General features: G+C 45.4%; 1 long non-coding RNA gene across 2 annotated transcripts; it reads right to left on the reverse strand.

Annotated features, from left to right (window-relative positions):
• Positions 1-16,250: 16,250 nt before the first annotated feature.
• LOC144691843 (uncharacterized) lies at positions 16,251-402,290 on the reverse strand. 2 transcript variants are annotated; one of them, XR_013579225.1, is made up of 8 exons: positions 401,763-402,290; positions 394,850-395,088; positions 370,386-370,422; positions 335,459-335,511; positions 203,685-203,757; positions 156,566-156,653; positions 129,433-129,497; positions 82,404-82,831 (listed from the first exon to the last, which is right to left on the reverse strand). It is a non-coding gene; the product is annotated as an uncharacterized LOC144691843 (long non-coding RNA). The 2 variants fall into 2 exon arrangements; XR_013579224.1 differs by lacking the exons at positions 82,404-82,831; positions 370,386-370,422; positions 394,850-395,088; positions 401,763-402,290 and adding exons at positions 16,251-16,621; positions 361,735-362,104.
• Positions 402,291-479,521: the final 77,231 nt, after the last annotated feature.

Raw genomic sequence — 479,521 nt, forward strand, 5'->3', positions numbered from 1 at the left:
CAGTACCACATACATAGTGATATTAAAGGGCACAGGACCCAGACTCAGGGTCAGTGTGGTGTTGAGCAGAGACGTGTATTGACCCAAGCATCGAGACGACTCCAAGGAACATAGGAACAGGAGTAGATCATTCATCCTGTTGAACCTGCTCTGCCATTCAATTAGATCATGGCTGATCATGTACCTCAACGCCACTTTCCCAAGCTACCTCCATATCCCTTGATGTCACTAGTTTCCAGAAATCTATCGATTTCTGTTTTGAACATGCTCAGTGATTGAGCTTCCACAGCCCTCTGAGGTAGAGAATTCCAAAGACTCACCGCCCTCTGAGTGAAGAAATTCCTCCTCATCTCAGTCTTAAATGGCCTGCCCCTTATCCTGAGATTATGTCCCGGGTTTTAGATTCCCCAGCCAGGGGAAGCATCTCAGCCACACCCACCCCGTCACGCCCTGTAAGAATTTTGTAAGTTTCAACAGGGTCACCCCACATTCTTCAAAACTCAAGGGAATACACCGAGTCTTGCCAGCATCTCCTCATAGAACAATCCCGGGATTAATCTGGTGAATGTCTGTTGCACTCCCTTTATGGCAAGTATAAATCTCCTTAGATAAGGGGACCAAAGCTCTACACGTAGGACCTTACAGCCATAGAAACGTGGCTGCACAGAAAGAGGTCATCCAGCCCATCGTGCCTGTGCCGGCCAAAAAAAGAGAAGAAAGGAAACTAGCCGCTCATTTTTAATCCCACTTTCCAGTACCTTTTAAATAAGTTGAGTATTTCAGCCTTAACCACCAATTTCGGCAGTGAACTTCAGACACCCACCACCCTCTGGGTGAAAAAGCCTTTCCTCATGTCCCTTCTAGACCTTCTACCAATCACCTTAAATCTATGCCCCATGGTAATTGACCCCTCAGCTAAGGGAAACAGGTATTTCCTGCCTACCCTACCCAGGCCCCTCACCCTCCTCTGTTCTAAGGTAAACACCCTAGCCTATCCAATCTTTGCTCATAGCTGCAATTTTCCAGCCTTGGAATACCCCAGATGAGGTCTCACTAAGGCTCTATACAACTGCAGCAAAACATCTTCACTCCTGTACTCAAATCCCCTTGTGATGAAGACCAACATACCATTCGCCTTCCTAATTGCTTGCTGCACATGTATGCTAACTTTTAGTGACTCGTGAACAAGGACACCCAGGTCCCTTTGGACACGTGCACTTCCCAGCCTCTCACCATTGAAGAAATATTGTCCCTTTTATGTTTTTTCTACCAAAGTGAATAGCTACATACTTATTCACATTATATTCCATCTGTCATGTTCTAGCCCATTCACTTAGCCTGTCCAAGTCCTCTTGAAGCCTCCTTTCATCCTCCTCACAGCTTACATTCCCACATAGTTTGCTGTCATCAGCAAATTTGAAATATTACATTTGGTCCCCACATCCAAATCAGTTATATAGATTGTGGACAGCTTGTTCCTTGCTCTGATCCTTGTGGTACCCCGCTAGTAACAACTGCTATCCTGTGAATGTTCCGTTTATTCCTACTCTCTGCTTTCTGCCTGTTAACAAATTCTCAAACCATACTAGTATATCTCCCCCAATCCCATGTGCTCTAATTTTATTTACTAACCTCCTGTGTGGTTTCTTCTCATAAGTCCATCTGAAAATCCATATATAGCACATCCACTGCTTCTCCGTTATCAATGCTACAAGTAACAACCTCAAAAACTCTGAGTTTGTCAAACATGATTTCCCTTTCATAAATCCATACTGACTCTACCCAATTTTACCAATCTTTTCTGAATGTCCAGTTATCACAACCTTTATAACAGATTGTAACATTTTCCCTACTACAAATGTTAAAATAACAGTTCTGTAGTTCTTCGTTTTCCCTCTCCTTCCCTTCTTCAATAGTGAGGTTACAATTGCAACTTTCCAGTCCACAGGAACCTTTCCAGAATCTATAGAATTTTGAAAGATAACCACCAACACATCCATTATCTTTCTAGCCACCTCTTTTAACACTCTGGGATGAAGTTCATCTGGTCCAGGGGATTTATCAACCCTCAACCCAGTTAACTTTTCAAGCACTACCTCCTTACGAATACCAATTTCTTTTAGTTCCTCAGTTTCACAAGTCCCTGGTCACCTATCATTTCTGGGGAGATTTTTTTTGTATCTTCTTCCGTGAAGACAGACGCAAAGTAGTTGTTTAGTTTCTCCGCCATTTCCCTGTTCTCCCCTATAAATTCTTTTGTCCCCGACTGTAGTGGGCCCACGTGTCCTAGCTAATCTTTTCCTTTTCACATACCTAAAGAAGCTTTCACAGTCCGACTTTATGTTCCTCGCTAGTTTTCATTCATATTCTCTTTTCCCTTTCTTAATCCGTTTCTTAGTCCTCCTTTGTTCGGTCCTAAATTGCTCCCAATCCTCAGGTTTACCATTTTTTCTGGCATCCTTATAAGCCACTTCCTTTGATCTAATGCAATCTTTAACTTCTTTTGCTAACCACAGTTGATCTTTCTTTCCCTTAGGGTGTTTGTGCCTTACAGGAATGTATATCTATTGTAGATTGTGTAGTATTTCTTTAAATACTAGCGATTGCCTGTCTACCGTCAAATGTTTTGGTGTATTTTTCCAATCCACTACAGCCAACTTTCCCCTCATTCATTCATAATTTTCTTTCTTTAGGTACCCAGGCAGCTCCCACGATGCCTACATCCTCAGACACTCCCAGGTGCCAGTGCTCTTCATTGCTCCGGTTCGGCTGGATGGTTGGCTGCTGGGTGACAAGGGCTATCCCCTCAGAAGGTGGCTCATGACACCTCTCCGCCATCCAAGAACAGAAGCCGAGCAGCGGTACAATAGGAGCCAGGGCACCACAAGGGCTGTGGTGGAGAGAGCCATCGGTCTTCTCAAGATGCACTTCCGTTGCCTGGACCGCTCAGGGGGCGCACTCCAGTACCCCCAGATCGTGTCTCTGTGATAGTGGTAGTCTGCTGCGCCCTGCACAATCTTGCGCTGGAAAGGGGGGATGCAGTTGACGATGAAGACCTTGACACCCTGGATGAGGCTGCACATGATGAATCCAGCAGTGGCTCAGAGGATGAGGAAACACAGGGCGATGATGAGGGGCAGAACGACGACCCGCGTTTACACCAAGGAGACAGGGACACCCGGGACAATTTAATCCAAAGAACCTTCAGCTAGCTCCACACACATGGATCAGCAGGAACAGCATTGCCTGGCGCTTCCACACGTGGCACTTGGGTGCCACATCTTCCACCTGTTCAGCTGCAAATAAGGGCTTAGGACAGAAACATCAATGTCCACTCAAACACTAGGATAAATATGTGAAAAAGAAAAATGCACCACAAACAAAAGACCCTCAGCCACGGTAACAAAGGCGGACTTTATTCTGTCCAAAAGAAAAGCAAACAACACTCCATTGCAATTAGGAAAATTTGGGTCCCTATTCTACGGGCAACACAAAATCACCAGTGACATACCCGTGGAGTGCCTAAGGTGCCTTATGCTTACGTTTGCGGGTGCTACGTCTAGGTGCCGCCTCATCGCTCGGAGTGGCTTGTGAGACAGCCTGCTGACTCTGCTGTCCTGTTGGCGTCAATGACCTTGGCGGGCGTCCTATGACCCATGAAGCCTGTGATGGCTCCACCTGGGAGAGAGTGGCCAGTTCCTGAACTGGCACCTCCCCAGTTGTCGCAGCCTCAATGGAAGAAACGTTGACTGGCAGTGGGGCAGAGGAGCTGCTGCCCTCATCCGGAGCGCCCTGAGAGGAGCCCGCAGAGACGACAGGCAGCTGCTGTGCCAATGTGAGGTTCCTTTCGACCTCCCTGCTCACCGCAGATACATGGGCACCGAGTGCCGGCGCTTGGTGTCCACAACATCTCCCACATTGGGAATGACCACCCATGGCCAGTACTGCTGTGAGGGCTTGCAGGTCAGAGCATATCCCAATCATAAAATGTTCCATTCGATTGAAGCCTCTCTCTATGAGAGTCGCCAATCTCTTATTGGAGGAAGCCTGAAGCTCTGCCCTCAGGGTCAAACTTTCACGTGCACTCTGCCTAGACTCCTCCATCGCAGACAGCAACTGAAACATTCCCTCATGCAACCCTGCCAGATGCAAACGCACTTCCTGCCGCCTCTCCTGCAGCTGCTGCATTGGGGACAACTCCAGAGGCACATCATCAGTGCCGGACTCAGCATGTGCCTCGTCCCCTGCAGCCCTTCGGCTGCTGGAGCCATCGGCACTCTCTGCCCCTACCATCTCCTCCAGCGATTGTGATGTGCCCTCTCCACTGTGACCCGGGACACTAGCCGATGTTAAAGTCCCCACCGAGGTGTGTGTGTCTGCGCTGGTGCCTGGCTGGCTGAAATGATGTGCCGCAAGTTGCACATGTTGCCCCTCAGGTGTGGAGGTGGGGCTTAGTCTGGTGGTGATGCTGAAATTAACTACAAGGACACTGCATCAGTTAGCGTACATTCAGTTCAACCTTTCATCCCTTTCCCCCCCCAGCCTCATAAGTCGCTCACCCTTCAAGACCCTAAGGAGATGAACATTGGTGAGGTGGGAAAGAGTCAAGAGAGCCCCAACCATTAAACGCACATGCAGACAGGCTGGTCAGATGGCCTCAGGAATGCCACATGGCATGTTATGTACCATAGGAGTGGGGAGAGTGCAGAGGTACCTGACCTGGATGCATTGTGGCCTGGATAGTTGCGGGGCTGAGGAAACATCGCAAACAGTTGCGACATTTGCCATGGATCACAGGAGGTTGAAAGGTCACATGAATGGCCTTCATTCCATTAGGAGGGGCATAGAACGGGTGGGCAGAAGGCAACATTTCCCCTTGGTGCAGGGATGAGTAACGTGGTGGCATTTATCTAAGCTGAGTGCCATGAGGTTCACAGCTGAGGTGCTGAGGACCTTTTGGACAAAGTAATGTGGGGCGCACTGGCTGAAAGGGTGCTGGAGGTCCCAAACCCCCTCAGATTCAATAACTCTTTGGCTGTGCAGCAGCGATCCAATGGCACGTTAGACCATGGTGATAGTGGTCACAAATGGGATAAGGTGACTTTGGAAGGTGATGGAGAGGCGATTCCTCAAGGGGACGAGTGTCCCTTCTGTATGGCCCACACGTCAGTGTCTCAGTCTGTGAATGAGCAGTGTTTCAGCATTAACGATTGCAGCAACCATCAGTGGTTTGTATGGTGGGCAGACAGAATGGATGGGACTGTGGACTTCAAATACCTGCCCGCCGGACCCCAGCCTCACCGCCCCCAGCTGCCCTGGCCTCCTGACTCCTGCCCAGCTCCATGGCCTGTTCTTCAAAGGTTGTGAGGCACTGGAGGAGGGTGCGCCTCAGGCACTCCCGGGCATTGTGGTGATTTTTTGCCTGCAAAACAGGGAAGAGGATTTATTGGGGCTTCTCGCTCATGTACTCTGCACGCGCACGCCACACCCCAACCACAGTGGCCCATCTGAGGCCTCCAGTGGCTCCTGTCCACACTACTGGTGATCAGTCCCCAGAAGATAGTACGGCTGGTCCCAAACCTCTCCGCCAACGGCCACCTTGGACAATTCGGCGTCCATCACTTTGAATAGCACACGGGTCTTAGTGCCCATGGCAAGGAGGCGCAACTAGGTGCAGTGCCAATGTCAGCAGATGCCACTTGGCCAGAACACCTTGAGGCACCCCTTCCACCATCACATCACCATCAATAAGACATGTGTTGGAGTTCTGAGTGTGTGTCTAGCGGCCTCCCCTGCAGGTTGCCCCCAGACTACTCAAATGCCACAAACATCAACATATGCTGTGGGGAGAAGCCTTCTTCTCCTCAACCACTAAGGCTGGTGTGAGCATGGTCAGTACCCATTTGCCACCCAGCGTGCACCAAATGCCCAATGCAGTAATGACAGCAAGACATGGTTGGGGGGGGGTCAAAGGTAAGGCTGCCTTCTGGGTCAAATGGCCAAGGCCGACATGGTACTCACCCGTCCAGAGCACAGCAAATCATTGAATCTTTTTCTGCACTGGGCGCCAGTGCGCCGCACATCATCATGGGTGCTCACAGCGTCACCCACCTCCTCCCACGCCTGGCTGGTGACATGAGGGGCCCTCCTCCTTCCATCCTCCGGATACAGCAGGTGCCGATGGATAGACACCTCTTGGAGGAGGACAGGAAGGCGTGCATCAGAAAATCGGGGGGCAGAGTAGTCCCCCGCTGGCCTCTCCTGCAGCCTGCCCCCCCTCCTCCTGCTCATGCTGCAGTCCACTCGGTCCTCCCTCCCTCCCTTGCTCCCCGAGTGGCCATGGGGCACTGCCTCAAGCAGGCTGCCTGGCCACTCTTTATACAGGCTGCTGGCTCCCCATTGGAACCGGCAGTCTGAGGCCGCCCGCCCCCGCGACTATTTTCCCGTTCTCCACGGGAGTTGCTAACCCGCGGGGCGGGCCTTAATTGGCCCGCCCACAGAAAATGGTGGCGCGGCCCATTTCTCCAGCGGCAATCGGCCGCCCGATCGACAAACAGAAAATTCTGACCTGTATCTTCCTCATAGTATAAAATCTTTCATGTTGCCAATATATTGTCAGTAACCTTTGGGAAAAATAAACACATTCCTTAGCCTTACTTATCTGGCTAGTTGTAATTAGACTATTAAGATAACTTTGAAATCCAAATATCCCTTCATTTATCCAAAAATGCAAATTCTCTTCATACCTTACATGCTAAACCAGCATCCATGTTTATTCATTAGCATGTCAAGCAACTAGCTTCTTTTGATTATTTCAAACTCAAATGTAATTAAAACACACACAGACCCAATTATACTTATCAAAATAAACCAGAAAATATTACATAAATTATTATACTTTCATCATGCTCTCATTTAATGATTATTCCCTTGCTTTGTTTGCCCTCCCAAAATGCATTACCTCATGCTTTTTCGGATTGAATTCCGGCAACCACCTCTCTGAACCTGATATCCCCGTAGCTCTCAGCCCTGCAGACACATCACCGTGACTCCAGCTGCCACTCAAGTTCCAAAACCTGGAGCTCAAGTTTGTGCAGCTGGTGACACTTGCTGCAAAAGTGGTCGTCCAAGTCACCAATAGCATCCACGACTTCCCACGTACTACAGGACATGCATTCCACGTGACCTTGCTGCTTTGTCATGTCTTAACTCTACTTCACTTACATTAACTTTATTTTACTTTGGTTTACTTATATTAATTTTACTTGGCCTTAACTGAATAAACCTGACAACTATTGGTAAACATTACTAGTACTGATAAAGTCGGCAAATACTTGACACGCGTTATAAGTTGCCATACATCTTGCTTATTCCACCACTTCCCCCCGTGCACCAAATTACCACATGAATTTAATTCGCTACTCACTCAGCCTCCGTCTCACTCAGGCACATTTTACTACCGTAGTACTACTCCTAGCTTATACCCTATAGTGTACATTTGTAAATAGCTCTAGGAGTTAATAAAAACTTAGCTAGTCTACAGAAGACTATGGAGATTTCTTTAAGACATACCATTCTGTAACCAACATCCTCCAAACATGATGGCAGCAATGGAACAAACACCCAGAACTTTGCTAAAATGCTGAGGCAAACCGAAAATGCTGGAAAACTGAGGGTGGAATCGTCCCAGATGTGCACAAAGTATGGTAGCGGGTGGGAAAAAGTATGTTTTATTTGCCAGCTGCAATGGCAGCATTTCACGCCATATCATCTGCTTCCTGCCTCATTAATTGTGCAGCCACAGGAAATACATTGTCTCACTGAATTGCCTGCCCTGTCATTACTGCACTGTTTCCTCACTCCGGGTGCCATATCTAAACTGCAGCTGCCCACACAGTTCTCAACGCTTGCAGCCCAGGACTGCTCCAGCGAAGACATGGCCCTGAAAGCCAAGAAGAGTTCAGTGACCCATCACTGGATGCCTTTTGAAGGCCCACCATGATGTCATCCACCCCTCCCCCCACCCCCACCCCCGTCCCCCCCGCCCCCACCACCTCCTCTGGCTGCAGGAGGTACAGCAATCTCACCACTCCAGCTTGGGAGGTGGTGGCAGTGGTGGTCATTGTTAATGCTGCACAGAAGAGTTTAGGCATCCAGTACAGGAAGAGGATGAATGATCTCATTTATGCTGCCAGGGTAAGACAACCATCTCATCACTCTAATCTCACACACTGACAAGACCATCACACATGTACTGGCATCTCACTCACTGCCAGCTCAAGAGACATCAGCACTCACTCTCTCACACACACACACCCTCACATCTCCATCTGGCCTCACCTCCTCTGGAGACTGCCTCCTCAGCCCACACCATCTTGAGGCCACTTGCGCAGATCAACATGGGTCCCCCACACACACACACACCCTGGGATACCCCACTTCCCCAGTACAGCTGTCACCCTGCAGCCTCTTCCCATGCCTGAGGCCACTTCTCCCCCTTCCCCAAATAAGCCCCCGCTCTGCTGCCGTTGAAAAGCCTCACAGCTGGTCCGGTAGGTAGAGACCTGTCCGTGAGCCCCCTCTATCAGTGATGTGGTGCTGCCTATGAAGGCTGGCGCTGATGACCACGTGTGCTGCCTAAAGCAAGGTAGGCAAACAAACCTTGAAGGCCCGAGCAAAGTGCAGCTCGCCAGGGGTACATCACTTATGTACAATCGTGAACACATCGGTGTGCAATCGCGTGCCTGGATGACCCAGCATAGGGGGATGATTCTGGCGGGCAGGGATTATAATTATATGTACATGTATTAAAATGATGTTCCCGATGTCTGGCGCTGGAAAAGGTGGCCCACCATTAACGGGTTGGAACGGACGATCGCAAACTGGTTTCGCAAAGGTGTAAAACCGATTTTTGGCCTTCCTGCCATATTGTCTGCCCACGCCTGCCATGATGCCCGACGCCACCCGGCGTGGAATATTCCGCTCAAAGTGCTCAGGCCTGACAGAAAGCTCCTAAAGAAGCAGCAGCTTAGAAGAAAAATTGCCATAAAACACTCCAGAGAAAGAACTGGAAGCTGAAGGCGGAGATTAAAAGTTGCTTACTGGAGCAGAAGGCTCCATTGAATCTCCTTTGGACATCCAGTTTCGGAGTGCAGAGTCGACAGGATCTGCAAGGGTGAGCTAAATCTTTTAAATTTCCAGGCTTCGGCGCGTCCTGAGGAGTCCTTGACAAGTCTTTTAAAGCAATTCAGCGTGAGAGGTGCCGCTTGAAAGAAACCCATTGTTAAAACCCAGCCCCCAAGTCGTGGCCTGAATACGTGGCAACTGAGCTCGTCCAAAAGAAAAAAAGAAAACAAACTCGTTAAATATTTCAATAAGGTCACGACGGCCCAGTCCGGTAACAAAAACAGCAAGCAGAAAATCCAATTCAACCGACAAAAGTAAACAGCTGGACAACGAAATCAGCAGGCAGCCAATTCAGGCAGCCATTGTTACCATTTTTTTTTTCAAGGAGAGTGCCATTTTGTGGAGCCCGCCAAAACCGGCTAGCACGGAGAATCCCTTTGCCCCTGAGTGAATGGCGATGCCATCTTGAAATTCAGAAAGGCCTTAAAGTTGCACAGTCAAATTTAATTTTTTTTTTTAACTATGGATCGCAATGTCACATTTCCAAGTCAATCCGGATTATTCCAAGGTCCGGGCCAATCACAACGTTGAGGTTTTGGAGGAAAATATTCTTAAAATACGGCATCGCCTCAGGTTTAAATAAAAAGTCAGGTGAACACACTGCTCTACTTGATGGGCCCAATTGCAGACAACACCATCGTAAGACGGAGAATTCATGAATCAGTCACAAAATTCAAAGAGTTGCTAAAATCATTTGACATTTATTTCAGTCTAAGGAGCAATAATACTCTCGAAAGAGCTAAATTCAACCAGAGAGCCCAACTGTCAGGGAACCGGTCAATTCATTCATCAGTGACCTGTAAGAATGGAAGAAGGTTGTGAGATTTAAAGCCTGAGCTCATCAGACCCAGAGCAGTGGTTGGAGTAACAGATGATGTGCTTTCTGATCTCCTTCAAGGAAAGGAAGGTCTAACTCTGGAAAAGGCAATCCAGATAGTTAGATAGTCAGGACTCTGTGAGCAGCACAGGACAATCAGAAGGGGAGAGAATAAAACGTGGTGCAGAGGCCAACCCTCAGTTCAGCTTTTCAGGCTGCAAAGGCACAGGGATGTTCTAAGTCAGGGAAAGCAATTCCCAAACTGGCCAGCAGAGCGACCATGCCGGCACTATGGAGCGAAGCACCCTCTCAGGTGACATCAATGTCCTACAAGTGCAACGTCCTGCGAGGATGGGCACGATGGCAAACTGAGCAAGACAAGAACTCTGGAATGCACAGAAGGCCCAACGATGATCCACGAGGCCGAGACTGCAAACCTAGAAGACAGGCAGCCATTCTTCTTCGGTGAGGTCAAAGAGCTTGCTTTCTCATTTTGGACTGAAGACATTTCTGTCAACGGCCACCTGTCAATTTTTAAATTAGTTGCAGGAGGCTGTCGGACAAAGGACCATGCCTGAAGGACCTCTGGCTTCACACAACGGACAGACCACTTTACAGGCCTGGAGGAATCCGACTCCCAGTCATTGGTATGATCCTGGAACCGTTGGGATATAGCAGCAAATAAATCTTTGAGCTGATATACATCATCCAAAACCAGCCTTTCTCCCTCCTGAGCAGGGATGCCTATGTAACCTTGGATCTCCTAAAGACGGCAGATGATGTTAAGACTACCACTGTCAGTAACCAAACAGAACTTCATGTTCCCAAGTACTCAAATGAGAAAGATTATCCCGACTGGGACTTCAGCTCTGAACTGCCTTCTCTCTTTGCGGAGCAGGTTGGTCCATTCTTGCTACAGGACCCAGGAAACCCAAACTGGTCACACCAGCCAACTACCCAGGAGCTAACCACAACGCCTCCAGTGGAAGAGGTGAAAGAGTGTGATTAGCAGTCCACGAAGCCAAAATCTCTGGCCCTGACGATGGTACAGGAGGTCAGCACTGCAATCACAGTGCATATCAGAGCGGCAAATCTGAGACCAGATGCCAAAACCACAACCTGGTTTTGGGAGGATGTTGGTTACAGAACAATATGTATTAAAGAAGTCTTTGAGTCTTCTATAAGTTAACTGTAAGACATTATTAACTACTAGAATTATTTACGCATATACAGTGAAGGGTACAAGTTAGGAGCTTTCTCCATGCTTAGGTCTATTCACATCCCTTTTCTTTTGAAAAATATACTTTATTCATAAAATATCTGAAAGAACATTACAAACCATTTCTAAACCGCCATCACAAAAAGTCCAATCATATTCAACTTTTACACATGGATCACAAGGTGCTTCAATACAATCAATGAATATTACAGTGTGGTCATTACAGACAATCAGACAGTGCAATGGGGTTGGATACATCGACATACATCATGTTGCACTCTGAGGTGCTTCAATAAATTATGAAACCTTTAGTTTTCACTACATACAATCTTTGTGAGCTGTACAGCCCAAGGGGTCTATACAGTTCCCAGCCCCTCAGTGCACTGTGGCAGAAAGGTCTTAGACAGCGACCTTTCCCCATTGCGCCTTTGTGGCGGCTGTCCCGAGCTTTAGTGCATCCCTCAGCACGTAGTCCTGGACTTTGGATTGTGCCAGTCCGCAACACTCGGTCGGGGACAACTCTTTGCGCTGGAAGACCAACAAGTTTCGGGCAGACCAAAGCGCGTCTTTCACCGAGTTGATGATCCTCCAGCTGCAGTTGATGTTTGTCTCGGTGTGTGTCCCTGGGAACAGCCCGTAGAAGACAGAGTCCTGTGTCACAGAACTGCTCGGGATGAACCTCGACAGAAACCACTGCATCTCTCTCCAGACCTTCTTTGCAAAGGCACAATCCACAAGGAGGTGAACAACGGTCTCCTCCCCACCACAGCCACCTCGAGGGCAACGTGCAGAGGGGGTCAGACTCCTGGTGTGTAGGAAGGATCTGACGGGGAGGGCCTTTCTCACCGCCAGCCAAGCTACATTCTGGTGCTTGTTGGAAAGTTCTGGCGATGAGGCATTCTGCCAAATGACTTTGACAGTCTGCTCGGGGAACCATCCCACAGGATCCACCCTCTCCTTTTCCCTCAGGGCCTCTAGGACGTTACGTGCCGACCACTGCCTGATGGACTTGTGGTCAAAGGTGTTTCTCTGCATAAATTTTTCCACGAGGGACAGGTGGTACGGCACGGTCCAACTACTTGGAGCGTTCCGCGGCAGCGTGGCCAGACCCATCCTTCGCAACACTGGGGACAGGTAGAACCTCAGCACGTAGTGACACTTGGTCTTTGTGTACCGAGGGTCTACGCACAGCTTGATGCAGCCGCACACAAAGGTGGCCATCAGTATGAGGGTGATGTTGGGCATGTTTTTTCCTCCTTTATCCAGACGCTTGTACATTCACATCCCTGCTCAACACCACACTGACCCTGAGTCTGGGTCATGTGCCTTCTTACATCATTGTGTGGGCAATACTGCACTCAGTCCCACATTAACGCTATATGTGCCAGACCCTTATACCATTTCTCATTTGGCACCTGTGCCTTCAGCTGTCTAGGCCCTAAGTTCTGGAATTCTCTCAATAAACCTCTCCTTCTCTCTCCTCCTTAAAACCTAACACTTGACCACGCTTTTAATCATCTCTTTGGTTAAGTCTGATTAGGCTTCTGTGAAGCACCTTGGAAATGTTTTCTATGTTAATGCTGCAACAGCTACGTTGCCACAGTAAAATATTTAAGCATAAAATGCTTTGGGACACCTTGAGGTCCTGAAAGGCAATGTATAATCCTCATAGGTGTCACTTCAGCTCTACATTCATACTGTATACCGCTGACATCTACTGACAATCTCCAGTACTGCAGTCTTAACATTGTTGCTCCATAGAAACTGGGGAATTTCCATAGGCTTGCAGTATAAAAATAAAATAGGTTGGAGTATAAAGCGAGCTGCTCCTCCTGCTATTCCCCAAAGGGAAAGTGAAAGTGTATGAAGGTGCACTTAAACAAATCCATTGCAGTTCATTTATTACTTTACATTGATACTTTTACAGATTTTAATTTCCCCACTCATCTGTTGAGATCTTCCAAAATCTCAGGCTGGTCCCTGCACCTCTCTCTGCAACTTTGGACTGGCTCATGTCACCAAAGCATCGAGCAGCTGTTCAATTTGAAAATAAAAGCAGCTTTACCTTCTTGAAAAACAAGTTAATCCCCAGGTTGAAACGGAGCCTCTCACTTTCCAAAGATTCCTTTGGAATTTCCCAGTGTTGTTCAACACAAAATGTGCCATCATTTGGAAAACAAAGAAGTAAGGCACTCAACAGTAAAGAAACACTTGCAGACACCATTGTAGGAACATTGGAACAAGTAGGAGGCCATTCAGCCCCTCGAGTCTGTTTCATCATTCAGTTAGATCATGGCTGATCTGTACATCAACTCCTATTTACCCGTCATTCTCCCATATCCCTTAATACTCTTACCTAACAAGAAACAATCAATCTGAGTCTTGAAAGTTTCACTGGATTGCCAGCATCCGTACCCATTTAGCAGTGTGAATTACAGATTACTACCATAGTTGGTGTGAAAACAGTCTTTCTGATTTTACATCTGAACAATCTAGCCCTAATCTTTCATAATATCCTCTTGTTCTGGGTTCCCCCATAAGAAGAAATAATTTCTTTGTATCTACTCTATCAAACCTGTTACCACTTAAAACATGCTGATTAGGTCACCTATAATGCACAAGATTCTGAGGGGCTTGACAGGGTAGATGATGGGTGGGTGTTTCCCCACCTAGGGGAATCTAGAACTAGGGGGCATGGTTTAAAAGTAAGGAGTCTCCCATTTCAGATGGAGAAGGAGATGTTAGAACCATATCTTCTAGCACAATAATTTCTGTTGAATTATGTAAGGACATTGCATTATCTGGACACTTGGAAGCTGACCTGGATTTTTTTAAAAAGGGTCTTAAGTTCCCCTTGGACTGCCAACATGCATGGCTTTTCTAGGAAACCACATAACGTCAGCTAACTGAATAGCATGGCCCTTGAGGGGAGAGAGCTCTTTGCTTATTTGAACTCCAATTACTTTAATGATGTGAAGAAAAACTGGTTTAAAGGAAAAGACTAATGATTTATTGGACATCACCTGCTGGAGATAAGCTTTAAGTTTTGAACTTTTTTTTTTGCACTCGTTTGGGAATGAACTGAGAAAGTGAAGCTACCCAGCTCACGCTCTACTTGCCTTGCCTGAAACAGAGTGGCTATCAGTACCCAGTTAGGAATCCTCATCTCATCGGAACTTGTCGGTCTTTGGAAACCCAAGAGGCTAAGATGAGAAGGATTAATCCGGCTCTATCCTACTCCAGGCTGAAGCTCCATTGATGAGAAGCTCCAGGCATCTATTGGAACTAGCGATACGTCTTTACATGAGAGAGCTCCAGATCGACAGCCCCGAAACCCTGCGAACTTTATCCTTTGTTTTATTAAGTATTTTCTGCAACCACCCATCTCTCGTGACCCTATCTGTTTGTGTGTGTGTGTGTGTGTGTGTGTTGCTGGGGAATTTAAAGAGGGATAGATAGTTACACTTCCAGGTTACAAATTATGTCTTAAACAATCCTTGCAACTTGTCTCAAAAAAGAAGTTTTGTTTTATAATTGATCAATCATTCTGAGTTTATTGGAAGAAGCTTGGTTAAAGTCTCTTTCATTCTGGATCTAACAGTAGCGAAGGTAAATCATTAGCTATTTTGGTGGGCGAGTTAAAATTTCAAACGAATGGTGCAACCTGCGGAGTAGCGGGACTAGATAAACTGCATGCTCCTCCCATCCCAGTCGTAACAGGGAGAGAGTTCTTAGATGGAGAGAAACTGTTGCCAGTCGTGAAAGGATCGAGAACATGAGGGCACAGACTTAAAGTAATTTTCAAAAGAAGCAAAAGCGATATGAGAAAGTAACTTTTTCATGCAGCAAGTGGTTAAAGACTGCCCGAGAGCGTGGCGGAGGCAGGTTCAATCGAGGTATGCAAAAAGGAATGAGACTGTTAGTGAAAAGGAAGAATGTGCAGAGTTATGGGGAAAAAGCTGAAGAATGACACTAATGAGATCGCTTATTCAGACAGCAGGTGCAGACACAATGGGCTGAATGGCCTCCTTCTGTGATTCCTGGTATCTCACCATTAAGAAGATAGTCCAGTTTGTCTTTCCTGAATCTAAAGATGATGCTCTCATGCTTCCTCATGTTAAACACCATCTGCCATAGTTTTTCTCATTCATATCTTTGTTATTCCTTCATGGGATGTGGGCATCACTGGCAAGGCCAACATTTATTGCCCATCTCTTATAGCCCTTGAGAAGTTGCTGGTGAACCACCTTCTTGAACTGCTGCAGTCCGTATGATGTTAAGTGCAGCCAGGGTGCTGTTAGGGAGAGTGTTCCAGGATTTTGACCCAATGACAGTGAAGGAACAGTGATATCGTTTCAAGTCAGAATGGTGGGTGACTTGGAGAGGCGATTGCAGATGGTGGTGTTCCCACACGTCCGCTGCCCTTGTCCTTTTAAAAAGTAGAGGTCATGGGTTTGGGAGGTGCTGTCAAAGGAGCCTGAGCACATTGCTGCATTGGAACATAGGAACATTGGAATAGGAGGAGGCCATTTAGCTCCTTAAGCCTGTTCCACTATTTACTGAGATCATGGCTGGGCTATGGCCTAACTCCATAAACCTGCCTTTGTCCCATAACCCTTAATACCTTTGGTTAACAAAAATATATTAACCTCAGATTTAAAATTAACAATTGATTGAGCATCAATTGCTATTAGTGAGAGGGTTCCAAATGTCTACCATCTTTTGATTATATGTGTTTCCTTACTTCATTCTTGAAAGAATTGGCTCTATTTTTTGGTTTATACCCCTTAGTGTTAGACATCCCAAGCAACAGAGACAGTTTTTGTCGATCTACTGAGAGTGTTGTGGGAGGATTGAGGCTCAGGGAGCATTAATTCAGTGCAGGCACAGAGAGATCGACAGGACATCACTAAAAAACCACAGAGTGAACAAGCAATGTCATAACCAAGGAGCTAGAGCTGAGCCATGGGTATTATACTCCTGATAGCCAGTTGATGAAGGAAGAAACCAGAGCCAGTCTTTACTTGGAATAGATTTTATTCACAGAATGAAACATTTAGGTACATATCTCCTGACTCCACTTGGCTTTTGTGTCAGTGTCTCTTTATATGTGCTCAAGTAACTATCCAATCAATGCCCTTCACCTGTATGTACTTAATCTCAATTGATACAATTAATACTAAGGAGTTAAGATCACTATTGAGGCAAGGATATAAGATAAGGAACTAGAATGATTAAACTGGGTTTGAAAAATGTGAAGTTTTACATATTAAATTTTAAGTCTTACTTTTATTTCTCATCATTTTAGTTAGTGGTCTAATAAATAGAAACATCATACAACCTCAGCTCCATTAACACGCATCTGTGTCACGTGGGAACTCCAGAATGCTTCTTCCGCCCTGGAAAAAAAACACATGTGTAGCAAGTGTCATTAGCAAGGAGTTCAAGGTTTGGAAATAGAATAACAGCTGGACCGTTTGGGGAGCCTCCACAAGACACAAAGCACATTTCAGGTGGACTGCTGCACCTTAAGAGTGTGCAGGCAAAGAGGGAATGGGTAACTTCCAGATAGACATGGAGGACCAGGCAGGTAGTGCCAAAGTTCCCTGAGTGCATCTCTCTCTTTCTAACTTACCTGGCAGGGTAGAGACTGTGATGGTCCTCCCAGGAGGAGTGTGAATTGCAATGCTTTGAGTGATATTTTATTTTGGGTGGGGGGGGTTCTCTGTGTGGGCTTCAGCCTTTTACCCTGTTAGGGTTGGAGCTCTCCTGTGGTTGTTGTTTTCATGCTGGCCCAGGCCTTGAAGCCTGTCCTGTGAAGACTTAAGCAACGGCTACAACCAATGGCCAAGCTGTAAGCCCAGGATGTGTAACACCATTTGGGTGGTGGTGATAAACAGCGAAGGGGGTGCACCCATCGATCGTGCCTTCTTCAAATCCTTTTCCAATTCTGAAAAGCTGGCAGCCATCTTCTGCCTGCAGGATTTTCCCAGCGGCGGATCCTTCAAAGTGGGATTTACAATATTCCTGGAGCTGTTCAAGAGGGAGGAAACCTCATGGTGATCCTCACGGGGGTAGTCGCTGTTTCTGCTGCTGGTGCAATGGAATCGTGTGGTGACCATCCACCTTAACAACCCCAATGTTCCTGTGGTCGATCTGCTCACTTGGTACTAACTTGCACTGAGCGCTAAAACTCTGGAAATATTTTTAAATGCCTCTATTTAGTAGACTGCTATGTAAACTGACAAGGAATAACGTTAAGATTCGTCCCTGATTTGATCAGAAAAAAAAGAACCCCTGCTTCTGAAAGACTGAAACAGCCACCAATCCAATCCAATCCTGCTGCAGTGTTGAATTTCTTTCTCATTATTCTGCTTTCAGCTTGCGCTCAAACTCTGGCTTCCATGCCAGAAAACATGTTGACTTTCTGCCATCACTCGTACCTGATGGTCCCTCCAACCGTTTCCCCTCAGGATCACTCTCTCTGCATACCTGTAGATGGTATACACTGCCTACCACTGTGCGTCGAGTGAAGGTGGTGCCAATCAAGTGGGCTGCTTTGTCCTGGATGGTGTCAAGCTTCTTGAGTGTTGTGGGAGCGGCACTCATCCAGGCAACTGGAGAGTTTTCCATCACACTCCTGACTTGGGTCATGTAAATGGTGGGCAGTTACGATGTCAATTACTCTTCGCAGAATTCCCAGCCTCTGACCTACTCTTGTAGCCACAGTATTTACGTGGCTGGTCAGTTCAGTTTCTGGTCAATGGTAACCCCCAGGATGTTGATAGTGGGGGATTCAGCACCTCAGTGATGCCCAGGTTTGAGCTGCTAGATCAGTTCTGAAACTGTTCCATTTAGCACAGTCATATTGCAACATGACACAAAGGAGGATTTCTGATTATGTACATTAATAACTTTGTGCTCCCTTACACACAATTCACTGTGCCTCCTAACTTACTGTTATCTACAAACTTAGATAAACAACTCTACATTCCTCTACCCAAGTCCTTAACATAGATAGTGAAAAGTTAAGGCCACTTGCCTGTGGAACACCACTTGTTATATCTAGCCAATTAGTAACAAGCCTAGTATCCATACTCTGTGTTTCTAAATTAAGAGAGCTCCCATGTTCCTCTTCAAATAGTGCCACGGGATCATTTATGTCCTCCTGAAAGGGCAGGAGTGGCCTTGATTTAACATCTCACCTGATAGATGGTATCTCTGTCACTGCTCCCTCAGTAACTCCACTGGGAGTGCCAGTCTAAATTTAAGTTCTCAAGTTTCTGGACAGGGATTCAAACCTACAGCCTTCTGCGTGGAATCATCCCAAATTTGCACCAAGTGTGGTAGTGGGGTAGTGAAAAAAGTCATTTTACCCGCCAGCCACATTGGCGGGTTTTCACACCATGTCGTTCCCTTCCTGGCCTCATTATTGATGCATTCACAGGGAACATCCCAGATCGCCAGGTGGTTGGGCTCAGATTTGCCTGTGACCTCAGTGCTTCGTCGCTCCGGGCACTGTATTTAAAGTGCACCAGGGCACATGCCCGCTTCACGTCTACAGGTCAGGCCTGCTCCAGGCAACAGGTGGCCCCAAAAGTAAAGAAAACGGCAGCCCCCAGATTTAGTGACGCCTCTCTGGGGCGCCTGCTGGACTCAGTGGACGGCCGCTGCAACGTCCTCTAACACCACTCTGGTCGCAGCAGGTCCACCAGAGTCACCAATCCGGCATGGGAGGCGGTGGCAGCGATGCTCAGTGCCACAGGAGCACAGAGGAGGTCAACCACCCAGTGCAGAAAAGGGTGAATGGTCTCATCTGTTCCGCCAGGGTAAGTCAACCATTTCATCACTCTCAACTCACACATTCGCAAACCCCTCACATATTCACAGGGATCTCACACCTCAAGGGACAACACCACTAAGTCTCGCACACACCCTCACATCTCCATCAGGCTCATATCCTCTGGAGCTCCCATCCTCATCACGTCCATGGCTCTGCTCAGCACACAAATATTCCGCACAGTGCCATGTGTCTTGCTCGCACTCTCTCCATCTGCTTTCATGCAGGAGAAGCTGGCTCACAACAGCAGGGAGAGCTCCCAGACCGGAGGTGGAGTGGCCCACATTAGCCCCCTCACTCTCTTTGAGGAGTGTGCCATCGCACTGACTGGTGAGGGTGTGGACGGTACCTGTGGCGAACACCCACATGAAGATCCTGCACCACATTATCTCTCCCTCAGCACCACTGTGAGTGCTCTCTCTCCTGTTTTTGACTCTGCTGCCATGCACTAATTATCTCTACTTTAGTTCACAGGGAGCTCTGCCAAGTGATTGATGCCCTCAGCCAGCCAGTCCCTCAGCTCCATACAGGTCCTCACCTCCAGCGAAGAGGACATCTTCTCCACTGAAGAGCTGGAAATAAGCAGCCTGGAAGACCCATCATAGCGCTTACCCACACCCTCCAGCAGCGCAAAGACGGACACCTCGGTGGGAGCTAGATCTAGAGCGGGCTCAGATTCACAATCTGGTGGTCACCACATGGACACGTGTCCGCAGCAGGAGGAGGCAGGTTCAGCCGAGCTCCCCGGCACTCGGAGGACTGCTGGGGAAGAGGCATCTGTGAGGTCCGAGTCAGATGACGGGCCTCTGGATTCAGCCTTCCAGCTCACCCTGGAGAAGGCGGGGAACGCAGAGCTGTTGGAAGCCCTCAACAGAGTGGCACATGAGTTAGAGGAGTGCATCCGTCTGCTCTCTGGTGAAATGGTGCCCACATGTGCACATATGAGGTCTCCTTGGGAAGGTTGGTGGATGCCATGGAGACCCTGGGCCAGCAGAATGCATGTATACCTGCACTCCATCATGGTGGCCATGGGTGAGCTCCTGCTGTGGCAACGTGAGAGGGAAATGGGACACCTCAACGTCCCTCCAGGTGCTCCTACCCCTCAAGGAGTCAGGCCAGGGCACTCCGGCACCTGAAGGGAGGAGGAGCAGCAGCTGGATACCCCGGGTCATCCACTCAGGAATCTCACAGGCTGTCTGCTCCCTCTGAGTCCCATTTGCCTGTGACCCCCCCCACCACACCACCCCCCCATCTCAGCCTTCTTCTCTGTCACTGCAGGGGAAGCAGCTGGCCAACAGGACAGCCAAGGCAGCAGGGGCCTCAAGGCCTCAGCTCTCCACAGGACACATGCTGAGGCAACAGGGCAAAGCATTGCACAGGCTGTCTCCACCCCTGCTGCAGATGTCAGGGCAGCACCTAGAAGTGGTAGGCCTAGAAATTCTGATCACAAGTGGTTGCACGGGTGAACACATTTTGACAATTCATAATCTGAAAATGTATTCACTCTTGCTGAATAATATGCAATGATGTCTTTCAGCTTTATTTACAACCTTCGCGAGTCCTCCCATTGCATCTCCCCACCCCCACTAGCAGTTCAGCTGCACGTAGTTGGACCACCAGTGATTCTGGAGGGAGCAGTGTGTGTCTGGCTGGGCCTTTCGGAGCCTTGTGCAAGCATTCGCCCAGACACGCAAATCCTTCCTCCATCACATCTCACTGCCGGGCATTTGTCCATCTGAGCTGACCTGCATCCCCGTCCACCCACTGATCACAATCCCATGCAGCACCTGTGCCCGTCCAACTTGAGGCTCCATTCACTTTCAATTTCGACAATCATGGTCGTAGCGAAGTATATTGTTCGCTTCGCTGTCCTTTCCCCTCCCCCAGTCACCCATGCCCTTTCCCCCATCACTGTCGACCCCACTGCTATCACCTTCCACCTCCCCACCATCACCTACTAACCTCACCCCTTGTCTTTCCAGGATGTCTAGGTGAACGTGCATGTTCCCTACCTTCCTCAGAATCTCACCCCCATCCACATTGACCTCCCTGAACTCCTTTCCACCCCCGGGATCTGTTTCTGCGTCCGAGTTCCCACCAACCACCCTCACTGTCCCTTCTGCTGCTACCGCCGCACCCTCACCCTCTCACCCTACCACCTTCCTCTGCCTCCTCTCATACTCACCATTCCCTCCTACCACGCCCACCCTCGTTCACTCCCCAGGAGGCAGTCATTGACTCCACAGACCCCTTCCTCGCATGCTCACCTGGACATCCCTACCCTTACTCCCTCCTCCACCCTTACTCCCTCCTCCACCCTTACTCTCTCCTCCGCCCCCTGACACCTTCCCCCTCCGAACTCCCTCCTCCCCCAGGACTCCCTCCTCCCCCCAGATACCTCCCCCCCTCTGAACTCCCTTTTCCCCCCGGACACCTCCCCCACTCTGAACTCCCCTCTCCCCCTCTCAACTGCCTCCTATCCCACATACCTTCCACCTTCGAACTCCTTGCACCCCCCGCCTCAAGCTCCCTCCCTTACACTTTCCTCCCCCCTTACAAATACCTCCCCACTTGCTGCAATCTCCCCCATTACACTGTCCTCCCCCATACTCCCTCCTCCCCTTCCCAACCTCACCCCCTCCCCGTACACCTCCCTCTCCCACCCCACCTCGTACGCCTTCCTCTCCCACTCACAGCTGGAACTTCCTGTCCCTCACCTCGTCGATCATCCGTGGCAGCGCCTGGCCAAGGCCGTGATGTTCCGAAGCGGGTCCGAAACATCAACGGAGACCTTCCGCTTTCCGTGAGCTGCTTCACGGTGGATCCACGTCCATCAAAATCCACCCAGCACGTGATGCACGTATTCCTCCAGTGTCCGGTAGCTGCAGGACTCCGACATTTTATTTTTCTTGGACGTCCGTGATACTGAGCAAGGCCCCTAATGGTAAGTCCTGACTTCAGCATGTCACACTTGTCCAGGTGTATTCTGGGCCGGCATGTTTTCCTGCCAGCGTAATGGTAAACCTGACGTGGTCGGTGGGGTGGTGGCAATTCCAGTCGGGATTTACTTTGCATCCCATTAGCGGGATGCAAATCGGGTTCATGCCGGCCTCCAGCGGGACTCGCGTTCGGCCGCACCATCAGATGATCCCGCTGTGCTTTCACGCCCCTGATTTCTGCCCCTCCCGGCGGATTGCCCCACCCCGCCCCCCAATGACGCCCGCTACCAACGGGACCAAGCGATTCCGCTCTTGGTCTCAGAAGGGACAGTGCTACCCACAGACCCACGGCTGACACCAAAGTGACAACCTCACCTCACTGGAGAAATTTTCAGCTGGACACAGTGATATCTATCCCATTGAAACACTTCAAATCACTTTACCTGATCAGTGCCACTTTTCGGTTCAGTTATGTTAGCAAAGCAGCTCTTGTCAAAGATATAATTACATCCTACGTGACTGTGACAAAGGTAAACTATCCCTCCCTATCCTTCTCAGCCTGCCTGCAGCCTTTGACACAATTGATTGCATCATCGTCCTCTAACACCTCTTCACTGGGTGGGACTGCACTTGCCTGGTTCCATTCTTATCCATCTAATCATGACAAGGGTATCACCTGCAATGGCTTCTCTCTCTGTTCATGCACAGTTACATCTGGTGTCCCCCAAGAATCCAACCTTGGCCCCTCCCATTTCTCATCCTCATGCCCCTTGGCGACATCATCTGAAAACACGGCTTCAGTTTTCACAGGTTGGCAGGGGTAACATAGAAGACAAATTTGTAGGGTGCGTCGGGGATTGTTTCTTAGAGCAATGCTTTGCAGAACCTACCTGGGAACAGGCTATTTTAGATCTAGTAATGTGGGATTAATAAGAGATATCGTAGTTAAGGATCCTCTAGAGGGTAGCGATCACAACATGGTAGAATTTCTAATTCAGATTGACTGCCTTTGTTAACTATGGGTGGTTCAACCTTCTCATCGAGCCCTTCTTTTTGACCGGGATAAATGTTTGCTGGCGTATGAAATATCTGCTTAAATGTCTGCCACTGCTCATCCATTGACCTTCCATTTAGTCTATTTTCCCAGCCCGCTTTAGACAACTCTTTCTTCATACCTCTGTAATTGCCCTTATTTAAGTTGAGGACACTAGTTTGAGACCCGAGTTGCTCACCCTCAAATTGAATTTGAAATTCTGCCATGCTGTGATTGCTACCCCCTAGAGGATCCTTAATTACGATATCTTCATAACACATTACTAGATCTAAAATAGCCTATTCCCAGGTAGGTTCTGCAAAGTATTGCTCTAAGAAACAATGCCCGGTGCACTCTACAAATTTGTCTTCTATGTTACCCCTGCCAACCTGATTTGTCTAGTCAATATGCAGATTAAAATCACCCATGACATTGTGCAGCATTGGCACCGTTCACCACTGCCATCGCTTACCAAGCCGGAGTGGTAATGTTGCTGCCCTCCTGCAGCCAGAGTGGAGTTTGAGGACATCACAACAACTCGGGTCTCAAACCAGTGTCCTCAACCTAAATAAGGGCAATTACAGAGGTATGAAGAAAGAGTTGTCTAAAGTAGGCTGGGAAAATAGACTAAGAGGAAGGTCAGTGGATGAGCAGTGGCAGACATTTAAGCAGATATTTCATACGCCAGTAAACATTTATCCCGGTCAAAATGTAGGACTCGATGAGAAGGATGAACCACCCTTGGTTAACAAAGGCGGTCAAGGAGAGTATCCAATCAAAAACTAAGGCATACAAAGCAGCAAAAACTAGTGGTAGGCCAGAGGATTGGGAATTTTTTAGGAACCAGCAGTGGATGACTAAAAAGCTAATAAAAAGGGAGGAAATTGATTATGAAAGTAAATTGCCAAGAAATATAAAAACCAACAGTAAGAGTTTCTGCAGGAATATAAAAAGAAAGAGAGTGGCTAAGGTGAGCGTGGGACCCTTGGAGGATGCGACTGGAGAATTGATAACGGGGAACAGGGAAATGGCAGATAGTTTAAACCAATATTTTACATTGGGCTTCACGGTGGAGGCCACTATAAGCATCCCAAATATATCAGATAAGCAAGGAGCTAATGGGAGGAAAGATCTTGTAACAGTTTCTACCACAAGGGACAAAGTATTTGACAAGCTAATGGGACTAAAGGCAGACAAGTCGCCAGGACCTGATGGCCTGCACCCAAGGGTTTTAAAGAAAGTGGCTGCAGAGATAGTGGAGACATTGGTCGAAATATTCCAGAACTCTCTGGATTCCGGGAGGGTTCCAGTGGGCTGAATTTTCCCCCCGTCAGGGGGGAAGTTGATGGGTGGGTGCGTGCGGGCACGCTTCTGATTGGCACCCCCAATCGGAGGCGTGGCGTCATTTTACTGTGCGCTTCCTGTGTTGGGGGGGGGGGTGGGCGGGAAATGCCTAAAGTCAAGAGTGTGCTCTTTCATGCATGCGCACGATAGAGAGCACTCATCTCCCTGAGGCTAAGTGCTGCCTCAGGGAGATCACCTCTACTTTCAAAAATATTAAAAAATAGAAAAAAAAATTTCCCTTACATGTCCCCTCATGTGAGTTGGGACATGTTCATAATTTCCAAAAAAACTTTATTAAAATTTTTAAAACCCTACATGAAACCTCATCCCGCCAGTGGATGAGGTTTCATGTTTTTTCTATTCCCCGCCGGGGCTCCTGGCTGACCCGCCAACCTTAAGGTTGGACGGGCAGGTCCTTTAATTGTTTAAGTGATCCTGTCAATGGCCTCAATTGGCCATTGACAGGTTGGCGGGCGCGCAGCTGATTTTGCTGCGCCCCCGCCTTCCTGAAAATTTAAATGGGGCGCGGTGACATCGGGAGTTCCACCCGATGTCACTGTGCGTCATTTTACGCGTCGGCGAGCAGGCTCCACCCCCGCTCGCCGACGGTAAAATCCAGCCCAGTGGATTGGAAAACCTCTAATGTAAACGCCTCTGTTCAAGAAGGGAGGGGGAGGGAGACAAAAAGCAGGAAACTATAGGCCAGTCAGCCTAACATCTGTCGTTGAGAAAATGCTAGAGTCCATTATTAAGGAAGAAATAGCAGGATATTTAGAAAAGCTTAACACAATAAACAGGGTCAACATGGTTTTGTGAAAGGGGAAATCATGTTTGACAAATTTGCTAGAGTTCTTTGAGGATATAACAAGAGTTGATAAAGGGGAACCAGTAGATGCAGTGTATTTGGATTTCCAGAAGGCATTCGATAAGGTGCCACATAAAAGGTTATTGCACAAGATAGGACCTCATGGTATTGGGGGTAATGTATGGATTGAGGATCGGGTAACACAGAGAAGACAGAGAGTTGGGATCAATGGGTCTTTTTCAGATTGGAAAGACGTAACTAGTGGAGTGCCACAAGGATCAGTCCTAGGGCCTCAATTATTTACTATCTATATTAATGGCGTGGAGCAGGAGGCAGAGTGTAATGTATCCAAATTTGCTGACAATATAAAAATAAGTGGGAGGGCATGTTGTGATGAGGATATAAGGAATCTGCAAGGGGATATAGATAGGTTGAGTGAGTGGGCAAAAACTTGGCAGATGGTTTTAATGTAGGAAAGTGTGAGGTCATGCATTTTGGTAGGAAGAATCAAAAGGCAGACTATTATTTAATGGAGAGAGACTCAAAAAAAGTGCAGCACAGAGGGATCTGAGTGTTCTTGTGCATGAAACAAAAAAAGTTAGTATGCAGGTGCAGCAAGTAATTAAGAAGGCAAATGGAATTTTGGCCTGTATTGCTAGGGGGTTGGAGTTTAAAAATAGGGAAGTCTTGTTACAACTGTACAGGGTGTTGGTGAGGCTGCACCTGGAGTACTGTGTACAGTTTTGGTCCCTTTATTTAAGAAAGGATATACTGGCATTGGAGGCAGTTCAAAAGAGATTCACTAGGATGATTCCTGGGATGAAGGGGGTGACTTATCGAGAACAGCTAAACAAGTTAGGGCTTTATTCATTAGAGTTCAGAAGAATGAGGGATCTTATTGAAACGTACAAGATTCTGAGGGGGCTTGACAGGATAGATGTTGAGAAGATGTTTCCACTGGTGGGGGAATCTTGAACTAGGGGACATAGTTATAGAATAAAGGGACACTCATTTAAAACTGAGATGTAAAGGGATTTCTTCTCTCAGAGGACGGTGAATATCTGGAATTCTCTACCCCAGAGAGTTGTGGAGGCTCGATCACTAAAAGTATTTAAAGAGGAGGTAGATAGATTTTGAAATATGGCACGAGAGAGGAGTTGAGGCCTGGGGCAGATCAGCCATGATCTTATTGAATGGTGCGGCAGGCTTGAGGGGCTGAATGGCCTACTCCTGCACTTATTTCTTATGTTCTTATGTTCTACAGTCCTGTCACATCAAGTTGTGAATGGTGGTGGGCAATTAAACAACGAACTAGGGGAGGAGGTTCCACAAATATCCCCATCCTCAACAATGTTGTACGACAGCAGAATACTGGGAAGTGCATGATAAAATAGGGCAAAGTCAGCATGGTTTCATCAAGGGGAGGTCATGCCTGACAAATCTGTTAGAATTCTTTGAGGAGGTAACGAGTAGGTTAGACAAAAGAGAGCCAATGGATGTTATCTACTTGGACTTCCAGAAGGCCTTTGACAAGGTGCCGCACAGGAGGCTGCTCAGTAAGATAAGAGCCCATGGTGTTAGAGGCAAGGTACTAGCATGGATAGAAGATTGGCTATCTGGCAGGAGGCAGAGAGTGGGGATAAGGGGGTCCTTCTCAGGATGGCGGCCGGTGACTAGTGGAGTTCCACAGGGGTCAGTGTTTGGACCACAACTTTTCACTTTATACATTAATGATCTAGATGAAGGAACTGAGGGCATCCTGGCTAAGTTTGCAGATGACACAAAGATAGCTGGAGGGACAGGTAGTATTGAGGAGGCGGGGAGGCTGCAGAAGGATTTGGACAGGTTAGGAGAATGGGCAAAGAAGTGTCAGATGGAATACAACGTGGGGAAGTGTGAGGTCATGCACTTTGGTAGGAAGAATAGAGGCATAGATTATTTTCTAAATGGGGAGAGAATTCAGAAATCTGGAGTGCAAAGGGACTTGGGAGTCCTAGTGCAGGATTCTCTTAAGGTTAACTTGCAGGTTGAGTCGGTAGTTAGGAAGGCAAATGCAATGTTGGCATTTATTTCGAGAGGACTAGAATATAAAAGCAGGGATGTGTTGCTGAGGCTTTATAAGGCTCTGGTCAGACCACATTTAGAATATTGTGAGCAATTTTGGGCCCCGTATCTCAGGAAGGATGTGCTGGCCCTGGAGAGGGTCCAGAGGAGGTTCACGAGAATGATCCCAGGAATGAAAGGCTTAACATATGAGTAACGTTTGAGGGCTCTGGGTCTATACTCGATGGAGTTTAGAAGGATGAGGGGGGATCTGATTGAAACTTACAGAATACTGAAAGGCCTGGATAGAGTGGATGTGGGGAGGATATTTCCATTAGTAGGAGAGACTAGGACCCGAGGGCACAGCCTCAGAGTAAAGGGAAGACCTTTTAGAACAGAGATGAGGAGAAACTTCTTTAGCCTGAGAGTGGTGAATCTATGGAATTCATTGCCACAGAAGGCTGTGGAGGCCAGGTCATTGAGTGTATTTAAGATGGAGATAGATAGGTTCTTGATTGGTAAGGGGATCAAAGGTTATGGGGAGAAGGCGGGAGAATGGGGTTGAGAAACTTATCAGCCATGATTGAATGGCGGAGCAGACTCGATGGGCTGAATGGCCTAATTTCTGCTCCTATGTCTTATGGTCTTATGGTCTCAGTGCAAAAGATAAGGCTGAAGCATTTGAAACCATCTTCAGCCAGCAGTGCCTAGTGGATAATCCATCTCAGCCTCCTCCTGAGGTCCCCAGCATCACACCTGCCAGTGTTCAGCCAATTTGATTCACTCCACGTGATATTAAGCAACAGCTGAAGGCACTGGATACTATAAAGGCTATAGACACTGACAACACTCCGTCAATAGTACCAAAGTCTTGTGCTCCAGAACTTGACATGCCCCTGGCCAAACTGTTCCAGAACAATTACAACACTGGCATCTACCCAACAATGTGGAAAACTGCCCAGGTATGACCTGTACTCAAAAATCAGGACAAATCCAACGCAGCCAATTACCACCCCATCAGTCTACTCTCGATCATCAGTCTACTCTCGATCATCAGTAAAATGATGAAAGCTGTCATCAACAGTGCTGTCAAGCAGCTCTGGCTTAGCAATTACCTGCTCACTGATGCCCAGTTTGGGTTCCGCCAGGGCCACTCAGCTCCTGACCTCGTTACAGCCTTGGTTCAAACATAAGCAAAAGAGCTGAATTCCAGAGGTGAGGTGAGAGTGACTGCCCTTGACACCAAGGCAGCATTTGACCAAATGTGGCATCAAGGAGCCCTAGCAAAACTGGAGGCAATGGGAATCAGGGGGGAAACTCTCTGCTGGTTGGAGTCATACTTAGCACAAAGGAAAATGGTTATGGCTGTTGGAGGTCAATCATCTCAGTCCCGGAACATCACTGCAGGAGTTTCTCAGGGTCGTGTCCTCGGCCCAAATATCTTCAGCTGCTTCATCAACGACCTTCCTTCCATCATAAGGTCGGAAGTGGGGACGTTCACTAATTGGGGAGAATTTTCTCCCTGTCAGGCAGGTGGTTCGGGAGCGGGCGTGGGCGGGTGCATAGCTGATTGCCACCCGCGATTGGCTGTGCACCGTCATTTTGCATAGACAGGCCAATTAAGACCCGCCCAGCTTAGCACTACCTGTGCGGGCAGGGGGAGGAGGGAGAGTCGGGGTCTGGATTTTTTCGTGCATGTACGCGAAAGAGCGCAGTAATCTCCCTGACGTCTCAGGGAGAAGCTGCCTCAGGGAGAATAATTTGATTTGGAAAACTTGAGACAAAGAAATAAAAAAATTATTCAGACATGTACCCTCATTTGACAGTGTCACATGAGCTGGGACATGTCAATGAATTTTATTACATTTATAAACCCTTCATGAAACCTCATCACGCCCGTGGATGAGGGTCCATGAAAAACGCAGAGGCCGCCTGGGCTCTTTGCCTGCCCCCTGTCAACCTTAAGGTTGGACGGGCTGCCCTGTTAATTGTTTCACTTGGTATTTAAATGGCCTTAATAGGCCTTTGACAGTTCGGTGGGTGTGCAGTCGACTCCGCTGCGCGCCCACCGAACCGAAGATCGAAATGACACGCGGTGACGTCGGGACACACGCCCGACGTCACCGCGCATCATTTTACGCGTCAGTGAGCGGGGCCTGCCCCCACACTCCGACCAGATGATTCAGGCCATTATTGCACAATGCTTAAGAGAGAATCCAACCATCTCCCCTTGACATTTAATGCCTGTACCATCACTGAACCCCCCCACTGTCAACATTCTGGGGGTTACCATCGACCAGAAGATGAACTGGACTAGCCATATAAATACTGTAGCTACAAGAGAAGGTCTGAGGCTGGGAGTTCTACACCAAGTAACTCGCCTCCTGACTCCCCAAAGCCTGTCCACCATCTACAAAGTACAAGTCAGGAGTGTGACGGAATTCTCCCCACTTGCCTGGATGAGTGCAGCTCCCACATCACTCAAGAAGCTCAACGCCACCCAGGACAAAGCACCCTGTTTGATTGACACCCCGTGCACCAGATCAACATCTAATACCTCCACAACCGACACACAGTGTACAAGATACACTGCAGCAGCTCCATAAGACCGTGACACGTAGGAGCCAAAGTAGGCCATTTGGCCCATCGAGTCTGTTGCGTCATTCAATGAGATCGTGGCTGATCCGATAATCCTCAATTGCACTTTCCTGCCTTTTTCCCATAACCCTTGATTCTCTTTGTGATTAAAAACCTGTCTATCTCAGCCTATAATATACTTAACAACCCAACCTCTACAGTCCTCTGTGGTAAAGAATTCCGCTGATTGACTAACCTCTGAGAGAAGAAATTCCTCCTCACCTCTGTTTTAAATGGGTGCCTCCTTACTCTGAGATTATGCCCTCTGGTCCTAGATTCTCCCACAAGGGGAAACAACTTCTCAGTATCCACGCTGTCAAGCTCCTAAGAGTCTTATATGTTTCAATAAGGTCGCCTCTCATTCTTCTAAACTCCAACGAGTACAGACCCAACCTACTCAACCTCTCCTCATAAGAAAACCCCCCCATACCCGGGATCAACCTAATGAACCTTCTCTGGGCTGCCTCCAATGCCAGTATATCTTTCCTTAGATAAGGGGAGCAAAACTGTTCACAGTATTCTGGGTGTGGTCTAACTAGTGCCTTGTATAGTTATAGCAAGACTTCTCTATTTTTATACTCCATTCCCTTTGAAATAAAGGCTAGCATTCCATGTGCCTTTCCTATTACCTGCTGAACTTGTATGTTAGCTTTTTGTGATTCATGCACAAGGACCCCAAATCCCTTTGTGCTGTGGCCTTCTTCAGTCTTTCTCCATTTAAATAATATTCAGCTCCTCTATTCTTCCGGCCAAAGTGCATAACCTCACATTTTCCCACACTATATTCCATCTGCCAAGTTTTTGCCCACTCACTTAATCTGTCTTTATCCCTCTGTAGACTCTTTGTGTCATCCTCACCACTTGCCTTCCCACCTATTTTTGTGTCATCCACAAACTTGGCGATAGTACATTCACTTCCCTCATCTAACTCATTAATATGTATTGCAAATAATTGGGGCCCCAGCATTGATCCTTGTGGCACCCCATCAGTTACAGGTTGCCATCCTGAAAATGCCCCCCTTATCCCAACTCCCTGTCTTCCATTAGTTAGCCAACCCTCTATCCATGCTAATATACCACCCCTAACACCACGGGCTCTTACCTTATTAAGTAGCCTCACATGTGGTACCTTATCAAATGCCTTTTGGAAATCCAAATATATTACATCTACTGGTTCCCCTTTATCTAGCCAGCTTGTCACCTCCTCAAAGTATTCTAATAAATTTGTTAGGCATGATCTCCCCTTCATGAAGCTATGCAGACTCTGATTAGATTACGTTTGTTACATTGGCCGTTCTCCAATCTTCTGGGACTTTTCCAGAATCTAAGGATTCTTGGAAGATTAATGCCAGTGCATCCACTCTCTCTGTAGCTACATCCTAGGATATAACCCATCAGGTCCAGGGGGCCAAACAGCCTTTAGCCCCATTAGTTTCCCTAGTACTTTTTCTCTAGTGATAGTTATTGTATTTATTCCCTCCCCCTTTTGCCCCTTGATTATTTAGTATTTTTAGAATGCTATTAGTATCTTCTACCATGAAGACTGAAGCAAAATATTTATTCAACCCCTCTGCCATTTCCTGGTTCCCCATTATTATTTCCCCAGCCTCATTCGCTAAGGGGTCTATGTTCACTTTGGCCTCTCTCTTCCTTCTTATATATTTAAAGATGCTCTTACTGTCCATTTTTATATTAGTTACTAGTTTACCCTCAAAGTTTATTTTCTCCCTCTTTATTTTTTTTGGTCATCTTTTGTTGGTTTTTAAAACTTTCCCAATCCTATGCCTTACCACTAATCTTTGCCACATTGTATGTTTTTTCTTTCAATTTGACACTATCTCTAACTTCCTTGGTTAACCATGGTTGGTTTATCCCCTTCTTTGAATCCTTTTTCCTCATAGGGATATATCTTCCACTCACTCACTCACCACAGCTCCTTCTAAACCCACGACATCTACCACCTGGAAGGATAAGGCAGCAGATGCAATAGGAACACCACCCCCTGCAATTTTGCCTCCAAACCACTCACCATCCTGACTTGGAAATATATCGGCGTTCCTCCACAGTTGCTGGGTCAAAATCCTGGAACTCCCTCCCTAGCAGCACAGTGGATGTACCTACACTACATGGACTGCAGGGGTTCAAGAAGGAGGTTCATCATCACCTTCTCAAGGGCAATTAGGGATGGGCAATAAATACTGGCCAAGCCAGTGATGCCCACAGCCTGTAAAATAATTTTTGAAGAACTGACGGGAATTGACAGGAACAAGTACCTGGTGCCCTCCAGCAATGACAAAACATGAGGTAGTCATCCATACAAACTAGAAGGAACATTTGTTTCCAAGACAGGGTAGCAATAGTCTTTCTTCCCAAAGACAATCCCACTAGGGAACAAGCTGCCAAAGGGAACAGTCACAGCCCCATCGCTTGAAATCTTCAAGACCCTTCCTTATATTATTTCCATTTATAAGATTTCATTATCAGCACTATCATATCAGTGGGTCATGCCTGGTTTAGCTTGCGTTACCCATATAAATGTTGGTGGAATATGGATATTACTCTGTGATGCTGACCACAACTGGAGCAGAAAGAGAAACAGAGAGCAGTGCAGATCTGGAAAGCTCTCCTTTAAAAGGCTGTGGACGTGTGGGACATGTAAAGCTTTCAGTACTAAGATCGATAGATTTTTGTTGGGTAAGAATATCGAGAGATCGTGGAGCTAAATGGAGTTGAGATACAGATCGGAATTTATCTAAATTGGCAGGACTGGCTCGAGGGGCAGAATGATCTTGTTCTATTCCTAATATTCCTAAAAAGAAGCAAACTAGCCTTTGCCCTGAGATCACAGATGATGTGAAGATTTCTAGGCAAGTTGTCTTGGATTGTATCTTCAAGGGACTCAGTACCTCCAGGGAATAGCTCGAGAAGTCAAGACAGACAAGTGAGCTGAAATTCTGCATCTACCACAAGAGGGAGCATTTGCACCATGCTAATTCTTGTGCCCTGGAGCAAGGAGAGATTTTACCATCTCGCCTGAGGCCCTACAGTCTGAAAAATTGGATAAGGCTCAAAAACGGGTGCGGGGATCAGGCTGTGTGATTAACCTAAGCCCGTTCATCACAATGCGAACCATATGCAAGTTTTGAGCAGCCTGCTAACGTAAATTGATAGCAGCGTGCAGCCCAGTATTATAAACACTGCTGAGTGTCTGTGTGCTGCAACAGGAAGATCAGGTTTGTGCAAGGCGAGAACTACGCAGGGCCAGCCTGTACCTCTTAAACCGGCATTCTGGCTGCAGAAGGTGGTGTTAAGTGGAGGAGCTGGTGGCATTCTGGCATTGTCACAGGGCTAGTATTCCAGAGACCCAGGGTAACCCTCTGGGAACCTGGTTCTAATCCAGCCACGGCAGATGGTGAAATTTGAATTCAGTACAAATCTGGAATTGAAAGTCTGATGATGACCATGAAACCATTGTTGTAAAAACCCACCTGGTTCACCGATGCCCTTTAGGGAGGGAAATCTGCTGTCCTTACCTGGTCTGGACTCCAGACCCACAGCAATGTGCTTGACTCTTAACCACCCTGTGAACAAGGGCAATTAGGGATGGGCTGCTAATGCTGGCTGAGCCAGTGTTGCCCACATCCCACCAACAAATTTTTAAGAAGTGGCTGAGGGAGAATGTCTGACGTCTAAGAAGAGTGAAATGCCACAGAATTTTAACAGCACAGAGGAGGCCATTTGGCCCATCATGTCTGCACCAGCTCTGCAAGTGAGCATAATGACCTACTGCTGTTGCCCTGCCCTTTCCCCGTGCCCCAGCACACTGTTTCCATTCAGATAATCATCCAATGTCCTCCCTAAATACCTCGATTGAACCTGCCTCCAACACACATCCAGGCCGTGCATTCCAGACCTGAACCACTCGTGTGAAAAAGTTTTTTTCTCACGTCACACTTGCTTCTTTTGCAAATCACTTTAAATCTGTGCCACCTCGTTCTTGATGCTTTTACGAGCAGGAACAGCTTCTCCCTATCTACTCTGTCCAGCCCACCTCATGATTTTGAACATCTCTTTCAAACCTTCTCTCAGTCTTCTTCCCTCCAAGGAGAACAGTCCCAACCTTTCCAATCTATCCTCATAGCTGAAGTTCCTCATCCCTGGAATCATTATTGTAAACCTCTTCTGCACTCTCTCCAATGTGTTGACATCCTTCCTACAATGTGGCACCCAGAACTGTACACAATACTCTAGCTGAGGTCTAATGACTTTCTTATATAAATTCAGCATAACCTCCCTGCTCTTGTACTTTATGCCCCAATTAATAAAGCCCAGGATGCTACATACTTTATTAACTGCTCTCTCCACCTGTCCTGCCACCTTCAATGATCTATACACATATATACCCAAGTCTTTCTGTTCCTGCACACCCTTCAAAACTCCACCCCTTATTTTATATTGTCTGTCCATGTTCTTCCTACCAAAATGCATCACCTCACACTTCTCTGCATTGAACTTCATCTGCCACCTATCTGCCCACTCCACCAAATAATCTACCTCCTCTTGAAGTTCCACGCTGTCCTCCTCGCAGTTCCCAAGCTTCGTACCGTCCACAAACTTTGAAATTGTCCCCTGCATACCAAGATCTAGATCATTAATATATATCAGGAAAACCAAGGGTCCCAATACCGACCCCTGGGGAACTCCACTACAAACCTTCCTCCAGCCTGAAAAATATCCATTAACCATTACTCTCTGCTTCCTATTTTTCAGCCAGTTTTGTATCCATGTTGCTACTGACCCTTTCATTCCATGAGCAATGCCTTTTCTCAAGTCTGCTGTGTGGTACTGTATCAAATGCCTTTTGAAAGTCCATGTACACTACGTCAACAGCATTACCCTAATTGATCTTTTCTGTTACCTCTTCAGAAAGCTCCAGCAAGTTAGTTAAACATGATTTTCCCTTTAGGAGTCCATGCTGGCTGTTCCTTATCAACCCATGTTTTTCCATGTGACTACTAGTTCTATCCCAAATAATTGTTTCTAGAATCTTGCCCACCACTGAAGTTAGATTGGTCTGTAATTGCTGGGCTTATCCTTACAACCCTTTTTGAACAAGAGCGTAATTTCTGCAATTCTCCAATCCTCTGGCACCCCCCTCCCCCGGCCCCCGAGTCTAGGGAAGACTGAAAAATAATGGCCAGTGCCCCTGCGATTTCTACTCTCACTTCCTTCTTGGCTGCATCTCGTCCGGTCCCAGCGCCTTATCAACTTTAAATACCGGTAGTTTATCCAACACTTCCCCCTTATCAATTTTGGACCCTTCTAGTGACAGAGTTTCCTCGTCTGTCACCATAGCCTGGGTAGCATCTACCTCCTTGGTAAAGATGGATGCAAAGTATTCATTTAATACCTCAGCCATGGCCCCTTCATCTATATGTAAATTCCCTTTTAGGTCCCTAATTGGCCCTAATTCTCCTTTTACCACCCTTTTACTATTTATATGCCTATACAAGACTTTGGGATTTCCCTTTATGTTGGCTGCCAGTCTTTTCTCATAATCCCTCTTCGCTTCTCTAATACGCTTTTTCACTTCCCCTCTGAACCTTCTGTATTCTTCTTGGTTCTCAATTGTATTTTCTACCTGACACCTGTCATAAAGCACACTTTTTCTTCTTTATCTTAATTTCTGACTCCTTCTTCATCCAGGGAGCTGTGGATTTGTTTGCCCTACCTTTCCCTTTCGATGGAATATACCTTGACTGTGCCTGAACCAATTATTTTTTGAAGGTAGCCCATTCTTCAGCTACAGTTTTTCCCACCAATCCTTTGTTCCAGTCCATCTGGTCCAGCCTGTTCTTGTCCCATTGAAGTCAACTCTCATCCAGTTACTTATTCTTACTCTGGATTGCCTATCGTCCTTTTCTATCATCATCCTAAAACGTGCAATAGAATGATCACTGCCTTATAAATGTTCCCCCACTGACACTTGATCTACTTGGCCCACCTCATTTCCAAGAACCAGGTCCAGCAGTGTGTCTTTTCTTGTTGGATTGGGCACATACTGCTGTAGAAAATTCTCCTGAACACAATCGAAGGGGTTTTGCCCCTCTCCGCCTTTTACATGACCACTGTCCCAGTCTACATTCGGGTAATTAAAGTCCTCCATTATAACTACCCTATAATGCTTGCATCTCTCTCTAATTTCCCTGCAGATTTGTTCTTCTACGTCCTTCTCACTATTTGGCAGTCTATAGACTACACCGAGCAATGTAATTGTTCCTTTTTGTTCCTTCGCTCTAGCCAAATTGATTCTGTCTTTGAACCCTCTGGGACATCCTCTTTCTCCAGCACTGCAATGCTCTCCTTAACCAATACCACCGCCCCTCCTCCTTTCCTTCCTTTCCTATCTCTTCCGAACACCTTGTACCCAGGAATATTTAATATCCAGTTCTGCCCTTCCTTGTGCCAGGTCTCTGTTATCGCCACAACATCATATGTTGGCAATCTGCGCCTGTAATTCCCCAATCTCATTTACTATACTCCGTGCATTCACACACATGCACAGTAACTCTTATTTAGATTTTGTTACTTTCTCCCTTACCCCGACTTTACCTAGTAACTTACTATTCTCTATTCTTCTGTTATCTGTCTCTCCCAGTATTTTGTGCACCCTGGTATTCCCCTCTAATATTCTCTCCTGGTTCCTATACCCCTGTTGAGTTAGTTTAAAGCCCTCCCAACAGCATTAGCAAAACGCCCTGCAAGGAACTCAGTCCCAGCTCTGTTCAGGTGCAACCCGTCCGGCTTGTACAGGTTCCATCTCCCCCAGAGCCAGTCCCAGTGTCCCAGGAATCTAAAGACCTCCCTCCTGCACCATCTTTCCAGCCACACATTCACCTGCCTTATCCTCTTATTTTTAAAATTTATTTGTTCACAGGATGCGGATGTCGCTGGCTAGGCCAGCATTTATTGCCCTTCCCTAATTGCCCTTATTCAGAGGGCATTTAAGAGTCAACCACATTATTGTGGATCTGGAGGCACATGTAGGCCAGACCAGGTACGGATGGCAGATTTCCTTCCCTAAAAGACATTAGTGAACCATTGGTACGTAGCATTGGGAGTAATCCAGAGGTTATTGCATGTCAGGTCCTGCTTGCTAATTTGCTACCTAGCTCCCTAAATTCTGATTGCAGGACCACATCCCCTTTCTTGCCTAAGTCATTTATACCAATGTACACCATGGCCTCTGGCTGTTCACCCTCCCCCAGAAGAATGTCCTGCAGATGCTCTGTGACATCCTTGACTCTGGCACCAGGGAGACAATATACCACCCTGGAGTCACGCCTATGGTCACAAAAATGCCCATCTGTTCCTGTAACCAATGAATCCCCTATCACTATAGCTTTTCCTTTTCTCCTCCTCCCCTCCTGTACAGCCGAGCTGCTCATGGTACTACAAACTTGCCTTTGGCTGCACTCCTCTGAAGAGCCAACGCTCTCACCACTTTCCAAAACAGAAAACCGATTGGTGAGCGGGACCCCAGGGGACTCCTGCACTACCTGCCTCCTTCTCTTGGACTGCCTGGTGGTCACCCATTCTCTCTCTGTCTCCAGGCCCTTCAGCTGTGGTGTGACCACCTCTCTGAACGTGCTATCCATGTAGCTCTCAGCCTCATGGTTACGCCACAGTGACTCCAGCTCTGAAATCTGGAGCTTAAGCTTGTACAGTTTTGCCCTTCTCTGCCCTTTACACTTCCACTGTCCCAGTCTACCTTTGGGTAATTAAAGTGCTCCATTATAACTACTCTATAATACTTGCATTTCTCTGTAATTTCCCTGCAGATTTGTTCTTCTACATCCTTCTCACTATTTGACAGTCTATAGGCTACACCAAGCAATGTAATTGCACCCTTTTTGTTCCTTAGCTCTAGCCAAATTGATTGCTGCACATGTGGTGGTCTAGGATACAGCGTTCATGACTTCACACATATTACAGGACACGCGTGAGCTGCCCTGCCATGTCTTAACTCTACTTCCATTGCGTTAACTTTATTCTACTTTGGATCAATTATATTACTTTATTATATTGGTCCTAAGTTTCCCTTATTCCTGGTGCTTCTCAGTTAAATGCAAGTATAGCTACTTGTTTAAAAATATTGCACTTTTCTAATTTACTCACCAGGCCCTACTTACCAAGGCCGCCCCTGAGGAAAGGTAGAAAAGGAAAGGGGCACCTCCTCCCTCCTCACTGAACTCCCTCAGGCACCTTTGCTCTCAAACTCTCGCTGCTTCTTGCACTGTTTTTATAGCTCCGCTGCTCTTCTCTGGGACCTGCTGACTGCCTGTCCCAGGGTCCTCCTCTCACACTCTCCTCTAGGTGCTGCTGACTGCCTGTCCCAGGGTCCTCCTCTCACACTCTCCTCTAGGTGCTGCTGACTGCCTGTCCCAGGGTCCTCCTCTCACACTCTCATCTAGGTGCTGCTGACTGCCTGTCCCAGGGTCCTCCTCTCACACTCTCCTCTAGGTGCTGCTGACTGCCTATCCCAGGGTGCTCCTCTCGCACTCTCCTCTAGGTGCTGCTGACTGCCTGTCCCAGGGTCCTCCTCTCGCACTCTCCTCTAGGTGCTGCTGAATGCCTGTCCCAGGGTCCTCCTCTCGCACTCTCCTCTAGGTGCTGCTGACTGCCTGTCCCAGGTTCCTCCTCTCACACTCTCCTCTAGGGGCTGCTGACTGCCTGTCCCAGGGTCCTCCTCTCACACTCTCCTCTAGGTGCTGCTGACTGCCTGTCCCAGGGTCCTCCTCTCACATTCTCCTCTAGGTGCTGCTGACTGCCTGTCCCAGGTTCCTCCTCTCACACTCTCCTCTAGGTGCTGCTGACTGCCTGTCCCAGAGTCCTCCTCTCGCACCCTCCTTTCAGCAGGGCAGAGATTCAGCTTGAGGCTTCTCAGATGCTGCAATGGCATCCTTGGTGAAGGAGGTGGACAGGGGGAGAGAGCTTGCCAATTCACAGGACACATGAAGGCCCTTCAGACAGACATTGTGAAGGTAGTGTTACTAGATAACCATCGCCGTCAATGCGTTATGCCAAGTGCCTGGATGCAGTGACGCAAGAATTTCAATGACCTCACATGAGCAGTCAAAGTCAGTGAATTCATCTTCACATACTGTACCCTTACAAGTAAAACACTGGCCTCAGACACAGCCCAATTCACTGCACTCCCATAGGAGCAGGAGTAGGCCATTCGGCCCTTCGAGCCTGCTCTGCCATTCAATATGATCATGGCTGATCCTCTATCTCAATGCCATATTCTCGATTTCTCTCCATACCCCTTGATGCCCCTAATATCCAAAAAAATATCAATTTCTTTCTTGAACCTACCCAGTGACCTGGCCTCCACAGCCTTCTGTGGTAGAGAATTCCACAGGTTGACCACCCTCTGAGTGAAGAAATTTTTCCTCAGCTCAGTCCTAAATGGCCTGCCCCATATCCTGAGACTGTGGCCCCTGGTTCTAGACTCCCCAGCCAGGGGAAACATCCTCCCTGCATCCAGTCTGTCTAGCCCTGTTAGAATTGTATATGTTTCAATCAGATCCCCTCTCATTCTTCTAAACTCTAGTGATTACAGGCCCAGTCGAATCAACCTCTCCTCATATGATAGTCCTGCCATCCCCGGTATCAGCCTAGTGAACCTTTGCTGCACTCCTTCTATGGCAAGTATATCCTTTCTTAGGTAGGGAGACCAAAACTGCACACAATATTCCAGGTGTGGTCTCACCAAGACCTTATATAACAGCAGTAAGACATCCCTACTTCTGAACTCAAATCCTCTCGCTATGAAGGCCAACATACCATTTGCCTTCCTAATTACTTGCTGCACCTGCCTGTTTACTTTCATTGACTGGTGTACAAGGATCCATCACTCACCTACCAACATATCGAGCACGTTTCATATCTCACACTCATAACTTCACCCAAACTATCCCCATGAAACACACCCAGGGCAAATACGGGGTTAGATACAGAGTAAAGCTCTTTCTACACTGTCCCCATCAAACGCTCTTCTACTGGACTCTTGAAAACCTCGGTTGGATAAGGTTCTGCTGCAATGCCCCACACAGTCAAATAGTGAGTCAACATACAAGTATTGAAGAATGGCAGCTAGGCTGAACTACAAGGAGAATATCCTATGCTCATTGTACTGCACGTCAAGTGGGGAGACAAAGGGGGCACAGGTTTGCTTTTGGATTGTTTGTGAAAATAGATGTTAAAATGTTGCTTTAAAAAATGGAAGGAAAAACTAGTCCACGGGCGCACTCATGCACTTACACACAAGCACACACACACAAACATGCACACACATACATGAAGGCACACAGTCATGCACACACATATGCAGAAACAGGTGCACACTTAAGCACTCAAACACACACAGGTGCACAGACGGACATGCTCGTACATGCTCCCACGCACAGAAAATCACAGAATCTTTAGGGTGCAGAAGGAGGCCGTTCGGCCCATCGAGTCTGCACTGGCTCTCTGAAAGAGCATTCTGCCTAGTCCCACTCCCCTGCCTTGTCCCCGTAACCCCGCACATTCTTTCTTATGCACATGCACACACAAATTGGAATACACACCCAGAAGCACATAAGCACTCACATCTCTGCACCACAACAGGGTGTCACAATGAAAAGTTCAGGTGGGTTCAATGTTAGGTTGACTGACTCTGTGGCATTCCCACAATACAAGCAGTGGAGCATATTAAGTTAACAGATCAAGGGGAAGGAGAGGATTATCTCAAACCAGGAATGCTACAGAACAAAGGCGGCCTTTTTTTATGGAAGGCCCTCCTTGTTTGTAACTGCTCTGAGTGTCTGAGAAATCATCAGATCCTTTCCCTGAAACAAAATGTTTTCACAGCGACCTGTATCAATTGTGTTCCTCCTCAGTTTTATTTTGTTGCTGTGCTATGTTCTGTGCAAATGGTTAGTGGCCTGAAGTGGTATTTGCGATACACTTTGCAACCACCCTATCCTCCATCCCTGGCATGAGCTAGAAGCAGAGTAAGCTGTTCTCAAGCCCCTCGACATGTACAACAATGATACACAGACTCTCACTCACGTACAACCTTCTCCAGCTAACACAATGCCTAGTCTCGTTCACCCAACACCCCCTGTAGTCTCTGACCTACATTGACCTCTGCCTGGCAATGCCTTAACTTTGAAATCTAAAATTCTCAATCCTTGCATCCAAATCCCTCCATGACCTGGACCCCCCTCCTCCCTAACACAAAAGCAAAAGATGCTGGAAAAACTCAGCAGGTCTGACAGCATCTGTGAAGAGAACGGCAGGGTTAATGTTTCGAGTCTGTATGACTCTTCTTCAAAGCGCCTCCTCCTCCCTCCTCCCTACCTCTGTAGGTTCCCCCAGTCCCCAAACCCTCTTCCAAATCTCATCTCTCCTCCAATGCTAGCCTCTTGACCATCCCCGATTTTAATCGCTCTACTGAGGAAAAGGGAGTGTGACGAGCTGTATGTAACTCAAATAGAGGAGGGCAGGCTGCGGAGGATGAGGGCCTTATAATAACCTCTCAATTGTACAGGGAGGCAGGAGCGCAGGTTAGAGGTGGAGATGATGAAGGACATGTAAGACTTTGCTTATTTTTAAATTTACACTTCAAAATCTCTTCATGAGCTTTAATTAAGTTAAGGTCGACCTGAGAATGTGAAAGGGGCTGAGATGCAAGTTTGTCAAATGTATTGCAGGGACCCGTCCTCCTGCAGGCAAAAGGCCTTGCAGCTTTTTTTGAATTAAACAAAAGCGTGGGGGGGACAATAGTTCCCTGGTGCATTCTGCGTGGCAACGCCTCAACCAATCAGAGCCGACTTGCCTAATGAGCAGCACCCTTTTCTCATGCAGAACAAATTGTTGCTCCCTTTGAAATTTGGCATTCTTGTATCTGTCCTGATGAGTACAAGGTGAAAAGTTTCGACAACAATCAGCAATACTCAAATGTAATGTTTCTCTTCCTCTGCTTGGAAAGTAAAATACGTTGTATCCATCTCCTTCTCTACATCAATCTTACTTTGCATCATTAAAATGAGGACCTCCTCGCCATCTTCAATCTTCCCGAGTTCCACAAATCGTTCGAAATCCAGGCTTGGCATCACATAGATAGCACGATATGATTTGATTCATTTCTTCTCTTTTGCTCTCATTAACTTTATTGGTGGACTGTACTGTGGGCCTCAGCTCTAGGGATTGTCAATTGAAAGAAAAACAAACGATTCTCAGGATGTGAGTGTTGCTGGCGAGGCCAGCATTTATTGCTCATCCTTAACTGCCCTTGAGAAAGTGCTGGTGGGCCATCTTCTTGAACCGCTGCGGTCCACCTGGTGTAGGTACACCCACAGTGCTGTTTGATAGGGAGTGCCAGGATTTGATCCAGCCACAGTGAAGGAACAGTGATATATTTCCAAGTCAAGATGGCGTGTTATTTGGAGGGGGGGCCTTGCAGGTGGTGGTGTTTGCATGCATCTGCTGCCCTTGTCTTTCGAGGTAGCAGAAGTTGCAGGTTTGGAAGGTGCTGTTGAAGGAGGCTCAGTAAGTTGCGGTGAATCCCATAGGTTGCCCACACTGTAGACACGATGCATCGGGATGGTGTATGTCTCTGGAGTGGTCATGAAAATATAATAATTCTCATAGTATTATTGTGATTTATTGTAAAGGTAGGTTAATAGTGGGGTTTGGATAGTTTCTGTGTGTGTGCATGTGGGATTTAATTGAATTGGAGACAGTTGGTCTGCAGGCTTTGATGCATCAAAAAGAAGCTAGGTTTGAAATGCTAAATACGAAAACATGACTGAAGTTTTAAAATGTGAGGTGTAAGGAAAATTTGCATTTTTAGATAAATTAGGGTAGTTTGAATTTCAAAGAGATGGTAAGATGCTACACCTAGCCAGAAGAACCTAAGACAAACAGTGTGTTTATTTTTCCCAAAGGTTACAGATAATATGAGCACCATGAAAAGATTTATATTTTGAGAAAGGTAAAGTTCCAAAGACATGTCAGAACAATGGAATTTGCATTAAAAAGGGAGAAACATGTATAAAGGAGAAGAGGCTATGTGTCAGGGGAGAAGGCATTCTAAGCTCTAAGGCAAGGATGAAAGGCCTCCAGCCTCTGTGCATCAAGTTGCTATCTACAGGAACTGAAGCTGAGAAAACTCATTTTGAATTCTACTGTCCAGGGTAACATGTTGCTTTGCCTGGGTCTGTTTAAATCTAATTGTTTTTACTGTTGCCTTAATGGGGGTGTAACTGGGAGCCAGATTAATTAGGGGTTTTAGGAGTTATTATAGTAGTAATTTGTAGACCTATGTACGTGCCTGAAATCTTTTCTTTTGTTAATAAATGTTTACTTTAGTTTTCTAAAAACTTCTGAAGTCATGGCAGTCTTATTACTTTTGAACTCAGGGCACACACATCGAAATAAAATACAAATTGCAAAACAGTTGTGACCGCATGATCATCCCCTCGTGGATTTGATCTGCCTGGCACACATCATCTGCCACGTCATAACAGTGTTTATTGGAGAGGAATGTGGCTACAGAATAGCTAGGTTTGTGAAGAGTGGGAAGATAACGAGATGTGCACAATGGGAAATCAACACTCTGAGTTATAACAAAGGGTTAGGTAGGGGCTTTACCAGGCAAAGTCCTTGAGGAGAAGTTAGGTGATCTGGGTAATAAAACAAGAATTGAACAGAAAAGATCAGTTCTGGGTCAAACAAGATTCTGAGGCTGTGCACTAAGCGAATATCCTGGGCATGTTGGAGTCATATCAGGGACACAGGCGCTGGCAAGAGTGAAAGAACAGCATTGGTTTTTCTGTCTCAATGGAGTAGGAAGGATCAACAATACAACATCTAACAGGCAGGAGACACAGTGAAAGAAAGAAAGAGCTTTCATTTATATAGAAACTTTCACAACGTTCCAAAGGGCTTCACAGCCAATGACGTACTTTGGAAATGTGGTCATTGTTGTAATAGAGGAAACATGGCAGCCAAAGAGATAAGGACCAGTAAATCTGCTTTCTTAGCTGGTTGAGGGATAAATATTGGCTAGGATACCAAAAAGATTCACTGCTTTTCAAATGGTTCGAATGGGGCCATAGTTTAATGTCTCATCCAAAGGACAGCACCACCAACTGTGCAGCACCCCCTCATTACTGGATAGGGAGCACCAGGCTGTATTAGAGTGCTCAGGTCTCTGGAGCAGGCCTTCAACCCAGAACCCTTTTGACTCAGAGGCATGAATGCTACCCACTGATCCATAGATAACGCTTGCCAAGCACAGCCCTAACAGAGCCCCTAATGTAAAGTTCCTTTAGTACAATAGTAAGAAGTTATTATGCTTTTAACCTGTCAACACTGCATTATTTTCCGCACCCGCCCACCGCCACGATCTTCCGGTCCCGCCGCAAGTCAATGGACTCCTGGCTGGGGCGCCGCCTCGCCTGTGATGGGTCCCACCCGTGACAGGGCCGGGAAATCCCGGCCTATATAAAACACACAAATAACACGGGCTATAAAGCTCATGACCGGCTAGATTGTAACTTAAGTTGTGTCAAGTATGTCACAGTATTGTGTCAAGTTCAAAGTGGAATCGGGCTCAGGATAGGGGCGTGGCAGGGAGCGGGGCCTAGGCTGTGGTGGTCTTGCTGCTAATGAAAAACCCACTGAAACCTTTAGAACCATGACTAAAGACAGGGGTAGAGTGGAGAGCAACTCAGTCTTTTGAAGCACCTTTCCAGTGTCTTGTTTACATATTAAGAACTTACATGTAGCCCACACGGAGGCCATTGCACTAAATATACAGGGCCTGGGAGGAGCAAGGTGGGTGGGTTGAATAAGGTACTTGTCCAGACCAATATTTATGAAAGAAAGGCTTGCATTTCCTTACCGCCTTTCACAACCTCAGGACGTCATAGAGTGCCTTACAGAAGTGAAGTGACTGTTGTAATGTAGGGAACGTGGCAGCCTTTTTGTGCACAGCAAGATCCCACAAAGAGAAATTAAATCATGAGCAGGTGTTGGTTGAGGGGTAAACAAGGGGCAAGGACAACAGGGAGAACACCACATCTTTAAAATAGTGACGTTATTCACCCGAGAGGGCAGCCCGGGTTTACCGTCTCAAGCAAAATCAGCAGCTCAGGCAGTGCAGCACTCCCTCAGTACTGCCCCGGAATGCCAGCCTAGATTGTGTACTCAAGTTAATGAAGTGGAGCCTAAGCCTGCAACCTCCTGACCCAGAAGCCAGGGGCAGGATTTGGTACTTGGCTTGGCCCGTAGGGAGTGGCTCTGTCAGGAAGCAATGGGGAATCCAGAATTCAGGATCCTCCACAGGCCATGGAACTTTAACTGCACAGTGTGTCTCTGATGTCAGTGATCGCTTCCCCACCCAGAGGCTGAGGCTGATTGATAAGCTGGGCCTTCATTGGGCAGGGAGCAAGTCACTGACGGCCACACCAGCAGACAAATCTGTCCCAGGGACAGACGGTCAACTGGCGGGGGAGTGAGGCGATTGGAGTAGGGTAGAAGTGGGGAGGGCATGATTGGGATAGGGGGGGGCGAGGGCAATTGGGTAGACAACAGGATGGGCTGTTGATCTTGGCAGGAGAGGGGGCAGTGGCCTGAAGGGGAGGTGGGGGTGGAAGGTCAGAGGCCTTGTAGTATGTGGGACCAAAGGCCTGGGGGGGGGGAAAGGGATGCAAGTGGGGGCTCAGGACCCCCATTTGATCCCGACATGAGAAAACCAGCCTGTTAACTCTGTTTCTCTCTCCACAGAAGCTGCTGACCCACTGGGTATTTCCAGCATTTTCTCTTTTTACAGTGGAAAAGATTGCTTGTGAGTGCAATTAAAAATTAATATGAATAATTAAAAACAAAATGTGCTGTCTTGTTCCAGTCCTCATAAAGATAACATTCCTCGTCGATTAAACACTATAAATATTACCCCCTGCCCTCCAGAACCCCCACCATCCTCTTATTCACTGTCAGGTCTCCTCTCCAAATCCACAGTCGTTAGGTCTCCCCTGGTTTTTATATTAATACTGCCACCAGCGTCCAGGTTGTTTCTGCCTTTTCATTCTCCACAGGATTTTCGCAGCTTTGCTGTTGCCATGGTGATCGTCAGATAAGAATAGAGCTGAAGGGGCCAATGTCTGAGGGCTGCGTGTCTCGCACAGTAATCTCTCTCACACTCTCTCAGTCGTAACCTTTCTTGTCTCCCGCTCCGCTCTTTTATCAACACTATTACGGTCTGTGATTCTCTAATCCGTTCTTGCTCCTCTGTGCTGAAGCTGCCTCTACCCTGCCTTGCCAGCAGCAACCATTGCATTGCTGCTTAATCTACCCCACCCCCGTTCTATAGCAGAGGAACTCCTCAGCCTACGCTCCCCCCTCTCCTACAAGCGATATAACCATGGCTGGAATATTGCCCCTCACCCCCCCCACCCCTCCCCCACCTCCCACCCCCACCCACCCATCCCCAACTTGGGAGCGGACTGGCACACGGGAGCTAGGTCAATAAAACTGGGTGCCATGGCAATAGTGATGTGCCTGTCGCTGGTATTTTACCAGTGGCTAGGAGAGATGTGATGCAGCCTGCTCTCTCTTGGGTGGAATATAAAAGTAGGGAAGTTTTGCTACGGTTGTAGAGGGAATGGGTGAGACGGCATCTTGAGCACGGTGTGCAGTTTTGGGGCTTCTTACTTAAGAAAGAATATAATTGCCTTAAAAGTAGTTCACAGAAGGTTCACTCAACTGATTTCTGGGATAAGGGTTTTTTTTTTAACGAGGAAAGGTTGGACAGGTTGGGCCTGTATCCAATGGGGTTTAGAAGAATGAGAGATGATCTTATTGAAACATATAAGATTCTGAGGGGACTTGACAGGGTAGATGTTTCCCCCTTTTGCAGGGACTAGAACTAGGGGACACAGTTTGAAAAAAAAGGTCTCCCATTTAAGATGGAGATTAGGGGAATTTTTTTCACTCGCCTTTGGAATTCTCTTCCTCAGAGAGCAGTGGAGGCTGGGTCATTGAACATTTTTAAACCTGGGTTGGATAGATTTTTGATTTACAAGGGATTCAAGGGTGATGGGGGTGAGAGAGCAAAATAGGGCTGATCAGCCAGGATTTAATCAAATGGTGGAGCAGGCTTGAGGGGCCGAATGGCCTACTCCTAATTCATATGTTCTTATATTTGTAAGTGGACAATCAATGGCTGTTTAAGTGCCTCTTCCTGCCGCTGCTGCTATTTTATCAGTGACAGTCAGTATCCATGCCAAGTGGTGAGGCTGCCAGGTGAAAATTGGCTCTGTTTTTACAGGCTGAGTGAGGGTCCTTACAGTTTGGGTGCCCTGTGCCCAGTAGAGGCCACCCCCCCCCCACAATACATCCTTCCCAAACCTGTGTGTTTTCCTCCCTCCTGCTCTCCTAAACCTGCCCCACCCCCAACCCCACTCCCACTTGCTAGGGCCTGCCAGACTGACCCGAGGGGAAGAGCCCAAATTACCTCCCAATCTGGCTGCATTGATGATTGTTGTTGGGGATTGCCTGCAGTTCCAGTAGTGTCCACCGTTCCCGGTGGCTCTGCTGGGACAGGAGAGCTGTCTGGTTGGGCAGCAGCTCTTGGAGGCGGTACTTCTTCCCAGATGGGGATGGAGATTTCACCCTGAGATAGTTAACAGCCCGCAGCCATAAAATCGCTGTGGGAGACCAGGCCAAGACGAGGCATGTTCGCACCCAACATTTCAGCTGGTGATGTAGAGGCACCATGTCCATATAAAATTCAGGTCCATAGTTCAGTGGGTAGTGCTCGTTTCCCTGAGTCAGACATTTATAGTTTCAAGCCCCACTCTTATAGCGTGTTAATTCAATTCCAGCCAGTTGGTGAAGTACAAACTAGACACTAATACTTTTCCCAATAATAGGTTTATTTACAGAATGCAGCATTACATATGTCTGCTTCCTACCTGCCAACCCAGTGTCCCAGAAGTCTCACTTCATAGTGCTCTAGGTACTTTAGTAAACAATGCCCTTCATCTTTGTGTGGTGATTGTTGCTTTAGCGCCAGCCTTACTGAGCAAGGTCATGTGGTCAGAGCAGCCAATCAGCACTGAGTGTGGGGAATCTCATAAGGGGGTGGAGTTTTCCTAGCCTGGGAGAATGCATTGTAGCCTTACTAGAACCAGGTAGCCAGTCCAACAGCTCTGTAAGTAAAGTTTGTTGTTCAACTAAAGAAGCATCTTGGTAGTACATCTATACACCAGGTGATGAAGATAAATGATCCTGGCACTACCTCTCGCCCTACAACTGTGAGTATTTCATTTTAAAGAAGGAAAGAAAGAAAAAGATATATACTCGCCAGGATGCCTCTCTTCAGGAGGATTGACCCATTGGACTCCTCCATGGAGGACTCGAGTCAATATATCGAGTTCCTCTGGTTTTATTTCCAGCCCAATGAAATTGGGGAGGAGGCAAAGCGCAAAGCAATTCTCTTCAGCATCTGTGGGAGTCAAACCTACAACCTTATTCGCAGTCTCACAGCCCCAAGCACAAGCACACCCAACTCCAAATTGTTCGACGAGCTCACAGATTTAGTGAAGGGCCATTTTCAGGGGAGGTGGTGGTGTAGTGGTGCGGTCACAGACCCAGGGGAATTCTCTGGGGACCTGGGTTCGAATCCCACCATGACAGATGGAGGAATTTGAATTTAAATAAAAATCTGATGTTTAATTAAAAAGCCTGATGATGACCTGAAACCATTGTCGTAAAAACCCTTCTGGTTCACTAATATCCTTTAGGGAAGGAAATCTGCTGTCCTTACCTGGTCTGGTCTATATGTGACTCCAGACCCACAGTAATATGGTTGACTCTTAAATGCCCTCTGAACAAGGGCAATTAGGGATGGGCAATAAATGATGGCCTAGCCAGCGACGCCAACACCCCATGAACAAATTTTTAAAAAGCCCAAACCCATCGGTCATTATACAAAGATTCAAATTTAACACAAGGGTGAGGGCCCCAGGCAAATCAATCACGACTTATATTGCTAAGTTGAAGCAATTGTCAGAGCATTGTAATTTCAGAGCGACCTTGAATAACATTCTACGGGATCGGTTAGTTTCTGGTGTGCGCAACAATGCCATTCAGCACTGATTGCTTGTAGAAGTCGATATAAATTTTAAACAAGCAATGGAGACAGTGTAGGCCATGGAAAGCGCCGAGAAAGATTTACAGGAGCTACAAAGCTTGCAAAATGGCGCCGTTTACCAGTTAGGGTGGGAACCTGCAGCCAGGCGTGACGCCAAAACCTCAGAATCAGCCGTGACGCGGGAATCATTCCCAATCACCCGGAAACCAAAAAAATATACTGGAGACGATCAGGCAGCGATCCTGAAGTTGAAATGTTACCGATGTGGGGGTAGCCACACTCATGAAACACGTAGATTTAAGGAGGCCGAGTGATATTACCCTCGCAAAAGAGGACATTTGATAAAGCAGTGCAGGGCCAAGTCCAGGCTGCCCAGTAACCAGGCAGCAAAGATGTTAGAAATACATAACGTGAAAGAGCCTGAAGTAACTGTTTCTGACATTCACTCTCTTTTTAATCTTAAAGCAGTCAAGGCAAACCCTATTACTGTCACACTCCACGTAAACAGGAAACCTCGAGTTGGGGAGGTGGATACAGGGGCATCAGCCACAGTGATGGGTGAGCACACATTTCAGTACCTGAGGGAAGGTACCCAACCCTTAAACCTGGAGAGGACTTCTGCCCCGTGGAAGACTTACACGGGAGAAGCCATAAAAGTAAAAGGCACCGTCATGGTAACTATGAGCTATGGGCAGCCGTCAGCCCAGCTCCCAGTAATAATAGTGACTGGGGAAGGACCAAGCCTTCTGGGCCGTGATTGGCCAAAAGAAATCAAGTTAAGTGGGTCTGAGATTTTTCAAGTGGGGGCAGGAGGACTTCTAGACTTGTTAAAAAAAATACAACAGCATCTTTTGCAACAAATTAGGAAAAATCAAAGGTTTGCAAGCCAAGATTTATGTTGATCCAGAGGCAACTCCCTGATTTTTTTACCCGTACCATATGCCTTAAGAGAAAAAATTAAACCGGTTGGAAGAACTAGGCATCAATACAGCCAGTTCAATTTTCGGAATGGGCAACACCTATCGTCCCTGTACTGAAACCGGATAAGACTGTCCGCATTTTTGGCGATTATAAGCTAACTGTTAATCGGGCCACCAAGTTGGATAAATATCCAATTCCAAGAATTGAAGACTTGTACACAAAGCTGGTAGGAGGTCAATCCTACACTAAGTTGGATATGAGCCACGCGTACCAGCAACTCGAGTTAGATAACACATCCCGGGGATATGTCACAACGAACACACACAAAGGCCTATTCCAGTGTCCACGCCTCCCTTACAGCCTATTCTCGGTATGCGCGACATTTCGAAGGATGATGGAGAGTTTGCTGCAGGGTCTACCACGGGTTGTAGTTTACCTTGACGATGTCCTCATAATTGGATCGACAGAGGCCGAGCATTTAGCAAATTTAGAGGAGGTATTGAAGGATTTGCGGAAGTGAGAGTTTGCCCAAAAAAAAAGGACAAATGCACTTTCCAAGCCACCGAGGTTACCCATCTGGGGCACGGTGTAGACGCACAAGGAATACACCCCGTGGAAGAAAAGGAGGCACGTTCCCCCACAAATATCACTGAACTCAAATCATTTTTAGGGATGGTAAACTACACGGCCGATTTTTACCCAACCCATCGACTATACAGGCTCCCTTGCACATACTGCTGAAGAAGCACCATCGTTGGTCCTGGAAGGCTCCACAGGAGGCAGCCTTCAACAGAGTAAAACAACTGCTGCACTCCTCAACCTTGTTAGTGCACTTCGACCGAACTAAAGAATTGATAGTTACCTGCAACGCCTCTCCATGTGGCATTGGAGCAGTATTGTCCCATGAAATGGACGAAGGCTCTGAGAGGCCAATGGGTTACGTGTCAAGAACCCTCTCATTGGCTGAAAGGTTACTCACAGATTGAGAAGGAAGGACTGTCATTAGCCTTCAGAGTTAGGAAATTCCACCAGTACTTACATGGCAGGCACTTTACTATCATCTCCGACCATCTCCCGCTGTAGCCTCGTCAAGAATTCAGCGATGGGCATTAATTATGTCTGCCTATGAATACACTTTCAAACACTGGCCTGGGGTACACATAGCGAACGCGGAACCTCTTAGCTGACTACCCTTTGCAAAAAAGCATCATGTGTACTCCTTTACCACAAGAAATCACCCTTGCATTGAATTTCTTAGACACATCGCCCATCTGTGTGAAGCAGATCAGGAACTGGACCAATGGAGATCCGCTTCTGTCCAAAGTGAGAGACCAGATACTTACAGGATGGTTAAATGAGCCAGTCTCCGAGGAAATGAAACCATTTTTTACCCGCAAATACCAACTGAGTTGTCAGGATGGCATCATACTCTGAGCAGCAAGAATAGTCGTACCTGTGCCAGGCAGGGAACTGCACCTAACCAAATTACACAGCACTCACCCTGGCATTTCTAAGATGAAAATGCTAGCCAGAATTTGGTGTCCTGGTATAGATGCAGATATCGAGAAGCTAGTCAAGCGCCGTTAACGGTGCCAACTGCAGCAAAAGCTGCCAGCCGCAGTCCCCCTACACCCTTGGAAATGGCCTGGCCGACCATGGGTGTGGATCCATATAGACCACATGGGTCCATTCCTGGGCACAATGTTTTTGCTTAGAATCGACGCACACTCAAAATGGGTGGAGATTTTTGAGGAGAAATTACCTACGCTGCAGAATACCGTCGAAAGGTTACACCATTGCTTCTCGACTCATGGACTGTTATTGTATCAGACAATGGAGCCATATTTACAAGTGCTGAATTTCAGAACTTCACCAATCTAAAACACATCCAAACGGTGCCTCACCACCCAGCATCAAACGGACCAGCCGAGAGGGCCGGCCAAACTTTCAAGACAGGACTAAAAAAAAAAATTGTCGGGAGGAACCTTGGAAACCAAAATCTCTCACTTCCTTCTTAGCTACTGCACGACTCCTCATGCAACAATGGGTGGTCCACCAGCAGAGCTGCTTATGAAATATCATCTCAGAATGAGACTGAGCCTCGTATTTCCAAATTTGCCAGGGAAGGTAGAGAAGACCCAAGGTAATGAGAAAACAAGCCACCATTTGCATAGTAGAGCCAGGAAATTTGTGGTAGATGAAGCCATATATGTAAGAATCTTCGGAAGCGGTCTAAATTGGATCGCAGGGATTATTGTGTGTGAGACTGGACCCCTTTCACACCAAGTAGACTTGGAAGGCTGGATCATTCATCAACACGTGGGTCACCCGAGGAGCAAGGAGACACTTCCACAGTCAGTGTTGCCACCATGGAATGTGACTGCAGTAAGCGCTGAAGTACCTGATCGACCTGTTATAGCCATAACTGATGTCTCCATTGAATCAAATAGTGATGAACTGCCTGTGCCAAAAGAGGTAGCCATTATGGCAGTTCCTGTTAGTGTTGATCCTCTAGAAGAGCCTCAGGCAGTAGAGTTACGCTGTTCTACTCAGAACAGAAAATCCCCTGAATGACTTGATTTGTAATTGCTGGTCCTATAAGTGTATAATCTGAATTCATGACAAAGTGCAAATGTGATTATTTCTAAGGTTTGTGATATTGTTTCCTATTCACCTGTATGAAGTAATTTGTGTAAGGAATGCAAAACAAGGAATTAAAGGGGGAGAGATGTGGTAATTGTTGCTTTAAAGCCAAGCTTACTGAGTAAGTGTCACGTGGCCAGAACAGTCAAGCAACACCGAGTGTGGGGATTTTCATAAGGGGGTGGAGTTTTCCTAGCCTGGGGGAATGTATTGTAGCCTTGCTAGAAGCAGGCAGCTAATCCAACAGCTTTGTAAATAAAGTTTGTTGTTCAACTAAAGAAACCTCTTGGTAGTACATCTCTACACTTTGTATCTTAACAATATAGCTAACATACCATTAACAGTATAGTACTGTTGAAGGCAATGTCTTTTAGGTGAGAAGTTAAACTGAGGTCCTATCTGCCCTCACAGGTGGTACTAGAAGATCCCACAATCACTTTTGGAAGAAGAACCAGGGGTGTTTTGACCCAGTTTCCTGGACAATAGTCATCGCCCAACCAATAATCAATAAGAGAATATTTAGTAATTTATATCAGTGCCATGTGTGACATCTTGCTGTGTGAATATAAACCACTATATTTCCTACACAACAACAGTATCTACATTTCAGATGTATTTCACTGGCTGTAAAGTGCTATATAACAACAACTTATATCTATATAACACCATTAACATCGTACTACATCAAAAAACACTCCACAGAAACATTATCAAACAAAATTGTCAGAGTTGGATTTTAATGAGCGTCTTAAAGGGGAAAAGCAAGGTAGAGACACGGAGAAGTCTAGGGACGGAATTCCAGGCCTTAGGGCCTAGGCAACTTAAGGCATAGCCACTAATGGCGAAGCAATTAAAATCGGTGATGCACAAGAGACCAGAATTAGAGGAGCACAGATAGCTTGAAGGATTGTACAAAGGGTAGTGAAAATCTGGAACACTATTCCCCTCCATAAGATATTAAGGCTGGGGGTTAATTGAAAATTTCAAAACTGAGGTTGACATATTTTTGTTAGACAAGGATGTTAAGGGTTATCTATCCATCCCCACATCTGACCCTCTCCTTCACGATCTCTCTCTCTCTGTCTCTCCCTGACCCTCGCTTTCTGAGTTTTTGCTTTGCCTCTCCCATTTTTTGCTCTCCCTCTGTTTTTCTCTCTCTGACCAGTCCTCTTGCTCTGTCTACCTACCTCGCCTGGACTGAATGAGGCCGGGGGGGGTGGGAGGGTGCGAAAGGGAGAGGTACGAGCTGATGTGGAAGTCACACCACCAGTCTACATGCTCGCTGCTCATTCTTTGCTGTGACAAGCACAGCGACTTAAGTCATGCCAAAACAGCAGACAACACTGCACTATACAAAGCAGCATTTGAACTAGAACAAATGACACTGTGTTTCAGATGATGGGAGGGGAGGGGAGAGGTGGGGTTGTGTAGAGAATTCCAAATGACTGACTGTGACCTTCACCCATTGCCCTTGAACCATCAATTCTGTCTACAATAGAAATAGTCTTTAATGACTTACTTGAGTCAAAACATTGACATATGGAATTTGAACTGGAATTGTGACAATCAGCTGATACTAATGATAAAAGATTCAATCATCTCAGTTTTGTATATTTACACCTGACTCCCTTTTCTCTCTTCTTCAATCCCAATTCCCCTGGCGGGACCTGATTCTCTGGACACCAGCAGCTTCTTGAACCAATAGATAGACTTTCTTTGTAGATGATCTTGAATAATGAGTGTCAGTAGGATATCCGATGAATGAATAGGGTTTCGCAAGCATTTTCCTCAATGACTTTGGATAGCAAGTCAAGAGCAGGAACTGCCACAAATTTCCCATCCAGGAATGTAGGAACAGGAGGAGGCCTTTCAGCCCCTTGATCCATTTCTGTAATTCAGTGAGATCATGGCTGATCTGAAACCTAACGTCATTTAGACACCTTTGCCCCATATCCCACAATACAATGAACAAAAATTCATCAATCTCGGATTAAAATTAGCATCACTTGCCATTTTTTGAAGAGAATTCCTAACTTCTACCACCCTTTGTGTGCTTCTTAATTTCACTCCTGAGAAGTCTGATTCTAGGGGATGTTCCCTGGTCCTATGCCAGAATCTTATGAAGGTGACAGAGGTCTCGGTCGCCAGCTGGAGAGCCGGCGAGACCCCGCATCGCCTCTTTTCGGGAAGGCCTGTGACTCAGGCACTTGACAGGCCAACGTGGGCTTTAATGAGGACCAAGGACCCCAGGGGGCAGAAGTCCAGCCCGCTGACAGCTGTCAGCCAATCAGAAGCCGGCAGCTCTATTGAATGGCAGTGCCACCAGGGAGCTGGTGGCTGCTGCTGGTACCACAGCCACCAGAGGCTGAGGATCGTAGATGGAACCCAGGCCACAGGTGTGTGGTGGTGGAAGGATGGTCGCAGAGGAGGGTGGAGGAAGGGACTGCGGTGGCTCAAGAACGCAGCTTACCACCAACTTCTCAAGGGCAATTTGGGATGGGCAATAAATTCTGGCCTAGCCAGCAATGCCCATATCCTGTAAATAAATAAATAAAAAATAAGGGGGGGGGGTGGCAGAAAGGGCAGAAGTTGGCTGTCAGTGGGCCCCACACCTCCTGATGGTGGATCTCTCGATTAGGCACTCAGTGCCTTTAAGGGGGGGCTCTCCCAGGAGCCTGCAAGCAACCCTGCATGGGTTTGTTGTCATGCTCCCTGTATGGTGAGTCCCTGCCTGTCACTGGTGAATACTGGGATAAGGCTCTTAAGTGGTCATTAATTGGCCACTTAAGGGCCTCAGTTGGTGATGGGATGGGAAGGCCATCCATGGGTCTTGCCACAACAGATTTAATGGGGGTGGCAGCAGGAAGGTGACATGGTGCCCACCCACCACCCTCCCACCTGATTAAATGCCCCTCCCAACCACCAAACTGACCATCGGAGAGGGCAGAGGACCCCAGCCCTAGAATCCCCAACCTGTGTCTCCTCAATTTGGGTGCATTCAGGCCCAGTGTTAGCACACCAGCTGCCATCAACTAACTCAGCACAGACATTGACCATGAATGGTCCAATGGTCAAAGCCCAATGACCAGATCATTTTTTTAAGTGACGTTGTTTGAGTGATAAACATTGACCAGCACCATGGGATCTTTAAGTTTATGAGACGGCAGACAGAGCTTTAGTTTAACATCTCATTCAAGAGATCGTACCATTAACAATTCTGCACTGAAGTGTTAGCCTAGATTATGTGCCTTAATTCTCTAGAGTGGGAATTGAGCCAACAACTTTCTGCCTCAGCGGGTAAGAGTGCTATCACAGTTCCAAGGCAAACAACAGTGCCTCTCACCTTGTTACCCAGTTGTAAACTTTAAAATGGCTTTTTCAATGCAATGTGTTAGCAGGCATTTTCTGTTGTGCAATCCACACACCTCTAGCCCGTGGTGTCCACAATGGGAATTGGGGGAGAACTCTCCAGTAATTGGAGTCATACCGAGCACAAAGGAAGATGGTTGTGGTTGTTGGAGGTCAATCACCTCAGCCCCTAGATATGACTGCAGGAGTTCCTCAGGGTAGTGTCCTGGCCCCAACAGTTTTCAGCTGCTTCATCAATGACCTTCCCTCTATCATAAGGTCAGAAGTGGGGATAATCATTGATAATTGCAAAATGTTCAGCACCATTTGCAACTCCTCAGATACTGAAGCAGTCTGTTCCAGCATATAGCAATGACCTGGACAGCATTCAAGCTTGGGCTGATAAGTGGCAAGTAGCATTCATGCCAGTGACAAGTGCCAGACAATGACCATCTCCAACACGAGAGAATCTAATCATCTCCCCTTGATATTCAACAGTATTATAATTACTGAATCCTCCACTATTAACATTCTGGGGTTAGCGTTGATTGGAAACAGAACAGGATGAGTCAAATAAATATTGTGACTACAAGAGCAGGTCAGAGAGTAGGAATCCTGTGGTGAGTAACTCACCTCCTGACTCCCCAAAGCCTGTTTACCAACTACAAGGCACAAGTCAGGAGTGTGATGGAATACTCTCCATTTGGCTGTGTGAATGCAGCTCCTACAACACTTAAGAAGCCCAACACCAGCCAGGATAAAGCAGCCCATTTGAATGGCACCCCGTTCATCGCCTTAAACATTCACTCCCTCCATCACCAACGCACAGTGGCAGCAGTGTGTACCATTTACAAGATGCACTGCAGCAACTCATCAAGCCTCCTTCACAGCACCTTCCAAACCTGCAACCTCTACCATCCAGGAGGACAAGAGCAGCAGATGTATGGGGAAACCAGCACCTTCAGCTCCCCTCCAAGCCACATACCATCCTGACTTGGAGCAATGTCACCATTCCCTCAGTGCCACTGGGTCAAAATTCTGGAACTCCCTCCCTAACAGCACGGTGGGTTTATCTACATCACAAGGACTGCAGCGGTTCAAGAAGGCAGCTCACCACCACCTTCTCAAGGGCAGTTAGAGATGGGCAACAAACGCTGGCCTTGCCAGCGACATTTACCTGACTCAGGTAAATTTGATGAGCAAATAAAAATATCCATCAAAAATCAAAGGCACAGACCCCAATTCCACATGATTGGAACTTAACTTCAGCAGTGTGAGTCTGTGATGGTGTGTTATAGTGTACTCAGGGGTGGAATTTTACAGTCCCCCCGAAGTCAATGGAGTTTAGAATGGCTCGCTCGGCTCCATCCCCACCGCAATGGGCTGTAAAATCCTGGCCAGGGAGTCTGAGTTGCTGTGGCAACATGTACTTTTATATGCATGTTGTAGTCTGGAGTTATGAATAGTGATGGTAGAGGCTCCAATGTTCTCTCCTTTTTTTAAATTTATGGGACATGGGGATTGCTGGCTAGGCCAGCATTTATTGCCCATTCCTAATTGCCCTTGCTCAGAGGGCATTTAAGAGTCAACCACATTGCGGTGAATCTGGAGTCACATAAAGGCCAGACCAGGTAAGGACGGCAGATTTCCTTCCCTAAAGAACATGAGTGAACTAGATGGATTTTTACAACAATCAATGGTCATCATTAGACTTTTTATTAAAAAATTCCAGATTTTATCAAATTCAAATATCTGCTATGGCAGGATTCAAACCTGGCTTTACTCTGGGTCACTAGTCCAGCAACAATACCACTATGCCATCATCGCCCCATCACATCTCCCCCACTCTTACCACCTGCCATATATTGGAAGGATTTGCAGGTTGACACACAATCTATTTGACCACACATTCCTTTAGCCATCAAGTCCTGGAGGGGGGACTTGAACCCACAGTTTCTGGCTCAGAGGTGGGGGCACTACCCACTGCACCACAAGACCTCTTGAAGGAGTGTGTAGGACCATGCAATTTAAGCTTGAGAAGGACAAGAGAGGAAAGGATAGAGGAGCACTGAAAAACCAACATCCTGTTTGTTTCCCTAATATAGAGTGTGTACTCTCTCCATAAAGGTGAGCACTGCCCATAGAATCATAGAATGGTTACAGCACAGAGGGAGGCCATTCACTCCATGCTGGCTCTCCACAAGAGAAATTCAGCTACTCCCACTCCCCTGCCATTTCCCTGTAGCCCTATGAACATTTTCTTTACAAATAATTATCCAATTCTTTTTCGAAGGCCTCAATTGAATCTGCCTCCACCACATTCTCAGGTGCTGCACCAGAGTAGTATTGGGACAGTTAGAGAGACAGTAAGGGTTGCATTGGAGGGAAAGAGGTTGACCCAGGGAGGTATGAGACTAGAATTCAGAGAAAGATCGTTTATCAGGTGACATGTGTTTTCTTGTGTTTACAATAGTGAGAGAAGTTAAAAACGCATCAGACATTGAACAAATTTGGAATCTATATTCAGAATAGACGAAGGGATAACAAGCGCAGGACACAAAGGAGGACACCCAGTTTACTGGAGGTAGCTATAGCAATGCAGGAGATGTAGGGTTCCATTTGAGTTCAGAGTTGATGGCGAGACAATGAATGCTTATAGATGAAGAAGGACCCAGGGTGGAGTCATCAAAACCGAGAGTTCTGGTCTCCATATGATAACCAGGTTACAGGGGAACTGCAGAAAGTGCAAAAAAAAATTATGAGGATGATTAAAATGTAGTACTCATTTGGAAAGGCTGGGTGACTTTGAAAAGGGAGTGCCAAGGGGAAACCTAATAGAGACCTTTAAAATTATGAAGGAGTTTGAAAAAAAGGGATGAAGAAAAGGTGTTTCTACTTGTAGGGGAATCCAGAAGTGGTGACCCTAAACAAGATAGTCAGTAATAAATTCTGTAAGGAATTCAGGAGAAACTTCTTTACCCAAAGAGTGATTAGAGCGTAGAGCTTGCCACCACATGGGGCAGTTGGTACGAATAGCACAGGCGCATTTAAGAGGGATCTAGACTAGCACATGAGGGGGAATTGAATACTGTAGAAGAATATTGGCTGAGATGGAATAGGGTGGGAGGTGTTATTCCCTTAATTTTAAATAGGTTAATGATGAGGCTGTTTCCCTGGACAGTCTGCCCTTGCACCCTTCTCTGCAACAAAGTCAACAACAATTTGCATCTATGTAGTGCTTTGTCTCAAGGCACTTTACAGAGGCATTAAAATTAAGACTTCGGTGCTTGAATATAAATGGGACAAAGAGAAACGGTTCACACTTGACTTCAGGGTTAACAACTTATAATTCAAATCAATTATATCTTTGAATAATTTTACATGAATAATTTGTTACTTCAGAGTTGAAATTGACAACTGCTCATATACAAATGGTTCATTGGAGTGCCTGTGCATTTAAATATAAATGAAAGAAGATGAAAGACTTTTATTTATAAAGCATCTTATCATGATTCTCAGAACCATCTCAGAAGTGCCCCAGCTCCTAATCTGTATTTTGGTGTTCTGATGGAAGGTCACATAACTGAAAATGTTAAGTCTGTTTCTGTCTCCACAGATGCTGCCAGACCCACTGAGCATTTCCAGGAATTTCAGTTTTTTTTCTACTTTCCATAACCCACAGTATTTATTATGGTTTATACCTCGGAGATATGCAGAGATGATACCAGCTTCTACGTGTGTAGCAGAAGTTTTATTCAATGCTTTAAAATGTCTGCTCTCTCGTGATGCCAGCAAGTTACCTACAGTTTTGCTTCTTTTTCTAAGTGACCACACTCAGGCTTAACTAACCATACACACGTAATCAAACACTGAACAATTGAACACCACAGTATTTCCCTATTGTACTTTGGGGACGTTATTTGTGATGTACTTAAACACAGCAGCCATTTTGTGACAGCAAGGTTTGCCAAACAATAGTAAGATGAGTGGCTGGTTTTTCTTTTGATTGAGGATGAATTGTTGGTCAGGAGATTGTCAGATAACAAGATTAGGGTAAGCCAGGAATTGAGAAGGAGCATAGGCAGCAAAATACCATCAGCTCCTATGTTTTCAGTGAAATGAGGTGCCATGGGTTCTGTTGCAGTCAGCCTCATGCTGCTGCTGAGAGCCATCTCCTCCATAGGTGTCAAGAGATGTTGGTGCTCTTATCCTTCTCCAGTTCTGTTCTTTTCCTTTAGAAACATTGGAACAGGAGGACCCCTTAAACCTGTTCCACCATTCAATGAGATTATGGCTGATCTATGACCTAACTCCATACACTCACCTTTGTCCCAAATCTTGCTAAGACATTTGTTTAGCAAATATCACATTTTTAAAATTAACAATTGATCTAGCGTCCATTACGATTTCTAGAAGAGAGTTCCAAACACGTATTATATATTCTGCATATAGAAGGGTTCCCTAATTTCCCTGAAATGCCTGGCTCTACTGTTTTGACTATACCGCTCATCCTAGACTCCCCAATCAGCAGAGATAGTTTTTCTCTGTCTACCTTATCTGTTCTTCACATCTTGAAAACTTAGATCAGTCACCACGTAACCTTTTAAATTCCAGGAAATACAGTTGTATTTGAGTGATCTCTCCTCGTAGATTAACCACTGGGGTCTAGGTATCCTTCTAGTAAATCTACACGGCACCCACTTCAAGGCCAATTTATCTTTCTTAAGTTGCAGTGCCCAGGACTGCCCACAGTGACTCCAAGTGTGATTCAACCAGGGCTTTGTATAGCTGAAGCATGACTTCTACCCCCTTGCATTCTATTCTTTCAGATATAAAGGCAAACATTCCATTAGCCTTTTTAGTTGTTTTCTGTACCTGTTAATGACATTTTAATGACCTGTGTACCTGGACCCCCTTGTATTGTATGCCACCTTGCCCTGCAAGAGAGATGGCAGAATGATAGTGATTATGTAGAACTGTGTTTGGGTGATGTGCCTGCCTTGGCTGAGGTAAATTGAGGCAACGAGGGGTGGGTGTGGGGCGAGCAGCATTGGAAAGTATGTGAGGATCAGGTGGAGTATCCAAATGTTAGGCGTGAGTCCCGAATGCCACAAGCTGGTCTTGGGTGAGTAATGGGGGATGTGGTGCATTGAGCAGCATGAGAGGTTGGCGTGAAGATGCATTTGCTTACCTTGACCACGCATGTTAGATTATTAGACTTCTTGTGGCAAGACCCTTGAGTCCGAACTGTGGGAATTGACCTCCCTGGCCACCTGCTCCCAAACCCTCCAAAGGTGGTCCTTGAGGGCTTCCTGATCGTCCCAGCATAACCATGGCCTCTCTCTTCCTGCCTACCTCCATCACTCAGGCCTCCGGCATTGCGCCCATGATCGTGAAGTCCTCTGCCTCTCTGTATTCTATTTTCTTCTTAGAATTGCAGCAACAGTGTTCAGCGTCGGCCTCCAGTCATTCAGTGAAGCTTTCCTTCAATGGAAACAGACTGCCTTCAAGAACGTGCTGTCAGAGAATGCTGCTCGGCACCTCAGAGAGAGCAGGGGCAGAGGATAGTAAAGCAGATGCTCCACCCTATGTTACAATCATTCAAATGAAGTGGCAGCAACAGGTTTATGTGCTTCCCATTGGTAATGGCAAACGGGTCGTGAATCAAGACCCCCTTCCACGCTCAAAAAATGGAGCAAACCAATTTCTAGCCTAGATTATCGTGGCTGTGTGGGAGCCTGCTGTGTGAACATTGGGTGCCATGATTCCTACATCATAACAGTGACTACACTTCAAAAGTACTTCAGCAAAATACTGTAAGTGCTAGAAACCCTGGAATAAAAGCAGAAAACGCTGGGAATGCTCTGCAGATCAGGCAGCATCTGTTGAGAGAGTTGTTGAGTGTATTCAAGACCGAAGTGGGTAGGCCTCTGATGCAAATGGAATTAAGGTGCGTAGGGATAGTGCGGGAAAGTGGAGTTCAGGTGACAGGTCAGCCGTGATCTTATTGAATAATGGAGATGGAGCAAGCTTGAGGGGTCAAATGGCCTCCTGCAGCTCCTATTATTTTCTTTCTTTCTCTCTTTTTTTCTCCTGGTAAGCAATGAGTGTGAAATCAGGTGTGGCTGTCACCTCCCCACACAGTTAAATACCCTGCTGACCCTCTGCCTGGGATTGCAGGACCGTCTGAGCAGGGGAAGGGGAAGGGGAGGGGGGGGAAACTCGACTCTGAGAGCAGTCTCCACTCTCGGTGATTGTTCCCATTTTAAATGTCTGTCTGATTCAGGGTGGTGAAGTTTACAGGAAACAATCACGCCAGTCACAGTGCCAACTGTTGAGAGTTATTCGCTCTGAGAGTTCAGACCCCGACCTCTTGACCTCGGACTTGTCGGAAGGGGCCAAGCAGGAGACCATCCCCCGCACCACCGCCCCCTCTGCTGTGAGGCGACCTGTATAAACGCCTGATGCAAATTCTTGCTGCTTTCAGCTGGAGATCAAAGCGGAGGCGGTGGATTGGACAATAATGTAATACGAATTGGTTCCAGGTTTACAGTCGTCTGATTGAACTTGAGCACGAGAGGCGTGAGGAGTATGGGGGCAGTGTGAGGGGGCAGTGGGTAGGGGGGGTGATCTCAGGGGGAAGGCAGTGGGTGGGGAGTGGGGTGGGTGTAGAGGGGAGTGGGGGGGTAAGGGAAGAGGGGCATTCCAGTGTAGATAAAATGATAATCTATGTGCAGGACGGCTGAGGGGGATTGTGCATCCCCCTCACCTTCTTTAAAGGCTGTGAATACTAAGGGAAAAATTGAGTTTTAAAAGCTGAGATTGACAGATTTACCTTAGGTAAGGCTATCCAGGAGCGCGGAGTATAAACGGAGCTGAGATACAGATCAGCCCTGATCTAATTGAATAGTGCTGCAGGCACGAGGGACTGAATGGCCTCCTGTTCCTAACGTTCCTAGGAATATTTGGATTATGTTTTCTAAAACTCCCACATGAATTCACATAGCGTGCCACACTTCTAATTGTGCTAGTAAGAAATAGAAGTGACCATGCACACATGAGTAAGGGCTTTTGCCCAGCCCATCTCCGTGCCCAGCAGCCTCTGCGTTCGTTCTGGTGGTGGCAGGTCCAACGTCTAATCCAGCCTGCACCCCCCACCACCCCCCCACCTCACAACCACCCCCACCCTGGAATGAAAATCCCACCTGTGAGCAACCATTTTTAAAGGTCTGGTTTGCAGAGCTGGGAATTCTATCAGCACACCTGACCCAGCAGCAAAACTCCTGGTGGTGTCTGGGGACATTGTCTGTAAGGTATGATTTGGCGTGTCTGACTATGTCGGGCTGTTGCTTGACTAGTCTATGGGTCAGTCCTCCCAATTTTGGCACAAGGCTACAAAGGAGAAACTTTGCAAGGTTTGACAGGGCTGGGCGTGCTGTTGTCGTTTGCGATGTCTAGGTCAAAGCTGGATGATCCACCCGCTTTCCTTCATTTTAGACTTCGAAGTGGGGGTCGATACAACTGAGTGGCTTGTTAGGCCACTTCAGAGGGCATTTAAGAGTCAATCACATTTTTGTGGGTCTGGTGTCACATGTCACAGGTCAGGTAAGGATGACAGAATTCCTTCCCTAAAGGGCATCATTGAACCAGATGGTTTTTTTTATAACAATCAACAATTGTTTCATGGCCATTATTAGACTTTTAGCTCCAGATTTGTATTGAATTTAAATTTACAACAATCAACAATGGTTTCATCATTAGACCAGCTTTTTTAAAATTCCATATTTGTCAGGAAGGTATAATAATTTACATAAAGTTATTGGAATTTATTGTAGAGTAATAGTGGGGTTTGTGGCTAGGGGTCTATGTCTGTGTGTATGTGTGTGTGTGTGTGTGTGTGTGATTTAATTGAATTAAAGGCAGCTGATCTGAAAGCTTTGATGCATCAGAAGATAGGCTAGGTTTGAAATGTTAAGTAGGGAAACACGCGGGAAGTTTTAAAACGTAAGAGGTAAAGGGATCATTTGCATTTTTAAATAAACCAGCCTAGCTTGAACTCAAAGAGAGGGAGCAAAGAGTTTCACCTAACCAGGAGGAGTGGTCCAAGAAACAGTGTGTTTATTTTTCCCAGAGATTACTGGTAATATTGATACTGTAAAAGCTTTTTATGATTAGAAAGGTAAAGTCTAAGGATATAGTGAAACAGCGGGAATTTGCATTCATAAAGAAGCAAAGGCTGTGTGTAAGGGCAGACAGTCTAAGATCTAAAACAAGCATGATTTAGCCTCCAGTATCTATGTCTCACGCTGCTGTCTGCAAAGAACTGAAGTTAAGAGAACTCAGTTTGAATTGGGTCTGAATCAAGGTAGCAAATTTCTTTGCCTGGTGGGGGCTTTGAGGGAGTCACTTTTAAGGTTTAGTACCACAAAATTAAATATTGTACATTGCACAATATTCTCTCTTGAATTTAAACCAGCATATGAATAGCAGTCTAAATTTTCATTATGCCTTAAAGTAGACACAATCCTGATGGGATGCTGTATTGATGTACCAGAGGCTCGAGGATCTTGGGCCCCATCAAAATAAATGTAAGAAACTGAAAACCTGGACTGATGCAAACCAGGGTGTTGACTCCCTACCGCCTGTTTTATTACTCCTGCAAAGCCTGGGAATGAAATCCCGATTTGTCACTAGGAGATTGCCGAAAGAAAGGTTTTACAAATCTCTGCTCCATCCAAGGCTCACCCCGCCCTGCACCGTCCTGTTTAAAATCTAGCAGAAGGTGGTCACACTGTGGGACTAAAATTTCTCAGCAGGGGTGGGGGGGATGATTCCCGATCATCCATTGTAACTTTGGCAAAAAAAAAAAAAATCCATTGCAATCCCAGAGAAACAGCAGAAAGGGCTTTTACCATAAAGGGTCTTTATAGAAACCCAATCCTATGATTTAAGTACTTCTAGAAATGATTTCTCTCAGGGTATTGCTGTCACACTTTTTTTTGCTGTTGGAGTTTCTTATTCATTAAATTTTATTTCCATTTTAGGCTGTAAATTCACAGTGTACAGCACAATTTGTAGGACAGCTTCTGGAGGAAGGGGAAACATTCTAGTTCTTGAGTTTAGGCCGTACTGAATTTCTGTACCAAGTGTCATCCTTCTCTGAAAAATTCAGAACAACAATTCAATCTATATTTTCCCTCAGCTGTTGGTAGATGTCTAATTACAAGTCCTGGAGATAGGGCAGAATCATCCCAGGTTTGCACTGAGTGCAGTAGAGGGTGGATAAAAACGATATTTTACCTGTCGGCCACAATGGTGGGTTTTCACGCCGTATCGTCCCAAACCCACCATATCAGTTATACATTCTCGGGAAACACACTGTTTCGATGGCGGGTGGGCTCTCATTCACCCACCATGCCATCACCTCGCCGCTTCATCACGCTGGGTGCCATATTTAAAGTCCAGGCATGCGCACACATGTCAGTGCATCCGGCCCAAGGCTACTGCAGGGAAGATGTCCACGAAAGGCAAAAAGACTGCAACCCCCAGAGTCATTGGCGTGTCACTGGAATGCTGTGGTGATCAGTGCCAATGCTGCACAGAAGAGGTTGGCCATCCAATGCAGGTAGAGGATGAATGATCTCATCCGTGCAGCCAGGGTATGGCAACCATCTCATCACTCTAAACTCTCACATTCAAGCCCATCACACATTCACTGGAATCTCACTCACTGCCAGCTCAAGGGACATCACCACCCATTCTCACACACACATACCCTCCCATGTCCATCTGGCCTCATCTCCTCTGCAGACTACCTCCTCAGCTCCCACCATCTTGTACAGATCAACATGTGCCCCCACACACACCCTGGGTTACCACCCTTCCCCAGTACAGCTCTTGTCCTGCAGCCTATCTCCTTGCCTGAGGCCACTTCTCCCCACTTCCCCAAGCAAGCCCTAGTCCTGCAGCCATTGAAAATCCACCCACGTATGGCTGATCTGGTGGGTAGACATGTGCCGGGAGCCCCCCTAAAAGTGATGTGGTGCTGTCTGTGAAGGCTGGCGCTGATGACTGTGAGTGCTGACCGATGCAAGGTAGGCAAATAAACCTTGAAGTCCCGAGCAAAGTGCAGCCCGTCAGATTCTGTTGTGAAACACATCGGCGTGTTTTCCCGCCAATATGGGCAGACGATCCAGCAGTGGGGGGGGGTGTGGGGGCCAGAATCCCGGTGGACAGGCCTAATAATGATATGTAGAAGTGTTACAATGATAATCTCGACACCCTATGGCGGGAAACGTGGTCCGCCATCGGTGGGCTGAGCGAATGATCGAACACTGGTTTCACGCTGTCGTGAAAACAATTGCGCCATATTGTCTGCTCATGCCACTGAACACTCCCGACGCTGGTGGGCACTGAAAGTACTGGCCATAGTGTCGTTAGCATAAAAGGGGCAGATGCCATTTATGGTATATTGTGTGTTGCCACCGGACAAGTCAGAAAGGTAAGATTGTATTGGCTACAAAGTTGAATTGTTTTGTAAATGTCGTGATTTCTTTGTAGCCACTTTCCTAGCTTCAGTTGATTGGTCTATGATTAAGCATTGTGAGAGAATCAGCATTGGGCCTCCAATTTCACCATTGTTACAGTCACTCTGCCTACCTCATGCAGGTGTAATGAAAGAAAGACAGAACCTACATTTATACAGAGCCTTTCACAATATCCCAAATTTGTTTACAGCCAATTAAAACATTTTGAGTTGTAGTCACTGGTATAATGTTGGCAATGCTATCAAATGGGAGAAAAGGTGCGAGCGACTGAACGGCTTACTCCTGCATCTAAAATGTATGTTTGTATGTCATTCCGGAGTAGTCAGATGAGCTGGGCTAGGTGGTCATTGTCATCCATAATTATCTTGAGAACAGAGGTTGGAATCATAGCTGGAGTTCTGTTCATTTTGTTGCTAAAGGAAGTTTACTGTGAGCAGGCTTTGTGGAGTGAAATTGCCAGGATAAGAGTGTGTAATGGGCTCAGAGTGAATTAGCCACCTGTTTCACACTGTATATGATTCTCAAGAGTCTTTTCCATTGACTTCAATCTCCCCTTTTGTCTACTTACCTATTATCCCACTCTATGTCGGTGCTTTTTATGAGTTTTGTGAGGTATTGAAATATTGTAATAAAGCTGTGTTACATAGGAGATATTGAAAAATATATTGTAGTAAGAATTAGCAATCAGCAGAGTCTTCAGGCTTGTTGATAAAGAGAACACAGATACAATTGTGAACCCTTCAGTCTTTGTCCTCTGGCCTCTTAAAAGTGGTGTTGCACGGAGACACTTGAGGGCTCCAAAACTTCTCGCTGACAGTGAAGACCTATGTTGTTCAATCATTTCACTTTTTGCTCAGGAGCCATTTCCTCTTTTCTACCCTGTGAGATTGCGGATAAAATAGAATCCAATTACACCCCTTGTATGAAATAATATCATGCCCCCAGGCAGGAGAAGGTCTTCTAATTCTTCTACAGAATGGAAAAGATATTGTGCAGTTTATTTGGGTTGCAATTATTGAATCTATCCCCCAAATATGAATTTACTGTCACCGTGTCCATATGGTGCAATGTGCAGAACATGTTAATGAGATCTGAGGCAGTCATCGAGATCAGTGTTATTGTCTGTACAGTGTTATAAATAACCAATAGGATATTTTCCTGTTAAATTAATAATATTGCACAATGTTGTTCAAGTAAAATTTGTATTCTCTGGTTTATCTAATAGTTGCGGATGCAATAGTATAGGATGCGCACAAACTAACGCTGCACTTTATCATTGCTGCTCTTAATAACAATGACCCATGCTGCAAATGTATTGAATGATATTTGTAACCAGATGCCAACAGTGGCTGTTATCATTTTACTAGGGGCTTTTCTGTGATTGTTTGGTGAATTGATTGGTGAATCTTGAAAGGGGGAGGGTTAAGTTGGGGACGGTGGTAGGGTGGTAGGGTGGTGGGGTGGGGGCGGTGGGGAGGGCGCGGAGTAAGGAGCCTGGAAAGGGGAGAAGCATCAGGGCCCACGATTTCTCTCTGTGGCCCTGCTGCACCTACCCTGTTGGTGTTTGATGGGGCAGCGTAGAGGGAGCTTTATTCTATCTATCCCAGAATGGTCCTTCTTGCTCTGGCACTGGGTATTAAAAATGGGGAGGTTTCACTGTCCCAGGGTTTCTCTCACCTTGACGAGCTCAGGAATTTGCTGACGTCAATTATCATTTAATTTCTCGGTTACACCTTGGAATGAATTTTCTCCCCGCTGGGCGGGCCGGCTGGGAGCGGGCGCGGTGCCGATCACCGCACGCGATCGGCGGCACGCCAGTAGTGCTCAGCCGGTGGGAGGGGGGAGGAGGGAGAGTTGGGGCCCGCGCACAAAAGAGCGCAGAAATCTCCCTGAGGCACTGAGAGCTGAGTCAGGGAGATTAACTTCACCATGAGAATTTTAAGTAAAGAAGGTTAAAAAAATAATTTACACATGTTCCCCCCCCACCATGTGACAGCGTCACGTAAGCTGGGGTTTGTTTTTGAAATGTTCGAAAAATGTTTATTAATGTAATAAACCCTTCATGAAACCTCATCCCGCCCGTGGATGAGGTTTCGTGAAAAATGCGAAGGCCGCCTGGGCTCTTCGCCCGCACCCCCCCGCCGACCTTAAGGTTGTTCGCACGCCGAACAGAAAATTCTCCCCATTAGCTTCCGATACATAACGCTGACACAGAGAGCAACATGAAGAATCTCACTGAGGTTCGGACCGAAGGAATTTCCAATTCAGTTTTTAAATCCAAAGATGCCTAGAGCGTGCTGGCAATGATCACCGAGTGCTATTAATGACTCAGCTTTGACTATTGCCCCCTGTAACTGAGCAGCCGCTGGATGATCATGACTCCTTCAGGTGAGATGCCTTGTGGCTGGGTTTTAATATCCTGAGCTGATCTGCAGCACGGATTTGACTCAAAGCCTGGGACAGTCAGGGCGCTCCTGCTGCTGTTCTCTGCAGTAATGCTGTAAAATACAGGATTAAACTCTGTCTGATCGACATAGCAGCAGTTGTCACGGCTGCTAAACTGCGCCTGAGGTGGTGGCGAGTCAAAATGAGAACTGCCACTTCTTACCGAGTCTGCTATTGGATATTATCTCGGAGAGGAGCATGACCTAATTGAGGCTGAATCCAAAAGCTTTGGGTTCAAATCCCACTCCAGGGGCTGAATTTTCTGGCTGGCGGGGGTGGGGGAGCAGGAGTGGGAGTGGGAGCGGGAGCGGGAGTGGGAGCTGGCGGGCGCGGACCTGATCGCCGCCCGTGATTGGGTCTGTGCCGCCATTTTACGCGGGCCGGCCAATTAAGGTCGGCCCAGTGTGAAATCGCGGCTCCCGGGGACAGCGGGAGCGGGCGGGCGGCAGCGGGACTGCAATGACCTCCGGGTCCAATGGTGACCCGGCAGCCTGTTTAAAAAAGCTGCTGCAGCCTTTCCAAAGCTGTGAATCCTGGCCAGTGGAAGAAGCTCCCCAGAGCGCGGCTGGTGAGGGTAGGGTAGGGGGGGGCACTGTGCCCCTCATTTTTCTGATGATTGCCTTGCTGCCCTCCTCGAGGAGGTGGCAGCCCAGCGGGAGGTCCTCATACCCCAGGACAGGAGGAGGAGGCCCCCTGACATGACCAAATGTGCCTGGGAGGAGGTGGCGGAAGTGGTGAGCTCCCGCGATGTGGTGAGGCTCACCTGGATCCAGTGTCACAAGCGCTTCAACGAGCTGTTGTGCTTAGGAAGGGTAAGTACCATATTGGCATTGGGCATTTAACCCAACAGGTAGGCTTTCCCCCCTGGTGCCCCCACCCCCACCAGTCTGAGTGTAGTGACTGCATTGAATCATTGGCGGCCAGTGTCCTTCGCTGGGTGGGCCAGCAGATATTGCCCATGCCGAGGTCACCCGTAGAGGGTGGTGAAGAGATGGGTTCTGCCCCCACAGCATGTGGTACACATAGACCCACATGACTGGTGTGGGGACAGCCTGGAGGAGCTGCACCTGGGCGCAGTGCTGGAACTCCAGGACATGTCAAAGTCAGGGTGATGAGATGCTGGGAGGGGAGCTTCAAGGTGGCGTTGGCACCGATCGATCTGCTGCCCTCTGCGCTCCACGTGCCTGCGCCTCTTTGCTATGGAAGGTTAGACCGTGTGGTGTCTAATGTGATGTAGGCAGCATTTGGCCATGGGGGTGGGGGGTTGGGGACAGGCCCAGCATCATTGTGTGAGTGTTCGGCAGCAGCGGGGTGAGGAGGCACTGGAGCCCTGATATGTCTCACTCTGGTTGGGGTGGGCCGTCCGTGAAGAGAATCCAGGTACAATTAGCACCAATCAATGCTCTTCTCTCCTCAGGAGAAGAATGCACATAATGCCGCCGAGCGGGTGAGGACTGGCGGAGGGCCGGCACAGTTAGCGATTCTCAGCCGCTTCGAGCAGGAGGCCCTAGATTTGGAGAGGCGCCATGCGCCCAGGTCCACCGGTGTCAGTGAGGCTGGGGTACCATGGGCAGGTATGTTTGCCCAGCACTGAGGTCACCATTGCTCTCCCAGCTGCCATGGCAGTGCTGAATGTTCAGTGATTGAAGTTTGCAACATGGCTTGACCATTGCTTATGGAAGGATGAGCGCATAATGATCTGGGGGACAGGGATACACATTGACATTGTCTCCACGTTAACTGATCCAATGTCCTTGTTCTTCCTTTCAGCATCAGCGGAGCAGGGCCGGGAGGAGGAGCAGCAGAGGCCCCCCTCTCACACCTGAGGGCCCTGACGTCTCACCAGCGTCACACCATCTCTGCCAGGCAGGCACCAGCGCAGATACTAGCACCTCGGTGGGAATTAGAACATTGGCTAGTGTCCCGGGGCACAGCGGTGAGGGCACTTCACACTCACTGGAGGAGCTGGCAGAGACAGAGAGTGCCCATGGTGCCAGCAGTCAGACGGCTGCAGGGAACCAGGCACATGCTCAGTCGGTGTCTGATGATGTGCCTCTGGAGTCGTCCGCGACGCAGCAGGGGCAGGAAATGCGGCCGGGTGTGTGGGAGCATCTGGGGGACATACATGAGGCTATGCTTGGCTTGGTCTCTATGGTGGAGGAGTCTACACGGACGATCGGTGAAACAATGAATCTCATGTCCGAGCACCATGCATCCTCCATGGAGAGTGTGGCGACTCACGTGGAGAGGCTCCTCCAGGAGACCCGTCAGGGCTTCCTGGGGATGTGCTCGGACCAGCAAGCCCTCACATCGGCGTTGACCTCAGCTGGTCAGTGCCAGTGTGGGAGATGGTCTAGGCACCAAGTTTCCCAGCTCGGTGCCCATCCATCCACAGTGAGCAGGGAGGTCCGAAGCGACCTCACGTTGGCGCAGCAGCTGCCTGGCGTCTCTGCGGGCTCCTCTCAGGGCGCTCCAGATGAGGGCGGCAGCTCCTCCACCCCTCTCCCAGTGACTGTTGCATCCGGTGAAGCTGCGACGACTGGGGTGTTGCCAGCTGTGGAACTGGCAGCTCCCTCCCAGGCAGGGCCAGCACAGGCTCCACAGGCCAGAGGGCGTCTGCCAAGGTCATCGAGGCCAACAGGACAGCAGAGTCAGCCGGCTGTCTCAGATACCACTCCCATTGAGGGGTCAGCACCAAGACGTAGCACCCGGAAATGTTAACATAAGGCACATTAGGCACACCATGGGTTTATCACTGGTGCTTTTGTGTTTGCCCACAATGAGGTCTTTATGAGTTGGTGTGATTTTTAACACCTTTTTCATTTTGTTTCATTAAATTTCGTTGGTTGTAATATTAAATTCAGACATGTCACCGTGGCTGAGGGAGCCTCTTTTGTTCTGCAGGTGGATGGTTTCCAATAATGTAATGAGTGTTTTGTGGGACATTCAGCTTTATTAACAAGGACCTTAGTTAATGTTCCTAACCAAGCAGATCTTGCACTTAGGTCTCGAATATGGAGCATACAACCCAGGCCCTGGAGGTCCACCTGTGGTGGGCTAGCTAAAAGTTCATAGGATTAAAGCCTCCCGGGTGTTCCTGCCTCCCTGGAGTATGCCCGGGTCAGTGTCTACCCCCTCAGCATTCCCCTATGCATGCTCATCCTCGGACTCACTACTGGACTCATCCTGTGCAGCCGCAGCCACTGTGTCTATGTCTTCATCATTCACTTCGTCTCCCCTTTCCAGCGCAAGATTATGGAGAGCGCAGCATGCAACCACTATCAGCGACACACGATCTGGGGGGTACTGGAGCGCGCCCCCTGAGTGGTCCAGGCATCGGAAGCACAACTTGAGAAGACCAATGGCTCTCTCCACCACAGCCCTTGTGGGGGTGTGATTCCTATTGTACCGATGCTCAGCTTCTGTGCTTGGATGGCGGAGAGGCATCATGAGCCACCTTCTGAGGGGATTGCCCTTGTCACCCAGCAGCCATCCATCCAGCCGGGCTGGAGCACTGAAGAGCCCCGGCACCTGGGAGTGTCTGAGGATGTAGGCGTCGTGGGAGCTGCCTGGGTACCTGGCACAGACTTGTAGAATCAGCATCCTGTGATCACACACTATCTGCACGTTCATGGAGTGGAAGCCCTTCCTGTTGATGAAGGCACCGGGCTCACCTGCTGGCGCCTTGATGGCCACATGTGTACAGTCTATAGCACCCTGGGAAGCCAGCAATGGCCGCGAAGCCTCTGGCTCTCTGTGTCTGGCTTGCCTGGTCCCAACAGTAAAGGATGAAGTTCAATGCACGCCTGAACAGAGTGTTTGTGACCTGCTTGACACACGTGTGGACAGCTGATTGGCAGACACCGCAAAGATCACCCACCGAGCCCTGGAAGGAGCCAGAGGCATAGGAGTTGAGGGCAGCTGTGACCTTTAGAGCCACTGGCATAGGGTGTCCATCCACACAGTTAGGGGAGATCTCAGGCCCAATCATCTGACAGATATAGTTGACTGTCTCCCTTGAGAGACGGAGCCTCCTTCAGCACTGCACCTCAGACATATTGAGGTAGCTGCTTCGCCGCCTGTATACCCTGACAGCAGGATAGTGGCGTCTTCTGTGGCCCCTTCTGCCTTGGACTACCTCTTGGCCCTGCACCCCTTGTGCCTGCGCCTGACCTCCCAAAGGTGGCTCCCCTGGAGGCTGAATGTGCACTCCTGGCCTCCTCCCCCTTCTAGCTCTCCCTTCCTCCTCAGAGGAGCTGCTTCCAGTGGAGAGTTCAGCTCCCATTCCCAGGCTAAGGGAAAGCTTCCTGAAACATGCAGGCCCAAAAAAGATTCCTCACTGCAGAGTGCTGACCGGAAGGTTGTGAGTCCAGACCAAGCAGCTGGTCTGCGTTTTGAAGTTTTGCAGATCACACAGGCAAGTATCAGTAACTTTGAAACATCAATATTTGACAGAGCACACTCGCAACCCCACTGAGCCCTCTTATCCCGCCTGTGGATGAGGTTTATACAAATGTCTCCTACCCGCCTGCCCGTTGCGCCTGTGCGCCGACCCGAAGATTGCACGGGTGCCGAAAAATCGCAGTCGATTGGCGCCTCAAGGGCCTTAAATGGCCTGTTAATTAATGGCGGGGGCGCATCAGAGATCATCACGCGCCCGCCCAATGGAATATCGCGAAAAATCCCACCTGACGTCACCGCGTGTCATTTCACACGCGTGCGTGCAGGGCCTGCCCCCAGGACCAGAGCACAGACTCCTGTGTGTCACTTATTGAGACAAAAGTTGCAACCCTTGCGTAACAGTCCTGAGGATGTGCCGGATTGTCAGAGGTGCCGTTTTTTTCAGTTGCATTCCTTTGGAATGGCATTCCTCAGCTTATTAATTGGGGGTTGAACTTAGATCTTCCCTGGCATCCAATGCCTCAGTTTTATGCTTTCCCTACCAACCAAGCCTTCGGGGGGAATGCATGCTCTGAAGATTAGTTGAGCCGAGTTGTGGAAGAGTTCATGTGGAGACTGGTGGGGTGGGGTGGGGGGGGTGGTGGGGGGAAAGGTCCACATTGCAGCACAGGGTGAACATCTGACCCTGGTTCAGTCTGCGAGGGGACATGCCAAAGTCAGGAAACTCTCTGCAAATCCTCTCATTTTGTAAGAAACAGAGCAATTTCCTTTCACAGAACGTATGAAAACAAAAAAGATATCCCTTTGATAAGCAGGGCAGAATTGCTTTGCTGCGGAGACATTAGATTCACCACTTTCAGTTAAGATTCACAGCAACAACTGCAGAATTAACATTGAAGCATTACTCAGTAAGATTCCCAGCCAGCAGATGAAAGCATTGCATTCTTAAAATTAATTATAATATTTAATATTCAAGAACCTGGATTATGTTTAAATGAGATTTAACAAGAGTTAGCCTGTGCTCAATATAATTAAGGCCTCAGTTTACAGATAAGTAACTGTAAAGCTTTCTTTGCTGATTGTAATGAATGGGGGGAGGGACGGGTAGAATTACCCCACCGCAGTGAAGGAAAACAAGCTGATCGCCAATCGGCCACCTAAATTACACTTGCCCAATTACACGCACCTTGATTCATCTCTGCCCTGATTTGCACACACTCTGATTTATACCTGCCCTGAATAACATCCACCCTGACATACACCCGTCTGATTTACACCCGCCCTGATTTACTCCCACCTGATTCACACCCGCCCTGATTCATTCCTGCCCTGATTTACACCCGGCCTCATTCACTCCCACCCTGATTCACACCCACCCTGATTCACACCCACCCAGATTCACACCCCCCCTTATTCACACCCGCCCTGATTCACACCCGCCCAGATTCACACCCCCCCTTATTCACACCTGCCCTGATTCACACCCGCCCAGATTCACACCCCCCCTTATTCACACCCGCCCTGATTCACACACGCCCTGATTTACACCCGCCCTGATTCACACCCACCCTGATTTACACCCGCCCTGATTCACACCCGCCCTGATTTACACCCGCCCTGATTCACACCCGCCCTGATTTACACCCGCCCTGATTCACACCCGCCCTGATTTACACCTGCCCTGATTCACACCCACCCTGATTTACACCCGCCCTGATTCACACCTACCCTGGTTCACACCCACCCTGATTTACACCCGCCCTGTTTCACACCCACCCTGATTCACACCCACCCTGATTTACATCCGCCCTGATTCACTCCTGCCCTGATTCACACCCACATTGATTCACTCCTGCCCTGTTTCACACACACCCTGATTCACACCCGCATTGATTCACTCCCGCCCTGATTCACACCCGCCCTGATTCACACCCACCCTGATTTACACCCGCCTGATCTACACCCATTCTGATATACACCTGCTCTGATTTACACCCATTCTGATATACACCTGCCCTGATTTACACCAACACTGATTTACCCCCCCACCGATTTACACCTGCCCTGATTTACACCCACCCTGATTTGCACCCTGACTGCTTTCCACCTATTCTGATTTACTGCAGCCCTGATTTACATCCACCCTGATTTACTCCCGCTATGATTTACAACCCCCTGATTTACACCTGTCCTGACTTATACCTCCCATGGTTTACACCCACCTTGATTTACACCCATCCTGGTTTACTCCCCCTCGATTTACACCCGCCCTGATTTACACCCATTCTGATTTACACCTGCCCTGATTTACACCCACCCCAATTTACACCCGCCCTGATTTACGCCCGCCTTGATTTACACCCACGTGTTTACGTGCTGCTTGATTTTTGATTTTTTTTTTCACTCTAACCCTGTCCTAAAGCGGAAGCTCATTTGCTGTCAGCTGTTGTTTGCTGTAGGCATAGGAATATTCATGTGGCAACATCCCGCTCCATCCCACCCTATTGAGCGACAACTCACGCCATCGGCATTTTCCTTCAGTTAAACTCCATCCCTCCCTGCAGCCCCAACCCGCATCTTTCCAAATGTATCATCACTCCACTCCTCACTTGAAAGTGCAAGTCACGCAGTGAACTTGGGGGACATAACTGATATCAGATCCTGGTATTTAACAGGCAGCAGTACAGGAATAATTAATGACTTAATTTGGAATAATATTTTTATTCATCTGAAAATGTTTTTATGTGTATCTGAAAATCTTATGTTCCTATGAAAATATATTTACAATAGCAAACTCCTTCCATACTGTGGCTCAAGAGGAACCCTGACTGTTGTAACCAACCCTGACCAGAAAGTCAACTGGGTTCAGTTTAGACCAAGGAATTGAACCTGGCATTGTTCCTCAATTAGTGGCATTTACTTGCCAGCAGTGTCAAAGGGAGAACTGCAGATGATTGCCCAGAGGTCTCAAATGGAAACACTCATTTGTGGGTGTCAGATGGACGCAGCACAGGTTTGGACTGTAATGGACCCCCAGGTCAAATAGCCAAATGTGCACATTCACCACGAAGGCCCAGAAAAAACATCGCTGGCCGCTAGGGTTCGGCATTGGAGGGCTGCCAGCGATCCAAAATCACCTCCTACTGATTTCAGGAGGGTAATCTCCCACATTAATGGTATTACATTAAGTGTTCCCTGGTCCCTAAGCTCTGGAATTCCCTCCCTAAGCCTCCCCACTTCTCTCTCTCCTTTATGACATTAAAGCCTATCTCTTTGACCAAGCTTTTGTTCACCTTGTAACCTCATGTTGCCCATTGCCAATTTGTGTTTGATAACACCCCCGCGAATCACCTTGGGAGGTCTTATAACATTGAAGGGGCTGTATCAATATAAATTTCTGTTCGAGTGGATGCAAAACAGCTCCTTCATAATATATACATTTCCCTCTTTCTTCTATAGGCTGGTATGCTCAATTCAGCCACACAAACATAGAAAAATAATTGATATCCACTCAATGGATCCTAGGATTTCAAAGACAGAGAAGCAGGCAGATATTGACATCGAGAAAAAATTTATTTGAAATAATTTTTTTACATTCATTTGAAATATATATGAACAATAGCACGACTTCAGGAACAAGGAGAGATGGGACTCGCAGCAAATGGAGTGAAGATGGGAACATTGGGTAATGTAATCAATTCAAAATGATCATAGCAAAGAAAAAAATCAATGGCCCACTCACTTCTCATTACTGCTATTGTTCAGAAACCCCACCGATGTCTAAATGTGAATAGCTGAATGACACAGATGAAAGAGTTTCACCAGTAAGAACTCTTTTTGTGCTACGTTAACCAATCTCAATTGTGGTGATAATATGGGTTTTACAATTAACAGCCTTGGGTTAAGGAGAGAAAGAGTTGACCGGATTATGTGATGGCTTTTCTGAACCAGTGACCACTGATTGGAAAGTGTAGACTGGGATTCGGACAGAAGCTGGCTCAGCTGTGATTCTCCTACAGTCAAATAGTCCACCAAAAGTTACTGACTAAATTGTAGACTGCCTACTTTAGCGGGGTATTGGCAGGGAAAAAACTGGGCAGTGTGGTAACACTGTATGTTGACATTCCAACGCATTGGCTCATGGAGTGATAATGTCTTGTGCTGGTGACTCTCCCTTTTCATAGACAATGCAAATGCGGACAGCTCCGGAATCCAGCCATCCTGATGCCTAGGCGGAGGTGGGATCAAGACCAAAGGGCAGTCATTCCCACCCTCCACTCCACCCTCGCCATTGCACTCTCCCAAGGCAGAGCCCAGAAGCAAGTCATCCCAGTGGGTGCATGCTGTCCTATACAAAGGATTTAGCTAAGGAATCAAGAACCATAAGGAGAAACTCATAAACTATCAAATTCCTGGGGGTTACCGTTGACCAGAAACTGAACTGGACCAGCCATATAAATACTGTGGCTACAAGGACAGGTCAGAGGCTGGGAATTCTGCAGCCAGTAACTCACCTCCTGACTTCCCAAAGCCTGTCCCCCATCTACGAGGCACAAGTCAGGAGCGTGATGGAATACTCTCCATTTGCCTGGATGAGTGCAGCTCCAACAACACTCTCTCTACCATTGATGCACATTGGCAGCAGTGTGTACCATCTACAAGAAGCACTGCAGCAATTCACCAAAGCTCCTTTGACAGCATCTTCCAAACTGGCGACCTCTGCCACGTGTAAGGAGATGCAAGGTTATCGGGGGTAGGCAGGAATGTGTAATTGAGGTTAAAATCAGCTTAGTCATGATCTTGTTGAATAGTGAAGCAGTCTCATGGGGCCGAGTGACCTACTCCTGTTCCTAATTTGTATGTTCATATGTAGAAGGACAAAGTAGACTCATGGGAACACCACCGCCTGGAAGTTCCCCTCTGAGCCACTCACCATCCTGACTTGGAAATATATCACCGTTCCTTCACTGTCGCTGGGTCAAAATCCTGGAACTCCCTCCCTAACAGCACTGTGGGTGTACCTGCACCACATGGACTGCAGCGGTTCAAGAAGGCAGCAGCTCACCACCACCTTCTCAAGGGCAACTAGGGATGGACAATAAATGCTGGCCCAGCCAGCGATGTCCATATCCCGTGAATGAATAAAAACAAATTACCCCCCTCTGCCACTCTTCTCCCCAGGCAAAGAACAGTTCAAACAAATTTCATTTTCAATTGGGGGAAGAAATGACACATGTTTGTGCAAATAACGAAATGACTAAACATTATAAAATGTGGCTTTTACTTAAAAAAAATGTAGTGAAATATGTACTTACAGATTAAATGATTCACCCAAAATGCCTTGCCTAAAAGGATGCAGAAACCAGATTCAGTCATAACTCTCAAAAGGGAATTGGATAAATACAAGAGAAAGAAAGATTTGCAGGGCTATAGGGAAAGGGCAGGGGGAGTGAGGCTTATTGGAAAGCTCTTTCAAAGGGCTGGCACAGGCACAATGGGCAGAATGGCCTCCTCCTGTGCTGTATCATTCTATGATTCATTCTATGATTCTAAGTCACTGTGTTATAGAGAGGAGGGGAGACAATCGACAAAGCACAAAAAAAACAACATAAGTAACAGAAAAGTACATAGAAAAAGCAAGGTAAACAAATCTCTTGTTGATGGCCCTGATTGGTCTCACAAGTTTAGTTGGCTCAGTTATCTAATGGTTATAGGCCAATGAAAGTCTCAACCAGTAGCAGTCCCTGCCTTCAGGGGAGGAAGAAAGGGAAAAGGAATGACCTTGAATGAATACAAATACACGAATGGTTAGGGACTGGAACGCATGGCCTGAGAGTGTGGTGGAGGAAGGTTCAATCGAAGGCATTCAAAAGGGAATTAGACTGCTGTCTGAAAAGGGCGATTGTGCAGGTTTACGGGGAGAAGACGGGGGAATGGTGAGAGGTCAGTTGCTCATTTGGAGAGCCCGTGCAGGCCCGATGGGCCGAATAGCCTCCTTCTGTGCCGTAACCGTTCGGTGATTCTGTGAGATGACCACGCGTTGAGCGGATGGAGAAAAAGCCAGAGTCTTACCACAAATAATGCATTTTTGTTCTGATTTACAAAGCTCGTGGCTCGTCAATGTTTAGTTTTGACAGCGTCCCTTCTCTTTGTCTGTTGAAAGGCTGGCAGTAGGTGGGGTGGGGCGGGCAGGGTGGGGGCTGCAGGGAGATAGGAGTGATTCAGCACAGAGGGGTGGGGAATCTGAACCCTTTACTCTCGTCCTCTCACTCCACCTCTGCCTTGCAGAGACTGGGTGGATTGCTGCTCATCCTCCGATGTGACGCATTAAAATTTAACAAAAGTAGCAGGCTCATCCGGGCAAGGTCTCTCTCTCTCTCTCTCTCTCTCGCAGTGGAGATCTCCAGAGGTACTAATCATCAGGAATTCCAATTACTGCAGACACAGAGAGACACTTCAAAAAAAATGTGTTTCTGAGTGAGGAGAAAGAAATAAAACCTGTTAATTCTAATAACAGGGACAAAGCTCAACCAAAGCAACTTAAAGTGTGACTGAAAAATTGGATCAAACGCGCAGGGCGTTAGTGTTGCAGTGAAAAGAGTAGACCATGTTATGATCAAACCTATCACACCGTTTGTTCGCAACATCCAATCAGGTTTTACATTTCTTTCAATCGTAAAGTAAATCACAAAAACGGAAGCTAAGTATCAGAAATTATTGAAATAAATGGGGCATTCACTTCGGTCAATTTCCATTCCATCACCCTGACTCACCACACCTCCCCCCACCGCCCACAGCTTGATTTTCACTTCTTCTCCCATTAAGGCATGAATGCTTACTGCTGACCAGGCACTGGGGGCCTTGTGAATTGGCTGGTCTTCATGTTTGCGCCGAGGCTATGGATTGTCAGCAGGATATTTGGTCATGAATGAGCATTAGTTTTCACAGGTACGCTGATGACACCCAGCTAAGCCTCACCACCGCCTCTCTTCCACTGTTACAAAATGATTTGACTGCTTATCCACCATCCAACACTGGATGAACAGAAATTTCCTCCAATTAAGTATTGGGAAGACTGAAACCACTGTTCTTGGTCCTTGCTCGAAACTCTGTTCCCAAGGTACCGATTCCATCCCTCTCTCAAGTAAGAGTCCGAGACTGAACCAATCTGTTGACAACCTTGGTGTCATATTTGATCGTGAGATTAACTTGCAAGCACATATTCATGCCATCACTAAAACTGCCTATTTCCACATTCGTAACATTGCCTGACTTGATCTCTGTATCAGCTCAGCTACTGCTCAAACCCTTCTTCATGTCTTTGTTCCCTCTAGATGCGACTACTCCAATCTTGACTAGTCTCCAATATTCTACTGCCCGTAAACCATCCAAAAACTTGCTGTCCGTGTCTCAACTCACAGCAAGTCCCATTCCCCTATCACCCCCCCACCGTGCTCACTGACCTATGTTGGCTCCCAGTAGAGCACCGTCTTGGTTTGAAAGTTTTCATCCTTGTTTTCAAATCTCTTTATGGCCTCATTCTCCCTTATCTCTGTAATCTCCTCCAGCCCTACAACCTTCTGAGATACCTGCACTCACCTAACTCTGGCCTCTTGTACATTCCCAGTTATAATTGCTCCATCATTGGTGGCCGTGCCTTCAGATGTCTAGGCCAAAAGCTCTGGAATTCTCTCCCTACACCTCTCCACCTCTCTTACCTCTTTTAAGACATTCCTTAAAACTTCCACTTTGACCAAGCTTTTGGCCATCTGACTTAATATCTCCTTCTGTGACATTATTTTTATAACGTTTCTGAGGAGCACCTTGCAATTTTTTTAATGTTAAAGGCACTACATAAATATAAATTGTGGTTGTTGTGTAGTGGGCACCATTGTGATTCCATCCCCATGCTAAACCCAATTCTTCAGCAAGCATCACTGGACAGAACTACAAAGCTTAACTCTCTCCTTAGCCTCATCCCTCCCTGTCTCCATGACCCTGTTCTGTCCCAAGTCCTTTTGTCACACTGCGATCCTCCAACTTACAGCCTATTTCTCATTCCCTCACCCTCCACTCCACTATCCACAGCCTCTGGTCAGACCTCAGCTGGAGTATTGTCTTGTGTGGCACGAATGTTACTTGCCTCTTGTTCAACCCAAGCCTGGATATTGTCCAGGTCTTGCTGTATTTGGAGATGGATTGCTTCAGTATCTGAGGATTCACAAATGGTGCTGAACATTGTGCAATCATCAGCGAACATCCCCACTTCTGACCTTATGATGGAAGGAAGGTCATTGATGAAGTAGCTGAAGATGGTTGGGCTGATTTGAGGACACTACCCTGAGAAACTCCTGCAGTGATGTCCTGGAACTGAGATGATTGACCTCCAACAACCACAACTATCTTCCTTTGTGCTAGGTATGACTCCAACCAGTGGAGCGTTTTCCCCCTGATTCCCACTGACTCCAGTTTTGTTAGGCCTCCTTGATGCAGTCAAATGCTGCCTTAATGTCAAGGGCAGTCACTCTCACCTCACTGATGGATTCTCTCCAGTCTTTTTAGCTGGGTAGGCAGCACACTCACCCCTGAGTCAGGAAGTTTTGGGTTTAAATCCTACTCTGGATAGTTAAGCAAACTTAAACTGACTGTCCCAGGCAGACCTGAGGGAGTGTTGCACTGTCGATGGTGCCGTCTTTCAGCTGAAACATCAAACCGAGGATCTGTTTGCCCTCTCAGGTGAATGCAAAAGAATGCATGTCACTCATTTCTGAAGAAGGCCAGGGGGATTATCCCCTGTTGTCCGGGACCAATACTTTATCCTCAACTAACATTACCAAAAAAAACAGGTGATGTGGTCATTGCGGCTTGTGGGATCTTGCTGTGCGCAGATTGGCTGCCGGGTTTTCCTACATTACAACAGTATCTACATTTCAAAAGCACAGCACTGGCTGTAAAAGCACCTGGGGATGTCCTGAGAATTCTGTACAAATGCATGGCCTGAAAATATTTGTGAGACCTGGATATTTATTAATTCATTATTTTTTTAACTGAGATGCTTTTGCATTCTTTCGGATGGGACTGCAGGACGGAGGCACGAGATGTACAGAACACCCATCAGCCCGTAACACGAAAAGACTGAGGAACGTACTCCAGGTTGTCACATGAAACTGCGACACCGTGTCGAGTCACTCGCTGACTGACAAGCCAATTTTCATCCGGACTATTCGGACGACTGAGCAGCTGTGGTACTCTTACCGGAGGCCAGTAACCATGGCAACGCTGGAAAATCAGCACGGCAGTGTTGGAAAATGAAAAGAAAATTCTATTTAAAAAAAATAATTAAATTTCTCCAAAAAAAAGACTCAGTCTTAAGGCCCTTTTTAATTGGTGGTTCATTACCGCTGCCATCACCTCCTTTTTACGAGAGTGTGTGAAGACATGGAAAGCGTTCTGCAAATAAAAGACAAAACGAAATTCAGAGCTTTGTGGGATTTGGCAAATAAAATTGATTTTCATTCAGTGAGGCTGTTCTTGCAGATGCTAAGGTGTCAGTCCTGTGATTCATTTGGCAGACACTGATAATCCTCAGGTGACTGTCTGGATATTTGACTGCCGTGTCGACAGCTGCTTGACAATTGCTACCATCGTTCATCAGTAGCAAGAATATTCCTTCCTCAGCATTAACTAGACAATTAAATTTAACCTTCAATATTTTCCTAGCTATTTAAGTTGGTGGACATGTTTGTTGTGCTCCTAATCTATTGCTTTGCATCTTCCAAGGCAGGTGCAGAGTGAAACTCCCTCTAAGCAGTCCCATAAAAACACTCCTGGGCAGTACTGCAAAGGTTGGATACAGAGTAAAGCTCCCTCTACACTGTCCCCATCAAACACTCCCAGGACAGGTACAGTATGGGTTAGATACAGAGTAAAGCTCCCTCTACACTGTCCCCATCAAACACTCCCAGGGCAGGTACAGCACGGGGTTAGATACAGAGTAAAGCTCCTTCTACACTGTCCCATAAAACACTCCCGGGCAGGGCAGGTACTGCAAAGGTTGGATAGAGGAAAACTCCCTTTACACTGCCTCATCAAACACCCCCAGGCCAGGAACAGTATGGGTTAGATACAGAGTAGAGCTCCCTCTACACTGTCCCCATCAAACACTCCAAGGGCAGGTACAGCATGGGTTAGATACAGAGTAAAGCTCCCTCTACACTGTCCCATTAAACACTCCCAGGGCAGATATAGCACAAGTTAGCTACAGAGTAAAGCTCCCTCTACACTGTCCCCATCAAACAACCCCAGGGCAGGGACAGCACGGGGTTAGATACAGAGCAGAGTTCCATCTACACTGTCCCAACAAACACTCTTGGGATCTTGTACAGGACTTCGGTTTAATATTTCATCCTTAATGTTTCCTATGGTGGATGGCTCCTTCAATACTGCACTTGGGTGTTAACTGGATAATGGGTTCAAGCCTCTGAGTTACCCACTGAGCAATGACTGAGACAGTATTTTGGTTAAAAGCCTGGCAGGGATGCCCGATGGTCAAATAGCCCGTTGACACTCACTGTATTGGGGTGAATGGTATCTGTGGGATCTGTAGTGAATGAGGAGAGAAGGAAAAGGACAGATGAAAGGATGGGCCGCCTCACTCATGATGAACAGGCTTGTTGAAATATCACCACACCAACTATAACAGAACTTTGAACCAACAGCGAGAAAACTGAGCAACCTCTCACCCAATTAGCAAAATGCTGCAAAAGTGCAAGTGAGCACAATTTTAAACAAAACAGCCTCTGTTAACATTCCGAAGGAGCCTGGTGACTGCCCTTATCACCCCAACACACAAAAACATTCCCACTGATTCTAGTGACACTGAGGTTAGTAAGAAGATCCAAATTCCTGAATTAAGTCAGCAGCGCTGACTGAGTGATGCTGCACTTTTGCCTCTTCCACTCCATTCTGCTCTGCCTCTCTTCCCTGCTCTGCTATTTCCCTTTTATCACTTTCTGTCTCTCCTTTGCCTTTCCCTCTCCCTAGATCATTTTCATCCCCTTTTTTCTTTCTCACTGCCCCTTTCACTCTATCCCTGTTTCCTCTCTCTCTCTTTTACAGTCTCTCCCCTTATGGCTTTCTCAGCTTTTTTTCTCAGTCCATCCCAATTGCTTTCTGTTACTCTTTCTTATTCTGCCTTCTTCTTCCCTCTATCTTTCTCTCTCATTTTTTAGTCCCTTGCTCTATCAGTTTTTATCTTTCCCTTGCGCTCTTTGTCTTGCATTATTTCTCTGCTTCCCTCTCTTCTGTCTCTCTCTCGTGTCTCTGACTCTTACTTGATCACTTCCTTCCCCCTCCTACTGGCCAAAGGCTGCGCTTCCAGTGGCCTGATGGCTGGTCCTGAATCTGTCTAAAATGAGCTAGAGGGGGGGCCACTAAAGCCACGGTCTTGGTCACAAACCAGAAGGCGAGAAAAATGTCCTCGTCACCTGGGGTTCCTCAAGTGGGGTTAATGACCCAAACAAAGTAGCTGCTTTATCATGCCATCAAAATGAGGAGAGGGTGGCGTTGTGGTAATGTCACTAGACTGGTAATCCCAAAGCCTAGAGTAATTCTGGGGACATGGGCTCAAAGCGCACCACGGTAGCTCGTGGAATTTAAATCCAATCATCAAAAAACCTGAACTTGAAAAGCTAGTCTCAGTAATGGTGGCTTTGAAACCATCAATGATTGTTGCAAAAACCCATCTGGTTCACTATTGTCCTTCACGGGGAGAAAAGCTGCCATCCTTACAGTGCAAGGTTCTGGTATCAGTTAAGTGGTAGTGGAAGGGGCTCGGCGGAAGACAACAGCAGATAGAATCAAGTGAAAGGAAGTCATTTGGTTCGCTTGGCCTATACTGTTTAGTCCCACTATCCCAGCTTTTGCAACATCCGTCAGATGAACTGAAAATATAAACAATTCCTGCTCTTTCTTTTCTTTCCTTGGAACTGTAAAGAGGGAAATATTTGCATGGCAGCTTTCATGACCTCAAGAAATCCCAAAGTTCTTTCCAACCAAACAAAATTCTTTAATTTTGACGTGTAGCCACTGTTGCAGTGAAAGAAGCAGGGCAATTATCCACACAGCAAGTACCCTCAAAAAACAATCTGATAACGGCCAGATAATTGCTTTAGTAATGTTATTTGAGCAATAAATATTGTCCGGGATATCTCCCTGGGCATTCTTTGAAATAGCTCCACGAGCTATCTTATATCCACTTTGACAAAGCAGATGGGGCCTCGGTTTAATAGCTCACTCAGAGCTTGCACCTCCAATAGTTCAGTGGTTCTGTCGTTATTACACTGGGAGTATCAGTCGCAACTTTCTACTGAAGCCTCCAGAGGGGGCGTCTGTGAACCCACAGCCCCTTGGCTCAAGGGGCAAGATGGCTCCCCATTGAGCCATGGCTGCACATCACACTTTCAGGAGAGGAAGGGATCAATGTAGGAAATCAGAACAGATGATCAAATCCATGGTTACAGCGATAACATCCTCGAAGGCAACGTCTTCGATGGATCCTTTTTTGTTTGTCTAACCAACCCCTTCAACTTGAGTGACAAGGTTGGGATAAAACATCAAACGGCCATCCATGACATTGTCATGACTACATTGGGCACCCCTCTCCCAATGGGCACTGAACGTGATGTCCCTTTAACTGGGGCTTGTACAGGCAGTGGATGGGTTAACTCCAAATCTAACATTTAAACCAAGACAACCAATAGCAGCAACAGAAAATAAAAAGGGAAGAATACCTCTATTTAAAAATTAAAAAGAGACAAAATGTCTCTTGACAGTGACTCAGGGTAATATAATGATTAAAAAAAGCAGAGCTGTGATTTTCTTTTATTTCTATCGAACGTATAAATCCGGGGTGTGTGTTACTGCCCCAGTGATACCTCACTACCACTGCAGCGAGGGCTCGGTTGATAGCTTCAGACGCCAGTTAATGAATTCGTCTGGTCCAGTCTAGTCTGCCTACCAGTGATGACTTGATAAAATTGCTAATATCTCTCTCACTTTGTATTCATCGCATGCACTTCCCCTTCCCTCTCCCTTTCTCTCTCGATCCCTTCTTTCTTCTTGCCGAAAGGGCTTTGTTTCTTGTTAGTTGATTTAAAATGTGGATGTCCTTCTCGAATTGCAAAGAATAATAAATAGAAGTTCAGCCTGGAAATAATTTGATTGGTACAATTTTATCTGTTTGGATTTGGGGAGCTGGGGGGTGCGGGGTGGGGGGGGAGCTGGGGGGTGCGGGGGAGATGACGACTGTGTGGGAGGAAAGGGCTGATGGCTGATGGAGGTGGGAGATAGAAGGGGAGAGAGAAATTGCAATTTCTTACACCCAGGGGTAAATCAAGTTAGCGATTCCTCTCAAGGCAAAGAGATTAATTTTATTTTACAAAATGTACAAGCTACGTGATTTAAAAACAAATGGAACAAATGACTGCGTCGTCAACCTATTAATCTTCCCCCGCCTTTTGTTCCTTCAAAGATTTCTTTCTCCTTGGTGCATGCTTGCCTAGAATATGTCTGATCCTTTATGGGGGCTTTGAGGTGCTTGGTGCAGGGATGGTTCTGCATTCCAATGAGCACCAATAGGGTGGGATCGTGCCAGCGTTCCGATCGGAAGGTCTATTAGCAATTTTCCTTCTTTACTCCTTTTGTCTGACGCCCAATGTATTTTTTTTTCCCTCGTCTCCCGCTCCGCTCAGTGTGACTGGGCTTTGAACTACCACGAACGCTTGTAGAGGAATGAGATCAAGTTCCAGATTGATTTAGAGGGGAACCACCATGATTGATTGGAAACAAATTAAAGGCATTCTTCACACCCTGTGCTTCCTGACCTACATTGACACCTGGACTGGCAACACCTCGATCTGGAAATTCTCATCCTTGTTTTCAATCCTTCCATGGTCTTGACCACCACACCCCCCACACCCCGCCCCACTCATTATCTCTGCAATCTCCTCCAGCACCACAACCCTCCGAGTTATCTGCACTCCTCCCATTCTGGGTTCTTAAGCATCTCTTACTTCGTCAGCCCTACCTACCAATTCCCTTCCTAAAGCTCTCTGCCTCACTAACTCTCTCTTGATCATTAAGTCCCTTCTTAAAACCTACCTCTTTGACCAAGCTTTTGGTCACCTGCCCTAATATTTCTTTATGTGGCTCAGTGTCAACTGTTGCTTGATAATGCTCCTGTGAAGTGTCTTGGGATATTTTGTGATGATAAAGTCAATATAGAAATGCTTGTGTTTTAAACCAAGAGCAACTGGGAAAAGCTACGCAATATTAACCTGGCACGAAGATCCAAACCGTAGAAATATAGAATTGTAGAAACTTGTACAGAAGGAGGCTATTTGGCCTGTCAACTCTATGCTGGCTCTTCGAAAGAGCATTTGTGCTTAGTTTCCCAAGCCTTTGCTTTTCTTCATGAAAAATTATTAAAACATTTTTATTGCTATCATTATTAAAAGAATTTAGTGATTTTATAACTGACTCAAAGTTGGCGTGACTCCCTATCCCAGATGCAATGCTCCCTGTCCAAGTCATACATGCCATCCGCCATTCCCTCACTGTCCCTGAATCAAACTCCTGAACTCCCTAATCCAACAGCACTGTGTACCTTCAACATCTGTCTCCAGTGGTTCAAGAAGGCGGCTCCTCACCAGCTTTTCAAGGGGAACTAGGGAATGGGTGACTAAAACTGGCCCCTCCAGCAATGTCACATCTCAAGAAGGAATTTTGAAATGTTGAAGTATTAGGAGGCCCATGTCACCCCTTCATTTTATCCATTTCCACACCCCCCCACCATCAACCGGTTACAGAGCACTATTAGGATTAATGAACCGGGGTTCTGCTTGCCCCCATATCTGGACAGCTGGGGAGGTGGTGTGAGGAGAGGGGGAGGGGTATGGGGTCCGGAGGGTGGTTGGGGTGGGGCTCAGGTCAAGTGTGACGGTAATTGGTATGTGGAGGGAGAGGTGAAAGTTGGGAGAGCGCACTGACGTGACAGGAAACATTGTTCACGTCTGTTCCCCAAGACCTGCTCATTCTAATCCTGTTTTGAGAAGCTGAGCACACAGCAGGATCACTGACTCCTGTCAGTACTTGTGGCCATTAGTGGGAAAGAATTCCTTTGATCTATTATAATGATCGAGAGAGAGAGAGAGAGAGAGAGAGCGCGAGTGAGACAGGGGTGGGAGAGAACTAGTTTGGGGAAAAGACAATCTGGTTGGTATGCTAAAATGTTACCTGCCAAAGATATCATTACCTGATACCCTCTGTGAAGTTTGTGCAATGATGTACAAGCCATCATTATTGTTTACTTTGTAGGCTCGATGCAAAATAGAAAAATAAATCAAAAACAAAAGGTGATAATTTTGTTAATTGGTCTAGACAGTGAATATTTCTGTGGGGTGACGACAGGAGCTTGACTAAGCATATCCTCCCCTCGTAGACTATTCCATCCATCTTCCTTCTGGGTCTGTTTGGCACATGAGCTGCTTCCTATGGCACTGAGCTCCTTGCCCATTCAAAGCCAGGGTTCCAACTTGCCTCAGTGCCTCCCGGTCACCTTTGCTTCCTATTAACCACCCTGAAAGTCAGAGTGCAACTGGGATTGGTGAGCAGGGTGTCTGTGGCCCCTGTGCCTGGGCAGGTTGGAGAGTGTGGGGCGGGGTGCGGCGCGGGGACTGGGTGTGATGCCTAAAGGTAATCGGCAGGTAGAGGGAGGGGTGCAAGTTGAAAGTGTGCACAGGCTTGACGGGAGACTTTATTCCCTCCTGCTCCCCAAGACCTGGTGGTTTTAGTGCCGCCTTGAAAAGAAAATGGAACCATTTGCTGGAACCAAACCCCTTCCCTCACACACATCACGAAAAGAAATAGACAACATGACAGGAAAGAAATAAGGAAACTCTTGCAATTCTATAGCACCTTTCACAACCTAGGGATTCCCAAAAAACTTTGCAGTCAATGAAGTACTTTTGAGGTGCAGTCACTGTTGAAATGTAGAAAATATGGTAGTCAATTTGCACACAGGAAGACCCCACAAACAGCAATGTAGCAATGTGGTAAATGACCAGGTAATCTGTTTTATTGAAGTTGGCTGAGGGATAAATGTTAGTCAGCACACCAGAGAGAACTCCCCCGTATTATTATTCAAAATGTTGCCGTGTAATCTCCCCAAGAGGGTAGCCTAGGCATCAGTATAATGTTTCATCTGAAAAATAGCATTTCCAACAATACAGCACTGCACTGATGGTGCTTAAGGAGACTTCACATGCAGAGTCTCTAGTGTGGGGCTTGAACCCATAACCTTTTGGCTTTAGAGGCAAGAATGTTGTCATAACTACCCCAAGCAGTCTTATCCATTAGTTGGTATCATCTGCTGGCTGGCTTGTGCGCACATTAGTGAGCGTGTGCAAGAGGGCGGGCATCAGTGTGGCAAAGATTGAGTCGAGCTGTCCTCCATCTTCAATAGCTAAATAGCTTACCAATGCTCAGTGCCTAAGTTATCCTAGCTAGTACGGAGAGGCCTTGCGTGGACAGTCATTAAGGAGGTGAGGTGAGAAACCATGTATTAGTGTGCTGAGACACGTGTTGTTTGGGGTGGAGGGGTGGGGGGGGTGGGGTTGGGCAAGGGCAGGTAACCTTTACGAGAGGACAGGATGAACCTCCACGTTATTGGAACCAGACCATTTCATGCGTGGCGGCCTTGTTTTGGGAGTTAAGTGGGTGGAAATTGCTGAACATACGCTGGTGGGACCTACCCCGTTTTGGAATATGGGCACTTGGCACAGAGCAGAGCAGGACCCAGGAGACCGGGGGGGGGCAGAGGAGGGGGGGTGGGGGGAAGGGAGTGTGCATGGAGAATGGGGCAGGATGAGAAGGAAGGATGTTATCAAATCGAAAACAGGAAAGGAAATAAATTGATTGGAAGACAAAAGAATCCTGGGGTGAGTTGAGAGGAAACAGGGCCTCTGTTCAAAAGGGAAAATGCTCAGTAAGGGGCTTGAGAGAGTCCATGGAGGGATTTTAAAAACCTGTAAGGCCTGGACAGACTTGACAAAAGGGTTAAAAATATTCCTTTGTGACAAAGTCATTGGTTTAATTCAGACAAGTGCCCCAGTGAGGCTATTTCTGAGGTGAGTGTAAAGGAGAACCGAGGGACTGTAGACTGACTGAGTCTTATAGGCTTAGTCTACAATGAGTCAGGTTTTCTCAGTAAATTTCAAGTAGCTGGATTTTCTATTCACAACACTGGATTTGGACACAGGTCGAAACTATTAATGAGGATGATATTGTCTCCTTTCCCCTTGCTCTTTTGCATTCTTGATAACACTAACTTCTTCTCCATGATCGATGTTAGATTTGCCTCGTTCCCCACCACCACCCATTCTCTGAGCGGCCAAAGACATCCGAAGCTGTACACAGATCCCTCACCCACCTTCACTGCTCACTTCAGACCAGAATGGTGGGGAAAGGCAAAGATCTGCAACCTTCAGCCTCACCCACCACCACCACCGCACCCCCCCCAAAAAAAAATGCCTTGGTAACAACTGGTAACTAGACCACTGCTGTCGGTTATAAACGGGCCCCCGCTTCTCCGCTGCAATTTCCATTCTCCTGCTTAAGTCCCGACACCTCGTATTCATAGAGCATCTTGCACAGGGGGAAAACACACAACCGTCCCCGGGGTGGGGGAATTGTTTTGTGAATTGGTGACGGTTAACGTTTCACAACCGCGGGGGGGATTAAGAACTGACGCAGGGGCCTGACTTCCCACACCACGATGTTCCTTCATGTCAAGAGGTCGGCAGGAGGTTGGGGGGCAGGGGTGGGGGAGCGGAGTGTCCTCACCTCCCCCAGGAGGTTGACAGTGTCCTCCGCCCAGATCCCAAGAACCTAACTTGTGATATTTAAAAGAGGACGGACTCACAAGTTAGGGTCTCAGGGACTGGGAGAAGTTCCTCAATCGTCTTCAGCCTTCTCCTCAGTTTGTCCGGACCGTGCTGTTCAGAGAGTCTCACACACGCACTCTCGCACACCATCTCCTCACACTCCCTGTTCTCGTGGCTGTGAACCTTTTTAACCGCTCTCCATTGCCCACCCCTCGAGAACAACTCATAATTAAGGGGAATAAACTAATCTTTCCCCCGTCAACTGGCTCCCTCCCCCAATGGCTTCACAAGTACTACTGTCACCAGCGGGGAAATACACAATCTTTTATTTAATATTTAATCACTGACAAAGCAGTTAAAAGGAGGCACGGCACACTCGGCTTAGTGCAGGCAGCACGATTCCGAAGCCAGAGCTTTCTCGCTTCACCCTGACGCACTCTCTCCCGCCTCTCCCCCCCCACCCTAGTTATCCTCTTCGGCATCCTACAGCATACCCCTGATTGATTTGATTTTCCGGTACGATAGGTGAGATAAAGTGCAGGTGTCTCAAACAAAAAGCCACAGCTTCCCCGCTATCGCCCAACCTCCCCGATCCCCCGAACTACAGCCATCAGGCCACGATCCTTAAGGTTTTAAAAATACTTTGTCGGTAGGAGACGAGACTGTCAGTCTCCTCTCACGCAACCCCCAACACCGATCTCAGCGGCAGAGACCATAAGTGGACACCAATGGACACCAGACAACCCCACCCACCACCGAACGCGCGCGCACACACACACACACACACACACTAGCTAGCCCCTGAAGAAATGTGCAAGGTGCTTACGGGCACATCTTATCTCAAAAAGCGGTCAACATATTCGATGGGGATCACCAAGGTCAGTGCAAGGCAAATGCGACGACACAGAAGTGTAGACGAGAGCTTGTCCCCTTATTCAGGGCTAAAGAGGGAGCGAGAGCGGGAGAGAAGAGAGACAGAGAGAGAGAGAGAGAGAGAGAGAGAGAGACAGAGATAGAAAGAGAGACAGACAGACAGAATGTATCACTGCAGTATCGTGCCTGAGAGGCAGCCCCTGGGAATCTCGCCCAGCTTTTGCTTAGATCATTAGTCTGTCTGCCGATGCATTATAGATCAATATTCGCTGTTGTTTTCTCCTCTAAATCGAGACGTGGAAAACAATAAAAAAAAAACCCACACACAAGCACTCATCAGCGACAGTAGAAACGAGAGCCTTTAAAAAGAAAGAAAAGGAGATGGCAATATTTCTCTTTGTCTCTTTTCCCCCTCTTCCTCTTCCTCCCCGCATTTCGTTTTTTTTTTGCCGTGAAGCAGAAAAATGAAAGCTTGTCTGTCACTGCGTCACCGTACTCGGATTGCCAACAAAGTACACATGCCTCCTAAAACACTGCATTGCAAACCAGCTCAGTCCGATTCCTATCCTCGCCCTTGCTCTGTTTCGACACTTCTGTACTGTCACATTGAGAGCGTACAGCATCGTTTGTTTAAGAGAGCAGCGCTCTGTGTTTCCGTGAGAGGAAAAAAAAATAGGTGTCGCGAGAATAATTCAAAAGATGTTTAGCAAAGCATTTAATTATTGTTTCTTCTTTTCTAGCACTTTCTGCAGCCTCTGTGCAGTAAGAAGCGATGAGCTGTAAAATAAAATACATTTTAAAGGACTGCTTTTCCCCTCTGTTGCGATGTAAATGTGATCTTAATCAAATGCTTCCTCTCTTGCTCTCCCCCTCCCCCCCCCCCACCCCCCCACCCCCCCCTCCTCCTCCTGTGGGAATAGATCTCAAGCTCCAAAGATTAAAATCAGTCGCATATCATTTCCAACATACCTTGTTGCTGACTGACTTGCCTATCTCCGAGAATGCAGGGGATCAGGGAGGGATGCTGACTCACACTGGCTGTGTGTGTGTATGGGGAGGAGGGAGGGGGCTGTATTATCGGCTGGTATTTTGACTGTCTCATCATTAACTCACAGACTTAGCATCCACCCGCTTGCTCAAAGCCACTGGGACTGTAAGGTTTCAGAACAGAGTTGGAAAGCCTGGCCCTTGCAGGTCACAGACACAAACATACACACAGATATACACACAGATATACACACACACACACAAAAACATGCACACAAACAAACACACGCACAAACATAAGTGCATGCACATAAAGATGCACACAAACATGTACACATACCATCATGAATACAGTCACACACACGCACACACACACACACACACACGTACACACACACACGTACACGTACACACACACACACGTACACACACACACGTACACACACAAACACACACACGTATACACACACACAGATAAGTGCATATGCACACACACATATGCAGACACAACTACACACATAATAATGGACACACACGGACGCAAACACATACAAACATGTACACACAAACACACAGGTACATTTTCACACATGAGCACACACGCACACAAGTACGCATGCACACTAACACAAAGGGGGAAAAAAAATTGTAATTTTTCTCTTTCATTCTCAAGTTCCTTTTCTTTTCCCATCACTCTTCTATTACCTGGTGATTTCTCAGACCAGACATGTCCCTCGTTCCTATCCCTTACAAGGACAGGGGGAGTGCGCTTCACAAAATTGACAGATAGACTCCCCCCAACCCCCAGTGCTCCTCCTTTCCCCCGTTCCATCCTTTCCACTCGTACATTCCTCTCACCCCACCCTAACTCCTGTACTCCAGGCTCCCATTTTCCCACCACCCTCCCCATTCCCAAACTCCCCATCCCCCACTTTCCCCTCCCTACATACCTCCTCCTTCCCCACTCCCACTCCTCCACTTCCAGTCCATCCCCACCCCTCAGTCCATTTAATTCCCATTCCGCATTCTCCTTTCCCCACTCCACAGGCCCCCTCCTGCTCCCCAGCTCCCTGCCTCTCTAACACTCCACTGCCCCCTCCTCTATTCTCCAGTCCTCCACTCCTCGGTCCCCAAACCTGCCCCCCACCCACCCAACCCCCACTTACCCTTCTCCGACTTCCCACCTTACTACTCCCCACAACTGTCTTGTCTGCTTACTCCAGGATCTCCCCACCCCATAGCCCCACAATCCCCCCAACACCATACCCCCTCTCTCCCATTCCCATCCCACCACCCCCCCCCACCCCCACCCCCCCCCACCACCACCTCCCCCCGCCCTACACATACACACTAACGTCCCTCCGGCAATCATCTCCCTTCTAATCAATACGATGTTTCTCCACATACAGTCGCTGGAGCCAGCCTTGGAAAAATGCAGAAATACTTTCATCATTTTCTCTGTGCCTCAGCAAGATCACATGATGCAGAAACAGCAGGCTGCCCGCAGATGTTCATACTTGCAGTTCAACAGCAACTTAACATTCTCTATCTGTCAATACGAATGGTCAGGATCGCCGTCCGTCTGCCTATTTATCTAACTACTGTACATGTTTCTCTCTCTCTACTTGTCTTCCTATCTATCCATACTTATTCCAAGGGATTAAATGACTATCTTTGGTTCACTCTAAAATCCTGTCTCTGCCTCCCTTTCCCAGTCTCTCTCTCTTCCTGTGTCCCTCTTCTCTCTCTCTCCTCCCCTTCCTTCCTGTATCTCTCCCTCTTTCCAGCGCACTACATGTTTCTCCTCTATCTCCAACCGATTTGGTATAACCCTGTCTCTCTTTTCTCTGCCTCTCCCTGCCTGTTCCTAGCCCTCCTCCCCTCCACATTTATCTTTTGCTCTTTATATCCTCTGTCCTGTCTCTTCCATCTCTCCGGCTGCCGCCATCTTCTCCCTACCCATTTCTTTCCTCTCTCTCCGTCTATCCCTCTCTCTGCCCTGAGCTCTCCCTCTCCCTTTTGTCTCTTCCTATATGTCCCTCCCCCGCCACCCAGGAGCTTTCCATACCTTCTCCCAGTTTATATCGCTTTCGTTTTTCTCTTTATCCCACTATCTTTCTTTTTCGCTCCCCTTTCTCTTTATCTCTCCCTAATTCTATCCCACTACTCATTCTACCTCCTACTTTCTGTGTCTCATTAATTCTTCCGCTTTCCTCTCACTCCATCCTTTGGCCACACTCTCTCTTCCGCCCTGTATCTCTTCCTAATGATATCTTTCTCCTCTCTTGATCTCCATATAATCTTTTATTGCTTTGCGCACTTAACAACAGGCAATTCTAAATATTGGAATTTTAAGCTCCGAGATTCCAAAAACCATCATTAGCCTCATTCTCTATCCTATCATTCCGAGCTTACTGCTTAAATCATTACAGTTTTAAAGTTCAATTTCACTTGCTAGACTGGAGTGAGGGCTTTCTTTGCCGATGTGGAGAGTGAACCCCTGATTTCAGTCATGCCAAGACACATTGCCACATCCCAACATGCACTGCTGCACCGTAGTTAGCTCCCCTGACTTAAAATTGCAGATCTTTGGCCATGTTGCCCATGGTAGGAACTTGAACACCACAAAAGATTATCCTTTCTGATGAAGATGCTATTCCTTCCCCAGTTTCCAGCCCCAATCTCTCTCCTGCTCTCAGACTGAACAAGCTGTGCTTTAACTGAAGGTGACACTGATCAATCGCCACAGAAATAGCCCATTCACCAGATTAAAAAGGAAGGAGAGTTGACAGATAGGGAGAGAGCAAGAGAAAGAGACAGAGACAGACAGAAAGATAGAAAGGCAGAAAGAGGGCGAGAGCGAGAGCGTGATTAAGAGAGACAGAAAGAAAGCAAGAGACAGAGAGAAATAAAGAGACAGAAAGAAAGCAAGAGAGAGAGACAGAAAGAGAGTAAGAGACACAGAGAGAGAAATAGAGAGACAGAAAGAGCAAGAGGTATAGATAGAGAGCAAGAGAGAGGCAGAAAGGAATAGAGAAACAAAACGAGAGAAAGACTGCAAAAGGGATAGAGAAAGAGAACGCGAGGCAGCGGGAGAAATAGAGAGAGGCAGAAAGTGACAGAGAGAGAAAGATAACAAGAGAGAAAGAAAAAGGCAGAAAGAAATAAGGAAGGGGAAGAAAGAGTAAAAGAGATGATGATGGAGAGCACGACAGAGTCAGACGAGGCAGAGAGCAAGATAAATAGAGCAAGAGATGTCAAGAGGAAGCGAATCAAAGTCAGTGAGATATCTCGACAGGGACCAAGCTAGAAAAAGAAGAAAGAAGTAAAGAAAAAGATACAGGCAAATGGAGACAGAGATAAGAGAGAGAGAGAGAAACAGAAGGAGAAACAGCTAGCCGAAGATATATAGAGAAAACACAAGACAGAGATACTGAGAAACAGCAGAGAGAGAGAGAGGGAGAGAGAGAGGAGTGAGAGAGAGAGAGAGAACCCCTTAAAAAGGAATGGAGAAATGGAGTCAGACGGACAATTTAGAGAGGAACAGTCAGAAAGATCAGTGAGAGGCAAAAACACAAGAGGATGAGAGCCAGGGAGAGAAAAAAAATATCGGCAAAACCAAACTAAAATACAAAGCACGAGCAACAAGAAAATGCACAGCAGAAACAAATCATTAACCCTTACCCTGCTGAGTTAATCAGGAGCTCCGTACAGTGAAGGCTGACAATATGCTGAGCAGTTATTGTTTTGAACCATTTGATTCTTCTGACAATTAAAGAAAAAAAATCACTATTTAAGACAAATAAAAGCAACAGCAAAGCCCTGCTTCCATCTTTAGGTGGGTTGTGTGGGGAGGGATGGATTCTGTCTCCTGGCTGCTACTTGCACAGGGCCCCCCCACGCCAACCCCCACCCCCCCAACCCCCCGCATCAGCTCGGTCTCTCCTGAACTCAGTCCTACTCAGTTAAACCGTTCCGACATCCTTGGCCTTTATCTCTCTATAGAATGTTTTTTTTTTCTCTCCCTCCCTCGCTTTACCCACAATGCCCCAGACAAATTGGGGTCGCGACCTCAGTCTGGCTATCACGATAAATAAATAAATAAATAAATAAGTTCAACAAAAAAAAAACACACTCCGATAATAATAGTTTGGTTAGAGCTTACAGCCAACCTATCTGCCCCTCTCTTGCTCGGACAGTTGCCTCCCTCAGTAGCCACACCGAGCCCTTCAAATCGGCGTCAAGGGGAAGCAAATGGGATGAACTTGTTTCTCTTTAAAAGGAAAGAAAGCTCGCAGGCTTAATGTGGCACAAACACCTGACTGCAGTTGCATACAATTTAAAGAAAATAAATAAAAGGCAAATTAAACGAACTGAAGTCAAGATCAGGTGTTAAAATAACACGAGAGAGAGAGAGAGAGCAAGAGAGATAAAGCGTGTCGACCTGTAATGGTGGCCAGGTTCAAGTATGCTGCCTCCTTTTTGGAAGACTGTGAGTCCCGTTGGGAATGCAGAGCAGATAGGATCAATATAAGACGGAATCGCAGACGCTGTAATCAATCTGCTCTATTACTACTGTCAAGAAAGCCCAAGGAGAGGGTCTCCTCTCTTGCCATGCATCTTTCATTTCAAACAAAGACCCATGACTTAACACTTGGAAGAATCAAACAATTGTAATCTCCTCCAACATGCTAACAGCATTCAGCTTAGAAAAATAACACAAATATATATTATACCCACAGGTTCACAAATACACACACACATATCCTTTAAAAAGACAGACACATGCATGTATATACGTACAAAGTCATATCCATATGCACGCATATATACACAAATACATATTATAGAGACACACAAAACTGGGTTCCTGAATTGTCTTTTCAGTCGAAGATGCAGGATTCTTCCGTCGGTCTATTTTTTCCTTCCTCCACCGCCATCTCCCCCCCCCCTCCCCCCCCCACCCCATTCCCACCCCATTCCCACCCCTCCCCCCTCATTTTCAAAAAATCAATGGCATTGATCTTGTGCGGGGTCTAGAGGCTGCACCTTCATCAAGCAGTGAAGAAAGCTTGTGACACAGCGTAAGGGAAGCTGCCAGTGCCAGACAGATCGATTAGCTCCCTAACTGCAGAGACTGAAGCTCCTGTGAATTGATGACTGCATCTGCTGTGGTAGCAAAAAAAAAAACCTTCTACCTCGCAATTACTACAGGAATAAAATGCCAATTCCCTTTCATCGCCTTTGACAATTTTCCCCTCGTCTGTCTCTTCTGATGGTGATGGGTACCCCTGGGCTATGTGGCCACAGACACGGAGATCCAAGAGGTCATTCTGTGCCTGAGAAACCCAGGTGTTGAGTGCTGGTGGATACTTGACTGCGATGGCATCTTCCCAGCGCAAGTCAGTGGATAGCGATCAAAAGAAGGCGGCTTTCTAGGGCCAGAGCCACTGAGGTCAACCGTACCGACTGGCCCTAGCTTACTTGGCACAGATAGGCAACCAAACCCGGGGCATTGCGGGTTGAGCTGACCTGAGCCTCCCAACACTTGGGCACAATCACTGCATTCAGTGCTGCTTGTTCAGGGAGGGGCCAGGCATTAGGGGCTTGGGACTGGTTTCTTGTTGCTATGCAGATACCCACCGGCCTGGAACATGCACGGGTGTGGGCTCATGAAAGTTAGGAAATACTTCTTCGTGCAATAGAAATGCAGAGCTTAGCTCATCAAAGGTATTAAGGGATACGTGTTTGGATGGATCTGAAATACAGATCAGTCATGATCTCACTGAATGGCAGAATAGACTCATGGGGCTGAACGGTCTCCTTCTGTTCATCTGTTGTGATATCCCGGACCTGTGGTGGAGCTCAGTTAGGTTGATTGTGTCGGGGGGGGAGGGGGGGGCGCGCGGGTAGGGAAGGAGGCCTTGATCTAGAACTTTGGTTGAGATGGCAGGTATCTAGGAACTGGGGATTACTAACGCACCCTAGTCTAAAGTCAAAACCGGGAACTGCGCAGACCCATAGGCAAGTCCTGGAGGTTGAAATGGGAGTGAAATGGAGACGGTTCCCCAGAGCCAAGCTTGGTCAACACAGCTACAAGAATGAAGGCACTGAAAGAATAGCAGCAAAAAGAGGGAATCAAATTGATTAAACCTTCCTGGATGCACTTAGTCAGGAATTCTTGGATAAAAATGAGCAAATGCATAGGCAGGGTAGAGGGGTGATGACAATCAAGTTATGGTTGCCCATTTGGATGATGTAGCAGACTTCAGCCTCAGCTTGTGGGATCATAGTGAATCAGCACCCTCTGGAGGGCAGGAGTAAGGAGAGAAAGACTTACATTTCGTTAGCACCTTTCACACCCTCAGGACATCCCAAAACACATTACATCCAATTAATTACTTTTGAAATATAGTCACTGCTGTAATGTAGGGAACACAGCAACCAATGTGTGCACAACCATCTCCCACAAACATCAATGAGATAATGACCAGGACATTTTTTTAATACTTTCACAGGATATGAATGTCGTTGGCCAGGCCAGCATTTACTGCCCTTCACTAATTGCCCTTGCAAAGGAGGTGGTGAGCCATCTTCTTGAACCACTGCAGTCCATGTGGTGTAGGTACACACACAGTGCTGTTAGGGAGGGAGTTCCATGATTTTGATCCAGCGACAGTGAAAGAGACCATTCAGCCTCTTGAGTCTATTCCACCAGTCAATGAGATCATGATTGAGTTCCAAGTCAGGATGGTGAGTGACTTGGAGGGGAACTTGCAGGAGATGGTTTTCCCATGCATTTGCTGCCCCTACCCTTCTAGGTGGAAGAGGTCACGGGTTTGGAAGGTGCTGTCGAAGGAGCCTTGGTGAGTTGCTGCAGTGCATCTTGTAGATGGTACACACTGCGGCCACTGTGCATCGATAGTGGAGGCATCAAATGTTGAAGGTGGTGGATGGGGTGCCAATCAAGCAGGCTGCTTTGTCCTGGATGGTGTCGAGCTTCTTGAATGTTGTTGGAGCTGCACTTATTCAGGCAAGTGGAGAGTATTCCATCACACTCCTGACTTGTGTCTTGTAGATCATGGACAGGCTTTGGGGAGTCAGGAGGTGAGTTACTCTCTGTAGAATTCCCACCCTCTGACCTGTTCTTGTAGCCATAGTATTTATATGACTGGTTCAGTTCAGTTTCTGATCAATGGTAACCCCTAGAATGTTGATAATGGGAGATTCAGCAATGGTAATGCCATTGAATGTCAAGGGGAGATGGGTGGGTTCTCTCTTGTTGGAGATGGTCATTGCCTGGCACTTGTGTGGCGTGAATATTACTTGCCACTTATCAGCCCTTGCCTGAAAGTTGTCCATGTCTTGCTGCATATGGGCACGGACTGCTTCAGTACCTGAGGAGTCACAGATGTTGCTGAACATTGTGTAATCACTAGCGAACATCCCCATTTCTGACTTTATGATGGATGGAAAGTCATTAATGAAGCAGCTGAAGATGGTTGGGCCTCGGACACGACCCTGAAGAATTACTCCAATGATGTCCTAGGACGGAGATGATTGATCTCCAACAACCACAACCATCTTTCTTTGTGCTAGGTATGTCTCCAACCAGCGGAAGGTTTCCCCCACCCCCGATTTCCATTGACTCCAGTTTTGCCAGGGGTCCTTGATGCCACACTCGGTCAAATGCTGCTTTGGTGTCAAGCGCAGTCACTCTTACCTCATCTCTTGAGTTCAGCTCTTTTGTCCATGTGTGAACCAAGGCTGTAATGAGGTCAGGAGCTGAATGGCCCTGGCGGAACCCAAACTGAGTGTCAGTGAGAAGGTTATTTCTAAGCAAGTGCCGCTTGATATCACTGTTGATGACGCCTCCATCACTTTGCTGATGATCAAGAGTACACTGATGGGGTGGTAATTGGCTGAGTTGGATTTGTCCTGTCTTTTGTGGACAGGACATACCTGGACTATTGCCCAAATGTTGTCAGGGCCCATAGCCTTTGCAGGATCCAGTGCCTTGAGCGGTTTCTTGTTGGCTTCCTCACCATTTGCCGCAGACCCAGCCCAGCACCTATGTCCTTTAGGCCTGGGCCAGCTTGGTCAGTAATGGTCAGTAATCACCACTCTTGGTGATTTACAGTGAAGTCTCCCACCCAGAGTACATTCTGTGCCCTTGCCACCTTCAGTACTTCCTCGAAATGGTGTTCAACACCGCTGAAGGGGTACTGATTCATCAGCTGAGGGGGAGACGGGGTTGGTGGGGGCACAGTGACCAACAGCAGCTTTTGTAGTCCATGTTTGATCTGATGTCATGAGACTTCATGGGGTCCAGAATCAATATTGAGGACTCCCAAGGCAATTCCCATCGACTGTATACCACTACACCACCACCTCTAGTGGATCTGTCCTGTTGGTGGGGCAGGGCATACGCAGGGATGGTGATGGTGTTGTCTGGGACATGTAAAGTATGATTTGGTGAGCATGACTATGTCAGGCTGTTGCCTGACTAATCTGTGGGATAGCTCTCTCCCAATTTTGGCACAAACCACCAGATGTCAGTAAGGGGTGAAGGGTTCCGGAAAGGGGATACGTAGGCTTACAAAGCGAAAGAACATGGCAGCCTTGCAGGGCAGCTATGTAGCTAATGATGCCCAGGATGTGATAGGAAGGGACAGAGTGTACAAACATAAAAAAAACGCAGCAAATAGGGGCAAAGGGGGATAAAATGGTTAAAAAGGCAAAATTAACAGCTCTTTACTTAAATGCACGTAGTATTCGGAACAAAATAAATGAATCAACGGCACAAATAGAGGTTAATGGGTATGATCTTATAGCCATTATGGAGACATGGTTACAAGGAGATTAAAGCTGGGAACTAAATATTCAGGGGTATGTGACTTTTTGAAAGGACAGGCAGGAGGAAGGAAAGGATGGTGGGGTAGCTTTGTTAGCATGAGATGGAATAAGTACGATAGCAAGAATGGATCTTGAATCGGAAGATGTACAATCCATAAAGGTGGAGGTAAGAAATAACAAGGGGAAGAAGGCACTGGTGGGAATACTCTATAGGCCCCTACATCTTATGGTCTTATGGTTTTATAGGACGACTTTGCGGGGTCGACAGGGCTGGGTGTGCCGTTTGTGGTTCTGGTGCCTAGGTCGATGCTGGGTGGTCCGTCCAGTTTCATTCCATATGGACTTTGTGGTGGTTTGATGCAACTGAGTGGCTTGCTGGGCCACTTCAGAGGGCATTTAAGAGCCAACCACATTGCTGTGGGTCTGGAGTCACAAGCAGGACAGACCAGGGCAGAACGGCAGGTTTCCTTTCCTAAGGAACCTGTTTTAGTGCTGTTGGCTGAAGGGTAAATATTGGCCAAGGCACACCTCTTCTTCTTCTTTGAATAATGCCATGGGATCTTTCACATCCAGCTGAGGGGGCAGACTGGGGCTCCATTTTAACATCTCCTCCGAAGGACCACGCCTCGGAAGGTGCAGCACTCCCTCAGTGTTTGGATAGTCGGTTAGATTTTTGTGCTGAGGACCTTGATCGGGGCTTGAACACCCAATTTTCTCACCGCAGGGGTAAGGATGAACCACGGCTGACATGGAGGACAAAAAGCGCGACGCAAAAGGTCTGAATCTTTTAGGAGTTTACATAAAAACAGATAGATAAATTGGTATCAAAATGGGTTTGAGGTAGTGCTTTCAGCCCCTGCTGAACACCTTCAGCCGCTGCCCGACAAACAGCCATTTATTATGGTTCCCTAATCTCGCAATAAACTTTTCAACTGTCACATCAGTGGAAACACAGTTGTAATCAATGACTTGCACAAAAAAAAACCCGGGTCTTTGCCAGCTGGATCTACTTTGGCTGAGGCAGCATAATTTTTTGCATTGTTTGATTCTTGTACATCTGGAGAAGGTATTTGTCGGTTCAAAGGTGAACGAACGCCTGTTTGGATTTGGAGGGGGCCTTCCCCTACAACCAATCCTCTCCAGGGGACTCAGGAGCTGCCCGAGGTTAGTAATTTTCTGAGAAAATTGTGTTTTTTTTTTAAATGGAGGGGGGTTTACAACGGATGTGCTTTATGAGTGTATGGCAGAGATTTCTCTGCTGTTCTGAAGCATGGAACCCCTTTATCTCTCTTACCAGGACTAAGAAGGTTTCTCTGAGGCTGATACCTTTAACAGTTCAGGTTATACCGTCTGAAAGCTGTGGAGAGCTCTATCGATTAAACAATGAAATTCTCATTCCCTTTACCTGTCTCTTTTTTATACTTTCATGGGAAGTGGGCGTCGTTGGCTAGGCCAACATTTATTGCCCATCCCTAATTGCCCGTGAGGAGGTGGTGGTGAACCTCCTACACAAAGCCTTTTCTCTTTTTCCCTGAAGCAATTCATGCTGTGGCACTCTTGGTCTCTGTCTTTCTTGGCTTAACTGCCATGACATCCTGCCTCTGTAAGCTTTGCCAGACTTTTAGAGCGTGCGCAGCCTCAAAAACCAGGATCGATTCTACCTCACCATGACAACATCGAAGTACCCACAACATCCAGCAGGAGGCACTGGAGAGTGATCAGGTGGGAGCAGGGGCGCCTGGATGAATTTTCACTTCTGAAGTCCAACAGGGTGGATGGAGGCTGTCGAGCGCTATACTAGCTGAGAATCACCGTGGCGATAAAGGCAATGTCTTGCAGTCCATTCCTAGCTTCAACTATTCAGCGGGTTGCAGCATTGGCTGCACCACTTCAGTTTCAGCATTCTCAATTTTCCAGCTATTAATTTTAATTATTAAAAATCATTGAGAGTCCCAAATTAGGGAGACGGGGGCGGAACATAATGCCTAATTCTCTCATCTGCTTTGGAGTGAGATTATGTGCTTGGCGCAAAGCTCCATAGATTTGTTCCACAGTCTTTGCACAAGGCACTGAAAATTCACCAGAGTTCTGATTGCAATGTTTTCCGAATCTCAGAGTACGATTCGGTTTGATAGAATCATGGAATGATACAACACAGGAGAAGGACATTCAGCCCATCATGCTTGTGGTAGAGCTATCCTATTAATCCCAATCCCAGTCTGTTCCCCATGGCTCTGTATTCTTTTCCCTTCATATTCCAAATCTCTTTTGAAATGTGCTATTGAATCTCCTTCCACCATCCTTTCAGGCAGCACATTCCAGATCACACCGGATCAGTGTGCAAAAATATATTTCCTCATGTTGCCCCTGGTTCTTTTTCCATTCAGCTCAAATCTGGGTCCTCTGGTCACCAGAAACAGTTTCTCTTCATTTACTCTATCAAAACCATTCATGATTTCAAACGCCTCTAACGAATCTCTTTCTCTGCTCTAAGGTGCTTCTCCAGTTTCTCCACGTAATTGAAAATTCCAGAAAATCTCTTTTGCACCCTCTCTTAGGCACATAGTAAACACAATACTCCCAGCCATGGTACACCAAAAAAAGTGGCCATTCAGCCCATTGAGTCTGTGCTGGTTCTTAGAATTTAAAAAAAAAATTTATTCTTTCATGGGAAATGGGCTTTGCTGGCAAGGCCAGCATTTGTTGCCCATCCCTAATTACCCTTGAGAGCAGTTAGGAGAGAACTACATTACTGTGGGCCTGGACTCACATGTAGGCCAGACCAGGTAAGGACAGCAGATTTCCTTCCCTAAAGGATGTTAGTGAGCCAGATGGGTTTTTACAACAATCAATCCTAGTTTCACAGGTACCATTACTGAGATTGGCTTTATATTCCAGATTTTTTTTTTAATTAACTGAATTTAAATTACACCAGTTGCTGTGGTTGGATTTGAATCCCTACCTGCAGAGCCTGGGCAATGGGATTACTAATCCAGTTACATTACCAGTACACCACGGTATAAAGCACATTTGACTACGGCATGCATCTGAGGTGTTGCCAACCAGTGGTGAAGTTTTGGCACTGGCACTCTGGGCGATTTTCTTAGGTTGTTCCAGATGGGGCTAGAGCATGGTCTAATATTACTGGCATTCAACAACAATGGCATAGCACCTTTAACATAATAAAACTTTGAAAGGCACTTTCAAAGTGAGTGTTATCAAACCAAATTTGACACCGAGCTCTATAAGGAGATATGAGGAGAGATGACCAAACGTTGGATCAAAGAGGTAGGTTTTAAGTTGTGTCAATGGAAGAGAGGAAGGTAGAGAGGTGGAGAGGTTTTGGAGGCAATTCCAGAGCTTAGGGCTTAGATAGCTGAAGGCATGCTACAGCGATAAAATCAGGAATGAGTAAGAAGCCAGAATTGGAGGAGTGCAGATACCTTGGAGAGTTGTAGGGCTGGAGGCGGTTACAGAAATAGGGATTGGGGTGGTGGTGGAATGGTGGGTGGGTGGCGGAATCATGGAGGGATTTGAAAACAAAGAATAAGAATTTAATGTCAAGCTGTTGCAGACCTGCCAATGTCGGTCCGCAAACCCACGGCTGATAGGTGCACAAGATTTCCTGTGGGTTTGGACACAGGCAGAAGAGGTTTGCATAAGTGGAAGTTCCTGAACCGTGTAAAGTGGGAGGTGGGCCAGGAGAATTGGAATAGCTGAATTTGTAAGGATAACAAAGGCTTGGGTGAGGGCTTCAGCAGCAGTGAGCTGAAGCAGGGACAGAGACTGGGCGATATTACAGAGGCAGAAGTAGATAGTCTTGGTGACGGAATAGATGCTCAGCTCAGGATCAACTAGGTCAAGCCTCAAAAGTACACGTTTTCCAAGTCTTTCCCCATAACTTGACCCTCTTAGATGTAATGTTCCCACTCTGGGAACTGTACTAAAAACGAGCTAAACAGCTTTTGACTTTCAACAAGAACTCTCAGTGTGACATTTCTCCATACATCAGCCTTCCCTGGTACTCCTCTGATCCAGATCAGTAATTTTGTTCTATGTCTATTAGGGTTAGAATTAACCAGATCATTTACTCTGGGATTCTCACTGACAGAATCTTCCATCCCATCAAATTGAACTAGATTTGAACCTCGTCTTGTGAAGTGAATGGATAGCGTGTAAGTCATTAAAGGTTCATTGCCTGCTCTAACACTTTTCTTCACAGGGTTGTGGAACTCCTCATCCCCCTCTCTTCCAGACTTTTAAATCATGAAACTTCTCTCTCTTCATGTAGCATCCTTGTCAACCGAGGGTTGCTAATCATAGGTTATGCCATGGGGCAAGGTGAGGTGGGCCCCTAGAGCTATGGGGATTGAACCTGGGCTGTTGGTATTATTCTGCATCGCAAACTAGCCATCTGAGCTAACTGAGCTAAGTGGCCCCCACCATGAAATGAGTCTGCAAACTCCCAAATTGGTTCCATTATGAGTGAATCTCTCTCTCCCACTAAGAAGGGCTGTGTTGTAGAATCACCCCATATAGAGAGCTCCAAACCTCCAGGGTAACAAGGTCTTCCAGCTCATACTGTGTAAACCAACTTATCCTAGACTGACGCAACACAAGAGCAGGTCATTCGGCCCGTGCTGGCTCTTAGAAAGAGCTATCCAATTGGTCCCATTCCCTTGCTCTTTTCCCCATAGCCTAGAATATGTTTTCATTTTCAAGGATTCATCCAATTATTACCATTGAATCTGCTCCCACGGCCCTTTCAGGCAGTGAGTTCCAGCTGATTATGACAAGTCACAGTGTAAAATAATTCTCATCTCCCCTCTAGTTCTTTTGCCAATTATCTTAATTCTGTGTCTTCTGGTTTCTGACCTTTCTGCAGTGGGAGCTGTTTCATCCTATCTGCTCTAGCAAACCCCTCATTATTTTGTACATTCTCTATTAAGCACGTTTGAACACTTCCCTTTAACCTTCTCTGATTTAAGGAGAAGAATCCGAGCCTCTCTGATCTCTCCCCAGATTTAGTTTATAGAGCCCCCCTCATTTAGATAAAATGTCTCAGAATGCTTTATTGGCAGGGCTAGGTGGGCATTAAGCAGTTCAAGAAGGGATAGCAAAGAGATAAGCTTTCAAGGAGCTTTTAATCTTAGGAGAGATACAAAAAAAACAGTATTCTTTCTATTACAAAGGCCAATATTTAGCCCTTAACTAACATCACTAATAAAAGGATCTATTAGTCATTGTCCCATTGCTGTTTGTGGGATCAAATGTGATGTTCAAATGGGCTGCTTTGTTCCCTACATTACAACAGTGACTACACCTCAAAAAGTACTTCATTGGGTGTAAAATGCTTTGGGAAATCCTTAGGGTGTGAAAGGTATTCTAGATGTAAACGTTCTTTTCTCTTTCTTTCCATGATTGCCTCGATTAGATTATTTTGCCACGTTACCTTCCTCCAACGTATAAGAACCACTAAATAGTTCAGCAAATGTTGATTGTCTCCAATCACAAGGGTAGGGGTTCAACTCTCCTCTTACCTGCTTCCTCTTTGTCAGCACACTTCTATCTTCTAAACAAAGGCACTTGGTGGGAGGTAAAGGCAGGCCAGATACTCCTTGAAAATTAAGTCTAAATGGAGTAAGGGAGCAATGAGATCTAGGGGTACAGATTCACAAATCATTAAAAGTAGAAACACAAATCAACAAGACTATAAAAATGCAAACAAAGCACTGGGGTTCATTACTAGATACAGTTGAAAAGCAGAGAAGTCTTGAACCTTGTTCAGCCACATATAGGCCCTGATTCTAACAGGGGTGGGTTACATAGGCAGAGGCATGGGGTTTATGTAATGGGTGCCAAGGTTTTCCTGCATGCTGTGGAGTTTTGAATCTACAGGCTGTGTGACTTTTTTTTCAGTGAGTCCTCCACCTGGAAGTCAGCCTAACTGACAGGCTTGGCTGCAAGTTGAGTGGGAAGCAGCCCGGAGCAGGCCACAGAACAGGTGAGGAGACTGCAACTGCTATTGGGAGAGTGAGACGGGGTCTGATCCTCGACCCTGTGGAGGGGTTTGGTCCTTGACCCTGGGGGAGGCTTGATCCAAACTCTAGCCCTGGGGGAACCTTCGTAGTGGGGAATGATCTGATTGATGGGGAGATTTGGAGGTTGGAGAAAAGTGCCTTGTGTGCATGCCTCCTGGTACTTACCTTCTCCCCAAAACTGTCCTCACCTCCCTTCAGCTGTTAGGTTTCCTGGCACCCAGAAACTCAAGCAACCAGGGTTAAACCTGCAAAGGAGCTTCAATCTGAAGCTGTAAGGCTGACTATAGTATTCAATGGCCAACTTTTCCCTGCCCTGAAAGTGGGTTGGCTGCCCACCCAGTTATCCTGCCTCGTTTAAAACTGATAGTGGGCAGCTTGGAGACTGATCAGGTTCGGGATATGTGATTTTAAAAGTTTTAATACCTCATCCAATCCCAACCGGCTAAAATTCAGCTTGTAGCGTACTGTGTACAGTTCCGGTCTCCATAATACAAAAAAAAAGAATATGTAGGAGCCAGAGAAGGTGCAAAAAACTACATTTGCAAAGGTGACATCAGAACTGGAAGGTTATATTTATCAGGAAAGACTGAACATGCTGGGACTCTATTTTCCTGGCGAAGAGAAGGCTGAGGGTGACATAATAGAGCTTTGTATAATGATGAAGGAGTTCAATAAGGAAAATGTTAGGAAGGCATTTCCATTTATGAGGGATCCCAAAACTAGGCATCATCAATATAAGTTAATCACTAATAAAGCTAACAGAGAGACCAAATTAAACTTTTTTTACCCAGAGTGGTTAGAATGGGGGACTTGTTACCACAAGGAGTGGTTGAGGTAAATAGCACAGATGCATTTATGGGGGAAGCTGGATAAAGACATGGGGGAAAAGGAATAGAAGGTGATAGGTTGATAGGGTGAGATGAAGTAGGTTGGAAGGAGGCCGTGGGGAACGTAGTGACAATGTTAGAAATGCAGGTCTCTTTAAAAGTGAACCAGGATAAGCTTCAGAGTGAACTGAGAGCAGGGGGTGCTCATTGAAGCCTGTACTTATGAGCTGGGTTTTTCCGCAGTAGGGGGTTTTTGCTTCTAGACAGGGAGAGGATTCAGGAGGGAAGATTGGAAACTGGTATTTGCACTGAACTATAGTTTAACAATAAACCAGTTGTGATTCACAGAATGTTTTCTGTTGTCTGATTTGGTAAATGGACATCCACCTATTAGACACATAAATGGCACGGACCAAAGAGCAATTCTGCTGGATGGCAAGTGCACAGATGTATTCTGGATGGTGGACATCAATGTCCCATTTTCATGCTGAGGGAGCTCTCCACTGTGTTGTGTGGCATTACCACCGTGCTAAATGGGATAGTTTCAGAACAAATATAGCAGCAGAATTCTGGGCATCCATAGGCACCGTGGGCCATTCGCAGCAGCAGGATTGTATTCAACCATAATCATTAACCTCTTGGCCCAGCATATCCCCCACTCTACCATTGCTATCAAGCCAGGGGATTAACCCTGATTCAATGAAAAGTACAGGAGAGCATGCCAGGAGCAGCACCAGACATACCTTAAAAATGAGATGCCAATCGGGTGAAGCTGCAACATAGGGCTACAAGCATGCTTAACAGCGTTAGCAGTGTGCGATAGACAGAGCTAGGTGAGCCCACAACCAACTGATGAAAGAAAAGCTCTGCTGCCCTGCCACATCCAGTTGGGACAATTAAACAACTGGAGGAGGAGGCTACAGGCACACCCCATCCTCAATGATGGAGAAGCCCAGTACATCAGGCTGCAGTCATACCTAGCACAAAGGAAGATGGTTGTGGTTGCTGGAGGTCAATCACCTTAGTCCCAGGACATCACTGCAGAAGTTCCTCAGGGTAGTGTCCTAGGCCCAACTATCTTCAGCTGCTCATCAATGACCTTTCTTCCATCATGAGGTCAGAAGTGGGGATGTTCGCTGATGATTGCACAATGTTCAGCACCATTCGCAACTCCTCAGATACTGAAGCAGTTCATGTCCAAATACAGCAAGACCTGGACAATGTCCAGGCTTGGGCTGACAAGCGGCAAGCAACATTTGTGCCACACAAATGCCAGGAAATGACCATCTCCAACAAGAGGGAATCTAACTATTGTCCCTTGACATTCGATGGTGTTACCATAGCTGTTTCTCGCACTATCAACATCCTAGGGGTTACCATTGACTGGAAACTGAACTGGACCAGTTAAATACTGTGGTTACAAGAGCAGGTCAGAAGCTAGGAACCCTGTGGCGAGTAGCTCACCTCCTGACTCCCCAAAGCCTGCCAACCATCTACAAGGCACAAGTCATGAGTGTCATGGAATACTCGCCACTTGCCTGGATGAGTGCAGCTCCAACAACACTCAAGAAGCTTGACACCATCCAGGACAAAGCAGCCTGTTTGATTGGTACCCCATCCACAAACATTCACTCCCTCCATCACCGACACACAGTGGCAGCAGTGTGCACCATCTACAAGATGCACTCCTCACCAAAGCTCCTTAGACAGCACCTTCCAAACCCAAGACCACTACCATCTAGAAGGGCAAGAGCAGCAGACACATGGGAACACCACCACCTGGAAGTTCCCCTCCAAGCCGCTCACCATCCTGACTTTGGAAATATATCGCCGTTCCTTCACTGTTGCTGGGTCAAAGCCCTGGAACTCCACCCCCCCTCTACCAGCACTATTGGTGTATCCACCACATGGACTGCAGCGATTCAAGAAGGCAACTCACCACCACCTTCTCAAAAGCAATTAGGGATGGGCAATAAATGCAGGCCTGACCAGCGACGCCATGAATGAATAAAAAAACAAGGCTGAAGCATTTGCATCAATTATCCATCTTGGCTTCCTCCTGAGGTCCCCACCATCACATGCTAATTTGATTCACTCCATGCGATATCAAGGAATGCTGAAGGTGCTGGATACTGCAAAGGCTAGGGGCCCTGACAAAATACAAGCTGTAGTACTGAAGACTTGTGCTCTAGAACAAGCTTCTAGCCAAGCTGTTCTAGTACAGCTACAACACTGACCTCTACCTGACAATGTAGAAAATTGCTCATGTGTATTCTGTCTATAAAAAGTAGGGCCAAACCACTCCAGCCAATTAGCACCCCATCAGTCTCCTTTTGGTCATCAGAAAAGGGATGGAAGACGTATTAGACAATACTATCAAGTGCTACCTGCTCACTACTGTCTGCTCATCGATGCTCAGTTTGGGTTCCACCAGAGACACTTGGCTCCAAAACTCATTGCAGCCTTGGTCCAAACATGGACAAAAGAATTGAGTTCAAGAGGTGTGGTGAGAGTAACTGTTCTTGTCATCAAGACAGAATTTGGCCGAGGTGAATCCTAGCAAAATTGAAGTCAATAGGAATGAGGGAGAAAACTCTTTACTTTGACTTCTGGAGTCAAACCTATGAGAAAGAACGATGATTGTTGTTGTCGGTGGCCAATCACCACAGCCCAGGGCATCGGAGCAGGAGTTCCTCAGGACAGTGTCTGAGGCCCAACCACCTTCAGCTGCTTCAACAATGGCTTCCTCCATCATAAAGTCAGACGTTTGCTGATGATTGCCTAATGTTCGGTGCTATTTGCAACTCTTCAGATACTAAAGCAGTCCGTATCCATATGTCGCAAGACATGGACAACATTCAGGCTTGAACTGATAAGTGAAGAGTAACACTCATGCTGTGCAAGTGCCAGGCAATGACCCTCCCCAACGAGAGAGAAACTAACCATCTTGCCTTGACATTCAACAGTATTATCATCATTGAATGCCCCAATATTAACACCCTTGAGGTTACCACTGACCAGAAACTGAACTGGGCTAGCCATATAAATACTGCGGCTACAAGAGCAGGTCAGAGGCTGGGAATTCAATGGTGAGCAACTCACCTCCTGACTCGCAAAGCCTATCGGCCATCCACAAAGCACAAGTCAGGAGTGTGATGGAATGCTCTCCACTTGCCTGGATGAATGCAGCTCCCACAACACTCAGGAAATTCAAAACCCTCCATGACAAAGCAGCCCGCTTAATTGGCGCCCCCTCTACCACCTTAAACATTCAGTCCCTCCACCACCAACGCACAGTAGCAGCAGAGTGTACCATCTACAAGGTGCACTGCAGAAACGCACCAAGGTTCCTTCGACAGCACCTTCCAAACACGCAATGTCTAACACCTGGAAGGGCAAGGGCAACAGGTACATGGGAACACAACCACCTGTAAGTACCCCTTCAAATCACAAGTCGTCCTGACTTGGAAGTATGTCACCATTACTTCATCGCGATTGTGTCAAAACTCCCACTCTAACAGCGCTGTGGGTGTACCTACACTACATGGACTGCACTGTTCAAGATGGCAGCTCACCACTACCTTCTCAAGGGCAACTAGGGATGGGCAACAAATGCTGGACTTGCCAGCAACGCTCACATCTTATGATCAAATTTTAGAAGTCTGTTATTCTATGTAACGTTCTGTCCACCAACAGTTTTGGCAACAATCCTTTGCCTGTAAAAGGATTCCTAAGGATTCTTTTAGCGGCAAACATTACATTAGTGGAAATTAGATGGTTATTTTCCATTTTACAATGCAAAGTAAAAACAGACAACTCACAGCAGCCTGCTTTCATTACAACTCATGCTTTTCCCAGTGTCGTCTCCCCTTACACGCACAACACACACTGGGATCTCATAATAAGCAGCTCACCGCTGCCTGGTACTGTAGGTTCATGTGTGCCTCATTGTCCTCCCTGGAAGAAGATGGTCCCAGTCCTCCCTGGTTCTCTCCATGTGTCTTAATGTCCATTGAAGGAGTTCAAGGAGGCGGCTTGCCACCACTATCTCAGAGCATTTAGGGATGGGCAAAAAATTCTGACCTTGCCGGAGACACGTGGTTCCTAGGAACAGGTAGAATAATGGAATAACACAGCACAGCATGATGCCATTCGGCCCATCGAGTCTGCACAGCTCTTTTGAAAAGTAAACCCAGTTAGTCCCAATCTGCTGCACTTTTCCCATTCCCCTGCAATTCTTTTTCCTTGTGAAGTATTAATCCAAATACTCCTACACATCCACATGGTAACATGATGCATTTACCATCTCCATGGTGAAGTTGCTGTTTTAGCGGAAGATAAACGCTGATTGTGATGCAAGGAGCAGCTATCAATGAGTCTAGCATTCAGATGGGTATTGCAAACGTGGCACAAGCCAATATTACTAGTTAGTTAAAGCAAAATACTGTGGATTCTGGAAATCTGAAATAAGAACAGAAAGTTCTGGAATAACTAAGAGGAAGACTCTTCCTCCGAAGAAGAGTCATATTCGACTTGAAATGTCAACTCTGTTTTTCTCTCCACAGATGCTGCCAGACCTGGTGAGTTTTTCCAGCACTTTCTGTTTTTATTACTCGTTACTTATTCCCTAATCTCTGGAGCGTTTACATTGGTAGTCTCAGGCGAGGGCTGTCAACTCTCTGAGAGCCTCCATAAGACACGTATGTAGAGAACCAAGCAGGACTGAGTTGTTCCCCTAAACCATCTTCTTTCGGAGAGGACAATGAGCCACACATGACCATACAATACCAGGCGGTGGTGAACTACTTACTTTGAAATCCCAGTGTGTGTTGTGCATGTAAGGGGAGATGGCGCTGAGAATCTTGAGGATTAACTTGCAGGACAATCCTGCAAGCAATATGAGAAATGTCATAGGGGTAATTAAAAAATTGTGCTTTTCTTAATATTCTTTGAAGACTTTCATTTGTTAGTTGCAAAATTATTGGATTAATAGGATTAATAGTTGGATTATAAAACTCTGCATTCCAATTGGCTGTGGGGAAGGCAGTGGAGCCTGGAGGATGGGCCAATGGTAGGGGTGTGGGGGCGGAGCATTTGTGGTGGCAGGTCATGGGATTGAGACCTACAGCAATACACGCAACCAGAGTTGGCAACACTGTTCACTGCAAGACTGATTTACTTTTCCATCTTCCTAGAATGGGAATCCTAGGAATGGCTGCACAGAAAGAGGCTATTGTGCTGGGGAATACTGAGGGTGGGGAAACAGAAGACATAAAATTGTGCTTTTGGCATGTTGTACAGAACATCCTGCTGAATCATAACCATTATAATTGATACTGGCAAAAAGCAGCCTATTGCCAGAGTCACTGTGGACAATTGCTAAGGCATAAATTACATCATAGTGATTTAAATTAAACTAAATTTCACAGATTAGTACAACATATTGAGTAAAAGCCAACAAGCCATTTGTAATAAAAGTGATCCTTGGTTGAGTTAGTTAATCGATCTCAGCACTCTTGGGCAATCCTGCTATGGTTGCCAACTCGCAAGATTGGTCTGGAGTCTCCAGGCATGACAGATCAACTCTGAGAAACTCCAAGGAGGAAAACGAATCCTAGAAATGTTAAAGAAATACTGATTTTCTTTTATTTATCAATTATTTAAAGATTGAAGATTAGCAAAAAAGGCTATTTGACTAGGTGGGGGAGTTAGAGGCAGGAACTCATGTGATAAAACCTCTATAAAACCTCTGAGCTCTTTTCCATGATCCCATGGCTCCAAATTGTCTCTTGGAGCTGGTCTGACATCATGGCTGCCATGGAAACGCTCCGGCAGGAACGCGGCTGTTCCCGGTCACACAGTGGCACAACAGTGAGCAAGGCCCAACCTCACAGCTCGGAAAGGGCATGAAATCAGATTCTTTCACGTCCAATATTTTTTCTCCATGAAGCACTTAATTGAAAAAACTGAGTACGTTCACACAGAAAGAAGCAGAATGCAGGAGGCCATTCAGCCCACCACACCTGTGCCAGCTCTTTGAAAGAGCTATCCAATCAGTCCCACTCCCCTCCTTTTTACCGCAACCTTTTTCTTTTCCAATTATAGGCCCGATTCTCGGTCGAGAGTTACGACTGAATCTGCTTCCACTGCTCTTTCAGGCAGCACATTCCAGATCACAACAACTTTGCCGGGTAGAAAAAGAAAAGCCCCTTTACTACCCCTCTGGTACTTATGTCAATTATCTTAAATCTGTGTCCTCTGGTTCCCGACCCTGCTGAATTTGGAAACAATGGGGTGGGATTTTCCACGCCTGCCCACCGCCGGGATCTTCCCATCCCGCCGCAAGTCGACGGACGTCTGGCTGGGGCACCGCCTCGCCGGTGGAGGCTCCAGCCCGCAATGGGGCCGGAAAATCCCGGCCATTATCTCCTACTTACTTCATCAAAACCCTTTTTAATTTTGAATACCTTTATTAAGCCTCCTCTTAACTTTTCCCTGCTTTAAGGAGAACAATCCCAGCTTCTCCAGTCTCTCCACATATCTGAAGTTCCTAATCCCCGGTACCAATCTAGTAAATCTCCTCTGCACCCTCTCCAAAGTCCTTGACATGCTTCCTGAAGTGTGGTGCCCGGAATTGAACCAAGTACTGCTGCTGAGGCCTAACCAAGTGTTTTATAAATGTTTAGTGTAAATTCACTGAGCTCTGGCCCTGCGATATGGGTCACAGCCATACTGGATTCACAGTTCTTAATATTTTGAAATGAAGAAATGAAAAATCACTTCAACAGATGCTAGCAATTCTGAATTAGATTGCTCCCAATTTACTGATGATTTGTTTCAATGACTGGAAAATCTGATGCAACTGAAATTGGACATAGATTCTCAGTTGGCGTGCTCCCAGTGAATGACTTGCCAGGGTAGGAGGACGTTAATTGGCATTGTTATACCCAGAGGATAGCTTGTCCAGTGTGAATATTGATTGGGGTCCTGCGGTCTGGACAAACAAGTTAGCAGTCTTGACAGTCAGGAATTACAGACACCATCTTTCATTTGAGTAAACTATTGACTGCAAGAAAACTTCATTTATAAGGGTGGATCTTGGAAATTTGAAGAACTACATAACTGCTTTATTTGTTTTCATCAAGGGGAGAGGTATTAGCGCTCACTTTCCATTTCAAGCCTGCCATCGCCACACTCCCGGCGATACTCCCAATATGGAGCCTGACCAGATGGGGATTGAGGATCTCAGTATCATCCCTGGAGCCTCTTTTCTCCCAACTGTGCAACCCTCTGCCTAAGTTCCATACTGGGAGAAGAGCCTTTCAAATTTGCATCTCTCGTGTTAACACCGCTCCTGAGGAACTGAGTGAAAATCTGTCCCAAAAGTGTGCCTCTGAGGAATGCTCCCTACTCCAGCACTGTGAACATTTTCCAAGGTGTAAACTGGGGCTCAGGATGGACCACTCTTCCTCAGTCAGACAGTCAGAAGGTTGTGGGCTCAACTCCCTGTTCAGAGCCCCTAACCCAAGTTGTCATCCCAATACGATACCGAGCCTACACTGCAGAGTTGGATGTGTCGAATTTTGACTAAAGTGTTAAACTGAGGCTCCCTCTGCCCTCTTAGGTAGAAATAAAATATTCCATGTTATTATTTTGAAGAGCAGGAGAATTCTTCCCAGTATTTTTTTTATTCATTCATGGGATGTGGGCGTCGCTGGCAAGGCCAGAATTTGTTGCCCACCCCGAAGTGCCCTTGAGAACTGAATGGCTTGCTCGGCCATTTCAGAGGGCATTTAAGAGTCAAAACGAAATGGCTGGCATTTTGCCCATTTGTCATGTTAGTCATTCCAGATGCACACTAATTCACATTGCTGATTTCTCTCAACAATTTCATGGTGAAAAGGGAGTCACTTTGAAGTATTGAACCGGACCTGAGTTTTGAGCCCATATCTTCTCCGTTAACAAGACTGCCTACTTCCACCCCTGGAACATCATTCATCTCCACCCCGGTCTCAGCTCATCTGCTGCTGAAGCTCTCATCCATGCTTTTGTTACCTTCAGGCTCGAATATTTTAGTGCTCTCCTAGCCAGCTTCTCACCTTCGATCTTCTGCAAATTTCAGAAACTGCTGCCTGAATCTTAACTCACACCCGTTCACCCATCACCACTTGGGTCAGCTTGGTGGGGTTGGGATTGGAGGGGGTGGGGTGACAAATGGCTCTAACACCCCTGATGTAAGGATTTGGGGTAAGTATAAGCTTGATGTATTGCTCCTAGACCAATGCCAACCAAGAATATTCTGAATTGATGGGAGGAAAGGACCAGGTGGTCCATTTAGCCTACCTCACACCTCAGCATCGAGATTAAACATTTTCCACCTCCCCTCACCCTCTAGCCCCCCCATTCCAACCCACAAACCGGTAATCCTCTGGGAAGGGCAAAAAATAAATAAATCCAGGGTTGAGAAGTGAAAAATACATGGAAAATTCCTCTCCGACCTCCTTAGGCAATTGAAAATAGTCCAGGAGATCTTACCCTGCGACTCTTGCTACAACAAGCTTGCTTTTCTGTAGCACCTTGCATGACCTCAGGAAATTTCAAAGCACTGTCCAAAGCAGGATGTCCCAGTGCTTCCAGCATGAAAAAAAGACTACTTCTAGTACAGTAGTCACTGTTGTAATGTAGGGAAATGCCAATTTTCACATAGCAAGGGCCCACAGACAGAAATGAGATAAATGGCCAGATCATGGCGCACACACCCTTGTTTTACTGACTCATCTGAAAGATGGAACCTCTGACAGCATAGCACACCTTCAGTACTGCACTGGAACTGTCAGTCTAGATTTTGTGCTCAAGTCTCATGGATTCAGCCTTGTACCCATGACCTGCTGACTTAGAGGCAAGGGCATTGCTCACTGAGCCATGCTGACATTGGTATTGTGTATAGGGAGGATTGGGCATGATGCTCTTTACTGTCTAGTAGATCACCATCTAGGCTCATACCTGAAGGCTGGCCAGGTGAGGCCATTATAATAAGGTCAGCCAGCACATGCGGTATTAAATCCTGGTCTAAAGCTAGTACATTCAGGTCAAGATGGGAGAAAGTTGGGATGTAGAAGATTTAACTAAACCTAACTTGGGTTTTGTGGCCCTTACCTCTTAATTTTTTTTTGTTGCTGCCAACTAGGGTTTCCAACCCTTCAGGATTGCCTAGGAGTCTCCAGGAATTAAAGATTAACCTCCAGGATACTGCTGTGGGCAAAACCAGGAGAAAAATCGTAGGGAGCATCAAAAACCAACCATACTTAGCTTTCATTTTCTTTAAGCACTTTTCATTTATTGGTAGAAAAAGTATTTTGAGTTGTGGAAATTGGCTAGTTGACTGAAAGAATCATCCAATCAGTACTTCCACACACTTACACCCGCCCCACCACTCCCAACATTACGGCTGAGGGGGCATTGGGACGAGTCGGAAATAATCAGTTCACTTTACCCTTATAGGAAGGTGGTGCATTGCAAGGGTGTTTGCCTTGATGGTGGTGGGGGGTGGGGTTGCTAGCAGGATGGTTAGAGACAAGAGATCATGTGATAAAATCAGAGTTGGCATCCCTACCGCCGCCTGAACTGGCTTTTGAAGATGTCAAGGTTAATAGCCCCATTTTAGGCAATAGTTGCTGTTGATGCTGGCAAGGGCTAAATTTGAAAAATTCCTCTCACCCTGAAGCACTGGAACGTGTCCCAAATCTGAGAGAGGTCATGCTTTGAATTTGTTTTTTTGTTTTTTTGCGTGCCGAAGGATTTGTTAATTTTTTTTCAAAAGCGGAATGTCTGCCTCGGACCGTTGCAGTGTCGCGTCTCTCGATGGATCATGCATGCTCCGGGGAAAGCTAGGAGATTGTACAGTTAACTCCCGTGGTGTAATTCTAAACTATACAACCTACTACCTCAACCCGGACACAAGCAAATGCTTCCGACTCAACACCAAATATCGTTTCTTCGTTTCTTCGATTTATAAATCCCCTCATCCTTTCCATAAGTTCTGAAGATCATAAGAAACAGGAACAGCAATAGGCCATTCAGCCCCTCGAGCCTGCTCCCTCATTCAATAAGATCATGGCTGCTCTGACTAAATTCGCCTGTCCCCCATAACCCTTGACTCCCTTGTCGATCAAAGATCTGTTGAACTCAGCCTTAAATATCTTCAATGACCTGGTCTCCACTGCTCTCTGTGGAAGAGAATTCCAAACACTAATAACCGTCTGAGAGAAGAAATTCCTCCTCATCTCTGTCTTAAATGCGGGACTGTTTGCTTTTAAACTGTGTCCCCTAGTTCTAGATTCCCCCATGAGAGGAAAGATCAACTCAGCATCTACCCTGTCAAGCCCCCTCAGAAACTTCTATATTTCAATAAGATCCCACCTCTCATTCTTCTAAACTCTAAGGAGAGCAGGCCCAACCTGCTCAACCTTTCCTCATAAGACGATCTCTTCATCCCAGAAATTAGCCTAGTGAACCTTCTCTGAACTGGTTCCAGTGAAGAATATCCCTCCTTAAGTGAGGAGACCAGAACTGTACACAGTACTCCACGTGTGGTCTCACCCATTCCCCTGTACAGTTGTAGCAAAACTTCCCGACTTTTATACTCCATCCCCTTTGCAATAAAACATTCTATTTGCCTTCCTAATTACTTGCTGTGCCTGCATGTTAAATTTTTCTCATTCATGTACAAGAAGATGCTGATCCCTGTGTACTGCAGCATTCTGCAACCTCTCTATTTAAATAATATTCTATTTTCCTATTCTTCCTGCCAAAATGGACAAGTTCACATTTTCCCACATTATACTCCAACTGCCAAATTTCTGCCTACTCAGTTAACCTATCTATATCTCTTTTCAGGCTTTTTGTGTCCTCCTCACACCTTGCTTTCCTACCTATCTTTGTATCATCAGCAAATTTGGCTACAATACAGTTGGATCCTTCATCCAAGTCATTAATATAGATCGTAAACAGTTGAGGCCCCAGTACCGACTCCCATGCCATTCCACTAAGTTACAGTTTGCCAACCTGAAAATGACCCTTTATCCCGACTCTCTGTTGCCAGTTAGTTAGCAATCCTCAATCCACGCTAATATATCACCCTAACACCATGAACTCCTATCTTGTGCAGTAACCTTCTCTGTGGCACCTTATTACATGCCTATTGGAAATCCAAATACACTCCATCTACTGGTTTCCCTTTATTCACCCTGCTTGCATTCGCTCAAACAACTCGAATAAATTCGCCAGGCATAATTTCCCTTTCACAAAACCATGTTGGCTCTGCCTGATGATATTACGATTTTCTAAATGTCCGGCTGCTACCTCCTTAATAATGGACCCCACCGCAGCCATGTGGGTGGTGGGGGTGATGGGGGTGCGCGTGGGTGTGTGGAAATACATCAGAGCTGTGTCTCAGAGTTTCATGTACCTCAGACAACAGTAGACCTGTGGCGGAGGCCAATCTAAACAGAACATTGGTTAAACACGTGAGTGAGAAAGGAATAGCAGGGGATGCCGACAGCGAGATGAAAAGAGAGGGAGAAGGCGTCAATACCAGTGTGGACCAGTCAGGCCGAATGGCCTGTTGCTGTGCTGTACATTTTGCAGCACCTGCATAACCCAGATTACTCGCCTACTTCAACATAAGCAAAATACTGCAGATGCTGGGAATCTGGAATAAAAACTAGAAAGTGCTAGAAACATTCAGCCCGTCTGGCGGCATCTGTGGGAAAAGAGAAGCAGAGTTAACATTTCGGGCCAATGACCTGGAAAATGCGACAGGTTTTAATCAAGTACAGGAATAAAGTGGGGAGGGAGGAAACAAGAAAAAGGGAAGATTTGTGACTGGGTGCAAGGCAGGAGGGGATTAAATGATAAAAGGTATGATGGTGCGAGGAAAAGGTTGGTGGTAATGGGTGAAAAAAAGAAACAAAAAAATGGGTCCAGAGGGGATGTCAATTATGACAGCAGAACTATGAAATCATTGAATGCTACAGCATAAAAGGAGGCCATTCGGCCCGTCATATCTGTGTTGGTTCTTTGGTAGAGCTATCCCATTATTCCTATTCTTTCCCTTTAATTTTCCCCTCTGTCTAATCTCTCTTCACAGGTGCTGTCTGACCTGCTGAGTATTTTCTAACATTCCCTAACTTTTCTACTTCTCTGTTATTTCTGATCTAGACGCGTATTCCCGCACTTTCACTGACCGTAAAGCAGGTTAATGATGGCATTCTGTGCTTCTTCTATCTGTGTAATTAATGACTGATATTCTCCGTTTCATTCTGTTTAGCTAGATGCTCAGAGGAGTCACTCCAGATTATACAGTCTTCCTCCAATTGTTTCTCCCCTCTCTCTTTTCAAGCTTCATTTGGGAAGGGGCACCCCAAAAACTGAGTTGACAATCTGTTATGGTGGTCAGACTGGGATAATACAAACCCTGTACGCAGACTGGAGGTGCATCGCAGGATATAATTCATCTTAGGGACATAGGAATAGGTGGAGGCCATTCAACCCCTCTATCCTGTTCTACCATTCAGTTAGATCAAGGTGGATCTCTATCTTCACTTCATTTAATCACTTTGGTCCCTTTGCCTAACAAAAATCTATCAACCTTGATTTTTACATTTTCAATGGATCCTCAGCCTCAACAGCTTATGCGGGGGTGCTGAGGTGGTGTTCTGCCTCATTCGGGACACTACAACCAGAAGAAACAGAAACAGTCTCTCTCTGCTGAATCCTTTAATCATCTTAAACACCTCAATTAGAACTCTATCTTAATATTCTTTCCATTGCCCACATAGTCGGCCCATCTGGCTCAAAGCTAGACAGGCAAACAGACGAATATTGGGGAAAATAGGAACATTCATCCCCTTGGGTAAGAGGCAAGAGCTCCAGATTGCCAACAGGGGAGGGGTGTCCGTGGGAATGTGGCACGCTGGGAGAGAGGAAGACAAGGGGAGTTGCAGGCGAGAAAAGAAATGTACATTGGAATGGAACAGGAACCAGCAGAACAAATGGTGGACGAGGGAGCTGGAATGCCATCAGAAACCCTGACCATAAAACAAAACAGGAAACAAATAGGGCTTGAGCTCCTTGCTATGCGAGTGGTGACCAGCAAAGGCTGACCAGGAACCCCGGCGGCTATAGGACCACATTGACACAGACCCATAGAAGCGAGCTTGCGCACTAGACTTCACCACAAGATCGGATCTACGGGTTTATGGCGACTGGCAGCATCTGACGATGGCAGGATGACGTCACTGGGAAATTCAGTCCGTGTGATTCGAGCAGCAAAATGGAGCGAGAGAGAAAGAGAGAGAGAGAGAGAGAGAGAAGCGAAACAACACAAAATTATATTTAAATATCCAACAGTCAACCCATTAGCAAACTCAGGCTTCAGGATACAGATTAGTTCAATTAAATTTCATTCAACACACATATATATTCACCAAAAGTATATGTCCCTCAGTTTTATTTTTATTCTTAAAACTAGTTCCATATTATTTCCTGATGTACACTTTCATGGGCACATGGTTTGATAGGAAAAGGAAGAGGCGATTCAGACCCTCCAGCCTGTTCCATTCTTCAGTTCGATCATGTCTGATCTGCACCCTAACTCCATCCACCTGCCCTGGTTCCCTATTCCTCAATGCCCGTACCTAGCAAAAATCTAGCAGTCTCAGTTCCGAAATTTTCAATTAACCGCCGGCCGCAGCAGCTTTTTGAGGAAATGGAGTTTCCACGACCCTTTGTGTGAAGAAGTTCTTCCAGACATCACCTCTGAGGTGCCTGGCTCTCTTTTTATGGTTAGGCTCCCGTCACAGAACCACAGGATTTCTAACAGTGCAGAAGGAGGCCATTCATCACGTCTGCACCAACTCTTTGAATGGGCAATTTACTTTGTGCCATTCTTCTGCCTTCTCCCCATAGCCCTGCACAATGTTTCTTTTCAAATAATAGTCTAATTCCATTTTTTTGAATGCCTGGATTGAACCTGCCTCCACCACACGCTCGGGCAGTGCATTCCAGACCTTAACCGCTCGCTGCGTGAAAATGAGTTTCTTCTGGACTCCCTCCACCAGAGGAAATCCATCTCTATCGACCCTATCAAATCCTTTAATCCTCTTAAACACATCTAAAACTCCAGTATCTCCACCAACTCCTCATTCTGCATGATTGCACCCACCCCCTCACTCCTGTTCAGCTCAGTAGGTAGCGAGTGTTCTGACTCAGGGTGTACGTTGACACCACTGTGTCAGCCAGTGAGGGAGAGGCAGTTGGGACTTACAGTCTATTTACCCTTCAAACAGAGAGCAGAATCCATTTACCCCTCAAAGGACAAACAGTCTTTTTAAAAAGGCTCCAGGCACTACATCAAGTTGAGCTCAAGATTGAAATTCCCAATAAAAGCAGAATTTTTTCTAAAGCAAAACGCAGTGAATGGAGGATAGTTACAGGATACAATTTATAAAATCAATCCCAATCTCTTACAGTAGAGTGGTCTCCAGGGTGTGATTGATGCTAGAATTTGCCAATCATCTCCATTCTGGCTGGGAATAGTTGTGTTACTGTACAAAGGTTATTTTTTTGCTAATTTGGGCGTCTGACACATAGGGCGGAATTTAATGCCCTCTCCTGAGGTGGGTTTGAAAGTGGTGGGGCATTTAATCCAATTAGAGGGTATGGGTTGGGGACTTTGCCACCGTCCTGCCTCTGCTCAGGTTAAGTCCAAGGCGGGAAAACTCATGGACGGCCTTCCAGCACTGATGTCAATTAATGCCATTAATTGGGCAATTAATACCCACTTAAGGGCCTCATCCTGCCGCCACTGATATTCAATCAGCGGCGGGCGGGGAAATCGCTATGCAGGGACCCCGAAGAGGGTGGGGCAGTTGGCGAGTCCCTTGTTGCTGGGGGTGGGGTGGGGCGCTGCCTGACGAGAGCTATTTCCCCATCATTGCTTCCTGCTCCTGGTCCTCGCCTGAAATCCCCTTTGGGCCATCGCTAACCCGCTCTCACCCCTCTGTGACCTGGGGTCCCTCACTGATCCAGGGCCGCCGTTGGGTGCTTTGCCAGCAGCAACCACTGGTCCCGGCGCTGCTGCCCTCTGACTGGCTGGCACTTTTCAGGGGGTGGGATTTCTTCCCCCGGGGGCCCTTGTTCCTAGGGAGGGCCCACCGCTGGCTATTTAAGTGCCCGATGTGCACTTCATACGGCGGGCCTTCCCCAGAAGAGGAGACGCAGGGCTCTCTCACCAGCCCTGTGGCCGACGAGAGAGACCCCCCATCACCTGGATTAAATCCTGCCCATACAAACCAAAGTTAAGAATCTCCAAACCAACCTGCTGAAAAGTCCATGAGGTGCTCCCTCATTGCCTGATTGAGAGGGCTATTTGCAGGTGCAAGTTAGAATCACTGTGTAACCCTCTTGTCCCCAAGTCAGAAGCTTTTGGTTTCAAGCTCCCTCTCCAGACTTAAGTACAAAATCTAGGCTGACATTTCAGTGCAATGCCGAGAGAGCACTGCATTCTGGGTGAGATGTTAAGCTGAGGATTTCTGTGTCTGCCTGTTCAAGTGGGTATAAAGCATCCCATAGTAGTTTTTGAAGAAGTGTGTGCTTACAATATCCTGACAAACATTTATCTCTTACCAAAAAATTGATTATCATAGCATCATACAGCACACAAGGAGGTCACTCATCTCATCTTGTCTATGCCAGCTCTTTGAAAAAGTTATTCAATTAGTCCCACTCCCTCTCTCTTTCTTGATAGCTCTGCAAATTTTTCCAATTTATCCAATAATTATTTAGTTATCCAATTCCCCCTTGAAAGTTGCTTTTGAACCTGCTTCTACCACCCTTTCAGGCAGCACATTTCAGATAATAACAACTCGCTGAGTAAGACAATTCTCCTCATCTCTCTCTTGGCTTTTTTGCCCAACTACATCTCCGCTTCTCTAGCTCGCTTTCCACCTTTAAGATGCTCCTTAAAACCTACCTTGTTGGTCAAGGTTTTGGTTATTTGAGCTGATATCACCTCATTGTATTAAAGGTATAAATTATGGTTGCAATGGTACCTAAAATCTGTGTCCTTTGGTCACTGACCCTGAGAGAAAAAACAATTCCTACTCTATCAAAACCCTTTGTAATTTTGAACACCTCTATTAAATCTTCCATTAATCTCCTCTGCTCTAAGGAGAACAATCCTAGCTTCTCTAATCTCTCCACCTAACTGAAGTCCCTCATCCCTCTAAGTTCCCCTCCAAGTCACTCACCATCCTGACTTGGAAATATATCGCCGTTCCTTCACTGTCACTGGGTCAAAACCCTGGAACACCCTCCCTAACAGCACTGTGGGTGCACCTACACCTCAATGACTGCAGCGGTTCAAGAAGGCAGCTCACCACCACCTTCTCAAGGGCAACTAGGGACAGGCAATAAATGCTGGCCTGGCCAGCGAAGCCCAAATCCTGTGAATGAGTTATTAAAAAAATCTTTGCATCCTCTCCAAGGCCTTGCTATCCTCTGAAGTGCAGTGCCCAGAATTGGCACTCCAGTTGGGACCGAGCCAGTCATTTATAAAGTTTTAGTGCAACTTCCTTGATCATGATGTGGTCATTTCCTTGCTGCTTGTGGGACCTTACGGTGCTTAAAATTAGCTTTCGTATCTGACTGTGTTACAAATGTCACTGCACTTCAAGAATGGTTAATCGGGTGTGAAGCTTTTAGGTACTGAGACAAACATGCTGGGTAGCTGTGGTGACATGCATACAGGGAATGATCCCAGTGCCAAAATGAGTAGGCCCGAGCCGCACCAGATATTAAGCCTTGGGCCAGATTTAAGTGAGGCCTCCCCAGAAAGCTCACTGGCAAAAATGCATCAGATTTCAGGCCACAGTGTCACTATCGGTGGCCTTCAGCTAAATCTTTGGAGGAGGGAAGGAGGTGGCCGCATTCCAGGTAATACGATGCGACTGTGTTAAATAAAAAATCTTATCTCGCCCTGTTTCTTTGCCAGTTTCCCATGGTTACTGACATTCCTGCCAGCGGAACCAGTTTCTCCCCATCTACTCTGTCAAAATCCCCTTCATGTCCTGGGAGCATTTCTCCTCTTTCACTTAGTCATAGGAGTTAATCCTGGGCAGTCTGTTAGCACACATCGACATCTCAGCTGAGGCACACCCAGGTCATGTCAACTGAGGCCTAATCAGCTGACCTGCATAAGACACTGGGTGTGGGTTGGAGCTCAGGAATACCAGATACTGGGCTGTTCCCTATCAAACAGGATGAAGGTCCACCCTAACTGGATATTTTTCAGGCTGGAGGAAGGTTTGTAGTGGAGTTCCCCAGGGGTCGGTATTGGGACCCTTGCTTTTCCTGATATATATTAATGATCTGGATCTTGGTGAGCAGGGGACAGTTTCAAAGTTTGGGGATGATACAAAACTTGAAAGCATTGTAAACTGTGAGGAGGACAGTGTAGAACTTCAAAAGGACATAGACAAGTTGGTGGAGTGGGCAGATAGTCGGCAGGTGAAGTTCAATGCAGAGAAATGTGAGGTGATTCATTTTTGTAGGAAGAACATGGGTAGACAATATAAAATAAATGGTGCAAATCTCAAGGGTGTGCAGGAACAGAGGGTGTATATGTCATTAAAAGTGGCAAGACAGGCGGAAAGAGCAGTTAATAAAGCATTCAGTATCCTAGGCTTTATTAATAGGGGCATAGAGTACAAGAGCAAGGAGGTTATGCTGAACCTGTATGGGACACTAGTTAGACCTCAGCTGGAGTATTGTGTACAATTCTACGATCTTACGAAGGATGTGAACGCATTGGAGAGAGTGCAGAAGAGGTTTACAAAAATGGTTCCGGGGATGAGAAACTTCACTGTCGCTGGGTCAAAATCCTAGAAATCCCTCCCTAACAGCACTGTGGGTGTACCTTACACCCCATGAGAAGGCATCAAGAAAGCAGCTCACCACCACTTTCTCAAGGGCAATTATGGATGGGCAATAAATGCTGGCCTAGCCAGCGACGCCCACATCCCATAAATAAATTTTAAAAATAGATTGGAGAAATTGGGACTGTTCTCCTTGGAGAGGAGAAGGCTAAGAGGAGATTTTATAGAGGTGTTCAAAATCATGAGGGGGCTTTACAGAGTAGACAGGGAGAAACCTTTCCCACTCGTAAAAGGATCAAGAACGAGAGGGCACAGATTTAAAGTGATTTGCAAAAGAAGCAGCAGCAATGTGAAAATAAACGTTTTCACACAGTGAGTTGTTCGGGTCTGGAATGCACTGCCTGGAAGTGTGGTGGAGCAGGTTCAATTGAAGCATTCAAGAGGGCGCTGGATGATTATTTAAATAGAAACGACGTGCAAGGTTACGGGAAAAAGGCACTGAGTCATAATGGAGAGCGTCTGAGCTCAGGGTCTGTTATTATGCAGGTCTGGCATATAGCTGGGGCTCGGACATGTACGGTGACTGGTGAGGCAAAGTTATCAATCTTTGTGGGTCAAGAACGCAGTCTGGGGCTAAGCTTCTGCCTGGGCAGCAGGTGAGTGAGTTTGTTGTGCCAGACCAGCCGGGATAGGGTGAGCACAGGCTGGTGTTCCGCTGCGGCAGAAGGGGTCAGTGTGAGGTACAGGGACGATCCTGTGCAGGGAAGCAGCCACTTACATTGTCGGTGACCCCAAAAGCAAAAGTACCAAACGTAAAAGCGTCTGGTACAGGACACAGGGAACAGCTGAAAACCAGAGCGTATCAAACCAAACAGGTGGCCACCCTAACCCCGAACCAGCACCTCAAAGCGTGGAAAATGAACTCAACCCCTTAGGTTTGGTCCTTACAAAGCGAGACTTTAATGGTCTGGGATGCTCTGTCTGAATGGGCGATGGAAGCAGGTTCAACGGCGACTTGCAAAAGGGAATTGGATAAATACTTGAAGGGGGGAAAATATTGCAAACAAACCTGGCTGGGAAATCCGACTTCAGTTCATGACATGTGTTTTGACAGTGGGAAGCCTGCTGTCTATCACAGTCTGCCATGTCTGGCACAGTTCGCTATGTCTGACACAATTTGCCAAGGCAACTGCTGCCATGGAAACTGCTGCCAGCCAAGAAAAGCAAAAAAGCAGCTTTGAACAGTGCTCTGCTACTTCTAGATTTTATAGCTGAGAAGTCCCAAGCGGGACTGAGTCATACAGGCTTAGAGGCCTCCGTGCACTATCCCTGCTGATTGCTGCCCGATGATTAGCGGTTAGGAATGGTGGAGCGGGCAGATATTGGGTCAAGTGAGGATTAAGCTCCGGAGTGATGACCTCAAATGGCCTGTGGACACTCACTGTCCAGACACTTAGGTGAGGTACAGAGGAGCAGATAGGGTTCTGCACCCATTAGGAGTCAGTAGGGTTGATTTTCACTGACTTTGCCTGGCCTTAAAAGGGTCGTGATGGTCTCAAAATGGGGCAGGCTCCATTTTGAAAAGACAGGTGTGCAAAACATACCTGGATCCTGTGACATGAATAGGACCCCAATCATCATGTTCAGTTGGAGTGTGGGCTGTGCTCATTCTGGGCGTTGGAATTCCCTGGCCAAAGGGAAATGTCTATTTATTTTTTTTTGGGGGGTGGGGTGCAGGGGGTGGCCCTCAATGTCGCTGCTACCCCAGGAACCCCGCCGCCCCCAATTGTGACTCCCCCCTCACACATTTCCCCGTCTCACAACCCACCTTGCTGGCAACCTGTTTGCGAGCTGCACCAAGAGTTTGCCCGTTTGGCATTCAAAGGTCACTGGGGTCGGCTACATCAGAACATAGGAGTAGGAGGAGGCCATTCAGCCCCTTGAGATTGTTCTGCCATTCAGTGGAATCATGGCTGATCTGTACCTTAGCTCCATCCACCTGCTTTGGATTCATAATATTTTAATATCCTTGACTAGAAAAATGAAATTTATTGATCTCAAATGTGAAATGACTAACTGAGCTCGAGCTACTGCTAATTGTGGGAGAGAGTTCCATACTTCTACAGCTCTTTGTGCAAAAAAAGTGTTTCCTAACTTTCTCTCCTGAATGGCCTAACTCTGATTTTGGGCTCATGCGCCCCACGTTGTCCTTCATTCTTTTCATATCAAGCAGTGGATATGGAAGCACGTGTATAAGTCCCACTGAAACCCGAAAAGTGAGCTGGTGTGAAAGGAAATCTCCCTTTTCTGAATGAGGGAAGACAGTTCCCAAACTCGCCACTCCCTTCCCTCATTCACCCCCTTGCCCCCACCCTTCCAATAATACTTTTTTTACAACGTACAGAGTAACTTTGCTCTTAAAACACTGGTGTGAGATGAGATTGGTGGCTTCAACATGTATCAACCCAGAGCCTTCTTGATGTGTGTGGGCCATGCGCTAACCCCTGGGATTGACACAGCAAAACAGCATGGAAGTCAGAGACCATGTACTCTTTGCTTATGAAGAACAAATAATAAAACATGTACTACCTTTACTCCAATGTCCAATTGCAGCATCTGTGATAAAGGTATGGATTCCGTAGATGTAGCTTTATCTGTATTGCATAGAAAGGAAAGTAGATGTTTAGTCTTTCTTTGTCAGGATGTGGCGAGTCATAATACAATTTGCCCTGAATCACTGAAATTAGAGGTCTTGATACTGCCCATTAAAGACGTGCAGAGAACATAGACTCACAAAGACAAGATTCTATTACCTAGGTAATCCCAAGGCATCAAACTACTTAAACAGTGACCTCAGTGATACAACTAGATTTCAGTCTGTAACTCACTCCCGGGTACCTGTTGTTCTACATATAAACTTCCTGACTACCTCCCTTGATTAGATCTCAGCCTGTAACTCACTCTCGATTATCCATTGCTCTAAACATAGACTTCCCAGATCCCTCGATTACATGGCAGCCTGTACCTCATAGAATCATACATTTGTTACAGCACAGCAGGAGGTCACCCACACCAACCCACCCCCCGCCCCCTACCCCCACCCTTCCCACCATCCTTTCCCAGGTTCCTGCAACTTTTTTTTCCATTCAGGTGTTTATCTAATTCCCTTTCGATATCCAAGGTTGAATCTGCCTCCATCACACTCTCACGCAGTGCATTCCAGAGCCTAACCACTCACTGAGATTTTCCTCATGTCGCTTTTGGTTCTTTTGCCAATCATCTTAAATCTGTATCCTCTAGTTCTTGATCCGTCTGCCAATAGGAACAGTTTCTCCCTGTCTACTGTGTTTAAACCTCTCATGATTTTGAGCACCTCCATCAACTCTCCTCTCAACCTTCTCTTCACTAAGGAGAACAACCTTAGAAAGTTCTCCAATCTATCTATGTAATTGAAGTCCCTCATCCCCAGAACCATTCTTGTAGATCTTTTCTACACTTTCTCCAATGCCTTCACATCCTTCCTAAAGTGCGGTGCCCAAAATTGTACACAATACTCCAGTTGAGGCTGAACCAGTTTTTATAAAGGTTCATCATAACTTTCTTGTTTTTGTACTCTGTGCCTCTATTTGTAAAACCCAGGATCCCTTATGACATTATAACCACTTTCTCAACCTTCCTTGCCACCTTCAATGATTTGTACATTTGTGCGCCCAGATCTACCACAATCTACCGCATTTCCTCACTCTTATACCAAAATATATCACTTCACACTTCTCTGCATTAAATCTCACCCGCCACATGTCCACTCATTCAACCATCCTGACTATGTCCTCTTGACCCTCTCACTATCCTCCTCACAGTTCACAACACTTCCAAGTTTTGTGCCATCTGCAAATTTCGAAATTTTGGCCTGCACACTCAAGTCTAGGTCACTAATATATATCAGGAAAAGCAGTTGTCCTAACACCGACCCCTGGGGAACTCACACCTAGGTATATGTTATTCTATATATAAACCAAATGAATCCCTCAATTAGATTCCAGCCTTTAACTCACTCCCATATATACTCTAATCCAGGTAGAAACATCATCACCTTCATGTAACTGCCTGCTGAAACACTGATCCATCTCTGATGTTGTCCTTTACAACACTTTGTAACAATCCGATAACATTCCTTTCTCCTGCTTTAGGAGATGCTGCTCGGTGTATAGTTCACCATCTTTACCCCATTTCTCTATGTGAAAACAAAGTGATTATGCACAGCAGAGGGACTGAGATTTACTCCCCTCACCTGAGGTCAACTTCTCTTTTCCTCTGCTCCTTCGGCCTGAAGATTTCAACTCAAGCTGATTTCTGACCCCTGACTTGCACCTAACTTGTTGGCGGGGAATGGAGTGGTGGGGGGAGCAAGGAACATTCACTGTCCAGACACTTAGGTGAGATACAGAGGAGCAGATAGGGCTCTGCACCCATTAGGAGTCAGTAGGGTTGATATTCGCTGACCTTGCCTGGCCTTAAAAGGGTCATGAGTTTGTGCAGATGTTTGGTTTTACACCGCACACAACTTTACCATCTCCTGAAGTGAAAATGAGCGGCCAACCCCAGTCCTCAACATTCGCGTCAGGCAGCTTAGGTTTAGTTTGGAGTTATGATTGGTGTGGCACACTTCACCTTCCTCTACCCTGCGTGTAAGACTAAAGTGTGTAGGGTGGCATTACGATTCAGACCAATTCTGTACACATCTAATGTACACACACACACACACAAACACACACACAAACACACACACAAACACACACACACACACACACACACCCTGACATAAGTACCTCAACAATGCTTAGAAGTAGTAAGCCTGGAGGATTGACTCATCCTTAATGCAAGGGGCACTGAGGCCAAGCGTAGAACCTCTGACCATGCCCTGGCTGTACACTGGTTACTCAGCTTGGATCAAGGATCGAACCTGGGATCCTCTGGTTGCACATCACACCCTCACGATGGTGCGAGATCTTTGAAATACTGACTTGCAAAATAACATGAGATTTCTCCAGGCCCTGCTGCTCCATATCAGAAGCAGAGAGCAATTCCTTTAAAAATTAGAGACAAGCCTATATTAAATTAAATAGATGTTGGATAAACAAATAATTCAGTGTGAGCATCACTAAGACAAAAATGAACACAAACACTGAGCACCGTTATATAGTTCACCATCTCAAAAGCTCATCACATTAAAGGGTCTGCAATACGTTGCACAATTAAAGACAGAAAGACATTAATATGGCCTCTTTCGCCAAGTCTGGATGACCCAAAGTTCGCTATAGGTGATTAGGTGTTTTTTTGAAGTGCAGTCACTGCTGAAATGTCAGGAAAAATGGTAGCCAATATGTGCACAGCAAGATCCCACAATCGGAAACGTGATCATCAGCAGATTGCCCTGTTTTCCTTTTGTGTCATCTTGGCTGAGGAGATGAATGTTGGCCAGGACATTCCCACTGCTCTTCTTCGAGCTAGCTCCACGGTATTTTCCACTTCGGGAGGCAAGAAATACCACTGAGCCCCAAACACTTACACTCCACACTGAGCTCTCAACATAGCGAGATGTCTCACAAATGGGTGAGATACTGAGCAATCCTAGGGCAAAAATATCATGAAGTGGGGAGGTGGGGGCTGTGATAATTGTAGTCATGGTTAAACAGGCAATTTTTTTTTAGGTCATGTTGCAAATTGGAGGCACGTAATATGTTCGTGTAATTTGGGAAGAGGATTCTGGAGTCCAGGGTTGTGCCGAGTGATGGTTCAGTCACCAGTGGTTCGACTGAGTGGACAAGGTACCAAAGATAAACGGAGCAATGGTGGTATTTGATTAAATTCCCCCCTCTCCCACTCTCTCACTAGGGGTCCAAGTGCATGAATTGCAAGAGGCTACTGTGCAGGTACAGCAAGTAATTAGGGAAGCTAATAGGATGCTATTGTTTATTGCAAGGGGAATTGGATATAAAATGGAATTTAAAAGTAGTGGGGGGCTATCCTTCAGTTGTACAGGGCACTGGTGAGACCACATCTGGAGTACTGTGTACAGTATTGATCTCCTTACTTAAGGAAGGATGTAAATGCATTAGAAGCAGTTCAGAGAAGGCCTACTAGACTAATACCAAGAATGGGTGAGGAAAAGTTGGATAGGCTAGGTTTGTATCCGCTGGAGCAAGAGGTGACTCGATTGGAACCTTTAAGATCCTGAGGGGTCTTGACAGGGTCGGTGTGGGAGAATCTAGAACTAGGGGTCACTGTTTAGAAATAAGGGGCCAGCCATTTAAGACAGAGTTGAGGAGAATTGTTTTCTCTCAGAGGGGAGTAAACCTTTGGAACACTTCCTTGAAAGGCAGTGGAAGTAGATACTTTGAATTTTTTAAGGCCGAGGTAGATAGATTCTTGATAAACAGGGTTAAAGCTTATTGGGGGTAGGCAGGAGGTTACAATCAGATCAGCCATGATCTTATTGAACCAATTGGACTACTCTTGCTCCTAATTTGTATGTTCGTATGATCGTACGTATATTTGAGCATCATAGAATCTTACTTCATAGAAGCAGGCCATTTGGCCCATTGCACCTATGCCGACTCTTTGAAATTAGCCTCACCTCCCCTCCCCTGCATAAATTTTCTACATCGATAATCTCACAAACAGCCTATCCTACCTGCAAATTACATACTTACTTCCTGTCACGCACAATTGGTTGCTCTCTTGCCTCTCACACCAGAGACTTGAGTAGATAGTCTAGGCTGACATTCCCAATGCACTATAGAGGAAGAGCTGTACAGCTAGAGATGCTGTCTTTTGTATGAGACATTAAACTGAGGCTCTGTCTGCCCCTTTAGGTGGATGTAAAAGTTCCCATGGTGCTATTCACAGAAGAACAGGGGAGTTCTTTGCAGTTAACGTTTTGAGTCCGAATGACCCTTCAACAGAACTTTGGATTCGAAACGTTAACTGTGTTCCTCTCCGCAGATGCTGCCAGACTTGCTGAGTTTTTCCAGGTATTTTTGTTTTTGTTCTGGATTTCCAGCATCCGCAGTTTTTTGCTTTTATCTTTGTCCTTTGCAGTATATTGGCTGGTATTTATCCCTCAATCAACCACCAAAAAACTGCGTATCTGATCATTATCACATTGCTGTTTGTAATTTACTGTAAATTAGCTGCGACATTTCCTACATTACAACAGTGACAACAGTAGTTATAAAGCACTTAGTGACCCTTTGAGATCATGAAACGCACTATAAATACAAGTCATAGAGTCATAGAGTTTTACCACAGGGAAGAGGCCCTTTGGCCCATCAGTCTTTGTTTCTTGTGTACAAACCTTGCTTCTTTTGCTCATCATGTTTTAGTCATAACTTTGAATAAACTTAAATAAACATCTCTATTAACCTTCAGAATGGAAACTTACTATGTAAACTTGTCATGCTGTAATTATACCCTCCCAACTGTGGTGGCCCCACAATGCCTCAATTCTCCTCAACTGGAACTGGAGGTAAATTTCTCAGTTTCAACCAGGGCTACATCTCTGCCTCTCAAATTACTGCCAGTTCTGTTATAGAACTATAAATAATAAATATTAGCGAGTCAAAGTATAAAAATAAGGTCAAAATTGATCCCATTGCTCTGCTTTTTCCCCACAGCTCTGTATCTTCTATTGCATCAGAGGGTTTGTTATTCTGCCTTAAAATGTGCAAAGGTTACCTTAGCTAATTTCTACGACAAAACATTACATGCTCCAACAACGCTCTCCATTAAGAGGTCACCCTTCACCAGAGAAGCAAAATAACCATCTTTTTTTTAAAAAAGGAGAAAAAATATCAGTGGTTTAAAGTAGTTTACTCCTGACCTGCGCCTGAACTGACAAGCAGTTCGTAATATGCTAAACCGAGCCCACACAGCCATTAAAACTCTCATTCACTACAGTTTCTGTTCACTTAACAATGAGATATTATGATCTTAAGATCTTGAAAACTGGAGCAAGAATGACAGTGTGACCATTAACCTAACGCACTGTTCATACCAAGCTTGCAGAAGAACTTTTATTTTTTTGATTCGTTCGTTCTTGGGGTTTGAGCGTCGCTGGCTGGGCCAGCAATTATTGCCCATCCCTAATTGCCTCTTGAGAAGGTGGTGGTGAGCTGGCTTCTTGAACCACTACAGTCCTTGTGGTGTAGGTACACCCACAGTGCTGTTAGGGAGGGAGTTCCTAGGCAGGGACTTACTGTGCATTGCAGCCTTTGAGGGACACACCCTGGCAGCAGATCAATGCGTCAGGCCACATTGTGTTGAAATAGTAGTGTGTTAACAACATACACTGTTATTAATGCGGAAACATATAGGAAGTTCACTGGATTTAAGAGGTATTGCATGAGTTGAGAGGTTCCAGAATTTGCTGGATTTGCACATTAATTGCCAAATCACAGAAAGTTAAATTTGGTCATTAAGTGTGTAAGTACCCTTTTAACGACATGATAATTATAAACATAATGCCAATTAACCTCTCTGGAATGAAAAGGCAAGAGTTTAATGTCTTCTGTCCCATTCCAGAATTTAGTAATTGGTGGTATAGATTTAAACGTGCACCATATTTATTTTCTTCCCCCTTTTTTATTACTTTTCCTTTCTGTCTCTTCACTTTTTCTCTCTCTCTCTCTTACTTCAATCTTTCTTTCCTGCTCTTTATTTTTCTATCTATACCCTGATTTGACTCTAATTCACCTGCCTTTGCCATCATTCCTCTATTTCTTTCTCAATCCTTAAATCCCGCTGGTTAAGGAAATTCACTCTGGTCCCACATTCATTGAGGTACGTCACCCTTGCTGTGCCATTAACAGCTCACATTTTCAGCAAGCTATACAACAAAATATTTAGAACTGAGGGTGCAGGAAAATGGGCACTATGTATATCAGGCGTTGTGCATATATAGCTTTGTCTTTATCAGGCAATGCACAGATCAAACAATGTGTATATCAGGCGGGGATGTGTATACCAGGCAGTGTGTAAAAGGGGTGATGTGTACATTGGACATTGTGCATATTGGAAGTGTGCATATCAGACAGTGTATATATCAATTGATGTGTATACAAGTGGTATGTATATTGGGTCATGTGAAAATCAGGAAGTGTAAATATCGGATGATGTGTATATCAGGTAGCGCGCACATCAGATAGCATGTGTATATCAGGCAGTGTGTATACCAGGTAATGTGTATATTGGGTGATATGTGTATCAAACAGTATGTATACCAGGTAATGTGTATATTGGGTGATATGTATATCAGACAGTGTGTACATTAGGCAGTGTATATACTAGTGCAATGTGTACATTGGGTGATGTGTTTATCAGGCAGTGTGTATACCAGGTAATGTGCATATTGGGTGATGTATATATCTTATGGTGTGTGCATCAGGTGGTGTGATTATCAGGAGGCTCATCTGCCAGCACTTGTTTCCCGCCAGTACCAAAAGTTAAACTGACTTCTGCAGTGTATGTCTACTTTATAAAATGTTATCCCACTTTTTAAAGCTACAATTGAGATTTTGAAGGCTGTAAACTATTCCCATTTGACAGCAAGAGCCAATATTAATTGCGTACAACTGTGAAATGCTGATTATAATTTATAACATCCATGATACAGAGAGAAATGGACTGCATTAGAGATACCTACGAATAGAGAGAAAAGCAGGCATTCTTTCCTCATTCTAATTTGATTTCTTTTTCAAGCCATTTTGAAATCAAACAAAGCCCCTTTAAGGAAAACAGATAGGAAGCTAGGGTAGAAGGCAAAAGAAGGAAGGAAATTGAATTGAGGGACAGAGACCTGTTGCCTTTTGTTGCCTGCCCTCAAAGGGAGTGTGTTATTATTACTGAATATGTATGAAGTTTAAGGGAAGGTGAGTGACAACAGAGCAAGGGAGAGGGAAGGACAAAGTGGATGAAGTGGGGTAGTAATGGGAACAAATCGGTGGTGGGAAGTTGAATGGTGAGTGCCAAGGTGAAGGGGTAGGGAACATGATGAGACTGGGGTTGGGGGGTTGGTGTGAAGGAAGTATGAGGTAATGGAAGCGAGTCATTTTCCTCAAGGCTCCCCAATCCAAATCCAGCCGACAGCCACTGATGGTTCCTTCCTTTCCTCACTGAACCACATTATTACATTCACAACCTCTCACTCCCAAAAAAAGAAAAAGAGAGAGGGAGAAACCAAAGGAAGAGTCAACAGGAGATGGAGCCAGAGGAGGAGAGGGAACCAACAACACAAAGATGCTAGAGATGCGGAAGAGAAAGATCATAATCTCTGACTAAAAATGTGTAGTAGCATGAGAGATCAACTATAATTGACTTCCTTTTCTAGAAGCACTGACTCTTGCTGAAGTGTGACTCATTGCCGGTAGCTGCCCTTTTGTGCTTCACCCAAGTGACCATGACTCACAGGCAAGTCTAGACAGTGATCGTGGGCAGGCTCTTTGATTGCAAAATCAGCAACAGTTGAGTCTTCTCCCGTCCACATCCCGATACACTCCAACAGTTAGCTGGGTAGCCACAAGAAACGGGAACGCCTGACTGACACCCAGGCCGCCACCTCACGAACCTGCGCTAAGGGCCAATGGCGCGTGGCACGGGGAGCAAAGCGGCTGATCACCTTTCTGCTCCACATCGCATCAGACACTGCCTGCGATCCACCTGGTTACTAGCACTGGGTGTAATGCACCGCTCTCGCTATCAGACTGCCCGCTCTTCCTACAGCTGTGATAGGTCAGCGCCAAAAAGGGAAGGAATAAGCAAATCTCGTTTCTGAGCTCCTGATTCCTACTTTGCAAAGCGTTCCATACCTCCGCCTTCCTTGCCAGCGTTCAGTTCCAACAATTGTTTGCATGCTGCTTAGGCCACCAGAGTGTCTCACTGTAATTCCTTTTTTTTTTGGATGGTTGTTCTAGAAAACTCTCTCAGTTACAAGGTATCGCCAACAGACCGCCAGTGCCAAATTTAGGAGCGAATGAGAATCGCGCAGCGCCCGACACAAGAGCAGTGGACTGCTCTCTGACCTTGAATGTGCAAGACTCATATAGAAATGAGAACAATGTCACCATTACTTCGCAACCATCGCAATTACCGATGCTGCGAACATCACGGAAACAACCGGAAAAAACCCTTTAACAAACAACTTAAAAATACGCATCCATTGGCAGAAATACTTCAGTTGTCGAAAAAGTAGTTCGTTCTTTTAAAAAGTGTATTAAATAGAAAGAGGTTCTGTACCTGGTCTGTAAACAAATGCTCTCCCCCATCGCGGAGAATGGAAGAGGAACAGTTCCTAACGTCCTGGGCTAGTGTTGGCTGGAACTCACCGTTTTAAATTTTCCAAAGGAACGGGGGAAGGAAGGAGGGAGGGGGAAGGGGGAGGATGGGGGTGGGGGGGAGAGGTCAGAGGATGGTGGGGCCGGGGGCTGGGGGCGGTGGGGGGGCGGGCGGGGGTGTGGGGGGTGTGGTGCGTGGCCATAGCGCTTCCCTGAAAAATCCACAGCAATGGTGCGACCTCTTGGTGAGGATCCCAGCAGCAGCGCATCCTCCAGCCTCAGGGTTGTAGGGTCAGAAAAAGGGGGGGAGAGTTTAGAACATGAGCCCAGCACCTCCCCACCACACCCTCCCCCAAAAAAAAAAATCTCTTCCACCCTCGCACCGAACCTTTTGGAAAAGGAAACTTTAAAAATAAAAAAAAACAAAAATGACAAATTCCAGATGGCTTATCCAGCACAAATCCCATCTCGGAGGAAATGTTGGAATCCTTAACGTCCGATCCCAGTTTAGATTCCAGGCACAAGGCACTCTGCAGTTAATATTACACCAATTGTCTCACCTCCCCCCTCCGCACCCTGCACACTGCTCTGAGAGGGGGAGTAAAACAGGAGGTGCTTCAAGCGGACTGAAACGCCTCTGATTACTTCAGTTCCAAATTTTTTTCACATGAATTTTTTTCTTTCCCCTCTGGTTAGGGAAGGATTCCACCAGTCTTTTAAAAAGCATGCAACGTCAAAGACAAGGGAGGTGAGGGGAGAAGAGGGGTGTGGAGACAGCTCGTTCCAGTCTCCCTTGCTATGCGACAAACCCTGGCTCACTATGGTTTTCTTCGGTTTGCCCACGGCCAAGCCCTTTGTTGTGTCCTGTCACAAAGATTTTTTTTCGAAACTTTCCCCTCCCTCCCCTCCAGGAAAGCCAGTTTTTTTTTTCTTTTAAGAAATAAAACCCCCGCCAAAAAAAAACTTTTCTCTCATGACCACTGACACAATCAGTTTCAGATTCCTACTTTCTTTCCCCCACCAACACCGTGCTCCCTCCCTCCCTCCCTCCACCCCCCACCAACCCCCCAGCTCAACTTTTTCCTTTTTTTCGGGGGAGAATGAGGAGATAAACAGCAGAATTTCTCAGGCATGAAGAGGACAGCCTCCTGGTGTTCTGCCAAAAAAAAGGGAAAAAAAAAGACAGCGAACAGCATAATGGCAAAGTTGTGCTCTTCCGAGCTGAACCGCTCTCCCAGCCTGGGTATGGTCATTGAACTGTCCGCCATTTTGTGTATTGTGCAGATATATGCTGCATGCATGCCGATCTCCATAGCTTATGCTATCTCTTCCTCTCTCTATGGCTTTCATTTTCCCTCATTCTTTCTCTCTTCCCATGTCTGTCACACTTCCTCCTCTCACTTTCTACGATCTATCGCTTTCATTCCCCTTTGTTTCGCTCATTCTCTATCCTCACTTGCTCTCTGTTGCCGCATCCCTAGCCATTCATCTTTCTCTCTCTCTCTCGCCCTCTCTTGCTCTCTCTGCCTCGCATTTTGATTTTAACTGCTCCTTTCTCTCCTTTCTTCTTTTCTCTAGTAGCTTCTCCTTTCTCTCTGACTCTGTGTCTTTTTCTGTGGTTCTGTTTGCTGCTTTCTTCATCTGCCTTATACTTGTGAGCATCTCTGTTTCTCTGTGTCGCTACCTCTGCTTCTCTCAAACCCTCCCTAACTCTCTGTCTATCCGTCCTAGTGCATCCTGTGTTTCCCTCCCTCGGAATTGTGTCCGTGAGTCTCTCCTTCTAACTGCTTCCTATCTGATTGGCTCTCTGTCGCAATCTCACCTCGTCTCTGCTTCTTTGTGCCTCTGTTTGTATCGCACTCCCTACATCTGTTTCTGTCACATTCTCTCCTGTTTCTCTGTCTCCAGCCTCTCTCTGTGGCAAACCTACTCAGATAAAAAGTCCCTTGTCCTTAACACAAGCTGGAGAGATAGTTCCCATAAATCAATGTCTCTGAACCTTACAAAAAAAAAACAAAGAATGAATCCTTGCCACACAAGATCGACTAGTTTGCATCCTGACAGCAGCCGACAACTTATAGAATTAGGCAAAATGCATCACCTTTGGGAGGTTGGTGCCATGGCAACATCTGCTTGGCACACTGCCCGGTGCTCTTCACTATTCGACTGACGGTTTTAACTGGTTGAATTCCAGAAGTCCCCCCCTGTTCCTGACGTTAGGCCAAGCTTTTGTACCTTTGAGGCAATGCTGCCCATTGAACCGAGGTGGCATCGCCTCGGTTAACCGCCTCTGTGAAGGGTTGTCTATCTGACACATGAACCATCTCTTTGGCTGGGCGGATGGGGTCGGTTGCGGGAGGAGGCGGGTGTGTGGGAGAGCAGGGGTTTGGTGGATAGCTTTTCTCCATCCCAGGCCACAAGAACACCCTTGGTCCGCCAACTACCCCCACCCAAAGTGAGGAGCTCAAATCCATGCAGCCAATCCTTGATCTCCATATTTATTTTTTGGTTTAAAACAAATTTCTTTGCTAATGCAAAAAGGGGAGACTGAATAGAGGTGTCCTAAATTATATAGGGTTAAATCATAAAGAATAAATAAGGTGAAACTGTTTCCACTGGCAGATTCAATAGTCAATTTCATAAGGAAATTTGGTAAATAATTGAAAAGGAAAAATTTGCAGGGCTAAGCATGGGGAAAGAGCAGGAGATGTCTGGGACTAATTGGATCGCTCTTTCAAAGAGCCAGCACAGATGTGATAGCCCAAATGGCCTCCTTCTGTGTTGTAAAATTCTACGATTCTATGAGTAGCACCTGAGGGACAGCCTCCCTGTTTTGATGTGCAGTCAGTGTAAAACCTGGCTTATCACTGCCGAGTTATATAGCTTTTTGTTCTTTATACCATTCTCCCTGGTAAACAGGGTGACTGACTGACCACCAGGTCTGGCATCCAGCTGGCTGGGTTGGGAGTGACAGCCTGCACAGAAAAGGGCCTGGTTCTCCAAGGTTGGACTTTTGTAAAAACAATGTATGATTCCTTGCATCACAAGGTCAGGAGTGGGGATGTTCACTGATGATTGCACAATGTTCAGCACCATTCTCAGATACTGAAGCAGTCCATGTCTAAATGCAACAAGACCTGGACCAATATCCAGGCTTGGGCTGACAAGTGGCAAGTAACATTCATGCCACACAAGTGCCAGGTAATGACCATCACCAACAAGAGAGAATCCAACCATCACCCCCTGACATTCAATGGCATTACCATCAATGAATCCCCCACTATCAACATCCTGGGGGGTCACCACTGACCAGAAACTGAACTGGACTAGTCATATAAATACTGTGGCTACAAGAGCAGGTCAGAGGCTAGGAATCCTGCGACGAGTAACTCACCACCTGACTTCCCAAAGCCTGTCCACCATCTACAAGGCACAAGTCAGGAGTGTGATGGAATACTCCCCACTTGCCTGGATGAGTGCAGCCCCCACAACACTCAAGAAGCATGACACCGTCTAGGATAAAACAGCCCGCTTGATTGGCACCACACGCCTAAACATTCACTCCCTCCATCATCGATGCACAGTAGCAGCAGCGTGTACCATCTGCAAGATGCACTGCAGGAATTCACCAAGGCTCCTTAGACAGCATCTTCCAAACCCATGACCACTACCACCCAGAAGGACAAGGGCAGCAAATAGATGTGAACATCACCACCTGGAAGCTCCCCTCCAAGTCACTCACCATCCTGACTTGGAAATATATCGCTGTTCCTTCACTGTCACTGGGTCAAAATCCTGGAGCTTCCTTCCTAACTGCACTGTGGGTGTACCTACATCACAGGGACTGCAGTGGTTCCGGAAGGCAGCTCACCACCACCTTCTCAAGGGAACTAGGGATGGGCAATAAATGCTGGCCCAGCCAGCGAAGCCAACATCCCCTGAATGAATAAAAAAAAGCAACCACATGTGCATGTGCAAACATGGTCTACTCAAAAGATGTCAGAACTTGCATTTATAGAGCGCCGTTCACAGCCTCTGGACATCCCAAATGCTTATAAGCAACTTTTTGAAGCGTATCATCACTGGTGTAATGTAGCAAATAATGCAGCCAATTTGCATACAGCAAGATCCCACAAATAGCCATTATGACCAGATAATCTGATGACTTTAACGATTAGTTGAGGGATAAATATTGTCCAGAACACTGGGAGAACTCCCATGCTCTTCATTCATGTAGTGCCATGGGATATTTTACGTTCACCTGAGAGGATAGATAGGACACAAATGATCTATCCAAAAAACTGAACTTCCAATAGTGTAGCATTCCCTTAGCATTACACAGGAGCGTCACATGTCTGTAAGCTCCTAGGATGGGCCATGAGCTCTCAATCTTTTGAGTCAGAGTTAAGCAGGCTTCCATGGACTAAACCTGACACAAAAACAAGCAGATCAATCTGTGCATATGTCACTGCCATTCCTCCTTACCTTCAGATTTTGTATTTTGTTTTAGTCAGTGTCTGACTGATGTTTGAAACCCATTAAACATGCTTAAACTCCTCAAAGCCAAAACTACTGACTATACTATAGAGGAAGAATTTCCAATATGGAGCATTCCCCCACACTCTCTCTCTCTTATTGGGAACCAGTTGTGAGTCCTAATTTGGCTCAGCTGGTAACATTCTCACCTCTGAATCACATAATGGTCTTAGATAAAGCTCTGATTGCTGGAGTGCATCATGTGGGCTGACAGTTCAGTGCAGGGCTGAGGGGAGTACTGCACTGACAGGAATTTCTTATTTTCAGGCAAGATTTTAAAAGCCATGAGCTGAAGTGAATGTGTAGCGTCCAATGGCACTAACTGAAGAGGGATGGGCAGAATTCTCCCTACCTTCAGCAAACCATCAAAACCAGATGATTCGGTCATTCATTCAGTCAGGGCTTTTGCTGGACATTGATTTATTACATCAATGAATGCATTTCAAGGACAGGGCTCATTTGGTAGCCCATTCGCCTCTGATACAGAAGATTGTATAATGGGCCAAGCCCCACTCAAAGACTTGAGGGCAAAATCTAGGCCGACACTTCCACTGAAGGAGGCTGCTCTGCCAGAGTGCTGCCTTTTGGATGAGAAATTGAACCAAGGGCCTGGCTTCCTTCTCCAGCTGCTGTAAAACATCCTGTTGCATTATTTTGCAGGGGAATTTTCCAGGATTTTGCCCTTGGCGTGCGGGCTCAGCGGGGGTGGTAGGGAAGCCAACTGCTGCCCGCAATCAGGCCCGGAAAGCCAATTAAGGCCTGCCCAGCGTGAAACGCGAGCGTCATCTCGTAGCGCTGCCTATATGGGAGGGGGAGGAGTGCGAGCGTGTCCTGCATCATCTCTCTGAGGCAGAGAGCTGCCTCAAGGAGATGAACTGATTTGAAAAAGAACATTAAAGATTCAATAGATGTTATAAAACATGCTCCCCTCACATGTGGCTCTGTCACAGCAGCAGGGACATGTTATTGATGAAAAGTTAAAGTCTTTATTTAATTTTTATTCTCTTCCGCCCGTGGATGAGGTTTCCAAAAAAGTGCAAAGGCTGCTTGGTCTTTTCGCCTGCCCCGCCAATCGTAAGATTGGAAGGGCAGTGAAAAATTTACTTCAATTACCTTTTAAATGGCCTTAAATAGGCCTTTTCATTGTTAGCGGGTGCGCTGCTGACCCTGCCGCGCGCCCGCCAAACAAAATATCGCCTGGACGCTCGCCCGATGTCACTGCGCGTCATTTTAACGCTCGATTGGGTTGGGCACGCGTCCGCCCATCGAGCTCAATGTTCTTCCCCTGGTGTCCTGGCCAGAACTCATCCCTCAGCCCAATGAAAACAGATTATCTGGTCATTGTCATCGTGCTGTTTGTGGGGAGCTTTTGGCGTGCAAATTGTCTGGCCGCCTCTCCTACATAAGGACGGTGAGAAGTGCTTTCAGATGGCCGAAAGTTATGAAAGGTGCTGAGTAAATGTTATAATTTTAATTTTTTATAATTCTCAGCTTGTTTTCAATTCCCTCCATGACCTCACCGCTCCCTGTTCTGTAATCTCCTCCAGCCTCCTAACACCCTTTGAGAGATCTGCATTCTCAGCCAATTCTGCCCCCTTGTGCAAATCCCAATTTTCGTCACTCTACCTCTGGCAGCCATGACTTCAGTGCTAATTAGAGTTGAGCAAGAGGCAGCATTCTGGTGTGGGATCCACGCCAACTGCAAACAGGATTGAGATGGTCTCAAAACCATTTCACACAGGCACCTTCGAGACAACAGAGTGAAGAGCCTGTCACAGAGCTGAAAGGTTAGAGTTTGGGTGACAAACATCAATATATTTAAGAGGGTATTTAATTGGCTGGCAAGCATTCTGGGATGTTCTAAGGTCATGAAAGGCACTATAGAAATGCAAATTCTTTAATGCCATAATGTTTATGTTTAGCTTGTTAAGAAACAGATTCAAGTACCTCAAAACAAGTGTAGGGTCTTATGAGGAGATGGTGACATAGTGGTGATATCACTGAATGAGTAATCAACTAATGCTCTGGGCTCATGGATTCCAATCCCACCAGGGTTGCTGGTGGAATTTAAATTCAATTAACAATCTGGAATTGAAAATGTATCTCAGTAATGTGACCATGAAACTATCATTGATTGTTGTAAAGACCTGTCTGGTTCATTAATGTCCTTTAGGGAAAGAAATCTGCCATCCTTACCTGGTCTGATTTCCATGTGACTCCAGACCCACAGCCATATGGTTGACTCTTAACTGAAATGCTCAGTTTGGAAGATTTTTTTTTTAGCCTTTGATGAACTTTTGAATCTTGAGCCAATCTCCCTGAGGCAGCACTTTGCCTCGGGGAGATCTGTGCGCTCTTGCGTGCGCATGCAGAGAATCCCCTTCTTCTCCCCCCGCCTGCTTGTTTGGTTAAGCCTGGTTAAGCACAGAGCTTCCAGGCAGACGTCACCCTGGGCGGACCTTAACTGGCCTGCCCACATAAAATGGCGGCACACCCCTGACTGGGAACCCACCCGCTCGCGCCTGCTCCCACACTTCCCCCCGACAGTGGTGGGGGGGGAAGATGCTGCCCATGGAGTAGACATTTTAAAGCACTGTGAATAAAAACCTGTTACACACTTAGAAACTAGTGTCATTTCTGCACTGATCTGAGATACAAAATATATGACACTGTCTTTCAGATGCGATGTTAAATCATGGACCTGCCTGCCTGTTTGGCTGAATGAAAAGATCCCATGGCACTACTTTGGAGAAGAGTAGAGGAGTTACCCCTGGTGTCCTGGCCAATTTTAACTCCCAATCAACATCACAAAAATATTATTTGGTCATTATCACAGTGCTATTTATGGGAGTTTGTTGTATGCATACTGGCTGTTGCGTTTCTTACATTACAATAGTGACTACACTTCAACAACTACTTAATTGGCTATAAAACACTTTGAGGCATCTGACAGTCATGCTATATAAATGCAAGTCTTCCTTTGTTTTAATCGCACTGACAATCTTGGGCCCTGTCAGTCGGTGGCACAGTACACAGTCAGATTTCCCACTGACCCTCTGGGGCACCTTACTGCTGGCCAACAGCGACAGCAACAACAACAACTTTTATTCACGTAGCACTTTTAACGTAGCAAAATGTAGCAAATCCGAAGGTACTTCACAAATATTGATTATCAAAACAAAACTGGCTCCGAGCCACTTAAGGAGATATTAGGATTTGTGACCAGAAGCAGAGTGAAAGAGGTGTTTTTTAAGGAGAGTCTTAAATGAGGAGTGAGAGGTGGTGAGGTTTGGAGAGGGAATTCCAGAGCGTAAAGCCCAGGCAGCTGAAGACACAGCCACCAATGGAGCGATGAAGTCAGGGGATATGCAAGAGACAGGAATTGGAGGAGCACAGAGATCTTGCAGAAAGCCAAACAACTTGTTGATCTGATTTGGCTGAGGGATAGGATAATAGGAGAGTTCTGAATTCTTCTTCGAATAGCGTCCTGGGGTTTTATTTTTAAACATCCACCTGAATGTGCGCATGGGCCTTGATTTAACATCTCATTTGAGAAGCAGCAACTCCCACAATACAACCTTAAGCTTTAAACTTAGATTATGTGCTAAAGGCCCTGGAATGGTTGAGGGACAAGAGTGCTACCAACTGTGTCGAACTGATTGGGCTGAATCTTCTGGTCGGCGTGCGGGAGCGGGCCCGACAAGCTGAGCGCCCACCGAAAGGTCAATGGCCTATTACGGCCATTAAGAAAGTAATTAAAATAGTTCAGAACACTGCCCGTTCAACCTTAAGATTGGCGGGCAGGCGAAAAGCCCAGGCGGCCTTCATGTTTTTCAGGAAACCTCATCCACGGGCATGATGAGGTTTCCTGACACTTTTATAAAATAAATACATAAATTTTCCCACCTTTACAAACATGCCCCAGCTTATGTGACACAGTCACATGAGTTGGGACGTGTTTGAATGAATTCTTAAATCTATTCTTTATTAATTCTCATGACCATTCAATCTCCCTGAGGCAGCTCCGTGCCCCAGGAAGATTGAAGCGTTCTTTTGTGAGCATGCGTGAAAGAGCGCAAGCGCCCAACTCTCCCTCCTCCCCCTGCCCGCACAGGCAGCACCGAGCGCTACCGGCCTGGGCGGGCCTTAATTGGCCCACTTGCGTAAAATGGCGGCGCGGAGCCGATAGTGGGCGGCGATTGGCTCCACGCCCGCCGTCCGCCCGCTCCCACCCAGCCTGCCCGCAATAGGAAAAATCCAGGCCAGAGTTCATGCAATAAAACTACCATGTGAACTGCCGGGTGTGGGGAGGTTTTGGGAGGGAGGGGTAGGGGGGTGGTGGGTTTTGAGAAGCCAACCTCCGTGCCAACTTTGCAAACAATCTTAAAACCATTTAACAACCAGATTTACTAACAGAGAGTACCGACACACATCAATATTCCACAATTTCCTTACAAGAAGAATTGTCACTTTTATTGAAGTTGACAGGCTAGATTGGGAGAAATCATTTCTGCTGTGGGGTGTCCAGGAGAAGGGGGTTTAACCTTAAATTTACAGCTAGGTCATTCAGGGGGTGAGGCCAGGAAACAATTCTTCACATCAAGGTTAGTAGAAATCTGGAACCCTCTCCTCCAGGAAGCTGTTGAGAGTGGGGATCAACTAAAAATGTCAAAACTCAAGTTGATCGATTTTTGTTAGGCAAAGGGTATGATGGAACAAGGGTGGGCAAACAGAGTTAAGATTCAGGTCAACCATGATCTAACTGAATGGCAGAACAGGCTCTGAACAGGGGGCGAATGGCCTCCTCCTTTTCCTATGTCACAATCTTCCACTGCACAAGTGATGGAATATCAGGTATACCCTGTAGCTTAAGCTTGTGTCGCATTGTACTTTTCAATGTGACCACAAGTCTATGGATTATAGACTTAGTGTAGACTGTATACCATGGCCGATTTTGAGTGTTGGCTTTTTTTTTAAGCAGCCACCTAGTTTCTGGCACGCCATCATTATTTTAGGACGTGCATTTATTTTCTTCAGATTGTCGAGGATCTTAACTTTGCCAGGTATGAGGCGCAAAACACAAGCAGCTCTGAGGAAAGTCCAGGCCCAGGTTTTTGTGGCATTAGCAACTTCTCAGGGCTCCTTCCCCACAAGAGCTTTATCTTTCCTGCACTGATGTGAGCAATAATATATCGGATCTGAGCAGGGAGCTCTTGCTGATGGTCAGGAGCACTGCTATCTGACAGAGGTCAGTGGTGTTTTCTGTGCTGATGGATGGGTTTAATTAGAAATATAAAGTTAGGTAGGCCCGAGAGGCAGCTTGCTGTATTTAAAATGAGGAAATAAGATCTGCATTCTGTGACCCTCTGCACCCTCCCCCAACATACACAGAAGTTGTTAGACAAAAAAATATAAGACCCAAGGTTCATCAGGTTTGCTTTATATAATGCTGCTAGTCACATGATATAATGATAATGGAGTTGTTGAAAAATCATAGCAGTCGATCTCAGTTACCAATGGTGGAGCAATGAAATTTAGGATTGCACAAAAGGCCAGGATTGATAGGAATTGCAGAGATCTTAGCTGGTTGTAGGAGGCACCAGAGATGGGGAGATCGTGGAGGAATCTGAAAACAAGGATGAGGACTTGGCTAGAGTTCCTAGCCCAATCCCCTAGGAATGAATGCCTGATGGTGGCACCAGATACAAGAGCTGAAAAAATGGACAGATTTCACAGGAATATAGTAATTGCTAGATTAAAAAATGTCAATTTAATTCACCTACTAGCATCCTGCCAATCATATGGTACAATGATAATGGATTCATTGACTAACCATAGCAGTTAATCTCTATCACTTGGTCTGCAACAGACATGGACCTAGGCCAAGGAAAACCCATGGTTGTGCTGAGCTTCAGGAACTGTAGTTGTCAATTGTCCTGTGTTTGATTGTGTGAGTCTGTTTATTATTGATGCTCACTGTGCTTGATTGGTTAAGCCTGGGTGTGGACTCAGAGAAAAAAGTAAACAAACTGTAGAAGTTGTTGAAAGCTGCAGCTGTAAGCATAGAGCAGACTTTTTTAAAAACACTGTGAATAAAACCTGTTACACAGATAGAAGCTAGTGTCATCTCTGCATAGCTCCAAACTATAAATTACACAAAACAAACAATAGGTCCAAAGTTACTTGTTCCTCCTTAATATGTTACATTTACCATGTCAAGTCTCAAATTACTTACATGCCCCATCCCAAAATATTATTTTCTGAAAGAAATCTAATAATTTATTTTTGAATGAATTGATACTCATGGCTCCACTGTTTCTCCAGGGAGCTCATTCTATAGATCGACCATTTGCTCACAGAAATAATGTTTCCACAGATTAGTTCTGAAATTTACCCTGCTTCAAGCGCAGGTCATATTCTCTCAGTCTATTGTTCCATATAAGACAAAATAGCTTCTCATGGTCTATATTATCTAATGCCTTTAGGGTCCTAAAAACAGCAATTCTATCACCCTTCGACCTTCTCTTTTCCAGTGAGGAGATAGAAAAAACTCCTGAAGTTTGGCCCTGATGATTGATTCTGTTATTTCACCCAGTACTGAGGCAAGGCTAATGGACTCTATGGTGGACTCTATTAACCTGATCTTCTTTCCTTGCATGTAGGTACTCCATTAGCTCCCCAAGCCTCTTTGCCTCTCCATCTCTCTCTTCTCCTTTAGCCAAAGTTATATCCACCTGTTCCAATGGACGGGATTGACCGGTCCTGCCCACTGGTGGGCAGTTGCTGGCTGGGTGGGAAAATTTGGACAGCAGCCAAGTTTTCCTGTCCCACCCGCAACAATGCCCACTGCTGGCGGGGCGAGGAAAACCTGGCCAATGTCACATGGGATTCATTTCCCACAGTGTGCCTTTGAAAGTAATTCTATTCGTCCTCCACTGCAAATATCAGTAAAATCAGTTCTCCCAGCCAACCTAGAGTTGCCAACTCTAGTGAGCATATTCCTGGAGGTTCCACCACTCACACCTCCCAAAGCCAGTTACCTAAAACGTCCACCCTCACAGTTTAATGCCTGCATTCCCCCATCAACTGAAAGGCAAACAGACAGTTGATTGGATTAATTTTGACCTGTGTCTAACCAGTGTGTTTTTTTTCCAAATAGCCAACATTTTTATAAACTATGAATAAAAGAAAGACACATTTTGGGTGCCTAACTTTCTCCTGGATTAATTGCAGCAGTGTCCTGAAAATTACAGTCCCGGAGTACTGGCAACCCTAAGTTTATTGTAAAAGTTTCGTCCTGTGGCTTCCCAAAATATTTTTTTTTATCAGGATCCATTAAAGCTAAAAGCTCCATTAAATAATAAAAAGAAATAAGAGAACGAGAGAAAGGGAGCCATTTTGGAGCGATAGATGCTAAGATAGCCTATGTTGGTAGCTAAGCAACGAAACCACACAATGAGAGAAGCGGAGATTACGGATTCCATTTCAGTGGAGTCATTTATATCAGTTTCTCCACCAGTTATATTGAATCCAGTATATGTATGGACAGATGTATAAAGTTAGGGCTTTTTGGATTGGAGGGAGATACACAGTGAAGTTCCCCAGGGATCAACGTTAGGACCACTACTTTTCTTGATATATATTGATGATCTAGACTTGGGTGTACAGGGTACAACTTTAAAGTTTGCCTATGACACAAAACTTAGAAGTATTGTGAACTGAAAAGAGGGTAGTAATAGACTTCAAGAGGACATAGACAGGCTGGTGGAATGGAAGGTATACGTAACATATGAAATTTAATGCAGAAAAGTGTGAACTGATATATTTTGGTGGGAAAAATGAGGGCAGACAATATAAAATAAAGAGCACAATTCTAAAGGGGATGTAGCGGCAGAGAGACCTGGGGGGATTACAATGTATAATTGCTGAAGGCGGCAGGGCAAGTTGAGAAAGTGGCTAAAAAGGCAGATGGCATCCTGGGCTTTATAAATAGACCCATGGGGCTGGATTTAATGTTCCCCCCCACTGATGGGCTTGAAGGGGAGAGGGCTTATTAAATGCAGCTAAAAGCCACTCCGCCACCTATCCACCCGCCCCTGCCCCCGCCACAATTTTACCAGCAGTGACGGTAGCGTTGGGCCAATTGAGGCCATAAAGTGGGCAATTAATTCCCGTTTAAGGGCCTCATTCTGCCATTCCTCTTCCCAGGGTCTCTCCCTGGCAAGACCACCAAACACCTACCCAAATCGATCTTGCGCAGCAAGCCTTTGTCCCAAAGAGATGGAGAGCTGCTGGTCTCTGATTGGCTGGAAGACCTCTGAGGCAGAAATTCCTGATCCAGAAGGGCTGAAGTCCTGCCTCCAGCTTATCAAGGGCCAATTATAAATGACTGTGGAGCAGCCAGTGTCCTCCCTGGGGGCTTCCTCCCCAACCTTTTAGCCAAAGTTGGGGGGGTGGGTGGGGGGCAGTGAAACCTGCGCCTCATATAATTCAGCCCAGGACAGAAACAAAGAAGCTCAAATGAGCCTTTATGAAATGTTGGCTCAGCCTCAAGTGGAGCATTGTGTCCAATTCTGGGCATTGACCCTTAGAAAGGATGTAAAGGCTTTAGAGAGGGTTCAGAGTGGATTTACCAGAATATTTCCAGAGATGAGGGACTTCAATTATGTAGATAGATTGGATAAACCAGGGTTGTTCTTCTTAAGGAAAAATTGAGTGGAGATTTGATAGAGGTGTTCAAAATCATAAGGGGTCTATATAGAATAGGTAGGGAGAAACTGTTTCCATTGGCAGAAGAGCTGAGAACTAGAGGGCACCAATATAAGGTGAATGGCAAAAGAATCAATGGCTTCATGGGATGTTTTACATACAGAGTGGTTAGCATTTGGAATGCACTGCCTGAGAGGGTGGTGGAGGCAAATATAATCATGGCTTTCAAAAAGGGAGACGGACGTGCACCTGAAGAGAAAATTTGCAGGGCTACGGGTAAAGGGAGGGGGAGTGGGACTCGTTGAGTTGCTTTTGTAGAGAGCCGACACAGTCATAAAGGGCCAAATGGCCTCCTTCTGTGATGTGACCATTCTACGATTCTACGAAATCATGTGCTCTGCACACCCTCAGCCTTTCAGGTTAGAGGATGGGATGACAAGGAGATGGAACTTGGAAAAAGCTAAGTACCTTTTATTGCAAGTAATGGCCATTGTCCCTGGGCCTAGAGACCATGTGACTGCTGGTTTTGCACAGCTGCCAAAAGGCTACCTATGCTGTTACCATTACTGCAGTTGCTTTCAGGTCTGCACCACTGGTTAAATTTTCACTCCTGTCTTTTTAAAGGTAGATGCCATGTCTGATTTGCAGAGTATTTATTTTTAGTATTTTTTGCTGTTTTTGTTCCAAACTGTCACTAATTCTTCTTCTCAACTTTATGTTCAATTAATGAGGTTTCCCGTTCATACATCTGAGGCCAAACCCTAATAAAATGCCAGATGTTCATTAGTTGATGTAAGTGTATCTGGAGGTTAATATGCTTCTTACCAGTTGATGTAAGTATCTTATGAGCTAGAAAATGGGGTTGGCAAAGCTGACCCTGCTATTAAATTACTGGCATGAGGTGATGTAAGGATAAAGTACAATTAAATTTACTGAGCAGGGTTTAACAACATGTCAATCTCTAAATTTTTTTTATGAGTGAAAATCAATTCATTCCCTTCCCATTCACTCCCATTGCATAGAATTCCAAACGATTGAGCCCCATTCCTCACAAGCCCCATCACCCTTAAGAACATAAGAACATACAGGAAACACAGGCTGGCCACTTGGACCCTTGAGCCTGCTCCGCCATTCAACAAGATCAAGGCTGATCTTCTATCTCAACTCCAGCTTCCTGCATATCCCAGTTATCCCTTAATTCCCTTAGTATCCTAAAATCTATCAACCTCTGTAATGAATATACTGAATGGCTGAGTATCCACAGCACCCCAGGGATAGAGAAACCCAAAGATTCACCACCCTTTGAGCGAAGAAGTTGCTCCTCATCTCAGTCCTAAATGGTCAACCCTTTATCCTGAGACTGTGTCACCCATGTTCTAGGTTTCTCAGCCAGAGGAAACATTCTTGCCGCATCTACCCTGTCAACCCCCTTAAGAATTTTATGAGCAGACTTGAGCGGAGTCTTCCTGACTCAGCGGGCTTTTAAAAATGGTGGGCGAGACGTGGAGGTCTGGCCCCTGTTTCAGAGGGTCTTATTTTTGGCAGTAGAGTAAATGGGGCGTGTCATGGCTCACACACACACGGGAAATTCAAACTCAGCAGGGCCATTTGAACTCAGTGAGTTAAATAGACTCCATTTTCACTGTAGCAAGGTCCTTAACCTGCAGTGTGGGAGTTACAAATTTATGGAGCAGACATAAATGACCTTGAAGGGTGGAGATGGTCTGTAGAACTGTCAAGCTGTGAAGTTATTTAAATCCCTAGCCCTTTAAAAATAAAAAAAAACATTGCCTGCATCAATGAGAGTTGAGAAAATCTGTTCTAACAATTACAATAGCTGTTTGTTGACATTACTCTAAGGGCTATCAATATGTCATTATTAATGTTTGGTTGCTTTCCACAACCTACAATTACCACAGAAGGGGGCTTGTAAATTCAGTTTGATTCACAACCCAAAGAGGTTGTTAAAGGATTAGCTGTCTTTGATGTGGGGTTATGATTTGTTTTTATGAGGGATTAAGTATTTTAGGGTTTTTTTTAAGTTTTCAGTGGGCTTTCATGAATGGGAGTGCTTCTTTACCATAGTAAAAGCTGTAATAGATATTTAGGTCTTTATTTTATTTAATTTCAACAAGTCCCCTGAGGTCTGCCCATGGTGGATACTGGATGAGTTGGCATGGGGAGTGTAAGGGCAAATATGGTGGTGGTTGGGGGGAGTGTAGGTTGGTATTAAGTGGTGGGGGGTGTAGGTTGGTATTAAGTTGGCATGGGCTATAAGAGGTCATGGAGGTGGCTGGGGCATGGGTTGGCATTAAGTTGGCATGGGGGCTATAAGGGGCCATGGTGGGTGGTTGGGGGCATGAGTTGGCATGTGAGGCATAGGGAGTGGGTGGGCGATGAGGGGATGTGAGGGTTATAGGGCCAATATTTAACAAAACAACTGAGACAAAGTCCCAGAAAACCAAGACAAGCCTTTTTTACAGCCTGCCTCGGCACTCTGATTTGTATCTGGGGGTAGCGGGCCCGACTACATCACATACCCACACCTGCACCCCACTGAACAAAAATTGGGTCTGATGGAGCACTTCTTGCTGAGGAGGGTGTAGCAAGCTGGGAAAATTTCCAACGCGCACTATTTGCCTCGGAAGCAAAAATCCAGACCTATATGCTTCACTTAATCATCTCTGATTCTACTAAACTCCAGGGAATATAGGCCTGGTCTGCTCAAACTCACCTCATAGGACAATCCCCCTCATAACAGGAACCAGTCTAATGAACCTGGCTTGCACTTCCTCTGGGGTAAGTATATTCTTCCTTGGGTAAGGAAACCAAAATTGCACACAGTACTTTAGTGTGGCCTTACTATTGTATTGCTCTTATTAAATGCACCTCTAATTTCCTGATTTATACTCTGCCCTATACTATAGTGGCCTATAAGCAAATATCACCAACACTGCACCCTGCCATTTCCTAGCTCCATCCAAACCAATCCTACTTGATTTTCTGAGCTAAGACCATTTCTCCCTATTGTCTTTATGGCCGCCTTTATTATCAGGGTTACCCTTCCTCCTTTTCCCTTTTGAATATCTCTTCTAAAAATCAAGTATCCTGGAATATTTAGTTTCCAACCTTGATCACTTTGCAACCACTTCTATTTTATGTGCAGACTCCCATTGTATAGAATTCTAATGAATCAATCCTTTTTCCCATTCACTCCAATTGTACACAATTCCAATGATCCGCTCTAACTGTATACAATTCCAACTCCATCATATACACTTTTAATGGATTAAACCCCTTCCCATTCACTCCCATTCCATACAATTCCAAAGGATCAACTCCTTTCCCATTTATTCCCATTGTATACAATTCCAATGGATCAAACCCCATTTCTATTCAATTCCATTCTATAAAGTTCTAATGGACCAACTCCCTTCCCATTCACTCCACTGTATAAAATCCAAACTGATAAAACCTCCTTCCCATTCACTCACTCTTTCTGCCATGCCAGTAGTCCGAACACACTTCACAATCACACCAATTGTATAAAATTCTAGTAAATCTAGCCATTTTCCATTAACTCCTATTGTATAGGATTCCAATAGGACAGTTCCGATATCATTCACAGCCACCACATAAAATTCACGCAGATTAAATCACTTCACATTCACTGTTGTTGTATAGTATTCCAATGGACCAAATCCCTTTCCATTCACTGCCAGAACAATAGCCCCAATTCAAGTATTACTTTCCGTCATGGCTTGTGAGTCTGGACGGGTTGAATTTTAATAAGAGCTCTCTTACAAATCAGAATTTAGAGGTAGTTATTAGAAACTGAGGCTCATGAGTTACTTGGTTGGAGTACAGGCTGGGAGGAAAGCTAAGTATAATAATCCTTTTCAGCAGAGTTTGAAAAACAATTCTAATTGGTGCATTATCAGGTTATTAGACTACACCCAATCATTATTTACCTGATTGAACTTGTTTCCAAATGAAAGTTAATCCACTGCGTGCTTCATTTGCGGCTTTTGTTCTTGACATGGGCAGGCTACACCGGAATATAAAACTAGCATGGAGCACAATTTGCAGACACTTACCTATCTTATACTAGGGACAGCAGAGGAACCAATGTTAATTTTTCCATGCCAACATTTTTCAATCATTTGAACCTGTCTTTCATTCGCAATCATTCTCCTCCCTATGGAGAATCCTCTGGATTGTTCTCCCTGGCTACTCTTAAACTGAAATTGCCCCTTGATATGCATCCAACCCCCTCCCCACTATGTTGAAATCAAGGCTGATTGCACTGTATCCTGCTCTGACTCATTCTGGGCAGCACTTCAAAGTGAGAGACTCCTTCCCTCTCTCTGTCTTTCCATCATCTCGAAATCACAAAAAAATTTGGAACTCGAGCTTGACATCACCTCACCACAACTTCCTCTCTTGCCTCATCTTCTCTCCTGGTGTTCTCTTGGTGACCTCTTCAACTATTTGCCTTGGCCCTTCATCAATGTTTCTTAATATCGCATGAAAAGTGTCAAGATGCAACACATATGTTATCTTTCCCCTCCTCATTTTGTAAGATATTCCCACAGCTCCTTCATTCCTCTTGTGCTTTGCATTGGGCTTTGATGAGGAAAAGTGCACATTTAACCATATACGTGTCCTCTGTGCGCATTCCTGTCAACCCAACCACTCAAAAGTGCACTTTAGGTGGCTGAGGCAGAATCCTTTTTATGTCCTTCTCTCAGGAGATTTGCCTGGGCTTACTGCTTCCTCCGGATGAGATCATGAACTTTGTGTGTGGTAGGGTTGGCTGCCAAGTCTGACTCAGCAGGGGGGTGGAGGAGGGGCATGGAATAGGGTTGGGGTAGGGCAGAAGGTGAGGTCACAGCCTGAGTTCTAATGTTTAATTTTCCAGTGATGAAAATTCATTGAAAAACCTTAATGAAGCCACAACATTTAAGCAAAAGCAAGTTAAAAACAAAATCAAGCCTTTTATTCCAGAAATTTCCAAAGAGATTCCTCAAAAATCGGCCAGATAGCAGCCTCAACCTCTTGTAACTTTTCTCTTTCTTTGTGTTCATTTATTCCTTGCAAAGTGACTTAGGTCATTCAGTGCCTGTGGAATGGAATGGGAGACATACCTTCTATCTTGTGGTCATGGCCCCTCGAGTACAATCTTTCGTTTCCCTCTTGCCTTCACACACATCTTCTCAGAAAGCCCTTCAATTCCTGTAAGCAAAAGTATTTCTTTGAAGACCTGAAAGACAATCGCCCCCCACCCGAGGGTCAACGATTTGGTGAGTGGGAGCATAGTGCCTCCGCTGGGATGGTTTGTTACTTTGACTGCCAATGGCAAGCAGGCACACGGCCAAAGGTGGAAACTTAAGCAGCCACCTGCCAAAGACATTGTCATCCTGCTCCTTTCTGCTCTGTGGAAAGGTGGAAGGACTGTCTATTTGCACCAACCCCACCCCCCACCTTTCTAAGGAGGTGGGGAAGGCACATTGAAGATATTCGAAAATGTCTCTGGGGACATAAACAAATCTATAACCTCAATCTGAGAATGCTGGGTCACCAATAACCTCTGGATCACCAGCTAAACCGCTTCCATGGATTGGAGCCTAGGAGGCAGGGAGCCTTAGTTTTGAGAGTTATTGCTCTCTCCCTTCTCCTCTCACTAATAATCCCACCACCCCCCACCCTCCACCCTGTCCTCCCGCCACCACTATAGCACCAGCCTCCTAAGGAAGACAGGCAGAAGCCTTGACCCTTAAGGGAATGTGGGCTCCCCTATATATGGCCTGTCCAATTCTGCTCTACCTGGTGCAATCTCACCAGAGTCAGGGTGGGAGGATCCACGAGTTTACGACCCCATCATTAGAACAAATTATTTAAGAAAAAACAGTGCAGATCATCCATGATCTAACTGACTGGCGGAGCAGGTTCGAGGGGCTGAATGGCCTCCTCCATTTCTTATATTTGTAAAAACTAAAGGATAAGTTACTGATTAAATTAGATACCTGTTATGTTGCTTTAGTTCAGTGGATTTTCATGAGTCATTTGGTGTTGCCATTTTGCGATGGTGCTTCAAAGCCAATAGTCTTGCCATTAAATAAAAATGGATTGCTATTCTGTCTAATCATGCCCACTGTCCCTTTGGGACTGAGTAAGTCCAATTCCGTTTTATTACGTGGGATTTCAGAGATGTTTTTCACGCAATTGTTTTGGGAATTACATTCTGCAACTCTATCCACCGTTCCATCAATACTCAAAACCTTTGACCATGGTGACTATTTCTTTGCTGATGGTATGACCTTTAACTCAAGAGCTGACAGTCGAATGCACTCTTTAAAGGTTCTTGAGAGGCTTTGATTAAGTAGATATGGAGAAACTGTTTCCGTTGGCAGCAGGTGTTGGTAACCAGAGGACACAGATTTGAAATAATTGGCAAAAGAGCCAGTGGGGGGGATTAAGAGATTTTTTTTAATGCCGTGGGTTGTTTATGGTCTGGAATGCGCTGCCTAAAAGGGTGGGGAAAGCGGATTCGGTGGTAACTTTTGAAAGGAAAGTGGGGAGAGCGCTGCTTGGAAAGAGGGAAAAAAAAATTTGCAGAGCTAGGGGGAAGAGGAGGGTGAGTGGGACGAACTGGATAATTCTTTTAAAGAGCTGGCGCAGGCATGATGGGCTGAATGGCCTCCTTCTGCGCTGTCGGACTCATCAAGTACGAGACCATAATATAAAAAAAGGAAGGACTGCTCTCCTCACAGGGAGGGCTGTGTGCCACAGAATCCTGTTTCTGAAAACAATATAAGATTAGGGTCCCAGTCGAGGGTCATGTAAGGATAAGGTTGCTGGCTGAGTTCCTGGAAGCACAAGGGCTTCTTGTCAAGTGCTCTCCACACGGGCCAAAAAGCAAAATATCATCTTGATGAATCTTTCTCCAAAGCATGCTGCATTGATAATCTTCACTCCTGAATTTTTTTTTTTTGATCCTGGGTTATTATTGCTGTCCACCTGGAATTTCCTGTTGGCAAGCAGGAGGAAAAAAAAACCTCCACCAGCAATATCTCGCTAATTAAAGTGACAAATCAAACAAGGAAAAATTATTCCTTATAAAGCCTTGGCTCAGTGGCTAGCATGGTCGCCTCTGAGTCATCAGGTCATTGGTTCAAGCTTCACTTCAGAGACGTGAGCACATAATCTAGGTTGACACTCCCTGTGTGATACTGAGGGAGCGCTGCACTGTCAGAGGTGCCAGTCTTTGTTAAACTGAGGCCCCGCCTGTCCTTTCAGGTTGGATTTAAAATATCCCACGGCACTATTTTGAAGGAGAGCGGGGGGAGTTATCCTCAGTGTGCTGGCCAATATTTATCCTTCGACTTAACATCTAAAACAGATCATTTGGTCATTATCACATTGCTGTTAATGGGAGCTTACTGTGCACAAATTGGTTTCCCCATTTCCTACATTAAAACAGTAACTAGACTTCAAAAAGAACTTTATTGCCTGTAAAGTCCTTTAGGATGTCCTGAGGGTCTGAAAGGCATGATATCAATGTGTTCTTTCTTTATTGCTCACTTACCTAACCCTTATTCACTCCTAACGCTGGAGCTGCCTTGCACAATGAACTTTCTTGGCTAGAAAATCAGAGTCCCACTGCAGGAAATTGCAAGTGTACTGGGAACTATGAACTGCAGCGACTGAGGGAATTGTTCCTGTCACTCAGTGCAAATCAGTTGCTTATCTTACAAAACACAAAAGCCAGATGTAAAGGTATGGCAACATTCTGACCTTATCATACAGCGGGCCCCATTCATGGCTGTTTGTGGCAGTTTTTTGAACAGGGGATGTGGAAGGGGTGGCAACCTTACAATGACAAACGATTGTAAAATCTGTTTCCCTCGATACGCAGTTGGTAAGTAATTGCATGGTATGGAACTGAGGAATACAACTCAGGGAGATTCCAAGTTACCTCCAGACTCAGCTACAGTATTGCAATGCATTCCCAGCAGGTTTCCCACCTTGCATCCCCCGTAAACTTGAGCTCATCCAAAACTGTTGCCCATATCCTAACTTGCACCTATTCCTGTTCAACCATCACTCCCTGCGCTCACTGACTTACATTGACTCCTAGTTCCACAACACCCTGATTTTTAAAATTCTCATCCAATTTTTCAAAAAAAGCTCCATCGCCTTGTCCCTATCTCCATAATCTCACCCAGATCTCTGCACTCCTCCAATTCTGGCCTTCTGAGCATCCCTGATTTTCACCGCTCCACTCTTAGTGACCGTGCCTTTAGGTGTCTAGGCTCTAAGCTCTGGAATTCTCTCCATAAACCAGGCTGGTAGGGACAATGCAATTAGGGGGTAATCAAGAACAAAAGAACATAATATTAAAAACTAGAGCTAGGGCAATCCTGGAACAAAGTCAGGCAACACTTTATCACACAAAAGGGAGTGGAAATCTGGAACACTCTCCCCTAAAGATGCATCTCCCATCTTCTTTTCAAAGCTCCTTAAAACCTGTCTCTTTGACCAAGATTTGGTCATGCTATGTCTCCATGGCTCAGTGGCAAATTCTGCATTCTAATGGGGAGACGGTGGCAAAGACATGGGTTCAAATCCCACCATGGTAGCTGGTGGAATTTGAATTCAATTAATAAAATCTGGAATATAAAGCTAGTCTCAGCAATGGTGACCACAAAACTATCATCGATTGTTGCAAAAACAATCTGGTTCACTAATGTCCTTTGTGGGGAAGGAAATCTGCTGTCCTTACTCAGTCTGGCTTACATGTGACTCCAGACCCACAGCAACATGGTTGACTCTTAACTTAACTGCCCCTCTGAAATGGCCTAGCTAGCCACTTGTTTCAAGGGCAATTAGGGATGGGCAACAAATGCTGGCCTTACCAATGACACCCACATCCCATGAAAGAATAAAGAAATAAAAAAAGATAACTCTACTGTGAAGAGACTTGGGGCATTTTACTATGTTAAAGGCACTTTATAAATGCAAGTTGCTGCTGTTCACCATAGAGGTGTCAGCTGTGGCTCAGTTCATAGCACCCTCGCCTTTGAATCAGAGGGCTGTGGGTTCATGTCCCACTCCTGGAAACCAAGAACTGTGATTGTACTCGAAAGAGTTGCAATCTGTGACTGTTGATAACTCGAAAGAGTATCAAGCCAGTGCTGTGTTAGCTGTTCTTCAGATCAGGCTGGGGGGGAACGCTACAATTAGGGGGTAATCAAGAACAAAAGAACATAATATTAAAACTAGAGCTAGGGCAATCCTGGAACAAAGTCAGGCAACACCTTATCAGCCAAAAGGGAGTGGAAATCTGGAACACTCTCCCCTAAAGAGCTGTGGTTGCTAGGGGGGAATCAAAGCTTTAAAGACTGAGATATTTTTGTTAAGGTAAGGTTTTCAAAAGATATGGAGCTTAAGCGGGTAAATGGATTTGAGGTAGGGATACTTGGTCTAATTGGCTTGTGGGGCAGGTTTGAGGGGGCGAATGAGATACTTGTATACGTAATGTTCCGACAATTGGTTTCAGTCTCCTTGTCCTGAGGAGTGGGGAATATTATCCAGGCTTTTTGCTCCAAATCCTTAGATTCATTCTGGAACATTCTCATGTCTAAAAATCAGCTCGTGCTGGACCATAGAATTGAATAGTCAATACAGATTTTCTAGAGTCACCAGGGTCATGTGCCGATAGAACTGAAGCCAAGGACGCTTTGAAAAGGAGAGAGTTAAAGACTAGAAATTGTGCAATACATCATTCCAAGTGATGGGTTAACTTTAAAAAGCCTTTGCTTACACCAAAAAGACCAGACCGTAAAGATCTGATTCTCAATAACTTGTCTACTCTGGGCCTATTAAATATTACACAAACAGTACCGTGTACAGTTCAGCGTGCCATGTTGTAAAGGGGATAACTGGAGACGATGCATAAAAAAAAATGTATAAGAATGATGCCAGAACTGAGGGATTATATTGATCCGTAAATATTGAATATGCCAGGAAAAGGCGAGGCTGAGAGCTGACCTGAAAGAAGTCTTCAAGATTATGAAAGGATTTGATAGGGTAATTACAGAGAAGAAAGTCAAAAACCAAGGCCATAAATATAAGATAGTCACCAATAAATTCACCAAGGCTCCTTCAACAGTACCTTCCAAACTTCTGACCTCTACCATCTAGAAGGACAAGGGCAGCAGATGCATGGCAACATCACCAGCTGCAAGTTCCCCTCCAAATCACACGCCATCCTGAGTTGGAAATATATCGGCGTTCCTTCACTGTCGCTGGGTCAAAATCCCGGAACTCCCTCCCTAACAGCACGGTGGGTGTACCTACACTACATGGACTGCAGCCGCTCAAGAAGCTGGCTCACCATCTTCTCAAGGGCAATTAGGGATGGGCAACAAAAATGCTGGCCTAGCCAGCGATGCCCACATCCCACGAAAGAAAAAATAATTTTAAAAATCAATATGAAATTCAAGAGAAACTTCCAAACCCAGAAAGTGGTGAGAATGTGGAACTCGCTACCACAGGGAGTGGTTGAGGCAAATAGCAGAAATATATTTAAGGTGAAACTAAATAAGGATATGAGGGAGAAGGGAATAGGGGATGTGCTAATTGGTGAAGAGGGGGTGGGAGAAGGCTCATGCACCATTGGGACTGAATGGCCCGGTTCCCTGCTGTACACTCGATGTAATTCTATTTTGGCCCCAGGATCCCAGCGTATGTAGACATAGCTCAGTGCCAAAGGACTTGCGGTGTTCCAGTGAAGCTGAACACAAGCTTGAGGAACAGCACCTCATCTTTCGGCTGGGCACTTGACAGCTTTCTGGACTCAACGTCAGGGTGACCAACTCTTGTGAGCAAGTTGAGGGCTACCTCGGCTAGGCGTCCATTACAGCAGTTTTGGGGGGGGGGGGTGTGGGGGGGGGGGCGCGGTGTGCTGTGGTGGGGGCAGGGGTGCAGGCACAGAGGTTTCAGCCAGGGCTGTGAGAGCGGACAAACAGGAAAGAGCGGATACAGTTCATGTGCGAAATTTAAAGGACCGCATTACGGGAAAATAGTGTCCCAAGCAGTATTCGACACAGGACATGGGGCAGTGGCCTCATATAAGGGACAATGCCATAAAATAAAGGACAGTTGGTCAGCCTGTTGAACACTGAGTTCAACAATTTTAGATCGTAACTTCTGCCCACATTTTTATTTCATATAATTTTGCTGGTTCAGTTTTTTACGTGTTTCTTTCTCAATTCCTTGCATTTGGACATCTGCCATTCACATCTCCTCTAGACACATCTTTACTTGTTCCATTCTCACTCCCTTTCTTCTTGCGCCATGAAATCTTTTGTCATTTAATCTCTCCTTCCCTCCACCCGATTTCAGATCTGCCCTTTTGTTCTTCTCCCCTCCCCCCTCTCACTTGGTCAAAGCCTATTGCTTTTCTAATATTTCTCAGTTCTAATGAAAAGTCACGGACGCGAAACGTTAACTCTGTTTCTCTCTCCGCAGATGGTGCCAGACCTGCTGAGTATTTCCAGCATTTTCTGTGTTTAATAACCAGAATGCCTGAGCACATGGTCAAGGCTACAGAATGGAGTTAGCAACCCCCGCCTACCACTCTCATGCCAACTGTGCCAGCATTAACGAGCAAGCTTAATCAATCCACTGACCCTACCGTGCACAGACTCACAGGCCAAGCTATGAATCCACACCAGCGATAAAGACCCATTTCAATACCTTGTGTTCCAACATTGCTGCTTCAACTTGAATAGGAAGGGTGAAATACAAGAGGTGGCTCCTTTCACAACAAGGAGACACTGAGATCAGACAGTGTAATGTCTACCATCTACAGGAAGCACAGCAGCAACTTATACAGTGTCCTTCAACAGCACCTTCCAGACCCATAGCCTCCAACACCCCGAAGGGCAGCAGTGCATGGGAACACCACCCACTTGCAAGTTTCCCTCCAAGGTAACATAGTTGTCATGTTACAGAACTAGTAAGCCAGAGGCCCGGACGAATGATCTAGAGGCATGGGTTCAAATCCCACCGTGCCAAGTGAGGAATTTAAATTCAGTTAACTGAATAAATCTAGAATAAATGAAACTACTGGATTGTCATAAATCAGGCCTCATTATCACCTTTAGGGAAGGGGAATCTGCTGTCCTTACCTGGTCTGGCCTACATGTGACTCCAGACCCACAGCAATGTGATTGACTCTTAAATGCCCTCTGAAATGGCCTATTAAGTTCCACTCAGTTGGCCCAAGGGCAATTAGGAATGGGCCTTTCCAGTGACTACCACATCCTGTGAAAGAATTAACATAAGTTGTCATGAAGTCCTAGTTATTGTTCACTATCCCAGCTGGGCTGCTTTCTCACAAACCATTCTGCCTTTCCCATGTATTGGCCATTCTTTCATCGTCCCTGGGTCACCCTCCCTAACAGTGTTAGGCCGATCCCAAGCACAATGGTGAAGTATAAACTAGACACCAATAATTCTTTTGATAATAGGTTTATTTATAGAATTCAATATTACTTATGGCTCCTTCCTACCTACCAACCCAGTGTCCCAGCAGTCTTTCTTTATACATACTCTAGGTACTTAATTAAACAATGCCTGTCACCTGTGTATCTTAACAATATGGTTAACATACCATTAACAAACAGCACTTTGGAAGCATATTTTCTATTTGGACTGCAGCAGCTCAAGAAGGTGGCTCACCACCACCTTCTCAAGGGGCAACTAGAGATGGCCAATAAATGCTGGCCTTGTCGGTATTAACTAGATTCTGAGAACGAATATTAAAAAAAAGCATGCAGGCTCAATCCCCAGTCTCCACCGAGTGAGTTGATCTCAGTCGAGGAAGTCATTATTTTATTGTATATCAAAACAGCCTGTGGGAGATGGTAGCATAGTGGTAATATTGCTGGGCTAGTAATCCAGAGACCCAAACTAATGCTCTGGGGATTTGGGTTCGAATCCCACTATGGCAGAATTTAAATTCGGTTAATAAATCTGGAATATAAACCTAGTCTCAGTAATGGTGACAAATGACATCAATCATTGGTTGTTGTGAAAACCAATCTGTCTGTTAGAGAAATGGAATCTGCTGTCCTCAACTGGTTTGGCCTACATGTGATTCCAGATCCACAGCAATGTGGTTGACTCTTAACTGCCCTCTGAAATGGCCTAGCAAACCACTCAGTTCAAGGGTAATTAGGGATAGGCAACAAATGCTGGCCTTGCCAGTGATGCCCACATCCCATGAAATAATTAAGAAAGGGTTAAATGTCCTATTTCTTATAAAGCAGTTATTGGTGTTGCAATTGGCTTTGACAGCCTGGGTTATGAGAAGGATGAAAAACAAGCAGCCGGTATTCCTAAATGCCAATCCGTGACCCTGGCTTGGAGGTGTCACTACTGATACTTTAAAGGATGGAATCTGCTTCTCTCTCCTGCCATTTACTCTCTATTCTCACACGTGAAGACTGGATGCTTTACTGGGGAAGCAGAGAAAACAGATTTGCATTTATGTAGCAGTTTTCATAACCTCAGTCAAAGCACATCACAGTTAATGCCACGCTCTTGAAGTATAGTCACTATCATATTTATTTATTCATTCATGGGATGTGGGCATTGCTGGCTGGGCCAGCATTTATTGCCCATTCCTAATTACCCATGAGAAGGTGGTGGTGAGCTGCCTTCTTGAACCGCTGCAGTCCATGTGGTTTAGGTACACCCACAGTGCTGTTAGGGAAGGAGTTCAAGGATTTTGACTCAGCGACAGTGATAAATTTCCAAGTCAGGGTGGTGAGTGACTTGGAGTGGTGTTCCCATGCATCTGATGCCCTTGTCCTTCTAGATGGTAGTGATCTCAGTTTGGGCTGCACTGTCAAAGGAACCTTGGTGAATTGCTGCAGTGCATCTTGTAGATGGTACATACACTGCTGCTACTGTGCGTCGGTGGTGGAGGGAGTGAATGTTGAAGGTGGCGGATGGGGTTACAATCAAGCGGGCTGCTTTGCCCTGGATGGTGTCAAGTTTCTTGAATGTTGTGGGAGCTGCACTCATCCAGGCAAGTGGGGAGTATTCCATCACACTCCTGACTTGTGCCTTGCAGATCGTGGACAGGCTTTGGGGAGGCAGGAGGTGAGTTACTCGCTGCAGAATTCCCAGCATCTAACCTGCTCTTGTAGCCACAGTATTTATATGGCTAGTCCAGCTCAGGTTCTGGTCAATGGTAACCCCCAGGATGTTGATAGTGGGGGATAATGTAGGAAAGGCAGTAGCCGATTTGTGAACAGCAAGCTCCCACAAACAGCAATGTGATAACAACCAGATAATCTGCTATAATGTGCAGGTTGAGGGATGAATCTTGGCCCAGAACATTGGGGAGAACTTTGCTGCTTTCCTTTGACATAGCACCTTGGGATTTTTTTGTACATCCGCCTGGCTGAGGCATCAGTTTAACATCTCGTCCTAAAAGATAGCATCTCTGACAGCGCAGCACTCCCTCAATACTGCACTGGGAGTGTCATCCTGTTTCTGGAGGGGGCTTTGAACCCTGACTCAGCGGGGAAGGGGCTGTTGAATGAGTCACAGCTGACACAAAGGCAGAGGTGGGGGGGGGGGGGGGGGGGGGGGGGGGTGGGGTGGGGGGGGGGGGTGGGGTGGGGGTGGGGGGGGTGAAAATTGCAGCGTAAGGATGAGTAACAAGAAGAGACAAGTCGAGACGTGTAGGGCTTGATTTTAACTTTTTGCAAATGGATGGGTTTTGAATGGGTTAAAATTGAGCCGGTGAGCTGCGGACTGAAGTTCCTAATCTAAACTGTACTTTATTTAAAAAACGGAATAAAACGTTGTTATTTTAAAAAGTGGAGGGTTTGCGGTGCTCCCAATTGAAGTCTCTGTAAAACACTTTCCCCACCCTGTACCTCTTGACGTGGTGGATCATTGCCAACTGAAGCGAATAATCTCGAGTGTAAGGCAAAGGTTTCAAGTTTTTTACAGCGTGCTGTCTCTGTGGAAGTTGACTTTGGAAAAGTGCCACATTTGGTTGTTGGGGCCTCATTGCTGATTCTCAGTACCCTGGAGTGCTGACTGCAAATGTGGCCTGACAGACTGAACGCGCTGGAGAGCACGAGGGTGAGGCGCCAGCGTCCTCCCTAACAACTCTCTCTCTCTCTCTCCCTTTTCTCTCCGGGTCTGAATTTTTCTTTACCGACCCTCGTTTGCTCGGGGGTTCACCGAAGAGGACGGGGCGCTTTGTTGTTGGGGGGTCGGGGTGGGGGGGGGGGAGACAGGGGGGGGGGGGGTTGGCAAGGGGGAGGAAGGGGGGTGGTTGGAAGGAGAGGCGTTAATGTTCCACGTTAGGGATGCTCGTGAGTGTGACTGTGTGAGCCACGAGAGGAGGGGGAGGCAATCTGGCCGACTCTAATCCGCCCCCCCCGCTCGACCCCTCGATTGCCCCGCTTTCACCGAAACTCAGCAACAAGTCCCGAACATACGACATAGCCCTTAATTTTCCCCGCCAGGGAAAGCTCAATTAACCGCGACACACATCAAAAACAACCATTCAAGTTGGTCGAATATTCTGTGGAGAATGAGAGGGGGGGGGGGAGGGAGGGGGGGGGGGAGAAGACATGGTTGTTAGGTGGTGGTGGAGGAGGTGGGGGGGGGATTTTTTTTTCCTTAAATCGCGGAATTCAAAAGTGATTTGACAGAAAAATCAGAACAGATTGAGCTACTGATAAAAATAGCAATGCTATCAACGAGGCAGATTTAATTGGCTTTTCATTGGGAACAGACGCAATATCCGTGAACTTACCTCACTGTAGATGTCTGGAGGCCGATAGAGCAGAACCTGGGCCAGTCCTTAAAACCTATTGGTAGCCCTGGTCGGAACATGGAGGACCATTCTGGTTTCCCACCGTTTGATTCTCTCTCTCTTTAAAGTGCCGAGATCACAGATTGTGCCGGGCGATATATTAACATGTATTAAAGTGTCAATTTTCAGAGGGAGGGGAGGTGACGTGAGAGTGGAAATCATAATGAAATGGACAAGGGCTGTCAGCGACCAAACTAAAACTGAGCCTCTCCGGATCAGAACAGTCAGCAAAAATCACTCTTCCTAAAAAAAATTAAAAACAGAGTGAAGAAAAGAAAATGGACGTTCCAGAGTTGGGAGAGTAGAAGCAGAGTTTTTTTGTTCTTTTAAATGAGAGAGAGAGAGAGAGAGAGCAGGGTGCGGTCAAATCTTGGCTGTCCTCTTCCTTGCTTTCCCCCTTCCCCCCGCCCAAAAAAAATGAAGGGGGAGGGTCCTGGGCTCTGTTACTACCTAAATACTAGCAGAACCTGGGAAGGGAGCCAAGACAGTGACTTTCTCCGACCCAGCTGCCAATCTACTGCTTGCCTACAGAGAAAGGCGAAACAGCGGCAAGTATTTCATGCTGAGATCACGACTGGAGTATTAGACAACTCACTCCCCATTTCCTTCACTCCTTTTCGTCCCCTCAATATCCAGTCCTCCTCACCCCCCAGTTCCCTCACTCCTCATCCCCGTCTCCTCAGGCCCCTCACCTCTCAGTCCCCTCGCTTTTCAGTCCCCTCGCTCGCCAGCCTCCTCACTCCCTGGTACCTTTGCTCTCAGACCCCCTCACTCCTTAGTCCCCTCACTCCTCCATCCCCTCACTCCTCCATCCCCTCACTTCCCAATCCTCTCGCTTCCTCAGTCTCCTCAGTCTGCTCACTCCCTAGTCCCCTCACTCCTCAGTCCACTCACTCCTCAGTCCGCTCAATCCTCTGTCCACTCACTGAATCCTCTGTCCACTCACTCTTCAGTCCCCTTACTCCTTAGTCCCATCATCCCTCAGTGCCCTTGCTCATCAGTCCCGTCATTTCTCAAGCCCCCCCACGTTCAGCCTCTTGCTCAGCAGTCCCCTCATCCTCCAATCCCTTCACTGTACAGTCCCTTTGCTCCTCAGACCCCTCACTCCTTAGTCCTATTACTCCTCTGTCTCCTTGTTCACCAGCCCCCTCATTCCTCAGCCCCTCATTTCTAAGCCCCTCACTCCTCAGTCCCTCGCTCAGCAGTCCTTTGTTGCCAGTCCCCTCGCTCTCTCTCCCCTCATAGAGCTCACTGTCTGCTGTACATGTAAAAGTAGAGGGATAGAGTGGGTTGGTATGCAATGTTGTTTGGGGAAAACCATAGGAACATGAAAAGGAATATTGATGTGTTTTAGATGGGACATTATCATTTTAAATATTTTAATGTTCACAGTACAAAGCCTGTGTTGAAGCATCCTTTTAGACCCAGACTTCTGAAAGAATACAATACAATACAATACATTCCCTTCTCCATTTATCTCCTGAAGAGCACGTTGGATACAGTTAAGGGGAAGCTAGATAAACACATGAGGGGGAGAAAGGAATAGCAATATATATTGATGGGTTAGATGGAGAGGGGTGAGGGGGGGGCTGTCATGGTCCAGCTGGGCTGAATAGCCTGTTTCCCTGTTGTACACTATATGTAATTCCGTGTAGTGGGGGAGTGTTGACATCTACAGAACATGTCCCAACACAAATGGTGGAGATGGGAGAAAAGGAATCCAAAAAGAACCATTAACCAGCTGCTGGCTTCACACACTTTCCACAGCCTCCAGCCAACCCTACTGTGGACTCCACCCAAAGAAATGTAATCCGCATGACAATTTTCTACATAAACGCTAGCTAATCCCCTCATCCCCTCCAGAGTATTCACCCCCACCCTCACATCGCTATTAAACTCTGATAGACTTGCCACCTGTCCGCTTCCTTCAAGCTGGCTCAATTGCTGGAAGAGGATGTCTACGTTTTCTCCTCCAATAATAATAATATAAACTGAGCACTGAATGCCCCATGTGTTTTCTGCATTTCTTCGATATATATGGGCTGTCATGAGGTGGTGCTCCCCAGGGGATCTGGACTGGGACCTCTGCTTTGCACGATATACTCATGGCTTGGATGAAGGAATAGGGACCCGGGTATCCAAGACTGTCAATTACACTAAGTCAATTACACTTACTATGTTCTGTAAGTGGGAACAGTAAGTTACAAAAGGGATGTCAAAAGGTGAACTGGATGGGCAAAACTATGGCAGGTGGAATTTAACGTGGGGAAGTGTGAGGTTATCCACTCTGGATCTGAGAAAGACAAATCAGGACATTTTCTTAGTCGTGAGAGACCGGAGGAGAAAAAGGATTTAGGCGTCCGTGTGCACAAATTATTAAAAGCTGGTGGACAGGCACAAAGAGGCTAACAGAATGTTGACCTTCATCTCGAGGAGACTGGGACATCCTGAGGGAGGAAGGGATGTTTTGATTTTAGAGGTTTGATCAGAGCCCAACCGAAGTCTTGTGTTTGGCTTCTGGGCACTGGCCCTTAGGAAAGCTCCATTAGCCTCAGAGAGGGTGCAGCCCAGGTTCACTAGGACCATGTCCAGGCTTAAGTGTTCAGCTGTGGCTCAGTTGGCAGCACTCTCCCCTCAGAATCAGGAGATCGTGCGTTCGTGTCCCGCTTTAGAAACTAGAGCAAACTACGTAAGCCAACTCCGCAGCGTGGGAAGTGTCAGGCATGCCCTATCTTTCAGGTGAGATGTTAAACAGCTTTTCCCTTTCAGGTGGGTGTGAAAGATCCCACAGCACTAGTTCAGTGGTGAACAGTAAAGCTCGTCCTGGTTAATATTTATCCCTCGACCAACATCACTGAAAAAGTGATTGTCACATTACTGTTTGGAGAGCTTGCTGTGCACAAATTGACTGCTCTGTTTTCCTACATTACAGCAGGTGATTACACTTCAGAAAGTGCTCTAGGATAGCCTGGGAAGAGTTCCAATGAAAGGTCTTTGACCTGAAATGTTAATTCTGTCCTTTCTCCATAGATGCTGTTAACTAGTTTGAGACAAAGATGTAAACTGATCTAAGGCAAATTCAGGACTCATGTCCGGAAGCAATTCTTCAAAAAAGGGTAATATCAACACCTACAACCTGTTGTAAGTAGAGAAATGGAGGCAGAAATTCTAGGGCTATTCACGAGGCAGTTAGCTGCTGTGATAGTGGAACAAATAAGGTAGATGGGCCGAATGGCCCTTCTCATCAACACTTGGTGAAAATAACAGAAATAAAACAGGGGTGAGCTCCAAACCTGCCTAACTGTCAGGCATTGATCGTCCAGTGATATATAAATAAATCTTTATTTGTGTTAAGGGCTGAAATATAAACTTAAATCTCACTGGAAACAGAGACACGTTGCTGAAGCTTTTTGCCCTTTTACAGGAGAAAAGGGGCTGGATTGGTTGGCAAATCAGCTCTAATTGGCCGAGATGTTGCCACGGAGAAAGCAATGGGAACTATAGGCTTTTTTCCTGTGGTATAAATTGTTGTGAAATTTGGCATTCCTGTGTTTGTCCTCGTGATTGTGAGATGAAAAACTTTGGCAACGTGTCTCTCTTTTCAACCAAATTCAGGTTCTATATTACCAAGTGAAATATAAACTAGCAAAGGAATCGCTCAGTGGATCTGCAGACGGTCTGGTCCAAAATATATAGTGTCAGTGCCGTCGAATGTAGCGTTCCAAACATCATTCTTCCTTCTAAATAGCCCCGTAAGCTGATTGAAATGGCAGAAATCAGCCCAATACGCCTCAAGGGCAGATCCACTAACACCTCCTCCAAATCCCTTCCCTGGCACAGCTTATCCACTGTCCCTTTCCCAGGGAAACAGGGCCGGGTTCTAGACGCCTTTCCCAGGAAGGAATTTCCTTCCCCACCGCACTGGGATATCTTCGGTTCACTTCAGTTCAGTGGGGTCTCTATTGATCTCTTCAGCCAGAAGCAAGGATCCTGTTTCGCTATTCAAAGAGTAGGGATTTTCCCCACGGGATCAGAGGAGCATGGGAATGGCTAGACCCAAAAAAAAAACCTTCCAGTTCGCCTTCCACCAGCTCGGCATTCAACAACAATGGAAGCTGTTCACTAACTATAGCAACCAACCTGTATCCATGAGTCTGCAACAGACCGAGTTATAATGTGAAGGGAACCCCAGTGGTTGAAGAGCTTTGGGAACCATAAGATCAAAGTCACCTCTCACGAACGCTCCATTCACCACATGTCATATCTCACATTACTCGAACACTGGCCAACATGTATCCCTCACCCCCCCCTCTGTCCAAAGAACACAGATAAATTGCTTCAACATTTCATTGCCGTTTGCATGGGATTGCTGGCACTGGAGAGTTGCTGCTTTTCTCTACATGCTTCAAGGATCCTTCTGGTTCTCATACCTTCCCAAATTTGGTGCTGAGAGCTTTACCTTTTCCACGTCACACTCTCTCCAGATTTGGCTTCTCATGAGCTGCCTTGGCCGAGTGAGAGTACAAAGGTGGCTCCTGTGGTTGTCATTCAAGGTCCCCAAGGCCTCCGCTCTGACACAGGCGGGTTCTGTAAGCTGGAGCTCATGGTGGGTGGGGAGGGGTTTCGGTTCCCAACTGCACAGTGTGTGTCGATTTTCTTCTGCAGGATCTGCATCTGGAAGTCAGCCTGACTGACAGGCTTGGCTCCCTGTCAGGAGGTTAGCACTCTGGAGGAGGCCGCGAGAGCAGGGGTCAAATCTTTCTGCTGCTGTGTTAGCAGGAGTATAAGGTGGTGGGGGTGGGGTGGGGGGGGGGGGCGGGGGGGGTCCGATCCTAGATCCAGGGCAGAGAGAGTGGGTGTAAGTGGGGGCAGGTTCCTCATCTGATCCAGGAATTGGGGAGGGTCTTTGGTTGGGCAGAGGACTCCAATGGCATAGGCCATGTGCAGGGGACCCACGGCTGGGGAGGGGGGGCGGGGTGGGGGGGCGGGTTTCATTATAATATTTAAATGGTCAACCTGGCCCCCTCTCCTGCCTCTATTAAACCCAAAGATAGGCCGGTTGGGATTTGTTTTGAGATTTTGATAAAACATTTACATCTCACCCGGCCCCAACCCACCCACTTTCATGGGGGGGGGGGGGGGTGGTGTTGGGGGAATGGGGGTGTGGGGTGGGTGGGGGGTGGGGGGGGTTGTGAGTGGGGCGGTGTTATACTTACTGCCAAGATTCTGCGAACTAACACTGACAGAAAAATTATCGCCTAACAACTCTCCGCTCTGGCGTCTTTCAGGAGTTGGTACATGTCACACCCATTCAGGAGTTGGTACATGTCACATCCATTCAGGAGTTGGTACATGTCACACCCATTCAGGAGTTGGTACATGTCACACCCATTCAGGAGTTGGTACATGTCACATCCATTCAGGAGTTGGTACATGTCACACCCATTCAGGAGTTGGTACATGTCACACCCATTCTGATTTCCTGAGGTGCTTGGCTCAGATGGTAAATCTTACCGTGCTTTGGTGAATAAACCAAATTCCCTCCCTTCCACACTCTCAAACTTACAAACTCAGCCTTGTTGAGGTGGCAACACTGTCATTTCTGAACAATGGTGTGAAACAACTAGAAGCTGCGTTTATGTAGCATCTTTAGCAGTCTCTAGGTGTTCCACAGAAGCATTATCACACAAAATTTCACATCGAGCCACTGAGGGAGATATCAAAACAGGTACCTTAAAGCGAGGTCAAAGAGGTACATTTTAGGTAGCATTTTAAAGGAGGAGAAAGAGAGACAGAGTCAGCGAGGTTTAGGGAGGGAATTCCACAGAGAGAGAGAAAGGGGGAGAGAAAGAGGGAGCAAGAGAGAGTAAGAGAGAGAGCAAGAGAGAGCGAGAGAGCAAGAGAGAGTAAGAGAGAGAGCAAGAGAGAGAGAGTAAGAGAGAGAGCAAGAGAGAGAGAGCACGAGAGAGAGAGAGAGAGCAAGAGACAGAGTGAGGAAGGAAGATTTGAATTTATATGGCACAGTTCACCACCTCAGGATGTCCCAAAGCTCTTTACAGTCAATAAAATACTTTTGAAGATACTGTTATAAGGTAGGAAATGTGGCAGCCAATGTACACACAGCAATGTCCTCCGTACACCAATGACATAGTGACCAGGTCGTTTATTTTAGTGATGGTGGCTGAGGGGTAAACATTGGCTCAAGATACCGGGGAGAACTCCCCTACTTTTCTTCGAAACAGTGCCTTGAGATACTTTACACCAGCCTGAGAGAGCAGACAGGCTTCACGTCTCATCTGAAGGATGGATAATAATCTCCCCCAACAGAATTAATGAAGGACTGATGATAACCCAAAAGCTTCAGCACCTAAAGTAATCCCTGAACATTGAGAAGAGCAGCAGGCTGCTGAGTCTTGGCTGCACAGAATTTTCATCATGTTTGCTGTGGTGGTAGACAATCGGAAAAAATACCAAATCTCAAGAGGATCACAGCATCCATCACAAAAGTAGGTGGGAAATCGGAAAATTAGCAGGATTTGCCATTTCTGTGATTGGAAACCTCTGACTGATTTGGTTATGCAGTACCAAATGTTGGCCAGTGGGTGGTGATGTTGTCCCATGTGAACTCTATAGTGAATCGCTCAGTGCAAATCCATTGCAATGTGTTGCAAGTGCAGCCATTGTTTTCTGATCTCAGCCATCCGACTGCGTATCAACGTAAAACAAAAACCTACAAGGTTCTCCAAAGGGATGAATATACAAGAATTGGAGAAACAAAATGGCCTGCATTTATAATATTGTCTTAACGTGTTAGTGCAATGAGTTGCTGATTTTTGTGTTGTTGTGAATTCCTTCATGGGATATGAGCATCGCTGGCAAGGCAAAAATGTCTTGCCCATCCCTAACTGCCCTTGAGAAGGTAGCGGTGAGCGGTACGACAATATAGTTCCAAGTCAGGATGGTGTCTGACTTGGAGGGAAACTTGCAGGTGGTGGTGTTCCCAGGCACCTGCTGTCCTTGTCCTTCTAGATGGTAGAGGTCACAGATCTGGAGGGTGCTGTCGAAGGAGCCTTGGCATGGTGCTGCAGATTATTTTGTATGTAAACATGGCAACCATTTTTAGTGTGCAATGTCCCACAAGCATTTGAGTTTTTTTTCTGGTGGTCTTGGTTGAGAGAGAAATGTTGGCCAAGGCACTGAGAATCAATCCCCTGCTCTTCAGATAGGAATGTGGAATCCTTAGCTTTTACTGGAACAGGCAGGAAAGGGCGACAATTCCAACTTCTTGCGTATACACTGAGTCAAGAGTCAAGGAGCAAGAGCATTCACTGAGTGAAACTGGTGAGATTCAACACCCGACACTGTTATCATTTGTCATGAGGGGAATTGAAGAGTGCAAGGGAAGGAGGGAAAATATTTTTGGGTTTTCCTTTAGGCATTAACTTTTTGTTCTTTGTAATCAACTCCACTGAGCTGGGAATGAGGTTGTGATGGTTAGCACAGTCTCATCCAAGGTGGAAAACCACACAACCCAGGGAGACGAGGTTCGCTGATGGGAGGGAAATCTGCCGTCCTTACCCGGTCCAGCCTACACGTGACTCCAGGCCCCACAGCAATACAGCCGACTCTTAACCGCCCTCCGAAATGGCCGAGCAAGCCACTCAGTTCAAGGGCAATTGGGGATGGGCAACAAATTCTGGCCTTGCCAGAGACACCCACATCCCATGAAGGAATTTTTAAAAAAAAAGGTAGGGGACAGACATTGCATGGGGCGGTGGGAAGTAGGGGAGGAGGCCAGGGGGTAGAGCACAATGTGAACAGGAAGTACAGTACAGATGGGGAGAAGCGGTGGGTGGGGCAAGAATGCCTGACCGACACAATAGAGCACAGTTTGGGCAGAGAGCAATGTGAAACTGGAGGGCCTGGCAGTAGTACAAGGCACAAGGTGGGATTGACGGAACACATCAGAAATGATTCTGGATACAAAGGCTGTATTCCAGATACAAATTAAATTGTGTATGGTCGGAGCAATAACAGGAACTTGGAACCTGGGTAACATGCAGGAACCTGCTTGTTAGCATTCTATCCAATTATTCCTACCCCTGTGTCTTTAATTAAAGATGATTGGCAGCTTTGACTTCAAAACTCTTTGCACTAGTATTGGCCGGGAAAATTCCTTCCCAGTCATTAGCTCTGGCCCGAGATCTGAACTTCACCAGGGAACTGAGACGCACATTGTCCATGCAGAACATCAAGATCGACCAAGAAATTAACCTGCACGTTTCATCTGTAAGTCTTGCCTCTCAAGGGTTCCAAAAGGAAATTGGACGGGCACTTGAAGAAAAATAAACTTGCAGGGCTACGATGATAGAGCAGGGGATTAAATCTGACTGGATTGCTCTGTGAGGAACTGGCATAGACCCGATGTGCCATGCAGCCTCATCCTGTGCCATAAATGACTCTATGGGCAGAACTTTGCCCTCGTTGGGCGGGCTTGGCAGGGGCGGGCGGGGATGGTCAGGAAGCCAGGGTGAAATGGGAGCAGCAGCGCTCAGCGCTGCCTATGCGGGCGGGGGAGGGGAGGGGGGGGGCAAGCAGGGGAGGGGGAGAGCAAGCGGGGGAGGGGGGAGCAAGCGGGGGAGGGGGAGAGCAAGCGGCGGGGGGGAGCAAGCGGGGGAGGGGGAGAGCAAGCGGGGGAGGAGGAGAGCAAGCGGGGGAGGGGGAGAGCAAGCGGGGGAGGGGGAGAGCAAGCGGGGGAGGGGGAGAGAGCAAGTGGGGGAGGGGGGGAGCAAGCGGGGGAGGGGGAGAGAGCAAGTGGGGGAGGGGGGGAGCAAGCGGGGGAGGGGGAGAGAGCAAGTGGGGGAGGGGGAGAGCAAGCGGGGGGAGGGCGGGGAGCAAGTGGGGAATTTCGCGCATCTGCGCGAGCGAGCACTTGAAAATCTCCCCCAGGCACAGAGTGGCCTCAGGGAGATGCACAGTTTTAAAACTTCGAAATACGCATTTTAGAAATGTTATAAAACGCGTCCCCTTGTGTGATTCTGTCACGTGAGATCTTCAAAATTTTACTTTATTTTTATTTGAGGTCGGGAACCTCTTCCCGCCTGTGGACGAGGTGTCCAAAAAAACTGCAAAGGCCGCTTGGCCTTTTTTGCTAGCCGCCAACCGTAAGGTTGGACAGGCAGTGAAAAGTTTCTATTAATGACCTTGTTAATGGCCTTAACAGGCCTTTTAATTGACGGCGGGTGTGCTGCCCACTCCGGTGCACACCCGCCGACCGGAATATCGTGCACTGATGTCGGGATGCTCGCCCGACGCCAACGCGTGTCATTTTAAGCTTGAGCGGGTCGGGTGTGCGCGCCTGTCTACCGAGGGAAAGTTCTGCCCTGTGAGTCTATGACTCATCAGGTTCTGGTAAGAAACATGCTGTAAAAATGATACTTTAACCCTTTATGGATTAATTCCAATGTTGTTTGCAAATATTGTGCTGAGCTCAGTAAACGCTATATCATTTGGCTTCCGTGTATTGATTAGGATGCGACTAAATTTGACCAGTAATTTTAGCCTGTACACATTTGTTTCTCTGCGTGGTACTTTCCACTCTTCCAAGGAAACATTGAACATTCTCCCGTGAATAATGGGCTGTCATAAAGGAGTGGGGGTGGGGGTAGGGGGGCGGTGATGGTGGGGGTGGTGGGGGGGTGCAGTTTAACCTATAGTTCAACCCATACAGATCATGTGCAAGGTAGTTAGGGATGAGAAAATCTAATTTTCAATGCAATGGTAATAGCATCGCATATTGCGAGAGATGTAACCGGGACTGCCAATTTAACCTTTCTACACAAGCGCGTCAAATCAGAATAACCCACCTTTGGTCAGAAGGGGCTCAGTCAGCTTCTGGGGACAACCTTGGGCCTGAGCTACCGCACAGCGGCAATCAGAGTCGCATTGCCGCCCTGCCCCTGTTTTCTTGCCTGGAGATCTTCTCGCCTGGCCTTCTGACTCAGGCCGGGTGAAAGCTGTGCAGGGCAGAGCCCCGGCTGAAGCCTCCCCGATGAGGGCCGGAGAATCGGACGAAAGGAAACCATGGCCCCCTTCATTTTTTTTTTTAAACCTTAAATCAGGTAGCTTTAAAGGTCCAGCCCCTTTCAAGCCAGGGAGTAGGTCGGTTTGTCAGGTCAGGGGCTAGAATTCGAGGGGCGGGGGTGGTGGTGGTGGTGGCGGGGGTGGTTGGTGAGGGGAAGAATCGGAGAGTCGTGGTGGAGGGTTCAAGAAGGCAGCTCACCACCACCTTCTCAAGGGGCAACTAGGGAAGGGCAATAAACGCTGGATTGGACAGTCGGGGGAAGGGGGGAGAAAGGAACAGCCGGTGGGGCGTGGTAGGGCCAGACAGTTGTGGTGTGGGGTGGGGGAGGGAGAGAGGGTCGCACAGTCAGCAGGATGGTGGGGGGGTAGGGTGGAACATTTGGTGGGTTTGGCCTGAGATGGGGTGGTGGGTGGGGGCGGGGTAGTTGGGGTTGGAGTCCCAGGGAGTGGGTGAGTCCTGTCAGGAGGTCCCCTCGGGGGTTCGAGGTTGGGGGAGTGCCTTGGCGGGGCAGGGGGAGGAGAGGGGAGGGTGGTTGGTTGTCCTGTGGGGCTGGGGTAGTTGAGGGGTGGGGGGAGTCGCTCACACCCCGAGATTGCTTAAAAACAGCTGCAGTTGGGGGTGTGATTCGATAGGATGATAGGTCAGGCTCAAGGAGCTGAATACCTACTCCTGTTCAGAATATTACTAAGAAAAATTCTCTCTTTAAAGGGCAATCATTGCCAATTTGGAATGACAAAGAGCGTGTAGGCTGTTTGTGAGACCTGTCTCTTAGTCTCTTAGTGTAGGAGAGATTATAGAAGCTTTATTCATGTGGGTGTCACTGGCTAGCCCAGCATTTATTGCCCATCCCTAATTGCCCCTTGAGAAGGTGGTGGTGAGCTGCCTTCTTGAACCGCTGCAGTCCATGTGGTGTAGGTACACCCACAGTGCTGTTAGGGAGTTCCCAGCTTCTGGCCTGCTCTTGTAGCCACAGTATTTATATGGCTGGTCCAGTTCAGTTTCTGGTCAGTGATAACTGTCAGGATGTTGGAGGATTCAGCATTGGTAATGCCATTGAATGTCAAGGGGTGATGGTTAGGTTCTCCTTTGTTGGAGATGGTCATTGCCTGACCCTTGTGTTGCATGAATGCTACTTTTCACTTATCAGCCCAAGCCTAAATGTTGTCCAGGTCTTGCTGCATTTGGACATGGACTGCTTCAGCAGCTGAGAAGTTGCGAATGGTGCTGAACATTGTGCAATCATCAGCAAATATCCCCACTTCTGACCTTATAATATAGGGAAGGTAATTGATGAAGCAGCTGAAGATGGTTGGGGCTTAGACACTACCCTGAGGAATTCCTGCAGTGATGCCCTGCAGCTGAGGTGATTGACCTCCAACAACCACAACCAACTTCCTTTGTGCTAGATATAACTCCAACCAACGGAGAGTTTTTCCTTGATTCCCATTGACTCCAGATTTGCTAGGGGTGCCACACTTGGTCAAATGCTGCCTTGATGTCAAGGGCAGTCACTCTCACCTCACCTCTAGAGTTCAGCTCTTTTGTCCATGTTTGGACCAAGGCTGTAATGAGGTCAGGAGCAGAGTGGCTGCGATTGTTCTATTTGGAACAGAGAAAGTTAAGGACAGAATTACTCGTGGCTTTTATGAAGAGTTTTGATAGAGGAGATAGGGAGGAACTGTTTCCAGCGACAGCTGGATTGATAACCAGAAAACACAGACGTAAGATAATTGGCAAAAGAACCAGAGGAGCCATGGGGAGAAATTTTCTTTATCAGTGAGTTGTTATGATCTGGAATACATTGCCTGAAAGGATGGTAGAAGGAGATTCAGTTGTAACTTTCCAAAAGAGAATTGGATAAATACTTGGAGGAGGAAGGATTGTAGGCCCATGGGAAAGAGCAAGTGTTTTTTGTATTCTTTCATGGGATGTGGTTGTCGCTGGCAAGTCCAGCACTTGTTGTTCATCCCTTGAACTCAGTTGCCCTTGAACTCAATGCCTTGATAGGCCATTTCAGAGGGCCGTTAAGAGTCAACCACATTTCTCTGGGTCTGGGGTCACATGTAGGCCAGATTGAGTAAGAATGGCAGATTTCCTTCCATAAAGGACTTTAGGGTGGGTTTAAAAGGATAACTCTACCAAAGAGCAGACACAGGCATGATGGGCCAAATGGCCTCCATATGTGCTGTAGGATTCTATGGTTTTGTTGCACATCACATTTTTGCATTGAAGCATCGCAGGGAAAGCACCCCATGCAATGATTAGCATGGTGGCACCACTTACACTAACACTGCTCACAGTTGTCCTCCTCTGAGTCGACATTGGTTCTAAGCATTCAGCAGTGGCTTGTCAATTCCATCCTCTCAGGGGTTCCCTGGTCTAGTCTCTGTCGTTTGTTCCTTACCTGCTTAATGGTCAGCCACTTCCTTCCATCAATAACACCCTTCTGCCTGCAGAACAACCACATCCTGGAATTTGCATTCCAAGAACCCTTCAGTTTCCTGAACGCGGCAGATACTCCTCAAACACCAGCTCCAACACCAGCAGCTGCACTTGTGATCATTCCAGACACCTGGTGTGTCCAGGACCTCCCTCACAGCCACATATCACAGGTTTCACCTTCACCCCATTCAACCTGTCGCGTTTTCTCTTAAACTGTTTAATGAAACTTAACAACTTGTTGGTTTATCAAGCGTCATTTTTGGTCAAACACACTTGTGAATGAGCTCCTTCTAAGAGTGAATTCTGGCTGAGGGAAAACTCGACATGACTCCGCTATACCCTTCAGCGCCCTGCTGTACCATTCTCCGCTCCTCAACACCCCGCTACACTCTTTTAAACTGCTCTAGTTGGGCAGAGTTTAATGCGGTGAGTTTGGTGGTGGTGTGGCATTTTCTCGCGCAGTAGTGTGGTGGGTGGGAACCCTGCTACTTTCCCACCTCTACCCCCATTAAATCCACGGCAAGAAGGCCTGTGGTCAGCCTTCCTGCCTTAGCGCCAAATGAGCCTCTTAAGTGGGCAATTAATGCCCCCTCAGAGTCTCATTCCGCTGCCCCTGTTATTAACCCAGCGGCAGGCAGGGGACTCGCCATGCAACAAGCACGACAAGTAAACCCCTGGTGTGTGGCGGCTCCTGGGGGATCCCTCGTTGAAAGGCACTCAGTGCCTGATAGAGGGAGGCAGCATCGGGAAGGGGGGTATTGCGCTGTGAGCCAGCACACTGCCTTTGCTGTCGACCCCCGCCCTCTCCCTCTCCCCACTGCACTGTGACTCCCCCTCCCACCATCACTCACTTGTGCCTGGGTCCCTCGGCGATCCTGGGCCTCGGGTAGGGGAGGGGGGGAGGAGGTGGCTGGCCACAAAACCAGAAGCAGCCACAGCCTCCCCAGTGGCTCTGCCAAAGAAAGAAGATCTGCTGGCCTTTGATTGGCCATTTGGCCCATCATACCTGTGTCTGCTCTTTGGTAGAGTTATCCATTTAAACCCACCCTAAAGTCCTTTATGGAAGGAAATCTGCCATTCTTACTCAATCTGGCCTACATGTGACTCCAGACCCAGAGAAATGTGGTTGACTCTTAACTGCCCTCTGAAATGGCCTATCAAGGCATTGAGTTCAAGGGCAACTGAGTTGGCAGATGGGGCTTCCACGCCTAGGGTCCTCGATCCAGTGGAAGGCTCACCGCTGTTCAGTTTAAGCTTGGCGGCAGTAGGGTCAGGGGGCATTTAATTGGGCAGGAAGGTGTCAGGTGGGCACATTCCCGCTTTCACCTTGATTAAGCTCTTTTTCCATAGCTCATTTTCCCTTCTAGTATTTATCAATTTTTCTTTCGAATGTTCCTATTGCATCTGCTTCCATCTCCTTTTCAGGCAAGGCATTGCAAAAACCTTTAGTGAGCATTAATTGGCCACTTAAAAAAAATGTTTACCATAAATTGCTTGCTTTTGTACCGTATTCCTCTACCAATAAAGCCAATGATCCCCATATGATTTTTTTTAAAACAATCTTCTTGACTTGTCCTTCCACCTTCAATGATTTACGTACATATTCTTCAGGTCTCTCTGCTCCTGCATCCTCTTTAGTATTGTCCCAGTTTTGTCCTCAGTCTTGCCAGCAAACCATCACTTCACACTTCTCGCATTAAATTTCACTTGCTGTGTATCTGCCCATCTTACCATGTCCACGTAAAGTCTGTTGCTATCATCATCATTGCTTGCTACATTTTCATATCATTTGTAAACGATGACATTATTCCCTGTATCCCCAAGCCCTCTTGTGGTGCAGTGGTAGCACCCCTGCATCTAACCCAGAAGCTCTGGGTTGTAGCCCCACTCCAGGACTTTAAGGTCATGGAGGGTGTGTGGATAATGTAGCCAAACAAGTTGATTTTTTTTTCAGCCTGTAACTCCTTCCCATACCTTTGATGGCAGGCAGTAAGAGCAAGAGAGTTTCCTGGTCAGCCATACTGCAGAAGGCAACAGCAAACCACTGCAATACTTTGTCAAGCATCATCATGGACCAATCCAATGGAAGTCCATGGTTGCCAACGGCCTCTTAGGGCATGGTACCTGGAGGAGGAGGATACCCAAGCCCATTTTATTAAGATATACGAAAAAGGGAAGGGGTCCCAAATTTGATGCTTGGGTGACATTGCTGTGCATTTCCCTCCAGTTTGAAACACAACCATTCACCACTTCTCTTTGCTTTCTGTCTCTTAGCTAATTCCATATCCATGCTTGCACTGTCCCTTTAATTCCGTAGGTTTTAATTTTGCCAACAAGTCTGCCCCATCCTACTTTGTCAAAAGCCTCGTGAACATCCAGATACACAACATCAATGGCGCTACCCTCATCAAACCTCTCGGCTACACCATCCAAGAACTCGAACGGTTCGTTAAAAACAATTTGTCTTACAGCTCCTTTCACAACCTCGAAATGTCCCAAAATGCTTTACAACTAAAGAAGTAACTTAGGAAGAACAGTCACTGACGTAAGGTAGGAAAGGGACCATTTTGCAAGAGGTCCCACAAACAGCAACATGACCAGATAACCTGCTTTTAGTGATGCTGCTTAAGAGGTAAATATTGATCAGGGCAGCAGGGAGGACTCGCCTGTTCTCCTTCATATTAGTAGCAACATTTCTTCCATCTCCACCTGAAAGGGTAAACTGAGTCTTGGTTTAACGTTTGAAAGATATTCTACTCTGACAGTGCGGCACTCCCTCAGTGCTGAGCTGAAATGTTAGGCCTAGATTTTGTGCACAAGTGTTTGCAGAGACGAGACCCACAACCTTCTCAGAGGCCTGAGTGTTGACACTAATCTATGCCTGAAAGTAAAATGCTTTAAGAGAATTTTTTAAAAAGAGCTTATTTAATGATTAAAACAAAAGAAGGACTGGAAAGGGCTCTGGTTTAGACTCCGACCTCATCCCTCTGGTACCTGGATTCACATTCAGGAACGTTTAGCCATAACAGTTCAACATTAGATGATTTTGGGATCAGTCTTGATTCGAATCCAAGAGATATGGGGGTCCAAGTGCAAAATTTCCCCTGAGTCCCAAAGGCGTCCAACATCCTGAGCCCAAAAAGGTCACGGGTCAGCTGACGTTGGACACTGGGGCAGTAAAAGGCACACTTTGGAGGGAGTGGGGTGGTTAAAGCTGAAGTAGAGCGTAGTAGAAGCAATGCTCTGCACATGACCTACGTTGTACCTTAACTTGGGTGGAGTTGCTGCTGACGATGTGCCAAGCAGAAAGCTGTCCCATTTGGCAGATTTAACATTCCCCTTAACTTGATAAAAAATAAAACTCTTTTAAAAAAAAAAACAAGGGGGAGCTTTTCTTTCCTGCTGAACTTTAATGGAGGGAGCATTGATAAAAGGAGCTTCAGTAAGCGGCTCAGGCCATTGCTAATGAAGAGCGATACAAAGTCGGGTATTCTGTGACCGCAATGAATTGTCCCTTTGTGCTTGTCTGAACGCTTGGCTGCTTGCTTGCCATAATTGCAGTCTCGCTGAATGCTATTTTAAACAGCATCCACCCCCCAGTTGCCTCTCTAACTACAAACAACATAAAGAGGCATTGTCCATCTGGCATCGACTAGATGCTGCGGAAGATCACGATGCATTCGCGGCAAACCGAAACAGCGAAGAGTTAGGGCTGCACGGGAGGGGTTAACAGGAGACTCTGCTTCGTGTTGTAAGGTGAGCTTTAATGTGGCGGGGGGGGGGGGGAAACCGAACCTCAGCGAATTTCTGCCTATGGAAACATAGGAACAGGAGGAGGCCATTCAGCCCCATGAACATATTTGGCCATTAAGACCATAAGACGTAGGAGCAGAAGTAGGCCACTCGGCCCATCGAGTCTGCTCCATTCAATGAGATCATGGCTGATCTGATAATCCTCAACTCCATTTTCCTGCCTTTTCCCCATAAACTTTGATTCTCTTACTGATTAAAAATTTGTCTATATCCACCTTGAATATACTTAATGACCCAGCCTCTACAGCCTTCTGCGGTAAAGAATTCCACAGATTAACTACCCTTTGAGAGAAGAAATTCCTCTTCATCTCTGTCTTAAGTGGGCGCCCCCTTAATCTGAGATCATGCCCTCTGGTCCTAGACTCTCCCACAAGGGGAAACAACCTCTCAGCATCTACCCTGTCAAGCCCCCTAAGAATTTTATATGTTTCAATAAGGTCACCTCTCATTCTTTTAATTCCAATGAGTACAGGCCCAACCTACTCAACCTCTCCTCATAAGAAAATCCCTCCATATCCCAAATCAACCTAGTGAACCTTCGCTGGACTGCCTCCAATGCCAGTATATCTTTCCCTAGATAAGGGGGCCAAAACTGTTCACAGTATTCTAGGTGTGGTCTAACTAGTGCCTTGTATAGTTTTAGCAAGACTTCCTTATTTTTTATGCTCCATTCCCTTTGAAATAAAGGCCAGCATTCCATTTGCCTTCCCTATTACCTGCTGAACTTGTATGTTATGCACAAGGATATAGGGAGTGACAAGGTATTGGAGGTGTTGGCAGGCTTAAAAGTGGACAAATCTCCAGGTCCGGATGATCTGTGTCCCAGACTGCTGAGAGAGGCAAGGGAGGAGATTGCAGGAGCTCTGACCCAAATTTTTAATTCCTCTCTGGCCACGGGGGAGGTGCCAGAGGACTGGAGAACAGCTAATGTGGTCCTGCTATTTAAGAAGGGATGTAGAGATAAGCCAGGGAACTACAGGCCAGTGAGTCTCATGTCAGTGGTAGGGAAACTATTGGAGAAAATTCTGAAGGAGAGAATCTATCTCCACTTGGAGAGGCAAGGTTTGATCAGGGATAGTCAGCATAGCTTTGTAAGAGGGAGGTCATGCCTAACAAATTTGATTGAATTTTTTGAGGAGGTGACCAGGTGTGTAGATGAGGGTAGTGCAGTTGATGTAGTTTATATGGATTTCAACAAAGCCTTTGACAAGGTCCTACATGGGAGATTTATAAAGAAGGCAAATGCACATGGGATACAGGGTAATTTGATAAGGTGGATTCAAAATTGGCTTAGTTGTAGGAGACAGAGGGTGATGACAGAAGGATGCTTTAGTGACTGGAAGCCAGTGTCCAGTGGTGTACCACAGGGATCTGTGCTGGGTCCCTTATTATTTGTCATTTATATAAATGACATAGGTGACTATGTGGGGGGTAGAATTAGTAAGTTTGCGGATGACACAAAGATTGGCCGGGTGGTTAACAGTGAGGTTGAGTGTCTTGGGCTACAGGAAGATATAGACGAGATGGTCAAATGGGCAGACAAGTGGTAGATGGAATTTAATCCTGAAAAGTGTGAGGTGATACACTTTGGAAGGAGTAATTTGACAAGGAAGTATTCAATGAATGGCATGACACTAGGAAGTTCTGAGGAACAAAGGAACCTTGGCATGTGTGTCCATAGATCTCTGAAGGCGGAGGGGCACGTTAGTGGGGTGGTGAAAAAGGCATATGGGACACTTGCCTTTATCAATCGAGGCATAGGTTACAAAAGTAGGGAGGTCATGTTGGAGTTGTATAGAACCTTGGTGAGGCCACAGCTGGAGTACTGTGTGCAGTTCTGGTCACCACATTATAGGAAGGATGTGATTGCACTGGAGGGGGTGCAGAGGAGATTCACCAGGATGTTGCCTGGGATGAAACATTTAAGTAATGATGAGGGGTTGGGTAGACTTGGGTTGTTTTCGTTGGAGTAGAGAAGACTGAAGAGCGACCTGATTGAGGTGTTCAAGATTATGAGGGGCATGGACAGGGTGGATGGGGAGCAGCTGTTCCCCTTAGTTGAAGAGTCAGTCACAAAGTGACATAAGTTCAAGGTGAGAGGCAGGAGGTTTAGGGGGGATGTGAGGAAAAACATTTTTACCCAGAGGGTGGTGATGGTCTGGAACGCACTGCCTGGGAGGGTGGTGGAGGCGGGTTGCCTCACATCCTTTAAAAAGTACCTGGATGAGCACTTGGCACGTCACAACATTCAAGGCTATGGGCCAAGTGCTTGTAAATGGGATTAGATAAGTAGGTCAGGTGTTTCTCACATGTCAGTGCAGACTCGATGGGCCGAAGGGCCTCTTCTGCACTGTGAGATTCTGTGATTCTGTGACCCCCAAATTCCTTCATGCTGCAGCCTTCTGTAGCCTTTCTCCATTTAAATAATATTCAGCTCCTCTATTCTTCCTGCCAAAGTGCATAACCTCACATTTTCCCACATTATATTCCATCTGCCACTTTTTTGCCCACTCACTTACCTGTCTATATCCCACTGTAGACTCCTTGTGTCATCCTCATCACTTGCCTTCCCACCTATTTTTGTATCATCTGCAAACCTGGCGATAGTACATTCACTTCCCTCATCTAATTAATAAGTATTGTAAATAATTGAGGCCCCAACACTGATCCCTGTGGCACTCCACGAGTTACAAGTTGCCATCCTGAAAATGCCCCCTTATCCCAACTCTCTGTCTTCTATTAGTTAGCCAATCTTCTATCCATGCTAATATATTACCCCCAACACCATGGGCTCTTATCTTATTAAGTAGCCTTACATCCCCTATCTTATCCAAAGCCTTTTGGGAATCCAAATATATTAAATCTATTGGTTCCCCTTTATCTATCTTGCTCATTGCCTCCTCAAAGGATTATAATAAATTTGTCAGGCATGATTTCCCCTTCATGGAGCCATGCTGACTCTGTTTGATTAGATCATGTAATTCTAAATGCTCCACTCTTACATCCTTTATAATTGACTCTAACATTTTCCCAATGACAGATGTTAAGATAACTGGTCTATAGTTACCTGTTTTTTGTCTCCCTCTCTTTGTGAATAAGGGTGTTACATTGGCAGTTCTCCAATCCTCTGGGGCTTCTCCAGAATCTAAGGACTCTTGGATGATTACTACCAATGCATCCACTATCTCTGTAGCTATTTCCTTTAATATCCTCAGATGCAACCCATCAGGTCCAGAGGATTTATCGGCCTTTAGCCCCATTAGTTCCTTAGTACTTTTTCTCTAGTGATAGTTACTGTATTTATTTCCTACCCCTCTTTTTCCCCTTGATTATTTAGTATTGGAATGCTATTAGTGTCTTCTACCGTGAAGGTTGAAGCAAAGTATTTAGCCACTCCTCTGCCATTCCCTGGTTCCCCATTATTATTTCCGCAGCCTCATTTTATAAGGGGCCTATGTTCACTTTGGCCTCTCTCTTCCTTTTTATATATTTAAGGAAGCTCTTACTGTCCGTTTTTATATTACTTGCTAGTTTACCCTCAAAGTTTATTTTCTCCCTCTCTGTTATTATTTTGGTCATCTTTTGTTGATTTTTAAAATTTTCCCAATTCTCTCGCTTACCACTAATCTTTGCCACATTGCATGTCTTTTCTTTTAATTTGATATCTTTAATTTCCTTGGTTAACCATGGTTGGTTTATCCCCTTCCTTGAATCCTTCTTCCTCATTGGGATATACCTTTATTGTGAGTCATGAACTATTTTCTTAAAAGTCTGCCATTGTTCATCAACCATTTTTTTCTGCTAAAATCCTATCCCAGTCCACTCCAGCCAACTCTGTCTTCATTCCTTTGTACTTACCCTTATTTAAGTTTAGCACAGTTGTTTCCGACCCAAGTTTCTCACTCATACATTGAATGCTAAATTCTACCATATTATGGTCACTGTTTCCTAGGGTATCTTTTTCTCTGAGATCATTTATTAAACCTACACATTACCAGATCCAAAGTAGCCTGATCCCTGGTTGGATCAACAACATATTATTCTAGGAAACTGTCCCGAATACACTGTGTGAATTCTTGCTCGTGGCTACCTCTGCCAATTTGATTTTCCCAATCTACATGAAGATTAAAGTCACCCATGATTATTGTACTGCCTTTTTTACATGCCCTCATTATCTCCTGATTTATTCTTTTTCCTATAGTATAGCTACTGTTTGGGAGTCTATAGACTTCTCCCACTAGTGTCTTCTTCCCCTTGTCATTTCTTACTTCCACCCATATAGATTCTACATCCTCCGATCCAAGATCATTTCTTGCTATCGCGCTTTTACCATCTCGTACTAACAAAGCTACCCCACCACCCTTTCCTTCCTGCCTGTCCTTTCGAAAAGTCACATACCCCTGAATATTTAGTTCCCAGCTTTGACCTCCTTGTAACCATGTCTCCATAATGGCTACAATATCATACCCATTAACCTCTATTTGTGGCTTTAATTCATTTATGTTGTTCTGAATACTACATGCATTTAAGTAAAGAGCCATTAATTTTGCCTTTATACAATATTTTCCCCCTTTGGCCCTATCTACTGCTGCTTTTTTATGTTTGTACACTCTGTCCCTTCCTGTCACACTCTGGGTATCATTACCTAAATAGCTGCCCTGTAAGGCTGCCATGTCCTTTCACTTTGGATCCCGCCTCAGAACCCTCCCCCTCTCTATCTAGGTTAAAGCCCTCCCTACAGCCCTAGCTATTCAGTTCGCCAGGACACTGATCCCACCAGAACAGCTCCCTTCTAACCCAGTACTGATGCCAGAGTCCCATGAACTGAAACCTATTCCTCTCACACCAATCTTTGAGCTACGCATTTAACTCCTTGACTTTATTTACTCTATGCCAGTTTGCCCTTGGCTCAGGTGGTAATCCCGAGATTATTACCTTGCAGGTTCTGCTTTTTAATTTAGCTCCTAACTGTTTAAATTCTTTCAGCAGAACCTCCTTTCTAGTCCTATCTGTGTTGTTGGAATCAACATGGATGATGACAACTGGATATCTCCCCTTCCACTGCAAGTTGCTCTCCAGCTCTGAGGAGATGTCCTTAACCCTGGCACCGGGCAGGCAACACAGCCTTCAGGACTCAGGCTCACAGCTGCAGAGAACAGTATCTATCCCCCTAATTATACTGTCCCCCACCACTGCTACATTCCTATTTCCTCCCCCTACTTGAATGGTTCCCTGTACCACGGTGCCGTGGTCAGTTTGCTCATCCTCTCTGCAGTCCCCGCTCTCATCCACACCGCTTGCAAGAACCTCGTAACTGTTGGGACAATTGCAGGAGCCGAGGCTCCTCAAGCGCTACCCCCTGGGCCCCCATACCTGCTTCACCTGTAGTCACACCCTCCTGTCCCTGATCACAGACCAAATTTTAATTACCTAATCTGAGGGGTGCGACTGCCTCCTGGAGCAAAGTGTCCAGGTAACTTTCCCCCTCCCTGATGTGGAACAACGTCTGCAGCTCAGACTCCAGCTCCTTAACTCGGATGCAAAGTTCCTCGAGTTGCAAACACCTGATACAGATGTGTTTGCTCTGGATCACCTTGGTGTCCAGCAGTGCCCACATGTTGCAGCAACAACACATCACCCATCCTGCCTTCGCTATTGTATTTTATTCAAATAATTAATTAATTACTCTAGTATCCCTGCTCTTTGCACTTTATTATAATTATTTTTTACACACACCGGTATTGACCTTATACTTAACAAGCTATCTATAAGAAAATGAGAAAAAAGGACTAGAGACCTAAACACAAACAAAGACCTTAGTTTTACTTTAAAGACTAGAAATGCTCACCAATCCTACTCACCAATCAGCTGCTCATCATGCTCTTTTCCCTCTCGTGCTCTTTAATGGTCTCTCACTCTCCTCTCACTCTCTCACTGTTAAAGGTCACTCTCCTCTCACTCTCTCACTGTTAAAGGCCACAGTCCTCTCACTCTCTCACTGTTAAAGGCCACTCTCCTCTCACTGCCTCACTGTTAAAGGTCACTCTCCTCTCACTCTCTCACTGTTAAAGGCCACTCTCCTCTCACTGCCTCACTGTTAAAGGCCACTCTCCTCTCACTGCCTCACTGTTAAAGGCCACTCTCCTCTCACTCTCTCACTGTTAAAGGCCACTCTCCTCTCACTGCCTCACTGTTAAAGGCCACTCTCCTCTCACTGCCTCACTGTTAAAGGCCACACTCCTCTCACTCTCTCACTGTTAAAGGTCACTCTCCTCTCACTGCCTCACTGTTAAAGGCCACTCTCCTCTCACTCTCTCACTGTTAAAGGCCACACTCCTCTCACTCTCTCACTGTTAATGGCCCCGCTGCTTTTCACAAGCATTCTGGCTGTAAATGGCCCCGCTGCTTCTCTCACACTCTCTCCCTGTAAATGGCCCCACTACTTCTCTGACACTCACATTTTATTAGTTCATGGTTGATCTGTAGCTCAACTCCACCCAGCTGCCCTGGTTCTGTAACCCTTAATATTGTTACCTCACAAAAATCTATCAACCTGAACCTTGAAGTTTTCAACTGAACCCCAACCTTTCTGGAGGAAAGAATGTTCAAGGTTTCCATGCCCCTTTGTGTGAAGAAGTGCTTCCTGATATCACCCCTAACTGGTCTGGCTCTAATTTTAAGGTTCATTGTCTGAGATTTCCCTGCGAGAGGGAACATTTCTCTCCATCTACCCTGACAAAGCCTTTAATCATCGTAAACACCTCAATTAGATCACACCTTAATCTTCTAAACTCAAGGGAATACATAGCCCAGTCTATGTAGCCTGTCGTCCTAATTTAACACTTTTAACCCTGGTATCATTCTGATGGAGCTGCACTGCATTACCCTCTAAGGCCAATACATCCTTCCTAAATTGCAAAGCCCAGAGCTAAACATAGTGCTAAAAGCGGAGACTGACCAGAGCTGTGTACAATAATAACATAAGACTTTTTTTTATTCATTCATGGGATGTGGGCATCACTGGCTAGGCCAACATTTATTGCCCTTGTTCAGAGGGCATTTAAAAGTCAAGCACAGTGCTGTGGGTCTGGAGTTACATGTAGGCCAGGTATGGACAACAGATTTCCTTCCCTAAAGGGCTTTAGTGATGGGTTTTTAACAACAATGTTAATCATGGTCATCATCAAACTTTTAATTTTTCAGATTTTTTTAAATTGAATTCAAATTTCACCATCTGCTGTGGTAGGATTCAAACTCAGGTCCCCAGATTATTACCCTGGGACACTACTCTAGCAACAATACCACTATGCCACTGCCTCCCCGCTTAGGAGTAGGCCATCAGCCCCTTGAGCCCGCTCCTCCATTCTATAAGATCATCGCTGGTCTGGTTGTGGTCTCAACTTCACTTTGCTGCCTGCACCCCATAACCCTTGACTCCCTTGTCTATCAAAAATCTGTCTAACTCTGCCTTGAGTAAATTCAATGATGCAGGCTCCACTGTTTTCTAGGGAAAAAAAACCCACAGACCAACAGCCCTCTGAGAGAAAAAAATTCTCCTCATCTCCATCTTAAACAGTGGATCCCTTATTCTGAAACCATGTCCCCCAGTTCTAGTCTCTCCCACAAGTGAAAACATCCTCCTGGTATCCACCCTATCAAATCCCCTCAGGATCTTATACGTTTCAATAAGATCACCTGTCATTCTTCTAAACTCCAATGGGTATAGGCCTAACCTGTTCAAACTTTCTTCATAAGATAAGACCCTCGTCCCAGGAATGAGTCAAGTGAACCTTTGCTGAACTGCTTGCAAAACACAATTATCTCATTTTTCAAATAAGGAGACCAAAACTGTACACAATAATCCAGATGTGGTCTCACCAAGGCCCTGCACAGCTGCAGTAAAACTTCCCCACCTCGATATTCCATTCCTCTTGCAATAAACACCAACATTCCATTTGCCTTCCGAATCACTTGCTGTATTACAGCTCCATTCTCATCTGTTGACAGCAGTGGATCCTGGGGCACCTATTTCTGAATGCATATCAGTCCCAGCCAGCGTTTATTACCATTCCCAGATGCTGAATCTGTGGAGGAAATTTGTGGCATTGTGGAATTAATTTCCTGCGCTTATCGTGAGGAACTTTGTCCGAAGGAAGCGCAGATCCGGGATGGGGCTCCAACGACCCCATTGTCACAGCGACTCCCCAATAGGGTAAGCTGCCTTTGAGTACAGCTCCCACTGCTGGAATGGTTGAAATTCCCATTCATATTTTTCCCAATTATTTCTTTCCCTTATCCGCTCCTGAGCTACAAAAGGGCAACAAAATGGCTCTCGTCACAATAAGGGAGCAAAAGTGAGGAAGCTATGGCCGAGATTTTCCCCTTGGTGATTTGGGGGCGGGACCCGCTCGCCGAGGGGAAATTGACGCGGGATGACGTCGGGAGGAATCCCCGACGTCATCCCGGTCCCTTTAAATTTTAAGTGTTTATTATTTACATGTCCCATCTTGTGTGACATTGTTACATGAGGGGGACATGTTAATAATTTTAATATTTTTCTATTTTTAGACTTTTACTTACCTCTCACGAATCTCCCTGAGACAGGACTTTGCCTCACGGAGCAGTGCTCTCTTTCACGTGCATGTGTGATAGAGCGCACTTTGACAGCTGGGCATTCCCTCTCCCCCCGACCCCCCCAGCACAGGAAGCGCATAGCGCCACTCAAAATGGTGGCGGGCCCCATTTCGGCGGTGGGGGTCAGCTGTCCGCCTGCCGCCGAGCCGGTGGGGCCCGCTCACCATCCGAGGGCCAAATTCTGCCCTATGTTTCAGCCTTGGTCAGGTCACCTCTGGGATACTGTGTTCAGCTCTGGGCTCTGCATCTCAGCAAGGATATTTTAGCCTTGAATGGGGTGGCAGCCCAGATTCACAGAAAAATAACTGGGTTAGAAGGGTTAAATTAGAAAGGCACATGGTGCAGAGAACTCGGCTTGTATTTCACTGTGGTTAGTGATTGGGAGATGGTCTAATTGAGCTATTAGAAATAATAAATGGATTCCAGAACAAGTAGATATAACTTTAAAATTAGAGCTAGGCCAATAAAGAATGAAACCGGAAAGCACTTCTTCACACAAAGGGTGGTGAAAATCTGGAATTCTCTCCCCCAATAGAAGCTTGGGGATGGTGGGGGATAATTGAAACTTGCAAGACAGATTTTTTTGATATAAAGGTAAGGGAATCAAGGGATATGGAGCAAATGTAGGTAAATGGGGTGGGATACAGATCAAACAGCATATAAGTGAATGGTGGGAGAGAGTTGAAGGGCTACATGGCCCAAAATCTGTGATATTTTGGGTACAGGATCCCAACACTGCTGCCTGCCCCCCAATAGCCAGTCCTCACATGGCTATCCACTGGGGAGATGATCATGTAGTGGTAATGTGCTAAACCTAGTAATTCAGGGGCCCAGGCTAATGCTCTGGGTTCACATCCCACCATGGCAACTACTGGAATTAGTTTCAATTAATAAATCTGGAATTAAAAACTGGTCTTGGCAATAGTGACCATGAAACCATAGCTGATTACTGTAAAATACCATCTGGTTCACTGATTGCCATCCTTACCTGTTGGCCTACATCTGAATCCAGGCTCAAACCCACAGCAGTGTGGTTGACCCTTAACCGTCCTCTGAAATGGCCTAGCAAGCCGCTTAATTCAAGGGCAATTAGGGATGGGCAACAAATGCTGGCCTTACTGGTGGTGCCGACATCCCATGAAAGAATATGAAAAAAAAATCCAGGGAATGAGTGTTAGCAATTTCAGGGACTGCAGATGGCATCAGAGCTGAGCCTCATTTTGTTGGCACTCCACGTCCACGCACACAGACACACAACAGTCACACTCACACGCAGAGCGGGGAATTTAATCCAGACGACAGGGGCCTTGCCTACCGGTGGGAGACATGCGTCACCTCCTTCGGGGAAATCCCACCACAGTAAATGCCAGTCAAGCGCTTAGGCACGAGCAGTGGGATTTCCCCGGGATCAAGGGCCCCAAAGGCAGAAATCCTGTCCCTGCAGCTTTTTAAAAATTCATTCATGGGATGTGGGCTTCACTGGCCGGGCCAGCATTTATTGCCCATCCCTAATTGCCCTTGAGAAGGTGGTGGTGAGCTGTCTTTTTGAACCGCTGCAGTCCATGTGGTGTAGCTACACCCACAGTGCAGTTAGGGAGGGAGTTCCAGGATTTTGACCCAGCAACAGTGAAGGAACAGCGATATATTTCCAAGTGAGTGGCTTGGAGGGGAGCTTCCAGGTGGTGGTGTTCCCATCTATCTGCTGCCCTTGTCCTTCTAGATGGTGGTGGTCATGGGTTTGGAAGGTGCCACCTAAGGAGCCTTGGTGAATTCCTGCAGTGCATATGGTAACGCACACTGTTGCTACTGTGCGTTGGTGGTGGAGAGAGTGAATGTTTGTGGATGGGGTGCCAATCAAGTGGGCTGCTTTGTCCTGGATGGTGTCAAGCTTCTTGAGTGTTGTTGGAGCTGCACTCATCCAGGCAAGTGGGGAGTATTCCATCACACTCCTGACTTGTGCCTTGCAGGTGGTGGACAGGCTTTGGGGAGTCAGGAGGTGAGTTACTCACCGCACAATTCCTAGCCTCTGACCTGCTCTTGTAGCCACAGTATTTATATGGCTAGTCTAGTTCAGTTTCTGGTCAATGGTAACCCCCCAGGATGTTGATAGTGGGGGTTCAGCGATGGTAAGTGAAAGTGTAAGTGTAAGTAAGTATAAGTGTAAGTGCCCTTGCACACCAATCACTGAAAGCAAGCCTGCAGGTATATCAAGCAGTTAAGAAGGCAAATGGTGTGTTGGCCTTCATTGAAAGAGGACTTGAGAACAGGAGCAAGGATGTCTTACTGCAGCTGTACAGGGCCTTGGTGAGTCCACACCTCAAGTGTGTGCAGTTTTGGTCTCCTTAACTAAGAAAGGATATGCTTGCCATGGAGGGAGTGCAGCAGAGGTTCACCAGACTGATTCCTGGGATGGCAGGATTGTGTATGAGGAGAGATTGGGCCGACTAGGCCCGTATTCACTGGAGTTTAGAAGAATGAGAGGAGATCTCATTGAAACATATTAAATTCTGGCACAGGCGGACAGATTGGATGCAGGGATGATATTTCCTCTGGCTGGGTGGTCTAAAACAAGGGGTCACAGTCTCAGGATATGGGGTAGACTATTTAGGACTGAGATGAGGAGAAACTTCTTCACGCAGAGGGTGGTGAACCTAGGAATTCTCTACCACAGAAGGCTGTAGAGGCCAAGTTACTGAATCTATCTAAGAAGGAAATAGATTTTTGGACTCTAAAGGCATCCAGGGGTCTGGGGAGAGCTCAGGAGCACAGTGTTGAGATAGAGGATCAGCCATGATCATATAGAATGGCAAAGCAGGCTCGAAGGACCAAATGACCTACTCCTGCTCCTATTTTCTATGTTTCGATGTAATGCCATTGAATGTCATAGGGTGACGGTTAGATTCTTTCTTGTTGGAGATGGTCATTGCCTGGCACTTGTGTGGCACGAATGTTACTTACCACTTGTCATCCCAGGCCTGGATTTTGTCCAGGTTTTGCTGCATTTGGACTGCTTCAGTATCTGAGGAGTCGTGAATGGTACTGAACATTGTGCAATCATCAGCGAACATCCCCACTTCTGACCTTATGATGGAAGGAAGATCATTAATGAAGCAGTTGAAGAATCAGTCAAAGAGATGCTGCTATCACGTGGTATTTTAGCTCACTATGACCCAGAGATACCCACTATCATTACTGTAGATGTATCTTCTACAGAACTGGGAGGTGTACTATTTCAGATACAGATGGTTGAAATGTGTAGGCCAGTTCACTATGCATCCTGTTCACTGACTGAGACTGAACAGAGCCATGCAATGATAGAAAATAAGCAGCAGCTGCTACATGGGCTTGTGAAAAGTTTGCAGATTATGTTCTTGGTCTCCATTTCCAGCTAGAGGCAGAGCACAAACCCTTAGTGACGCTCTTAAATTCTAAGGAGATAACAAAAAATGCCTCCACCATTACAATGATTCAGATTGAGTATGAGATTTGATGCAAAGGCAGGGTATGTTCGGGGAAAAGAGCGAACTGCAGCAGATGTTTTGTCCTGTATACCAGTGGCCACACCTGAACAAGGTGATGGACTCCTTGTTGAACAGGTAGAAACCTTTGCATCAACAACAACCACAACTCTACCAGCAACAACATGAAATCAGAGATTCACAGAAACCTGATGAAGAATGCACTCAGGTCAGAGAGAACTGCATCATAGGATGCCCTGCATACATACCACACAAACCCATTCTCAGGCAGTACTATGAACAGAGAGGACAGCTCAGTGTGGTTGATGATTTACTCATTTATGAGTAATGATTGGTCATTCTGAAAGCATTCTTTCTTTATTCTTTCACGGGATGTGGGTGTCACTGGTGAGGCATTTGTTGCCCTGATTGCCCCTGAAGGAGTGGCTTGCTAGGCCATTTCAGAGGGCAGCTAAGAGTCAACCACATTACTGTGGATATGGAGTCACATGTAGGTCAGGCTGGTTGAGGATAGCAGATTCCCTTCCCCTAACAGACATTAGTAAACCAGATGGGATATTCCAACAATCGACAACAGTTTCATGGTCGCTATTACCATGACTGAGACTAGACTTATATGTTTGTTTAATTGAACTTAAATTCCACTAGCTGCCATGGTGAGATTTGAACCAATGTCCCCAGGCCATTAGCCAGGGCCTCTGCATTACTAGGCCAGTGCCCTTACCACTATGCCACCATCCTCCCACAAGGGGTGACTCCATATACTGCAACCATTGTACCAAGGGCATCTGGGCAACACAAGATGTTGAGTCAGAGCAAGATACTCTGTTTGATGACCAGGTCTCTCAAAGTCACTGGAAGAGACAATATCAAACTGTATTACTTGTACTATTTAGCATCAGGAGACAAGAGAAAAATAGACGGCATCTTCCTTTCCATCAAGTCCATGGAACATCTTGGAATGGACCTCTTCAAACACAGAGGTAACACGTTCTTGATCATGGTAGACTCCTACTCCAGATAGATAGAAGTCACACTTCTGAAGCAGTGCTTATAACATTGAAGATTCTTGCAACGCAGGGAATCCCAGATCTTGTCAAAGAATTCGCGGCATCGTATGTATTTGTCCAGACTGCCGGCTGATCTGCTAGTGTTTCGACTTCCACATTCCCATCTACCCCCAATAACCTTTGATTCCCTTGCCTAACAAGAATCTATCTACCTCTGCCTTATAAATATTCAATGACCCCACCTCCAACACCTTCTGAGACAGAGAGTTCCAAAGTCGCGCAACCCTCTAAGAGAAAAAATGTTGTCCTCATCTCTGTCCTAGAAGGGTGACCCCTAATTTTAAAACAGTGCCCCCTAGTTCTGGAATCATCCACAAGAGGAAACATCCTTTCCATGTCAACCTTATCAATACCGTTCAGGATCTTATATACTTCAATCAAATCACCTCTCTCTCTTCTAAACTCCAGTGGAAACAAGCCCAGTCTGTCCAACCTTTCCACATAAGACAACCCGCTCATTCCAGGTATCAATCTAGTAAACCTCCTCTGAACCGCCTCCAATGCATTTACATCCTTCCTTAAATAAGGAGACCAAAACTGCATATAGTATTCGAGGTGTGGTCTCACCAATGCCCTGTATAACTGAAGCATAACATCCTTACTTTTATGTTCAATTCCTCTTGTAATAAGAGATAGCATTCCATTAGCCTTCTTAATTACTTGCTGTACCTGCATACTAACTTTTTGTGACTCATGTAATAGGACACTTAGATCCCTCTGCTCCTCAGAATTATGCAGCCATTCTCCATTTAAGTAATACTCTGCTTTTTTGTTCTTCCTGCCAAAGTGAACAACTTCACATTTTCCCACATTAAACTCCATTTGCCAGATCAATGCCCACTCAAGCAACCTATCTATAAACATCTGCAACCTCCCTGTGTCCTCTTCACAACATACTTTCCCACCTATCTTTGTGGTCATCTGCAAATTTAGCTACCATGCTATCGCTCCCCTCAATTAAGTCATTGATGTAAATTGTAAAATTTTGAGGTCCCAGAACTGACCCCTGCGGGACTCTACTAGTCACATCCTGCCAATCAGGAAAAGGCCCATTTATGCATACTCTCTGGGGAGAATTTTCCCGTTGGCGTGCGGTGACGTCAGGTGTGCTTCCCGAAGTCACTGTGCGTCTTTCAGATCTTTCATTTGGCGGGCGCACACCAGAGGCAGCTGTGCGTCCGCCGAACTGTCAAAGGCCTGTTAAGGCCATTAAAAAGCCAATTAAACTAATTATTAATGCTGCCCGTTCCAATCTTAAGTTTGGCGGGCAGGCTAAAAGCCCAAGCGGCCTTTGCGTTTTTCAGGAAACCTCATCCACGGGCGGGATGAGGTTTCCTGAAGACAGGAAACAAAGAGTAGGAATAAACAGGTCTTTTTCCGAATGGCAGGTAGTGACTAGTGGGGTACCGCAAGGATCGGTGCTGGGCCCCCAGCTATTCACAATATATATTAATAATTTAGATGTGGGAACTAAATGTAATATCTCCAAATTTGAAGATGACACAAAGCTGGGTGGGAGGGTGAGCTGTGAGGGGGATGCAGAGATGCTTCAGTGTGATTTGGACAAGCTGAGTGAGTGGGCAAATGCACGGCAGATGCAGTATAATGTGGATAAGTGTGAGGTTATCCACTTTGGAACCAAAAACAGGAAGGCAGATTATTATCTGAATGGCTATAAATTGAGAGAGGGGAATGTGCAATGAGACCTGGGTGTCCTCGTACACCAGTTGCTGAAGGTAAGCATGCAGGTGCAGCAGGCGATAAAGAAGGCAAATGATATGTTGACCTTCATAGCGAGGGGATTTGAGTACAGGAACAGGGATGTCTTGCTGCAATTATACAGGGCCTTGGTGTGACCACATGTGGAATATTGTGTACAGTTTTGGTCTCCTTATCTGAGGAAGCATGTTCTTGCTATAGAGGGAGTGCAACGAAGGTTTACCAGACTGACTCCTGGGATGGCGGGACTGACATATGAGGAGAGATTGAGTCGATTAGGATTAGATTCACTGGAGTTCAGAAGAATGAGGGGGGATCTCACAGAAACCTATAAAATTCTAACAGGACTAGACAGGGTAGATGCTGGAAGGATGTTCCCGATGGTGGGGTCACAGTCTGAGGATACGGGGTAGACCATTTAGGACTGAGATGAGGAGAAATTTCTTCACCCAGAGAGTGGTGAGCCTGTGGGATTCACTACCACAGAAAGTAGTTGAGGCCAAAACATTGTATGTTTTCAAGAAGGAGTTAGATATAGCCCTTGGGGCGAAAGGGATCAAAGGGTATGGGGAGAAAGCGGGAGCAGGCTACTGAGTTGGATGATCAGCCATGATCATAATGAATGCTGGAGCAGGCTCGAAGGGCCGAATGGCCTACTCCTGCTCCTAGTTTCTATGTTAATAAAATCTATAAATAATTTATTCACATTTCATAAACATGTGCCAGCTGATGTGACACTGTAACCTGAGGGGATATGTCTAAATAATTTTTACCTTTCTTTATTTAAATATTTCAAAATGAACTTAATCTCCCTGAGGCACGGAGCTGCTGGAGATTTCTGCACTCTTTCGAGCGCAGGCTCCGACTCTCCCTCTTCCACTCCGACCCACACAGGTAGCGCTGAGCGCTACCAGCCACGTGTCATGTAAAATGGTAGCTCGGAGCCGAATGAAGGCGGCGATCGGCTCCACACCCGCTCCAGACCGGCCTGCCCAACAGGGAGAAAATTCTCCCCTCTGCTTTCTGTCAGCCAGCCAATCTTCTACCCAGGCTAATATGTTACCCCCTACATCATGAGCTTTTATTTCTGTAATAACCTTTGATGTGGCACCTTATCAAATGCCTTCTGGAAATCCAAGCACATTACGTCTACAGGCTCCCCTTTATCCACTGCGCATTTCACTCCTTCAAAAGACTCCAGTGAATTGGTTAAACATGATTTCCCTTTCACAAAGCCTCTCCCTGATTACCTTGCTTTCTGTCAGCCAGTCAATCTTCTATCCAGGTTAATATGTTACCCCCTACATCATGAGCTTTTATTTTTCGCAATAACCATTGATATGGCACCTTGTCAAATACTTTCTGGAAATCTAAGTATAGTACATCTACAGGTGCCCCTCTAACCACCCTACATGTTACTCCTTCAAAGAACTCTAATAAATTGGTTAAACATGGTTTCCCTTTCACAAAGCCATGCTGACTCTCCCTGATTACCTTGAGCTTTTCTAAGAGCCTGGCTATAACCTCCTTAATGATCAACCCTAATACCTTCCCCACGACAGACGTCAAGCTAACTGGCCTGCAGTTTCCTGTTTTCTGCCTTGTTCCCTTCTTGAATAGAGGGGTTATTTTTGCTACTTTTCAGTCTGATGGAACCTTTCCAGAATCTAGCGAATTTTGGAAAATTAACTCCAACACATCTACTACCTCATTAGCCACCCCTTTTAAGACTCTAGGACTTAGTCCATCAAGACCTGGAGACTTGTCAGCCCGCAGCTCCATCAGTTTGCTCAGTACCGGTTCCCCAGGGATTGTAATTTCACCTTAACCCTTCATGCCAACTCACCCAGCATCCACCTCAGGACCCTTGATGAAATAAAATAAAGTTCTAAGTATCTATTGATGGCTTCACTAGTTTAAAAACACTCAAATTCATAAAAACCCATTCACTACATTTCCATTCCTTCAAGTGCTTAATCCCTTATAAAAACAAACATTTGTATTCATAGTCCCACAGGTGAGGCAGGAGTAACTACCCTTGACATCAAGGCAGAATTTGACCAAGTATGACATCAAGGAGCCCTAACAAAACGAGTCAATGGGAATCAGGGGAAAACTCTCCACTGGTTGAAGCCATACCTAGTACAAAGGAAGATGGTTGTGGTTGTTGGAGGTCATGCATCTCAGTCCCAGGACCTTGCTGCAGGAGTTCCTCCAGTCCTAGGTCCAACCATCTTCAGCTGCTTCATCAATGAGCCTCACACCATCGTAAGGCCAGAAGTGGAGATGTTCGTTGATGATTGTACAATGTCCCTCACCATTCGCGGCTCGTCAGATACTGAAGCAGACCATGTCCAAATGCAGCAAGACCTGGAGAATATCCAGGCTTGGCTGACAAGTGGCAAGTAACATTCGTACCACACACGTGCCAGGCAATGACCATCTCCAACAAGACAGAATCCAAACATCTCCCCTTGACATTCAATGGCATTACCATCGCTGAATCCCCCACTATCAATATCCAGGGGGTTACCATTGACCAGAAACTGAACAAGACCAGACATATAAATGCTGTGGCTACAAGAGAAGGTCAGATGCTAGGAATGCTGTTTCGAGTAACACACCTCCTGACTCCCAAAGCCTGTCCACCATTTACAAAGCATAAGTCAGGAGTGTGATGGAATACTCCCCACTTGCCCGGATGAGTGCAGCTCCAACAACACTCAAGAAGCTTGACGCCATTCAGGACAAAACAGCCCTCTTGATTGGCACCCCATCCACCACCTTCAACATCTACTCCCTCCACCACTGAGGCATAGCGGCAGCAGTGTGTACCATATAAAAGATGCACTGCAACAACCCACCAAGGCTCTTTAGACAGCACTTTTCAAACCCACGGCCACTACCACCTAGAAGGACAAGGGCAGTAGATGAATGGGAACACCACCACTTGCAAATTCCCCTCCAAGCCACTCACTACCCTGACTTGGAAATATATCGCCGTTCCTTCACTGTTGCTGAGTCAAAATCTTGGAACTCCCTTCCCAACAAAACTGTGAGTGTTCCTACATCACAGGGACTGCTGCAGTTCAAGACGGCAGCTCACCACCACCTTCTCAAGAGCAATTAGGCATGGGCAATAAATGTTGGCCCAGCCAGCGATGCTCACATCCCATGAAAGAAGAAAAAAAAATTAAATGCCTTGATAACTTGATAGTTCCCTTGACGTTTGACAGTTCCAATGAGCATGACAGCTCCAATGAGTTTATCCACTTTTTACACACATTCATGTCTACTTTAAACAATCCATACGGCACTTGACCTCTCCCAAAGGGCACCTTATCTCTTCCAAAGGTGTCCATGGACCTATCCAAAAGGGTACCTTACCAGGTACAGCACGGGGTTAGATACAGAGTAAAGCTCCCTCTAAACTGTCCTAATCAAACTCTCTCAGGGCAGGTACAGCATGGGGTTAGATACAGAATAAAGCTCCCTCTACACTGTCCCCATCAAGCGCTCACAGGGCAGGTACAGCATGGGGTTAGGTACAAATTAAAGATCCATCTACACTGTCCCATTAAACATTCCCAGGACAGGTACAGCACGGGTTAGATACAGAGTAAAGCTCCCTCTACACTGTCCCCATCAAACACTCCCAGGACAGGTACAGCACGGGTTAGAATACAGCTACACTGTCCTATCAAACACTCACAGGTTCTCCCGTATTAGGTATTAGCCATGGCTCCGTGGGTAATAACTTGCTTCTGAGTGAGAAGGTTATGGGTGCAAGTCCCACTCTAGGGACTTGAGTAAATCACCTAGGCTGGCACTCCCAGAGCAGTACTAAGGGAGTGCTGCACTGTTGGAGGTGCTATATCTTGGATGAGAAGCTAAACAGAGACCCTACCTCTCCTCTCAGCTGGAAATAAATGAACTCATAGTATTTTTGAGAGAAGGGCAGTATTGTGTCCTACATCACATTCTTCGCTCAGTTTTTTAAAATTTGAGTTTTCTGGTTAATGATTCTGTTGAAATGGTGTTTGTTGGATATATTGCACAGTACAATTTCAACCTACAGCCATCTGATAAAGTCCATTTGTTCCGCTTACCCTGGTGAGGTGGACCTATCAGATCTTTAGTTTCTACAGGACTCTGGTTGACCACTAGCAAAGCAAGCCTTGAGATTCAGACCTTAATGGCCATTTATAAGAACACAAGAAATAGGAGCAGGAGTAGGCCATTTGGCCCCTCAAGCCTGCCCTGTCATTCAATAAGATCATGGCTGATCTGCCCCAGGCCTCAAATCCTCTTTCGTGCCGGCTCCTCATAGCCCTCAACTCCCTGATATTTTAAAAATCTATCTACTTCCTCTTTAAGTACCTTCAGTGATCTAGCCTCCACAACTCTCTGGGGTAGAGAATCCCAGACATTCCCGACCCTCTGAGGAATTTCAGTTTTAAATGAGTGTCCCCTTATTCTGTAACTATGTCCCCTAGTTCAAGATTCCCACACTAGTGGAAACACCTTTGCAACATCTACTCTGTCAAGCCCCTCAGAATCTTCTACGTTTCAATAAGATCCCTCATTCTTCTAAACTCTGATGAATAAAGGCCTAACCTGTTTAGCCGTTCTTGATAAGTCAACCCCTTCATCCCAGGAATCAGCTTAATGAATCTCTTTTGAACTGCCTCCAATGCCAGTATATCCTTTCTTAAATACGGGGACCAAAACTGCACACGGTACTCCAGGTGCCGCATGTCAGGATGTGAATGCTACTGCCAGGGTAGGCTTAGCGAGTTCCTCTTGCTGCCCCCACAGATGCCCCAGCTCACTTCTGTCATCACCTGTCCAGTCCTGGACTTGATATAAGGTGGCAACCCTGAACAGAGAGACAGACCATCAAATGATCGAAAGCAAAATACCTGGCCCTTCCATCGCGGCAGAATCAATATTGGCATTTCCTTTTGCATAATCTATGCTGAGGTAAGCTTTGGAGACAAAATGCTTTTCTAAATATTCACATGCAAGGGTGGCTTTCCCCTTCACCATATTCTGGGAAGAAAAATGAATCATTTTCAGTTATTTTTTTCGTGTATTGAGAGCACTTACCAGCAGCCTGTTGCCTTGAGAGACAGTAACCAAAGCTACAGCCAGAAATCGTTTAGCAGCCAACAGGGCATTCCTGCAGGGAAAGAAAAGGGAGAAGAGGTCAGATGTGATTGGCTTTGATGTGCAGAACTTCGACAGCTACTACCCTAGGAGTTCAATTCGAGACTTCAGTGAGTGACGGTATTGTGTTAAGCCTAAAAGACCCAATTCCCCATGTTTAGTACGGCAGGATGGGTGCAACAATCAGCCTCGGTGACCCTGGGCTGAGAAGGGAACTGGAATATTAGGAACAGGAGGAGGCCATTCAGCTCCTTGATCCCCTCTCCGCTATTCAGTTAAATCATGGCTGATCTGTATCTCAACCACATTTATCCACCTTAGCTCCACCTCGCTTGACACCCTTTGCCTAACAGAATCAATCTCAGTCTTGAAAGTTCCCATTGTCCCCACAGTACCCACAGCCTTTCTGGGGGCAGAATTTCAGATTCTCATAAGGTATTCTCTTAAATAGGGAAGATTAAGGTGTAATCTAATTGAGCTGTTGAAGATGATAAAAGCGTTTGATAGGGTCGATGTGAGAGAAACTATTTCCTCTGATTGGACAGGGGGTGGTGGGGGGGCACTCCATGGTGGAGCATAACCTTAAAATTAGAGTTCTAGGCAGTTCAAGGGTGGCGTCTGGAAGCACTCCTTCACACAGATGCTGATGGAAATCCTGGAACTCCCTTCCCAAAACCACTATTAAGGTTGGGAAAGTTGATTAAAAATTTCAAAATGGGGATTAATAGATTTTTGTTAGGCAAGGTTATTTGGGGGCACGAAACCAAGGTGGGCGGATAGACTAAAGGTGCAGATCAACTATGATCTAATTGAATGGCAGAACTGGCTTGAGGGGCTGAATGGTCCACTCCTGTTCCTAAATTTAGCATTTATGCAATAAAACCAAGGCCTTGTCAGGAACTCCTAAAAGTTGCCTTTGGATACAGTGCTTAACATAACTTGCCCTGACGACTTGGGCTGGAGCCAGTAGATGGCGAGGCCTAAATCAGCAGGCCTCTGTTTGATCTCTCTCTCTTGCATTCTTATTCCCCAACCCCGGATTTACCTATTCATCCTCAGTTTGAGCTTGGATCCCCCACTCCTGAACAATTACCTTGATTTTTTATAAATATACTACACACCCTTGTCTCATGACTTCAGCTATTGAAATATTTTGCACCAAGCTGAATAAATGCAATGGTTTGTGACAGTGCAAAAGAAGGCCCAAAATAGCCTCTGTGTCCACTGAAAACTTGGCTACGACTCGTGTTTTTGACACTTGGCCGAGTCTTCACACTTATAAAGTCTGGAACCCAAATGTAAACCAAGTACCACAAGTCTTTTTAAATAGCATGTCTGTTTTTTAAATAGAAGTCAGTTTCTCTTTTTAAATAAAAGCCTGTTGTTTTTAAATAGAGTTTGTTTTTCCCACTTCTGTATCTTGAGGTTTTGTGGGGCAATTTTGGGCATGAAGGGGTTTAAAATGAGTAAAGGGATATTGACCAGCTGTGAGGATGACTGCAGAATTGAACCCACAATCTCATACTTGCTCCACCTCAAGCCTCGAGTTACCAACTCTGGCTGGGCTTGTCTCTGGACGCATCATCTTCCTGTTTCCAACTATCCCGTCCAGACAAACCGCTAATATAATTAATAAAGCGTTCAAGAGAAGTGAAAGAAAGGCACAATTTTTTCTTAATGCCCTTATGATTTTTTTTGCCTGGATTTGGCTACAGTGGTGTCTGGGAAATTAATCCTTAATTTCTGGAGACTCCAGGACAATCCTGGCGGGCTGGTAACCCTAGTAGCCTCAGCTGTTGGGTTTTGGATCAGGACAAGACTGGCAACCTCAAATATCACTATTGTGGTGTCCCAAGGATTTCCGAAACCTTCACTTTTCCTACCACAATGTGGCGTGTCTGCGTGCTTTGTCTGTTTGTTTATGTATATGCACATCTGACTCCTGGTCTGCATGTATACTTGAAGATATTTGTACATAACAGCAATGGCAGGCGGCAAAGGTCCATCCGATCCATCCAGCCTGTTGCACACAACCGAGATGCCTTGTGCATCACAATATATACAGTACGCTGGCCGCCAATGCTGCCTGTAAAATGTTGCTGTGCACAACCAGCTTCTTTTTTTAATGTGCATTTTCTTTAGAGTTCTTTGTGCAGCTGTCCCGCATAAGCAGCTTTCAACACAATACAAGGTTGCATGGTGCCTACTAGGCTACTGTCTGACCGCACATGTGTGCAGCATAGCAGGATTAGTGTAGCCAGGTCTTTGTTGACTGGCGTGAACACGATGGGCCGAATAAACGTCTGTGAGTCTAACTTTGCTCCCTGTCCCCATGCCCTCCTGGGACAGCAGGGAAATCAGGTTAAAAGCCCAGGCCAACTCAGGGGGAGAAATCTCTCTCTGATTCCTTTAGACAATATGTCTCTATGCGCTTGCATCTTTTATAGTAACATGTTAATAAACTGCATAAAAGTTGCAAGGTCTGGATGGTGGGCCATTTCCCTGGGCTTTTCTTGTGCTCAATGTTAGCAACAGATTACCTACGTATGAATCCTTGGACATTCTCAAGGCAGTGATATTGGGCATTAGGAACATAGGGAAAAATTCTCCCCCTTGCCCCCCGTTGGGGGGAGAGGTGCAGGAGCAGGCGCGGGCGGGTGCACATTTTACATGGGTGGGCCAATTAAGGCCCGACCAGCATGACGTCTGCCAGGGAGCGCTGTGCGGTCCCTGTGCAGGCAATGGGGGGATTCCCTCAGCCTAGACTGCGCTCTTTCGCGCATGCAAAAGAGCGCACTGATCTCCCTGAGGCTGAGCGCTGCCTCAGGGAGATCGGCTCCAAATTAAAAATTGTTAAACAAGTGATAGAAGGCTTTCCCTGACGTGTCTCCTCATGTGATACTGTCACATGAGTTGGGACATGTCCAACACTTTTATTGAAACTTTTATTAAAAATTTAAATAACCTCATGAAATCTCATCCCGCCCGTGGATGAGGTTTCACGCTTTTTCTGAAGCTCGCCAGGGCTCCCAGCCTGCCCGCCAAACCCAAGGTTGGATGGGCAGGTCCATTAATGATGTTAATTACTTTTCCGATGGCCTCAATAGGCCATTGACAGGTCGGTGGGCGCACAGCTGACTTGGCTGCGCCCTCACCGACCTGAAAATGGAAATGATGTGGGAGTTTCACCCGACGCCATCCCACGTCACTTAACACATCAGCGAGCGTGCCCCACCCCCGCTCGCCGACCAGAAGATCCTGCCTATAGAAACATAGAAAATAGAAGCAGGGGTAGGTCATCCGGCTCTTCGAGCCTGCTCTGCCATTCAATATGATCATGGCTGATCTCCTATCTCAACCCTGAGCTCCCTATAGCCCTTGCCGCCTTTCGAGTCCAGTAATCTATCTATTTCCTTCTTAAATATATTCAGTGACTTGGCCTCCACAGTCTTCTGTGGTAGAGAATTCCACAGGTTCACCACCCTCTGAATGAATAAATTTCTCCTCATCTCAGTCGTAAATGGCTATCCCGTATCCTGAGACTGTGACCCCTTGTTCTTGACGACCCCCACCCCCACCCCCCCCCCCCACCCCACCCACCCCCCTCCCCCGCAGACTGAGGAAATATCATCCCTACATCCAGTCTATCCATCCCTGTCAGAATTTTAGATGCTTCAATGAGATCCCCTCTCATTCTTCTGAACTCCAATGATTACAGGCCTAGTCAGCCCAATCTCTCCTAATACACAATCCTGCCATCCCAGGAATTACATCTGCTATTCTTCATTAGAACAGTAATAAAAAGTCAAATCTTGCTGGAAAAATAATGGCATGTTAATAAGAAAATCTTCCAGCTAATTCAGAGGATTAAGAGATGCACAGCTGAGTTACGAATCTCCAGAACTGACTGAACAGTTGACGCTTCTCCATTCTTTGCTTCACACGAGTGGTACCTCGCCTTTCTCTTCCTAATTATTTTTAACAACTTGCTGGATTTTAATGGGATAATTGTTATCCATTAAACTCACCACAGAAAGTTAAGGCTTATAATTAAGAGCGTATGATAATCGCTATTGGAATTCCAATCAACGTCTCTGATACAGAAAGAAAATCATTTCAACTGCTCAGTCTCATTCATGCAGGTAGTAAAGTTTTAGAGAATATTAAAAAGTTATGTTTTCAATATTTGTTCTAACTTTTCCTTTCTTTTTTCTCTCTCTGAATTCAATCTTTCTTTTCCTCTCTATTTCCCTTTCAGCACCTGGTTCATCTCTGATTCATCCTCCTTCTCCATTATTCTTCCGTCTTGTTCTCTATCCTTAAATCTTATTGGTTAATGAGATAGATTGTTGGTCCCACCATTCACCAAGGTGTCAGGTGCCCCATTGTCCTAATTGTGTCTTTATCAGCTTGCATTTTTACTATGCCATGGTGCAAAAACATTTTGAGCTGAAGGGTTTTGGAAGATGTCAAGCCAATATGCCCGCAAGAATTGGGCCCAAAATGTCCAATACAGTCAAGAATACCATAATTACTGCATCGACACACCAGCAACGTTACGACCCAGTCCTTTACTTTCCATGCACAACAACTGACACTATTATAGACAGGCAGATTCAGTTGTCTGTGGCCTATAACAGTGGGGCCTAACCAGCTCAATGATCTTTTCCCACTGCTTTATTGTCTAATATACCTACAATAGGGGCAATAAGTCAACAAGGATTCAGTATTACAGAGACACGCAGCCAGATGGGCAAAGCTGGCTTATTGAGAGGTGCCGGTATCAGGCAACTTCTAGGCATCAGTGGTATACCTGAGGCATTGCACTCTATATACCTCCAGCATAAAGAAGGCTACTGCTGGAAACTAGAAAGTTTTTCCATCAAATGGGGTACAGATATATCTTTCTTTCCAGTTATCTCTTTTTTTGTTTTCATTTCCACCTGAGTAATTGTGACATTTGTGAGCATTCCCCTTAGAGCAATGGAGACAAAGCTATCCCAGCATGCATAGCTGTCATGAAAGCCCTCTGTTAGAATTCTAGTGTCCATAACTTTTAATGGAGAAATTTCACTGTAAATCTAAATGAGGTGATAGCCCCTCCTCCAATGAAATTTATTCATATGTGAACACTCTTTTTGAGAGAATAAACTTAAATTGTATGGTTGAGATTTAGAGATATGATAGCATAATGGTTCCATTACTGGTAGTAATCCAGAGGCCTGAATTAATGATCCATGAGTTCAAATCCTGCCATGGCAGTGGAGGAGTTTAAATTAAGTTAACGTTAGTACTCTATTAGTAAAGGCAACCATGAAACTGTAGTAAAAGGGTCTGGCACATACAGAGTCAATGTGGGACTGAGTACAGTACTACCCACACAACGATGTATGGAGACACATGACCCAGACCTAGGGTCAGTGCAGTGTTGAGCAGAGACATGTTAAGATCTAGACATGGAGATAGCTCCTTGCCTGTACCCTTTACTGTGTATATGTACATAGTTACAAATAGTTAATAAAGACTTACTGTTAACATACAAAAGATTACAAAGACTTCTTTAACAGGTACGTTCTGCAGCCATTCCAGCAGAAACTACCAGGTTGTTGTAAAAACCCATCTGGTTCACTAACGCCCTTTAGGGAAGGAAATCTGCCGTCCTTACCTGGTCTGGCCTGTATGTGATTCCAGACCCACAGCAACATGGTTCCCTCTTAACTGACCTTTGAAAAGGTCGAAGAAGCCACTCAGTTGTATTCAATGACAACCGGGGATGGACAATGAATGCTGCCCTTGCAAGTGGCCCCCACATCCCATAAATGAGTAAAATATAAATTGTGATCTGCTGGCATGAGGCTGGGGGATTGTAATTTCCATGTGAGCCACCTTCCAAGGAGGGAAAGTTTGTATGTGTGGCTTCGCATTTAGTCTTTCAGTGTAGACAGCACAGGGTCATGCAGACAGGCGGATAAGTAGGACAATGACTCAACTAGGATTCCTTTGTTACAAAAGGTGATTCAGAAACAGAGACTGGACCAGAATAGTTCACAGCGCTTTTGTGACTCCTCCACTAAACAACAACATGTTGCATTTATGTAGCATCTTTAACAAAGGCCTAGGTCTTCCAAGGGGTGGCAATCATCGTCAGGTTGTCACTCCACCTGAACTGTTCCGCGCCGAGACACTTTTTGCCGGGTCCTCTGAGCCTGGCTTCTCCAGGAATGTGGAGCACAGCATCCATTCGAGAGCTCCATCACAGCATTGTAGGGCACATCCCCTTTTTTACAGCATTAGATGTAGTATGATAAGTTTAAATGTCCAGTGTGAATAGGTGAATGGATGAATGTTCATGAATGGATAGGTTGATAAGGTAGGTAAGTGTATGAGGTAAGTGGGTAGGGCGGTGAGGTAACTAGGTAGGTGGGTAGAGTGACAGGTAAGTAGGGTTGCAAGTGGGTGAGTGGCAGGTGGGTAAGCTGATAGATGGGCAGGGTGGCAGGTGGGTCCGGGGTGGGTAATCAGGTAGGGGGCTAGTCAGGTCATGGGGGGAACAGGCCGGAATGGGGTGGTGGTTGAGGGGGTCAGGAGGATAATTGTAGGGTCAAGGGGGGGTCAGTGTTAGTGATTTTGGGGGGGGGGGGGGTATCAGTTCTGTAGTTACCCAGGAGTTAGACTAGGATTTTTCAGCCTCATATTTCCTGGATAACTATTAGTCCCATGAAACTGTTTGAATCCTCCTGTTGTAGCTCAGAGTCAGACAGTTTTTTGGAGGGTCCCAGGGAGCAGGGGAATTGCCCACTAGAAATTCAAATTTCCTGGGCAATTCCCACGGAGGTCAGCACGTCAGGACATTCGATGATCCGGAGACCTGAAGATCTGGGCTGTGTAAAATGTCCCAAGGTGCTTCACAGGAGCATTATCGAACAATCTTTCACCCCAATAAGTAGATCTGTAGTCACGTGCAGGCCAGGTCAGGTAAGGCCGGCAGGCCTCCACGAAGGCCATTACTGAACCAGATGGCTTCTTAAGGCTGCAATGATCTCTTCAGTCCTGCACATGCCTGTGTTTCTGTATTTTCTTATTCCCTATCAGGTGACACTCGTATTGCTTCCAACTCTTTCCAAATGGTGTTCCTGATCTATGAACCTGTCATCATGAGGATCACTCCAAAGGCATTCATTTGTTCAATTCTCTGCCCGAAAGTCTTTGTTATAATCTGCATGATTTCCCATGTGCTCTGCTCATAAACATTAGCTCCCATCAAAAACCCCACACTTCCTATTGACCAAATCTGACCATAGGAAGGAACTTCTGGAAAAGGATTGTCGTAGATGAACTCTTCGATCACTGGCTAAAGCATTAGAAACAATAGTCTATCCATCAGACCTCTCCCAATCAGGGGGAGCATCACACTGACAAGCACAGGTTAAACACTGATCATGTTTGCTTCTTATAAAGTAGACTAACACAGTTATACAGAATTAGACTAACACAGTTTAATTCCTTTACATTGTTCCTTTACATCTCATTGAAAGATATGAAATTCTTAAGGGGCTTGGCAGGATAGATGCTGGGAGGGTGTTTCTCCTGGCTGTGGAATCTAAAACAGTTTCAGAATGAGGGGTGAGCTATTTAGGACTGAGATGAGGAGTTTTTTTTTAACTCAAAAGGTTGGAGGTCTTTGGAATTCTCGACAGCAGAGAGCTGTGAATGTTCATTCATCAATTAGATTCAAGATGGTGACTGACAGGCCTTTGAACAATAAAATTATTAAGAGATAGATGTTACAGAGTTGATTTTCCAGGCAACTTTTCTTGGTAGAAACATTGAACTATATTTACAAGGCAGCAGCGGCAACTAAATGTGTGCATCAAACTCTATAACTAAAGAAGAACTCTCCCTAGAGGTTCATCGTGCTGCTAACTCATTGGTTTATGCAGATCATGTGATCTTGCAACACAGGATTATTCTTAAAGCTACAGTCCTACGTTTGTCCATGCTATAATTACTACATTCCTCCTCCTTTAACTTTTCTGTACATTTTGTATTTACAAGGATATTTATCACACGACATTACAATCTGATCATGAAATTCATCAGGTCATGAAATTACAAGTTCAGTCTTTCAGGTGGTTTCCTGATCCGTGTGGAATGTCGCAGCTCCACGATTTCCGATTCCTTGGCAGGAAACACATTCTCTGGAACCGCATTAGTATCAGGTACCTCATTAGGTGCAGGCAGTTCAGTGTCTCCCACTCCAACAGCGACATTGGACATGTCTGTCCTTGGCTGAGCAACTTCAACAGGAACCACTGGGTCAGTAATGTTTACAGGTGGAACATCATTTTGTTGGGGTATCTCCCTTTTTCTTAAATGACCCACATGCTGATGGGTGATCCGGCCCTCCAATTCCACATGGTACAACAATGGTCTGGTTACAGAGCTTATTTTACCAGCTAGCCACTTTAGTCCTCCACCAAAATTCCTTACATATACTACTTCTCCAACAATACATTGTCACTCACGACTATGCCAATCATGAATCGCTTTTTGGTTTCCACCTTCCCCTCCAAATTGGGGAGTATCAGGCTTAGTCTTGTCCGAAGACGGCACCTCATCAGTAATTCTACATCCTCTTCCTATGTGTCTTCTTTTTCCTACAGAGTTTAGTCTCAGCCTTTTTTTTTTACTTCACTGTCAGCCAGACTTCTCCCAGATGCAATCTTAACTTGTCTTAGTTCAGTAGTTGAGCTACGTATGACTTCATTATCTACTCACATCTTGGAAAGTTCTACACCTTTTGCTTTCAAAGCCTCTTTAGCTTCATTCAGCTGATTCTTCAGCTCTTCTGTCTCCTCCTTGTATCTGTTTGCTTCCTCCTGGAACCTTGAACATTGCTGCGTCTTTTCCGCCAACTGCTTCTTCAGTTTGTTCAGAGTGACATTAAAGTCGTCCTATTTCTCTTCATAATTTTCCAGAGGTACAAACTTTGACCTGAGGGATCCTTGTAGTGTGTGTGAAGGTCTTTCAGCAGGTTTTCCGTTTCTTTGCGAAGCTCACTTGCTTCATCTTGAATTCTGTCATTCAGCAGAGTCTCCTTGAGTTTCTTCCGCTGTTCTTCCATGTCGTTGTTTAAGACAGTCTTCATTTCTTCAGGTTACTGAATGGCTACACACTCCTTTTTCATCCTGTTGTGGTCCTTGGACTCTCCAGGCTCTTTCTGAAGTGCTTTGCCTTGTTCCTTTTCCAAGACATGAACTCTTCCAGCTTCCTTTTGAAATCTCACTGGCCAATCAAGGTTAATTTCCCTCAACCAATTTTGACCTAGAAGGCTTGGTCCTCTGCCTTCAAATACCATCACTGGTTATTGTACCAATTGGTGTCATTAATAAACAGTTACTCAGGTGATATCTTTTACCTGGATTTCTTCGCCTGTATATGTTTTCAACTTGGTGAAAGTTTGTTCCAAATTTAATTTTTGATCACCTTTATTTAAATATCTGAAAATGTGTTCTCCTATTACACTGGTAGAAGCACCCGTGTCTACTTCCATTTTTAGATTTACCATTCACTTTCAATGTGACAATAATTGGCTCTGTCTTCCCAACTTTCATGTTGAACAATGTATAAATGTCAGAATTGGTTGTTTCTGGCTCTTCTACACTATAGACTTCATTGGACTTCATTTGTTGCCTGGAAGCCTGTTTCAATCTTGCTTTCAATATGTGTCCATTTCTGTGACAAAAATAACACTCTACCTTTTTAAATTGTCAATCGTTAGAATGATTGTTTCCACATCGATGAAAAGTGGTTTTCAAATTTGCTACTAAGCTGTTTCCTCTAAATTTTCAGCTAGCAAGTGCTGTTTCCTGCTTCGCGGCAGAGTTTCAGCTTTTTGTGCCACTTTCCACTGACCATTCCCGCCCAATTGGAGAACGGCACCATTTTGCGCACCTTGAATTGCTTGTGAATCCCTTACAGCGCTTTCCATCGCAAGCGCTATTTCTAACACTTTCTTAAAATCAAGATTCACTTCAGCCAGCAATCTTCGCTGAATAGCCTCATGCATGCTACATACCAAACGATCTCTGAGCATGTCATTCAGGGTTTCACTGAAATCACAATATTCTGTTAGTTGTTTTAACTTTGCCACGTAGGTAGCAATGGTCTCTCCTGGGGCTCAATCCAGCGAATTGAACCTCAACCTCTGCATTGTGACTGAGGACTTGGGTTGAAAATGTCCCTCAACGAGGACTACTGAAAGGACTGAATCTGGGGTGCTGAGAGCCAACAAGCTTTGAATTAAACTAGGTTTTGCTCCCACAAATACTCAGGAGAATTGCTCTCCTCTTTTCTACCCCCATGATTTCATTGGCTTGAAAGCTGAACACAAAACATTCTATATACTGAGACCAATCGTCTGTGGCCGGTTCAAAGGGATTGATTCTGCCAAATGGTGGCATCTTGGATGAGTATATCTCCCTTTCTTTATAATTAACTTAGGTACTCACAATTGCTGGGCAAGGGACAGAACCAGATCTGATTTATCCTCGTCGCCAGTTTGTTATAGAGTTGATTTTCCAGGCAACTTTTCTTGGTGGCAACATTGAACTTTATTTACAAGACGACAGCAGCAACTACATATGTGCATCTAACTCTATAGCTAAAGAAGAACTCTCCCTCGAGGTTCCCTACTCATTGGTTTACACAGATCATGTTATCTTACAACACAGGATTATTCTTAAAGCTACAGTCCTACCAGTCCTATATTTATCCAAACTGTAATTACTACAATAGGGGATTGTGCAGAAAGGTGGAGGTAAGGTGGAAAATCAGCAATGATCATATTGAATGGCGGAGCAGGCTTCAAAGTCCTACTAGCCTCCTCCAACTTCTATTTCTTTTATGCTTATCTCTTAACTGTTGCTCTTAAACTGAAATATCAATAGTACCATTAAGATGATATTTTTCCATAATCTCACTGCTACATTCATGGCTTCCTGATACACCAAAACAAGCTACTGATGTCATGTTCCCTTCCTGATCTCTCAATGCCTCCCCATCATCTGCAATAACCAAGCTAGGAGAGTGAAGGATTATCCGCCACTTTCCTGGATATGTGCAACTCATGAAGCTCAACATCATCCTGGCCAATGTTGTTGGCTTGATCAGTGCGAACTCAATATCCAACTCTCCATGTCATAAGAACATGAGGGGAAACAACTTCTCAGTGTCTACCCTATCAAGCCCCTTCAAAATCTTGTATGTTTCAATGAGATCATTCTTCTAAATTCCATAGGGTAAAGACCCAATTAACTCAACATCTCACCCCAGGAACCTGTCCAGTAAAGCTTTGCAATACCACCTCCAATCCAAGTATATCCTTCCTTATATATGGAGATCAACACTGTGCACAGCAGTCCTGGTGTGGTCTCACCAAAGTCCTGTATAATTATGTTATCTGATGGCTGCAGTATATACCATCTACTGGATGCACTGCAGCACTCTTTAGAAACAACACGGATGCTTTTGGGAAAGTACAGAAGAGCCTCACCTGAATGGTTCCAGAGGTGATGGATTACAGCTATGTGGATAGACTGGAGAAGCTGAGGCTGCTCCCCTAAGAGCAGGAAAGGCTAAGCTGGGATTTGCTAGAAGTGTTCAAAAATTATGAAGGGCCTAGGCAGATTACAAAAAGAGAAACTGTTTCCAATGTCCGAAGGGTTGATGACCAGAGGGCACAAAGTTAAGGGAATTGGCAAAAGAGCCAGAGATGGCAGGAGCAAAATGATTTGAATGCATCGACTGGTTAGGATTTGGAATGCACTGTCTGATAGTGTGGTGGAGACTGTTTCAATACTAACCTTCAAGAGAGAGTTGGACAAATACTCGAAGATGTATATACTAGAGGCCCAGCCTAATCCTCTAGGGGCATGGATCCAAATCCCACCTGGTGGAATTTAAATTCAATTACTAAATATGGAATATAAAGCTAGTCTCAGTGACCATGAAAACTATCATCATTTGTTGTAAAAACCCATCTGATTCACTAATGTCCTTCAGGGAAGGAAATCTGCCAACCTTATCTGGTCTGGCTACATGTGACTCCAGACCCACAGCAATGACTCTTCTACCCTCAGTTCAATGGCATTCAGGCATGGGCAACAAATGCTGGCCTTGTGTGCAACACCCATAAGAATAAAGGAAAAAAGGATCGAAAATTGCAAGGATATGGGGAAAGAGCAGGTACTGGGACAAACTGGATTGCTCTTTGCAAGAACCAGTATAGATCTGATGGGTCAAATGGCCTCAATCCTTCTTGTACTTTTATATGGTATCATAACTCTCTAAATTAATTTCAACAGAATTTCCCTTCCATTAGATTTCAGCCACCAAGAAAGACAAGAGCAGCAATGTTGAAGGGACACCTTAAGTTCCAAGTTCCCCTCCAAATCATGCTCCGACTTGACAGTGCATTGCATTTCCTCCATCGTTCTTGAGTCAAAATCCTAGAATTTCCTACACCATCAATGACAAGACGACTTGACACTCCCATCTCAAGGTGACCAGGGATGGACAATTAAATGCAGGCCTTACCAGCAACGGCCACATCAGAACAATCAATAATGAAACATTTTTAAGGTGTTACAATACGCGGCATAGTTAGTAGCTTCTACAAAAAATGCAGTATAGGAATTCTTATCATCTGAAACAGGATAGATTTTCAGGCCCGTCAATCTTCTCTTATCCACAAAAGCCCCAAACCCAACTTCCTCAATCTTTCCTTGCAACTTAAATTCCTGATGTCCAAAAATGAAATACGAAGAAATCTGAGAGCTTTTTTCATTATCTCGGAGGATTAATCAAGTCAGACAGGAAATTTGTTTTGTTAAAGCCCTGGTTATGAAACAGGAAACAGATCTGAATGGGATAGAGGGGAATTCCTGGACCATTTCCTGAAACGTGCTTAGTAAGATATGGAAAGACAGTTCCAATTCTGAAACCTTCAATGCTTTATAGTTACACTTCATGTGTATAAAGGGTAAATTGTACTTGTTGATCTTCACCAGCTCTGGGCCCAAAAAAACCTGGAATTTAAAATTCCTATCCTTGTGTTCCAATCTTCCCAGGACATTGCCCGCTCCCTATCTCTGTAAGCACCTCCAGCTCTGCAACACTCGGAGAGCTTTGCATTCCTCTGACTATGGCCCCTAGAACATCCACGATTTGAACTGTTCCATCAATGGTGGCTGTGCCCAAACCCTAAGCTCTGAAACACCTTCCCAAAACCTCTCTCTGCTTCTCCGTCCCTTTCTCCTCCTTTAAGATGAAGAGGCAGTGGCATAGTGGTATTGACACTGGGCTAGTGACCAAGGGTAATACTCTGGGGAACTTTGTTCAAACCCCACCATGGCAGATATTTGAATTCAATAAAAATCTGAAATTAAAAGTCTGATGATGACTGTTGTAAAAATCCATCTGGTTCACTGATGTCCTTTAGGGAAGGAAATCTGCAATCTTTACCTGGTCTGGCCTACATGTGACTCCAGGCCCACAGCAATGTGGCTGACTCTTAAAATGCCCTCTGAACAAAGGCAATCAACCAGTGATGCCCACATCCCATGAGTGAATTTTTAAAAATGTTCCTTAAAACCTAGCTTTTGATCACCTGCCCTAACATCTCCTTATGTAGCTCAGTGTCAAATACTGTCTGATAACAGTCCCATGAAGGATCTTGAGATGTTTTACAACATTAATGACATTGTATAATATGATTACGATCATATTATATAACATTAGGCAATATGTTATATAATAATAACATGAGATCTGTTCCAGGGATGAGAAACTTCATCTACATGGAGAAGCTGGGGGTTTTCTCCTTATAGAAGGGAAGGTTAAGAGGCAATTTGACAGAGGTGTTCAAAATCATGAGGAGTATAGACAGAGAGGATAGAGAGAAACTGTTCCCATTGGCAGAAGGGTCGAAAATCAGAGGGCACAGATTGAAGGTGATTGGCAAAAGAAACAATGGTGACATGAGGAAAAACCCCTTTATGCAGCGAGTGGTTAGGATCTAGAATGCACCGCACGAGAGTGCGATGGAGGCAGATTCAATCAAGGCATTCAAACGGGAATTGGATCATTATCTGAAAAGAAAAAAACATTGCAGGGCTATGGGGAATAGTCAAGGGAGTGGGACCGCCTGAGTTACTCTTGCAGAGAGCCAGCACAGATGCATTGGGCTGAATGGCCTTCTTCTATGCTGTAAACATTCTACAAGTGTAAGCCATTGTTGTTAAGTATTGTCAGTGAGGGGAGCAGAACTTCCAAGGAGGGTGCCACAGGAAGTGGTAGTTCCCTTGGCAAACTTTCATTGGCAAGCTTAGGCAACTGCTGTCCGCAGGGCTCTTCAATCGTGGGGACTAAGCTTGCCTTAGCAAAAATCATTCCGCTCGGATGAAAGCTCCACTTAGTAATAATTTCTTAATACCGATAGTGTTTTTTTTAATCTTTCATAGGATGTGAGGGTTGCTGGTAAGGCCAGCATTTACTGTCCATCCCTCAGTGACCTGTAGAAGGTGGCAGTGAGCTGCCCTCTTGAATACAACTGAGTTGCTTTGCTAGCCCATTTCAGGGGACTGTTAAGAATCAACCACATTGCTGCAGGTCTAGAGTCCTACATAAAGGCCAGACCGGGTAAGGATGGCAGATTTCCTTCCCTCAAGCACCAAATGGTGAGCCATGAGTGAACCAAATGGGTTTTTGCAACAGTCCAGTAGCTTCACGGTCTCCATTAATGATACCGGCTTTCATTTATGTCAGATTTATTTAATTAATTTAATTTTTCAAATTCCACAGCTGCCATGGGGAGATATATGAACTCAGCCAGATTATTAGTCCAGGCCTCTGGATTACTAACCCAGTAACATAACTACTATGCTACTGTATGCCAGTAGCATTATAAACAATAACAGCAATAAGTCTTTTTATCTTCACTTTGGTGTCTCTCTCTCTCTCTGAATGGGGTTCACTTTCTAAATTAGTGAGCACAATTTTGCCCTTAGCGGGCGGGCTCGGCGGGGGAGGTCAGGAAGCCGACTGGCACCACACCGCGATTACACACCGACAGGCCAATTACTGCCCACCCAGCATCAGACACAAGCAGCAGCGCTAAGCGCCGCCTGTGCTGGGCGGGGGTGGGTGGGGCGGGGGCGTTGGGGAGGAAGGTGAGCGGGCCAAGCGCAAACTTTGCGCATGCACACGAATGAGCGCTTCATAATCTCGCTGAGTCACAGAGCTGCCTCAGGGAGATGAAGATATATAAAAAACTAAATAAATAAAAATGTAATAAAACATGTTCCCTCACGTGACTCTGTCGCACGAGCAGGGACATGTTATCAATGTAATGGTAAAACTTTATTTTATTTTTATTTGCTTTTGGAAACCTCATCCCGCCCCGTGGATGAGGTTTCCAAAAAAAAATGCGAAGGCCGCTTGGCCTTTTCGCCTGCCCGTCAACCGTGACGTTAGACGAGCAACGGACAAATTTAGCTTAATTGATTATTTAGTGGCCTTAACAGGCCTTTTAATTGTCACTGGGCACGCCACCAACTCTGGCACGCGCCCGGTGACTGAACTATTGCGCGGCTGCGCTTTGACGTCAGCACGCTCGGCCGACATCAGCGCGGGTCATTTCACGCTCGAGCGGGTCAGGTGCGCACCCACCTGCCGAGCGAAAGTTTCTCCCCCATGTATATTTTTTACTCGATTACAATGCTCAATTCTGGACATCACACGTTAGGAAGAATATACCTGCCTTGAAAGGATAGCATTGTAGATTTACCAGAATGATACCGGGACTCTTAAGGGTTAAGCTACGAGCAGACATTACATATACTAGGATCGTATTCTCTGAAATTTAGAAGGTCATGGGGTGATCTAATCAAAGTTTTCACGATATTAAGGGAACAGATAGGGTAGGTAGAAACTATTTCCGCTCCTTTGGAAGTTTAGCATCAGGGGCATGTTCTAAAAATTAGAGCCAGGTCTTTCAGAAGTTAAATGAGGAAATACTTCTAAACACAAAGGGTGGTAGAGGCTTGGAACTCTTCTCCGCAAAAAGCAATTATGCCACATCAACTGTTAATTTTAACTCTGAGATCGAATCCACCCCTCATCACAGATTCTCCAATCAATGGACATGGTCTCTCTTCATTGATTCCACCAAAACCCTTCACAATTTCATAATCCTCCAGCAAACCTCTATGTTGACAGGGTGAAATGAAGTAAGGTTGGAGGAGGTTTGTGTGGAGTATAAACACTGGCAGATTGTTTCTGTGCTGTATCTACGCGATTATATATATCTACTTTTGACCTACTGTGCTGCAGTGGGGTCATCTTAGTATCTCAAGTCTCTCCTCATAACTATTGGTTCTTATCCCTGGTACCAACAATGTAGTTCGCACTTCATGGCTTTTATATCCTTAGAGCAGACCTCTCCCAGTTGGGCTAACAAATTCACTTGATGCAATCCTGGGAATTGCAGACATTTCACACACTCCAGCAACAAATTAATAACTGCTCCCCCTTTCCCAGGGTTCCCATCACTCCCCTCCAATCAGCACCACTAAGTCAATTTGCACCCTCCTACCCACCCTCTCAGCTCACTAAAATAACAGCCTGTTTCTCTCATATACATAACCCCAGGTCTGACCAGCGATGTCAAGAGGAACATAGGGCAGGATTTCCCCCCTCGTCGGGGGCGAAGTTGAAGTGTGGGCCCACGGAGGTGTGCCTCCAACTGGTGCCTCCGATTGGGGACGTGCCGCCATTTTACATGGGCGGGTCAATTAAGGCCCGCCCAGCGTGACGTCTGCACGGAAGTTCTATGCGCTCTCTGTGCAGGCGGGGTGGGGGGGGGCGGTTGGGAGGGGGGAGGGGAGGATTCCCTGAGCCGAGAGTGCACTCTTTTGCGCATGCGCACAATAGAGCGCACTCATCTCCCTGAGGCTACATGCTGCCTCAGGGAGATCGCCTCGACAAAAATATTTAAAAATTGAAAAAAAAATTCCCTGACATGTCCCCTCGTGTGACACTATTACATGAGTTGGGACATGTCCATAACTTTTTTTAAAAAACTTTAATTACATTTTTTAAAAACCTACATGAAACCTCATCCCGCCCGCTTTTCCTAATTCCCGCCAGGGCTCCTGGCCTGCCCGCCAACCTTAAGGTTGGACGGGCAGGTCCATTAATTAGCTTAATTGCTCTGTCAATGGCCTCAATTGGCCATTGACAGGTCGGCGGGCGCACATCTGATTTTGCTGCGCCCCCGCCTACCTGAAAATTTAAGTGGGGCGGGATGACGTTGGGAGTTCCGCCCGTCGTCACTGGGCATCGTTTTGCGTGTCGGCGAGCGGGTCCCGCCCCTTGCTCGCCGACAGGAAAATCCTGCCCATAGAAACACAAGAAGGGCATTCAGCCCCTCAAATCTGCTCCACCATTCAATTACTTCCTGGCTGATCTGTAGCTCATCCCCATTTATCTGCCTATGCTCCTCAGCCCTGGACACACCTTACTCTAGCATGATCTGTCAGTTTCAGGCTTGAAAGCTCCGAGCGCTCTCCAGTGCCTACAGCCAAATTTCTACAGCTCTGTTAAGAAAGCTCTTCCAGTTTTCCCTCCTGAATAGCTGAACCTTTGATTTTAAGATTACGTCTCCATGTTCTTGATCCTTCGACCGTAAGAAATTATTTCTTTATAATTGCTCAATAAAATCTTAACATTTTAAATGTCTCAATTAACTTTCCCCTCAATCTTCTATACTCAGTGGAATACATGGGAAGTTTATACAACTTGTTCTCATCATTTAACCCTCTAACTCCCAGTAGCATTCCAACAAATCTGCGTTACCCCCGTTCCAAGGCCATATATCTTTGCTGAGATGCAGTGCCCAGGACTAATGGTGGTACCTGCAGATGGGCCAAACCAAAGCTCTGTGCAACACTGATTGGCCTCAGAAGGAAGGCAAGCTTACATGATAGTTGGTCCATTCTGGGATCATTGAGCAGTGAAATTTTGCCACGCTTGGTGGAGTACCTCTGTTCAGCTCAGCTACTCCGTGAAGCCTCGTCAAGTCAAGTTCCATTCTTTCCAGAACCCCAAGTGGAAAGTTCAACAGGTCACGTACACACCGACCAACAAAAGCAACCTCCACTTGCACACCTTTCATGTCATAAAACAGGCCAAGGAGCTTCATAAGGAGAGTTATCCAGCAAAAATCAGAACAATGAAATAGTTTTCTTATAGATTTTGTGGCCGGAATTTTCTGGCTCCTCCCCCCCACCCCCACCCCCACCCCATGCCGGGTTCCCCTATGGCGAGGCCTCCATTCAGGTCGGCGGGACCAGAAGATCCTGTCAGTATGAGGGGCTGGAAAATTCCGGCCAGTATTTAAAAAAATATTTCTCAAGGTCTACTCTTATTTTCAGGAATAAATTATTGAAAGCAAGGTGACAGCCAAAGCAGGATTATTGTAATATTTCAAGCATTCTCACTCCTCTTTTCTCCTTCCTTCGGTTTATTTCGATATCTGTTTGCTTAATGCTGATTTTGAACGGAGAGATCTCATATGCCCTGATTTTCATCAGTGCTTAGTAGTGTTTGTTTGGTAAATTCCATTCACACTTTTCCTGTTTGTGACTGATATCAGTGCCAACACAATATTTATACAGCATCTTTAATGCAGTAAAATGTCCCAATGGGCTTCACAGGAATGTTATCAGAGCTTGACACTAGGCACATAAGGCGAGAATAGGGCAGATGACCAAAAGCTTGGTCAAAGAGGCAGGTTTTAGGGAGTGTCTTAAAGGAGAGGGAGGAGACGTTTAGTGAGTTCCAGGAAGCAATGGAAATCAGGGATACGCAAGAGACCAAGATTAGAGGAGCACAGTGATCTCGGAGGGTTGTAGGGCAGGAGGAAGTTAGAAAAATAGGGAGAGGTGTAACCATGGAGGAATTTGAAAGCAAGGATGGGAATGTTAAATCCAGGAGCTAATCCAGGAGCCAATGTAGGTCAGCAAGCACACGGGTGGTGGGTTAGTGAAACATAATGTGAATAAGGCTATGGGCAGTAGAGCTTGGAATATGCTCTTTAGTAGCTTACTTCTGACCTGTTGCTATTTTATAAATATGAAATTTAAGGTAATCAACCGGAAGGAGAGAAGGTTGGGCTTTGGTTTAACCTCTCATCTGAAAGAAAGCACCTCTAGCGGTGCAGCACTCCCTCAGTATTGACATAGTGAGCGCCTGCCTAGGCCTCGTGCTCAAGACTCTGGAGTGTGACTTGAACCCACAAATCTCTGACTGAGGGGGAAGGGCCCCTATACAGCTATACAGATACAGATTTACACAGGAATGTTACTTACCCAGTACATACAGTGTGTTATTATTATACATGAAACGCAGAAATGTTAGAGCAAAATTAATTTGCAATGTCCCTTCATTTGACACTGTTTATGTTTACATAAAAATCTGTATTTATACCAGGAACACTGGTGCAGCTGCACTACATCATCTTGTATCTATCCTAAATAAACCTCACAAATATCCATCTTCACAAACCACTTCCACTGCCTGGGATTATGTCAACTGACTGGGACTCTGCCACTCTTAATGCAGGTTAAATGCAGAGATTTTTGATGCAGAGTAAAGCACTCTCCATTCTGACCCAACAATAGGTCTTAACCCCAGCCTCAGAATGGTGGTCTGTACTGTGCCAACACTACATGCCAATCGGTATCACTAGTTATCCTGATGGCTTACGTGAACGAAAAATGAGCCTGGTGGTAATTTTGCACAGTTTTGTGCAGTGCCCACATGGGCTGGAAGTGTGCAAACACATTCTGGAGAGGATCTGGGCACTTTATCAAATAGGTTTGCATTGGAATCAAATCCAGGTTTCAGGGGTGGAAACCAGTGCGCCAGGCAACTGCCCGATCAAATCCTGACTGGAACTATTTCTTTTCCACCGCTGACCTCTCATTCTCCTCCCTTTACCTGAGAATATTGACTATGGGCAGAATCTTTCACTCTGAACTCTAAGTTCGGGGGCGGGCGCAGGGGAAGTGAAGTGATTCCCACTGGGGGTCGCAGTGGCTGACCACACGCGGTCTTGCACTGGTCAGCTCCTCAAATGTGCATCCACGGGTAGTTCGCTGACTCTCGCGGCGGGGTTGGAACTCATGGCCCCCGCCGCTACCCCATGGGGTAAGAAGTCCGGGCACTCGGGCCGCCCAGGCAGCTTGCACTACCTCTTCCACCTTTGCCCTGCCGCTGCCCCACCCTTCTCTGCTAAGCCTGCCTCCCTTCCTCCCTCCACTGCCACCACCCAGTCTGAAGCATAGCCTAGCACTTACAGACTCTCCCCAAAGAGGATAATGCAGCAGCAACTCACTGTTAATCCTGGAAGAAGTGAAGCTCGCCAGGTGCACGCCACTTATACACAGTCGCAAAGAGGAACATTCTGATTTCTCAGTGGTGGGGGTCTTAACTTGGCGAGGGGGGAGCTTAATTCCGGCGAGGTGGCCTTTTAATGAGCATACATGACATGCTAATGCATGCAAAAGGGATGGGCTGCATTTAACTCGTCCTTAAAGCCCCGAAAACAGAATTCCAAAAGCTCGTCCCGATGTCAGGAAACTGATTTAGGTCCAAGTTAAGTTCTCCCACCCGCCATGCTTCCTGCTGCCTGCAGGACTGGGCGATTCCGCCCTATGTGCGGGTGTACATAAGGGTGGGATAAGATGCTTGTCTGATGGTGAGAGACTCAGTAAATTGGGACCATACCCACTGGAGCTTAGAAGAATGAGAGTTGATCTCATTGAAACACATCAGGTTCTGAAGGGGCTTGACAGGGTAGACACTGAGAGGAAGTACGTTGGGGTACAGTCTCAGGATAAGGGGATGATCATTTAGGACCGAGATGAAGAGAAGTTTCTTCATTCAGAGGTGCGAATCTTTGGAATTCTCTACTCCAGAGGGTTTTGGATGGCCCATCATGGAATATATTCAAGACTAGGATAATTGGATTTTTGGCCTCGAAGGAATCATGGTATATGGGGAGTGGGCAGGAAAGTAGAGTTAAGGCAAAAGTTCAGCCATTGAATGGCGGAGCAGACTCAAGGGGCTGGATGATCTACTCCTGCTCCAATTTCTTATATGAACTTAAAAAATAGGAGAATGAGTATAGAATACAGCCTTCCTGGGGCAGGAAGGTCAATTGCATCAATGCTACTGTGGCCCTAGATGAGTTCAACTAAAACATGACAAGGGTCATGGTTACGATAAGAACAAATGATTTGCATTTATATAGCACCTTTCAAAATCCCAAGACATCCCAAAGTGCTTTACAGCCAACAACGCACTTTTAGTGTGTGATCACTGTTGTAATGCTGGAAATACAGCTGTCAATTTGTACACAGCAAGCTCCCACAAATGGCAATTTGATAATGCGCTGAGTAGCTATTTTTTTTAAGTGATTTTGAAAGGGGGATAAATATTGGGCAGGGCAGTGGGCAGAATCCATCTGCTTTTCTTTGAATAGTGCTGTGGAATCTTTCACATCCACCACGAGACGTGGCCTCCATTTATTGCATCAACCAAAAGACAGCACCTCTGACAGTGTGGCACTGCCTCAGCATTGCACTGGGAATGTGCTTAGGCTTTGTTTCTCAAGTCTCCGGAGTGTTTAAGGGACAAAGATGGCCATTTTACATACTGGGTTAGATTTTTGCCACTGAACCTCACTCCCTCCCTTTCCTCTCCTGTTCTCTTAAGCTCCTCCCTCATTTCCCTTTCTCCTCACTCTGCTCCTTCCCTAAAGTCAGTAACTGGCTTTGTGATCAGGAGGCATTTATAAAAACATGCATGAGGTTTAGAGCTAAAGTTCTTATTTTCATTCTTGATATTCCAAACATATAAGGGCTCCAACCTTCTGACCCAAGTTTCAGAGGAACAATGGAACAGGAGGAGACCATTCAGCCCTTCATGCCTGTTCCGTCATTCAATTAGACCATGGCTGATCTGCATCTTCACTCCATTTACCTGGACTGGTTCTATAACTTCGGGGTAAGAGTGGGGTGGGGGGGGTATGGGGGAGAGGTGGTGCCGTTGGAATAGGCGTAGTGGTAACGTCACTGGACTAGCAATCCAGAGGCCCAGGTGAATGGGGACACGGGGCTCAAATCCCACTTTCAATTCAATTAATAAATCTGGAATTAAAAAGCTTGTCTCAGTAATGGTGATCATGACGTTGATTAGTGAACTAGATGGGTAAAAACCCATCTAGTTCACTAATGTCCTTTAGGAAAGGAAGGAAACCTGCTGTCCTTACCTGGTCTGGCAGAACTGTATTCTACCACAATCTGTAACCTCATGGCCTGGCATATCCCCCCACTCTACCATTACCATCAAGCTGGGAGAATCAGCCCTGGTTCAATGAAGAGTGCAGGAGGGCATGCCAGGAGCAGCACCAGGCATACCTAAAAATGAGGTGTCAACCTAGTGAAGCTACAATACAGGACTACTTACATGCCAAACATTGGAAGCAGCATTCAAAAGACAGAGCTAAGTGATCTCACAACCAACGGATCAGATTTAAGCTCTGCAGTCCTGCCACATCCAGCTGTGAATGATGGCAGACTACTAAGCAACTCAGTGGAGGAGGAGGCTCCGGAAATATCCCCATCCTCAATGATGAGGGAGCCCAGCACATCAGTGCAAAAGATAAGACTGAAGCATTTGAAACAATCTTCAGCCAGAAGTGCCGAGCGGATGATACATCTCAGCCTCCTCCAGAGGTCCCCAGCATTACAGATGCCAGTCTTCAGCGAATTCAATTCACTCCACATGGTATCAAAAAATGGTTGAAGGCCCTGCAAAGGCTATGGGCCCTGACAACAATCCAGCAATCGTACTGAAGGCTTTCTGAAGGAAGAATGGAGGACTGCTAATGTTGTATCTTTGTTTATAAACGGACTGAGGGATAGGCCAAATAATTACAGGCCAGTCAGTCTGACCTCGGTAGTGGGCAAATTATTGGAATTAATTCTAAGAGACAGGATAAACTGTCACTTAGAAAGGCACAGATTAATCAAGGATAGTCAGTATGAATTTGTTAAGGGAAGATCTGACTAACTTGATTGAAGTTTTTGAGGAAATAACAAGGAGGATTGATGAGGGTAGTGTAGCTGATAAGCTGAGGACACAGATAGATACATGGCAACATGATATCATCGCTATAACAGAAACTTGGCTGAAAGATGGGCAAAAATGGCAGCTCAACTTCTCTGGTATAGGATTTTCAGGCAGGATAGAAAGGGGGATAAAAAGGGTGGGGGTGTAGCATTATAGGTTAAAGAAACAATTACAGCTGTGAGGTGGGGTGATATACTAAATGAAGCATCAAATGAGGCCATACGGGTTGAGCTCAAAAATAAAAAAGGGGCAGCTACATTGCTAGGAGTGTATTATAGACCCCCAAATAGTGGAGGGGAGTTAGAAGAGTAAATATGTAGGCAAATTTCTGAGTGCAAAAACAGTAGGGCAGTAATAGTTGGAGACTTCAACTACCCTAATATCAATTGGGATATGAACAGTGTGAAGGGCACAGAGGGCACAAAATTCTTGAACTGCATTCAAGAGAACTTTTTCAACCAGCACGTAACAAGCCCAGTGAGAGGGGGTGCAATTCTAGATTTAGTCTTAGGAAATGAAGCTGGGCAAGTGGATGAAGTAACAGTGGAGGACCATTTTGGAGATAGTGACCCTCACAGAGTTAGATTTAGCATCATTATGGAAAAAGACAAAGATAGAACAGGAGTAAACATTCTAAATTGGGGGAAGACATATTTTACAAAGCTGAGAGGCGAACTGGCAAAAGTGGACTGGATACAGCTCCTAGAAGGGAAAATGGTGTCAAATCAGTGGGATGTATTCAAAAGCGAGATTCTATGGTCACAGTGTAGACATGTCCCCACAAAGAAACAGGGTGGTACTGCCAAATCTAGAGCCCCCTGGTTATCTAGAAGCATACAGGGTAAGATAAAGCAGAAAAAGAAAGCTTTTGACAGTCACAAAAAGCTTAATTCTGTAAAAAGCCTAAAGGAGTATAGAAAGTACAGGGGTGAAGTTAAAAAGGGAAATTAAAAACCAAAGACAAAAAATATTCGCAGGTAAAATCAAAGAAAACCCAAAGATGTTTTACCAGTACATTAAGAGTAATAGAATAGCTAAGGAAAGGGTATGGCCCATCATAAATGTACATGATAACTTGTGCGTTGATGCTGAAGATGTGGGCAGGGCTCTCAATGAGCACTTTGTCTCTGTCTTCATTAAGGAGAGGGATGATGCAGACATTCTAGTTAACGATGAGGAGTGTGAAATATTAGATACAATATGCATAATGAGAGAGGAAGTACTGGTGGGACTGGCTTCATTGAAGGTGGATAAATCACCAGGGCTGGATGGGTTGTTTCCCAGGTTGTTAAAGGAAGCCAGGGAGGAAATAACGAATGCTCAGAGGATTGTTTTTCAATCCTCAATAGATACAGGTGAGATACCAGAGGACCGGAGGTCTGTAAACGTTGTACCAATATTTAAAAAGGGTGCGAGAGATAGGCCAGAAAATTATAGGCTGGTCAGTCTGACTTCGGTGGTGGGTAAATTATTGGAGTCAATTCTGTGAGACAGGATAAACTGTCACTTAGAAAGGCATGAATTGATCTGGGACAGTCAGCACGGTTTTGTTAGGGGAAGATGGTGTCTTACTAGCTTAACAGAATTTTTTGAGGAAGTAACAAAGGGGGTTGATGACGATACTGCAGTGGATGTTGCCTACATGGATTTTAGTAAGGCATTTGACAAGGTCCCACATGGCAGACTGGTCAGAAAAGTGAGATCTCATGGGCTACAGGGGAAGGTGGCGAGTTGGATCCAAAAGTGACTCAGCGGCAGGAAACAAAGGGTAAAGGGCAATGGTCGATGGATGTTTTTGTGAATGGAAAATGGTTTCCAGTGGTGTTCCACAGGGCTCGGTATTGGAGCCCTTGTTGTTTGTTGTATATATTAATGACTTGGACTTAAATGTGGGAGGCATGATTGGGAAATTTGCAGATGACACAACATTGGCTGTGTAGTTGATAGTGAAGAGGGTAGCTGTCGACTCCAGAATGATATCGATGGGTTTGAGTGAGTGGACAGAAAAGGGGCAAATGGAATTCAATCTGTAAAAGTGTGAGGTAATGCATTTGGGGAGGGCAAACAAAGCAAGGGAATACTCAATAAAAGGGAGGATATTGAAAGGGTTTGAGGAAGTCAGAGATCTTGGTGTGCATGTCCTCAGGTCCCTGAAGGTGGCAGGACAGTTGGATAAGGTGGTATAGAAAGCAAATGGAATATTTTCTTTTATGGGACGAGGTATTGAATACAAAGGCAGGGTTGTAATGATGGAACTGTATAAAATTCTGGTTAGGCCACAGCTGTAATTTTGTGTACAGTTCTGGTCACCACATTGCAGGAAGGATATAATTGCTCTGGAGAAAGTACAGAGGAGATTTACAAGAATGCTGCCAGGGCTTGAAAATTGCAGCTATGTGGAAAGATTGGGCAGGTCAGGGTTGTTTTCTTTAGAACAGAGGAGGTTGACCGGTGACCTAATTGAGGTGTACAAAATTATGAGGGGCCTAGATAGGGCAGACAGTGAAGACTTGTTCCCCCCAGCTGAGAGGTCAATTGCCAGGGGGCATAGAGTTAAGGTGATTGGTAGAAGGATTAGAGGGGACACGAGGAAAAACTTTTTCACGCAGAGGCTGGTGGGCGTCTAGGATTGGTGGTTGGTGTTGAAATGCGCAACTCATTTAAAAGGTATAAAACCAGAAAATGCTGGAAAAATCTCAGCAGGTCTGGCAGCATCTGTGGAGAGAGAAACAGTTAACGTTTTGAGTCCGTATGACACTTCTTCAGAGCTAAAGAGAAGTAGAAATGTGATGTGATGGATTTTATACTGTCTAAGAAGGGGTGCAGCAGGTGGAGCAAGATAGAAGGTCAGGGATAGGTAACAGCTAAGGAGAGACTGACAAAAATGGTCATGGACACAAGACAAAAGGAATGCTAGTGGTAGAGGTAAAGAGCAAAGAAGGTGCTGATAGTGGCATAAAGATTAGATAGGAGAAGGTACCTGGATCTGCACCTAAAGTGCTGTAACTTGCAAGGCTGTGGACCAGGTGCAGGGAAGTTGGGTTAAAAATGTGCAGCTGGTTTCTTTTTTTCTCTGTTTTTGGGCAGGCGTAGACACGATGGGCTGAATGGTCTCTTTCTGCGCCGTAACTTTTCTATGGTTCTATGTGGTTTACATGGGTTGTAGCAAGGTTTTTGACAAGGTCCCACATGGCAGACTGGGTAAAAAAATATAAAAGTCCATGGGATCCAGGGGAATGTAGCAAACTGGATACAAAATTGGTGCAGTGGCAGGAAACAAAGTGTAATTGTTGACAGGTGTTTTTTGTGACTGGCAGGCTTTGTCCACGGGGTTTCCACAGGGCTCAGTACTAGGTCCCCTGCTTTTTGTGTATATATTAATGATTTGGATGTAAACCTAGGGGGAAATGATCAAGAAGTTTTAAGATGCCACAAAATTTGGCCGCGTGGTTGATAGCGAAGAGGGTAGTTGTAGATTGCAGGAAGATATCAACGGACTGGCCAGATGGGCAGAAAAGTGGCAAATGGAATTCAACCTGGAGAAGAGGGAGTTGGTGCATTTGGGGAGGTCAAACAAGGCAAAGGATTACACAATAAATGGGAGCACACTGAGAGGTGTAGATGAAGTGAGGGACCTTGAGTGAATGTCCACAGATCCCTGAAGGTAGCAGGACAGGTCAATAAGGTGGTTAAGAATGCATATCAAATCCTTTCCTTTATTAACTGAGGTATAGAATATAAGAGCAGGAAGTTACGCTGCAAATGTATAAATCATTAGTTAGGCCACAACTTGAGTACAGTGTGCACTTCTGGTCACATCATTGCAGAAAATAATTAATTGCACGAGAGATGGTACAGAGGAAATTTACGAGGATGTTGGCAAGACTGGAAAATTGTAGCTCTGAGATGTTACAGAAGTATAATAATTTTCATATTTTTCTGGTTTATTGTAAAGTAGGTTTATGGGTGTGAGTACAGTTGGGTCTGTCTGTGTGATTTAATTACATGTGGAGTCAGGTAGACTGTAAGCTTGGAATTATCAAAAGAAGCTAGGTGTAGAAATGTGCTTGAAATTCTAATGAGTAAACATGGATGCTGGCTTAGCATGTAAGGGGTGAAGGGAATTTGCATTTTTTAGATAAGTGAAGGAGTTGTTTGGGTTTCAAAGGGATGCTAGTCTGTTTACAACTAGTCAGATAAGCAAGGCTAAGAAGTGTGTTTATTTTTCTCAAAAGTTACTGATAATATTGGCAGCATGAAAGTTTTTATGTTATGAGAAAGACACAGTTTCAAAGACATACGGAACAATGTAATTTACATATTAAGAAGAGAACCATATATAAAGGAGAATGAAAGGCTATGTGAGAAGGAGGCCCTGTAAGATCTAACAGGAGTATGTGACATAGCCTTCAAGAAGCCTCCAGCTGTTTGTGCATAAGTCTGCTATGTAAAGTAACTGAAGTTAGACAAAGCCATTTGGAATCTCACTGTCAAGTGGGTACTGTGTTAACTTGCTGGTTTTGTTTTTAAATCTAAAATCCATTTTAGACTGTTGCCTTAAAGGGAGTGTATAACTGGGAGTCAGGTTAATCAGGAAACTTAGGAGTTGCTATAGGATTAAGTAATTGTAGTTTTATCTATGTGTTTGAAATCTTTTATTTTGTTAGTAAATATTTTAATTTAATTTTTAAAATCTCTAAAGGTCTTGATGGGCTCATTACTTCTGAATTCAGTGCACACATTTTCTCATGACAAATACAAATTGCAAAACCATAGTGATAGCATGACCAGGTTTTCCTTGCGGATTTGATCCACCTGGCACACATCACTGCCACGTCAAAGCAGAAGAAAGTTTGGATAGGCTGGAGCTGTTCTCCTTGGAACAGAGGGGGCTGAGGGGAGCTTTGATTGAGATGTACAAATTTGTGAGGGGCCTGTGTAGAGTGGATGGGAAAATCTATTTGCCTTAGCAGAGAGGTCAGTGACTAGGGGGCATAGGATTAAAGTGATTGGTAGAAAGATTAGAGGGGAGATGAGGAAATATTTCTTCACCCACAGGGTAGTAGGGGTCTGGAACTCACTGCCTGAAAGGATAGTGGAGGCAGAAACCCTCAACTCATTTAAAAGGTGTCTGGATATGCACCTCAAGTGCCGAAACATGCAGGTCTATGGACCAAATGCTGGGATTAGACTAGATGGTTCATTTATCGACTTGAGCAGACACGATGGGCCAAGCGGCTTCTTTCTGTGCCATAAACGTTCTATGATTTTATGACCTGTGCTCCGAACTAGCTGTGCCCCTAGCCAAGTTGTTCCAGTATAGCTACTGCACTGTCATCTATCTGGCTATGTGGAAAATTGCCCAGGTATGTCCTCTCCACAAAAAGCAGAACAAATCCAACCTAGCCGATTACCAGTCTACTTTTGATCGTCACAAAAGTGATGGAAGGTGTTGTCAACAGTGCTAGCAAGTGGCATTTAATTAGCAATAACCTGTTCATTGACACTCAGTTTGGGTTCCACCAGGGCCACTCAGCTCCTGACCTCAATACAGCCTTGGTCCAAACATGGACAAAAAAGCTGAACTCAAGGAAGTGAGGTGAGAGTGACTGCCCTTGACATCAAGGCACCATTTGACAGAGTGTGGCATCAAGGAGCCCCAGCAAAACTGGAGTCAATGAGAATCAGGGGGAAAAATCGCCACTGGTTGGAGTCATACCTAGCACAAAGGAAGATGGTTGTGGTTGTTGGAGGTCAGTCATCTCAGCTCCAGGACATCACTGCAGGAGTTCCTCAGGGTAGTGTCCTCAGCCCAAACATCTTCAACTGCTTCATCAATGACCTTCCCTCCATCATAAAGTCAGAGGTGGGGGTGTTTGCTGATGATTCCACAATGTTCAGCACCATTCGCGACTCCTCAGATTCTGAGGCAGTCCATGCCCATACGCAGCAATATCTGGACAAAGTTCAGGTTTTGGCTGATAAGTGGCAAGTTACATTCACGTCAGACAAGTGCCAGACAATGGCTATCTCCAACAAGAGAGAATCCAATCATCTCCCATTGATATTCAAAGGCATTACCATCACTGAATCCCCACTATCAGTATCCTGGGAGTCACCATTGACCAGAAACTGAACTGGACGAGCCATATAAATGGTTTGGCTAAAAGAGAAGGTTAGAGGTTGGGAATTCTGCGGCGAGTAACTCACCTCCTGACTCCCCAAAGCCTGTCCACCAACCACAAGGTACAAGTCAGGAATGTGATGGAATACTCTCCACTTCCCTGGATGAGTGCAACTCCAGCGACACTCAAGAAGCTGGACACCATCCAGGACAAAGCAGCTCGCTTGATTGTCACCTCGTGCATTGCCTTCAACATTCATTCCTTACACCAGCAGTGTGAACCATCAACAGGAAGGACTGCAGCAACACACCAAGGCTCCTTTGATAGCACCTTACAAACCCTTGACCTGTACAATCTAGAAGGGAAGCAGTAGGGACCTGGGAACACCACCACCTGGAAGTTCCCCTCCAAGCCACTCACCATCCTAACTTGGAAATATATCGCTGTTCCTTCACTGTCGCTGGGTCAAAATCCTGGAACTCCCTTCCTAACAGCACTGTGGGTGTACCTACACCACATGGACTGCAGCCGTTTAAGAAGGCAGCTCGTCACCATCTTCTCAAGGGCATTTAGGGATGGGCAATAAATGCTGGCCTAGCGTTTTTAAAAACCCTTAATATCCTTTCCAACAAAAATCCCACTTTCGCCTCCATCCCCAACAGCTTTTTGGAGAAGAGAGCCCTAGTTTTCCACTTCCCTCTGTGTGAGGAACTGCTTCCTGACAATACCCCTGAACAGCCTAGATCTAATTTTAAGGTCATGCCCTCCACCCACCCACCCCTGCTCTGGGCTCCCCGACAGAGAAGATAGTTTCTCTCTATCTATATTAGCAACTCAATTAATCATTTTAGATTCGATTGGTTGAACCACTCCTTTCATCTCAATGCCATAACTAGAGACACCAATAAAAACAACTTGTGTTGGTATGAAATCTATAACATGGAAAAAAATCCCAAAGCACTTCAGAGGAGTGTTATCAAACCAATTTTGGCACCAAGCCATATCAGGGGAGAGTAGGACAGGTGACCAAGACTCGGTCAAAGGCCTTTTCTTCGGCGTCTGAAAGGAGAAAGAGACAGAGATTTTGGAAGGAAATTCCAGACCTCAGGCCCTAGCTAGCTGTAGGGACGGTCAAATTACAATTGGGCACGATTAAGAGACGGCAACTGCAGGCGTGCAGTTATCTTGGAGTATTGTAGAGCTGGAGGAGGTTACAGAAAAAGGGAGGAGTGGGAATGGGCAACTAGAGAGAGGGAGTGGAGGAAGTGCTCATAGGGTTAGTTCTGTTGAAAGTCGTGCTGGCACGGAATGGATGTAGCACGCTTTATACTGCAATCCTAGACTAGGACAACACCCCATAATGGTACAGGAGTTTCTAACACATCCCTTGCACTGATGAACAGGAACATCCAAACTCCATGCCATGGGCAGTGATTAGACTGGATTACATATTACATAGGATATAGGGCACAGAACCAAGCCATTCAGCCCAATCAGTCAATGCTGCTGTACTTGAGCCTCTTCCCATCTTTTCACATCTAAGTCTACCATCGTAATCCTCTATTCCCTTCTCCCTCAAATGCTTGTCTCGCTTCCGGTTAAATACATCAATTCGCTTCAACCACTCCTTGTGGTAGTGAGTTCCATATTCTCACCTCTCTTTAGGTAAAGAAGTTTCTTCTGAATTCTCTACTGGATTTCTTGGTGACCATCTTGTACTGATGGCCTCTAGTTATGCTCTTCCCCATAAGAGGAAACATTCTTTCTTTACCCACTCTATCAAAACCTTTCATAATTAGGCCAGATCTAAGTTCTGCAGTTGTGCGGCATCCAGACATAAATGGTGGTGGACAATTAAACAACTCACTGGAGGAGGAGGCTCCACAAATATTTCCATCATCAATGATGGGGGAGCCCAGCACATCAGTGCAAAAGATAAGGCTGATGCATTTGCTACAATCTTCAGCCAGAAATGCCGACTGGATGATTCATCTCAACCTCCTCCAGAGGTTCCCAGCATCACAGATTCCAGTGTTCAGCCAATTCGATTCACTCCACATGACATCAAGAAGTGGCTAAAGGGACTGGATGCTGCAAAGGCTATGGCCCATGACAACATTTCAGCGACAATACTGAAGACTTGTGCTCCAAAACTTGCTGCGCCCCTAGCCAAGCTGTTCCAGTACAGCTACAACGCTGGCATCTACCCAGATATGTCCTGTCCACAAAAAGCTGGACAAAATCCAACCCAGGCAATTACCGCCCCATCAGTATACTCTCAATCATCAGCAAAGTAATGGAAAGTGCCATCGACAGTGCTATCAAGCAGCTCTTACTCAGCAATAACCAGCTCACTGACACTCAGTGTAGGTCCCACCAAGGGCACTCAGCTCCTGATAAGGAGGTTGAGATGTGAGCTAAAGAGGTCTTTAATTTTTTTTTTAATTTGTTTATGGGAAATTGGCATCTCTGGCTAGGCCAGCACTTTTTGTAACCTGTAGCCTCATCTGCTGGTGCACTCTTAGATTTGTGCACTCCGTCAATTCCTGCCATGCTTTGACCATCATTTCCCTTATTCCTTCCTTGCTCTTTTTCCTTGTCTTCTCTATTTAATTTGTCACATCTTCCCAAACTTGATCCCTTTCCCCCAGTGTTTAGTTTAAAGCCCTCTCAGGTGCCCTAAGTTATATGACTCGCCAGAGCGCTGGTCCCGGCATGGTTCAGGTGAAGACCGTCTCAACGGCACAGCTCCCACTTTCCCCAGTGCTGGTGCCAGTGTCCCATGAATTGAAACCCATTTCTCCCACAGCAGTCTTACAGCCACACGCTTAACTGTCAAATCTTATTTACCCTATACCAATTTGCTTGTGACTCAGGTAATAATCCAAAGGTTGTAACTTTTGAGGTTCTGCTTTTTAATTTAGCCCCTAGCTGCTCTTACTCCCTCAGCAGAACCTCTTTCCTAGTTCTACCTATGTCATTGGTATCTACCACTGGATCCTCCCTCCCCCACTGCAAGTTCCTCTCTAGCACAGAGCAGATGGCCTGAACCCTGGCACCAGGCAGGCAACACAGTCTTCTGGACTCCTGCTCTCAGCTGGAGAGAACTGTGTCTATCCCTCTGACTATACTGTCCCCAACTATCACTACGTTCCCATTAATTTCCCACGCTTGAATGGCTTCTTGTACCATGGTGCCATGGTCAGCTTGGCTCATCCACCCTGCAGCTCCCACTTTCATCCAAAAAGGCTTCAAGAACCTCGAGCCTGTTGGACAATTGCAAAGGCTGAGGCTTCTCCACTTCTACTTCCAGGGTCTCCATACTTGCCTCACTCGCAGTCACATCGTCCAGTCCCTGACCACTGACCAAATCCGAAGACCCTATCCTAAGGATAAGGCTGGACTGCAGAGGTTCAAGAAGGTAGCTCACCACCACCTTCTCAAGGGCAATAAATGCTGGCCTAGCCAGCGATGCCCACATCCCACATATGAATGAAAAAATGGGTTGTGACTGCCTCCTGTCCAGGTAACTTTCCCCCTTCCTGATGCGTCACAGTGTCTGCAGCTCGGCCTCCAGCTCACTGACTCTGAGCCAAAGCTCCTCGAGCCACAGACACTCACTGTGTTTGCTCTGGGTCACCCCAGTGTCCAAGAATACCCACATTTTGCATTTGCAACACCTCACCTGCCCTGCCACCTTTATTATTTGTTAACTAATTTAATCTTAATTAATTTATAATTAACAAACACTGCTACTCCCAGTTACCTTTACTACTGCTAGAAAACCTTATAATTACTAATAAGTTACACAAGTTTAAGATAAATGAGTAAAACATTCACCAACCAATTACTTTTCTGTTTTCCTGTGATGTCACACTTTGATTTTCCTCAGAACATGAGTGCTCCAGAGCCACAGACGAGACTGGATACACTTCTAGGCGGTGTTACTGCCTCAGGGTCCTCTTTTCTAGGTGCTGCTGATGTCCTCCAGGTCCTCTTTTTGTCTGCTCTTCTAAGTGGTGTTCCTGTCTCTGGGTCCTCTTTTCATCCACACTTCTAGGCAGTGGTTAGTGTCTCTGGATCCTCTCTCCTCCTGCTCTTCTAGTTGTGGTTATGCCTCTGGGCCCTCCTTTCAACTACTCTCCAAGGTGGTGGTTATGCCTCCAGGCCCACTGTTCACCCACCAAGTCCTGGAGTGGAACTTAAACCCAGATCTTCTAGCCCAGTGACAGGGACACTACCCACTGCACCACAAATCCTCATGTTAAGCTGGTTGGTCTATAATGCCCTGGACATGTTCTGTATCCCTTCTTAAATAGAGGAATTACATTAACTACCTGCCAGTTTGTTTGCCTTCTTCTAACAAATTATTAAATATGAATAGCAATGCCTCTGCTATCTCTTCCCTAGGATTCTTTTAAAATACATGGATGCAAAGCTTCACTGTCTCTCCAGTCATGCTCCTTGCCGTGTGTGGGTCAACTCATGGATCTGACTCAGTGTGACATTGTTTATCTGGATTTTCTGAGAGGCTTCACTTGATTGTAAAGACCTCCTTTGTCTTGTCGGTCGATAAGGTGCAACGCATCCTCCCAACCCCCACTACCTCAGCACTCAATTCACACAGGTGAAACACTTGAAAGTCTGCTTCAAACATTTTAACTCGACATCAATCTCACCCATGCACTCAACCACTGGAACACTGACGCCACTTACTTGCGTTCCAAAGCCTATATCCCGGTAACTGTCTCTGTGAAGGTGATAAACAGCAGAACAAACAAGACATCTTCTTGATATATTCCAACTCTTGACTTCAAACCAATCTGTCACACTTACAGAGCGGTTCTTCCACAGGATTCTGTTGTCTGAGTAAGCTCTTCAATAAGTGCAATATCTTTAGCTTTGACACGCGTTGTGATAAGGAATAACTTAAAGGCCTTTTTTTTGCTTGTTTGAAGCCAACGTGCCTTTTAAAGTCAGCAAAAGATAAACTCTTTCCGTGGCAGAAGGTGCAATGCAACAGTCCGAGAGACAAAGGAGAAATACTCAGGGAGGCCCTTCACTCACTTAGTCATTAAGTGGTCTTCCGAAGTTCTTTGAATTTTCAAACCTTGACTGTGTCATCCAACAAATTGTCTGCTTCAATTCTTATAGTACTTGGATCCTTTAATTGAGTTATGCGTTGCAACCTTGCTTTGACCCTTGGAAAAGGTTTGCACAGGGCAATGATGTGACGGTATTCCTCTTGTCCTTTACTAACTTTCACATAATTAGTCTGTGATCTTTACTTTTTTTTTTCACTCTATGCAGTACGATTTCGCTCATGGAAGCCTGCAGGGCTGGTTAACACTTTTACTTGCATAGTGTTAATTGCATTTAGGAAATGTGACTCATTTTAATTCCACTTATAGTCAATTAAGTATTCAGAAACTTGGTTCCACTCGAGCTTTGAAACTACAACAGTTTCATTTATATGGCACCTTTTAATGTAGAAAAACCTCCCAAGGCGTCACAAAAGTGCAGACAAACATGGATACCAAACTAAAGAAAGAGATAATAGTAGAGGTCAAAGAGGTGGCTTTAAGAAGCATCTTGATGGAGGAGAGGAAAGTTGAGGGAGGGAATTCCAAAACATAGGGCCAAACTGCCTGAAGGTGTGGCCGCCAATGGTAGGGAGAAAGGAAAGAGGATGCAGAAGAGTCAGAAGAACGCAGAGCTCTTGGTGCACTGTTGGGCTGGAGGCGATTACAGAGTTAGGGAGTGGTGAGGCGTGGAGGAATTTAAACCAAGGATGAGAATTTAACATTGGTCTTCAAGGAGCTAATGTAGATCAACACGCACAGGAATGATGGGTGAGCAGGGCTTGCTGTGGCATAGGTCTGGGAAGCAGAGCTTTGGATGACCAAGACAGCAGGAGACCACAACAAAATCTAATGATGGAAATTTTATTGGTATATACTCATTATGTCCTTTGTATAGTGGAGGACTGGGACAATCATTACACAAGTTTACCCTTGTATTTTCTGGCAGGCAAATAGAAGCTATTGTGGATATATATTGGTCCTTGCTCTCATTTAATCCAACTGATAAATTATTTATACAGTCATGCTGGGACCACTGCAGTTCATGATTTACGTTAACGATTTGGACTTTGGAAGCAAAAATACAATTTCAAAAGTTGCAGATGACACCAAATTGGGCCTGGGGCAGTGGGGGGGGAATAGTCTGAGGAGGGCTGCAACAAATTACAGGAGGTCATTAATAAACTTGCAGAACTGGCAAATAATTGGCAAATGAAATTCAACACAGATGAATGTGAGGTAGTACATTTTAGTAGGAAGAATTATTACTTGGAAGATATGAGTCTAGGTGGGGTAGGGGGAAAAAAGGATCTCGAAGTACAAATACATCAATCACTAAAGTTGCGCCACAGGTTAACAAGGTCATAAACAAAGCAAGCCAAGCACTAGGCTTTATTTCTCGAGGGATAGAATTGAAAAGTAGGGAAGTTATGGTAAACGTGTATTGAACCTTGGTTAGACCACACTTAGAGTACTCCATGCAGTTCTGGTCGCAATATAATAAAAAGGATATAGAGACACTGGAGAGGGTGCAGAGGGTCCATGAGGATGACACAAGAAATATGTAGGTTTACATATCGGGAAAGAATGAAGCTGCAGATCCCTTTTCTCTTGAAAAACATAAGGCTGAGGGGTGGCCTAAAAAGGTCTTTAAAATTGTATGCAAGATTCTAATAGAGTGGATACAGTGAGAATGTTTCTACTTGTGGGGAAGAGCATAACTAGAGGCCATCGATATAAGATAATCACCAAGAAATCCTATAGGGAATTCAGAAGAAACTTCTTTACCCAAAGAATGGTGAGAATGTGGAACTCGCTGTCACAAGGAGTGGTTCAAATGAATAGTATAGATGTATTTAAGGGAAAGGTGGACAAGCAAATGAGAGAGGGGGGAATAGAGGGTTACGATGATAGATTTAGATGATGGAAGTTTCAAGTCAAGCATAAATGCAGGCATGGACCACCTGGGCCAAATGGCCTGTTTCTACGCTGTACATCCTATACAATCAGAGTAAGAACAGCAGATTTCCTTCCCTAACGGACATCGATGAATCAGTTGAGTTTTTAATCACAATCCAGCACTTCCATGGTCAACATTATTGACACTAGGTTTTTTATGCCAGATGCTTTAATTAACTGAATTTAAATTCCCCGATTGCTCTGGTAGATTTGAACACATGTTTATGGATTATTAGTCCAGGCCTCTGGATTATTAATACAATGATACAACCACTGTCTCAGTCCAGTAATAAATTCTGTCAAGCATCATTTTTACGTATCGATACTCAGATTGAATCAAGAATACATCCTGTCAGGCCAAACTGTTACTGTAGTAGGGCTGCCAATCTTCCAGGATTGTCCTGAAATCTCCTGGAATTAAAGAAAGCCTTGCATTTATATAACACTCCCCACAACCAGCAGACATCTCAAAGCACTTTACAGCCAATTAAGTACTTTCTAGACTGTAGTAGCTGTAAGACATGTGGCTGCTTACGCGCGCAACAAACTCCCAAACAGCAGTGCGATGATGACTAAATAATCAGTTTTTTGCGAGGTTCATTGAGGGAGAAATGTTGACCAAGGTATGATGGATAACTCCTCTGTTCTTCTTTTAAAGAGTGCCACGGGATCGTTCACATCCACCCAAACAGGCAGACAGGGCTGTAGTTAACGTCTCATCCAAAAAACAGCACATCTAACAGTGCTGCACTGGAACAAAAACAAAAATACCTGGGAAAAACTCAGCAGGTCTGACAGCATCTGCGGAGAGGGATACAGTTGACATTTCGAGACCATATGACTCTTCATTAGAACTAAGACATATAGAAATGAGATGAAATATAAGCTGGTAGTGGGAGGGGGGGGGGTTGGGTGGGACAGGAAGAGCTGGATAGGGGGCCAGTGATAGGTGGAGGCCAAGAAGAGACTGCCAAAGATGTCATAGACAAAAGGACAAATGCCTCCACCTATCACTGGCCCCCTATCGAGCTCTACCTGTCCCACCCCCACCCCCCCCCTCTACCAGCTTATATTTCATCTTATTTCTACATGTCTTAGTTCTGATGAAGGGTCATACGGACTTGAAAGGTCAACTGTGTCCCTCTCCGCAGATGCTGTCAGACCTGCTGAGTATTTCCCAGGTATTTTTGTTTTTGTTCTAGATTTACGGCACCCGCAGTATTTTGCTTTTATCTTAGTGCTGCACTGGACTCGGTCTTGAATGTGTCTGCCCAAGGCCTGGAAGGGGACTTGAACCTTGTAACTCAGGCAGGCGTGCTACCCAACTGAGCCACGGCTGACACAAGGCTGAGCATTCAGTCATCATTGTGAGCAGCCCAGGAGCAAAATCAAAGGGACATCGAAAACATCGCTTTTGTTCCCCCACAAGGTCTTTTTTAATATTTTTGCTTTCTCGCTGTAAAAATAATGGGGTTCGGAGAAAAGGGGCTTCTTTTTTTAATGGGCAGAGCTTATGGAGGCAAAAGACCGTGCGATGAAACTCCCAGAATCACATCAAACCAGAGCTGGAAGCCCTGCTGTACAGTCGTACGCAGACAGAGGTCCAGTAACAAATCCTGTCATGCCTCACTGTTCCAGACACAGGGTTACTCAGACAAAACAAGGGCAGTAACAGATCCTGTCAGGCCTCAATGTAACAGATAGTGTTGGCCTGACAGGGATAGTGACAAATCCTTTTGGCCTCCCTGCTAAGTGCAAGCTGAACCTTCGACGGGCTGATATTAATAAATCCTTCTGATTTATCTGTTGCAGACACTGCTATTTCGGCAGACAGGGACACTAATGCATGCCTTCAAGTCTCCTTTCGCTAGCCAGCTAAAAAGCGGATGTTGGCCAAGATTAGGATGGGTTGTGATGGCCCCCGTGGTCAAATAGCTGACTGTAATTAACCAGCTGGGTTTAGAAGTGAAAAATGGCTAATTGGATGAGGATCTAGAGGGGTGCCGGTGTCTGTCGAATTCCGACCCCAGCAAGGGTCATTACTTTTTAAGGGGATAGATAATGGAGAACATCAGTCAGTATAAAGCACTAATCCTCAGCTAAAATGTCCTTTTTGCTTCCCCTGTAAATCTTTAGGCTTCACGGGGAAGAAAAGAAAAGCTGCCAAAGCAAATTGGCGCACTGAAGTCTGAGCTGAGAGGCTAGAAGAATGTTTTACTTCAACGTTTATTAGCTGAGTGCTGAGTTTTTTCCTCTGCTGTCCCCTGGTTTTGCTGCAGTCTGAGTAATTTATCACCAATCAATATTATAACAAAACACTCTGCTGCTTTGGATGCAGCCCGTGACGCTGCTGCCATTTTATTGCAGAAGAAAATGGCAAGATAGGAGAGAAAGAGAGAACGAAAAAGAGAAAAGGAGAGAGAATGAAAGAGAGAAAGAAAGAAAAAAAACTTGCATTTCTATCATAACCTCTAGATGTCCCAAAGTGCTTCGCGGCCAATGAAGTACTTTAAAAATGTAGTCACTGTTGCAGTCTCTGAGGCTGCAGAATGAGCAATGACCGATTGTGACAACTCAAAGGTAACATTTCCCAAATATATGGAGCTGAACAACTGGCCAAACAACATCAACTTTCATTTATGTGACACTTTTAACATCCCAAGTTGCTTCGCGCGCATAAATCAGACACCAAAATTGTCACCGATCCAAAGGGGCGGGGGGGGGGGGAAGACATTAGGTCATGTGACCAAATGCTTGGCCTGTGGATAGGTTTTAAAGAGCATCTCAAAAGGAGAGAGAAATGGAGAGGCACAGCGATTTAGTGAGGGAATTCCAGATGTTCAAGTCTCATCATCTGGAAGCACAACTGCCAGTGGCGGCGTGAAGTAAAGCAGGAGACTGACAAGAGGTCAGAGTTGTCGAGGGTTGTAGGGCTGGAGCTTGTTATGGAGTTAGAGTGTGGTGAGGCGATAATTATTTTAGTGAGAACCTGGGGGGATTATGCAGTCTGAATAGAGGGCCCTTTTGTTCCTACCCTTCCTGCTTAGGTAAGTGTATGTCCACAGTTACTGACCACTAATTGCATTGCTAGAGCTGGGTTTCTATTCCTTATTTCCAATTTTTAGCACTCTAACACTGGAATCAAGGAGCAAAAGTAGAGAGAGCAATAACAATTCTCTGCCCTGAATTGGCTTGGAGACTTGGAGACGGCATTCCCATGCACCTGCTGCCCTTGTCCTTCTCAGTGCTAAAGGTTACAGGTTTCAAAGATTGCTGCCAAGAAGCCTTAGTAAGTTGCTGCAGTGCACCTTGTAGATGGGACACTGCTACCGCTATGTATTGGTAATGGAGGGAGTGAATATTTAAGGTGTTGGATTGGGTGTCAATCAAGCAGGTGGCGGTGTCCTGGATGGCGTTGAATTTCTTGAGTGTTGTTGGAACAGCACTCACCTAGGCAAGTGGAGAGTATTCCATCACACTCCTGACTTGTACCTTGTAAATGGCTTTGGAGAATCAGCAGGTGAGTTACTCGCTGCAGAATTCCCAGCCTCTGACCTGCTCCTGTAGCCACAGTATTTATATGACTGGTCCAGTTAAGTTTTTGGTCAATGGTAACTCCCAGGATGTTGATGCGGGGTATTCGGTGATGGTAATGTCGCTGAATGTCAAGGGGAGATGGTTCAACTCCATCTTGTTGGAGATGGTGAAGTGGCACTTGTGTGCTGTGAATTTTACTTGCCCTTATCAGCCCAAACCTGAATGTCGTCAGGTCTTACTGCATGCGGGCAGAGACTGCTTCATTATCCGAGGGGTTGTAAATGGAGTCGAACACTGAACAATCATCAGCAAACTGCCTAACTTATCCCCCAATTTATATAATAACCCAGCCTATTTATCTGCTATTCTATACAAGGCATTCAACTTAAGTAGGGGGTCAGTTAGCTCAGTTGGCTGGTTAGTGGTGCCAACAGCATGGGTTCAATTCCCAAGGTCATCCATGAAGGTGCTGTCTTCTCAACCTTGCCCCTTAAACTTGCCATCAGTTGTCTCTCTCTAATGAGAGAGCAGCCTAAGTCCCTCTAGGACTACAGCAATATTCATTCAACTCAAGTATTCCCTATCTGTAAAATAACTCATCCTTGGGTATCCAATGTTCTATGTAATAATATTGTCCACTTCAATAGAACAACTGGTATCATTATTCTACATTACAATTCAATCTACTATTCTATATAAGTCATCCAAGTCATTTTCTTGATAGAATAGTTTAAAACCATTCCCTAACCAGCGCCTGGAGGGACTGAGCCTCAGGACCTCACAGGCACTTGGTGGTTTCTTGACTTGGTGCTTCATCCCAGAATGGCTCCCCACTGGGGGCCCTGCATCATGGAATTACTCCAAATGGTTTCTCATTCAATTTTAGGACAATTTCTACGTGTGAACCCACTCCTTTATGATCTTCCACGTCAGTCCACGCATAAATGTTGCACTCCATACTCTGATTCTTGTGCACCCTGCAATGGAATTTATTTCAGATTCTGATTTGTGACTTCAATCTATCAGATGGTGACAGACACCAGATTTGCACAGGCTAGAACAACTAGTCCCATTTATTCATACCAAAGTAGTACACAGAGGCAAAGACAGAAGATGCCATCATTCTAGTGGACACTGCACTCTGGAACTCCCACACCTAAAACCCTGCTCCTCCCTGCAAGTGCCTCCTATTTATCTTATAAAGAGCATTTCCTACAATCAACTTCTTTGACCAAGGTTTTAGTCACCCCCAATAACTCCTACACTGGCTCGAGGACCAAATTTAAAAATATGCCACAGAGAACTGTTTAAAAATACACACATCACAAACAATCTACTTGAGTTCAAGGATCTTAGTGACAAACTACAGGGTCTCAGAATAAACGAGATATTTGTATCCCTTAGATACAGGCTTTCATGTAAATCCAGTAACTGTATATCATAGTGCTCTAAGGCTGGACAGATTTCAGATAACTCAAATGCTAAGGTGTTTAGGTGGATCAGTGGCCATCAGTCTCGCCTTTCAATTAGAAGGTGGTGGGTTCGAGTCTTACTCCAACAAGTTAAGTATAACATTTAGTCCACTCTATAGTTAAGTCCAGTACCGAGGGAGTGTTGGATGTTCCATCTTTTAGATGAGATTTCAAATCAAGGCCTCTCAGGTCAATGTGGAAGTTCAAATGGCACTATTTCAAAGAAGAGCAGAGGAATTCTCACTGTTGTCTTGGGAAGATTGAAGCCATACTTAATTGGAGCTATTGTCTGCTCATTCAATATTTGATATCAGATAAGCAGTCTGATCATTGAGAGACAAAGGCGGGGTTGAGAGAGGTGGTAGTGAGCTCGAGCTGGGAGTCACTAGCACATTTGTGAAAACTGATACTGTGTTTTCAGATGGTGTTTACTGACCCCAGATAGACTCTAATAAATATAGTAACTGACCCCAGAGAGAACCTAATCAATATAGTAACTGACCCTGGGCAGACCCTAATCACAAAAATAAGAGACCCTAGACAGACAATAATCAATACAGTAACTTACATGAGCTAGGCCATAATCAATATTCTAACTGACCCAAGACAGAACCTAATCAAGGTAGTAACTGACCCCAGACAGACACTAATCAATTTCATAACTGATTATAGACAGGCACTAAGCAATATAGTAACTCTCACTTGACAGATCTGATCAATATAGCGGCTGACCCTAGAGAGACCCTAATCCAGATAGTAACACCAGACAGACCCCAACCAATACAGTAACTGACCCCAAATAGACACTAGTCAAGAGAGTAACTGACCCTTGACACTAACCAATATAGTAACCGACCCGAGTCAGACCGTAACCAATATAGTAACTAACAATAGGCAGACCCTAATTGGGATAGGAACTGACCCCTGACAAGCCTTAATCAGTATGTGCTGGGATTTTCCACTCCTGGCCACAGCGGGCGTCATGGTGGGTGGGAGTGAAAAATATTGCGACAGCACAAAAAAGTCAGTTTCGCGCCGGCAGGAAAACAGGTTGAGATCGCCGGTTCCTGACTTCAATGGCGGCGCGTGTTTCCAACAGTGTCACATCGGGAACATCACTTCAATACATTTCAATATCATGCATACTCATTCTAATGGCTGCTCACCGGAATCGCTCCCCCATGCTGGATCAATAGGCCGTGTCGGCATCTAATTAGACCAACGCGTTTCACAATTGTCTATAAAGCACCTGCACCTGCCGGCCTGTATTTCGCTCATGACTTCGAGCTTCGGTCACCAGCTTTGCATTGCGCGGCATTCACGGCACCTCGGACTCAGGCTTTCGCAGGCAGCACCACGTCACTTTCGGGGGGGGGGCCCTTTCACAGGCAAGGCTCTACCTACCAGACCAGCAGTAAGGCAGGGGCGGCTTGTAATGTGCCGCAGGACAAGGGCTCGACTGGGGGAGGGTGGAAAGTGGACAGAGGCAAGGGGAGGGGCTGCAGGGCAAGGGCTCAACTGGGAAAGGGGGGAAGAGTGGCTAAGGTTGACTTGGGGTGGGGGTGGTCCTCTGGACCAGAATGGGGATAGTGTTTTACAGAGGGAAATAAGCAAGTTGGGGCCAGAATGGGAGAATGGCAGATCGAAGAAGCGCTCCAGTTTACATTTCTGACCTCACAAAGACTGTCCTGGTCCCAGTCTGGGGGCGCTGGGGGGGTAGGGGGGAGGACATGTCAGTCCAGTATCACTCGCGCTCAGCACGTTGAGTGCAGGGCATGGTCGTAACATCAGGCACATCGGTCTGGGCGGGTTTCTGGCATAAAACTGGGCTGCAGGTGGCACATTCTCAGTCAGGGGAGGCCTCTGCAGCCTATAGGTGGGAGAAAGGTAATGTAGGGGCATTCGAGGGTCTCATTGGTGGGGGGGGTCTTTATATTTCACTGTGCAATAGGCCTCAAGGTGGGGAGGGGGAAGGTCCACATGGGGCATAGGCACGTCCGTCTCCATCGGTTCAGGGGGTAACACAAGGATATCCACCACAATCACAATAGGATCAAGGAGTGGAGGGGTAGGCTTGAGAGGTATTCGAGGGAGGGAAACCTGAAAAGTATGTTCCTGCAGCACAATGGGAGGGATTTCTACCGTCAGATACAGAGGGTCCAAGCTGGTCTGGTAGTAAGGTGTCAGCACCACCATCTTGCAACCTGAAGCGATGGTGCAATACAAAATTAAACTGAGGAAACTCTCTGCTGGTGAGGGCTCTGAGGGCCATTTGGAGGAGTGGTGCACTGCACTGGGGGCTGATTAAAGGGGCACTCAACTGAACTGTGCATTCCCAAATGAGGAGAGATGCACAGTAAAGACATGTTAGGAGCCTTCCAATGACAATGCAGGGAATCAGGATAGTGAAACAATGAAGCGCATTCATGCGAGACTAATCCCGAATAGTGGCACTAATCGATCCCTCCCTCGAATACCTCTCAAGCCTACCCCGATTGTCTTGCATTAACCCTTTGTTCCCAGCGGTGAAATTCCCCAGAGCGATAACAAGGATGGTAGCAATTGGACTACCGGTCAAGCTGCAGGTGCATGTTAAAAGCAGGAGCTCAGAATCCTGGTGCTGGCAGGTTCACAGGTGAGAATTCTCAGCACCACCCCACCCCACAAATAATCTCAGTTCCTCACTAAACATGAGCCCTCACGTGTATTCCAAAGAGTGTAGTCTTAGAGTGCAGTGAATGACGATCCCAACACCGGACCTGAAAGCAGCACATCCAAGTGCCTGGCCAAAGGAATCTCATAGCAGTCGGTCATGTAAAGGGGTCAGGGGGAGACAGGGGGTGGTGCAGGAGGAGCACCTTGAAACATACCTTGCGCTGGCCAGGATTTCAGTGGCGATTAGATGCCGACGCTGGAACCAAGCCCTTGAACCCACAGTCACTCCGTAGTCATCGACAGAGATAGGACCTTTGGAGGCTCATGCTGACTTGTGTCTTTTTCTCATTGCTGCTGCAGAGAGGAGCCCTTCAGGCAGATGGAGGCTGCATTTATTGCTGCCTGCGTAGTCAGGTAGAGGCAGCAGGGAAGGTGGAGAAGATTGTGACAGCTGCGCCAGGCTTGCCAAGGGGAGGAGTTCCACTCTCACGAGCAAGAGGCAGCAGAGTCCCCTCCGGACGCAGAGGATGAGGCTCACAGAAACATCGTGGGTAGGCGGCTCTCGAGACCGAGGGTGTACAAAACACGCATGCCTTTTCTGCAGGTGGGCGAGAGACAGTGTCACTGATACCTATGCAGGGCCAGGGATCTGCTGGCTCACATCTGCCACATTCTACAGGAGTTGACCCCACGGGGACATCCATTGCTAGTGGTTCTGAAAGTCACTGTTAATTTCTATACGAGTGGCTCTTTCCAGGGCCTCACTGGGGGCCTCTGCGGGATCTGACAAGCTTCCACACACAAGTGAGTGCAGGAGGCAGCAGACGCCCTTTTTGCTGAAGCCCACAATTACATTCACTGCACTAGAGATCGAGAAAGCCAGAGTACTGGGCTTTGCTGCTATTTCTGGATTCCCACAGGTGTAAGTTGCTAGTGGCTGCACTCATTTGGCTTTAAAAGCTCCCTGGCAACAGGCACTCCAACACAGCAACAGGAAAGGCTTCCACTCACTCTGTGTGCCTGTAACCACAAGAAACAAATCATGCAGGTGTGCACGAGATACCCAGGGAGCTGCCACGACTCATAGATCTCGAGCAGATCGCAGATCCCGGACATCGAGGGTCCACACAGGATCTAGGGCTGGCACATCGGTGACAAGGGGTACCCACAAAGGATGTGGCTGATGGTGCCTGTGCGGTGGCCACAAAATACAGCTGAGAGAAGGCACAACGATGCTCATACCGCTACTCGAACACAGGGGGAGCACGGCATTGGCATCTTGAAGATGTGGTTCCGATGCCTCGACAGATCCGGCGGAGCACGCCAGTACACTCCACAGGGGGTCTCATCGTGGCCTGCTGTCACTGCACAACCTCACGCTGCAATGGCGGGAGGACATGCCAGATGCTGACATGGAGGAGTTGCACATCTCCTCCAACGAGGAGGACACTGAACGGGATGAGGACGATGAGGTCGAGGCTGTGAGGGAAGAGGCCATAGCACGGGCCAGATGAGGCAGGCGTGCATGTGAGGCCCTCATTGCCATCAGATTCCAAGAGGAGGATGACGAGTTGTAGTGAGTGCCCTCTTGGGCATGTGCCCTCCATCATGGCCCACATGAACACCAGCGTTGCTATTCCCTTTCATTTCGACCATGCATTTCAATCTGAGAGTGAGTTCTTACACATCAGGTTCACATTGTCTTGATCCTTTGAAGGATGATGAAGCCTCGGGAGTATGCAACCTTGCAGAGATGAGATGCTAACTGGGGAAGAGCGCCCCGGCATCAGGCGTCAGAAGATGCTGCCTCTTCAAGCGTCTCTCCAGCATCCCAGTTGCCATGGCAGCCCAGTAGTGGCAGGAGCTGCTCTACAATCCTCAGTGGGTTTCATTGCTGTATGCCTTCAGTCTGACAAAGCTCCTCAAGGAGATGCATCTGCAACAATGGCACAACGCATTCTGTGTAACCTCCATGGTGATACTGATATGTGACACTTGGGCCAAGGCAGTCGAGGACATTCAACAGGTGTAAATTCATTTTGAGATCACTCTGTCCTCTGTGTCATCTTCTTCTCTCCACCACATTGACATCCAGCATTCTCAGTTAGGGACGCTGGCTTGCTTTTATCCCCACCTTTCAATGGAGGTGGACCACCTGAAGATGACGATGCTCACACACTTGCCTGCCAGACATTAAAATGCCTTCTCTTTAACACAGGCAGTCTGCCCTCATGGTCAGCCCTGGCCCTTGTGAATCCCAAAATACGAAGAAGCCATGAAGCCTTTAAGGTCACGCTTCGTTGATAATAATGAGCACACTTCAGCTTCACTACACCCTCACTCCTATCCCATTGCTGTCCTCAACATTGTCTAAAGCTGCCATATGCGCTTCCAGAGCATGGTCAAAGGCTCCACTGACCGCCAGACGTTACCATTTGGATTTATTATCACTGCTAAGCTCACCAATAAATGTGAGCACCTTCCCACCTCAAGGTGCCAGACCTCTGCCCCTTATCACTGACCTTGGCAAGTGTTTAGGTGAGGGGACGCTACATAGAACGTATGACACAGCGCTGCATCCCTACATTGTGATCAGAGCCTTTTTGGCTGCAATACAGACAACTGCGAGGTGAGAAACGCTCAAGTTTGTAGGTTCGTGCAGCACAATAATGTGGCTGCAAGGGGCAGAGCTCTGGCACCTTGAGGTGGGAGGGTGCTCACACTTATTGGTGAGCTTAGCAGACGTACACTTGGAGAGTCAGCAGCAAGCAAGGCAGACAGGAGCACACAGAAGCTCTGAGTATGGGCGCATAGATTGAAAAACCTGTTGCATGACAGAGTGTAGATGGACTTCCGGGATATATGACCCTTCTCCATGCGTTAAAACATTGCTCCTTGTACACTACATCATCGCCTTTCAATAATGCAGTTGAGACAGGTAAACACCCCAGCCTTAATCTCACACAGCCAAGAATGAACATGACATGACCTAGCAAAGCATGTGTACGAAGTTCCTTCCAAAAGCACACTTTGCCGAAGCTTTTCGTCTTGCGCTCATCAGGAGAATTCGCAAGAAAATACCAATGTCAGTGGAAAGAACATATTTATATTGTATGAGAAGAGTGCTGATTGGTTGGAAAGCGGACTCTGATTGGTAGAGGTGTTGCCGTACAGAATGCACCAGTTGATGATGGCTGACAGTTAATTGCCAAGCATTGTTTGAAATTTAAACCAGACAGCTTGACTCTGATTGGTCAAATCATTACCCTGGGGAATGAACCAGCAAATGGCTGTCATTTATTTTGTTTAGCTGGAACAGTGCAATGTGTGTACATGTTCTTTCTGCCTGCAAAGAACAGGGCCCTGTGTAGTTGTTGCATTGCGTTGGAATGCTGGCGCTATTGCCTCAGGCTGAACACGGGCAGACTCCCTCATCATACGTTGAAAATCTGAGGAATGCAGCTGACCCATGATTGCCGCTGCAGCTCCACCAGCTGAGTTAGGACCAAGTCCAGAGGCTCGTCACCCGACTCAGATTAGCAGAATCTTGGCCTCCAGCAGTCCTCTGAGCTCCAGCTACCTTGGGTGTCCCTGCCTCTGCCTGCTGTGAAGCAGATTCTGTGTTGTGCTCACCAGATTGTGACCCCCAAGGCTGCTCTAGAACTAGGCCCCACTGAAGTGTGTGTCCCTGCGCTGGTGGAGGGTATGGTTAGCACTGTGATGGTTTTTCTATGGTGCTAGCCTCTGGTTCCTCATCCAAGGTGTCCTCACTGTTGTAGACGAGGGCTTGGCTTCTCAATGACCTCAGGTGTTTTCCAGAGGTGCCAGTGAAAGAAAGTAGAAATAATTAGTGCATGGCAGGCAACTGGAAGACACGACAATGCACTCACACTATCATTGTTTGAGGGTTGAGCTGTTACAGAGTCCTCACTTGAGCATGCGTCGCCGACCTCACTGTCACCACCGGTCATCTCTGGCCAGCGCAATGGCATGCTCCTCAGAGAGAGTGAGGCCTTAATTTCTGCCACTCCAACCCCTGTCCTCTCCCTCCTATTATGTGTGAGCTTGTCCTGCATAAAGACAAATGAAGAGTGTAGTGTGAGCAGGACTCATGCCAAGGCAGGTGATAAGGATGCCTGCCTTATGTGGGTGGTGAGTGGAGCTGTGCACGGGATGAGGACACGTGCTACACAGGATATGAGCTCAAATGGCGATGTGAAGATGTGTGTGAGAGAGAGTGAGTGGTGATATCCGTTGAGCTAGCAGTGTGTGAGACCTTTGTGGAGTGTCATCCTACGAATGCCTCATGGGCTTGAGAGTGTCTGAGTTGAGAGTGATGGGATGGTTCACTTACCATGGCAAAGTGGATGAAATCATTCATCCTGTTTCTGCACTGGATGACTGACCTCTTCTGTGTGGCATTAGCACTGACCGCCGATGCCACTGCCTCCCAAGCCGGAGTCGCGAGATTGGTGGGCCTCCTCCGGCCATGACAGGAATAGAGGACATCCCAGTGGGCCTTGTCGATGTCCAGCAGGTGGACCAGCGAGGCGTCACTGAATTTTGGGATTTCCCTTTGGGATTATATCTTCCGTGGAGCAGTCCTGGGCTGCAGACAGTGAGAAGGCTGTGAGCACGTGCAGGTTATATATGGCACCCGGAGTGAAGATCTGCTGTGGTCGTGGTGGGACGGGCTATCAGAGGCTGCCCGCCCACAATCCGGTGTGTTTCCTGCTGATGCATAATTAATGAGGCGGGAAACGGGTAATAGGGTGCGAAAACCCACCATTGCGCCTGGCGGGAAACACACCGCTTTTCATGCTCGCCACCACACTTGGTGCATGGAAGGGAAAATTCCACCCATAGTAACTGACCCCAGACATACACTAATCAATATATTAACCAACACCAGTTAGACCCAAATCAATTATCCCAGATTCTCTATAGTAACTGACCCCAGATAGGCCTGGGTCAATGAACCCAGATTCTCTATAGTAACTGACCCCAGACAGGCGCAAATCAATACAGTACCTGACCCTAGGCATACCCTGATAAATATAGTAACTGACCCTGGAATGACCTTCATCAATATAGTAACCGACTCCAGCCAGACCTTGATCAATACAGTAACTGATGCCAGACAGGCACTATTCAATGTAGTACATGAGCCTAGACATTAATGAATATAGTAACTGACCCCAGACAGACACTAATCAATACAGTAACTGACCCCAGGCACTAATCGTTACCGTACCTGAAACCGACAGACCCTATTCAATATAATAACTCACCCAAGATAAACACCACACATTATAGTAACTGACCCTAAACAGACACTAATTAATATAGTAACTGACTGTAGACAGACTCTACCCAATATAGTAACAGACCCCAGACAGACACGAGTCTATATGGTAACTGAAACCAGACAAACAGACATCAATATAGTAACTGACCCTAGGCATTAATCATTATAGTAACTGACCACAGTGTTACACCCCAGCTAATGTTAACATTGGACAAGTCAGATCCCAGAGCCTGTCTTGATAGATCCTAATTCTTATTTTTTTCGAAACCATGGAGGTAAGTTATTGAATAAATTCACAGGAGTCTGCTGATAAACTTTTAGCACTAAGAATAAAACATTTATTAAACATGAAAAATGAACGATCTGACATTAAACAGAAAGGTTGGAAAGATCTCAATACAAACACAAGAAAATGATTCAAATATTTACTATTCTTTCACCCCAGCTATATAACTTTACATACACATACAAATTCAGAAACGTTACACAATTTACAATATCTATCTTATACTCTGATATTCAGGGTAAGTATGTGATGCATGTGAATTAATAGGCAAACTGTGGCCAGACACCCCATCCCCCAAACAAATGGCATACGCCACCAAAACAGATTCTACGTTTTTCTGATCAACCCACCCAGGTGCTTGTTACACTGTGAGCCAGCCGGTCTCATTGAAACTCTGTCTTTTTCATGAGGGCTTCTAATCTCCACATTCAAAGAACTCGCCATGGAATTCTCCCCAACCATTTGCTCTTACACAGGCAGCTTCAACAAGGATCCACCTCCAGGGCTTTAATCTCGCCTTCTGAGGTTCCTTTCCTCTGGGTCAATGCGTACACTCAAGCTTCACCTTCAAAGCGCAATTTCGGATCTTCGTCCCTGCCAAGCAGAACACCACTGCTCCAAACTACCTTTGCCGTCCAACAGGGACGCTTGGCCAACATCATCGCGCGCTATTTCACGCTCATGCATGTCAGGCGCACACTCGCAACACCGAGCTGAAAATCCTGGCCTAACTGACACTAGATAGACCCTAATCAATATAAAAAATGACCCTGGGCAGATACTATTCAGTATAGTAACTGACCCACAAGACGGTCATCAATGTAGGAACTGGCCCCAGACAGACCTAAATCCACATAGAAATTAATCATAGAGAGACACAATCAATTTAGTAACCTACCCCAAAAAAGCCCGAATCAATATAGTAACTGACCATAGACAGACCCTAATCAATATTGGAACTGATGCCAGACAGACCCTAACCAATATAGGAACTGGCCCCAGACACTAATTAATGTAGAAATGGGTTTGCACTGAGTGCTGCTGAGTCTGGGGAATGAGGGAGTTTTAAGGGTTAATTTCTTCCTAAAGTCTGGAGTTTTCTTTCATTTAGCAATCAACTATAAATTACTCTTTAAGCTTAGAGAAGTTAAGTTCATTCCATCCTTAAACAGCGATGCAGAAGCTCATTGAGAGCATCTGTGGATAGTTAATTAGGTAGCTAGCTTAACCTGGTTTTAAGAGCTTGACTCATTAGTTTCTCATAAAGTATAAGAACATGGGTTCCTCAGTTCTGTTTGAATCTGCACAGAGTGTCAAGCTGGGAGTTTGGTGACAAGTGGAACTATAATTAGTTAAGAAAAATAAATTTATTTAACCAACACAATACAGATGGCAGGATGAGTGATGTGTCAGGGCTGCAGCATGTGGGTACTCCTGGATGCCAGTGCAATCCATGCCAACCAATCTGCAGTAAGTGTCTGTGGCCTGAGTAGCTTTGGCTCAGAGTTAATGAGCTGGATGCTAAGCTGCAGACATTGTGACTCATCAGGGAGGGGGAAAGTTACCTGGACACTTTGTTCCAGAAGGCAGTTACGCCCCTTAGGATAGTGTCATCTGATCTGGTCAGCGGTCAGGGGCAGGACAATGTGACTGTGAGACAGACAGGAAAGGGGATTAAGAAGGTGGGAGTGGAGGAGCCTCAGTCCTTGCAACTGGCCAACAGGTCTGAGGCTCTTGTACCCTGTATGGACAAGAGCAAGGGCTGCAGTGTAGGTGTGCAGGCTGACCATGGTACCTGGCACAACAAGCCATTCGAGTGGGTGGAGTTAAAAGGAAATTAGTGGTAGTAGGGGATAGTACAGTCAGGGTGATAGACAATGTTTTCTGGATCTGAGAACAAGAGTCCAGAAGATGGTGTTATCTGCCCTGTGCCAGGGTTGGGGATATCTACTCAGAGATGGAGAGGAACTTGCAATGGGAGGGGGAAGACCCAATCTCAGTTCATGTAGGTACCAACAACATAGGAAGAGCTAGAAAAGAGGTTCTGCATAGAGTGTGCAGTAAATGCACTATGCACTAAATTAAAAAGCAGAACCTCAAAGGTAATAACCTCTGGATTATTACCTGAGCCATGTGCAAACTTGCATAGGGTAAATAAAATTAGAGAGATGAATGCATAGCTCAAAGACTGATGCAGGAGAAGTGGGGCACTGGCACCAGTACTGGGAAAATTGGGGGCTGTACCGTTGGGGTGGTCTACACCTAAACCATGCTGGGACCAGTGTTCTAGTGAGCTGCATAACTAGAAAAGCAGAGAGGCTATTAATCTAAATAGTGGGAGCAAGGCATCAAATTTGGGAAGATGTGGTAAATCAAAGAGTAGAGACAAGACAAGAGAGAAAGAAAGGTGTTAATATGGAAAATGTTAAACAGACCACAACAGGAAGGAACAGAGAGTACAAATCTTAAGAGTAAATCAGCAGATAAGGCTAGAGGCTAGAAAATAATAAAAGGACAAAACTAAAGGCTCCGTATCTGAATGCACGAAAAATTTGAAACAAAACAAATGAACTGGGAGTGCAAATAGAAATAAATAAGCACAATCTGATAGTCATTACAGAGACAATGCCTGCAGGATGACATGGATTGGGACCTGAATATTGAAAGGTACGTGACATTTGGGAAGGAATGGAAGTTAGGAAAAGGTGGAGGAGTGATTCTGTTAACTAATGATGGTATTACACAATAGAGAGGGAGTGTCCTAAGTTCAGGAAACCAGGATGTGGAAGCAGTTTGGGTAGAGATGAGAAATGGTAAAGGCGAGAAGCCATTTGTGGGACTGGTGTACAGGCCCCATGACAGTAACCACACAGTAGGACTGGGTATATAATGGGAGCTTGTCAGAAAGGTATGAAAATAATTATGGGGGATTTTAATCTACATATAGACTACTCAGATGGGCAAAGGTAACCTAGGTGAGGAATCCATAGAATGTTTTCTGAATAGTTTTGCTGGTGCCAACCAGAGAGCAAGCTAGACCTGATATTGTGCAATGAGACAGGATTAATTAATAACCTCAGTGAAGGCACCCCCAGGTAGCAGCAATCATAGTAAGATTGAATTTAACATTCAGTTTGAGGGAGAGAAGAGTGGGTCTAAGACCAGCATTTAAACATAAATAAGGACAGTTATGAGGGCATGAAAGTCGAGCTAGCTAAAGTGAATTGGCAAATTAGGTTAAGGAATAGGTCAATAGAGATGTAGTGGCAGACATTTAAGGGGATGTTTCAGAATACACAGAATAGATACATTCCAACAAGAAAGAAAAATTCCAAGCGGAGGACCCACCATGCTGGGTTAACTAAAAAATATTAAGGATAGAATCAAACTTAAAGAAAAAGCATATAATTGCACATGGATGGATGGCAGGTCAGAAGATTGGACAGATTATAAAACACAGCAAAGAATGACTAAAAGATTAATATGGAGGGAAAAATTAGAATACAAGAGAAAGCTAGCTAGAAATACAAAAACAGGTAGTAAGAGTTTCTACAGATGTTTAGAAAAGAAAACGGTTAACAAAGTGAGTATTGGTCCTATAGAAAGTGAATCTGGGGAATTAATAATGGAAAATAAGGAGATGGCAAATGAATTGAATTGAAGGTATTTTGCATTAGTCTTCACTATAACATCCCAGAAATAGCTGTAAATCAGGAAATGGAAGACAGGGAGGAAATCAAGAAAATTACAATCACCAGGGAAGTGGTTCTGAGCAAATTGATGGAACTGTGGATTGACAAGTTCCCGGGTCCTGATAAGACTTCATCCAGAAGTCTTAAAAGAAGCAGCTAGTCAGATAATTGATGTGTTGGTTTTAATTTTCCAAAATTCCCTAGATTTGGGGAAGTTTCCGTTAGATTGGAAAATAGCGAATGTAACTCCTTTATTCAAAAAGGGAGGAAGACAGAAAGCAGGAAACTACAGGCCAGTTAGCTTAACATTTATCATGGGGAAAATGTTAGATGCTATTATTAAAGGCCTTATAGCAGGATACTTAGAAAAATACAAGGCAATCAGGCAGGGTCAGCATGGTTTTGGGAAAGGGAAATCATGTTTAAGCAATTTATTGGAGTTCTTTGAAGAAGTCACATGTGCTGTGGATAAAGGGGAACCAGCAGGTGTACTGTGCTTAGATTTCTAGAAGGCATTTGATAAAGTGCCACTTCAAAGGTTACTGCATAAAATTAAAGCTCATGGTGTGGGGTAACATATTGCCATTGATAGAAGATTGGTTGGCTAACAGTAAACAGAGCAGGCATAAATAGGTCATTTTGTGGTTGGCAAGATGTAACAAGTGGTGTGTCACAGCGACCAATGCTGGGGTTTCAACTTTTTACAACTTAATTAAATTACTTGGATGAAGGAACCAAAGGTATGGTTGCTAAATTTCCTGATGACAAAAAGATAGATAGGAAAGTAAGTTGTGAAGAAGGCATAAGCAGGCTACAAAGGGACATAGGTTAAGTGAGTGGGCAAAGATCTGGCAAATGGAGTATAATGTGGGAAAATGTGAAATTGTCCATTTTGGCAGGAAGGAAAAAAAGAAGCATATTATCTGAATAGTGAGAGACTGCAGAGCTCTGAGACGCAGAGGGATCTGGGTGTCCTAATGCACGAATCACAAAAGGTTAGTAATCAAGTACAGCAAGTAATTAGGAAAGCTCAGAGAATGTTATTGTTTATTGGGAGGGGAATTGAATACAAAATTTGGGAGATTATGCTTCAGTTATACAGGGCATTGGTGAGACCACATCTGTGTACAGTATTGGTCTCCTTATTTAGGGAAGGACGTAAATGCATTGGAAACAGTTCAGAGAAGGTTTACTAGACTAATACCTGGAATGGACAGGTTGTCCTATGAAGAAAGGTTGGACAGGCTAAGTTGGCATCTGCTGGAGTTTAGAAGAGTAAGGGGCAACTTGATTGAAACATATAAGATCCTGAGGGGTGTTGGCAGGGTGGATTTGGAGAGGATGTTTCCTCTTGTGCAAAAATCTAGAACTAGAACTCTTTTTAAAAGTAAGAGGTCACCTATTTAAGACAGAGTTGAGGATCTTTTTCTCTGAGGGAAGTGTGTCTTTGACACTCCCTTTCTCAAAAGGCAGTGGAAGTAGAGTCTGAATATTTTTAAGGCAGAGGTAGATAGGTTCTTGATAAGTAAAGGGGTGAAAGTTTATTGGGATAGGCAGGGAGGTGGAATTGAGGTTACAATCAGATCAGCCAAGATAGTAACTGACCTGCCAACATAAACTTGCCAACCTAGTAACAGATTCCAAAGAGACCCTAACCAATAAATTAACTGACAAGAGACAGACCATAATCGATATAGCAACCAACCCCAAACAGACCCTAATAAATATAGTAACTGACTTGAAACAGAAACTAACCAAAGTAATAACCAAGCACAGATAGACACTACTCACTATAGTAAGTGACCCTAGATAGAAACTAAACAATATAGCAATTGTCCCCGGACAGACCCTAACCAATATAGAAACTAACCCCACACAAATCCTAATCAATATTATAACTGATCCCAGGCAGACACTAATCAATATATTAACTGACCCCTGACAGATCCTCATCAATCTTGCAACTCATTCCAGACAGAAACCAATAAATATTGTAACTGACTACAGGGAGACATGAATCAATAAAGTAATTGACCACTGACAGACCCTAACCGAAGTAGTTACAGACCCGAGACAGGCTAAAGTCAATATACTGACTGACCCCAGAAGAAGCTAAAGAATGTAGTATCTGACCCCAGACAGACCCTAATCGAGATAGTAATTGTCCCCAAACAGGCCATAGCCAATATAGTAACTGACCTTAGACAAACCCTAATCAATATAGTAACTGACCCCAGATAGACGCTAATCAATATAGTAACTGACGCCAGAGAGACACTAACTATTATAGTAACTGACCCAGACAAATCCTAGTCAATGTTGTAACCGACCCAAGTCAGACACTAATGAACACAGTAAATGATGCCAGACAAACACTGCTCAAGTTAGTAACTGAGCCCGGACAAACCCTAACAAATATAATATCGGCCCTAGACAGACCCATATCAATACAGTAACTGATCCTAGACAGACTTAATGAATATAGTAACTGACCCTAGATATAAACTAATAAATATAGCATCTGAACCCAGACAGACTCCAATCAATATAGTAACTAACCACAGACAGACGCTAATCAATACAGCAATTGACCCCAGACACATATTATAAGGGTTTTGTATTTACAGGGTTAATGTAGGATTAAGTGCAGTACCACCCACACAATGATGTAACACGGCAGGTAACCCAGAGCTAGGGTCAGTCTAGGGTTGGCCAGAGACATGCTAACACCTAGACATGGAGGTAACTCCTTGTCTGTATCCTTTACTAGAGATATGTATATAGTTACAAGTAGTTCATAAAGACTTGCTTTTTTTTTCATTCATTCATGGGATGTGGGCATCGCTGGCTAGCCCAACATTTATTGTCCATCCTTAATTGCCCTTGAGAAGGTGATGGTGAGCTGCCTTCTTGAACTACTGCAGTCCATGTGGTGTAGGTACACCCACAGTGCTGTTAGGGAGGGAGTTCCAGGGTTTTCACCCAGCGACAGCGAAGGAACAGAGATATATTTCCAAGTCAGGATGGTGAGTGGCTTGGAGGGGAACCTGCAGGTGGTGGTGTTCCCATGGGTCTGCTGCCCTTGTCCTTCTAGATGGTAGTGGTTGTGGGTTTGGGAGGTGCTGTCAAAGAGCCTTGGTGAATTCCTTCAGTGCATCTTGTAGATGGTACACACTGATGCTACTGTACATCGGTGGTGGAGGGGGTGAATGTTTGTGGATGGGGTGCCGATCAAGCGGGGCTGCCCTGTCCTGGATGGTGTCCAGCTTCTTGAGTGCTGTGGGAGCTGCACTCATCCAGGCAAGTGGGCAGTATTCCATCACACTTCTGACTTGTGCCTTGTGGATGGTGGACAAGTTTTAGGGAGTCAGAGGGTGAGTTACTTGCCTCAGGATTCCTAGGCTTGGAATTTTCCAGCCCTGCCGTGACAGAGCCCGCCACGGGGGGTGCAGCAGGCCAGCCAAAGATTCATTGAAGTTTGGCAGGACCGGACGATTCTGGCGGCAGATGGGGCTGAAAAATCCTGCCCTTAGTCTCTGACCTGCTCTTGTAGCCACAGTATTTATGTGGCTAGTCCAGTTCAGTTTCTGGTCAATGGTGACCCCCAGGATGTTGATAGTGGGGGATTCAGTGATGGTAATGCCATTGAATGTCAAGGGGCGTTGGTCAAATTCTTGTTGGAGATGGTCATTGCCTGGCACTTGTGTGGCGCAAATGTTACTTGTCAGCCCAAGCCTGGATATTGTCCAGGTCTTGTGCATTTGGACATGGACTGCTTCAGTAACCGAGGAGTCGCGAATGGTGCTGAACATTGTGCAATCATCAGTGAACATCCCCACTTCTGACCTTATGATGGAAGGAAGGTCATTGATGAAGCAGCTGAAGATGGTTGGATTTAGGACACTACCCTGAGGAACTCCTGCAGTGATGTCCTGAGATGATTGACCTCTGAAAACCACAACCACGTCTTTGTGCTAGGTATGACTTCAGCCAGTGGAACGTTTTCCTCCTGATTCCCATTGTCTTCCGTTTCACTAGGGATTCTTGATGTCTCACACGGTCAAATGCTGCCTTGAAGTCAAGGGCAGTCACTCTGACCTCACCTGTTAACATACAGAAGACTACGAAGACATTCTTAACAGACATGTTCTGTAACCAGCACCATTATGACATGGTGGTAGCTAGGGGTCAAAAAACCCTCAAACTCCAAGAATGCTGAAAAACAAAGAAAAATAAAGTCTTCTATGGATTCTGAACTGAAAGAAGCTCCCAACTGAAGCTACAGATGCTGAAAAAATCAGCCAGAAAACACTTCAGAGAAGTCAGAGATTTTTACCGCAGCAGAAGACTCCACTGAATTTCCCTTGGAAGTCCAGGTTGATGGTGCAGAGTCGACATAGCCTGCAAGGGTGTGCTATATCTTTTTAACCTCCAGGCTGCAGCCATTCCCAAGAATTCCCTTCCACTAATTGAGTCAGAAGCGCCGTTTGAACGAAACCCGTCGCTAATTCTGATCCCCAATTCCAAGTCTCAACATGTGACTCCCGAGTTTAAAAAAATAAAAAAAATAAAATAAAATTGCTCAGCCTCTCGGAAATGTTGCGACTGTCCGATTCGTTGAATACTAAACCTGCGTTGGCTTCAGATGCCTCGCTACTCGCGAGAGTAAATCGCTGAAGGAAGGAAATCGGCGGACCACTGATCCACGCAGCCATTGTTGAACAGTTTCCATTTTGGCGCCGCCACCATTTTGCAGAGCTCGTCTGAGCTGGCAAGTGCAGGAACTCCCCTTTGTCTCCTGGCGGGACCGGCAACACCGGTTTGAAATCCGGAGGCTCAACTGAAAGTTTTAAACCAAAAAAAAATATAGAAGGCAGATCAAAAATCGTCTTGAAATCGATCTCCAAAGCACAGAGGAGAAAAAAAACCTGTCAGCTGCGTCATCTTGAAGTGAAAAAAAAATTTAAACGGGTATCTGCCTATTCGATAAAACAGCCATGGATAGAACACTTAAGCTACCAGACCCATTTTGGTTAAGGCAAGGGCTAAACCAGACTCAAGAGAGGAAATTTTTAAAAATGATCAGAGTGCATCAGGTCTGAGCACTAAATCTGAACAAGTCCAGATTAATACCTTTTCATCCTTATTTGGTGAACTTGCTGGCAATGTGATGCTAATGCAGTGCACTGATGAGTCCTCATCCAGCTTCTATGAAATATTTAGAGCCTTTGACAAATGTTTCCATTTTCAAGCTGAAGAGAGCTCGGAGCTTAAAAAGATGCACAGAAAACCTAAGGAAAGTGAAGAAAAGGCAAAAGGTAATACTCCAACAAACCAGATAAGGGTGCCAGAGAGGCACAGCACTTTCCAGAAGCCCCAATAATATTTCTTTATGGGAAGCCCAAGCCAGAAGTCACAGACACGGTTCCAGAACTGTCCCAGCATCTGGCAGTACATGGCAAGGAAAAAAGCCCTGTGACAGGTGGATCAAGAAAAAGCAGAAGTACAATCAGAACGTTTGTTTCGAAGCTGAGTTGGAAAAACCCAATCTGAATTGCAGCCAGGCACACCAGACAAGAAAGGCTCACTGCCTTGAAAGACTCTTTGATAAGCCAGTACATATCCTTGGAAAAATATGAGGAGTTAGAAAAGGCATTGAATGCTACTTAAGAAGGAGCTGCATTGGAACTATCAGCCATGACAAATCTATGCACTGATATGCAGAGTGAGAAAACAAGAGCTGCACAAGAGAATAAACAGTTGAAAGAGCAGCTAATTGTCCTTCAGGATCAGATTCAAAAACAGCCCATTACCCTTCTGCAACAAGACAATAAAGAATATCCTAAGCAGCAGAATGGCAGAAAAGCAGAACAAACTCAATTTGACTCTGGTGAATTACAAGAAAACCCAAGACAAAGTAATTGAGCTTCGCAATGAAAAGAAGAACCTGTTGAAGGACCTTCACACGCTATAAGGATGCCTAATATCCCAGTTTGTACCTCGGGAACATTATGAAATGAAACCAAATGAATTTACTGCCGCTCTGAAAGAACTGACAACCCAGTTTTCAGAAAAGACTCATGAATGTTCAATATTCCGGGAGGAAGCCAAGAGATATGAAAAAGAGACTGCGGCGCTGAAGGAAACAGTTGCTCATTTGGAAGAACCTTACAAAAACATCACATTCCCAAAGAGGTATACTGAGAGATGAAAATCAAGAACATAGAATGGCAAACAAAGATGGAAGTACTCACTAAAGAGCGTGAGGTCTTTCAAAAGCAATTGGAAGAAGGGCAATTACAGAATGTGAGCTTGAAAGGTAGCAGAGAGGAGCTAAACTCTACCGAGGAAAAACTGATCAGTGCAGAGAACACAACATGGGGCAGCAAACAGATCTTTGGACTGATGTACGTCATCTGTAACCATCCTTTTTCTCTCCTGAGCAGGGATGCCTGCATCGCCATGGATCTCCTAGAGTTGGTCGTTGGTCAGCCAGAACAGCACCGTCCTGAGTACTCAAACATGAAAGAGTATTCAAACTTAGTTTTCACCTTTGATCTCTCTCTTCTGTCTTTGTGAAGCAAGTTTGTCCATTATCATTCCAGGTCCTGGAAAGTCCCTAAAGCTCAGACCAACCTACTGCCCATGAGATTACCACAATGCTTCCAGTGGAAGTGGTACCAGAGAATGATCAGCAGTCTGAGAAGCCTCTACCTCCAACTACAATGATGGTACAGCTGGTCAACACAGCAACCACTGTGCACACGCTGAAACCTCCAGTCAGCATACCACAACCACAAGAGATGCAGAGTCCTGGTAGCAGTCTCTCACCAGTGACAACAAAATGCAGAAGTGAGAGTACCACCAAGCTTTCTTCTCGCACAGGAATGCTCTTCCTCAGCCTCAGGGCTTCGAGACAGCCCACAGGGAGAAAGAAGAAAAAGTAGCACCAAGGAGACTAATATCGTGTTCATCCATCCCACAAGAAATGATCATGAGGAACAGCGAACATGGATCAACAAATCCTAATCAAAACAGTAACTGGCCCCAGACAGACACTAGGCAACCTGGTAACTGACCCTAGAAAGACCCTAACGTAGTAACTGCTCATAGGCAGACACTAATCAATATAGTAATAGACACCATACAGACCCTAATTAATACAGTAACTGACACTAGACAGACCCTAATCAATATAGTAAGTGACCCTAGACAAACACTAATCAATATAGTGACTGACCCCAGACAAACACTAATCAATATAGTGACTGGCCCCAGACAGACACTAATCAATATAATAACTGTGCCTAGACAGACGCCAAATCAATATAGTATCTGACCCCAGAAAGACCCTCATCAATATAATAACTGACCCCAGAAAAGCCCTTACCGATATGGTATTTGAGCCCAGATAGACACTAATCAATATAGCAATTGACCACATGCAAACGCTAATGAATATAGTAACTGACCCTAGATTGTGGATAGCACGTTTATAGATGTGGTCACCCACAGCTTAAGAGTGTTCGGGGAAAGAGGGAAATGGTGACCATTAAACAGTCAAAATAGAACAGGCAGGTGGAGCAGGAGTCCCCTGAGTGCATCCCACTCTCCAGCCAGTACTCAGTTCTGAATATTGATGAGAGTGATGGTTCACCTGGAGAGTGCAGCCAGAGCCAAGTCCATGGCACCATGGGTAGCTCATCTACACAGGAGGGTACAAGGAAGTCTGGAAGAGCAATAGTGATAGGTGATTCGATAGTTAAGGGAACAGATAGGCGTTTCTGTAGTGGTAGACATAAATCCAGGATGGTGTGTTGCCTCCCTTGTGCCAGAATCAAGCATGTTACTGAACAGCTGCAGAGCACCCTGAGGGATGAGGATGAACAGCCAGCAGTTGTGGTCCACATTGGTACCAACGACATAGGTAGAAAGAGGGATGTGGGCCTGCAGTCAAGATTTAGGGAGCTAGGTAGAAAATTAGCAACAGGGCCACAAAAGTAGTATACTCTGGATTACTCCCAGTACCACCCGCAAGTGTGTGCAGAAATAGGTAGATAAGACAGATGAATGCATAGCTGGAATGATGGTGCAGGAGGAAGGGCATTAGTTTCTTAGGACACTGGGACCGGCTCTGGGGGGGTATGGGGCCTACACAAGCCGGACCGATTGTACCTGAACAGAGCCGGGACGGAGTTCCTTGTGGGGCATTTTGCTAGTCCTGTTGGGGAGAGCTTAAATTAACTCGGCAGGGGTGTGGGAACCAGGAAATATCAGGAGAAAACCAGGTGAGGAATATCAGGATGCACAAAATACTGGGAGAGACAGATAGTGCTAGAATAGAGAATAGTAAGTTAATCAGTGGGGTCAGAATAAGGGAGAAAATAATAGAGTCTAAATCAGAGGTATTGTGCATATATGTGAATGCACAGAGTCAGGTAAATAAGATTGAGTTACAGGTACATATTGCCCTGTGGAATTACTATGTGGCTATAACAGAGACTTGGCTCAAGGAAGGGCAGGGCTGGGTGTTAAATATTCCTGGATACAAGGTGCTCAGGAAAGATAGAAAAGGGGTGGGGGTGGAAGTTTTGATAAAGCATTGCAGTGCTGGAGAAAGAGGATGTCCTAAAGGGGTCAAAGAGCTAAGGATCAAAAAAAGGTGCCATTACATTGCTTGGTATAGTCTATAGGCCATCAACTAGTGGAAAGGATGTAGAGGAACAAATCTAGGGTGGTGCAAACATTATAGGCTTCTTATAATAGGGGACTTTAATTATGCAAATATAGCTGGGATAGTGGTAGTGTAAAGGACAAAGAGGGGCAAGGATTCCTTGAGTGTGCTCAGGAGAATTTTCTACAACAGTCCAGCCCAGTCCCATGAGAAAGGAGGCACTGCTAGACCTGGCTCTTGAGAATGAGGTGGGCCAAGTAGATCAAGTGACAGTGGGAGAACACTTATGATCATTGTGTCATAAGGCTTAGATTGACAATGGAAAAGGACAAATAACAATCCGGAGTAAAAATAATTAACTCGGGGAAAGCCAACTTCAATGGGGTAAGGAAAGATCTGGGCCACATAAATTGGAGCCAAAGGTTGGCAGGAAAAATGGTAGCTGAACAATGGGCTACCTTCAAAGAAGAGATGTTCAGGCACAGCCAAGGGATATTCCCTCAAATGGGAAAGGGTAGGACAAACAAATCCAGAGCTCCCTGGATGACAAATGAAGTAGAAATTAAGAGAAAGAAGAAAAAGTACGTTTAGGACAGGTGTCAGATGGAAAATGCAATTGAGAACCAGGCTGAATACAGAAGGTTCAGAAGGGAGGTGGAAAAGCAAATAAGCAGAGGGAGTATGAAAAGAGGTTGGCAGTTAACGTAAAAGGAAATACCAAAGTCTTCTATAGGCATATAAATAGTAAAAGGGAGTTAGAAGTAGGAGTAGGGCCAATTAGGGACAAATAAAAGGGATTCACGCATGGAGGCAAGAGGCATGACTGTGATATTAAATAAGTACTTTGCATCTATCTTTCCAAGGAAGAAGATGCGACACAGGTCATGGTGAGAGAGGAGGAAATTCAGTCACTGGAAGGACTTAAAATTGATGAAAAGCGGGTATTGGATAGGCTGTCTGTACTTAAAGCTGATGAGGCACCAGGACCAGATGAGATGCATCCAAGGATAATGAGGGAAGTAAGAGTGGAAATTATGGAGGCACTTGCTATAGTTTTCCAGTGTTACTTTGACTCAGAGGTGGTGCCAGAGAACTGGAGAATTGCAAATGTTACATCTTTGTTCAAAAAAGTGGGTAAAGATAAGCCCAGCAACTACAGACCAGTCAGTTTATCTTCGGTGGTGGGAAGCTACTAGAAACTATAATTTGGGATGGAATTAATTGTCACATGGACAAATGCAGGTTAATTAAATGCCAACATTGACTTCTTAAGGGAAAATTATGTTTAACTTTCTTGAAGTTTTTTTCATGAGGTAACAGAGGGATTTTTTTATTCATTCATGAGATGGGGTGTCGCTGGATAGGCCAGCATTTATTGCCCATCCCTAATTACCCTTGAACTGGCTCAAAGGGCATCTAAGAGTCAACCCCATTGCTGTGGTCACATGTAGGCCAGACCAGGTAAGGACACCAGATTTCCTTCCCTAAAGGATATTAATGAACCAGTTGGGTTTTTACAACAAATGACAATGGTTTCATGGTCATCTTTCGACTTTTAATTCCAGATTTTTTTTATTGAATTCAAATTTCACATCTGCTGTTGATGAAGGCAGTGCTGTTGAGGGACCTCCAAAAAGGCATTTGATATAGTGCTGCACAACAGACTTGTGAGAAAAGCTATAGCTCATGGAATAAAGGGACAGTAGCAACATGGATACAAAATTGGCTGAGTGACAGGAAACAGAGTAATGGTTAACAAATGTTTTTCAGGCTGGAGGAAGGTTTGTAGTGTAGTTCCCCAGGGGTCGGTATTGGGGCCCTTGCTTTTCCTGATATATATTAATGATCTAGATCATGGTGTACAGGGAACGATTTCAAAATTTGTGGATGATGCAAAACTTGGAAGCATTGTAAACAGGGAGGAGGTTAGTGTAGAACTTCAAAAGGACATAGACAATTTGGTGGAATGGGTAGATATATGGCAGGTGAAATTCAATGTGGAGAAATGTGAGGTGATACATTTTAATTGGAAGAACACACAGAGACAATATAAAATAAAGTATCCAACTGTTGAGGGGCTGCAGAAGTGGGGCAGCCTGGTGTATACGTGCATAAGTCATTAAAAGTGACAGGACAGGTTGAGAAAGCAGTTAATAAAGCATGCAGCATGCAAGGCTTTATTAATAGAGGCATAGAGTACAAGAGCAAGGAAGTTATGTTCAGCTTGTATAAGACACTAGTTAGACCTCAGCTGGATTACTACGTACAGTTCTGGGCACTGCATTTTAGAAAGGTTGTGAAGGAATTCAAGGGAGTGCAGACGAGGTTTACGAGAACGATTCCAGGGATGAGAAACTTGAGTTATGAAGGTAGATTGGAGAAGTTGGGAGTCTTTTTCTTGGAGAAAAGAAGGCTGATATGAGATTTGATTCAAGTATTCAAAATCATGAAGACCCTGGACAGGGTAGATAGGGAGAAACTGTTTCCATCGGCAGGAGGATTGAGGACCAGAGGGCACAGATTTAAGGTGATTGGTAAAAGGAGCACAAGTGATATAAGAATTTTTTTTCACACAGTGTATAGTTAGGGCCTGGAATGCACTGCCTGTGAGTATGGTGGAGGTAGGTCCAATTAAGGCATTCAAAAGAGAATTAGGTGATTATTTGAAAAGGAACAATGTGCAGGGTTATGAAGAGAAGGCAGGAGAATGGCACCAGGTGAAATGTTCATTCAGACAGCCAGTGCAGGCACGATGATCCAAATGGCCTCCTGCACTGTTACACTTCTGTGAATCTGTGACAGACTCGAATCAGTATAGTAACTGAGCCCAGGCAGATCCCAAGCAATAGAGTAACTGACACCAGGTATGCCCTAATCCATATAGTAACTGACCATAGACACACCCTAATCAATATAGTAACGGTCAACAGATAGGCATGAATTAATGTGGTAACTGACCCTGGACAACACTAATCAATAAACTAACTGACCAGACAGACACTAATCAATATAGTAAATGACCAGACAGACACTAATCAATATAGTACTGACCAGACAGACACTAATCAATATAGTACTGACCAGACAGACACTAATCAATGTAGTAACTGACCAGACAGACACTAATCAATATAGTAACTGACCAGACAGACACTAATCAATATAGTAACTGACCAGACAGACACTAACCAATATAGTAAATGACCCCAGCCAGACAATAACCAATATGGTAACTGACCCAGGACAGACACCAATTAATATAGTAACTGACCACAGACAGAAAACTCATCAATGTAGTAATTGACTGCAGAGAGACCTTAATCAAAATAGTAACTGAATCTAGACAGATCCTAATAAATATAACTGACCCCAGACAGAACCCACTCAGTATAGTAACTGACCCCAGACAAATGCTAATGAATATAGTGACTGACCCTAGACAGACCCTAACCAGTATGGTAACTGCTCCCAATTAGGCCCTAATCAATTTAGCAACTGACTGCAGAGAGATCCTAAACAATATAGTAAGCAACCCCAGAAAGACCCTAATTAATTTAGTAACTGACACCAGGCAGCCCAAAATCAATATAGAAACTGCCCACAGACAGACCCTAATCAATAAAGTAACTGACCCTGGACAGACACTAATCAATATCGTAACAGGGCTCAGGCAGATACTAATCAATATAATAACTGAACATAGACAAACGCCAATGAATACAGCAACTGACAAAAATCAGGCCCCAATCACTATAGTAACAGATAAAAACAGACCCTAATCAATATCGTAACTGACCCCAGACAGGCCCTAATCAATATAGTCACTGACCACAGACAGACCCTAATCAATATAGCAACTGATCCTCGACGGACACTAATTTATATAGTAACTGACTCAAATAAACATTATTCAATATAAACACAGACCCCAGGCAGACACTAATCAGTATAGTCAGTGGCCCAGGACAACAGAAATCAACATAGTAACTGATTCCAGACGGTTCCTAATCAATATCATAACTGACACCAGGTAGGCCCTAATCAATATAGTAACTGATCCTGGAGAGGCACTAATCAAATCAGTCACTGACCATCGGCAGACCCTAATCAATATAGTAACTGAGCCAGACAGACCCTAATCAATATATAAACTGATCCTAGACAGACCCTAATCAATATAGTAACTACTCCAGACAAACCCTAATCCATATAGGAATTGTGCCCACACAGACACTAGTCAATATAGAGACTGACCAAAGACCATAATCAGTATATTAACTGACCCTATTCAACTTGATCAATATAGTACCTGATCCCAGACAGGTCATAACCAACATGGTAACTGACACCAGACAGACCCTAATCAATACTGTAACTGACCCCACACAGACTCTAATCTATATAGTAACTGACCCCAGAAAAACTTAATCAATTTCGTAATTGACTCCAGACAGATACTAATCAATATAGTAACTGACTCCAAACAGACAATATCAATGTAGTAACTGACCCAACAGATCCTAAGCAATATCATAACTGACCCCAGACTGACCCAAATCAATATCATAAATGACCCGAGACAGACACTAATCAGTATAATAACTGATACCAGATAGACCCTAATCAATATAGTCACTGGCCCTAGTCAGACAATAATTAATATTGTAACTGACCCTCGGCCCTAATCAATATAGTGACCGACTCCAGACAGACCCTAATCAATACAGGAACTGACCCCAGAGACACGCTAATGAGTATAGTAAACGACCCCAGTCAGACACTAACCAATATTGTAATTGGCTCTCGACCCTAATCAATATAGTAACTGACCCAAAACAGACCCTGATTAACATAATTACTGACCCCAGACAGACCCTAATGAATAGAGTAAATGACCCTAGATAGGCATGAATCAACATAGTAACTGACTCCAGACAGACCCTAATCAATATAATAACTGACCCAGGTAACAAATATAATAATTGACCTCAGGTACTTCCATTGCAATATTTTAGCTTATCTCAGTTTTGCCTTTGTTCAGGATATTAGCCGTGGGCTCCACTAGTTTGTATAACAAAATACTATTAGCAGCCATTGGACAATATATTTCTTCCCCAAATATTCCACCTTTCATATCAGAACTCTATACCTGATATTGTTGTTCTATGGAATAGTCCATGCGATATTCTATCTAAAAACATACTACAAACATGTATCATTGTATATAATAACTTGACAGCTGATATTCCTATTCTCTAGCTGATCCACCATCATATATCTTATCTCTGTGTAATAATCTCCTCCCGATTCTATCTAATAATCCACCTCAATTTACGTGAAGTATCCCACACCTGATATTTGCTGTTATGTGCAATAACCAACTCCCTCTTGTATATTAGGGTCAGGTACGATCATATTGAATAGGACCTTCCAGTTGAGGCATTAAACCAAGACCGCATCTGTCTGCTCAGATGGACGTAAAATATTCCATGACACTTTTTAAAATAAGAGCAGGGGAGTTATGCCGGTGTCTTGGCCAATATTTAATCCCTCAATCAATATCTCAAAATTCAGGTCATTATCAATTTGCTGTTTGTCAGAGTTTGCTGTGCATCTATTGGCTGTAATGTTTGCTATATCACAACAGTGACTACATTTTTTTTTAAGTACTTCATTGGCTGTAAAGTGCTTTGAGACCTCCACTGGCTGGTTACTAATTTGATGTGGACCTGTTCAGGATCAGTCACTATATTGATTAGGGTCTGTCTAAGGTTGGTTATTATATTGATTAGGGTCTATCTGCGATCAGTTACTATATTGATTAGGGTCTGTCTAGGGTTGGTTACTATATTGATTACAGTCTATCTGGGATCAGTTACTATATTAATTAGGGTCTGTCTAGGGTTGGTTACTATATTCATTAGGGTCTGTCAAGGGTCAGTTACTATATTGATTATGGTCTGTCTCGGGTTAGTTACTATATTCATTAGGCCCTGTCTGAGATCAGTTACTATTTTGATTATTGTCTGTCTAGGGTTGGTTACTATATTCATTAGGCCCTGTCTGAGATCAGTTACTATATTGATTAGTGTCTGTCTGAGATCAGTTACTATATAGATTGGGGTCTGTCTGGGGTCTAGTGAAAAGCACTAAATAAATACAAGTCTTTCTTTCTTTTATTGAATTGAGTACAATTGACTACTTGGGGCATGTTACTATATGAAATAACAAAATTCAATGTTGAAGTAGCTTTATGGAGTGAATGACATTGAGATGAGTTACTATATAGTAGAAGTTAGTATATGGAATAAGACATACTTGGGATGCATTAACACATTGCATATAATATCTTGCCCTTGATGTTCCCTAATATTATATAACAATCCATTCCTGCTATTCCTTATTGTATATAACCTAATCACGGTGTTATTTATTTTGGTATGACAACTCACATTCTAGTATTTCCTCAAGCAAATATTACATCATCTCTTCATAGCTCCAGTTGTATATAATAATTCACTTCCTAGTATTTCGAATAATAACCCACCTCTGTGTTCCATATTCTGTATAATAATCCACCCCACATACTGGGAATTCTGTATTCTGTAATAACCCAACCTGCATATTCCATAGTCTATGAAATAATCTGTGTACCACTTTGATCTGAATACCTAAGGAAGGATAACTTGCCTCAGAGGTGGGTGCGATGAAGGTTCACTAGATTGATTCCTGGGATGAGGAAGTTGTATTATGAGGAGAGATGTAAGTACAATGGGCCTTTACTCTGGTGTTTAGAATAATGAGCGGTGATCACATTGAAACATACGAAATTCTTACAGGGCTTGAGAGGATAAAAGCTAACAGGTTGTTTCCCATGGTCACAGAGTCCAAAACTAGAGGTCATCATCTTCGCATAAAGGGTCAACCATTTAGGGCTGTGATGAAGAGAAATTTCTTCACTTGGAGGAGATTGTGAAGCTTTGGAATGTTCTATGCCAAAGGGCTGTAGATGTTCAGCTAGTGAGTATATTCAAGACTGATAGTGGTAGATTTTTGGTCATTAAGAAAATCAAGGGGACAGGAAAGGAAAGCGGCGTTAAGGCAGAAAATCAGCCATGATTTTATTGAATGGCAGAGCAGGTTCAAGGAACCAAATGGTCTATTCTTGTTCCTAAGGATCTATTGGGCTGAAAGGCCTGTTTCTGTGCTGTAAATGCTATGTGACATTTATGTGTAAATAATAATTCTTTCCTTTAATTATTTAAGTTTTTGCCTTCATCCATTTACATTCTTAAAACCTGTACCCGATAATGAACACATTCAATCAGGAAACAATCAAAAAACATTCTGGTCAGGAAAATCAAGAGGTGCAAGCATCACAGAGGAAGCAAAGATGCACAGCGTCAAATCAAATTAATTTTAAGGAGTATAACGACTTAAAGCACAGTGAGCACATCAAGACTTTCAATTGCAAATCAGGCTTTCCAATTCTGATTCCCATCGCAGGTCTAAAATGCTGAATTCCAATTCATTATACACTTTCTGAAGCTTAACCTCCATTTATTTTTTTTTTGAGTATGCAAATTCTGTGTTTATCAAACTGAGAGATGTTGAATTATAGAACATTGTCCTCTTGAGATATTCACAAGATCAGCATCAAGCAGCTAAGATGCCAAATAAAAGGTTCCAATCACTGTGCTCTGACCACATGCTACAGGGCACCTCCTAAGAAGATTGTCCCCGCCTACTGAGCAAAATGCCCTGTGTGTCTAATTGAGATTATTTACCCAACAAGCCTGAAATTCATGATAATATTATACCCCTGACATACACCCACACAATATTGGATTGCCACTCACCCACTGACATTTCAATGGAGCCCTTATAAGCCAGCAGACACAAAAGACTTTCATCGCATCAGTTTGGGGTGGACTTGAACTCAGCTTCCAGAGATAAGAGGCCAACATCTAGCCCATTGCACCTCCCAGTCCTCTTTACACAATGTAGATTGGTACTCCCATTTTTTTTAAAAGCAAATATACTTTAGAAGACTGGCAACTCCATGATTAAGAGTTTCAAAAAAAGTTTGCGTTAATCTCTGTGTGTAGCTCCTGACTATTTTTGCATTCAAGGAGAGTGAGTGGAATTCAACACCAACCAGCCAATGCCAATTCATCCCAATGCAACTCACACAGTCAGCTTTTCCAGATGATCACCACCAGTCACTGTCAATGAAAGAGTTAAACAATGTGCAAGAAACTATCTCTGACCTGCACTTGAGATAACAACTGTCAATCGAAAAATATTTTTCAGGTTCTAATTTCTTCCCTTTTACCTTGATGATCCCTCTCTCCCATAAATTCTAATTTCAGACTGAGAGTACAAAGATTAGTAGTAACTTCCTAAAAGGAATCAGTCATTTATTTGAAAAGGAAAAATTTGCGGGGATTTGGCAAAAGACCAACGATGTGGGACTAATTGGATAACTCTTTCAAAGAGCTGGCACAGGCAAAATGGGCCAAATGGCCTCCTCCAGTACGGTATGATTCTACCAGGCCTGCAGAGCTTGGGCACTTGGATGTTGTTGGAACATACTATGATCCACCTGGATTTCAACAGGACATCTTTCCCCATAATACCTAACACTGGGGCTTACTTTCCAGATCCCTCTCGTAAATGAGTTTCTTTGCCCTCTCTTTCTCTGCCAGCTTTCCTCCGCTCCTCCCCTCTCCTGAAGACGTTGATTCCTGCTGGGATGTGCGTCAACAGCTGCTTGGCACAAAGTGTCTATTCTTCAGGAGCAGGAACAAGCAAAGGACTGCAGGCTGTTCCCCTATGGAGGAACACGCAAGTGAAACGCCCCCACCCCAGTCCCCTACTATCCCCACCTGATATCTCGTGGAAAGGACCAAGAGGTGTCACTGGACGGTGGCCATGAGGTGGATTCCTGGGCAGTTGTTTCTTGTGTCTCCCAGAATCACTGGTGTTCCTTCCCTTATCTCAGTCCTTGATGAAATTAGCCAGCCCAACAAATGCCATGAATCGACCATGTGATTTTCCTGAATAATAGAATTATAGAACCGGAGAATCATAGGACACGGAAGGGGGACGTTTGGTCCTTTGTTTGTGCACCATCCCTTTGAAAGAACCATCTAATTAGTTTCACTGTCCCATGCTCTTTCCCCATTGCCCTGGATTATTTTTTCAAGTATATACCAGATCATTTTTGAAAGTTACTATTGAAACAGCTTCCATCCACCCTTTCAGGCAATGCATTACAGGTCATAAATACTTCCATTAAAAAAAAAATCTCCTCATCTCTCCCTCTGATTCTTTTGTCAATTATCTTAAATCTGTGTCCTCTGGCCACTGAAGCTCTCTGCCACTGGACACAGCCTCTCCTTACTTACTCTGCCAAAGCTCATGATTTTGAACACCCCTATTAAATCTTCCCCTTAATCTTCTGGGCTCTAAGGAAAACAATCCCCAGTTTCTCTAATCTCTCCACATAACTTAAGTCCCTCATCCCTGGTATCATTCTCGTAAATCTCCACTGCACCCTCTCCAAGGCCTTGACATGCTTGACATGCTTCCAAAAGTGCGATGCCCAGAACTGGACATAGTACTGCTGCTGAGACCTAGCCAGTGATTTATAAATGTTTAGCATATCTTCCTTGCTTTTGTATAACTGGATAAATGAACTGAGAAGATCTTGACTTGACTTCCCCACCCCCGCAAACACCCATCATGCCTTCCCTCCTACCCCCATCCCCAACCTCTAGTCCTTACATCTCCTCCAAGTTACAAATGATTCCCTGGCCTCTGGTGAACTTGTAGAGACCATGGGTGTCCGGTGAGGCAAGGGGTGACTCTTTGTTTTCTCTTTTCCCTGTCCCTAAGCAAAAGAAATGTCTGGCATCCGCTCAGTCTACCTCCTATAGGGACATTGAGAACATAGTGTACAGGATTAAGAGTCTTGCAGGTGTGCATTTTCCATAGCAGCTTTCCACTAGACTCCAACACAAGTATCCCCATCCCCTCAATATTCGTTCAACCAAACTAGAATTGGGAGGGAAGGGACTCAAGATGCTTTAAATACTCACTCTCCAACATCATATTCCTACAAAAATTAATACTCTCAAGCTCTTTCCTCTAATGCGAGTCCCTCTGCCAAAAATCACAACAGCGTTTAACAAAGATGCAAGACCGGGTAGGAGGAGAACACAGGGCCTCAGTTTCCAAACAAAGAATTACTTCCAAAGAAAAAGGGCAGAAGCGTCAAAAGCTGCGTTAAATTTTTTTTTTTTTTAAACGGTTTTCTCTCAGGATGGGGAAACGAGATTCAGTCGCACGAGGAACACCAGCTGCCTGTCTGTCGAGTTGACAGAGCACGGCTCATTCTGCGACAATCCAGGCACGGACGCTGTATTTGTGACCGCTCGATCTGGGGCAGTGGAACGGAAGGACAGATCGGAGGCCAAGGAAGGTTGAGGGGGGGGTGGCGGTGGTGGTTCGGTCGTCTGTCAGAAGGGAGAGGAGATTAAAACCAGAGGAGTCGGCCGACTGAAAACTCATTACTTACAAATCCCATCACACTTAAAATAAAAGCAGGAACATTCCGGAATGAGAAAAACCCTTCTTTTTTTTTGTTTTGTCTGGCCGTTCACATGGAAACGACTTTTCACAAAAGGGGGTCTGTTCTGCTGCCACATAAACCTTGACCCTTGAACCTTGACCTTCCTGTAGTCAAAAGGATCAACACTGTGAAACGTCTGATCTGTCTTTTGAAGGGCCTTGCTGACTAAACTCGCAGTCTCCCCCGCCTCCCCCCCTCGAAAAAAAATAAAAATAAATTCTTCCTTCCAAATCCCCCTTGGTCTGAAAAAAAAATTCACGTCTGCTTAGCAACCATGTGACTTTTTCCGTCTCTCTCTCTCTCTCTCTCCCCATTAGCCATGTGCTCACATTTCATTGTGTTCTCAAACAATCACATAGACTCCCCGACTCATAACGCATGTTATTGCTGCAGAGCGAGCACATGGGGAGCAAATTATCCTGACAACAAGACTTGCATTTCTATAGCGCCTTTCACGACCACTAGACTTCTCAAAGCGCTTTACAGCCAATTAAGTACTTTTGAAGTGTGGTCACTGTTCTAATGCAGGAAATGCAGCAGGCAAAATGCGCACAGCAAGCTCCCGCAAACAGCAATGTGACCAGATCATCTCCTTTTGCGCCGCTGGATTGAGGGGTAAATATATATTAACCGGGATGCCGGGGTGGGGTGGGGGTGGGGGTGGGGGGGGTAACGCTCTTCTTCGAAATAGTGCCGTGGGATCTTTCACATCCACCCAAGAGGGCAGACACTGGGCCTCGGTTTGACATCTCATCCGAAAGACGACGCCTGTGGCAGTGCGGCACCCCCTCAGCGCTGAACTGGGAGTGTCAGCCTGGATTTTTGTGCTCAGGTCATGGAGTGGGGGGGGGGGAGGGGCTTGGCTCTTCTGACTTAAGAGACGAGATTGCCACCCACTGAGCCAGCCACAGTTGCCACACAAAAGAGGCACGGGGGGGGGTGGAGGTGGAGGTCCCTGATACTCTTGTCTGTAACCATGAAATCGGATGCTTTCCATCTTCGCCCTCCTTACCTCTGGCAGCTGCGGGCTGCTGCCCTATTGTGACGGTTGTTGTTGGTGGTGCTGGTGGAGTGTGAAGAGGTGGGTGCTGGTGATGGTGAGAGGAGGGAGGAGGAGGAGGAGCGGGTGAGGTACGCCTTCTTCATCGTGACCGAACTTTGCCTTGATTCTCCCTCTCTCTCTCTCTCTCCCGTGTAAAAGGCGCGGGTTAGGCAGGTCCAAAACTGCTTGCGTGCTGCACTGAGCGATGTAACCCCCTTCGCTCTGTCTGTGCCACACATCACCAGCCTTGCGACTGCAGAGTAGGGGAGGGAGGGAGGGAGGAGGGGGTGGGTGACAGGGAAGGGAGAGGAGGGGTGTCTGTGTGTGAGAGAGAGAGAGAAAGAGTCTGAGAGAGGGAGAGAAAGAAAAAACATTGGAAATCCCTAGTTAGAAAGAAATCTGTCTGGCTGTGCATATTTTTGTTGTTGTTTTTGTGTTAAACAGGCAGCACTTTGCAGTCCTTCAGCAGCAGGGAGCTGGGATCCTGCGCTATTCACCCCCAGAGAGAGTGTTTTTTTTCACTGCGATGAATTGAAGACTCCCAACCTGAGAGAGACACCCCCCCCCCAGTGACCTGGACCCCCCCCCAGTGACCTGACCCCCCCAATGCAGCCAGTGTCCCCACAGCCAGAAACCCTCCCGTCGGGTTTACAGTCGCGCGATTCTCTCTCTCTCTCTCTCTCACATTTTCCACTCTCTCAATCCCTGAACTTATTTTTTTTTTGGACCTTCAGATCTCATTGGAGGGAAAAAAAAGGGAAAGGCGAATTATTTTCCGCAATTTAATTCCATTTTTTCGAAATCAATTCGTCGCCGTTTCATTTGCATCTCATTAATATTATTTCTCTATATGTATATATATATATATCAAATTGATGGCTGGAAGAATAAAGTTGACACGAAAAGAGAGGAACCATAAAACACAGCTTTCTTGGAGATAAGGTACTTAATATGTCACTGGATTAATTAATTAATTAAACCCAGCGCTGATTTTTAAATCCTAATTTTAAATTGATAGACATAAGATTATTGTGCACCATCTACCATCCGACTTCCGTGCCCGGTGGGCACCGCGGGGACTGGGGTGTTTTGTTGACCCCTTTAATCACATTTTGGTTTAATGTTTGTAAGGTTCCTTTAAACTTTGTCCTTGGTTTTACAGCTGACCTGACTTAGGGGCTGTGCTTGATTTCTCCCCTGTTATTGTTAATTTAGTTAATTGTTTTAATCTACCATCCGATTCGCACTCACATGATTAAGAATAACGTAAAGGGTTATGGGGATAGCGTGGGTTGAAGGCATTGAAGTGTTCAACCAGCTCTGATGGTATTGCATGGCAGAGCAGGCTGGACGGGCTGAATGGCCTTCCCCTGTTCCCCATGTTCCTTATCCAGCAGTCATCAGCTCCAACATTTATTCGCCTTTGCTGCTGGCAAACTAGTGTGATTAAATTTCCCCCTGAAACCAATTTAGTTTACGTGTTGGATTATTTGTTAACGTTTCGGTTTCCACTTCCACCCCAAGACATTTAATTGCCACTTGCTCCACTGCTGAGGGAATTCACTGCTGTTGGCGCCGGTAACCCATAGGCTTCATGTTTTTCAGCATGGCCATTTGACTAGGAAAGAGAGAGGTAACACCGTCAAACCCCAGGCTGATCCCAAGCCATGTTCGAACACGTGCACTTTCCAGCAAGGGGGTGTTGGGGGATGGGTGCCTTTCCAGGCTGGGAGAGGGGAAACTGTTTAATTTACAATTGTCTCTGAGCCAGGAGAGGTGAACAACGAGTAATATTTATACAATGCCTTTAATGTAATAAAACGCCCCAAGGCACTTCACAGGAGCCTTATAACATAAAACGTGACACCGAGCCACATGAGGGGTTATGATGTCAGATGACCGAAATCTTGGCCAAGGAGAGAGGTTTTAAGGAGTGTTTTTTAAAGGAGGAAAGCAAAGGGGGGAGAGGTTTAGGGAAGGAATTCCAGAGCTCAGGGCCAAGGCAGCTGAAGGGTCGGCCACCGATTAAAGTCGGGGATGCTCAAGACACCAGAATTAGAGGAGTGCAGATGGCTCGGAGGGTTGTGGGGCTGGAGGAGATTACAGAGACTGGGAGGAGGAAGACCGTGGAGGGATTTGAAAATAAGGACGAGAATTTTAAAATCAAGACGTTTCTTGACTGGGAGCTAATAGCGCTCACGGGGATTACGGGGAAATGGGACTTGATGAGAGTCGAGACACGGGCAGCCGAGTTTTGGATGACATCAAGTTTTCAGGGGTTAGAATGTGAACGACCATCCAGGAGTGTGCTGGAATATTCGAGTCTAGTGGTAACAAAGGCGTGAATGAGGGTTTCAGCAGCAGATGAGCTGGGACGGGTGGGGGGGTGAAATTGGACGATGTTACAAGGTGGAAATAGGTGGTCTTAGTGGCAGCTCAGATATGTAGTTGGAAGCTCATCTCAGTCAAATATGACACCGAGGTTGTAGACAGACTAGTCCCAAACTGTTGCCAGGGAGAAGGATGGAGTCAGTAGCTAGGGACCAGAGTTTAAAGCAGGGGTCAGATAAATGCCTTTAATCAGACAGTTGATGGAACATAAAATGTTTTGCCAAAGGGATGCAGTTGAGCCATTGCATCATTTAAGGGAAGAGTGAGTAAACATTTGAAGCCAAGACAAGTACATGGGTAGAGATTGTTTTGGAGTGCTCTAGCAATGAGCTGACATAGATCTGATGGGCCCAAAGGCCTACTCTGCTACTGAAACTGATCTTGTGCTATTTTCCCCTTCCTACTGTGGTCTATTGCCATTATAGAACACTTGTTGTGGCGGAGTAGGCTCAAGGCACTGAGTGGCCTACTCCTGCTCCTAATTCATATGTTTGTATGTTCATATGTTTGTCCCTGCAAAGATCTACTAACTCAGCACAGACTAAGTGTCTGATCCTGGTCCTTTGGGTCAATAGGGCTAATCAAGTGACTTGTTTTTTTTTAGTTGGATTGAGAGGGGTGAACACACACATAAAAGTTATAAGTTGCAGATTCTGTTTTTCTTCAAGATTGAACACCAGTGGGATATCCAAGGACTCTCAACCAGGAGGACCCCACAGCCCAATGTAATTAATAAACATCAGTTGTAATTATACCTGAGCATTGAGGTGAACAGTTCAACATAAGGCGATTTTTCTTTACATTTTTGCCTGCAAATTCTGCATTCGCTAAAGTGAGGTATATCAATCCTCAGGTTGAAACACTTTCCCCATTAGCATTCAGCATTAGCATCAAGCATTTCCGGGTGACTTTTCTTATTCTGTACATAATTCGCAAAAGGTAGGTATACATGGCAAAGGCTACACACTATCCACCATCTGGTAAATTTAAACTCCGATTCACTGTCCCATTCACCTGTCATCAGCCAAGACACTTATTCGCCCAACTGGTCAAAGGTACACGGTAAGCTAGTGTGGGAAAGCATGATTCATTTTCCCTTGAAATTAATTTAGTTTATGTGCACATTGTTGGATTATTTTTAACAATTCGGTTTCTACATTCACTTTTTTTTAAAAAAAGACATTTTATTTCCACTTGATCCTCTCAGAAGGAATTGGTTGCTGTTGGCAAACAATTCAATGGCACTGGTAAGCCATATGCTTATTTTTTTTTCCCATGCCTGTCCAAACCATGGGTTTCAGCAGGCCTAGCCTAACCATCCAGAAGGAGCCTACACTCTGGTATCCAATTGTTCCATAGATGACATAGTACGCAGAATGTATTCGGCCCAACTGGCCTATGCCAGTGTTTATACTCCACACGAGACTCTCCCCACCACCCTTTAACCTGCATCTATCAGCAGATCCTTCTATTCCTTTTGCCCCCCCCAGTGTTTGTCTAGCTTCCCCTTAAATGCTATTCACCTCAACCGCTGCATGTGGTAGCGACTTCCACATTCTCATCATACGTTAGGTAAATAAATTTCTCCTTTATGAATTATTAAATATGTAACTTTTAAGCGTTATAAATAAATTAATCTGGCTATGATTCAGTTATATTCCAAACTGCTTTCATGGCCTCGACCTCTCCCTTATGTCCTGATGATCAGATTTGGAGACAGCGCTCAAGGTTTGGTCTGACCAGAGCATAATGCATTTTGCCCCCGCCGTCGGGGGGGTTGTGCGGGAGCGGGCACGAGTGGGCGTGTTCCCGATCGGCGCCCTCAATCGGGGGCATGCCGCCATTTTACATAGCCGGACCAATTAAGGCCTGCCCAGCGTGACGTCCGCCTGGAAGTTCTGTGCGCTCCCTGTGCGGGCGGGGGTGGGGGGGATTCCCTGAGCAGGTCTGTGTGCCGTTTCGCGCATGCACGTGGAAGACTGCACAGGTCTCCCTGGGGCAAAGTGCTGCCTCAGGGAGATCGGTTGAACTTTTAAAAATATATTAAAGGTCTGAAAAAATTTTCCTGACAGGTCCCCTCATGTGACCCTGTCACATGAGCTGGGACATGTCCATTTCTTTTATTTAAAAATTTCCCGAACATTTTAAATCCCTCATGAAACCTCATCCCGCCCGTGAATGAGGTTTCATGCTTTTTTGGCAGGCCGCCTGGGCTCTTCGCCTGCCCGCCCACCGTAAGGTTGGACAGGCAGCCCTGACAACGACCTCAATTAGGTAACTAACAGGCCTGAATAGGCCTTTGACAGTTAGGCGGGCGCGCAGCCGATTGGGCTGAAAGCCTAAATGACCCGGGGCGACGTCAGGAAGCACGCCCGATGTCACCACACGTCATTTTATGCGTCGGCGTGCGGGTCCCGCCCCCGCTCGCCGAACGGGAAATTCTGCCCAAGAACATAAGAAATGGGAACAGGAGTTGGCCATTCAGCCCCTCGAACCTGCTTCACCATTCAGTAAGATCATGGCTGATCGGCTACCTCCGCTCAACCTTCTCACCTATCGCCATATCCCTTTATTCCCTTAGCGTCCAAAAACCTATCAGTCTCTGTCTTGAATATACTCAATGTTTGAGCATTTACAGCTCTCCAAGATACCGAATTTCAAGCATTCACAATCCTCTGAGTGAAGAAATTTCTCCTCAGCTCAGTCTTAAATGGCCAACCCTTTATTTTGAGAATGTGACCCAAAGTTTTGGAGTCTCCAGCCAGGGGAAACAACCTCTCAGCATCCACTTTGTCTATCCCACTAAGAATATTATACATTTCAACCAGATCACCTCCCACTCTTCTAAACTCCAGAGAATATAAGTGCATTCTTCATTGCTTCTTTGACTTAAACTGTTCTGTTTTGGCTACAATGATTCAACACTGACTTTGTTGATGCCAGTCCAAATATACCTCAACAAAGCCTAAAAGCAAAATCACACACATTGACTTTCAGAAAAGAATTTGTAGCACAATTTGTCTTTTCAGTAGAATTGGCCAGATTTTTATTCTCCATTTTTGTGAGTCTGAGCTGTATTGTGGTAGTTTCCCATTAACCTGAATCAACTCACCCACAACAAAGACAGACAAACACCATTGTGGGACTAATGTTATTTTCAATACATTCAGTCCCAAGTACCCATTACTGTTTATGTAATAATCACTCCCAGGTACCCATTATTCCTTACATTTTCAGTCCCTGGTATCCATTTTTAAAAATTCATTCATGGGATGTGGGTGTCGCTGGCTAGGCCAGCACTTGTTGCCCATCCCTAATTGCCCTTGAGACTGAGTGACTTGCTAGGCCATTTCAGAGTCAACCGCATTGCTGTGGGTCTGGAGTCACGTGTAGGCCAGACCAGGTAAAGACAGAAAATTTCCTTCCCTAAAGGACATTAGTGAACCAGATGGGTTTTTACATCAATGGTTTTATGGTCATCATTAGACTTTTAATTCCAGATTTTTTTACTGAATTCAAATTTCACCATCTGCTGTGGTGGGATTCAAACCCAGGTCCCCAAAGAATTACCCTGGGTCTCTGGAGTGCTAGTGCAATGACAATATCACTACACCACCACCGCCTCCCTATTCCTCTCTATATAATAATTAATCCCAGATACTCATTACTTATTATACGTTGCAGCCCAAGTACCCATTACTCTCATATAATAACCACGCAGAGATACCCATTATTCTTGCCACCAGGTACTGCTAGAATGCGCAGCATGAGGTAGCTAAGTAAGTCAATGCAGTATGACACCACCATAGATCAATCTACTGGATCTCAAGAGTTATCCTCAGTCAATGGCTTCATCTTGGCTTCTTCTGCATGGACATCTGCTCCCTGGTCCTGCCTCCTTATATGAGGCAGGTGTTCAACAGGCTAAAATTATTCATGAGATCTTGCACTCGACTGTGTTTTCAGTATTCCCCTGATCTCGCCAAGTATTTTAACTTTTGTTTTCATATTTCAATGCATCCCTCCATTGTAAAATTGTTCTGTTCTTGTTCTTGGCTATCTCAAAGGGGTCAGGAGCCAAAATGTTAAGAGGATGTTCCTATTCAAAGTGAAGGTTTTACTGCGACTACCAGGGTAGGGGACATCCATGTGTACAGCTACAGCTGTGAAAAGTTTCTTATTAATATGGATAGGTGCCTGTCCTATCATAAAAGCTGGAGGATTGGGATTGGGAAACCTGCAATATGCATAACATGCATTACCGTCTGGTTCTGCTGACAATTTACTTAGGGATGGTCATGAAGGAGTTGGTTCTGTCAAACAAGGTTTGACTGCTTACACATCAGTGAACTGCTGCTATGTAAGCTTTTTATCTGTCCCCCCCTGTTGCTTGGAATGATTCAACTACGTAGAAGTTCAAAACCATTGTCAGCAGCCACTGGCAGTGCTATCCTTACCCTGCAAGCTCTTGATCAAGGAGATTAAATATTTCCACAACTGCCTTCCCAGTGAAGCATAGCCGGCCCTGGCAGATCTCCTCAGATAGAGGTGCATCTTGGAGCGAACACATGGAGGATTGGATGAGGGTATTTGCACCAGGATCTCCACGGGAAGGTAGATGCACCTCCTGCCTCCTCTGTCCCTCCTTGGTTGACTCATGTTTTCTTTTTAAGGCTACATATCTTAATTGGAGCTCAGCATTGCTGATGACTCCTGTAAGTGGATCCCTTACAAAGCAGGTTACGCCTTTACCCTTTACTGAAGCCATTGTTTTTGGCCCCCACTCCAAACTCCATTCCCTAACTACTGACTTAATTTCTCCCCTGGCAACAATCTGAGATTAAGCCAGTCTTGGTGCCATATTTGATTCCAAGACTCATATTCATGAAATTACCCTTTTCTACCTTGTAACATCACAGTAACCCTCATCCATGCCTTTCTTACATCTAGGCTAGACTACTTCAATGCACTCCTAGCTGGTCTCCTACATTCTACCCTCCATTAACTTGAGGTCACCCAAAACTCTGGTGCCCATGTATTAACTCACAGAAAGTCCCATTCCCCTATCACCCCGTGCTTGCTGACCTAGTCAAGCAATGTCTCGATTTTAAAATTTTCGTCCTCGTCTTCAAATCTTCCATGGCCTCGCCCCTCCCTATCCCTGCAACCTCCTACAGCCCCGCAACTCTCCAAGATATCTGCACTCCTCTAAATCTGGCCACTGGTACATCACTAAATTTAATGGTTCACCATTGGTGGTTGTGCCTTCAGTTGCTTAGACCCCAAGCTTTGAACACCGCCCTTCCATCTCTCTGTCTCTATCTCACTTTCCTCCTTTAAGACACTCCTTAAAACCTTAACCGAGTTTTGGCCATCTGACTTAATATCTCCTTATGTGACATACTTTGTTTTATAATGCTCTTGTGAAACGCCTTGGGCCATTTGGTTATGTTAAAGACACTATCTAAATATAAGCTGCTGTTGTTACCTGCCCAATATTTAAGTATGCATAGCAAGGACCAAGAGAACCCTGCCCTGGTAGTCCAGTTTACTGGCACATATTTGATATGATCACATAGAATCATAGAATAGTGCAGCAGAGAAGGAGGCCATTCAGCCCATCAAGTCTGCACACACCATTCGAAGATCCCCAGCTGTCCCATAATCCTACAATTTCTTTCCTCCAAGTCTTTACTGATTTCTCTTTTGAAGGCAACTATTGAATTGGTATCCACCATCCTATCAAGCACTGCATTCCAAATCCTAACCACTCACTGCATGTTTTATTTATTCATGTGGCCCCTGATTCCTTTGCCAATCACCTTAAATCCGCGCCTTCTGGTTATCAACCCTTCTGACACTGGAAACTATTTCTCTTTATTTACCCTACCTAAACCCTTCATGATGTTAAATATGTCAATCAAATCTCCTGTTGGCCTTCCGTGGTCTATCCAAGTAAGATTTTGGAGTCAGGAAAAGTGTGTAGATATAACGTTTTTAACATCTATAGAATATTATCCTTCTGTACTATGAGATTCTATGATTCTGATATTCTGCAATTTGCATCACGTTTAAAAAAGGCAGATTTGATAACAGCAGGGTACACTTCATTGCACCTTCCCATGTATTGCCCACCTCACTGGATCAACTAGCAAGTTCAATGTTCTGTGAGCATATAGATCAATCTCTGCTGAGCTAGCTGATCTCAGCAGGAAAGAATGGATTTGTGTTTATATATCACTTCTCACAACCTCAGGATGTCCCAAATTGTTTTCACTCAATTAAGCACTTTAGAAGTGTAGTCACTGTTGTAATGTGGGAAATGTGGCAGCCAATTTGCGCAGAGCAAGATCCCAAAACAGCAATGTGACAGTAGCCAGACAATCTGTTCTTGTGTTGGTTGAGAGATAAATATTAGCTAGGTCATCAGGGAGAACCACCACCCCCTGCTCCTAGCTATGGAGTGAGAAGGGTGGAACAGGTTGTTTTTTTCAATTCTTTCATGAGATGTGGGCATTGGCTGGCTAGGCCAGCATTTGTTGTCCATCCCTAATTGCCCTTGAGGAGGTGGTGGTGAGCTGCCATTTTGAACCGCTGCAGTCCATGTGGTGTAGGTACACTCACAGTGCTGTTAGGGAGGGAGTTCCAAGATTTTGAACCAGCGACAGTGAAGGAATGGTGATATATTTCCAAGTCAGGATGGTGTGTGGCTTGGAGGGGAACTTGCAGGTGGTGGTGTTCCTATCTATCTGCTGCCCTTGTCCTTCTAGAAGGTAGAGGTCATGGGTTTGGAAGGTGTTGTCAAAGGAGCCTTGGTGAGTTGCCATGATGCATCTTGTAGATGGTGCACACTGCTACCACTATGCGTCGGCAGTGGAGGGAGTGAATGCTGAAGGTGGTGGATGAGGTGCCAATCAAGCGGGTTGCTTTGTCCTGAATTGTGTCGAGCTTCTTGAGTGTTGTTGGAGCTGCACTCATCCAGGAAAGTTTGCCTTAGTGCCTTGGGGTAGGGAGAAGGGAAAGGAAATGTCCTACATAGTGCAGAGTGTTTCGTACTAGCTTCTCACCTCTAGAATGGTAATTCAAACCCAGCACAAACTGATGGCTGTGAGAGGCATGAGTTTGGTTTTTCTCAACCTAGTTCCTATATCACTAAACAGCCCAAACTGACACAGAATTTCAGATCTCACCATTGGAAAGGCTGCAGGATGACTGGGAGATACCAAACTAGTGTAATAGGGATTTCACTTCAGAGGATGTGACTAAGCTGCATTGTTGGGGGTAGGTAGAGGTTGCTTTACTTTGCATTTAGCTGCTGAATCCTGAGACAGGAGTCCCATTCAGAATTCCCTCTCTTAACCTCTCCGCCTTTGCCACTACCTGTGAGAGTCCTTAAAACCTACCTCTCTGACATGCCTTAATATCTTCTACTGATGAAAGGTCATCAACCTGAATCATTGACTCTGCTTCTCTCTCCACAGACTCTTCCTGACCTGCTGAGTGTTTCCAGCATTTCTGTTTTTATCTCAGATTTCCAGCATCCGCAGTATTTTGCTTTTGTGCTAATACTTCTTTGATGGATTTAGTGTGCTTGATAATACTTCTGTGAAGTGCCTTGGGGATGTTCTTCACTATGCTGAAGGTGCTATAGAAATGCGGGTTGTTGATGATGAACACAAAAATGCGCTCATTTATGAACCCGCAAAGCAAGGTGCAAAATACCACGGGCTACATGTTTTGGAGATACCAGCAAGACATTTGCTCAAGTATAAAGAAATCAATGGTGCTGGCGAGAGTGGAGAGGTGGTGTTAAAAAATGTATTTCATTCAAATCACACGGGAAAGTTGCATCAGGCTATGGGAAAGGCTTTATCCAGAACGCCATGGACAAGGTAGGAAGGGAGAGAGACTGCAGCTATGCAGAGATATCCATCAACATCGCTGTCTTAATTGAATGGCACAGTCAGAAGAAAAATGAGATCGATAAAAGGTAACTGGAGCCAGCTTTGCATTTTCGCGCTCGCTAATTCTGCCTTTCTGCTTTCCAGGATGTTCGTGAGGGGAAAGCACAAACAGGCAAGCCCTGTCACATGGGTTTGTTCCAGGGAGGGGAAGTAGAGGAGGCCTGGAAGGGTTGTTGGGTAGGGGGGTGGGGAGGGGGTTCTGCATAAACTTGTGAAAATAAACAAAATCAAATCAAAAGTATCCCGCAGGGTGACAAGAATCCTGTGTGAGGGTTCTGTCCTAATGTGGCCAACCCCAGACTTCCTTCCAAAGAGGAATTGTTTAAGACAAATATTTTTAGCTGACTTCTCAGGCTGCAATTGCCAGCCACACAATAGTCCCTTGTGACTTGCTTGCAAGTATTGAATGCTGAGGATTTTCCAATGCATTATTGATAACCCGGTCATGGGACTAAAAGCAGCGATGGTTGATGCAGTTATCAATGCCCCCACCCCACTCCTCACTCCCTTCTTCCCTTCCTCCCTCCTCTCCACCCTCCACCCCTCCTCACCTCCACTCCCCCAAACTCCCTCAGGTTTCTTCAGCATGATCTCGGTCTACTAAGTCTTCAATTTCACTGAAAATAGTGAGAGTGTAACAAAATACCACACAGTCCAGAAGGTCCCCTGACTCAGTTGCTGGTCAGGGCTGAGTCAGCAAATTGCAACCGATGCAGCATTGAAACCAGTCCAGTATTGCTGGGCTGGGTGGGGAGAGATGCCGGGGTGGGGGCTGGGGGCTGGGCCTTTGTGTGTGCATGTGTGTGTGTTTGTGTGTGCATGCGTGAGTGTGTGTGTGCGCATTTGTGTGCATGCATGTGTGTGTGCGTGTGTTTTAATTGCCCTCTGTATGTCAGTATTTGTGTGTGTGCATGCACGCGTGTGTGTGTGCGTGTGTGTGTATGTTTTGGTTGCCCTCTGTATGTCAGTATTTGTGTTTGTGCACACATGTACCCACAGAGGAGTCATCTAGACTATATGGTCCTGGTTACTGTCTGGTGAATATTTTTGAAAAGCGCATGCTTGTGAATATCAGCTGATGACAGGATTGGCCTCAGCTGTAATACTACATCTCCCTCTGGGTTCACATGTGAAACCTGGAGGTAGAAATTCATCTCGCATAAAATGGGCAGGATAGCATTGACTACCCACTGTACACTTCACCTCAACTTCAGGTACAGATCAGCCATAATCTAACTGAGTGGTGGAGCAGGCTCATACAGATGAATGGCCTCCTCCTATTCCTAAGGGGCTAGCTATCAAAGGGGGAGGGAATAAGGCAGCTTATTCCTACCCATCACACTGGGGCTAGGCACATAAGAACTTATGAATTAGGAACAGGAGCAGGCCACTTGGCCCCTCAAGCCTGTTCTGCCATTTTATAAGATCATGGCTGATCTGACTGTAACCTCAACTCCACATTCCCACCTAGCCCGATAACCTTTCACCCATTTGCTTATCAAGGATCTATCTTTCTCTGCCTTAAATCATTTAAAGACTCTACTTCCACTGCCTTTTGAGGAAGAAAGTTCCAAAGACTCACAACCCACTGATGGAAAAAATTTCTCCTCACCTCCGTCTTAAATGGGCGACCTCTTATTTTTAAACAGTGAAACTTAATTCTATATTCTCCCAGAGGAGGAAATATCCTTTCCATATCCACCCTGTCAAGACCTCTCAAGATCTTATATGTTTAAATCAAGTCATCCCTTACTCTTCTAAACTCCAGCAGATTCAAGCCTAGCCTGTCCAAACCTTCCTCATAAGAATACCATTCCTGGTATTAGTCTAGTAAACCTTCTCTGAACTGCTTCCAACGCATTTACATCCTTCCGTAAATAAAGAGACTAATACTGCGCATAGTACTCTAGATTTGGTCTCATCAATACTCCATATAACTGAAGCATAACTCCCTACTTTTTATTCAAATCTCTTCACAATAAATGATAACATTCTATTAGCTTTCCTAATTAGTTGCTGTACCTGCATACTAACCTTTTGCGTCAGATGCCTCTGAATCTCAGAGCTCTGCAATCTCTTGCCATTAGATAATATGCTTCTTTTTTACTCTTCCTGCCAAAATGAAGAATTTCACATTTTCCCACGTTATACTCCATTTTCCAGATCTTTGCCCACTCACTTATCCTATCTATATCCCTTTGTAGCCTCCTTATGTCCTCTTCACAACTTATGTTCCTACCTATCTTTGCAGCATCACCAAATTTAGCAGCCATATCTTCAGTCCCTCCATCCAAGCCATTTCTAGAAATTGTAAAAAGTGGAGGCCCCAGCACTGATCCCTGTGGCACACAATTCATCACATCCTGCCAACCAGAAAATAACTCATTTATGCCTACTCTCTGTTTCCTGATAGCTAGCCAATCTTCTATCCGTGCCAAAAAGTTTCCCCTATACCATGAGTTTTCATTTTCCACAATAACCTTTTATGTGGCACCTTATCAAATGCCTTCAGGAACTTGAAGTACAGTACATCCGCCAGTTCCCTTTTATCCGCAATACATGTTACTTCTTCAAAGAACTCCAATAGATTGATTAAACATGATTTCCCTTTCACAAAACCATGTTGACCCTGCCTGATTACCTTGAATTTATCTAAGTGCCCTGCTACAATGTCTTTAATAATAGCTTCTAACATTTTCCCTCTGAAAGATGTTAAGCTAACTGGCCTGTAGTTACTTGCTTTCTGTCTCCCTCCCTTTTTGAATAGAAGAGTTACATTCGCTATTTTCCAATCTTATGGAGCCTTCCCCAAATCTAGAGAATTTTGGAAAATTAAAAACACCACATCAACTATCTCACTAGCCACTTCTTTTAAGACCCTAGGGATGATGTCCATCAAGACCTGGGAACTTGTCAGTCCACAGCTCCAACAATTTGCTCAATACCACTTCACGTGATTATAATTTTCTTGAGTTCCTCCCTCCCTTCCATTTCCTGGTTTTCAGCTATTTCTGGGATGTGACTTCTATCTTCTATAGTGGAGACCGATGCAAGATATTTGTTCAATTCACCTGCCATCTCTTTATTTCCCATGATTAGTTCCCCAGACTCACTTTCTATAGGACCAACTTTAACTTTGTTAACTCTTTTCTTTTTTAAATACCTATAGAAGCTCTTACTATCTGTCTTTATATTTCGAGCTAGCTGTCTCTCGTACTCTAATTTTTCCTTCCTCATTAATCTTTTAGTCATTCTTTGCTGTTCCTTATATTCTGTCCAATCTTCTGACCTGTCACCCATTCTTGCACAATTATAAGCTTTTTCTTTAAGTTTGATACCATCTTTAACTTTTTTAGTTATCCACAGATGGTGGGCCCTCCCCTTGGAATTTTTTTTTCTTGTCGAATGTATCTATTCTGTGTATTCTGAAATTTTGCTTTAAATGTCTGCCACTGCATTCTATTGAGCCATCCCTTAACCTAATTTGCCAGTCCACTTTAGCTATCTCTACTTTCATGCCCTCATAATTGCCCTTATTTAAGTTTAAAATACCAGTCTTAGACCCACTCTTCTCTCCCTCAAACTGAATGTAAAATTCAACCATATTATGATTACTGCTACCTAGGGGCACCTTCACTATGAGGTCATTAATTAGTCCAATCTCTTTGCACAACACCAGGTCTAGTATAGCCTGCTCTCTAGTTGGCTCCAGGATGTGCTGTTCTAAGAAACTATTCTAAAAACATTCTATGAGCTCATCACCTAGGCTACCTTTGCCCAACTGATCTAATCCCCCATGATTATCAGCGGACCTTTTTGACAAGCTCCCATTATTTCTTCCTTTTTACTCTGTCTTATCATATAGGAACTATTAGGAGCCTGTACACCACTCCCACAAGTGACGTCTTGCCTTTATCATTTCTCATTTCTACCCAAACCATTTCTACATCCTGGTTTCCTGAACTTAGGTCATCCCCCTCTATTGCATTAATACCATCATTAATTAACAGAGCCATCCTCCACCTTTTCCTAGCTTCCTGTCCTTCCTAAATGTCATGTACCCTCCAATATTCAGGCCCCAAACTGTGTCATCCTTCAGCTATGTCTCTGCAGTTGCTATTGGATTGTACTTATTTATTTCAAATTGCACGATCAGATCATCTGTTTTGTTTCGAGTCCTACGTGCATTCAGATGCAGGGATTTAGTTTTGTCCTTTTATTAATTTTGTAATGTCTAGCCTTATCTGCTGATTTACTCTTAGATTTGTATTCTCTATCTCTTCCTGTCACGGTCTGTTCATCACCTCCAATATTTTCCTTTCTCCTTTCTCTCTTGTCTTGTCTCTATTCTTTGATTTGCTACACCTTCCCAAATTTGATCCCTTGTTCCCACTATTTAGTTTAAAACCCTCTCTACTTCCCTAGTTATGTGGTTCACAAGAAAGCCAGTCCCAGCACGGTCCAGCTGTAGACCGTCCCAACAGTCCAGCACCTACTTTCCCCAATACTGGTGCCAGTGCCCCACGAACTGGAACCCACTTCTCCCACACCAGTCTTTGAGCCACACATTAATTTCTCTGATTTTATTTAGCTTATGCTAATTTTCACATGGCTCAGGTATTAATACAGAGGTTATTACCTTTGAGGTTCTGCTTCTTAATTTGGTGCCTAGCTCCTCATACTGACTATGCAGAACCTCTTTCCTTGTCCTGCTTATGTCATTGGTATCGATATGGACCACGATGACTGGGTACTCCCCTTCCCACTGCAAGTGCCTCTCCAGTGCTGAGCAGATGTCCCGAACTCTGATACCAGACAGCCAACGGCGCGGCAGCTAGACTAGGAACCAGAGACCAATAGAAAGACAATAATTGCCAGAGAAAAGTGTTAAGTATAGGAACAAATGCCCAAGGTGGTCTTAGAAGGAGTGCATGTCCCTGTTCAGAGTGTCAGAGTATGAGATCACCCCTTATATAATTTTATGGACCTGTTCAGATGGATGTAGTCATGAGACACATTTTTGCCGTGCCATTTCTCAAGTAGTGCTATGATATCTGAGACACTTCTACTGAACAGGCAGTCTAAGATGGTAGCCATGCCTCGAAGGAGAGCACTCTTGCCTTTGAGTCAGAAGGTTGTGGGTTCAAACCCCACTCTCGGGACTGAACACATAATTTAGTTTGATGCTCTCAATACCAGTACCGACAGAGTGCTCCACTGTTGGAAATGCTGTCTTTCAGAAGACAGCACAGGAGAAGGGTCGTAAGTCTAAGGACAATCCTATGTTCAACTGAGGCTCTATCTACCATCTTAATTAGGTATTAAATAGCCCACAGCCACCTCTTTGAAGAAGTGGAGTTTGGCCTGATGTTCTGTCCAATGTTTATTCCTCAACCAACATCACTAAAAAGGATTACTTACTTACTTTTGGAGAGTAGTTACTATTGTAATATAGGAAACACAGAAGCCAATTTGCACACAGCAAGCTCCCACAAACAGATAGTGACAGATAATCTGCCCATTTTTTCCCCCACTGCTTCTGAGAGTTCCTGCTTCTAGTATAAGGAGATGACATCAGAGGCTCCGGGTATTTGGCATGGATTCACCTGACTAGAGAGGGGAGTGAGGGGAATGCTAGACTCGCACTGAGTTGCAGCAGTAAAATGCTAGCTGGGCAGTTAGTGTTTATAAATGCAAGGATTATTTACAACAAGGCAAAACGCTCAAAGGTTTATGATGTAAGCTTTGCTCCGTGGAGCTCTCTCCTTCCCTGTCAGCACTGTCTCCTGGAAGGCTCTGTAAGCATATCTGAATCCCCTGCTACTTTGCACCAGAGCCGTGGAATAAGCAATACACAGCGATTGCCCCCAACCACCCTCCGTGCCTGCAAAGAAAATAAGTTGGCCAGGATTCCCACCCTTGAATGCCAGTCATCAGACCAGAGTCAGGTCATTCAGGAGGGAAGTTAGGAAACACCTGTTCACACAAAGGGTGACAGAAGTGTGGAACTCTCTCCCGCAAAAAAACAGTAGAGCTCCTGCAGTAAAGCAAAAAGCTATCTAAATTAATGAGTTAAAATCTGAGATCGACAATACTTTTGCTTGCCAAGAGTACAAACGGATACGTTGTCAAGCAGCGCTTCCGCTAAGCTGCACAGGCGCACGGGCAAACAGCAAACCGGAAGATACAGCGCAGACCACCCTCTCCAGTCAGGCGAATCCATGTCAAATACCCAGAGTCTCTGATGTCATCTCCTTATACTAGAAGCAGGAACTCTCAGGAGCAGTGGGGAAAAAATGGGCAGATTATCTGTCACTATCTAATGCTGTTTGCGGGAGCTTCCTATGTGCAAATTGGCTACTGTGTTTCCTATATTACAATAGTGAGTACTCTTCAAAAGTAAGTAATTCCCTTTAAGACGTGTGCACGAGGATGCGCAGAATCTTAAAGGGACCATTCAGTACAACAAGCAGGCCATGGTCAACAAAGAGAAATGAAAGGTTATGGCGGATCAATGGGGTTAAGATACAGATAAGCTATGAGCTCATTGAATGGTAAAACAGGACTGAGGGGCTGAGTGGCCTCCTCTTGTTCCATTCCTATCCAGTCTACCATGCTGGAAAATGAATACATTGGGTATGAAGAATAGGATCAAGTTCTAACTCAGTGCCATTGCATGGTTAGATAATCTCACCCCCCAACTCAGCCCCACAATCTGTGCCAATGATTCAATAAAGCATGAATTAATTTCAAGGTAGATTAATGTAGGATGGGGCATTTTAGTAAGAGGAATATGGAGGTCACATACCCCTTGAAAATTAAGAATTTGGAAGTTAACAAGGTCATTAGAAATGCACACAAAAATCCTCGGGTTCATTTCTAGACGGATAGAATTGAAAAGCAGGGAAGCTATGCAAACTTGAATTGAACTTTGGTTAAACAACATTTGGAGTACTGAGAACAGCTCAGGTCAAAAAAGGATATAGAGGCACTGGAGAGGCACAAAAAAGGGTTCACAAGAATGGTATCAGAACTGAGAGGTTGTATGTATTAGGTTAAATGGGAAGGGGCTCTCTTCTCTCAAAAAGAGAAGCTGATAAGTGACCTGATAGATGAGTGTTTAAAATGATGAAGGGGCTCAATAGGGTAGGTGCAGAGAAAATGTTTCAGCTTGTGGGGGTGGTCTAAAAGTAGTGGTCATAAATATTTAATAGTCCCTTGTAAATCTAAGAGGGGATTCAGGAAAATCTTCTTTACCCAGTGAATGGTTAGAATGTGGAACTCACTACCACGTGAAGTGGTTAGAGTGAATAGCTGAGATGCCTTTAAGGAGAAGCTAGATAAGGTCAAGTGGGAGAAAGGAAGAAGAGGTCACGCTGATAGAGTGGGATTAGGTGAGGTAAGATGGGAGGAGGCTTGTGCAAAACATGAATACCAACCTAGACCTGTTGGACTGAGTGGACAGTTTCTGTGCTGTGTAAAAAAGGCTGCATGTGCTACCGGCACCATTGCACAACACCACAGGAACTCCCTTCAGATATCCCCACAAGTATTGCCAGGGCAACGGTTTTTTGTTTTTTTAATTCATTCATGCGATGTGGGCTTCACTGGCTGGGCCAGCATTTATTGCGCACCCCTAGTTGCCCTTGAGAAGGTGGTGGTGAGCTGCCTTCTTGAACCACTGCAGTCCCTGTGGTATAGGTACACCCACAGTGCTGTTAGGGAGGGAGTTCCAGGATTTTGACCCAGCAACAGTGAAGGAACGGTGATATATTTCCAAGTCAGGATGGTGAGTGACTTGGAGCGGAACTTCCAGGTGGTGGTGTTCCCATCTGTCTGTTGCCCCTATCCTTCTAGACGGTAGTGGTCTTGAGTTTGGAAGGTGATATCGAAGGAGACTTGGTGAGTTCCTGCAGTGCATCTTGTAGATGATACACGCTGCTGCTACGGTGCGTGGAGGGAGTGAACGTTTGTGGATGTGGTGCCAATCAAGTGGCCTGCTTTGCCCTGGGTGGTATCAAGCTTTTTGAGTGTTGTGGGAGCTGCTCTCATCCAGGCAAGTCACACTTCTGAGTTGTGCCTTGTAGATGGTGAACAGGCTTTGGGGAGTCAGGAGGTGAGTTACTCACTGCAGGATTCCTAGCCTTTGACCTGCTCCTGTAGCCACAGTATTTATATGGCTAGTCCAGTTCAGTTTCTTTTATTATTAATTCTCAGAAGGGGGCAAACACTGTCAACACTGGCATTTACTGTCCAATCCCTTGTTCAGCCGAGAAGTTTGCTGGTGGGGGTAGACCTTCCTACAATCAAGACTAATGAATTAGACGAGGGCAGTTACTATAGCAAGTCACCGTTCCTTCACTGTTGCTGGGTTTATAGCCACTAGAGATCAAAGGCTGAGATGTGATCTCAATGAAACGTAGAAGATCCTGAGAGGGCTTGACAGGGTGAGAGGTTGATTACCCTGGCTGGAGCATCTAGGACTAGAGGTCAGAATCTCAGCTTAAGGGTTTGGCCATTTAGGACTATGATGAGGAGAAATTTCTGTACTTGGAGCGTTGTGGGTCTTTGGAATTCTCCACAACAACTTTAACATAGCAAAACATCTCAAGCTGCAGAACAAGCATGATATAAATGAAAAGATTTTGGCACCTGAGCCACAGAAGGAGCTACCAAGGGCAGGTGGCCAGAAGTTTGGCCAAGGCAGTAGATTTTAAGGAACATCATAACAGAAGGGAGAAAGGTAGAGAGACGGAGAGGTTTAAGGAGGGAATCTCTGAGCTTAGAGCCCAGGCAGCAGTATGACCACCAATGGTGGAGCAATTAAAATTGGAGATGTAGAAGAGGCCGGTATTGAAGGGATCTCGAAGATTTGTGGGGCTGGAAGAGATTACAGAGATAGGGAGGGGTGAGGCCATGATTTGGAAACATGGATAAGGGTTTCAAAACTGAGTATATTCAAGTATATTCAAGACTGATTTTGACAGATCTTTTGGACATTAAGGCAATCAAGGGATATGGGGAATAGAGTGGGAAAGTGGAGAAAGTATTACTTGGCATTACAGGTTCAAGCAGACATATGGCCTGCTCCTGCTCTGATTTCTTATGTTCTTCAACTGGAGGACTTGCCAGTCAAGCACAATGGGGCTGCTATAACTGGCCTCGGTACTTGTGGGTTAAGGAGAGAGGGGCAAAAGCTCGCACAAAATGGAAAATGGCAGCTGATGAGGTCAAAAGTCTTCGGCTTCTAAGGAAAAACCAGCCTTTGGGATAGGAGGAAAGGAAAGCTGATTATAATCATTCAATTCAGTCATGGTCTCTCCGTCTCACATCAGGAGGTGAAGAAATCACAAACCGTTCCCACACATGGTCTCTGCCCAGTCAGCAGAAAACAGGTTGTATAGTCTTAGCACTGAATCCTCTCTATGATTTATCAAGTGTTTAGTGTCTGTTCTGGAATATGAACAGAGAGAGAAAAAATATTCACTCACTTCTATCAAACTCTTTAAAATGGAGGGCGGAGGGTGCAAATCATAGAACCACACAGTACAGAAAGAGACCATTTGACCTACCATGCCTGAGAGGGCTACCCAATCAGTCACAGCTCTTTCCTCCCGTAGCCCTGCAAATGTTTCCTTTTCAAGTATATATCCAATAGCTCTTTGGAAAATTAATGTGGAATCTGCTTCCACTGCCCTTTTAAGCAGAGCCTTCCAGATCATAACAACTCGCTGCGTAAAATAAAAAAAATTCCTCTCATTTCCCCTAATGAGGAAATAAACATCTGTTGAAGGCTTTTTTGGCTGTGGTTGGTGAGCATATGGCTTATTGAAGGGGAGCTCAGGAGATCGAAGGAGCTGAAAGAACATAAATAAACTTAAGGCAGCTGTGTGCAAAGATGAGACAGGACTCTATAGAAAGGGCCGGGCTCTGTTAGCTTTGTACAATCCTGTTGGATTGTGTCAAGGTCTCATTGCCTTTTTCTTCCCCCCTCTTCTGCTTTTTTTCTCTCTTCTTCCGTCTGTCAGTCTGGTCGCTAGCTGGCAGAGTCTTAAGCCAACGCAGAGTTATAGCGAACAGAGGGCTGCATTCATGAACGGATCAAGTTTATGTGAGAAACTGCACCACCCCTGCCCTCAATCTCCATATGAATCGTTAATAAAATGGCAATGGTGGAGGGAGAGAGAGAGAGAGAGAGAAAAAAACACATGACCATATCAGCGGGGAAGTCATGCGGAGTACCCCGGACTTCACACGCAGGCACACAAAAAGGAGAGAGGGGGGGAGAGAGAGAGAGAGAGAGGGGGGGAGATAAAAAGAATATGCTTTTCTGGGCTGCGTGGGAATCGTGATGGGACGCCCCTCCCAATCGCACCCGATCAGACACCCGTCACTCGGTTTGCTTCCGTCAGCCTTGCGGGCGACGCAGACTGCAGACAGCTGGTGGCGAGCCAGAGCTGAAACATTACCCAGCCTCCCCAGCAATCTGTCACTCTCGCCAATCACAGGCAATCCAAGACACAGCCGAATGATGAAAAAGAGAAAGGAAAGCATTCTCTTTCCCTCTCTCTTTCTCTCTCTCTCTCTCTCTCTCTCAGTCTCTCACTTGTGGCGCTCCTGTATAAATCCTTAGGTTGATGCTCGAGAAAATGCTCCACAGCATTGCAGAAACATTGTGGCTTGTTGTTCATGGTGTTCTTCACAAGGTTGAGACAAACAAAAGACCCCTTGGCTAACACCCTCCATTCTACCCTCTCCCCTCAGCAATCTCTCCACACCTGGATCATTTCCAACACGTTCTCATTGTATTCTAATAATTGAGAGGGGAAGAGAGAAAAAGAAAAATTTGCATTTATATTGCACCTTTCACAGCCACCAGGTCTCTAAAGGCACTTTACAGTTAATGAAGTGCTTAGTTGGTAAATGTCGGAAACATCACTGTCAATCTGATTTTGCGATGTTGATTGAGGGATAAACAGTAGCCAGGGCACCAGGTAACCCCCGCTTCTTTGAAATAGTGGCCATAGGATCTTTTACATCCACCCAAAAGGGCAAACAGAACCTCACTCTGTCTAACATCTCATCAGACAAACAGCACTCCCAACAATGCAGCACTCCATCAGTACTGCATTGCAATTCCAGCCTTGAGTTTTGTGTTCAGGTTCTGGAGTGGGATTTAAACCCACAATCTTCGGACTCAAGGACTCACTGAGCCACAGTTAAAATGGAGGGGAAAGAAAGCAGGAGAAGCTAGAAGCGTGGGAGGGGATTTAATTCTTTCTGGTGAGAGTGGTTTATATTGAATGCCTCAGTCAAGGACAACAAATGTGCGCACTCCGTGTTATTTTAAAGGTAGATTTTGCAAGGTAATGGAGATGCAGATTATACAAAATTTAGAATCGTAGATTGGTTACAGATCAGAAGGAAGACATTCAGCCCATCATGTCTGTGCTGGCCCTCTAAAGGAGCAATTTACCTAGTGCTAGTCCCCTGCCTTTCCCCATAGCCCTGCAGATTTTCCTTTTCAGATTACAATCCAATTCCTTTTTGAACGCCTCGATTAAATCTGCCTCCACCACAGTCACCAGTGTGTTCCAGATCCTAACCACTCACTGCGCAAAAAAGATTTTCCTCATGTCACCATTGATTCTTTTACCAATTACCTTAAATCTGTGTCCTTGGTTCTCAATCCTTCCACCAACGGGAACAGTTTTTCCCTATCATTTCTGTCCTGACCCCTCGTGATTTTGAATCAAATCTCCTCTCAACCTTCTCTTCTCCAAGGAAAACAGTCTCAACTTTTCCAATCTTTCTACATAACTGAAGTAAATCTACATACGAGTCAGACAGAAAAAAACAGACTGGTGCACAGGTAGATCCGGGATAAATTCCACACTGCTCCAATATCAACAAAGCATAAAAATAGAATTAAGCTGTGCTCACCAGCTCCACAGGATATATGCACAGTTAAATTAACAGATTGGTTGCAATGATTCCAAGGTAGGAATATCAGCTCAGAGTTCAGAAGATAACAGGCAGAAATAGTGGTGGGGGAGTGGGGAGGAGTGGTTAAGGAGTGGGTTTGGGGGGATTCAGGGGAGCGGGGGAGTGGTGGTGGAATAGCCAGGATGCCTCATTGGTAGTTAATAACATGTTACTGCCCATCTGCAAAGTGCATGTCTTTTCAGCTCAGCTCTGACGCTCACAGTCAAATAGCCTACCGACGTTATATATGTTTATGGTGACATATCTTATAATACTTATAAATTCCTCAGTCAGTTTATGTTGCAAAAATCATCGTGTAACAGTGCACAACAGTACACATTAGGCACTGATTACTGCGGACTGGATACAACATTGGTGGCCATGCCTTCTGCTACCTGGGCCCTAAGCTCTGGAATTCTCTCCCTTAATGAATGAATTCCCTGTTTGCTGCTCTATCCTCCTTTCAGGCACTCCTTAAAATCTACTGTTTCCCCCTCCTGATGTATTCTTCTTAGGCTCAGTGTCGATATTTATCTGATTATGCCTTAAGTGCCTGGGGATGTTTGCTGACCTGAGATATTATAACAATGCAAATCATCATTGCTGATTGAATTGAGAATGCCTAACTCTGCCAGGCTCACAGACACATACATTCATGCTCATATCATGTCCAAAGTATCCCTCCTTTTTTTCCCCTCCATTCCTCTGTCCTCCCCAGTGCCACTTCACTTTGCTTAGCCTAGAGTTCCTTGTGTACTGAGTATCCTCCTGGACTTCTCCCCAAATGGTCATTCTTCAGATAATGAGCATTGTGAGCTAATCAACCACAGAGAGAATCACAGTCAAAACCCATCCCACCCTCGACTTGATCTCCACTCAGACATACTTTGGGTCACTGGACGATGAACAGAGACAAGCCAAGGGTCTTCCCCCTTCTCCTCCTCGTCGTGTTCTCTTGCCCAAAAGTTGCATCCCCTGTTGAGCTGACTAACTCACTAGAGGCTGAGGGGTTAATGCTGGAATCTTCCTGATCTATATTTCAGTAACACATCGAGGTCTTTTTGAGTCACTTTTAATACGTCAATTAATCTTTAAAATCTGACTGATGCAAAATGGGAGGCGCTCAAAATTTGACAGTACCTGAACCTCCTCAAAGTGCTTGCCATCAACAGTGTGTTTGCCACATCTAAGCCATTATGCTGTGTGTGGGCAATGATTGTGCTGTAGGTATGTATGTTTGCAGCAGATTCATCTTTATCCGTGGTGCCAGCTGTGGTTCAGTGGGCAGCACCCTTGCCCCTAACAGGTTTTTTTTCATTCTTTCATGGGATGTGGGCATCACTGGCTAGGCCAGCATTTATTGCCCATCCCTAATTGCCCCTTGGGAAGGTGGTGATGAGCCACCTTCTTGAACCGCTTCAGTCCATCTGGTGTAGGTACACCCACAGCGCTGTTAGGTTGTAGGTTTAAATCCCACTCCAGAGTCTTGAGCACAAAACCTGGGTTACATTCTATTGTTGCAATAGAATATTGTTGCGTGGGAAGTGTTGTATCTTAGGTGAGACAGGGTAGATGTAAAAGATTCCAAGGCAATTGCGTCTTGAGACAGTGGCATTCTCCCCAGCATTCTGGGGCCAACACACAACCTACACCTAAATGCAGATTATTTGTCATTGTTACATTGTTATGTGTGGGAGCTTGCAGTGTGCAAATGGGCTGCTGAATTAACCACTACACCAACAACGACACTTAAAAAGTACTTAATTGGTTATAATGCACTTTGGGACATCCTCAGGTTGTGAACATTCTTTCTTTCTTTCATTTGTCATCTTACAACGGGACCTTGTGTGTATAAAAAAGGATACTTAATATGTAGTAATACAGCCTCAAAGCTCCCAGACTTTCCCTCCACATTTTAGCCTCACCAAAGATTTTAACATATGAACTACTTAAACTTTTCACCATTTTAAACACCTCTAACAAATCTCCTCTTAGTCTTCTCTTCCCTAAGGAGAACCACACCAGCTTCTCAAGTCTATCCAGTTAACTGTAATCCCTCAGCTCTAAAACCATTCTAGTCAATCTCTTGAATACATTCTCCAAAATCTTCACACCCTTAAGCCTCCTTGACTCTTGCAGCAGGTCAGTCTATACTCTATAGGCTCAAAATAACATTTGTTTATGTCAAGAGATTTACTGGTCCCTAGCTATCTTAGTGGGCAAAGGTACTACTAAGTTAGCTGATGCCAAGGGGAAGCCTTTTGGAAAGGTACAATTGACCTCAGTACCAATAGAGCAGGAGGAGGAAACATCAGCCAGGGTTCCTGCTCTGCCCAGCAATCATCTTTAGAAAATTTGGATCTTGTCTGATAGGATTCAAGCTTGACAGCACAGTGCCCTACAGTCAAATAACATGCCAGCACTCGCTGCATTGCCACAGGAGGAGGTCTCAGGTGGTCACAGATCTGCTGCCTGGCAACTGACAGTGCCTTCAGGAGAGAAGGCAGGAATGGAAGAAATGGATGAATAAATTATGTGGACTGGACAGTTCTGCATGTGTGCAGCTATGTGTCTGTATGTGTGTGTGTGTCTATCTTTGTGCTCATGGACTGCAGAGGTTCAAGAAGGCAGCTCACCACCACCTTCTCAAGGGCAATTAGGGATGGGCAATAAATACAAGCCTAGCCAGCGACACCCACATCCAATGAATGAATAATACAAAAAAATGCATGTTTGAGTGTGTCCATGTTTGCCTATGGGCATGCTTCTGTATCTGTCTGATATTTTGCGAGCATGTTTGTGTGTTCACATTTGTCTGCACGTTTTGTGCATATGCGCATATAAATTGTTTTTGCTTGAGTTTTGCATGTATTTGTGTCAACATGTTTATGTGTTCGGGGTTGCGTGTGTGTTTAAGCGTGTGCGTGTTGATGCTCAGGCTTGCCCTTGTGCACAAAGTGCATGACTATGAGTCCATGGGGCTGGGGGGGTGTGGGCGGGGGTGCTGACAGAGTGCTGGACACATACGAGGTAGGAGTATGGAGGTAAACGTCCTTAGCCAAAGACCTCAGGCTTTGTGCAATCAGCCTCGCTATCATCAACTCATGAGAAGGTGTTGAATTTTTCCAGAACCATAAGATCAGGATGCAAAGACAGAATGTTTTAGCCCGCTGCTGATCACACTCTGATGACGCTGTACATGTGCATGTACATGTACAAGGCAACTTGATCAGATCAGCATCCATTGTTCTTTTCCATGGGCTTTGAAAGCAACTCCACTCATACCGAATTCTCTTACCCATAGGAACAAAGTCACCAGATTCAGTCCATTTCCTATTGCCTTTTCCCCTTTCCTCCTCCCCTGAAGGTGCTGACACCTTACACCAGGATGTGCCAACTACCATCTACTTCATCCAAAAGCTCCTTGTCCATACATCTCTCTTGACAACAGAAGCCCTACAGCCCTCTGAAAACTCTGGCCAGAATTTTCAATTGAACCACCTCAGCTCCACCCAGATCCTCCGAAGCTTCCCTGGGGAGAGAGAATCTAAATTTCCAGCCCCCTTTTGTGTGAAGAAGTGCTTCCTGACATCACCCTAGCTCTTATTTTAAATTATGTCCCCTTATTCTGGACTCTCCACCAGAGGACATAGTTTTGCCCTCTCTGCCCTATCAACTCCATTAATCATCATAAATACCTCAATTACATCACCCCTTAATCTTCTGTACCCAGGTAATAGGACAGTGTTCTGAGGCCATAGGAATCAGCAAGGTTCTGAAGGGGCTTAAGAGGATAGAAACTGAGAGATTGTTTCCCTTGGCTGGGTAATCTAGATCATGGGCACACAGTCTCGGGACTTATCTGTGGATCATTTAAAACAGAGATGAGGAGAAATTTCTTCAATCAAAGGATTGTGAACCTTTGGAATTCTCTACCCCAGAGGGTTGCGGATGCTCCATCACTGAATACATTTAAGGCTGGGATAGACAGATTTTTGGTCTCTCAGGGAATCGAGGGATAAGGGATGCAGGCAGAAAGTGGAGTTGAAGTCAAAGATCAGCCACAATGGTAATGAATGGCTTGATGGGCCATATGGTCTACTTCTGCACCTCTTTCTGATGTTCTTATGTTGTTCCACGGCAGTCTGCCCAGTCTGGAGTTGAGGCAAGATCTAAGAACCTGCCATTCCATCCCCACCCCTAAAGAGCAGGTATGCCAGATAGGAAAATCAGATGGCATTCAGAACACTGGCAGTAGGGGCAGGAGTGGTGCTGTTTGGAAGAAATATGACATTTTTTCTGTGAACCAAAATAAAGCTGGACCAAGACTAGACTCCTCCTTTAAGGCAGCAACCAGGTTACATAGCCAGTCATCATCACTAGTGTAAATCCCCCAGACACCTCAATATGAAAGCAGACGGCTAATTACTTCCCAGATTTCTCTACCTAATACAGCAGCTACAGGTTGGGAGGTATCACTACCCATTTAAAATGTCATTACTAGGATCAGACACCTTAAGAGGTTAATGCTCTATTTTCAAAGGGACCTTTAAGGGGAAGTTAGATGAACATGAGGGAGAAAAGAATAGAAAGATATGTTGATTGGGTGAGATGAAGAGGGGTGGTAGGAGGCCTGTGTGAAGTATAAACATCGGCATAGTCTAAATGGGCTGAATGACCTGTTTCTGTGCTGTGCATTCTATATTAGTGTTTCTGATAAGGCAGAAGACGCCTGAGAAACACTCATTTACAGCAAAGGATGCACTTCTTTTTAAAACATTTGTTTCCCATTCTCGGAATGTAGAGGTTGCTGCCAAGATCGTTTCCTCCTACAATCTACAAGCTTTTAAAATCAAAATGTTGTCAACCACAACATCCTGATTTCATCTCACCGTCTCCTCTGTGCTCTTCAGCCTTGGGTGTCCTGCACAAGGTCTTAGAGTCATTACGGTACAGAAGGAGGCCCTTCGGCCCACAAGGTCCATGCCGGCTCTCTGTCGAGCAATCCAATCGGTCCCATTCTCCCACTCTATCCCCATAGCCCTGCAAGTTTATTTCCCTCAAGTGCCCATCCAATTTCCTTTTGAAGTCATTCGTGGTCTCCACTTTGACCACGCTCATAGACAGTGAGTTCCAGGTCGTTACCACTCACTGTGTAAAAAAGTTATTCCTCAAATCCCCCCCTGCATGTTTTGCCCAAACCTTTAAACCTGTGTCCCCTACTTTGTGTACCATCAGCTAATCTGAAGTTTTTATTTGTCTACCCTATCCAAACCTTTCATAATCTTGCACACCTCTATCAGATCTCCCCTCAATCTCTTTCATTCCTGGGAGAACAGTCCCAGCTTCTCCAACATTCCTTTATCGCTAAATTTCCTCATTCCTGGAACCATTCTGGTAAATCTTCTCTGCACCCTCTCAAGGACCCTCATACCCTTATCAAAGTGTGGTGACCAGAACCCTACTGCACGTCCAGCATAACTTCCTTGCCTTTGTACTCAAATGTCTTTATGTATGAAGCCCAAGATCCCATGTCTTCACATGGATTCCTCAGTAAAAGAAGACAAAAAACTTAGTTGTAAGGAAGATACTGATGGAGAAACTCCCATCTTTTAAGGTGGTTGTCACTGACATTGGAAGAGATTAGCCACAAGAGTCATCTAGCTGAAACCCATCCAGAAATAGTCCAATGGTCTTTTCAGGACACACTGGCACATTTCAATGCAGTTGAAGTTGTTAAAATGCATTTAGGAGACTATAAATTGTTAAGTGCTAGCCCTAAACCAATAACAACTTGCATTTATATAGCACCTTTAACATAGTAAAATGTTGCTTGGTAGTACAAACTTGACTTTTGTTGAAAAAGGAGACATTCTGTCACAGCTTTTCTTCTTGTACTCATCAGGACAGAATCACAAGAATACCAAATCTGAAGGGAGTAACATTTTATATTGCATTAGAAGAGAGTGCTGATAGTAAATTGTCCATCGTGCTTCACAGGAGGTATGTACCCGTTGGGCCAAATGGTGTATTTCTGCACTGCAAGCAGACCAAATTTGCAACATACGGAGACATTAGGGCAGATGACCAAAAGCTTGGTCAGAGTGGCAGATTTTAAGGAGCCTCTAAAAGGAAGAGAGAGAGCAGTAGAGTGATGGAGAGGTTTTGGGAGAGAATTCCAGAGTTTAGGGTCTGGATGACCAAAGGCGCATAGCCACCAATAATGGAATTAAAGAAATTAGAGATACACAAGAGGACAGAATTGGAGGATATAGAGATCTTGGAGACTTGTAGGGCTGGAGGAGGTTATAGAGATAAGGAGGGGTCCAGGCTGTGGAGGGATTTGAAAACAAGGATCGGTATTTTAAAATCGAGGCACCGCCTGACCAGGACCCAATGTAGGTCAGTGAGCATGAGGCGTGGAGGGGTTGTGGAGTGGGAGGTGATGGAAGAACAGAACTTGGCACGAGTTATGATATGGAAGCAGAGTTTTGGATGAGCTGATGTTTAAGGAGGGTGTAAGGCGGGAGGCCAGATAGGGGAACTCTCATCTGTCTCTATATATATTTCACCCCTCATTCTTCCTAAATCATCAAGCCTACCTTAACCACAAGACCTACCCACTAATTCCTCCATACCATTCATACTAAACTGCTGCTCGCCCCACACCACTTTCTGGACCCCATTTCAGCCAACTTTGAAAATGATTCCTCGCTTCAGATACCATTGCCCTCCCTTTCAAGACTGCAAACATCATACCCTCTTCAAACAACTCACTTCCTCTGTTCTCTCTAACTACCTTTCCTTATTTTCCTCTCCAAGGTGCTTGAACATGTTGTTATCTTCCAAAACCAGGGCTGGTTCTAGTTTCCCCATCACCCCAACACTATAACAGCCCTAACCAAAGTCACGAACAATACCCCCTTTGACTGTGAAGTATTCTTCTTCATCCTCCATGATCCCTCTCTAGTCTTTGACATGGTGCCTCACATGACTCTTCTCCAGTGCCTCTCCTCCATTATTAAGTTCCATCAGGTCATCGTCACTTGCCTCTCCTCTTAGCTATCCCAACATAGCTGGAGCATCTCTAAAACTGGAATCATTGCTCTCCACCACCATCACATGTACAATCCCGGAAAGGATCCATGCTAGACCCTCTGCTCTTCTTGTTCGACATGTTGCCCCTTAGCAAGGCTATCTACTGAAAGGGGGTGAGCATCCATCATCCATATCTATACTGATGACTCACAGTTCTACCTCTTCACTGATTTACTCAAACATTGCAATGTCTCTCCAGCACAAGGACCATCCAATTTCACCTCCATAAATCATCTGCCTCTGTACCTCAATCCATCTGCCACATAAAACCATTATTCATGACTTTATCATCTTCAGACTTGAAAACACCAATGCTCTCCTAGCTAGCCTCCTAGCTTATATTCTATATGGGCCTATATTATTTTGAGTTTAGAAGAATGAGAGGTGTTCTCATTGAAATGCATAAAATGATTAGAGGGCTTAACAGGGTAGATGCTGAGGGGCTGCTTTCCCTGAGAGTCTAGGACCAGGGGACATAGTCTCAATGATAAGGGTTTGTCCGTTTAAGAGCTGAAATTAAAGAAATTTCCTCACTCAAAGGTTGTGAATCTTTTGAATTCCCTATCCCAAAGAGCTGTGGATGTTCAGTCACTGAGTATATTCAAGGCTGAGGTCAATAGATTTTTGGACTCTAAGGGAATCAAGAGATATGGGGATAGGGCAGGTAAGTGGAGTTGAGGTTGAAGGTCAGCCATGGCTGTATGGTTGACTCCTACTCCTATGCCTTATGTTTTCATCCTACCCTCCACTCTCTGTAAACTTCAGCTCATCTATAACTCTGCTGCCTGTATCCTGTCCCACACTAGATCCAACCTTCCCATCATGCCTGTCCTTGCTGATGTACAATGGTTCCCCCAATACCTCAAATTCTCACCCTTGTGCTTGAATCCCTCTATGGTCTTGCACCTTGTTATCAACTGTACCCCCTACATTTTGTTCTCTAACTCTGGCCTTGTGGATCTCTTAACCCCTCTGTGGTGGCCATATCTTCAACTGCCTAGATCACACTGTCTGGAATTCCCTACCTAACCATCTTAATCACCCTCTCTTACTCTAAGTTCTCTTTATGACCCACCTCTTTGATGAATGTTTCATCCTTGTTTTTGATCCCTCAGTGAAGAATCTTGGGATATTTACTCTATTTTAAAGGCACTATTATAAAGTCAAGTTCACGCAATGAAATGCCCCTTTAAAATTAATATTATGCAGAATGTGCCTCTTTAAATGTGACAAGATTCTTAATGACTAAAATGCCTGAGGAGACATTAGCAACAGCAGCATTCCTTTCAGACTGTCAATGTCAGTCAGTGAGAGATGTGTGAGGATGTTTTATAAAGGAGATATAGCACCTTATCACATTTCACAGAAACATCTTGAAACTCTTTACATGCAGTGAATTTCTAACCAGACTGTACACAACCATGACATCCTATTTGACCTTGATCTGAACTTATAATCTCATATCCTCTCCATCACTAAGATCACCTACTTTCATCTCTGTAATAATGGCCATCTTCAGCCTTGCCTCAACTCATCTGATACTGAAAACCTTATCCATGCCTTTAGACTCGACTATTCCGATGCTCTCCTGGCCGACCTCCCACTGTGCACCCACCATAATTCTGAGCTCTTGCAAAACCCTGCTGCCTATATCGTCAGATGCAGTCACCCATCACCTCTGTGTACACTAACCTAAACTGGCACCCAGTATGCAAATACGTCAATTATGTGAACATAGGAATTAGGAGCAGGAGTAGGCCATTCAGTCCCTCAAGCCTGCTCTGCTATTCAATAAGATCATGGCTGATCTGATCATGGCCTCAACTCCACAGTCCACCTATGCCCAATAACTTTTGACCCCCTTGTTCATCAAGAATTTATCCACCACTCCCTTAAAGTTACTCAATGACCCTGCTTCCACCACTCACCAGGAAGAGAGTTCCAAAGATTCACAACCCTCAGAGAAACAGATTTTTTCATCTCCATCTTGAATGGGAGACTCCATATTTTTAAACTGGATCCCTAATTCTAGCATCTTCTGTTCCTGACAGAAGTGCAGCTAAATTTTAGACCTTTAGAATAAGGATGATGAATGCAATAGAAAGTGAAGAACGTGTGTTTTTCGGTTTGCATTTTGTATTTTGAGAAAATAATAAAATTCTTATTCTCCTTTTCAAATTGCACCATGGCTTTACCCCCTCCCTACCTCTGTAACCTTTTCCAGGCCTACAACCATCTGCACCTTTTCAATTCTGACCTCCTACATATCCTCAATTTTCATCACAATGCCTTCAGCTAGGTAAATTGGAGTCATACCTATCACAAAGGAAGATGGTTGTGGTTGTTGGAGGTCAATCATCTCCGTTCCAGGACATCACTTCAGGAGTTCCTCAGGGTAGTGTCCTCGGCCCAACCATCTTCAGCTGCTTCAACAACGACCTTCATTCCATCATAAGGGCAGAAGTGGGGATGTTCTCTGATGATTGCACAGTGGTCAGCACCATTTGCAACTCCTCAGATACTGAAGTAGTCCATGTGCAAACGCTGCAAGACCTGGACAATATCCAGGCTTGGGCTGACAAGTGGCAAGTAACATTCGCACCAAAAAGAGAGAATCTACCCAGTGCCCCTTGACATTTAATGGCATTACCATCGATGAATTCCCCCCACTGTCAACATCCTGGGCATTGCCATTGACCAGAAACTGAACTGGACCAGCCATATATATATACTGTGGCTACAAGAGCAAGTCAGAGGCTAGGAATCCTGTGGCAGGTAACTCACCTCCTGACTCCCCAAAACCTGTCCACCATCTATAAGGCACAAGTCAGGAGTATGATGGAATACTCCCCACTTGCCTGGATGAATGCAGCTTCAACAACACTCTAGAAGCTTGACAACAGCCAGGACAAAGCAGCCCACTTGATTGGCACCCCATCCATAAACATTGACTCCCTTCACCACCAACGCACAGTGACAGCAGCGTGTACCATCTACAAGATGCACTGCAGCAACTCACCAAGCCTCCTTAGACAGCACGTTCCAAACTCACGACTGCTACCATCTAGAAGGACAAGGGCAGCAGACACATGGGAACACCACCACCTGGAAGTTCCCCTCCAAGCCACTCACCACTTGGAAATATAATGCCTTTCCCTCACTGTCGCTTGGTCAAAATGCTGGAACCCCCTCCTTAACAGCACTGTGGGTGTACCTACACCACATGGACTGCAGTGAAGGTTCAAGAAGGCAGCTCACCACCACCTTCTCAAGGGCAACTAGGGATGGGCAATAAATACTGGCCAAGCAAGCAACACCCACATCCCATGAAAAAATAATGATAAAAGCTGCCTAGGTCCTAAGCTCTGGAATTACCTCCCTAGAACTCTCTATTTTATCTCCCTACTCCTTGAGACACTCCTGAAAACCTCTTTGTCACCTGCCTTCATATCGGCCCTCATGTAGCTTGGTGTCAAACTTTGATAACCTTCCTATTAAGTGCTTTGAGGTGTTTTAACTATAGTGCTGTATGAATGCAAGCTGTTGTTATATGGGAAAATGTGACAGCCTCTTTGCACACAGCAGGATCCCACAAACATGTGGGTGTCACTGCCAAGGCTAGGATTTGTTGCCCATCTCTAATTGCCCTTGAACTAAATGGCTTGCTAGGCCATTTTAGGGAAGCACTTAAGAGTCAACCACATTACTGTGGATATGTAGTCACATGTAAGCCAGGTAAGGATGGAAGATATTCCTTCTTGAAAGGACATTAGTGAACCAGATGGGTTATAACAATCAATGATAGTTTCATGGTCACCATTACTGAGACTGACTTTCAATTCCGGGTTTATTAATTGCATTTAAAATCCACCAGCTGCCATAGCAGGATTTGAACCCATGTCCCCAGAGCATTAGCCAGCACCAGTCCTATGACACTACCACTACACCAATTTGCCCCTGCATATTTGAAGAAGTCGGTAATCTGTTTTTTGTCAAGTTGATTAAATGAGAAATATTGGTTGGGATCACTGCTTTTCTTCAAGTTGTGAGACAGGATTTTTAACATTCACCTGAAAAGAAGGATGGGGTCTGGGTAAATTACCATTCACTTTGGATGGCATCTCTGACACTGCAGCACTCCCTAGGACTGGAGTGTGAACCAAAACAATGGAATGGGCCCCAAGCACACAGCTTGCTGCAATGTCTCAGTTATTTTATTACAGAACCAGTTACGCAGCTGGCTTAAAGGAGCACTGTCTTCATGAAAAAAAAGCCTTGGTCAAATCCGTTCCTTTGTTGCTACAGATTTCCCTTCAGATAGTGCTGAATTTTGCTATGACAATGCCTGGATGAATGCAATTCCAACAACACTCAAGAAGCTTGACAACATCCAGGACAAAGCAGCCCGCTTGATCGGCCTCCCCATCCACCACCTTCAACACCCACTCCCTCCACCACTGACACAAAACGTGTGAACCATCTGCAAGATGCAGTGCAGCAACTTGCCAAAGTTCCTTCGACAGCATCTTCCAAACCTGCGATCTCTATCACCTGGAAGGACAAGAGCATCAGATGCATGAGAACACCATCGCCTGCAAGCTCCCCTCCAATTCACACGCCATCCTGACTTGAAACTATATCTTCGCTACTTCACTGTCACTGGGTCAAATTCTTGGAACTCCCTTCCTAACAGCACTGTGGTTATACCTACACCACATGGGCTGCAATGGGTCAAGAAGGTGGTTCACCACTACCTCCTCAAGGGCAATTAGGGATGGGCAATAAATGCTGGCCTAGCCAGTGAAACCCACATCGTGGGAAAGAATTAAAAAAAACTGAATGCTCCCTGTGAAATGGCTGGTTTTGCTATGTCAGTCAAGATGGTGATTGGCAGCAAATTATTGGCTATTTGAGATCACCCTCAGCAAAAGCCAACACTATCGGAAGGGAAGAAGGGAAAATTGTCAGCAATTTAAAAAAGGTTTGCATAAATGTTTTTTTATCCCCGCAATGACAGTGCCCCTTTAAGCTTGCTGCATGACTGGGTATATAATAAAATAACTGGCCTGCGATTCCTGGCTGGCATGAGTCCAACGATTTTACATGCAGCTTTGACGCTAACCATTTCCATATGGGCTGCTAGCACACAGAAGTATTTATGAGAGAATTATTCTTCTGTGAAAAGAAAATCTGCACACGTTAGTGCAGCCTGTGAATCATGAACTGAGCTCCCCTGATGGTCCTAGTGCACATAGAACCAGTGCAGAGTCAAACAGGCTGTAGGGTCCAAGTACAGTTCCTGCTTGCTGGCTGATCTCAGGCGGTGGTGGGGGGGGGCAGGTGGTCTTGTCTTGGGCATTGCATGGGAACTGACTGCGGGCGCTACTGACCTTTCCTTCTTTTTTGTCCTTTCATGGGATGTGGGTGTCGCTGGCAAGGCCAGTATTAGTTGCCCATCCTGAATTGTCCTTGAGAAGGTGGAATTGAGCTTTCTTCATGAACTGCTGCAGTCCATGTGGTTTAGGTACACCAACAGTGCTGTTGGGGACGGAGTTCCAGAATTTTGACCCAGCGACAGTGAAGGAACGGCGATATATTTCTAAGTCAGGATGGTGAGTGGCTTGGAGGGGAACTTCCAGATGCTGGTGTTGCCATGTGTCTGCCTCCTTTGTCCTTCTAGGTGGTAGAGGTCATGGGTTTGGAAGGTGTTGTCAAAGGAGCATTTGTTGAATTACTGCAATGCATTTTGTAGGTGGTACACACTGCAGCCACTGTGCCTTGGTGGTGGATGGAGTGGATGTTCAAGTGGTGGATGGGGTGCCAGTCAAGCGGGCTGCTTTGTCCTGGATGGTGTCAAGCTTCTTGAGTGTTGTTGGAGCTGTACTCATCCAGGCAAGTGGAGAGTATTCCATTACACTCATGACTTGTGCCTTGTAGATGGTGGACAGGCTTTGGGAAGTCTAGAGGTGAGTTACTTGCCTCAGACCTACTAGCCCTTGACCTGCTCTTGTAGCCACAGTATTTATTTGGCTAGTCCAGTTCAGTTTTTAGTCACTGGTAACCCCCAGGATATTGATGTTGGATTCAGCAGTGGTAATGCCTTTGAATATCAAGGGGAGATGGTTGGATTCTCTCTTGCAGGAGATGGTCATTGCCTGGCACTTGTGTGGTATGAATGTTACTTGCCACTTATTAGTCCAAATCTGAATTTTGTCCAGGTGTTGCTGCATGTGGGCACGGACCGCTTCAGTATCTGAGGAGTTGTGAATGCTACGGAATACTTGGCAGCCATCAGTGAGCATCCCCACTTCTGACCTTATGATGGAGGGAATGTCACTGATGAAACAGCTGAAATGGTTGGACCTGGGACACTACCCTGAGGAACTCCTGCAGAGATGGTGAGAGGGAGATGATGAAGGAGAGGGAAGATGCAGACATTCTAGTTAAAGGAGAGGAGTGTGAAAAATTCCATACAATAAGCCTGGTGAGTGAGGAATTACTGAAGGGACTGGCATTCTTGAAGGTGGATAAATTACTAGGGCCAGAAGGGCTGTATCCCAGGCTGTTGAAGGAAGCCATGGAGGAAATAGTGGATGCTCTGAGGATCATTTTCCAGTCCTCACTATATACAGGCAAGGTCCCAGAGGACTGGAGGTCTGCGAACGTTGTAATATTATTTAAAAAGGGTGCGAGTGATAGGCCAAAAAATTATAGGCTGGTCAGTCTGACTGCGGTGGTGAGCAAATTATTGGAAACAATTCTGAGAGACAAGATAAACTGTCAATTAGAAAGGTATGGATTGATCAGGGATGGTCAGCATGGTTTTGTTAGGGGAAGATCGTGTCTTACTAACCTAATAGAATTTTTTGAGGAAGTAACAAGGAGGATTGATGGGGGTAGTGCAGTGGATGTTGTCTACGTGTATATTAGTAAGGCATTTAGCAAGGTCCCACATGGCAGACTGGTCAGGAAAGTGAGATTCATAGGATACAGAGGAAGGTGGCAGGTTGAATCCAAAAATTGGCTCAGTGCAGAAAACAAAGGGTAATGGGTAATGTTATTGTGAATGGAAAGCACTTTCCAGTGGTGTTCCACAGGCTCAGTATTGGGGCCCTTGCTGTTTGTTGTATATATTAATGATTTAGACTTGAATTTGCAAATAACACAAAAATTTGCCATGTAGTTGATAGTGAAGAGGATAGCGGTCGACTCCAGAATGATATCAATGGTTTGTTGAGTGGGCAGAGAAATGGCAAATGGGATTTAATTCGGAAAAGCGTGAGGTAATGTATTTGGGGAGGGCAAACGAAGCAAGGGAATGCTCAATAAATGGGAAATTATTGAGGGGTTGAGGAAGTGAGAAACCTTGGAGTGCGTGTCCACAGGTCCCTGAAGGTGGCAGGACAGGTGGACACGGTGGTCAAGAAAGTAAATGGAATGCTTTCCTTTATTGGGCGAGCTATTGATGTAATTTTGGAACTGTATAAAACGCTGGTTAGGCCGCAGCTGGAATTTTATGTACAGTTCTAGTCACCACATTACAGGAAGGACACAATTCCTCTGGGATAGTACAGAGAAGACTTGCAGAATGCTGCCAGGGCTTGAAAATTGCAGCTATGTTTCTATGCCCTGGGACTGAAATGTTTGGCCTCCAACAACCACAACCATCTTAATTGTGCCGGGGGAAGTTTCCCCCCCTGATTCCTATTGGCTTCACAGAATCACAGAATGTTACGGTGCAGAAGGAGACCATTCTGCGCATCATGTCTGCACCAGCTCTCCAAGTGAGCATTATGACCTAGTGCCATTCTCCTACCTTTTCCCCGCACCCTTGCACATTGTTTTTATTCAAATAATCATCCAATGCCCTCTTGAATGCCTCAATTCAACCTGCCAACACCGCACTTCCAGGCAGTGCATTCCAGGCTCCAACCACTCTGTGCAAAAAAGTTTTTTCTCACATCACATTTGCTTCTTTTGCAAATCATTTTATATCTGTGCCCCCTCGGTCTAGAACCTTTTACGAGCGGGAACAGTTTCTCCCTATCTACTCTATCCAGCCTCCTTATGATTTTGAACATCTCTATCAAATCTCCTCTTAGCCTTCTCCTCTCCAAGGAGAACAGTCCCAACCTCTCCAATCAATCTTCATAACTGAAGTTTCTCATCCCTGGAACCATTCTTGTAAATTTTGTTAGGGTTCATTAATGCCGTACTCATAACTGTCTAAGGAGGAGACATTAAAATACAAAGTGCTGGATATTGAAACCATGACTGCCACAGATCTACCCGGTACACCTTGGAAATACACAATGGGTGAATACACAGGGCAGGCTGCAGCTACTGCAGAGAGATTGCAAGAAAGACTTCAGCAGAAGAGACTGGCTGAAAGCTGGACTCTCTCCCTCTCTCCCTTTTGGAACAAATGTATTACCCAGTTCGGAAGCCAACTTTACTACAAATCTACCAGCAAACTGAGATTTCGTAATAATTGCAACATCTCACACGTCTGAGCAGGAAACCAGCTAATCTAATTCGGCCGTAATTTAAAAAAACCTACGCCTCAATGACGAACAAAGAACGCTTTAACGTATATTCTTTTAAATTTTTTTTATTGGACTCGAACTTTCCTTATTTCTGACACCTGTGTATGTGACGTCGCATTTTTATTATTATTTTGCTCGGGTTTGGTCGTTAATAAATTTGCTTTTTCTTCAACTCAAGAAAACCTTGTTTGATTGGCTCTTTATTGATCACTGCGTAAACAGTTAAATACATTCTGCTTTGGAAAAGGCATATCTTGATGAAAAAAAAAATACTTAAACCTTTGTTATGACCAACAGAGGAGGTTGAATAGAGGGAAGCCAGTTCACCCCTTTTCACCTGGTCATAACACTTCCAAAAACCACAATTATCCTCCTTTGTGCTAGATATGACTCCAACCAGCGGTGAGTTTTCCCCCTGATTTCCATTGACTCCAGTTCTGCTAAGGTTCCTTGATGCCACACTTGGTCAAATGCATCCTTGATGTCAAGGACAATCACTCTCACTTCGAATTCAGCTCTCTTGTCCATGTTTGGCAGAATCCAAACTGTGCATCAGTGAGCAGGTTATTTCTGAGTAAGTGGCGCTTGATCGGACTGTCAACGGCCCTTTCCACCACTTTGCTGATGATCGCGAGTAGGCTGATTTTAAAAATTCTTTCAAGGGATGTGAGCATTGCTGGCTAGGCCAGCATTTATTACCCGCCCCTATTTGCCCTTAAGAAGGGGGGTGGAGAGCTGCCTTCTTGAATCGCTGCAGTCCCTGTGATGTAGATATGCTCACAGTGCTGTTAGGGAGGGAGTTCCAGGCTTTTGAACCAGTGACAGTGAAGGAACAGCGACATATTTCCAAGTCAGGATGGTGAGTGACTTGGAGGGGAACTTGCAAGTGATGGTGTTCCTATCTATCTGCTGCCTTTGTCCTTCTTGGTGGTGGAGGTTGCAAGTTTGGAAGATTCTCTCAAAGGAGAGAACTTTGGTGAGTTGCTGCAGTGCATCTTGTAGACAGTACACACTGCTGCCACTGTGCGTCATTGGTGGAGGGAATGAATGTTGATGTTGGTGGGTGGAATGCCAATCAAGTGGGCTGCTGTTTCCTGGATGGTGTTCAGTTTCTTGAGTGTTGGAGCTGCACTCATCCAGGCAAGTGGAGAGTATTCCATCACACTCCTGACTTGTGCCTTGTAGATGGTGGACAGGCTTTGAGGAGTCAGGAGATGAGTTACTCTCCGCAGAATTCCTAGTCTCTGACCTGCTCTTGTAGCCACAGTATTTCTATGGCTGGTCCAGTTCAATTTCTGCTCAATGGTAACCCCCAGGATGCTGATAGTGGGCAATTCAGTGATGGTAATGCTATTGACTTTCAAGGGGAGATGGTTCGATTCTCTCTTGTTGGAGATGGTCATTGCCTGGCACTTTTGTGGCATGAATGTTATTTTCCACCTATTAGTCCAAACCTGAATGTTGTCCAGGTCTTTCTGCATTTGGACATGGACTTCTTCAGTATCTGAGAAGTTGCGAATGGTGCTGAACATTCTGCAATCATCAGCAAACATCCCCACTTCTGACCTTATGATGGAAGGAAGGTCATTGATGAAGCAGCCGAAGATGGTTAGTCCGAGGACATTACTCTGAAGAGCTCCTGCAGTGATGTCCTGGAACTGAGGTGATAGGGCAGAAATTGGCCAGGTTGGATTTGCCCTGCTTTTTGTGCACAGGACATACCCGGGCAATGTTCCACATTGCTGGGTAGATGCCAGTGTTGTAGCTGTACTGGAACAGCTTGGCTAGGGGTGCGGCAAGTTCTGGAGCACAAGTCTTCAGTACTATTGCCGGAATATTGTCAGGGCCCATAGCCTTTGCAGTATCCAGTGCCTTCAGCCGTTTCTTGATATGTAATGCTGGGCACCTCAGGAGGGGGCCAAGATGAATCATCCACTTGGCACTTCTGGCTGAAGATGGTTGCAAATACTTCACCCTTGTCTTTTGTACTAATGTGCTGGGCACCTCCATCATTGAGGATGGGGATAGTTGCAGTGCCTCCTCCTCCAGTGAGTTATTTAATTGTCCGTCACCATTCCCGACTGGATGTGGCAGGACTGTAGAGCTTAGATCTGATCTGTTGGTTGTGGAATCACTTAGCTCTGTCTATCGCTTGCTACTTATGCTGTCTGGCATGAAAGTGGTGCTGTATTGTAGCGTCACCAGGTTGACACCTCATTTTTAGGTATGCCTGGTGCTGCTCCTGCCATGCCCTCCTGCACTCTTCATTGAACTAGGGTTGATCGCCTGGCTTGATGGTAATGGTAGAGTGGGGGATATGCCGGGTCATAAGGTTACAGATTGTGACTGAGTACAATTCTGCTGCTGCTGATGGCCCACAGCCCCTCATGGGTGCCCAGTTGTGGAATTGCTAGATCTATTCGAAATCTATCCCATTTAGCACAGTGGTAGTGCCACACAACACAATGGAGGGACTTGATCTCCACAAGGACTATGCGGTGGTCACTCCTACCGATACTGTCATGGACAGATGCATCTGCGACAGGTAGATTGGTGAGGATGAGGTCAAGTAGGTTTTTCCCTCTTGTTAGCTCCCTCACCACCTGCCGCAGTCCCAGTCTAGCAGCTATGTCCTTTAGGACTCAGCCAGTTTGGTCAGTAATGGTGCTACTGAGCCACTCTTGGCAATGGACATTGAAGTCCTCCATCCAGAGTACATTCTGCATCTTGCCACCCTCAGTGCTTCTTCCAACTGGTGTTCAACATGGAGAAGTACTGATTCATCAGCTGAGGCAGCGGGGTTGGGGGAGGGGAATGGTGGTTGGTGGTAACCAGCTGGAGATTTCTTTGCCCATTTTTGATCTGATGTAATGACACTTTATGGCATCCGGAGTCAATGTTGAGGCCTCCCAGGGCTACTCCCTCCTGACTGTATGCCCGTGTGTCACCTCTGGTGGGTCTGCCCTGCCAGTGGGACAGGACATACCAAGAATGACGATGGTGGTGTCTGGCCCATTGTCTGTAGTGTATGATTTGGTGAGTATGACTATGTCTGGCTGTTGGTAGACTAGTCTGTGGGACAACCCTCCCAATGTTGGCACATCATCGAGGAAGGGGGCATTGGTGGAGCCTTCTCCTCTGGGTAGTTGTTTAGCTGTCCACCACTGGATGCGGCAAGATTGTAGAACTTTGATCTGATCTGTTGCTACAACAACATAGCTGACAAAATCCCTCATTCCCCAACCCCTGCCCACATCACACAAAGGATCAGGGAATTGGATGCGGTTCAAGAGGAAACTTGGACAGCATCCAGAATGTATTAAAACTGCAGAGCGAAGGAAAGAAGAGAAGAAGGAAAGAAAGGATTGGGGCACCATTGACATTTATTGGCCTTGTTAGGTGCAACTTAGTGGTTTAGTAGGTTAGAGGGCAATTAAAAGTCTTTAATGTGGGGTTAAAGTCACATAATAAAGAAAAAAGAAACAAAGATTTGCATAGCACTTTTCCTGACCTCAGGACATCTCAAAGCATATTACTGCTTTGAAGTGTAGTCTCTGTTGCAATGTCGGAAACATAGCAGCCAATTTGTGCACAGCAAGTTCTCACAAATAGCAATGACATAATGACTAGGTAATCTGTTTTAGTGATGGTTAAGGGATAAATGTTGACTGGGACACCAGGGTGAACTCCCCTGCTCCTCTTCAAAACAGTGCCTTGGGGTCTTTCAATTCCATGTGCGGAGGCAGGCATCACATCAGAAAGACAGCATCTCTGACTGTGCAGCACTCCCTTCAATATTGCATCGGCCTGGATTATGTGCTCTAGTCTCTGGCACTTGAACCCACAACCTTCTGCCCCAGAGTTGTGAGTGCTACCCGCATGGAGCTAAGGTTGACACCTTAGAATTAGGAAGAGGTGTGGGCGCCTGAGAAAGCGCTGAGCAGGCAGTGGATCATCCTCCCCTCGGCTGTTCATTTTAACCCTTGCCTATGTTGAGACAGGGAAGGTGAGTTGTAGGGTTTAAATCAACTCAAGCATTATCGTGTGCTCACTCATTTGTGCTCTCACTCTGCCTCTTTCTCTCACTCTCTCTCTCTCTCTCTCTCATTCTGTCTCTTTCTATCTTGCTCTCTCTCTCTCACACTGTCTCTTTCTTCCTCACTCTGCCTCTCTCTCATCCTCTCTCTCTCTTTCTTTCACTCACTGGGGGTAATTTGAACATTTAACAGCAGGCGAAAAATGGGTGCTCGTCACCAATTTGCTGTCACCCTAACCCTAAAATTATCCCCACTGTTTGTCTCGCACATTTCTTTCTCTCGCTTATTTTTTATTCATTCATGGGATGTGGGCGTCGCTGGCTAAGCCAGCATTTATTGCCCATCCCTTGTTCAGAGGGCAGTTAGTAGTCAACTAACTGTGGGTCTGGAGTCACATGTAGGCCAGACCAGGTAAAAACAGCAGATTTCCTTCCGTAAAGGACATTAGTGAACCAGATGGGTTTTTACCACAATCAACAATGGTTTCATGGTCATCATCAGACTTTTAATCCCAGATATTTATTGGATTCAAGTTTCGTCATCAGGTCCCCAGAACATTACCCTGAGCCTCTGGAATACTAGCCCAGTACCAATACCACAATGCCACCGCCTCCCCCAATCCCCATCACCCCCACCCCACCCTGCCCCAACCTCCACTCTACCTTACTGTCTCTTTCTGTCTACTTGAGTCAACCAGTCCATCTCTCCAAATGTATAAAAATATAAAGATTGGAATCACTCTCAACAAAGCACAAACGGTAATTAGAGCTTTCAACCTTTTTATTCATAATAAATCCTAACTGATTAAATGAGGAAAGAAACAGTTGCCTGGAAATTCCATGGTGGATTTTCAGGATGAAGCTAATCTGACCCCCTTGGAGAAATTATCTTACGGCTGAAAGCCATTTCTCTGGAACTTCTGCCTGACTTCTGCTGAAGTTCCGCCGGAATATGGGGAGAACCCCATGGAAATACAGGACCTGCCTGCATGTACCTAGCTGTTAGTAACTACCTCTGCGCATAATAAAAGTGAAACATAGCACTGCTCTAATCTCTATACCGCAGTTCATGTTTTTATAAACACATTTCTAAAGTTGCTATTTTTAAGAATAGATAGGATGACGCAATTCTATTGGTGCAGAAAGATTAGGCTGTTATCCACTGACTGATCACCAGTATAGGGACTGTCAGAGTTAATCGGGAAATTCTGTAAGAACCAGAAAAGGCAAGCAGGGACTTAGAGGATGTTAGGACATTACCATCTCCTCCAATGGCAATGCAGTATTTGGCAAGTACTCATTGGTTGCTCTTACATTATCAATAGTTGGAAATAGAGGCAAGAAACTCAGTAAGAATATTTAGAGGCACACTGTGTAAAACAAGTTGGCAGCATTCGACTAAAATGGCAGCGTGGTTATTTAATTGACAGATAGTTATTTCACTTTGGATGACATTGTATCAGCCCTAAATTATACTCCATATACAATAGTTTGTCCAATGGACATCAGTGGGACTGAGTATCAAACCAATCATGCTGTCCATTTTGTGTTCCCATCCAAGGCAAATTTCTGCCTTGGGCGCCCAAAATGGTAGAAGTGTTTCATTCCCGAACACCTGGCATCTTAATGATTCAAAAACTCATGCAAAAAGATTATTCAAAAAGAATAATGGCTTTACAAATTAATAGCAGTTATAAAACTGCTCCTTGCTAGAGCATTCTGACTGACAGCAGATTTGCACATTTTTGTTTATTCTTTCATGGGCCGTGAGCATAGCTGGCCCATCCCTTGAACTGAGTGGCTGGCTATTGCGGTGGATCTGTAGTCACACGTAGGCTAGACCAGGTAATGACGGCAGAATTCCTTCTCAAAAGGGAAATTAGTGAACCAGATGAGTATCACAACAATCAGTCATAGTTTCATGGTCATCATGAGACAAACTTTCATGTTAATTAATTGAGTTCAAATTCCACCAACTGCTGTAGTGGGATTTGAACCCATGCCTCTAAGCATTAGCCTGGGTCTCAAGATAATTAGTCTAGTGACATTACCACCACGTCACCGCCGGCCCTTATTGAGAGTGACAAGTCAACACTGACTTGAGGCAGTTTTAGATCTCGGGCCAGTTGAGAATTAGGTTGAAACTGCCAAGCTCATTTCAATTCGCAGGTTAGGATGAAACCAAAATCCCAGAGGTAAACGTCTACGTTAATTCTTAATCTTATTGTTTAAATATACTGAGTTGAGCCTCCTCTGATGTCCACAGGTACACTTTTCATTTGGTTGCATGGGGTAATGATCAATGGCGAGAATGTTTTAGCTCAGCGTGCAGGCGTGCACCCGACCCGTTCGGGCGTAAAGTAGCGCGTGATGGCGGCGGGCACGCATCCGGATGTCGTCCCGCGCTTGCGGGATACTTCAGTCGGCGGGCGCGCGCAAAGGTCGGAAGCGCGCCCGCCGACAATGAAAAGGGCAATGAAGCCCATTAAAGACCCAATTGTCCCCAATTTTTCATGGTCCGTCCAATGTTACAGTTGGCGGGCGGGCAAATCTGCCAGGCAGCCTTTGCACTTTTGATGAAACCTCATCCAAGGGCGGGATGAGGTTTCCAGCATTAAATAATAAAAAAATAAAAATGTATGGACAGAATTTTCATCATGCATATGTTTAGGTGACTGATGCTAATGCGAGGACATTTTTTTTCTGGATTTTAAAATCTTTATTTCTTGGTTTTAAATTCTTCGGCTCCTCGAGGCAGCTCTCTACCCTCAGGGAGCTTTCATTCCGTGCTCCCCAGTGCCTGTGCTTATGTCAGCATCCGCCCTCCTCCCGCCTCCACCCTGGCAGCGCTGAGTATTTCAGTGTGCGTTTCACGCTGGCCGGCCGTTAATTGGCCAGCGAGGGTGAAATCGCGGTTGGGGGGGCCGATCGCAGGCGGTGGTCCATTGCCCAGCCACTCCTGGGCCCGCCAATCACACCTGCACGCTGGCCTAAAAATCCTGCCCATGGTTTTATCAATTCCCCATTTTAGTTGGGTGTATCACTCCAATTGCCATCCTGGCTCAGATCAGCCAAATTAGAGCAGATTGCCCGGCTATTGCTCGGACATGTATCACCTTTGCTCCAGACATGTATTATCCAGCCTCAGGTTGTACAACCCCTGACTCAATGTCTACTACCCCCTAACTCAATTGCACCATCTTAGCGATGTATTATCCTTCACTCAGGTTTGTGTTGCTCCTGCCTTAGGTGCATATTAGTCCTGACTGAGATATAAACTAGCCCTACCTCAGTTAGGTACTCCCCCTGACCCCTCTGTCTCAGGTGTAGTTAGGCGACCAACAAGCTTGTGTTTCAATGGGTTGCGGCATGAATTTAAAACTAAGGGATTACAATAGGAGATGGAGTGTGTTGAGTTATACTCCAGCACAGCAAGGATGCGAGGATTTAGGGAAGTGTGTAAAGTGCTTGTTCTAAAGATTTGGAGGAATGAGCGAAAAGTGGAAAGGAGCAATTGGAATAGAAAGATTAATAAAGGAGGGTGAGAGTGACAAGGAAGATTGAGATGCTCAGAGAAAGATGGGTGGACAGTTGGGGATGAGAAAAAAATCATGGATTGGGCAATAAATCGTTTCTTTTATGAGGAATACAAGAGAGAAAGACAGAAAGACTTGCATTTATATAGCGCTTTTCATGACCACCGGGTATCTCAAAACGTCTTACAGCCAATGAAACACTTTTGAAGTGTAGTCACTGGTGTAACATAGGAAATGCGGCAGCCAGTACGCACACAGCAAACATCCCCAAGCAGCAATGTGACAGTGACCAGATAACCCGCTGTTGTGACGTTGATTGAGGGATAAATGTTGGCCGGGATACCGGGGATAACTCTCCTGCTCTTCTTTGAAATAGTGCCATGGATCTTTTACATCCACCTCCAGCAGACAGATGGGGCCTCGGTTTAATATCTCTTATGAAAGACGGCCCTCCGAGAAGTGCAAAAGGGGCCTCCCCAGCCATGGGAGCAATCTTCAAGTCTCGGGTAAGGCTTAATAATTTATTTGAAAGGAAAATTAAGCATTGATTATTGCATCTTGGGCCATTACATGTACATTGGAGTTTCTCCTGGGCATCAATTACTTTAGCTCTTTAGTGTTTGCGACATGGCCTCCCGATTGGGATCAATATTGTGCTATAAGACATTTTAATTAAAAGAATTTCTCATTTACCCATCCAGTGGTAGAAGTCGAACAGCAGGGGAAGATGGTACAATAGTTTCTTCCCTCTCCCTGACAGGGAAACAGGGAAGAAGAAGCTGCTTGCTGTTCAGGGACAGTGAAACATGGAACTCCAGCTGAGTAGAGAGATGGAAGAAGGGTATCCCACTGATCGGCAGCAACGAGCAGAACATACTGTTAGAGCGGCAGAAGAGGAGAAATAAATAAGCAAACACACACACACACACACACACACACGCACAGCGGCATGTTACGAGGGGGGCGGAGGGATTGCCCTGCCGGAAGCAAAATTGACATGGAGCCTGCCCCCCTGCAGCCACAACGCACAGCGAGCAGACTGAGTTGGGGCAGTGTGGGACTTCCACCTCTCAATCAGTTTGGCCGGTAGTCCCGGCACTGCCAAGAGCGTAGTAGTGCGCAGTGCCAGGACCGCAACCAGTCCCAAGAAGAAGGCCTAATAGAAACATAGAAACTAGGAGCTCTTAAGTTTTAGGAATAAATTGGATAGATACATGGATGGGAGAGGTCTGGAGGGTTACGGACTGGGTGCAGGTCAATGGGATTAGCGGAATAATATTTCAGCACAGACCAGAAGGGCCGAATGGCCTGTTTTCTGTGCTGTAGTGTTCTATGGTTCTATGGTTCTAGGAGTAGGCCATTCAGCCCTTCGAGCCTGCTCCGCCATTCATTATGATCATGGCTGATCATCCAACTCAATAGCCTGCTCCCGCTTTCTCCCCATACCCTTTGATCCCTTTCGCCCCAAGAGCTATACCTAACTCCTTCTTGAAAACATACAATGTTTTGGCCTCAACTACTTTCTGTGGTAATGAATTCCACAGGCTCACCACTCTCTGGGTGAAGAAATTTCTCCTCATCTCAGTCCTAAATGGTCTACCCCGTATCCTCAGACTGTGACCCCTGGTTCTGGACTCCCCCACCATCGGGAACATCCTTCCTGCATCTACCCTGTCTAATCCTGTTAGAATTTTATAGGTTTCTGTGAGATCCCCCCTCATTCTTCTGAACTCCAGCGAATATAATCCTAACCGATTCAATCTCTCCTCATATTCAGTCACGCCATCCCAGGAATCAATCTGGTAAACCTTCGCTGCACTCCCTCTTTAGCAAGAAGTGCCGAATGGCCTACTCCTGCTCCTATTTTCTATGTTTCTATGTCCATGTTGGAACCAAGACTGTAATGAGGTCAGGAGCTGAGTGGCCCTGGCGGAACCCAAACTGGGCATCAGTGAGCAGGTTATTACTAAGCAAGTGCCGCTTGATAGCACAGTTGATGATCTCTTCCATTACTTTACTGATGATCGAGAGTAGACTGATGGGGCAGTAAGTGGCCGAGTTGGATTTGTCCAGCATTTTGTGTACAGGACATACCTGGGCAATTTTCCACATAACCGGATAGATGCCAGTGTTGTAGCTGTACTGGAACAGCTTGGCTAGGGGCGCGGCAAGTTCTGGAGCACAAGCCTTCAGTACTACTGCCGGAGTATTGTCAGGGCCCATAGCCTTTGCACTATCCAGTACCTCAGCCCTTTCTTGGTGTCACATGGAGTGAATCGAATTGGCTGAAGGCTGGCATCTGTGATGCTGGGGACCTCTGGAGGAGGCCGAGATGGATCATCCACTCAACACTTCTGGCTGAAGATTGTAGCAAATGCTTCAGCCTTATCTTTTGTACTGATGTGCTGGGCACCCCCATCATTGAGGATGGGGATATTTGTGGAGCCTCCTCTTCCAGTGAGTTGTTTAACTGTCCACCACCATTCACGACTGGATGTGGCAGGACTGCAGGGCTTAGATCTGATCCGTTGGTTGTGGGGTCATTTAAATCTGTCTATCACCTGCTGCTTATGCTGTTTGGCACGCAGGTAGTCCTGTGTTATAGCTTCACCAGGTTGACATGTCATTTTTAGGTATGCCTGGTGCTGCTCCTGACATGCCCTCCTGCACTCTTCATTGAACCAGGGTTGATCCCCTGGCTTGATGGTAATGGTAGATTGTTGGTTTTCTTACCACTTGCCACAGACCCAGTCTAGCAGCTTTGACCTTTAGAACTCAGCCAGCTCAGTAATGGTGCTACCGAGCCACTCTTGGGTGATGGGCATTGAAGTCCCCCACCCAGAGTGCATTTTGCACTCTTGTCACCCTCAATTCCTCCTCCAAATGGTGTTCAACATGGAGGAGCACTGATTCATCAGCTGAGGGGGTTGGGGGCGGTATGTTTGACCTGATGCCATGAGACTTCATGGGATGCAGAGTTGATTTGAGGACTCCCAGGGCAACTCCTTCCCCACTGTATACCATTGTGCCACCACTTCTACTGGAGCTCCACTCCAGAGACTTTAGCATTGTAACATGAGCTGACACTTCAGCGCAGCACTGTCGGAGGTGGCGCCTTTCAGGTGAGATGTTAAACTGAGGTCCTGCCTTCCCTCTCAGGTGGGCATCTAAGGTCTTATGGCATTATTCAAAGAAAAACAGAGGAGTTGGTATCCCTGGTATTCAAACATCCACCCCTCAACTAACGCCGCTAGAAAACAGCTTATCTGGTCATTTGTCTCATTGCTGTTTGAGGGGTTTTGCTATGAACACATTGGCTGCTTCATTTCCTATATTACACTTCAAAATCAGTGGGTAAATAGAGGGCATAGCAGCATAGTGATATTGGACTAGTAATCCAGATTCGTCGAGATCAATTATCCAGAGGCATGAGTTCAAATCCCACCACAGCAGCTGGGAAATATAAATTCAGTCAATTAATAAACCTGGAATAAAAACCTAATGTCAGTATTGGTGACTGTGGAATTGCCAGATTGTTGTAAAAACCCATCTGGTTCACTAATACCCTTTAGGGAAGGAAATCTGCTGGCCTTACCTGGCCTGGCCTACATGTGACTCTAGACCCACAGCAATATACTGACTGTTAACTGCCCTCTGAAAAAACCTAGCAAGCCAATCAGTCAAGAGCAAATAGGGAGGGACAATAAATGCTGGCCTTTCCAAGTGATGCCAGAAGCCCATGAAGATTTTTTTTTGAATCACTGGCTCTTAGATGCTTTGGAATGTTCCAAGGACATCAAAGGCTAAAAATATAATTTATATGAGGGAGAATGGACTAGAGGGTTATATTGATAGAGTGAGATGAAGAATATAAGAGGAGACCCTTGTGGAACATGAACTGGTTGGACCAACTGGCCTTTTTTTGAGCTGTATAATCTATGCAGTTTCTTTCTTCCTATATTTCTCACCTGTAGACTCTGATTCTGGAACTCTTTGATAGATAATTTATCACTGCTTTGACATCTCTAAATCTTTAACAGGTCTGTTACGATCTTAGTGTCTCCCAACAAAGCTGTGTTGATGGTTCTCATGTTTCTTTCAATCGTTGCAGATGACGACTCATCTTCCAACCCCTTTCCATCAACTCGCATCTCTCCCCGTGGGCCTTTTCCTCTCTCCCACTCTGTTCTTTCTCCACATCAATGATCTCATCCATTCATCAGCCCATTCTATCCAGTCCTTTACTCATAATTCATTGACTTCCTTCAGATCACACATTCTCAACACACACAACCTTCATTCCCTGAAGCCCTCTATCTTCATCCTTTTCATACTCTTCACTGGGGCAATGGAAATCTTCTCAATTCTTTAAAGCCATGGGTCCTTTAATTTTTCCCAGAGTTTCACCAGTCATTAAGTTGCTTTAAAGACAGAGCATGAACATGCAAAATAACAGATGTTACTGCCTAGCACACAACTGAGCAACGTTGTGTATGAATTTCAGTGCCAGTGCAATGCTAGGTCCATGGACCATACATCTCAGCGACTGGCTGATCAAATCAAACAGTATATTCCTTTGGCTGATTGTAATAGACAGAGTACAGACCGTACTCAACCAGTCCGCACTTACAAAACCCAAAATCAAATGTTCTCTGTTAGATATGATTCCAAGATTGGATAACACTTGCTGGACAATCCTGAGTGTGCTAATAGTTCTAACAATCCATTTAAGATAATTAGTTGAGGTTATAACACGCCTTGTTTGCACTTGCTAGAAGTGACATACATTCATACACAGGGACCCATTCTGTATAAACAAAAGGAATATGTTCAAGCCTTGCGCCTTTTCGGAATTACTCGGGAGCTTAGGGAGCCTATATTTACCCATTGTTTTCTCCTCCATGGCAATGCCTTAGTCAATCAGAGTCGACTTGTCAACCAATTGGCACCCTTTTCTCTTGTAGTATAAATTATTGTGATTGTTTGAAATTTGGCATTCTTGCATTTGTCCTGATGTGTACAAGATGAAAAGCTTTGGCAACATGTCTCTCTTTTCAGCAATCTTCAAGTAACAGATGTATCAACCCTGCATTTAATTAACTACAGAACCCCCCTCCCCCCCAGGTACAAGAAATACACTATGCTGTCATTTTTAACAGGCATACTTACCTTTCCTTTGTCAATCTCTTAGTTAGCTCCAGCCACAAATCTGAGATGAACCTTTCTCCTCTCTCTTGGACAGAGTTCCTTCCCTTATCTAACTGACTGATTCACTGCCTCTGTCTGACCTTTCTTCCACATTCAAATGTTTATGATAATCACACGAGTTGATAAGGAAAGATAGGAACTCTTTCCTCTGGTGTTGGGGATTCCAGGAGAAGGCAGCATAACCTCAAAATTAGATCTCTATCACTCAGGGGTAATGTCAGGAAGCGCTTCTTCACACAAAGGGTAGTGGAAATCTGAAGCTCTCTTCCTCATAAGCAGTTAAGGCTTGAAAATTAAAATTAGACGGTCATGGAACGAAGGTCAGGTAGATGGAGTTAAGATGCAGCCCAGTCATGATCTAATTGGATGATGGAAAAGGCTCGGGTGGAGTAATGACCCATTCCTATTCCTGTGTTCCCATGTTCAGGAAGGGAAACAGTTGGGACTCCAACTCCTTTCCCATTCAGTGCTCTGACAATTGGCTTTTCTTTTCTTTCCCTTTCTCCAAAGAGTATATTCTGCACAAGCGGTTCATGGTGCATCCGTAGGAACAGAATCGCCCTCACCTGAATAGGTGAGAAAACTCCTAAACATGCTTATCATCTAAAGCTAATCATTCAGACTCTGTCGCTGAATCCCAATCTATATCTGCTAACCCTCCTTTGTCCATGAATTGACCTTCTTGAGACCTGCATTTAATTCAGTCCTGATCTTTTTCACATAAACTGTATCATGATCATTTTTTGTAAGCGTATCAGAATCCAAAAATGTGATGCTCCTCTTCCATCCTTGTCAACCTGGGAGGAAAGTGCACACTTAACCTTCCCCCTTTACCAATGAAAAAGGAGCTAGCTCTTGAAATACTAAATTATATTAAAATAATAGTTAACAAGTACAAGTTGCATATCACGCTAGTCAACTGGAATTCTGTCCACACAATGATAGACAAACCAAATAGTGGATAAAGTGCTGAAGTATATTTTAAGATGTTTATCACCATGTTCATATCAGTGACTCTAAACAGCTGAACTTAGACTTGCAGAACCTATCAAAAGGCAACTCAGTTTTTCTTTCTTCCTCCTCTCCTGAAGGCACTGACTTCTTCTGAGTTACCGTCCATTCTGTAGGTTCTAGGTGCCCTCAGGTCCCTCTAACAAGTGACCCAGTGAATGTTTATTATGCCCAAGCCAAGGTAGTCAATTTCAGTGGGTTAGAAACCACAGAGGTCACCACAGCTGAAATGAACCCTATCACCACTCAAGATTTACACCAGTTGGCAAGAGTCACTGGGTACAGCCAACAGGAAAGTTAAGTGATATCCCCCTCCTTGGAATGCTGGAACTATATACAGCATGTGCTGTTCCAACTGACGCCAGTTGACTCAGCACAGTCCGCAGGTGAAACTTGCACCCATTCCACACTGGTTCATTATAAAACACTTTGAAGAGCAGAATATACTTTTGTAAATAAAAGTAGCTAACACAAAGTCGGCATCTATTTTGCTTTTCTTCTGCGCTTTACCTGCAGTTGAATGGATGGCATGTGGAGCTGCCCAGCATTCTACAACCTTCCCCAACTGAAAGCCTGGGAGGCTGAAGTAGACATCAGTGTTGATCCAAACTCTGTTCCCTAGCTACCAACTCCAGCCGCCTCCCTGGCGACAGTCTGAAATTAAGCCAGTCTGTTCCCAACCTTGGTGTCAAATTTGACCCAAGATGAGCTTCCAATCTTATATTTGTGCCATTACTAAGACTGCCTATTTACATCTCCGTAACACCATCCAATTTTCCCCCTGTTTCAGCTCATCTGCTGCTGAAACCCTCATCCATGCCTTTGTTACCTCTAGATTTGACTATTCTAATGCTCCTCTGGCTACTCTCCCACATTCTACCCTCTGCAAACTTGAGGTCATGCAAAACTCTGCTGCCGATGTCTTAACTGGCAGCAAGTCCCGTTCCCTATTACGCCTGTGCTCACTGACTTACATTGGCTCCGGGTCAAGCAATGTCCTGATTTTAAAATTCTCATCCTTGCTTTCAAATCCTTCTGTGGCCTTACCCCTCGCTATCTCTGTAATCTCCTCCAGCCCCACAACTCTCTCTGAAATATCTGGACTCTTCTAATTCCAGCCTCTTGAGCATCCCTAATTTTAATCACTCCACCACTGGCGGCCGTGCCTTCAGATTCTTAGGCCCTAAGCTCTGGAATTCCCTCCCTACCCCTCTCTGCCTCTCTACCTTGCTTTCCTACTTTAAGGCACTCCTTAAAACCTGCCTCTTTGACTGAGCTTTTGGTTACCTGACCTAATATCTCCTTATATGGCTTGGTGTGATATTTTGTTTTATAATGCCCCTGAGAAGCACCTTGGGACATAGCATTACATTAAATGTGCTATATAAATATAAGTTGTTGTTGTTGATTACAAATTTTATGACATTGAAATGTATCCTCATTATTTCGGGACCTCCCCATTCTCATCGTGCGGATACCATGACAAAATTAACATTCTAGTCTGAAACTAATGCATATTGTACATGTTAGAATATCACTGAACAGCACATAGCAGATTTGATTAATGTCTCCAGATCTCCCATTCTACACCTTTTCTTGAGTTCCACATCAGGGAATCTCATGAGATTTTCAGATCTATCTGTACGTTCAGCATCAAATCAATGGACATTGTATCTGAACAGGGTATTTCAATGGGTCAAACCACTTCCTAGTTATTCTCATTGAAGAGAATTTGACTGGACCAATCCCTTTCTGGTCACTCCCAATGCAGAGAATCCCAATGGACAAAGCCCTTTCCCATTCACTCCCACTGTATAGAATTGTATTGGTCCCAGTCAGTCTCGTGCAATTCTGTAGAAATCAAGTCCATCAAATCTCTATTAACTCTGTTCCCATTGTATAGAATTGCAATGGGCCAAACCCATCCATCCATCCATCCATTCTCACACCGCTTCTCCTGGTGAGGGTCGAGGTGACAGTAAGCTGAGCAGGGCCAACCAGATTTCCCTTTCCTCAACCACAGATTCCAGCTCCTCCTGGGGGATTCCCGGATGTTCCCAGGCCAGCCGAGAGATGTAATCCCTCCAGCGTGTCCTGGGTCAGCCTCAAGGTCTCCGCCCAGTGGGCCGTGTCTGGTACAGCTCCAGCGGAAGCCTACCAGGGATGCATCCTTATCAGATGCCCGAACCACCTCATCTGGCAACTGACCTTGACAATGGGCCAAACACCTTCTCAATAATTCCCGTTGCTTGGAATTGCGTTGTATAAAGCCTTTCTGATAGAAAGCCTTCATAAAGCCTTTAACCATAGAATCATAGAAAAGTTGTGGCACAGGAAGAGACCAGTTCCATTAGCCTGTCAGCTATGCGCAGGTTCTAGTGCTGCTCACCAGCCCTTTCCCAGTCCGAAAAACAACTTTTCACCACTACTACCTGTTCCCTGTCACTCAACCAACTTTGTATCCATGCTACCTTTTATTCCATTAGCTTCAACTTTGCTGACAAGCCTATCATGTGGCACTTTATCAAATGCCTTTTGGAAATCCATGTGCACCACATTAGCCACATTATCATCATCAACTCATTCTGTTACCTCATCAAAAAACTCCATCAATTTCGTTAAACACAATTCACCTTTAAAAACCTGTGCTGAGTTTGCTAATTAATCCTATACTTATCCAAGAGATTTTTAATTTTGTCCCAGATAATTATTTCTAAAAACCTTCTCACTATCAAGGTTAAACTGACTGACCTGTAATTGCTGTGTTTACCGTCACACCCTTTTTTGAACAAAAGTGTAACATTTGCAATTCTCCAGTCATCTGCCACCAACTCTGTATGTGAGGATTGGAAGATTATGGCCACTGCCTCCACAATTGTCTCCCTTATTTCCCTCAGTATCCCTGGATGCATTCCATCCAGTCCTGATGACTTATCAACTTTGAGTACAGTTAGTTTTTCTAATAGCTCCTCTTTATCAATTTTTACCCATCCAGTGCCTCAACTATCCCCTCGTTCACTATGACTTGGTTAACATCCTCTTCCTCGGTAAAGCAGATGCAAATTACTCATTTAATACCTCAGCCATTTTCCCAGCCTCCATGTGTAGATCTATCTTTTTGGTCCCGAATCAGCCCCACCCCTCCTCTTACTACCCTTTTACTATTGATAGAATATTGAAGACTTTTGAACTCTCTTTTATGTTAGCTGCCAATCTCTTCTCAGACTCTCTTTTTGCCTCTCTTATTTCCTTTTTTCACTTCCCCTCTGAACTTTCTATAGTCACCCTGGTTCTCACTTGTATTAACAGCTTGACATCTATCACATGTGCCCTTTTTCTGCTTTATCTTACCCTCTATCTCTTTCATCATCCTGGGAATTCTAAGGATCCACCTTTCTTTTTCATGGGAATGTACCCCAACTGTACCTGAACTATCTTCACTTTAAAGACAGCCCATTGATCCATTATAGTTTTGCTTGCCAATCTTTGATTCCAGTTTACCTGGGACAGATCTGTTCACATACTGCTGAAATTGTCCCTCCTCCAATTAAGTATTTTTACTCTAGATTGTTTCTTGTCCTTTTCCATAGATAACCTTATGACACAATGATCATTGTTCCCTAATTGTTCCTTAAATGTTCCCTACTGACAGTTGATCATCTTGACCCACCTCATTCCCCAGAACTAGATCCAGCAATGCCTTTTGTCCTCATTGGATTGAGGCCCTTGTCTGATCTTTGCAGTATTGCTATGGCAGTTTATATTAGGATAAGTTAAGCTCCCCCATTATCACTACTCTATAGTTTTTTGCACATCTCTGTAATTTCCCTACAATTTTTTCCTCCATATCTTTCCTTCCAGTTGGTGACCTATATTACACACCCAGTAGTGTTATGGTACCTCTATTGTGTCTCACCATCGTTCTGTGCATTTCCTGATCTAAGCATTCAAATGGTCTGATCGCTAATATCACTGGGAAAGTTAGTGTGTAGAGGCCTTAGATTAATTATACCTCGTCACATTCCTGGACAATGTAGCTTTGCCCCTCCTGCACCATGAGAAAGCATTCTAAAGCCGTACCTCACACACAGCCACCAGCATTATTTAAGAATCTAATAATCTCTGCATAAAATTGAGTGTTTTTTGTGTTCTCAATTAGATTGAATCATTGAGCGAATGATTAAACTGATTGCTGTACAAGTATTTACAATTTGGGCATTCCTACTAGTGGTTTCTACAAAGCCTGATCCCAATACTAACATATCTCCGCTAAGCTGTAATAGGTTGATCAGCAATCAACTCCAATGACTGGGGTCCGAGACTGGAGAGGAAGAGCAAGGTCAGTGAAATTGTTGGAATGGAAGTAGCAGCTGCAACAAATAGTGAGCAAATATTATCAGAGAAGAAAGGAAAGGAAATAAGTCATGAGGTAATGAGAGATAGAAACGCCCTGGTCACAAAATTTGTAATGTGCTTATCAGGAATAAATTGTGTGAGAAGGTTAATCAGCAATTAATAGTGAGAAAATGTTATGGGAAGGAAGCAGGTCTGAGGTAAGGAGAGATAAACACACCAAGGCCCCATAATTTGTTGGGTTGCAATCCTGCCCTAACCCTCGGGGTCACACTTGATGGTGAACATAAACTGACCCCGCCTGCCTGTTCATGATTGCCAGATTGCAGGTCGTCCACCCATGGGTGGGGTGGTTCCAAGCATAACTCCACCCCATCCATCCTAGCCATTGTCCAATTGACGTTTTAAGTAAAACATTGGTTGGGTCACAATTAGAGTGCTGCATGTTGCTCTGGGCAACCCAGGGCTTTAAAGCTATATTGTGGCACCAGAAGGTTGTCAGCTTAGATGTTGTGTTGAAGTGGGATGTGAACCCAGAATCTTCTATTTCAGAAGTGAATGAGCTGCCAACTGAGCTACATCTGAAAAACAGTAGGTATCCGAGGAGTTTAAAGTCATTTGGTGAGGGAAATGGTGAGAGTTTCTTTTGCCATGTGAAGGATGGAGGTAATGCAAGTAGGCAAAGAGATAAGGTAAGGAAAACAAAAGGAATAGTTATAGATAGCTTCTGTCACTAACTCGATCCTCAGATAGGAAGATGGTGGTGTAGTGATAATGTTATTAGTTTAGTCATCCAGAGGCCAAGGCAAATGCTGCTGGGATATGGGTTCAAAACCAACCATGGCAAGTTGTGGACTTTAAATTCAATTAATAAATCTGGAATTGAAAGCTAGTCTTGGTAATGGTGACCATGAAACTATTATTGACTGTTGCTAAAACATATCTGGTTCACTAATGCCCTTTAGAGAAGGAAGTCTGCCACCCTTACCTGCTCTGGCCTATGTGTGACCACACAATGTGGTTGCCTCTTAAATGGCCTAGCAAGGCACTCAGTTCAAGGACAATTAGGGATGGGCAACAAATGCTTCTCTGATAATACCCACATACCATGAAAGAATAAAGAAAAAAAGCAAGACCCCGACAACCTTCAGGTGAAGGGTGAGTTTGAAGGTGAAGGTCTTTCAGGAAAGAAATTTTCTCACTAAAAACGGTCCCAACTCTGAGTACCGGCCTGGCTAATTTAACAGATCTCAGACGGGTTAGCGGTTTGGAATTCTGTAGTGATTCTCAATGCCCTTAGAATAGAGAAGTGGGAAAATTAGCCATGGATCCCATACTAGCCCTGCTAGGAAAATCATTTGTTTTGAGTGGTTAGATATCTGGAATGCACTGTCTGAGAGACTGGTGGGAACAAATTCAACAGGCAGCCTTCAAAAGGGAATTGGGTACGTACTTGAATGAGAAAAAATTCTTGGGATATTAGGAAAGAACCAAGGAATGGGAATAACTGGATTTCTCTTCCAAACAGCTGGTGCAGGGTTGATGGCCTGAATGGCCTCCTTCTATACTGTGCTTTTCTATGACTCTATGACTCCTGAATGTCTTGCTGACCTCACAGTCTAACCTCTTACATCAAAGACAGTTACTTGGGTAAGGCACCAGAGGGCATGAGTCATCACTTTGGGAGAGGGTGAAGGAAAAAGGAATACTTCTAGAACTTTCTAACAATGCCTGTTTTTCGAGTGCAAGAGGTGCAGGTCTATCAGACATCATTAAACCGATAGCTTTCTTGCTCATTCAACACGATAAATCAGCAGAAACTCATGCACAGCTGGCAATAACATAGGCAAATGTACTCACGTAATCTTTATTTTCATCATCTGCTACCCCCACCATCTTGGGTCAATGTGTTCCTGCAACAGAAAATGTTTAAATGATCCTCTATGGTTCAGCTCTCTGAATCACAACTGCAGAGGTGACTCATACAACTCCTGAAGGTTTCTATATTGGTGACAGTCACTCTCAATTTCAATCACAACTCAGTTTAGATTGTGTAACAGCCCCAAAGTGGCCGGAACCAGCTGCTTAAAGATTTATGGCTAAATAGTAGGCAAGGCGCAGGGGTGAAAGGACAAAGCCAAGAAAATCAAAGTGAAACAGTATCAAGCTACTGATAGTCTTCTGTAGAGCAACTGGTGCAGAAGAAAATTTCTCATCATTTTCAAAAGGACAGGCTAAAACGTAAGATGTCAGCCCTATGGTTCAGTGAATGGCTCTCTTGTATCTGAGTCAGAAGATTCGGGAGTCAAGTTCCTCTACGGAGACTTGAACCTAAAATCTAGACTGATACTCCCAGTGTAGCACCAAGACTCACTGTCAGTGATGTTGTCCTTTGGATCAGATGTCAAACTGAGGCCCTATCTGCCTCGAATGCAAAAGATTCCAAAATGTGATTTTTGGAGGAGGGCAGGAAAGATCTCCCTCGAGTCCTGGGCCAATATTAACCCTTCAACCAATGTCATTAAAAAAAAGTTATCTGGTCATTCTGTCTTTGCTATCTGTGGGAGCTTACTGTGCACCAATTAGCTGCCACGTATCCTATGTTGCAACAGTGACTGCACTTCACAAGAGTGCTTCAGCAATTTTGAGGTGCTCTGGGATGTTAAAGTCTTGAAAGTTGCTATATACATGCAAATTATTTCTTTCTTGAGGAGAGACCATCTAAGGTGAGGGAACTGGAGGGTGCCTATTCCCTTGCAAACATATCCTAGCGATGGTCAGCATTGCTAAGGAAAAGGCATGGAGAAAATTGGGGGAGGCGGAGGTTGGGGTGGGGAACATGCATGCTAGAATTGAAGACAAATAAGCTCACAGCAATAAGTGTTTGCAGACCTCAGTAAATCAAGAGTGGGCCTCCATTCACTGCCCCCTCGGTGGGGGAGCTGCTTAAAACAAGCTATCTGCAATTAACCAACAATCAGTCACTCAGCAACATGCTGCTCCCAGTGTTTATTCAAGTCAGACATGAATTGTTTTCCATTTTATATACAAAGTAACACCTGGTGGGTTAAAAGAATCAAAGACAAATTACAGCTGTCTTTAACTCACTTGATCTGTAAACAAGGCAATGGATTTATAACTCAGGAGCCGTCACCAGCCATTAGAAAGAGGCTTCTGTCTTTGTAATCCTAGAAGGCCGAAAGACAAGCCTTACCAAGCTCTTGTCAGCTCTACATCACCCCGCTGTTTGTTTTGTACACCTCTATCTTTCAGAGTACTCTATCAGCACAGTCTTTTCAGGGAGAAGCCTGAAACGAGGAAACCGTGCCCACTGATATTATGGAGAAACATATTTAAAATAAACCGGTTAACGCAGACCAGCGCAACTGGAGCCAAAAGAATTCTGTGCCAGTGCGTGACTGGACCATTACTCATGTTGTGCAGGGCAACTGCGACCCTTCACTGCAAATTTGTTTCTGGAGCTTTGTGACAAGCGAGTGTCCGGGAGCAACAGACTGTTGCCATGCCGATAAGTAGAGCTGTCGAGCAATTTATGCCCAGGGCTTCCTGTCACCAGCAGTGTAAGCAGAAGAGGAGGCATTGATGGTGTGCAAACACCCCCTGTAATTTCTATAATTTTTGTTCTAATCGGATCACTCCTTTCGAAAAGGACTGGCCCCCGCTCGCCTGATAAGACACAGAAACAATGGTTGCTGTCTCAGAGCTGGTCAGTCCCCCAATTCGACAAGTGAAACTCATTAGTTGGGCTTTGCACTTCTTAACATTGACTGGGATATTGCAGTGAATCGTAGCAAAGTTATTGATTGACTAAAGACATGTATCCAGCGTTTGGACTTCATGACTTTTTTGTCCGACCAGAACTGCTTTCTTTTTAGGTCAAGCTTTATTGGAACTGTTGCATCAGTAAAAAAAGTGCTCAGGTTGAATCTTATTTCTATTTGAAAATTGGATCTTTTCAAGTAGACTTCTTTGGCCTTGTTTTAGCTCAGATCCGACCAGTACCTTTCCTAAAACAGAATTACCTGGAAAAACTCAGCAGGTCTGGCAGCATCGGTGGAGAAGAAAACAGTTGACGTTTCGAGTCTTCATGACCCTTCGGCAGAAGGTTCTGCCGAAGGGTCATGAGGACTCGAAACGTCAACTGTTTTCTTCTCCACCGATGCTGCCAGACCTGCTGAGTTTTTCCAGGTAATTCTGATTTTGTTTTGGATTTCCAGCATCCGCAGTAGCTTTTTGTTTTTATCTCAGCACCTTTCCTACCCTGAAACGAATCCTGCTTATATATCATGAGTTCCTGTACAGCACAAAAGGAGGCTATTCGGCCCAACCTGCCTGTGCTGGAATTTTGAAAGAACCATCCAATTCATCCCACTCTGCTCTGTTCCTTCTCGATAGCCCTGCAATTTTCTCCCCTTTAAGTATTTATCTGGCACCCTTTTTGAAAATTACGACTGAACCTGTTTCCCATTTTACAACTCTTTGCCTATAAAAATAAGACTTGCATTTATATAGTGCTGTCCAGGACCTCATGATGTCCCAAAATGCTTTAATGAGGTGAGCTGAGGTGAGTTAGGTGAGACTTGCAATATAAGAACATAAGAGACATAGGAGTAGACCATCCCCTCAAGCCTGCTCCGTCATTCAATAAGTTCACTTCAGATCTTTTACCGCCACTCCACTTTCCCACCTTATTCACATATCTATTGATTGCCTCAGTGCTCAAAAGCCGATCAACTTCCATCTTGAATATTCTTCATAACTGAGCATCTACAGCGCTCAAGAATTCAAAAGGTTCACAAGCCTCTCAGCAAAGAAATTTCTTCTCATCTTAGTCTGAATTGTCTGCCACTAATCCTAAAACCATTAGCTCTAGATTCTCCAACCAGGGGAGACAGCCTCTTAGCAGCTATTCTGTTAAGCCCTCTAAGAGATTTAGATGTTTCTGTAGCCTGGCAAGTAAAGGCATCCCCAAAGATAAAAACAAAAAGCTAAAAGCTACTGCGGATGCTGGAAATCCAAAACAAAAACAGAATTACCTGGAAAAACTCAGCAAGTCTGGCAGCATCGGCGGAGAAGAAATCAGTTAACGTTTTGAGCCTTCATGGCCCTTCGGCAGAACTGCAGCATAGTTTCAACAAGGGAGAAATATAAATTGGTTTAAGGTGGGTGGTGGGGGGGGGGAAGAGACACATTGAGGGTGTGGTGTGAGCAGATAATCAAAAGATGTCACAGACAAAAGGGTCAAAGAGGTGTTGAAGGTGGTGGTCTTTGTCTGCACTTTTCTCAGACAAAGACCACCACCTTCAACACCTCTTTGACCCTTTTGTCTGTGACATCTTTTGATTATCTGCTCACACCACATCCTCAATGTGTCTCTTCCCCCCCCCCCACCCCACCCACCTTAAACCAATTTATATTTCTCCCTTGTTGAAACTATGCTGCAGTTCTGCCGAAGGGCCATGAAGGCTCGAAACGTTAACTGATTTCTTCTCCGCCGATGCTGCCAGACTTGCTGAGTTTTTCCAGGTAATTCTGTTTTTGTAAAGGCATCCCCTGATGGGAGAGCCCAGAATAACCTTAAAAATAGAGTTGGCCATTCAGGGGTGATGTCAAGAAGCACTTCTTCACACAAAGGACTATGTATATCTGGAACTCTCTCTCCGAAAAGAAGCTTGGAGATTACATGGTCAATTGAAAATGTCAAAAGTGAGATTGAAGGATGTTTGTTGAACAGGAGTACTAGGGGTTAAATGAAGCTAATATACAGATCGGCCATGATATGCTTAAATGGTGGAACAGGCTTGATGGCCTCATCCTGTTCCTTTGCTCCTTCCTCCTAAGTGTGTAATACTAAACGATGAGGATTCGAGAGTTGAACCCTGGTCTTTGCTGAGCTAGGTGATCTCATTCATGATGGTGTTTCATCTTGTGGCCCATATGCTAGAGAAGTAGAAAAATAAAATCAGTCATGGCTCTTGCTGGTTGTTATCTACAGCCCCACATTTGTGTGGATATTGGATGAGGAAAGAACTTTGCTTAGTTTCAAGAGAGAAGAGATTGGTTGAAAGTACTAGATGATAATGATAGACATCATAGTGAAGATGAGATCGCGGATTACCTTGTACTAAAGCCAACACAATGTACCAGGAGCCAACTGCTCGCCCAATCGATGGATGATCAGGGAGGCATTTTCTGGCTTTCCTCCCCCTAACTGGCTTTTGGTTTTGCATCTGGATTTTCACCTCGCACAGGAGGTCACAGGGCTTTCATGTGAGGGTGGGGAGTATACATATCGTGACAGAAATGGCTTTGCAGCAGTGTGGGACAGGCTGCATGTACAAGAGGGCCTTTTGTTGTCTCAGTATGTTTGAGGCAGTGCATCAAAAGCATCCTTAACCCAGTAAAATGTCCCGAGATGCTGCACAGGAACATAATGAGGAGAGGTTGGGCTGACTAGGTCTGTATTCACTGGAGTTTAGAAGGATGAGAAGGGATCTCATTGAAATGTATAAAATTCTGACAGGGATGGACAGACTGGATGCAGGGATGATGTTTCCCCTGGCTGGGGGGGTCTAGACCAAGGGGTCACAGTTTCAGGATATGGGGTAGGCCATTTAGGACTGAGAAACTTATTCACTCAGAGTGTGGTGAACCTATGGAATTCTCTCCCACAGAAGGCCGTGGAGGCCAAGCCAGTGAATATATTTGAGAAGGGAACAGATAGGTTTCTAGACTCTAAAGGCATCAAGGGGTATGGGAAGAGCTCAGGGTTATGGCATTGAGATGGAGGATCAGCCATGATGATATTGAATGGGGTAGTGGCCTCGAGAGGCCGATTGTCCTACGCTGCTCCTATTTTCTATGTTGCGGGTGGATATAGATAGGCTGAGTGAGTGGGCAAAGATCTGGCAAATGGAGTTTAATGTGGGAAAATGCGAAGTTGTTCACTTTGGCAGGAAGAACAAAAAAACAGAGTGTTACTTAAATGGAGCATGGTTGCGTAATTGTGAGGTGCAGAGGGATCTAGGTGTTCCTGTACGTGAGTCACAAGAAGTTAGCATGCAGGTATAGCAAGTAATTAAGAAGGCTAATGGAATGTTATCTTTTATTATGAGAGGGATTGGACATAAAAGTAAGAATGTTATGTGTCAGTTATAGAGTGCATTGGTAAGACCACATCTCGAATACTGTGTGCAGTTTTGATCTCCTTATTTAAGGAAGGATGTAAATGCATTAGGGGTGGTTCAGAGGAGGTTTACTAGGTTGATACCTGGAATGAGTGGGTTGTCTTATGAGGAAAGGTTGGACAGATTGGGCTTGTTTCCACTGGAGTTTATAAGAGTGAGGGGTGACTTGACTGAAGTATACGAGATCCTGAATGGCCTTGACAAGGTGGATGTCAAAAGGATGTTTTCTCTTGTGGGTGAGTCCAGAACTAGGGGGCACTGTTTTAAAATTAGGGGGTCACCCTTTTAGGACAGAGATGAGGAGAATTTTTTTCTCTCAGAGGGTTGTGCGACTTTGGAACTGTCTGCCTCAGAAGATGGTGGAGATGGGGTCATTGAATATTTTTGAGGCAGAGATGGATAGATTCTTGTTAGGCAAGGGAATCAAAGGTTATTGAGGTTAGATGGGAATGTGGAAATCGAAACACAAGAGGATCAACCGTGATCTTATTGAATGGCGGAGCAGGCTCCAGGGGCCGAATGGTCTAATCCTGTTCCTATTTATTACGTTCTTAAGCTCTTATGTTTCTATGTTAATGAGACAGAAATTGATGCTGAGCCACATAAGGGGATATTCGAACAGCTGGACAAAAGCTTGGTCAAAGAGGCAGGTTTTAAAGAATGTATTAAAGAAGGAGAGGAAGGTTTAGGACAGGAATTCCAGAGTTTGGGGCTTAGGCAGCTAGAAACTTGAGGTCAGCAGAAAGGTGGGTTTGGATGTTGGGGTGGGGGCTGTGGAGGGTAGTGGTGCCTCATTAAGTGTGGAGAGAGGAAATCCCTGCACAGTAGTTGTAGAGAAAAGGGTTAATGGCTCTGTTAATTAGACAATGATGTTAATGATAATGTAAGCGTGACATCAGGACCATATGACCAAGAGACTTGAAGAGAGTAAGACATAAAACACTCTGGGTCTAGAGAACAATGTGTTTACCATGACGTCTTAAATGTAAATAGTTGTAAGTAAATAGTTTTAAGACAAACCTAATATTGACTATCTCCAAGTCACTCATAGAGTAAGATAAACCTCATCCAGCCAGAAGACAACACAAGTAAAAGGCAACAAGCCAAAGCAGTAGTGTCCTACATTATTTCCCTGCTCTTCAGTCTTGGTAACATAGTGAAGATGTTTCCACTTTGAGACCAGACCAGCACCAGGGGCCATAACTACAAAATAGTCTCTGTGGCCTATGTTGTAAATTCTATGCATTAAATAAAATAAAATAAATAAATAATAAATTAATCAATAAATTAATGAATGAAATAAATACATTTAATAAAATCAGTTTTAATATTAAATGTAAGTTTTATGTAATACTTTGTGATATTCTAGCTGCACTCTTGGCCCATTACCACAGTTCCCCAATAATAATATAAAAAATGATTCAGGTCTAGGAGCAGGTTAGTAAATCCACCTTCTTATCTTGACCGAACCACTTGCTGCAACATAAAGAGATGAAAGGAAGAGGAAAATACAAGGGGAATAATTAAAATATTAAAAAAGCATTAATTTCATCAGGATCTCTGTACAACACAAAGGATTTTTACTGTATCTATAAACGTTTGTTCTCTGGCTGTGGGCATCACAGGCAAGGCCAAATTTATTGTCCATCACCAGCTGCCTTGAGAAGTTTTTTTTTTAATTCAATCATGGGGCGTGGGCAAGGCCAGCATTTATTCTTAGTTGCCCTTGAGAAGGTGATGGTGAGCCGCCTTCTTGAACCGCTGCAGTCCATGTGGTGTAGGCACACCCACAGTGATGTTAGGGAGAGAGTTTGAAGATTTTGACCCAGCGACAGTGAAGGAACGGCCGATATATTTCCAAGTCAGGATTGTGAGTGTCTTGGAGGGGAAATTGCAGGTGGTGGTGTTCTCATGCATTTGCTGTCCTTGTCCTTCTAGATGGTAGAGGCCGTGGATTTGGAAGGTGCTGTCGAAGGAGCCTTGGTGAGTTGCGACAGCGCATTTTGTAGATGGTACACACTGCTGCCACTGGGTGCTGGTGGACTTTCTGTGGCAAGTTCTGGTTTCCATATTACAAAAATGAAATAAGTGCACTGAAGAAAGTGTTAAAAAAAAGATTTTCAAGAATAATACTGGAAGTGATAGGTTATAACTATCAGGAAGGATTGAACAAATAGGGGCTCTTATCTCTAGGATAGAGATGGCTGAGGAGAGATCTAATAGAGGTCATGAAAACTATGGAAGGGTTTGATAGGGTAGACATAAAGAAGATGTTTCCACTTGTGGGGGGAGACCAAAATTAGGGGCCATCGACATAAGATAGTCACTGATAAGGGGGAGGCGATGGCGTAGTAGATTATTAATCTAGACACCCAGGGTAATGCTCTGGGGACACAGGTTTGAATCACAGCAGATGGTGGAATTTAAATTCAATAAAAATCTGGAATTAAAAGTTGAATAATGACCGTGAAACCATTGCCAATTGTTGTAAAAACCCATCCCTTTCGTTAAGGAAATCTGGTGTCCTTACATTGTCTGGCCTACATGTGACTCCAGATCCACAGCAATGTGGTTGACTCTTAATGCCCTGTGAACAAGGGCAATGAGGGATGGGTAATAAATGCTGGCTAGGCCAGTAATGCCCACAGCCCATGAATGAATTTTTAAAAATCCAACAAAGAGAGAAGGAGAATGTTCAGAGAGTGGTGAGAATGTGGAACTCTCTACCATAGAGTGGTTGAGATGAACCGAATTAATGCCTTTGAGGGGAAGTAGATAAACAAATGAGGAGGAGGGTAGGCTGATAGGAGGAGATGAAGTAAGGTGGGATGAGTTTTCATGTTAAGCAGAGGGATAGGGCATGGAGCAGTCAAGCCAAACTGGTTCTTTCGTTGCTGGAGAATTCTGTGTTTAACTCTACATGTCAGCCATGTTGATAGGAGAGTGTCTGACTGGGTTGGCATAGCAGGGAAATTCCTGAAAAGACATCGGTGAATTAATTGGGCTTTTACAATAATCTGGAATTCTTTAAGGCCAACTTTTCTTGGCACCGGTCCACTAATGACCTGATTTATGGAATTCAGTTCAACAACTTGCCAGGATAAGGCTATAAATTTATGATTATTATGAAAGTGCCTTAACCACTACACCACCTCAATGGCAAATGTTGATACGGGACAGGCTCCGAATAAGCTTCTCAGGACATAGTACTGAGGCTTTGTCGGAGAAAGTTCAACTCTCTCTTCTGATTGCTAATCTTCCTTACAGTTGGTAAGAGCTTTAAGAGCAAAAGCTAATCTGGGGATTTGGATAACAAGCCAAAGCCAGGACAATCCACGACTTTGGTGGAGTGGTGGGGAATACTTTTTCTTTAAAACTGGGAGAGAGGAAAGCAAATCTTGTCCATTGGGTGTGTAGCTAAAAGCACTTCCTGTGCGATAGTGAGCTCAAACAGAAAGAGCCAGGGTAAATTTGCCGTCTGTATTGAGTAAGCATGCCTTAGGCAGGACTTGGAGGTGATAATTTTGGCTTCAGTGCTTGACTTAGAATTCCACAGAACAGAAAGAGGCAATTCAGCCCATTATACCAATGCTGGCTTGTTCAAAGACCAATTCAATTAGTCCTAAACCACTGCTCTTTCCACACATCCCAGGCAGGGCATTCCGGATCACAACAACTTGCTGCATAAAAAGTATTTCTTTGTGGTGTCTCTCATTCTTTTGCCAATTGCCTTTGATCAGTGTGCTCTGGTCACCAACAGTCCTGCCAATGGAAAATGATTCACCTTATTTGCTCAATAAAAACACTTTGTGATCTTGAACAGCTCAATTAAATCAACCTTCTCTGTACTAAGCAGAACAATACCAGATTCTCCAGTCTCTCCACATAACACAAGTCCCTCATCCTGCTTTCATTCTAGCAAATCTCCTCTGCAGCCTCATTCAGCAAGAAGGATTGGCTGTTGCTTTGATGCCGAACATGGTAAATTACGAGTTATAGAGCCCCAATGAGCGCGCCATTGCAGACCAGCAACTCAGGGTTGGATTACATTAGGGATGACTTTAACACACAGCTCAAACTTAGTTTCTGGTAAAGCAATGGTTTTCCTGCACGCACACACGATGAAAAGAGAACAAAGCTCCTTGTAGCTCACTGTGCTATATACAGCAGTACTGTCTAGTTCAGCACAAACCGTGTGTGTAACAGGGCTAAGTGCCCCAGCACTGACTGTGTATGTGTCTGTAACAGGACTGTGTATCCCAGCACTGATTGCATGTGTGTAACAGGACTGAGTGTCGCAGCACTGAATGTGTGTGTATCTGTAACAGGACTGAGTGTCCCAGCACTGAATGTGTGTGTATCTGTAACAGGAAAGAGTGTCCCGGTGCTGACTGTATGTGTATCTGTAACAGGACTGAGTGTCCCAGCACAGACTGCGGTGTGTGTAACAGGACTGAGTGTCCCCGTACTTACTGTGTTTGTGTAACAGGACTGAATGTTCCAGCATTTACTGTGAGTATGTGTGTGTGTAACAGGGTTGAGTGTCCCAGCATTGACTGCGGTTGTGTAACAGGACTAAGTGTCCCAGCACTGATTGTGTTTATATAACAGGAATAAGTGCCCCAGAACTGACGGTGTTTGTGTAACAGGAATAAGTGTCCCAGCACTGACTGTGTGTGTGTAACAGGACTGAGAGTCCCAACACTGACTGTGTTTGTGGAACAAGACTGAGTGTCCCAACACTGACCGCATGTGTGTCACAGGAATTAGTGCCCCAGAACGAACTGTGTGCATAAAAGGACTGAGTATCCCAGCAATGACTGTGTGTGTGTAAAAGGACTGAGTGTCCCAGCACTGACTGTGTGTGCTTTGAACCAGACTGAGTGTCCCAGCACTGATTGTGTATGTGTAACAGGACTGACTGTCCCAACACTGACTGTGTATGTGTAACAGGACTGAGAGTCCCAGCACTCACTGTGTGTGCGTGTAACAGGACTGACTGTCCCAACACTGACTGTGTGTGTGTGTGTGTGTGTGTGTGTGTAACAGGAATGAGTGTCCCAGCACTGACTGTGTGTGTGTGTGTAACAGGACTGAGTGTCCCAGCGCTGACTGTGCATGTGTAACAGGACTGAGAGTCCCAGCACTGACTGTGTGTGCGTGTAACAGGACTGACTGTCCCAACACTGACTGTGTGTGCGTGTAACAGGACTGACTGTCCCAACACTGACTGTGTGTGTGTAACAGGACTGAGTGAACCAGCATTGATTGTGTTTATGTAACAGGAATAAGTGTCCCAACACTGACTGTGTTTGTGTAACAGGACTGAGAGTCCCAGCACTAACTGTGTTTGTGTAACAGGACTGAGTGAACCAGCATTGATTGTGTTTATGTAACAGGAATAAGTGTCCCAACACTGACTGTGTTTGTGGAACAGAACTGAGTGTCCCAGCACTGACCGTGTGTGTGTCACAGGAATGAGTGCCCCAGAACTAACCGTGTGCATAACAGGACTGAGTGTCCCAGCAATGACTGTGTGCGTGTAACAGGAATGAGTTTCTGAGCACTGATTATGTGTCTGTGACAGTACTGAGTATCCCAGCACTCACTGTGTTTGTGTAACAGGACTGAGTGTCCCAGCACTGACTGTGTTTGTGTAACAGGACTGAGTGTCCCAGCACTGACTGTGTTTGTGTAACAGGACTGAGTGTCCCAGCACTGACCATGTGTGTGGAACAGGACTGAGTGTCCCAGCACTGACTGTGTTTGTGTAACAGGACTGAGTGTCCCAGCACTGACTGTGTTTGTGTAACAGGACTGAGTGTCCCAGCACTGACCATGTGTGTGGAACAGGACTGAGTGTCCCAGCACTGACTGTGTTTGTGTAACAGGACTGAGTGTCCCAGCACTGACCGTGTGTGTGGAACAGGACTGGATGTTCCAGAACTGACTGTGTGTGTAACAGGACTGAGTGTCCTAGAACTGACTGTGTGTGTAACAGGAAAACAAAAACAGAATTACCTGGAAAAACTCAGCAGGTCTGGCAGCATCGGCGGAGAAGAAAAGAGTTGACGTTTCGAGTCCTCATGACCCTTCAGCAGAACTGAGTAAAATTAGGAGAGGGGTGAAATATAAGCTGGTTTAAGGTGGGGGGGGTGGGGGGTGGGGGGAGAGAAGTTGAGGGTGGGGTGGTTGTAGGGACAAGCAAGCAGTGATAGGAGCAGATAATTAAAAGATGTCACAGACAAAGGAACAAAGAGGTGTTAAAGGTGGTGATATTATCTAAGAAAAGTGCTAATTAAGAATGGATGGCAGGACACTCAAGGTACAGCTCTAGTGGGGAAGTGGGGGAAAGACTGACAGGGCATTACAGGTATAGATTTAAAAATAATGGAAATAGTTGGGAAAAGAAAAATCTATATAAATTATTGGAAAAAATAAAAGGGAGGGGGAAGAAATGGAAAGGGGGTGGGGATGGAGGAGGGATTTCAAGATCTAAAGTTGTTGAATTCAATATTCAGTCCAGAAGGCTGTAAAGTGCCTAGTCGGAAGATGAGATGCTGTTCCTCCAGTTTGCGTTGAGCTTCACTGGAACAATGCAGTAGGCCAAGGACAGACATGTGGGCAAGAGAGCAGGGTGGAGTGTTAAAATGGCAAGCGACAGGGAGGTTTGGGTCTTTCTTGCGGACAGACCACAGGTGTTCTGCAGAGCGGTCGCCCAGTTTATGTTTGGTCTCTCCAATGTAGAGGAGACCGCATTGGGAGCAACGAATGCAGTAGACTAAGTTAGGGGAAATGCAAGTGAAATGCTGCTTCACTTGAAAGGAGTGTTTGGGCCCTTGGACGGTGAGGAGAGAGGAAGTGAAGGGGCAGGTGTTGCATCTTCTGCGTGAGCATGGGGAGGTGCCATAGGTGGGGGTTGAGGAGTAGTGGGTGATGGAGGAGTGGACCAGGGTGTCCCGGAGGGAACGATCCCTACGGAATGCCGCCGGGGGGGGTGAAGGGAAGATGTGTTTGGTGGTGGCATCATGCTGGAGTTGGCGGAAATGGCGGAGGATGATCCTTTGAATGCGGAGGCTGGTGGGGTGATAAGTGAGGACAAGGGGGACCCTATCATGTTTCTGGGAGGGAGAAGAAGGCATGAGGTCGGATGCACGGGAGATGGGCCAGACACGGTTGAGGGCCCTGTCAATGACCGTGGGTGGAATTAGCACATTCTCTTAGATAATATCACCACCTTCAACACCTCTTTGTTCGTTTGTCTGTGACATCTTTTGATTATCTGCTCCTATCACTGCTTGCTTGTCCCTACAACCACACCAACCGCATCCCCCCCCCCAACTTCTCTCCCCCCACCCCATCCCCACCTTAAACCAGCTTATATTTCACCCCTCTCCTAATTTTACTCAGTTCTGTTGAAGGGTCATGAGGACTCAAAACGTCAACTCTTTTCTTCTCCGCCGATGCTGCCAGACCTGCTGAGTTTTTCCAGGTAATTCTGTTTTTGTTTTGGATTTCCAGCATCCACAGTAGTTTTTTGTATTTATATATGTGTGTGTAACAAGACTGAGTGTCCCAGCACTGACTGTGTGTGTGACAAGACTGAGTGTCCCAGCACTGACTGTGTGTGTGTAGCAGGATAGAGTGTCCCAGCACTGACTGTGTGTAGCAGGACAGAGTGTCCCAGCACTGACTGTGTGTGTGTAACAAGACTGAGTGTCCCAGCACTGACTGTGTGTGTGTAGCAGGATAGAGTGTCCCAGCACTGACTGTGTGTAGCAGGACAGAGTGTCCCAGCACTGACTGTGTGTGTGTAGCAGGATAGAGTGTCCCAGCACTGACTGTGTGTAGCAGGACAGAGTGTCCCAGCATTGACTGTGTGTGTGTAACAAGACTGAGTGTCCCAGCACTGACTGTGTATGTGTAGCAGGACAGAGTGTCCCAGCACTGACTGTGTTTGTGTAACAGGACTGAGTGTCCCAGTACTGACTGTGTGCGTGTAACAGGAATGAGATTCCGAGCAATGATTTTGTGTCTGTGACAGTACTGAGTATCCCAGCACTTACTGTGTTTGTGGAACAGGACTGAGTGTCCCAGCACTGACCATGTGTGTGTAACAGCACTGAGTGTCCTAGAACTGACTGTGTGTGTAACAGGACTGAGTTTCCCAGCACTGAATGTGTGTATATTTGTAACAGGACTGATTGTCCCAGCACTGACACTGTGTGTATCTGTAACAGGACTGATTGTCCCAGCACTGACTGTGTGTGTATCTGTAACAGGACTCATTATCCCAGCACTGACACTGTGTGTGTATCTGTAACAGGACTGATTGTCCCAGCACTGACTGTGTGTGTATCTGCAACAGGACTCATTATCCCAGCACTGACACTGTGTGTGTATCTGTAACAGGACTGATTGTCCCAGCACTGACTGTGTGTGTATCTGCAACAGGACTCATTATCCCAGCACTGACACTGTGTGTGTATCTGTAACAGGACTGATTGTCCCAGCACTGACTGTGTGTGTATCTGCAACAGGACTCATTATCCCAGCACTGACAGTGTGTGTGTATCTGTAACAGGACTGATTGTCCCAGCACTGACTGTGTGTGTATCTGTAACAGGACTGATTGTCCCAGCACTGACTGTGTGTGTGAAACAGGTATGAGTGTCCCAGCACTGACTGTTTCTGTCACAAGACTGCGTCCCTTCACTGACAGTGTGTGTGTAATGGGATTGAGTTTCCCAACACCGACTGTGTGTGTGTAACAGGACTGAGTGTCCCAGCACTGACTTTATCTGTAACAGGAATGTGGGTCCCAGCACTGACTGTGTCTGTATCTGTAACAGGAATGTGGTTCCCAGAGCTAACTGACCATGTGTGTGTAATAGGACTGATTGTCCCAGCACTGACCGTGTGTGTGGAACAGGACTGGGTGTCCTAGAACTGACTGTGTGTGTAACAGGACTGAGTTTCCCAGCACTGACTGTGTGTGTAACAGGACTGAGTTTCACAGCAGTGACTGTATGTTTAACAGGACTGAGTGCCCCAGAACTGACTGTGTGTGTATCTGTAACAGGACTGATTGTCCCAACACTGACTGTGTGTGTATCTGATACAGGCCTGAGTGTCCCAGCACTGTCTGTGTGTGTATTTGTAACAGGACTGAGTGCCCCAGCACTGACTGTGTCTGTAACAGGCCTGAGTGTCCCAGCACTGTCTGTGTCTGTATCTGTAACAGGCCTGAGTGTCCCAGCACTATCTGTGTCTGTATCTGTAACAGGAATGTGGTTCCCAGAGCTAACTGACCGTGTGTGTGTAACGGGACTGATTGTCCCAGCACTGACTGTGTGTGTGTAACAGGACTGAGTTTCCCAGCACTGACTGTGTGTGTAACAGGACTGAGTTTCCCAGCACTGACTGTATGTTTAACAGGACTGAGTGTCCCAGAACTGACAGTGTGTGTGTATCTGTAACAGGACTGATTGTCCCAGCACTGACTGTGTGTGTATCTGATACAGGCCTGAGTGTCCCAGCACTGTCTGTGTGTGTATCTGTAACAGGCCTGAGTGTCCCAGCACTGTCTGTGTCTGTATCTGTAACAGGACTGAGTGTCCCAGCACTGACTGTGTGTGTATCTGTAACAGAACTGAGTGTCCCAGCACTGACTGTGTGTGTATCTGTAACAGGACTGAGTGTCCCAGCACTGACAGTGTGTGTGTAATGGGACTGAGTGTCCCAGCACTGACTGTGTGTGTATCTGTAACAGGACTGAGTGTCCCAGCACTGACTATGTGTGTATCTGTAATAGGACTGAGTGTCCCAGCACTGACTGTGTATGTCCAACAGGAATGAGTGTCCGAGCATTGATTGTGTGTGTGTGACAGTATTAAGTATCCCAGCACTGACTGTGTGTGTGTAACAGAACTGAATGTCCCAGCACTGACCGTGTGTGTGGAACAGGAGTGGGTGTTCCAGAACTGACTGCGTGTATGTAACAAGACTGAGTGTCCTAGAACCGACTGTGTGCGTAACAGGACTGAGTGTCCCAACACTGACTGTGTGTGTATCTGTAACAGGACTGATTGTCCCAGCACTGACTGTGTAACAGGACTGAGTTTCACAGCACTGACTGTTTCTTACAGGACTGAGTGTCCCAGCACTGACTGTGAGTGTAACAGCACTGAGTGTCACAGCACTGACCGTGTGTGAGGAAAAGGACTGAATGTCCCAGAAGTGACTGTGTGTGTATCTGTACCAGGACTGATTATCCCAGCACTGACTGTGTGTGTATCAGTAACAGCACTGATTGTCCCAGCACTGACTGTTTGTGTATCTGCAACAGGACTGATTGTCCCAGCACTGACTGTGTGTGTGAAACAGGACTGAGTGTCCCAGCACTGACTGTTTCTGTAACAAGACTGTGTCCCTTCACTGACTGTGTGTGTGCAACGGGACTGAGTGACCCAGCACCCACTGTGTTTGTGTAACAGGACTAAGTGTCCCACCACTGACTGTATCTGTGACAGGGATGTGGGTCCCAGCACTGACCGTGTGTGTATAACAGGACTGAGTGTCCCAGCACTGATTGTTTGTGTCTAACAGGAATGAGTGTCCGAGCATTGATTGTGTGTGTGTGACAGTACTCAGTATCCCAGCACTGACTGTGTGTGTGTAACAGGACTGAGTGTCCCAGCTGACTGTTTGTGTAAAAGGACTGTGTTTCCTGGCACTGACTGTGTGTCTTACAGGACTGAGTATCCCAGCACTGACTGTGCGTGTAACAAGCCTGAGTGTCACATCAATAACTGTTTGTGTAACAGTACTTATTGTCCTAGCACTGACTGTGTGTGTATCTGTTACAGGACTGAGTATCCCAGCACTGACTGTGTTTGCGTAGGAGGAATGAGTGTCCCAGAACTCACTGTCTGTGCATAACAGGCCTAAGAGTCCCAGCACTGACTGTATTTGTGAAACAGGACTGAGTGTCCCAGCACTGAATGTGTTTGCGAAAGAGGAATGAGTGTCCCAGAACTAACTGTCTGTGCATAACAGGCATAAGAGTCCCAGCACTGACTGTATGTGTCAAACAGGACTGAATGTCCCTGCACAGACTGTGTGTGTGTAACAGGACACAGTGTCCCAGCACTGACTGTGTGTGCAACAGGATTGAGTGTCCCAGCACTGACTGTGTGTGTGTAACAGGATTGAGTGGCCCAGCCCTGACTCTGTCTGTATCTGTAACTGGAATGAGGGTCCAGCGATGACTGTGTATATGTAACAGGGCTGAATATCGCAGCACTGACTGTGTGTGTATCTGTCACAGGACTGAGAGTCCCAGCACTGACTGCGTTTGAGTAACAGGACTGAGTGTACCAACACTGACCACGTGTGAGTAACAGGACTGAGTGTCCCAGCATTGACTGTGTGTGTATCTGTATCAGGACTGATTGTCCCAGCACTGACTGTGTGTGTGTATCTGTATCAGGACTGATTGTCCAAGCACTGACTGTGTGTGTCTATCTGTAACAGGACTGATTGTCCCAGCAATGACTGTGTGTGTACCTGTAACAGGCCTGATTGTCCCAGCACTGACTGTGTGTGCATCTGTAACAAGACTGATTGTACCAGCACTGACTGTGTGTGTGTATCTGTAACAGGACTGATTGTCCCAGCACTGACTGTGCGTGCATGTGTAACAAGACTGATTGTACCAGCACTGCCTGTGTGTGTATCGGTAACAGGAATGATTGTCCCAACACTGACTGAGTGCGTGTAATGGGACTGAGGGTCCCAGCACTGACTGACTGTGTATCTGTAACAGGACTGATTGTCCCAGCACTGACAGTGTGTGTATGTGTAACAGGACTGATTGTCCCAGCACTGACTGTGTGTGTATCTGTAACAGGAATGTGGTTCCCAGCACTAACTGTGTGTGTGTAACTGGACTAAGTATCACAGCACTGACCGTGTGTGAGGAAAAGGACTGAATGTCCCAGCACTGACTGTATGTGTATCTGTAACAGGACCGATTGTCCCAGCACTGACTGTGTGTGTATCTGTAACAGGACTGATTGTCCCAGCAATGACTGTGTATGTATCTGTAACAGGACTGATTGTCATAGCACTGACTGTGTGTGTATCTGCAACAGGACTGATTGTAGCAGCACTGACTGTGTGTGTATCTGTAACAGGACTAAGTGTCCCATACTGACTGTGTGTGTATCTGTCACAGGACTGATTGTCCGAGCACCAACTGCATGTGTGAAACAGGACTGAATGTCCCAGCACCGAATGTGTGTGTGTAACAGGACTGAGTGTCCCAGTACCGACTGTATGTGTGATACAGGACTGAATGTCCCAGCACCGACTGTGTGTGGTAACAGGACTGAGTGTCCGAGCACTGACTGTGTGTATATCTGTACCGGGACTGGGTGTCCCAGCACTGACAGTGTGTGTGTGTAACATGACTGTGTGTCCCAGCGCTGACTGTTTGTGTATCGGTAACAGGACTGAGTGTCCCAGCACTGACAGTGTTTGTGTAACAGCATTGAATGTCCCAACACTGACTGTGGTTGTGTGTAACAGGGCTGTGTGGTCCAGCACTGACTCTCTCTGTATCTGTAACAGGAATGTTGGTTCCAGCACTGACTGTGTATGTGTAACAGGGCTGAGTATCGCAGCACTGACTGTGTGTATATCTGTACCAGGACTGATTGTCCCAGCACTGACTGTGTGTGTATCTGTAACAGGACTGATTGTCCCAGCACTGACTGTGTGTGTATCTGTAACAGGACTGATTGTCCCAGCAATGACTGTGTGTGTATCTGTAACAGGACTGATTGTCCCAGCAATGACTGTGTGTGTATCTGCAACAGGACTGATTATCCCAGCACTGACTGTGTGTGTATCTGCAACAGGACTAATTGTCCCAACACTGACTGTGTGTGTATCTGTAACAGGACTGATTGTAGCAGCACTGACTGTGTGTGTATCTGCAACAGGACTGAGTGTCCCAGCACTGACTGTGTGTGTATCTGCAACAGGACTGATTGTAGCAGCACTGACTGTGTGTGTATCTGTAACAGGACTAATTGTCCCAGCACTGACTGTGTGTGTATCTGTCACAGGACTGATTGTCCGAGCACCGACTGCATGTGTGATACAGGACTGAATGTCCCAGCACCGACTGTGTGTGTAACTGGACTGAGTGTCCCAGCACTCACTGTGTGTGTATCTTTAACAGGACTGATTGTCCCAGCACTGACTCTGTGTGTGAAACAGGATTGAGTGTCCCAAACAAAAACAGAAATACCTGGAAAAACTCAGCATCTGTGGAGAGGAACACAGTTAACGTTTCGAGTCCAAATGACTCTTCAACAGAATTAAGGAAAAATAGAAAAGAGGTGAAATATAAGCTGGTTTAAGGGGGGTGGGGAGGGGTGGTGGTGGGGGTGGGGGGGGTGGGGTCCGGGGTGGGGGTGAGACAGGTAGAGCCGGATGGAGGGCCAGTGATAGGTGGAGATAACCAAAAGATGTCATAGACAAAAGGACAAAGAGGTCTTGAAGCGGGTGATATTATCTAAGGTATGTGATAATAAAGGTATAGATAGCCCTAATGGACTGAGTGTCCCCGCACTGACCATGTGTCTGCAACAGGAATGAGTGTCCCAGAAGTAGCTGCGTGTGTGTAACAGGAATGAATATCCCGGCACTGACCGTGTGTGTAACAGAACTGACAGACCCAGCTGTGACTGTTTGAGTGGACACAGAACTGACTATCCCAGCACTGACTGTGTGCATGTCACAGGGATGAGTGTTCCAGCACAGACCGGGTGTATAACGGGACTGATTATACCAGCATTGATTGTGTGTGTATAACAGGACTGAGCGCCCAGTCACTGTGTGTGTGCGTGTAACAGGAATGAGTATCCCAGCACTGACTGTGTTTGTGTAACAGGAATGAAGGTCCCAGAACTAACTGTGTGTGCAAAAAATGACCAAGAGTCCCAGCTTCGACAGCATGTGTGTAACAGGACTGGATGTCCCAGCACTGACCGTGTGTGTGTAACGGGACTGAGTGTCCCAGCACTGACTGTTTGTGTCTAACAGGAATGAGTGTCCGAGCATTGATTGTGTGTGTGTGACAGTACTCAGTATCCCAGCACTGACTGTGTGTGTGTAACAGGACTGAGTGTCCCAGCACTGACTGTTTGTGTCTAACAGGAATGAGTGTCCGAGCATTGATTGTGTGTGTGTGACAGTACTTAGTATCCCAGCACTGACTGTGTGTGTGTAACAGGACTGAGTGTCCCAGCACTGACTGTTTGTGTAAAAGGACTGTGTTTCCCGGCACTGACTGTGGGTCTTACAGGACTGAGTGTCCCAGCACTGACTGTGTGTGTAACAGTACTTATTGTCCCAGCACTGACTGTGTGTGTATCTGTAACAGGACTGAGTATCCCAGCACTGACTGTGTTTGCGTAGGAGGAATGAGCATCCCAGAACTCACGTCTGTGCATAACAGACCTAAGAGTCCCAGCACTGACTGTATGTGTGAAACAGGACTGAGTGTCCCACCACCGACTGTATGTGTGAAACAGGACTGAGAGTCCCAGCACCGATTGTATGTGTGAAACAGGACTGAGTGTCCCAGCACCGACTGTATGTGTGAAACCGGACTGAGTATCCCAGCACCGACTGTATGTGTGAAACAGGACTGAGGGTCCTAGCACTGACTGTATGTGTGAAACAGGACTGAGAGCCCCAGCACCGACTGTATGTGTGAAACTGGACTGAGAGTCCCAGCACCGACTGTATATGTGAAACTGGACTTAGCGTTCCAGCACCGAGTGTATGTGTGAAACCGGACTGAGTATCCCAGCAATGACTGTATGTGTGAAACCGGACTGAGAGTCCCAGCACTAACTGTATGTGTGAAACTGGACTGAGTGTCCCAACACCGACTGTATGTGTGAAACCGGACTGAGAGTCCCAGCACTGACTGTATGTGTGAAACTGGACTGAGTGTCCCAACACCGACTGTATGTGTGAAACCGGACTGAGAGTCCCAGCACTGACTGTATGTGTGAAACTGGACTGAGTGTCCCAACACCGACTGTCTGTGTGAAACTGGACTGAGTGTCCCAACACCGACTGTCTGTGTGAAACAGGACTGAGTGTCCCAGCGCCGACTGTATGTGTGAAACAGGGCTGAATGTCCTAGCACCAACTGTATGTGTGTAACAGGACTTAGTGTTCCAGCACCGACTGTATGTTTGAAACCGGACTGAGTGTCCCAGCACTGACTGTATGTGTGAAACCGGACTGAGAGTCCCAGCACTGACTGTGCTTAATGGATGTGATTTGGGACTTTCCCACCAGCTGGATGGCTGGCAAGAGCCCTGTCTCGCCCCATTTGAAAATGGCCTACCGTTGTTCATTTAAGTGCCTAACTGGCACTTAATTCATTGGGTCTTCCCCAGGTTCATGGACCCAGGAGTGGTGGGGTTGGGGGGGAACTCACATCCCACCTGCCCAGAGCTACTGGGGGCCAGCAGCCGAGCATTGCTTGGCAGCGCCAAGAGGAAGATGGTGGCTGCTCCTGGTACTACACCCACCCGAGGCCCAACTTCACCATGGATCCATGCACAGCTAATTTATGGATGGAAGGTGACCGTGGGGTGTGGGGGGCTGTGGGGGGAATTGAGGGGCTGTGGTGAGGGGGGGTGGGAATCGCAACGGAGCGGGATGGGCAGCTGGTCACGCTGTGGCTCTCAGCAGCTACCACTTCCCAGAGCCAGGTCGCCCAAACGACCACTGAGCGCTTCAGAACGAAGGGCCCCCTCGGAGCCCCCAAGCAACCCTGACAGGGTTTGCTGTTCGGGCTTCAATTAAAAGCCTCAATTGGCAATGTTGGGGGGGGAAGGCTGTCCACTGGCCTCCCGGCATGGACATAATCAGAGGGAAGGCGGGAAGGTAGTGGGGTCCTCACCCCCCTCCTTCCCTCCTGATTAAATGCTCCCCCACCCAAACCCACCACAGGCGAGGGCATTAAATTTCTGCCTATGTGTATAACAGGACTAAATGTCCCGGCACCAACTGTAATTCAACAATAAGACCAACCTGACTGAATATGTAAGCCTAGTCCCTTGCATTCTCCTTACAAAACATGCACAATCTTGTTCTTACATACGAACATATGAATTAGGAGCAGGAGTAGGCCATTCGGCCCCTCAAGCTTACTCCACCATTTGATAAGATCATGGCTGATCTAATTATGGCTTCAACTCTACTTTCCTGTCTATCCCTGTACCCGTCGGCTCCCTTGTCAATCAAGAATCTAACTAAGCTTTAAAAATATTCACTGACCCAGTCTCCCATGCTCTCTGGGGAACAGAATTTTCACAGACTAACGACCCTCTGAGAGAAAAAAATTCTCTTCATCTCTGTCTTAAATTTTTATTTTTAAACTGTGTCCTCAAGTTCGAGTCTCTCCCACAGGGGGAAATATCCTTTCAGCACCCACCCTGTCAAGTCCCCTCAGGATCTTATATGTTTCAATAAGATCATCTCTCATTCTTCTAAACTCCAGTGGATACAGTCCCAACCTGTCCAACCTTTCTTCATAAGATAACTCCCTCATCCTAGGGATCAGGCGAGTGAACCTTCTCTGAACTGCTTCTAATGCAATTATTTAATTAAGGAGATCAAAACTGTACACTGTACTCAAGACGTGGGCTACAATTGTAACAAAACATTTCCCTACTTTTATACTCGATTCCCCTTGCAATAAACTCCAACATCCCATTTGCCTTCCTAATCACTTGCTGTACCTGCATACTAACTTTTTGTGATTCGTGTACCAGGACACCCAGGTCCCTCTGTGCCGCAGAGTTCTATCATCTCTCCCCATTTAATTAATTTGCTGTTTTTCTATTCTTCCTGCCAGAGTGGACAAGTTCACATTTTCCCACATTATACTCCCTCTGCCAAATTTTTGTCCGCTCACTTAACCTATCCATATCCCTTTGCAGACTCCTTATGTCCTCTTCACAACCTACTCTCCTACCTAGCTTTGTGTCATCAGCAAATTTAGCAACCATACATTCAGTCCCTTCATCCAAGTCATTGATATAGATTGTAAATAGTTGAGTCTCCTGCACTGATCCCTGTGACAGTCCACTCGTTACAACTTGCCAAGATGAAAATGACCCATTTATGCCTACTCACTCTTTCCTGTTAGCTAACCAGTCCCCTATCCACGCTAATACGTCACCCCCTACACCATGAGCACTTACTTTGCTGGATCAACTTAACTGAATCAATTTTGTTCAATTCTATTTATGATATTCAAAATTTTGACTAGGTCATTCAAATTTTCCAAGGAAAGCAAGTGTATTTTTTTCAAGTTTCCCTTGTAGCTTAAATTCCTGATCGTTGGAATTGTCTTCATTGTTTGTCTCTGACCCTTGTGGTAACAGCAATATCCTTTCTATGTACTAGTGGCCGGTGATAAACACAATACTTCAGAGGCGTTCCAACTTAATATCTTAGAAGGCATTCTCTCAATCACACCATGACTAACTGCTAAGAAGGATGTGCAAAGGAGTTATTGGGCTTGGAGACAAGCTTGCATGGGTGGAGCTGTTAACAGTTTGTTATCGAATGTCATAGGGAGGCTTTTGAGCAGAGCTGAAGCAATCCAAACAAACAACCAACAACTTACATTTATATAGTGCCTTTCAAGTAATAAAACATCCCAAGGTGCTTCAGAGAAGCGTCATCAAACAAAATTTGGCACTGCTTATTTTATTTAATGTGTGCATCGTCGCAGAGCTAAGCAACAGCCTTGTCAGTGGCTGGATGGAGCTCATTAACCCCGCCTTCAAGTTTAGTCCACAGACACACCTCAACATGTCATTGTTTGGACTGCACCACAGCTGCAGCCTGGATGGACTTGCCGACCCCACTGAAGTTGGGTGGCTGCGCAGAGGCCTTGGCCAGTCTGGAAACGGTTTAAAGGGGCCCACTGTTGCCGTGGGAGATCAAGGGCCGGTGGACAAGCAGTGGGGTCTACGATGAGAGGGTAGTTTCTGGTGGGTGATTCCTCCTGCCATAGGTCCTCAGCTGTTACTCCTCGGACTGGTGGGTTTAACCATATGGGGTGACGTGAGGGAGGGCGTATTGCAGGTAGGTTGAATAAAGGCAGGCTTGGGCTGTGGTAGACCTTCTCCAGTAGATTGCCTGTTACAATTACCCTCCTGATGTTGGGACATGGGGGCAAAGTTGCTCAGGACTGGGAGCCAGGGGAGGTGAGTTGACCAAAGAGTACCAGTGATGATGCGCATTGAGTTCAGTTGCACATCAGTAAAGTTGGCGTGGTTGGTACCATACTGGGGCCCAGCATCCTACAGACGAGTATGTGGTGGCAAGAGCAGAGGTCCTTAGGGTCTTGGCACTGAGCCACATATAGAGATATAGGGGCAGGTGACCAAAAGCTTGGTCAAAGAAGTAGGCTTTAAGGTGCAATGTGAAGGAGGATAGACAGGTGGAGAGGTTTAGGGAGGGACTCCCAGAGCTTAGTCCCCAGTCAGCTGAAGACAAGGCCACCTATGGTGGGAAAATTCAAACCATGGATGTGCAAGAGACGAGAATTAGGAGAGTGCAGAGATCTTGGGGGTTGTAGGGCTGAAGGAGGTTGCAGAGGTGAGGTGAGGCCATGAAGGGATTTGGAAACAAGGATGAGAATTGTACAATTCAGACACTGCCGGACCGGAAGCCGATGTCAGTTAGAAGCACAGGGGGTGATGGATGAAAGGAATTTGGTGCAAGTTAGGATACAGGCAGCACACCCCAAGAGCTATTCAACACCTTTATGAGTTGAGGGAAAGGGGGAAAAAATCAGGGGACGGGGTTGAGGTTGGCGGGGTGGGTGGGGGGTGGGGGGGCGGGGGAGGGGGGGGGTGGCGGGGAGTGGTTGGCGGGATGGAGAGGTTGGTGCAGTGGAATGATGTGGGACAGAGTGCCATGCTGAAGATTAACCTGGTCACATTTAGTGTCTGGGAGTGACTCAAGTCCCATGCCTCTTCACAGTCAGGGTGAGATGCAAGTGAGGTGAGGCGAGTGGAGGCTGGAATGTGTGTTCTTACTGATGAGGAGGAGAAGATAGCATGGAGAGGCAAAGCCAAATGATGAAGGCGGGTAAAGTTCAGATTTGAATGGATGTTTTTTACAGTTGGTGATTGTGGGGTGGGGTGGGGTAGACTCAGATCCTGAGCCTCTCAGCCCTCAGCTTCAGGTCTGGGACCTGAAGGTTAGGGAATGAAAATGTCAAAGGGGAGAGGAGGGGGAAATGTTTTCCAAACATCCTAAAGAAACATTGAAAATTGCTACACAATTTAAGACAAGGCTTGACTCTGCCCAAGCACAAGGCATTGCACTGTAGGGATAATAAGTGATAAGTCTCCCCCTTTCCCACTATACACCTTCATAGATAATTGGTCCCTTTGACCACAGACTCTCCTGTGATCCTCCAGCCTCCATCCCTGTGATCAAATGGAAGCGAGAGCAGGAGAAGCACAGGCCACTGATTTCTTTGTGAGCCACAGCAGATTGGGTTTTTTTTTTGCTTCATACTTGACCACACACTTTTATGTTACATTATTAGCCGTGTTTTAAGTGCAACCAACTAAACTGATTCGGAAGTGGGGCGGGAAGGGTTGGGGGGGGTGCGGGGGTGGAAGAATTCGAAAAGCGATGACAAAGAGAGAGCGGGAGTTAAGTTTTGACGAAGCTCCAGAGCTGCGGCCGATTGCAGTCTCCCCCGTTTTTCGGCTAATCCTGCCGATGTCTATTTTTCTGTGCACTGACCTCAAAATGGCCACTGGAGCCTCAGGAGCATTGCAGTGCTCATCTAGAACATCTGAGCAGCATTCTTGAGCCCTCCGACCAGCTCCCCTTTTTTCCCAGTCGGAGCAAGTGGGGGGGGGTCGGTGGAGGTGAGGGGGCGTGGGGGGTGGGGGTGGGGCGGATGGTGGGGGAGGATTGGGAATGAAAAAAGGAGGAAAAAAATTCCCTCACAAAAATGCCCGTGATTCATGCACAATTCCCAACCAAAGAGTGGGGGGGAATAGTTACTGAAACCCCAGCAAGTTGATCTCGCTCTATAAGTCCTCGAAGCAAATTCATCTCATTAAGCTACGAAAACACACCTCAAATAGAAATACGTTTAAAACTCGAAATCAAATGGTTTTGGATTCTTGCATTTTTAAACATTTCATGTACAAAAGTGAGACAGGAAGTTTGTTGCTAATAACTGAGCAGATACAAAGGACATTCTACGTTAGCTCAGAAAGCAGACGGATTCTCTCTTGGGAGCTGACCCACAAATGGCCAGGAATTCGTGCACAAAGCTGTCTGTTCATAATCGTTCTGCCATTGCTCTCAGAAGATAAGGAGGCCAAGATGGAGAGCAAAGGCTCTGCCAAAGAAACCTAACCCGATCCCATCGTTCCAGCGGGTGGAGAGGGAGAGAGGGAGAGGGGGAGAGGGCGAGAGTGAGATTCTGACGATGAGGGAAGGGGGCGAGCAGAAAGAAAGCGGGGACGGCATGGGAGTTGGGGGGGGTGGGGGGTGTGGAATGGTAAAATAAAAAGAAAAAAGAACCCTTGAAAAAAGTACGCAGACACCCTTCATGCTTTACGCACACATCGACCCACATTTCAAATGAACACACAAGAGACTTTAAATGAATAAAATATTCTGCCGAGATTTAAGTTCAGTCTGCAATGCACAGGAGAGAGGGATGGGAAACAAAAGCACAGAACTTTAAAACCTGCTCCATACTAATCCTCGATTTAAAAAAAAAATACACAATTTAAATAAGAGTTGGAAAAAAAGATTTCTTTTGGTTGTTTTACTCACAGGCGATCCAGCAACTGCTGTTTTGGAAGCCGGCAGAAGTGCTCAAAGTTTTTGTTTTGTTTTGTCCCGCTGAACTGAGGCCCCGTGAACTGGCTCATTTGCCTATCGCTGTACGATTCTGACATTGTGAATCAGGAATAAGAGCAATCTCCTCAGCCTCAGGCATCCAGCCCGCTTTTCTTTAAAGAAAATAATAAATGCTTCAAGGAAATTTTCTGCGCACAGAGGTTTTTTTGGTTTTTTTTGTTTGTTCATGTAATAATAAATAGAAGGATGGCCTATCGAGTTCAGTTCCAAACCTTTAAGCAACACGAGAAACCACGGAGAGTGTAATCTGTGTGTGTGTGAGTGAGTGTGTGTGTGTGTGTGTGTGTCAGTCTCAATTAAAGGAGCTCTCGGTACAAGGTTTGGAAAAGGAAAGGAGGAGGGAAGAGAGGGAGGGAGGAGGAGGTGGGTGGTGTGGGGGGAGCGGTGGCGGTGGGGGAGAGAGAGGATGGAACTCGGACAAGGAAAACTAATAGTCTACGCATAATCAAAACTCATGGAACTTCCTGCTTTTCTCCCGCCTAAGCCTGAGTGCTTTTTTTTTTTGCACAGTACATTGGAATGTGTTCGCCTGACTCAAGAGGCCCAGGGAGAGATCTACCCAGACAAGGCTTTCTGAATCAATTAACCTGCAGTCATTATTTGTGACATAAGGTCACCCTTAAGTCAGAGAGAGTGCGTGTGTGTGTGTCTGTTTGTGTGTCTGTGTGTGTGTGTGTGTGTCTGTGTGTGTGAGTGTGTGTCTGTGTCTGTATGTGTGTGTGTGTGTGTGTCTGTTTGTGTGTCTGTGTGTGTGTCTGTGTTTGTGTGTGTGTCTGTGTGTGTGTCTGTGTGTGTGTGTGTTTGTGTGTAAACATGTGTCTGTGTGTGTGTGTGTGTTTGTGTCTGTATGTGTGTGTGTGTTTGTATGTGCGTGTGCGTCTGTGTGTGTGTGTACGTGTGTGTGTGCGTGTCTGTGTGTGCGGAGAGGGAGGGAGTGGAACATTTCAAAATTATGCAACTCCAATCTGCTTTCCTTTTTTGAAAAAGAAAATACATTTTTATCTTTACTCTTTTTTTACTGAGATGACGCTGTCCATACATCCAGAGAAATCTTGCAGACTGTTTTGTTTCAGCTGGGTACTACCATTGCTTCATTAAGCACCCTCCTGTCTGAAGGGTTCTGTGAAGGGGTCCTCCTCTCCATAGCTAACGGTGGGAAGGGTGAGGGGAGGGCTGCGTTTGTTGAGAGATTGGCGATGGGGGTTGGGGAGGAGAGTTTTTGGGGTCAAAGGCCATTTCTTAATGTTCAAAAATTTCTATAATGACCCAACATCTTTGCTGTGTTCCCTGTCGCCACCGTGTTATTTTAAAAAATGTTTGTCCTAGTTTTCACCAGGGCTGATTAACTCTCTCATTGCCGCACGTAAAAGTGATTTGAAACAGGTCCATTCAAGCTAAAATATAACATCTATTATCAACAGGTCAAGGGGTAAAAAAGTAATCCTTCAGAATCAGCAATGTTCCATCAACTTTCACCCAATTTATGTTAACCCTTCCATGGGCTCAGTCTCTTGTGTACAGGCTGCATCCTTGCTGTGAAAGTTCAAGAGAGAAGATGTTTGCAGGCCTTAATCTGTTGCAATGAGCTATAGCAACTGATTGGGAGAGGTGACAAGCCCATTCAGCTCCCCCTTTCCAAGAGATGGCTGACCTACATATGCTCCTGCTTGCCCAGTGCTTCAAATGAATGTTAGCTAGCCTCAGTGGTAGTGCTCCTGCCTGTTAGCTAAAAGGTCAGGGGTTCAAATCTCACTCTAGGATATGCAAGTATAATGTAATTGGAGAGTTGTATTTCCAAGTAGCTATTGTGGTGCATTTGTCCACTTGAGGCTGCCATACATATGTGTACTGGCAGAGGCAGTCTGCTTACAAAGAGATAATAAAGGCTCCATGTTCAGCAGCTCATGCAGTTCTAATTCTAAATGTCTCTGGCTGAATATATAACAGTATCTGTCCCAAGAACTTCACAGCTATCATAATCTGAGGATGTCCCATTACAACCAACAAAGTAACTGTTGAAGTATAGCCACTATTGAAATAGACTCAAAGGATCATAGAAATTAAACGGCACAGAAAGAGGCCACTTAGCGCATCATGCCTGCACCAACCAAAAAATGAGCCACTCAGCCTAATCGCACGGTCCAGCATTTGGTCTGTAGCCCTGCAGGTTACAGCACTTAAGGTGCACATCCAGACACCTTTTAAATGAGTTGAGGATTTCTGCCTCTGCTACCCTTTCGGGCAGTGAGTTCCAGACCCCCTCAAACTTCTGGGTGAAAATAATTTTCCCTCATCTCCCCTCTAATCTTTCTACCAATCGCATTAAACCTATGGCCCTGAGCCACTGACCTCTCTGCTAAAGTAAATAAGCATTTCCTATCCACTCTATCCAGGCCCCTCACAATTTTGTACATCTCAATCAAATCTCCCCTCAGCCTCCTCTGTTCCAAGGAGAACAACCCTGACCTATCTAATCTTTCCTCATAGCTGAAATTTTCCAGTCCTGGCAACATCCTCATAAATCTCCTCTGTACCCTCTCCAATGCAACTACACCCTATCTGTAATGAGGCAACCAGAACTGCACGCAATACTCAAGTTGTGACCTAACTAATGTTTTACATAGCAGTTCCAGCATAACCTCCCTACTCTTATATTCTATGCTTCGGCTAATAAATGGAAGGATTCCATATACCTTCTTAACCATCTTATCAAACTGTCTCGCTATCTTCAGGGATTTGTGGACATTCACTCCAAGGTCTTTCACTTCCTCAACTCCAGTCAGTATCCTCCCATTCATTGTGTATTCCCTTGACTTGTTTGACCTCCCCAAATTCATCATCTCACACAGATCTGGGTTGAATTCCATTTGCCACTTTTCTGCCCACCTGACCTGTCCATTGCTATCTTCCTGCAGTCTACAGCTATCCTCCTCACTACCTACTGCACGGCCAATTTTTGTGTCATCTGCAAACTTCTTGATCATCCCCCTACATTTACACCCAAATCATTAATATATACCACAAAAAGCAGGGCACCTAGTACTGAGCCCTGTGGAACCCCACTGGTAACAGCCTTCCAGTCAGAAAAAGTCCATCAATAATTACTCTTGTTGTTTCCTGCCACTGAAGTAATTTTGTATCCAGCTTGCTATATTCCCCTGGATCCCATGAGCTTTAAATTTTTTTAACCACACTGCCATGTGAGACTTTGTCAAAAATCTTGCTAAAATCCACGTACACCACATCAACTGCACTACCCTCATCAATCCTCCTTGTTATTTCCTCAGAAACTCCAATCAGATTAGTCAGACATGACCTTCCCTTAATGAATCCATGCTGACTGTCCTTGATTAATCCATGTCTTTCTAAGTGACAGTTTACCCTGTCTTCAGAATTGATTCCAATAATTTTTCCACTACCGAGGTCAGACTGACTGGCTTGTAATTATTCGGTCTATCCTTTGTTCCCTTTTTAAACAAAGGTACAACATTAGCAGACCTCTAATCCTCCGGCGCCTCACCTGTATCCATTGAGGATTGTTCAAATCCTTCGCAATTTCCTCCCTGGCTTCCTTTAACAGCCTAGGGTACGTTTCATCTGGCTCTGGTGGATTATCCATTTTCAAAGATTCCCCTTAATACTTCCTCTCTCCCTATGTTTATCACATCTAATACTTCACACTCCTTATCTACAATGTCTGCATTGTCCCCTTCACTTGTGAAGACAGACGCAAAGTATTCATTAAGAACCATACCCACATCCTCAGTCTCCACGCATAGGTTACCTTTTTTGATCTTTTATGGGCCCCACTCTTTCCTTAGTTATCCTCCTACTCTTAAGGTATTGATAAAACATCTTGGGGTTCTCCTTGATTTTGCTTGCCAAGGCTCTTTCATACCCTGTCTTTGCTTTCCTAATTTCTTTTTGATTTCACCCCTCCACGTCCTATGCTCCTCTCCGCTTTCTGTAGTATTGAGTTCTCAGTATCTGACATTTCTTCTCTCCACTTTGTCCGTGATACATTTTGTGACTGAAAGGCATGGGACAGAAGTGTTCCAACTCTTGGAATACTGGCACCAGCATCTGGGCAAGAATGATCTGTATCATTGGGGCGGGATCCTCCTGAACTAGCCTTGGGGCTAAGGTCCCAGCAGAAAGGATAAAGAGAGCAGTCACAAGGACTTTTAACTGGTGAGCAGGAGAAGGACTCAGGTGGAAAAGGTCATATAAATAATACTTTGTAAACAAACAAAAGAGAAGAGAGTGGAGTAACAGCCAGAAACCGGGCCAGGATTTTCCGGTCCTGCCCACTGTGGGAATTGTTGCGGGCAGGATGGGAAAAATTTGACGGGCCAGCAACAGGCCAGATGGATGACTTTGGGTGGGAATTTCTGCTCCTGCAGTGGACTTTCAGGCACAATTGGCAAAGGGGAAAGTAAAAGATTCAAAGCAATTAAACTAGGAGAATGAAATAAGTAACATGTGAGTAAAATGTTGGCGCAGAAGGAGGAGTTAGGGCGTGTGGTCCCAATAAGCATTCTTTATATGGCCACATCGAATACAAGAAACAAACTGAATGAATTGTAGGTACAAATTCAGTATGACATGGCAGCCATTTCCAAGACAATTAGGACTGGGAACTAAATATACTAGGTTAAAAGGTCTACAGGAAAGATAGGGAGAATATGGTAGATGGGGAAGCGTAGCCTTATTAATCATAGAATCATAAAATTTTAGAAAGGTTACAACACAAGAGGCCATTTGGCCCATTGTGTCTGTGCTGACTCTCCGCAAGAGCAATTCAGCTGGTCCCACACCCCTTCCTTTTCCCCATAGCCCTGCAAACCTTTTCTCTTTAGATAATTATCCAATTGCCTTTTGGAGCCTATGATTGAATCTGCCTCCACCACACTCTAGGCCATGTGTTCCAGATCCTAACCATTCACTGCGCAAAAATGTTTTTTCTCATGTTGCCTCAGGTTCTTCTTCCAATCGCTTTAAGTGGGTACTTTCTAATTCTCGAACCTTCCTCCAATGGGAACACTTCTTCTCTATCCGCTCTGTCCAGGTCCCTCATGATTTTGAACAACTCTATTAAATTTCCCTCAACCTTCTCTTCTCCAAGGAGAACAACACCAGTTTCTCAAATCTAACCACATAACTGAAGTATCTCATTCCTGGAACCATTCTCATGAATCTTTTCTGCACTCTCTCCAATACCTTCACATCCTTCCTACAGTGTGATGCCTAGAATTGAACATAATACTCCAGTTGAGGCCAAACCTGTGATTTATTATGGTTTATCATAACTTCCTTGTTTTTGTACTCTATGCCTCTATTTAAAAAACTTAGGATCCAGGATGATATTTTAACTGCTTTCTCAACCTGCCCAATCACCTTTAATGATTTGTACACATATACCCCCAGGTCTCTCTGCTCCTTTTTAGAATTCTATCCTTAATTTTATATTGTCTTTCCTTGTTCTTCCTACTAAAATGTGTGTCTCCATGCCTCTCTGCATTAAATTCCATCTGCCTCATATCCACCTATTCCACCAGCTTGTCTAGGTCCTCCTGGGGTCTATCACTATCCCCTTCATGGTTCACAATACTTCAAGTTTTGCGTCATCTGCAAATTTTAACATTGTGACTCTGGCTAAGGAAGAAATCACTTCAAAGATAAGAGAGGATAAAAGAAGAGGTAAGATGGCAATGGAGACTTTATTGGGTAGAATTGAGCAGTAGAAAGGATTTAAGATATAGGGCGGGATTTTATGGCTCCGTCGCAATGGGGGCAGGGCTAGAAAATGCGGCGAGCCATTCAAAAGTCCATCGACTTTGGCAAGATCATAAAATCCCATCACCGTAAAATTCCACCCATAGTGCAAGGTGTGTCTCGGTCCCCTGGTAGTATCTGAGAAGTAGCAGATTATATAAATACTGAAACCGGGCAAGCATGTAGCAAAAGCTGCGTGGTTTTAAAAGGGGGATTCCATACAGATTGGGATAAGCAGACTAGCACATCTCAGGAAGGTAGTGAATATCCAAAGTGTGTCTTGGATACTTTTATACAAAGTACACAAGAGATAGGAGCAGGAGTAGACGATACGGCCCATTGAGCCTGCTCTGCCATTCGATAGGATCATGGTTGATCTTGACCTTCAACTCCACTTTCCCGCCCGCTGCCTATGTCCCTTGATTCCCCAAAAAAACAAAATTCTGTCGATCCCAGTCTTAAATATATTCATGGATGGAGCATCCACAGCCCTAGAGGGTAGAGAATTCCAAAGATTTACAACCCACTGGGTCAGTAAATTCCTCCTCGTCCCAGTCCTATATATATTTTCTGCAATAATGCAACAGGAGGGCTATGCCATATTAGATTTATTAGTGAGTGATGAGCCAGTTTTAGTTAACAGCCTAATGGCGCATGAACATTAATCTAACAGCAATCACATGTTTGTTTGAAAGGGTGAAATGCTAAACAGCTAAACCAGAATTCTAGATTTCAGTAAGGCTGACTTCAATGTGCTGAGACAGATTGTCCACTGTTGTGGAGCACACAGGGATCTGGGAACTAAGGTAGAACTCGGAGCGAGCGGGATCTCTCTGGTAAGTATTTCTCACGCTGTAATTTAGCATCTGACTTTCAGCACTAAAAATGGAAAAGAAACTGCAAACTAGTTAAGGTGCCTAGGGCAGAATTTTACGACAGTGGTATGTTACGGTCCCGCCGAAGTCAATGGAGTTTAGAATGACTTGCCGCATTTTACAGTCCCGTTCCCAACGCGGCAGGGCTGTAAAATTCCGACGCTAGTTACCAGAAACTGCGCATCAGTCAGTGTCAGCGAACTGTCAATCAACTGAAAGTGGTTGCCTGAATAAGTGTTAACTACTGTAGCAGGAAGCTGACACTGCAATTGTAACTTGAGTGTAAATCATAAATCTCTATATTAGTAGACAGTGTTTGATACTGCACAAACTGAACGAGAAACCAAATGCTTTGTGAACCAGGTACTAAGTCGGGAACTTGGTGCAAGTGGGAATTTGATGCAGGGAAGGAAGGAGGTGCTGCTGTCTCTTTTTGTTTTACCTCCAGTTGCTGGCGAATGTTCTCCTTTTGTCTCCGAGCTAGGAGATTGTAACTTGCTATTGCTTTAGCTAAGTTGTTACTACAGTAATCAAATTGATGAATAAGGTTAGACAGACATGGCAGGGCAGGTGATGTGCCGTGACTAAAACGTGCTGGAGTTTGTGGGATGCATTTGAGTCCCAGGCAACCATATCCATGGTAAGTATCTGCAGCCCGAGCATCTTTGGCTCAGTGTTGCTAAGTTGGAGTCAGAGTTGCAGACATTGCGGAGCTTCAGGGAGTAGGAGAGTTAAACGAACAGGTTAGCTCTGGGAGGCGATCATACCATTTAGGTAAAGGGGAATTTTAGGTTGCTGAAAGGTCAGGGACAGGAGGGTAGTCAGGCAGGTTTGGAGATCCAGCAGGAAGTGACGGAGGAGCCTCAGCTCTTGATTTTGGCCAACAGGTAAAGAGGCACTTGCTACCTGTGTGGATGAGAACAAAGATTGCATGATGAATGAGCAAACTGACATAAGACACCATGGAGCAGGATGCCATTCAAGTGGGGAGGGTGGGGAGTAAAAAGGGATGTGGTAGCGATAGGGGACAGTATAATCAGGGAGATAGGTAGTGCTATCTGTAGCCGCCATTGGCAGTTCTGAGGGTTGTATTGCCTGTCCGGTGGCAGGACCAAAGACAATTCTTTGTGGCTGGAATAGAAACTCTCCTGAGCTCCCTGACCTTCTATCTTGCTCCACCCCCTCTTAAACAGTATAAAATCCATCACATTTCTACTTCTCTTTAGCTCTGAAGAAGAGTCATGTGGGATCGAAATGTTAACCCTGTTTCTCTCTTCACAGGTGCTTCCAGACCTGCTGAGCTTTTCCAGCGTTTTCTGTTTTTATTTTAGATTTCCGGCATCCATAGTATTTTGCTTTTATCCTTGTGGCTGGAGGTGAACTTGGAGTGTGAGAGGGAAGATCCAGTTGTTTGTGGCCCACGTGGGAATCAACGACATAAGTAAAACGAGGAATGATGTTCTGCTCAGAGACTTTAAGGCGTTAGGGTCCAAATTAAAACGCAGAGCGTCAAAGGTAATAATCTCTAGTTTGCTACCTGAGCCATTTGGCATAGGGCCAAGCAAATTAGGGAATTAAACAAATAGCTCTAAGAGAGGTGTAGGAAGAAGGGGTTTTGATTCATGGGGCATTGGCACTAGTACTTGGGGGATGGGCTTTGCTTAAACCGGTTTAAGATCAATGCCCTGGTGAATCGTATAACTCAAAGTTTGCAGGGGGCGGGGGGAGTGAGTGTTCAGGTGAAGAAGATGCAGAAATCCAAAATGAAAAATTGAGATGATGGAACAGTGTAGCGATTTGGGTAAAACAAGCAGAGTAGGACAGGAAGGGACAGAAAGTTTAAGAGGAACAGCACACCTGAGGATAAGGTCCGTGAAAATAATAGTAGTAAAAATAAAATTAAAGGCCCTTTACCTGAAGGTGCGAAGCATCTACAATAAGATAGATGAACCTGTGGCACAAAGAGAGACAAATTATAGATCTAGTCGCTATTGCAGAGACATGGTCACAAAGTGACCAAGGTTAGGAAATAAATATTCCAAGATACACATGTCAAAAAGGCAGATAAAGTGGAAAATGAGGAGGGGTAACCCTGATAATAAAGGATGACAGAAGGATGGCAGTGAGAAAGGATCTTGGCTTAGAAGGTAAGGTAATAGAATGAGTATGGATAGAGATCAGGAATAACAAGGATCAAAAAACACTGGTGGGAGTAGTTTATAGGCCCCTTAACAATACTGTTGGCATTAAGGAAGAAAAAATTGAAGGTTGTCACAAAGGCAATGTGATAGTTGGGGGGACTGTAATTTTCATATAGGCTGGACAATTCAAATTGGCAAAGATGGTCTGGAAGGTGAGTTTGTAGGAATGCTTTTGTGACAGTTTCCTGGAGCAATATATTGTGAAACCAAGTAGGGATAAAGCTATTTTAGATCGATACTGTGTAAATGAGCCAGGGTTATTTGGTAATCTCATAGTAAAAGGTCCACTGGAAAAAAGTGATGATGATACAATTGAATTCCACATTAAGTTTGAAAACAACATACTCCAGCCCCAAACAAGAATCTTAGGGCAGTGTTTTCCCCCCCCGTTAGGTGGGGGGTTGTGCGGGAATGGGCGTGGGTGGGCGTGTTCCCGATCAACGCTCCCGGTCGGGGGTGCACCACCATTTTACGTGGCTGGGCCAATCAAGGCCCATCCAGTGTGACGACCGCTCGGAAGCGCTGAGCACTCCCTATGTGGTTAGGGGGGGATTCCCTGAGCTGGGAGTGTGCTCTTTTGCGCATGTGCACGAAGGAGCGCACTGATCTCCCTGAGGCAAAAGTGTTGTCTCAGGGAGATCGACTCAAATGTGAAAACGTTATTAAAGGCAGAAAAAAATATTCCTGACATGTCCCTTCATGTGACACTGTCACTTGAGGGGACATGTCAATTATTTTTATTGAAAAATTTTACACGCGTTTTAAACCCCTCATGAAACCTCATCCCGCCCGTGGATGAGGTTTTATGTTTTTCTGAAGGCCGCCTGGGCTCTTCGCCTGCCCGGCCAGCCTTAAGATTGGACGGGCAGGTCCATTAATTAGGTTAATTATTTTTTAAAGGGTTTAAGTGGCTGCTGACGGTTCGGCAGGCACACAGCCGACTCAGCTGCGCGCCTGCCGAACTGAAAATCTAAATGACGCGGGGTGACGTCGGGACGCATACCCCGAGTACAGTGTAACTCACCGGCTGGGAAAAGCTGCCCTTAAACTTAAACAAAGCCAATTATGTAGGTATGAGGGGGAGAGCTGGCTAAGGTTGATTGGGTAAATAGGCTAAGAGGTTTGGCACTAAATAAGTAGTAGGAAATATTTAAAGAAACAATTGAAAATATTCAACACAAATACATTCCGTTTAAAAAAAACAACTCAGCAAGCAAGATCCATCCGTGGTGCACTAAGGAGATTAAGGATGGTATTGGATTCAAAGAGGAGGCCTATAATTTTGCAAAGTAAGCCTGGGGTTTGGGAGTTGCTTCAAACACCAACAAAAGGGCTACCAAAAAAGTGATTAATGGGAGGGGGAAAAGCGTATGAGAATAAACTAGCCAGGAATATAAAAACAGATTGTAAGAACTTTTATATGTATATAAAAAGGAGAGTAGCTAAAATACATGGTGGTGAGAGGCAGAGACAGGAGAAATTGTCATGGAGAATGAGGAAATGGCAGAGACGTCGATTAAATATTTTGGGCTGGATTTTCACCCTGGAGGTGGACAGCGGGAGTTGGGCAATTTCCAGGCTTGGTGCACCCGCCTCTGGAGAAAGTGCGCACAAAAGGCAGGATTCATGTTCTGGGGGAGTGGGTGCTAACTGGAGTTGGGCCCACCACCCCTGGAAACAGTTCAGAGGCATCCACAGGGCCATTTAAAAGGCCTGCCTCTGTGCTCTGGGGCTTCGTCCCAGTTTTAATAAAAAGAGTAAGGCCCTCTAGCCCTCACCCCTCGTGCCCCTTCACACCCGCCAGCTCTCTGAGGCCCATCCATGACAACTAATATCACTTCCTGTCCTCTACCCTCTACCTCTACCCACCTCCATGACTTCTCATACCCTCCATGCCAACCTATGTCCCTCCACCCAACACCACTGGCCCCTCATAACCTCCATGCCAACCAATGGCACTTCCATGCTTGTTCACTCTGTATACACTCTCTACAGAGCCAATGAACCATTAGTCTGTTGATAAAGCTGCATGCAAGGTAAAACATTGCTTGATTGATAGCTCCTTCTTTTAGATTTATTTTGTCAATTGCACAATGTTTATTTACACAAGATAAAGAGGAGTCAAGTGCTTGTAGTTTCATCTACTGATATCTTAAAGCTCTGAATTATATGACACTTTTATAGGGCTGTAGTGAAAGCATTTGTTTAAAGAAAGTTATGAACGAATGACTGTTTTTTAAATCATTTCCACAATGCCAATGTTACTATAGAGTTCATCAGTCCTATACAGAGTGTATACTGTTGAATGTGCATGGAGGTGCCATAGTTTGGATGGTATGAGGGGCCATTGGGGGTGGGTGGAGGGGCATAGGTTGGCCTGAAGACTTTGATTGGTCATTTCAGGTGGATGGAGGGGCAAAGGCTCGCATGGAGGATATGGGGATGATTGGGGAAGGGTGGAGGGCATAAGATGGCATGGAGGGTATGAGGGTCCATTGAGAGTGGGAGGAGGGCATAGGCTGGCATAGAGGTTGTGAGGGGCCACTGGGGGTGGGGTGGGTGGAGTGGAATAGTTTGGCCAGGGGGGCATGGGGTAAGACCTTTTGAACTTACCTTTCAAAAATTTCGCTCACCCAGACTATGGTTTTGATGTCTCTGAAGGGCCGTGAACCATGAGTCCTTGAAAAGCCGACCCGATGTGAAGGAACAGTGATATATTTCCAAGTCAGGATGGTGAGTGACTTGGAGGGGAACTTCCAGGTGGTGGTGTTCCCATTTATTTGCAGCCCTTGTCTTTCTAGATGGTAGTGGTCATGGGTTTCGAAGGTGCTGTCTAAGGAGGCTTTGTGAGTTCCTGCAGTGCATCTTGCAGATGATACACACTGCTCCTACTGTGCATTGGTGGTGGAGAGTGTGAATGTTTGTGGATGTGGTGCCAATCAATTGGACTGCTTTGTCCTGGATGGTGTCGAGCTTTTTGAGTGTTGTAGGAGCTGCATTCAGTGGGGAGTGGGGAGTATTCCATCACACTCCTGACTTGTGCCTTCTAGATGGTGGACAGGCTTTGGGGAGTCAGGAGGCGAGTTACTCGTCCCAGGATTCCTAGCCTCTGACCTGTTCTTGTAGCCACAGTATTTATATGGTTGGTCCAGTTCAGTTTCTGGTCAATGGTAACCCCCAGGATGTTGATAGTGGGGGATCCAGTAATGGTAATGCTATTGAAAGTCATGGGGCACTGCTTAGATTCTCTCTTGCTGGAGATAATCATTGCCTGGCACTTGTCTGACATGAATGTTACTTGCCAGTTGTCAGCCCAAAGCTGGATATTGTCCAGGTCTTGCTGCATTTGGACATGGACTGCTTCAGTATCCGAGGAGTCACGAATGGTGCTGAACATTCTGCAATGATCACCGAACATCCCTGCTTTTGACATAATGGTGGGAGGAAAGTCATTGATGAAGCAGCTGAAGATGGCTGGGCTAAGGACACTACCCTGAGGAACTCCTGCAGTGATGTCCTGGAGCTGAGATAACTGACCTCCAACAACCACAACCATCTTCCATTGTGCTAGGTATGACTCCAACGAGTGGAGAGTTTTCCCCCGATTCCCATTGACTCCAGTTTGGCTCCTTGATGCCACATGTGGTCAAATGCGGCCTTGATGTCAAGGGTAGTCACTCTCACTTCACCTCGGGAGTTCAGCTTTTTTGTCCACGTTTGAATCAAGGCTGTAATAAGGTCAGAAACTGAGCAGCCCTGGCGGAACCCAAACTGGGTGTCAGTGAGCAGATTATTACTAAGCAAGTGCCACTTGATAGCACAGATGATGACCCCTTCCATTACTTTACTGATGACGGAGAGTAAGCTGTTGGGGTGGTAATTGTCCGGGTTGGATTTGTCCTGCCTTTTGTGTGCAGGACATACCAGGGCAATTTTCCACACAGCCGGGCAGATGCCAGTGTTGTAGCTGTACTGGAACATCTTGGCTAGGGGAGAGGCAAGTTCTGGAGCACAGGTCTTCAATAATATTGCTGGAATATTGTCAGGGCCCATAGCCTTTGCAGTATCCAGTGCCTTCAGCCATTTTTTGATATCACGTGGAGTGAATAGAATTGGCTGAAGACTGGCATCTGTGATGCTGGGCACCTCCAGCGGAGGATGAGATGGATCATCCACTCGGCACTTCTGGCTGAAGGTTGTAGCGAATGCTTCAGTCCTAACTTTTGCACTGATGTGCTGGGCTCCTCCATCATTGAGGATGGGGATATTTGTGGAGCCTCCCCCTCCAATGAGTTGTTTAATTGTCCACCACCATTCGCGACTGGGTGTGGCAGGACTGCAGAATTTAGATCTGATTCTTTGGTTGTGGGATCACTTAGCTCTGTCCAGGGTTAATGTTGAGGACTCCCAGGGCAACTCCCTCCCGACTGTATACCACCTCTGCTGGATCTGTCCTGCCGGTGGGACAGAACATACCCAGGGATGATGATGATGGTGTCTGGGACATTATCTGTAAGATCTGATTTGGAGAGGATAACCACATCAGGCAGTTGCTTGACTAGTCTGTGAGACAGCATGAAAGGGAAATTGTGTTTGACAAATAAATTAGTTTTTGAGGATGTAGCCTGTTGGGCAGATAAAGGGAAACCACCTCCACATCCCATGGAAGAATAAAAAAAAGTAGATGGAATATATTTGAATTTCCAAGAGGCATTTGGTAAGGTGCCACACACCTTAAGGCAATTGGCAAGACAGTATTTATCAAGTATGGCAATCAAACTGTTAAGATTGATTTCTCACAGTTAGTCAGAATTAATTACAAAATCTCAAACTCTGAACAGTTGATAGAAGTAAATGAGGGATCCTATACCTCAGGCACTCACGCGTTTTCTGATGAAGGTCGTAAAGAATAGAAGGTGGTAGATCCAAGGATGGATAGTGGTAATATGAATGGAAATGATGCACGTGACAGACCTATCACATCCACAGGCCAATTGCCCAGAATGGATGCTTGGGTGACATATATTTCAGAGGGATCAAGTGAGTGGAGGGATTTGTCAATTGTGGGACATGCAGGAAAAGCTACTGACAAGTTTAAACGTTAGTTGGATGTTCAGGTCAAGAAGTGAGACGCATAGGCTGGAAGAATGGGATGAAAGGGCGGAGAGTTAGAGAGTGCAGTGCAAATACTGATAGTGGGTCCGGAAGAGATCCTTGTGTCGAAACAGGATCATGTACCAGAAAAAAGTTCTCCTGAGAGCGCAGGAGGAAGATCTTGAAGTTCTCATCCCGACAGATAGAAAAGTGCAAGTAGAGACTATCGCTTGAATAGATTCCACAATTAAATAAAAACCATAGAACAGTCTCTGAACTGAAACAAAAACAAAAATTGCTGGAAAAACTCAGCAGATCTGACAGCATCTGTGGAGAGAAAGAGTTAACGTTTTGAGTCTGTATGACTCTGCTTCAGAACTAAAGAAAAGTAGAAATGTGGTGAAGTATATACTATTTAAGGGGGGGTGGGACAGATGAAGCTGGATAGAAGGCCAGTGAAAGGTGGAGGCAAAGGAGAGATTGCAAAAGATGTCATCAACAAAAGGTTGAAGGGGTGTTGATGGTGGTGATAGTGGCTAAAGGAGGTGCTAATGGTGACATTAAGAGTAGAAAGCACGATGGCCCTAGTGAGGGTGGGGTGGGGGGAGGGGACGGTGTGGGAAAAAAGATCAAAATAAACTGAAAGGTGGGATAAAACAATGAATAGAAATAAATTTTTTAAATAATAATAAAAATAGGTGGGAAAAATATATATATAAAAATTAAACAATAAATATTTGAAAAAAGGGGATCAAAAATTGGTGAGGATGGAGGAGAGAGTTCATGATCTGAAGTCGTTGAACTCAATATTCAGTCCGGAAGGCTGTAAAGTGCCTAGTCGGAAGATGAGGTGCTGTTCCTCCAGTTTGCGTTGGGCTTCACTGGAACATTGCAGCAGGTCAAGGATGGACATATGGGCATGAGAACAGGGTGGTGTGTTGAAATGGCAAGCGACAGAGAGGTCTGGGTAATGCTTGTGGACAGACCAAAGGTGTTCCACAAAGCGGTCACCCAGTCTGCGTTTAGTCTCTCCAATGTAGAGGAAACTGCATTGGGAGCAGCGAATGAAGTAGATCAAATTGAGGGAAGTGCAAGTAAAATGCTGCTTCACTCGAAAGGAGTGTTTGGGCCCTTGGATGGTGAGGAGGGAGGAGGTAAAGGGGCAGGTGTTGCACCTTCTGCGATTGCATGGGAAGGTGCTGTTGGAGGGGGTTGAGGTGTTGGGGGTGATGGAGGAATGGACCAGGGTGTCCCGGAGGGAATGGTCCCTACGAAATGCCGCCGGAGGGGTGAAGGGAAGATGTGTTTGGTGGTGGCATCATGCTGCAGTTGGCGGAAATGGCGGAGGATGATCCTTTGAATGCGGAGGCTGGTGGGGTGAAAAGTGAGGACAAGGGGGACCCTGTTATGGTTCTGGGAGGAGGAGAAAGGTGTGAGGGCAGAGGCGCGGGAGATGGGTTAGACACGGTTGAGGGCCCTGTCAAGCATCTCTGCCCTCACACCTTCCTCTCTCTCCCAGAACCATGATTGGGTCTTCCTTGTCCTCACTTTTCACCCCACCAGCCTCCACATTCAAAGGATCATCCTCCGCCATTACCCGCCAACTCCAGCATGATGCCACCACCAAACACATCTTCCCTGTCGGCATTCTGTAGGGATCGTTCCCTCCAAGACACCCTGGTCCACTCCTCCATCACCCCCAACACCTCAACTCCCTCCCACGGCACCTTTCCATACAATCGCAGAAGGTGCAACACCTGCCCCTTTATTTCCCCCCTCCTCACCATCCAAAGACCCCAAACACTCCTTTCAAGTGAACCAGTGCTTCACTTGCACTTCCCTCAATTTGGTCTACTGAATTCGCTGCTTCCAATGCAGTTTCTTCTACATTGGAGAGACCAAACGCAGACTGGGCAACTGCTTTGTGGAACACCTTCAGTCTGTCCGCAAGCATTACCCAGACCTCCCTGTCACTTGTCATTTCAACACTCCACCCTGCTCTCATGCCCACATGTCCGTCCTTGGCCTGCTGCAATGTTCCACTGAAGCTCAACGCAAACTGGAGGAACAGCACCTCATCTTCCGATTAGGCACTTTACAGCCTTCCGGACTGAATATTGAGTTCAACAATTTCAGATCATGAACTCTCTCCTCCATCCATTTCGAACAGATGACCAGGTGTGTAGATGAGGGCAATGCATTTGACATAGTCTACTTGGATTTCAGCAAGGCTTTTGATTAGGTCCCGCATGGGAAACTGATAATGAAGGTAGGAGCCCATGGGATCCAAGACAATTTGGCAAATTGGATCCAGAATTGGCTGAGTGGCAGGAAGCAGAGGGTGATGGTCGAGGGTTGTTTTTGTGACTGGATGCCTGTGTCCAGTGGGGTTCCACAGGGATTGGTGTTGGGTCCCATGCTGTTTGTGGTATATATAAACGATTTAGACTTGAATGTTGGAGGGTTGATCGGTAAGTTCGCGGATGATACGAAAATTGGTGGAATGGTAAATAGTGAGGAGGATAGCTTTAGATTACAGAAGGATATAAATGGGCTGGTCAGATGGGCTGATCAGTGGCAAATGGAATTTAATCCAGATAAGTGTGAGGTGATGCACTTGGGCAGGGCAAACAAGGCATGAAAATACACGATGAATGGTAGGACCCTGGGAAGTACCAAGGATCAGGGGGACCTTGGTGTGCATGACCACCGGTCCCTTAAGGTAGCGGGACAGGTAGATAAGGTGGTTAAGAAGGCATGTGGGATACTTGCCTTTATTAGCCGAGGCATAGAATATAAGAGCAGGGAGGTTATGCTGGAATTGTATAAAACGCTGGTTAGGCCACAGTTAGAGTATTGTGTGCAGTTCTGGAATCTGCATTATTGGAAGGATGTGATTGCACTAGAGAGAGTGCAGAGGAGATTTACCAGGATATTGCCTGGGCTGGAGAGTTTTAGTTATGAGGAGAGATTGGAGAGACTGGGGTTATTTTCCCTGGAGCAGAGGAGATTGAGGGGGTACATGATTGAGGTGTATAAAATTATGAGGGGCACAGGCAGGGGAGACAGGAAGGAACTTTTCCCCTTGGTGGAGGGATCAATAACCAGGGGGCATAGATTTAAGGTAAGGGACAGGAGGTTTAGAGGGGATGTGAGGAAGAATTTTTTCACCCTGAGGGTGGAGGGAATCTGGAACTCACTGCCTGAAAGGGTAGTAGAGGCAGAAACCCTCATAACATTTAAGAAGTATTTGGATGTGCACTTGCGATGCCATGGCATACAAGACTATGGGCCTAGTGCTGGAAAATGGGATTAGAATAGTTAGGTACTTGTTTGACCAGCGCAGACCTGATGGGCTGAAGGGCCTTTTTCTGTGCTGTAGACCTCTATGACTCTATGACTGTATGACATCCTCACCCCTTTTTGATCCCCTTTTTTCAAATATTTATTTTTAAATTTTTATAGATATATTTTTTTCCCACCTATTTTTATCATTATTTTAAAAATTTATTTCCATTCATTGTTTTATCCGCACCTTTTAGCCTATTCCGATCTTTTTTCCCACACCGTCCCCTCCCCCCACCCACTAAAGCCATCTGTCACTGTTCATTCTGCTTTCTACTCTTAATGTCCCCATTAGCGCCTCATTTAGTCACTATCACCACCATCAACACCCCTTTGACCTTTTGTTTATGACATCTTTTGCAATCTCTCCTTTGCCTCCACCTATCACTGGCCTTCTATCCAGCTTCACCTGCCCCACCCCCCCTTAAACAGTATATATTTCACCATAGTTTTACTTCTCTTAAGTTCTGAAGAAGAGCCATACGCACTCGAAACGTCAATTCTGTCTTGCTCTCTACAGATGCTGTCAGGCCTGCTGAGTTTTTCCAGCTATTTTTGTTTTTGTTTCAGATTTCCAGCATCCGCGGTATTTTGCTTTTAGTCTCTGAAAAGAACTAGACGCAGAAGTCCTCATGCTCGTGACATTTTGGTGGTTGTCAATAAACTTGAGGATAAACTGATAAGAGAGGAAAAACAAAGGGAATTCAATAGAGAGAGAGTTTGGTGTTTATTCGTGACGTGGAGCAACCAGCTTTTGTCGCATTAGATGGATTTGCGCTGAGAAAGTCCTTACAGATGGAGCGTATAAAGTTAAAATGAGGCCAGTTGCCAGGGATTTTGAACAGCGACTGTTGTTAGAGTGAACTCTTCTACAGCTGTAGAAGTCATTTTGAAAATCTTTTTTTAGCTCTTTGGCCACGTGTTCATGGGAGCTGAGATCAGTTGACACAAATGCTGCATTTCTGCACTTTCCGGAGAGAAATGTTTTTGAAACCGCCCAAAGAGTCAGGAGATGCAGAAGTAACACTGTGGAAACTAAACCAGTGTGTCTCTGGCCCGAGTGATGATTCCAGGGTGTGGTATCTTTCAGTGAGATCTGTTTTGCTAAACATAGGTTGTGTTCAACTAAACGCAGATCCTGCAATGTTTTCTTGGTAACGTAAAGGAAAACTTTCAGGCATCTTCATGATGCACGTTGATGAAATTTTTAAAGAGTTGAACTGCAGTATTTAAGAAAGGTATTATATGAATGAAATTACATAAATTAAAAATTGGGAACCAGCTTTGTGGGGGCTTTTAGACGTAATGGTTTGGATATTAAACAGAGTAGGTCTGGAATAAATTTACATCAATGATCCGACTTAGGCAATGGTCGTCTCATCCTTGTTAGTCATACCAGGTCTTTGGAAAGATGATGTTATATCTAAAGAAGAGACAAGCAACCAATTGGTCAGCTGAAATAGCTGGGTACTCAGACTAGTCCTAATACTAGTATTGATGCATTGGAGTTAAGTACTATGATGAAACACTCTAAATTTGAGAATGTTTTAAGGGTGAATAAAAGGTTGAATAAATTAAAAAATTAAATCTGGAGAAATGTATATTTAAGTTCTCATGCTTAGATAACCCAAAGAACATGAAACTAATCATTTTTAATGATCATTCACTTGCTAATCATCCTGATGGATATCCTAGTCCAGCTAGATTCATAATAGCTCTTAAGGGTGAAAATGGGAAATTTCATCCTTTAGCTTGAAAAGTTAAGAAAATGAAAAAATGTTGTTAAAAATACTTTGGCTGCTGAAACACTGGCTCTTGTGGAAGCAGTGGATATGAGATTGTATTTGTCAAATATTTTCAGTGAGGTTCTGTACAAGGGGCGTACTGAAGATAGTATACCCATTGAATGTAATGTAGATTATTGTTCACCATGGAATAATGTGCACCCTTTGAAATATGTGAATAAGGAATGGTTACGGATTAACCTTGCCAGCTTGAACTAAATGCTCGAGCGAACATTTCAACCCAGCAACTGTCTGATTGCTTTTTAATGAAATGCATGTGCAACTAATTGTCCAGGGTCCCAGAGAAGGGGCATCTCACAATGTAATGCTTTGTCCGGAATATGGTTTTTTTGAATTTAATTTTCATCTAAAGAGATAAGGAAGGTTAAGTATATATTAATTGTGTTAATTGCGGGTTGTGGGCATTAACTTGGGATTCACTTGAACTCCTATAAACAGGCACAGATCGAAATTGGGCTTTTTGAGTTAGGAGGTGTATGCTAGTAGTCCGCATCCCTGTAAATAAATGTAAGTGTGCAAAGTCTGGTCCGGTTCCATCCTTCACAATCTGACTTTCCGGATTAAAAAAAACCCCTTCCACCAAAGTCCAGGCAGACCAACAGCAACATCTCCCAAATGGTTTCAATTGATCAGTGCAGTGTGTAGCCCTGCCATTCAGAGAAGGAACTCTCAGCGAGGCTCACATAGGCCAAATGGGCCAGAAGTGACAGACCTATGGAACATATGGAGCAGAGAAGACTGAGGGACGACCTGATCGAGGTGTACAAGATTATGAGGGGCATGGACAGGGTGGATAGCGAGCAGCTGTTCCCCTTAGTTGAAGGGTCAGTCACAAGGGGACATAAGTTCAAGGTGAGGGGAAGGATGTTTAGGGGGGATGTGAAGAAAACTTTTTTACCCAGAGGGTTATGATGGTCTGGAATACACTGCCTAGGGGGTGGTGGAGGCGGGTTGCCTCACATCCTTTAAAAAGTACCTGGATGAGCACTTGGCATGTCATAACATTCAAGGCTATGGGCCAAGTGCTGGAAAATGGGATTAGGTAGGTAGGTCAGGTGTTTCTCACGTGTTGGTACAGATTCGATGGGCCGAAGGGCCTCTTCTGCACTGTGTGATTCTGTGATATAGAAATAAACTATGGTAACAACTGGAGAAAAAAGGACTGATGATGAACACCATTATACATAGTCAAAAATGCACTTACCCATGTACATAAATACACTCTCTCACACACTCACAAATACAATCTCACGCTCACACATTCAAACATGTATACATTTATACGCACACACAAAAACGTAGACTCACGCAATGGTGACCTCGCACCTCAAAGCTGCACATCCATGAAACGGTGTGGGCCTGCAGCGGCAGCAGAATTGTATTCAACCACAATCTGTAAGTAATATCATGGTCCAGCATATCCCTCACTCTACCATTACCATCCAGCTAAGGGGTCAACCCGGTTCAATGAGAACTGCTGGAGGACATTCCAGTAGCAGCACCAGGCACACCTAAACATGTGGTGTCAACCTGGTGAAGCCACAACACAGTATTACATGTGATAGACAGAGTTAAATGATCCCACAGCCAACAGATCAAGTCAAAGCCCTGCAGTCCTACCAATCCAGTATTGTATAGTGATGGAAAATTAAACAACTAAACAGAGGAGCAGGCTCCACATACATCCCCATCTGCAATGATGGGGGAGACCAGCACATCAGTACGAAAGACAAGGCTAAAGCATTTGCAGCCAACTTCAGCTAGAAGCGCCATGCAGATGATCCATCACAGCCTCCTCCAGAGGTCCCCAGCATTACAGATGCTAGCCTTCAGCCAATTCAATTCACTGTGCGTGATATCAAGAAATGGCTGAAGGCACTGGATACAGCAAAGGCCTTGCCCTGACAACATCCCGCAGTACTACTGAAGACTTATGCCTTAGCACTAGCCACGCCCCTAGCCAAGCTATTCCAGTACAGCTACAACACTGAAATCTACCCAACAATATGGGAAATTGCCCAGCTATGTCGCGTTCACAAAATGCAGGACAAATATAATTTGCCCCTACTCTCGATCATCAGCAAATTGATGGAAACTGTCAATGACAATGCTATCATGTGGCACTTAGTCAGCAATAAACTGCTCACCAATGCTCAGTTTGGGTCCTACAAGGACCCCTTGGCTCCAGGTCTAATTATATGTGCAAACATGGAAAAAACAGAGGTGAGGTGAGAGTGGATGCCCTTGACAACAAGGCACTATTTTGCTAAATGTAGCGTCAAGGAGCTTTAGAAAAACTGAAGTCAATGGAAATCAGGGGGAAAACTCTCCACTTGTTGGAGTCATACCTAGCACAAAGGGAGATGGCTGTGATTGTTGGAGGTCAATCATCTCAGTTCCGGGACATTGCTGCGGAAGTTCCCCCCAGTAGTTTCCTGCAGCGAACCATCTTTAACAACTTCATCAACAACCTTCCCTCCATCCTTAGGTCAGAAGTGGGGATTTTTGCTGATGATTTCACAGTGTTCAGTACCATTTGTGACTCCTCAGATACTAACAAAATACACGTCTGCATGCAGCATGACCAATCTTAAGGCTTGGGCTGATAAGTGCCAAGTTACATTCATGCCACACAATTTTTTTATTCTTTCACGGGATGTGGGTGTTGATAGCTGGGCCAGTATTTTTATTGCCTGTCCCTGTTTGCCATTGAGAAGGTGGTGGTGAGCTGCCTTCTTGAACCGCTGCAGTCCATGTGGTGTAGGTACACCCCCAGTGCTGTTAGGGAGGGAGTTCAATGCTGGGTGATCCTCCTGGTTTCATTACTTTTTGCTGACGGGATGTGGGCATCGTTGGCTGGTCAGCGTTTTTATTGCCGCTCACCTTCCTGGCTTGGAACTATATCACCATTCCTTCACGGCCGCCAGGCCAAAATGCTGGAATTTCCTCCCTAACAGCACTGTGGGTGTGCCTATGCCACATGGACTGCAGCGGTTCAAGAAGGCAGCTCACCACCACCTTCTCAAGGGGGCAACCAGGAATGGGCAATAAATGTTGGCCTTGTCAACGACGCCCACATCCCATGAATGAATAAAAAAGAAATTTAACCCTCAATTAACATTGGTAAGTCAGTTGATCTCGTTATTATCACATTGGTGTTTGCCCTGCACAAATTTCCTACATTACAATGGGGACTGCACTTCAAGAGCAGCTCATTGGTTGTGAGTGCTCTGGGATGTCCTGAGGCCCTGAAAGACACTCTGGAAATTCAAAATCTTGGAAGGTTGTTGGGCTGGAAGATCACTGAGAATCCTGGCTGAATCCTCTACCCCATCCCCACCCGCACTCCCTGTCAATCCCACGCCCCCCACCCCCCCCGACTCAATGCACGGTAGCCAATTGAAGCACCTCAGCAAAAACAGAAACAGAAATACCTGGAAAAACTCAACAGGTCTGGCAGCATCGACGGAGAAGAGCACAGTTGACGTTTAGAGTCCTCATGACCCTTCAAGGGTTGGTTGCTGTGATTCAGCAGAGAATATGGTTGTTTGTCCAGTAGTATAAGCAGTGCAATACCATACATTTGAACATAATACCACCTGAGGGAGCTGTACAAGGGTTATCCAGCGTTAGACTTAGCAGAATACAGCACCTGCAATAGATGGATCTCCTCACCACAACAAAGAAGAAATCTGTTTTCATTTGGATGCACAACCAAGGCGGTAAATCAAGTTGAGGCACAGATCAACGTTGGGCCTGAATTTTACATTCTGAGGCTGGGCGCATGCCCGACCTGAACACAAGTAAAACTGCGCGAAATGACATCGGGCATGCAATTTTGAGGTCGGCGGGCCCACGCGGGAGTCGGAGCTGCGCCCGCCAACAATTAAAGGGACAATTAAGGCCAGTAAAAATCCTGCTGCTGGAGATTTTGCGTTGCCCATGCAATTTTGAGCTCATCGCACAGGCAAAACGGGCAGGGGGGGGAAAGCTCATTTTTATAAAATTGACATCCAAGGGCGGGATAAATGCACACGCACTTTCATTTATTTGTGATTCTGCTGCTGTCGTATTTCTGAGTTTTGCCAGATTTCCTTCTGATTGCGCTGGCTTTCTAAGCTGGTTCACCTATAAACCTGTGCCAAAGTTCCAACAAAACAGATCAGTCTGTACAAACCACGGGGAACATTGATGTTTACAAAATAATTTGGCCTCAGAAATCCATGGCCATTTGGCATTTGCCGCTGTAATTTTATGGGGAAGGAGGGTGGTTGAGCTGAGGGTTAGGGGCTCTCTGAACATCAGACTGCCCATGACTCAGGCCTTCATTATGACCCAGCACTCAGATACTGCCGATTTGTCACCGGAGGTGCTCCCACTCACCCAGCAGTAGATGTGGAATATGACCCTATCCCTGCATAATTAAAAACTGTTTTTAAAAAAGGATTTTACCACAAAAAGGAACAATACCACACTTTGTTTGTAGCCCCCAGCAGCCTCTCCCTCACTTCATCCCCCACCTTGGCCACCAGCCTGAGATGCGCCACCTCAGCCGGGCAGTCCAGAGCTGCTGCAATTGCAGGTAGACCAGATGCACCCTAATGGCATGGGTGTTTACCACGTTGGAGCATTCTGCTCTCTGGAGATCTGTAGGTTATGGGTTCAAGTCCCACTCCAGAGAGTTGAGCATGTAGGCTTACAGTCCCAGCGCACCCCTGAGAGAGTGCTGCACTGTCTGTGGTGCCAGTGTTCAGGTGAGACGTTAATCTGAGACCACCTCTACCCTCTCAGATGGATGTAAAAGATCCAACATTGCTGTCTATGGGAGCTTGCTGTGTGCAAATTGGTTGGCCTGCACATTCTCCACATTATAGCAGTGAGCACACTTCAAAAAGCAGTGAGGCACTCTGGGACATCCTGAAGTCATGAAAAGTGCAGTGAGAAATGCTTATTCCTTAATTTTTCTTTCTCTATTGATGTGAGTGGATGAAGGGAACCCCCTCCCCATCTCTTTCCCCCCTCCCCCCAGCCACAACTTTCTCACTGCTCCACAAAGTTTAGTTGGGTCAGTGGCCGATGCTGGGCATGACCTGTAGATTTTCAAATAAATGACTATATACAAATACATTGAGTCAGTGAAGGTTTTAGCCGGGATCAGTTCGTCGCCGAAAAGCCGCGGTATTGACACCAAATCCGTTCCCGTGTTGTAGGACTGGTCTGTTTTTCCACTGGAAGTTTAACTGAAGTTACCAAAGTCACAAAGGGGATACCAATGGACCCGGCGCCCGACTCGTTCCCGCCCCCGCTCGCACTGTCAGGCCAACTGGAAGACGCCTTAATTGGCCGCCCAGTGTGAAATCGTACTGAGGACGTGACCTCGCCTGGGAGCAGATTCTACACCTGCTTCCGGGCCCACCGACTTTTGAGTGCGCGCCAAATGTGAAACTCAGGCCTTGGTCAACTTGAATGGTGGAACAGGCTTGTGGGGCTGAATGGCCTCCTCCTGTTCTTGATGTTCCTAGAAATATTCAAAATGTCAGATCCGCGGGGTGGAATTTTCCATGCTCCGTGGCGTGAGCAGGCAATAATGGCGAGAAAGCCAGAAATCGGTTTCACGACGTTGTGAAACCAGTTTGCGATCGTCCGCTCAGCCCATTGATGGCAGGCTGCGTTCCCTGCCAGCAGACGTCGAGAACCTCACTGTAATATATTTGCGTATCATTACAAGGCCAGCCCGTCAGAATCATCCCCCTCCTCCTGCTGGATCGTCCGCCCACGTCAGTACGATTGCGCTCAGCTACGAAACAGCTCACGGAAGTTGGGAAGTCACGATTGAGGGTCTGCTCGCAATGGGTGATGATTGAGGGGGTGGAGTGGAAGGTCCAGCTGTGCTTTGGACAGGAAGGTGTACTGGGGGTGGGAGAGGAAGGTCGAGGATTGACTTGTCAGGATGGGTGAGGTTGGGGGGGTGGGGGGAATGAAGGGGTCAGGATGGGGTGAGGCTGGAAGGGGGGGAATGAAGATGTCAGGATCGGGTGAAGTTAGTGGGGGGAATAAAGGTGTGGGGGGGAGGGAGTATGGGGGAGGAGGGGTTAACAGGGGAGAAGACAGCAACTGTGGTGGTAGGTGGATGGTGGGTGGAAGGTGTAAGGGAGGGAGTTCGGAGAGGGGAAGGAGTGTGGAGAGGGGAGGGAGTATGGGAGGAGGAAGAAGGAGTGTGGAGAGGGGAGTGAGCCTGGTGGGAGGAAGGAGTGCAGAGAGGGGAGGCAGTAAGAAGTAAGGGTGGAGAAATAGTCAGGAGGGGAGAAGGGCTAAGGGTGGAGGAAGAAGTAAGGGTGCCTGAAGGAGTCAGGAAGGGGAAAAGACTAAGTGGAGGGGTGGAGTCCAGGGCGGGGGAAGGGATTACAAGGGGGGAAGGGGTCTGGGTGGGTGGGGGATATCCAGGGGAATGTGCAAGGGAGGGCTCTGATGAGTCCATGACTGCCTCTTGGGGAGCGAGCTGAGGGTGGGCGTGGTATAAGGGAATTGTGAGAATGACTGAGGGCAGGGTGAGGGGGTAGGGTGGGAGGATGAGAGTTTGACGGTAGCAGTAGACGGGATGGCAATGGTGGTTGGTGGGGACTCGGTGGTAGACACGAGCCCTGGGGGTGGGAAGGAGGAGGTTGGGGAGCTGAATGTGGGTGGGGTTTCAGAGAGGAAGGGAATGTGCACGTTCACCTGGACATCCCTGAAGGAAAAGGGTTGTAGCTGGTGGGTCACAAAGGGGAGGCAGAAGGTGATGCCAGGGTGGGGTCAACTGTGATGAGGGAAAGGAAATGGGTGACTGGGGGAGGGGGAAAAGATGGGGGAGCACACAAAAAACTGAACCCAGACCATGCTGTCCAAATGGAAAGTGAAACGAGTCATGGTGGGCGAGATCAGGTGCTGCATGGGAGTGTGATCAGTGGGTAGACGGAGATGCTGGTCAGCTCAGATGGACAACTGAAAGTGAACCCCAGTAGGCAGCATTCAGGATATTGAGGTGAGCATGATACATGAAGGATCTGCGTATATGGGAGAATGCCTGCACGAGGCTCCGAAAGGCCCTGCCACACACACACTTCTCCCTCCAGAATCACTCATTGGCCGGCTGCTCCCTCTGCAGTGACAGAGGGTGAGGTTGAGGGGCTCACAGGAAAAGGGGACTTGGAGGGAGAGGACAGCCTCTGAGATTCCTGAGTGGACGACCCAGGGGTGTCCAGCTGTCACTCCTCCTCCCTTTGGAGCCCCGGCCTGACTCCTTGAGCGGAAGGAGCACCTGGAGGGACGTTGAGGTGCCCCATTTCCCACTTGCCTTGCCACTGCAGGAACTCCCGGGCTGTAGCACTTTTAAGTCTCGTGTTTTGTGCCTGAAGTTGAAATTATGAGCTTGACTGTCTCTTTGTTCCTCCCCACACTTCCTAACTTCCTCACGGCCATCTGAGGTAATGTTAGGTTGTAGTGTTTGTTCTGGAGCTGAAAGTTGTGTTCATAGCCATCGTCCCATCAATGATTCTAATGGTGAGAACCCACTTTATTAATGATGAGGTTCCCTAGTTAAGATAAATATCTTAAGATAAATAAATATCTTCACTCTTTTTCATCAATTGCTTGATTGCTCAAACTCCTCTTTCTGCTTCTCCGTTCAACTGAAGATAGCTAGATAACCAGTCACATGTGTGAAACCATATTCCTGCGCAGTTATGGAACAGCTCGCTAACACCACAACATCTGGGATGCCACGTTTCTCAAAGATTCTTTTTAGTGATGTGATGACAGCCTCCCCTGTGCAGTCTCCTCCCTTCAAACCATCTGGAGTAGTAATCAATGACAATGATCAAAACTTTGACTTTAAAATCAAATAAATTCATTCCCAGATGCTGCCAGGGCCTCAAAGGAAAAGCGGAGGGTTCCAGTGGTTCCCTCTGCTGTTGGCTATTCCCTGCTTATATAAGGCAACTCATAATTAACTCTTCAATAGACTGACTGGTGCCTGGCTACCAGGCAGACTGCTGGGCTCTTACTTGGCATTTCACTATTCCCAAGTGACCTTGGTGGATCTTCTGGAGAATTTCAAGCTGGTGTTTTAGGGAAGGCTAGTTTGTTATTAAAAACTTAGAAAGCATCGATGATTGTGAGATGTTTTCTCTGTTTGGAGTATTGGTGAAGTAGTGGGTTGTTAGGTGTATAAGCTGACCAGCCATTCTGGAAACATTTTTTTATTAGGATGCATTTGTCGTCCTGTTGTTGTGCTTGCTTAATCACTTGTAATCCCGTCTCCGTGTTTGGAAATGAGTGAAATATTTGCTTCCACTTCCTCAATAAAATTTCAATCTTCCAGTTTGACTCCTTCCACTTGTATTCTTGATAATGCATCTGCTGTCGTCTGGTGCTTCCCTGGAACGTACTTAGTAATGGAATCGTATCTCGTTAGTCTCAGTCTAAAACTTGAATTCAAGGCAGAGTGTTTGCAAACTTCTTTCAGTTAAGAAGCGTAACAAAAGGCTTCTAATTGGTTTCAATTTTAAACATTAATCATACAACATAATCAGGGGACATCTTGCATGCCCATGTGGCTGCTAACGTTTCTTTCTCAATGGTTGCACACCTTTTCGCTGTGTCCGTGACAGATCTTGAGATGTAATGATCTGGTCTTATTCTGAAAGATGACCCTTTGTTGTAACATGTATTCAATCTTGCTCTCGACTTTTTCTAAAAGTGGCTGAGTGACCTTCCTGGATGTGAAAAGACATATAGGCTTAGCATTCACCGTTAGTGTTACGTGATATTCTGTTTTCATCTTTCATAAGCCTGAAAATAGGGATGGAAATTGCTTACTGAATACATTATTGGACTGCTTGTCAGCAATTTCATCAAGCTTGTAAATCAGCCTCAACAGCAAGCTGCTTTTCAGCTCAGTAATGATGACACCTGGTTCTTTATAACTTACAGAGGTGTTCAATAATTTCTTTATCCTTATATCTTAATTGTGCTAAGTGTTGGCCTATTAATTTTAGTGTAGTCTTTCCTGGACCTTATAACTGGATAGGGGATGGCTGTAATGTGATATTTTAGGCCATTTTATTTCATCACATAATACTGAAACACCTGCACCAGTGTCTAGCTTGAATTCTGTGGGGTGATCATCAACTTCTAATTCAATATTCCAATAACTATTTTCTGTTTCGTTAACCTCTCCTAGGAAAGTTATTTCTTTTTTTCCCGTGGCTTTTCCACTTCTGGGATTTGATTTGCTTTTTAATTCTCTTTTACTTCTTGTAAGATACTTGTATTTTAGATTGGCAGGCATTTTTAAGGGGTCCTAGATTTCCAGAGTTGTGGCACTCAGCTCCCTCTGCTGGGCATTCTCCCCTCTTGTGCAGGGTTTTCCCACCGAGAGCATCTCAACATGGTGATTGGCGTAATTTCCCAATTTCACAGGCCTTTGTGTCACTGTGCTTTCTCCTTTAGTCTGACATATTGAATGGCTTCACTCATTTTTTTTCCAAGAAACATCACTTTTCCCACAAACAACCGCTCTGTTTTATTTCTTAAGCTGCCTGTTATGCTATTTGCACTGCCTTTGTGAGAGTTAGATCTTCTTTCATTTACAAAAGACCCAATAGTATTTCATCTAACATACCCGCTACTATACGATCACGTAATAATTCATCTCAGAATCTCGAAGTCGCAATTCTTTGTGAGTTTGTCCAAGTTATTTATGAATGAATCCATTGATTCACCTAGCATTTCTTTCCTCTTATTAATTTTCTCTCATTCGATGATTACATTTTTTGAACATTGAAGTATGCACCGAATGCCTGGAGGACTTCATTGTATGGGCTTGAAGTCTCATCAACTCCCTGTCTTGATATTATGTCATCTGCAATAGCCCCTACTGCATATAGTAAAGTACTGCCCTGATCCTTTTGTTCCTTCTTGTGCACACCTGAAGTTGTTCTGTATCTGGAGAATCTCTTCCTCCAATTGTCCCAGTGTTGAGCCTGTTGTGAGCCTTCAATGCGTCTGAAAGGTTCTGGGAGTGACAGTGTAGACTCCATGTTTACCCTAAACTCTGGGTCTTACGCTGCTTCAGTATTTTGCCTTGTAGATTGTGAACCGTACTCACTGCTGAATGGATGCTGGGTCTGAGTGCCAGCTTGCACCTGTAGCGCCCACAATGCTCCATTCTCAGGTGAGTCTTCAATCTTTTTTCTTCTTATTCATTTTCCAAGGATCTGTAGGTCTTTCAAGTCTGCAGTCTTTACTTGGAGTTTTTCTGGAGCTATACACTCTGTCCACTGCCACCATGTTTCATCTTGAGTTTGGAGTCTAGATGGTGTTTCTTTAGGGTTTCCCTGTTACCCTAAGGGTACTACCATAGAACGTTCTTGTTTATTTACAGATCTATATACATCCCTGTACTCTACACGCAGTTGCACTTCTGCTTCCCTCCAGAGTTCAGTTACTTAATCATGTGACATTGCATCATAGTTACATCAGTAGTTAAGCCAGTATCAGGTGCTCTTGATGTTAACCCTTTACCCAATAGAAACCACTACAGCAAAATTTGAGATTTTGCTTTTATTGCTGTTTAAACCAGGGAGGAATAAAATAAATTAGTAAGGTTCCTCTAGCCCTACTCCCAAAAGCCCCTGAGTCATACAGACCACAAGGTCCTAGGTGTCACCTTTTGCTTAGATGATAGCAAGCTCACCTCAGGTTCAGAAGGTTGTGGGCTCAAGTCCCACGTTAAAGACTTGAGTGCAAAAATCTGGTAGTTGACTCTGCCAGCATTGTGCTGAGGGAGTCTTCCATTGTTAGAGATGCCGCCTATGGATGAGACATTAAACCAAGGCACTGTGTGTCCTCTCAGGTGCATATAAAAGATTCCAAGACATTATTTCATAGAAGAGCAGTGTGTTCTCTCCTGGCCAATATTCAACACTCAACCAACATCGCATAAAAAAGATTATGTTTCAATTAACCTATAGTTACTCACAACTAACAATTAGACCAATCAACAAACCCAACCGACTGACACTAATGTTATGTAATCTAGGAACAAGTGGGAACTGATACCTCAAATTAATATCCTAGAAAAAGGCAGTGTTCATGACCAACTTCACCCATGGAACCACGCATTTTCTACTTCTCACTATTGTTACAGAAGGCTTGCGCTAACAGTGATATCGTTATTTTGAATTTAATCCTAGGTTTTTTTGTACAATTGCTACCACCTCACATTTTCCTTAATCCAATACGAATATAGGAACAGCAGTGAGACATTCAAGGCCTCGAACCTGCTCCACCGTTCAATTAGATTATCTATGTCTAAACTCATTTATCCACCTTGGCTCATTGACCCTTAATATCCTTCAAAAGGATAGGGCCACTAAGGGGATACATACGATAAACTCACTAGCAATAGCAAAGGAATGGCAGTAAGAGTGATAATTACTTTGCCTCGGTATTTACCAGGGAGAACAGGAAGATGGACATGTCATTCAAAGTGATCAAAAAGGATATAAAGATATTTAAGGTAGAAAGGAGGGAGAGAATTGATAATTGATAAATTAATTAAACTTACAAAGAATAAAAACCCTGATCTGGGTGGATTACATTCAGGAATACTATAAGAATCTAGGGAAGAGATAGCAGAGGCATTATCACATAAAGAGCAAAATTCATTAGAAAGCTGGTGAACAGCAAATGTAATTCAAAAAAGGCATGAGGTTTGAACAATTAGGATAGTACACGAACAGCTACATGAACAACCAGTTTAAGATAATCAGTCGAGCTCATACCTGCCTCATTTACACTTGCTATTCACAACATACATTCATACACAGGGATCTATTCTCTGCAAACAAAAGGAATATGTTCAAGCCTTGTATCTTTTTTGAATTACCCAGGAGCTTGGGGAGCCTATACTTCCCTTTGCTTTCTCCAAGGCTGATGATTGCACAATATTCAGTACCATTTGTGACTCTTCAGGTACTGAAGCAGTCCATGTCCATATGCAGCAAGACCTGGACAATATCCAGGCTTGGGCTGATAAGTGGCAAGTAACACTTGTACCACACATGTGCCAGGCAATGACCATCTCCAACAAGAGAAAATCTAACCATCTCTCCTTGACATCCAATGACATTACCATCACTGAATCCCCCACAATCAATACCCTGGGGGTTACGATTGACCAGAAACTGAACTGGACTAGTCATATAAATACTGTGGTTGCAAGAGCAGGTCAGAGACTAGGAATCCTACAGCGAGTAACTCACCTGACCCCCAAAGCCTTTCCACCATCTATGAGGCACAAATCATAAGTATGATGGAATACTCTCCTCTTGCCTGGATGAGTGCAGTTCCAAAACGCTCAAGAAGCTTGACATCATCCAGGAAAAAGCAGCCCACTTGATTAGCACCCCATCCACAAGCATTCACTCCCTCCACCACCGACACACAGTGACAGCAGTGTTTACCATATAGAAGATGCAGCAACTCATCAAGACCCCTTAGACAACACCTTCCAAACCTGCAACCTCTCCCAACTTGAAGAACAAGAGAAGCAGACACGTGGAAACACCACATCTGCAATTCCCCTACAAGCCACTCACCATCCTGACCTGGAAATATATCACCGTCCCTTCACTGTCGCTGGGTCAAAATCTTGGAACCCCTCCCTAACAGCACTGTGGGTGTACCTACACCACATGGACTACAGCGGTTTTAGAAGGCAGCTCACCACCACCTTATCAAGGGCAATTAGGGATGGGCAATAAATGCTGGGCTGGCCAATGACACTCATATCCCCTGGAAGAATAAAAAAAGGATTCCCTAGACATTTTGAAGAAACTACAAATTTTCCTTACGATTCCGGGTCAAATATCATTGCAAAAGCTAAAGCAACGAGAACCAGAACTCCCTAGATTATGTAAGAGATAAAGGGTAAGATGAAGCAGAAAAAGAGCCCTTATGATAGATGTCAGGTTGATAATAACATGAGAAACCAGGCTAAATATAAAAGGTTCAGAGGGGAAGTGAAAATGGTAATAGTTTGGAAAAGAGAGAGTATGAGAAGACTTTATAACATAAAAGGAAATCCAAAAATCTATTTTCTATCACTATATATATAGCAGAGGGGTAGCAAGAGGAGGTATGGGGGCCAGTTGGGACCAAAAAGGAGACTGAAGTAATAAATGAAAGAGACGATGTTTTCACTTGCAGATGAGATCAGAACCAGCGGTCATGAATATAAGATGGTCACTAATAAATCTCATACTGATTTCAGAAGAAACATCTTCACCCAAAGGATGGTTGGAATGTGGAACTCGTTACCCACAGGAGGTTGTTGCAGAAAATAGCACTGATGCATTCAAGGGAGATATAGATAAGCACATAAGAGAGAAAGGAATAGAAGAATCTGCTGTTATAATTAGATGAAGTGTGATAGGAGGAGACCCGTGTGGAGCACACACACTTGCATGAACCGGTTGGGCAGATGGCTTGATTCTGTGTTGTAATTACTGTGTGAACATTTTAATACCCTTTGCCTAAAAAATAATCTATCAATCTCAATTTTGAAATTTTCAGTGGACCCCCAAGCCTCTAAAGCTTTTTGGGGGAGAGAGTTCCAGATCTCCTGTACCCTTCTATGAAGGTGTGCTTCCTGATATTATCCCTGAATAGCTTCATTCTAGTTTTAAGCTAAAGTCCCCTTCTTCTAGACTCCCTCACCAGAGGAAATGGTTTCTCTCAATCTACCCTATCAGCTCCTTTCATCGTCACCTCAATTATATCACCCCTTAATCTCTATGCTCAAGAAATACATCAGGACTGTGGAGCATAGCACAGTATTAGAGTACAACATAAACTCATTTTAAAAGGTGCATGATTGAAATAAACCAACCTGCAATCTTTGAGCACCTTGTTTTTTGGGAGTTATTTGAACACTCTGTGACCGGGCTGTTAGGCCCCAGGTTAGTCAGGTTGTTTGAGTTACCCACAGATCTGTTCTGGATCACTAGCTGTTCACAATAGTCATCCAACGACCTGGAGAAGGAAGGGGCAGTCTCCTAGCCACAAAATCGACAGTGGTTGCAAGGGGAAAGAAGTCCCAAGACATCAGAAATCTGAATATGCCAGCATCTGTGAAGAGAAAGTACTGATTAACATATTAGGTGTAGCGTCAGGTCTGAAATTACAATTATCCCTTTTCTTTCCAGGTGCTTATGAACAGGCAGTGCATTTCCAACATCATCTGTTTCTTTATTATGCATATGTATTGGATGGAAATAAGATATATTCATACATCTTATTTTAGGTGCGTGGGAAGATGTTTCTACTTGCGGGTGAGAACAGAGCTAGGGGCCATAAATGTGATATTGCCGCGAATAAATCCAATGGGGAACTCAGGTGAAATGTCTTTACCCAGAGAGTTTGAGAATGTGGAACTCACTACCACAAGGAGCAGCTGAGGTGAATAGCAGGGATGCATTCAAGGGGAAGCTAGATAAGCACGTGAGGGAGATGGGCACGGAAGGATACATTGGTAGGGTTGGATGAAGAGGGGTGGAAGGAGATTTAAACACTGGCATGGATAAAAGCAAAATACTGCGGATGCTGGAAATCTGAAACAAAAGCAGAAAATGCTGGAAAAACTCAGCAGGAGAGAAAAAAAAAACGGAGTTAACATTTCGAGTCCCTTATGACTCGAAATGTTAACTCTGGTTTTTTTTCTCTCCGCGGGCGCAGTTAGACCTGCTGAGTTTTTCCAGCATTTTCTGTTTTTATTACTGGCATGGATCTGTTGAGCCAAATAGCCTGTTTCTGTGCTGAAAAGACTTTGTAACTATGGAAAGAATGGAAAGGAAAATTGGGACTGTCCTGTAATAGGTGAGGATCATTTCTTGACATTGCGATCTAAATAATGAAGATCAAAAATACCCCCACAATATCCAAGATAACATCTCAATCAAAATTTTAAAAACTCCATAAATTTACATATTTCACAACAATATGCTTGACTCACCCGTTGAATTTCTTTCAGAGTTTTTCAATACCTGTACTGAAGCTTTTACTTCAAGGCATCACTCAGCCTGTCTCAGAAGCCTTTCAATTGGATATCTCTTAACCTCACAATAGTTGGACAGGGCTTTTAGACTGATTCTCCTTCTGAGTACGTAGGCCTTGAACACATTCCTGATGTGCAATCTGCTCCAATTGGTGGGCTAAAGCGACTTTTCTCACCTGCCTCCCTGCCCGTCCCTCCCACCCCCTACCCCTTCCCCCCAAGTGAGGAGGTTGGACTTTCTCCACTGTGTCCCTATCTGTGGCAAGAGGTTTTCTGCAGCAGGTTTTGGGGAGGGGGCCATGGGAAGAGGTGGCCGATTAGCAGCTTGTTCAGGTTTCTGTTCAATTTTTGCCTCAGGTGCTCCTTCAATGGTCTCAACAGGCAAAGCACCAGACCAGGTGGCCCCTGAATCCGGTAAAACTAAGCATGTACGTGGTTGAGAGGATAGATTAAATGTGGGCCTTCTCAACTTGTTCCTGCCTGGGATAGAGGCACAGTACAAAACTAGCCCTGACTTGGAACTAACAGGGATATTACTAAAGTTGATGGAGGGGACGTTGTGAAAATATCTAATTTCATGATTCATGTGTAGTAGGAACATAACTTGCAAGTTAGAAATTGAAGTGTTAAATTTAAGATAAATGGAGGAAAAATCATGAGTTTGAGAGGTTTGCAAACAAGCTTAAAGAAATTACCATTAAAGGAATGGTTTGTGCGTACTTACAATGCGAGAGTTAGAAGGGTGAGAGCAATAAAATGGCAAGTGTGCCCATTTAGCTGGGGACCTGAAGACAGTAAGTCTGAAAAGAATTACTCTGCAATCGTTAGAGATATGAATTATTCCTGTATTCCTCAGACCGAAGAAAGATTGAAAAGAACCCGGTAAACAAGGCAAGTTCTTAAAGTATCCATATATTTTTCAGATCAAAGAAAAGAAACTGCGGATGATTGGCTTGAATCTCTAAAATGGGATCTCCTAGGAGTGCCATGTTGCCATGGGGCTAGGTTGCAGGGTAAGTATCCTTTTGGGTTAGGTTTACCTGTGTGTGTTTTTGCAGACACAGACCGAGAGGGAGCACGCAGCCAGCAGTGGGTGCTGGAAAGCAGCTGAGACCAGTAGCAAAGGGCTACCAGAAACAAGGGCGTTTTCTTATTTTGGAGCCACTAGCAAAAAAAAAAATCAGGGAAGTCCCTGCTTGAGGTGGGGCATCAGATCCCAGGAATTCTCACACCTCGAAGAATAGCGGGAACACTGAGGAGAATCAAAGTGTATTCCCAAGAGCTGTGGCACACCTTGGTTTGGTTCCAGGAGAAGTGAAATAACCCTCAAGATCCTGGAAAGTATGGGGGAACTCTTAGGTGGAATTAAAAACAGAACGGGAAGTGGTCTGTTAAGACTTTCAGGCTTAAAGAATAAAGGGTTATGGGATATATAGTGTTTAATTAGTAGTACTTGTTTTATTTACTTCTTGTACATTAAAAGTTTTTGTTTAAAATGTGAAACCTTGTGGCGTAGTTCTTTAAGGTATTAACTGGGATTCAATATTTTTTTAAGGTTAATGGTCTCACTCGAGATCATAACAGGAAAAACGGCAAAATGTTACAATGGAGCGCTTAAACACATTGCTGTGGTTGAGATTGTGGCACGATATAAAGGGAGCATTACTCTGAATCTACCCATGGCTGCCTCACCTGTGAGTGTTTGATGCTGACATTGAGTGTCGGGGATATTCTGATGAGCACCTTGATGAGCAGAAAGCCTTAGAAAAGCAATGTCACAGGTCCCCAACATCTCAACTCACAAAGCTACTCACAGTACACTCATTTATTTAATTCTTGATCTCTTTCATGGGCCCTATAGCAAAACGGTGTTGTTGTGGCTCAATGGGTAACATTCTTGTTCTCTGGGGCAGAAGGCTGTGGTTTCAAGTCTGGCTCCAGAGCCTTGAACACATAATTCAGGCTGATATTCCCAGTGCAGGACTGAAGGAGTGCTGCACTGTTGGAGGTGCTGTCTTTTTGGTGTGATGCTAAACTGAGGTCCTGTCTGCCCTCTAAGGTGAATGTAAAGGATCCCATGGTCAATGTTTTGAAGAAGTGCAGGGCAATTCTCCACACTGACTTGACCAATCTCTTAATCAACATCACCAAAACAGATTATCTGGTCACTAGCACACCGTTGTTCACGGGGAGTGCTTGGTGGGTGCAAATTGGCTGCTCCGTTTCCTACATTTCAAGAGTGACTAAGCTTTGGCTGTGAAGTGCTTTGGGACATCCTGAGTTCATAACAGGTGCTATATGAATGCATTTTGTTCTTTCTTTCAATGGTGTGTTTATCTGAGAGAATGTTTGGGAATTAGAATGCAGATAAAAAGCCATTTGGATAGATGGTTTCACTATTTTCATGGACTATGGTAGGCACTATGCATGTAAGACAACAAATCTTACATTTATATATATATTTTTTTGGTGAAAAATGGTTTATTAATCACATTTTCCTTAAAGTACTATGTTTATTTAGTGCACTTAACATAGTAAAACATCCCAAGGGGCTTCGCAGGAGTGAAAATAAACAAAATTTGACACTGAGCCACATAAAAAGATATTGGGACAGGTGACCAAAAGCTTGGTCAAAGAGGCAGGTATTTTAAGGAGCGTATTAAAGGAGGACAGACAGGGAGAGAGGTGGAGTGGTTTAGAGAGAAAATTCCAGAGCTTGAGGGCCCAGGCAGCTGAAGGCACAACCACTAATGGTGGAGCAGTTAAAATCGGGGATGCACAAGAGGTCAGAACCGGAGGAGTGCAGAGCACTCAGGATATTGTCAGGCTGGAGGAGATTACAGAGATAGGGAGAGACAAGGCCATGGAGCGATTGGAAAATAAGAGTGACATATTTAAAATTCAATCGCGCATCACCACTTCCTTTTGAAAGCGACCCCTCTCCTTCTTACGGTGAGCGGCCCATTGCTGTGTGAACTACAGACCAGAAAGCATCATTACTATTGTATCATTTTTTTTTCCCTCTGTCAAAGTGCATGCAAAAAAAAAGAGAGGAAGACAGCATCTCCTTTTCAAATTAACACAGACGCATACAAAAGGAAGAGGGATATACCAAACTAATGGGGTGTTAGGGTTGGGGGGGGCGGGTGGTGTGGAAATAGAGGAAAGAACCTCTCAATTATCCAGTAACCTTTACCAGAGTACAAGTGTCTCTGAAATCTTAATTTATGAGGTAGGAGCAGGGTGTACATTTTGTTATGGTACACGTGACCAATGCAGCTGTTAAGTCTTAAAGGGAGACTGTGTCATTGCCTGGGTGAATAATGTGTTAGATTCTGGCAATGAGCCAAGAGTTCTCGGCGAGGCAAGTGGGAGAGAGGCAATCTAATCTTGAGAAAAGAAACCGTTTCCCACAATTCCCCCCCCACCCCCCCCTCCTCCTTCCATTCCTCCTGCCCGACCCCCCCCATCCCACCACCCCCACCCGCCCCCCCACCAACCCTCTCCCCCGGAGCCCCCGCTTCCGTTGTGTACTTTATGCATTATGCACTATTCAGATTTGAAGATTTACAGCAAGGGGAGCTAATCGACAAATCAGAACAGCTGTGCCAGGTGAATACTGATGTGGAGATGATAGAATGCATGCAGATCCCTGTGCTTTTATGCTAACATTGCAATGTGGCGCTGTAACAAGATACCAGCAGCACGTCAGTCTACCTGTCAGAGCCCTGCACGTTACACCCATCTCTCTCTCTCTCTCTCTCCCTCCCCCTGTCTTACCCCTCATCTCTCTTTCTGTCTCCCTCCGTCTCCCAGCCCCTCTCCGTCTGTTTCCCTGCCTTTCTTCGCCTTTCTCTCTCTCTCTCTCTCTCTCTCTCTCTCTCTCCCTGACTCTCTCTCTCTCGCCCGCTCACACTCTTGACTGTTCCAGTAAAGCAGATGCAAATCAGAGCACATTGTGTAAAGGGCCAGACTGACCTCAATTCTATTCATTAATAAATCAGCATCCCAAACCCACTGCCCCTGCCAAAAAAGAAGCTTAAAGTGCCCTTCATACTTATAATCTATTATGATAGACAATGCCAACAGATTCACAAGTGAAGTTTATTTTAATCAGAATGTAATCTATGTTAAATAGACAGTGTTCGTGAAAAGATACCATTTTTAGTATAGGTCTGGTACAGCTTAATATAATATACATATATATAGATATCAGAGTGAGAGTTCAGAACAGGGTGCTGTTGTGATGCTATGTACATCAATGCTCCAATTGCCGCATTAGTCCGCATTGGGGCTGTGTATATTGCACCTCTGAATCCATTTCTGGGCTTTCCTGAAACAGTGGTGTTCGAGGATGAGAGAGAGGAGAGGAAGGCAGAAATGCAGAAAAAGAGAGATGGAGTAAGGAGTGGAGCAGAGGGACAGGAACATAGGGTTGGGGGGAAAGGACAGGGAGAAGAGAGAAATAGAGATATGTGATCAACAGAGAATTAGAGACAGAAAAAATGAAGAGAGAAATAGAAAGGGGTAGGGAAGAGGGCAGAGGATAGAGGGGAGACACGGCAGAAAATGACAGGGAGGAGAAAAGGAGGAAGTGATAGATAAAAAGGACAGAGAGGAGGGCTATGGAGAAAAGGATAGAAGGAAAGGATGAAGAGGAGAGTGAGATGGAGAAAAAGGGGACAGAAAATATCCAGTCAAAGGCTGTGATACCTAGTCTCAGGCAGATTTAGTCTTACGCACCCTTCCAATATTTAGAAAGCCTTCTTAAAAACGATGAAAAATTCTGCGCTGTTGATGGTAACTCCCGCCCACCGCCCCCCCCCCCTCCTCCCCAACACACACCTGACAACCCCAAATAAAAGAGATAACTGGCACAACAGTCATAATGAATCACTTCATATGAACAGAGTCATTAATGAGAAGCCCTTAATGGCTCAGAAAGCAATATGTTAAACAAAGCTCATTAACGTATGATGCAAATGAGTTCCTCACCAATGATGTCACAGATTGGCTGAGACAGGGAGCAGCACCCGCTCAGTGGGATTGGCTACTCGCCCCTCCTGAAGGAATTGCCTTTAGCTTTGGCAGTGACCGAACCACAGACTTTGCTCTCTCGCTTTCTTTCTTTCTTTCTTTTGTTGCTGTTTTCTCATGCAATCTTGTTCAAACCCAGCTACATCTCCATAGTGCTGGGTACCCTGAGAAAGAGAGAGAGAGAGAGAGAGAGAGAAACAGAGAGGTAGGCATAGAGAGAGCGACAAACAGAGGGAAGGAGAGACACAGAGGAAGAGACAGCAATAGATGGAGAGATAGAAATAGACGGAGAGAGAAAATGAGGGCGAGAGAGAGAGAGAGAGGGGGATAAGAGGAAAAAAGGGTGAGAGAGAGAGACAGATAGAGACTCTGAGGGTGAGCGGGAGAGAGAGAGAGAGAGAGAGAGACACCCTCCTTCATATAGCCTCTCAGACCACTCTGAAATGCTGTTGAAATGCCAGCCCTTGGCATTGAGCCCAGGCTGCGTTCCTTCCTTGGGGGAGTTTTTTTTATATTTGAAAGGAGGGAAGAAAAAACAACTTTGATCTATCTGGTAAAACAGAAGCAAAGTAAATACAATACACTTGCTCAAATTAAATAGCGTCACTAGTGGCGATTGCATCATTGTTTGCTTTTTAAAAAAAATTATAACAGTTTGGTAAAGAATCCTTGCAACAAAAAAAATTGAACAATATAAAAGCCATGAGCTGACCTGTGATTAAGTGCCCCGGGCTAGAATTTCCCTCCTTTGTCTCTTTCTGTGTAGAAATCTTCATTTTCCGTCTTTCTCTTTAGTATCACACCAATTGCTCAGCAACCTTTTCAAAAGCTATCGGCGATTTCTAGAAAATCTTGATTCAAAAAGAAAAAAAAATATATAACACATATAGGCCAGCCCTTTCCTGATCCCTGAAAAGTTTGCTTTAAATTTAAAAAAGGAATATGGATGAGTCGGCAGGCAATTAGCCCTCTCCTTAGCGCTGTGAATTGAGAGCAGGGTGTGGGGAAGGGGAGCCAGGCAGGGATGTTCACTAAAGAAAAACTCTGGCTGAATAAAAAAAGAAGTGGTGAGAAAATGCTATGAAGCTTTTTTTTTTGCAGTTCAGCTCTCTCTCCCTCTCTCTCTCTCTCTCTCTCTGTCTCTCTGTCTCTCTCTTCCTCTTGCTCCCTCTCTCTCTCTGACCCACTTTGCCAAAGAATGCAGTCATGTCAACTTTAGCATACAATGGATTTCCTGCTCAGGGACCCTTGCAAACTGAGGCCTTTATAACCAGTGACTGTTATGTACGGCTAGACAGTAGCCAATCAAAAGGCCGCTCAACCTAGCCGTAACACAATAGGTGCATTGGCCACACTGCCTTTATGAGTGCAGGTTTAAATTAATTTAATTGATGGCTGCTGATACCTAAGTGTGTATGTTTCCTAATAAGCAGGTGGGATCGCCGTCCTGTCTCCCCATGGCCAGCATTTACTTACAGTTACCTATAATTACTCTTCGGTCTCTCTGTTACTCTCCGCTTCCCTAAACGCTACTTTTATCAAATAAATAAATATGCATGAGCTCAGCTTGCGGAAATTAAAATAATTCACACTTCCCTCCCCTGGCGGGAGAAACTTATAACACACCAAAGGAAGAAAAAAATCACCCGAGGCTAGAATACAAAAAAGAATAGGTTTTAATCAGAGTAAATGTTAAATTCTGAATGTGTGTATGAAAATAGTCCTAATTTCCCAGAATGCTTGGCTAGCTGATGGGGTGTTGGGTGGTGGGGGGGAGGAATAAGTGGATGTTATTTTATTTTTCTCTCTCTCTCTCTTGCTTTCTCTCCCTCTTTTTTTTCTCTCTTTTCTTCCCTGTCGGAAAGAATTACACACGCAGCCACGTAAATTAATTTGCATGCAGCACCCTCCGAAGCGCCTTGCGTCTGATGTGGAGTAATTAAAACGTGTAAAGCAACCCGCAAGTGAGAAGATCGTCACCGGATACAAGTCGACAATCAGTCATTTCACATCACTGTCGCGCCTTTTTAAACATTTAAAATCCGCACGGGCTTTATATAAAAACAGAAACCCTTAACCATCAGCTATTGTGCATTAATTAAATACGTAGGGCAGCCCTCAGCAAAAGGGGAACTCCCGGCTAATTTGTGGTGTGTGTGTGTGTGTATTATTTTTTGATGCATGCGCGATTTGCATATAAATGAGGGAGGGTGCGCCCACTCTCTCCATCGCACATTGAATATCAGCAAGCTGTGATATTGTACCCTTCACCCCAGCAAGCTGTAACATAGACCGGGCGGAATGTCGAATTGAGAACTGTGCTTTGCAAGTAAACTTCAGCAATTACAAAAATTTAGTAATGTTTATTCAACAGAGTTCACTGGTTTGGTTATGAGGGTGTTAAATTGAATTATTTTATTCTGTGATTTTTTTTTTCATCCCTTCATAATGCCCATGTATTGGACAATGGTACAAAATATTCTCCAGATAATCATTTTCCCATTGTTCTTCCAACCTCCCTGCCCAGGTACTGCAGTGGTACAAAATTGTATTACATAGCATTTTATAAAGATGCAACACAGAAGCAGGCCATTTGGCCCAACATCTTCATCCTGTCGTTTATGCTCCACAGGAGCCTCCCTCCAATCTTTCTACTTCTAACCTTAATACCATATCCTACTATTCTTTTCTCCGTTGTGTATCTATCTAGCTTTCCCTTAAATGTATCTATGCCACTCACCTTAACCAGTCGATGTAGTCATGTGATCCACATTCCCACCACTCTCTGGGTAAGAAAATTTCTCCAATACACCCCATTAGATTAATTTGTGGCTATCTTATACTAATGACTATGAGCTTTGGACTTCCTCATGAGTGGAAACATCTTCTCTCCAGTCGATCAAATCCTGTCCTAATTTTAAAGATCTTTATTGGGTCATTCCTCAGCCTTGTTATGAAGGGATTAATGAATTATCTCAGAGTTCAGAGCAATGTTGTTATGTGGAAATCAGTTGGGTGCGATACTTGCTAACGACATCGATACTGGAGACGGTGGCGTAGTGGTAACGTCACTGGACTAGTAGCCCAGGCTAATGCTCTGGTGTCATGAGTTCAAATTTCACCATGGCAGCTGGTAGAATTTGATTTCAGTTAGTAAACCTGGAATATAAATCTAATTTCAATAATAGTGACTATGAAACTATCATTGATTGTCATTAAAAACCCATCTGGTTCACTAATGTACTTCAGGGAAGGAAGTCTTTCAAAAACTGTATTCTGCATGTTTACCCCTGGGAGGGGGTGGGGGGAAATGCCCACAGGAGAGCACTGCAGAAGGGACAGAAAATATATATTGACAGGAAGAGTTGCAGTGAACCAAGCAGAAAGATCACTCCCAAGTGATCTAGAGTGATTGCCAATAAATACAGAAAGTGGCACCTCTGACAGAGCAGCATTCCCTCAGTACTGCACCAAGTGTGTCAACCTAAGTTCTATGTTTAAGGCACTGGACTGGGACTTGTACCCACAATCCTCTGACTCCAAGGCATGTATGTTACTGTTAAAGCTCAAGAAATGACAACCTACATTTATACAACCCGTCCTCATAATTTAATCTTTTAAGCCCCTGTACCATCCTGGTAAGTCTGCACTGTGCCCCCTTCAAGGCTAATATGTCTTTTATCACAACAGGAAATTCCATTCCATTAGGGTCCCTGGTTGGTGATTGACACAACTCTGATTCCATTCCATTCTTCATTAGCTTCAGTACATCCTGTGACAGATTAAGGCAACTGGGATTATTGAGACAGAAAGCAGGCTAGAGCTGAGTGTGAATGAGCTTAGACCATATGACTACAGTGGATGTTGTAAACAGCAGCAAGCAAACTAACTATGGAGAGTAATAACTGTTACACCTCATCATCCAGTTCACTCTGACAAACCACGACAGGATTTGTGTGGAATAATTTCTCTCTGAATTTTTCTCTTCCTACCCAATTTTATCTGATTTTCTCATACTTAGTGCAAAATCGCGGCTGCAAATTCACATCTTTGGCATTGTGGGATAATTCATTTCTTAAGTACGCTGTTCAGCACTTATACAATATGCCTTAATCCCAACGGAAAATCCTACTTGATGTTGGCTTTCCAGAATGCTGCAACACCCTGTGAGAGCAATGGGATGCAGGTCTGAGCCTGTGATTTCCCACACTCCGAGCTTCTGATTTCAGTCATGTCACTGTGGGTTGTTGTTAAATGGAGCTGATGACTTCCCCACAGGGAGTGAAAGGGAAATGCATCGAACAACCAGTTGCACTTTAACAGGGGCCTTTCATTTTATTTATTCTTTCATGGGACGTGGGCATCGCTGGCTGGGCCAGCATTTTTATTGCCCATCCCTGGTTGCCCTTGAGAAGGCGGTGGTGAGCTGCCTTCTTGAACCGCAGCAGCCCTTGTGGTGTGGGTACACCCACAGTGCTGTTAGGGAGGGAGTTCCAGGATTTTGACCCAGCGACAGTGAAGGAATGGCGATATATTTCCAAGTCAGGATGGTGAGTGACTTGGAGGGGAGCTTACAGAGGTGGTGGTGTTCCCATGCGTCTGCTGCCCTTGTCCTTCTAGATGATAGCAGTCACAGGTTTGGAAGATTTCCCTTGTTGCATGGACTCTGCTGTAATCTTACCTCCTCTCACCTACCCCAAGTGAAGCTCCTGCTATAACTTCACTTCTGCCTTCTATGTGGCCAATTTTGGCACTCCCTAAAGTTTGGTCTTGGGACCTCTTGTTCTCCTTCTACTTGGGGCCACTTGGCACCATCCTATGTAACAGTTGGTTCAACTTTCCCTTGTGTGTCGAGAGTACCCTGAACCCTGCCATGGCCTTTCATTTCCCCCACTATTTCTAACTACAGACTGCTGCCTGACTGTTCGAACCTTCCTCAGTGATAAAATCAATTCTGGGACCGTGATGCAAATCCTGCAATGGCAAATCATTAGCCCATTTTACACCTCGTATGGTTTTCTTTTGTGAAGTGTTAGCCTTTATAAATGGAGGGCTACAATATAAAAAGGAGGGAGTTTTGCTACAGCTACACAGCCCCTGTTTGGCAACATGTGGAGTACGCTGTACAGTTCTGGATACCACACGTTAGAAAGAATATATTAACCCTGGAATTCGTATGGCACTAGATTCACTAAAGTGTTACCACAGCTCCAAGCATTAGATTATGAGGAGCGATTACATAAACTAGGCTTGTATTACCTGGAATATAGAAAGTTACGGGATAATTTGAGTGAGGTTTTTTAAGATCCTGAAAGGAATTGATAAGGTAGATAAAGAGAAACATTTTCCAGTGTTGCAGGAGTCTGGGACAAGGGGACATTACCTTAAAATCAGAGACAGATCATTCAGGAGAGTTAGGAAACGCTTCTTTATGCAAAGGGTGCAGGAAGTGTCGAACTCGCTCCCAGGAAAAGCAACAGACACAAGCTCAGCTAATGATCTTCAACCTGGGATTGATAGATTTTTTTGCTAGACAATGGTGTGAAAGTATTTGGAGCCAAAGTGATCTCATTGAAGGTTGAAACAGTCTGCATGGCCTCCTCATGGTCCATAAAGTTCCAGGTTCAATGCTTCACCTGTACGCAGTTCACGGATCTCAGCTGGTGGAGTTTTATCTAAATGTGGTTGAGGAATGCCATTCAGTTCAAATTAGCTCATCCATCTAAAGATGAAAAGCCCCCAACCTTCCATCCAACAGCTTTTAAAAGCTTTTACCTCCACTACTCCTCTGGATGTCTATTCAATATATTGATCATTCTTTGTATGAAGTGATTATTCCTGACCTAGTTCTGAACTGTCCCTTCACCAGTGTGCAGTGATTCTTCCCTGTCTACCGCCTTTCTTTACATTTCAGTAACATTGAGAAAAGAGACATGTTGAAGCTTTTTGCCTTGCACTCATCAGGACACATTGCAAGAATATCAATCTAGGGGGAAAACAACAATTTATACTGTATGAAAAGAGAAAAGCTCTTCACATACAGTATAAATTGTTTTTTCCCCTTCTATTGGGATTCTTGCGAAGTGTCCTGATGAGTGCAAGGCAAAAAGCTTTGACATGTCTCTTTTTTCAGCAATACTCAAGTTCTGTACTACCAAATGAGTATTTCAATAATGCTTTGGGTTTACCTTCCCTACATGGTCCCTCTTCAGGATATCTCCTTTCTAGGCTAAATGTTACGGGGTTAAATTGGCCTCTCTGCCCAACCCTCGGCTACAAGTTCAAAGCTTCCCCTCTGAACTGGGAACAATTCACCTGTACAACCTCCTATTGCAGCATTACCTCCAGTCTAAAAAGATATGGGCTCCTCAAGCCTCACCATTTGAGCGCAGTGTGTTAACCCAGCTCCGGGCAACACCCAGAAACGGGTGCTCCCAACTTTAACCCCCTAGTCTACCACACCAGACTTGTGGTATAGAGAATCAGCCATGCTCTGCTTCTTTCTACTACCTTTGGTGTTGAGTGTTTCCTGTGTGTCTTGGTAACTGACCCTGGACAAAATTCTCAGGAGCACTTGTACATTTTGAACATAAACTCTTCTGGCTTGTGCACAACAGGTTTTGCATTTCAGCTCAGTTTGCTTTGTTAATTGTTACTGCGCGGTTCTGTGACCCTGGTAAACGTTGAGCCTATGAACACTGTAGATGAGATTCAAGCTCAGTTTTACCTCTTACTACACTGCTTCTAAAGAAGGTATGGCATCCTTATCCCTTCCAATGTACATAGAATTTACAGCACTGAAACAGGCCATTGGTCCCTCAGGCTTATGCTGGTGTTTATGCTCCATTCAAACCTCCTCCCACCTACTTAATCTAACCCTTTCAACATACATTTCCAGTCCATTCCCTCCAACCTACTTACCTGGCTTCTCCTTAAACGTATTTATGCTATTCACCTCAACGACACCCTGTCTTAGCAAGTTCTACATTCCAATCACACTTTGGTTAAAGAAGTTTCTCCTGAAAACTTCATTGAATTTATTAGAGACTATCTCATACTTATGCCCCAACTTTTGCACTCCTCACAAGTGGAAACATCTTCTCCATGTCTACTCTATCAAACCATTTCATAATTCTGAAGGGCTCTACCAGCTCATCCCTCAGCCCCCTCTTTTCTACAGTGCAGTATAATAAATGAACAGGCCTGTTGTTGTGTTACAGTTCACTCAGGGAGTCCAAGTTGCAGTGACAACAGCTATGGATAGTGATGATTGAGGCTCCTATGTTCTTTCCATCACATGGCTGACCAGGAATCTCTCCCACTCTTAACACCTGCCATAGATGCATTGGAAGGGTTTGCAAAGTTGTTAGTTAACCTATTTGGCCATGTTATGAAATACACCTTTCTTGGCCGTCAAATCCTGGAGTCGAACTTGAACCCAGAACCTCTGTCTCAGAGACAGGGATACTAAGCATTGCACCACATAACTCCTAAATGAACTGTAGCTAACACTGAGTGGTATTATGATTCATGAACCATCATTTCGGCTGTTTACATATGTTACCTAAATACTGATGCGCCAGCTAATTATGCCCTTCCAAGACAATCACCATCCTGACAGGGGCATATCGCTATTCCCCTTACTGTAACCAGGGCTAGGATTTTACAGCCTCGTCGTGGTGTGTCTCCCCCCACTACCCCCTTCCCAGCGGACGCAGCGAGCCAGTTAAATCTCCATTCAGTTTGGCAGGACCGTAATATCTCGCTGGGGGGGGAGGGGCCATAAAATCCTGGCCTAGGTCGGTCTCCTATAATACCCCAGCAAACACCATTGTGAGGACACAATCACTGCCCTCACAGGGCAAAAAACTGGCGATGGGCAATAAATGCAGCCTTGCCAGTCTTCCCGAAGATAAATAATCATTTTCAAAGTCTATCCTCTTCCCACCCCCCTCCCCACCGCAGTTTGGTATTTACAAACTTGACCATTTTGTACTGAATTTATGGCCAGGTTTTCCTCTTTAGCGCTTGAATATAAAGCATCATCTGGGAGGTGCAACCCTTTGCACCCCGGCGATAGCTTACACCCACGTGCTTAAAAAGGAGAATCCAGAGTTCTGCTCATTGATGTAAATGCGAAACAACAGAGATCCCGGGGCTGTGTTCTGAGGCGTCCCAGTTCCTGCACTCCGCTCGCCCAGCAATAATCACTTTCTGCCATTAATCCAAAGTCTGTTGCTAAAATGATGGATTAACGTTGCTCGCTGTTGTTAATTTGAGCTGAGGAAGAGGGATCCCGTGTGTTACGACTATAAGTTGCTGGATGATTTGCACTGCTCCACCATTAGCATCACAAAAATGGCAACTCCTCCTCAACTTCCCAAATTTCACCAAATTTGCTGCATTTACAGGTTAATTGCCAATTAACCCCGTCGTAGATATTTTTTTAATGAAATTCACAAGAACACAAGAGCACATGAAATAGAAGGAGGGGTAGGCCATTCAGCCCATCGAGCCTGCTCCACTATTCATAGGATCTTGGGACCATGGCAGCAGGGGTAGGCCATTCAGCCCATCGAGCCTGTTCTGCCATTCAATGCAATCATGGCTGATCATCCGCTTCAATGCCTTTTTCCTCACACTATCCCCATATCCCTTCATGTTATTGGTATTTAGAAATCTGTCGATCTCTGCTTTAGACATACTCAATGGCCGAGCTTCCGGAGCCTTCTAAGGTAGAGAACTCCAAAGATTCATAACTCACTGAGTAAAATCATTTCTCCTAATCTCGGTCCTAAGTGGCTTCCCCCTTATTTTGAAATTGTGTCCCCTGATTCTGGACTCCCAACCAGGGGAAACATCTCACCTGCATCTACCCTGTCTATCCCTTTAAGTATTTTGTAGGTTTCAATAAGATCACCTCTTATTCTTCAAAACTCTAGAGAATACAGGCCCAGTTTCCCCAAACTCTCTTCCTAAGACAGTCCCTCCTTCCCGGGAACAAGTCTGGGTGAACCTTCGCTGCACTCCCTCTATGGCAATAATATCCTTCCTAAGGTAAGGGGACCCAAACTGCACACAGTACTCCAGGTGTGGTCTAACCAAGGTTCTATACAATTGAAGCAAGGCTTCGCTACTCCTGTACTCAAATTCCCTTGTGATAAAGGCTAACACTCCATTAGCCTCCCTAATTACCTGCTGCACCTGCATGTTAGCTTTCAGTGGCTTATTGACGAGAATACCCAGGTCCCTTTGTACATCTACACTTTCTAATCTCTTACCATTTCAGGAATACTCTGCACATCTGTTCCTCCTGCCAAAGTGGATAACCTCACATTTTTCCACATTATAATCCATCTGCCATGTTCGTGCACATTCACTAAGTCTGTCCAAATCCTCTTGAAGCCACTTTGCATCTTCCTCACAACACACATTCCCATCTAGCTTTATGTCATCTGTGAACTTGGAAATATTACATTTGGCCCCCACATTCAAATCATTGATATATATGGTGAGCAGCTGGGACCCAAGTTCTGATCCTTGCATTAACTCACTAGTCACAGCCTGCCAATGCAAGAATGATCCGTTTATTCTGACTAACATAGAAACATAAAAAATAGGAGCAGGAGCAGGTCATTAGGCCCTTTGAGCCTGCTCCGCCATTCATTATGACCGTGGCTGATCCTTTATCGCAATGCCATACTCCTGCACTCTCCCCTTGACACCTTTAAAGTCAAGAAATGTGTCTATTTCCTTCTTAAATATATTCAGTGGCTTGGCCTCCACAGCCCTCTGTGGTAGAGAATTCCACAGGTTCACCACCCACTGAGTGAAGAAGTTTCTCCTCATCTCAGTCCTAAATGGTCTACCCTGTATCCTGAGACTCTGATCCCTTGTTCTAGGCCCTGCCAGCCAGAGGAAATATCATCCCTGCATCCAGTCTGTCAAGCCCTGTCAGGATTTTATAGGTTTCAACAAGATCCCCTCTCATTTTTCTAAACTCCAGTGAATACATCCTAGTTGGCCCAATCTCTCATCATACAACTATCGTGCCATCCCAGGAATCAGGCTGGTGAACCTTCGCTGCACTCCCTCTATAGCAAGTATATCCTTTCTTAGGTAAGGAGACCAAAACTGCACAGAATACTCCAGGTGTGGTCTCATCAAGGCCCTGCACAGCTGCAGTAAGACATCCTTGCTCCTGTACTCAAGTCCTCTCGCAATGAAGGCCTACATACTATTTGCCTTCTTAACTGTTTCCTGCACCCGCATGCTTGCTTTCAATGATTGGTGTACAAGGACACCCAGGTCCCTTTGTACATCAACATTTCCCAATCTATCACCTTTTAAATAATACTCTGCCATTCTGTTTTTCCTACCAAAGTGGGTAACTTCACACTTATCCATGTCATAATGTATCTCCCATGTATTTGCCCACTCACTCAACCTGTCTAAATTGCATTGAAGCCTCTTAACACCCTCCTCATCGCTAAATTCCCACCAAATTTCATGTCATCAGCAAACTTGGAAATATTACATTTGGTCCCCTCATACAAATCATTGATAAATATTGTGAATGGCTGGGGCCCAAGCACTGACCCCACTCGTCACCACCTGACACTCTGAAAAAGACCCAGTTATTCCTACTCTCTATTTCCTGTCTGCTAACCAATTCTCAATCCATGCCAATATATTACCCTTAATCCCATGTGCTTTAATTTTGCACACAAACCTCTTATGTGGGACTTTATCAAAAGCTTTCTGGAAATCCAAACACACCACATCCACTGGTTCCCCCTTATCTATTCTGCTAGCTACATCCTCAAAGAACTCCAGTAGGTTTGTCAAACATGATTTCCCTTTCATAAATCGCTGTTGACTTTGTTTAATCCCGTTGATATTTTCTCGCGTTTTGTTATCACATCCTTTATCATAGACAGTAGCATTTTCCCTACTACCGAGGTTGGGCTAACCAGACTATAATTCGCTGTTTTCCCCCTCTCTCATATTTTAAATAGTGGGGTTACATTTGCCACCAAATAACCTGCCAGTACTTTTCCAGAATCTACAGAATTTTGGAAGATGACAACCAATGTATCCACTGTTTCCATGCACACCTCCTTAAGTACTCTGGGATGTAGATTATCAGGCCCTGGGGATTTTTCTGTTTTCATTTCCATTAATTTCTCCAGCACTATTGTTTTAGTAATACTAATTTCCTTCAATTTCACCGTCTCACTAGACCTTTGGTTCCCTAGTATTTCTAGGAAGTTATTTGTGTCTCTGCCATGAAGACAGAATTTAACTAATCTTTAATCCATACCAATATATTACCCCCTATTCCGTGTGCCTTAATTTTGCTAACCATTGTCTTTCCATCATAAGGTCAGAAGTGGGGATGCTCGTTGATGATTGCACAATGTTCAGCACCATTCGCGACTCCTCAGATACTGAAGCAGTCCACGTCTATATGCAGCAAAACCTGGACAATATCCAGGCTTGGGCTGATAAGTGGCAAGTAACATTCACGCCACACAAGTGCCAGGCAATGACCATCTCCAACAAGAGAGAATCTAACCATCGCCCCCTTGACGTTCAATGGCATTACCATCACTGAATCCCCCACTATCAACATCCTGGGGGTTACCATTGACCAGAAAGTGAACTGGACTAGCCACATAAATACTGTGGCAACAAGAGCAGGAATAGCCCAGAGGCAGAAATCCTGCAATGAGGAACTCGCCTCCTGACTCCCCAAAGCCTGTCCATCATCTACAAGGCACAAGTCAAGAGTGTGATGGAATACTCCCCACTTGCCTGGATGAGTGCAGCTCCAACAACACTCAAGAAGCTTGACACCATCCAGGACAAAACAGCCTGCTTGAGTGACACCACATCCACAAACATTCACTCCCTCCACTACCGATGCACAGTAGCAGCAGTGTGTACCATCTACAAGATGCACTGCAAGAATTCACCAAGGCTCCTTAGACAGCACTTTCCAAACCCACAACCACTACCATCTAGAAGGTCAAGGACAGCAGATAGCGGGGAACGCCACAACTTGGAAGTTCCCCTCCAAGTCACTCACCATCCTGGCTTGGAAATATATCGCCATTTCTTCACTGTCGCTGGGTCAAAATCCTGGAACTCCCTTCCTAACAGCACTGTGGGTGTACCTACACCACATGGATTGCAGCAGTTGAAGAAGGCAGCTCACCAACACCTTCTCAAGGGCAACTAGGAATGGGCAATAAATGCTGGCCCAGCCAGCGAAGCCCCCATCCTGTGAATGAATAAGAAAAACCTCCAATCAGAAGCCTTCTGAACGTCTAAGTACACTACATCCATCAACTCCCCTTGATCAATTCTAATAGTCACTTGGTAGTACAGAGCTTGAGTATGAGTGCAAGACAAAAAGCTTTGACATGTCTCTTTCTCAGCAATTTATCAATTCTGTTAGTAACATCCTCAAAAAACCTGAACGGGCTCATCAAACCTGATTTCCTATTCACAAATCCATGCTGACTATACTCAATCAGATCATTATTATCCATGTGTCCATTTATCACATCCTTTATATTAGGTTCCAGCATTTTCCCTACTACTGATGTAAGGCTAACAGGTCTGTAGTTCCCTGTTTTTCTCTCTCCCTCCCTTCTTAAATAGCGGGGTGACATTTGCTACCTTCCAATCTGCAGGAGCCATTCCAGAATTTATAGAATTGTGGAAGATGATCACCAATGCTTCCACTATCTCCATAGTTATGTCTTTCAACACTCTGGGATTTAGAATATCAGGTCTGGGGGACTTATCAACCTTCAGTCCCATTAATGCCTCCAATACAACCTTTATACTAATACTAATTTCCTTCAATTCCTCATTCTCCCTCGTCCCTTAGATCTCTAATTCTGGGAGATTTCTTGTATCTTCCTCAGTGAAGACAGACACAAAGTAATAATTTAGCTTCTCTGTCATTTCTCTATTCCCCATTATAAATTCAATATGATCATGGTTGATCTTGGACTTCAACTCCTCTTTCCCACCCACTTTCTATATCCGTTGATCCCCTGAGAGATCTAAAGTCTGTCTAACTCAGCCTTAAATGTATTCCACAACCCTCTGGGTAGAGAGTTCCAAAGTTTCACAACCCTCTGAGTGAAGAAATTTCTCCTCTTCTCAGATCGTCCCCTAATTCTGACCTAATTCTGGTGCCCCATGTTCTAGATTCTCCAGCCAGAGGAAATAATCTCTCCCTGTCAAGTCTCTTCAGTTTTGCATGTTTCAATGAGATCACCTCTCATTCTTCTAAACTACAGAGAATATAGGCCCAATTAACTCAGCCTCTCATCGTTGGAGAACGCCCTCATCCCAGGGATCAATCGAGTGAACCTTCACTGTACCACCTCCAATGCAAGTATATCCTCCCTTACACATGGAAACCAAACAGTATTCCAGGCGTGGTCTTACCAAAGAGACTTCTTTATCCCTGTACTCCAATCTCTCTTTTCATCCCTTCATATTTGCACCTAATTTGGCACTAATTCACTTTCTCCGTTGGTCCACTTTTTCTTCCTCACTCTTTGAATCTGGTTGGTTAAGGAGGTACAATGCTTATTGCGTCAGTCACTGAAGTCCCAGCTGTATCCCTGTTGCCCTCAGCACTCAACTCATATTGCAAGCAAATTACAAGGCAAAGCATTTTCGAGCTGAAGGATGGACAGGGAAGTATAAAGTCACGGGGCAGACCGCGAGATGCCTCACTCAAAATCTGCTCTGTTGTCTTTTCACTGGCGTGCCAGTGGCCTCATTGCTCGCTGAGCCAGACAAGAGAAAAATCAACCACTGCCATGATCGCCATCTGGTGACGTGTGCTGGAAAGTGCACATGTACCTGTCAGATGTGAGGACCAAAATGGCTTTGCTATAGTGCCATCTCACTGCTGCTCAAGAACAGCCATGGCTTAAAGGGTAGCACTCTTGCCTCTGAGGCAGAGTATTGTGAGTTTAGGTCCACTCCTCAGGCTTAGGCCCAAGAACGAACCTGAAAAAGAGATGAATGTTTGGAACTCTTTTCCACAAGTGTCAATTGCTGTTCGATCAATTGTTGAATTGAAAACTGAGTTTGACAACATTTTACCAAAGGTATGAAGGCAGCTATAAGGAGTTGGCTTACAAATCAGCCATGATCTCATTCAATGCAGCGGAGCAGGACAGGCTCAAGTGACTAAGTGGCCTACTCTGGTCCTTCTCTTTCTAAATGTTATTTTTTCTTTATTCTTTCATGGGATGTAGGCATCACTGGCAAAGCCAGCATTTGTTGCCCATCCATAATTACCCTTGAACTGAACATTTCAGAGGGCAGTTAAGAATCAACCGCATTGTTGTGGATCTGAGTCACATGTAGGCCAGATTGGCAGATTTCCTTCCCTAAAGGGGCATTAAGTGAACCAGGTGAGTCTTTACAACAATCGATGATAGTTTCATGGTCACCATTATTAAAAATGGCTTTATATTGCAGATTTTTATTAATTGAATTTAAATACCACCAGCTTCCATGATGGGGTTTGAACCCATATCCCCAGGATATTAGCCTGGGCCTTTGAATTAGTAGCTCAGTATAACATTACCATTACAACACCATCTCCCCCTGTCCAGCTGTGCTGGACTCAGTAAGTTACCACAAGTGACTCCAGTAACTAACTGAGGTAACTACAGAGGAGTCTTCCTGTTATCTGACACAGGGAAGATAATTGCAAAGATCCTTCACAATCTCCTGTTCTCAGTGGCTGAAGAGCTCCTCCCGGAGTCGCAGTGTGGTTTTCACCCATCAAGAGACACCACAGACATGATCTTTACTGTGCTGCAAATTCAAGAAAAGTGCAAGGAACAACAACTGCTTTTTGTGGCCTTTCTTGGCCTCATGGAAGTTTTTGACTGTGTCCACCTTGAGGGCTTATGGAGTATCCTCCTCAAAATTGGCTGCCTTCAAAAAATTGTCACCATCCTCTGCCTACTCCACGATGACGTGCAAGCTGTGATCCTCATCAGCTGAACCACTGCAGACCCTATCTCGGTAAAAACTGGGCTCAAACAAGGCTGTGCACTGCACCAACTCTCTTCTCCATTTTCCTCACAGCAACACAGCTCCTTGACTCCACCAAGTTACCCACGGGTGTGGAGATAATCTACAGAACAGACAGGAAACTGTTCAATCTTTGCCTCCTTCAAACCACAACCAAAACCACTCCAACCTCAGCCATTGATTTTCAGTATGCAGATGACTCTTGTGTAAGCACTCACTCAGGAACTGAGCTGCAGGTCATTCTCAACTCCTTCTTGGAATCATAAGAAATAATGGGTCTTTCACTAAACATCTGAAAAGCTACGGTCCTCTTTCAAATAGTGCCCACAGCACATCACCTCCCCCTGTCGATTCAGATCAACAGCGAGATCCTGGAAAATGTGGACCATGCTCAGGATCCTGGTAGCCTCATCTCGATGAAGGCAGACATAGACGACAAAATTGTTTAGCAGCTACAGTGTGCCAGCTCAGCCTTTGGCTGAGTGAGGAAAAGAATATTTGAGGACCAGGATCTCAAACCCAAGACTAAGGTCGTGGCTTACTGGGCAGCAGTGATCCATGTGCTCCTACATGCTTCGGAGACTTGGATAAACTACAGCAGGCACCTTAAAGCACTGGGGAAGTACCACTAGCGGTGCCTTCACAAGATCCGCCAAATCCTGTGATAAGAGAGACAATCCAACACCTCTCCCAAGCCAACTTGCCCAACGTTGACGCACTAATCACTCAAAACCAGTTCCGCTGGGCAGGACTTGTCATTCAAATGCAGAATCACTTCAGGAATGTCCTCAAAGCATCCCTAAAGAGGTCAAACATCCCCGCCAACTCATGGGAGACTCTGGATTGTGACTGACCAAAATGGAGAATGTTTATTTGGGAAGGCACTGAGCATATCGAGAGGCTTCATCAGGAGCACATAGAGGTGAAGTCGAGGCGTCGGAGACAAACCTCCAAACACCTCACCCTTGAAGCACCACCTGCCTTGCATGTGGCAGAGTCTGCAGATAGCATATTGGATTTATCAACCATCTCGGAACCCATCGACCCAGAGTAAAAGCATCCTCGATCCCGAAGGAGGACTAAGGGAGTGCAGCCCTGTTGCAGATGCAGCCTTTTAAGTGAAATGTTAAACCGAGATGTTGTCCGCCCTCTCAGATACCACGGCCTATACCCAGATGTTTTAGCCAATCCCTCAATGATCTGGTCATTATCCCATTGCTGTTTATGGGAGCTTGCTGTGCGTAAATTGGCTGTAAAGTTTCCTACAAAAATTTTCTACATTACAACACTGTCTACACTTGAAAAGTGCTTCATTGGTTGTAAGGTTCTTTGGAATGTTTTGAAGTCATAAAAGGTGCTTATAAATGCAAGCATTTTTTTTTATTTCTTAGATGCTAGGCCTATAAGCGAAAGATAACTCAAAGGAATACGGATACTCGTGGATGCAAGTCCCAGGATAATTCTGCTCTCTCAGGATGGGAGAGGAGGGAGACATGAACCAAGTTCTTGACTCACACTTGAGGTTATTGCTCCTGATGCCTGCCTCTGGGCATAGATAAACACACTCAACGTCCAAAACATGTCACATCCACCCTCAAAATAATGATTGAACAGTCCAGGCTGAAGTGGTCATTGTCTGTTGCACAGCACTGTTCCCGCAACACAAACTATTGAAACTTCTTTAGAAAAATGTTTTAACCCCTACCCTTTGCCAGACTGCTGTCATGGTTACCAATCCTCGAACTTCCAATCATCAAGCTTTTCACTTCATCACATTCCAGAACTGATTGGTTTGTCTGCTCCTTGGGTGGAGCAGCAAGTGGGTCACCAAAGGTCAGGCGGGAGAAATGTCAAGTATGCAATTTCTCAACCTTATCATTCTCTGCTCAATGAGAAATTGCACATTCCTCATAAATTGATTTTATTCAGTCTGTACTAACCAGAAAACGCGAGTGCTGGAGGGTCTTATGAATCTTGTGGTTCCTCTTTGCATTACATCGGAGCTAAGGGTTGTCAACCCTTCGAGATTGTCCTGGAGTTTTGAAAACTAATCTGCTACAAATTTATAAAACTCTAATTAGGCCACAACTAGAGTATTGTGCTCAGTTCTAGTCAGCACACTTTAGGAAGGGTGTGAGAGTTCATGAGAGGTTGCAGAGGAGATGTACCAGAATGGTTCCGGGAATGAGGGCTGAAGAGGCTGGGATTGTTCTCCTTGGAGCAAAGGCGATTGAGGGGAGATTTGATAGAGGTGTACAAGGTTTGGTAGACAAGGGAAAACTATTCCCATTTGCTGATGGCACAAGGACTAGGGGACACAGGTTTAAGGTTTTGAGCAGGGGATGCAGAGGTGGGGTGGGGGTGGTGGTTGAGGGGTGAGGAATGTGAAGAAGAACTATTTTATGCAGCGAGTGGTAATGACCCAGAATTCACTGCCCACAAGGGTGGTGGAAGTGTACAAGTCTCAGACTGTTATCCAGGTTCAGCTGAATCGCTACAGTTTAAAGCTGGACCAATGCTCATCCCCTAAGCTCTTGAACAACTAATGGCAGGAAGCTGGCGTCCATGGAAGTGCAGCAAGGCAAGAGCCCAGGTGAAAGCATTGTTAATAAATACTTATGTTCTTGTTTTTATGGATAACTGGTACCATATTAGAGGCAATTCTGTGTTGTGCCCTCATGCTCGCTCAGAACTGGAGTCAACAGCTACAAGATTTAAATGATGAGGACAGACTGCATAGAGTTAGCTTGTGTCCCTTTGAGTATAGAAGATTACAGGGTGATCTAACTGAGATATTTAAAATGATTGAAACATCTGATAGGGTAGTTAGAGAGAAACTAATTTGGGTGCAGGGAGTCCAGACAAAAGTGCATAATCTTAAACCAGAGCTAGGCCATTCAGGGATGATGTAAGGAAGTACTTCTTCATTCAAAGGTCAGTGGAAATCTGGAACACACTCCCCTAAAAAGCTGCTGAGACTTGGGTTCAATTGAAATTTTCAAAACTGAGATTAATAGATTTTTGTCAGGCAAAGTGGTTTAAGGTTACAGAACCAGGGTGGGTAGGTGAAGGTACAGATCATCCATGATCAAATTGAGTGACAGAACAGGCTCAAAAGGCCAAATGGTCTCCTCGTGTTCCTATGACTACCCAAATTCATCTGCTCGCTTTTAACCTGCTCTTTTAAATGCCGAACACAAGAGATAGGTACAAGAAATATGCTCTCAAAATATCTTGTAGCCAAACGTGGAATAGACACCAGGGTTCACATTACAAGGAGACATAGGTACAGACTTTGTGCAGAGAATAATGGTGAGGCTATTAGCACTTAGCATTGTTATGGACTAAATCGGATTGCATCTTCCAGAGTCGGCATGTGCCCAATCAAGAGACTTGGCAATGAAACTCATTTAAGGGGTGATGTTGCTGTACTTACCCACTAGTTAACCAATAAACACATCAAAAATAGTTAGGGCTGGTGCATTCAGATGTAGATTATTTTTTAACGACATAGTAAATCTTAATTACTGCCAATCAACCTCTCTGGCCCTGAAATTTCAATGTTTCAAGTGTGGATTCTCATCCCTTCAGAGTTGAATTAGTGTAGGAGATTTTAAAATAAATAAAACTTAAGATTTTTTTAAAAAACCTTTTCTGCCTCTTTTGTCTCTTTTCATCTCTCTCTCTTACTTAATTCCATTCTTCATTCCCAATCTTTATTTTGTTTTCTGTACATAATTTATTTCTCATTTATATTTCCTGGTTTATACTTCCTGGTTTAGACTCTGTGGCTGGAATTTTACCAGCAAGAATGAAGTCCCAATGTTGGGACAAAAGTCATGCCTTGGGCCCATGCCGGCAGGCATCAGGGCCACGGAGGCTCTTTTGCCAGCCAGCGACCTGGACCGCTGTCCCACCTGCCTCACTGATCTGCCAGCCCAATCAGAGGGCTGGCAGCTTTGCAGACTTGGCATTGCCAGTGATTGCAGTGGCTGCTACTGAGGCTGCAAGGGGAAAGAAATGGCACCTCCACCTTGAGGCCTTTGCAGAAAGTGGGAACTTTTATTTTTAAGTTGGGTCTGGGCAGGCAAGGCCCAGCGATCAGAGGGTAACCCCCCTCCAGCAACAATGTGAGGGTTGCGTTGCCATTGGTGGGTCCCTTTGTGGGTCATGGAGAAGCTGAAAGAAAGGTCCCCCTCAAACCTGGGAAAATATTCAACGTACCTGATGTGGCATTCTGGTATTCCTGACAATGCATCTGCTGTCATCTGGTACTTTCCTTGAACGTACTCAGTAACTGATTCATATCTCATGAGTCTCAGTCTAAAATGGTGAATTCTAGGCAGCAATTTTACAATTGCCGAGTAACTAATGATTTGTGGTTGGTTTCAATTTTAAACCTTAATCCCATGATATAATGACAGAACTTCTTGCACAGCCTCGTGTCTGCTAAAGCTACTTTTTCAATCGTTGCATACTTCTTCTTCTCTGTGCCCATGAGAGATCTTGAGGCATCATAAACTGGTCTTCTCTGTCCATCATTTTGAACTTGAAGCAGCACTGCGCCCAAGCCAGTAGATGGTACATCTACTGCTACAGTTGTTGATAACTCTGGATCATACAATAGAATTTCTGGTGAAATTAGGAGATTTTTGATCTTGTCAAAAGCATTTTGCCGGTCCATGTTCCAGAACAACTGTTGGCCTTGTCTCAATGGCTGTCGTAATGGCTCATTGATTTCCACCAAGTTTGGTAGGAATTTGCCCACTTGATTGACCATCCCAAGGAATCTTTGTAATTCTGTGATGTTTCCGAGCTATGGGAACTTGTTAATCGCCTTAGTTTTCTGTGGGTTGCTTGCACAATGTGAACTAAGAATTTTATCATAGCCTTTGCAAATTCGCATTTGTTTAATATCAACCCTGCTTCTGGTAGAATTTTGAAGACTGCTCTCACTCAATGGACTGTACAAGAATGTCGTCCAAATGGCATATTAATCCTTCCATGCCTCCCAGGGTCTGAATATCTCAGGTGCCTGTTAAAACAATAACAACAAAATAGGGTGATAAAGGTTGCCAGCAATCTGGATTCTTTGTCCAGAGGCCACTACCAAAAACCACTGTTAGCATCCAATTTTGTGAAGAGGGTGCTTTTTGCTAATTTGGTGAGACTTTCATCCACTGAAGCCATCGGGTGGATCTCGAGCTCCACTGACTTGTTTAACTGAGTCAGATCCACACAGATTCTAATTGAACCATCAGCCTTTGGTACTGTGATCATTCTGGAACACCATTTTGTCAGTACTGGAGAGCTGATCCCTTGTTGTAATATGTGTTCCATCTCGCTCTTGGCTTTGTCTAAGAATGAATGAGGAATGTGAAGAGACATCTAGGCTTAGCATCTGCCCTTTGGCATGATATTCTGTCTTCATCTTTCCTGAGCCTGAAAATAGGGATGGAAATTCATTTCTCAATATGCTGAAAATATTACTGGAATGCTTTCAGCAGTTTCATCAATCGTGTAAATCAGTCTCAACTGCAAGCTGCTTTTCAGCTCAATGATGATGACCCCTGGTTCTGTATAACATACCGAGGCATTCAATAATTTATTTATCTTTGTACCTTAATCTCGCCAAATGTTGGTCCATTATTTTCAGTTTAGTCCTTCCTGGACCTTGTAACTGGATGGAGGGTGGCTGTAACGTGATATTTTTAAGCCATTTTATTTCATCAGGTAATACAGAAACACCTGCTCCAGTGTCTAGCTTGAATTCTGTGGGGTGACCATCAACTTCAAATTTAATGTTCCAGTAATTATTTTCTGTTTCATTAGCTTCCTCTAGGAAAGTTATTTGTTTTTTTCTGTGGTTCTTCCACTTCTTGGGTATGGTTAGACCTTGTTGTTTTCTCTTTCTTCCTGTGAGATATTTGTAGTTTAGATCAGCAGGAATTTTTGAAATGTCCTAACTTTCCAGAGTTGTGGCACTCAGCTCCCCCTGCTGGGCATTCTTCCCACCTGTGCAGGGTTTACCCGCCACACCGAGGGCATCTCAAGATGGCGGCTGGTGCTTTTTCCCAATTTCACAGGCCCTTGCCACACGGCGCTTTCTCTTTTTTCTCCAACATATTGAATGACCTCATTCATTTTACTCCAAGTGACATCACTTTCCCCATGAACAACTGCGCCGTTTAGCTCCCGACTATATACCAGTGTGCCTCCACCTCTGCTGGGTCCGTCCTGCCGGTGGGACAGGACATACCCAGGGATGATGACGGTGGTGTCTGGGACATTATCTGTAATGTCTGATTCCATGAGCATGACTATGTCAGGCTGTTGCTTGACTGGTCTGTGGGACAGCTCTCCCAATTTTAGCAAAAGGCCCCAGATGTTAGTAAGGAGGACTTTGCAGGGTCAACGGGCTGAGTTTGCCATTGTCGCTTCTGGCGCCGAGGTTGATGCCAGGTGGTCCATCTGGTTTCATTCCTTATCGACCTCATAGTGGTTTGATACAACTGAGTAGCTTGCAAGGGCATTTCAGAGGGCAGTTAAGATTCACTCACGTTGCTGTGAGTCTGGAGTCACATGTAGGCCAGACCAGGTAAGGATGGCAGATTTCCTTCCCTAAAGGGACATTAATGAACCAGGTGGGTTTTTACGACAATCGACAATGACTTGATGGTTATCATTAGACTTTTAATTCCAGTTTTTGATTGAATTCAAATTCCACCATCTGCCATGGTGGGAATTGAACCCAGGTCCCAAAAGATCCTTTGTCACAGACAATATGGGGAGTGGCAGTCATGTGACATGGGTCTCTGGCTTGTCGAACCAGTGATATTGCCTTGCTGAACTGCAAAGCTCAGTCTTCTGTTTATCATCTAACTGGCAGTCTGACAGAAAAGGATCTCTGCCCAGGCTGAACACTCTGGCCCCACCTATCCTGCTTCTGCTGGAAATTCTGTACCATCGCCTACAAGACTGATTCACCTCTGCATGCCTATTTCACTGTGTGATGTCAACACCACCAGAAAAGTGAATTATACAGCATTGGTTTTCGACCTGCCAACTTTCATGAAGGAATACCTCATTGGGCTTTGATTCTGGACTCTGGAGCCCACATATAATAATATTTTTTTCCCCTGTGGTCTCTGCTCTGTATATCCTTCTTTTCTCTATCCCTCTCTTTACTATCTGAAGGCGAGGGGGGGGGTGTTGTGAAATTGTTTTTTGCATTTTGAGTGTGTGCAAATGAACTAAGCCTTTGTAAGTTCATCCTATCTCGAATTTGCTGTGGGGTCACTAATGGAAAATTGGGTTGCACCAAACCCAAGGGTTTGGGACATATGCCACCGCTTATAAAGAGGGAAACTAATCAAAAACACATTTCTGTTTATGGACAGTTGGCGAGAAGAGGAATTAGCGCTCTTTAAATTAACCCCACTCCTGTCCTTAACACAACTGAAGATGCATACTGGAATGATTAAAATCAGAGGTGACCAAGAGGTTAGAATGAGAGGGGCATAGATATCTCAGAGGGTTATGGGGCTGGAGGAGATTACAGAGATAGGGAAGGGTGAAGCCATGGAGCAATTTGAAAATAAGGATGAGAACTTTAAAGTCAGTATGTTGCTGATGGAGAGCCAATATAGGTCAGCGAGCACAGGGGTGATATTAGATCAGATGACCAAATTTGAGAAAAGTGCAAGGAACAGTACCAACCTCTGTACATATCCTTTTTAGACCTCATGAAAGCCTTTGTGTCTACCCATCTGATTCAAATTTGGCTGCCCTCAAATATTTGTCACCATCCTCCGCCGAATCCATGATGACATGCAAGCTGTGATCCTCAGCAACAGAACCACCACAGACCTTATCACAGTGAAAACTGGGATCAAACAAGGCTGTGCATTGCACCAACTCTCTTCTCCATTTTCCTAGTTGCAATACTGCTCCTTACCTCCGTCAAATTAATAATCTACAGAGGACGGGAAGCTGTTCAACCTACGCCACCTTCAATCCAAAACCAGAACCGCTCCAACCTCAGTCATTGAGCATCAGTATGCAGATGACACTCGTGTATGAGCTCCCTCAGAGTCTGAGCTCCAGGTCATTGTTGACTCCTTCTCCGAATCTTAAGAGAAAATAGGTCTTTCATGAAACGCCTGGAAAATGACGGTCCTCTTCCAAATAGCGCCCACAACACAACACCTACCCCCGCCCCCACTCCGTCTATTCAGAGCCTCGAAAACGTGGACCATTCTCTGTACCCTGGGGGCTCCTCTGGATGAAGGCAGATATAGAAAATGCTTGTGAGTGGTGGTGTAAAGGTAATGTCATTAGACTAGTCAAAAGAGAGGCCTAGGCTAAGGTGCAAGGTTCAAATCTCCCATGACAGTGGGTGGCCTTCAATCAATAAATATAGAATATAAAGCTAGTTTTATAATGGTGACCATGATAACTATCACTGATAGCTGTGAAAAACCAATGAACCAGATGGGATCTTTTAGGATACCCTGGTCTAGCCTACATGTGACTCCAGACCCACAGTAATGTGGTTGACTTTTAATTGTCCTCTGAAATGGCCTAGCAAATCACTCAGTTGTATTCCTGAAAGCAGGAGAGCAATTAAGGATTGGCAATAATTGTGGGCCTTACCAGTCATGCTCACATCCAGGGGATTAGTTAAAAATAATATATAGATAGGTGATGGGTACAAGGAAATGGAGCCAACAATTACATTAGACACTTTTTTAATCTTCATTCATGCTATGTGGCCATTGCTGGCAAGGTTAGCATTGTTGCCAATCCCTAATTATTCTTGAACTGAATGGCTTTCAGAGGGCAAAGACTCCTTAAGAGTGAACTATATTGCTGTGGGTCTGGAGTTACATGTAGGCCTGACCAGGTACGGATGGCAGATTTCCCTCCCTAAAGGGAAGCAGGATGTCCTGTCTAAAGGACATTAATGAACCAGATGGGCTTTTAAAACAATTGACAAGAGTTGTCACGGTCACCATTACATAAGAACATGAGAACTAGCAGGAGTAGGCAATTCAGCCCCTCGAGCCTGCCCCACCATTCAATACGATCATGGCTGATCTCATTTCGGTCTCAACTCCAATTTCCCGCCCTCTCCCCATAACCTTTCAACCCGTTACTAATAAAAATCTGTCTATCTCCTCCTTAAATTTATTCAGTGTCCCGACATCCACTGCACTCTGAGGTATTGAATTCCACAGATTCATGACCCTTTGAGAAAAGCAATTCCTCCTCATCTCTGATTTAAATCTATCACCCCTTAGCCTAAAACTATGGCCTCTCATTCTAGAATGCCCCACAAGGGGAAACACCCGCTCCACGTCTACTTTGTCTATCCCTTTTAGCATCTTATATTCCTCAATTAGATGTCCTCTCATCCTTCTAAACTCCAGCGAGTAAACTGCTCAATCTCTCCTCATAAGACAAGCCCCACATCTCTGGAATCAATCTAGTGAACCTCCTCTGAACCGCCGCCAATGCAACTACATCCTTCCTCAAGTAAGGGGACCAAAACTGTGCATGGTACTCCAGGTGCGGTCTCACCAATGCCTTGTACAGTTGCAACAACACTTCCCTATTTTTATTCTCTATTCCTTTATCAATAAATGCCAAAATTCCATTTGCCTTCCTTATTACCTGTTGTACCTGGATACTAGCTTTCAGCGATTCATGCACAAGGACACCCAGATCCCTCTGCACTGAAGCATTCTGAAGTTTCACTCCATTTAAATAATAAGCCGCCTTTTTATTCTTCCAACCAAAATGGATAACCTTACACTTATTCACGTTAAACTCCATCCGCCAAATTTTCGCCCATTCACCTAACCTGTCCAAATCCATTTGCAAATTTCTTATTTCTTCATTGAACTTACTTTCCCACCTATTTTCGTGTCATCTGCAAGTTTAGCTGTAGTACCTTCTATCCCTGAATCCAAGTCATGAATATAGATTGTAAATAGTTGGGGTCCAAGGACTGAACCCTATGGCACCCCACTAGTTACAGCTTGCCATTCAGAAAAAGACCAATTTATCCCAACTCTCTGCTTTCTGTTGATTAGCCAATCCTCTATCCAAGCTAATATATTACCCCTAACTCCATGTGATCTTATCTTGTGTATTAATCTTTTGTGCGGCACCTTATCAAAGGCCTTCTGGAAGACCAGATATACTACATTTACAGGATCCCCATTATCCACTTTGCTTGTCACATCTTCAAAGAACTCTAGCAAATTAGTTAAACAGGATTTACTCTTCATAAAATCATGCTGACTCTGATGGATTGCATTTTGACTTTCCAAATGCCCCATTACTACTTCCTTAATAATGGGTTCCAACAATTTCCCATAGACAGACATTAAACTAACTGGTCTATAGTTTCCTACTTTCTGCCTCCCCCCCTTTTTGAATAAGGGCATTATATTAGCATTTTTCTAATCCATTGGAACCTTTCCAGAATTCAGGGAATTTTGGTATATTATAGCTAATGCATCCACTATCTCCACTGCCATTTTCTTTAAGACCCTGGGATGTAGGCCATCAGGTCCTGGGGACTTGTCACTCTTTAATCCCAATAGTTTGCACAGTACTTTTTCTCTAGTGATGGCGATTGTTCTAAGTTCCTCCTTCTCTATACCCTCTGCTCTACCTGTTACTATTGGGTTGGTACTGGTGTCCTCCACCGTGAAAACTGAGACAAAATATTGATTAAGCGTCTCTGCCATTTCTGCATTCCCCACTATTAACTCCGCAGTCTCATCCTCCAAGGGACCAACATTCACTTTAGCTACTCTCTTTCCTTTTATATACTTGTAGAAGCTATTGCTATCAGTTTTTACATTTTGCGCTAGTTTTCTTTCATAATTTACCTTTGCTATTTTTATTATTTTTTTTAGTAACCCTTTGTTGATCTTTAAATGTTTCCCAATCTTCCAGCCTGCCACTGACCTTTGCAATTTGGTATGCCTTAGTTTTTGCCTTTTTGTTATCTTTCACTTCCTTGCTTAGCCATGGATGCTTTTTCCCCCTCTTACTATCTTTCTTCCTCTTCGGAATATATTTTACTTGGGAGGAATTGAATATCTCCTTAAATATCTGCCACTGTTCATCAACTATCCTACCTTATAGTCTTCCTGCCCAGTCCACTGGGGCTAAATCTGCCCTCATGCCTATATAGTTACCCTTGTTTAACTCCAGAACACTAGTGTGGGACTCAAGTTTCTCGCTCTCAAACTGAACTTGAAATTCTAGCATGCTATGATCACTCTTCCCTAGAGGATCGTTTACTATGAGATCATTAATTAATCCTATTTCATTACACGAAACCAAATCCAGAATAGCCCGCTCCCTGGTTGGTTCCACAACATATTGTTCCAAGAAACAATCTCTAATACACTCTATGAACTCTCCCTTGAGGCTACCCTTGCCAATTTGATTAGTCCAGTCTATATGCATATTAAAATCACCCATGACAATAGCCGTGCCTTTCTTAAATGCTCCTAGTATTTCCTGGTTTATACTGTGCCCTACTGCTGAACTACCGTTTAGGGACCTATAGATTACTCCCACCAGGGACTTCTTTCCCTTGCTATTTCTTATTTCTACCCAGACTGACTCTACGTCTTGCTCTCCAGTGCCTATATCGTTCCTCACTATAGCACTGATCTCTTCCTTTACTAACAAAGCTACACCACCTCCTTTTCCTTCCTGCCTATCCTTCTGAAACACTGAGTACCCTTGGATATTCAACTCCTAAACCTGTTCTCCCTGTAACCACGTCTCAGTAATCGCCACCAAATCATACCTATTTATCTCTATTTGCGCTGCTAACTCATTAGCTTTATTCCGAATGCTACACACATTCAGATACAAAGCCTTTAAGATTGCCCTATTGTCAATTTTCCCTACACTTATATGATTCTTTGGTGCAATATGGCGTTCACACACTCTGTCCCTTCCTTTCACTTATTGGTAACAATCAACCTCGCCACTAACCTGCACTTTTACCCTCTCCCTAAACTTTGATTTTTTTATATTTCCATGCAACTGAACCTTCCCCCACCCCCCCACTATTTAGTTTAAAGCCCTATCTACAACCCTAGCTATGCGATTCACCAGGACACTGGTCCTAGTATGATTCAAGTGGAGACCGTCTGAACGGAATAGCTCCCTCTTTCCCTAGTACTGGTGCCAATGTCCCATGAATTCAGACCCATTTCTCCCACACCAATCTTTGAGCCACGCATTTACCTCTTTAATCAAATTGACCCTGTGCCAATTGGCTTGTGGCTCGGGTAGTAATCCGGAGATTATTACCTTTTTGGTTCTGCTTTATTAATTTAGCCCCTAGCTGCTCTTATTCCCTCAGCAGAACCTCTATCCTCGTTCTACCTATATTGTTGGTACCTGAATTTAATAATGCTTATATGAAGCTTGTATTTTCAGAAGTTATTTTTTTAAAAGTATATTTGGGTTTGAAATTTGCAGTGTAAGTAGGAACTTGACATTTCAGCTGTTAAGTTTCAACTGGAGTTTAGAAGTGACAAGGGCCTTTTACAATTTACAAAGGTTTCATAAGTAAACAAGGGAAAGTTATTAAATTTTATTTGGCCTGAAAGTGGAGGCAATAGGAAAACATGAAAGATTTTTATATTTTGGAAAAATTGAGTTCACAGAGGTGCTTAGAATAATGGAGTCTAAGGTCAAAGGGAAAAGGATATTTAAGGAAAGATGTTTAGTTGAGTTGTGTTGGCTGTGGTTGGCTCTGCTGCACAGGGGATGAGCAAAAAGTGTGGGAATGCAATATTTATAGGGGATTTAATTGTAAGGGGAATAGATAGGTGTTTCCGTAGCTGCAAACAAGACTCCAGGACGGTATGTTGCCTCCCTGGTGCTAGGGTCAAGGATGTCTCAGAGCGGCTACAGGACATTCTGAAGGGGGAGGGCGAACAGCCAGTGGTCATGGTACACATTGGAACAAACGACATCGGTAAAAAAAGGGATGAGGTCCTAAAAGCAGAATATAGGGAGTTAGGAAGTAAGTTGAAAAGTAGGACCTCAAAGGTAGTGATCTCAGGATTGCTACCAGTGCCACGTGCCAGCCAAAGTAGAAATAGCAGGATATATCGGATGAATACGTGGCTGAAGAGATGCTGTGAAGGGGAGGGTTTCAGATTCCTGGGACATTGAGACCGGTTCTGGGGGAGATGGGACCATTTCAAACTGGAAGGGTTACACCTGGGCAGGACTGGGACTGATGTCCTAGGGGGAACATTTGCTAGAGTGGTTGGGGAGGGTTTAAACTAAAATGGCAGGGGGGTGGGAACCTACGCAAGGAGTCAGAGGAGGAGGAGTCAAGGACAAGAACAAAAGACAGAAAGGGGAATAAGAAAAGTGATAGGCAGAGAAATCAAGGGCAAGAATCAAACAGGGCATCAGTGAAAAATAGTGGGAACGGGACAAGTAATGTTAAAAAGACAAGCCTAAAGGCTTTCTGCCTTAATGTGAGGAGCAGTTGCAATAAAGTGGGTGAATTAGCCACGCAAATAGATGTAAACAGGTATGATATAGTCAGGATTACAGAGATATGTCTGCAGGGTGACCAGGGATGGGAACTGAACATCCAGGGGTATTCAGAATTTAGGAAGGACAGACAAAAAGGAAAAGGTGGTGGAGTTGCATGGCTGGTTAAAGAGGAAATTAACACAATAGTGAGGAAAGATATTAGCTCCAACGGTGTGGAATCTGTATGGGTAGAGCTGAGAAGCACTAAGGGGCAAAAAATGTAAGTGGAGTTTGTATATAGACCCCCAAACTGTAGTGGTGATGTTAGCAATGGCATTAAACAGGAAATTAGAGACGTACGCAATAAAGGAGCATCTGTAATTATGGGTGACTTTAATATGCATATAGATTGGGCAAATCAAATTAGTAACAATATCGTAGAGGAGGAAATCCTGGAATGTATATGGGATGGTTTTCTGGACCAATACATTGAGGAGCTAAAGAACAGGCCATCCTAGGCTGGTTATTGTGTAATGAGAAAGGAATAATTGGAAATCTAGTTGTGCCTTGGGGATGAGCGACCATATTATGATAGAATTCTTCATCAAGATGGAGAGTGACGTAGTTGATTCTGAGACTAGGGCCCTGAATCTTAATAAAGGAAACTATGATGGTATGAGGCACGAGTTGGCTATGATGGATTGGGGAATGTTACTTAAAGGGATGACGGTGGATAGGCAATGGCAAACATTCAATGAGCGCAAGGATGAACTGCAACAATTGTTTATTCCTGTCTGGTGCAAAAGTAATACAGGAAAGGTGGCCAAACCATGGTTTACAAGGGAAATTAGAGATAGTATTGGATGCAAGGAAGAGGCATACAAATTGGCCAGAAAAAGCAACAGACCTGAGGATTGGGAGCAGTTTAGAATTCAGCAAAAGAGGACCAAGGGATTGATTAAGAAGGGGAAAAAAAGAGTACAAGAGTAAGCTTGCAGGGAACATAAAAACTGACTGTAAAAGTTTCTATAGGTATGTGAAGAGAAAAAGATTGGTGAAGACAAATGTAGGTCCCTTACAATCAGAAACAGGGGAATTTATAATGGGGAACAAAGAAATGGCTGACCAACTAAATACATACTTTGGTCCTGTCTTTACAAAGGAGGACACAAATAACATTCCAGAAATGTTGGGGAACACAGGGTTTAGTGGGAGGGAGAAACTGAAAGAAATCAGTATTAGTAGGGAAATGGTGTTGGGGAAATTGATGGGATTGAAGGCCGATAAATCCCCAGAGTCTGATAATCTACATCCCAGAGTACTTAAGGAAGTGGCTCTAGGAGTAGTGGATGCATTGATGGTCATCTTCTGAGATTCTATAGACTCTGGAACAGTTCCTACAGATTGGAGGGTAGCTAATGTAACCCCTCTATTTAAAAAGGGAGGTAGAGAGAAAACAGGGAACTATAGACCAGTCAGCCTGATGTCAATAGTGGGGAAAATTCTAGAGTCCACTATAAAAGACTTAATAGCTGAGCACGTGGAAAACAGTGGCAGAATCGGACAGAGTCAGCGTGGATTTACGAAAGGGAAATCACACTTGACAAATCTACTGGAATTTTTCGAGGATGTAACTAGTAGAGTTGATGAGGGGGAGCCAGTGGATGTGGTTTATTTGGACTTTCAGAAGGCTTTCGACAAAGTCCCACATAAGAGATTAGCGTGTAAAATTAAAGCGCATGGGATTGGGGGTAGTGTATTGAGATGGATAGAAAACTGGTTGGCAGACAGGAAACAAAGAGTAGGAATAAACGGGTCTTTTTCTGAATGGCAGGCAGTGGTTAGTGGGGTACCATAGGGATCGGTGCTGGGACCCATTATTCACAATATATATTAATGATTTAGATGAGGGAACTAAATGTAATATCTCCAAGTTTGCAGATGACACAAAGCTGGGTGGGAGGGTGAGCTGTGAGGAGGATGCAGAGATGCTTCAGTGTGATTTGGACAAGCTGAGTGAGTGGGCAAATGCATGGCAGATGCAGTATAATGTGGATAAATGTGAGGTTATCCACTTTGGTAGCAAAAACAGGAAGGCAGATTATTATCTGAATGGCTATAAATTGAGAGAGGGGAATGTGCAATGAGACCTGGATGTCCTCGTACACCAGTTGCTGAAGGTAAGCATGTCGGTGCAGCAGGTGGTAAAGAAGGCAACTGGTATGTTGGCCTTCATAGCGAGAGGATTCGAGTACAGGAACAGGGATGTCTTGCTGCAATTATACAGGGCCTTGGTGAGGCCACACCTGGAATATTGTGTGCAGTTTTGGTCTCCTTATCTGAGGAAGGATGTACTTGCTATAGAGGGAATGCAGCGAAGGTTTACCTGACTGATTCCTGTGATGGTGGGACTGACGTATGAGGAGAGGTTGAGTCGGTTAGGATTATATTCACTGGAGTTCAGAAGAATGAGGGGGGATCTCATAGAAACCTATAAAATTCTAACAGGACTAGACAGGGTAGATGCAGGAAGGATATTCCTGATGGTGGGAGTCCAGAACCAGGGGTCACAGTCTGAGGATACGGAGTAGACCATTTAGGACTGAGATGAGGAGAAATTTCTTCACCCTGAGAGTGGTGAGCCTGTGGAATTCGTTACCACAGAAGGTAGTTGAGGCCAAAACATTGTATGTTTTCAAGAAGGAGTTAGATATAGCTCTTGGGGCGCAAGGGATCAAAGGGTATGGGGAGAAAGCGGGAGCAGGCTATTGAGTTGGATGATCAGCTGTGATCATAATGAATGGCAGAGCAGGCTCGAAGGGCCGAATGGCCTACTCCTGCTCCTATTTTCTATGTTTCTATGTTTCTTTGTCAGGCTGTGGTTGAATAGTCTATGGGGCAGCTCTTCCAATTTTGGTCCAGGTTAAGGAGGACTTTGCAGGGTCGAGAGGGCTGGGTTTGCCTTTGTCATTTCTGGTGCCTCGGTTGCTGCCAGGTGCTCGGTCCGATTTCCATCTTTTTTTAAAAAACATTTTGTAGTGGTTTGATACAACTGAGTGACTTACTAGGGCCATTTCAGAGGGCAGTTAAATGTCAACTACATTGTTGTGTCACATGTGAGGGCAGCAGATTTCCTTCCACCAGATGGGTTTTTATGACAATTGACAATGGACAATGGTTTCATGGTCACTATAACTGAGACTAGCTTTTAATTCCAGATTTTTATTCATTGAATTTAAATTCCACAAGCTGCCGTGGTGGGATTTGAACCCATGTCCCCAGACCGTTAGCCCAGTCTCTCTGGATTTGTTTTATTTTCATTTATGGGGTGTGGGCTTCGCTGACTGGGCCAGCATTTATTGCCCACCCTTAGATGCCCTTGAGAAGGAGGCGGTGAGCTGCCTTCTTGAACCGCTGCAGTCCCTGCGGTGTGGGTACACCCACAGTGCTGTCAGGGAGGGAGTTCCAGGATAACTAGTCCATTACCACAATGTCATCTCCTATGCATCAAAACTTTCATTCTCATACACTCCTCCTTCAGTTCCCTCTTTATCTATTGTTCTCCATTTCTATTTCATTCATCTAACTCATTTCCTCTCTACACTATGAAATATAGGGTATATTAACCCTTTGCTCCTGAGGGCACTGTCCCTGTGTACACTACAGAATAAGGAGTATATTAACTTTTTACTCCTGATAACACTGTCCCTGTGTACATGACAGAATACGGGACATGTTGAAGCTTTTCATTTTGCACTCAACAGGATCCTTTGCAAGAATGCTAATATAAGGGGGAAAACAACAGTTTATACTGTATGTGAAGAGAGTGCTGACTGATTGGCAAGTGTTCTCTCATTGGTAGAGGTGTTACAATGGAGAAGGCAATAGTGATGGTGACTGACCATTAGCTGCCAAGCATTGTTGGAAATTTAAAGCAGGCAGCTTGACCCTGATTGGTCAAGACATTGCCCTGAGGAATGAGTCAGCGAATGGCTGTCACTTATTTTCTTTAGTTGAAACAGGCGCAGTACTGTCTGCAAAGAACAAGGTCCTTTGCATTAATATATGCAGCTTCCATACATGTAAAAATGTCACAGAGCGAGCCCGACTGACAATCTTATGTTGGTTGACAGTGTAAATCTTCGCACACTGAGGATTATTTAGCAAATGTTGTCCAATCGCAGAATCACATCTAATGTTGGACACCGTGGCCGGGATTTCCCGTGCCCGCTGGCTTCGGGCATGCTCGGTGGCAGGAGCAGACAACATGGCACAATCGGTTTCACGACGGCGTGAAATCAGTACGCGATCATCCGCTCAGCCCGCCGATAGTGGGACCCGTTTTCCGCCATCGGACGTCAGGAACCTCACTGTGATACATCAGCATATCATTTTTAGGCTTGCCCACCGGAATCATCCCCCCAACCGGGTTGTCCGCCCACGTCAGCAGGAAAACACGCCAATGTGTTTCACAGCACCACATAAGCGACGGACACCTGGCGGGCTGGACTTCACACGGGACTTCAAGGTTTGTTTGCCTACATTGCTTCAGTCAGCTCTCGCCGTCATCAGCGCCAGGTTTCACAGGCAGCACCATATCACTTTTAGTGGGGCTTATGACAGGTCTCTACCTACCAGTTCAGCTATACGTAGGTGGATTTTCAATGGCTGTAGGGCCAGGGCTTGCTTGGCGAATGGAGACACAAGTGGCCTCAGGCAAGGGAAGAGGCTGCAGGTCGAGGGCTGTACTGGGGAAGGAGGGTATCCCAGGGTGTGTGTGGGGGGCACATGTTGATCTGTGCAAGTGGCCTCAAGATGGTGAGGGCTGAGGAGGCAGTCTCCAGAGGAGATGAGGCTGGATGGACATGGGAGGGTATGTGTGTGAGAATGGGTGGTGATGTCCCTTGAGCTGGCAGTGAGTGAGATGCCAGTGAATGTGTGATGGGCTTGAGTGTGTGAGTTTAGAGCGATGAGATGGTTGCCATACCCAGGTGGCACGGATGAGATCATTCATCCTCTACCTTCATTGGATGGCCAACCTCTCCTGTGCAGCATTGGGACAAATCATCATTGCCACCGCCTCCCAAGCCTGGTTGGTCATGCTGCTGCCCATCCTGTGGCCAGAGCGCGGGTAGAGGACATCATGGCGGTCTCCACGGCTTCCAAATGACGTTCCAGTGACCCATCGCTGGGGGCTGCAGTCTCAATGTGTTTCCTGGACATCTTCCCTGCAGTAGTGGTGGGCTGGAAACACTGAGATGTATACGCACAGCTGGACTTTAAATATGGAGCCCAGCTTGATGAAGGGGCGAGGTGATGGTGTGGCGGGCGAATGAGAGCCCACCCGCCATTGAAACAGCATGTTTCCGGGGAATGGATAGCTAACGTGGCGGGATTGAGACAATACAGTGTGAAAACTTGCCATTGCGGCCAATGGGTGAAATGTCGTTTTACCCGCCCACTACCACACTTAGTGAAAACCTGTGACGATTCTGCCCAGCGTTTAGAGTTTTGCAAGCATGGGCTGGTTGGGTGCGGTCTGTATCTTGCTCATTCCAAACAGTGGCTGGGACATGCTGTTTGATATGATCCGTCAGTCTTTGGCAGGCACGGCTTACATACCTAGCATCACACTGGCACTGAATTTGATATACCACATTACTCATTTGTGTGTTAGGCAGAACATCTTTTTGCTTGACAGCAACATCCTGTTAGTGGCGAATACCACTCGTGTTGGCTATTGCATAGTAGCAGCGTGAAACACCTAGCTTCACCTGTTGCCTCTACCAATCAGAGTCTACTTGCCAACCAATCAGCACTCTCTTCACATACAGTATAAATTGTTGTTTTCTCCTTATATTGGTATTCTTGCAAAGTGTTGTGATGAGTGCAGGACGAAAAGCATTCAACATGTCTCTTTTTTCAGCAATACAGAATGAGGAGTATATTACTCCTCATAACATTGTCCTTGTGGACACTACAGAATAAGGAGTATATTAACCCTTTACTCCAGAGAATACAGTTCCTGTGTACACTACAGAATAAGGAGTATATTAACCCTTTACTCCAGAGAACACAGTTCCTGTGGACACTACAGAATAAGGAGTATATTAACCCTTTACTCCTGAGAACACAGTTCCTGTGTGCACTACAGAATAAGGAGTATATTAACCCTTTACTTCTGAGAACACTGTCTCTGTGTACACCATGGAATAAGGAGTATATTAACCCTTTACTCCTGAGAACTCAGTTCCTGTGTACACTACAGAATAAGGAGTATATTAATCCTTTACTTCAGAGAACACAGTTCCTGTGTACATACAGAATAAGGAGTATATTAACCCTTTACTTCTGAGAACACTGTCTCTGTGTACACCATGGAATAAGGAGTATATTAACCCTTTACTCCTGAGAACACAGTTCCTGTGTACACTACAGAATAAGGAGTATATTAACCCTTTACTCCTGAGAACACAGTTCCTGTGTACATACAGAATAAGGAGTATATTAACCCTTTACTTCTGAGAACACTGTCTCTGTGTACACCATGGAATAAGGAGTATATTAACCCTTTACTCCTGAGAACACAGTTCCTGTGTACACTACAGAATAAGGAGTATATTAACCCTTTACTTCTGAGGACACTGTCTCTGTGTACACCATGGAATAAGGAGTATATTAACCCTTTACTCCTGAGAACACTGTCTCTGTGTACACCATGGAATAAGGAGTATATTAACCCTTTACTCCTGAGAACACAGTTCCTGTGTACACTACAGAATAAGGAGTATATTAACTCTTTACTCCTGAGAAAACAGTTCCTGTGTACATACAGAATAAGGAGTATATTAACCCTTTACTTCTGAGAACACTGTCTCTGTGTACACCATGGAATAAGGAGTATATTAACCCTTTACTCCTGAGAACACAGTTCCTGTGTACATACAGAATAAGGAGTATATTAACCCTTTACTTCTGAGAACACTGACTCTGTGTACACCACGGAATAAGGAGTATATTAACCCTTTATTCCTGAGAACACGGTTCCTGTGTACACTACAGAATAAGGAGTACGTTAACTCTTTACTCCTGGTATCACCAAAATTGTGCTGGTATCTGTCACGAATAAAATCATCCAAAAGCACTTTCAGATAACACTGCAGTCTGGCTGCACACAAATGCAACAACCTGTAGTTAGCTGGAGTAAAAATAACATTCAGACAGAAAGATATGTAATGGCTTATGGCGACTGCACCACAGCAGGAATTATGTGCCATTACGGAAAACTTTGCCTACCTGAAGATCTGAGGCACTGACTGCTTCTGTCATGGGTTTCGAAGGAGCGATTAGCAGAACAAACTCCCTTTCTCAGACCTTGTCTTGTAGGGGGGCCTCCGTTTGGCACTGAGATAATTTTGTTCGTGCTGGAATGAGAGTGGTGGGGGTGGGGTTGAGGGAGGGGGAAGGGAAAGTAGTGTGGTGGGGTGGGGGGGGGGGGGCGCGGGGGGGGGTGCTAATAATCTGTGGATTTCTAACATAAAGTGACTTGAGTTGCTTTGAGCATGGATTTCGGAACTGACAGACAATATCCACAAGGAATTCAGTCGCTGAGGACTCTGCTGGCAGTCAGAGGAGATAAAGGAAAGAATTTTAAATAGATCTTGTGACTGGTCACAGGCTTTGTTTGTTCCCACCTTTGCACTCGCTCTTTGTTAAATGGAGCAAGCGCTGATCTCAAGTAGAAGATGGCATGAGTTTAGATAAAGACATGTGAGGCTATACACAGATGAAGAGGAATCAAATGGATACTCCTTGTTTAACCAGAAACATTGAAATGTCACTTGTCTTTATTTTTTTCTTCAATACTGTCCCCTCCCTTGCTGACTTTTGCAAGGGCACAATTCCACAGGCACCAGCAATACCTCATTCAATTGATCAGTGTCCATCCGTGAGCACAGGCCTAGAGGGTAGAGGTGGGCTATTGAACCATGGGGAGAATCGTAGATAAATTCGACCTTGTCCTTGTGTTACATCCACAGGTGCATGTATTTTTTTTAAACTGAGGGCTTACTAGGCAGCTTAAGGTACAGGTCCCTGAGCCGATCATAGCCTCCTCTTCCCTTTTGCGAGACACTCTAACTATCACAACATCTAACTGCACAACAGTCCAATATGCTGCTCTTAAGAAATTCCCCCCTTTTGCCTTCGCAAACGAACCTTTGTTAGCCTAAATGTACAGTGAGGGGTAAGGAGTATGCCCCCTCTGCTGCCCTTGGCCTGCGTCCTTACATGTGAAGCATGCACCAGCTAGAAATTGACAACTTGTCTACATCTGGTGGAATACCTCTTGCGAAACCTCAAGATAAATTCTTGCAACTGTACAGAGCTGACACTTAAGACACAGGCAAGCTGTAACGTTCCAGACAGGAGGTTTTTTTTTATACTCATTCATAAGATGTGGGCATCACTGGCAACATCAACATTAATTCCCCACACTTGAGAAGGTGGTGGTGAGCCGCCTTCTTGAACCGCTGCAGCCCATGTGGTGTAGGTACACCCACAGTGCTGTTAGGGAGGGAGTTCCAGGACTTTGACCCAGCGACAGTGACGGAACAGAGATATATTTCCAAGTCAGGATGGTGAGTGGCTTTGAGGGGAACTTCCCAGTGGTGGTGTTCCCATCTATTTGCTGCCCTTGTCCTTCTAGATGGTAGCGATCATGGGTTTGGAAGGTGCTGCTGAAGGAGCCTTGGCGAGCTGCTGCAGTGAATCTTATTGGAGGAGTGTGACTTGGCTGTGGCTCAGCGCCAGCTGTGGCTCTGTGGTTGCCACTTCCACCATTGAGGCAAAAGATTAAAGATTTGAGTCCACTCCAGAGACTTGAGCAGAAACTCCAGGTTGACGGTCCCAATGAAGTACTGAGGGATTGCTGCACAATCTGGGGTATTGGCTCCAGATAATCAGAGATTGGACATACCTGGAAGATGCATTACGGGACCCCTGGGAGGTCCCAATGCAGTGATTTTGTGGAAATTGCCTGGGAGGTTTGAACTTACGATGGGCAATTCCCCTGCTTCCCAGGACCCCCTGAGAAAGCCTCCAACTCTGAGTTTGAGTCAGAGACTTTGGACAGCTCTGACTTACTTGGATAGATGCCTAGGAAATGTTACACAGAAAGAAATCTAGTCTAACTCCTGGGTAACTATACAACTGACCCCTCAGTCAGTCACACTGACCCCAGCCAACTCCTTCTTTAACCCTGACACCCTCCTGACTCCACCTTGAAGCCCCCAATCCCAACTCCGCCCGACCCCCGTGTGCCCCTGATAACCCAACTTCCCTTGATCCCCCTGTCTACCCCTGACTCCTCCCCCCTCCCCCCCTGGCCTGGCCTGACTACCCCCCCAGCACCCGACTACCTCCCTGACCTCCCCCAACTCTCCCCGACCCGACCTGACAAGATCCCACTACCTGACTCCACCCCTAACTTTCGGCCTGACTAGCCCCCAACCTCGCAACCCCTCCCGGCCTGGCCTCACTACCCCTGACCCATCTACCCATTCATGCAGCTGCCACCTTACCCTCCTGCCACCCTACCACCTCACCCACCTGCCACACTACCCATGGGCCACACTACTCACCTGCCACCCTGCCTGGCTGCTACCCTAACCCCCTACCACCCTTCCCACCTCACCCACCCTGTCATCTTACCCACCTGCCACTCTACTCCTTTGCACACTTGGTTCACCCAACCCTACATGCTTACCCACCCTACCCCCTCACACATCCTACCCCCTTACCAACTTACCTTGCCCACCCTACCCCCTCACACAATCCCCTTAGGCCGTTACGCAATCCCCTGAGGCCCTTACCTTCCCCCTGCCGCTTTATAGACGAGCTTTGGGACATTTCAGCTCTACTTACCGGAATTCGGCAGCTCCTGCCCTGAAAAGGGGGTCCCGGCTTCTGCCTGGTTTACCTCCGCTGCTCCCTCCAAGGTTTCCTGTGCTGAGTCAGTGCTGCAGAATCCTCCATTGCCTAGAAAAATCCGAGAAAGGTGATTGGCTCTTTGCTTTTTGCCTGATCAGGGTCGGAAATAGGGATTCCGGCCCGTGAGCGGAAGCTTTGGGCCGTTGTCTTTTTGGTTGAGACCTTAAGTCAAGGCCCCACTTCCTTCTCAGGTGGACGTAAGAGATCCCGCGGTGCTATTTTGAAGGAGAAGTAGAGAGCCTGTGTCTCAGTCCCGGCTATCCACCCTTCCCTCTCTGTCCCAATCATTCCTCTGCCAAATTGTGAGATGATGTGCTCAGCGCAGTTTCTATGAAGCTGTAACCTTGCTACAATCCCAGTGCTACTCTCATTCTAAATTATTAATAGCTGTATCTAACTTTAGTGCATGAAGTAAGCTGGGACCTCTTCTGATCAATGGACAGTTATGGCCAATACTGAAATCAATGTGCGGTTCGGTTTTAGAATTCACTCAAGGTTTTTCCTTTTCCCCTCCCTGGGTAATGCCAAGCTCCAGCGTCTATAGAAATAAAAGAAAAACTTTGGTATTAGGTTGTGCCGCTTTGAGAAAGACAGGTCTGACCTCCCGGTGAACCCGGGAGACTGAAGTGTTAGTATAGTGGGGGCTGGGTTCAGATTGCTGAGGCTGCCTGTGCTATAGGAGAACGTAGGGATATCAGGGATCTTAGGGTGCTCTATAGCTTCTGCATGCCCTTATGTTTTAGTTACCGTCTGTACAATTTGCAAAGAAACGAAGGTTGTCTCCTCGTTACAGGTTATTTTTCTCATGGATTTCATGGATGTGAATTTAGATTCTCTCCGAGGGTGCTCAGGCAGGGTTGCCAACGCTCCAGGGTTGCCCTGGAGTTATCAATAATTGAAGATTCGCCTCCAGGACACTGTTGGGAGCAAATATCCTGGGAGAAAAATCAAAAGGGGCACTGGGAATTTGTCTTAAAAAAACTCCTTTAGACACTTTAACTTATCGTTATAAATATTTAGGAAATGGGGAGCAGAAACAGCTGCTTGAGTGGCAGTCACAAACCATCCAACCGGTTGCTATCGCTCGTGGGAAGGTGGATCACTGGGAGGCACGAGGTGCTGGGTGACCAATGCCGGGAGCTTGGGGATGGGGTAATCCAAGGTGGGAGGTCATGTGATGAAACCTCCAAGAGTCAATCCCAGAAGAGTTGGCAACGCTCCCTCCAGGCTGGTACAGCGTTGTGGGATGTGGAGTAAAGGTTCAACCGCAATGTCACAGCCTCAGAGAAAAGTCCCTCTTTCCTTTTCTTCACAGGGAATCCAGACTGCCTCTTGGAGTCAGGGTGAAAACCTCGTCCCCACTGAGGGTGGATTTGGTAGTTGCCCATTGCTACTGGGAAGCAGATTGAGAGTAAGTGCCAACTTAACAGCTGGGAAGCAGACAACAACTTTCACCACATCAGTCTGGGTTCGATTTGCACCACATTTTATGCAACACCAGCAACAACTTGTTTTTCTTTATTGCCTTAAACTGTAATAAAATGTCCCAAGGTGCTTCACAGGAACGTCATAAAGTAAAATTTGACAGCGAGACACTTAAGTCAATATTGGGCCAGATGGTCAAAAGCTTTGTCAAAGTGGTAGGTTTTAAGGAACATCTTAAGAGTGAGAGCGAGGTAGAGAGGCGGAGAGATTTAGAGAGGGAATTCCAGAGCTCAGGGCCTAGGCAGTCAAAGATCACCAATGGTGGAGCCATTAAAATCAGGGATTCTCGAGAGGACAGGATGAGGTAAGCGCAGATATCTCAGAGGTTTGTGGGGCTGATGGAGGTTAGAGAGATAGGGAGGGGAAAGGCTATGGAGGGATTTGAAAATATGGTTGAGAGTTTCAAAATCGAGGCACTACTTGACTGGGAGCCAATGTAGGTCAGCGAACACAGGGGTGATAGGGGAATGGGACATGGTGCAAGTTTGGACATGGCAGCAGAGTTTTGGATGAGCCTAGGATTACAGAGGGTAGAATGTGGGACACCAGCCAGGAGTGCATTGGAATTTTCAAGTCTGGAGGTAACAAACGCATAGATGAAAGTTTCAGCAGCAGATGAGCTAAGGCAAGGATGGAACCAGCGATACTACAGAGGCAATCTTAGTGGTGGTGCAAAAATTGGGGGTGGAGGGGCAGGTGCTAGAAGCCAAAGGAGAGGTGGGGCATAGTGGTATAGCCATTTGACTAACATTTCAGAGACTCAGGGTAATGCCCTGGGGAACTGGGTTCAAATCCCACCACGGCAGATGGTGAAATTTGAATTCAATAAAAATCTGGAATTAAAAGTCTAATGATAACCATGAAACCATTGCTGATTGTTGTAAAAACCCATCTGCTCACTAATGTCCCTTTAGGGAGGGAAATCTGCTGTCCTTACCCAGTTTGGCCTACATATGACTCCAGACGCACAGCAATGTGGTTGACTTTTAAATGTCCTCTGGCTCAAGGGCAATTGGGGATGGGTAATAAGTGCTGGCCTAGCCAGTGATACCCACATCCCATGAGCAATTCAAAAATGACGCCATGAACCATTTCTCCCCTTCTGTTTTGAGAAATGCTAGGTGGGCCTTCTCCTGACTTTGTGATCCTGAATCTGTCAACTCCCCCCACTCCCACAGAGTTTTCATCTCTGTGAGATTTAAGAGTGAAAGGTTCAGGCCTGCTGCCTTCTGAGTCAAACCTGAGTCGGCGATGGAGGCAGGCAGGTGCTGGGGTGAGTGGGTTAGAAGGCCTGCCTTGGCTCTCTTGGAGCTCAACCAAGCATTCATAATGAGGCCATCTGGCAACTGTACCACAATAGCAGTTATAACAAACGGTCATACATCTGTTCTTCCTGATGTCTGGAAGCAAGGGCCTGTTGACATAGCTTGCTGTGGAGTGCAAGCTTTGTTTTATTAGTGTCCTTATTACCTTGTGTAAGAACCATTGTTCTTTCTTTGATGTGTTTTTTCAATGCCTGTGTGTTTATTTACACAAGATTAAGAGGTGTGAAGTGGATGTAAGCTTTTGACATTGATACAATGAATGGCTGTGGTTGATTGACACATTTATGAGTTTATAAGATGAGAAGTTTCTTCTTTGCAGTATATTTTCAAAGCGTTAGCTTACGTTGTCAGTTTCAGGAGCATGTCGAAGATTTGCCAGGTTTGCCAATGACTCTGGTTCTGTACGTGGTGGATACTGGGAGAGTGGGTATGGAGGATACATGGGGGGCATGGGGATAATGGAAGGCTATGAAAGGGGAATGGGGTTATGGAGGAGATATGAGGGACATGTAAGTGGCATGGGGGTATGAGGGGGCATGGAGAGGGCATGGTGGATATGTGGGGCATTGACGACAACAGCTTTTAAACTAAGGTTCACAAACTCATTTACCTGGTGGGGTTCCCATGCGCCTCCTCACCCGGCCGATCCTACCTGTGATGCAAACTGTCTTCTTAAACCCCTCTCCCCCCTCTCTCCACTCACAACTGCAACAATAAGTGCACAAAGTTCATGGGTGTTGCTGTCACTAAGATTGAGACTGTCCAATGGGCTGCATCTTTTCCCCTTGTCCACCAAACTTCCTCTAAAGAACCCCCTCGCCCCCGCTCCCTTGTTCACAACTTGCACCTTTCTCTAGTTTCTCCTCTAACTCCCCTCATGCCACCTCCAAGCTCCATGGGACCCACCCCCTGCTCTCTCAAACCTATTCCCATTAAGATGACCATCCAACTTCCCCTTCTGGGCCCCATGTCAGCCAATATTTTTAATGGTTCTCTCTCTTCAGGTACTGTCCTTCATTCCTTTAACTATGCTGTCATCATGCCTCTCTTCAAATCCTGAACCTTTGACCCTACCACTCTTGCAAACTACTGTCCCACCTCCAACCTCCCTTTTCTCTCCAATGTCCTTAAACGTGTTGCCACCTCCCAAATCTGTTCCCATACCATGACACAAAAATATTGAAGGCAGGAAGACTTGAATTTCCAGCAGGGGTTTAAATCGCGAACCTGAGGTCACTTTAAGTGGGTTTCGGGTCGCGACCCACCGTGATTCCTGGCCTGACCAAAACGGCAGGCGGAGGAAATTGCCAGGGAAATTCGAAACTTCAGCTCGCAGGCCTCCTCTTGGCTGTCAAATCGGGTTTGTTCTGACTGGGAGATGAACACTCAGCCCCAAGTTTTTGAACGGTCCAGTTCAGCCTCAGACAGTTCCGAAAGGGAGGGAAGGAGTTCGGAGCAGGGACTTCGGGCCTTCCAAAGATTTAATTCGAGGAAATTTATGCTCATCCAGTACTGGAAGTTGGATAAGCAGCCTGATAATTTAGTAACAGTGGAAGGGGTTGAGAGAGGAGCGGAGTGGGTGGTGATGGTAAGGTAGAATTGGGTGTTTTCTGTGTGCATGTGAAAACTGATAATGTGATTTTGCACTTCAGACAGATTTTTGATCTCTCAGAGAATTAAGTGATATGGGGAACAGGCAGGAAAATGGAGTTGAAGCCCAAGATCAGTTGTGATCATACTGAATGGCGGAGCAGGCTCATTCGCCATCTGATCTACTCCTGCTCTATTTCCTTCTTATGCTCTTATATGTCACCCAGCGACAGAGCGTAGATGAGGAATGGGAAGAGGCCAAGTGTGGATCCTTGGGGAACACCAGAGGTAATGGTGCAGGAGCAGGAATAGAATGTCATTGCAGGTGATTCTCTGGCTACAGTTAGATAGATAAGAATGGAACCGGTTGAGAGCAGTCCCACCCAGCTAGGCGATGGTGGAGAGGCACGGGAGGTGGATGGTGTGGTCAACCATGGCAAAGGCTGCAGACAGGTCGAGGAGGATGAGGAGGGAAAGTTTACCCTTGTCGCAGTCACATTGGATGCGATTTGTGACTTTGATACAAGCTGTTTCAGTACCGTGGCAGAGGTAGAAACCTGATTGGAGGGATTCAAACATGGAGTTCTGGGAAAGATGGGAACAGATTTGGGAGGTGGCAACACGTTTAAGGATATTGGAGAGAAAAGGGAGGTTGGAGGTGGGACAGTAGTTTGCAAGGGTGGTGGGGTCAAGGATTCAGGATTTGAAGAGAGGCATGATGACTGCATAGTTAAAGGAATGAAGGACAGTACCTGAAGAGAGAGAACCATTAAAAATATTGGCTGACATGGGGACCAGAAGGGGAAGTTGGATGGTCATCTTAATGGGAATAGGTTCGAGAGAGCAGGGGGTGGGTCCCATGGAGCTTGGAGGTGGCATGAGGGGAGTTAGAGGAGGATCTAGAGAAAGGTGCAAGTTGTGAATAAGGAAGCGGAGGCGAGGGGGTTCTTTAGAGGAAGTTTGGTGGACAAGGGGAAAAGATGCAGCCCATTGGACAGTCTCAATCTTAGTGACAGCGACACCCATGAACCTCTTGCACTTATTGTTGGAGGTGAGGGTGGAGAGAAGGGGGAGAGGGGTTTAAGGAGACAGTTTGCATCATATGTAGATTCGGCCGGGTGAGGATGGCAGATTTCCTTCCCTAAAGGGTATTAGTGAACCAGCTGGGTTTTTTTATCACAATCAATGATAGTTGTCATGGTCACCATTACTGAGACTAGTTTTTTAATTCCAGATTTATTAATTGAATTTAAATTCCACCGGCTGTGTTAGGGCATTAACCTGAGCCTTGGAATTACTAATCCTGTGACAGTACCACTGCACCTCCATCTTCCCCCAGTCAGACCCATCCTGGGGGAATGGCCAGGGTGAGAGGGAGTAATGGTTTTAATAAGGACTAGGACACCAAAAGTGGAAATAGGAATGTGTCTGAGCAAATCAGTTCCTGCAGGAAAGTTGTGGTGAATGGAGGGCCAAAGGCTTTGGATGGTTGGGATTTTGAAAAGTGCAGTTGTAAGTGAATTTTGGGATAGTTTCTTTCCAGGGTCAAACACAGAAGGAGGGAGGGTTGGGTTTAGAAGGGGGAGGTGGGTTATTTTGTCCATTTTTAATTATTTTCTAAGAACAGAAGGCTTTGGGAAAATGCAGCAGAAACAATGCCAAGAAAGATTGATGACAGATTAAAGTTTTGGGGGATCCCTTCATCAGAGCTCTAACCTTGGCCTGAACTGAGTCAGACCCTCTCAGGACAAGACTGGCCTCAGCTGTGGTAATGGTCGAAGAGTGGCAGGGGTTGGGGAAGGAGAGGTATTTGCCCTGTGTTCCCTCTCCCAATCAAACTCCAGCAACCGGCTCCAGAAAGAGCAAGTGAGAGGACAGAGTCAGCCTCAGTTGTGAAGACTTTCAGAGTTGAACAGCCAGCCAGTACTTGTATCCTAGCCATACCGCCAAGAAAGATGTTTGGAGTCAGTGCCTTCAGGAGAGGAGCCAGGAAGGTGGTGTTTGGACGGCTGCAGTGAGAGAGTGTCTGGGCACCGACTAATTAAGTAATATTCCCATTGAGCCAAAGACACAGAAAAGGTAGTTTTGCACAACTGATCCTTGGCTGTTTGTGCAACAGGCTTCCCCTAATATGCCTCAGTGACGCGGAGTGGGGTGCTTCAGCTCCTGTTTGTTAATGTCTTCCTATCCTGGATAATGCTTACGTGGACATTCAGTGAGGATTCAGCTCCTCTTCCTCCTTTGTCTCCAACTCGACCAGGCTGCTGACACCATTGCATCCTTCATGCGTGTCACTTCATGTGGCTCACCAGATTGGACTCTTGCCTCCAAGTCAGGGCCCTGAATAGGAAATCTCAGCTGATTCTCCTGTGTGGCACCGAGAGAGTGCTGCACTGTCGGAGCTGCTGTCTTTCAGGTGAAATGTCTGCCCTCTCATGGTCACAAAGTGTGTGGGGGGCTATTTTGAAGGCAGGCTGCAGGAGTTCTGCCCAAAGTCCTGGCTAATATCTATCCCTCAACAAATATCACTAAATCATGTCACTGAAACGGATTATCTGGTCATTATTACCTCACTGTTTGGAGGAGTTTGCTGTGTGTAAATTGGCTGCACTGTTTCTTACTGTGCAACAGTGACTACACTGCAACATGCTTTGGGATGTCTCAAGGTAGTGAATGGTGCCAGATAAATATGTAGGGCTGAGTAGGCTGTATGGGAATCAGAGAGAGTCAGTGACGTCTGGAAGGCTAGCATTCCACCAAGAAAAAAATTGAATGGCTGCTTGTTTGCTGCTCTGATCTTGAAGTCTGGCACATGACAAAGTATACGATAGGGCTGATCTAACGCACAGATTACTTGAGGTTTAAACTTTGCTCCAGTGAGTGTGGAGTGACAGGGGTAATGTATGATTTGAAAGAAATCCAAGCTTCAAAAGATCAGCTGCGACACAAACGCCGCTGAAAGGCAATACATGCCGTTGGTCCCAGGAAATAATCCCCTCTCGTAAACTCACCCCAGAGGCAAAGTTGAACTTCACACTGCATTTTCTTAATAATTTTTATGGGAAATTCAGAGCTCATACGAATTCAAACAAATCGTACTGGATTTAAAAAATCATACCGCGCAGAAAGGGGCCATTCTGCCCATCGTGCCTGTGCTGGCTCTTTGAAAGATTTATCCAATTAGTCCCACATCTTTCACTGTCCCCAAAGCCCTCTTCACAAATTTTAATCCAGTTCCACGTTAACATTTGCTACTGCCTTGGCTTCCATCACCATTTCAGGTTGTGCATCCCAGATTATCACGACTTCCTGTGTAAGACAAATAGGAAACGGAACACATTCAGGCAGCCAGTGTCAGTACACCTGCAGCAGCTGAAGGTGTAGCCTCTCCTGCTGTCTATCAGGGGTCACGTGATGTTCCGGGAGGCTCTGACCAATGAGTCCTAAGCGTGGGCAATTCTTTGGGTGGGGCTTCCTGATGAGAGTCCTGATCGAGCGTGTAGCACCTGAAAAGCTCCCTGTAATAAAGTTGATCTGTTTCTTGTTGAAACCTGTCCATTCTGTCAAGTCATTACATTCGGCAACGAGGGTAAAATAGCTCCGACGCTGCACCTCGCCTTGTTAACGTGAGTACATTGAATCTTAAGAAAAATAAAAGACCACTCACCGGTCGGGCTGCTCTTCGGCAGAATCGATCTTTACGATGCAACGATGGAAGACTTGAGCCAGTATCTAGAGCGCCTCGGGTTTTACTTTGTAGCAAACGGAATTACCGTGGAGGAAAAGCAGAAAGCAATCATTTTGCGTGTATGTGGCAGTAAGACATACAATCTCATTCACAACCTGGTGACACCAAGCGTGGACAATTCTAATTCCTACAGTGAATCAGTGGACCTCGTGAAAATGCGCTTCCAGCCGAAGTAATAATGCAGTGTTTTAAATTTAATTCAGTTAGGGCCCCGGGAGAGTCCATCGCAACCTATGTCGCGAAGCTGAAGCAGTTGACAGGACACTGTGACTTCAGGGACACACTAAATGATACGCTGCGGGACCGATTAGTTTGTGGAGTTCAGGATGACGTCAGACAGCGCCGTTTACTCGCAGAGGCCGGCATCGACTTGAAGCCGCGCCCTGGGAACATTATTCACCATGGAAAGTGCTGCGAGAGACCCACAGGCTTTGCAACACATACAACATGGTGTCGTTCTTCATGTGGGGCGGGAACCTACCGCCGAGCCTGGTGAGAAAACCAGAGGCAGAGCGAGAGGCAATGTCCCGCTGTTAGAAACACAAAAAGTCCGAGTAGAAACACTTCAGCAGCGACTCCAAGGCTAATTTGTTATAGATGTGGAGGTGACCACGGAGCGGAGACCTGTAAATTCAAGGAGTCAGATTGCCGTTATTACCATAAGAACGTCAATGCAGGGCAAAGTCAAAACAGCCCGTAAAGCAGCAAACCAACATGATCGAATTGAAAAATACAGCCGAACTTGAATCTGCCGACACCAACATTTATACCCTGCATAACATAAAAAACCAAACCTTTCATTGTCACAATCCAAGTTAATGAGAAACCACTAATAATGGAGGTGGATATGGGTGCCTCAGTTACAATGGTGGGAAAGCACGTCTCCAAATACCTTAATGAAGGTAGACAGCCAATATACCTGGAGTGGACAACCGCTAAATTAAAGACACAAACTGGAGAATCTATTCAGATAAAGGGCATTGCCACAGTACCAGTGTCTTACAGGCAACAGACAGCCCAGCTACCTGTGATAATAGTGAAAGCAGAGGGACCCAGTCTTTTAGGGCGAAGCTGGTTACAGAACATCAAGCTCGACTGGTCTGAGATATTTCACCTGAAAACAGGGGGAGTTCCTGAACTACTAAGGAAATACGACATGGTATTTCGGGATGAATTCGGGAAGTTAAAAGGCATGCAGGCCAAGATATATGTGGATCCTCAGGCGAAACCACGTTTCTTTAAGGCCAGACCTGTGCCTTATGCGTTGAAGGAGAAGGTGGATGCAGAACTGGGCTGGTTAGAAAAACTGTCCAATTCTTGGAATGGGCAGGGCCCATAGTTCCAGTGGTTAAGCCTGACCAAACCATACGCATTTGTGGAGACTATAAATTGACCATAAATAAGGCAGTGAAACAAGATAAGTACCCCATTCCAAGGATAGGCGACTTATATGCAAAGCTGGCTGGATGAAAGTCCTACACAAAACTGGATATGAGCCACACCTACCAATAATTAGAACTGGATAGCACATCGAGAGAATACATAATTATAAACACACACAAGGGTTTTTATCAGTACACTCGCCTATCCTTTGGAGTATCTTCTCCATGCGCTATCTTCCAGAGGACAATGGAGAGTCTTTTGCAAGGACTTCCCCAAGCGGTAGTTTACTTAGATGATGTTCTGATCACAGGGTCAACTGAGACTGAACACTTGGCCAACCTGGAGGAGGTGCTAAGAAGGTTCATGGAAGCCGACTTACAGTTAAAGAAGGAAAAATGTACATTTCAAGCACCAGGAGTTATTCACCTGGGTCACAGGGTGGATGTCATGGGTTTGCATCAAGTAGAAGAGAAAGTTCAGGCAATAAAAGATGCGCTCTCACCGTCCAATGTAACCAAACTTAAGTCCTTCCTGGGTATGATCAACTACTACAACCGCTTCTTGCCTAACTTATCAACTGTGTTGGCGCCATTACACTTGTTGCTAAAAAAGAATCACCATTGGTCTTAGAATTTACAACAGGAAGAAGCCTTTGTGAAAGTAAAGAAACTATTGCATACGTCATGTTTATTGGTACACTACGACCTATCGAAAGAATTGGTATTAACATGTGTCGCATCTCCTGATGGTGTCAGAGCTGTGTTATCACATAGAATGGAAAATGGATCAGAAAGGCCCATCGGCTATGTCTTGAGAACTCTCTCCACAGCCGAGAAGGATTATTCCCAGCTAGAAAAGGAAGGTTTATTGGTGATATTTAGAGTGAAGAAATTCCACCAGTACCTACATGAATGAAATTTCATCATTGTGTCGGACCATAAACCATTAATGGGTTTATTCACTGAGGATAAGGCCAGTCCTCCAATAGCCTCAGCAAGAATACAACATTGGGCTCTGATATTATCTGTGTATGAGTATGTTTACACATTGCAAATGCGGACGCACTCAGTCGTCCCCCATTACCAGATAGCATTGTAAATGCTCCTGTTCCACAAGAAGTTGCGCTATCACTGAATTTCTTGGGTTCTTCACCTATGTGTGCGAAGCAAGTTAGAAATTGGACGGACAGAGATCCAAAACTGTCAAAAGTCGGAGACTTTGTTTTGGAAGGATGGTCAAATTCGCCTGTGTTTGAAGATTTGAGACCGTACCATGCCAGAAATAGAGTTAAACTGTCAAGATGGAATTTTGTTGTGAGGATCAAGAGTTGTCATCCCATCACAAGGTAGAGAATTACTCTTGACAGAGCTTCACAGTGCTCATCAGTGCGCATATCAAAGATGAAAATGCTTGTGCAAAACTATATCTGGTGACCAGGCAATGACAGTGACATTGAAAGCATGGTCAAGCACTATCTCCATTGTCAGCAACAACAAAAGTTGCCTGTTTCAGCTTCCCTGCATCCGCAGTAGTGACCTGGTCGACCCTGGGTTAGACTACACATCCATTATGTAGGAACATTCTTAGGGGCCATGTTTTTGTTGATTGTAGATGCACATCAAAATGGACGGATGTATAACAAAGTCAAATCGCCAACATCAAGCGCAACTATCGAGAAGCTGCGTCACTGTTTTAGCATACACAGCCTACCTGAAACTGTCGTTTCTGTTAACGGTGCAGCCTTTACCAGCACAGAGTTTCAGAACTTCATGAATCCGAATGGAATCAGACATATTAAAACGGCCCCTTACCATCCTCCATCAAATGGTTTAGCCGAGAGAGCTGCACAAACCTTCAAGTCTGGTATGAGAAGGTTATCAGAAGGTTCTCTAGAATCTCGACGTTCCCGTTTTCTTCTCAGTTATTATACAACGCCGCGTTCAACTACGGGTTCAACACGGTATGGATTATTGATGAAACACTGCCTACGTACACAGTTAAGCCTGGTGTTTCCAAATTTAGAGGGGGAGGTAGAGTGGAATCAGAGTAATCAAAAATTGAACCACAATATTCACAGCAAAGCTCGCACATTCAGTGTAGGTGACACGGAATTCGTGTGAAATTTCAGAAAGGACCTTGTCGGATTCCTGGAACCATTGTCTCAGAGACTGGCCCATTATTTTTCCAAGTACAAGTGGAAAATAGAATTGTTCGTAAACACATTGATCATATTCGTGTTAGAGAGTCATTCCAACAACCAGCTATTCCGCCTGTGATTAACGTCAAACTGTTAATTCCTGAAGTGACAGGTTGACTTGGAATAGACATGCCCGATGTCTCTGTAGAGTTGCCAAACCCAGAACTGCCACTTTCTAATGATGTGTCTCATGTTGCAGTTCCAGATCCTGTCGATCCTGTTGAGGAACCTCAAGTGGTAGAGCTACGCTGCTCTAGCTGTGTAAGGAGATCACCTCAGAGACTTGATCTTTATTTGCCTGAAATTGTATATATGTATGTGTTGTTAGATATTCAAATGTTTCCTGTAAATATAAATTGTAAAATAAAACTAAAGGGAGAGGAAATATAGGAACTTAAGGTATAGCCTCCCCTGTTGTCTATCAGGGGTCATGTAATGTTCTGGGAGGCTCTGACCAATGAGCCCTAAGCGTGGCCAATCTGGGGGGTGGGGCTTCCTGACGAGAATCGGAATTGAGCATGTAGCACCCAAAAAGCTCTTGGTAATAAATTTATCTGGTTATTGTTGAAACCTGTCCGGTCCGTCAAGTCATTACAACACCCAAGTGAGATACCAAGTGGTTAATGCACACTAAGGGTGCTTTGACATCAGGATTGGTCACAAGTGCCAGGTTGGTCTCTTTGATCCCATATGTCCATCTAGACAGTGGCCAAACACTCCCTGGACAGGTACAGCACGGGGTTAGATACAGAGAAAACTCCCTCTACACTGTCCCCATCAAACACTCCCAGGACAGGTACAGCACGGGGTTAGATACAGAGTAAAGCTCCCTCTACACTGTCCCATCAAACACTCCCAGGACAGGTACAGCACGGGGTTAGACACAGAGTAAAGCTCCCTCTACACTGTCCCATCAAACACTCCCAGGACAGGTACAGCACGAGGTTAGATACAGAGTAAAACAACAAATTGACCCATGAACTATCTGATCTTCAACCTATCGCACTGACTGTAGACAAACAAACCCAAAGGATTTTAAAACCTAAGCCTTTTATTGAAAACTGGAATGTCATGAATTCTGCATCGGGGAGCAAAGCTTCAACAAGAATCTTTCCAAGTGTTTCTCTCTCTCTCTCTCTCTCTGATCCCTCGGTGTGTTTATCTCTCTCTCTCCCTCCCTGATCTCTCGGCGTGTTTATCTTCCTCTCTCTCCCTGAGGGTTTATCTCTCTCTCCTGATCTCACCATATGTTTACCTCTCTCTCTCTAACCTCTCAGTGTGTTTCTCTCTCTCTCAAATCTCTCCATGTGTTTTTCTCTCTCTCTTTATCTCTTTCTCTCTCTCAGTTCACACTGTGTGTTTCTCTCTCTTTATCTCTTTCTCTCTCTCAGTTCACACTGTGTGTTTCTCTCTCTTTATCTCTTTCTCTCTCTCAGTTCACACCATGTGTCTCTCTCTCTCTCCCTCCCTGTGTTTATCTCTCTCTCTCTCTCTGATCTCTCCGTGTGTTTATTTCTCTCTCCCTCTATCTCTTGAGCCTGAATTTTGCGCACGTCCTTTGTGTGCGATCGATAGGCCCGGAAGCTGCCACGATTACCGCTTCTGCCTGCGAACATCAAACAAGGTGATTTCACGCTGACTGGCCAATGCGCCCCCACACTGGGGAAGGGCTGCCAGCAGGGGTGGGAGCGCGGCGGCCGCTGGGTCCAATGGGGACCCGACAGGGCCTTTTACAAAGCTGAGGGAGCACTGTGAACACTGCCAGGGGTTCCAGAGGAGGCACAGGGAGCTGTCCAAATCTAAGCTGAGGGAATTGGCATCAGCACCCGCTCAGCACGCCAGGCGGGAGGGCGATGCGGGTGGGCTTCTTGGATGAGTGCCTGTGCACTCTCATGGAGGCTGTGAGTGCCAGACGGGATATCCTGATGCTGCGGGATGGCAAGTGGAGGCCACTCCACCAAACCAAAGACAACCTGGGCAGAGGTGGCAGGCCAAGTCAGTGGGCACAACATGGTGCACCGCACTTGGATTCAGTGCTGTGAAATGGTTAATGATCTTCTGTGCTCGGGAAGGGTGAGTACCAATTTGGCATGGTACTGTGGGGAGAAGTCTCGAAGGGTGCCCAGTAGACCTGGGTACATATCTGGGTCAGGTGTGCAAATAAGACGGGCACTTCAACCTGCTTCCCGGGGGTGGGGAGGGGGAACGGGGGTGGGGTCGTGCAAGCCTGGTATAGTGTTGCAGGTAGAGGGTGGACTAGTGTATCCCTTTGTCCGTACAGGAGGAGAGATGCCACAATGATGCCGCTGAGCATACAAGAACGGGCGGCCAACCTGCTCATCCTGAACAAATGTGAGATGGACGCCCTAGAGCTTGAGTGTGAGCACACACCAAGGTCATCAGGTCACAGAGAGACAAGCGTCTCAGAGGAAGGCATGAGTCCAGTTTACAAACAATGAAAAGATACCGTCTAATCAAGAGTGCCCAGTGATCCAGCAATGACCATGATGCTGCTGTCCATTGTCTCACCAGGGCCACCAAGCGTGCACATTCAATATGTGGTGATTGATACCACTAACATTGTCAGATGCACCATCCTCTAGAGGCACCCGAGACCCCAAGGACCCCCAGTTGAGACTGGAGGAGGAGCCACACAGAGATCCACCCACATCACACCCTCTCTCGCTGACAGGCACCAACTCAGATACAAGCACGTCAGTGGGCTATAGTTCATCGGCTCAGATGGCTGTGCACAGTGTGGAGGTCACGGCACACTTGCAGGAGGAGCTGACAGAGGCAGAGAGTGTCTAGGGTGTCAGCCTTTGGAGGGCTGCTGGATGCCAGGATGATGCTGAATCTGAGGCAGGTGCTGATTCTCGGGGGTCGCCCATCAGGCAACAGATGCTGGATGTCCAGCGGGATGCACAGGGAGATCTGGTGGAGATCCCTGAGGGTTTGCATGCCATGGCATCTGTCATGGACAAGTTCTTGAGGAGCTTGGGCACTGCGTTGACCTTGAGCACTGAGCGCACAGTCTCCTCCATTGAGAGATTAGCAACTCTAATGGAGCGGCAGCTCCAAGAACAGAATCAGGGGTTCCTGGGGCTGTGCTTGGACCTGCAAGCCCACACCGTGACCTCAGGAGGTCACTGCCAGTGTGAGAGGTGGATGAGGCACCTAGTCTCTCTGCTAGGTGTCCGTCTATCAATATTGAACAGGGAGGTCCAGACACGCCTTACACTGGTGGACGAGCTACCTGTCGTCTCTGTGGGCTCCTCTCACGGCACTCCGGACGAGGGCAGCAGCTCTTCCGCCCCTCTGCCAGTGACCATGGCATCCATTAAGGCCACGACAACTGATGAGTGCCCAGCCCTGTCACTGGTGGAGCCTGCTTAGGCCCCCACCAGCCAGGGGATGACTGCCAAGGTCATTAGGGCCAACAGGACAGCAGAGTCAGCAAACTGCCTCTAATGCTGCTGCCCGCGAGGGAGGGTGGGCGGGGAACCAATATGTAGCACTCGCAAGCATAAGTTTAAGGCACCGTGAGTGCAGGATGGGGTTCTCACAGCCGACATTCTTTCATTTCATCAGTGCTATGTAGTGATTTTATGTGACAGTAGCAACAAAATTATGTTGTGTTCCTTTTTTGCCATCTGGAAAAGATATAAATTTAGACTTTGTTTCAATGCCCTGAGTGTCCTTCATGTTTTCCACAGGTGCAGGCCTCATCGGTGCCTTATGGTAGACCACAGGAGCAGCAAACCTCATTACACAGGTTGTGAAGTGACACTGGGGGTCATGGGATTTCTTCCTCAGAACGTGTGAGGAGGCGGCACCCTTACCTAGAGACCGAAGTCAGCCTAGCTGAAGGTGCGTTGAACCAAGGCCTCCCTGGTGTCCCTGCCTCCCTGAAGGTTCTTTAAGTCTGCCTCCACGTCCTCCCCCTGTGCCTGCCCGGGCCCCACATCCGATCAGTACAGTCTTCCTCTGAGGCCTGTGGAGCTGCCTCGCTATCCTCATCCTCCAATGGGTCCCCCTTTGCCAGTGCCAGCTTGTGCAGAGTGCAGCAGACAATGATGGGCGACATGTGTTCTGGAGGATGTTGCAGGGCACCCCCTGATCAGTCCTGGCAGCGCAAGCCCATCTTCAGCAGCCCAATGGTCATCTCAGCCGCCACCCTTGTGGAGGCATGACTCCTACTGTACCTCACTTGCGCCTCTGTCCTTGGTGCCAGTGTGGCATTATGAGCCACCTTTTCAGGAGATATCCTTTGTTACCCAGCAGCCAACCATCCAGCCGAGCTGGAGCCATGAACAGCCTTGGCGCCTGGGTGTGTCGCAGTATAGATACATCATGGGGTCTGCCAGGGTACCTTGCACAGAGTTGCAGAACCTGAGTCTTGTGGTCACATACTATCTGCACGTTCATGGAGTGGTGACCCTTTCTATTCACGAAAGCACCTGGTTCACCGGCTGGCGCCTTGATGGCCACGTGTGTGCAGTCGATGGCACCCTGGACGTGGGGGAACCCAGCAATCACTGCGAAGCCTCTGGCTTGCTCAGCCAGGCTGACTTGGACTGTCCAGTACTGAATGAATGCGAGGACCCACCTGAAGAAAGTGTCAGTGACAAGCCAAGCCTGACACAAATGTGGACAGCTGATTGGGACATTCCACACGGATCCCTCGCTGACCCCTGGAAAGATCCGGAAACAAAAAAATTGAGGGGCACTGTGACCTTCAGGACCTCTGGCAATTGATACCTACCCACACAGTTGGAGGTGATCTCCGGACCAATCATCTGGCATGTTGATGTCACAATGTCCCTATAGAGACAGAGCCTCCTGCGGCACTGGACGTCCGACATGCTGAGGTAGCTGGATTGCTGCCAGTACACCTTGGCAGCAGGATAGTGGCATCTTCTGTGGTCCCTTCCACCTTGCTCTCCCTGCTGCCCCTGCACCCTCTGTGCCAGCGCCTTTCCCCCCAGGTCTGTTCCTGCGACGCTACCTGCGGACACCTGTCCTCCTCTCCCTTCTAACCGTCTCTTCCTCTTCAGAGGAGATCCCCCAGTGGAGTACACAATTCCAATCTGCTGAAATGCAGATGGCACTTGTCCCGTGCACTGAAGGCAGAAATGCGCTGAGAGAGTTGACAAAACAAGAGTCCTAAAGCAAAGCTAACAAAGCAAACACTTCAGAGGAAACCACAGGAAATGTTCTGAAATCTCAGTAAACAAGCAGCAGCAAACTCTCACCTGAACTCCCCACAGCTCACACAGCCCACACAGCCAATGCTCCCTCCCCTTTATTCTGCCCTTAGAGAGAAAAATGAAAAATTGAGTTGGCCGACATGCCCATGTTGCCCACGCGATGAGTGCAAAATCGACTTCAATTGCATTTTTAATTGCCTTAAGTGGCTGATTAATTGTTGGCGGGCTTGTTTCCAAGTCCTGCGCGCGGCCACCGACCGAAATATTGTGCCAGTGCGCGATGATGTCGGGCACCCACCTGACATCTTCTTCAATGCTCTTCCAGGTCGGGCGGGCGCCCAATGCTAGTGCATAAAATTCTGGTCTCTTAGTGCGTTTATCGCTCTCTCTCTGATCTCTCGGTATGTTTATCTCTCTTTCTCTCTCTCTCTTACCTCTCTGTGTTTACCTCTCTCTTTCTCTCTGATCTCTTGGTGTGTTTATCTCGCTTTCTCTCTCTCTCTTACCTCTCTGTGTTTACCTCTCTCTTTCTCTCTGATCTCTTGGTGTGTTTATCTCTCTCTCCGATCTCTATGTGCTTATCTCTCTCTCTTGCTCTGATCTCTCCATGTTTCTCACTCTCTCTGATGTGTGTGCTTATCTCTTTCTGATCTCTCAATGTGTTTATCTCTCTCCCTCTGGTCTGTGTTTATCTCCCTCTCTCTCTCTCTGATCTCTCTATGTGTTTATCTCTCTCTGTCATCGATCTCTGTGTTTATCTCCCTCACCAATCTCTGTGTCTTTATCTCTCTCTGGTCTCAGGATGTGTTTATCTCTCTCTCTTTTATCTGTGTGTGTTTATCTCTCTATCTGCTTATCTCTCTCTCTCTCATCTCTCTCTGTTTAGCTCTATTGTGGTGAAGCTATTAATGTATATAATATTATTGGAAAATATTTTTCTTTTAAAATTGGTACTATGAATGGGGTTTTATTGTTAGAAGAGACTGGTGATACGATGAGAATTTACATTCAATGAGTTGTGCTAGGTATAACTTCAACAGTTTTGTGTGTAGAGCAAGGGCAATATGAGATCAAAAGCAGCTGTAAGCCTTCAACTGCCTCCACAGGAACCAAAGTGAAAAGAACTTCATTTTGAATTCGTAAGGTGAAAATGCTTTGCCTGGTGCCTGGTTCAGTCTATGGGTTGTTGTTGCCTTAATGGAAAAGAGTTTGGGAATTTGTTAAAAGTTATGATCGTAGTAATTTGTAGCCATGTGTATATATTTAACTTGTGTAAATTAATAAAATGTTTCATTTAGCTTAATATAAAACCTCTTGAGAACTGGTGGTCTGGTTCCTGAATTTAGAGTTGCATCTCGAACATAACACTTAAAATTATAGGTTATGACAGTTGTTTAAAGTTTCCCTTTGGGATTTTTAAAAATAACTCAGCTTTGCCAAACTGCTCGGTCATAGCACTCTCTTATCTCTGTGTCTATCTCTCTTTCCCTCTGATCTCTCCATATGTTTCTCTCTCTCTCTGATCTCTGTGCGTTTATCTCTCATGAATCTCTCCATTTATTTATGTCTCTCTTCGATCTCAGTGTTTATCTCTCTCTATATCTGTGTGTTTATCTCTCTCTCTCCAATCTCTTGGTGTGTTTATTTCTCTCTATCGCTCTGTTTATCTCTCCCTCTGATCTCTCCATGTGTTTACCTCTCTCTTCAATCTCTTGGTGTTTATCTCTCTCTCTCCCTGATCTCTTCACGTGTTTATCTCTCACTCTGATCTCTCAGTGTGTTTATCTCTCTCTGCTGTTTATCTCTTATCTTTGTGCTTATCTCTTTCTCATCTTCGTGTTTATCGCTTTATGTCTCTGTGTGTTTATCACCTTTTCTCTCGCTCTGTGATCATCTCTCTCTTATCTGTGTGCTTATCTTTGTGTTTATCTCTCATCAGTTTATCTCTCTCTCATCACTGTTTACCTGTCTGTGTTTAGTTCTCTCTCATCTTTCTCTGCTCATCTCTCTCTCCGATCTGTGTTTATCTCTCTCTATGTCTCGGTGTGTCTATCACCTTCTCTCTCGCTCGGTGCGTTTATTTCTCTTGCTGATCTCGGTGTATTTATCTCGCTCTCTGATCTGTCTCTTTCTCTCTCTGTTTATCTCTCTATCCAATCTCTGCTATCTCTATGTCATTCACCTTCTCTCTTGCTCTCTGATATGTGTGTTTATCTCTCATCTGTTTATCTCTGCTTATCTCTCTCATTACTTTTTATCTCTCTCTCATCTTTGTATTCATATCTCTCGCCGATCTGTTTATCTCTCTCTGTGTGTTTATCACCTTCCCCCTCTCTCATCTTTGTGCTTATCTCTCTCTCTGATCTCTCCATGAGTTTATCTCTCTCTCTCTCTCTCTCGGATCCCTCGGTGTGCTTATCGCTCTCTCGTCTCTGTTTCTCTCTCCTCTCTGTGCATTTCTCTCTCTCATCTGTGTGCTTATTGCTCTCCAATCTCTCTGTTTATTGCTCTCTCATGTCTCTGTGTTTATCATCTTCTCTCTTGCTCTCTCATCTGTGTGTTTATCTCTTTCTCTCTCTCAGATCTCGTGTTTATTCCTCTCTCTGATCACTGTGTTAATCCCTCTCTGATTTTTCCATGTCTCTCAGATCTCTATTTTTGTACATCTCTGATCCCTGTGTTTTAATATCTCACTGTGATTTCTGTTTTTACTCTCCTGTCTTGTCTCATCCTTGCCCACGTACGTATTCATAATCCCAAAGTTGTGTTCAATTTCGCATTACAGATACTTGAGCACATAATCTAGCTTGACATTCCAGTCTGATACTGAGAAAGTGTTGCATTATCAGTGGTGCCACCTTTCACATGAGACCCTGTCTGCTCTCTCAGTGGAATGTAAATGATCAAAGCACAATATTTTGAAGAAATATCATAACTGGTTTCTGGCTCCAATATCTCCTCCTTCTGTCTCTGTCTTCTCTCATCTCTCTGGCTCCCTTCTCTGTTCTAACTTCTCCCTCACTGCAACATATCCAATTCAAAAAGTTGTGAATTGTTGTATGTACAGTAGCTATCACAAAGAGATTCTGAGTCTTGTATGGTTGAACATTAAGCGTTTATTGATAACACATGCACATAGATACAGGGTATAGTCCAACTTAAGAGCTAACTCAATTCTTGCTTCTACACAGGTCTCCGTCCAATCCACAACTGACCCGAGGCTCAGGTCATGTGTCTCTTTACATCACATTGTGGGCAGTACTGTTTCCCAATCCCATAATAACCCTTGCTATGCCAGTTACCCTTATACTATGCCTCCACCCAAGTCTTTACCCAACATATTTGCATTACAATCATGATACCCCTTCTCCTTACCCCCAACCCCAAGTCTCAGACTTCATCAATTCAGATGGTATGGAGGGTTGAAAATTCTTCTAGATCTCGTTCTGGCCACGTTTGGAGGAGTGCTAGGTTCTGTTGATTTGGGCAACCTTTGTTGATTTGGGCTTTGAGTTGAGTTGTGTTTCTGGCACTTGGTTGTCTTCTTCTGATACCCTTTTTCCTCTCCTTGGAGTTCGACTTCTCTTTGTCAGCTCCCCATCTGGTGAGACATCCGCATTTTCCAAAAAGAGAATCCAGGATCTTTGACTAAAGCTAAGAAGAGGGTCTCTTCCTGGTGTGGTACCTCAATCTCATGGATTGTCCTGGGATCCTCCACCCGCCTGGGTGTCCTAGCTTTGCATTGCTTTCTGAAGTGTCCCAGGTGGTTGCAGTTGAAACACTGCACCGAGACTGCTGGACATTGCTCTCACCTGCGAGGTCACTTGGCTCCACAGCACTAACATGGTCGCCCATTCATTCGTGGTCGGCTTGGGGATTGCCTTCCTTGGTCTGGAGTCTCTCTGCCCCTTTGTTGCTTTACTAGCTGGACAGTTGGACTTCCGCTCTACCATGGCTTGCTTTCACCATGTAAAATGGATCGGTGTCATTGGTGGTTTCAGACTGTCCGACTACTTGGTTGGCCTTTTCTGGAGTCAGGCCTTCCTTGGCCTGCAGTATGTCAGAAAGGGCATTGTCAGCCACTCCGACAACAATTCTACCCCTTACAGTTTCTGACTTAAGGTCACAACCTTCAGCCAATCTGTATAATTTGCTTATAAAAGAGTCAACCGTTCCTCCATGCTGTTGGGCACATTTGTTTAATTTTGCTCTAAAATGTTGTTACTTCTTAGATTAAAATATTGGAGAATTTTAGAACTTCTTCAAATTTATCTGAGGATTTGTTTATTCGTTGCCTCGCAATAATATCACTGGCTACTGGACCGACTGAATAAATTAGTGTATTCACCTGTTCTGCTTCTGTCTTTTTATCTAATTCTGAAGCTATCAAGTATCTTCAGAACCTTTTCTACCAAAGTCCCAAATCTTGTGCTGGGCTGGCCTTTGGGTCAGTCCAAGCTGACCTGGTAATGTTGATTTGTTGATCATGGCTGCTTTAAAGTTCAGGTGAGTACAGCTTTAAGTGCTACACAGGTTTTAAAGATGATGCCTCAGTAATCATTTCATCGCAGAGCCTTCCCACACTTATTGTTTTGGCAGGCTCCCACAGTGATGGAGGTCCCAACCTCTCTGGGGTTTAGTTTTTTTGCAGCAATTTGTTAAGTCAACAATTTGGGACCGTCCATGTGACGTCGGAGGATTTTCGGCCATTTTACAATCAATTCCCGGCTTTAGCTGAGATTTTTAAACCTTCCGCATCTTGTTTTTTCTTCTTCTCTCACAACAAACATGACTGGCACGTGGTACGACGCAACTCTAAACCCAGCTGGCCATGGTACTTTCGGAAACGGGCTACTCTGACTTTTGTACAGCACTGAAGACTTTTAAGAATGTCCTGGCTTAGAAAATTTTTTGCTCACCCCTAGTGGATCCTTTGACCCAGTGCTCTGTGGGCATTCACAATGGACCACCACGAGATCTTATGGCTTCCTCAGCTGCACAGTGGAGTTTTTTTTCTTCTGCCTTTCTGCTTCCAATTCTGCAATGGAGCTTCTTTCAGGTGATCTCCCTCTGTGTCTTCACTTCAGGTGCTTTCAGTCAGGTCAGAATGCTGCTCCTTTAATTTTCCAGCATTGGAATTTCTGCTCCAGCTTCTCTGAGGCTCTGGGTTTTTCCATTCACTGTCACCATTTTCTATGTCCAGTAGTTCTCATGAAGAGGTTCTGCGTCTTGTGTGGTTGAACACTAAGTGTTTATTGATAACATTTAACTCTGTACATATATACAGGGTATAGTCCAAGCTATGAGCGAACTCTGAGATAAAAGCAAAATACTGCGGATGCTGGAATTCCAGAACAAAAACAAAAAATGCTGGAAAAACTCAGCAGGTCTGACAGCATCTGTGGAGAGAGAAATAGAGCTAACATTTCGAGTCAGACTGGCTCTTCTTCAGAACTAAAGAGAAGTAGAAATATGGTGAAATATATACTGTTTAAGGGCGGGGTGGGACAGGTCAAGCTGGATAGAGGGCCAGTGATAGGTGGAGGCAAAGGAGAGATTGCAAAAGATGTCATAAACAAAAGGTCGAAGGGGTGTTGATGGTGGTGATAGTGACTAAAGGAGGCGCTAATGGTGACATTAAGAGTAGAAAGCAGGATGAGCAAGTGGCCCTAGTGGGGGTGGGGGGAGGGGAGGTGTAGGAGAAATAAAATCAAAATAGGCTAAAAGGTGGGAATAAAACAATGAATGCAAATAAATTTAAAAAGTAATAATAGAAATAGGTGGGGAAAAAATATATATATAAAAATAAATTTAAATTAAAAAATTTGTTTGACAAAGTGTTTACTAAAACCCGCTTTCACAGCCATATTTCCTTCCTCAGTGATTGTCTCCATCTCCGACTTGCCCCACGTGGATTTCAAATGAAGTTCCATCCCTCATGTTTCGAACCCACCCAGGATTACAGGTATCTCCGGGACATACAACGCTCCTCGGACTGCTGTTCTCACCACATCCTGAGACCCACACTCAGTGGCATGCACCGCCATATGTACACACTCGACCTCTCCCTCCAGCAGCACCAACTCACCCTACCTCAAAGCTGTCCTTGCCCCCAGTTGCATTTTATTCTTTGTCTCATCCGACGCCTTAACAAGGAGCTTTGTCTCTTTCTTTCAGGTGCTAAGGAACGAAAGCTCCAACAACTCATTGATACCAACACCCAGCCAGGGTTCTCCATCCCTTCCCATCCCTCTGACCCCATCCCGTCTTCTAATCCCAGCCCTGGCCGTGTATTCACCATACCCTCTGGCCTTCCCCTGATGCTCAATGTTCAGTACTCAGCAAAGGGCTCAGTTTCATACCCTTACGCCCTCACCTCAAACCCTCTGCCATTTCCGCCAACTCCAGCATGATGCCACCACCAAACAAATCTTCCCTTCACCTCCCCTGTCGGCATTCCGTCAGGATCATTCCCTCCGGGACACGCTGGTCCACTCCTCCATCACTCCAACACCTCAACCCCGTCCTATGGCACCTTCCTATGCAATCGCAGAAGGTGCAACACCTGCCCCTTTACTTCCCCCCTCCTCACCGTCCAAGGGCCCAAATACTCCTTTCAAGTTTATCCACAATTTGGTCTACTACATTCACTGCTCCCAATGCGGTCTCCTCTACATTGGAGAGACCAAACGCAGACTGGGTGACTGCTTTGCGGAACACCTTCGGTCTGTCCGCAAGCATGACCCAGACCTTCCTGTTGCTTGCCATTTCAACACACCACCCTGCTCTCATGCCTACATGTCTGTCCTTGGCCTGCTGCAACATTCCAATGAAGCTCAACGCAAACTGGAGGAACAGCATCTCATCTTCTGATTAGGCATCTTACAGCCTTCGGACTTAACATTGAGTTCAACAACTTCAGATCCATCCTCACCCCTTTTTGATCTCCTTTTTCCAAATATTTATTTTTACATTTTTATATATATATATTTTTTTCCCTACCTATTTCTATTATTATTTTAAAAATTTATTTCCATTCATTGTTTTATCCTCACCTTTCAGCCTATTTCGATCTTTTTTCCAACACTGTCCCCTTCCCCCACACCACCCCCACTAGGGCCATCTGTCACTTGCTCATCCTTTCTACTCTTAATGTCACTATTAGCACCTCCTTTAGCCAGTATCACCACCACCAACACCCCTTCGACCTTTTGTTTATGACATCTTTTGCCTCCACCTATCATTGGCCTTCTATCCAGCATCACCTGTCCCACCCTCCTTAAACAGTATATATTTCACCACATTCCTACTTCTCTTTAGTTCTGAAGAAGAGTCATACGGACTCGAAACGTCAACTCTGTCTTTCTCTCCACAGATGCTGTCAGACCTGCTGAGTTTTTCCAGTAACTTTTGTCTTTGTATGAGCTAACTCCATGCTTTCTTCTACACAGGTCTCTGCCCAGTCCACAACTCACCCTAGTCTCAGGTCATGTGTTCTCCATACATCACACTGCAATTGATACGGTTTCCCAATCCCATATTAACCCTTGCTATGCCAGATACCCTTATACTACGTGAACCACTTTCTTTCAGTCACAACCACAAGTGAACCGCTTTTTTGTTTAAATATTGGCTGTGCCAGGAACATCAAAGTCCCACTCACAGAGTATCAGAGGAGGAATTTCAAAACATTTCTCTCACTGTCTGAAATATGTATGTATGTCCTCTAACCGATAGGTAATTTAGGCACTGGAAGTGGTACTGTTATTGAACGGTTGTGAAGCAGTGACAGAAACTACTGGAAAAGAAATGACCCTCTCAGCAGCATAGCAAATCAAGAGTTCACTGCAGCCTGTGCATTTGCCCCTGGTCACCTCGGGGTCACACAACACGAACTGTACAAGGTTACCCAATGTGGGAAAAGACTGACTGACCTGGACAGCCTCGGCCAAACAGCACAACAAAAAACCCTCACCAAACACTGAAGTTTAGCGGATTATTTGACACTGCTTGTTTAACATCTTTCACATGAAATATTAAACCAAGGCCCTAGTCTTGGTTTAATATTTCATGTGGCCATCAAAGGTCCCACGGACTTACTTTGAAGAGGAGCAGGGGAGGTCTCCCTGGTGTCCTGGCCAATATGTAGCTGTTAGTCAACTTCGCTGAAGGAGATTATTTTGCCCATGTTACATTGCTCTATGTGGGGTCTTGCTGTGCACAAATTGACTGCTGTGCTTCCTACATTACAGCAGTGGCTACATTTCTAAAAGTACTTCATTGGTTGTAAAGCGCTTTGGGATGTCCTGAAGTCGTGAAAGGCGCTATATAAATACAAGTCTCTCTTTTTATTTCAGAGAAATCAGGTGAAGTCTTACAGTCCAAAGGCATGTAGGTGCCTCACTGTATTTTTCTGTTCTCTGTCTGAGGGTCTTCACATCTGAAGTGGAATTTCGTGAGCACCAACATTTTTCCCTCTCCAGTGACAAACCTGGAAGAACAAAAGCCTGCAATGCTGTTTTAAATTCCGTCCCAGGCTGTAGGCATTTCTGGGCCACATTTTTTGCCCATCCCTTCTTGCTCTTGAGAAAATTATGGTGAACTGCCTTCTTGAACTGCTGCAGTCCCTGTGGTGTAGGTGGAGGGGAACTTGTAGAAGGTGGTGTACTTGTGTGTCTGCTGCCCTTGTTCTTCCAAGTGGTACAGCTCGTGGGTTTGGAAGGTGCTGTCAATGGGACCTTGGGGAGTTGCTGCACTGCACACGCTGGATATTACCAATTTGAAAAGAATGGGAGAGAAGACAAAGTAAATCGGGAGTGATTAGGGGAACACTGAGCTCAGTTTTAAAAGCCTGTCGTTTGCAGGTGCAAGTGACGATTGAAGGTGATAGGGAGATCCACGGTATTGAGAACTTGGTGAAGGAGCTAGAGAAGGAGGCAATGAAATAAATTTTGATCTGAACACGTGCAAGGAAGTGGCAATGTAGGAGCTTGGGAAGGACCAGAAAAAGTTCAGCAAGGGAATGATCATTGATTCTGACCATGGCTATTAATTAAGGGTGAGTTTTCCACAGGGGAAAGTGAGCTTCATATCAACAGTAATTTGTTCTTGTTATGAGTAATGTCCTTCATGTAACATGGGTGGTATGAAACTGAAATATTTATTAGAAAGACCACTCGAGCTGCTGGATTTATCTCTTGTACAGTTCTTACATGGTTAGTATGGATGGATAGAGCAAATGAATTGACCCATAACAAGTCTGCCTGACTGACACAGCTGTGATATTTTGTAGCAGGTTTTCTTCTATCTGGAACTTGACATTGTCGGGGGACATAACCCCAAAAGGATTCCATTTATTGTGTGGTTTATTCTGCTGTCAGATCTCATTAATCTCTATTGTAAAACATTCATTTTGTCCTTCTCCTCCCCTAAAATCAATCAGGTACGATAAGTGTGGTATAAAGATCTGGCACATATAGGGTTAACCTGGGACTCAGTACAATACCACACACACTGATGTAAGAGAACACATGACCCACACCTTGGATTGCTACCTGAAAAGAGAGAATATGCAAGGTTACGGGGATAAGGCAGGGGGCTGGGACCCAGAATGCTCTTTCAGAGATCTAGTGCAGACTCGATTGGCCGAATGGCCTCCTTTTGCACTGTAAAAAAAACTGTGATACTGAGTCAGTCTAGTGTTGGACAGAGCTGTGTGCACAGGCAAGCATGGTGACAGCCCCTAGCTTGGACCCTTAACTGAAGACCAAATGGTATCCAATGCCTTACAATAAGGACCCTCAAAGCAAAGCATTTCTGTTCCCAAATTCATGTTATTTTCCACCCATTTTCCTGAAGAAGATGATAGTTGAAGATAGTTACTAATAAATTGAATAGGGAATTATAGAAGTTTCTCTACTCTGAGAGTGGTTAACATAAGAACTTAAGAATATTTTTTTTTTATTCGTTCATGGTGTCACTGGTTAGGCCAGCAGTTATTGCCCATTCCACATTGCTGTGGGTCTAGACTTCACCACATTGTATTTTGTCTGCCACATTCTCCCTTCCCTAAAGGACATTAGTGAACCAGATGGGTTTTTACGACAATCAACAATGGCTTCGTGGGCATCATCAGACTTTTAATTCCAGATTTTTATGGAATTCAAGTTTCACCATCTGCCCTGGTGGGATTCAAACCCGGGTCCCCAGAGCATTACCCTGGGTCCCTGGATTACTAGTCCAGTGACAATACCACTCTGCCACTGCCTCCCCATAAATAAGATCAACAGGGGCTATTTGGCCCTTCAAGCCTGTTACATCATTCGTTAAGATCATGACTGATCTTCTACCTCAACTCCACCTTCCTGCACTAACCCCTATCCCTTGATTCCATTAGCATCCAAAAATCTATTGATCACTATTTTGAATATATTCAACAACTGAGCATCCACAACCCTCTGGGGTAGAGAATTCCAAAGATTAACAATCCTTTGAGTAAAGAAATTTCTCCTCATCTCATCCCTTAATGGCCGATCCCTTATTCTGAGACTGTGACCCCTAGTTCCAAACTCTATGTCAGGGAAAACAACCTTTCAGCAACTACCTTGTCAAGTCCTCTAAGAATCTTATACTTTTCAACGAGATTACTTCTCATGTGTCTGAACTTCAGGGATTATAAGCCAAGTCTACCCAACCTCTCCTCATAGAAGCATTCCTCCTATCACAGGACTTAGTCGTATTAACCTTCATCGCACTTCCACTCGGGCAAGTATATCCTTCCTTAGGTATGGAGACTAAACAGAATACAGTACTCCAGATGTGGTTCAAAAAACGCTATAAATTGCAGTAAGATTTATTTACTCTTACATTCCAAAAGGCTAACATCTCATTTGTCTTTTTAATTGATTGTTGTATCTACGTGTTAACTTTGGGATCCTTGTACAAAGACATCCAGGGTCTTCTGAATAATGGCATTTCTCAGACTCCCACTATTTTAAAAGAAACATTCTGCTTTTTTACTTTTCCTAAGTGGATAACTTCAGGTTTCACCACATTGTATTTTGTCTAAAACATTCTTGCCCACTCTCTTATCCTGTCTATATGCCTTTTAAGCTTCTTTGCAATCTCCTCAGTTTGCTGTCCCACATGGCTTACATTGTCAGTCATCGATACATTACACTCAAACCTTTCATCCAAGTCATTGATATAGATTTCAATAGCTACTGATCCTTGGAGTACTCCACTAGTTACAACATACCAACCTTAAAATGACCTGTTTATTTCCCTTCTATTCTGTATTTTAGCCAATCCTCAACCCATGCTAGGCCTCTCAGCTGTGTCCGTTCCATTTCTCACACTTCTGTTCTCCTCCCTTCCCCTCCCTCCCAGAGCCACAATAGGGTTCCCTTGCCCTCACCTTCCACCCCATTCTGCCACCTCCAGTATGATGTCACCATCAAACATATCTTCCCCTCCCCTCCCTGTAGTAGATGGATCTGGTTCATTAAGGGTTAACCTGGGATTGAGTACAATACCGCTCGGTGATGTAAGAAGACACCGGGCCTAGAGCTTAGGTCAGCAGTGTAGACCTAGGTAGCAACATGTAAGGTCATGCCATGGAGTCCTCTCAATACTTGTACCCTCTAATGTAAATATTACATAGTTCAGTAATGTTAATAAAGACTTCTTGTTAACTCTACGCGACCACTTAACGGTACCTAAGCAGTGCACACCATGGGTAATGACAACCCAACAATACATGGTGGCAGCTGGAGATCTAGAACCACTTCCTCCATAAAAAGGCTGAAGAAATTAAGAAAAGGACAGCAGCAACAACGTTCATCTCCGAAAAGAAGCTCACTCAAGAAGCTGAGAAAACTCACCTAATAAACTCCAGAGACAGAAGATCCTGGCAGCAGGAAAAAAAGGCATAAGTTAAGCTCAAGCTAGAGTCTCCACTGGATCCCTGTGCAAGCGGTTTCAACAAAACAGAGCTAGCAGCCAGTAGCCTGCAGGGTGAGATACAACCTTTTAAAAGTTTCAGGGAAGCCAGTCTTGCGAACTATTGCTTTGAGAAATCAGTCAGGCAGAAAACTCAGTTGCACATTCATTGCTAGCTTGACCTTCGGCTTGGCGCCCCTTCCACATGGGCCCCTGAGTCTGGAGTGTAATAAAAGAGAGGAAAGCCATCAAACACACAGAAACCTCTGTTTAAACGAAAGTCCAAAAAAGTTTGTCTCAAAGCTGAACTGGAAGATCTCAACATGATGTACAGCCAGGCACGACAGCAGACAAGAAAGGCGCTCACCAAACTCGTTGCCTTGAAAGACTCTTTGACAAACTGATATGTATCCCTGGAAAAACACGAGGAGTTGCCAAAGACCTTCAAGGCTACTTCAGAGGAAGCTGTGTTGGAGCTGTCAACAATGACAAATGTACTCACTGATACACAGCTCGAGAAGGCAACAGCGGAACAAGAAAATAAACATTTGACAGAACAGCTACTTCAAGAGCAGATTCAAACACAGTCCAATACCCTTCGGCAACACGACGAAATACAGAACACCTTGAGCAACGGAATGGCAGAACAAGCTCGATGAGACTCTGCTAAATTACAAGCTGACCTCAAGATGAAGTACTTGAGGTCCGCAACGAAAAGGAAAACCTGAAGGACCTTCACATGCTACAAGGATCTCTCAGGCCCGAGTTTGTCCCTCAGGGACGTTACAAAGTGAGACAAAATTAATTTACTACCACTCTAAATGAACTGACAACCCAGTTTTCATGGAAGACTCAAGGATGTTCACTATTCCGGAAAGAAACCAAGAAGTAGAATAATGAGACTGTAGTGCTGAAGGAAATAATTGCACATCTGCGAGGAACCTTGGAACAACATTACAATTCCAAAGAATTACAAACTACAAACAGCTGAAGATCAAGAACATTGAATGGCAAGAGAAGGTTAAAGTTCTCACTAAAGAATGTGAGCTCTTGCAAAATTGATTGGCAAAAGAGTAATCTCAGAATGTGACCTTGAAATGTTGCATAGAGGAAATATACTCTGCCAAGGAAGAGCCGATCACTGGAGAGAACATGTAATGGGGGAGAAACCAGCCTTCAGTTGTAATCCAGCGAAATGGCATCCTCCTGAAGGCTCAACCACAAAGCCATATTTAAAAGGTGACTTTGTTTATAACCTCTCTTATCTGTTCGCGGAGCAGCTCTGTCCTTCTCCTTTTCTCGTCCCCACAGTGCAGGAGGTTACCACAGCACCCACAGTAGAGGTGATGCCACAGCCAGACGATTTCCAGAAGAGCCTGCTCCACCAGTGACCACTGTGTACTCGGTTGAGATGGCGACCTACACACGGCCCCAGCAACAACCAGCTAGTGCGATAAAATCACTGAGTCCACACAAGCCAGGTAGCAGCCCAACACTCATGGTGCCAAACCACTGCCGCAGCAACTCAATCGACTGGGTGTAGTGCAACGCCTGCCAATGCAAAAAGTGCATGAAACCATGCCGGCACCTGACTCCAACCAATAATATACCACCCAGATCAACAGCCCCTCGATCCTACCGCTCTCCCAATCAGATGGCAAATGAGACAGCAGGGGTACAAGACCTCCAGACTGCCTCAAACCCTGATTTCAAAGACTTGAAGGGGGGGAGGGGGGGGGGGGCGGGGGGTGGGTACGAACTCTGCTAATGCATGCTGTTAATGTCGTAATGTTAATCACAAAGTAGTTTAGAGTGAGGATAGTTATAGTTGTAACACCGAAGTTAAGTACAGAAGCCTTATGATAACGCATGGCATGAATCAAACTGTAAGTAAGTATGGTCAGTCTATATCCAAGGGATAAAGGCTTGGGGGAAAGTGTAGTAGAAGGGTCCGGTACATGAAGGGTTAACCTGGTACTGAGTACAATGGTGAAATAAGGCACCTGACCTAGAGCTTAGGTCAGCAGTGTAGAGATAGGTAGCAACATGAAAGGACATGCCATGGAGTCCTCCCCATATCTGTACCCTCTAGCAAAAATATGTACATAGTAACTTCTACAAGGATCCTTAATGGTGTCTAAGCAATACACACCATGGGTATAGACAACCCAACAACACTCCCCCTTCAGCATTGAAAGGTCTCAGAACATTGTCCAATCACTTAAATGCGACAATCTTCTATCTAACATCTTTTTGAGTTGCTTCACCACATTATTTAAACACTGAGAGCTCTGCATCGTTACTACCAGCTTCCTGTTAACTCCTCCTGTTAGTTTTGTTCTACTTACTATTATGACCCAAGTTTTTGTTTTATGCCCAGTATTTTGTTTTAAAGATTTGTTAAAATTGCATATATAATTGATCTAAACCATTTTCACAAACCTTCAGTTGTCTCTACTGGTCTTTCTGGTTCATTATATATATGTACACATCTGATTTCCTTTTCTCCACCATTGGCAGCCGTGGTCTTCAGCTGCCTGAGCTCTAGGCTCTGGAATAACCTCCCTAAACTGCCCCAGCTCTCTCTTGTCCTTTAAGATGCTTCTTAAAACCTACCTCATTGATCAAGGTTTTGGTCACCAGTCTAAATGTCTCCTCATGTGACTTGGCGTCATATTTTTTGTCTGGAAAGGCAGCTCTGAAGCACCTTAGGGCACTTGACTATGTAAAAGGTGCTACATCAATGCAAGTAGTCATGAGCAATTTTGAGCATCTTACGAAATAACTTAAGAGTGTTTTAGTATTCAGGTCATTTGTACAAACTTAGAAAATATCCAAGGGCTGGCCCAGTAGAGCACCAGTCAACAGTTCCCCAAATATAAGCCAATAAAAGTCTAAAATTAAGTTTTAATTTTTAAAAAATCTACTTCTTCCTTGGATTCAAGTAGGTTTCAGTACCATTAATTTTTTTTTTATATGCAACCTTGACAAAAGCTTTCTGAAAGTACAGTATAGAGAAGTAGTATTGGGAAAACTAATGGGACTAAAGGCTGACAAGTCCCCAGGACCTGATGGCCTGCATCCAAGGGTCTTAAAAGAAATGGCTGCAAGATAGTAGATGCATTTGTTATAACCTTCCAAAATGCTCTAGATTCTGGAAAGGTCCCAGTGGTTTGGAAAGCCACAAATGTAACACCTCTATTCAGACAGAAAGCAGGAAACTATAGGCCTGTTGGCCTAACATCTGTCATTGGGAAGATGTTAGAATCCATTATTAAGGAGGTAGTTGCAGGACATTTAGAAAATCATAATACAATCAGGCAGAGTCAACATGGGTTTGTGAAAGGAAAATCACATTTAACAAATTTATTAGAGTTCTTGGAGGATGTAACAAGCAAGGTGGATAAGGGGAACCAGTAGATGTAGTGTATTTGGATTAGCAAAAGGCATTTGATAAGGTGCCACAGGAAAGGTTATATTAATAACTTGGATGTAGGGACGTAATGTGTTGTATCCAAATCTGTTGGCAATATGAAGATAGGTAGGATAATAATTTGTGAGGAGGTTACAAAGAGACTGAAAAAGGATATAGATAGGTTAAGTGAGTGGGCAAAAATTTGACAGATGGAGTATAATGTGGGAAATGTGGAGTTGTCCACTTTGGCAGGAAGAATAGAAAAGAATATTATTTAAATTGAGACAATACAGAATGCTGTAGCACAGAGGGATCTGGGTGTCCTTGTGCATGAATCAGAACGTTACCATGCAGGTACAGCAACTAATTAGGAAGGCAAATAGAATATTGGCCTTTATTGCAATGGGGGTGGAGTATAAAAGTAGGGAAGTTTTGTTTCAGCTGCACAGGGCATTGGTGAGACCACAACTATACTACTGTGTAATTTTTTAGTCTCCTTACTTAAGGAGGGATTTACTTGCATTGGGAGCCATTCAGAGAAGGTTCATTCAGCTGACAGGGTAGGCTGACCAGGTTGAGCCTATACTAATTAGAGTTTAGAAGAATGAGAAGTGATTTTACTGAAGTATAAAAGATTCTGAGGGGATTTGACAGGGTGGACGCTGAGAGGACGTTTTATTTCGTGGGGAATCTAGAACTAAGGAACACCGTTTAAAAATAAACCGTCCCCCATTTAAGACTTAGAGATAAGCAGGAATTTCTTCTATCGGAGGGTCGTTAATCTGTGTAATTCTCTTCTCCAGAGAGCACTGGAGGCTGGGTTATTGAATGTATTCAAGGCTGAGTCAGACAGATTTTTGATCATCAAGGGAGTCAAGGGTTATGGGGGGGCGAGGGGGAGACAGGAAGGTGGAGTAAAGGCAACAATCAGAGCAGTCATGATCTTATTGAATGATGGAGTAGGCTCGATGGGTCGAATGGCTTATGCCTGCTCCTATTCTTTATGATCTTAAGCCACTTAATTGGGACTGACAGATTTAACTTTACTTGCAGCATTATCAAAGTAGTTAAGGGATTTCTTCAAGGCAAATTTGACCTGCCTAAATCTGTTTCTTATTGAGTTATGTGGAACATGCCTCAGATGGTTTCGAGTGAATGTAAAGGGAGGATAAACACATACGCACACACACAAAACCACATTTGGCAAAAGTTGCAGCAGATTGGAAAGCCGCAAATTTAACGTCCCTACTCATGAGAGCAGGGAGACAGAAAGCAGGAAACTATAGGCTATTAGCTTAATATCTGTCATTGGGAAAATGCTGGAGTCCATTATTAAGGAAACAGTGACCATAACATGGCTGAATTTAGCATTCATTTTGAGAGTGAGAAACTTGGGTTGGAAACAACTGTACTAAACTTAAATAAAGGTAATTACAAAGGAATGAGGGCAGAGCTGGCTGGAGTGGACTGGGAAAGGAGTTTAGCAGAAAACATGGTTGATGAACAATGGTGGACGTTTAAGAAAATTGTTCATGACTCACAACAAATATATAGTCGAGTAAGGAGGAAGGATTCAAGGAAGGGGATAAACTTCCTTGGTTAACCGAGGAAGTTAAGGATAGTATCAAATTGAAAGAAAAAACATACAATGTGGCAAAGATTAGTGGTAAGCCGGAGGACTGGGAAAGTTTTAAAAACCAACAAAAGATGACCTCAAAAAAATATGGAGAAAATAAAATTGAGGGTAAACTAGCAAGCAACATACACATGGACAGTAAGAGCTTGTTTAAATATATAAAAAAGAGAGGCCAAAGTGAACATAGGCCCCTTAGAAAAACAAGGCTGGGGAAATAATAATGGGGGACCAGGAAATGGCAGAGGAGTTGAATAAATACTTTGCATCAGTCCTCATGGTAGCAGACACTAATGGCATTCCAAATATACTAAATAATCAAAGGGGAGAAGGAAATAAATACAATAACTATCACAAGAGAAAAAGTACTATGGAAACTAATGGGGCTACAGGACGATAAGTCCCCTGGACCTGATGGGTTGCATCCTAGGATATTAAAGGAAGTAGCTACGTGGATAGTGGGGGGATGCGCTAGTAGTAATCTTCCAAGAATCCTTAGATTCTGGAAAAGTCCCAGAAGATTCGAAAACTGCCAAAAAAGGGAGGGGGACAAAAACAGATAACTATAGGCCAGTTAGCTTAACATCTGCCATTGGAAAAATGTTAGAGTTTATTATAAAGGATGTAATAGCAGAACATTTAGAAATACATAATATAATCAAGCAGATTTAGCATGGCTTCATAAAGGGGAAATCATGCCTGACAAATTTATTAGAATTCTTTGAGGAGATAACAAGCAGGATAGATAAAGGGGAACCAGTAGATGTAATATATTTGGATTTTTAAAAGGAGTTTGATCATGCACCGCACATAAGGCTACTTAATAAGAGCCCATGGTGTTGGGGTAGTATATTATTATGGATAGGGGATTGGCTAACTAATAGAAGACAGAGGCTTGGGATAAGGATGGCAACCTGCAATTAGTGGAGTGCCACAGGGATCAGTGCTGGGGCCACAATTATTTACAATACATATTAATGACTTAGATGAGGGAAGAGAATGCACTATCGCCAAGTTTGCGGATGACACAAAAATAGGTGGGAAGGCAAGTGGTGAGGGTGACACAACGAGTCTACAGAGGGATATAGACAGGTTAAGTGTGTGGGCAAAACCTTGGCAGATAGAGTATAATGTGGGAAAATGTGAGGTTATGCGCTTTTGCAGGAAGAATAGAGGAGCTGAATATTATTTAAATGGAGAAAGGCTGTGGAGGCCAGGTCATTGAGTGTATTTAAGACCGAGATAGATAGGTTCTTGATTGGTAAGGGGATCAAAGGTTACGGGGAGAAGGCAGGAGAATGGGGTTGAGAAACTTATCAGCCATGATTGAATAGCGGAGCAGACTCGATGGGCCGAATGGCCTAATTTCTGCTCCTATGTCTTATGGCCTTATGGTCTTATAAAGCTGCAACACAGAGGGGTTTTGGAGTCCTTGTGCATGAATTCCAAAAAGCTAACATACAAGTTCAGCAGGTAATAGGGAAGGCAAATGGAATGTTGGCCTTTATTTCAAAGGGAATGGAGTATAAAAATAGGGAAGTCTTCCTAAAATTATACAAGGCACTAGTTAGACCACACCTAGAATACCGTGAACAGTTTTGGTCCCCTTATCTAACGGGAAATGTACTAGCATTGGAGGCAGTCGAGAGAAGGTTCACTGGATATGGAGAGATTTTCTTATGAGGAGAGGTTGAGTAAGTTGGGCCTGTACTCACTGGAGTTTAGAAGGAGAGGCGACCTTATTGAAACATATACGGTCCTTAGGGGGCTTGACAGGGTCAATGCTGAGAGGTTGTTTCCCCTTGTGGGAGAGTCTAGGACCAGAGGGCATGATCTCAGATTAAGGGGTCGCCCATTTAAGACAGAGAAGAGGAGGAATTTCTTCTCTCAGAGGGTAGTGAATCTGTGGAATTCTTTACCGCAGAAGGCTGTAGAGGCTGGGTCGTTAAATATATTCAAGGCTGAGATAGACAGATTTTTAATCAGTAAGGGAATCAAGGTTTATGGGGAAAAGGCAGGAAAGTGGAGTTGAGGTTTATCAGACCAGCCTTGATCTCATTGGATGGCGGAGCAGACTCAATGGGCTGGCCTACTTCTGCTCCTAAGTCTTATGGAAGTAGCAGCAGGACATTTAGAAAATCAGAATTGAATTAGGCAGAGTCAACATGGTTTTAGGAGTATAGGAACATAGGACTTAAGAGTAGACATTCAGCCCTTCAAGCCTGCTCCACCTTTCAACAAGGTCATGGCTGATGTGGTTGTGGTCTCAACTCCACTTTCCTGTTTGTCCCCCATAACTCTTGACTCCCCTGTCTATCAAATATCTGTCTAATTCTGCCTTGAATAAATTCAATGACCCAGCCTCCATTGCTTTCTTGGGAAGAGAATTCCACATTATAATGACCCTCAGAGAAAAAAATTCTCACTTCTGTCTTAAACGGTGGACCACTTGGTCTTAAACTGTGTCCCCTTGTTCTAGTCTCTACCACAAGTGGAAACATCCCCCCAATATTCACACCATCAAGTCCCCTCACGATCTTGTATGTTTCAATAAGATCACCTCTCATTCTTCTAAACTCCAATGGGTATCGACCCAACCTGTTCAACCTTTCTTCATAAAATAAGCCCTTCATCCCAGGTATGAGTTGAGTGAACCTTCTCTGAACTGCTTCGAACACAATTATATCTTTTTTTCAAATAATGAGACCAAAATGGCACACAGTCGGACCAAAATCTTACACAGCTGCAGTAAAATTTCCCTACTTTTATATTCCATTCCCCTTGCAATAAATGCCAACATTCTAGTGCCTCCCTAATCACTTGCTGTACCTGCATTTTAACTTTGTGATCCATGTACCAGGACACCCAGTTCCCTTTGTATCACCGAGTTCTGAAATCTTTCTCCATTTGAATAGTATGCTGCTTTTCTATTCTTTCTGTCAAAGTGGACAAGTTCACATTTCCCACATTCTACTCCATCTGCAGATTTTTGCCCACTTACTTAAGCTGTCTATATCCCTTTGCAGACTCTCTACCTCATCTTGACAACTTACTTACCTACCCAACTTGATGTCATTGGCAAATTAGCTACCACACATCCGGTCACTTCATCCAAATCATTGATACACATTATAAATAGTTGATGCAGCACTGATCCCTGTGGTGCTTCACTAGTTACAGCTTGCCAACCCAAAAAAGGCCCATTTATCCCTGAGTTCTGAAGAAACCGTGCGGACTTGAAACGTTAACTCTGTTTCTCTCTCCACAGATGCTGTCAGACCTCCTGAGTTTTTCCAGCATTTTCTGTTTTTATTTCATGTTTCCAGCATCCACAGTATTTTGCTTTTACCCATTTATCCCTACTCTCTGCTTCCTGTTATCTAACCAATCGTTTATCCGTGCTAATATGTTACCCCCTACCCCATGTAATCTTATCTTCTGTAGTAAACTTCAATGTGGCACCTCATCAAATGTATTCTGGAAGTCCAAGAACAGCACATCAGCAGGTTCCCCCTTTATCCATGTTGCTTGTTACTTCCTCAAAAAACTCTAATAAATTAGTTAAACATGATTTTCCTTTCACAAAAGTTTTCGTAGCACCTTTTCCCTAGTGAGGGTGATTGTTCCTCCCTCCTGTCCACCTTCTGATTTTCAAGTATCTTTGGAAAGTTTTCTAAGTCTTTTAAAGTGAAGACAGACAAAAATTACCTGTTCAATGCCTTTGCCATTTCCTTGTATTCCATTATCAATTCCCCAGACTCACTCTCTAGAAGACCAACACAAGCTTTAATTACTCTTTCCTATCTAAATACTTGTAGAAACTCTTACTTTCTGCTTTTATATCACTATCTAGCTTTCTCCTTTACTCTACTTTCTCCCTCTATTATTTTTTAGTCATTCTTTGCTGGTTCTTAAAATTTGACCAATCTTCTGACCTACCACTAACTTTCTGCTTTTATATCACGATCTAGCTTTCTCTTATATTCTACTTTCTCCCTCTATTATTTTTTAGTCATTCTTTGCTGGTTCTTAAAATTTGACCAATCTTCTGACCTACCACTAATCTTTGCAGTTTTGTACAGTGTTTCTTTCAATTTGATACATCCTTCTCAAAGAGTCTTTCTTTCTCACTGGGATAAACCTTTGCTAAGACTTTTAAATAACTCTGCCGCATCTTTACTGTCCTACCTTTTAACCTAGTTTCCCAATTCATTTTAGCTAGATCTGCTTTCAGACACGTACAATAACCTTTATTCAGATGTAAAACGCTAGTCTCAGACCCACACTTCTCCCCTTCAAACTGAACATGAAATCCTATCAAGTTACGATCGTTGTTGCCTAGAGGCTCCTTTAATATGAAGTCATTAATTAAGCCTGTCTCATGGCTCATTAGCAGGTCCAAAGTAGCCTGCGCCCTGAAACAAAAACAGAAAATGCTGGAAAAACTCAGCAGGTCTAACAGCATCTTCAGAGCTGAAGAAGAGTCAGACGGACTTGAAACGTTAACTCAGCTGTTAGGCCTGCTGAGTTTTTCCAGCATTTTCTGTTTTTGTTTCAGATTTCCAGCATCTTCAGTATTTAGCTTTTATCTAGGCTGCACCCTGGTTGGCTCTAGAATGATCTCCTCTAAGAAATTGTCCTGAATACGCTCTATGAACTTGTTTTCCATGCTACCTTTGCCGATCTGATTCACCCAAACTACCTAGATTATCATTTTTTCTTTATTCTTTCATGGGATCTGAGTGTCACTGGCAAGGCCAACAATTTTAGCCCATCCCTAATTGCCCTTGAACTGAGTGGCTTGCTCAGCTATTTCAGAGGGCAGAGTCAACCACATTATTGTGTCTGGAGTCACATGTAGGCCAGTCTGGGTAAGGGCGGCAGATTTATTCCCTTGAAGGAACCACATTAGTGAACCAGATGGGTTTTTACAATCATCAATGATGGTTTCATGATCATCAATTCTGAGACTAGCTTTCAATTCCAGCTTCAATTTAATTTAAATTCCACCAGCTGCCATGGTGGGATTTGAACCTGTGCCCCCAGAGCATTAACTTGGGCCTCTGGATTACTCGTCCACTGACATTACCACCATCTCTCCATTAAGCCATCTATGATTGTTACAGTACCTTTCTTACACACCTCATTTATTTCTTCCTATATATTGTCCTATATAACTAATGGTAGGAGGCCTATAAACTACTCCCACAAGTGACCTCTTACCTTTCCTATTTCTTATCTCTACCTAAACTGATTCTATATCTTGCTCTTTCAAGCCAAGGTCATCTCGCACTACTGTACTAATGACATCCTTAATTAACGGAGCTACCCCACCACCTTTTCCTAGCTTCCTATTTTTTCTAAATGTCAAATACCCTTCAAAATTCAGGTCCCAGCCTTGGTCACCCTGCAACCATGTCTCTGTAATGACTATCAGGTTATATATACTTATTTTTATCTGTGCTAACAACTGACCTATTTTGTTATGAATGCAGCACGCATTCAGATACAGAGCTTTTAACTCTGCCTTTTTATTATTTTTGCAATAGCTGGCCTTATCTGCTGGTGCGCTCTTAAGTTTGCACTCTGTCCCTTCCCGCCATATTATCACTACCCTGTTCTATTACTTCATTGTTTCCCTTTTATTTACTGCATCTCCTCTCACATGATCCCTTCTCCCCACCATTTAGTTTAAAGCCCTCTCTATCACCCTAGCTATACAACGTGCCAGAACACTAGCCCCAGCACAGTTCAGGTGAAGACTGTCCCAATGGCACAGCTCCCACTTCCCCCAGTACTGGTGCCAGTGCCCCAAGAATTGAAACCCAGTTCTCCCACACCAGTCATTGAGTGAAGCATTCATCTCTCTAATCTTATTTACCTTATGCCAATGTACCAAAGGCAAAATGCTACAGATGCTGGAGATCTGAAA

This window comes from Cetorhinus maximus, chromosome 16 (genome assembly GCF_964194155.1).
Source record: "Cetorhinus maximus chromosome 16, sCetMax3.hap1.1, whole genome shotgun sequence".
Classification (NCBI taxonomy): Eukaryota; Metazoa; Chordata; class Chondrichthyes; order Lamniformes; family Cetorhinidae; genus Cetorhinus; species Cetorhinus maximus.